This window comes from Xiphophorus maculatus, chromosome 11, assembly GCF_002775205.1.
Source record: "Xiphophorus maculatus strain JP 163 A chromosome 11, X_maculatus-5.0-male, whole genome shotgun sequence".
Taxonomy (NCBI): Eukaryota; Metazoa; Chordata; class Actinopteri; order Cyprinodontiformes; family Poeciliidae; genus Xiphophorus; species Xiphophorus maculatus.
The window spans coordinates 13,072,873-13,589,266 of NC_036453.1; the positions used below are offsets into that span (position 1 = coordinate 13,072,873).

The 516,394-nt window shown below is 40.3% G+C and overlaps 1 protein-coding gene, 1 long non-coding RNA gene and 1 other non-coding gene across 6 annotated transcripts; 2 read left to right on the forward strand and 1 right to left on the reverse strand.

Annotated features, from left to right (window-relative positions):
- Positions 1–25,741: 25,741 nt before the first annotated feature.
- Positions 25,742–413,758, reverse strand: LOC102219342 (cell adhesion molecule 1-like). 4 transcript variants are annotated; one of them, XM_023342782.1, is made up of 12 exons: positions 413,551–413,758; positions 143,205–143,222; positions 122,489–122,635; positions 105,950–106,102; positions 103,537–103,674; positions 91,616–91,774; positions 86,043–86,139; positions 79,369–79,541; positions 62,673–62,765; positions 52,023–52,055; positions 30,614–30,742; positions 25,742–26,108 (listed from the first exon to the last, which is right to left on the reverse strand). In XM_023342782.1, the coding sequence occupies exons 1-12, from the start codon at positions 413,621–413,623 to the stop codon at positions 25,990–25,992; spliced, it is 1,332 nt and encodes a 443-aa protein (XP_023198550.1). In that variant the 5' UTR covers positions 413,624–413,758; the 3' UTR covers positions 25,742–25,989. The 4 variants fall into 4 exon arrangements, with proteins under 4 accessions (XP_023198550.1, XP_023198551.1, XP_023198552.1 ...); XM_023342783.1 differs by lacking the exon at positions 52,023–52,055 and having other exon boundaries at positions 413,551–413,756; XM_023342784.1 differs by lacking the exon at positions 62,673–62,765 and having other exon boundaries at positions 413,551–413,755.
- trnad-guc lies at positions 328,363–328,434 on the forward strand. The gene has a single exon. It is a non-coding gene; the product is annotated as a tRNA-Asp (tRNA).
- LOC111610138 lies at positions 412,546–413,456 on the forward strand. The gene is made up of 2 exons (XR_002753510.1): positions 412,546–413,135; positions 413,202–413,456. It is a non-coding gene; the product is annotated as an uncharacterized LOC111610138 (long non-coding RNA).
- Positions 413,759–516,394: the final 102,636 nt, after the last annotated feature.

Below are 516,394 nucleotides of genomic sequence, written 5' to 3' on the forward strand. Positions count from 1 at the left end.
CTTGTGTTGATATTTATCTGCAACAGTTGTAATAAAGCCAACTGAATGAACAGAGAGGTAAAGTAGCTGTTTCTTGGTGTCCTGTCTTTGAAGCTCCGCCAGTTCAAAACCTGACCAGACCTGAACATGAGCCTTGGAGCCATGCGAACCCTCGTGTGCTCCATTTAATATTCATACGCCCCTGGATGCATGTCAGTATTTACTCCTTCTCTGCCTCCTCGTATATTCATGACATGAATAACGCTGCAAATGCTAATCAGACGGCGGCCGAAGAGCAGCGTCTCAAAGCATCCTTGTGGAAAATCAATCATCTTCCAGCATCAACCGACTCCGACGCTCTCAGGATCACAGCCCAGCAGCGCAACCGTCTCTTCCGTTCTCTGTTTTTACGATGCTGGACGAACCACCAGCGCTGATTAGCTGCATCCCTCCCCACTGATAGATGCTTTGTGTTTGATTTTAATGAACTGCTTTGCATTTGCAAACTCCTCTTTCCCCCTTGTTGCCTCTTCGTTTACTCTTTCTTCCTGGCAAACCCCCACCAAAAAAAAAAAAAAAAAAAATCTGCATCATATCTCTGAGAAAGTGTCGGGCCAGGCAGACCGTTCTCCAAGCCAAGGCAGAAATATTGACAAAATGTCTGCGAGCTTTCTTATTATCTTGCCCGGGGTTGCAGTTGGCAGAACAGCACATGGTGTGTGTTCTGCTGCTGAAGGAAGCCAGGACTGCTGAGCTCCGAGAGCGGCACATTCACGTTTCTGGCTCCGACGACATCCACGCCTCTGTTTTTTTTTTTTTTTGTAAAGTTTGATGACATGTTTCCACGGCAACACAAACTCTGCATGATGCCCGTCCAGAGATGTTCACGGAGCGGGAACGGTGTGGCTGGGAGCAGAGACATGGAACAAGATGAAGTGAAACAGAGTAAACAGTATCCTACTGCATCCAAAATGGCGGATTTCCTACAGCGCTGCTGTTTTCAGAGACTGCTCATCGTTTGGCTCAGTTACTTACATGATGAAATGTTACTTTTCCCTTTTATTTGGCTGAAATGGACAGAAAATGGCTGAAAAATGGTCAAAATTTCTCTGAGAACACAGATCCAAAACAGTGAATATACAGCTGCATATATATTTAGAACTTTGGTAGTTTAACAGTTTAAGCAAAGTGCATTAATTTTTTTAGACTACTTTAGATAAGCTCTGACAAAATCTGTGAATAGACCAAAATTTTTGCAAATAATTTGGAGTAAATACTGTTCAGTGTTTCAGTGACTCGACGTCAAATCAACTCTTTCTTTTTGCATGTAAACTGTCCTAACAGGTTGCTTTGTTTTCAATCATTGTGCTTCTGTGTAAATTTCGACATTTTTTGTGTAAGTTTGTTTACTTTTGCAGTATCTCATCACCATACTTGTGTCCACATGTGCAAAGCTGAGAAACGGCATCGATAAAGGATCGCCATGCTAACTATTCAAACTCCTGACTCGCCACCAGGGGGCGTCTGTCTTATTGAGATGCTTTTGTACCCCCAAAAATTGCAACACGAAGTTGGTTTTACACCAAATATTGCAGAATTAAACCAATTTTACACAGAAATGTCAAAACTTGCACAGAAACATAAAGGTAAAACCTGCAAGAACCGATTTATAAAGTTTACCTTTAAAAATAATCTTGAAGTTAAACATAGAAATGGCTGAAAGAAGTTGCATCTCCAATACAAATGTGTGCAAGACTTTGTTTATATTATTAAGAAACTCAATTAAAATCACACGTGAGTAAGTTTGTCCACGCGATAAGCCATTAAAAAACATGACGCTTCACCATCCCGATGCTACTTCCTGTCTTCTTCTTCTGTGTTTCCACCAATAGTAACATCCTGTTATTGATCATGTATCTTGTGTGATGCAAAAAAAAAGGGTTTCCATTGCAGCTTTGTGAAATAAACCAACTTTTTATTGAAAAATAAACGTTTTTTGAAAATTGCAGAAATTCTTTCCAAAACGTCAAACTGTGCAGTTACATGGTTAATGGAGACGTATCTACTGATGTGTTTTGATCAATATTAATTGATCAGTTTTTGCCTCAATATTCATTTTCCACAACTTTTGACACATTTAACGAATTTCTCTTCATGCCTTGAAATGATTGCTTCCACAAATGAAATCCTTTTCTCTTGCTTTTTATATTTTCTGCCACCATACCAGGTGCTTTTAAGTCATTAGAAACAAAAGCAAAAATCATTCAAAGTCGGACCCACCAGCCAATGGGAAGACCAGGAAGAAATAAACCCTTCACAGAGAAACGGATAAAACCGAAGCTGATTCTCAAACAGCAGTAATTCGGGAGACGGTCCTCCCACCCTCGCTCCATTTCCGCCTGAGATGCTTTTTGGGAAGCCGCCAGACGCTGTGGGGGATAATTGAAAAATTTAGGGCCTGTTTGAGTTCCAGAACAACCTGGATTTACTGTCCGCACGGCGCACAGTCTCCCTGAGTGTCGGCGGCCAGAACATCCGACACGAGCGATTAGATGAGGGCTTATTGATTCCTAATGTTGGGAAATGGTTTGTTGCAACAGCTGCAGTAATAAGATTCAGCGGGGAGAGAAATAAACATGAGAGCTGCCACTTTGGAGCTTTAAAACCACAAGAAACTGGTACAATAACACAACGGCAGGCTATAAACACAGAGAACTGCTCCATTCTAACAAAACCTGTAACTTATGTGCAGTCAGAGACGCTAGATTACCAGTGGAAAGGAATTATTATGCACATTATAGTTACTCTGAGGCTCTGAAGAAACGAACTGGTTCACAGATAAATTCAGCCTGAATGGATGAACTGGCTGATTCGAGCGCAGCAGCCGAGTTTAATCTTGTGTACCGTGAAGAGGAGCTGGAGGAGAGATGAAGGTGCAGAGGATGTTTCTGAGCCACTATCACCATCAGATTAAAGTGAAGGGAGTAAGAGCAAACAGATAAACAAATCTGATCTGCAGCAGCGGCGGAGTCAGTCACACCTCCGCTTTTAATACGAGTCGTCTTCACTGCATTTAAAGTTGATAAACATAATTAAACTTCTAATTTATTACAATCAGATTTCGTTCTGTCATCAAAGGCGAAATCTGAGTTTCATCCTTCCCGATCCAGATCAAAACGAAATAAAAATGAACGCGGGATGATTGTTGAACTGCAGGGAAATATAAAATATTTTGATTGAAGGATGTTGGAAGGAGAGGAAACCCAATTAGATCTACCAAAACTTCAGCATCTGTTCCTCCTCCAGCTGCTGTGGTTCCCTTTCTCTCAAACCAAAAACCTCTGAAGACACTGAGCGCATCTTCCTTCTTCACCAAATGGAAACAAAAATGTAGAGGCATTTAAATGTAAAATTACATTTGTAACATAAGTTGTTACAAATGTTTTGGTTCCCAATCGAACAAAGGGATTTTTTTTGCCAATAGGTAGCTTCTCATTGGAGCGGACAGAAGTCTAGTGTGGGGTACCCCAAGGTTCAATCCCCGGACCCCCTCATATTTATTTATATTAGGTTATAACAAGTTGTAAGATTAGCTACCATAACGACACAGCTCTACATTATGATGTCACCAGGGGACTCTGAACATCCAGTCACTGAATAGATGCTTAAAATATATAAATGTCTGGATGTGCCAAAACTTTCTCCAGCTGAACAAAAACAAAACTGAAGTTAATATTTTTGGACCTAAAGAGGAACGATCTAGAGTTATAAATCTAGAGTTATAAATCTAACACACAGCTTCAGTTATTACAGCTGGAAACTATTGATCAGGACGACCTCTGACCTGAACCTTCAGAGACACATAAAGACAGTCACAAAGTCGGCCTTCTATCGTCTGAAGAACGGCATTTTGTCTTTACTCTGGTTATCTTAGGAGTTATTCGTCCTAAAAACTACAAGCAAAGTTAGAAATGTGCATTTATCATTAACCAGTCAGTTATATTCTACCACTGTAGTTGTTTCTAAAAAGAAAGATTTTTTAAAATGTGCTCCTCTTCCATGTGCAGTTTCTCTTGTGAGTTTTGCAGCAGCAGCAGCAGTTGCGGTGTAGTAATCTGTACTTCTTAACAATCGTCTGATCAATTTGCATCTCTGCTGCTAAAGATCTGTGGAAAATAAGTGGAGAAAATATTCTACCCTGGATGATTTTTAAAGCTCGACTGAAGCAGCTAAAAGCGTGTGACGGTTTAAGATTATGTACAAACGAGACATCCAGGCCGGTGATGGTCAGACTGGTTTACTTTAACGCTGTTGCCTTGGAGACGAGCATTAATAAATCAGAGGGATGCAACTTCTGAAGAAGAGAGGTATGCCTCATTTATTCTACATGAATCGTGTTTCAGCACTTTGTTTATTGACTGTACATCTCAGTCTTTGATGATCTGTGATGGATTTGCGGGGATATGAGAAAGTTCAGACTCGTTCCTGGCTTGTTGCCTCCAGAAACACTCGTTTCCTTGAAATGTTTTAACACGGCCTTGATCAGAAGTTGATCTTTTGTAGAGGAATGTTTTATGTTTGACGACTCAACTCTCGCTAAGGCATCGTTCAGAACCAGAACATCATCCCTACAGTCAAGCATGGTGGTGGTAGAGTGATGCTCTGGGCCATTTTGCTGCTTTAGGACTTCGCTGTAGTTGATGAAACCATGAGGTCAACTTTATTAGCAACTCAAAGTTGCATTGCTGCATGACAAAAACTTCACAGAGTCACCAATTGTGAAAACGAGAGATAAAGATTAAATGTAGTCAAATATCACCATCAATATCAAATATATGAATCAATACTCCAGTTATTATGAATACAAAGCAGCTCTAAGTAGGTTGGGTTTTATTTTTGATTTAAAGGAACTCAGCGTTTCGGCTGTTTTGCAGTTTTCTGAAAGTCTGCTCCAGATTTGTGGCGCATAGAAGCTGAACGCTGCTTCTCCATGTTCGGTTCTGGTTCTGATGCAGAGCAGACCAGAACCAGAACCAGAAGACCTGAGGGTTCTGGACGACTGACCCAACAGCAGCAGATCTTTAATGTATTGTGGTGCCAAGCCGTTCAGTGATTTAAACGTTCTTCAGGCGATAGAAGGCTGATTTTGTAACTGTCTTTATGTGACTCTGAAGATTCATGACTGAACCCGGATTTTGGGCCTCGACTCACTATTACAAACATATTTCAAAATCACAAATAACAAAAGATACACAACAAAACATCGGCTTGTTCAATGCGTTACTGATTCATCGTCACAGATGGTTTTAACTGTCAATATTATTCCATAAACTGACAGCTTTAATTGAAATACTTCTTTCCATTGTCACCACTCTGAACTTCTTTTAAAAATCTCAGTTCCTTTTAAGTTGCATTTGCTTTCTCTTTTTACAAATCTGTTCAGTAAAAAAAAAAGTAAAATACTGTTGTAAATATTAAATTACAACCAGAAGCTGTCTTCCGTAAAAGAAAAATATAATCTATAAATGTTTTAGAGGAACTTCCCTCAATTTCCACACAATATGCCAGATATGGAACTATCAGTGAATTTCACTAAATATACTAAATGAGCAATTCCTTTACATTATTACAAACCAAAATAGTTTGGGATATTTTAACTTTTATATAGATTATATGAGATTTCAATGAGAAATGTTCACCAGTAGCTGTGCTTTCATTGACCATAAAATTGAAATTACAGAAATAAGTTTGGTAAATGGAAACATGCTTATTTCTAAAAAAAATTGTCTTTTGATAAAATGTTTTGGCGTATTTTGAAAAACACTGCAATAGAAACAATTTTTTCACATCACATGAGTCAAGTGATCAAAAGCCGGATGTTACTACTGCAAGAAATGATGAAGAAGATGACAGGAAGTAGGAGGAGGATGATTTTTAATGACTTACAAACTTATGACTTTAACTGTGTATCTGCGGATTTAATGGAACTACGATGTTGTGTTTTTATGACATTAGTGGAACATGGACACAGATGTGAGCACATTTGTAATGGAAACGCTCAGAACACCCGAAACTTAATTTATTCAACATGTAACTGTGCATCAGCTGCTACCAAATATCATAAACTTTGTTTTTCCGATATTCATCAACAGTTCAGACCCTCCATGCATTTCCTGTGATGATGACTCAGACTCCAGGTTTTCTGATCGTAACCCAAAGAAGTCCCAGCATGCCTCAGCCCGTCTCCTCTTCGTTTGTACAGCAGACAATACAAATAAAGCCCAGAATGAATCGGAGCCACTGTGAAATTTGATTGGGATGAATGGACCTTGATGTTCTTTCTCTCCGTCCCCAATCTCTTTTAATTTACTGGTGTTGTGGAGGATATGGTTCTCATCATTAATCAGCAAGACAAATGAATCCCCAGCCGGCTCGGCGCGAGAGAGAGCCAGAAACGCACGGGGAGAAGGGAAGAGGGATGGAGGAAGAGACGGAAGGGGCGGCTTGTATAAATCAAGTCTGCTTTGATTAATTCACCTTGGTCTGGAGGACATGCTTAATAAGATCCATTACCAGGATATTCAGAGTTCTCATGTTTTCTGCTGGGTGTCAATAAGACAGAAAAGGCCCGGATCATTCAAAATGCTCAATTACGCCGGGGCTAATTAAAATCTTTACATTTAGTGACACCAATTAGTAATGTTCAACTCAAATTACAATCATTTGCAGAGCGGGTAATTATCTCATTGGGACGGAGTTTTTTGAGCACTGCAGGTAAAAGCTATCAATCACATAATGAGTAAACAAAAGGAACATATGGTGCTTGATTAAATGATGAGCAGCTCAACTTTCTGCTGGGAAACATTTTTTTTTATTCCATCTGAATCTCAAGCCAACGCCTCGTCATTAAAACAGAAGCTAAAATGTTATGTTTCCACATCTGTCCACCGGAGGGCGCTGAAGAGGAACGGGGCTAAGTACTGAAGAAGGACTGAAGTGTAAACCGGGGTTTGAAATATATTTACATTTTCATAAAATGAAACAAATAGGAGACTGAACAACACTTTAACTGCATTCAAACAAAAACACAGAATCTCATTTAGAATCTCAAAATAAACAAACATTCAGCTAGCGAGCTAAATATCTAACTTCAATTAGATGTTTGATATTATTTATTAAGTTAGCTAGCTAAATAATTAGTTTAAAACAAAAATAATTGGCAAGCAGGATACATATTTAGCTTCCAACTAATATTTTGTTCCCGAGATAAATATCATGTTAGCCAACTCAATAATTAGTTTCAAACTAAATAGTTAACAAGCTAAATTTAAATTTAGATGCGGAAATAATTAGCCTCTAACTAAATATTTAGTTGGCAAACTAAACATTAAGTTATCTAGCTAAATAATTAACTTGAAGGCAAATGTCTAGCTTACTGTCTGAATGGAACCACTGAAATAAGTTTTCAGTTAAATTATAAATACGTGAGATAATGAGCAGATTAACAGACTAAAAGTCAGTTTGTTTCAGTCGTTTCTTCTTCAGCGCCTAAAGGTTCGCTTCTCAGGTTCATGATTTTATGCTTCACACCCTTTCTACCACCACCTGCTACCGGTGACAAGTGACTTGTTCCCAGAACCCAGATTAAATCTGACTTGAGGTTGTGAAGCCAAGTTTTTCCCCCTCAACGTTGCCTGCGGCGTTCCCGTCAGCGTTCCCGTCAGCGCCCTACAGCGGCACTCTGACCTTCCCCAGCTCGGCTCCACCGTACCTGGAAAAACCGCTTGGGATACAGAAACTGACTCACATTTAACTGAGAGCTCAGATATTACAGAGGAAGACATGTTCAGGACGCAAGATGTGAATCTGATTCTTCAGCTTCATCAAGGATTTTAGCATTCGCTCTCAAACACCCAGAAAAAGAGCCATCAGCTCTTCAGAGTAATTAAACGGTTCAGGCTCTGAAAAGATGCTCAAAGTGACAACAAACGCTGAATATTTCCTCTCACTGAGATACAGCAGAAAGAAAAAGAAGAGGCGCAAGTATCCTCCGAAAAACGCAGAAATTTTGAGATTAATCTCTGAAATTTTCTACAAAAAGCAAGAACCTTTCTGAGTTTGAAATATTTGCAAGAACAATCTCAGAAATGCTTTAAATTAATCCCAGAAATTTTCTAGAAGAAACAAGGAATTTTCTGAGTTTGAAACATTGAACATTTTCTAGAAAAAAACAGTTACATTTCTAGGTATGAAAAGTCACAAATTAGATAGAAAAAAAACAATAAAAAGCTTGAAAAGTCTACATTATTCTAGAAAAAACTCAGACATTTGGAGACTAAGCTCAAAAATTTCAGAAAAAACAAGGATATTTTTGTGTTTCCAAAGCTGACAATTTTCAACCTTTGCAACTGAAAACATTTAAAGTTTTTTTTTCTAGAAAATTTCAGATTTTTTTCAAACTCAGGGATTTCCACATTACTCCCCAGAAAACGTCTGAAATTAATCCCAAACCTTTGGAGTCTTTTCTAACAAATTTTTACTTTTATTATTCAGAAATTTCCAAGTGTTTTCCTCAGAAAAATGTGAGATTTTATTGTGTAAATTTACAAAGCTATCATACAACAAAAGTTAGAAGGTTGAAATAATCCTTCCAGCCGCTTGGCATCTAAAACCAATGGAAATAATTGTCCTTAAATGCAATAAACCAACCAAAATCATAAACAAAAGTGAACAGAAATAACAAATCAGAGCCAGCGTAATGATTTTTTCTTTTCACAGATTTTGGCTAATTTTATGAACTAAGTCCCAGAAAGAGACAGCAGACTTGAACCTCAGCATGGAGATGTTTAAACAGACATGAAGGAATCAACACTCAGATGATCCTCTCAAGGCAAATTGCTGCAGAAAACAAAACAATCCCAACAAATGTTGAGTGGCGCGGAGCAATTTTCTGCTCGAGTCAAGCAAATAAAGGTGATGTTTTAACCAGTAAGTGGTTACGCCTCACAAAGGCAACAATGGGAACAATTTAAACAGTGGGGACTGAAAGGTTTTTAACAGTGAAAAAGCAGGCGTGCATGTGACAAAGCCCCATTGTATTGAAAAACAAAAAGTGACTGACATTGATTTTTCCAGCTATGATGATAACAGTGGAACATTTTCCAAGCCAGCAGAAGGAGAATAGAAAAAGCCAAAGGTTTCAGTAAACAAATAATTGAAAAAAAAAAAAAAACAAGAAAAAAAACCTACTTTCCATGAAGCCAGTTTGAGCTTCAACCCCTTTATTTGCAACAAGTTGCATTAACGCAATTTAAATGTAAGCTATTCAAGCCTGGGAAAGCTATTCAAGCTGTTCAATCTGAGGAAAATGACTTGGCCTGCTTTTCTTGAGATAAACGTGACCACTTGTTACCATGGTGACCGTACACATCAAACACGGTAAGCGAAATGCTTAACGGCCATGCACACACGCAAGGTACAATGAAAATAGCCATTATTTATTGACCTAAATATCCTGCCGGGTGTTTTGTACATTAGAAGAATTTCTTCAGAGGTGCAAAAACAAACATTGAAGGGTCAGTTTCTGTTTTAGGTCAAATAAAATTAAAAACAAACTCACCCTAAAATCACGATGTCCAGCGCTGTCCAACCTCCTCCTTGTCCTGGGAAGCAGAATTTGTGGTCTAGGCTCGGCTAGGCTAGGCTAGGCTAGGCTATGATAACACAGCAGGCCTTGATTTTTAACTGATAGTTGCTTTGCTTTGTATTATTGCAATAATACAAAGCAATACTTTGTTTTGTATCATTGCTAAGTGTCATCTCTGTTGGTGACAAGTGACGTGTATTTTATTTATTTTAAAATTTTCTAACCATCTTCCTGGGGCTGCTGATGGAAACTAGCTTACTAGCTAAGAACGGCACATTTACTGCCTGGTTGTAACCATGTTTATGATTTAAATAGATAACTTAAATCAAACCTGAGGCCAGGTACTTCATCCTAAAAGTGAGCATAAAGCTATAAAGCAGAGTGTGTATAATTATTGATAATATTTGAGATGACGAGAGCGAGTAAAGGAAAGGCTAGACTGAAGTTTGACAGCAGAACTGAGAGAAATAAGAGTGGAAATGTGAGCGTGCTGCATGTGTTAAATAACCCGTATCTTTAATTAAACCACTACAGTGTTCCTCTCAGTGTACAAACCAGAAAAGAGAAAACTGGCTCTTTTTCTGTTATCTTTGCCTTTCGCTCAGGGCTTAATAAAGAACTAATCAGCCATAAAGAAATAAAATAACATTCTCTTTTCAAGAAAATCTCTCACTAAAACAATTACACACTAATTGTGTTGTATCTTCTCAGACTGCGGCGACTAAGAGTATAATTGTTTTGTATATTGCTAATGGTGTCAAATATGTCTGAATTTATCAGTGGACTATTGACTTTTCTAATAAGAACAAATGCATATATTGACTTGCTAAAGCAGATAAAAATGTTCTACTAGTAAAGCAGGAAATGCGTCACGGTTCTTGACTCACTGATGTAGAAACAAAACTGTTTTGTAACTTTGGGTTTGTTGCCGTTTTAATCCTTAAAAATGATTCTTCAGTGAATTTGTGGTCAAACTCAGACTGGATGTTTTACACCAGTTGTGGAGCTGCGTTCCAGTTGCATTTGGAAATGGGGAAACTTTGATTTCTCAGTCATAAAAAAGCAACTGGAACAAGTTCCAAAGTGGGACTTCCCAATGGGAAATTGGGAGGAACTCCGACAACCCCCACTTAGGACTTGCAAGGCCAACTTTGAGTTTCAATATGGCTGCTCCTCGCATCAACAGTAGTAAGATGAGGTTGAGACATGTTTATTTTACAGTGAGTCTGTCTGAAATCAGTGTTACATGCAGCACCTGGAACTATAAAATGAACTCATTAAAAGTCGTGTTCGGTTATGGAAAATAAAACTTAAAATTATGTTTGTAAGAAGTGCTGCCAACAATGTTTATGGGCGTCGCCATGTTGAAATGGACTGGGGATCGCTATTATTGTGTGTTAGGGTCATAGGTCAGGTCAGGTCATGGTGAAATGTTCTCTCTAGAGCCAGTTTCAAAATAAAACTGTTTTGCTTTAATCCCAGTCCAGTTCGTTTGGGGAGGTGTGAATGCGCAATCGAACTCTGACACGAACCAAAAAACCAAACTCTGGCCTGCCTCCTAACCTCAGTCGGGGTTCCATTGAAGTGAACTCTGGTTCAGTTCTAATGCATATGTGAACGCCAAGTGGACTGGAGACCACTCCAAAAGCAGGAAGTGGACTACAGCACAAGGTATTCTGGGTAAATAGAACCAAAACAAACCTGCTAGCCTGGCTTAGTGCTAGCAGGTGAAAAGGTTAATAGTTTTTAGCCAAAAACAGAAGAGAAATCTTCCAGCCGCTAAAATCAAACACCACTCCATTTTTATTTCTATTTGGTGAAGAAGGAAGTTGTGCGCAGTGTCGTCTTTAGAAGTTTTTGTGTTGTCTCCTTCAGTGGTTCTTGGTGCAGCACCCCCACAGGTGAGGAGGGGAACTGGTTGCTCAAAGGGTTTGGTTGGTTTGACACAGTGCTCAAATGTTGCAGTTTTGGTCCCAATCGAACCGAGACTACCGGACCGTCGGGTGGAAAACACTCTGAAACTGCGGTAAATAATGTCCACCAACTAGAGATCACTTAACATTTTTGAAAAAAGATTTGGTTTCAGCAGGTGGTATTTTCGTTTCAAACTATCCCACAACATTTAACACAAACACTTGAGTTGTGCTTTAATATGCTACTTTTCTTACTTTCTGTACCTTTTAGCTGTGTTGATGTGCTAATGCTAGTTTTTCTAGAAACAAAAAACAACAATATAACATTCAGTTTTAGCATTTCTTAATTGATTCTGTTTTTTTTATACCAAAAAACAGGTAAAACACTCAAAATTGTCTAATTCTCTGTATGCTGCAGTTTTAATATGAGAGTAAGATCTTTTTCTTCAATCTACTGCTTCTCATTCAAGTCTTTTATGTCAACATGCGGCATGTTCACTTTAAACTGTAAACAAATGAAATAAACAAATGCTACATACTTGCACAAACTGAAACAGCAATTTTATACACAAATTAATCCAACTTCTTATGTTTGGTGTTCTACTATAATAGTGGACTTTTCGTTTGTGACTCTACTAATGAAGAAATATAATTTTGTTTGTTTCTGCCGCTGCTTGTCCCCGTTTCATCCATCTCTCCCCATTCCATCCAGCACATCCTGGGCTCCTTTATAAAACACAATATATCACCAAATATAAGAGACAAATGAGAGAAACAACAACTGTAAAGTGAAAAAAAAAATAAGGTTCTGCTTTTCATCAATGAATATTGTTTTCTTTTATCACTGTGAGCTGGAACTTGTGGACAGTTTTCTGTTTGCTAGTGGGATCCAGTTTAAACACGATGTATATTATGAGACTGCACTCCAAATAAATGTTATAAAATACTATTGTTTTAAGGTACATCTCTTGATTAATGGTTAGAGATTTAATGGAAGAACAGTCCACTATGTCAGCACTCGAGCAGAACCTCTCATTTTAGCGTGTCGGTGTCAAGCTGTGATTCCTTCAGCATAAATAAATAATTGGCCGTAGAGAACTCCATTAAGTTACTTGATATTTCTTGATTACAAGCAAAAATGATTAAGTCTTCTCAGCCTAAATGGAGACCCGGTCTGATTGCAGACGTTTAATCGTTGCCCTTACAAGCAGACTAATTTCCTAAGAGCCCTTAAGGGTTGCCATTACGTGCAGTTTATGGCTGCACTCTTTCCTGGCCCAGACCATCACACAGCCTCTGAATCAAACCACTTCACCTGTTCACGCCACGAGGGACAGCTTTCTCTACCAGCTGACTGATAAGCTGCTTTCACTTTGTAAAACTATTAAACATTTGACATTGTAGCTCAAGAAATGTTGAAATCTTAACTGAAATGCAAAACGTAAATCTCTAACTTCGTATTCTTAGGCTACAAGATTATTAAACTTTTGTTTTTCTTAAATTTTAAAGTGGCAGTATTATGTATTTTTCTGGCACATTGTGCCATTTTGTAGCACAGTCAAGTAACTAGATTAACTTCAGTTGTTATAAAAATGTTATTTATATCAATTACTTAAAGGAAATTTTACTTCCTGATTTAACGTTGTGAAATTGGGCCTCTGTCTCTTTAAGAAACTCCTGCTCTCTCTGAAGCTCTGCCTTCAGGAAGTCATCCCAACATGGCTCCTCTATTAACCCTTTAACAACATTTTTACCAGCGTTACTCCTATGATGAACTCAGCAGTTCCACCACGTGTTTGCCAATTGCTGTTGGCTAGTCTGAAGGAGCTGAGTGGGGGAGGAGCTGCTAGAAGGCGGGGCTAGGTCTAACCAGGCGTTTTGCACAGCTGAATGGTTGCCATGGAGATTAAAGGCAACACTCCAGGTATGTTTTTGCTGAGGGAAAAACATAACATGATGGAAAATTACAAAAGCTGATTTTACATAATTTTGCCCCTTTAATGTTTTATTGGTGTTTGGAAAATGAGCCGTTTCAAATGCGTCCAGACTTTTTAAGTTGCAATTGGAGCACAGTGCCACATTACCTAGCAACCCACACAGAGCTCCGTCGAGCACTGATTGGTCAGCTGGTTTTACAACGGCTGCTGGAAAAGAGAAGTGTTCAGTTGTTGACTCACCGTCCAGAAACCATTTGCTGCGATATCTTTCCACCTGTTTCTTAAGCTTTTCTTTTGCATATCACCCTATGTACCCTGTACTTATTCTAACTTGATTAAAAGAAGGTATAAAAGGTTTCCTTTAATTGAGGCTTCAGTTGGATTGTTTGTAAAACATAATCTTCTAAAGCAGCTGACATCCTCTATGTGGATGATAACCTTTTATGACTTGTGAGGTTAAAACAAACACACCAGAAAGCATTAATAGCCTGATTTTATTACCACGCTAAAAAAAAACCAAAAAAAAAAAAACCCATCAAATAAAGCAGAATAATTCTGTTCTGGCTATAACAACAGAAGCCAGGAATGAAGCGAAGCGCTTTCTGGTCTAACTGATTGGAGGATGTTGAGTAATGAGTGTGTGAGCGCATTAAACATGAACTCACTGGCACGTTTTCTATGACTGATGGCCTGCCGCGGGTCTTCTCTCTCTAATCAATAGCTGGATCACCTTTACTTATTTAAGATGTTGCCTCATTATGTACAGCACTCCAGCTATAATGAGAGCCTGAGGTGCAAATGTAATTAAAAAGATAACATCGTCTTTTACTCCAGTCATCGTCTGAAAACCGAACGGTTTGAGGATTTCAAAGACTGGCTGACGTACATTAAATATGAGGACAGGAGTTACATTTTCTCCATGACGGACAGCTCCATCGATTAGTCCCGACGTCAGCTGCACGCTTCGGGCTTTTACTCAGCTTTCCCGACGCTCCTCCAGGTATTAGCCTTTTGATTGCGTTAATTAGGACTCCTTGTTTTACGCTGCTTGTTAACGGCGCGCATTTGATTAAGATTTCATAAGCCCACCTCGGAATAGAGTTGGACTATGGCAGCCCGTTTAACATAAAAACAGACAAACAAAAAAGACAAGAAAAAAAAAATAAAGACATTCTAGATATCAGAACATGCATTTTGGCCATCCGGAATGATAATTTAAGACATCTGCAATTACATCCTGACCACTAAGAATTATAATCTGGATACCTTCAATTACATTTTGAGGAGTCCAAATGGCCTTTTTAATATGGAATTGGTTTCGTCTGACTATCTGTAATCACATTCTAGACATCTAAAGCTACACTTTGCCTCTCCGGAATGGTTATTTATAGGCCTGTCACGATAAACGATAAATCAATTAATCGTACAATAAATTAAAACTATCGACATCATTTTAATTATCGGCATTATCGCCTCTTCCGGCCTTTTTTTCTTTCTGTTAATGACACTGAATGAAAAAAGGCTCAACTCCGGTGCTCTCCCTTCCCTTCCTCATTTCCTTCGTGTAAAGCTCAGCGCTGACACGATCTTGGAGCTGTCGGCCGATTGTCGACCCATTTTCAAAACCTGACAGACCACACATTAGCCGACAGAAATCCTAGGTATAACTGTTCAATCGGGTTCGTTCCTGCTGTGTGGTGTCCAACAATGGGCACAAAATAATGGCTACAAGTCCAGTGAACTAATTTTAAAACCAGGCATTAATTAATGCTTTACTACAATCTACCTGCAATGCATGTAACTAGTGTCAGCGTAAAGTCCTGACTGAATGAAAATCATTAGAACCTATTTACGTCACGTTAACGAAGAACAGCTGAAAAGTTGCCGGGTTTCGCTCCAACTCCTCCCCTTGTCATTTCTATATTCTTTGCATGTTGAATAAACATTAATGTTGTTTCCACATATCATCTCCAATGTCCGCTGGACTTCGGGTTGCTTCGTGTCAGCTGTTTGGGATTCCCCTCCATAATTTACCCTCAGAAAACATGGAGGGGAATCCACGCTGTCTGATTGGCTGCCTGTCACATTCAACAGGCTGCTGTCAGTTGGGGAAAACCCCTGATTTAGATCGGAGCGGCAACGAGGATCTACCGTAACACACCACACAATCTTAGAAAGACCAATGTTCTAAGATTGTTGTAAGGGGAACAACAGGAGCAAAAAATCATGTCGCGTGAACTATTGCATCACGTAGTCGATGTGCCAATCTTCTCTATTTAAATCTAATTATTACTGAAGGGCAACATAATATACAGACTTCATAATCTGCCCTCTTTTGGTTGAATGCAGTATTTATTTCCACTTTGGCTTGATGTTGTTTAGTGTTTTTTTCAAGTGCATTTTTTGTTAATGGAGACTGAGAATCCATTTTATTTTTGTTTTTGGTTGTTTTGTTTATTTTGTTTATCAGTTCCAGTGTTTAGTGTTCTTTTGAAAATAAAGTGTATCTATCTTTGGCAGGAAATCACGTGCATTATTACATTATTTTCATTAAATCAGTGTAAAAAGGTCTTCAAACAATATTATCGTTTATCGCAATAATTTTTGAGACAATTAATCGCTCAGCAAAGTTTGCTGTCGTGACAGGCCTAGTTATTTAAGATATCTGTGTTTACATTCTGACTACTAAGAATGATAATTCAAAATTCAAGATATCTTGAAATCTCGAATCAAGTCAACGGCGAAGAAATCTCAAATTCATTTGGAGACATCGCAAAAGAAATTTGGATCCCAAATATCTCTAATTTAGTTTTGCTGAGTCATTATTTGCTTTCAAGACATCTGCAATGTAATTTGAATCTATTAAAACTATTTTCTAAAAATACATTTAAAATATCTATAACTATATATGCTAAATGTATTAAATTATGATTAGCCTGAAATATGTGTTTCAGATAGTAAATTCATTGTGGACATCTTGAATTGAAGCAATCATAACTCGATGGGAAACCTGATGTCATTTATAAAAGTCAGAAACGTAATTAGAAATATTTCAAGTTGGTGTTTAATCTAGTGAAAGTATAATTAGCGATATCTTAATTTAATAATATGTCTAGTAATAAACCAATTTCCGGTGTTTGGAATGAAAGTGTGGTTAAACAGATTTTATGACAAAACGTCCTGCCACAGCTTCTGTCGGAACGCATCAGCTATTCGGGTCGTTCCAAAATGAGATTAACGTGAAACTACGCCACAAAATGATGACACACCAGGCGTGTGGCAGCGTTTGAAAGCGGAGCGTGGCTTCAGGTGCGGAGGCTGTCGTCATCCCTCCCCGGTCCATGCTGCGCGGGGCCCCGGGTTTCCTGGTGGGGGGGCGGCCGAGTCAAAGCCCGAATGCTGAGCAGAAGACTTTCACATCACCTTTCATCATTAAAGTCAACAGATTAAAGGAAGGTTAAGAAGCAGGAAGGCTTTAGAAACTTCACAAAAAGTGAAACTTTAAGAACCGTATGCAAAAGCAGACAAGTTTAAAAGTTGAGATGAAACTCTTTGAAGAGCAACATGATGTTATTTTAGCGGAAAAGATGAATACAATGCACTTTCTGACGTCATTCCTCACTACATGTAGCAAATGTTAAAGTTGCAGTATTTAACATTTAGGAGAAAAAAATGTCTTATTATGAACAGTGACGGAATCTGACATGGGCATCTGCCCAAGGTGGCATTTTGTGGGAACCCCTCCCCCCCATGGTTGTCAAATCAGGTCAGGTTAGTCGTCAACAAACACTCAGAAATGTCCCTCAGATGGTAGTTAATCTGTGAGGATATTAGAGAGTCATAATCTGATCAGTGATGTCAGTAACGCGTTACTGACGTCAGACCTCTTCTTTCAGTAACGAGTAATCTAAAGCGTTACTATTTCAAATCCAGTAATCAGATTAAAGTTACTTATCAAAATCATTGTTCGTTGCTGTTTTATTTTGTAATGTAATTTTATTTCCTCTAAGCGTCTTGGGGAGCGACCGCCGTCTCTAGACGACAGTTGTCAGGAGATAATAGTGGAACACATAAAAACACGTAAAAAGGACTAAAGTCTTTTTTGAACTGTTGTAACCATTAGACAATCTCCCTTTCAGGTCAGCCTTATAAGTGGAGACACATTGTTGATGTTATATTATAAAATAACTTTCAGTTACATAAGTATTGGCAAAGATCAATGTAATTTTCACAGGTGGCAGAGAGTTGTCAGCAGCTGCTGAAAGTAACTAAAACGTTACTTGTAATCTAAGTTACTTTTGCAAATCAACTATGCTATCACTGAATGTGATTTCTAAACAGTTCTTTTTTTTGGTTTTTACATTAGTAAGAGTCTGTTTCCTGCTCGAGGGTTAATTTGCCCTTCTCAGTGTCTGACAGTGGTGTAGGGGTTGGTCAGGTTTGCCCTGTGTGTTGTCTTGAAGGCATGGCGCCAAGTTAAACTGTGGAGCAGATTGGTTCCTCCACACACGCAGCAGTTTGTGAAGCTGTATGTGTTTTACTCAGTGTGATAACCAATTGTAAAGAAATAAGTGTCAAGGAGAAGTATTTTTGCAAAGCATGTCTGTTTGTCTAAGGTTAAAGTAAATCTTGTAGAACCAAGATTTAAGTACTGAAGTCCCTAAACATAACAACTGAATAAATATTTAATATTGAGTACAGTCTGAGTCTTCTGTAATTTACACTACTGGCGTTTCTGTCTGCTTATTTCCTAGCCCAAAAACCGCGGCCCTCAACTCATTAAATTTGCAAGCCCAAAGCCGCTTATAATAATCAGGCTCGGCTACCGAAACTCAAATTATTTCCTGTTTTTCCAGCAACAAAATGCGCGTCTCTCTCCATTGTTTACATTTCTGTCGCTGCTGCTGATGTCGCACAGAAACGTCGTTCAGGCCCCAAGACGCGTAGAGGGAATAAAATTAAATTACAAAAGATAATAATAACGCACAGTAACGCAAAGTGATTAAGATACAGTAAGTAACTGTAGTCTGACTACTGGATCTGAAATAGCAACGCGTTAGATTACTCGTTACTGAAAAAAGTGGTCCGACGTCAGTAAGTAACGCTACGTCAATAAGCTTACTAAATAAGTTTTTGCAAAATAAAGAAACGCAAACTGGATGGCAGACACAGATGACGATCACACCAACACCCACAACACAACCCCCATCAGCTCCCCATGTCCCCCCCCCAGCCCACTGCCAGCGGAGGGGGGTGGGAACGGTGGGTGGTGTCAAACAGACTAGAACCGCCTCCGATTAGGAGACAATCTGTGAAAAGATCGAACTCCTCCACCTACTCTCTGAGCTGATATTGCCTTCTGAAGGAATGCATCAAAAACAACCAATCAGAGTCAAAAGGCGGGGCTTAGTGCTGTTAATCAACTTTGTGCCCAAGCTGCTAAATGTCCTAATGGTGGAGAAACAACTTACCATTACAAGAAAACAGATTATTCGCTGTCATTGGTGGCTATGCTAACTGGCCTTAGCGTACATGGGCTTGATTGACAACGCTCATCCCCGCCTCCTGGCTCTGATTGGTTGTTTCCAGTTAGCACCCAGAGAAAGATCGATTTTTTTTTAACAGATTATTTGTCTCATGTCATACTGTCATCATATAGTTGTAGTTTCAACAAAAATGTAAAAGAAAAAATTACTTTAAGTAGTAGGAAACCTTCAGCAACGTCAAAATGAAAGTTTATGAGAAAGCAGAAAAGTATAACTGGAGATGAAGAAGATAGAGAGCTAAAATAAATGCACTTTCTCACTTCAAATGTAACAAATGTTAATGAAATGTCTGGGGTTTTTAAAGATGACTTGGACTTTAAAATTCCCGTCCTGCTACAGAATCAAGCTGTGTTTGGGCTTTAGGTCAGTTCAGGAAGTCAATTACAAGTCATCCAGTTCCTGAAGCAGCTGCCACCTGCCAGAAACTCCTTTTCTGTTTCTCCAGATCGCTATCAGACCGTTTTTTTGCTTTTATTGGGAGATCATTCCCTTCCCCTCCGTTTTTTTTTCTTATTGTTGAATTATGACCTCTGACTTGACTGAGGCAGTAGCCATGTTTCTATCCAATTGTCATCCAAATTTGGCACGTATCCATCAATTGGTTTGGAGCGAATCAAAGTTTCATCAGATGTTGACGCTACGCAAGGTTGTGATAAACAGGAACTAGCGGTTGCTAACTAGCATCGCTTGCCTTTGAGTTGGAGGTTTGGATGCTGCCATTTTTGTTTTTACGTGTCCTGTTCAGCAGTGTGGCACTCTGAATTGTTGTCCAAGTGTCAAAGAGAGACCCAATAGATTTACTTTCACAAGTGGAGAATGACAGCGTTGATGGTCCACTTGATATATATAAACTTTATTAAATTTTGCTTTGGGTTTATTTCAAATGTAATGGACACAAAGAAAAGGAGAAAGCAGAGAAGTGGCTTCATCATCCATCGCTGTTTGCAAAATGTCGCTTGTGTGTCCGATTTACGAACGTATCAGAAACGTGCAAGTATAAAGGTTCCGGCTTGGAAAAAATTAGATTAATTGTGTTATAATCTATGTAATTAATGTAAATCCCATCCCTACTTAAATTATTTGTATTCTTTGTTAAATTTAGCAGTTTATTAAAGCTGCTCAACTCTGTGCACAAACAGGATATTATCTGTGTCTCTTGTTTCTGACCCACAGATCTGAAATTAAAAAAAGCCAACACATATTATTTTGGACATTAATATCTTTTCTCTTTTATTAAGACAAGAACTCTTCATTGTTTTGTAAAAATGTCTATTTATGAACCAATACAAAATGTGTATGGGAATGTGGAACTCCTGTTCTCCATTAATACACATTACATTTTTCTCAAGTACAGCAGAGAGACAAAAAGAACAATCTGAAAACAAGAACCGGGTGGAACAATCAAATCATTTTCTTTTTTCTTGGGGAATCAAAGGAGTTTGAAAAGGCGGTGGAGCGTTCAAAGTGACAGTAGTACAGCCACGACACGTTTCTGATCCTGCTTCATTCCAATAAACGTATGATATGTCAAAGAAAAGCAATACTTAACACTTTTTTTTCTTTTTTTTTTTAAACAGTGCACCAAATATTAAGAAAAAATACATAAAACATGTACAACATATTGTATATGCAGAACATCTCACCAGTTCTGGACCTAAAAAGAATGTGTTTGCACTTCCGGACTTGATGAACGCATTTGTACATGCCTTTATGTTGTCGACAGGTGGGGCCTAAACTTTGCATTCTACCTGAGATGCAGTCACATCGGTCAGCAACACACGAACCTGAGACGGGACATTATCAAAGGGATCCAATGTGCAGGAAACTACCTCAGTTACAACATATGTGCGTTCTTTATTTCTTTTTCTTTTAATTTACAGGGAATATCCAGAAAAATAAGTCAAAACCTTATGTGTCATTTACTCCAATCTCTGATTAATTCGACACACACAAATGGTATCTTTCATGTTTTTAGGAGTACAAAAAAGTCAAAATCAACAAATCGGCCTTAAGGAAGAAGCAACATCCCCGTCAGTTCCTGTATTGACGACTTTATGTCTTAAAACTGGATCTAAGTGGAAGCTGCCATTGGTCATGGAAGCAAAAACAGTGCTCACTGTAGAATACAAATCACAAAGTTGCAGCCTAACAGATGAAGTGGTATCTGCTCTGTGATCCATAAAGCAACAATAACCAGTCAGATATTTGTCTTTTTTTATTTTATTCAGACACCAGACCGTGAAACATCTAACCTAATCAGCCCCCGTTGCCCTACCCCCACCCATCCAGTTTACACAAACACAAAACAGTGTCGTCAGCATACAGAGTGAACATAGTGGTGATTTATATGTGACTTATTAAATCGAGCACACGAAATGTGTGTAACTAATATGTACACGTCCGGTGAAAAAGCCAAAAAAATGAAACTCCCGGCTGCAGCTAACCCAACTGTTCTTTTCTAGGGCTGCGAACATTTCATTAGCGCAGACGGGGAAAGGTTAAAGAATGCATTTCAATCCGTTCCTTTGAGACAAACCTCAGCTTCAAATCCCCAACATAAAAAGCCTAAATGCTGTCTTCATGCATGACGATGATATTTTAAAGCTATCGCACAGCTGATGTGATTCACATTTATAAAATACAATGAAATGCTTAAAAGTCACAACTAGTGGTAGATATGAGGACACACTGCAAGCAACACTCAGTTCCCCAAACAGGAACTCTAAAAGTAGTTTTCAGTCCAAAACGTTCAGCGATTTTGACTGATATGTATTTATACTGATGAACTGAAAAAAATATAATAAATAAAGTCAGCAGAAGACAGAGGTGGTAGGTCAAAACTAGCTAAAAAGCCAATGTTAGCTGTGTAAATGTTATTAAAAGCAAATGGGCTAAACCTCACATGTTGACTAACATGAACTCACTCCATTCAGTGTGTTGGGCTTATCATAAATAGATCAAATGATCATTTTAACTAAATTGCTGATGTTAGCATGAGGGCTATCACTGAAATATTGGCCTACAGTAGCATTCCCTATTCGGTTTGCAAAAAGATAAACGTAGCTAAAATGCTCATGCTAGCTTAAATGCTAATTTTATGGCTGATCTGGGTGATGCATTAACATTTTTCTTGTATATTTTGTTGTTTATTGTCATCTTTTCTCCACTTCACTGTAACGTCTTTTGAGCTAAGAGGGTTGAAAAGTTAGTTCTGATTAAAACTGTATTTCATTAATTATATCAGTGATTATCAGACTAACTGTGAGTCCGACGGTCTGACAAAAAGTCAATCAGAACAAATTGTCTGAGCTGCCAACTTTATATAGAGGCGATTAAGGGATTTAGTCAGTTTTAGAGATTTTCAGCTGTTGATTATTTGAAAATTTCTTCTTCTACAGTCAAGTGACACCACTTCACTACTTCTAAAATAAAAACAGGAAGGGAGTGTTTGCATTTATTGCATGTGGGTGCTCAGATGCCAGCAGTTCACTGTGATTGGCTGTTTGTTTAAACTTGTTTTAATGTGAAGAAATTACCACAAAATAGGGAAGTAATGGAAAACCAAACAGTCGGAGCAGAGCCTGCTGCTGGCAGAGATCTCTCCATTTCACAAAGATTATTTCTCCTTTCTGCCATCTTCTCTGCCTAAGACATTCTTACGCTCACTAAAAGTCATATCACTACCTCTAACATTTTGTCAGGTAAGGTCTTAATGCCTATGATGCTATATGAAAAACCTTTAGCTTACCGAGGGAAAATCCTAAAAAAAAAGATAAAATTTCCAAAATTTTGAGCATTTTCCTAAAATGATGACGATAGGAGCTAATTTGTCTTGGGATTCCTAAAGGCCCAAGATATTTAGTGGGATTAATTCATTGTTTTCACATGATTTTAAATATGTGAGCATATATTCATGATTTTGACATGTGCATTAGATAAATGCAGATGGGGCCGCAATCATATTTTGCACGTTTTTGCATTTCCACTTGGGTTTCTACAGCTTCTAACAGCCCAAGCACTTAAAACAAAACCACTCAGCTGTTTTCGGCGATACGTTCATGTTGTTTGGTGTCTGGAAAATTAGCCGTTTCAAAAATCTCCAGAATGTAATGTCACCAATCAGCAGGCACCGCCCTGTTACCTAGCAACCACAGCGGAACTCAGCCCGTTACCTAGCAACCCAAAACTGAGCTCCAGAATGTTTGGTCAGTTAGTTTTACTGCTGTATAAGAACAGAAGTGTTTTGTTGTTGACTTACCATCCAGAAACCATTTGCTGTGTTCTTGTTGGTTATGCAGGAGGCTCTACTAATGCTTTTCAAAGATGTATAGTTGTATAATTGCTCCTCTGTTTGCAGCCATTTTCAGCTGCGAGTGTAAACATTGAGTTGGGGGGCGTGGTCAGCAGCAGCTTAATTTAAAGTGACAGAGGCCGACTGAGGAGACTAAAATCCCATTACCTAACAATGATTTTTTTGCAAAAAAAAAAAAAAGTGATGAAATAGTTTTTAATGCCCACAGACCTGTTCTAACTTGTACATTTTGCCCTGGAAAAACACCCAGAATTAAAATGACAGTGATACAGATGATGGCATACAATCTTTATGTGACACGAGGAGTGGAAACCGCTAAATATTCCCACTGGAAGAAGCGCTACCTCCACCCACGTCCACCCACATCTGTCCTGGACTCATTAAACGTGTTGCTTGCCGTGTGAACTCATAAGAACCACAACAGAACCACCAGGCGCTCTGCATTGTTGACAAGCTGATGCAAACAACGGATTAACGGCACGGAGCAGGAAATGTGAAGGAAGTTATTTTACAGGCAAACAATAACTTTTGGCATAACTCCAAACCGACTCCGGTTCGGTTCTGGCAGGCGGTGCTGAAGCGGAGCCGAAGCGATCCTGGCGCGGACACAGACATGCAAAAGACGTGTGAAATATCGAAGCATTCAAAAAGCGGGCGGGTGAAAGCAGAACCCGAGTGGTGTGACCCTCAGAGCCGTTCGGTTTCCTCTCCGTTTGTCAGAACTTAAGATGAGAACCAAGGCGTTCGGGCGTTACTGTGGGAGGCTGTAGAAAGGATTTGTGATTCCTCTGGCTTCATCTACATCCAGTGTTTCTGAGAATAAATGAACCCACCGACCAACGCCCGCTAGAGCTCAAATGAAGTTCAAACTTACAGATGTTTCAGTTTAAAGCTGGTTAAGGCGGTTATTTCTACTGCGTTAACTACACAACACGAGCATAGGATACTTTATTTCTTATTTTCTCCACTTGGAAGAGAAATAATACTTTCGATTGAGAGAAAATGCAAACAAACTGAAACGCCGGTATGTACAGGCATTTTAATCATAAGAAAAAGGAGGAAGTTTTAATTAAGCAACATGGAAGAAAATTAGGGATGCAATTCAGAAAGCAAGTCAAGATTGGTCAAAATCTGTCGGTGTTTATTTTTGCAAACGTTCTGGTCATTTTGCCCCGTCACCATTTTGTCAGAAAAGTGAACTCTGGTTTGGTTCTAAATGTGAACACCAAGCGGACCAGAGACCGCTCCAGAAGTAGGAAGCGGACTACAGCGCAGGGCATTCTGGGTAAATACAACCAAAACAAACATGTTAGCCTAAGCGAAAGAAATGGCTCGTGGTTTTTACCCAAAGATAAACTACACAAATCCTCTGACTGCTAAAATCCGACAACACTCCATTTTTATACTATCTGATGAAGAAGGATTCACGCACAGTGTCGTTTTCATGTGGTTCCTGGTGCAGCGCCCCCGCAGGTAAGGAGGAGAACAAGGTGCTCAAAAGGTTTGGTTGGTTTGACTCAAAGCCAATTTGAAAGTGTAACAAATGTTGCAACTTTTATTCCCAATCGAACCGAGTCGACCAGACCATCAGGTGAGAAAACACAGTAAGTCTGTGGTTAAGATCTACAATCTCACTTAATGTTATTTTGATTTAATTAAGGGTCAGAATCAATTGTAGGATAAAAATAAATAAATGACGGTTTAATAGACAGTTATATACAAATAAATTAAAGTTTGCATGAGATTCAATTAGTTTACGTACAAATGTATGAATTTGCTTGTTTCCAGATGTGACAGAAATTAGGAGAAGAGGCAAAATGACCCATAAACTTTCGCATGCTTGCTTCTGCCTGTACTTTAAGGTGTTGTTGGTGGGGGAGTTTAATAAAAACAAACCCACGTCTGGTTTAGGCTGTCCGTACAGTGACACACAAAGCACTCCATGCATTACGTCTTCAGAACCTCAGAGGAAAAAGAGAGAGGAAATGGCTTGAGACAAATCACAGTATACTTGAAAGAGTGTTTGTTATGCAGGAGAGGAGTAGAGCGCGCGTGTGCAGACACATTTAGAGAAATGAATAAAGTGGCTGTGTAATTTTACCCTCATACAAAAGCCGACAGCACGCTGATAATAACAAGTGTTGGGGGGGGGGGGGGGGGGGGGGGGGAAGATGAAAAACGGGGAAAAAAGAGCAACGAGGTTATGCAAATGACGATCAGCACGGGTGTAGAGTGTGGAGAGAACAAAAAAATTCAGAACAAGGCACAGAATTTTCTGCAAATGGTGGAACTAAAAGATAAAACTTCGTACCAGCAGTTAGGGAGGTGTTAAATGGTGAAGCTCTCTACAGTGATTTCTGGCAACATCTGGCGCCCCCACCCACTCCCACCCCACCCCCACCCCCCGACTCGCTTTTATCTTTTTTTTAATATTTTGTCTTTTTTATCTTAAACACAAATAACATTCCATCTACATCTGCAGACTAGACTAAACGACGGCGTAAAACCAGGCTTTTCCTTCAAAATCCCTCCTCCTTCCCTTTCACCAAAAAGCGATCCGAATCCGTCAAAAACCCCCCCAGCCCCATCCCCGGGAAAGCGGCTCGGCGTGCCGGCGACGACACCCGAGCGAGGGCGGGGTTCCCCCCAGTTCGGGTTAGATGTAATACTCCTTCTTTTCGTCCGAGTTGGTGTGGCCGCCCTCTGCATTGATGATGGCTGTGTCTGCGTCCGCCGCGTCGTCTGCACCTTTGGCTTCGTGCGTGAAGTAGGTACCTGAGGAGGGGCAGCGGAGCACAGAGTTACCCCGCAGCAAAAAGTGACTCATTCACAACGTCTACTACGAGTTAGGGCTGCACAATTAATCAGTAGCAAGGCATATATTGTAATAGACACATGCTCAATTGATAATACATATCAATATTCAATATAGTCACCAAAGTCATTTTTTGCCTAAGTCACCTTTTGGCAATAGAGAGGTGGTGTTTATTTCGCAAAAATACGTTTTGACAACATTATTTTAGAAAGCTAACGATATACAGAACCGCACGGCCTTCTGGGAGATGTAGGCAGAGGAAACCTTTAGCTGCTCAACCTCTATGCTAGTTACGTGGGGTTGGTGGCAACAACTAACCCTCTCACTGTGTAGTTGCCTAGCAACGACCTTGCAGGGTAACAAGCAGTTTCAAATCCCCCAACTTACCAACTTGAGTTACCTAGCAACAACCTGTTGAGTAACAGCAGCAGTTTCAGTTTTGTGCTTAAAATAAACAACGGTGTAAAGTGAAAACTGAAGATGAAAACCGTAAAGGTCAAGCCACCAGTTTGGTAGTATTTCAGATGGTTAAAACAAAAAATCTAATCAATAATTGTTGATAGATGCTCATGTTGTGATAAGTTCTTCAGCCACATCGTTCAGCCCTGTTATTAGTATGATTATTTCATGCTAAAAATGAGGCTCTGTGTTTGTAGTTTATCTTTCATAAGCTGTGGACACATTGCATGTTGTTGTTTAGCAAAAATACGATTCTTGGATACGATACCTGGAGATATACAGTATGTATTATTAATTGAGTGCATTGCACCACAGCAAAGAAAAAAATAACACACAGAAAAAACGTTGAACAACAACTCAAAACCAGCCACATGTTGGCCAGACAGGATAACAAATTTTGCTGGATGGCAAATAGTCCCAGAAGTTGTTGCGATAAACGATGACGTTGTTGTTTTGAGAGCATTTTTATGTCATATAATGGTAATGGCATAACAACGCAAGTACGCATTCTCAAAGATCAACAAACTTTAAACTCGAATGAACATTTAACACCAGAGCTGGAAGACATCTTAAATATCCAAAGTAAATAAACAAAACAACAGAAATAAAATATAAAATGAATTATGAAGTTTCTGTAAACAAAATTATCCTTTAAAAAAAAAAAAAAAAAAAAAAAAAGGCCAGTTGAGACCAAAACAGCAAACTGAAGATTTTCATCATCCAGGTTTTGGCAGAAAGAAAAACCATGCAAATGAAAAGTATTGATTTATTGCTGATCGTCATGTTTTATAAACTTAAACTTAAGTATTTAATTAGTATACTTTCTACTACACTACAAGTACATGGACCGCACTATACTCGATATACTCAAGTATACAGTACTCATCAAAGTAAACTTTGAGTCTGCTACGTTTTGCTAAGGGACGTAGCGGCTAGCAGCCTGCTGCTTTAGATGATACCACAGATTAAAATGTGACCCTCCATTCACAGCACCTGATTATTTAAATCCTCACACACACACACACACACACCCCTACACACACGCCACCAGCAGCAGCAAAGCGTCACACTCAGATTCTCCATTTTCCCCCGGTTTGCTTGCTGCAGGATTGGCACATGAAAATCAGGGCCTTGAAATGATCTTGACTGCGCAGGAGTGTGGATCGCACGTTCGAATTAACCTTGTCAAGTTGGGCAAAAGAAAAGGCCACTTCAAACCTCATTTGCAAGATTTATTCACACCCTGTCACAGCGGACGAGCCTGGTAATGATGACAATATATCGAGGCTGAGTGAGGGAGAAAAATGCCAAACGTGAAAAATTACCGTTTGATCAGACAGAAACAAGGTGCTCAGTGGTGCTGCAGCAAGTACCAACCTGCTGGAGGATTTTCTTCTGTTCTGCTTCAGTGTCACACTCAGACCAAACTAATGTTAATATTACACAAATATGACCTGAACAAACACAAAAAAACAGCTTTCAAAAGCAACCTGGCCCTGTGTGAGAAAGTGATTGCCCTTGAAACTTAATAATCCGGTCAAGTGCCTCATTTCAGCAGTAAGGCCGTCCAGAATGTTTTATATGGTAAAAACATAATTAGCAAACAAAACCAAAGAGGAAACATTTCAGTGGCAAAATAAGAAGTGAAGAAAAGTTATAATCCAGACTAAAATATGGCTGGACGATATGGCAAATGTAGCACAATATAACCGTTTCATGTCAATCAATACATATAATAATTGATCAGTTTATGGTTTTAAATATCTGAAATTCTACCAACCTGATGGTGTGACCTTTCCTGTTTTATCCACAATTTTTGCTCCACGTTGTTTTTTAAAAAAAATTTTAAGCAGTTATGAAGCTCAGTGGGGAAACCTTGAACTGCTGCTGCGCCAGTTACGCAATAGATTGTTGCTAGGCAACCAAAGAGCGAGTGAGTTACTAGGTAACCAAAGAGTGGAGGTGAAGTTGCTGGTGTGCTCTGGATCATTGTCCTGCTGCAGAACCGAGGTGATCTGGATCTTAAGAGCCAAGTTCAAGGCTTCATCAGTTACAGCCCCAGACCATCATACTGCCACCACCATGTTTCATCCTCCAGACCATCACACTGCCACCACCATGTTTCATCCCCAGATCATCATACTGCCACCACCATGTTTCATCCCCCAGACCATCATACTGCCACCACCATGTTTCATCCCCCAGACCATCATACTGCCACCACCATGTTTCATCCCCCAGACCATCATACTACCGCCACCATGTTTCGCTCTGGAGATGATGTTCCTCTTCAGGAAAATGTTGTCCTGCTTCTAAGCTAGATGTAATAAATAAATAAAATAATTATTGTGGTTTAGATTGTTGTAGGGTTCTTCCTGTGAGTTGTTTCTTTCCACTGTCACCACATGCTTGCTCAGGCTGACTCAGTGCATTCAGCCTGGCTTCCTTAAATCTAATGTTTTGCCACTTGGCATTAAATTATTGACTGTGTTCTATTAAAACTTGAAGTTCAGATTATCTTGACGCTTAATTTCCACTAACACTGGAAATGTTGTGACCTGTTGAAGTACTTGGCAGATTGATCAACATTTCTGAAGCATTTGCTTTGGGGAAAAGCTGCCATACTGATAATGTGCTGATGCCAAATGACCTGAAACTCTGACCCAAGCAGAATGATAACATAGAAACATTTTTCTGCATCTCTAATTGCCTCATTTATGCTATTTCCCCTCTGAAGTGTTTAATGTACGCTAGCCCATTTCCTCCTGCGTTGGAAACATTAACATGTGAAACTCCTTATAGATTGTAATTATCCGGCCGTCATGAGGGCGGCGTACGATGAATGTCGTGCTATTCATCAGGACCGCCAGAAAAATGCAGTTTTACTAGTCATCAGTAACCTGCAGCACTAATGGATGCTCCTCCATCATTTGGCAAACTTCCAGCCGGTGATGTAATAATAAGAGAACCAAACTGAAGCACTTTACCTTGTGACGGTGCAGATGGCGCTCCAGAGTATAAAAATGAGCTTCTAAGAAATGTTTTGGCTTAAATAAAATTCTTAATTCATCTCCCTTTCACATATTTGATCATTCTGACCATTTTAAGAGGAATATTCGACCTTTGAACCCTTCAAGCTTTCATTATTTTTTATGGGATTTAAAAGGCTCTCACACACAAGAGACAAAGCAACGCCAACTGAGCAATCTGTCCAATAAAAGAAACAAACAAACCCCGAATTCTCGTTTATCTAGTTGATTCTTTGAAAAATACCAAAGATACCACAGACTGTGGACGCTGACATTAGCGGTAGCATCTGCGCTGCTGCTACATGTTTAGCATTGAGATGCTCTTTCAGGCCTGAACAGCTTGGCTGACAGGCTAACTCCTTTTAGCACAACAATAGTCTTTTCCAGCATCCAATCAGATCGCTTTGGAAGCTGAAATTAACTCTCAGTAAGCCGAGAGAAGCGGTTTTGTTCTCCATCATCATCATTTGCGGATTTCACATGTGCATCAGATTTTTGGGTGTACCAGAAACACGTGAATAAAAAGGTTCCGGCCTGGGAAAAAAGATGTTGCTGCATTAAAATCTCTGTAATTATTTCATTAGAATTTGAAAAATTGAAGTCCTGACCCTACTTGAAAGGATACATGTAAATAAAGGTTTACTTATTTACTTCTGTACTTCAAAACTGAAGAAGCCTTTTGGATGAGAGATGAAACATTTTCAAGAAACAATAGAATAAGTTCTACGTAAGAACTTAGGATTAGCCTACCTACTAATGTATCGTCTGCGTATAAAAAGGGAGTCTATGTCAAATTAGAAGCTCAATCTGTGGCATTATCATGTGGACTAATCATTTTCTGAAGAAAACCTAAGAAAGGCTGTTGTTAGTTGAAAGCAGGGTAAAAATAAACTATGGGTAGTTTAAAACTTTTGCACATCTACAAAAACAAATAAACCTTAAATTAGTGAGACCCAGAGTATGAACTGGTCTGCTACCTTTGTGTCTTGCAAAGTAGCGTCCCAAGACGATGAGCAGGCAGAGCATGGCGAAGACGACCACGGCCACCACTCCTCCGATGACGGCGTGGTCCACCGTCCTCGGTGCTCCTTCTCCAGCTCGAGAGTCTGAGAAGAGAAAAGTCCATGAGAGAAACAGAACCAGTAAAACCGCCTGCGACACGGTGGGAAAGGCGATTGGCTACCGAACCGCTGCGGATCTGACAGAGAAATGTAACGTAGATGTAGATTCCTCTTAATGGAGAAGAACCCAAAATCTGTTGCCTTAGCAACTCAAAAACACGGCGAGTCGGCTCGCCTGTCACCTGGCGACTAACTCACATCCTATTAATATATAAATGTTACTACTGTCGTTCAATATAAACCAAATTATTTTGTACATTTTATTAATCAACTCATTGAAAAACATGAAAAAAGACACCAAAGTTAAACTGAAGTAGCAACACTTGATAGTCATATATAGATATATATGATATGTATCTAAATAATTCAAAATATATCTAAATAACACAATATTTCTCCATCAATCATAAACATATTAAACACAGCTGAGCATTTTTTTTTATCAGTTACAGTATCATCATCATGCAAACTTAAAATGTTTAAATTCTAAGTTTTGGTCTGTCACAATAACAAGCTTTGATGGACCATAAATTGCCCCAGAAGTTATCGCAATAAACTACAATACTGTTGTTTTGAGACTATTTTCACGTAATATAATAGTAATGGAATAATATGCAATGATCAATTAACTGTAAGTTCTACTCAACATTTAACACTGGAGCTGGAAGACATCTTAAATATCCAAAATAAACAGATAAAGCATCAGAAACAACCAATAAAATGAATTATGAAGCCTCTGTAAGCAAAATTGTTGAAATTCAGACCAAAGCACCAGAATGAAAACTTTCATCATCCAGTATTTGGCAGAAAGACAGAAACGATAAATGATGCAAATGGAACTTACTGCGTTTGTTTTAAGTTATATATGAATGCTTTTATTGTGAAGGACCTACAGTCGAAGGTTAACTTATATGTGGACCTTTTACAAATTACAGGGTTCAATAAAGTATTCACACCCCTGTAGCTTTTCCACAAGAATTGATCAAGTATTGGGAGTATAAATCATAAACCAACACAGAAGTGAGGATAAATGCAAAGTGCAAAGAAAATCGTGTGAAATGGCGGAGAATCCTCCCAGGAGAAGCTAAACCACTAGAATTACTCCAACAGCTCATCAATATTGGCGTTTCCATCAACGTTTTCATGTTGGTTTGGTTCAGTGGTGGAGGTCCAACTGTGATCTGGAACATTTCATCTTGTTGTGACTAGTCTGGTTCTTTGACTCCAGCAGGAAATCATCTTAAAAACCTAAACGAGCTCCTCAAAACATTGAGAGACCTTTTTCCTCGTATTTTGTCAAACATAAAGCTGCAACTATCGGTCACAAATTGCCACAGTTCACAGTTTGAGTTCAGTTTGAGGTGATTCTTTTTGAAAAAGTCAGGAACTATAAATGGTTTTTAAATGTTCCTTCCCTTGACGGTTCAAACAAAGAGCCATGCGGTTTAAAATCCGCCTCCCACGTGAGATAATGAAACCACAGTGGCTGTGTTTCCCTTAATGAAAGTAATTGCACCTAAGTGATAGTTTCTGCGTATAAATTGCCTTCCGGGACGTTTCCAGGAACTGTCAGGGATCTGCGGCTCGTTTCAAAGCAGATTGACGCTGCTTTTCGGTGTGATTTAAATAAAAATCACTACCTTTTAAACCGACTTTGCAATTATTTCTCATCCTGCTGTTTGCAGAGCAGAGAGGAAGTCAGACAGCGCTGATTTCATGAATGCGTTACGTCTGCTGCCCCCTACAGGACAAAGCTCCACAACAGATGAATGAGCTTTTATTTGCTGTGCTGACTTTGAATTCTTTTTGTTTCTCCACTAAAATTAATTTAAACCAGAAACTTCTGATGCAGACAATCACAACCGTCCTCTGCACCCCGTCTGCAGCCCTCCGCCCCCCCGAAGCCCACATTAACATCGTAATAGGAAAGTGTGTTAAAGCACAACTCTCACAGCCTGACAAGAAGTGAATTGGATGTCAGAAGGATTCCTGCTCAGTTTAATTGAACTTGCCCGGCGCTAAAAAGAGAAAATCTGCAGTCAAAATAACCTATTAGATCTATAAGGTGAAGCTTTGTTGAGTTTGACAGGTAGGACAGCACTGACCTCCACAGCGCTGTTTTCATCACAACGTTCAAAAAATGGTCTGAGTAAATACAAAAAGCATTTTTAAAATGGTGACTGCCCCCTAAACTTAATCATTTTGTCCCACTCTTCTTGTTCTTTCAGCTACATTGGAGGTTTTCGGACCTTAAACATCCTATTTAAGGTCCCCCCACACCATCCCAACCAAACTTAAATCAGAACTTTGACTAGGCCACTCTATCTTTTGTACAGGTTAATCCATTCAGAGGTGGTTCTTTGTTGTTCTGCCTAACCCAAACCGGTCCATCAGCTGCAGTAATCAATATATTAGCCATCTGCCGAATCAGAAGCTAAGTTCAGGATTTCATATAATACAGTATGTTTATGATTGGTGTCATGTTGGATGATTGTAAACTATGTCAAAATTTTACTTGATAAAGTTTTCTTTAAAGAAAAAAATATGAGTTTAGTTCTAGTGGTGCTAACACCAGAATATTTGTGCCATTGGACAGCAGATTAATGACGACCAACCTAGCCGTAGTAGGGAGTCACCAGTCTCTACTAAGCTAATGCTAGCCTGTCCATGCTAATGTACAACACAGAAAGTGGCCAATTCAGTGGGTGACCAGGTAGTGAATAGGCATGCTATTCACTAGCCTTTTCAAAGCTAATGCTAGTAGGTAGCCTCCTTCTGATTTGCTAGCATCGGCCGCTCATTTACCGTTGTTGGCCAATCATTTATCAGATCAGTAGCTAGCTTCAGAATGGATATAGCTTCCAGTGACAAGTTTTCTCTGACATAGTCAGTACAAGTCAGCCTAGGCATGCTAGGTGTTAGCCTCTCCAAAGCTAACGCTAGACCATCTTTGCAAATGACCAGCAGAGGAAGAAGCCAACCCAACTGGGCGACCAACCTATGTGTGCTAGTCACTAGCCTCTCCAAAGCTAATGCTAGTGAGTTGCCTCAGTTACCGTTACCAGCCTCTCATTACTCAGATCAGTAGCTAGCTTAGAAATGCACGTAGCGTCCTGTAACAAGGAAATAATCCACTGGGCCCCAATAGTCTTAATTTTGGCTCTGAAACTGTACCAGTTGCAGACTTTGGTTGGTACCAGTGGTTATTTGAGCTAACATTGTGGTTTCCTCTGACAACATCAGGTGATTTTTCTCCACACAACGGCAGCTCTTTGGATACTACCTCTCTTTCTTCCCCATTCTCTGTAAGGCTGACAGATGTTTATATGCAGCTGTATGTTGTGTTCTTATTCCTCCGTGAAATTAGAACTTTTCAACTGAATCAATAAAAGCCTTAAATTAATATGACATTCATGCCGATGAGCTGTAATAAATAGTTTGAGGCTGGCTATAAACCATGTCACAAATCTCGCCTGGAATGTAATTAGCGGGAAACTTGCAGGATCTTCGTTAAAGCACCGTGAAGATGCATCATGTTGATGAGACCAAATGGGTTATTAAAGGACTTAATGTAGCAGCAAAAAAATAACATTAACCTCAGAAAGGAAGTTGTGAACTGAAGATGTAGGACATTATGAGAAGAAACAAACTGTGTAAGAGATAGTCATAATTACTTCCCCAGCAGCAGCTCATGTTTCATGGCTCTCAGCTACTGGACTGTCCTTTTACAGCCAGGGACGTATACCTGCTCTACTTCCTGCTCATTCCCACACTTTTAAATTGACGCATCTTTCATTTAGCGCAGCAGAGTCTCCTGAAAGTTTTCTGTTCTTTAATTTTCAAACTTTACCTCGAAATGTGCTTGAAATCTAAAAGCTGAGTTAAGGTTGGACGATACGGCGGAAAACAAATCACAATATAAGCGTTTCATATCAGTGGATATCAAACATTATTGATGAGTTTTTTTATTGTTTAAAATGTCTAAAATACTGCCAAACTGGTGGAGTGACCATTCCTGTTTTATCTACAGTTTTCACTACACGTTACGTTTTATTTGTAAGCAGTTATGAAGCACAAAGGCTCAACCTTTCTTCTGCCTACCTCTCCCAGAATGCCGTGCGGTTCTGAGTGAATATTCTACATATTGTCACCTTCATAAAATAATGGCCTAACTCACTTTTTTGCCAAACGTTATTGTGGCAAAAAAAAAAAGAAAAGAAAAAGTTTTCCACACCGTGGACCAAAATCTCCAAATTGAAAGAATTCAGAGGCTAAAATTCTTTTTCTCCCCAAGTGAAAAACCTGAAAATAATGTGAAATCTCTCTCTTTTACCTCCACAACAATAAATAGAACACACAATATTTTATATTTACCTTAGCGTTTAACATTGGGCTTGGCTTATTCTTTTCCATTTATTTAAGTCTATAAAATGTCTTTGGTTTATTCCCAAGAATACACAAACCTCGCTGTACTGACCCAAATGTAATGGAAGAGTGTTTCTAAGTAAAAATTCAAGATGTTTGAGACACGGCTTGTTACAAGACAAAAAAAGGCAAACTAAAGAAAAAATATTTTTTTGTTGCACTGAACATTTTTAGTTTAAGAAGATATAAACTTGCTATGGACGATTACAGGCTAAATAAATGCCCAAAAAAGTGTTTGAAGGCCATACAACGTTAATCCAAGGGCCACAAAATGACAAAAAAGGGCAAAAAATGATGATATTGAATGTTGAGAATTGCATCGGATGTCTTATACACTGATATTGATCATGTGTTTATCCCAAACGGAGGATCCAGCAGTCAATCGGGAGCGGCCTTGTTGGTGGGAGAGAAACCTAGGAGTGAGAGTTTCTCATTTTCATGGAACATGTTGACGGAGACGTGAAAGATCTCCTAATTGGATCTCCTAATCTGCTAATTAAGCATTGGTGATGTGGGCGCTGCGCCTGTAGATAGAGGGGCAATAAGGAATACAGCAGCACAATGTGGGCGGGGTGTCACCGGCGCCCAACGCCTCGTCAAGATCCACTTCCAATGCCAGCAATGCTTCTGGTTAAAGAGTGAATGTAATTAAAGCGCCAATGAACCTATTCATTGAACCTATTTAAAAATGTCAAGGAAATCTTTCGCCTCTCGGGTGGCGAGCTACGCCGCTGCCATACAGAACGACTCCGCCGAAGGTAGATTAAGCCTTCCTGAAAGATGTCAGAAAAAAGGGGCTTTTCATTTCGCTTCTGAAGCCGTGTAAAAACTAAACAGTTCAAACTTAAATAATAAAAACCGGCCAATTATTCTTCTCCAGGAGTGATTCAAGAGATGGCTTCATCAGCCAGAGGAGTGTTTGTTATGAATTATTTTTGAGATGTTAGAGTAACTGGAGAAAGTAAAAAAAAAAAAAAACGAAGAAAAAAGAAGCTAAATAAGATATAAAGTGATGTTTCTGCATCAATCAGGCAGAAATGGAGAGACAAGCTGGAAACGTGTCAGAAGAAGAAGAAACATCCTGGATGCTTTGGGTCCCGCAGCAAATCGACATCTACATCCACTCCAGGAGCTCATCAGCGACTCCTCCAGAAAAATAGCTACCTGCCTCAACTAAGGTCAAAGGTCATGATTCAACAATAAGACAGAGAGAAAATATCTTCCACTGGAGAGTTTCAAGACCAGAACGGCTGACCTGACTCACATTTACTAAAAAAAAAAACCAAAAAAACATCCTGATGATCCAGAAGACTTCTGGGAAAATCTTCTCTTGGCTTGAATTAGTGGAATGGATCTTTCTGGAGTAAAACTGGAGTATTTTCCAGTCTGACTTGTTGGTGGCGGTAGAGAAATGCAGCTTTGAATATCATCCTGAACTGCAAAACGGGATTTACAACGACCTCGTCTTAATTCAGGGAAATTTCACATCTTCAAACAGTTCAGTTATACATACAGTTCTGTAGTTTATCAGATTCAAGGAAGGGAGGAAGGAAAGAAGGAAGGACGAGAGAAAGAAAGGAAGAAAGGAAGAAAAGAGGAGAGAAAAGAAAAGGAAGGAAGGAAAATGGAAGGAAAGAAAATGAGGGAGAAAAGGCAGGAAGGAAACAATAGCACTGATGGGCTATCGTTCGCACTGGATTTGTTGTTGTTAGCCCTGAATAGGCCAGTGTTAGTCTTGGATAAGCTAGCAGTAGCTTTTGATTGGCTTGTGCTAGTCCTAAAAAGGCTAGCATTAGCCATTGATAGGCCCACATTAGCCCTCAACAGGCCAGTGTTAGTCTTGGAGAGGCCAGTGTTAGTCTTGGATAGGCTAGGAGTAGCCTTTGAAAGGCTATCGCTAGTCCTGATTAAGTTAGCAATAGCCTTCGATAGACTTGGATTACCCTTGGATAGGCTAACACATCGCATGCCTGGGCTGGTTTGGCCTAGTACTTTTTTCTAATGCAAACTTTATAAAGAAAACTGGCTGGCAAACAATATCTAAGCGACACACAAAGCAGTTCGCTGTAATCCAGCGTGACACCTAGCATAAACATACCGTATTCATGGTCGTGCTGATTCTGCAGACGGCCAACGGGAGTTAGCTCTAGTTTAAAAACTTCAATACTCAGACTCATAAAACATGGACTAGATTATGCAACACTAAAAGCAGAATATTACCGGGTGTGAAAACACACTTTGTTTAACTAAATAAGACAAACCCAAGGAGTCAGAATTTGCATTTCATTATCATTTTACATCTTGTTCACTCTCCAGTTTTCTTTCTCTTTAGTTGGAAATTAGGTTTTTAAATAAAACATGCACTGAAAGTTAAGCATCATTAGTAGAAAATCTATTTTCTGGCACCAACATCTCAGCCAGCTTTTAAAACGCATTCAAAGGCCTAAATCTGGTTACAGGATTAAATATCTAATTTACAGCAGGTGGAGAGCTGCATGGGTAAATAAAATCCTGCTCATATTTCCCTCACATGTAACATCAGCCTGTGTGTATGTAATGAACTCCACTTCTGGTGTCAAACAATATAGAGAAGAGAAAGCGTTCCAGCTAGCAAGCCAAGGCGAGCCAACAGTACATTACCTCCTTTGGAAACCTTGCACCTTTTTTTATCTGACGGGGCCATTAATCATTTATCTAATCATGGCAAGTCCTCATCCAAAATGTAATATAATTATGGGCTATAACTGTTCTCAGGATATTAAGCCGTATCTGGGCCACGGCTAGCTCAATAAACACCTTCTAATAATGGCTTTTAGTGGTCTCTGGAGCGACTTATCCTAACACACAGAGGACTCTCTCCGGCTCCCAGGGCCAAATGAGTTTGCAGCTTGTTGCAGAGATGCACATCAGTCCTGTTAATGGGGACACAGTTTGGCAAAAAAAAAAGAAGAGAACGAAAGCGGCCCAGTGGTGCTTCTCTCCAGCCTCCAGACTATTCTTTGCGTGATTATCTACCCGACTCTCTCCTCCCCCCCTGCTGTCGCCGAGCTGCACCAGTCACCCCGTCGACGGCTGGAGACGTTGCCCTGGTTGGTGCAGCTGCATTCCCCTAAATAAACAATCACCTGACGAGCACAAATAAGGTCAAAACAATTATTAGCCATGTTTTAATCATAAAGAAAAGGCCAGGAGATAAATAAGCCGTCCTGGAGAGAACACACAGACTCCCAAAGTGGAGTGCCACGCCGCCTCTTCCCCCTGCCTCATTGATAACAACAACAGAGACTCTGTGTAGCCCGATGTTGTGTGACAGAATGGTATCAGTGAAATGACATCGGGGGCTTTGTGTAGATCTGTGAAAACAGCAGACGCAGCCCTGAGTGAAGGAGCTGTGCCAACAGAAATAAGGAGCTAATCCTGGAGAAGAAGCCAAGACAATGGCTGCATTACCATACCGACAGTAAACAGACAGGAGTGCACTCACCAGTCAAGGTCATCCATGAACTGCTCTCGGATTAATACACAAACTTCTGTGCCAAAGCAAAATGTTAGCATTGTGTTGCTTTTGGGGAACCAGAACTTCATTATCTGTTCCATCTCCAGCTGCTGTGGTTCTCTTTCTCTCTGCTCCGAATCAAACCAACCAAACCTCTTCCCCTCCTCCCCTGTGGGGGCGCTGCACCAAGAACCACTGAAGGAAATGACACAAAAACCTCTGAAGAAGACACAGAGAACTTCCTTATTCACCAAATGGAAACAACAATATGCTGGGGTCAGATTATAGCTGCATAAGTTGCTAAAAGATCACTAGCGCTAGGCTAATATGCTTCTTTAAGTTGTATTTACCCAGAATGCCTTGTGCCGTAGTCGGCTTCCAGCTTTCAAAGCGGTTTCCGGTCCGCTTGGCATTCACCTACACATTAAAAATTCACTCCAACTGAAGCGATACAGAGGTTTGTAGGCAGACCATAGTTTGCTGTTTGGTGCGATTACGCATTCATACCTCCCCAAAAAAACAAACTTTCTAGACAAATGAGCCTAGACGCCTCTATAAAAAGAAACATGTCCGCCACATCATTAAAACAAATAATATCATACACACGGGTTCCTGGGTTGGATTTCAGTTATTATGAGGCTTTCTATCAGCACGCTTCTCTTGCTTATCTGTTACAAGATAAATATCAATATAAATTAGCTTAAATTAAAAGTTAAGATAGTGCAACTGCGATAAAAGATTATTATTTTAAGGTTTTACATTCATCTTTACCAGTCAAAATCATGAATGAAGCAAAAATCATCAAACTTTTCCAGTTTTTTTCCAATCTGAATCCTTTAACCTGGCTGACTGCATGGTGTTGGTCTTCAGTTCAAACTGGAAGTCAAAGCAAAGGAAGCATGGAGGATGGATGGTGGAGAGGATCCCTACAGTTATTCAGAATATCACTGAAAGAAAAAAACATCAGTGATGTTTTCATTGATAAAGTCCAGCTTGGTACATTTTAGAAACGAACCTGGAAAACCTCCACGGCGGCTTTGCCTTCCAAAAGCAAGCGACCGAAGCGTTTCAAGGATCTCAGCAGCTGGAACGGTGAGATTAAATTAGAACAGGAAAGAGTGGAAGAAGGTGCTTTACTCTGGATATTAATAATCAATTTCAATTTCCTCTCAGATCTAATTTTTACCTTGTCGAAATAGAAATACTTTAGGATGTGACCCACATTCCAGGACAAAAGAACAGAATAGTCCATGAAGGATAATTGGAACTTTTGAGAAAAAACTGTAAAACTGTCGTCTTCGTGGGAAAACCAGAAATATTTTAATGTAAAAAATAAAACATTAAATACGTTGCTTTTTTATTCAGTAGAAAGAACAGGAATAACGCTAACAGACCGGGTTTTGGAGAAATAATCTCAGTTTACAGAGTCAAAACTACAGCCTTTAATTATTTTACGTTTATTTAATGTAACATTACAAATGTATTAAAAATTATTGTCTGTTTCAACATAACCGTCTTTTTAGGGGAATAGCTCCTGAGTGTGATAGTCAGTGACAGAGACCAAGGGCAATATTTTACTCGGTTATATTAATCGATTTCCGAGTCAAAACGATTATTCATTATGATTTCTGCTTTAATCTATCGATGTGCAAAAGATCCTGGTGATCTTTCTGGGAATCGACAAAAGACTAAATAAGTCCAAATGTTTGCCTTCAACAACGACGGCGTCGATTGGCTCCCTCTCTCTTTTGGTGCTTTCCAAGCATGCGTACGCTCCAGTACCGTCTCCGTGGCGACGTCAGAACGCCGTTACAAAATGGAGGCTCGTAGACAGTATGCTTTGGGACATTTTAAGTTGATTCTGAAAGTTAATAAAAGAAGAACTGGGATTTCATGTGAATCGATTATCTTTGGCACACCCCTTTCTAACAGATCCATAATTCTCTCTATTTAAAATGGGAAAGATAAGAAAACATGATACTTAAATGTGTGTGTGGAAACACCAAAGCATAACTTCCTTGATTTCACAAGATATAGCTCCTGAATTTATTTCCAAGCTGTGGCAGTTAAACGTTTCAGGACGACTAAAAGATGACATGAAGGTCACATGCTTCACTGTTACCAGTAAATCCGAGCCATTTTTCACCCTGTGTGACAAGAAGCAGCTGAAGGAGAAGACGCGAGCGGCCATTATGGTGCAGGTGTTGTTGCAGCCAGCAGATGGTTGACTGACAGCTCCGATTAACAAGCATCTGGACGCCCTAATGAGGTTCTCTTTGTTATTACAGGCCATCACTGTTACAGCACATAATCACACACTTTGTTCTATAATATTTCAAAATGTTTATCAGACAAAAACTCTGTTATCTGGAAGACGTTGTCTGGTAATGATGTCCATAATCGTAAAACCATCTGCTGGATTCTGTATGCGGATCTGGAGGCTTAAAGGTAGCATCCAGGGGGAGGAGCAGGGGAAACTTTGGTTTCCATGGTGATATTAAGGTGGAGGTGATTAGCTGAATCTGTTTTGACCTCCACCGATTCAAGAAACAATCTCCAGTTGCTGCAACAAATCCACACCAATGGAGTTAAACTGGTTCTACTGGTTACAGCTAAAGTGACTGAAAATTTGGCTGAACTTCCTTCAGGGTAAATAAAACGTCCGTCCATCGACTGAACTCGCCACCAAACCATATGTCTATCCATGTTCATGAATGTTTTTTTTAATTTTTAGCTCTGTTCCTGCTTCCTCTCTAATATCATCCATCATCTTCTCTGCAGCTCATTTTCCAGAACCTGTTTGAACGTCATTGTTGTTATGTGACTTTAATTAATATTAATTAACCAACAGCAGCTCATTTATATATGTTTTGGTTTGATTATGGCTAATAATATTTCATATTTTAGGGACCACATACCCGAAACTAGGAACATAAATAACATAAACGGTGTTTGTTGATTTCAAATCTTCAGTAAAAAAAAATCTATAATTGATCATTTTTCAGTGATTATTTATCTCCAAAACACTGGTTAGATACATGGAGTTTGAAATGTTTTGTTTTGAGAACAAAACGGAAGAGCCAAAAATGTCATCCATAACAAACTCTGCAAAGCAAGATCCGAAAAGTTACAGGAGCTTCAAAACTTTACGACTCCAACCGAATAATTCATCTCCTAATTTCACCATTAACAAAAACACTAATTAAAACTTAAAGGTAAGGCCGTTTTTCTTCCTCTGCTGAGAAGTTTTCAATCCCTGCAGCTGCTGCTTGATGAAAGCTGTTGATGCCTCGTCTATTTCAGGACTCCTCGGTTTATTTCATCATGAAAAGCCAGACGGAACCTTAGAGGTTCACTTGACTTTCAGCAGGAGGCGAGTTATAAGGCGAGGAAAAAGGTTTGTGGAGGTGCTGGTGGTTTGGGGGCGGGGGGAAGAGGTCTGTTTGTCACCTGTCACACTCAGTTGTGAGTCTCAAACTAATTAATGCAGCATATGTGGCTCATTTGAAGAGAGCCCCAGAGGCAGGTTGACTGCCAGGTTGGAAAGCGAGGCGTCTACCTGCACGCACACGCTCAGCGAACGCCAGTGGATCTTAAATAAAAAGGTCCAACTGGGTCATTAATGACTTCTCCGTCTTAATGAGGAAACCACATTAGATCTGGGCTGTTGCGTTCTGGGACGAGCAGCAGGGTTTTCAATCTACTCTGAGTTTAACTCCTTGTGTGACTTCTGGAGTTAAACCTTTGGGTTCATTAGGTATCCGAGTCTCTTATTTTTATGTCCTTTGTTTGTCCCAACATGGACAGAAATGTCTCAGAATCTGAAAACCTCATATGACCACATGCGATAACCAAACATCACGCTTTAACGGATGGATGGACAAATGATTCGATGGATGGATGGACAGACGAACCGTTGGATAGACAGATGGCAGGACAAATGGAAGGATGAATGGATGGGTGTTTTGGTAGATGGATGAACAGTTGTTGGATAGACGGATGATAAATGGATGAAAGGCAAATAAATGGATGTTGGATGGATATTTGGATGGATGAAGAGATGGTTGGATAAAAGAATGGAGGGAGAGCTGGATGGATGAACAGATGATTGAATGGATGATTGGATGGATAGATGGATGGATATATGGATGGATGATTGGATGGATGGATGGATGGATGGATAGATGGATGGATGGATGGATAGATGGATGGATGATTGGATGGATGGATGGATGGATAGATGGATGGATGATTGGATGGATGTATGGATGATTGGATGGATGATAGATGGATGGATAGATGGATGGATGATTGGATGGATGTATGGATGATTGGATGGATGATAGATGGATGGATAGATGGATGGATGATAGATGGATGGATGGATGATTGGATGGATGATAGATGGATGGATGGATGATTGGATGGATGGTTCTGAATCATATGGACTGTATCTTCACTGATCTTTTTGGACATTTTTCCTCTCAGTTTCAAACCATTTCAGAACCGGGTCAAACCACTTAAACCTGTTGATCCCTGTCTGTCCCCAGACCTGGCAACCAGAACCCATCGACCTGGCAACCAAAACCCCCCGACCCGACGACCGCAGTGCCTCCCCCAGCCTCCATCCCGTCTCCTCCGCTGATGGTCTGTAGCGTCGTCCTCCTGCAGCGGCTTGGCCGTCGGATTAGAGACTGAAGTGGCGTCCTTCACTGCTGTTCCTGTGAGCAAAGTGGCCATTATGCCTCCGCGTCCCTCCTCCACTATTAGATCTCAGAGTGCAGCTCAATTATCCCACGACTTTCACCAGTTTGCTGACAGCCGCGTTGGCAGAGCGTATCCTTTTCCAGACGTGCTCACCTCTCCGGATGGGAAATTAGTCAGAGCACCGAACCGTCGGCTTAAACAACTGACATTTTCCCTCAAGATGCCCTTTCATTAAGGGTGAGGAGACATGAGAGGACCAGAAGCTGATTGAACCTCCAACATCCAAACCCTGACTCTCACCCCGCTTCTTAGAAACAAGCTACTCCATGGGCGTCCAGAAAATCCTCCACAGCTTCTGACTGGTGCTATCCATCATTTATTCAGGCTTAGAGAAGCTGCATGATGAAAAAACTTCTACTCTCCTGACCTCTGACCATGACAACACATTTTTATTTCCTCTAATGCAGCGTTTCTCAAACCTTTTCAGACTGACGACCACTTCACCCATTTAACAAACACTCACATTCCAACTAACATGAAATTTAAATAATATAACATCCTATTATATAGAACCTGAAATGAAAATATTAGTCTCTTAACTCACTTCTTCTTTGTTGATCCTAATGAGAAGGGTGAAGCTGTTTTGTAAATGAGACTGGCCATGACAAAGCCATGAACAATACTCAGCACGTTTTGAGTCTGGAAGTGTGGATTTTAAGCTTTCCAATGATGGAAAACACATGGATATAAAAAAAAGAAGCTGTTCTTTTCTATAAGTGTTATGTGGATTAATAACATTTTAGGGCTATTTGTACTCTAGAAACACAATTAAAGAAAAATAGACTTTTCTTTCATTCTTAAGAAAGCCCAACGTAAATATTTATTTTATTTTAGGTGTTCCAGATGCAGTTAGCTAGCACGGGCACAGCACTGCTAAGCTAAATCTGCTGGCATCCTATGTATCATAATAATATTCTAAAAACAGCATTTCACCCTGAGAAACTGAAAAATGTTCCCGCAGGCGTGAATTCCTCGGATCAGATAAGATGACCTTATTTAAACCCAATCTTTTGGCAAGCTAACTGTACACCTTACAGCTTAATTTCACATGTGCACCTTTAATTAAAATTGTTTTCTCAGACTCAGAACTAGAAGCGGACTTGAAGTTTATCAACATCCATATCAAAATATGTCTGTTTCTCATTTGAAGTGAAAAATCTAAGGCCTAATTTCTGTTTTAAACACCCACTCCTCCCGTCTACTTTAGAGGGAAATGTACAATATTAAGAGGAGCTCATGGTGTCTCGCTGTTCTCTCTCTTTTAGCCTCAAAAAGCAGGCCATCACCATGGCGACAACATTAAGGAGGGCGCACAGAGCCAGGCGGTCAGCGCTGATGGCTTTCTAACAGACTGACTCGACAGTCACACTCTGAGCAAAGGGAATACAAACCTGCATTAATGTCCCTCCAGAAGCTAGCTCAAAATCAAATATTAGCTCATTAGCAGGACTTTGGAGGAATTAACTACACACTGAGGAGGAAATTCAGGACAAGGGACACGTCTAAAAGTTTTGACAACTCTTTATTTAGAGAGACAGTCATGTCTTTAGACTTCTGGAGAAAACCCATAAAGGCAAGGGAATGCAGAAAGATAAGAAACATCCTACTGCTACCAGCTAGCATGAAGCGCTAGCACCACATGACATGTCTCCAAATATTTACATTTTACCTCCCTGAGTGCAAACACAAACTGTAATCTGGCTTTTTATGTCACTGCTGGAGGATTACCATCTTCCTTCCTGAGCAGAATTTCAGTCCAGGTCGGGACAGAACTTGTTTCACTGCGGATAGCAGCGGATAGCGTCTCTCTCTTATGCTAAGGAAAATGATTATTTAATGCTAAAATACACTTAATCTTCCCACATGTGTTAATCACTCGTATTTGAAAAAACAGGCTTTGGGTGACCTTTCGAAAGAGGCCCGAGGAGACAAGCAGACGCCTTCAACTGTTTGTTTAAGAGCATACAAAAGCCATAAAATTAGCATCTCCATGGAAACGGCAGCTGGAATGTGGTAGGAAGAAACTCCAGGAGAGTCGGCGAGATTTATAACAGGACTTCGGTGCGGGGGATATTCGTGCAGGACTGGGGGTTTCCCTCCGATTTGCTTAGATAAAAAACAGACACCTTTGCTATAAATCAGGAAGTCCCAACTTTCTTTGGGGGCCTGAGGGAGTTCTAATTGGTCGAAGAGCAGAACGCCTTCTTTGCATATATTAAATAGGGAAACACCCTTTTGGTTTATAGTTTCAGGTCATCACCGGAGAGAGAGAGTTTTTCATCTTTTCTCCACGTGGGCGCCTTTGTCTGTCTCTGTGTTTGTCTGTCTACCCCTTGTGTGTGTTTTTATTTTTATGAGAAAAATGCATATCTCTGTTCCTCTGCAGCTTTGTTGTTCATTGTTTTGTATGAGATTAAACTCTGTGATCTGTGACGTCAACACGCTTTGTTGTTGTTTCGTTTTAGCAGCACGCGGTCGCTGCACGTCCACGGAGAACGTCACTCGTCGTCGATCCCGGGCAAAATTAAAGAGGAAGAAGGAGCCAAACGTTTTGTCCAAAGCTAGCATTAAATGATCCTCTTTTTTAATACTTACCAGCCTTTCCCAAAAATCTTTAGCAAATCCAATATATTCCTATCAGAACTAGGGATAAAGAAAACATAAACACTGCAGAAACACAAAATCTGATCAAAAAGTATCTTTGTCTAGTTTCTAGAGCAAATGAAAAAATAAATAGAAACGTTTCAGCAAGAAATAGTAACTAGCTAAGTAATTCCTTAATAGTGAATAAAAAAAGTACTGGTTCTATTGACAGATGATTTCACTTATAAAATGTGAGAAATGTCTTGTGAATTTGCCAATTGAACTAGAACTTTTCTATCGATATTGAGGAATCATTGACCTAAAACAAGCTCCTATATTTTGCTGAAAAACTTACTTGTAAGTTTGTATTATTTAATGTACAAAAACAAGATAAATATTTGGTAAGATTTTGTGTTTTTGCATGTGAAATGATTTATATAAATAGAAATGTCTGTACAAATCCTTGGACATGAAACCAAACAAAAAGTTGCAAAGTGGCCGCATGCCGATGGGACTGCGTCTGATGCACATCATGCTGGACAACCTGACAAATTGCGCCTTTATTGCTAATGCTGCTAATGTTTAGGCATGAGCACTGTAACCCAGACTAATTGTATGTTTAATCAGTGTGCGTTTAATGGCACTGGAGTGACAAAACAAGGGTCTGCGGCGCAGAGTTAAGCTGTTTTTAGCTGAATAATGAGCAGCTGCAGGGTCTATTCATTTTTTAATTTCCTGTCTTTCTCCCAGTAACCTTGTTTCCTTTTGCATGTAAACATATTAAAAACAGGTGTTGACCTGGCTGCAGCTACAGCACACATTAATTACCTGCTATTCTGGAAAATGGCCACCGGACGTCCATGTTGAACAATATTGTGTATAAATGCGGACTTTGTGCTCAGATGGTCTTTAAAAATGAAGAAATGCATTCAGTTTGCATTAAAAACGACCGACTGAGTATTTCCTGTTTGAATGACGTCAGAGCTAAGCTGAAACGTTTTCTTTATTTATCAGACTGGTGACAGAGTAACTTTGCAATCTGTTGACTTTGTGTGAATTTTGTGAAAAGCTGTAGGGACTAATTAATGAATCTTTTTTTATTTAGCCATAACAGACAAATGGAAAGAGTTTAAACTTAAATAAAAATAAGATTTTGTTTTATTTCTTATTTATTTTCTTATTATTGCATTCTCTAGATTTTTTTTTTCTGAATCGTTTGGCAGAAGAGTCTTAAAATGAAATTAAATGTTTTTTACATTTATTTTGATTATTTGGAGGAACAATGGAGACATTTAACAGGTATTAACAAATATTTTTTTTATTCAGGACTTTCTTTCGTCTGTTCTGAGCTCCTCTCAGTTTTTCAGGGTGAAACGGAGGAACCAGTAAATGATGTGATGTTTACTGGTTTCAGTTTGCTTCTGAAAACCAGACGGTGATCTGAATAACGCCAGCCCTGCGTCAGCTCTGTTTGTGTTTGCAGCTTTTGTTCTGCGGCTGATCGCCGCATTAGGAAACAACAACGGGCTTTTCACAGTTCACGCTTTGCCAGCCGCCACATTCTCCCGCTAACAGCTCGCTCACACCCCAGCGCCAGATTATAAACGATGGCATAAATTAATTACAGGTAACCAACACCTGAACCCACCACCAACTTTCAGTCGGCGTGTTTCCATATTAATGGAGTCGCGTCTCCGCCGCTGTCGGAGCGAATCAATCCTCGTATTGTTTTAATAATAAGAAATATTCCTCTCATTGTTTTCCTTAGCATCACGTAGCATTTTAGACTCTCAGCTGCCAACTCTAAGGGGTTGATTTATGTCAGGAACAATCCAAGCAGAACACACATGCAGGCAGTGCAAAAACACAAAATCTTAACAAGTACTTTTGGTCTAGTCTCTCATGCAAATATCTTAGTACATTTGAAATAAAAGTAATTTAACACAAAAGTAACTTTTTAGCAAGAAATGGTAGCTTTTTTAAAAAGTTAATAATTTATTAATATTGATAAAAAAGTACTTATTCTATTGGTAGATTATTTAAATTTCAACATGATGTTTTAAATGCTCATATAAGTGAAATAAACTGCCAGCGGAACTGATACTCCTTATCAATATTAATAAATTATTGACTTAAAAAAAGCTCCTATTGCTTCCTGAAAATCTATGTGCAAGTTAGAACACTTGACATAAAATAAACTAAGATAGTTGCACCAGAAACTAGTAAAAAAATACTTGGTAAGGTTTTATTTTTGCAGTGCATTTGCACTGATTTTCACAAATTTTTCAACCACTACTGTCTGCATGGGTTTGGTCTTTCAACAATTGCTTTTTGCTCGACACTTACATTACTGAACATATTTCATTAATTCCTGGTCATGTAATTTTAAAAATAACCTTAAAAAACCCCATAAACAGATAATAAAATAATACTGACCTGATGCAATGGGTGAATTTATATTCAAAGTGAAGATTACTACTGTTTGTTTTTAATATATATTTGAAATTGCTGAAATTTTGTGTTTTGTTTGTGTGTTTTGAGGTATTTTGTGATGGATTTTTTTTTTTTTGAATGCTTTTAAATTGTTGAGCCGGTTGATTTGAATTTTGTGTTTTGATTTAAGAAAGTTTGTAAGGACTTTAACGTAACATTTTTTGGAGGAATCTTTAATGGGAATCTTTAAATAGGCAAATAAACATAATGACCTAAATTCAAGTTTATATCTCTGGGATTCATTTATCAGTAACACAGTTAATAGTAAAAATGTACCATGCATCATTTTCCATCCTTTTCCTGTTGTATCGCATAAAGTCCAAATAAAACACAACACATTGTTGAGGCTGCAATTTGAAAAATGTGTTAAACTTTAAGAGGCAGAAATACTTTAGCAGGATTTTGAGCCTGAACCAAAGCCAGGAGCAATCCTCATTAAACCTCAAAAGTCACTTTCAGCTGTTACATAAGCGCTCCAAATCCTTTGTATGTGAACACAGAAACATTCTCAGCGATCAGGCATTTATTTATATTCCCCTATTGATCAAAACCGCTTTAGAATATCACAAAGAAAGCCAAGCTGCCTGGCAGTGGAGCACGAAGACATGAAAGGTGATTTAAAACATTTGCACAGGGAGCAAAGTGAAACAGATGAATAATGAATATTAAGATGAAATGTTTCTTAAAAGGATGATCCACTCCATCTTGGCACGGAGCCTCTGTTTACCACATTTGGGCCAAAAATATCAAGAAAAAGAGAGAAATTCAGATTTCATACTCACGACGCAGCGCTGCGGCTAATTACTAACATTTAAAAAATGATTATGGGCTGAGACAGAGCATCTGGGGAAACCATTCAAAAACTCATCAATGCCCACAAAACATCCTGCAAAAAATAAATAAAAACTCAAACAAAGCATCTGCTTTCTCTTGAAGACGAGTTTTTCTTGTCAGTAGCAGGCAGGATGCTTCAGTGCCGCGGCGGCGCTCCAGCTAACTGGTGGAGATGGAGGTGATTAATTCAGGGAGAAATCAGGAGACAGCTGCATGAAACTATAATAGAAGCAAATATTTCTGATCATTCCCTGCTTTATGTCAGCATTTATGCTGCAAACTAATTTAATTATCTCCTGATTTGGTGATTAAATCTGAGATCTGGAATTGGAGAAAAGCTACGTTTTGGAATGTCTGAGGGTCCGGACTTTGACTGGACCATTGCCTCACCTCGACTTTTGCTCCTTTGCTCTGGTTTCTTATCCAATTTTACAGCTTTATTCTATAATACTTTGGGTTGCAGAGGCGTTTGTGCTCAATTCAATGACTACAAAGAGTCCAGGTCCAAAAACAACCCAAAATCACCAACTAATCACAGTTGGCATGATGTGTTTGTCCTGACCTGCATGTTTGGTTTCCTCCATTCTGGTCTAGCACTTTTTTGTTTGGTCTCATGGTTCCTGAAAAAATGTGCTTTATTTGTATAAAGTACTGTGAACCTAAAGCCTCACATCCTCAGGCACACCCCAGCTCTGTTTATTCTGACTCCAGTCCGTTTGTCTAGAACACAGGTCTCAAACTCCAGGCCTCGAGGGTCGCTGACCTGCAGTTTTCAGATGTGCCACAGGTACAAAACACTGGAATGAAATGGCTTAATTACCTCCTTCTTGTGTAGATCAGTTCTCCAAAGCCTTAATGACCTAATTATTCTATTCAGGTATGGTGCAGCAGAGGCACATCTAAAAATTGCAGGACAGCGGCCCTCGAGGACTGGAGTTTGACACCCCTGGTCTAGAAAGTCTAGTTCTTTTGGTGAGGTGTGAATGGTAATTGAACTCTGGTCCATCTACAAACCTTGCCTCAGTTCGGTTGAAGTGAACTCTGGTTTGGTTTGAATGCACATGAGAACGCCAAGTGGACCGAAAACCACTTCAAAAGCAGAGAACAAGGAATTCTGGGTAAATACAACCAAAAAAAATCATGCTAGCCTAGCGCTGGCAGGAGAAATGGCTCATGGTCTTTAGTCAAAGACAAAAGAAAAATCCTCTAACTAAAACTAAAACCTGATGGGATTTTACTTCTGTTTGCATTTTATAAAGGAAGTTGCGCTCAGTGTCTTCAGAGGTTTTTGTGTCGTTTCCTCCAGTGGTTCTTGGTGCAGCGCCCCCACAGGCGAGGAGGGGAACAGGTTGTTCAAAGGGTTTGGTTGGTTTGACTCAGAGCAGAGAGAAAGAGAACCACAGCAGCTGGAGATGGAGCGGTTGATGAAGTTTTGGTTCCAGTAGAACCGAGTCAACCAGACTATCAGGAGGAAAACATTCTAACTCTAGTTTCAAAATCATAAAACGTTGACCTGGTGCTTATCCTGGTACTTTTTATCCTGTCAATATACATTATACCAGAGGTTATATTTTACACTGCAGTCTTTGTCCGTCTCCCAGCAACCAGCACAGCAGAGTTTGGGTGCAATCTGGAGGTGTGGTTTGGTTGCAGCTTTCTGCTTTAATTAGTTTGGCGGTTGGAGTGCATTTAGGAGTCTCACTTCCATGAGTAACCAATCCAGACATGGGTTACTACTGCAACTATGGCTCCCAGTGATTGATTTCCTGGTGGCATGCTCACAACAATCAGAGAATCCACTTTCTGACTGATTTCAACCCTTATCTGGTTTTCTGGAAGCAGATAAATGTGTTTAAACATGACAATTAAAATCTGAGGGAATCCCAAATAATGACATCATGAAGATGTTTGCAGAAGTTGCAGGAAGTCTGGATCACAACCAGAGTAAAGTACCGTCTCTGCACGTAATTTCATTAGCTTGTTGACCTGCACGAACCTTCAAATAAGTCACAGACCAAAATGAAATCATGCAGCTAAATTGCAACAAACAGGAGCTGATTTCGGGGCCCATGGCTCATTTTGGCTCTGCAGCTCACTAATTTGGTCATTAAACCAAGCGAGCAAAGTTAGGTTTAAATTTCCAACAGAGCAAAATGAGCACATTGATTAACAGAAAGCTCGTGACCATGAATTTGCTTGCACAAATTATGAAACGGCAGCCAAAGAAAAAACACACACAAAAAAATAATAGGAAAGCGATGCAAATTAGACGAAATTAGAAAATGATGTGTATCAGCTTCAGTCAAACGCATGAAAACAAGTAAATGAGGTCTACTTTTGCCTCCACACAAAACTATCTGCAGTGGCTGATATAATCAGTCCTGTCCTCAGAGTGGCTTTTATTACCTTCAGGGAAGAACTGTTATTGGTTAGCAGGTGAAATCATTCTCCAAGTGTTTCCAGCTAGAAAGATTAGACTTATTGCAGCCGCAGTGACTTATTCTGACAGAATAAACTCAAGAAAAATAAAACTGCCGCCCCAAAAGACTGATCAGTGCAATCGATGGATAACTGACAGCAAGCGGTTGACATTTAAAAAGCCAAGCGGCGGTGCAAACACAAACGCACAGAAACGGAGACATAAAGAGGAAAGTAAAAGATACCAACCATGAGCTGCAGGTTCAGCGCTGGGCACAGTGTCTGAGCACACAGGGGGGAGGACAGGGAGGTGTGGAGGAACAGGAGGAACGACATGCAAATAAAGAAGAAACGGGGGGGAGGAGAAAACAAACAACACCCATAAGCAAGCATTCAGCAGACCAGAACATGACAAAAGACATAAGACTTAAGGGAAATCAAAGGGAGTCGGCGGCAGCGCAGAGATAAACACCAACACAAATACGCTTCCCACTGCAGACGGTGAGGAAGATACGCAGCCGACCGTTTTCATGTGCACAGGCACAAACCGCCCGGAAACATTTAACCACTTCCCAACGTCCAGTTATCACTGACAGGAAAAGTTCAAACAGAAGGTCTGAAGCTGCTGAGATGAGATACTGACTCGATGCTTTCATTAAAACATAAAGATCCACTTCACTCCGTCTGACGGCCGCACGGTTCACAGGAAACAAGCCTGGTTTAGAAAACGGTGATAAAGCTGAAGTATAAAAGTTTTACGTTAAATAAGTTGTTTACATACATAACTTTCATACAGTCACAGTTTGATATGTGACAGATAATCTGTGAAAAAAACGGAGCATCTCTGCTTTCACCCTGTGTTAACTAGAAACAACCAATCAGAGCAAGGAGGCAGGTCTTAGCGCTGTCAATCACCCTGTGTATGCTACGGTACCTTCCCCACAGAAGAACCTGCCCTGAATGCTAAAGGTAGTTAGCATGACCACCAATAATAAACAGCAGATAAAGAGTTTTCCTGTAAGTTGTTTCTTGTCATTCGCACATTTAGTAGCGAGTGCATGAGCATGACTGACAGCTATAAGACTCGCCTCCTATCTCTGATTGGTTGCTCTTGGTGTATTACCTCAGACACCAATAGTAGCTCAGGAAAGAGTTGGAGGAGGTGTCTCATAAGTATTTAAAAACATATTCTGTATGAAAGTTACATACTGCAGCTTTAAGGCAAGAATGATAAGAAAAATGGCCAAAAACAAAGAAAATAAGAATAAATAGAAGAAAACTTTTAACTAGAGCTTGCAAAAGTTCCCCTTAAACACTTTCATGATCCTCACGGCTACATTTAACTCTTTAAAACTCTCCTAGTAACTCCACAAATTAATTTATTAAACCTTTAAATAAAAGTTTTGTTGGTTATTTCTATTTCATTCCAGTATTGACTGCTTATTTCATATGGTGCTTCGTTTGTGAGGAAAATGTGCTGCGGCGGAGTTGAGACAAAAATCTTCTCTGGGGCGTGCCGTGGTGGCGTAGCGGTTAGCGCGACCCGTATTTGGAGGCCTTCAGTCCTCGACGCGACCGTCGCGGGTTCGACTCCTGGACCCGACGACATTTGCCGCATGTCTTCCCCCCTCTCCTTCCCCGTTTCCTGTCAGCCTACTGTCATATGAGGGACACTAGAGCCCACAAAAAGACCCCCTGGAGGGGTAAAAAAAGAGAAAAAAATCTTCTCTGAAAAACATTTCATTTAAATTTAGTGCTTTTCAAAGTGGGGGCTGCAGTCCCCTGGTTGACCACCAGGGCTTCAGAAAGTGGGAGCATAGATGATAAAAAATTCATTTCGTTAAATAATCAGCTTGTTAACTAAATATTTAGGTTGAAACTGACATTCATAAATAAAAGAATAACATGGTGAAAATATGACTTTGAACCGCATTTTTTCTCTTATGAAATAAGATAACCCAAATTATTACTGTTAATATGAATTTAATAACAGCAAGATGAAACTTCAATTATTTGTTTCAGACGAGAAACAGTTTCTTCAACAAAACCTTGTTGTTTAGATGGAAATAATTACATTATTTAATTTTCGTCCCTCAATATCTGCAGCTAAAGTTTGCGATGAACACAAAGTAGAATTTTTTTTTTTATAGTTCATATCACCAACATTTATTGCATGTATTGCAATATACAGTATATCAAAGTTGTTATGCAAAATCATTAAAAGATCATTCATATGCACTTTAAAATCAGTTTATTAGTTTCAAACTGTTACTGTTGATTTCTAATCTCCAAAACGAGTGATGCTTTGAGACAAAAGATGCTGCCATAAACCAGTAAGATCCAGCTGCAACACGTGAAACCAGATGCATCGACTGGTTTGCCTTTAGGGAAGATTCTGTCAATGAAACTGAGACAAATCCCAGTCGCTGGTGCTGCAGCAGAGGCAGAGTTCACCTTTACTCTCCCTGAATCCATTAACATTTACATAGAGAACAATGTCAGATGATACTGGAGGTGATGCAGAGTTTTCTGTTTGATCAACAGCAGCACAGAAACAGTAATTACAGGATTTATTGGCTGCTCCGGTGAAAACCTGGTGTTTCCCAGGCATTTTCAGAAAGTCCATCAACAAACCAAACACAAAGGTTTTGTTTTTTTTCATAGTAAACAGTTGTGTCACTGAAAAAGTTTATTTATTTCAGTAAACATGGTTTTCTCCAGGTACTCTGGCTTCCCAAAAACATGAATAATCATGAAGAAGACTGCTGGTTTAACAGTAGCTGCGTTTCCATTACAAACGCGAACAAAACTTTGTCAAGTTTTCGCGTTTGTCGGAAAAACTCAATTTTGTAATTGTGGTGTTTTAAATAAGAAACTCAATTAAAATCACATCTAACTATGTTTGTTCACACAATGAGTCACTAAACAAAACCTGCTGCACCATCGTCCTCCAACCACTTCCTGTCCTCCTGAAACTCAGTCTGTTTTTCTTTACTTGAAATTGTGAAATTCAGATTTCTTCATTATATAATCAATGAAGAAGTCTAAATAATCTATATTGAAGTAAAACAGCTAACACTGTGAACAGTTAGCTGTTAGCCGTAACTAATAACGGTGTTAGCAGTTAGTTAACAACTCTCCAGCTGTTAGCTTAGTTGCTAGTCGCCTTTCTGATGCCTGAATTTATCTCTTGAAATAGTTGTACACAATTTAGCAATGTTAAAAGGTTATATGTTTATACATATGTAGATTTATCTTGAATTGATTTATGTTGAATTAATACAGCTGAAACTGTTAGCTGCATCTGTGAACAGTGTTAGCTGCTAGCTAACAACGTTCTAGATGCTAGCTTGGCTGACATTGATAATCGCATTGCTGATGCCTCGAAAGTCTGAATTCATCTCTAGAAATAAAGTTGTAGCCAATGTAATAATTAAAAGGTTGTGTCTTGCTGTGTGCAACTGAATTTATTTATGTTTTTTCTTTTTCTGGAGAAATAAAAAGGTTATTTTTACTGAAGGTTCCCACAAACATCCATGTTTTTTAGATGATTTCTTCTATTAATTCAACGATAAAAACTCCTCCACCTCCTCTCCTTTTTATGCTTTCATTTATTCTTCAGCAGGAAACAGGAATGCAGACATTAACAGAGCTTTGATGTTTTGTAGAGATAATGCGAACAGTGTTGACGATAAAAGCACTAAAGTACAGTTTAAGGGTTTGTAAATGGTATATAAATGGTGTGAAATAAAAACACAAACCCTCTGCGCCGTAGATAATTTACAAAGCTCATGCCTGGTTACGCTTTTAACGAGTTATCATCTGAATCAAGCAGAAAGACTAACAAAAACAACAAAACACTTGGCAGGAGGCAAAAAGAAATTGTACACAAGAAGAAAAAAGGAAAGAAAAATACCCACCAACCATTTTTCATACCAAATATGAAAAACCAACTATTTGAAGGCAGACGGATTATAATATTATCAGCACAAAAATAGTTTTACATTTATTTTGTTATCCATTTTGATTTCTCACTGCCTGTCAGACTAAACTTATCCTGTTTTAGGCCTGGTAAAATAAACTTAATTATATCTCTATTTGCTAAATATGAAAATATAGAGAGAATATTTTATTACTTTCTTTAAATCTGCTCTGATAACCAAATATTCGGGTCTCCTTCCTCAAGCTTCTCATAATAATAATGTTTTGCTATATACTTTGTTTCATCAGCCACAGGGGCGTCACTAGGTTTTAAGGTAAAGGGGGATTGGACCCCAGGAAATGCAAACGGATGAGTACAACATTTCTCCAACAGCAAGAAAAAAGAAAAAGTTGCTTTTCCACTTTTAAAATAGTGTTCAGGGTAATAGAAAACTCTCCTACAAAATATGATTGTAAATGTTTAATATATACATAAAATAAAATTATTTTCTAGGAAAAGTTCTTAAGATAATTATAATTTGATATAATACCTAAACTGTTATGTATTCTTTGAAGAATATTAGTTCTGAGTAATTCTAGCCATATTGTACAGCGTTCTACGATAATGGACAGAGAAACTGACAGATTTATGATCAAGAAGTCTGCTCCTGATTGGCTGATTTCTTCAGATTTCTCTGTGATGTCATACAAAGAAGCAGAGTGTTTGATGTGTTAACTTTGACCCAAATTTTGGCTGAAAAGTTTCAATTCTCCCTTCAATTTTCAACCATTGCAAGACTTCAGCTAAGCTTAAAGGTGGAAACCATGTTTTATTTTCACATTTTTATTGATTAGTGTTTGTTTCAGTTGAACTAAAAGACTCCCAACACGTCACATTACATGCTTTGAAATGATCAAAGTAAGGACAGATTTTCCAGAAAACCTGGCAGGTAAGCACGTTTTCTGTCCTCTGTAAATGATCTGCAGGTTGTCAGTTGTGGTGGATTAATATGATTACAGCGTACAGTGAGAGCAACAGGTGTACAGCGTTTGTTCAAGTGTGATCAACAAACCACAACGGCAGAATCTTTAAATAGAAAACTCCTCTTTGCCTTTCAAGGCTGCAGCTAACGAGCTCACTGAGGTAAACACTCGTCAAGGATCCTGTTCTGTTGCATAGAATGTCAACATAATTAATATGAAAGTGTTGATATCACAAGTGTAAATATCACACAGATATTTTTGATGCACGGTAACAGGAAAACCTGCTTCCTGCCTGTCTTCATGAAACCAGGAGGTTGTTCCAATCTGTGTGAATTTTATACATTTTGATTTTCTTTAGAACAAAATGACGGATTTGGGATTATTTGCAAGGAATCCTGCGATATTTGCAGCAAATTTGATTTTGTGTTTCTAGCCACATCAATCACAGACTGTAACTTGACATAAAGTCAGGTTGAATGGTAGAAATACTGCCTCCTGCAGGTGGGAGTTAGCATCACTTAAACCTGATATTTTGACAGGTTTAAGTGACAAAAAACCTTTTTTGTCCCCAATTTAGTTGTATATATTGCAAACAAAATTTATTTTTGCAATTCACTTCACTATTGTTGCTGGTTATTTTCTTCATGTAGTGAAAAATGAGTAATCAGCTTTGCTGCCACCAAGTGGTTACAGTTATGCTCAATTATGCCTATTTTTTTTTTTTTTTTTTTTTTACTAATTTTCCCTCTATTTATATTTATTTATCCATTTTGATTTGCTCAGCTTTTAAGTCTTTACTTAATTTATTATCAGCTTGACAATATAACATCATATATGCTTTATTTAATTATTGTTTCATTACCCTTCGGGATCAATAACGTACTTCTGAATTTGAATTGAATTGAATGTTTTCAGCTGATGTTCAGGCCCGTTTTTATTTTTCATTGATTTCTGAAAGTTTCAGTCGTCCATCTGTACATTAAGAAGATGTGCTGGACTCCAGACTAAGTGCTTTCAGCCATTACAATTTCACTGATGCTCTCTGAGGGCTGCATGTCTCATGACGGCGTTTATTGTGTTACTATCGATCGCCGCCTGGATCCAATTTTAAAACCGAGGACTAAAAACGAGGAAAGTCGGGACGAAACCTCGGGTAAAGTGAGGTGAAGCAAATCTAAATTCATAAAATTCCTAAATCGCTTCACCAGATGGTGTTTGTGTAATTTAAGATGCTGACAAACATAATGAATTTTGGTTTCTCTTCCCTTCCCTTCACTGCATTATTGTCCTGTTTATGCTGTGGGTTAAATTAATTGCTTGTCAGCCCCGTTTATGGACTTTCATCAATTAAAGCTAGCCTGCTGCCTGATTGTTGTCTTTTCACCGCATATGCATTTATTACTCTTTTGTTTTGGCCATTCATGGATTAAGCACAATTGTTCATCGCACTGTGCTGACTTGGGGGATTATTAGTCATATTGTTTGGATGGTCGAGGGGAGTGAATAGGTGGGAGGGTGGGTCGTTTTTCAACAAAGGGCTGCACTTTTTCACCAATTTCAGAGTCAGCTTGGATTCCTCCGAAGACCTCTGCAGCCCCGACTTCTGCCAATATAATAGGTTGCTGCCCCAGAGAGGGAGTCGCACAATAAGAAAGCTTTTCAAGGAAAACCTTTGCTTTTACACTGCCAGAAAAAAAAAAAAAAACTTAGATAGCATAGAATATGTGAAAAGAAACTGTGGACATAAAAGGAGAGGAAATGCAACTCCTGAAGGTGTTGTGACAAGTAGAAAAAATCACAGCAAATGTGAGAGGAAATTATTGACAAGTCCTGCAGTTGCAGAAGCTGAACAGAATCTTTTTTAGTGGTGATTACAGCAATTTGCTCTCACTGAAGTGCAAGGAGTTTTTGGTTAGCAGATATTTAGAAATTCTCCATCTGAGAGAAAGCAGTAAGAGAAGACAAGGCATCTGGCAGACAGCTTCGGTTTGTCGTTTCAGGATGAAAATATTGGCTGTGCAGATGTGAGGTTGGCCTTATCAGGAGAAGTCCAGCTCTCAGGGAGGCTGAAATAACCTGCCAGATTCTCTGCATCTCCAGGGATTATCAATGAAAACACGGCTGAGGCTTCACTGCTGGAGTTTCCTCACAATCTGGGTGGAAACATTCAGCGTTCAACTAGAAAACGGCTTCAAACAGAGAATCATACGTCCAACAATTCACGTTCAGGTGACGTCTTCACAGTTTGTAAAGTACTTTCTAACATTCATGCATAAATATTTGTAATTAAAAACTATTTCCAGTGTGAAATCATGAGTGCTTTAAAAATGTATTTATTTTAAGGCTATTCTAATAAAAACACTTCAGTGCTTCTCCATATGGATCGAGTTGGTTATTTCTGTGTAAACCTGGTGGTGAGCTAAAGATCGAACACCAAGAACACTCCAGATCTTTCGGGATCAAACTTCTATCTGCATAACTCAGGTTTTAGCTTTTGAGGCAAAAACAAAATTTATTATGAATTTACTGCATTTGTTTCTACAGTAATCAGGCATCAAATGTGAAACCTACAAAAAAAGGACAGAACAATCGATTGATGGATGGATGTATGGGTGAATGGATTAATGAATAGCTGGATGGATGTTGGGCCAATGGATGGATGGACGGATGGATGCATAGATGGATGGATGTTGGGCCAATGGTTGGATGGATGGATAGATGAATGTTGGACCAATGGATGGATGGATGAATGGATGTTGGACCAATGGATAAATGGATGAATGGATAGATAGATGGATGAATGTATGGATGGATGTTGGACCAATGGATGGATGGATGGATGAATGGATAGATGGATGGATGAATGGATGGATGGACCAACAGATTGATAGAAGGCCAGATGGATGTTTTCCCTACTCCAGTTGCCATGGTGATATGCTCCATTTTGTAAACTGAACACAGATCTGTTATATTTCCTCTGCATTTCTACCAACTTTTCAAAGCCTCTGATCTCCTTTAGTGTAACTGAAACGCATCTACTTCCTGTTCTCAGCAGGAAGTGTTACTGTTGGTGACGGGCGGTGAAAAGGTGCGGCCCTACGGGGAACTCGGCGTTAATCATCCAGATATTTCTAATCAGCCAGTCGCCAGCGCAGACTCTCGATCTGCACGGCAACCTGCATGGATGCGCGTTCCCTCTAATCCAATCAGATGGCATAATCAAGCACAATGCCTGTGATTTCTGCCAGCCTCGTGAGATTCGTTCCAATTGAGCGCTCCGTCAGCGCAGCTTTGATTGCGTTTGGAGCTCAGGCTGATTTAGAGTCGATGTTTTCTATCTGCCACCCTTTGGAAGTTTGAACCCGCCTCGTCCCCCCGGGTTCTGCCGCTAAAAAATCAGCTTTTTTTTGTTGTTTTTTTTTTAAAGAGAGGCCTAATTTCTGAGGGCTCATGTTCATTTGTTGGTTTGCTCTCATCACTTTTCTGTTTTTCAAATCCAGCACTGAGTTTGACCCGACATTTTCTTCAGGAAAATGTACAGTTCCAGCAGGTCGCACATCCCCACTGAGGTCATTAATGTCACATTAATCTGGACCTTTATTGATTTATTTGAAACATTGTTTGAGTTTCTGTTGTTTCTTGATCCAAGCTTGAAACCCCCCCGCCCCCACACACACATTCTCACTATGGCTGCAGCTAATAATACTTTTATTAACTTATTATTCTATCGATATTTTCTGACAATTAATCGATTAACTGGATAAGATTTTTAATTTGACCGCTTAAGCCCATTTTAGGTTAGAAATAAATTGAATGATTCAAATAACCAAGTAATAACAAGTAGTTTCCTTTTAAAATAAGTAAAATCAACACTTTATTGCCTAAAATGCAACAAAAGTATTCCATCTTTTAAAGCAATTCTGATGATCAATTGATTAATTAGATAAGATTATTTTATTTAACTAGTTCAGCATTTTTTTTATACATTAGAAATACATTAAAAGACTCAAATAAATAAGAAATTTCTTTTTAAAATAGGAAAATCAACAATTTATTGCTTTAAATGTAACAGCATTCCTTTAGCGAACGCTTGATCATTTTTGATCAAATAAATTATTAATTAATTTGTTAATAATTAATCAATCAATACATTTTATTATTCATTTTAATTACATTTTTATTTATTTATTTATACTTTATCTGCACCAGTAACAATTTACTGGTTTTGTTATTCATACGTCGTCCCGCTCATATTTTTTCCATGTTTTCTCTGCGTACTCCAGCTGTTTGGCAGCGACATTTTACTGCCAAACAGCTGGAGAGCAAAACGTCCTTAATAGGAAACTTTTACAGAATTGGATCCACTGCACTTAATGCAGCTTCCTGAACAAAGTGCATGTTAACGAGCATTTGAAGCATTTAACCTTCTCAGTTGTGTTTTATGTGTAAATATCGGTGGCCTGAAAAAACAACAACATATATTTGCATTATAAATGAAGTATAAGACATTTTTTTGCATCCTAAAAGCACCAGCTTGTTCTGACACAATGAGCAGCAAGACAAAAGTCTCGCGGTCCTCTCATTTCCTCGCTCACCCACATCCTTACACAGATGCATTTAGAAAATGTGAAAAACATGAGGGGGCGACGTCACTCTGAGCCTCGGAGCGCTGTAATTACTCATTTATGACTGGCTCAATGGCCGTCCAAACGCCAGCAAAACCGATTCTTCTCTCCACATTTAATATTTTTATAGCCAATATGAAGAATGTTGACGTCTTCGACAGGCCTGGAGCAGAAATCGTGCCGTATTTTGCGTTTTTTTTGTTGCACCAGGTGTTGTGTAAGTATGTACACCCTGAAACTTAAACGTTTGATTAGAAGTCAGGCTTCCGCCTTTCCAGGTCAGCATCAGGCATCAATACTCCGCTTACCTGACCCTGGTTTATGTGTGCGTGGACGTGTATCTGCTAAGAGATCTTCAGGATAACAACTTTCCTACATTTTGAACTTCCATCGATGCAAAGTGAGCAAAATACTGAATAAAGAGGAACAATATTAGCAAGTTAATTAGTTGGATTCCACTTATTTTGTGTGAAGAAAGTGTTTCAATGTTCTTTAAATTAGCAAGTTTTTCTTGACAAATGGAAGCTGATCTTAGCCTTGGTATCAGTCTCATTCTCTAATTGCTTTTCCTGAACTCTCTCCACTTGTGTTAAATAATGTGAGCCTAATTTAGATTTTCTGTTAAAGACCAGAAATAGGAAGTTTGTTACGTGATAAGAACTTCAAGAAGTCTGCCTCTGAATATGGCCGACACTAGGCATCCTTACAGTGTGATATCCTTAATTAAAATACCACAGAATCAAAGTATGAACACAAATATGTGCAAAAGTATTCAATTTATCTTTTTAACTTGCAACTAGTCCCCCTGCTGTGGAAACAAAATAATATTTAAATATTTTAGTTTTATTTATTTTCAACTTTAACAGTGTTATGTTGGTATTTTTCATTTTCATGGCCAAACAAAAATCCTGAATGCTGAAAATAAACGAGTTCTGAAAAGATGTTAAACAAAGTGGATAAATTAGCAACAGTGCTTTCCCCACACTTGGCCACGCCCCTTTGTGTATATTGGCTCCACCCACTTTGGTTGATTTTTTTTTCTTTTTTTACTTTATACTTGCTATATGACGATTTTCATATTATTTTGACTTTATTTCCGTAAAATTAAGACTTTATTCTTGTTCAACTTTATACTCATAATATATAACTTTATTCTCATATATATATATATATATATATATATATGTACATTTTTAATTTCTTGGCATGGCCCTAATTCCCTGTCGTCTGTTATGACCTGATTCTGCTAACCAGTCTGATACTGGTAACCAGTCAGGCCTAAGTGCCACAGTGCAATGAAAAAAAAAATCCAGAAGGAAATGGTAAATCCAGAGCAGGGAAAACATAAAAGCACAGGGTGATACAGTACCTTGACTGGCTGCAGGGTTCGGGGTGGAGGTGGTGATGGTGGAGGTGGTAGTGATGGTGGCTGTGGTGGGTTTAGGGGTGGTGGTGGGAGCATCTGGATGAGAGGACAGATACATGTCAAACACAGGGCTGGACGGGGAGGAGAGGAGGGGAGCAGATGAAAACAACAGCCATAAAGATAAAGTCTGAGCGAGGCGATGCTGTCTGCAGCTGATGTAGGCGCAGCGGCTCAGCCTGTGGCGCTGTGAGTGAGAGGGTGGAGGTGGGTGAAGCACTGCAGCGCAACGTCTCGCCAGGCAGGAACCGAGAGCATCTGAGGTGTCAGATCACTACACCAGGCAAGTTACGAAATATAACAGTCAAACATACAGAGGATCTGCACACATCCATCAACATCTCAGGTTTTTGTGACAATAAAACCTTTGAACTGGAAGTTTATCCAGCTTAAAAACAAACATGTCTGCTAGGAGGCAGAGCTGGACAACAAATCACTAATATGTATGACACGATCAGTACCAACAGATAATACATATGATAGTACTTCCAGTAGTATACAGTATATGTACAGTATATATCAAACATTCACTGAACTCAGATCCAGAACCACACAGCATTCTGGGAGATGTAGGCAGAAGAAGGCTTTAGCCACTCAACCTCTCATAGCTAGCTAAGCAAAGTGGATGGAATGAACTAACTCTGGTTACCTAGCAACAACCAGTAGAGTAAGTTGCACAGCAGCAGTTTAAGGTTTTGCCACCGAGTCTCAAAACTGCTTAAGAATAAAATGGGAAAAATGGCTTGTTATAAGTGAAAACGTTTGGCATTGGAATCAGTACTTTTTAAATCAATATTAAGAAATTATTTACTTCAAACAAGCTCTTACTTGTTGCTAAAAGTTACTTATTAGTTAATCTTGTCATATTTCCAGTGCACTAAAATACCTGTACAGAAAACCAGATAAAATGACTTGGTGAGATTTTGTGTTTTTGCAGTGAAGCTGCATTTTCCAGGGAGATCACAGTGGATCAGAAGGACCTGAACGGGATCCACTGCTGTGAATAAACCCTAACAGTCTTCAGTCAGAGGCCTCTTCAGAGACTGACTGCTACTGGAGATCATTCTGGCCCACATTTGAGTTTAACAAATGTTACTTCCTTTTGGGATAAACAAAGTACTTTTTAGTTGAATTAAACTACAGTTGGTACATTTTGTCTCATTTAAGGTGGACCAAGTGTCAAAATGACTCACCTTGGTCTTATTTGTCACAAAAACCTGTTGATTTACGGCGGACATGTTCACTGTTTAGATCCACTGTATGTTGAATAATAAACTGAGCCGCCCTCGTGAATAACTACACATGTAGGCTTGTTCCTCCTTAGAAGGGAAAAACTTGTATAAACATAATCAAATGACTGCATGGAAACAGAAGATGAAAATTAAAAGAGAGGAAAATGAAACAAGCAGCTTTAAGCAGGGTTGATGAACAAAACATTCTGACTGGAGACCATTTTCCCCTCACAGCCTTTTCCTTTTTACTTCATTAGCCGGGTTAGACTCCCCACCCTGACAGTGACCAGTGGGAGGTATCAAAGTGACATTTTCCCCATCCAAGTGTCTGGGCTGCATTGATATGAAGCAGCCGGCGGTGCTGCTTGCTTAGAGACCTCCCATGCAGCTCTGATTGCCTGGGAATGGACTGAGGAAAAAAAAAAAAATAAAGTAATTTGTGGCTGTTGATAAGGAGGAAAGCTAGTCCACACTTTAATGAAATAAGGTGTTATAAGAAGGTGAGGAGAGGAAATGTGTAGGGACAGAGACAGGAGGAGAGGAAAGTCAATGAGATGGAAAAACTGTTGGCTTTAGCAGTTAGAGGGTGGAAAATGAAGCTAATGCAGGAGTGTCAAAAACAAATGCTTCGGAAATGTAATATCACTGAGTTTAAATTGCATTAACCCCTAATATTGTGTTTTCATATGACTAGGGAGGCATTTTGCACTGTAAGCATTATGAATAACAGTGAAAACAAGCTCTTTGTTGCTTCAGAATACATCTTGGCACCATGTGTGCCAAGATGTATTCAGGTAAAACCTTCATTTTACCTGAAAGTTTTAAACACGTAACAGTGAAAACCCACCTTCAATACCTCCATGACTACTTTAAAGTAATCTCTCAGCTCAGTTCCTTCCTGAAATTTGGGAGAAATTAGGCTGAATTTCTGAAATGTATTGAGTTTTGCATGGTAGATGAATGGACGGTTCACCAAGCTACGTCCGGACAGTGTGGCCAAAAAAATTATATATACTGTATATAATCAAAAATTATTGATTAGTTTTATGTTTTAAACAGGAGTTGAAATTAAAATTTTTCTCCACCAGCCACAGTGGCTGGTAGAGACATTTCACCGGCCACCATTTTGTTTCTTTCAATTACAAACGCCACCAGTACAAGCAAATGACATAAAATACATGATTTATTCTTAACTCTATGAAGGCAATTTACTGACAATAAGTTTACTATACATATGTACGTATACAGACTAATTTAACATATTGCACTACACTGTTTTTAAGCAGTTATGAGACACGGTGGTGAAACCTGAAACTGCTGCTGTTCAAGTTACTCAACAGGTTGTTGCTAGGTAACCAAAGTTCGGAGAACTTAAAACTGCTTGTTACCCAGCAAGCGGTTGCTAGGCAACCAAAGAGTGCGTGAGTTAGCTGAAGCCACTGACCTAGCTTAAAAAACCCAAAGTTAAAGCCTTTCCTTTGCCTAAAGCTCCCAGGATGCTTTGCAGTTCTGATATAGAGTTTCAGTTAAATTATAGAATCAGATGTTTTAGCTATTGATATTGATCATGTATCAATCGGGATATATGTATTATTGATTTATTGTTCTGCCCTACATTAAGCTTTGACTTCATGCTAAATATTTAAAGCTAAAAGTTTAAATTTGAACAACTAGTAGTTGTAAATGGGTTCCAAGTCCAATCCAAAGCAAGTTGGCCCCTTGCTAACAAATAAAAGCCAACATGTTTTACTCCTGCCATGGCTTGACATGGGTATTTCCATATATTTTGTACTTTGTACAATTATTATTTATTTCTTTGAGTTGCAATTAATCCACTTCTCATACTTTTTAACAACAGCAATTGCATCAAACTCTATAAATCCCCAATTTATTCTGTTTTAGTAATAAAAGTTGCAGAAAGTTCATTGAAATGAAAACAGATTGGGTTTTTTTTTTCTGAGAGAGAGAAGTTGAGGACTTTGTTGTTTATTTTCTTTTCATGCAAGGCTGCAGACAACAGCATAAAGGTTAATTCACACCAACACACTGCAGATAATTAAGCCGGCTCTCATCTCCAACCGGTTTCATAGCCGCAGTAATATTTCTGCTCAACAGTAAAATAAACTCTGCATGTTTTTTATGACTTTTAAAAGCAAACCCAGACCAGCGTGAGCTCTTTTTCCACGCCTGTGTGACATTTTGTGTGATTTGCAGAAGGTGGGTGGGTCATCACCCCACTGAGCTACGAAGTGAATATTGCAAACATGATACACTCACACTGTAAAAAGCTCTATTTTAAGGTTGTTTTCTTAACTTTAAGGTCTAGTTGAGTGAATGACTTGGTGTGTCAAATGTTTAGAAAAGAGAAGTCAGGATCTAGTTGATCAGACGAACTCTTTGTTTCTTTTTTTCTTACGTAACAAAGAGAGAAGTTACCTAAGATGTGCGCAAATTTTCTTGATGTTCTGCTAACGTAGGGAAAACACAATTTTTCAATTGCGGCGTTTCTACTGAATAAGAAATGCAATTAAAATCACACGTAAATAAGTTTGTTTACGGATAAGTAAAAAAAACAAAAAAACAAAAAAAAAACATGCCGCGCCATGATCCTTCCACTTCCAGTCTTCTTCTTCGTGGTTTCTGCCAGTAGCAACATCCGGTTGTTGATCACATGACTTGTGTGTTGCAAAAGAAGTTTCTCCATTGCTATTTTGTGAAATACGCTGATTTAAAAACAGCCAAAAAACACACCTCATCCTAGCACAAAAACTGTACTGAAAAAAGTTATTTCAAAATGAGCCTGTTTAACAGCATAAAGGTTAATTCAGAGAATTAATTAAGAGAATTTATTTTTGTAATTCCAATTTGGGTGATTTTTAAGTTCAATGGAAATTAAGTTTGCATGGCAGTGATGTCAAGACACAACAATCAAATTCTCACAGGCACAAATACTGCTCCTTAAAAACATTACCATTCGTAATATGCTACTTTATTTAGTTCACTAAGATACACAAAGTAACTGTATTTAATCATATAAAATTAATTTATATTTATTGCTATTTTCATTGAACAAACGGTGGAAATAATAGTAAAACTTGCTATCCCAACAGTATGAATGTGGTAAGAAACTATGCAAAATTTGTAAAATTTTTCACAACATCCAGCCTGGCCGTTGGATCCTGTGCATCTCCTCTTGATTCACATTTCTCTTCAGTGGGATTTCTCCCATTGAGCTCAATTTCTCAGGATGAATTTTAATCGGGCCAATGAGCAAACAGAAGAAGTTGTGAAAGAAGTTGTTTGCATTTTCTTCTGTAGAACATAAACTTATTTGAAGAAAAATTGGCTATTGATGGATTTTTTTGTTATCTAAAATATTCAAAAGACAATGAAGCTTGGGAAACAGAAAAACTCTGATGCAATGCTACTTGACACGCTATTGGCCATGCGTTGTAAACCAGCCAATCCAGAAGCAGCATTTATTGTCCGTCGTGGTGATTGGCTGAATCCCCAAGAGCAGAGACAAGGAAAAGTGTACATGTTAGCTTCTGTGGTAGCACTAACACGGTTTCCATTATGCAAATTAATGCATTTTAAGGAATATTTGGAGTTTGAACTATTCAAGTAGGCAGTTATAAGCATTTTTAAAGAGGGTGAATACCTTTCTAAAGTAGCAAAATAGAATAATTAACTTAAGACCAGGAGTTTCTGGATCATAAATTCATCATGAGTGTTTTATGAAGATCTCAAGACCATCATCTGTGGAATAAACGATTATTTCAGCTCTCTTTAATGTTATGCTGAAAGGAAAACGTTTTAGCCAGAATTGTAGAATATATGCAAAAAAGTTGATTTATTTACTGTAATATAAATTAATATGAATATTTTAATATATTCCTTTATTAAAATGAATACAATGACCCCCGTATCATTGATATTAACTAAATAAACTTGCACATAAAGATATAGGAGCAGAACTGCACTCGCTAACAAATAGCTGCTCTTCTATTTTCTACTTGAGTAAAGAAATAAAAAGGCACCCAACAGAACGGGCTAATGGCTCCTCTTTCCACACTGAGTAGCTTTTCCACACTGAGTAGCTTTTTGTCAAAAGATCGAGACAAAAAAAGGTAAAATGACCTGCTGTTTTTGTGTGTTTACAAAAGTGCACTGATGTTCAGAAGCCTTGCTTCACGTTGCATCTTTCAGTCGAAACAACAACAGACTGAAAAAGCTGCTCTTTTAGTTAATGAAACTATTTTTGTGCTTTAGTTTTAAATAATTTGAGCAAACAGCATTGTTATCTGTAGGTATAAATCCCAGGTCTAGACCTGTTTTTCTCTGGGAGTTCTGCCCATCTCCATTAGTCTTAAACATACAAGATTACATCTTCTGGAAGCCAGAATAAAAATTACATGCACCAACATTACTTTACGTAATTTGTTAAGAGCCAGAATGAGGATGTTATGGCTTCTGAAGAACAACATCTGAGTAAAAATGGAGGCTAAATCTAAGGATTGTGGCGTTACACGAGTCTGCTTCATCTTTGGGAACAATTTCCACGTGTCTGAAGGTTCTTCTGTTCATCTCTTCAGTTAAAAGCATAAAGATGGCCATAATGACCATGGTTTGAACTTCAATTTTGGGTTAACAGAAAAGTTACTGATAACACAAAAGTTAGTCATGCTGAAGAACATTACTCTGTTAACACTAGAGCGCTAAATCAACATGGTATTTAGCAGTCATTAGCGCTAACGCATTATATCAAGATCATATTTATCAGAAGCTAAGGAAAAAGCAATACACCAACATCATATTTACCAAAAGCTAACACTAAAGTGCTATATCAACATGGTATTTAGCAGAAGCTAACACTAAAGTGCTATATCAACATGGGATTTAGCAGAAGCTAACACTAAAGTGCTATATCAACATGGGATTTAGCAGAAGCTAACAATAAAGCAGTGTTGTATAGTAACGAAGTAAAAATACTTCACTACTTTACTTAAGTATATTTTGGAGTACTTCATACTTTCCTGGAGTATGAAAATTTTTGATGACTTTCACTTTTACTTCACTATATTTCCGAACTTAATTGCGTACTTTTACTCCGATACATTTTCAATGTGTGGTTTAGTTACTCGTTACAAAAAAGCGAGAGAGAGAGAAACGCAAGTGTTTTGATCCCACCTACTGATTAGCAAGTAGCAAGCAGGCTACCGAACAAAGTCCGTAGCCTACTTGCCTGGGCTTGTTCATCACCACCAATAGGATACACCTTCTTCTTCTTCTTCTTTTCTATTATGGCGGATCACAAGCAACTTTAAGGTGCATAGCGCCACCTACTGTACATGAGTGTGTAGAAGCATTACTTCACATCTATTAAATTCTATTTTTTAATTTTGTATTCTTAAGATAAATAAACAATGCTTTCCTTAATTTGTGAATATCTGTTATGTTTCCTTCATTTCCTAATATACCTTTAAGATTCCATTCATGCCCCATATTTCTAACTATTCTCTTTAATTCTTCCCTTTCGAGTTCATTTGACTTACAGTTCATCAATATGTGTTCTACATTTTCTTTCTCTCCACATCTCTCACATTTATCATTATTTTTCCTCCCTATTTTATAAAGCATGTCATTTAAGTAGGTATGACCTACTCTTAATCTACTAATTATTATTTCTTCTCTTCTGTTTCTTTCATTAATGCTTCGAATTTGAACTGACTTTTGTACTTCATATAATCTTCTTCCTTTCTTATCTTCATTCCACATTTTTAGCCATTTCTTGATTTCTTTACTTTTAATTAGGATACACCTGTTTCGCTTCTCCCATTAAACACAAAGCAAGTCTCGCAATCAGTAGCAGCCACATGGAAATTCTATCTTACAAAAACTCCCCGTCCAACTTGAAGAAACACATCGAGGTAACTAATTATGAAATGGTTATAATCCTCCTTTTTCAGTAACTATAGCTTGGTCACTAGACACTACTGTATTGTGAAATCTTGACCATAAATGAACTTTGTTTGGCATTGTTTCAGTTCCACACGTGGTGTATTTAGTTGAGGCCTAATGTTGACTGTAGCAGGCTACCTGGACTCCTCTGTTCAAGGGGGGACAGAAGCCATAGCGATAGCAATTTAGACTAAATTTAACGAATATAGGAAAGGCATGCAAGTTCAAAACCAGGTTTACAGATGCCAATAAGCTGCATTTCCCTCCCATTTTTTTTTTCTTTTGCATAATGACCAGTTGTGTGCACCACCTATTGACTGATTCACTGGTTTGTGAAGTAGAGTAATCGTAACAGCTCTTTTTCTTCATGTTGGCCGCATTTTCTGTACTATTTATTTTTCTCATTTTCAGCACTGACCTTACTTGAAGGGAAAACTTCAGGCTTACAAAAACTTTGTATTTTCTGTCCTGGAGGGTGTACTAAGAAGCTGGTTCAGTTGTAAAGCAGGTTAAGTTAACCTTGTGCTATAGGTAAAGCACCTAATTTTCTTAACTAAATGATGCCTGCAGGTATATCTATTAGCAGGTTCAATTTTGCCTGCACTTGGTTGTGTACATTATTTTAAGTGTATTTGACAAGTTTACCAAAATATAAAAAATGTCATTCAACCTGCATTTGCTTTGTTTTACTTTTTACTTGTACTTTTCATTACATTACTTGAGTACATCCATTTTTACAGTAATTTCCATACTTAAGTACAAGAAGTTTCAGATACTTTAAGACTTTAACTCAAGTAACATTTCAGTCAGTGACTTCGACTTTTACCAAAGTCGTATTTTGGAGAGGTACTTCTACTTTTACTTGACTCTGAGATTTCAGTACTTTATACAACACTGCAATAAAGTGCTACATCAACATCATATTTACCAAAAGCTAACACTAAAGTGCTACATCAACATGGTATTTAGCAGAAGCTAACACTAAAGTACTATATCAACATGGCATTTAGCAGAAGCTAACACTAAAGTGCTATATCAACATGGCATTTAGCAGAAGCTAACACTAAAGTGCTACATCAACATGGTATTTAGCAGAAGCTAACACTAAAGTGCTACATCAACATCATATTTACCAAAAGCTAACACTAAAGTGCTACATCAACATGGTATTTAGCAGAAGCTAACACTAAAGTGCTATATCAACATGGCATTTAGCAGAAGCTAACACTAAAGTGCTACATCAACATGGTATTTAGCAGAAGCTAACACTAAAGTGCTATGTTAACATGGTATTTAGCAGAAGCTAACACTAAAGTGCTATGTTAACATGGTATTTAGCAGAAGCTAACGAGCTTAACGAGTTAGCATTAACATGTACTACAACATAGTATTTCACCTTCAACAGAGTCTTATTTATTATTACACACCTACCTGTGATATATTTCAGGTAGTATGGTGTGGTAGTAACGCTGCATGGTTTGCCTTTCAGGAAGTGATTGTTTGGAACAGAGTTAATCATTGTTTCAGTTGGTGAGTATTGCTAACTACTGCTGATTTTAGCTAAGAGAGAGCTTTGGTCAGAAAACATGCAGGACATCAGTAGATTTTACTGTAAAACTACACCAATGCATTTTGGGTACAGAGTGTAATGGCTTCAACTGGATGTTGCTTAGCAACTTCAGATTGACTTTATGAGTCAGGGTGAATGGTAGCTGGTTCTGTTGTGGATCCAGGACCGGTGAAAGGTCTCTCCATCCCCTGTCCCACTGCCTGGGGCGGCACCTCCAAAGCCAACCGTTAAGTCGCCATGACAACCATTTATTTTAAGGCCCATAAGCATCTTTACTGAGGTTGAGAGTGAGTTGCAGTAAATGGATGGATGGATGTGACTCATCTCTGTTCTGTCTCCAAGTTTATTGTTGTTGGACAATAAATGATAATGAAGCCACTTTAAATGTTTATTTTGTATCAAAAATAAATCTGAAAGAAAAAAAATGAATGTAAATGTTTTTTTCTGTAAGACACAAACATTAATGCATGAAAATGTTTGGTCAGAGACATGAACAGACCCTTTCTGTTATTATTGACTGGGTTCTTAAACATTTTCTAAAGCAAAATCTCAAAACGTTTTAAATTTATACAACAGTCTATTTGTTTTTTTTTTTATAACTTTCTGCACTTTTGAGTATTAATCTCAAATCTGTTAGAGTATTAATTAGATCTTAAGCCCAACTACAATGAAACAAGACAACGTTAAAACTGGCATTTCAGAGCTCGACATTTCACTTTAATGGCAAAGCTAACAGCTTCAGCGGTCGGTTTGACATTTTAAACACAGTTTAAAAAACTAAATTATCAGTTAAACCTGATTTGTAAAGAGTTTAGACTCCAAACAGCTGCTAAAGCTACATTTCTAAACTAAAGTAACGTTGGGTCAAATATTAAAATGAAAATGTGCTGTGGTAAATCTGAGACAAAGCTTGAAATTTAACATAAATCTCTGCATGAGCCTTGGTAAAATTTTGTGTTTCATAAACTAGAAGGAAACATATTATTCTGATCTGGAAAATAAAAGGTAATTCCAGACTTTTCCAAACCATCTAGGAACAAAAGAACAAATCTTCTGTTTCTTCTGTTTGTTTTCACATCCAGATGGGAACTTTACGCTTTTTTTTTTTTTTACACGATTTCCTCTAACTGGCAATGTTTTAAAAACACGTTTTTTTCTTCTCTCTGAAATGAACACAAATATATATTTTTTTTCCATCCGAGTTTTATTCTGGTGATAATAAGAGTAATGCAGCTGTTGTTAATATCTTCCCTGGGGGCACAGCGGCTCTACGTGATTTAAAAACCGTCTTCCTTCAGGGAAAAACATGTTCACAGCTAATGACAAATTCACACTTGTTAGTTATTGGAATATTATAGTTTATGCTGTTTTATAAAGCCAATCAGGACATCCAAACAGGAGCCAGGGACGGCCGTGTAGCCTCTTAGAACTCCGCCTGAAGCGAAATTTAAAATTGCAGGATTGCCTTCAGGTGTAATGGATCAGTATTCAGGCTACGCTCCGGTGTAGCATGTTTTCAACGCATCAGACCACCGCCACTGCTCAGACCAGTTTGGAGGGAAAAAAGTGATCAGATGGGAAGCTGGATGGAAGATCAGTTTGATCCCATTAAAACAAGAAGTTCTCAGCGACTTCTGAGAAACGGTCCGGTGATCTGGCTCTGATGGTCGGGAGAAAAAGCTCTGTAAAATCTCACCGACTTTCAGATTGTGACGGGAATGTGCTTTTCCCCCCGCTGAGTCATCAGGCCTTGTTTACTGATGAGAGTTATGAATCAAGGCGTCGCGCCGGGCAGCGGGGAGCGCCGAGACCCGACCTGACGGGAAACGTTCCCACTCGCGACTGAAAGAAACGCCGCGTCTGCAATCAGGCCGAACCTTCAAATCTTTTTCTTCTTCGCTTTCAATTTCTTTTTGTTTTGAACGAACTTTATGGCCCCAATGTAGCTCCATAGAAAATGAGCGGTTTCTAAAACCTCTGGAATGTAGCGTCACAAATCAGCAGCACTGCCGGTTACCTAGCAACCCCGGCTAGGTAACCGGATAGCACTTTACTTTTTTTGTAAAGTGCTTTCAGACAAAGGACTTTACTTTTTGTGAATTTCAGCACGTCGTCTGTTGTGTGTATGTATATATATATAATTTTTCTGCATTTCTTTAAAGCAGTTTTTAGGCAGTAAATTTGTTCTCTGAATGAAGAAGTGAAATGACATTTTCACACTCCGGTGTTTCAGAAAACTCTGATTAAATAAAAGACTGAATCTCTTTTCCAATTCACAACGCCCTTGTCAGAAAGGACCTGGTCTTTAAAGTGTTGCCCCGAAGCAAACAGCAGCTTCTCTGCACTGACACCGTTCATTTAAAATCAGACACTATGAATGCATTTATGCTAAAACATATCCATATTTATTTCTGTTTATAGAAATAAATTAAAGAGTTTGTACAATCCAGGTTGCTGCACAATCCAACTCAGATCATTGGCCATAACTCTTTTAAAAATGCTGCAACAATTAGAGATGTGAATCTTTCAGTGTCTGGCGCTTCATGAATCATTCCTATGAATCATTCAATTCATAGGAATGGTGAATCATTCCTATGAATTGAATCATAGGAAAAAAAATTTTTTCCCTATGATTCAATTCCGAAACTATTTTTAATTCAGAAACCAAATGTTCTAAAGATTCAGTTTAAATAAAAAAATTGTAAACAAATACAAAATGTATTTAAAACAATTCAGTAAGGTTCCATGCTACATCAAACTCCATCACTTTATATTTAAATATGTTTGTTTTAGGTGAGCTTAGCTGTTTCTTCTTTAATAAAAAATATCAAAGAATTATTCAAAATATAATTTTACAAAAATGTAAGCAGACTAAAATCGATTCTCTATAGAATATACAGTATTTTCTCCTGCACAAAAACCATCGAAAAATCCGACTCTTGGTAAATGAACATAAATGTACCAGATTTTCTTCTAGTCAACAACTTTAAAGGAAAATGACAGACGACCCAAAATCACCTGGATAATCTTTTCTCCACGTTTGAATTTCAGCTCCATCTGCTGTTATGAGATGAACAGTAGCGACTGAGAGCAAACTGCCTGGTGGTTCAAATGGAGACGCGGTAAGTGGGGAGGTGACTGAGAGGAAAACGCTGTGATGTCGGGCAATAAGCTGCGGAGCTGAAGGAGCGGGGAGGCCGTTAACTTCCCCAGGCCCCTCAGGATGATTCTCTCCCTGGTTTGAGAGGAAAACTGTGATGATCGTTGCGAAGCAAAGATGCAGTGAGAGCTGCAGACTGAGCCGCCGTCCCTGTTAACGTTGTTAGTGTCAGGCGGACTGGGGGTGCTCTCCATCACTGCGGGTCACAGCGGTCTGGAATCAGACGCATTAGAGCGAGCTGCTGGCCCTGGACGCTGGACTTTGGTTCTCATGGTGGGAGAGCTGGGAGGCAGCTGCTGCTGGGCGCTCACTGGAGATCAATGTGGAGGCTGCGCTCAAGTGCTGGGCAATAATTGAAAACATACATCATGTTTTGAGGCACAAAATCTGAACTGTTTGGGTTGCTTTAGTCTGGTGGACTCAACTATTAGGCATTGTGCACGGTGATGTAGCTCTTTCCCCTACAGGGTCGTTTTTAGGTATGCACTGACTGACCGTTTCGTGATCGATGATCGAAACTCATGTGTGAAACTAATCTTATCCACTGTTTTTTCTACCTTCACAAGGCTGCGTTTAACAATAGTCAACGTACCAATCCCAACTTTGAATTTATTTTGTTGTGTTCGTTTTGATTTCTTAATCGCGCAGTTTTTTACACAATTGATCTAGATTTTACTGCCTTCCTGTATCCAGAAGTTCCAAACAGAACCTTTGTATTTGCTTGTTTCTGGTACGCCCATAAATCTGACACACAGGCAACATCTGCCAACAGCAGCGATGGACCTGGATTATTAAAATGATCCGCCTCGAAGCTCCAGTAAATTATGCCTGACTAGGCCATGTGTTTCGGAAGGTTGATTATTTCTGTGTGTTTTTATTTTTTTTTAATCTTATGATTTCAGATTTTGTTTCCAGGTTGACTTAAAAAGTGAACTACTGTAAATGTTAGGGACGCACAGAAACGAGAATTTGGGCTGATAAAGATATTTACTTTTATCATATTTTTTATTCGATTACTTGATTAATCATCAGAATAATCGATAGATTACCCGTTTACTAAAATGGGGGTTTAAAACAGCATCTTTGTTCCTCTTTCACAAGCGAATGTTGGGTCTGACTTGATCCTAAATGACTGCATAGAGAAACATGGAGGGATACTGGGAGGAAGCGGGTCTGAACTGGTTTTAATGGTGGCTCCTCTCTCTCTTTCTGCACCGTCGGGGTTTCTGTTTCTCAGAGAGACGGCAGCAGATTTCAAAATTCAATCTCCATGCAAACTAAGGAGGAAGATTGCTTTCTGCTGTTTAATGCCGCTAGGTTCGCTGTAATTGGTGACAAACAGATTCACACCAACATAAACGGATGCCTTTTGACGTATTACTGATATTTTACATGATTAAAAACCCGAAGCTCAACACGTTTTTTAACTAAAAAATGTTTCCCCGACGCCCGACAGGATTTCTTTTCATGTTTGTGAAACGGTTTAGGGATTGAAGCAGCTGACAGACTTCAAAAATGATTTAGGTTCAGCTTTTCTGTAAACAGAGAGGAGAAACATTTCCTCATTTTCAGAGACGTTTTGAAAACGGACAAATCTGCTGTGATTGTGCTCCATGTCAGATTGTGCAAGAATCATTTTTTTCCCCCATATTTTACTATTTCCTTTCGTCCAAAATTTGGAGCTGCTATAAGAACATTTTAAACCGCAATGGTCCTTTCCCTGATCCAATTATGACAACATTTTGGAGCAAAATGAGTAAAATATTTACGTGTTTCATGAAAACCGATGCTCTTATTCAATTTTGCTGAGATTTTCAATTAAAACAGAATGGAAAAACCTACATGTAGACGTTAAAAATCCAGGTTATTACTAAAAAGTCTCCAACTGAAGCATAAAGTGAACTCTTGTGCAGTAATGTTTTAAAACATCTGCGGAGAGAAGCCGTCGGAGTGGATTTGTTGTGGCAGGACGGTTACGGGCGACCTCGGCTCGACCCCGGCATGAATAAATCACACGAGTTCAAGCGCAGTGCATGCATGCGTCTCTGCAGCTGCGGCGTCTTAGCGACTCTGTGAACCATTAAATTAAAGCAGAGTCAAACTGAATGCTTAGTTTTCACCTCAATATGGTTTACCTGCTGCTGCAGAGACCTAGCGCTAGCTTAGAGCGCTCTGATTTGTGGCGGCGCCTCTGCAGACGTAATTAGCCCGCTGTAAGTAACGTTCACCCAGCCGGCATCCATCACTTCTCCACCCAAACCTTTCCACTCCGCTAATTCCCCTCCGACAATAGCAGCCGTATAATTTCTCCGTCGGCTCGGGCTCCACCAAAAAGTGATTGGGAAGTAATTTTGGTCGGGGGAAAATGAGCACATTAGAGCGTAATGCTCGGCTCGGGGAGTAAATGTTATTGGTATCAACAGCAGAGAGGCATGTAGAGATAACGCGATGAGGAGGAAGGCAGGAAGTCGACACAAACATGGGATTGAAGAAAAATAAAGTCGTGTTTCCTCACCTGGATGAAACATCACAGCTTATAAATAAATCTAAACTGACTTGCATCAAGATGTAATGAAAAGAAACAATATGGCCTCTGAGCCGATGTTTTTAAACATGAAATCTCATCAGAGACTGAACCGTATGAAGTCAGGTTCAGCATTAGAGGAAACAACATTTTACTATCAGCTGTTATTTGCTCACGGTATCGGCCGATCTCTTTGCTTCAGGCGGCTGTGGAAGTGGGTTGTGGGATATTTATCTCAAAGCGGTTTATAGAGCTGTGCAGGCTGCCTGGAGAGCACTGCTCAAAACCAAGAAAAAGAAGAGTTATTATAGAAATGCTCTCTATATAAAATATGACTTAAAAGAAATTTGATTTCCTAATTTAACGCCTTGACATTGGGTCTCTGTCTCTTTAAAAGTGCCTGCTCTTTCTGAAGCCCCGCCTCCAGGAAGTCATCCCAACATGGCTCCTCTATTAACCCTTTAGCAACGTTTTTACCAGCGTTGCTCTGAGCAGCAGCTCCTACAATGAGCTCAGCAGATCCACCAGCTGTTTGCTAATTGCTGCTGGCTAGTCGGAAGGAGCTGAGTGGGGGAGGAGCTACGCCTCACAGGTGGAGCTAGGTTCACCCAGGTATTTTGTACAGCTGAACAGTTGCCATGGAGATTAAATAGTCAAGGCAACAGTCCAGGTATGTTTTTGATGTGGGAATAACATCATAACATGTCGGAAAGCTAAAAAAATATATATTTTAAATGATTTTAAATCATACTGCCCCTTTAAGAACTTTCAAAACAGAGGAATTTCTTGAGTGAACAATTAAAGAGTTCTGACTGTAATTAATTCAAATACTACCGAAAGAGTGTAAGGAGAATCTTTTATTTCTTTAGGATGACAACTAAATCCATAATAACCGAATCCTAAACCGTTTTTCAGCTGGAGGGTTTTAGGTTGGGAATGCATTCATAAATAAATGAAAATGTTCAACTTTGCAAACTTTTAGGTTCTATTTAACTTTGTGTTTTGAGTCATTCCGTCTGTCAACAATAACGTGTTAACGCGTGCAATTAATCTAAAAATGTTAACGTGTTAAAATCCCGTAAGCAGATGAATCTATTGTTTTGAGCTGAAAGCCTCTCCTGAGCAGGGTTGCCGCGTTCTGGACTCGACACACAAAGAGCGACGAACCACAGCAGAAAGCAACAAACCTTTAAAATGTCTCAACTTTCTTGTGTTGCGTTAAATTGTGACTGTCGCCTTGTGGCACAATTTCCACAGGAAATGAGACCTGGACAGATTTTTTGTGGCCCCCAACAGCACTTCAAATATGATACAGATTTATTTATTAAAACTTAGACTTTTAATCAGGGTAAAATTATTGCAAAAATACTTTTCTTGCAATGGAAAATGTTAAGTATGACACAAAGTGTTTGTCTTTTTATAAGTAAACGTGTATAATAAGTACAACCAGATCTATCCTGAAACTTTTGCGGGTTTTGTTTAATTTCTTAAACTTGGCTAAATACAGAAAACACCAAGTCCTGTTCTTGTAACGGAGAAAAAATTTGTTCAAATGAGCCAAAAGGATTTTGGAAACTAGATGGCTTTGTTTTAATACAGAAAAAACTTTTTCATGTTTTGGATCTATGATAAATAACATCATTTTCATACAAAAACCAAAAAGTAAAAAAATCAGGTGACTATGTGGCAAATTTTAGTTTTATATATACTTTTTTTTTCTAGGTCTGTGGATACTTTTGACTTAACCTGGCATCACCGGTGATGTTTTCATTTCATTAAAGTAAGTGAGTGTTTAAGAGGAACAGTTGATGTGAAACTGTTGTTTGAAACAGGAAGAGGATTCCTGCGTCATCCGTGTTGCTCTAAAGAAAGGTGCAGAGCGGATCAACGGTGTGGTTAATAAAGCAGCCAGACTTCAGCAGTGAGCTGTTAATATATCCACAGATCCCTTGTTTTAAAGTCAAGTCGCATTTCTTGAATTATGCCAGCAGAGTGTTTAGTATGCTCCTAGTGCGACAAATGAGCACCTGTGTTAACAGCTTAGCGGCCTCATAAATCACTCAGTGTTTTACATTTAATTATGCTGCTGTTCATGTTCAGTCTCCTAAAACTGGCTTAAATTGAGCAAAGTGTTCACGACTTGAAAAAACCTGCATGAATCACAGAAACGTCATAGGTTTGGCGTTTCAGCTTACCGTAGACATAGAGGACGTAGTCGTCGAAGGACTCGCCCAGCTGGTTGGAAGCCACACACCGGTACGTCCCGTTGTACGACTTGTTCAGGTTCTCGATGTAGAGATCGCCGCCGGTGATGACCGCGTGGGACGGGACGTCGTCATCCACCTTCAGCCAGTTGACCCGCTGTGGCCTGGAAAGGGAACGTCAGGAAACAGTGAGGACAAAGAGACGCTGGAGGTCCTCAACCATCGGCCTGGATGCCCCCCGTCAGCTAAACCGAAGACGGTTGTTGAATAAACTGTGGAACGTCCCTAGCTTCTTCGACATTTGACCGCCTGCAAAGACTTCAAACTTCCTCTGAAACAGTGGAGTTGGCACCAATTTTGATAGATCTGAAGAAGGTGGGCGGTCCAACTTCACTCAGGTTAAAGCTGACCTATGTGCATCCTTTGAACAGTGCAGAACCGGTCTATTTTTTGAACAAAATCATTCTTAGAAATTGAGATTTTAGTTTGCTCTGTTGTTCCTACTTTGAGTCGTTTTAGGGCATCTTGTCAATTTAAATCCCAATAAGCTGCTGCTGGCCACGCCCCCCAACTCCACGTTTACACTCACACATGAAAATGACTGCAAACAGATGCACAATTGTACAACCGTACATCTATGAAAAGCAGAAGTGGAGCCTCCTGCACAACCAATAAGAATGTGATAAGTGGATTCTGGATGGTAAGTCAACAAAAAATCACTTGTCTTTTCCAGCAGCCACTGCACAACACATACAGCCATATACGCAGTCACCTCCCTGACTCCAGAGCTGCGCGCACACAGACTTGGCCGACATGTTTGTAAAGGAGCAGTAAAATGTAAAATCGACTGTTTTGAGCTTTATATCATGTTATAATGTTATTCACTCATGAAAAACATAACTGGAGAGTTGCTTTGATTCTGTCATGCATGTTTGAGAAATCCATACCAACAGGTCAACACTATACTACTGTAAATGTGTAACATACACTGTAAAAACACAAAATCTTACCAAGTATTTTTGGTTTAGTTTCTAATGTAAACATCTTAGAGCACCTAAAATAAGACAAAACTAACTTAGTAACCTTTTAGAAAGATAAATGAGAAATTTCTAGTTTTCAAATTATTTAACTTATAACAAGACATGTTTCTCATGTTGGAAGTAAAGTCACTTATAGAACCCTGTTGATGGGTAAAACGTTTATTTTTCCTTTCTGTTGCTACATTTTTTCCAAAATAGGTCTATTCCAGACACAGTTTTGATCAATTCTAAAAAGAGTTTGGTTATTATGGAGACTAATGAATTTAAATCTAATTGTTTTCTTGTGTTAAATGAATGCTACTAATTGCAGCAGCTTCGTCTTGCATTGATATTTTTACCTGTGTAGGTGGGCAACTATTAAGCGTCAGCCTTTGTTCTGGTTTCTTCTTGAGTAGCGGGGTGGTTTATTCCATTTTTATGACAATAAGCTCCAAGTACCCTGAGTAGCAGCGGGTTGGGGAGGGGGGAAGGAGACAAAAAACATCTCCATTTGGCTGCAGCAGCTTCCAGAGGCCGCTGCCAGCTCCCGTTATTTCCCCTGAGCGCGCGCTGATGGCCTCTCTTGTTGCATTTTGTTGCAGCGTTTTAAGTTGCTTCCCTCCCTTTGAAACCAAATTTGGTGGGGATCAAGCACAGAAATCGAAGAAGTGGAGAAAAAATAATAAAAGATGAAGCGGGGAAAAAATTCAACCCAAAAAGAATCCGAAGCAAAACAAGCAAAGCCCATGTGTGTTTAATGGCCGACAGAAGAAAAGTAAAGAAAAATATAAGTTCTGATGGAGCGGATAGTCTATAGGTGGAGTGGATGTTGTGAGAGAAGCTGAAATGAATTCAGTGGAGGCTGATAGACAGAGATAGACCAAAGAGGTAAGATGGGGATGCAAGGAGAGAGGAAGGGCAGGCGTCTGGAATACAAATGGCCGCCTGCAGCCGGGCGCGGCGCCGCTATCTGCTGTAATGACTACACAACTCTCAGCAGCTCTAATGAAAATGACTTCCAATTCCCGGCTCACTGTATTGATTGTGTTTTCATCTTTAGAAAATGAATACAGGGAGCGCTTGTCTCGATGCCAAGTTTGAAAACCGTGGGGGTCGGTGGGGTTGGGGTGTGTGTGTGTGTGTGTGTGTGTGTGTGTGTTGGGGCACATGATGTTTTGATCTGTGTGTTTTGTGTCTGTGTGTTCATGTTGTGTCCCGCGTTAGCAGATCACAGAATAAAAACCGGCCCTGGCAGCTCCAGATTAGGATGTCTGGAATAAAGCTGGAGGTTTCAGCTGAATTTCACTTCGTCCTGCTCACCTGGATTTTAACTGATTAAAAATCATTTTGAGGAGTTTTTATTTAAAAAATATATATAAATGAATGAAAATATGAATATTTTTTTCCGCATTAAATAAAGGTTTAGACATTTGACGCTTTACTTACAAATATTTTAATGCGGTGATGTCAAAACTTTTATTTCCAAGCTCAATAACATTTTGGTGAATTATTTTCCTTTTCCCTGGTCCGCAACAAATTAACATGTATTTTAATTTTAAAGGTCCAAAAAAAAAAAAGTCTGAGTTGTACAGTTTCCTAACTTGTTGGTCAGGATATCAGTTTTATTTTATTCCCAGCAAAAAACAAAACAACAACAAAAAAAACTGTCCTCGAAAACCCTTTACTGGATTTAGCCCAATATAATTATTGGGTCTGTTTTTGAGCAAAAGGTCACTGGGGATTTCTGGTCCTTCTTACGACGACAAAACAAAAACAAAAAAAACCCAACATGGCTAACTAAAGAGAAAAAAATACACTTATTGTTTTCATATAAAGAAAAGCACAAAAAAATCTCCATCTGCATCAGCTCCATTTGCTGCTTAGTTATTGAATAAATATATCTGCTTATTCAATAATTTAAAGGAGGCTCTGAACTTAAATTGTTGATTAATTTTGTTGATAAATGAAGACAGAACAGCATCCCCACAGCATGGTGCTGCCACAGCACAGGTGAGCTCTGTAAATGATGCAGGTGGTTCAGGTACACAGTTCTACATGAAGCCACTAACTTGCTGTGTTTCTGTTACAAATGTGTGCAAAACTTTGCCAACACTCCACTAATGTAAACCCCCCCACCCCCAAAAAACAACACAATTTCACAATTGCGATGTTTCTATTAAATAAGAAATTAAAATCTTATGTTAACACCTTTGCTCAAGTCATTCAAAAACATGCATTCAACACGGCATGCTGTCGTCTTCTTCGTGGTTTTCGCCAGTAGTAACATCCTGTTGTTGATCATGTGATGCGAAAAAACTGACTCCATTGCAGTTTTGCAAAATAAACCAATTAGTCAGCACATCCTGGCGCCGACATCTTTTAATCAAATAATTGTTTTTAGGAATTTGGCACGTTTCCATTAAGCAAATTTATTTTCAAAACGTCAAATTGCGCAATTATATGTTAGATGGAATCTGTAGAAAGTACTCCAGTAAATGCACGACTTCTTAACTGGGATCAATTGGAGTTAATGTTTGATCAAATTAACTTGTTCTTATTTCATAAATTGCCTTGAAATGACATTTAAAACCAACATGACTTCTCTGTGTTTTTCTGTTTGCCGCAGTTTCTCCTCTCATTAGGTCACTTTCATATAATATTCACAACTCCGCCATCATCCAATGATTGTTTTGTTCTGTTTAGATCTGAGCGGCCTTGTCAACAAATTAACAGGAGCGACACAAACGCTGCCAGCTATACGGAGGCCTCAACCGTCCAGCGGGACGTCTGCCCGCGGCGCTCGCTCTTTTATTCTCCCCCGTTCGCTAATGGCTGTATTTGCACTCCATTACATCTCCTATCACACAGACCTGTCATCTGAGCAAACCAACACCTGCGTTCGCCACCGATACGTACGAAATGGCTGCCTAATGAGAGACGGGCAGGAGCTTCCACATGACACCGACAGACATTTGCAGGAATCAGTTATCACCAATGAAAGCCTCAGTAAGTTTCCAACATGAAGGGGAAAAAAAGATTCAACTGTTTCTGCTGCAACTCAACATTTAGCTGCATTTATCAAAACTGTTTATGCATTCACGTCCTCGATGGAAAATCCTTTTGAAAACGTTTAAAGAGGCGATGGATGATTTTTGTTTTGAAGTTTGGAGGAAGAGGTCCTAAAAATTCGCTTGCTAAACTTTTGGCTGTCACGTTAAAGAAGTTAAAAATGTAACTTGCTTTTTGATCAACATGGATGCTGAATGCTTTTAAAGCTGCAGAGAGTTCATTAATTGTGCAATTGACAATTTTTAACTTGCAATTTTTTCCTTTAAAATGAAAATACGGTCACAGATGGAAAGACCAGGAGCTTATGTAACAATTAGTAAATACCAGCAATTATGATTTATTGTTTTACGGATGAAAGATATATCGGCACTAACGTCGGTACCGGAAAATATTAGTAATTTTTAATATATCGGAATCGGTTCAATAATTTATTTATCTTTATCTGGTTGCCGTTTGTTTCTGGGCTCTTCTTTTTCCCCAACGGTTTCGAAATGGTAATAAAATATTTATAATATTGGCAAATATCGGTTATCGGCCACAGCAACAATATTAAATCGGTTATTTACCAATTTGCAAATCTAAAATCAAACCAGATTTTTTGTCAGGTCCTTCCTGTTAAATGGAAGTTGTTCATTTCAACTGTCGCCATGTGCCATTGCTCCATGAGAGGGATTGCTGTAACGTCAACAGCTTGACGCAGTTATCTGTAGACTGTCGCTACTCGCTTGCTAAGAAGGAGGGATCTGTGTTTGGTTATTAACTGTGTTTACATCAGCAGTGGCTGCTAACTAGCTGTACTTGCTAACTAGTTAGGTTGCTAGTCGTCCACACAACATATGACTTAAAAATAAGCAAAAGAGTCAGATTTCAGCAGAGCGCAAATCTGTAAATCACATAACAGGTTTGTAGTTTCCTATTTTTTGGCTTTAAAGATTTTTTTTTTGTCTAAGTTTCAGCAACTAGAAGTCCAAATACACTCAATATTTATTTGGAATTGCTTGAGGTGTTAGTCATTGGAACTAAACAAAACTAAATTAATATGAAAATATAACAGAGCTTCATGGGAACATGCTGTACGCTTGTAATTATCAAAGAGAAGAAACTGAACTAAACTGCAAACCACTTCATGAAAACTTGCTGTATGTGATTAACCGTCAAAACAAAGAGCTTTAGTGCAACTTTATCAAAAAATAACATAGATTATCAATTATTAATTCAACAGCAGCAGCATTTCATGGTATAAATACAGTGTTGACAGCTGAACGAATTAAAAACAAGCTTAGTAAAAGTTACCACTAGTTTAGCGAACAATATTTAACTCATGAAAGACACGACTCTTAATTGGGATGTAATTTACACAAATATACATAAATGTGTGAAGCCTTTTCCATAAATACATGCATAATGTCTCATTAAAATGTGGGCAAATAGCGCTGATTTAGGAGCATCAAATGGACATTAAAACTGTAACTTTTGCATATTTCTTTTTGCAAGTTGAGGTTGCATGCCCAAAGCATAAAAATCTTACTCTATGCAGGATTTAAAAACAAAAAGTGAAGCTTCTGAAGGTTTCAGAGGCTGTCAGTAAACTCAATAAATGACCATGAAGCAGGAAAATTAGGTAGAAAATGCTGAGAAATAACACAGAAAATGCGGTGGAGCAGCAGAGTGAAGCAGACAGTTTAGAGTTGGGTATTAAGGCCAGCATGTGATAGATTCTCACTCAGTAGACCCAGAGGAACAGAGGAAATATTTTATCTCCTTTATGAGCTGCTACAGATACTGTACGTACTGAGCAGCTGCGTGCTGAGTTATTTAATATTAACTGCTTCCTATACAGAGAGGAAAAAAATAATTTCCTCCCCGAGTCGGAGAATGATTCAGCTCTGGCGCGCAGAAGTATGTCAGAGAAATAACTCAAGGTAAAACACAGAAAACTTCTCACCGTGCTCCTCAGAAAAATCTTTATTTTATGGCGTCATTTTTACTTAAACGGCTGCTGCCTCGAGGTTTTCCAGATGAAAAGAAAACCGTCCCCGACTTCAACAAGAAAGAGGAAAATAAAGCTTAATAAATAACGCTAAACTTGAAAGATTCATGCGGCCTGCTATGACTTTGCTGCGAGTTATTTAAACACCATATTAAGATCAATGTGCTTAATACTTTATAATAAATTAAACTACACTCAGTTTTTCAGTGGGGAGTTTCACTGAAACAAAGCTGAGCCGTTTTCATGTCAAAACGTGGTTAAGATGATGTCACTGGAGGTTGCTAAACAACGGATGGATGGATGGATGGATGGATGGATGGATGGATGGATGGATGGATGGATGGATGTACAGGTTGTGCCAATGACTCCTTTTCTTCAGCCAATCCAATCCAAGCTTTCTCTCCACGCTTTGTTGGTGGTTTTCAGTTTGAACTTTGATGTGTAAAAATCGTTCTCATCTCAGATCATCTGAGATCCGGCAGAAACCCTGCAGCCTAGAACAGTGGCACCTCCAAGGGGTTGGCAGAAGGGGCCATGGCCCCCCTGGGAAAATGATTGGTTGAAAAAAGTGTTTGAAAGTGACTTACTGGGGTTTGCCTTTGGCTTGACACGTCAGCTCCAGGTTTTCTCCTTCTCTTGTCAAACCCTGAGGAAATTCCACCACGATCTTCACCTCTGGTTTGTCTGAAACAACGAGAGAAAAACAAGAAAAGATTGTATGACTCAGAAGAAAAAGACACAGGAAGGGGAAAAAAAAACAGACCCACAAGGTCTGATGGCTCCAAAACGCATACTTTATGTACAGTCCAAACAAAAAATCACATCATGCAAAGTCAATCCAAAATTCTTGTGTTGAGCAAATACACCAAGATTACTGAACTCTGGAGACAAAGATTAGCTGCATTTTTATTTACCAAAAAAATCAAACAATTTGGAATTATGAAAATAAATTTGAAAAAAAAAAGTTTTTGCCCTGCAGAGAGGTGTTTTTTAAATTTATTTATTTTTACAAAATTACAAAGGAAACATTATTCCACATCATACAAGTCATTGGTGGGAAAAAATCCAGGAAGTGGTAGGAGCAAGATGGTGCTGCATGTTTTTTTTTTAACTTGAAGAAATTTATTCACATATGATTTTAAGTTTGTTTCCTGTTTCATAGAAACACTGTAACTGCAAAATTGTGTGGGGGGCTTTCGCAAAAAGATGTTTTTTTTAGCAGGACATCGACAAAGTTTTGGTTTTAGGTCGAAAAGAAAGACGATGGAGAATCTGAATCCTTTAAAAGATGAAAAGCAAAATGAGGAAGCCCATTCAAGCGGAACTGGCGGCTAACGTTTAGCGTCCTGCTAAAGGGAAACGTGTGGAGCAGAATGTGTGGAAAAGCTGCTGCTCCAAGCAGACAGAGTGAGCAATCTGAGGTTCCCGACAGACACAACAAAAGATGCAACAATCAGAGCAACATCCATGACTCGCCTTGGCTGCGATTGAGTGAGAGGCGGTCAATTTTATGCTGCTCAAAGGAACCTTTATTGACAAACCAACAAAAACAACAAGCAGCACCAGCTTGACCTCGGTGGAATCAGCTTGACATAAACAATAAAATTACATTCAAGGCGTTTTTCCTTTACACTTCCTGCTCTCTGAACCGTGGACGGCTGTTCTGGAGCTGCATCCTAAACGGATTCTACACGAACCGCAAACCAAAGCATGGGATAAACCTTCAGGGCTCGGAACGTTAGCTGGGCCGCACTAGAAGTCAACCTGCAAACGGCAAAAGGAAACATTCCACCAGAAAACAGAAGATGGCGCTTCAGAGCCAGAGAAACTTAAACTGTGGACGTATCATATTAAAGGAAGCAGAAAAGTTGCAAGACGTTTCTAAGCAACAGAGAGAGGAACTTCTGCAGATAACAGGAAGGCTAAGCAAAATGTTCTGGTTTTCTTGCTTCTTGCACATCACGGATTATGGGGGCGTTTGGAAATGTTGATAGTCTCAGAGTAAAACTAAAGCTACACAGATAAAAAAAACACATAGAATGCTAACTGCTAGCATAAGGTGCTAACAGCAGCTTCTATAATAATCGGTTTTGTCTTTGGATAACAGTGTGAACCAGTTTACTGCGGAGCTGTGTAGCACTGACTGCTCTCTCGTGCACACTGTGTAATATCGCCTCTGCTGCCGAGATAAATAAGAAATGATCGCGCAGAAATAGCAAAAGCTCTAAATTAAAAATTAGCTCTGCTGTTAGCGCATTAGCAGAAGAGTTCCCACCACTGCAAGGAGGTATGACCATCCCATAAAGGAGACATCCTGCAGAAAGAGAAGAGATATTTCTTCTTGTTTTATGTTTTTTTTTATGTAAACAACTTTGAGTCGCCTTGTTGCTAAAATGCCTTGTCAAAGTCCAGACCCAAATCCAACCAATAATCTGTGTCCATCTGAGTGACTTTGAGCTGTTTCCTGAAGAACGGACCAAAGATTCGGTCTGTAGATGTTCAGGGCTGGTGAAAACAAACCCCAGAAGAACATGGATCTCTCCTGTTCCACCTGCGTTGTGTCGGTTCATCGCATAAAATCCACTGAAGTCTGTGTTTGGTGACGAGTTCAGGGGGTGTACGTACTTTTACGAAGCTCTGTACCGGATGCATCTTTTTTTTTTATGATACACACAATGGAATAGATTTCAGATTTGATCCAGCTCTTCATAGAGAGAAAAATATCTGTATTTGATCAGAGAGGAGGAATCAGAACTTGCTGCTGGCGATGTAAACCGTTCTCGTTGTGGCCTGAACGTTCCGGTTTGATCCTGGCGTTTTCAATCAGGCCTGAGCCACAGCAGCAAAGTTCCACAAAAGGCCGTCCGACCGCCTCAGCCGTAAACAACAAAAGCCCGTTTGTCCGTCTGTCCGCTTCCTGCTGATGGACGGCTGGCGGGCACGCCGCCAGCTCAGTGGGCTCGCCAGCGTCCGCTCAGCAGCCCTTTGGCTTCCTCATGCAGTTCAGACTCTGAGGCAACTTTTTCCTGCTTCCACTCGTCTGACCTTGTCATCTCGGATCCGTAAACATGAAGGACGCCCGGCGCCTCCAGGTTGCTCTGATTTGGAAAATGACACAAAGAGTCTGAAGATCATCTTCAGTATCACAGCTAGATACCAAGGTTTTAATAACAATAAAAACAACACTGAGAAAGCAGGAAGCAGGTCAGTTATGCTAGCCCGACTTTCTCTGACAGCCTTAAAGGGCCGGTGTCATGTGAAAGTAACTTTTTCTGAGCTTTCCATCATGTTATAATTTTATTCCTTCGTCAAAAGCCCACTCAGAGTGTTAATTGATTCTTTAACACTCTGCATGTCTGAGGAATCCTTGAATCTCCTGTTAGTCTGTAATGTCTGTTTTGTGTTCGCTAATTGGTGAATACATTTTTTTTTAATTGCAGGTTTTTAACAGTTTTATAGAAGTTTATTCACACAGTATTTGCATTGAGTTTTCACAACTCAATGTTGTAGTATTATTATTATATTATTATTAGTATTAGTACTCTAGATCTGTTTTTTTCTACTTTTACATCATTTTCCATCCCACAAAAACACATCTTCTTTTTGCAACGTTTTATGTTTGTCTTTACTTTAAATTCTAAAAATAGAAATAAAATCTTCAATAGTAGATTTATCTAAAGTTCTAAGCTGTCTGTTTTCAATAGTTGTGTGATATTTTTGACTTTTATTTGGCGGATGTGAGAGTAAAATGATTCTTTCGGTTGGAAAGAACATTTTAACATACTAGTAATATGTTTTTAAGTCTGTTATTTTTTGTCATTAGGTTGGAATCTATGTGCTTTTTGATTTTTTACATCATTTTCCATCCCACGGAGAAAAAAAAGAAGCTAAATTTAGCTGCGTTTTATGTTCACCTTAACTTTAAATCCTAAAGCTTAAGAAAATTGTGATTCTTTAAAAATAACAACACATGTCCTACAGTAAATGCGTCCAGAGTTAGAAGTTGGTTGCTTTCAAAAAGCAGTGAGACATTTTGGACTTTCTTTCGGCTGGTCTGAGAGTGAAAACGTCTCCTTAGGGTGTAAAAGTTGCAGAAGTTGGTCTGATCGTGGTGAATATTTCCGAGCGGTTGGTTGGTGGATCCTTTGTGTTCGACCTCATCAGGTTTTCTCTTTATGGAGCGGCTGCCGGCCCCCCGCAGAGGCTTGACGTCTTTTTTTGTCTACGTGTTGTCCTTTTCTGGACACCGAGGCGCTTTGATGTCGACGAACTCGCCGGGGTGCGTTCCTCTTTTACTCGCAACGCGTCAAAAGTGCGAGTGTTGCCGTTTGATCCCTGATGGATGGAGGGTGATTAGTTTTCCAGCTCAAACTGGGAGCGACTCGCACGCAGCGAGAACAACTTTGATCAAATGTTGGGGATTCAAAGTTTTAAAAAAAAAACTGGGAAATAAACATTCTGCCCCTAAATTAAAACATTTCTGCAAATCAAATCATAGAAACTGATCAGTTTATATTTTATGAATAATTACAGACATAAACATAACTGGAGAAAAACTGAGGCTCCTCCAGGATTGTCCTGAATTTATAAACTCTGATCAGAAATATTATTTCTTTATTTGTTTTCTAATAATATTCAGATTTGGAAAACATCTGGAATCATATTCCAGATGTTCCCAGACTGCATTGGAACCTTGTGTATCCATTCATAATTATGGAAACAAAAAGATTTTCCGGATCAGACAAAGATTTTTTCTATGCAATCAGACACTTTTGGTCGCATCTCCACCGGTACATGGAACTGATGTTAAATCTTCAAGAGAACTGAATTTTTAAATGACTTTTCTGCTTAGGAAACCTCATATTTATGTAATCTGACTCTGAAATCTGATGAGTTTTGATCTTCAACACATCTTTATTTCCTTTAGCTGGTCCGTTGAGTACGACGGCATACAAGAGACACTGTAGAGAGAGAAACTTCCACCAAGAAACTCAAAAGGTTTAAAATTTATCAAAGTCAAATCAAATTTCTTGGTTTTTTGAAACCAAGAAATTTCCAAGTTTTTTCTAGACAATTTCTGAAATTTATCTCAAAATTGCAGACTTTTCAAGGAAATGTTTTGACTTTTTAAATTCTGTGATTTTTATGTTTTTCTTATCAAATATCTGAGATTAGTCTAAAAATTTCTGAGTTTCTTGAAACAAATATTTGACTTTTGGAGTGGAGAAATGTCCTTGTTTTTTATGCTATAACATTTCTAAGGCTGATCTCAATGTTTCTGATGTTTTTCAAACAAATTTTTCAATTTGAAATTCAAGTTTCTTCTAGAAGATTTCTGAGATTAATTTAAATAATCTTGAGTATTTGCTCAAAAGACTTTTGAATTTTGAACTCAGCAATGCAAAGGTTTTTCTAGAAAATGTCTGAGATTCTCTGAGTTTTTTTCCTAGCAAATGTTTTTATTTTAGAAGCTCATACATTCCCTTGTTTCTCTAGAAACTTTCTGAAATTAATCTGAAAATTTCTGAGTTCCTTGTTGAAAATTCACTCCTCTCTTAATTTCTTTTGCCTATAATGGCCCTAATGTGCCACCATAGCTGTAGATGATGGATAATATAACCTACTAGTCACGTTTGGATTTTTGTTTGGTTTGTATTTAAATGTTTCACCTCCAATAAAAAAAATAAAAATCAAGGTTACAATTAAAAAAAGCCAAAAGTTTGAAGTGATAAAGACATGAAAACTGGTTTATTAAAAATCTGAACACCAGACTGAAACATATAATTTTTGCCCGGTTGGTTTTCCACTAGGTTCTGCTCTATCTGTTTTCAACACATGAAAGGAGCCATTTTTACAGTAAACAACGGACGGCGGTGCTGAATATTTGGACGAAGCAACACTTATTGGCTGCAGCATTGTTATTAAAAACAAAAGCGGTGTTCAAAGCTTCTTCTACTGTCAGAAGCTGCAGAATTAACGCTCTCTGCTGCATTATGCTGCTTCCACAGAACCCCTCTTTAAAAAGTGGAGCTGCTCATGGAGCCCTGAGGTGAAGTGAAAACAGGTATTTGATTGCCTTTTTTAACACTTATGGAAACAAAACTGAGATAAAAAAACAAGCTTTTTTCACAGTTTTAAATGTCAAAGCTGCTGGACTCACATTGCACGTCCAGGAATTTGCGCGCCAGGAAGTCCTTGACCGCGGGATGGTCCACGATGCAGATGACCGGGACGCCGTCGTCCTCCTTACTGACGCCGAACGTCACCCGGCTCGTCACGGTGTACATCTTATCGTAGCTCAGCTCCACTTTGGGTTTGCCTGCAGGAAATACAGCAATACATTTAGCTATATTTAGCTGCATAGCTAGTTATTTTTGAAGCTAAATGTTTAACTCGCTAACAAAATAAGCATTTAATTAGCAAACTAAATAGTTGGCTGCTAACTGAATAGTGACAAAAAGTTTGGACACCATTGGTGTTATGACTGTTGGATTTGTATTACATTATATTATATTTAACATGCAGGAAGATAATTTCTACTAAATCCAGCAGCTGATCTGGTAAATGTTGTGCGACTTGTTGTTTTGATTCAGATACATTTAACGTCAGGATGAGGATCAAATCAGTGAACAACACCATCACACAATCCTTCAGTTCATGTTTTTAGTCCTAAAATGCTTTTAAATTTAAAATCAAAGTCTCCTGCTCCAATGTGGGCACAAACCTGTAGAAAGGTTCCAGAGAAGAAGGTCCAATTAGCAGAAAGTGTGCGGTTATTGGGCTGATTAATGAGCTGCCATCTTATTTCCTGCCTATCCTTCCTTTTCCCATCTGCCATCAGCTAAAAAAAAAACTCTTCACAGTTGAACAATGCTGTCTTCTCCCCGCGTCGCGTTCAGAGCGGCTCCTACGGGCCGAATCTACACGAATCAGAACTAGTACAGCTCAGCTGGAAGGTTTTAGGTGCTGAGTACCTGTCACTTTATTCTCCTCCCACACTGATTAATTCATCATCCTCCATCCAGATGCTAACTCAACATCCATTTGTGCTACGTAGAGGTAAAATGGAGGAGCCCTCCTGTGCGCGGCGTGGAGCCCAACCCGAATGGCGCCCGGATCTCTGGGACAAAGTCATTTCAAAAGATGGACGACTGAGCTGTCAAACTGTGCAACATCAAATATTTATCTGTTCAAGCAGAGACAATGTGAAGCAAAATGGGTTGGACTAAAACTTGAGCGCTCAGCGTCCTCCAGGAAGTAGACAGAGGTGGAGGAGCTCCACAACAGCAGCTACGTCATATTTTCCTCTGAAAACGTCAGTCGAGTCCTGACTGTTCCTGGTTAGCGAAGACAAACACCTGCAAACAGCTAAAGCCAGCAAATATTTGAAAAACATTAACTGATCTCAGCTATTTATTTTTTTTTAGCAAACAACTAATCAGAGCGTTGCAGAATAGTGGAAAAAGGAGGAGCAAATTTCCGCAAAAAACACTCAGAAATTTTGAGATACATTCCTGAAATTATCTAGAAATAACAAGAAAATTTCAGTTTCAAAATTAGAAAATTTGCTTGAGAAATAATTTGCATTTTTAGATTAATTTGAGAAATTTCTACTCAAAATGTGAACATTTTGAAATGTGAAAATTTCAAAATTTTCTAATTTTGAAATGACAAATTGTGAACTTTGAAAGTCAGAAAATTTTCCAAAAGTCTAAATTTTGCCTTTTGAAACTCAAAAGCATCCCTGTTCTCTTCTAGAACATTTCTGAGATTAATTTCATAATTTGATTTATTTCTAGCAAGTTTTCAACTTTTCATGCTCAGAAATTTCTGAGTTTTTTGATGGACATTTACTACTCTTTTTTTGCCCCCCTTTCGACAATGACCTGTTGTAGGAAAGAGGTAAAAAAATGTGCAAAATCTACATTACATCCCTGGAACACCAACACATACGTTCCCCTGATTGTTGTTTTATCTGTTTTATCTGTATCAGGGGACTTCCTGCCGGGGCAGAGCGCGGTTACTGAAATCGCCCCGTGGTTGTCTCTCAGCCCTGCAGTCTAATGGCTCCTCTGCTCCCTGTCAGTCAATAAAAAACCTTATTTCTGTCGGCCTTGAAAGAGCAGAAGGAAGCGACCCGGGCAGCGAGGACTGCTGTTCTTATGCGACTTTCACCATACTGTTAGTGTGAAGAGTCGGGATATAAATCACAGAAACTAACAGGATAAAAGGGGAAGGATGTAAATAAGATCAAGGATCTGTGGATGTAGAAACAGATGATTGGATTGGATCGTTATCTGCAGAACATTAAAGCAAATTTCACTGAAACATGAGTCTGAATTAGAGGAATTAGACTGAATACTTTGGCTGTTTAATTGAAAAATGAGTCGAAAAGGAGCATCTTTAGAAATATTTAGTCTTTGTGAGGAAACCAGATATTTATATATATATATATATATATATATATATATATATATATATATATATATATATATATATATATATATATATATATATATATATATATTATATATATAAAAGACATATAACATCTTGTTTCTCACTAAATGTGCGCACAACTGTGTCAAAATTCTGCTAAAGTCGAAAAAACACAATTACAGTGTTTCCATCCATCCATTTTCTAACACCCTTGTCCCTATTGGGGTCGGAAGAGGTGCTGGTCTATCTCCAGCTACGTTGCGGGCGAGAGGCGACTGGACAGGTTGCCAGTCTGTCGCAGGGCAACACAGAGACAGGTGTGGACAAACAACCATGCGCACACACCCACACACACCTAGGGAGAATTTAGAGAGACCAGTTAACCTAACAATCATGTTTTTGGACTGTGGAAGCCGGAGAACCAGGAGAGAACCCACCATGCACAGGGAGAACATGGAAACTCCATGCAGAAAGACCCCGGGCCGGGAATCGAACCCAGGACCTTCTTGCTGCCAGGCTGCGCCACAGTGCAGCCTCCATAAAACAGTAAACAATTAAAATCACGCATCAATAAGTTTGTTCATGCCTTAAGCTATTATCTGTGTTTCCACTCACCATATAATAGCGTAATAAGACATTTTGAAAAATTTCAGTTTTTTTTTTTTTAGAGAAAATGTTTTGGCGCTCCAATGAAGTGCTTTTTGTATTTTTTGGCTGTATTGAAATTGGTTTATCTCGCAAAACTTCAATGAAAACACTTTTTGCATCATACAGGTCACGTGATCAACAAACCAACACTACTGGAGTAAAAACCACGAAGAAGACAGTGACAGGAAGTAGTCGCAGGAGTAAAGAGCAGCATGTATTTTAATAAGTTTACCTGCATTTCTAATTGAATTGAAACGTCGCGACTACATAATCGTATTTGACCAAGTTTTGCACTCATATGTGATGGAAATGCAGCTGTCAAAAACCACGCTGTGTCATCATGTAACTACTTCCTGTCGTCTTCTCCCTCTTCTCCAGTGAACAACCCGCTTGTTGATCACGTGACTCGCGTGACGCGAAAAAAGTGATTCCATTGCAGTTCCGTGAAACAAACCAATTTCAACAAACTTTTTATTGAAAATCAAGAGTTTTTTCAAAATTGGTGTGTTTCCATTAAGCAATTGAATTTTCTAAATGTCAAAATGTGCAATTACTTGGTCAGTGGTCTGAATTCCAACTAAACCTTTCCTGTTTCAGGCTGAATAGGGTTAAAGAGAAGTTTAGTTTTTTTCTTGAATTCAGCACTTCAACAGTTTTTTCAGTGTTTGGTAGAATTGGTTTTTAAGCTGTCTGACGTGGGTCAAGCGTTCTGGATTTCTTCAGAAATATACTTTTGTGTCCTGTGATCTTAACTTCTGACGTTTTAAGTAAATTCTAAGATTTCTCAAAGCGTTCTGAAGATTTCTGACTGGAAATGAAAACGTTTCAGATGTCAGGCGGATTTTGGGAGATTACAAAGCAGAATCTTTCAGGTTCAGTCAGTAAGTTTCTCACAGTAATTAGCACACAAAACTAAAAATAAACACGTGTTAAAAAGCTCTAATGGCTGTCAGTCAGTCTTTATTGTCGGCCTGCGTGTGAACGGTGTGGGGGTTGAAGGTAAATATTTAATCACTTTTAAAATATTTACCATTAAACAGGGAAACTTTTGTTTAAATTGAGAGAAAAACGGGGGAATGAAGCCATTTAAATAAGAAATCTGTATTTTACATCTGCTCCGGTCATTGGTTACCTCTATCCATTTAAATCCTGATAAACAACAGTAAAACACTGATTCATCGGCTTACATACGATTAAAGACATAAAATCTTGTTTTCAAATGTCTGAACATAATTACCTGTCCAAAGTGACTCTACAGACTCAGAAAATACGAGGAAAGCGTACCGTCCCGTATTTTATGGACTCTGTAAAGTGGTTTGTGGGGTCAAAGCCGCAGAAGCGTGAATCCACCTCGTCAGGAGTTTCACTGCATCACAGTCGGTTATTTTCCTCCAGCTAAAGCCTCGGCTAGCGCTAATTCTAATGTGTCAAGAAGAGGAAGACCACATGAAGCACCCGGCGCACACGCCTCTTCAAACACGGCTAATTTTAGACAACAACTTCTCTGGTTAGTTGTTGCTTAAAGTCGGGGAAATTATCATTTGATGCTCTGATGGATTCTCAGTTTAAGTAAAAACAAATAAAAATGCAGAAAGATTAAAAATATAAACGTTTAAAGGTTATATATTACGCTTCCTTGAACAGGTTATGGCCGGTTTATGAGCTAAATAAACCAAGTTACATTTTTTGCACAAAATCATTCAGATAATTAGATTTTAGTCTGGTTTCAGCTCATTTCAGAATGGGCTGTTTTAGGGTCTGACTTGGGTTGCTAGGTAACAGGCAGAGTTCCGTTTGGGTTGCTAGGTAACGGGCAGAGTTCCGTTTGGGTTGCCAGGTAATGGGCAGAGTTCCGTTTGGTTGCCAGGTAATGGGCAGAGTTCTGTTTGAGTTGCTAGGTAACACACAGGGGCTACTAGACGAGCGTCAGTGGCTGCTGATTTATGACGTTACATTGCGGAGGTTTCTGAAACAGCTCATTTTCCAGACACCAGAAAACATGAACTTAATGCTAAAAACGTTGACTTATTGCTACAAAATATTAACTTATTGCTAAAAACCAGCTGGGTGTTTTTTTTAAAGCACATTGGCTGTTTCTAGGAGCAGTGGAAATGGAATGAAACAAAAAGAACAAAAATGAAACGATTTGAGTGAAGGAGAACCTGCTGAGGTTCTGGAAGCCCAAGTTGCTTTGACAGAACCTTCAGCTCATCTTCTTCTTGATAATACTCCATAGATTCTCTATGTGGTTCTGGCCAGGCCTCCTTTCTGCTGTTGCCATGGTGATTTGGTTGCTTTTGTGTGAGTCTGTACAAAGTCCAGCTGGGAAATGAAACCCACACCTCCATAAAGCTCATCAGCAGACGGGAGCCTCTTCAGATCAATCTCCTCCATTGGCCTTGCTCCGCACTCCCTCTAAAGGCTACAAATGTTTTCCTTCCACTTAACTTTCCTGCAATATACTGCAAGGCAGCAGTCCATGAACATCAAGCTTCTTCAGCAATGAAATTTTGTGATTTATCTCCTTGTTTTTTTTTTGTCAACCTAATGCAATAACGTCCTGAGAAAGAAAAATGATTTTACTTTGATTAAATCATTCAGTTATTGATGAACTTTCGGAGGATATTTTACTGTACTGACATGCAGTCGTCTTTGCTTCCCGCTTTGTTTTTCATGGAACCAAACGAAGCTCAAACTGATCCTCTTTTCATCTCTGCACGTGAACCTGCCGTCGCCGTGACGCCGTGGAAACGCCTGATTTCGTAACCCTGATGGCGTCTGACGAGACTTTCTGAGACGTAAGTGAAAGATAATGTCTGTGCTGTGATTTGGTTCTGTCTGCAGATAAAATAATGACTCTCAGAGGCGATTAGAGGTGACAGGACGTCCCTGTAAGTGCGTTGGTTATGCACTTACACATCCAGACAGATGCACTCGCTCTAATGCACAGTCACTGGTTTTTTTTTTCTGTTCTTAAATAAAAAGCTTTATGGGAGCGACAGTAAGCAGAGTCGGATTCGGTGCTGCAGGTGATAAAACGGCCTTTTTCAAATAGTTTTGAAATGGAGATGAAAGCAGAGGTGTGATGGAAAACCTCTCAGATATTTTGGGTTTGAATTTTAGCTGAAACCCGCGAGCGTCGCTTCGTCTCTGAGGTCCGACAGCGTCATTTAGGAAGAGGTTTTTAAAACACAGACAGAAAGTATTTGCCCGCTTACATGTTTATTTCGCTCTTTTTGTTAAATCTACATAATTTAGGTCATAAGATCATTTTAATACACTGCAAAAACACAAAATCTTACCAAGTATTTTTGGTCTGGTTTCTTGTCCAAATATCTTAGCGCACTAGAAATAAGACAAAACATGAAATAGGAGGATGTTTAAAGTCAATAATCCTTTAATATTGATGAAAATGTGGCAGATTATTTAACTTATATCATGGGAAAATGTTTGTCACTTTATTCATATCATATTGTAAAAGCCTTTGTCTGCACTGCATGTCAGTAGACGACAGAAATGCTTCTTTTGTTGTTTAATAACATGTTGTTTTGTTGTTGTTGTTGCTGTTTAAACTTTAGTTTTAAAAAATCAGACATCACATATTAATTAACATACATGGGATCAACATTTTTACTCACTATTCAACAAATATCACTTTCATTTAGCATAAATGCTGAATCAAACATGTGTTTTGTTTGGATAAATAAGTAGTTGGCACAAGGTCTATTGTAATTTCAGACTGCAGTGGCCCCCCTAAGAAAAAACCTAGACACAAAAAACCTAGACACGCCCCTGACTGCACTAAGTCTGAGCTGAACCAGATGATGCAGGATGAATCTGTGCTGCGTTTGGGGTTAATGTGCCGCATTGTGAAGCCTGCAGCTCGGCTCCTGATTGGACGTTTGTTTGAAAGTCTCTGCAGAGCCGGAGGCCGGCCGCTGAGGTGGAGCCGCCCAGCAGGGGGCCTGTTCCTCCCTCAGCTCGACCCGCACTTCTGAAGCGCCGCTGCCTTTGATGATGGCATGCAGGCTGTGAGGGCGCGGACACCTGCACACATCACTGAGGCTTTCATGGAAACGCAAACAGGAAATACGAACGGCTCGTTCTAATGGCTGCGAAGAGAAATTAAGACGCGTTGGCAGAAAACGTGCTGAATCTGTTTGTGTTATTGTTATTTTTGCCCGGTGCATTATGAGAACAAACTGGTTAAACGGTAAAACTACATAAAAATAAAATTACAATAGTTATTACTGTATGTAAATAACCCCAGATTAACTTCTTTATTTGTTTTTATCTCTCTTTGGTGCTTACTGGCCTTATCCAAGATTAACTTTCAGTTTTGGTGTTTGATGCTTTTATTTTGAAAATTCAATTTCCTGCCTGTGTGTTAACGAATGGCAGCTTAACAAGAGCATAAGATGGAAGACAAGTTGTTAGGGAGTTAATATTATGAGTCTTATTATTTTGAAAATGAGTATGTCTTAAATATGGACTAAAACTGTGCATTTGTTTTATCATATGCTGTTTATTTTTGATGGAGCTGATATTTTAAGTTGCAAACATCAATGGTTGTAACCGCATGATGTTTTTGCTTTCACTGTGTTTTATTAAACCTGAAAGTTCATCACTAAAGTCCTTCACTTGCTACATTGTCTAATATTCAAATGAACTAAAACTTAAAACACCGATTTAGACATTTAAAGTAAACTTCATAAGCTTGATTTAACTAACGGATTATAATTCACATCATTTACTCCTTGGACACTCAGCATCTCCATCAACTCTTGGCAGGAAGTTGTTGCAGTAAATCAATTAATCACATGATAAATTAAAATGAACTCAATGATTTTCATTCTGCAGATTAATATTCTTGGAAAGGTAATTTTGTTTACAGAGAATTCATGATTCATTATATTTATGGTTTCGGTTGTGTGTGTGTGTGTGTGTGTTGTTTTTTTACTTCCACTTTTATTAGTTGTTTTTGGTTGTTGTATTTTATTTGGGATATTTAAAATTTCTTCCAGTTCCAGTGTAAAGTTTTTATTAAAAATTAAAGTGACGCAGACAAATCGAAGCACTTTGGACAGAGGTGAAAGATATAATTGAAAAAAATGATCTTAAAGCAAGTTTCACTGGATCCTAAATTGTTCCTGTTAGCTCTACACCCTGGGGAACATAACTTTAGTAAATCAGAATGTACTTTTACAGATATAAGCTCATCAGCTGCAAAAAAATGTATTGCTTTGGCTTGGAAAAATATCAGTAGACCTAGTGCCACGCAGTGGTTAAAACAGATGTCGTCTAATTTGCCGCTAGAAAAAATAACATATATTAGGAAATCCAAACGAGAGGATTTGGGGGCCTTTCATTAATTTTATTAAGGACTTAGACTTGACAGAGGGTCTGTTTGAGTTCTGATTTGCCGGAACCTGTGGTGTGCCATGTTGTATAGATGTGTATATTTATATCTGACCAATTTGTAATCTGCTTGAATACCCCCGTTTTTGAGAAGCTGTGTTTTTCTTTTTCTTTGTTGTTTTTCCTTCGTTTTTCCCCCCTTTTTTGTTTTCCCTTTATTTCTTTGATTTTTATTTCTCTGAGTTGAGTAAAAATAATTACTGTCATGTAATAACTACAAAGAGAACCTGCTCAGATAATTACATGCTTGTATTTCCAAAGTGAAAAATCTCAATAAAAAATATATTGGTAAAAAAAAAAAAATTAAAATGGGCAAATTTGCACTATGATGTCATCATCAACACATTACCTGAAAATGTTATCAAAACAGCCATATTATCGTTTATCACAATAATTACTGGGGCAATTTATCATGCCGCAAACTTTTTTATTGTCACAGGCATAATTTCCCTTTTGAATTAATAAAGTATTTCTGATTTATTATTTATTACTGTCTATTTTATAGGTTTGCATTTCCTTATCATTTTTTTACTGTAACGTAACTATTGTCAAAAATAAAGGGAACTAAATGCCTCACTAAATAACAGCTGATTTTGAACAAAACTAAGAAGACGGTGGAACATCATGGTGTGAACAGCACTATGACATCATACGATGATATGATGATGATGTCACACCAGTTCCTTTGACCTCAAAGTCATCAACGTCTCTGAAGTCTCATTGCGGTTTATCAAACCACTGAGTGCGCACGCACCAACAGCGACTGTCGCTACTGTTCTTTTCCACGTTTGAGATCGGACCGATTTCGAGGAAAAAATGGCAAATTATCTCCAACCAGAGCTGCTGGAATTCAAACTTTCAACCAACGAGGTGATCGAGTACAAGCCGGACGTCTTCATGCTGAAACTGGAGCTGGACACGCTGGGGGAGGACCTGACCACAGACAGCGACTCCAAGACGACCATAGAGGAGAACGACTCAATCTCTCTGAACATGCAGTCGATGCTGGAGCAACCACTTGACGACACAGCCAGTTCCCTAGACGAGTTCGGTGAGGACGACGTCAGTGACTCTCTTATGCTCAGAGAAGAGGCCGATACTTTGAGAGAAGATCTTGAACAGGAAGGAGAAGTGACCCACCTTCAGCTCACTTGCAAGCTGACACGTGACAATGAGGTTCTGCAGCTGGAAAGGATGCACACGATGCTTCCCGCTTCAGTGGGAACGTGTGATGAGATCGGGTCGATTCTGTACAGAGAGCTGGAAGTGGTCAGAACTTCCCACCAGGAAATCAACTCCAAGTTCGAAACTGACGTTCTGTGCCTGCAAGAACAGCTGCGAACGTTGGAGGAGAACCTCAACAACGACAGAGCGCTCATAAACCACCTGACGGCCGAGAAGAACAAGTTCCAGCAGGATATCATGGTCCTCAAACAAAAATGCGGCGACAATGAAAGCAGGTATAAAACCGAGCTGGAGCGCCTGAGGAAAGAGCTGCAGAGCCAGGCGGCGCTGAACGATCATCTCCACGTAAAGATAAAAGAGATCAACGACAAGGCCAATCAAATCGAGGAGGAAGTCAAGCAGACAAAAAGGAACTGTTTCTTCACCTGTCTGAGGTAGAAATGGAAATGAAAGGAACTATATCACAGGCTGCATCTGGGACTGGGATTTTTCTTTATTCATCTTCACTAGATTAGATAGAAATATTTTTAAAATGTATATTTTTTTGTGTGTGTTGGTGTGCGGGTGTGGGTTTGTATGTGATGGAGAGGCAGAGACTGTGAAAGACCCCAAATTTTCAAGAACTAGGTAGCATTGTTAGCATTGCAGCATGCTAGCATGGGTTTTCCCGGGTAGCCGGGATTCACCCAGCTAGACCAAAGATATGTCTTTCCAGTTAATTGAGTGTGTGTGTGGGGCGGGGTGGGGGGTTGTTTGTGGGGTGTGTGTGTGTGTGTGTGTGTGTGGGTGTGTGTGTGTGTGTTGGTGTGAATGTTTCCTCTCTGCAGAGTCGCCACCTTGTCGTGGTGGAGAGGCTTGCGTGCACCTAAGATCGTGAGAGCGATGAGTTATTTAGCAAAACTCCAGGTACGGTCACTCTAAGCAGTAGCAAGGTGCCAAACAAAGAGCGACTCAAAAGAGACTCCTACAGGCTGCCGTAGAAACTACGACAAGCTGTTTATGTAGATATTCAAAACCCCTTATATACGACTTTAATTTACACATTTAAGATCAATCAACAAAACGGCCGACACGTTCAAACTATTAAAACATGAGATTTTTAAAATTCCATTTGAATCTCAGTGTACAATTATATTACAATACTTTTTAATAAAAAACAAACACTTTATTTTGTTTTAATACTACTTTATGACAGCCTTTTTGGCGTGCTAAACCTGTCTGGGTTGTATTTCAGTAGTACAATCAATTGTATCAAGAAAACTTGAAATAAATTAGTAAAAATGCTAATGTTAGCTAAAATTTTAATTTTATTATGAGTGTTGACTGGGATTAAATTACTGCATCTAGAATAGATAAAAACAACATAATCTAAAACTGGCTATTCGGTTCATAGCTAAAATGTTGGCTAGCATTCGCTTAATCCATCTAGTATGGAGACATGCTACAATTTGTTAAAATTCTTCTGTTAACTAAAACTCTAGGACATGTAGTCTAACATTCACTTTCTCCTATCATACTGACAGTGTATAAACCAGAGATAATTAAAACGCCAATGTTAGCTAAAATGCTAATAGTCGCATGAGAACTATCACCTGTATGAATACTAACTCCATGGTGTGTGCTAACAGATGTCTACGAAGTTGAGTTTTCGACATGTCAACATCCATCTAGTCCATCTTGTATTAAAATAGTAGACTTTAAATCTAGAATTTGGTAAAATGTTAATGTTAGCTAAAGTGCTAAAGGTTGCATGTAACATTAACTTCTTACATCAACTTTGAGAACAACACTAAAGCTTCTGAAATATCCTAAAAAGCTAGTATGAGATAATATACCAACCATAACATCTGGGCTAACATTAGCATGTTGACTAACATTAACTTACTTCATCTCGTATGCTAGCAGCAGTGTATAAGCTACAATTAGCTAAAATGCTGATCAGTGCTGATCATGCTAACATGCTAACAGTTGCTGTCACTACCATATTGATGAACATTACAATTCACTAGAAGGATGATAATACTTTATCATCTAAATTGGCCACAAATAAAATAGCTAAATGCTAACAGTAGCATGAAAAATATCCCTAGCATGAATACCAACACTAATTTAGTTCATTCATTATATAAGCTAAGATGCAGCCTAAATACATTGGCTATGGATAGCAAGTTAACTAAAACTTGTCTATATAAATATAGACATTTATAATGTCTATATTATAACTATTATAGTATGTTTATAATGTAGACAATGTTGTAAAAAACAACAGAAACTCAGTGTCAATCCCTACAGCATTCACATAATAAAACTGTATCTATTGGCTGATTGAGATTGTATCCAGACTCATATGATATTAGCCTGAAGCAGTGATGGTGTGTTTTCACCCCCCACCTTTCAGCTCCTTATCTCCCTTCATCCATCTGATGGAGGCTGCAGGCTTGCTGCTCATGGCGGTGCAGGTCATCTCCGTCTCGTTGCCCTCGCTCAGCACCTCATCCTTGGCCTCAATGACGGGGTTACCGGGAGGAACTGGGACGGGACAAAGTAAACACTGAGCAAACAGAAGTTGTTTCCACAAACTCCCATCACAGCTGAATTTGGAGGAATCATGGGACATGTGTTGTGCTTTAAATTCTCCTAGTGGAGTTAAAACACCAGATCTTATCCCGGAGATTCCATGATTCCTCCATTATTTGGATGAATCATGTAACATGTAGTATGTGCAAAATTCTCCTGTTACCTAAAATGGAACATTAGCAATTAGCTAACAGAGTTAAAATGATTCCTCCATCATTTGGAGGAATCATGGGATACATAGTATGTTTATCTTCTCTTATGGTTTTGTTGTTTTGTTTGTATTTCCTCTAATTAATTTAAAACACTTTAAATTGCCTTGCTGCTGAAAATATGCTATATAAATAAAATTACCTTACCTTACCTAGAATGTTAACATTAGCATGTTAGCTAGTGGAGTTAATACTCCAGATCTAATCCCACAGACCCTCCAGATCATGATTCCTCCAAACTCTGGAGGAATCATGGGATACGTAGTATGTTTAAAATTCTCCTGTTAGCCAACATGCTAACAGTAGCATGTTACCTAATGGAGTTGAAACTCCAGATCTTTTCCTGTATAAGTTGATGCAGTGGACCAGCGGAGCGGCGCCGCTCTTTAACAAGCGTGTCGGCAGAAACTCCTGATGACAGCTGACATTTAGAGTCACTCAGAACGGCACAAACAGGAAAACAGGTCTGATCATCAGAGTACACGCTCAGGGGTCACTCTGAGGTTTGTGTGTGAAATTTGAACCGTCTCAGTCAAAGACTCTCAGCCTGAACACAAAAGACTTTCTGAGGGTCAAACTGTCATTATGTAACAACCGACTGGTTCAGTTCAGGAGGGAATCATCTGCAGATTAAACAGCGACAAAAACAAATGGATTTCATGTTAATTCATTTGGCATATAAATAAGGAGTATAAGAAGTACATTTTGCTACCTTTTTTTCAGATATTAAATTAAAAGTTGTGTTCATTTGACTCATTTTTCTGTTTTTTTCTGGAGTCGTTTTTCATCGTTTCCATTGATGGATGAATTCGGGTCGTTAGCTAAAAGGATCTGAATGAGATTTTCTATAAAATCGTCTCTTTATGACTGCGGAGTAACATGCTGGGAGAAAGTGGCAGTTAGTTTTCTCTAGCATTCATTACAAACAGAAGCTTCTGCTTGGAGGGCTTCTATTGCGCAAAGGTCATAAATCATTGCGCGTAACGGAAACCCTGTAAATTCTAGACACTAACAGGTACCATAGAATTGCACAAAAATCCGTGAGGGACGGCGGAGTCGCTTGAAACGTAATCAATTACAAATTTATTGATGGAACCTGACTTAATGTCGTGGTTTGATTGTTGATTCTATGTTGCATTGTGTTTCTGTGTTTGATATGATGTAAAGCACTTTGAAATGCCTTGCTGCTGAAATGTGCTATACAAATAAAACTTGATTGATTGATCATAAATTTTTAAAAAAAATCCCTCCCTCCCTCCATCTCCTTGTCATTTCTGTGTAAAATGTTTAATTTTACCCTATAAAACTGTAGGGATGAACAGATGTAATCTAGAAAAAAAACACCAGCCAACTTAACCCATTTTAAATGGGATTTTTAGACTATGTTACTGAAAACTGGTTGCAAAAACACAAGTTGTTATATTTCTTTTGCAGAATCTACGAAAGTTCAGAATTTAAACAGTTTGAACAACGTATCAGACAAGCTAACTGGAAATGAGCTGAAAATGCTGATCTGAACCCGATGCTAAGCTAATCCGGACCTAGCGCTCAGCTGATTTTAGGTCAGAGTCAGATTCAGGGAAGTTCTGGTGTAAAACATTTCCTCGGTACTGAAGATGAGTATGAAGGAACCGTGTAAAACGACCCGACTCACTGCTTCACAAGGAAAACTCAAGTTCCTTCATGAACAACAGATTTAATCCCATCTAAGATCAGATTTAATATTTCATTAAGATGTGTTGTATTTAAAGGGGGGCGTAATGTGGAGAAACCATCACTTTAACTCCAGCGTGCGACCTCGTTGTTGCTCCTATTAATAATTTTAACACCAAACAATAAAGGCAGTGCGTGCAGTCACGTTGTTTTCCGTTTTTCATGTGAATGTTACTGTATGTTGAAGCGTGATTAGAGGCTTTACCTCCCGCCGACCCGTAACTCTGAGCGGCAGTGCGTTTGTGTGCTGAAAGTGTGTGTTTTTGCTGTGTGTAGGCGTGTGTGTGAGTGCTTTGATGTTGTACTTAGCACTGTGATGTCGGCGTAGGCTTCCTGCGGGGGGTCTGTGTAGAGCTGGCAAACATATCGACCCTCGTCTGACAGCGAGACGTTAGACAGCGACACCCGCAGCTCGTTGTCTGAGAAGTTCACCAGCTGAAAGCGCGCGTCTTTCAGAGCTGAAAGACAAAAAAAAGAAATAAAAAATTAAATATGTGGCAGAGATTGAGGTTTACAAACTCCAGTGTGACGATTTGATCTGACAGCGCCACAAAAACCTACGCAAAAGCAGGAAAATAGACAAGATTATTAAAGAAATTCAAAAGTTAATCAAGGAATATGAAATAACGCAACATGCTATAATTACTGCTATTTAATGTATTGAGAAAGAAATTTAAATACACATAATGCCAGTTCTAGTCAGTTTGTAAACAAAAATTTAAATTTTGTTTAATTATTCAATCAATCAACAGAAACAAATGAAAAGTGGTAGATATAAATTTGGGAGATTTTTTTTTATTAATTAAAGATTAACAGGGATAACCACTAACTGGACAGATGGATGAATACATTATATAACAATAAAACCACATTGCAAATGATTATTGATGATCTGTATGGACTCATTCATAAAACCGTTCCGACATTTAAAATAAAAATTTATTAAACCACCTTGGAGTTGTTTTGATAATTTAGGCAATCCAGACTACCAGATGTACTTGAATGCACCACAAAGACGCTCTGGTTGGGGAATCATCTCTGAATATTTTGGTACCAGTTCGTTAGCAAGAAAATAAAATCAGAGTTTGATTAATCTTCAAACTTCTGACCTTCTGGTCATTTTCTTTCCTTTGATTTATTTTTGTTTAAACAGTTTATAGCTGCAGAACTTTAACATCGTATTAAAACGACAAACAGCAACAACAGGAAAACAGAACAAGTTTCTGTGCACTTTTCCTGAATAAAGAGCAAAAATTACATTTGACAAGAAATCACAGCAAATTGTTTTTTTTTTTTGAGAAACTACAATACGAACACAACATAAATTTTCAAAAGTGAACCTGAAACAAAGTATTGATCTTACCATAACTCCGATACCGACTTGGTATTGATATTATGGATATTTTGGATCGATCCGATCTCCTCTGACTCATTTAGTTACATAAATATTCAACACTTGTTCATCTGTCGACTTCATTGATATGACAATTATATTAATAATATTTAAATTGCCCTACTCAGTTGCACATTAGTTTTAAACAGGGAGCGTTTTAAATGCTAACAATACAGTATTATTTCTTATGCTGTATTCTCTGCTCTTTTATTCTTATTTTTCTGCATTTATACATATTTTTTACCAGAGTTTGGATAAGATCAGAGGTGGGTAGAGAACCCAAAAATTATGCTCTAGTAAGAAAAGCACTACATCCACATATTTTTAATCAAAAGTAAAAAGTAGCCATCCAAAAAATTACTCAAGTATAAAAAATGATCAAGTACTGAGTAACTGAACAAAACCTTCGTTATTTACTATTTAAAAATTACGCCATCAGACGGACCAAAATAAAACGTTACATGGAAGCATTGGTGCTTTAAAATGAAAATAATTCATATAAATACAATAATTACAAAAAACAAAAACAAAAAAAAAACAAAGGACATAACTTATGAAATGTTAACAGAAACTGCAGGTGTGTGTTTCTTTGTCTGGTGAATTTTTGGTTAAAACATGTTTTGTTTTTTGTTCAGTGGATAGAAAATCCAGAAATTTTACTCAAGTAAGAGTAGAGATACAGAATTATTCAAATAAAAATAAAAAGTACAGCGTAGTAAAAATGCTCCTCTTCAAAAAATGATCTTACTTCAGTAATTTTTTGATTACTGGAATTACAACCAAACTCTATGATCGCTTCCATTTACCTTCAAGCTGAATTTCCCCACAAAATAAAAACATATTTGTATTTCTACTTCCAGTTGGAGGCTGCAGCGCCTCCAACTGGAAGAACGTGAGGAGAGTGGTGCGGACAGCAGAGAGGATCATCGGGGCCCCCCTTCCCTCCATTCAGGACATTTCATCCCAGCGCTGCGTGTCCCGAGGCTGAAACATCATCAGTGACCCCTCACACCCCCACCATGGACTGTTCTCCCTGCTGCCCTCTGGAAAGAGGTTCTGCAGCATCCGGTGCAGGTCCACCAGGTTCTGAAACAGCTTTTTCCCACTTGCCATCAGACTGCTGAACTCTTAACTGGACTGCACTTAAAATCTGGTCTCCACTTCATACCTTGCACATGTACAGAACTAAGTAACTTCTATTTTACTGTCAGTCCTGCACTTTATATTTTATATTTATATTCATATTTTATACTTGTAGCCCCTGGTTAAAAACCATGCACTTAAGGCCTGTAATATTTACAAAATATTTACAAGGTTGGTTTCAAGTAAGAAAAAAAAAGGATAAGTGAGAAATGTGTATTGTTTTTGTACATTTTTAATCTGAGTGATTATATACATGATGGAAAAAACAGAAAGCCAAAACTTTTCTGGAGGTGACTTGTGTAGTTACATAAGTGTATTGTTTGATTAATCATCCCATTTGTTTAAAGACTATATTGAATATCCTACCTATGAAAGTAGTTTAGGTTAACGAGGGACAAGTGAACTCAACAGAGAGAAAAAAAAGAACTGAACAATGGGATTATGGGAAGAAGAGAGGAGAAGAGCGCGGGGGAGAGAAGAAGAAGAAGCTAATGGTGATCGCTGCTAATGTTTGCTGAGGTTGAGATGGGAGAAGGAACTGGATTGTTAGGGTTCGTTCTGCATAAATAATCCTGCACACGGGCTGTGGGATATTTGCGGAAGAATTCTGCAGTGAAAAGCACGGAGGAAAACTGCGGCTGAATCAAGGAGAACTGCGGCTGATCCGAGGTGGCGAGAGGGACATGGCGACACTGATTTCAGCGCGACGGAGGAGCAGTCCTGCAACTCGGGTGGCGGAGTTTTAAAGGAAGTTGGACTCGCGAAGCATCCTTCACGGAGAGGACGTCGGAGTTGGTTCGTTGTTTAAACGGAGAAGAGGATCGTTGAAGAAGTGACATCGATCTCTAGCTTCACCAGGCCTGCAACGAAACCTTAAACCGGTACCGGACAGTGTGTGCGTGTGTGGGTGTGTGTGAGAGAGAGTATGGGCCCATGTGTGATATTGTGATTTTGAACTGTAAATTTTCTGTACATGTATGGAGTTCTATTGGTAACAAAAATTGAATTCTGGTTGTAGTAAAGCAATAGTTAACAGTAAGGGGTTTTCTTAAAAAACACAAAGGCAAAGTGAGTAAAACATAAGGGACTGAGAGAAAAAGTGCCTTATCGACTTTATTTTGTTTTGGGAAACATTCGTTGTGAGGGACTTGATAACCTCGTTCTATGTTTAAGTTTTTGATTGTTTTGGGGATTTTATTTTTCTTAAGCTCTTATTAAAAGAATCTTTTCAGGTAGCTGGTTGTCTGGAGTAATTTATGTTGCATCATAGGAGTGTATGATAAGTGGAAGAGTAGGGAATTACTCAGTATTGGTAAACCTGTGTGGTATCTACCAGAACTATTCGAACCCTAATAGCCACCCCACCAGTGAGTTAAGTTCTTGTCCCGGTTACCAGCGGACGGAGCAGTGGGGTGCTACATACTGTATTTCATTTTATTCTGGAGTAACCTCACAACATTGGAAGCTCAAAACATTGTCCTGAGCCGTATGCAACGAAATTTCGTTCTGTATACACCCTGTGCATGCAAAATGATAATAAAGTCAGTCTAAGTCTAAGTCTAATGATTCTGTATGTTGCATGTTCAAGCAGACGCGGTTTCCATGAACAGAAACTTCGTCCCTGGCCGTCCTTCACAAACTCAGAAGTCGTGCGGTCCCTTTTGTCCCAGCTGACCCGGTTTGGCCGCCTACCTGAGCCGCTCAGTCAGCTGTAATGCAGGAAGACAACGTGTGGCTGTGATGAAAGCCGACCGTCTCCCGCCGCTCTGACAGCGACTCTGACCCTGACCCGCTCACATCCCGACCCGCTTTCACTGAAAGCTTGAATCATTAAATGCTTCTAACAAAAAGCACCTTTCAGCAGATGTGAGGAGACGGCGAGCCCGCTGGGGCATGTCTGCACAGGAATTTCACAAATAATGAACAGAAGGAGGTTGATGCAACAGTGTGACGCTCCCTGCATCTGCAATTTTAGCTAAGGGTCAATTAAAACGTTCTGCATCTGCACAGCAAATCTGCCTGATTTTACTCACTTTACTGAAAAGAAAAACAAACAAACAAAAAAAAACCAAATGAACAGAACGGCAGTTTTTATTTCAAGTCGGTCTTTTCCTTCCTGGTGCAAAAGTTTAATGAAATTAATGAGATCCAAGGTCAAATCTGGGAGAAACGAGATGTATTTAGCAGCCTTCATTAAAGTTAATCAGGCAGAGAGAGAGAGCATCGCAGGGGAGGGTCTGCAGGTCATCGTTCATCCGCGCACAACATGGAATCAAAATGTTTGACTGAGAAAGATCGCTTTATGTTCTGTCGCATTCTGCTAAGCCGCTTCGCTTAACCACCAGATTCACACAGAGACGACCGTCCTGTTAGAGGAGGAAAGCAAAAAAAAAAAAAAGCATCATAAAAAAAACATCCAGAGCCGCATCAGCATGCATCTGAATTAATGACTTCATCATTAAAAACTTCATTTAGCTCAATGATTAATGACAGTTTTTCATATTAAACTTTTGAACCTCTGACTGCAGCACATCTTTTAAAAAAAATGTGGGGAAAACATGCAAAATGTTGCGATGAAGGATGAAGAGGTGATGCCAAAAAAATAAACTCATTTTACAAGTTTAGCTGCCGTCTGAATTTTGCTGTTCTCTGGATAAATCCATCTACAGATTTACAGTTCTTCTGGGAAACCCGTTGTTGATGCGAGGAAGAATTTTGTTTAAGTAAAGAAATGAGAACATAGTGTGTCTTTGTGACAAGCTGCTGCTAGAAAAGTGCCTGGAAATCCATTTAAAATTGATTTTGCTACTAAGTGAAGTACAGCAGTGTTCTCTCCCTAGATTTAGATGCATTTATAAACACATTTCCTTTAGATGGCTGTAAATACAATCACCAGCAGATAAATGTTCTGAAACCCGCAAAACAAAAATTGCTGAGTCTTTCCTGAAGAATATGATCTCCACAGTTAGGCATAAAGTGGCTGCATTATGCTGTGGGATTCATTTCAGTTAGCATTGATGAGGTCAGAAGACAATCCATGAGTCATAAAATCCTGGAGAAACGTTTCTTGTCAACCAGAATTTATAAAAATAAAATAAAATTGTGATGAAACATCACTAAGGCAGCAAAAGATGACTAAAAAGAAGTGCTGGTGAGCCAGCCAGTTTTCTCTCCTGATAGTCCAATCGACCCGGTTCAATTGGGATCAAAGTCTATTGGTTCTCTCTGCTCTGAGTCAAACTACCCAAACCCTTTGAGCAACCTGTTCCCCTCCTCGCCTGTGGGGGCGCTGCACCAAGAACCACTGAAGGAAACAATAAAAACCTGTGAAGACACTGAGAGCAACTTCCTTCTTCACCAAATGGAAACAAGATGGAGGCGTCAGATTTTAGCGGTTGGAGGATTTCTCTTTTGTTGTTGGCAAAAGACCATGAGTCATTTCTCATGCTAGCGCTAGGCTAGCACGTTTGTTTTGGTTGTATTTACCCAGAATGCCCTGTGCTGTAGTCTACTTCCTGCTTTTGGAGCGGTCCCCAGTCCAATTGGCGTTCGCACATGTATTTAAACCGAACCAGAGTTCACTTCAGCCGAACTTAGATTACGTATTCACAGCTCACCAAACGAACCGGACTTTCTAGGTTGGATTAAAGCAGACAAAACCAGGCTGCTCCTAAACTCCAAGTCCAATAGAAAATCTGTGGAGCAAAGATGTTCTGAACTATGCAGAATATCAAACCAAAAGCTGTATTTCCATTTAAAATGTGCACAAAACTTTATCAATATTCCTCTAATGTCGGAAAAGCAGAACTTTTCAGTTGCAGTGTTCCCATTAAATAAGGAAAACAAATAAATTCACATGTGAATTAGTTTGTTCACACGATAAGTCATTGAAAGACATGATCCTACCACTTCCTGTCAACTTCTTCATGGTTTTTGTCAGTAGTATCATCCAGTTGTTGATCATGTGATTCATGTGATGCCAAAAAAAAAGTTTTTCCATTGCCGGTTTTGAGAAATACACCAATTTTGATACAACCGAAAAATCTCCTCATCTTAGCGCAAAAAAGTTATCAAAACTTTTACTTTTTTTTTTTCACAATTGCCGTGTTGCAAATTAATTTTTTTAATTTTGTTTGAATAAATGGTCCGTGGACACAGACAAGAAACATTTAATGCTGCAAAGAAATTAGTTTGTTGAGTTTTACATTTTTGCTGAGGGATGAACTACAGGTTTGAGTCAACGCTAACCAATCAAATCACCCACTTTTGTTGATATTCTCTCTTTCTGCACATTGACCTGAAACTTTCACAAAAATTACAGAATGCAAATTCAGAAAAAATAGCCACAGATCAAGTACTTTTTCTATCACACCAAAAGTCTTTTGTTCCGTTGCCGTCAGGTTTGTAATTAAAGTTTCCATTGTCTGTTGTCATATTCCAAACATCCAACCTCTAACAACAAAAATGGATTTTTAATCCAAACGTTTGTTGTTTCAAGAATTGATTTTAATCTGTTTCATCAAGACGTTTTCCTCTCCTCTCTCTAATCCCTTTATGTGTCACTTCTAAATATTGGATCATAATGCGAGCATGAGCAGAATAAATAAACATTCAGAAAACAAGGACGCCGCCGTTCAAGGTTTGGGACGGGGACAGAGATGAAGAGGCGGATGCTGCTTTTGTGCTGCACGGCAGGACGGGGACGGCCGTATTTAGGACGAGGACGAATGAAGACGGGCTGGGAGACGCTGCAGACGGTCCTTCATCGCTACATCACCAGAACTCATCTCTGCCTGGGTTTTGTGTGCGTTTAAGAAAAGGTGACCTTTAGCTTCACGCACTTCGCCTGCTCTGTCATATCTGATGACATGAGTGGAACGACAAAGATGGCCGACAAAGGTGGGACAGAGTGAGGTATTCAGATAAGAGACATCCATCCAAACTCAGAGGTCAGGAATGATCTGAGGCATTGATTTTTACTGCTAACAACTGTAAAGCTCATTCAAATGTGAAAAGTTTGTATGTTGAAAAGGTGAAGCGATCAAGAGGATGTGAGCAACTTGGAAATGTGATCAGTTCAGTATTCACAGGTTCTTCTGCGAATGTAAATCCTAATCCTTCCAAATTCAAGGAATATTGGTCTGTTTGTAGATTTTTTTTTGTGAAGCACAAAATATTTTTGAAGGAAAACTTGTGAAGGTGAAATACCTCACAGGTATGTCATGTGACACGTGATTGGCTGGCGTCTGCAAAGCACAACTGGCTTACTCCTCATTTTATCCCTGTGCTTTTATTGAAACATAAAACGCTGCGTCCCTTTTGCAGATTATTTGTGTGATTTTGTCATTTTCCGAACCTCAGATTTTCCAGACTTTTTCCGACGACAAACCACATAATCTCTAATCCAGTGCCGAGGTAGATCACAGATGTTAGCTTTTGCGCTAGTGCTAAGACGATTTCTACTGTACATTTAAATGCGTATTGAGGTAAATTTGGTGACCCATTATTGAGTCTCAAGTATTTGCTGATTTTAGCTTTTAGTTGTCAGTTTTGGTCCCTAGACTCAGTGAAAAGCAGGAATCCACTGGACTGCAGTTTGAGTGATGGGAGAAAATAGTCAATTCACCAGAAATATGTTACAATGCCATGAATGTAAGGTCAGTTACTCCAATTAAATTCTTTAAATGTCCTTTATAAAGCGTATTTAAAATATTTCCATATAATTATGAGTCAAGCTGTTTGAAAAAAAAGGCCTCTCAAAGCTCCCATTTGTTATAATTGCAGATTCATAATGGGTAACACTTGTGGTGAAAACTTTAAAACAAAACCCAAGAAGATTGCTCGCTGTTCTTCTCCTAATGGCTTTTTCTTCCCCTCCTCACCTCTGCTGACGCCGCCTGTTTTACTCATCCAGCCTTTTTCTTCTTCTTTGCTCCCCCCTGATTAATCTGTGCTTCTCGTGGCGCATTTCATTTGAATAGTTTTAGTTCTCCAGCCGCCGGCGGAGGGAGCGACTCCCACCCAGAGAGAGCTGGAGATGATGAGTGTGCCTCGCCTAAGTGGCTGCAATCAATTGTGATTAGTGGCTGCTGCTACTTTTTGAGAGGAGCACATCAAAGTTTTATTATTGGGTGTCAGAGTGGGCGAGACAGGGTGGGGCGGGGGTAATTATGCTCTTATCACCCCCCTCCTCCCCACTCTGTGTGAAGTCTAGGCTACATAGCTCTAGTCGCCGCCTGATTGTTGGATTGCTTCAGTTGGAATTATGATTTTCTCTCCAATATGACTAATGATGCTTTAATGTTTACTTTGCCAATTTATTTGCACTGATTTGCATCATGATTTGTTTTTTAAAATCAGATCTGGAGCGCACAAACGCCTCTTAATTGACCTTTAACTTCTTCTCTCCAGCTCACTTCAAAATGCCCTTGTTGCACTGTGAGATATAAACAAAACGATCTCGTTTTTAACACAGAAATCTAAAATGGCGTATTAGGGCAACTGTGGATATATAAAAACAGAACGAGTAAATTCCTGCCAAAAAACTCAAGACATTTTGAGAATAAATTCAGAAAATCTCAAGAAAAACAAGGACATTTATGAACTCCAAAAGTCGAGCCTCAAAGTTGAAAATTTGCGAGAAAAACAAAAAAAAGGAAACAAAATTCAGAATAATGTCAGAATTTTTCTAGAAAAATTGTGGAAATTTATGAGATTTTAAAGCCGAATATTTGTGAGAAAAAACTCAGAATTGATCTTTCCACCATACAGGATGCAAAAAGGTAAAGAGTCATAAAAGGGCAGCTACCATTTCTGCAGACCCCACACATTCAGGACATGAATTCTTTACACTTTTATCTTAAGGGCAGCACTGGAGCATTATTTAAAAATTAAAAAAGTTTCTGATCCAGATTGATATCTGTATATATTACTTAATAACTTTTTATTTTCCATCAATTTTGATATATTTATATTTAAAATGTTTAAACATTTCACCAAAAGACAAATTTCTCTTTAATGAATTCTAATTCTGTATAATATCTTTGAACTGCCGTTGTACTCTGTCGTGTTTTTCTGAGCCAACTTTCCCAAATGGGAAAAAGAACCAAAGCAATTAAAAACAGCTTTCAGCAGAAATAATTACTAACTTAAACAAGATTTAAGCTGTTTTATGAATATGTCCATTAAGTTGAATGCAAAGAGAAATAAACCAATATGAGTTTAAGTAATAATAATAATGCATCTTAAGTGTGTTGTGCTTTTCTAAATACTCAAAGAAACTTTACAGGAACCAAACAAAATCATAAACAAGTAACCTGGTTATGTAAAGGTTGTTTAATGTGTGGAATGTCAATGTTGTTATGAATTAGCAAAATGGTAAAACGGACCTAAACAAATCACAATCTCTCACATTTTATGATGGTAACATGGTGCAAATGGGAATCAGTGGGAAAAGAGTGTAAAATTAAATCTTCACTAAAAGCACACGGGGATGAGCAGAATAAATAAACATTTATTGGGGATTAAAATGTTAATTTGTGGGTTTGAAAGGGAAAAAAGGCGAATTTACCAAGAGCAGTGATTAACTAATCAGCAGGAAAACCAGAAATCTTGAAGCTTTCACCGTGGATGATGGCAAAAACTCCCATTTTTCAGCAAAGAAAAAGACAAAATATCCAACACATAACCTTCGATATTTAGCTACGTACAACCCTGCACATGCATGCACTGTTTCTGCTCGCCTTTCTGTCCGAGCTGCCTTGTTTTATTTTTCATCACATGAATCCTTCAACCCTCAACCTTTCTGCTCTTCAGTGGACAGCTTCCCCGCTGATCCACAAGCTACAAAAGCTCCCTCCTCCACAGGAGAACAAGGACACGGTTTGTGTGCGAGTCCTCTCCACAGTCCTTTGATACCGGCATCCATGTGGGTGTGCGCATTACAAACAGAAGATGCTGCATTTGGGTTAGCCAGCCGCTGCAGAACCTTTGCTTTTTGTGTCTCCGTTTTACCAACAAGTGCTGCACCGCGAGGGGAAAACTCAAAGACGGGGAGGGAGGCATGACTTATGCCTCTGACCATGTCAGAGTCAGATCCAATCATGGTCGGATGGATGTGTATGAACATTCACGCTACCTACCAGAGATGATGCACTGTAAACTTTCAGAGATGGGATGAAGGGAATTTAGCAAAACAGATACTTAAATTCTGGAAATTTGAGAACAATTTGGAAAAATTCCCCAAACATAAAGCCATTGTCTTCTTTGTTTCTCGGACTTATTTAAGAGGAAAAATCGTGGATGTATCAGAAATGTGTGAATCAATCCCAGAGCAATGTGTGTTATTATCCACAGTGGGTCAAATCCTGTGGGCCGAAAGGCCGCTCAGCCAGGAAGAAGCCAATAACACAACAGCAGCAGCACAGGAAGCCAGACTGCAGTTTGACCTCGATTTCTGGAAACACGTCTTATGTTTGATTAAACTGAAATTAAAAAAACATTTTAGGATATTATGAAATACATCCTGATGAGGTTTGTTTGTCAGATTAAAATCATCTTTTAAAAAAAATAATCGCCTTTTAGTTGGTGCTAAACATACTTCAACATTTCTGTTTTTAAAAATCTTTTTTTTTAATTGATCTGATTTATAATTTTAAATGTAATTTTTTCTGCAACCGCAAGTGCAAAATCATCATAATTAACAGAAGTAAAGGCATCCAAACATCCATCTATAGAGTTTGTTTCTCTTAATGATCAAATTCCTGAAATAAATGGACTTTTCGGTAATATTCTAATTTATCTCAAGGCTTTGTAAAGTTTAGTGTTTGGTTACATCCAAACTGAAGTATGGTGGTGGAAGCATCATGCTGTGGGGCTGTTCTGCTGCAGGAGGGACTGGTGGACTTCATAAAATAGATGACATCATGAGGAAACAACATTATGTGGAAATACTGAAGCAACATCACACAATTTATGTTTTGTTTTTGGCACATCAATGAACCAATCGGACATTTTTCTTCTCACTCTGGTGATTTTGACCTGAAACAAAGGAAGCTTGCTCTGACTTAACTCCAGACAAAGAGGAAAAAAAACGTGAAAGTGAATCATTTCTGTGGCTTTAACGCCGAAACGTGTTGATGTGATCGGCGCAGCGGCAGCTGCTGGTAATCTTAGCAGAAACTTTCCCTGAAACAGACGGCAGGCTGCGCTGCAAACTCCCAGCTGTGTGTGTTTACAAGCAGCGAGCGGCTGCAGCGCAGCAGCGCTCTCATGCCGAAAAGGTCACTGTTGCTTTGGAACGGCGCCATCTGTCCACCCTTCAGTCGGCAGAAAGTCGGAAAAAGACGGAGGAAAGCATCAGATGGTTGTGTTTTCACAGAGGTTAGCATCTACAGTCAGCGAAGATGATGAAATATCCCAGGAGTTATTGCTGCAAGTGATAATATTGTTTTGAGACCTTTTTTAACTGATATTATGGAAGAAGACATTCTCAAAGATCCATAAACTTTAAATTCTAATGAACATTTAGCACTGGAACTGGAAGACATTTTAAATATCCAAAATACATAAACAACAGAAACAATAAATAAAATTAATTATGAAGTCTCTGTAAACAAACTAGTCCTTCAGAAAAATGGCCAGATGAGACCAAAGCACAGACTGAAGACTTTTATCATCCAGTTTTTGGTAGAAAGAGAAACATTATAAATCATGCAAATGTTAATGATTGAGCTCATTTTAAATGACCATGCAGATAATTGATTTATTGCTTATTGCAACAGGCCTGGGTGTGTTCACACCAGTCCTGTTTAGTCCGCTTTAATCCAGCTCCAGTCCATCTGTCTACAAAGTTTGGTTCGTTAGAGCAGGGCATTCTGGGTAAATACAACCAAAACAAACGTGTTAACTTAGCGCTACCAGGTGAAATGTTTCTTTATCCTCCAACCAGTAAAATCTGACGCCACTCCATTTTTGTTCTCATTGGTGATGAAGGAAGTTGCGCTCAGTGTTTTCTTCAGAAGTTTTTGAGTCGTTCTCACAGATTTCATTCGACTGCATCCTTTTGACGCACTGCAAAACTGCAGTACCGCCCTCTAGGGACACTTTTCTTTTGAATCATCTGGAGAAGAACCGAGAGATAACACCATGCACCAGAGAAATCCCCTGACTTTCAGTTAAACTTGACTAAAATTGATTACGCTCCACATATTTGCCTGGCGGGAAGCATAAAAGCTGCTTTCTGGTGTCCGTAACGCGGAGCAAAACGACGACCAGCGGTCTGAACGCAAATCGCCTCTCTTCCTCTCCATCTCCAACTCGCTGATATAATCCACCTCTGCGGATTTAGTCTGGGATCCAGCAGATGTGAGATGTTGTTTGGAAGGTTATGTCATAATGAAGCGGTGCAGCCGCAGCCAAGATGCCTAGGAGGGATCACAGGAGATCAAGGAGCCGCCGTCAAAGCAGAACACGTTGCCCTTGACAGCTGGCGCTGTGGGAGTCGGCTCTTCGTCGGCCCCACAGCAGATAAACGCAGAGTTTTGTTTGGTGCACACGTGAGGGCATTGGGTAAACGCTGCCCTTGTGCCGGATGCGGCAGGCCGGGCTGAAGGAACGGAGCAGAGAGACCGAAGGAGTGATTGACGTTTCACCTCACAGGAGTTTACTGAGGCCGCCGCTTCACGAGAGCACGGACAGGAAGTTTCAACTCAACAGAAAGGTCAAAACATAAAGAAAAATACACACGCTGGCCGCACCGCTGACAGCTCGGGCGTAAAAAGGGAGATTCAGATAATCTCAGAAAATATCTGGAGTGGCAGTGTAAAGAAACTAAAACTTTGTGGCAATATTTAAATACATGTTGGCATTAATCAGTCCAGCAGTAGCAGAAAACACAAAGATACAGAAGAGTTTGTAGGAGTTTGCAGGCCTCTGTCACTTTAAATTCTATTAAGCTGCAGCTGGCCACACCCCCAAAATTCTACATTTACACTCGCACATGAAAATGGCTGCAAATTGATGTGTAATTATACAACCATACATCTTTGAAAAGCAAAAGTGGAGCCTCCTGCACAAAAAACAGGAGTGCAGCAAGTGGTTTCTACATGGAAAGTCAACAACAAAACTCATCTTTCCAGACTGGAGATTTCTTAGCTGTTTTAATTTCATTCTGGTCTTGTTTTATAACAAAAGAACACTACATTGTTAATTTACCAACTGTCTGTAGAAGTTAGCTGTGCTGCGGCGCTAAGACTAGCTTGTTCGTAAATACAACCAATCAGTAGATATTTGCTTTTTGTATTATCATTATGATGTCTCATTTTTCAAACAAAAAACATAATAAATGAAGAGTCACAGCTTTACAAGCCACAGTTCACTAGAGTTTTCAACTGTTGTTTTAAATGGGTTTTTTTATAATTCAGCAGTGAGAAATGTAGGAACAAATCAAAAACCTAGTAGTTGCCAGTGGACAAAAATCTATAAATGTATAAGAAGCATCATGAAGTTTTTACCAAATTTTCCAAACACAAGACTGATAGCAGTTTCAAACTAGTAGTTTTCTAACATCCATGCAGCAGCTAGCTGTACTATATCTATAGCGAGCTTGAATGTAAACAAGAACAACTGGACATTTTCAGGTTTTTGGTCCATCTCTGTCAAAAAGCAATACACAGTTAATACAATATACCACAATTTTGAAGTATGGGCTCTTTTCTAATTTCCTGTGGCGGCTAGCTGTGCTGCAGGACTGATCCTAGCTAGCAGGTGAGCAGGACCAAATGGTGGAGAGTTGTTTTCTGCTGTTAATTTTATGCAGTTCTGCAGCTAACAGCGTTTCAGTTGGCATATTTACTTTGGCTTTCTTATAAACTGCCAAGATGAGATAACTGGCAGTCTTTGCATCACCTTCAGTCTCCTAATCACTTAATCATAACCACACTATATCATCAAAAACAGTGTGCATTCTTATACGAAAGCAAGTGTTTTTTATCCTAACACGTTACAAAAGATTCCAAACTACATAATTGTTGCTTTAGTTATTATGTTGTTTTCATTCTGGCAAGCAGATATCAAAACGAAGCACAGCGACCTTTTCATATGCAGTCTGGATAACACAGTTTTTCTTTCCCTGATCAAACACGCTGTTTTGCTTCAAATGTTAGAAAGTGCATCTTTGATTCGCGTCCAACGTGTGGGAGTGGGGTTGGATAAACAGGCTCACACAGCAGGGGAGGAACAGAAGCAAAAACAATGAACACAAGCTAAAGCAGCTCCATGTCGCTGTTTGTGCTGCTCAGGTAAATTAGACTGAAGTAATGTTTCTGCTAGTCATCTGACACATTTGCCTTGTTCCTTTGATTAAGCAGCTAAGACAACAAGCGCTCGCTGTGTTTGCATCGATTGCGCCGTTTCTGGCGGTGATTAAACTGCAGCAGCCTCGTGCTCCCCTGTCAGGGCTGAAACTCGCTGAAACCTCCGCATCCTCCATCTCATGTGTTGCCAGGTTTGATCTGGGAAAACATTTAGCTGAGTTTGGGGGTAAAATAAATGTTTTTAATAACTCCTGATGTGTTTTTTATGAACACAGCCGACTGCTTCGCCTTCAGCTGCAGAAATACAGGAGTGAGGCTGAGGCTGCCAGGTTATTGCAGTCACATTCGCATTATTTTTGCAAATATATTCCTTGTGAACCCCTACTTTGTTTTTGTTTTTAAGTTATGCAAATCTCTTGTATATGGACTATGCAATAGGCTGGAAGCAATATATGCAGTAAAGTGAGTAATACACTAGAAACATATGCAGGTACTTCTCACAGGGTTAGGTTCTTATTTTGATCTTAAAACATAAAATCATAGCTATCTGCAGCTGTGTTCAAAATAACAGCAGGAGAATTTATATTTACTAGTAGATCTAGTAGAGTAATAGAAAACCAACAGGCATGACATGCACACTTCTGATTCTGTGTAATTGAATTATTATTATTAGGTTATTAACTGGAGTTTAATCATTGAGGTCCTTTATTTAAGTATGAATTCTTCCACTAAAGCAGGGGTGTCCAAAGTGCAACCTGGGGGCCATTTGTGATTTTGGGCGAACAGTGGAATGGTTGGTACACATGGACACGTTTTCTTCCTTTTTGGATATTTTTTTCAGTTTTACAAAAAAAATATATAACTTTTTCAAAAAGTATTAGCAGAAAAAAATAGACTCCTATTTATAAAAGTTTTGAAGTAACCAAAAACACTGACCTGCTTTTTCAAAAGCAAATCTTACAACCCAAATAAGAAAACAATCAAAAGAAATGTGGGTTTGTCTATTACTAGATACTTACAAGTAGCAGAAAAACAAACGAAGTCTATGAATGCTTAATAAATCAATAAATATGTAGCAAAACTGACTTCCATTGTATCAGAAGTACCAAAAGGCTTTATACACTGACAACAAAAAGACATGCAGCAACATTTCTCTGCAGCCTATCGACCTCTGTGTACACAGAGACAAATGGATTGAAATGATAATAACACGCATTCGGGCCAGCCCAGTATAATGTTATTTCAGTGTAAAAGTCAATTATGTTGTTGGCTTTTATATCAGACCTGTGAAATTCTTTGCTTTCTCCATTCCAAAGCTAGTGATGCTCTGTGATAACAATAAACTGCTCCTACAGGCTTCAGGATCTGATGGTTGACTGTAAAAGTCACATATTCACTTTTAGTACATATAAAAACACATTAATGGACAGAAACGAAAAACAAGGCAGGAAACACATCAATATGTTCACTTTTATTTTACGTGTTGGCCTAACAATGCCACTGCCAAGAGCAAGCAGTTAACTGCTAAGCTAGCTAGGTAATTAGCATGCTAGCGCCAAAATGCTAACACAGTAGGACAGCCGTTTCACTCTCAAAACATAGTTACACAAGATAGCTTAGTGAGATAACGAATATTAGAAATTAAATACTATAAATGTGCTTGGAGAACGTTAACAACCCGTAAATAAACGAAAATAATACAGTGGCTCTTTATTGCTTGTGCTCTTCTTCATGTATCTGATGGAACTGTTTAGTTCAAACGATACACCCAACCGAGCACTGCCACCTTATGGTGTGATTCGGCATTACATCTCCATTCATTATATTTTCAATCAATTTTAATTCTGTTAAATTATCTATAAAAGAAAACAATGTGAGCACATCTTTGTGTGTGTCAATTTGATCATTTTGTTACATGCTGGACTCATGTTAATGGGTATTTAAAGACAAAACAGAGGACAAAGGCAAACATGGCAGTGTGTTGTAAAACTTACGTCTCATATCTCTGAAGTAAATGGTCTGTCTGTTGGGGTTGAGCAGCTGGATAACGGAGTCATCGTTGTTCTTCACCCGACAGCTGATGATCGCCGTCTCTCCCTCCACCACAGCCACGTCGTCCGTCACCAGGTTCTGACTCACCACTGCGTGACAGAAAGGTGACAGGAAGGCTTACATTACGAGGCTTCAGTGAATGCGCCATAAAGAACGCCACGCATTTTTCATTTTGAGTCGGCCATGAAGGCAAAACTTAGCTAAATTTGACAGGAGAGGAATCGTAACCCAGGGATGTCTAAAGTACAGCCCGAGAGCCATTTGAAGACCCTACTTGTAATAACGACATTTTTGGGTTTCTTTTGTTGAAAACAAGTCGAGTGTCGGTGAGAGAATTACAGCCAACTGATTCAGTTTTAATGCAGATCAAACACGCCTCCATGATTCCCTCCTTCCTGGTGAACAGAAACGCTTCGGGTCCGGACGAGTCAGCGGGAGCCTTCATCGCTCAGATCGCTGCGCTTCCTCGTTGCTCAAACAATATCTGCGCCTGCAGGATGAAGCATTGAGCCGCTCCACCTCCGTGTTGTTAGGATTTGAAAAAGTGCAGCAATAACCTCTCAGACTTCGCTTTGGGCCAACATCTATCGCCGCAGCTGACGGTTAGCCTGTGGTGGCGCTGGCTCGTTTTAAATGATGAGTGGAGAGCAGAGCCGGGCCGGGCAGCCAGCCAGCGGGGGGCGCCGGTGACGAGGGCCCCCCACCGACAGAACCACGAATCAAGTGACAGAAAACAAACAGGACGTCAAATTATTGGGAAATGAGTTCATTGAGGGGGGAAAAAAAACAAACAAAAAAAAAAACTGAGGAGGATCTGAAAGGTAAACACACACTGTGTACGTGTCACCATTTCTCAGAGCAGCTTGTCAACATTTAAAAATTAAACACCCAGAAATGACCCGGCTTATGAATTATAAACCAGAGCAGCAGTTAACCAAAGCACATCCAATTACCGGGATCAGACCTGTCTCCGAAAACCGCCGATCACACGCCGCTGATTCATGAGAGCAAATATGTTCCAGAGGAAAGAAGAAGAAGAAAAAACAACAACTCATAATTTAACAAATGAGAGTTTTCTATTAGCATCAGGGGGAGAACTGTGTCACGGCAACATGACAGGGTAAAGAACGGCTTTAATCATTTATGAATGCAGGCGCTACAGGCCAGCAACAACTGACTGCTGGCTTGACACAGATTTCAGATTTCAGAGGCTCATTTCCACCAAACGTCCGGTCCGTCAGGCGGTTAAAACCAAACCAGCGCCCAGCAGCTCCTGGACACCATACAATCCCTCACATCCCTCTGCTTGTGACAAACTCTGAATGTTTCTGTCTTCATCGGGACTTCACATTGACTTCCTTTACTTTTTCATTCACTTTTAACAGCTGGAACCATTAGGGCTGTGGCAAAAAAATAAAAAAAATCGATTCACGTAAGAACTGCAAATCTATGATGGCAAATTAGGATGGAAAAAATATATATAAAATAAAATTGCAAGAATAAAGTGGAAATAATATGAGTATAAAGTCATAACATTATGAGAATAAAGTCTTAATACTGTAACTTTATCCTCAACATATTATGACTTCTCATAATTTTATTCTCATATTTTTTTTCCTCTTAGCCTGACCCTAAATCTTATGACCTTGTTCTCAAATTATTATGACTTTTTTCATATTATTATGACTTTATTATAATACAAGTTAATTCTTGTGATTCTATGTTCTAATTCTCTTAATTACATGACTTAGTTCTTGTAATTTTATTTTTCTTAGCGCGGCCCTACTACTCCATTGTACGACTGTAATTCAGAATCAATTGAAAATGTTTCAAAATCGATTTTAAAAAATGCCAGCTGTCTGTCGGCCTCCATTTTGTAACTACATGGGATGTTCTTTTCATTACTTTAAAGGAACATTCATGTATTTTCAGGCATATGGTGCCATTTTATAGCACAATTAAGTAAATATGTTGTTTTTAGTTGCTCTAAAATTGCTTCATATATCAAACATGACTTAAAATAAATTTTACATCCTGATTTAACACCTTGAAATTTGGTCTCTGTCTCTTTAAAAACTCATCGTCTCTCTGAAGACGATGAAGCTCCGCCTTCAGGAAGTCACCCCAACATGGCTCCTCTATTAACCAGCGTTGCTGGTTAGCAGCAGCTCCTGTGAGTTCAGCAGTTCCACCAGCTGTTTGCTAATTACTACTGGCTAGTCTGTAGGAGCAGAGCCTGAAAGGCGGGGCTAGGTCCACCCAGGTGTTTTAAAAGCTGAATGGTTGCCATGGAGATTAAATGATTTTTTTCTCAAACATGAAAGAATCAAAGCAACACTCCAAGTTAGTTATTGATGGGGGGAAACATTAAACATGACGGAGAGATAAAAAGTTGATTTTACATAAAACTGAATGTTTATGCGACATGGAAAGGAATTTGGAAACATTTTTCTCCGTCCTTGGACACTTTATCCAGGATTTATCCAGGTGGTCATAATGTAATGCCTTGTTTTCCAACAGGATTGGATTTAAAACTTTGTATGCGCCGGCAGTTGTTGCCTCTGAAGTGCAGACAGCCGTATTGATTCCCTCGCTAGGAGGTTCCTCACCATTCAGAAAGTCAGTGGTTTGAACTCCAGAGTCAGAAGAACCATTGCATGAGATCCCGACGCTCCACTTCTCCACCATGCATTCATTACTGAGTGATTTCTACAGGAATGTGCTTCTGAATGTGACCTCTACTACCGACGTGTTTAAGTGTTGCTAAGGAGGATAAAAACATCAACAGTTCACCATTTTACAGTCGCTGTTTGCAGGAAAACCAGAACAAGTAACTTCCTACAACACTAACTGCTCTTTATTTTGTTTTTGACCTGTGATTTTTAAAGTACTAATGAGGATAGATACAAAGCTACAGATTTAGAGGACCTGCAGTCTAAAGTTGCGTTCACACCAGCCTGTGGCTAGAAAGTCCGGTTCGCTTGGGGAGATGAGAAGACAAAGTCGAACTCTGGGCTGCCTCCAAACCTCGATCTGGGCTGAAGTGAACTCTGGTTCTGTTTGAATGCATATGTAAATACCAAGCGGACCAGAGACCGTTCCAAAAGCAGGAAGTGGACTACAACGCAGGGGATTCTGGGTAAATACAACTAAAACAAACATGCTAGCTCAGTGCTAGCGGGAGAAATGGCTCGTGGTCTTTAGCCAAAAACAAATCCTACAACGGCGAAAATCTGACGCCTCCATTTTTGTTTCCGTTTGGGAAGAAGGAAGTAACGCTTAGTGTCTTCTTCAGAGGTTTTTGTGTCGTTTCCTTCAGTGGTTCTTGATGCAGCCCCCCCCCCACAGGTGAGGAGGGGAACAGGTTGCTCAAAGTGTTTAGTTGGTTTGACTCATAGCAGAGAGAAAGAAAACTATAGCAGCTGGAGATGGAACGGATGCTGACGTTTTGTTCCCCAATAAAACCGAGTCTACTGGACCATCAGGAGAGAAAATAGCCCAAAAGTCTTCGAGAACAGAATTAAATTCTGCCGGCAGGTTAGAAAAATCCTGGAAAAACAGGTTTAAATAATCTTCCACCATATTAAACATTAGTTTATGTTCTATTAAAGCTCCTGGTTTGGTTCAGGCATGAAGCCTATTACAGATCAGATCATTTACACATGTGCAAATGGCTGTTTAATAGAGAAATTACACCACTGTTTTGGCGCAGCGTCGCATAGCCATTTTTTTGCACCACTGTTTGCTAATAACAAATGAAACTCCTCCTCTCTCCGCCTGCTGGAAGCAGCTCTGACTCTTCCCGAAGCTCATGCCGACGGTGGCGGCCGCCGTTAATTGGCCTCCGCCTCCCTCCGCCATGTCAGACGTGTTTATTTTGCACAACAGGAACAATTAAGCCGCTGACAAGGCGGCCTCATTTAAAGTCATCCCCGGCAGACACCTTGCGGCCCCCTGCTGTAACCTTCAGTGGTGCCTTGAAATGCGTTTGGCTGTATGGAAGACATATTATCATAAGCAGATGCCCACGCTGCCGCCCACCGACGCTCAGCTCCGAGAAGCGAGGTCGACTCCTGAATATCAAAGACACGGAGGTTCATTTAGTCGGGGTTCTGTTTGGGCCGCCGAGGCCCGGCGAGGCCCGTTGATCTGAAGCTCATTTGTTAAGCTGTCTGTCCTCATCCGTCAGCATCACAACAGCCAATTTCTCCTTCCCTGCTCATCTTCCCGCCTCCTAATGGCCGGGGATGTTCAGAGCTTCTTCACTTCTGAGGTATGCAGATAAGAAGTTCACGCTCCTCCCTGTGTTGGCCAGTCTTCTCTTTATTTTAATCGTTCATTAAATCAATGGAAATTGATTTTTGTTTTTTTTTTACATCTGTGAGCGTTGCTAGCGCTCTTATCTCACGAGAATCAGATTTGTCTGATCATAAACATCATATCTGACAACCTTCAGCCTCCACCTGTTTGTGAGAGATGTCGTGTTTATTAGGTGAGTTGCTGCTGCTGTGTGATCTCTTATTAGATTAAATTAAAACTAATCAAAAGCAATATTGGGCCGCAGAGACTGAATTGGCTTGCAATCCCGTCTACTTAACATCAGCGACCCGAGCGGTGTGTGCGGCGTTCCTCTCAGATCATCCGACATCAACATGTTGTAAAACATTGGGTTCTTTTTTTTATGTGTCTGTTTAGATTTATGTAAACATGCGTATGTATTCTTGTTTTATAATCGATTTGTCTGAAATAAAAGAAAATCAGCTGATCCTACAGACCAAGTTTTCATTAGAAATGTTAAGAAAACACTATTTCACAATTACGGTGTTTCCATTACATAAGAAACGTAATTAAAATAATCATGTAGCAGTTTGTTCGCATGATAATTTATGAAAAAACATGCAGCTCCCTCCCCCTCCATCTACTTCCTGTCGTCTTCCTCGTGGTTTCCGCCAGTAGTAACATCTGGCTGTTGATCATGTGACTCGTCTGATGCGAAAAAAGTGTTTCTATCGCAGTTTTGCGAAGTAGACCAATATGAATACGGCCACAAATAAAAACCTCATTCGAACACAAAAACGTTCAAATGCAAAAAGATAATTGGCAAAATGATTTTAGAAATGTGAAATTGTGCAATTTTACGGTCAATGGAAACGCAGCTATAAAAGGAGGATTACTGGTTTCTCTTCACTTTTCATGTTTTATTTGGATCTTTTGACGCAGAAATGTGAAGTTACAGAAAAGTTCTAGCTAGTTTTCAGAATTATTCCAGTGACGATTTGAAAAGTGTGGCATGCATCTGTGTTCAGGCTCTCTGAGTCATAGAATAGTGGTTCCCAAGAAGGGCAGGGCAACAAATTGATTTTATTAATTAAGTGAATTCTTGATTTTTTTGGAAAGTGTTAATTTTGGATATAGTTCAGAGTGATGTTAACACGCCCAAGGCGGCCATCTTGATTTTTGTTCTTGTAAATTTGTGTCTTTACTCTTCTACCACTCAATCACCTGATTATAACAACAGATTAATAAACGTAAACTTTCAGGTGTTGGAGCTCATTTGAACTCGTTCCAGTTATTTTCTCCAACATGAATGTATTTACTGTTTTCCATGTCGGCGTGTGAACAGATTATGATCCTGCAGAGATTATTAATTCCTCTCTGACATTTCAGACACTGTGTGTTGCTCAGCAAGTCGAATACGATCGTTTTCTCCTTTTTTGCTGCACACACACACACACGTTCAAGGCTAAGTGTGTGTTCGTGTTCTGCACACAGAAGTGTGATTGCATGTTTTCTGATTTTTTAAACATTTATTTAATCTATTCGGAGCAATAAAAACAAGATTGAGATTACTTTTATTAAAAAGTATTATAGCAGTCCAGGGGCCACAAATGGCCCCCGGGGTGTACTGTGGACCCCCTAGGATTAGCTTCATGTCACGCGATGAATAATAGCAGTGAATTATTTTTTTATTTTATGTTTTACCACCAACAGGTTAATATTTGTTGAATCTTGTGATCTGCAGGTATACCTGCTTTGTGCCGCACTTTTTCCTTTCCACTAACTTTACAATAACATGCAGCACTCTGTTAGCAACCAGCGTCGTTAGCGATGATCTTTGGAGGCTGAGTTATAACTGTCATGTCAACATGGCTGTAACTTAATATTTTTGTATTAAAAATCAATTTTAATTGGTCCATATGTGAACAGAAATGAAAATAAAAAACCTGTTTTGGATCCAGGTTGGAGGTTTATCTTCTAAAATTTAATTTCTGGGATAAACCCCCCCCCCAAAAAAACCAAAAAGATAATTTTTTAAAAATACAGTATAAAGGCTTTTTTTAAAAAATCTAAAAACGTAGTTTTAGCTAAATTTTTACATCTGTAGTGTTACATCTGTAAGCTACACCTTAAGAACCTGACCGAGAATCGGTTTTAGGTTTTGTTCCTTTGAGCGGGTCCTGGTACCGTTCTGGACCGGAACCAAGTCCTGCTGGGAAATGGAACCAGCCTCTCCATAAAGCTCATTCAGCAGAAGAAAGCATAGATTTTCAAGTCATAGCTAATCAAAGTTAATACTGGTGCACTTTTTCCTCCCACTCAACTTTCTATGAATATGAAATAACTTTGGTTTTGACACGTAATTGTTTTGTTTTCATTCTCCTTAAGCCATATTAATCAAAGGTTCAAGAAATAAACACTTGGATCTTAGTGTGTGATAGAGCTTTATATAAAGACACATCTAGAGAAAATATTGAACTTTTTCAGGAGATTCTCCGTTTCTAAGCTCCCACCATTCTGCTTGCACTCTATTATTCAAGCCTATTTTGTTACTCTATAAATTTTCAATGTTGCTAAAATCCCTTTAAAGGAATATTTTTCTATTATCTTGAGGCGATGAAGCAGAATGTGAATACAGAATCTCATAGGAGGCCTTGACATCTCAGTTAACAGCCCGCTCCGCCCAGCTGCTGAGAAAAACAGACTAAATTGTTCTGATTTCCTAAAAATGCTCCAGACCGATCTGCATGTCGTTTTTTTTTTTTTTAAGGAGTCGCGGGAAGATAAAGGTTACGATGGAGGCCGGCGAGTCTGCTGCTGAATGATTGTGCACACGGTGTAATAACACGTTACAAGCTCACGTCGTGCATTTTTATTCAGATCAGTGAATATTTGACAGTAAAACTGCGGCTTTAAAACGAGCCCGAAGCGTCGCCTGCAGCGCCGAACTCAACCATCGGATGGAAGTTGCGGAAAAAAACATCATAAACTTGTCCTTTTCTCACTTCCAATCCGGTATCTGAGGTTTGGCATCAACCGATCCAGAAAAATCAGCTGAATTGTCTTCAAGCATTGTTGATTTGTTTTGGATATTTAAAATGTCTCCCACTTCCAGTGGTCAAATGTTCTCTAGCATTTAAAGTTTATTGATCTTGGAGAATGTGTTCTTGAATTTTTATTATGTCGTTACCATGGTATCATTTGAAAATGGTCTGAAAAACGACAATAATATCGTTTATCACGATAACTTCTGGGACAATTTATTACGACAGCTGCCTGTGCACGTTTATTTCATTCATGCATTGCAGTTGGAGGCAGCAAAAAAATAAAAATAAATCAGTCTGTGTGCCACAAATGGGCCCCGCGCCACACTTTGGACAACCCGTCTTAAACTAGGAAAGTAGTTTTTTAAAATATTTCAGTAACTCATATTTTTTCTGACATTGTGAGTGTAGAGAAGCAGCAGCTGAAACGTTCGGCCATCTTTCATCGATTCAAAGAGGAAAGATTTATGTTAGCTGTTCCACTGAGCTGATTTTAATTACAGTAAATCTGTCATCAATTCCTTCTAAATTATAAGGTGCAAGCGATGATGATGATGATGATGATGATGATGATGATGATGATGATGATGATGCAGGCTTCATCCTTCACCTTATAATTTAGAGCCGGAGCAATAAGAAAACTGATGTTGTTCATTTTTTAGGTTATATTTTCAGATTTTTACTTCTTCAGCTGCATTTTCAGACTCATTTTCCTGCTCTTTTGGTTTCTAAAAGCCTCTTCATATCGAGAGCACTTAAAACGTGTGTTTATATTACGATCCGCACAAAGGAAGCTCACCAAGGTCGGCGATAAAGTCTTAGAAAAAGGTTCTAGTCATGGAGACGCAGCAACAAAACCAAACGTATCAAATGAAATTGTGTCTATTGTGGACGGAAACCTTTAGCTGGAATTTAAAGCTGCAGGCATCTGAATGTCAGGAGGAATTTCAATCATTTCTATTGGAGTGCAAGACTCTGATTTATCTGTTGTAAAAATAAAAAAAAAAGCTTCACACATTAACCCCATAATAGCACAAAATAAAACCAAAAAACAGGCAAAAAAATATATAAATAAGGACATTAAAGTCAAGTTTACACACCTTTCAAATCCATTCATTAGATTCCTGAAAGTATTGTGTATTATGTATCAAATGTACATAAAATATTCTGTACTTTAAGGAAATAAGATCTATATTGCTTAGTGTTGAGGTAATTTTGATACTTTCAGGGAGAACTGGTTGGAAACGAAGAATAAATATGCAAATTTTGTACACTTTCATACCAAAATTAAAACTGAAACAAATGTTTGCCTACCAATAAAATCAGTTTTTGGTTCATTTAAGTTTGTTTTAAATGAATATTCAGGAGATTCTGTGATTTAAGTGGGATCCTAAAAGAGATTTTTAATCTACCTGGTTGACTAAACGTTACATTAATAAAGCCTTTTTGTAGGTTCTGATTTCTTTGAGAAACCGAATTTCGGATTTTCTCTCAATTTTAGCCAGAATAATTAAAACTGAGTGAATTAAGCATTTTTTAATGATTAAACTGCCTCAGTGAAAAGATTTAGACCATTTTAAGTAATTTACTCATCTAAGATATTACTTTACAAAAAATGTATTTGCAGTAAAGAGTAGCATGAGTGGATTAGCTTCATCAGGACGCTTTATGTTTGACCTGAACCCGTTTCATTGTGTTTTCTAACAGTCGAAACCTTTTTGGGGCCAAAAAAAAAAAAACACGCAAACATCGTCCAACCCAAAGAACAAAAACATTCAGTTCATTGCAGTTTTATGTTTTCAGGCTTGATGTTTATTTTGAGATTGTTATTTAAAAAGTGAATGATACCATGGTGGTAGCTAATGTAGCTACTATGGTAGCAGTGTTAGGTTAGCTACCACAGTGGTGGATTAGCTTATTTAAACAAATGCTCTACTGATTATCTGTCAGAGTTGATGTGCAGGCCGCCTTTTTCTTCTTCTTCAGTGAACCAAAAGACACCAAACTCCGCAGCACAGCTACATGTTATGGCTATCGTAGTCAGGATAGCATAACTGAACTACTTCCCTCGACTTCCCTATGCTATGCCAGTCATCGACAGCATGTTTTGTGCCTCATGCTGAAATGTGTCAATAGAAATCATTTTTCATGTGTAATAGCTTTTAGTTTGTATTACGCACTGTTGTTTTAAGATATGATCATGCTAGGTCAGTGCTCTTAGGGCCCCCTAGTGGTGTGGAGGCACTAAGCAGTGGTTTGAGACGCATGCGCCTTGGGCCGGCTCTGTTCCCCAACAAAACAGCCTCTCCCTTCCTTCCTGCATCCTCCTCCATCCTCTTTCTGCTCCCAGCAGGGCGAGGGGAGGCATCGCCCAGAAATCAAAAGAAATGGAGAAGTAAACAGAGGAGTGGCAGGGGAGCCGGCGGTCAGGGATGGATGGAAGGCGGCTCTGCGCCGGAGTCACTAATGATCAGGAAAATGGAGAGTCATGTGGGAGCCGGGTGGGGGCACACGGAGCTGGTGTACAACAGACTGGAGATCGCTAGGAGTGGTGGGCGGACGCGCCGCGCGTGTTCTGGGAGTCGCGTGCGCCGACGCGTGTTTCTGCTGCGCGGCGGCGCAACGTGATTAATGCGTCAGAGAGGCAGCTGTGGTCCGGACTCACTCGTTTGGAAATGTGTTTCAGGAGGAAGACGGGGAGGAGGGAGGGGGTGTAGCTTCATCTTGTGGCAGATGAACAAAGAAAAGAAAAAAAAAGCCTCTACTGGAGTCAGAGGAAGAAAGGAAATCCCAGTGAATTCCTCTTCCTCCCATCAGCACCTGCTCTGTTCATATAAAATATGATTCATGCTTAGGTTAGAACTCACACAGAGTAAGACATTGTTAACTAGGATTTAGGGATGGAGGTGGAGAGGGAGGAGAGTCGATTTCCTATCTGAACCGTTTCACATATGTTAGCATATGTTAGCATGTGTTAGCACTGCTGCCTTGCTCCAAGAAGGTCATGAGTTTGAACCCCAGTCTGGGATCTTCCTCCATGTTTGGGTTCTCTCCAGTTGCTCTGGCTTCCTCCCACAGACCAAAAACATTTTTAAAAAGCTACAGTTTGTATATGCATCATATTAAAAATATGTTCTTCACATGTTTTTTAAATGTGTCACCATGCTGTTGACAGTTTGCTGTGAGACAGATAATCTGTGAAAAGATCCATCTCCTCCCTGAGCTGCTGTTGCCGTCTGCAGAAATGCGCCGCTCCGACCAAAAACAACAAATATGTAAAAACAATATATTCCTTATAAATATTACATACTGCAGCAATAGGTTAGTCTATAAGTCACATTTTAAACGTTTCTTTAAGGGAACCTCTGGTTGAATAAACTACTCTGCATACCAGGCCCAGCTTCCCAAGCTGCATTTTGTTTTTAATACTTTAGATGTTGTACAAATAGATCCACAACCAATAATGGAAATAAAAGTGAAAGGTTGCTTGTTTTAAACCAATACTTTCACTAATGGTGGGATTATTAAAGTATCAACCACAGGAACATTAGTTTTATTTCCTTTTTGTCCCCTCAGCAGTTATCCGGACAAAGACTTCTCAGCAAATTGAACAAGTTCGCTGAGCGTTGCTGCCAGTAATGTTTCATACTGGACCGCCATGCTGGCGGAGTGCGCTCAAAAAGCTGCGATTTGTACAAACCCTGCCAGCCTCCATCCTCTCTGGCAGATTATGAAATCTGAAATGAGTCCAAACCTTATTAACAGCATAATTAAACCTGGAGCTCCAAGTATTATCGAAGTGGCCCGCATATGATATCAGAGACACAGAAGCAATTTGAGTTGCCCAATTTTTCTTAATCATTTGGAATTATCAATAATATGAATCTCGACTGACTGAATTCAAGCAGCTGATATTTCTGGGTGCGTTCGGCTCCAAACACCTGCAGAACGGATAATTCAGAAATCCTTCCAGCATGACTGTCAATAATTCTGATGAGAACCAGATCTAATGAAAAACAGAGAGTAGACTCAGACAGCATGTTGAATTTGAAATCAGAAGCCATGACTGACTCAAATTTCACATTTTTATGAGAATAAACTAAAAGCTTTCTGATTCCTGGTGAATCGTTCATGAACGATCCACTAAAATGAACGAACTGAATCAACCGATTCATTCATTGTTCAGTTCAGATGAGGTCAACGCCGGTCAGGTGAAACTTCTACGTTCCGTGACTCATAAAATGATTCACTGACCAACTGTTTCCATTGACCATACAACTGCACAAATTGGAAGGACGAAAATAAATGAGCAATTTCAAAAACGCATCACGCTTTTCACTAAAATCGTAAAATTTGTGTGTTTCACAAAACCGCAACAGTAAGACTTTTTTCACGTTCATGTGATGAACAACCGGATGTTACTGGAGGAAAAGACAAAGACAACAGGAAGTGGTAGGAGGATCATGTTTTTTTGTGACTTATTATGTGAACAAACTTATTCATGTGTCTTTTAATTAGATCTGTTATGTAATGGAATCACTGCAATTGCAAAATTGTGTTTTTTCGCCAGAATATCGTCAAAGTTTTGCATGAATTTGTAATGGAAACCCAGGCAGTGGGAGACAGGACAGCAGCTGTACTGCGCATCAGGATGTGATTCGTTCACGCTGTTATATAGCGCCACATCAGGACGTCCATGTCATAAATAAACAAGTAAACAGTATGTGACTTAATGTCTGGCTGTCAAATATGTTTTATTGCTAGCAAGCGCTAACAACGGGCTAAACGGTGGCTGATTGTCGTTCTTTAACTGACTCTTTATATTCCAGAAAAGGTTTTACCTTCATTTATTTTCCTTTTTCCCCATGAAAAATGAAGCAGATTTATCTAAACGTATAAAATGAAAAACTGTTCTGTAAATTGTTACAGAATAATCTGATATAAAATGTTAAACTAAATTAAATGAAACGCATCTAAGCTTCAGCTGTAATTTTTTTTGAAATGTGACTCTTAATGCCAGGGAGTCTGTCAGTGCTAAAACATTTCATCTGTATTATGTAAAGCGTTTTAACTCAACAAAGCTGCAGAAAGTCGGTTATGAATTTTTTAAGCGCGGTGGACCCAGCTTCACGTTGCCAGTGTGGGTGGTTCTGTGGAGCGACTGGGTCTGAAATGTGCAGCCAGTCATGTGGATATTGTGTCGAGTCAGGCGGCTGCAGCGCGGCGGCGTTTCACCGTCAACCCTGACACTCGCTGGGTGAAGCAGATTTTCTCTTCAGGAGCCGCGACAGGCGACAAACAGCTGAGGACAGGCGACTTTAGCTCTGCAAGTTTTCCTTCACCCTCAGCTGGAGCAGCGAGGAAATACAAGAAAAACTCTGATAACCGAAATCCAACATGGCAAGAATGCAGAACCAGCAAAACCACCTTTCCACTGAAACATTGTTAGAAGATTACACTGAGCATTTGGTTTGGAAATTAACCCAAACCTTAAAATCTGGTCTCCACTTTATACCTTGCACATGTACAGAGCTAAATAACTTATATTTTACTCTCATTCCTGCACTTTATATTCTATATTTATATTCATATTTTATACTGTATTTTATTTTATTCTGGAGTAACCTCACAATTGAAAGCTCAAAACATTGTCCTGAGCCGTATGCAACGAAATTTCGTTCTGTATACACCCTGTGCATGCAAAATGATAATAAAGTCAGTCTAAGTCTAAGTCTAAACCTCCTGTTACTTTTGGTTTCTCAATATGGTTAAACCAGCACCAGTTCATTATGAAAATGGATATTTTTCTAAGAACAAACCATTTTAGCCTTAAAATATAGTTTTATGTTAATTGTTAAAAATAGTTATTAAAAAAAAGTTGAATCGCCGCCATCTGATCTTGCACAAACAAGTACATATTTTCATAAAAGATACCATTTCGGGGCGTGTTGTGGTGGCGCAGGGGGTTAGCGTGCCCCACGTTTGGAGGCCTTAGTCCTCACGGGTTCGACTCCCGGTCCCGGCGACCTTTGCCACATGTCTTCCCCCTCTTTCCTGTCTGCCTACTGTCGCAAATAATACACTAGTGCCGCAAAAACTCTTTGGAGAAAAAAGTGAAAAAAAAAAAGATACAATTTCAAGATATAAACATCAAATACTCATGTAGTGTTTAGTTGGATTTTGCAACAAAAAATAACAGAGTTGTGCAAATTAAGAACAGTTTTGTGCCATTTTTGTTATAGAAACAAAATAAAATAAAAATGCAACAAACAGTAGAGGAAAATAGTTCACTTTTATAGGCCTGCGGCAATATGCAATAAATCAATAAATCAGTTAATCGCATGATAAATTAAGAAAAACTCAATCATTTCCATGAGAATGCTTTATCATTTTTCTCTTTTCTCTATTTTTACCAAAAACTGAATGATTAAAGTCATACACAGCATTATGAGCAAACAAAGTTGATAAAAACAAAGAACAACTAACAAACAGACGGGCGTGCCACTGTTTGGGTTAAAGAACTGTTCAAACGAATCGGATCGTTTGTGATCGTTCCGTTTGGTTCACTGTTCAGCAGTGAAACAATAAATTAGCAAAAAGACTCTGGCTAGAATGAAATGAAAAATGTTCTTGTTGGAATTACTTTGGTTTTCATTTTGCCCAAAATGGAGGAACTGAAAAACTTTTTCCAGAGAAAAAAATACAAATTAAACAATCAGTCACCTGCTGGGATGCTGTTTGGACACTAGGAGGCGCCTGTCAAAGTGCGTTTATTAAATTTAAGGACGTTTATTAAATTTCACAGCCCGCAGGTCTAAATGAGACCTGATGGAATAGGCTGGGGTTTTAAAAGTAATCCACCATATATCTATATAATTGATAACAGAAACATTAGTTATTCAGATATATTTTCTACTGGTGGTGCAACAAACAGCAGAGCTTTAAAAGCCGAGGAAAGAAGACAGATGTTAGTCTGTAGGACGTGTTGGGGGGATTTCTCTGATTTGCTCCATAATAATCAATCATTACAACGGCACAAATATCAAATCAACGTCGTCGCAGGAAATTGCCACATAGTTGTGCAGCCAGCCCTGAGTCAAACATGTTGACAACTTGACGTTTTGGCTCCATGTACTGAGTGGAATCTGAGCAGGCAGACGGATCGAAGCCTGAAACTGGTGCAGGATGCAGCAGACCCTGTCAACACAGACTGGCCTTCAGATTCAGTTAAACAAAAAGGCACAAATCTGCAATATTTCTCTGTGCAGTAGCTGCATGCATTTTTTTTATTCGTTATTAATATCTAATATTATTGATAGAAGCAGCCAGAGAGGCAGAATTTAGTGCAGCAGAGAAGCCAAACCACGGCGGCTTTGTCGGTTCTTCTGGCTGGCAGCAGGTCTGGCTGCTGTTTCTCTGCTGCTGATCATCTGTATGAAGGGAGGTTTGGCTCAGAAACCTTTACACAGGTGGAGGTTTTTACACGAACCATTACGGAGGGATGGAGGGAACATTCAGGGTGTTTGAGGGAACATTCAGGGATGATGGTAAGATCCCATCTGCAGCTTCCTGCTTTAGGCCAAAAGCTCCCCGCCGCCGATGACTAGCATTGGTTTTATCTAAGTGACCAACACAAAGTGTTAAATCTTAAATGTACGTATGATAAATACAAAAGAAAAAGGGACACAGTACTTTGCTACTAATTGTCAACATAACAAGGTCAGGAAAAAGCTTTAATGCAAAATAAATAAAAAATAGCAAGGGAGAAAGAACGTAGCTCAGTTATGCTAGTTTGACTTTGACAACATGTAGATGTCCTGTGTAATGCCTTGCATTTTGACTCAGTTAACAAAAATGGCAAAGAAAAGAATGGCCTTTTTGCCCTCCAGCATTGTGAGCATGCACAAAACTTCTGGATGTAAACAATAACATGTAATGTGTTCATATTGTGAAAATTCACAGCAAATGTCATGAGGCATTTTACAAAACTATCATCCTAGATGTCAAACAGTAAGTTAAATTAAGTATTAAAAGTAGCTTGAAATATTTCCATCTAAGGAAACCCAGCAGACTGCATCGCTGACCGGCAGCACTCACTCCTCCTGGACCAGCAGGGGGCGAGAATCGCTTGATTTTACAGCAATCCTTCATACCAAGAATGCATGTAGCGACAGTGGAGAGGAAAAACTCCCCTTTAACAGGAAGCCACCCGTCAAAAAAACTGCTGAACTGATGTAGGATTATAATTGTCTACAAGTTATCATGAACACTGCTTGGCAGCTTTTGCAGCCAGGTTAGAATAACCAGTTATTATGTTTGGGGTGTAATTACTTTTTTACGGAGCCCCTAAGGGGACATGGAGAGAAAAAAAAAGGAAAGAAATCCCGACTTATTATCTCGAGATCCCGACTTATTATCTCGAGATCCCGACTTATTATCCCGACTTATTATCTCGAGATCCCGACATCAGTACATAACGACCTAATCACAGTCGTTATGTAGATCTGTGGGGGTAGATATATAGATTTTTATTTCGAGCTTGGGCTTGAGTATAAACACATTAAATCAGCGCTTGACAGCAGACATGGATTTAGTATTAGTGAGAGACATCTGAAGAGAGTTTTCAGAGCGCGGGGACTCATTCGGCGCAAGTCCTTTTCCGACTTGGCAGTTTTGGTAGAATTCATTAATAACCAGCTACAGTCCTCTGGACAGCTTCACGGTTACCGATGGATGTACGCTAAATTGCATGTGCATGATATCCTCCTCTGGGACATCTCTGGACCGCAGAAAATGATATAAGTCGTCCTCCATAATCAATGTAGACACACTCCCCCACGTTTACCGCATAAAAACATGCCTTTCCCCCCAAAAAAAGTAACTCGCGATTTTTCAGAAATGTCGGGATCTCGAGATAATAAGTCGGGATCTCGAGATAATAAGTCGGGATTTCTTTCCTTTTTTTTTCTCTCCATGTCCTCTTAGGGGCTCCGTACTTTTTCACACAGGGCCAGGATTGTTTTAATATTTTTGTCCCTTCATTTTTAAATCATCTTTTGAAAAATGCTTCTTTTTTCTTTTTACCCATTAACAAGTAAAACATAGTTAAATGATCTGAAACATGAAAAAGTGACAAAAACTAGAAACGTCAGAAATCTGCTATGGGGTCAAATACTTTTTCAGAGCACGTGATGCAGGAAAGCGTAATTCTTTTTATTAGTTTATTCCTAGTAAATTGAGGATGTGAAAGTTCTCGAACATGAGCTCTGCGTAAAAACCCTCTGCTCCCTGTTAAATTTTATTCCAATCATAACTTTTTTATAGCGTGCACTTGACTTACACTTTATTAATTATGCTGTCCTGCTTCCAGCTCCCTTAACACTGTCAAACTCTTTGGCTTTGCGAAAAATATTAACATTTTACTAGATTTTTAAGGAATGCTCAAAATTTAAAATAAAATCTGAAATTATTATGAAATCGAGGCTGGAGAAGTTTAACAGGACCCGTCTCTCTCATGCTGCTATTACCTGAATAAATCAGTGGACAGCAGTCGGATAACACGTCCCGGTAAAGAAGGAGCCGTGTCCTAAGCTGCCTTTCTATTGATAAACGTAGATTATAATGCGACAGGCTAGAGTGAATATTGACATTTCAATAGCAAAAACACGTCCCTGCGGCTGCGCTGTTTCTTGTTGCAGTGAGAGATGACCTTGTTGAATATATCTCTTGGAAAAACACCGATAGGGCTCCAGTAGCTTGGGAAATTGAACCCGTGTTATAAAAGGGAAAGCATACAGGCTGACAAGCAAACACTGTATGCGCGTGATTGATTCAGTCACTTATCTGAGCTGTGCTCTGCGTGCGGCGCGTGTGAGGCCGCGCGCACACGCATGCATGCGTGCCGGCGTGTGTTTAAAGAGCCCGTCTGTCCACACGTGGATAAGGCTCCTTGTGTTTAACCGTGGCGGCGCTCGGCCCACCTCGCTCCCCCCCCGTCCTATTGATTGGCACCCAGAACCGACACGTGAGGCACCCGTGCAGAAAGAAAGAAGCCTTTTCTGCAGAATCCAAACAACGGGACCTTTGACTGCACAAAATATTTTTTAGCCTTGAGGTCTTTTCTAAAAATGTTACCTTTCAGCTCGGCAGAAGGCCATTTTCAAACACTATCTCTTCTTTTTTTTTTTCTTTGCTAATCAATGTGGCTGCAGCAAGCTTTTATTAGCTGTAGGGCACTATAGGGCAAAATCCAGTTTTCTATTGTTACGCTGCTCTGCTATCAGTTCCCTCAGTAGCTACTTAAAGGGCATATATAATATCACCTTTACGACTAATTAATTTCAGGATTGCGCCTGATGAAAATTATAGGTTAGGCTTCCATTAAAGGACCGAACGCGTAGCAACAGAGGGCGCTTCGGAAGCTGGCCAAAGAGCAGATCAGAGCAGAACAATGCACCCAAGAACCAAGAAGTTATGGAGAAATCTGCAGCTTGAACTGATGTTTAAAACATTTATATTCATCAGGATTATGTTAGTGAGAAGGAAGAACGTTGGGAAGCCAAATTCCAGTAGAAGTAATATCTGCTCCTGTTCTGACCAGCATTTTTACTCTAATTTGCACAGGAGACCGTTAGAGTTTTCCTCCTAACAACTGTCCCATAAATACCCTTTATGTTATACTTTCATATAACACCAGAGCTGTAGATGAAGCTCTGGTGTAAGTAAAGAGTATATTACATTATTAGTGGGATCCACTAGCTAAAAAGTTAGTTCTACTACTCCAACACCAGAGCTAACAGAAGCTAAAGCGCTAACTTCAGTTCAGATCACATCTGCCCTTAAAGAGTACAACCCTCAAGCCCCAATTTAATTTTAATATAATGTGCATGTTCTATCATGCTCTTAGATATTGTATTTATTTTGTTCCTGAATGTTTCTTGTTTTAAATAAAGTCATTTATAAAAATAATGAAGTTGTCAGAATAGTGGATGGAAGTTACATCAGACTTCAGATAAAATCAAACAGCCACGAGGCCTTGGCATTCCAGCTTCCCAAGATGCATCTTGTTTCCAATATTTTAGATAAAAAATTGGTGATTTTCTGGAAATAACTTAGAGTTTCGTTCCACAGTGAAATCCACAACAAGGGTCAGTCTGCATTAATAATTGATGTGTATTTCCATTGTGTTGCGTGGAAAAATAAATATTGGTTATTGGCCATAAAATTGGATAAAAATATTGGCCAAAATTCTTCTATTGGTCCATCCAACATGTAGTCTTTTAGAAAATGTTGTGTTTTTCATTGTACCACTGACATGGAGAAACAAAGATTAACAAGAACTAAAGATTGTTTCTTTAAGGACCAAGACAGATGTGCTCCCTTTGCATTCCCACTATCACAAAACTTGTCTTACATTTCTAAGATATTTCCATACTTTTACAGACTTTACCTAATCATTGTAAACTTTTAATGAACACTATTATGAACTAACACCATCACCTAAAAGTTTCAGAATTCCTCTAAGCTAAAATAAACCATCTGGAGCACCAATTGATTTCTCTAATTGACTCCTAATTAACTACACAAAACATGTAGAAGTGACTTTAGGGACTAAATATCTCAGGATTAACCATAAACATTAATGACTTCCTGACTCTACTAAAAATGGCTTTGCTAATTAATCTAAAGTCCAAAATTCATCAACGCGTTTAAAGCGGGTGGTTCAAACCTTGAAGGCAGTTTGCTGGCAGCGCCATCGTTACTTTCTCTACTCCCTCTGAGGAACTGCAGCCGTTGGCGAAGAGTTCAAAAGGGTAAGCGAGTCAGATTTGGCTGCTGCCGCGCTCATTTGGCTCCACCGACGGTTCAGTCAGCAGAACCAGGGATCTGAGATCAACCTGAACGCTGATGAGACGGCTTATTAAAGCCTCCGAATTAGAAGTTTCTTTTAAAAACGCCACCGAAACATGAAAGGAGTTCACCGGTTGTGGGGACAGAAACTGGGCACGGATTTGGTTTCCATGTTGAGGACAGAAGGGCCGGAGATGGGCTGCGAGGCTTCTGATTGGTGGACGCACGGTGGGGATCGGCTGCAGGCCTGGTTTGTGAATTTGTCACAAAAATGATTTCTTATTTATTGTCCAATTTCTATCCATTGTGGCTTAAATTGAAGCTGAAATGGCGTTCTTAGACAGTGTGCATTCTTCCATAAACAGTTTGGTTTCTTTCAAGTTGCAAAAGAGGACTAAAACAATGTTGCTTTTATACCAGGCAACTTATTTAATTTAGCAAATTTGCCGCTGTATTTTTATCCAATATTCTACAAGCAAACAGCTCTGGGAAGGTTCCACCACGGCATTTCAATTGGGTTGAGGTATCTAGACTTTGACTGGACCATCGCAACAGTTTGATCTTCTCTTTAGAAATTTTGTTTCAGATTTCAGATTCATTTATCTGAATAAAATAGATACATTACACATCCACAAGTATTAGGGGCAGACTAAAATTTGTTTTGTTAAAATTTACGAAAAAAAAGACATAATACTAGTAGAATAAAGCTGTAAAAAAGTTGTTTTAATGAGAACAAAGCTTAGCTAGTTATTAACATCTGACTTGGTCGAATCTGTAAAGTGTCCGACTGAAGATATCCCGATGTGGAGACTTTGTCAAGATCATTTTGGCACAAATTTGTGACGTGTGTCAATATAAGCAGCTAATATCAGCAAGGCATATTATTTTTCAAAAATCACATAAAAATAGAAAATCTATGATGTTGTAGAAACATTTCCAGTTCCCACAGTTCCTGAAAATATTCAGTCCAGCTGCTGTTTGGAGCTTTCATGATTCAGCCTGCCATGAGGCTCCGCCCCCCCGATGTACGAGGCCCCGCCCATGCGTCACGGGGCCCCGCCCCCACACCCAGAGAGGCAAGATGTTTGAAACGGAAAAGAACCTGAATCTGAAAATTGATCTTTATTTTCAGTTTCAAATCAGTTTTTGAGTTTAAAAATAACTTTTCAACTCAATCTCAAATTTTAAGCCTTCAATTGAACTGCGTAGATGACAGACCCCTTGTTCTATCAGATGAAAACTGTGTTTATGTCTCAATACGGCTGAAGTTAAAAGAGCAACAGCTTTAATATCGAAGTTTTAAGGATTAAAATTTTGCAATTATTTCTATTCATTAAGTTTTGATTGGATTTTTCTTGTTTTTTGACACTTTTGGTCTCCCACACCAGAAGGCGACAGGAAGCCTGAATTAAACAAGTGAAGGAGAAAAGCTGGAACGTAGGAAGCTGTGGCGCGGAGGAAAGGAGAACATGCAGGAAGGACTTACCTGGTTCCTGTGCAGCTCCTGAGGTGGAAGGGTCAGGCAGGTGGAAACAGGTAGGGGAGGGGGGAGAAACACAGAACAGAAAGGGAGATTAGCACTGAAACACCTGCTTAAGGTTGATTTACACGAACATAATGGAGCATGCTGGGAAAGAACACGAGAAACGGGAAATGGGTCGATTCCCTGCTAGAGAAGAAACACTAAAATAATACCAGGGAGTTGCTGGAAACAAAAATAACATTTCAGCTTCAAAAGACAAACATCTACATTCAGCATCATTCTGAGAAGTCGCTAATCGCAGGTGGAAACAGAGCAACCAGCTAAAACTCCTGCAGCATTTTACCAGGAAACGAGCCTTTTACAGCCAGATGAGGCTCAATTAAGTCGTTACTTCAGTCATCATTTCAGCTAATAGCTTTCATGCATAGTTTGGGGGCTTAAACATGAATGCAGCTCCATTAAACTGAAACAGCGCATTTCCATCAAGTCCCACTAAAAGTTTAAATGTTCTGCTACTAGGCAACAACTCCAGGACGTCCTCGCTCCGAGCCGAAGAAATCTGCCACACACAACTCGTCTCACAAACAGGATCGTTTCTCAGTTTCTGGGCGGCTTTACTTAGTGGTTTTAATGGGATGACCGATATTCAGCAGTGTTTTAATGTTTCAATGGAACAAAGAATCGTGTTTTCCTGTTACATTTCTGCACAAATATGAGGAAAAGAACAAAAAAAACAATGTTCATAGTAGAGGAAAATCTCAAATTGTTCAGTTTATAGATTAAATCCAATTTAACTGTTTTAGTTAAATACTTTAATTCATTTTTTATATAGCTTGATAAAATGTAATACAAATTACAATTCAACTGATAAGTAAAGAATATTTGTGATTTTCTTTTGTTTTCTCAATATATATTTTTTTTATTTAATTTACCAAATTGTATTATTTAGTTATATAATCTGATAGGTGTTAGGTATCCTAATTTGTTTTATATGTATTTTTTATTATTTTGTAATATCATCTAATTGTTAAAATGTAACCCATTGGATGTTTTTGTCAATAATCCTATTAATTGTATAAAACTTTATCATAAAATAAAATCATGAACACAAAAACAACCAAATATTGCTTATTTTCTAAACAAATTTAAAAATGTAAAGTCTTCTTTCGTGCTCAATATTTATTTAAAATCATGACGTCAACCAGTTCAGCCAAATTGCAAAAACGATTTGCAATTTTGTTTAGACCAAATAAAATCAGATTTATACATAAACCTAAAAAACCTCAGTAAAGCATAAAAAAACAATGAAAAAAATAATAATTTCTTCAAATACCTTTAAATGCGGAAACAATTGACATATTTTATGATGTAAAGTATTAAAATCTTTATTTAAAAGCAATAATATAAGATATTTGACAGCAGAAAATCTAAAACCTGAGAATTAATAAATGACAAAAGCAGGAAGCATCGGCGAAATCACCCTGAGCCGAGGCGCCGGTCCAACATGGGCGAGCAAGAGAATGGGAGAGAGAGAGAGAGAGTTGGCCTTTGGTACAGTCTGGCAGCCATTTGGGCCCTCATCATAGAGGAACAGTCTTCAGCCAAGGAAGCATCAGGATTCCAGCTAAGAGGCAGCTTTTGATTAGAAAACCTATTTCCTCTTCAAGTTTGGCCAAATTTCAATCATGGTGATATTCTAATTACCATTATCCGAAGCAAGAAAGGGATTCAGAGACTGAGTAGGAGTGATGGAGAGGAGGAGGGAGAGGAAGGCTGCCTTTGAAGAAAAATGAAGGATGAGAAAGAAACAAGAAAATTAAATGAAATAATGAGGATAAATTATTATACAGTGATGTGAAAAACTATCAAGCCCCTTAGAAGTGTTTCAGATAATCAAATAGATTTTAATAAAGATAAACTGAGCAAATACAAAGCACAGTTTTCAAATGATGAATTCATTAGATGAATAGTCAGATACCAGCATGAGTATATGTAGAAAAATAATTACAACCATTAGTTAGTTACCGTAGCTTAAATAAAAGGAGTTTCACTGCCGGGACTCAGACATAATGCCTGACTTGATCCAATGTAACCCCAATCCAACCCTGATCTGACCTTGATCCAAGCCTGATCTGACCTTGATCCAACCATGATCTGTCCTTGATCCAAGCCTGATCTGACCTTGATCCAAGCCTGATCTGTCCTTGATCCAACCATGATCTGTCCTTGATCCAACCCTGATCTGACCTTGATCCAACCATGATCTGTCCTTGATCCAAGCCTGATCTGTCCTTGATCCAACCCTGATCTGACCTTCATCCAACCCTGATCTGACCTTGATCCAACCATGATCTGTCCTTGATCCAAGCCTGATCTGACCTTGATCCAAGCCTGATCTGTCCTTGATCCAACCATGATCTGTCCTTGATCCAACCCTGATCTGACCTTGATCCAACCATGATCTGTCCTTGATCCAACCCTGATCTGACCTTGATCCAAGCCTGATCTGACCTTGATCCAACCATGATCTGTCCTTGATCCAACCATGATCTGACCTTGATCCAAGCCTGATCTGACCTTGATCCAAGCCTGATCTGACCTTGATCCAAGCCTGATCTGACCTTGATCCAAGCCTGATCTGACCTTGATCCAAGCCTAATCTGACCTTGATCCAACCATGATCTGACCTTGATCCAACCCTGATCTGACCTTGATCCAACCCTGATCTGACCTTGACTCAATCTCTCAAAAAGCAACACATCATGTCCTGATTTATACAAATTCAATAACAGATTAGAAATAGTCTCTAACATCCATCAGAGTGGAAAGGGTTACAGAACCACCTCTAAGGCTTTTGGACTCCAAAAACCCACTTAGAACTTTATCCACACATGGAACCATGGAGAACCTTCCAGGAGAGGCCAGGAGAGGCCGACCCACTAGAACTACTCCAAGATCTCATCAAAGAATCATCCAGGAGGTCCAGAACATCTAAAGCTCTGCAGGACTCACTGCCTCAGAAAAGGTCAGAGGTCACTAACCGACAATAAGAAACTGACTGTGCAATAATGGCCTCTTGGGAGAGTTCCAAGGCCAGAACCGCTGCTGACCCAACAGAACACAAAGACCCGACTCACATTTACCAGAAAATGTTGCAAGTTGTGCATCCTGTTACAGCTGGCGTAGAAGTCCTAACACACTGGGGGAAACTCTGACCTTAATATGAATAAATACACACCATCTTGGCACGACCAGACAAGCTAAAATCTACAGTCTGCTTTAGTTTCGCTCTTGAGGTCACAGCCAATCAGAGCCAAGGAAAATAAATGGTGCTCTTGGATTGGCTGCTTCACAGCGTGTAACGTGAAGTAGCATTGTGCTAAGGTTTTTAAGTTTCCCAAGCTGCATTCTCTGTAGATTATTGTAGATATGGTCCAAGAAAAATCAGAGAATTGGAGTGCTTTCCACAAATAATTTGGAGGAGAAATTCGTAATTATTGCTCCACGATTAGGCGTGAGTCCACCGTAATCATTTGGAAACTGTGTTTTGTGTTACCTCTGGTTACTTTGTCTGTTTGAGGACAAATATGTCCCTAAGTCACATCCTTCTCCTGACGTGTTAATCTGCAAAACTTATTTGCCTTTTTATGCCTTTAGATAATTAATCCTCTACCCGCTTTGTGTTTAATAGGCGGCAGAAATTTCAATCCATGCATCCTGAATTCAGTCTGGTGAAATCCCTCGACTTCCCGGCTCTAACGCAGCGCTTATTCTGCTCGACAAAATCTTGATTGAGTTTGACAGCCTTCAGTTTCACCAGAAAAGCTTTTACCAAAGCTCCAGCACTCACCAGAAGAGTAAACTGCTAAGTCTCTCTGCAACGCATCAGTAGTCTCCTGCTTAAGCATTCAAGCATAGTACGCAGAGAGCGGAGTAACAAAGTGCTTCAGAGAGAGCCACCGATTCAACCCGGACCACCATGGAGTTCAGGTTCACGCGGTGTGATGCGGAGGGTTTGCTGTGGGGAGATTGAGCGGCAACAGGCCAAACATGGAGCAGCCGTCCCCATGTTAAGCAAATGGAGAGCAGGTGAAGAATAACTGCATGGCCGCTCTGCCCCTCGCGGGCCTTGTGGGAGCTTTTTGCTAACCCACCCCGACCCGCAACCTCCAGAGGTGAGGTTAAATGACAAGGACTGCAGAGATGCATTAAACATGAATCATTTGGACACAGAGCCAGGCGCTGGCCCACTCCAGAGATGATAGGGACATTAACCAGGGCTTCACCAGGGCCTGAGCTGCATTTAATGAAGGCCTCCACTACACCCAATGTCTCTCTCCACATTTGACTCACAGCCATGAAGGCAAGTAGTTTAAGATAAACACTTGCACTTCTCTGTCTGCCGCTTCGTCTAAATGTAGTTAGTGGTTATAAAGACTAACGTAATCACGACCAAAAACAAGGGTCAGGACAGATCCGAAGTAATTTGAGAAACTCTGACCAGAAAGGGTGTTTCCAATCGCTAGAGACAGAACCAGATTTCTATGAGGCCTCAGGGCAGATTCCGGTTTAAAGGTTTAAAAAGTCATGGTTCCTAAACAAGTAAAGGTTTGCATCATAACTCAGCTACAATTTAAACGTTCTCAATGTTTAAATTGTTCCTGTGAGCTGTGTAGGGTGAGATGGTTGCAATACTTGAGGAATCTATGACATTAAAGGTAACAACACTGTTTGAACAAAAACGATTTACAACAGCTAGCAAGTGGCTATCACATTTAGCATGTCTTTTGGTGCTATAATTGGCCTGCTGCATCATGGACAATTAGCAATCTGTCACACACCAAGTGCTACTTTTTACACTTACAGAAACAGGCTATAGCAGGCTACAACAATTAGCCTATCATATTAGTCCAATGCACAACTATAAAGGTTCACTCCCACAGCAGCTAGCCTGGCTAATCAACAGACTAACTTTGACTTACCTGCAAACCTGTCAAAGTCCGTAAAGGAGCCAGAAAACAATAGCTTCTAACTGACGCAATCATGATGCAGCGTTCATGGATAAATGAGAAGTTAGCAACAAATATGATCCCAAATGTTACTAGAATAACAAATATTTGACATAATAATGAAGTTTACTTGAATAGTACTCAGTGGTACTATTCAACACTAACTAAAAAGTTAAATGAACTAACCTTAGAGTACTAATCATAAACATTAGTTCCACTAATGCTAAATGTTACACCAACACAATGTTTAGCAGAAGCTAATGCTAAAGCATTTCACATTATGTCTGCCTTTGAAAGATTTGACAACAGTTTAATTTGTGCTATGATGTCCTTAGATATTGTACTTGTCCTCTACTGTCTGTTTTATTTTGTTTCTGTATGTTTCTTGATTAAAATAAAGTTACTGTTTTAAAAAAGACAGAGAAACTGAGGAGAGGAAACAGAACCTCTGCGTAAACAGTCTCCACCCTCTTCAAAAATAAGAGCATGAATATAAACGGCTAACTACTTGAAAATTGAATAGATGTTAACCAAAACTTCAAAACAAAGTTTACAAAACAGCCAGGTAAATTAGTCCTACAGAGTTGACCCTGAAACGTTTAGGGGCAGCTAAATATCTAAATATCTTTCAAAGTTAGCAAAAGCGCTAAACAAAAAATTAGCTCTGCTATTTGCCCATTAGAGCAAATGTGCCTTGTAGTACTAATGTACTCATCTGATGTTGAAGTTCATACTTCTGAGTTCATCCATCAGTTTGAACATTTTTAAAATATTTTGGTCACTTTTAGCTGTTTTCTCTGATAATCAGCTTAAAACTTATCTCTGTGGCTAGGTTTCCATTGACCATATATAACTGCGCAAATTGCAATTATGAAAATAAATTTGCTTAAACATGGCAATTTTGAAAAACAAACAAACAAACAAACATGTTTTTTCCAGAAGTTTTTGCTCTAGGATGAGGAGGTTGACAGCTGTATCAAAATTAGTCTATTTCACAAAACTGCAATGGAAACAGAAGTGGCAGGAGGAGGATGGTGCGGCTTTTTAATGTCTTTTCACATGGACAAACTTATTCATGTGTGATTTTGCTTTTCTTATTGAATGGAAACAGCGCAATTGTGAAATTGTGTTTTTTCGACATTACTGATACATTGACAAAGTTTTTTGTACATTTGTAACAGAAATCCAGCTAATAGGACTTCAAGGTTCATTTACAAAACATTTCAAAATATGAAAGTAGTAGCTACCTACCGCGATAGCTAAATAGCTAAACAGCTAAACAGACATGTCAAATAAAATCTAAAAAAAAAAGGGCTGGAGATGGTGCTGTTTTTTTAATCCCGAAATGTTGGGAGATTATGGTAGGAAATGAGCAGATAAACCCTACTGCTAATGAATCAACTGGGTTTTAAAATAAACGGGTGCTTCCAAATGGACTTACTAAACAAACCAGACCTGTTGCCATCTGCATCCATTATGTAAAGCCTGGCGACTCTTTCCTTCACTGGAAGCACAATAACAAAGACTTCCTTCAACACGCCACACTCCCAAACACTTCCAAATACGTCATCTTCAATCGTCGCTCTTGGTTAATGGCCTGGAACGCACAGTCAGTGTCCATCACAGAGGGACGTTGTCGGGATGCTGACAACCTTTTTCTGCTGCTCCTCCATCTCAAACACACCGTCCCCGTCTCACTCCCCGCAGTCGGTTTAAGTACAGCAAGCAATAACATGTTGATTAAATCTGTGATCAGCTGCCCAAAGGGCATGAAATTGGACATGATGGGTGTGACACATTAAAAACTAATTATCAATCGCAGCGACCCTACTGCCTTTCTTTTAAGGCAGCAGCACGTCGAGTGTGGAAATCGCTGCACTGTTTGCTGCATCGCTGTGAGCTCGAAGGTTACAGCCGTACCTGGATCCCCTTTGGCTTCAAAGCATTGTGATAAAATATTAATCTGTTATTTACGGCCTACAGCGTTTTCTTATTATGTAGCTAACACAGGATCAGGAGACAGGAATGCTGCCAGCAGGGGTTTAAGTAATTAAGGTTCGCCTCTCCTGCACACGTCTCTATTATTATTTTGTCTCTGTGAAATGCAGGAGGCTCAGCCTGACACATGAAGAGCGAGCCGCACGTTCCTGTGATATAGAGATCCATTAGCTTCATCTGCAACTGTGCAGCGTTAAAAGCTACTGGTAGAGGTTGGAGTTTCAGTCGTAAAAGACTAAAGGGTGAAGGTCTTTCAACGTAACATGAAAAATATTTTTGGGATGTCTCAACATTTCGTTGGTAAGTTACGATCAAAATACAACAGAAGGAAAGGCAGAAAATAGGGATGAAAGAAATGGATTCATGAGTTAATGTAAAGTTGATCAATTTTATTGATCAACAAACAACTAATAGATATGTCTTCCCTTGAATTAACTGGGCCGACCATCTTTCCACAACAGTAAGGCGCTAAGTTTTTCATGATTTAATGCAGCATGGCTGAATAAGTTAAGATGAAACTTAATGACTTTGTGGAGTTTTTATATTTCATAACAGAACTGCATAAAGTGCGTTTTGCATTCCAAACAGGACTATATGTCATCTTTGTTTCTATGGTTACGGATGACCAGCTGCTCCCTCTGCTGGATGGCCACCAAACTACAACACTAAAAGAAGTTTTAAGCTAACTTTACTGGTTGATTAATTAGAACTACTTTTAATATAATAAACTATTAATCTACAATCATAAGTCGATTAATTGTTTGCATCCCTAGCACAAACCAATTTCTGGCTCCCTCTTTGTAACGGTTTTCTTTGAGAAAGTACTAAATGATTGTGACGTGGAAAGAAAGAATAGTTTCTAAAACTGTCGACAAAGAAAAACCTGAATGCGTCTGTATTCTCCGTCCATCCAGTCATCGTCTTCCTGTTATCTCCACCAAGACCCACTGAAGGAAACAACACAGAGACTGCTGAAGAAGACACTGAGAGCAACTTTCTTCTTCACAAAACAGAAACAAAAACGGAGTGGCGTCAGATTTTAGCAGTTGGAGGATTTCTCTTTTGTCTTTTGGCTAAAGACCATGATGCATTTCTCCTGCCAGCACATTTGTTTTGGTTGCATTTACCCAGAATGCCCTGCGCTGCAGTCCACTTCCTGCTTTTGGAGTGGTCTCCGGTCCACTTGGCATTCTCATATGCATTCGAACTGAACCAGAGTTCACTTCAACCGAACGCAGACCGAGGTTTGTAGGTGGCCCAGAGTTCGGTTAGTATTCACGCCTCCATAAAACGAACCAGACTTTCCAGGCAAACGGACTGGAGTTGGATTAAAGCGGACTGAACAGGACTGGTGGAAAGGCAGCCTTTGTTTCCCTGTGGGATCAGTAAAGTGTTTTGAATTGAACTGAGAACCGCCGCAGATCCATCTCTGCTACCTTTTAGTCTTGCATTCGTTTTGGCACCTGCTCCCGGTAAAGGGAGACTTAAAGCCGCTGCCAAGTCTCCACATTGCGTCACCAGAAACCTGCTGTGGGACGAAAACTCTGCACTCGTCTCTTTGCACTAAAATGATTTCTACTCGGTTATGCAATGAACTCGATAGCAGCTGTCATTTGGTGCAACCTTAGAGGCATAAACAGCTTTTTTTCCCCGTCCCCTCGCCTTGCTTCCTTTCTCTCGCTGCCTCTCTTTGGATGTCGCTCGTCCATCGCCTTCCCCTTTACCTCCGGCTGTCTCTGGGACCTGGTGATTAGAGCGCTGGGTGCTGTCCTGCTGATAAGAGCGAGAAACCTCCGTTTCTCCACCACCAAAGGCTGTGTCCACAGGGAGCCGGGTAAAGAGAAGCCCTGGGTAATGTCCTCCAGCTCCCCAAACCGCAAACCGCCTTGTGCGTCACATCGTTTGAACAGATAGGCCCACATTTTCACGACGGATAAAAGAGGAGAGGAGAGGCCTGGGCTTTAAAAGCCTAGCTTTATGCATGGAGAGCCCTTTTTAGCAGAGAAATGTACCATTCTAGAGTGAGTGTTTACAGTACCATCTGGCAGATTGTGTGCACTAGCATTGAAAATGTAGGACAAAAGCGGTGCTTAAATGAGGATAATCCTCAGTTTATGAGTGCGGCTATTGTCTAGATTTCCATCTAGCTGCCATAAAAAGGAAAATGATAAAGCATCAGGTTAGCCGTAAAAAGAGTCATTTGGAATAATATGAGTAGAGCTGAAGAACTGCAGCTTCCCATTGTTTCTGAACCATTGTTACTGAGTGAGTAATTTAAAAGCAACTCTCAAAGCTCTCCGGATCTGCTGCTTTTTTTTTCTTTTCCTTTTTTTCTTCCTTCTTCCAATTCGAAGCTGGAGAATTTCAGAGTTGAAAACTCGCGGAGGGTGGAAATCTGTCTGTGAAGGACAGATGCCGTGAGTGGAGATGATTTTATGGAATCTGCTGGTGAAAAGAAAAACAGAATTGAGCTAACCTTGGCCTTGAATGAGCCGCTCCGGCTGAAAGCTGCTCATGAAAGGATAAAATCCTACAAAAATACGGGATTTCTGCTGGAACTGAACTGGGTTCTGTCAAATCTGCACTTTATTATATCCTCAGTGTTTTTGTTTCATTCTATAAACCGCTAACAGTTGCGGCAGGCAGTCCGACTGAGTTTAAGAGATCTATTTTTAGCAGAAATGTAACTTTTTATTTTACTTCAGATTATCAAACAAATTCTAAAATCTGAGAGAAAATGAGAACCAGTTGGTTTTGTTTGTCCTAATAAACAAAAACTACTTTTTAGTTTTTTTTCCAGTTTATATTTGTCAGATAGTAAACGTGCTTGATCTGCAAAATGGGAAGAAATCTAGAAGGACATCAATGGAAAAAATGTTTTTTTTGAAAGAAGTGTGGAAAATTCAACTAAAACATTTTAACAATTTAAAAAGACCGTGTTATTTTTACAGCTGCGATGAGCGTCCTGCCTTGGTCTGGGTCTGATGATGCAGCCTGACATTTTAAACTCTGCAGACTTTTTCGTTTTGCTGTGTGCCGTCACCTGTGAGGCCGACTCACATCTAGAGATTTTATTCTGAACTCCAAAAACACAGATCCAAGGGTCCAACTTTATTGGATTTCGGTGAAACGCTACATTGATTTCTAGGTTCTTCTACTTTCTTCAAGTGTCTCTTTAACCCTGCACCTCCATGTCTGTCTGATCTAAAAGAAGTCGACTTAAAACCTGAAAGTTGTGTGTTTCATTCCAACCTCCTCCCGCTTTCAAAGCTGGTCTGAAACTTTTTCAGGTTCTTCACTTCATATTTGACCAGTGTTTTGGTGTCATTTAGAGGTTTGAACAACAGCTTTAAGTCAAACGGTTTGTATTTATGAATAAAAATGTCAGAGCAGATGTTTGAAATCTTGTCTAGCCCTGGCTGGTCACCAATCTGGTAGAAACTCAAAAATCATAACTTATTCTGATGAGTAAATGGACCACATTCATAGCACTGCAACAGCAACACTCTTCAGAGCACGAGCTGTTACTGATGGAAGTTGATTCTTATCAGTATGTTCAAGGTGTTTTAGTTAAAGTCAGAAGACATATTTTGCTTTTAATTCCCGAATTCAGTTTTTTAAATTATTATTATTATTTAAAAATTTAAGTCAGAATTCTGGTAGTTCCATTTTTTTTTTCCAGAATCTTGATTTTAATCTCAGAATCCTTAGAAATGTTCAGAATTTTGAAATTTAAGTCAGAATTCTGGGAATTCAAACTTTTTTGTTTTTCCTGAATCTTGACTTTAATCTCAGAGTCAGAAATTGCATATTTTTGGTGACCCTAATCTTCCTCCAGACGCCTCACATTGCTCTAGCTTTTATTCAGGAGTAACGCCGGCTGATGACAGGCACACCCAACCTCTTGATTTTTGTTTTTAAAATAAATATTTTTCAACAGTTTCCCTTTCTATGTTTTGGTGCATCACATAAAATCCCAGTAAAGTGTTTTTGTTTGTTTGTTTTGCTCCATGCTAACTCTTTACGCTCCTCTGCTAACGACTGGATGTGAGGTTTTCTGTGCAGGGAGGAGATTTTCTAGATTTAAAAGCCGGACTCCAGGCTCTCCTGTGTCCACTGCGCTCCATCACCACTCCATCCCTGCTAGCTGGCTTTTTACCTAATTGAATCAGCCAGTCCCCCGTATCAGATATTCCTGAGCGAAACGCTGAGGCCCATCCAGCCTTTTCCTAATGCTATTATGGGATGTGGGAGAGCAAGATGGATGCTTTAATCCTGCTGCTGGAGAGAGCAGGAAGAAGAGTGTGCCCCCCAGTCAGACATTAGCCGCAATATTCCTGCGTACAGAGGACCTGCCCTGTCACTGCCTGACCGAAAGCCACAATAACAAGAGCTCATTTTCCTGTAAATAACAGAAACAATAAGTTATTGCACTGCTTGTTAAAGGGGGGAATAAATAAATGACTGCAGCACATTCCGGTGTGGGCTGCCGTGGTTTTTTTTTGTGTGCGTTTACCCGGCAGACAGGCAGGAATGCATGTCCAATTTGACACAATGGCGATGCAGATGAGTGCGGCTGAGGGAAGCCTCCTGCCGTCCAGCTCTTCTTGTTTCCCCAACATATTTTCTGCTGTGTCAAACCACGGCTAAGCTGAGGTGAGGTCCATTATTTCTGGCCAGCTCAGGCACAAGCTAATCCTCTTATTTGGGAGGTCAGCGTCAATCATTATACAGAGGGGCGCCATTACAGAGTGCACTCCAGTGAGCTGATTTCTCCTTACATAAATATACGACTCCAGGGGCCACTCTCACTCCTTCGCTCCCATCCGCTCACTTTTGCTCTCAACTTTCCCCTCTCTTATCTGCGACCTTCTCCAGCTCCGTTTCGGGCTTTCTTTTTTTTTTCTCCCTTTCATTATTCACTCTCATGCACTTTTTGTCTAACGTTCCTCTCTTTCCAGGTCTTTTTTTTTTTTTTTTTCCCCCCTCAAAGTCCAGAGTGGCGTATAATTGAATCTGCAAAGAGTGCATGAGCAGGAACAATTAGCCCGGTGGCTAAGAGGGAGGATGATGCTGTACAGCAGGACAAACCCGGTCATAGAAAAATAAAGCAACAAACGGAAGATGTTACAACATCCGCAGTCATTAGCAACTCTGTCAAAGGCGTGGAAGAAATGTAGAGAATCTAACCGTCAACTTGTGCGCATTTATCTGCCTTTAAAAATGACTAAGACAGGACATGTTAGCTAGGTAAGACAGGAAATGATTCAAAGAAAATAGCTGCTAGCATAAACTGCTACACAGTTAGCATGATGGTAGAAGATGTGAAACATCAGCAAAGATTAGCATCTCCTGCTAACTGGTTGTTTGGGAGTAAAAAATGTTTCTCTCCTTCCATCACAAACGTAAATGTGCTGCTGGGACTAGTTTGAACTTTGTGGTTTAGTCAGGAGAGACTGAAAAGAGCCAGGTAACACTCCAGGTGGACTACACCACCTGGAGTGTGGTCATTCAGCAGTGGACACACTTTTGCCTCCACTGCTACAAAATAATATGATTTTCTAAATATGTTCTACATAAAATGGGTTTTTTTAAAAATAAAATACTAACTACTTAAACTAAAAATAATTTCCGTTTCGACACCTTAGAACAAAATGAATCCTCCATTACAAAAGAAGAAAATGTGGAACGCGGTGAACCTTTTCTAGAAATATGGAAAATTAAGAAAAATAGGTTTGAAGCTCGTTACCTTTTACAAGCCTGGTGTAAATATTAGGCCCCGAATCTTTGTTTGTACTTGCATGTGAAACAGGCCGCAAACAGATGTGCAAATATACAACGGTACATCTTTGAAAAGCAGAAGTGGAGACCAGAATGCAGCAAGTGGTATCTTGATGGTAAGTCAGCAACAAAACATTTGTCTTTTTCAGTAGCCATGAAAACCAGCTGGCCAGACCTGCTGGAGCTCAGCTTGGGTTGCTAGGTAACGGGCGGAATTCTGCTGGGGTTGCTAGGTAACGGCGAAGAGTCACTCAACTATCAGGAGGTTTTTAAAACAACTCACTTTCTAGACACCAAAGGCTTACTGTCACAAATCAGCTGGGCAGTTTTTGACGCAGCAGAAACCCAACTGGAAGCCTACAAGTGCACAAAAAGTGAATTTTGCATAATATGTTCTCTTTAAGTCTTGGTACGGATTTTATTGAGGTGTTGAGTGAAACGCTTTCCAGACTTTTATTTGTAAATAAATTAAAAAATGAATGTCGTTCCTTCTATTACTTAATTTTTCAGAAATTTTCACAACTCTGTTAGTTTATCAGAAGAAATCCCATTAAAACACGTTGAGGTTTGTGACTGCAGGGCTACAGGAAGTGGAAAACGCCAGCGCGAACACTCCGGAGGGCTCCGTGTCTGCATTCGGTTTAATTTCTGTCTTCCAGGAACACTTTGTGCATCCCTGAAATTACTATCATAGATTGCAAAGCAGTGTGGCTCAAAATAACAGCCCCTTAGTGCTACTCGGACGGTTACACCGGAGCAGCGGCGCATGACTCTGCTGAATCCATGAATATGGTAAAACAGGCAAAAATGGAAGGTTGCTTTTCCAGGGAAAAAGGAAAAAGGAGAGAAGAAAAGCATAAAAATGTATGTCTTCCTTTATGCGGTCGCTGATGCCTGCAAAGACGGACGGTAAATACGTTATCAATACCAATTAGGTTAAGAGAAGGGGAGCAGCTAGTTGGGGAAATTATCAGACAGACGACTCTTTTCTGAAAGGAGAAACGTCGGCCATGTTGTGAAGCCTCAATAATGTTCCCTCCACCTTCAAGTCTGGGATGAAAGAGAAAAAATGTCCTTTGAATGCCTCCAGCCCGAGGACTTAACATGCATCAATAACATTTCCACCTTTGAAAGTGTTTGAGGAGGTCTCCACCAAAAACCTTTTCAGACTTTCAGCTTCTGCTCACTTCCTGAAAGGCCCTTCCTCAGATGGAGAGGAGGAGGAGGAGGAGGAGGAAAAAGAGGAGGCAGACAGCTCATCGCCGTGGGAGACGCCCAGCTGCAGCAATATTCTGACCTCTTACTTTTTCATTTTTTTTGCCAAAGCAAATTTGATTTGAACGGTTTACGTCCTCATCGGCGATCACTTCAGAAAGTCGTATTCTTTTTCATATGAAAGCAATAAATCCAAACATTCCCAGAACAAAAGCCACGTTTATTTAAATGGATCTCTGCTATTTCTCTGCAGCCGGACAGTTTTCCAATGAAGGGAAGACAAACTGCTGAATAAGCATGAGTCTGTGCTGCATTACCGACAGAAAACAGAAGCGAGGGAACATCAGGGGCCGAGCTGCTCAGCGAGCGGCGCTGTGAGGAATGGGTGCTGCTTTCACTGCCTCCATTATTCATGAGACTCTTTTTTTTTTTTTTCTCACTTAATCTAGCCAGCCAAAAAGCTCCTGAAGTGGCTGCTAAAACAGACAGTTTACAATTAAACAATTAGAGCAGAAGGTGGCGCCATCCGAGGCTGTGCCTTAACGAAGCAGCACAATGTTGGATGAAAATGGGCTTTTCCTCTGGGAGTTGCACCGACTTCTCACCGGACTGCGGAAAACTGTAATCTAAAAAATGTTCGACTTGTTTGGATCATTTGACTTTAACAGTTTGAAGGAAAACATCTCACTTCCTGTTTCTGCTGGGCAGCGCTGAAGTGATGCGGTGAATTTACCAAGCGGCGGCGGCGGCGGCGGCACCACAGCAGGCTGTTACAGTTAAGCCAAAACTGAGGAAATGTTATTAACTGAAATAAATTAAAGATGGTAATTAATGAGGACAAACTACAACTAACTGGAACTATATTGTGTGTTTCTAAAACTGACTGAAATTATAGATCCTCTGTTTAATGAATCTGGTTATTGATTTTTTTCTCTCGATTCAAACAGTTTACTGTTCAACAAAAACTGAATCATTTCTTTTTTCAAAATGGAATGTTCTGTTGAGTTTTCATTATCCAATCGATGTATGCATAATACAGACCTTTTTGAATTCTGCAAAACAATTGACAAAAGTGTGAAAAAAAACTAAAACTACTAGTACAACTAAAACTAAAGAATATTTAATGAATAATAGCTAATAAAAGCTATCAAACACTCCCTAAAAACTAGTTCAAACAAACTGAATTTCACTGTAAAATAAAACTAAAGTACCAAAAATGTGGGTATTTATACAAAAGATATGCTGTAAATATGTGCAGATGTCAAATCTCACTGTGTGAAGGCATGTGTGTGTGTGTGTGTGTGTGTGTGTGTGTGCTGCCCTAATTTCTCCAGAAGAGTAGCGACTTCTTTAATTCGCCTGACTATTGTCACAGCTGTACGTTTTGAAATCTAATTTTTATTAAAGCGTTCCTCACGGTGCTGTGAAGGTGACCCAGCAAAAACAGCTTCAATAAGCTCCTTTCAGACAAAATGTCACTTCTTCCAAGTTCTTAAAGCTTTTCCCCATTTTGTCACCTGCAAGCAGAAAAAAAAGAAAGTTAGTAATAAAAAAAAAAAAAACTACTTTAAGAACAAGATTCTGTGAAATGTGCCGTTCGCTCTCTGTGTGCCTGATTCCGACCTAAATGATCCAAAATGAGTAAATAAATCTTGTAAGGATAAATCATCAACATCAACAGTTTTGCTGTTGGTTCGGCCTTTGACTGGACGTCTGTCTTCTCATCACAATGCTTTCACACGTTCATTCTCACTCTGCTTTTCTCACACATCACAGCTGCATGCATGCAAACAAATAACAGGGGGATGAAATATTCATTGTTCACCGAGTTTCTAAGCTGAAAGGCTCCAAACTGGAACATTTGTCCGTTTAAAACAATCTGTCTCCAGTCGGATTGGCTTGAATGGCTTTTCTGGAGAGGTAAATATGAAGCTCTTGCACGTAATATAAATAGTTGTACATCTACAATGACATCATCATGACAGCATCAGGTCCTCCAGCAGATACTTCAGTACTAACTCTACTGTTAGTTTAGCAGTTTTACTCATTTCAAATAAGATTTCCGATGGTTTTTGCACATCTCTGTTGTTTGAACAGTTTCGTTTTCACTTATTATAAATAGTCTGTTGTGGTTTTAATGCAGAAATACACGTCTGCATTTTGTACACTTCTTAAAAAAATGGGGCGTTACTTATTTTTCAGCCACACAGAGCCATTTTGTAGCTCAATCAAGTAACAAAGTTACCCTCAGTTGTTATGAAAAAGCTGCATGTCAAAAATAGCTTGCAGAAATTTGACTTCACATCTTAGCCGCATCAAACGCCTTGAAATTGGCCTCCGTTTCTTTTTCCTATAATTGCAAAAAAACAAAAAAACCAAAGGAAATTTGTTTCAGCTCTATTAATTATTTGCTGTGCTTGGCAATAAATCTTCGACTGGATAACCTTTGTTTTTAATTGGTGCGATATTTGTCGGGAAAGTTGAGTAGGCAGGCTACAGCAATGATATATTTGGCAAATTCCCTTTTTTTATTTTTAATATGTTAAATATTCATCTAGGCTTAAGGAAATTGATATGAATTCATAACCAACAGGAATGTTGTGTTTTAGACTGCAGACCTATATTGTCAGGATGCAAATTTAATCAAACTGAATAATTTGTGTTTGTTAGTCACACAGCTGACTGACAGCTTGCAGCTACAGGTGGGGGAGGGGAACCTACCTCTAGTCTCCATTCGACTGGATGAAAGAAACGCAAGCTGTATGATGCAACATCTCTGTGGATTTGAAAATGGGACTTTTTAAAATGCTGCTAAACTTTTTGGCTTTGCATGAAAAGTGTAATAAGGCCTGTTGTAATAATCAATAAATCAATTAATCACATGGTAAATTGAAGCAAACTCAATACATTTTCAATAATTTGCATGATTAATTGTTTTTCTCTTCTCTCTCTCTCCTTCAAACAAAAACTGGATGATAAAAGCTTTCAGTCGGGTGTTTTGGTCTCAACTAGCTGTTCTTTCTGAAGGATTATTTTCTCTACAGAGACTTCATCATTCATTTTATTTTGTTTATTTTAAACGTCTTCCAGTTCCAGTGTCAAATGTGCATTAGAATTGAAAGTTTATTCATCTTTGAGAACCTGTTCTTACCACGTATTAGCTGAAAAGGGTCTCAAAGCAAGAATATTATCACTGTAATAACTTCTGGGACAATTTATCATTCAGCAACACTTAATACTGAATCGTTGGCTGCGTTTGAAACTTTTCCGTTTCCAACCGTAAACGAAGATAATCTCGGATCCCGTGCAGGGAAACCCCGAAGTCTGAGGACGGATTTAGTCCGCCGTTCCAGATTGTTCCGCAGTAATGCTGGCGAGGGGAAGCGGCCAAAGCGAGCAGCGCTAGTCGCCACAGCTGCTGCCAGAGGAGTCTGCCGGCGGCGGCGCGCTGGCTGCTGTACGCCTGCCATTCTGGCGCATTCTGCATCCAGAGAGCTTCGCACGGCCTTCCAGCTGAGAGGCGGCGCTGTTCAGCAGACACCGGAAGTCATGACGATTGTGTGAATGTTGTTGAGAGTTTGGAGAAAATGAGAGAAATATCCACCTGTACACTGAAAGGAACGGGTGGAATTAGAAAGCAGTAAGGAGGGGGAGTCGATATCCGAGAGCTTTTGGGTTTACAGCTCCTCTCATGAAGGCATTAAGATGGCAGGAAGTGATAGCAGCCTTATGATCCTTGCTCTTCTGTTTGAGGGGAGAGGCGGGAGGAAAGCCGTGCAGTAGTTGGAAGGATGGCCACCAAAATTAGCTCACAGTCGATCTCAATGAGGTTCATTTATTTCATTGTACTTTTAACATCGTCCTAATTGAGTTAGCGGGTCTATTCATGCTTTGGCCGAGTCTGCTTACGACAACGAACACAGGCAAAGTGATTACTGGGAACCAGAGGTCCGCTGGTACAGAGATGGACACACTGTTGGAGGGGCAGTTCAGCTAAAACAAAACCTTCTGCAGGCTTTGGTACAAGGGATGAAAACCTGCATTGATTTTCTTTAAAAAGTGGTGTTGTCCCAGGATTTTTCTGGGGGATGTGACTCCAAATCATCCACAGAAAATGTACCTGTTTTGTCACGTTTTGATTAGCTTGACTTTCTGGATTGTAAATGTTGCTGTTGCTGTTCTTTAACAAATCCAGTCTGCTGCCCCGGAGCTTAAAGGGCTTACAGGGCCTGAACTTCACATTTTGTTCCAAAAAATAAAAAAATATATGTGGTTCAAACTTAGACGGCGTCATTAAACAGCTCACAGGCTCCTTAAACTGACACGTGTCTGTGAGCCTGTCACTATCAGCAATTAATCAGTTAATCAATAATTCCCATTCCGATAATTAACATTTTTTGAAGGGCAGATTTGTTTACAGTGACCTCATAATTCATTTTATTTATGATTTGGTTGTATGAGGTTTTCATTTTGCTTTTATCAATTGTTGTTGGTTGTTTTGTTTCACTTTGGTGGAAAGAGTTCTTTACAAAATGGATGTTTTCTGGTTCTGAGAGGGTGTACTTGCATTGTTATGCAATTATCATTGTATTTCTTGAAAATTGTCTCGAAACGACAATATTATTGTTTATATTGCATTAATTTCTGGGACAATTTATCACTCAGAAAAATGTGTTATTGTGACAGGTCTACTTTTCTAACTTCCTGTAGCAGCTAGCTATGCTGCAGCGCTAATGCTAACTCAAAAGCTAAAGAGGAAATGGACGTTATTTTGTTTCAGTTGCTTTATTTCTCTCCTCTGTAACTGTACACTACAGCTGACAACAATAAGTCATTTCTTGCTGCTGGTTAAATTCTTCATTTAGCTAAGTTGTTACGCTAACTGGTTAGTTTGTTTTTGATCCCACAAGTCAAAAACAGCTAAATGTAACTGTAGACGTTGGGCTCTGATACGACAGAAAACATCATTGATCTCTTTTTAAAAACGGAGGTTTTATGCTGTTGGGAATATTACAGTCGGTTATTCCAAACCCGCCCAGGACCGTAGCCTGAGGAAAGTCCTGGAGGTTCACACCTCCCCCATCTGCACAGCAGCCAGAAATCAGAACAGACGAGCTGGATCGGATAACAGGCCAACATCAAGATCTGCCTCAAAGGACCAGCAGGTCTGACTTTATATTAAAGCGACAGAATGCCTCAGGGTGATAAGAGCCCCGCTGGAGACAGGAGCGCCGGCTGTTTTATGTTCAAACCGCGACCATAATCAAGTGTTCTGCTAACAACACTTCAACAGATGACTGCTTTAAAACCCTTTGCACCGAGGCCAGATGTTGCTGAATATTTATATCTGACGGGCAGATGGAAAAGTTCAATTACTGTTACTGATTTTAGGAGTTTCTGAGTGAAATTGGAATAAAGTGAACCGGGAAAGCTGTCCAAGACGGACCCAATGACCACTGGATGGATGGATGACGCCAAACTACAGAAACCAAGAGCTGAGGAAATACGTAATGGGAGAAAATTGACCTTTTTACGTCAGTTTAGAAAACAGTGCAGTTGTCAAATTAATGGCGTTAAACCAACACTCTGTGACGCCCCTACGGAGAAAAAAAATACTCTAAATATCTGTGCGTAATGCTGTATTTGTAAACTGTGTAAGCCTGTCTCAAAAAAATTTCAGAGTGATCTACAATGTTTACGCACACGAATTTAACAATTTGTGTGCGCAGGAGGCTTTTTGAATAACATAATAATTATCACATTTGTGAGTTTGAAGGAAAAATAATCTGTGTTGAATTGGATTGTTTGTGTAATTTGTAAATGTGCTTATGTACATTTATTTTGTACGGATAATCTCTCGATATTGCTGTGTGCATTTGAAAACACGTGAAAGTTACCACAAAATGTTTTGTTTGTGGTTTACAAATCTCGCTATTTCTGTCTTATTGCATTCTGTTCCTGTTTTTACTTTGTAAAGAGCTTTGGTCTAAACTCCAGTTTAGTCCAGTATTACTGGATTTGCAGTAAGTCTGGATTTACAGTACGCTGCACAAAAAGGAATTTGTCAACTAGAATATCTAAACTTTAGAGGACAGACTCGAACTAGATGTTTTGAGCCTATTTTCTCTCTGTACATTGCTTCCTTACAGCGGTTTCCCTCAACAAAGAAATCCTGACCATCTGAAACCGTGAGTTGACCGTCTTTGGATGAAAATGCTGATGTTTGAGAGGAGCTTAAAGACCAAAACGGTCAAGAACAACGAAGCATTAGCCTCGCTGGACGACTTGCTACTAGCTCAGTTCCAACCCATCTCTCCTCCAAGATGTCTCCACTTCAGGATTCAGTTTAAGCCGTCGCTCTTCGGTTTTAAAGGTCTGAACGGCCTTTTTCAGTTGCTCTGGTTCACAGACAAACTTAAAACTCATTTATTTAAAAAGCCATTTGATGTTTAATTTTTAGTATTATTGTATGTTCTCTTGACTTTCTTTAACATGGCTGTATTTTTCAGCTTTTCACTTGGTGCTATTTCTGTTTTGTTGCATTCTGGTTTTGTTTTTACCTGGTAAAGCGCTTTGGTCAATGCGAGGCATTGTTGGAAGGTTCTATATAAATAAAGTTTGATGGGTTGATTATGGGCATTTCTTTTGAATCTCTTAGATGTGCTCTGCAAAAAAAAAAATCCACATATTGACAAATTTTTTCAGAATAATTTAGAGTCACATTCTACAGAAAAATCAGTAAATACTGAACTGGAAAGAGGTAAACATGACCATTATCACTCTCTTATTGTTTTACACTTAAGACAGTAGGAAATATTGTCCCACTGTTATTATTTCATCTGACTAATTCAGAAAGAACCTAGAGTCTTCAAATAATAAAATGGCATTCAGTATTTTCTTGGTAACATATTTTAATTTTAGCAGAAAGCCAAACTCAGATCAGGACATGAAAAACGTCCTCCATCTGTTTCTGGCTCTCAGGGCCATAAAATCTTTGTTTATATACTGACAAATCTGATTTATGTTCGTATGAGAATAAAGTTTATGTGTTAAACCTTTGTAACACATGTTAATATGAATCCCTCGCTTTACTTTGTGGTGTAATTGGTCCATATTTAATGCAACCGAGAATCAGAGAGCGAACACATCCAGCAGAAAATCCAGAACTTAAGAAAGGATCTCTTTGCTGTAGGAGGTCCAGGATGTTCATTACAGCCTTTTCTTCAACCCCAGTTAGCGTTCTGAAGCAGCTCCTTCAATAACGTCACTGTTTAGATGCACAACGTGGCTAATCCATATTAATCCACCATTACAGCTGGATGGGCTCCCGAATCGATGCCTCTGATTGATTGCTGTCCAACATGCAGCGCTATAAGAAAATGACCTCCATCAGATCCTCAATTCCTCTGCACTCATAAGCAGCTAGCATCAAGCTAAATGTGCTCATTATAGATAGACTACAATAGCATCCAGCCATTATGTCTTGTCCTAAATGAAGTCCCTCACAAAAAAACTTTTATTTTATCCGAATCAGCTTTATTCGCCATGACTGTGTGCACAAAGAAGGAATTTAAAAGTAAAAATGTATAAACTGTAGAGGAAATAAATTACAATATATTAGGAACAAAATCAATTTTGATTAATATATATAAAAAAAACAAATATTGAAAATATATTTTTTTAGCAAAGTAGCAGACTGCTCCTACTGGGAAGCTTATCAGCAGAGAGAGAGAAACAGGCTGGGGAAGAAACTGTCTCTGTGGCGCCGCCCTGCTGGTAAATGTATAAACAGTTTGTGTCCAGGATGTGTGGGGTCTGCAGAGATGTTAGCTGCCCTTTTTCTACTCGTACTAGATCCTAGCTAATTAAAGATTAAAAATTGTCATCAGATTTGGATATTTATGCTCAGACACAAAAACTACGATTGAAACTTTGAAAAAGAAAAGCAAACAGAGACGAGGACGTCATCAATGGCAACGAGACGAAGCCACCAGGAGCGTATGTCAAGTGAGAACATCCTCATGTCAGAGGTATGAGGTACACATACACATGAAAGTAGAAATTTCTATTAATGCAGTTATTTTTTTTATGTTCTCATTATTGTACGTTTCCCTACGTGGTCGCTAGGCACGTCGTCATGTCGGCCATGATGGCCATGACGGTTCTGACCGTCAGAATCTAAATGTGAAGAGTTTTCACTGGATTCTAGACAACCAGCTGTCAGTTGAGGTTCAAACCAGGGCTTGGCAATAAATCAGTAACAATATACACTGTGATAGACACATGATCAGTATCAATAGATATTACATCATATATTATGTTCAATGGTCATTGAACTCCAATCCAGAACCGCAAAGCATTCTGGGGGAAATAAGCGGAGGAAAGGCATTAGCTCAGCAAGCTAAGAAAGGTTAGTGGCTTCAACTAACTCACTCTTCCTTTCATTACCTAGCAACAACCTTCTGGGTAAGGAGCATTTTCAAATCCCCCCCCATCAACTTCGGTTGCCTAGCAACAACCCGTTGAGTAACTGGCGCAGCAGCAGTTTTATGTTTTGCCACCATTACTTATAGCTGCTTAAAAATAAAGAAAACAATATGGAGTGAAAACTGTGGTTCAAACAGGAAAGGTCACACCTCCAGTCTGGAAGTATTTCAGATATTTAAAACAAAAAAACTAATCAATAATTGTCAATATTGACATGAAATGCTAAAATGAGAATATTTAATTTTCCTTTGGGATCAATAAAGTATTTTTTGAATTGAATTTATTAAATTTAATGTAATGTTTTTTCAGACATATCCTCCAGCCTTAATTCATACTGGTATCATTTATTCCCACAAAGTCTTCTGCCATTTCTTGCTAAACAAAACAAAACAAAAAATGTTTCTTCTTCCATTTCCACTAATAAACAAGCAACAGTAGCATACTTTATTTTTTTAAAAATCACCCCACTCCAGGATGTATTAACAAAAACACTAAAAACAAGTTTTAGGTGGGAGAAATGGTCCCTCTAAAGTTTTCCACTAGCTGATATTCATACCACATCAATATTTTAAGATCTGACTTCAGCTCTTCCTGATATAAACAGGTAAGCTTCAGCCAATTTTCTCAGGGATCAGCCGTTTTTATCTTCTGTGGCTCGTTCCGTGGTTGCGGTCCTTGTTTTAAAATCCTCCTCCAGATAAAGCAGGTAAACAGATCCACTCAGATAGCCTGGCTGTTTCAATCCGCCGCCCGCCGCATCTTTCTCCTGACCTCCATCGTGCGACAATAAGAAGCTGGTTTAACAATCGTCACTTCACACTTCCAGCCGCTGCGTTTCCATTTCAATCAGCTCCAGCGTCCACAGTCCTTCCATTTGGCAGGAAGGAAAAGAGTGTTTGTGTAAGGCAAAAAAAAACAACACTCCTTCCTCTGCAGCTATCAGAGCCATCAATCAGACGTGTTTTGAGGCTAAAATTGCAGGCCGCCCTGATGGATACATTTGTGACTCCCTCACTTCAATTTGTTTTGGCAGCTTTTGGAAATGCAGAGAGCTTGTTGTGCAAGCTCAGAAAACTTTCTCCCTTTCAGCTAGCGAAGGATGAAATAAAAGCTTCTGGCAGGTTTTTAATGACCTTTAGGAGCAAATAGAACCGAACATCTTAAAAATCAGGAAATATTTCAGATTTAGATTTCGGTGGTAATTGATACACCGGCTCAGTTGCTTTTTTTTTTAAACACCGTTCCTGTTTTAGACCTCAGTTAAAATCAAACTTACTGCCATTTGCTAAACGCCAGAATCATTGAATTCAGAAGTTTACATACGCCAAGACTTCAGAGCGACACCTCAAACACACAGCTCTCTTTTTGTGACATTATGGCAAAATAAAAACAAATCAACTGAGATGGAGAAGAGCTGTGGAGCTCCAGTAGCCTGGTGAAAAGGCGACCAATTCAGCAAAATTCATATTTTTTTTTTACTTTGTGTTCTTCTATTTAGGTTCTGCTGATTCTAAAGACAAAGCAGGAGAAGTGGGATTCTGTTGGGGATCTTTCGCTGTACGACGGACTGGTGCAGTTCACAGACTAGATGGTATCACAAGGAAAGAACATTATGTGGAAATATTAAAACAGCATCTCAAGACATTGGGCAGGAAAATGTCTTCCAAAAGACAACGGCCCTAAGTTTACAGCCAGAGAAGTTAAAAAGTGGCTTAAAAACTACTGCTTGTAAAAAGAAAGTAAAAAAGAAACTTATTGTGGTATTTAGAGATGAGAGATAATTTAATCATAAGTGGAAAACAAAGAAAGTGTTATCAGACTTGATGTCAGACAGTGAGTTTATGTCATTGTAAGCGGTGTATGTAAATATCTGGTTCCTTGGGTCCTCCAGGCTCTGTCTCTGTTCCACCATCTGTTTCCCCACCAACCTTTGTCAACAACTCACACAAATACAAACGGGAGCCGCTAGCAGCCAGTTCGTCCTCGACTCCAACAGAAGGAAAAGGCTAGTTGTTGTGAGACTCACTTCCCGTTCGGAGAGCTTCCTGCCACAGATCCCACTTCCTGCCTCAGATCCCACTTCCTGCCACAGATCCCACTTCCTGCCTCAGATCCCACTTCCTGCCACAAATCCCACTTCCTGCCTCAGATCCCACTTCCTGCCACAGATCCCACTTCCTGTTTCAGATCCCACTTCCTGCACAAATCCTACTTCCTACCACACATCCAACTTCCTGCCACAGATCCCACTACCTGCTTCAGATCCCACTTCCTGCCACATATCCCACTTCCTGCCACAGATCCCACTTCCTGCCTCAGATCCCACTTCCTGCCACAGATCCCACTTCCTCCTCCCATCTCCAGACGGCGCTCTGTCCTGGAAGCAGAGTGCCGGTCCCGTCTCTCAGGCCAGCGCCGGCCAGCAACAAACACTTAGATGGGAGGAATGGGAATTGTGACAGCGGATTTATTTATTATTTGTTGCAACCTGTAATCTACTTCAGCCATCCTGACCTTGTTGGTTCTTCAGAGAAACTGGAAGGAGGAATGATTGTTCTGGATGGCAGCAAAGTGTCTGACTGTGATGACCCATTTTGGTTTTCGTTAAGGACCCGGAGTTAAGAGGACAGCCCGTCCACTCTGTCCTTGTCAGGGCAAAAAGTTTCACAGGATATGAGCTGGAAATCAATTCTGCAGCATTAATTGGGATGTGAACACTTGCGGTTGCTTGTAGGATGTGGAGATATAAAGACACTTTCTTGCCTTTCTAGCAGAACTTCATGGTTAAATCTCCTCAGCCTCTGTGAAATGTGGGAACGGTGACATAACATGGATGTAATATTAATGTTCTTGCAGCGGTGATGACTTTATATAAGAGAGAAAGCGAGCAGTCATTACATAACGCCGGCTCTTAAATGTTTTATGGCGAGTCCCATCGTAGGAAAGCCATAACGACAGAATTTTTAAAACTTCAGTTTTTCTTCTTTAGTAATGAAAAAAAAGAAAAACTTCCTGGGATGAGTGGCACATTATCATAAAGCCAGAAATACTGAAAATACTGAGGGTGTGAAATCACAGTTAGCAGTTAGCATATCCACATGTTTCAAATCAGATATGTAGTTTTAAAACTAGTGATGGAACTGTTTTTTATTTTTATTTTTGCTAACTGCAGGGTTTTAATTAATTAATTGAAATTAACTATTTTCAATTGAAAACTGTACATAAAAAATAAGCAGGTCTTTTTACTCCCAAAACCCCTTCTACTGCCAAATTATTAAATAAATAGAATTTATGTCTGGCTCAACAACATAATTATTGTTGATATTTATTGTTTTTCAATCTGTTGTTCAGGTTTTTCGACCATCAGATTGGTTCAAAGGTCTTTAGAAGCTAATATTAGCATTAGCATCTGCACTGCTGCAATATGTTAACATTGAGATGCTACTTAAGGCTTGAATAGCTTCACTGATAGGCTAACGTCTTTTAGCACAGCCTGAACATGATGATAATCTTTTCCAGCATCCAATCAGATCAGTTTTTGAGTCAGAAACCTTGCTGTCATTAGCGGACGTTGCTCGTGCGTCAGATTTATGGGCGTACCAGAAACGCAAAAATACCAATGTTCCAACGCCACTAGTTGTGTCAAAATCCATGTCATTAATTAATCAGAATAAAAAATAAAAAAATAAAATAAAAAAAGTTACTATTAAGGAAAGACGATTTAGTGGTGTTGTGTAGGAAATGATCGTTTTCTTGACAAAAGCATCTGTGCAGCAGATATTGACAACAGTTTATTCCATTGTTTATTTCCAGCTGTTTGTGAGGTTAATGTTGATCAGGGTAGAAAATGTTTTCCTTTACAGCCTTTCTTTATATTTAACAGCAAATTATACAAATACTCTGGGTGTCGGACTGGTTTTCAAGTGTTTTCTGCATACTTAACCAGGAGACACTTAGCCTCCTCCCAGAGTGTTCACCTCGAGTAGGGCTTAAGTTTTCAATCTCAGCGGCCCTCAGCGACCCGTCAAGTGTAAGAAGATGCTCCTCTAACCAGTAGGACAGGAGAGATGGAGCGCGCTGTGAAGGTGTGAGCCTCAGCTCTTCAAGTGTTTCATCTGAATGAAAAGGAGCGTCGTGTTTACAGATTCCACTGAGCATCATTCATGCTTCGTTCTATGATCCGTTTCTGTCGGAGTAAAAATAAATCTGTTATCAGTGGCGCTGACCCCTTCTGGCGTGATGTTATTGATTAGAAAACTTGTCTAATTTCAGGGAGATGTGACGGCTGAAGGGCCTGCCTACGTCGGAGGTGTTGATTAGATTCTGGATGTTCTCCTGCGTCATTCCGACCCAACAGGGACACACCAGGTCAGAAATGACTCACTGCAGACCTGCAGGTGGATTTTAAATAGCAACAAAGACAAATATCAGGACAATCTGACTGGAAACATGAGGCCTGACATATTTGCATCAGAGTGAGGCAGTTCTGGGTTTGAATCCTGGGATTTTTTTCATGAAGTTTTCCATGTTCTCCCAGTGAACGTGCGAGTTCTCTCCAGGTACTCCCAGTCCAAAAACACTGGACTGGGAGTTAACTGGTCTGTAAGTTTCCCGCAGGTGTGAATTGTCTTCATGATGAGTGTCTGTGTTGTGGAGGAAGCTGCCACAGTAAGTGACCGGCATGCGCAGAAGAAGAACATAGAGATCACCCAGCAGCGCTCTGTTTACAGCAGTAAAGATGGCCGCCGAAGCGTTCTGGATGGATTTTAAAGTTGTTGATAGTCAACAGCATGGGCACCAGATCAGAACCAGATCACATCAGCTGATAAACAGAAAACCCGGCTCACAGCAACGGCTTGCAGAGGAACACTGACTGCGGCGTTTGACCCGGTTCTGTTTGGATGTGGAGTCGGACCAGGAGTGGTGGGGTTGGGATGTGATGCGTTCACTGACTGATTTTATCGCTTCATTATTGTTATTCTCATTCATTGTTTACGTCTGGATTCTTCTGATCACCTCAACGACGTAAAAGTCGGATAAAATCCGTTCAAACTCAAGAGAGGCCTTGAAAACAATCGGATACGATTTAGTCCACGCATGGAAGTGACACAAATCGGATTATTTTTAGGGTTATAAGATCATAATTGGGCCATTCATACTGCTGTTAAAAAGCTGAATATGGGTCACATTTGGGAAAAAAAATAATTTTTTTTATATCCGTTGTATTTACCTGCAATTTGAACGTAGCCTAACAACGGTTCACGCTCTGTTATGAACTTAAATTAAACAGCATTTAAATAACAATTTTATGAGTTAGCTTTTATTATAATTTGCCACTCCTCACAGTCCAGATATTTGATCCACATAAATAAACAAAGTTAACTCAGAGACCTTTTGATGCTGTTGAGTTAACCGTATTTTTTGGTTCCCAACTAAACAGCAATACACTCATTGCAACCTTTGAGTTGCATTCAGGTACATTTCTCAGCAGTGGCGCCTCTGAAGTGAAGACCGTATTGCGTCTTGACCCCGAACTGACTTGTAGCAGTGTGTTTTATTTATAAGTGATGAATAAACCCAGTTTCTTTTAGTCGATACGGTGCCAACATGGCCGCTGTGATGCGTTTGAATACTGGACAGAACTGAGCTGGTGATTCTCAGCTTACTGGTCAGGTGAGGCTCCAGTCTGCCCCGGCTCCCAGCAGGTGAGCCCAGCCACTGAGTGATGAAATCAGATGGTAAACTCCATACAGTTTTGATGAGGTTCAGATTTCATACCTCCTGTCTGCGGATCCTCGGAGCTGGCAGGAAAAGCTCATAACGTGCAATCAAATGCAATCAAAACGGCGAACCCCAGCCTGGCAGAGTCCCACAGGTCTGCCGCAGTGGGGTCTAATTAAAGCCCACCCCCAAGGTATTCCTCTCCATTTCTGCTGTGGATCGCTGCTGAGGGGGAAACCAACCAAACCAGCGCAAAAACAAACAGCCTCACGAAGCCAAGCTGAACTACAGAGCTTCCTGATGAACGACAAGAGAAATGGGTAAACGGTGAAATCCCCTTCGATGATAACACGGCCCAGTGCTGTAACTTTAAAAATATATATTTTTTGCATATATGTTTAAATTGTCACCATGTTGTGATGCGATAATATGAGACAGATGGTTTGTGAAAAAAAATCAACCTGTGCCTTCTCCCAGCACCAACTAGAATCAACCAATCAGAGCAAGGAGGCGGATCTTAGCGCTGTCAATCATGCCCATGTATGCAAATGCTAGGTAACATAGCCACAGATGACAGCGGACAACTGGCTTACAACACCATTAGCACATTGAGCAGTGAGTACCTGAGGTAGATTGACAGCACTAAGCCCCTCCCCCTGCCTCTGATTGGTTGTTTTTGATTCATTTCTTCGCTATAGCTGCTCAGAGAGAAGGTGGAGCAGATCAATCTGTAAAACAGATTATCTGTTTTACAGCAGACCGTCATGACATGCTAACAGTTTTTACAAAGATGTTAAAAAAAGACATATTTTATTAAAGTTTTACTGCAGCTTTAAACCTGTCACAGTATCAATAAATCAATAAATAGCACGATAAATTAAAACAAGCTCGATTTGTTTTCATTCATCATGGATGATTGTTTTTCTCTCTTTTCTCTTTCTACCAAAACATGGATGATAAAAATACTAAGTCTGGTGTTTTGTTCTCAACCAGATCTTCTTTTGAAGGATAATTTTGTCTACAGAGACATCCTAATTCTTTTTGTTGTTTAGGTTTTGTTTATTTTTGGATATGTAAAATATCTTCCACTTCCAATGTTTGTCAGAAATGAAAGTTTATTGATCTTTGACACAGTGTCTTTTTATTTTATTACCATTATGTTTTTCAAAACTGATCTCAAAACAACAATTTGATCATTTATCACCAGGGAAGAGCATTTATTGCATTAACATTTATCTTGATATGTTGCTAATCATGATGACTTTGATTTATTGTTGTCATGATAAATTCCAGACGTTTAAACCATCAGTGAGCGTATCGATAAATATCAATATATTTGAAAATATGAATTAATAGTTTATTTGTGTCATTTAATGATAGAAATCACACTTTTGTATGTGGCTAATGTCGTAAAGACGCATTTAAAGCGGGGATGTATTCAAGAGCACTATGTATGTTTTATGGAAATATGGTTCTTTTGCCATGCAGTTATAGCTGCACAATGACCTAAAAAAAATGAGTAAGAAATAGTTTTTATCGCCACTTTTATTGTTATCACAATAACACCTGAAAATATTTTGATAAAACCTTAACTCCATATCGCCCACACGTATTTACCGCAATAACTTTTGGGACGATTTATCGTCCAGAAACATTAGTTATCGTGTCCGGTCGCTCAGTCAGGAGAGAACAAACTGAAAAGCTGCTTGTCAGAGAAGCTGCTTTAGGTAATTGAGAGTAAATCACAGAAAAGGTTGCAGATGAGTGCGAGCAAAGCGGGCCATTTATTCTGCTGCTTTTTCCTGGCCTCCAGAAAACCAAACCATCGTTCAGCATGATGGAAAATTGGCATCCTGCCTTAAATTTTCCTCCACAATCAGAAGTCAGTGAGCACAAAGCTCACTCCCCTGTTAGCCTTAATGCTTTCTGCGGTAGGTAGGTACCCCCCCCCCGCCCGTCCCCTCCCGGTCGGGCCGGGCCTGACGGGAGTATTAGTCTTTCAAAGTTCAATCAGTCATTTCAACAACTTCCCGGTGACAGGCCAAAGAGAACAACACAGCCACAAATCAAAGGTGAGCTGAGAGGAGCCCCTTACCGCAGCGCCGCCGAGGAGATGTATGGCTGCTGGCTTTGAAATGCAAAGGAGGAGAGGGATGTGTTTACATGATGACATTGTGTTTATCCATCAAAAGCTGAGTGTTGGAGTGAGGCGGTGCCGCCGTGCCGGCTGCAGATGGCGGATGACGGAACGCTCGCCGCAGCCTGGGTGGCACGCCAATCTAGCAGCCGCATCCCGCCGGTGATGGAGGGCAACGCCGCGCCATATCTTCCACCGGCCGCACACACACACACACGCACACACACGGGGAGCAAAATTACCCCATCCGAGATGGATAATCTCATCCAAAACCATTTTCATATCACACTTTGGGTTATGTAACAAACACCGCAAACACAACAAGAAACTGTTTTTTGCATGTGAAATTGGCCTGCAGCTGTTTCTCCACTTCTCTGTGTGATTCCACAGAAATATGAAAGCAATAAACTGTGTCATCTGATGAGAGCCAAACGATCAAACAACCACATCCTGTCCTGCACAAGCCGCAGAAATCTGGCAGAAAACTTTTTATTTCATCATTCCTAAGCATCTGTAGCACGTTTACCAATTTACTGGCACCTCTGGTAAGGATAAAATAAATACACTCACACTTCTTTCCAATAATATCTCTCATTGAAAATGTCAACAAAGCCTTTAAATAAATTTGCTATTAATTTAATTATTTTGATCAAAATTATGGGTTTTCCCGCCTGACAGTCCAGTAGACTCGGTTTGATTGAGGACCAAAACGACAACATTGTCCTATTTCCAGGTGTTGCGGGTCACAGAGCCAAACCAACAAAACCTTTTGAGCAACCTGTTCTCTTCCTCACCCGTGGGGGCGCTGCACCAAGAACCACTGAAGGAAACAACACAAAAACCTCTGAAGAAGACACTGAGCACAACTTACTTTTTCACCAAATGGAAACAAAAATGTAGCAGCATCCGATTTTAGCAGTTGGAGGATTTCTCTGTTGTCTTCGGCTAAAGACCGCAACGCACTAGCGCTAGGCTAGGTTGTGTTTACCCAGAATGCCCTGCGCTGTGGTCTACTTTCTGCTTTTGGAGCGGTCTCTCGTCCGCTTGGTGTTGACATCTGCATTTGAACCGCATCAGAGTTCACTTCCACTGAACCCAGACCAAGGTTTGTAGGTGGACCAGAGTTCAAGTAGCATTCACACCTCACCAACCAAACTGGATCTTCTAGACAAATGGACTGGAGTTGGATTATAAGAAGACTAAACAGGACTGGTGGGAACACACACTCAGATTGGTTGGTCTCTCTAAATTGCTCTTAGCAGCCAGTGTGTGTGTTTGCCTTGTGATGGACTGGTGTCCTGTCAAACTGCAGTAAAATGTATCTAACTTTTTTTTTGTAACACATTTCTGCCAGTTACCAATCTGTCCAGCTCTGTAATATGAACACACAAAGATGAATCTCCTGCTTTTCAAACAAATCCCAGAGCTGAACTGCTGTCTTTGGGGTTTTCAGGTAGTCAGATAAACGGTGAGAGGAGGCTGACTGTGAGAATCCCCATCCTGTCGTTCCCAAAGCTCCCAGTGACGCCATGTGAGTCTGGAGATTAGAGAAAAGGCCAGTAAAATATCAGAGGCTTTACTGTCTAATAACCAAGATCGCCATGCTGACATTGATATGAGAGCAGGTGGAGGAGGAAAAAAAAAAAACTACGGATACAGGCTGCTGGATCTGAAGCCGGAGTTTTAGAGTCTATCAGTCCTGACAGACCAGCAGAACCTGAGTACTGATGGGTTCAGGTGACCAAAACATCAGAAACCTTAACATTAGCAATGATGATATTTCTCTTGAACAAGTGCTCAAGAGAAACTCACACACCTGCTGTTCAGTCGTGATCTGTCACGTTTCTAAAGTATCAAGAACAATCGGTTCCTCCAGGATTGTTTTTGTGACTGACTTTGTGATGTGCTGCTTTAGAAATAGTTGCAAGGAATTTTGGGACATTTTTTTCCTCATTAATCTTCTTCCAAAATCTACATATAAAAGAAAAAAAATCTGAAGATAAGCAAAGATTTGACAAACATCTTCAATATTCAAGGAATTTTAATAGATTGATTTTTGTCACTCGCCATATCGATCACAGACTATAACTTGACATAAAGCGAGACCGAGGCAACAGTTGGTAGAAATAAGCAACACTGCCACCTGCAGGCGGGAGTTGTTATCATTGGGTTTGACCACTTAAATTGGTAAACCAATTATTTTAAATGCTACTTTTGATTTTTTTTTTTAGAATAAAAAAAGGCACAAAATGTTAAAATGCTTGTTTTGGCCTCCAAGTGCTTCCAGCAGCTTCATGATTTTGGCCCTTGTGGCAAAAATGTTTGGACGCCGCTGACCTAAAAGCTGCAGGACAGTGGCAGCACGTGCAGCTCCTTCTGACCCACTAACGAATCAATTCAACACCTCAGTCCAGAGTTTAGGAGAAGACACTTCAGTTCTCATTTAGAGACTTCATAAAGTGAAAATAACCCACTGGTGTTCTCTTCATCATACGACGTCAAATATGCATCCATGCAACACACACGCAGCTAATATAAACAGTCACACGACGACGACGCAGCCACCCGCGAGGAGGAAAATGTGACACGTTACAACGACTGGTGATGGCGGCGGCGGCGGCGGCTTCACCGCAGCGTGTTTTACAGCGAGATAACGAGCTAATATATGACGGGACGCTTGTTAGGGGACTTTCCCTCAAGGCTTTAATGCGGCGTGTAAATACAGCGACATCTTCCCAGCTGCAGCAGGAAAAGTGGGCTAACTCCCACAGAACGCGGCGGCAGTGGGTGGGAGTGGGAGTGGGGGAGGGTTCCCCTGATTAGGCCTGCCGCTCCTGTTAGCCTGGAACGTTCCTCAAACTGGCTGGTGGGGGCGCCATCTTTCCTCCACCACACCGTCAACATGGATACTTAAATATGTCACATATGACTGAAAATCAGTTATAAGCAGCAGTGGATATAGAACGTGTTTGATTCAGAGCATCAAGGCTGATCTAACAAGCATTTTTTTTCAGACTAGTTTCACTCTAGTGAACGGATTTCAAGATGTTCTGCTCTGTCAACTAATAAAAAGTGATGAAATGTATCAAACGGGAGAAAATGTATGTTTTTAATATCTGATCGACCAACAAGTTTTATCCTGACAGATGTTGATATTTTATGAAATGCTAGAAATGTCAAAGAAATCATCTTTTTTTTTCCTCCCCAGGATGAGTTGTATAACAGGCGTTACACTGCAAATATTTTTTGTCTAGTTTCAAGTATTGATATGTTAGGACACATATGTGTTAGTATACGAGTAATAACCCAAAAGGGTAACACTTTATTTGACGGGTTGTGAATAAGACGGTCATGACACCATCATAAACATGACATAACACCTGTCATGAACATGAATATTTTCATGAATATTTATGACTGTTGTCATAAAGTGTCATTCGGTAAATCATGACACTTTTAATACAAAGTTAATATTATTCAAAATGTCTTTGTTACGACAAATTGACATTAACCAAGAAATCATGATCTGACATAAATTTGCTATAAACGTATTACTGATTAAACTTTAAAAATTATGTAGCTTTATGTTATTAAAGCTAGAGTTGAATGAGTTATACTTTTATAACAAATTTATGTCAGATCATGATTTCTTGGTAGCATCAAAATCTGACCTAACTTTACTCCGAACCACATCATGGTCACACGGCTAATTGACATTTTAAATTTTTTTATTTTCATTTTTGCAACATTTGAGAAATTAGCTCAAAATTCCCATGACAACTGCATGAAAGCATAACTACTCACACACCAGCACACACCAGTGGCCTGCATGGCATCTGCGTATTCAGCAGTCAGCATGGCCCGCTTCCAGCCCGACATCACACAGAACCACGATGCAAATCAGTTTGATATTTCCAGCATGGGAGATTCCTCAATAAACACGTCTTCTAGTAAGACGACAGGCAAACTGATCCTAATCCGTCAACATAAATAAGGCAGGCATCAATAAAAATCAAAGCAGGCCTGAATGTCGTGTGTAATCCTTTAATGCCCTGCAGGACCTGCCAAAGGCCAGACGGGGAAAAAAGAAAAATCCACACTGAAGGCGTTTCTCCTGAAGGACGTGTGTGACTCACTGCAGCCCGAGGATAATGAAGAACGGCAGCCGGAGGGGCGGGGGGCACGTGCAGGCGTGGCCCCGCAGGTGGCCGCTGCCAACAAGTGGAAGCGTTCCTGAATTGATAATGAAACGGTCTGAGCGCGGAGGTTCGCATGCCGCAGCGTTGGGGCTTTCAGCAGATGCATTCTGGGCCGGAGGACGTGGAGGAACGGTTCGGGAAGCGGGGACAGATTGAATCAGGTGGATAAATGTGGTTTAAAAAGATCAAGCACTCTGTCACCAGGTTGATCAGAGGGCAGCACACGGGTCAGCACACAACATCATTTCCTCCTTTTTTCAACTCAAAGAGGTGACGTTTATTTCCAGCTGCCTTTGGAAACAGAAAAGAAAAATATACAGAGAGAGCGAAGCCAAGAAACACTCATGCTTCATCCGAGCCACTTCATTTTAAACCAATAATGCCGGGTGACCTTTTCTGTGTCGGCCTGTTGGATCCGCCGGTTCTCGCCCACATTCAGTTTTCATCCCCGCTTCTTCTTCTTTAAACAAGATTCAGCAAAGAGAAATGGTTCCAGCTACACGATTCTCCTAAATGATTGTGCTGAAGGATTAATAGCTCCTTTTTCTTTGTTTCACTCTTGGTCAATAAATAACACAACTTCACCACTGCCACTGTTCTCAGTAACTGGTTCCAGTCCTTCACGTTCTTTGTGTTTCTACTGCAACAAACTCTCTAAAAACCGGGAGTTTTTGTTGAAACTCTCATGTGAAAGTTTGACATGAAAGTTTTTTGGGGTATTTTTGCATAATACTGTGTCTTTAATCTAACTTAATGTAGATTTTTGTGCTTTCTGCAGCCCAACAACCTGCCGTCAGTTTGGGTTCTTGTAGAAAGCAGCAGAAAGCAGCCGGTCCAACAAGGCCAAGCAGGTTTTGACAGCCATGATGACCCGACGTTCCCAGTAGCGGCACAGAACAAAACCGACGTCCTTCATCAGTAAGGTCTGCTGGAAATCTGCTGCGGTCATCTGCTGTCATGGCGGCTACATCTGCAAGGAAACGAGGGCGTTATCCAGAGGAGTCGCGGCTCAGAGAGGCGTCGGCTCTCAGACCAGGCCTCTGAAACGGTCAAGTCTTTGTGACGCCTCACCGAGCGCCGAGACCTGGAAATGATCTTCCACCGCCGCAACGCGCTCAGCGGTCCAGAGGTCATCGGCATTTTCTTTGTGTGCTTTGAGAGATATGTGAGACAACAAATCATCCGATGGCTTCCAGATAAGAAATATCTCCCCCGCGCCTCAGAAAGCCAATAGATAGCATTGTTTTCCTGCCTTTGGTCATCATCCAACAGCGGTGGCTCGACTCCTGAGACCGCCGCCTGTTTGATGCAGTACCAGGGCGAGGGGAGGGAAACAAACTTTATAGAGAAACAGAAATCATGCTTCTTTTCTCTATCGCTTGTTTATTTATATACAAAATAACATATTGCTTTACAAATAGGATTTTTGTAAAGTAAGACTTTGTGGATTTACAGCATTTGGATGGTAAAACCAGCCTCACATCCAAACAGAAAAGCAGAGTTTTATTTTTTTGTAAATGGGAAACATTGGGGAAATATTTCAGCATCAAGACAACAAGCATGAGCCAGAGCCAGAAAAATTCAGAAGTCAACTGGTTTAAAGCTGAACATACAGAAAATGTTCATGAGCAGAACTAAGAGCAAAGAGCTACGACTCCCAGCTACCACCGCAGTCTGCCAGTTACGGAAAGTCAAAGTTACTCATGAAGATTTAGTACAAAGAAAAGCAAAAAGAGCATTTTTCAACGCAAAAGCTGAATGACTCAACTATAATCTGCAAATATTATAGTTTGACTCACCTGAGAGAAAAAGTCTGAATTCTGAGGTGAAAGTTATAATTCTGAGAAAAAGTCAGATGATGTAAACATCTTCTAATACCAGCTTCAAACATCCATAAACAACAACCTGGACCATTTTCCGGCGCTTTTATTGTTGTACAATTTAAAACGATGCCAAATACAACTTTATTACATCTATTCTCTTGAGCTAAACATGAAACGGTCTAAGCAAAAACGCTGGAGAAAAGTCTGTTGGTGAAGCAACGAGAATAAAGCGTTTTTTTGTGATTGATCTAAATTCCAACAGAAAGATTAAGCATGTCTTTGAGGGTATTGATTCACCTGAAGCTGCTTCACTTCTTATCGCAAGCAGCCGACCAACAAACGCCTATTACTTCCTAATCCCAACATTTACCGGCGAATAACTGCAGAGTTTTTAGAGAGAGGTAACTGCAGAGGATTTGGCTGCAAGCCGCTCCGTTGCTTCCAAGCGCTGAAAAGCAGGACAACAGCGCCGAGAGCCGGAGCTTTGCAACCAAAGCCAAGCCTCAGTGGGAGAAGTACAAACAGCTGCCTCCCAGCACTTCCACTGGTCCTTCAGTCCGGAGCCGAACGCCATAAACACAAAGATTCTCCTTCAGAAGAGCTGCAGGGCCGACACTCTTCGACGAGGCAGGATTTTCTATAAATGATGCAGAAACGAAGACAGCATTGTTTGGTTCACTTCAGTCCAACTCCAGTCCGTTTAGACAGAGGTCAAAAAAGGGAACTCTGGTCCATCTCCAAACCTCAGTCTGGGTTCGGTTGAAATTAATGGTTCGGTTCGAATGATACGAGAACACCGAGCGGACCAGAGACCGCTCCAAAAGCAGGAAGTGGACTACAGCGCAAGGCGTTCTGGGTAAATGCAACCAAAACAAACGTGCTAACTTAGAACTAACTGGAAAAAACGACTCGTGGACTTTTACCAGAGACAAGAGAAATCTATTGATACATATTTTACTCGTGAGCCAGGAGAGAGAGAGGAAAAACACAGTATAGGTTTTTTACATCTGTTTATCAGCATCATTATCCCTTTACTGTGGCGCAACAAAGCCTAAAAAAAAATATCTAGACTAATTGCCTGTTTTCTTTGTACAATGGGGCGATATTTGTTACAATCATCAAATAAGATGAAATATTTCATAAAGTATAGCAGCCATGGTTTGTCAACATTGAGCAAACTAATTTTAACAGATGCAGTTATGTAAAATTCAATTACTGACAAATATAAAAGGGACATTTCCTTAGTCCTCCCTCTCATCTTGACAGAACTGACAGGCAGCAAACTGTTTGCAGATTTATTTAAACCAGTGAGAATACATATTTTACATAACAAAACATCAGCAATTTTCCCAGCTTTAATGTAAGCCATATTTTACAGAAATAAGGGCTCTACGAGCATTTTTGTGACAGATTCCCACGTTGCATCAGTCTGGTTTTGTTGACATGACTCAGTGCAAAGTAATGGCCGTCTGCAGGAACGTCACTGTCTGCAGCAGCCAGCAGGAAATGTCCAAACCAGTCGTATATCGATACAGAAAACATTCCAACCACTAAAATCTGACACCACTCCATTTTTGTTTTCATTTTGTGAAGAAGGAAGTTGCACTCTGCGGCTTCTTCAGAGGTTTTTGTGTCGTTTCCTTCAGTGGTTCTTGGTGCAGCGCCCACCACAGGTGAGGGGTGGAACAGGTTTTTCAAAGGTTTGATTGGTTTGACTCAGAGCGGTGAGAAATAAAACCATAGCAACCGGAAAACGTAGCAAATGTTGCAACTTTGGTCTCCAATCAAACCAATTCCACCGGACCATCAGGTCTGAAAACAGCCCGAAGTTCTAAACAAGCAGGTAAAGCTCAATCTTTTCTCCCTTCTTGGCTTTCCTTCAGCAGCTCTGCCTTGTCTTGACGTTTCCTGGAGAAAGCAGATCTTTACAAGCAGCGCTGCTGTAATTGTCAGTCATTTGGAGTCGCTTTTAGACACCAGGAACAACGGCTCCCATATTAAGCAGGCCTCCCGGTTTCAGAGTGCTTACTTAGCACCTGCGTTGGAGTAGCTCCTGTAATAAAGTGTTGCGCTGCATTGATTTTGTGCCAGCGCTTTGGCCTATTCTGGTACGCTTTCTCTTTTCACTCTCCCGCAGCCTTTTTTCTGCTTTGGACAGCACAAAAAACAAACATGCACTGCAGCCGATCGGTGTTCGTGTTGGGAGGTCACCCTGCCGAGCCCCCCGGTCAATCTGAATTATCCACAGCTCTGGCTCAGTGCTGAGCAGGACAGAGATGATGCTGTCAACAGCAAGACAGATTTACCAGAATATTAAAAAAAAACCCCGTCAGACTAGGAGATTAAAAAAAAAAACTGCTCTAGAAACCACAACTTTGAAATAAAACACTAAAATCTCCATTATTCAGATATTCACACACCAGCCTTTTTTTCTGGAAACTTAACTCCAGATTCATTTTAGGTGAAAAGAAGTGAAGTTTGGTGTGAACTAGTTTGGTGTGAGATTTCAGTTCAGTTCATTTTATAGCACAAAAGTCTTGAGGTTCGGCACAAAAATCATTTTAATGGATGTAACCTGAATAATCTAAACCCCGCCTCGTACAGTGCAATGAAATGATTTTATTGTGAAAAAAACAAAATAAGTTAGCTGTATTTAAATTAAACTACTTTTTTATTATTTAAGAAACGTTTCCAAACTCAGAAAGTTTGGTGTGAAAAAAGAGGAATTTGAGATAATTATTCCTGCCTCCTGTCTGTTTGCCTGAAAGTCTGAAAGTGAATTTGAAATCAACGAAAACAAGTGAATTCTGGTGCAGCTGGGAGACTACAACGCAAGGCATTCTGGGTAAATGCAACCAAAACAAATGTGCTATCTGAGCACAAGTGGGAGAAGTGACTCATGGTCTTTAACCAAAGACTCAACAGAAATCCTGCAAGTGTTAAACTCTGACGCCTCCATTTTGGTTTACAGGAAGTTGCGGTCAGAGTCTTCTTCAGAGGTTTTTGTGTGGTTTCTGGTGCAGCGCCCCCACAGGCGAGGAGGGGAACAGGTTGATCAAAGGGTTTGATTCGTTTGGCTCAGAGCAGAGAGAAAGAGAACCACAGCAGCTGGAGATGGAACAAATGTTGCAGTTTTGGTTACCAATCAAACCAAGTCTACCGGACTATCAGGTGGGAAAACAGCCTAACTTTCAGGATGTTCTGTGGTCAAGCTTTTTCCTACTTTGCTGAAATTTTGTCTCAGGAGTCCAAAGACGATTTTATTCAAACACGTTTTTGTTTCTTTGTATTTTTAAACATATTCCTATTTTCATCCGGAAGCATAAAGGTGCTACGTCACTCCAATTTAGTTAGTTAGTTAGTTTAATCAGCTCTTTTCATTCACACTTGTCTTTATTTGTCCCTATTTTACAGAAGAAACTTTTTCTTCACGTCTGACAACGCGTGGAGCCGTTCGGACACATGGATTTCGAACCGAGCTTCGTAATTGGAGACGGTCTGGTATGGACCGACCGGCTGCTTGGCGGAAGAAGGAATAGAAGGATGTAAATGGACAAAGATAAAAGGAAGGCAGGAGGATGGCTGGGGAGGAAGAGGAGCTGGATGGGTAGATGGAGGTTCGGTAGCTGGAGGGGGTCTGCTACTTATTGGCATCGATCCACAGGAGGGACCATCAAAGACACGGTGACATTTATGGCGCCGCCGACTGCAGCGGCTTGGCCTCAGAAAGCTGTGACAATGTCAGCTGAGCAGGGAGAACTGTCAGTGCGTTTGATGACCGCTGGGCTATTTTCTCCACAGATCTACGCGTTCGGGGCCGGATCGGACAAACAAACCCATTTCTTACGCCGAATCAGATTTACATTTAACATGTTGGAGAAACAAAGCAAGGACATGTCAAGAAGCATCAAGCCAGGCTCTTGCTTCTCAGTGCAACTCAGAGTTACTTAATGGAATAAACTGTCAACTTGAATTTAGTAAAACCGGTATTTAATACAAGGTAAAAAGAAGGGCCGGTTACTGTCTGAATAAAATTATAGAATCATTTTATATGAATATGAGCAGAATTTATTCTTCCTTCGTCTCTTAGTGCCACTGGGAGAATATCAAATATTAGCTTTATGAAGTTAGAACTGTAAAGAAAAGCTATCTCCTGGTTAAATTGTCTATTTGGTTTCCTGTCAAATCTAGATTTCTCTTTAAATAAAATAAATGATCCATTGCCACAAAGACTTCATCCAGCAGAGCGTAGTCTAAGTCACTGATCTGGCAGCGCCCAGACTGTCTGCGGACAGCCTGAGGTGGGTCTATATGATGGAGCGGTCCCAGGAAACCTCAGCAGCTTTAACTTTTAACATTTAACTGATAATCTAGAAACTCATGTGGCCTGCAAGTACTTTCACCTCCACATTTTTGGCTCAAGATATATCCTGTGGTGAGCACTGCTAAGTCAAACGTTAGCAGCAGTAGCCATAAAGCATTAACCAAACATTAGCTACGCTAATGCTAAAGCGCTATACCAACATGGTGTTTAGCACAAGCAAACCAGAAACTCCTACCTCCTAATATATATATATATTTAAAATGTATTCTGTTACCAACTTCAATGAGCTTCTTGTTGTTTTTCTGTAGATTTATTTAGTTATTTGTGCTTCATTACTGTTGATAGAAGCTGCTAAGGGGAATGTCCTTCAGCTAATAAATATGGCCGTCTTTGTTCTAGAAGACGGCTACATCAAATTAAAGGTGAGGACACACGGATGTAAAAAAAACTGACAGTTTGGAGAGAAAAAAATCTTTGTTTTTCGGTGTAAACTTAAAATAATAAATCTCCTCTCTAAGCTGGATTTGTTTGGTCTCGGTCTGATTATTACAATATCTTTTTAAAAACTACAACAATTTTTTTGAATTCTTGTTGCTTTTTGGGGCTTTTAAAGCAGGGGGCCTGATTGCCAAGCTAAATTTGACCAAAAACAGCAACAAATATCTTCCTCTCCACATTCTCATTTGTCACAAATTATCAAAGAAAGGCAGCGCATCAATACTTCGCTTGTTGCCGCCGCCGCCGCCTTCACAGCAGACACCAAACAAACAATTTTGGAACATTATTGTCGGTAAATTTGCAACGGAGGGATTTTAGTTTTATTGGCGAACAATGTTCTCAGGGAGCTGCAAGCGCATACGGGAAGAGAGGGAAGGAAATGACAAAGTAAAAGGTTTGATTTACGGTGCAGCGAGAGACAAAATGGGGTCCGCCTGCTAGACGGATTCCAAAATCAGCGGAGGAGAAATCAATCAGCCTGCAGAAACGGACATGTTGCTTTTCTTCTCGTTTGGGATTGAAACTGTTTTAATTGCAAGGTTTTCCTCAGCTTCTCCAAGCCACTTAAAACTCAAGGATTTGGTTAAAAACATGGAGAGAACAGCGATAAATACAGACATGTTAAGAAGATGGATAAAAAGGTTGTTATTATTGTTGCTTCATCATATCAGGGATATTAAGAACATATATTCAAATATTTTAAGAAATATAGATTTAATGGTAACAATATGTATTTCCACAAAATACACATAAATGAAGCAGTTCATAATTTTTTTATTTGAATTTCTGGTTGAAACCAGATACTTGCATGCTGATTAAAAATAAAGGCACATTTATGTGTTTTTTCATTTCCAGACATGAAATCGGACTAAATTTCTGTGTTGTTTTTCTTGCAGTAAAACTTTCTATTTCTTTATTCTTTTTGATAAAAGCCAGGAAATATCTTCGTCAAAGCCAGAAGTTTACATACACGCCGATTATTTTCCGTTAAAAGAATCTGAGGAAGCCAAGGCCAACGACGTCACGGCGTCGCAGATTTCTGACAGGTTCCTAGAGAGAACCTTTTTGTGACGCGCACAAGTCCCTCCAGCAGCAGAACGACCCCACAGCATGAGGCTGCCACCGCCAGACTTCACAGTTAGGATGATGTCATGAGACGACTTGCTAGCATCACCGCTTTTTTTCCCTCTTAACGTGAAAATGGTCATTGAGTCCAAACAATCCAAGCTTGGTTTCTGACCATATTTCTTCAGTTAACTGATTCATTAGGCGCACTTAATGAATAAATTATAATTCATTGATTTATTTTAAGGTCGGGGCTTAACAAATTTATTTTGATTCATTCATTAGAAACATTTAAACTCATTAAAAAAAATGTTAACGCAATCAATCATATTTTAGTTTACGTGCAAAACTCCCAAGCCGGAACCTTTGCATTCACACGTTTCTGGTACGCCCATAAATGTGACGCGCAAGCAACATCCGCAAACAACCCACTGGGGATTAATTTCTGCCTCCAAAAAGGATTGGAGGCTGGAAAATGCTGCTTTTATTGTGTTCAAGAAGCACGAAACAAAGTAGAATAGCTCTTTGCTCCAATTTGATGGATGAATAACATAAACAGCAGGTAAAAATCTATCCACTTGTTTTAGTCCTGATGTTACAGTAAAATAGTTGATTTTAAGCTGGATGATAAAATGTTTTGAGGTATGTTAGAACGCAACACACTCGGTGTGAGAGCTTATAAAATGATCTTAGCGCAGCTCTGGATTTCCACGCCGAGGCGGCCATTTTCCACCAGAAGTCCTCTGACGGAATCAGTCTGATCTTGTTCCACTGTGGCGAATTATCTTTACGGGAACAGCAGCTGTGTCTGTAATCCACACAAAACCAAACCCTCTGTGAGGAATCTGGGAGATTGCTTCATCGCTTTTCATATTTCTATGCAAATTAAGTGCTGCTGTAATTACTAGAATTTTATAGATTTTACAGCTGAGATGTGTGTGAAATAAATCTGGCTTCTGATCAATACGTGTTCATATGACAGTGTGTGGTATTCGTTCTGTTTCAACACGTTTCAGATTTAAGTTCCCCTCGTGGTCTCATCTCTTACTTTTAATCAAGGTAAACATTTTTCGGAACAGATATTTTCATATCAGCAGGTTTGAATTCTTTGTAAACCTTTGTGGTATTTTATTGGACAGCAGCTGATCAGAAATTCACCAAACGGAGGAATCAGTGAGTCTGATTGGTTAGAACCATTTCCTGTCTGGCAATGTGCCATTCAGCCACACTTCATAGAATATTTTATGTTATAATTAAATTTAAACACAAAAAACAAAATAAAATATAACTGAAATAGAAAGTCTGTGTATGAAAACACATCATTTCAAATTTTAAAGCCGATTTGACACACATTCAGTATTATTGACACCTCTAATAAATATTTTGTATAATAAGCATTTAAGTTAATGTTTCTCTCAATGCAGCAGCAGATTATTATTATTATTAATAATAATAAAGTCAAATAAAAATATTTTTTCATCTCACAGAAAATTTTATTTTGATGCATATATATGTAATTATTATTACTAAATTAATAGTACTATATAAATCCCAGAAATAAAATGTTAATATGATATCACTGTATATTACTATTATTATGTTATTTTCAATTAGACATAAACCACAAATATTTACATACAGAGATAAAAATTACCTAAATATAATTATACTACCAAAAAAGCTATTTGCCAGCATGTATTTTAATTCATTTGTTCTTGTCATTTTCTTTAAGCATCTTTTGTTTCTTTCACTTGAACTTGTTCTCTTAAACAAATGAAAGTTTTTGTCCATAAAAAATAAAAACAATAGGGAAGACAAGAGAGCATGCCAGCAAAGTAAGGCAGAAGTATCTGCTTAAATAACGAAAACTTCACCTTCAAACAATCTAAAAAATGTCATGTTTTCTTTCAAACTCTAACTTTAGAAAATAAATTCAACATGTCTCCAAAATAACTGTGTTTTTTGACGTTTTCTATAATGAATCACCTTATAGCCAACGCAGATTAAGGTTTAACGCAGTCAGCCACCGACAGGTAAAGACTGAACTTTAAGTGATGATGGTGTGAATAACGGGGGAGGATGATGAAGTTCAGGGCGAGGTTTGTCATGATGTCTCATTCCACACCACCCCAGTCGCTCTGCTTTCCCCCTCATGTCTCTTTTTGCGTGTGATTTTTTTCCCTCTGCATCTCTCTCATCTGTCCAAGATTAAAGGCTCATCTCCACTCCAGAAACCTGCCAGCCTACAGGCTGCTGATAGGCTTGGAAAAGGGTCACAGCACTGATCCTGTCCAAGAGGTTTCCTTTGAAGCAGACACACACACACACACACATACCCCTACAAGCTTTTGCTCTCACACTCTTCCTCACTTAGTGATGAAGGCCCTGCTGCAGGCTGTTATCACACCTTCCTCATTAATGAAGCTGCATGGATTGATGAATGATGACAGTTGGTTTGTTTTCAAGCCAAAGTGCTGCCTCTCATTCAGCTCCATCTTCTGCTAAAGGCAACATTCAGTCTGAATTAGAGGCTTCGAGAGGTCCGGTCTGATCCGGAGCATCTGCCCGACTCGCATCAGAAAGTTTTTCAGAGCACCTTGAGAACTCGCAACACGCCGCCGCCACATTATCCACCCGTAATTAAATCCGGAGCAAAGTGTGAAGTGTGCGGCGGTGAAAAGGAGCGGGGTGCCGTTTGATATTCATGAGGTGTCATCCTGTTTCCGACGTCCCCTCCGGTGTCAGCGTGACAAAACGCGGTCCTGTTCAATCCCGGGCGTCCCGCTGGGCCGGACGGGAAGCTCATCGCTCATTTCCGGCGCGTGGTCGGCGGACGGGAAGGGCCGGGTTTCAGCTGCGTGTGCAGCAAGGTGAAGGATTGCCTTCTGGCTGCCTCGCGTCGTCCTCATATTTAAACTTTTCTCTGGTCGTCCAGGAGCTTTGTTTCACTCTTACGGCTTCTTTCCGTCTTCAGAAATCTCCTTCAATAAATTGGAAACCAAAAGGCAGCCGCCACAGGCTACAGCCAGAGTCCCCAGGTCCAAGTCCTTTTTATTTTATAAATCAGATTTAACAGAAACTATTTGTTTATCCAACTGTGGTGTGGTGTCCTAAAGGAGCTCCAACCAAAACACAACAATAACAATACAGCAGGATGAAACAGAAAGATAGAATGCAGATTTGCACTACTTTAACCTTTTTTTCCCCCCCAGTTCCATAAAACAATGTATATGAATATTTACAGAAACATTGTTATTCCAATTTTCTATTACATATTTACATTTTAATGTCTCCATTGAAGGTAAACTGAAAGCAAAGTCAAATTCCCTGTTTGTGGCCAATAAAACAAATTTTGTAAATAGCAATTTTATGTTACTTCAAGAAGTTTCTCATGAAATAATAAAAAAGGTTTTTCATAAATAACAAGTGGAGCATTTTAGCAAAAGCTGTGACACTCAAGACAACAATTTTGACTTAACAGAAAATGGAAAAAACTAAATCCAGGTCCACTTTGTTACGTTTCCGAACCTCATCCGTCATCACATGACGATGACCTGAGTAACTATAAAACATCTCCACTTATATGAATAAATGAAATAAGATTTTTAGGTTTTTATTGGTAAAATAATGGATTTCGTGAAGGTTTACAGATACAAAACCTAACTCCTGTACGTTTTCATTTATTGTTCACAATGCAAACTTGTTGTGACCAAATAAAGGGGACAAAAAAATTTAAAGTAAACAAAAAATAAAATACAAATTTAGCAGGGCTAATGTAAAGTAGCTCTGCTGAATGTCTGAGTCGGTAGTTTGAAATGTTCTGGACTGAGCTCTGGTGAAAATGTGTGAAAATCATTTTAATTGCAAAAAAAAAAATAAAAAATATAAAATAAATAAATAAAATAAATCTGAAAAAACGAAATATCTTTTTCTTAACTTTACCGCGGGTACTAGCTGGCAGGATAAAATGATGAATAAACAGATTATTTAATTTTAAGTCTCTTTTCTTTGAAAAATTGTTTCCGTCTCTGTGACAGGACGGACCGAAACATGTGGGTGTGGGATCATAACCAGCTGATCAGAGCATCAATGGACCCGGTGGAACCGGGTCTAATGTTCTAAAATAATACAGACTCTGAGGAATGCTGCTGCGGCTGGGAATGGACCGGATGATGAAGTCCCAGATTCCTGAACGTCCAGCAGCTGCTGATCCAATCAGAAACCTAACGCCTAACCAACAACTAGAACCAACGATTCACACGTTATTAGGCACTGAAATCAGCTGCACACGTTTCAATTTTTAGCCTGGATTTTCCAAACAAGGTATAAAAAAAGTCAGAAAAGATGTAAGGAAAAGGCTTTCAAAGCTAATTTCTTTCAAATAAACTGCATCAGTCCAAAAGTCTGACTTGTTTAGACGGGTCAGTACTGCACCCTGATATTCAAAAACATCTAAACTCACATTCAGATCAGAAACACCCAGCAGCCACCCAGGGTCCAGCCTGGACTGTCCTGGAAGCTACTGGAACACCAGCATCACCTTCTGACAGAGGCACCGGATCCAAACTACAGACCTTCATGATGAACTCAGAGCTTCCAGCATGGAGAAACCATCTGGTGACAGCTTTATATGTTATATGATTTAAATAAGTTGGTATAGGCCTGTGATTTAGGATCTACTAAACATGTTCATTATACTTTTCCACAAAATTTTTCTCAGATAATGAAACTTCACCTCCAAAGCTCTGCCTACTTTGAGATCCTTTCAGGATGAGTTGTTTTAAGGCTCTATAATTTTATGCAAATGAGCTGCTGCTGTTGGCCACGCCCCCAACTCAGAATGGCTGCAAACCGGTGAGCAATTGCACAACTGACTTAATGATCAGGAGGTTTTTGACTTGTTTTCCAGACACTAAAAACGTTAACATATTGCCAGAAAATGGCTGCATTTTTTTTTTTAGCACCTGGGCTGTTTCTAGAAGCAGCAGAGACCCAAATGGAAGTACAACAACATACAACGGGTGAATCTAGGATCGGACGGATTCTGTTATAAGATGTTTTCCTCATTTTTTTCAGTTTATGGATAAAAACATGATCATTTAAAACAAACCTGCTACCTTTTGATTTTCCCAGCAGCTTTAATTAGCATTCTTAGCTAAAGCTACATAATGTCAGTGTTGTGGTTTTAGTATTTTGTGTATTTTGCATGAAAAAACAGCAGCAGAATTTGTTAAAAATGCTTGTTATAGTTTTTTTTTTAGAACCGCCCATATTAAATGGTAGTTTGTAAATTGTTTGTAGACCTTGCAGGCCTTGTTGCCCAGAGGCACACTGACATCTGGCAGGAGGAAGCTGGAATCAAACTCACAAAATTCAGACTACAAAACAATATGTTGTACATTATAAATATTCAATGGTTTTACAAGTAAAAACATGTTTGCTCCCATGTTAAATACGTAAAGTCCAGCTCTTAAATCGCATTTGAGACGGAACCACCTGACATTCTGCAGCTTCCTCTGAAAACAGTTTTTTTTTTTTTCTTTCTCACCAGCTGAACCGCAGAAATCATCGACTTCATAAATCTCAATTTCGGAGCGACTTTATCAGAGAGGCCCATTGGGAAGGCTGCACCCTTCAGCGCCTCCGCCTCGGCCCTGACCTTTCACAACCAAATTCTAATGAGTTCACCCACAAGTCCGAGCGGACGTCTGCTCCGAAATTGAAGAAATTCCCCCCAGGCTTTCCCTGAGATATCACAGTGAGAGGAAGGGTCGGGGAGGACGACCCAGACACATCACACCCCTGTCCTCTCGCCGGCACCGAGGTGCTTAAAAAGTAAAAGCACAGGATGCACGAAGAAAGAAAAAGTTGTTTTTAAGTCGGGGCGGCTGAGGAAATGGATGGCTTTCTGTGAAGATGGAGCAGAAATGGAGATAAATGAAGGAACCTCAGAAGTAACAGGAGAGCTGCTTCTGTCTGTGTGCAGATGTTTATGTTCAGCATAATAAGCAACACTTACCCGCACACATCTATATTAAGGATAAAAACCAAAATCCATCTGCCTCCGACAGCGTTCCATGCATTAAAAACAATATTTCCCCGTGAAACTGTGAACATAATGTCAGGGAAAGTGACGTAATGTGGCTGTGATATTCCCGTGGAGGATTCTGTCACCGTCGCTTTCTTTGCCTCTATTTGCTCGGCGTGTTTACGTTTCTGCTTTGCTTTGTGGCCGACAGCTTGCAGCCAAAACCTCTCTCTCAATACATATTTACAGATGTTTTGTGTAAAGTGTACGCGCCGTGGTAATGTGCACAAGCGGGACAGATTTGGGTTGAGCACACAAATGGACAGAAAGAGAGAGAACCAAATCAACAGCTGCATACAAATAAAACCAAACCTCAGGACATTTTTTTTTTTTAGAATTTTAAAAGTTGTTGAGCCGACAGCATCGTCACAAGATCATAAGATAAAGGAAGCTAATAAAAAAAAACTTCACCCATTGTGTGCAACCAGGTTTACTGTCTGTCTCATAAAAAAGTTGGATAAAATGCCACATCACCTGGTACTAGCAAGGTGTACGTAATAAAAGACTGAGCAGAACGTATTTACCCAAACTATATATGGAAGTACACAGCTCTAATTAGGCATGAGATTTTCATTGGTCTTAAGAAAAACAATTAAAAATGTCGCAATAGCTATATCCAGCCAGTAGGGGGTGAGAACACCAATAGTAACAGCAACATTTAAAGACAGTTGTGAGCATCGCTAAAGTTAAGCTAGGCTACATATTCTCCCAAAACAACCACAGCTGTTTGTTTTTTTTAAAGCCAGTCTTTAGCTTTTTGTCAGTCATTAACTTCAGATTAGATTTAATGGACACAGTGAGGACGAAGACAGACAGATATGGGGGGGAAAGGGACATGGACACATTACAGGGAAGTCAGTTAAAGAATAAAATGCATTTTCTAACTGAGGAGACAGTTAGGACACCCCGCCCTCTCACAGTTAGCCTTTAGCTTTACCCTAAGCTGCCTTTAGAAAGAGTTCTCAACCTTCTGAATCTTACAGCTATGGACTGAATAACCAGAGGTCTGTTTCTTCCAGAAGTTGCTCTGGTTCACTGACTTTATTTTAAAGTCACTTTTCATCAGGCACCTGGAAGGACAACTCTATTTAACTGTCTCTAAAAGGTGACGGACTGGGCCCTGGACCTTGTTTCCAATCTGAATAGTCCTTTCTTTTGATTTTTTTTAAAATTCATTTAACATGTTTGTGTTCACGCAGCTTTTTCAGGAAGTGAAAACTGTTTTTACTAAACAAACTCAACGGCGGGGTCCTCAGCCTGCAGCACAGCGCTAACCCCACCCTCTGTGTGGAGGTTAAAGTTCATTCAGCGATGAATCGGATCAGCAGCTGTTGTTCTGTGAGCTTCTCCAGAGGTTATGGTACATTCAGAGCTCTGTGCAGTCAGACCACCTGCCTGCCTGCGTTACAGCAGCAGCAGCAGAGACGGACAGGAAGGTAGATTCACCTTTAACTCTTTACTTGAAACCAAATAAAAAAGAAGAGCTGCAGGTCGTCCTTTCAGATCGCTAACATCTGATGATTCTTTTACATTTCCTCTGACATAAAGTCAGTGATATGGTAAAACCCTCAGAGAGAAAGGATCTAGCTACAGATTAATGTAATGATTAAATCAACCTGAAGACTTAACAAGTCAATGAGCATTTTTACAGAGCACTGAGGGACTTGGAAAAACGCTCGCCTGCCCAGTTTTGTCTCAAAAATCTCATTTCCTAGTAAAGTTAATGATTATTTGACAAAGAAAAGCTTCTGTCATTTATTATTTGGGCTCAAATAATAAATGACAGAAGGTTGAGGCAGGAGGAAGGCATGCTCATAAAGAATAATATTTATTCAAGAAAAAAGACAAACCTCAACCTTGATAAAACCAACCAATATAAATGAATACAACCAATTCTGTTTAGAGAAGCAGTCAAATATGCAAACACAATAATACCAGAAGCTTGTTAATGGCTATGAATGTATAAACTGTATGTTATTCAGCATATATGAAGAGAAAATCCACCATAAACACAAATTTGAGCACTTAAGTCTTGTTGAGGACAAAGGTGGCATCAAAAACCCAGAATAATGACGTTCATTGATGATGCGCTAATGGATGTAAACTTTTCACCTGCACTGCGGCTCCAACTCAGACCTCTTCTCACGCCAACGTAAAGTACATTCCCTCAATTTAACGCACCAGATGCACGATTACCTGCCAGAACGGCTTCATTTGATGCTCATCAGCTACAGTTAGAATCATCAGCATATACATTAACGTTTGGGATGATGCATTAACAAACAGGGATGGGAAGGAAATCTTAAAAAAAGGTTGAGGTGAATCCATCAGGTGCATGTTCTGAATTTGGCTTAGATGATACAGATGTTAGAGCATCTGCCAAAACTAGAGCCAGACTTCCTTTATTGGCCCACTTAATCTACAACCCCCCTCACCCCAAACGGCAGTAATCAGCCCCAATTAGACCCGCAGGGCACTGCTGGCCCCGGAGCCCACCTCTCCGCCTGACTCCGTCCTCAGGGCCAAACACAGCAGCCGCTGCTCTCTGAGCGACTCCCCAGTCCATCACCGGGACAGAGAAACAAACACCAATTAACCTAACGAGTGTGTGTTTGGAGGGAGGGAACGAGGTTTGGGTCGGGTCTGAACCAGATGAACTCGCCCACTGAGACAACCAGAAAACAATTCAGTGAGAGACATTAGAGTTTAGAGATATTCAACACTTTGACTAGCATTAAAAACACTGGAAAGCAAACGTCACAAGATGCTGATTTTAATTCAGTTATGTTTAGGAGTTCTCAGTAAATTAGGACTTTATTTTTATAGTATTATGTCTTTATTCTTGTAAAAAAAAAAATAATAAAAAAAGTCCTAGCCTGTTCCCAAGACTGTAAAAAAACTCAGAAAACAAAATGAATCCTGAAGTCTGTTGGATTTACTGTGAATGCAAAATGTTCTGTATATTTACAGATGGACAGTAAATCAATAATAATATATATGGCAATAGACGTGATCAATATCAATAGATAATACATCTGATATAATATGTAAGCAGAGGAAAGACTTCCATTCCTCATGGCTAGCTATGAGATGAGTGGAATCAACTAACTTTCTCACTCTTTGGTTACCTAGCAACAAGCTAATGGGTAAAAGAGCAGTTTCAAGTCCCCTCCCCCCAACTTTGGTTACTTAACAACAGCCTGTTGAGCAACTGGCTGTTGCAGCAGCAATTTAAGATTTTGATACTGTGCCTCATAAATGCTTAAAAATTAAATTAAAAAAATGGCACAGAGTGAAACCTGAGGATAAAACAACAAAGGTCGCACCACCACCAGGCATTATTTTAGATACTTAAACAAATAAATTATAATTATCTGTATTAACTAATAAGAAATGCTTCTATCGTGATTTTGTTTTTTCCAGCCCCGGACTGTAGAGTAATCACATTAAATACCAAAGAGATGACACTAAAGTTTGTTGTTTTAACGCAAAAAGGTGTTTTTGCAGTTTCACAATAAAGCAGCAAGATTTTGAGCAGAAAGCTGGGAGGCTGAAATCTGCCGGCTGGAATCGTCCTGAAGCTCCTGACGCTCTGCAAACGGAAAGACCGAGATGAAGAGGAGGAAGAGGAGGAAGAGGGAGAAGCACCCTGCCACTCATCATCCAAGGGCCGGCGAGCATGGCTGCAGTCTGCAAGCCGTAGGTCACCAGATCCATGTTTAATGTGAGACTCAAGTGTGTGTGCGGGGGTGGGCGGGTGTGTGTGTGTGTGTGTGTGTGTGTGTGTGTGTGTGTGTGTGTCACTCCCACCATTGTGCCTCTCCTCCACTATTGTGCCTCATCTTTCAGCATCACTGCAGGGGCTGGGGATGTGTCACATCAACCACAGGCCACCGAGCAGGTCTGGGGAATTGGGCTCTCTGGATGTGTGTGTAGGGGTGTGTGTGTGTGTGGGTGTGTGTGTGTGTGTGTACAACTGCAGGCAGGTAGTGACGTGTCTGGACAAGAAGGGAGATGGAAGGTCCAGAGTTTAGAAGTTTGTATTTATCTGTCTATTCCATATGGAAGTGTCTTTCTCCACGCTGATTATTTATTACGTGTGTGCGTGTGTGGGTGTGTGTGTGTGTGTGTGTGTGTGTATGTAGAGTTGTTGTGCAGGAGCCAACATGTGACGCAGGGTGCAGGCAGAGTTAACTGTGACAGACAGCAGCTGTCAGCGACTCCCTGACGATGACAGCTTCTCCATCTCGGCCCAACAAACATCCTCCATCTTTAAATTTACACAACACATGCTAACTGCTGCTGCTACGTGCTGCATGCTCAATGATCACACTGCATGAGGTCTGTGTGATCGTAAACAACTCTCTTCACCACCTTCTTTAAGACACGAAAACACAATAAATCCTCTTGTTCCGATGGTGATTTTGTAGGATTACTCGGATGTGATGAAGATTTCCCAACTGAACCTTTGATGCTGAACTTCATCAGTATTTTCACTGACAGGTCAAACATCAGTCCTCTGGGTATCGGACCCTGCAGGTCTAAGATGTCACCTTTATCAGGCCTGTAGTGGACCTAAAGGTAACTCAACCACTGGAGCACAGTGTTGGAGTTTGGTGCCTCTGGTACGGCACAGACCCGCCGATGGATCTTTAGCGCATCTAGTCTTTTTCTTTTGCAAAAATCATAAACCGCCTCAAGCGATAAAACCTTTTTTGTGAAGTTGAATTTTGCCATTTCCATCAACCTTCTCTAATGCAATGCTTCAACATGCACATAAAAAGTTTTATTGTCAGCTTACTAATGCAAATACGTTCCATGCCCATAACTGCTGGACCCATGGCTTCCATGCAGAGTTTTGCTGCAGGTTGGCTTTAACATTCTGCAGAAAACCTAATCAATTTCAATCAGTCAAAACAAAAAGACAAAAAAAAAAAAATCAACATTTATGACGGTTTTACGGTTTGCAGTACAGCTGATTCCATGAACCTCATGTCTTCCTTCGGTATAATCTGCTCCTGTCTGTTTCGGGGCTGGAGGTTCTGCTTGCTCTTTTTAAAATCATGACTAAGCAGTGGTAAAGCTTATAATTGCTCTGAGCAGAATCTATTTTCAATTATTTATTCATCTAATCTGATCCCGGCTAATCTGGGCTAAAGCTGTGTCAGCAGCATGCAGAATGGGATCACATAGGCGTGTGTGTGTGTTGTACAGGAGCAGTAATTTACTGCTATATACATCGTAGTGAAAGTGTGCGCACCGTCGGCGTATGTGTGTGTGTGGCCTGTGCCCTCACGGATAAATGTGAGGCAGCCTTGTGTGTCACACCTCCAAAGCAGGCCTATAAATAATAAATGAGCGTCCATGCAGAGGAGACGCTGCAGCAGGGCATGATGGGAGAATAGAGTGGCCTTGTTAACACGCCTCCGCCACACCGATGCACTCCGGGAATCATCACTGCAACGGACGCTGCTGCTGCTGCACCAACCAAACAATACGCCTCGAGTCTCACTGGCCGACGGGTCAGAGGATCAGATGAAGCTTTCAGGGAACCTAAACTTTTCTAAGCAGTGAGAAAATGTTTGATCAACAAGTGGTGTGAAAGAGCAGCAGTCTGAAGGAAGCAGTTAGTTTTGTTAATGACGTCAAGCAGGAACTTTGAAGTTTCAGCAATCATTTAGTGATATACCGATCCAATATTAATATTGGTATCTGTAATATCTAGATCTACTCAGTCTAATTCTACGCTCTGTGCTTTATGTATTTACTTTACGTTATATTAACCACCTCTCATTGCACTTTCTGAACCATTTGAACCATGTTTGTTTCGGTTTACTTTTCACGTTTGACCAGCGTAGTCAATCTATCGCTTTCATCAGTTTCAGTTTCTATATCATTTATTTCACATTGGATGATCTAATTGCTCAAATGAAAGTTGTGTTTTTGCATGATTGACGGAGCTTGTGAAGCTGTTGGCAGATTTCTGCAGTCAGTCTGGGTTAAAAAAAAAGAAGAAGAAACGTTTTAAATCAGTATAACTGTTTTTCTGTATCAACCGATACTAAACCTCACATATTAGTAATATAATTGATTACAATTATTAAATATAAATATCATATTGTAAGGAGGTGAAAGGTTTGTTTCGTCTTCCTGGATGGCAGCTCAATGTTTCCCTGACGACGATCTTCCTGGAGGCTGAAGTATCTTCTAAGATGGTGGACGGTGATGCTGTGAGCAGGAAGGCTCTCCAGTAGCAGTCAGTATTGCAACGAATCAAAAAATGCCTCTGACTGAAGACTGACAAGTAAAAGCTCCTTGTCCAGGCAGCAGAGACGATATTCCACAGTAACACATACTGCTCTGCTAATCCACCTCATTTGCTGTAGCAGCTCCTCTTTGAATCTTTCTCCGTTTGGTTAGAAAGATGTTGGATTAGGGGATAAAATCCTTTCCCATCATGAGAGACTGTTTGAATTTTCTTGTCCTCTCTCTGCATCCATGAAGCTTCCTTCTAAGCTCCTCTAGGATTTGGGGTCAGAGGTCAGGTGTTATCACAGAAACAGAGATGATAATCAGCTGCTTCCAGTTGTAAACAATACCTTGTTGCTATGGTTACACATCATAGCAACTGTCTCAAAGGGAATAATCATCCAAACATACAATGATTCAGCCAGGAAATGATGTATTAACAAATCAGATCAAATGCAGCCAAACTGCTCCAACCTGCTAATCTAATCTAATCTAATACAATCTAAGCAGATTTTCATCATCACACAAACTGAACAGTTCACGCTTGGAGCCAAATCAAGCTGAACTCTCGTCAGTCGAATACAATTCCTAACTCTGGAGATTTTTGCACATTTTTAAACACACAAAACACAAAATTCCCCCAAACTGTTGAGCAAGCTGTCACCACCCTACCAACCAAACAGAAGCCTCCCCCTCCCAGAGCTCAGACTGTAATAAGGCTGATTTCACCTGCAGAACAAACCGTGGAGCAGCAGCGGAGGCCGACGCAGCGCCGGGCATCGCCGGGCAGGATGACAGCTCCTTAGCGACGGGAAGCGGTGCCGCTGCTTCAACCCGGTCCCTGCTGAACGCCGCTGCCTCTCCTCCTTCTCTGCACTTATGTTCAGTCACTTTGGGTCCAGTGAGTGTCGAGGCAGAGCACATTTCAGCCCCTGCAGACAGGGGGCGCTCCACCTGTCGGTAGGCAATACCTAAAGCCCCTCCCACTATCAATAATAATATGTAAAGAAATATCAACTTCTATAATCTTTTTCCTCCCTTTTATTCAATATTTATAGTTGAGGTGGCTCGGGCATCTGGTCAGGATGCCTCCTGGACACCTCCCTGGTGAGGTGTTCCGGGCACGTCCCACCGGGAGGAGGCCCCGGGGAAGACCCAGGACACGCTGGAGGGACTATGTCTCTCGGCTGGCCTGGGAACGCCTCGGGATTCCCCCGGAGGAGCTAGAAGAAGTGGCTGGGGAGAGGGAAGTCTGGGCCTCCCTTCTGAAGCTGCTACCCCCGCGACCCGACCTCGGATAAGCGGAAGAAGATGGATGGATGGATGGATGGATTATTCAATATTTAATAATTATTACATTTGCTTAGCACAAGTGCTGCCTCATCCTAGTCTTGTCACAATAACAAATTATGCTGGACAATAAATTGTCCCAGAAGTTACTGCGATAATCATTAATATTGTTCTTTTGAGACTATTTTCCAGTAATATAATGGTAGTGGCATAACAATGCAAGAACAAATTCTCAAAAATCAATAACTTTCAATTCTAATGAACATTTAACACTGGAACTGGAAGACATTTTAACATTTTAAACAAAACAACAAATAAAATGAACAATGAGCACCAGACTGAAGACTTTTACCATCCAGTTTTTGGAAGAAAGAGAAAAATAATTAAACATGCAAATGGAAATTATTGAGCTGGTTTTAATTCATCATCAGACTAATGGATTTATTGAACAGCTCCTTTGGCCTTTTTATTGTCCAAAACAAAAGTTTTGCTCTTGCTACACCAGCTGGAGGAGCAAAATTTGACCGGCAGCCAGTCAGACATTCGAGCACGGCAAATGTCATTAAAGTATTGAAAAGCAGATTACATTTCATGCAAAAAATGACGAATAAAAAGTTATTTAAGAAATTGTTAGAATCAGTTTTGTGATTTTTTTAAAATTTCTTTTTCATTTGTCCATCTTTCTGTGCACCCTCTAGCGCCCCCCGGTGGCCCCCCCGTTTAAAAACCACTGCGCTAAGATGCGACGACGACATTTGCCGACAAAAACTAACAAAGTTTTCCATTTCAGGGCCTTGTGATCCCATCTCCAGCTAACGCTCGTCGGAGCAGAGCTCAAACGAGGTCGGCAGCGCCGCCTGAGCGCCGCGGCTCCACAAGAGAGACGAGCTGCTGCACACAAACTATGAGAGCAATTCATCTTCATAAAAACAGTAATTGATAGTGATGTATAGCGTTTCTGAGCTCGCTGAAAGGCCCCTTCATATTTCATACTTTGTTGTTTGTTTACAGCTCCGAAGATGTTCACAGATATTCAGAATCTATTAAATAAACAATAAGACTATTTCAGGTAAATAGGGCAACACAAATAGATCAGAGCGACACCGACGGTGGATGAGGGTTCCTCTGGAAACACATACGTTCAACAGTGGCGAGCGCAGCCAATGGCGTGTGGCGGCCAGCACCGGCCCCATCGGAGCCGAGGCTCGTCGAGTCGAGTTCTTATTTTTTGCCTCATTTGCTGGCGTATTGCAGCTTTGCAAAAAAAAAAAAAACAAACAAAAAAAGTCGAGATCACCAACTAATCGAGCGGGGAACGCTGCAGGGGCGGACGGTTTCCATGCAGGATGCAAGTTTTTTATCAGGAAATCTGAAAAGATTTACAGGTGAGCGAAGAAAAAGGTGTCTAATGCTAAAAGATGATCGTTCCTCATTTTGTTCAAAAAGTACAACTGTAACGACGTACAGATTTGTTCCAAAGATAGAGATATTTAAGTTATTTCCGTTAATGTGATTGATTAAAACCAAAAATTTTAACTTTCAAACCAACAGTAAAGGAAGTTGCCACCATAATCATGGAGGTTAGCAGACATTCTCTGCCAAAGAAGCTGGCTGTTCACGGTTCTGTGTCCAAACATACAGAAGGGAAGTTTAGTGGAAGGAAAAAGTGTGATAGAAGAAAAGGTGCACATGTCCAATTTGGGAAAAGATGAGAACAACATCCAAAAATCTACTAATGTGTCAAATGTAGAAAACATTAATGTGGATCCCTGCGATAAATACAACTTTTGAATTTATAATGTCTTTAACAACATGCAGTATGATTTTTAAATGTAGTGATCATACTATCAGTTCTGATAAACCAACATCTTTCTCACAGATGTGCTTCTTTCATGTAGCTGAATCAGCTGAATCTGTGCTGGACCCCATGTAAAAACATAACTCCGCCCCCAAACCATTTTAAAAAGAATTCAAAAGTAGGCGGAGTCTAGAGACAATAAGGGGTGTGGCCATGTCTGAGGATGAGTTTCACTTATTGAATTTAATTAACAAAATAAGTAAAGATACTGATAATTTTCTAATTTGTTATCTTGTATAGAGTGAACCCTCGCTGTAACGCGGTTCACCTTTCACGGCCTCGCTGCGCAGTTTTTTTTCACAATGTGCATTTCGCATTGTGTTCTGTGTCCTGATTGGCCAAACAGTCTCCGTGCTTCTTCTCTATATACCGGAGCGTGCCTATAACGTTACGGCATTTAAATATACGTAATACAGCTTGGCAAATTTTTACAAATTTACAAACAGAAGAAAAAAGAGCAACAACAACAACGACCGATAACTATGTTCTTCTCTAGAAAAAACTCACCTGCACCACAGGCTTCAGAAGAAAAAGCCACTAGAGAGAGGAGTCAGGCCGCAGCGTCACAGTCAGAGGAAGAGTGAAATACGCCAGTCACAATTTGTCTTATTGTACTTCGTATTGATGATTAAAATGATTCTTTTACTGTAGTTATTTGTAAGAAAGCGTTCTATTTGTTAAAAAAAATGCTTGGTCCTGAAAACAGATTTTGTTCTTTGGTTTAAATGTAGAGTATTTAATTATGCTGTAATAATTGTAAAAAATAAAGGTAACTACTTCACGGATTTCGCCTATCAAGGCTTCTTTTTGGAACGTAACCCCTGCGAAAAACGAGGGTTCACTGTATATAGTTCTCATGTAACTTTGTAGCTGACAGATATTTTGGTAGGCATACGTAACTGTCAGTCTAGGCTCTATGGAGTTGCTATGACAACAATAAACAAGCCACATTCTCTGTCTCCTATGGGTTGATCCCGACAGCCGCCATTTTTTAAATATATCTTTCTTTTGCATATATTTGTCCAGAGTGTCCATATACTTTACTTCTGTTGGTCTGGAAGCCATGATTCATCTACTCTTTGTGCTGCGTTTGCCTACCTACCAAGATGGCGGTTCAGTGTTGCGGATCACTTTTTGTTCACACTTGTGGGAACTATGCATTAAATGCTAACAAATGAAGAGCCTGGTTCGTGCGGAAGCCATTGTGAAAAATGTGAGCAACTAAGAGCTGGAGCTGTTAAACATGACACGCAGCCAGGAGTTGGACCAACGTCCTCCACAAAGGAGCCTGACCGTCTGCTGTCACTTTGGGAAGCTGAGAAGAAGGGAGCAGAACGTTTCCTGTCGATGGAAACGACCCGAACGAAGCGGTCCGCTTCAGGAGCAGGAAGCGGAGACGCTGCGGCTCTAAAACACGACGGGAACATTTGTTCAGCGGGGATGTTCCAAGCCGCTCCGCTCCGAAGTCGGTTATTTAAATGAGTTTGTCTTTGGTGAGGATAAAAGCGAAGACCCCGGCCCCCTTTTGATTTATCCCAGTACCAGAACCCTCCATGGGTCATTTATCAGCTAAATGGCTTTTTGAATCCATACTCTAAAGTTCATTACAGCGATTAAAGATTTATTCAGTCATAGTTATAGATAATTCATCTGAGGCCCATTAAAATGCCTTTATGTTGCTGCGCCATGGGGACCATAGGGAGGAAAACCAAGTGGGCATTTTTTAAATTGGCTTCCATGAACCACGTTTTCAAGAACACAGCAGGGAGGAGGAGGAGGATTCTCACTAAAGATGACCAACAACATCTCTTAGTCGTCTTCCATAATGTTTCAGACGGAAGATTCTCAGCTCAACCTCACCGTTTCTCCTCAGCTCAGACTGCAGATCAGCTCTGCTGGTTGATGAGGTTACCAGTTATTCTGGATGAAACTGTTTTTAGTTTTCCAGCAGAAAGCATCAGATTTTTTTTTTTTAGAGCCGTTTCAAAACAAAAAGCCCACAGCATCATAGATCTTCCACCATGCTTAACAATGGGCTTTATGTGCTTTTCCATTACAATACATTCATCTTTTTTTCTTTTTTTTTTTAAGTTATTAAATTGTGCAACCAAAACGCCAGAAATGCTCTCAGGGTCAAGTGAGAAACTTAAGAGATGCGCTTCTGGATCCCACCTTTTTTATTCTTAGAAAACCTGAAATTCAGGTTTCGTAAAAACTTGTGTTTTAATATTATAAAATATGCCTTTAATTGTGAAAAAAAATGTTCTCATAAATGTACATTTCAACATCAAAAAACCATCTGGGTTTTACTGGTAAATTTGTGGAATAAATAGAAACTTCAGAGTCTTTTGGTGGAAATGTGCTCCTCTGTCGTACCCAAGCTACAACTTCCTCAGAGTAAAACCAGGCTGTGGACGTCTTTCATAGGTTGTTTCTTTTCACATGGCCCTACACTTTTATTTAACCTCCAGAGCTCAAGAAAGCAAACCTCTTCAACCAGCTTTCATTGAAATAATTACCCTAAGACAGGCCTTCACCTTCATCCATTGAGCTTCCCAAAGTCCTCTGACATGACCAGAACCGATCCAGCCTCAGAGGGAATTAAATTAGGGCCCGGGTTCCCATTCTCTCCAGACTTCATGCTGTGTTGGTCTGCTGCCGAGGAGAAAGAGGGAGAGAGAGCTGAAGAAAGGAAGAGATAGCGCCTATCCAGAGTTTCTGATGTTTGCTGGGGAAAAAAAACAAAAAAAACAGCAAAGGCTGTCACAAATCCACTCAATATGCAGCTTCCATGTGTGTCATGGTGAATGTGCTGTGCTGCAGTTCAAGCCCCTCAGTGCCTCGGAGGAAAGTTATTCCTGACATCCACTGACCTTTGGTGATGGTAATGTCAGCCAGACATGAGGTCTAAGGCAGAAAGCTCAGCGTCCGCGCTCGCACCGCGCAGCTCTCTCCTCTTTGGAATATCTGCCAAACCTTTACTAACCTTTAGCTTCTCATCAGCTGCGCTCACGTGGATCAAGGAGGTAAAACCAAGCCTTAGCATCTGTGTGTGTGTGTGTGTGTGTGTGTGTGTGTGTGGAGCTGTTTGAAGGATATTTTGTAGCAAAAAGAAACAGAAGATTAATGTCTTATATTAAATAATCCAAGAGCAGCTAGATGATATCAAGTTTTTGGTCTATAGGTTTTACATACTGCCTACTACAGTGGACCCCGGCTATCCGCGGTTCAATATTCACAGATTCATCCCTTTGTGGATTTTTCTCTGGAATGCGACTTTAGCTTTTTAGCAGAAAATTATCGTCATTGTAGATTTTTGGCACAACAATGCTTGACATGCTATTGGCTGGCATTTGACAAGCGACCAATCCAGGAGCGGCATTCATTTTCCTTGGTGCTGATTGTCAGAGAAGAAAAACTGAGAAACCATAATGTTATTGCTAACATTTAGCAATAACATCACTGAAAACATGCAGCCCAATACATAGTGAATCTGAAAACACCTGATCCAAACACCTGCGTGTGTGAATATAAATAAAGCCACAAAATTTATATCTTGTAACTTGTAATCTTGCTCATTTTAAAATCCATGCCAACTATCCCTCCATTGTGTAATCTGGATTAAATTCAGATATTTTGCTCTTGTTGAGATCTGACCACTCCGCCTCACAGGCAAGATGAACTCCAGCAGATCGGCCATCTAGGATCATTCCTTTGTTTTATTTTGGAAATCCCACCGTACATTTTTCTATACTATAGGTCTATTCATATAGATTGACATAAGTGTAAATAGAAAATTAAAAGTTATTCCATAATTGTTAAATCTGGGTTTTTGACATCTAGGTGGTGCAAGAAATTAGACATCTTATTATTTTAATAACTATATTTGAACACGTTTTCCAGGCTGCAAATGTATTTTCAGGCTCTGAATTTTGCTCCTTCGCTGACTAAATGGACCAATGAGGGAACAGGAGTCAGAGCCATCCTGTTGCTTCCCCTCTGAGTGATCAGTCTGCGTTTCACAAGCTCTCCAGCGCAGCTGTCACGTCTACCACATGCAGATGGTGATTTTTTTACCAAAGGCACTGTTTCGGTTCTAAAAACAGAAAATCAGAGAGGAGCAGCGAGCAGAATAAATATTTAAAGTTATTAGGTTAACATGGATTGGGAATAAGTTTTGCTTGTCTAAGAAGAACTAGATGTAACAGTACAATGACAGAAACAAGATGAACTTTAAGGATCAAGGAATCTGAAAAGCTGTCGTAGGAAGACAGAAACTGAAACAAGGGACCGGTTTAATGCTCCTAAAACTGTCCTGCGTCAAAGTTACAATTTTAAATAATCTGCAGGATGCTGAAACAGCAGAGTCATCACTAAATGTGACATTCAATATGTGGATTATAGTTCAGATAATAATGTCTCCAAAGTCAGCTTCAGTGGTTTCACGGCCGTATTAAAATCCCCAGAATTAGCTTAGAGGAGGTGGGTCCACAACGAAGCGGCATGTTAAAACTCTTTTGTCCAAGACTGCTTTTCTTTTCAATGCAGTCCTTGGAGATTAAAGGTGCAAGCAGCTGAAATGATTTTCCTTCATAAAACGCTCAGTTAAACCGAAGAGATTACTCTGTCCAGCTCCCACTGAAAGGACATGACTAAGGCTGCTGGGGATCCTGATTGAGACTGTTTGGTACCCAAAGGTATTCTGATTGAGGTTATTGGGTACTCCACATTAAGGTTGCTGGTTGCCATAGTTATGATGAATCGTCTTTTCTGAAGAGACTAAATGGAAACCAGTTTCTAATCTGGACCCGAACAAACAAATTCACCATATACTAATGGTAATGGAAATATCCCACAGTAATCAACTGTAGGAATCAGTAGACCTGATTGTAAAGATTCACTAGAGTTTAACTGCGCCGTTGCGGCTCTGAAAACACGTTTCTGCACCATCCTTCATTCCAGAAGCCTCTGACTGGAAAAGATTTACAATGACACATCAAACACACTTCAGCACCAATCCTCTGTCTGGATCAAGCCTTGTTCACAGTGTGGCCCAATATATCAGAAAGTAATCTGTTAGAGACGCCATGGTCTATGACATTATAACATATGATCTCCAGCTTAGAGTAAAGGGTGGGAATGGAATTAAAAATCATAAAAAAACCATTTCGAATTCAACTAAATCGCACATCGAGATGATTGAAGGGATCGCGTTATATTGTAAGCATGTTTGTCTCTGTGTGGTGAGGGGAGGGTAAGAGCTCGTCAGAGTGTGCTCACAAATGCCCATATGTGCCTCGTTTGTGTGCCATTCTCAATTAAAGCCGCGACTGCCCAGCAGGCGCGGCTTCCAGTTCTGTCGAAAGCAACACAGACGCCAGCAGCTCACAAACACGCGCCAGCAGCCACCATTACGCCTCCAAGAGACTTCAATCACTCTGCAGATGACACGTTCAAAGTGCTGCTTCTGACAAAATATTTCCCACGGGGAGCCGAGGGGGGACTTCTCTCACACACACACACACACACACACACACACACACACACACGCCAACACGCCCACTCACGTACTTAACACGTGGGCGTCTCACATCGGATGTGTTGCTGTGCTGCCACATCTCCTCTTCCTCCACCGAACGCAGTGCTTCGTAAACTGTTTCTACCTCCATTCCTTCTGGCCCTCCTCTCATTCATCTGTGTTTTCTGTCTAATTTTTCCTCTGCAGCGGCTGCACCACACAGAGGGAGAGAAAGGGCTGAACACGGCCAGTAATTAGTGGTCTTGATAATGGGGCAAGGCCAAGGAAGGTTGCCAATAATCTGGCCTAATTGCTCAGATGTATGCCAAAGCGTCCGTCTAGGACTGGGTGGTAGATAATGGCTTTGGCAGGTGCTGCCAGGGATATGTTCCTGGTGACATGAGCTTTTAATGACCACTGGAGTGTGTGTGTGTGTGTGTGTTGTTGTGTCAATGGGAAGCCTGAGTGAAACCAATTGGACAGTTTAAAAAAGACAGACAATGCCAATACATCCTATTATATTCTTTAATAACTAACTCCAAATATCCTGCAATCAATATTTCCCAGAGGTTTTAATGAAAGCCTCCGTGTCTGAATGACATTTTCTGGCAAAATATCTGACATTTCTAAGCAATTACAGTTTCTCTCTAACTGGCTGTGTTATTTTTAAACCTGCAATTAAAACAAAGTAGGTGGACTAAAATCTCTTTCAGATGGTAGGATACCAAAGGGTTATGATCAGAGAGGTTTATGTTCCCTTAAATGGCTCATTGATGCACAGAGAATAGAAATACATTCAAAAATCTGTTTAATGCTCAAATGTTCAGTAAGGTACAATAAAAGTGGAATACTAACAGTGTACTACACCAGATGATGGCTGTCAAGATTTCCAACTCAATATCAATACTAATAAAAATATTGTAACATTTTAGATATCGCAGCAATATTTTATGAAGAGATGCTTTTTTTTCTAGTTAAAAGCAAAAATAGGGGTTTAATTACAACAAAATATTAAATTCCTTGACTAGAGCAAAACAAAGTAAGTAGGACACAATAAATCTGTGATTTAAAAGTGACGTTTCCCTGTTAGGCAAACCAGTAGACAAAATAACTATAAACACGGGACAATGCTTCCATTGTCCTGTAAATTGTGTTTCAAAACAAGAATGGATCCGACACACAAAATATGTTTTATTACAATGTAAACAAGGATCTGGTCCATGAATTTTGCTTAGCCACTGCCAGAAGTAGTGTGACAATTTGTGTAAAGGTCAATGGGCGAGTTTATATTGATTTTGAAGCAAATTACTATCTTTGGGTATTTAATTGTAATAGTATTGATTATATCAAGATACAGATTGTTTTGACAACCCTGCAACAGAGAAACCAAGTCATAAAGAACAGCCTGAGCCACCAGAGCATGCTAAAGCTAGTGTTAGCAGGCTAAACCCAATGCTCATATTAGCAAGGTAACCATGTAGCAATATTATCTACAGTCAACTATGTTGTAATAATTAGGACATTAAATAATGTAAGTTAAGATGCAAACAACAATGGCCTGTGGCAAGAGGATTAAAATCAAGCTGGGCTGACTAGGATGTTTGGAATAACGTCACAAAAAGTACCTACAGGAGAACGTAACCATGGAAACGTTTGAATAGTGGAGAAAGTAAGTCTTTAAAACACATTAAAGAAAGATAAAGTGGTTTTAATTGATGTACTAACCCTTATCTGATGCCAAATACCAAATGCAGTGAGTTATTAAATATTTCACACACACATATGGAGAACGATGACATCTTGTCAATTAACCAGACAACCACTTTAAAGCTAGATGGCTAAAACAATACTTTGACATATATGGCTTAGACACTATTCTAAGGCACATTTTTGGAAATAAATGCAAAAATAATGTTCAACTCCACACATATTTTCTTCAACTGGCCAATCCAGTCCAGAGCTCCGTCAGTGCTCGGTTTCTTCTCAAAGCACAACGGTTAAACTAACCGACATCCTTTTCTATGCTGTCGATTATCTTTAAAACGAATTGGAAATCTGACAGGACCGAGACGTTCAGAAATGAGCCGACTCCAGCGGCGATCAATGGTAATACCCCGGCTTTACATCCAGGCATCAAAAACTGTCCCAAGTGCCAGAAATTAACACGAGCAACGATTTCCAATCAACTATCTGACTTTAGGAATTGCTCTAAATGGAAGACTGATCAATCAGAGACAGAGTAACAGAGCGACGTGGAATGGTGGAAAATGCAGCTTCCTGCAGGGAGACGGAGAGCTAAAGCAGGATCTACCAGTTATAAGTTGGCTATTTTAACCCTGTATTTTAGCTGAACTCTTACCTTAAAGCAGATAAACCTGCATTTTTCACAAATATGTTCACACGTCCACAGCTGCCAGTTCTTAAAATGGTTTTACGGAGGCCAACGATTCTCCTGCAAACACGACTCTGTGAACTGTAAAAACCAGCAAAACATAAACACTGCAATATTCCTAGAAATCACATGACTTCCTAAAATACTCGGCGAGTGATTGCCTTCCATTTCCAGTCAGCTGCAATCAGTAATCAACCCGCATGAAGCAAACACTAAAAGCTGGAGAGCACAGACCTGCATAACAAGTACCACAAATAAAGGTTTCCTAAATTTAGTCGCCATTTGGCTTCCTGCAGGCCAGTAGAGTCAACAGAGATCAAGTCCGACTGATACACCGTGACTGTCTAACAAAGACCAAAGCCATCAGACGCCGCTGACATTTATCTCGCCGACTTTTATCTTCATACAGTCCAATCCAGCCGAGGAGGAGCCCACCGTGCGACTCCACTGCATGAGGCTCCACTGTCAGGGCACGCTGCCTCTCTCCTGTTTGATCTGAATCACAGCCAATCACAGTGGAAAGAGGGGGGTGAGGGGTGGGGGTGATCTTTTCAAACCTGATAGCAGAACCACAGAACGACGAGCGGGAAAAAAAAAAAAGCCGGCGCAGGCAGAAGAACACAGCAGGAGCTCCCAGCTGAAAGAAATCATCCCCACATTGTTGACTGACACTCACCTGAAAGAGAGACAGAGAGGGAGAGGAGAGGAGGAGAAAATATTAAATTATGGATTTCAGCTGCAGTATTGACAAGACAAGAATCACCAAGCAAGAATCATGGGAAGGTAATTACTGGGAATGCTTGAGAGGTTTGCGCCAAACAGCTCAGATGAGCCGCTTCACGTGTGACAAAAGGCAGGTTTCCTTTGTTCGGTGTGCCGGCCAGCCCGACTCGCATCGAACAGAGAGAAGGGAACGTTCTGACAGGTGAGGGTGTAATTAAAGATATGAAACCACATTAGTATTCAAGGTTAGCTCGTTTAAAAAGGTGCCTCTGGGTTAGGAAAATATATGAAACCTTGCTTTAAAGTGGAAGGGATTTTCAGTGTGCAGGCTTTACTTGTTTACTGATCATATAACAGCTCGCTGCCGGTGTCTACTCACAGTGTCATTAAATTTACCCAGCAAGAATACTCTCACAATGCAGTCGATTAGAATGATGGGCACAGCTAAAAAATATACAAGGAAAAATGTCCTTGAAACTACCAAACTACATCTGATAGTCCGATTGGCTCGGTTCTACTAGGACCAAAACTACAACATCTGTTCCATCTCCAGCTGCTGCGGTTCTCTTTCTCTCTGCTTTGAGTCAAAGCAAACAAATGCGTTGAGCAACCAGTTCCCTTCCTCGCCTGTGGGGGCGCTGCAACAAGAACCACTGAAGGAAACGACATGAAAACCTCTGAAGAAGACACTGTCTTCTTATATATACTTACATTGAGTGTAAAGATATATCAGTTACTGTATACTATAACAACAATTGGCGTCAACCACGTTAATCAGGACAAAATAGGTTGTTTTTGTGGTCAGTTTTGTCCCTATACTTTAAAATATTTTAATTTAATAACACTGGAGTCTTTTATTAAAGCGTGCTAAGCAGAGCATGTTGGTGGCGATAATATGTGAGACTGAAGCTGTGTCTACGGTGTAATATTAGTGTATATTAATCATTTCAGGAGCACAGTGCCCTTGGCAGTTTGGTGGACACATTGTGACTGCGCTGCATTTGATAAAGAGCCATACAAAGTATTAATGCGCAACTTTGTAGAGACCTGTGTTTAATTTGATTCCAATAAAAAGCTGCTTCCCCTGTCTGATATTATTTTATTCCTACAAACATATTTATTTAAAATATGTTTAAAAAGGTAGGATATTCTAATAAAAGGATTAGTGCAAACATCTATAGCTTTTCATTGTAAACGGGTAGGATGTTCAGATGAAGGAAGTGATCTTCCTGTGGTTTCGTCATGGATATAAACTGCTCCTGTGCTAAGCTAAGCATAACTCCTAAGCTTCCACTTCAGTCCTGTCACTCAAATAATGTTATCCGATGATGATATTTAACATTAACATAACCCGCTATAGTTTTCGGTTTGTAAACATGGCAGCAGTTTTAGACGCGCAGCACTGACAGATAGACATAGCTATCTATCCGTGCTACTGTAGGAAGCACAGATCGTCAGAACACCAGTTTTCTAGCTGCCTTCACTGCTATTCTTGTTTTACAGAGTTTGTACAACGTATTAATTGTAGGTGTGTTTTGAACACTGTGGAAGAAGCAGAGAGTCTAAAAATTGTGTCAAAAACATAAGTGGAGGAAAAAATAAATATGAAGAATACTAACAAGTGAGCTCTAATGCTTTAGCAGTGGCTTCCTTAATGAAGCAGCCACTTCCACGATTAAAACTCATTTCTGACCCCAGCGCTAATCAAGCCTGCTAATTGTTAGCCGCCTACGGTTGGTTGTTCTGCAACAGTCCCGTCTTTCTGCAGCACATGGAGAAGATTTATCCCGTGTTTGACCAACCTGACTGTGCAGAACGGATTCTGACAGACTAACAGGTATGCATTTCCCTGTGTGCTGCATCAGCACCAAAACATGCAGAGATCTGCAGCAGGAGCATCCATCAGTTGCAAACCCAAAACCAACAAACTGTGGCAGTGATGTATAAACTCTGTTTGCTTTTCTGTCGATGGATTTCTCAAATAAAGAAACAAGCAATGAAAAAGGGACTATATATTTGATGTTCCAAAATAAAAGTCCTGAAAAGTAGAGCACAGTGCAGCAGAGGGCTCCACATTTTAGACTCCTACAGCGACTGTTAAAGGTGTATTAACGGAATAATGAAGCGTAATGAGCGACTTAACAGGACTAATGGAAGCAGGTTTTGTACATTATATTATTACAGATTATATTATTACGATAATGGCCTGAGTCAACTGAAGTGCTGTTACCTTCGGCTTATGAAGTACAGCCCAGGTCACTACTTAAGAAAATTATGTCATTACGTAATAATCCAGCTACCTTTTAACTGGAGATGTATTTTTTTTTTATTTGTGGTTCCTTAGATTTTTGTTCACTGCTTCTGTCAGGATGAGAGTTTATTTTAAACTATACATTTTTTGTGCAGAATTGCTTTGAAGGTTTATTCTTTGTCTTTTTACTCCAGCGTTCACAGTAAGCATCTAAAAGAAACCGCGGCGCTGAGCGTGATGGATTACCTCCATCAGACAAGCTGCTCATCTTTGAAAGAAGATATTTATGACATGCTTAAATCATGTAGGACAGGCACATTTATCACACTAAGACTCAACACTGCTTTACCTGTTGAAACATTCAGGTCGTTATGAGGCGAGGCCAGAAATTTAGTATCCAATCCGGGAGAGCAAAGTGAAGCTAGCTGCTGTAGCTGCTCCAGGTGTCTGACTGATGTTAAGATAAAGCAGGATTTATCAATCAAGCAGACCTTTTTCATACAGAAACACAAAGCGCTCCACAGAGATAAAAGTATACTAGAAATGATCAAACTAACAATTTCAGAGGACAAGGAGCCGAGAAAAACCCATTCTGTAGCGAGGAAACTGGAAAAAAAAAAATATATATATATTTGATCAAGATTATTGTGGTAAAAGTTTAGTATTTTTTATGGTTAAGTGCCTTGAGATGACATTTGTTTACCAACAATCAAATAGATAACATGTTGAAACTGTAAATATGGGAATAATATTTGAAGTTTAAGCATAAAACCATGAAAAGGATCATGAAAACTAGATTAGAATATTTACCAAAATTCTGTACAATTAAAAAAAAATCCTTTATTTATTGCAGAGGGAAAATAAATGTGACTCATATCATCCAAGCATCTGTTGTGGTTGGTGATGCTGTAGGCAGGACAGGTGTCCAGTAGCAGTCTGTCTTCCAACACATGTGAAGAGGCCTCTGCCTGAAGACTGTTGCTCAGAGACAAAATTCCAGAGCCCTGATTAACACCATCAGCTGTTGGCAAGCACTGCTAATCCACCTCATTTGCTTTTGCCGCTTCTCTTTTAATCGATCTCTGTTTGACCGCATGGTTAGAAATCCAGAGATGTTGGAGTAGCGGACATGATCCTTGTCTAGCAAGAGATGGTTTAAGCTTCCTCTTTTCCTCTCTCTCTGCATCCACGAAGCCTCTTTTTCAACTCCCGACTGGGCTTGGGGTCAAAGTTCAGGTACTGTTTGAGTTTTTGAGATGCTAATCAGCTGTAAAAAAAACAAAAAAAATACCTTGTTTCCATGGTAACAAATCAAATCTGTCCAAAAGTAAAAGAGTAAGAGTAAAAATCCGCATCCAGAACCAGAGGGAACAATTGTCCACACATGGAATAGTTCAACCAAAACATGATGAACAAAAGTCCAGAGAAGGACAAAACAAGAATGAATGTAGCAGAACTGAACCGACATGGTACCACTGTCAGCGGTACTATTAATGAATAACTACATGAATAAAATAATAAACTCATGCAGACAACTATAAATCTCAGCTGACAGCTGCACCAAATAGATGCTACTTTAGCTAGCGGTAAAAGATTTTGTTTGTATTCCATAGTGAGTCTTCAGTCTGGTGATATTAAATAAACTGGCAGAGTGTGAAACGTGAGCCTATTGTTGGTCAGGACAGAGCAGACAGCTGAGGAGCATCACATTCAGCAGCGCTGTGTTCATTCAGGTGGTTTACTCCCAGCCGACCTTTTACACGTTGAACACTTGAAACCATTAAAGGAGATTGGAGGAGAAAAAAACCCCATGTGAGCAGTGTGGAAGAGGGTTTTGGTTTTTTTTTTAAACAAAGGAACTTAAAAGAACCGGTTCCTCCCTGTGCTTTCAAACGTGTCAATTTCCCCATGATGCTACCCACTGAGAGGACAACACGGAGCAGAGACAATGGAGACAGAGGAGCGACAATATCAGGGCTAAAGAGGAGGAGGAGAGGGCATTTGCAATAACATTTTCAGTTTGACCGCTGAATGTGTCCTTTTACATCTTTTTCAGGAAAAAAACAAACAAAAAAAAAAAACACCTAAAAAGGTCGGGCAGAGGGATCACGTAATTTCAGGAGTGAGCCGCCGGCGTGGCGGGTGGGTGGGGGGGCCCGGTGATTCATTGCAGATGACAGGCGAAAGAAACGCTCAAGACTGGTTACAGCTGGGAACAGGTGTGTGTCAAGCTTCAAGCTGGCTCCATTTATTTTCTCATCCGACACGCTACGCTAATGGTGAACCACACTCCATGAGACGCCACTCCAGAGCTGCCCGCTGTCTAAATCTGTCCACTTGTTCAGCACATTGCTCCGTACCTGCACTGAGTCACCATGTTGTTGCTACTGTATTCATTAGATTCATCCACTGTCCTCCACTCATCCACTTCATCAAGTGAAAGAGTTAAAGTACATAAATACAGGGCCAACAACACACGTAAACACCAACATTAATGTTACCATGCCAACATTAGATCTAACACAAAGGTTATAGTCTACAGCACTTTAGTTAGGATGCTAATATTATCATGATAACTAAACCTGAGTCCTTGAAAAGGGAAGTTAGTTTGTGTTGTCTGAAGAGGTTTCATATTTTCCTAATAAGTGTTTTTATGCTGTTCCTTATTTAGCCAACTGTTCATTTTATTGCTAACATTGCTACCATCTGTACAGTTTTAAATTTAAGTGTGTTAAAGTCTTAAAGAAGTTGTTTTGATGGACTTTTGTCATATTTATAGATCTGTTTAAATTAACTTTTTGCACAAAAAAGATTAATTCTACAGTTTAACAAAAAAATAGCATAATTTTGATTTTCCATTTGCATCGGCTTGTGTTTATTGGTGTTTATGGTTGCTAGGCGACAGGATACAAGCCGAGGTAAAAGTAAGAATAAATCTTAAGGCTACACTGTCTTTTGCTTGTCTTTGTATTTTCCTCTGCAGTCAACAAAGAACCCAGGCAATGTAGGCTGGGCCCTTCTAAGGATGCATGGATACATCCACAGAACATCCATTAGCATGCTACTATTAGCATGTACCATGAACCGAGGATGCTAACAGAAGCATTAGCATGCTAAGTAAATAAATGGAATATCACTTCATAAGCTATTGCTAACATCGTACCTTAATGTTAGCATTAGCTTGCTAAGTAAGTGCTTTCTGTTTAATACTTGACCATTTATTAACCTCATTTCTTGATCAATTCAGCCATGTAGCACTTATCGGTTTGTTTCTTGGTTTTTTTGGTCAGGAGTCAAGCAACCTGCTCAAACCAAAACTGAGAATGCTAACGCAGAAATCCTCAACTGAAGTTTAATACCAAGTTCTCAAGAACAGAAATGTTTGTTCTCTTTTCCAGAGCTGCAAAGAGAAAACCGGATAGTTCTGTTCATGAAGTTTGCGTTACTCTGTCTATGTGGTATGAAGTGGGTGTGCAACAGTGGGAGGAACCTTCCTAGGACCTCTGGACTGGAGTTCTTGTGAAGTTCGAAATGTCGTGACCAGAAGGAGCTTTGTTCTCCGTTCTGGCTTTAGTAGAAGAGAAAATGTGGCTGTTCTTGTGAAGCCTTACTCTTGGTGTTTTCAGACACAGTGGATCCACAGAGAACTCATCTGTTGGCCCATTTTCCACATCATGAACTGGAAATTATAGGGAGACTGGGTACAACAACTGGATTTAGGTCATTATGTGTCAAAGATATAATCCAAGTCACAACACAAATAGCAAACCAGCAGTTAATTCCTCCAAATCATCTTCATACCTGTTACACTCTAAAAACAGCCTTTGGGTATGAATTATTAAATAGATTTTATAGTAATATAATGTTTAAATTGAAGGTTGTAGCATAGTTACAAGGGTACACGCCACATTTCGTAGCTTCCTGTGGATAGCTCAAGGCTACCTGAGACTTCCTTTGAGAATGATTAGAACTGTTTTCATAGTTCAAATACCAGATGCACTTTAATATGCAGAGGAGGCTGCCTTAGTGCTACCATTGAAGCTAACACCTACAGCTTTCATTATTTCTGCTCAGCGGGGTTCAGCCAATCAGAACAAAGGAAAATAAATGCTGCCCCTGGATTGGCTGCTTTGCAAACGACAGCTAGTAGCATTTCCAAGCTGCTCTTTCTATAGAATATTTTAGATATGCTCTATGAAAGAAAAATCTGTGATCTGTGAATACACGGGGATTCTGGGAATAATTTGGAGAATCCACTACAATTCGACCATAAGTAGAAAGCCTGCTTTGATATATTTAAACAGCTACTGCACTCAGTATTAGAGCCACGTTGATTTTTATAGCATGTTTCAGCAACAAGGCAGTTCAAGCTGCTTCACAGTACGAAAAAGAAAAAAAGAAACCATTACATTTTCTCAAATGTCATCAGAAATCATTATTAAATATTGGAATAAAGACAACAATTAATCCATTTTACAGTTATTAATCAAACGGTTTTTAGCCTTCATTTACAGTAACTCGTTGTTTCGGCTGTTTTGCAGTTTTCTGGAAGTTTGTTCCAGATTTGTGGTGCATAGAAGCTGAATGCTGCTTCTCCATGTTTGGTTCTGCTTCTGGATGCAGACCAGAACCAGAACCAGAACTAGAACCAGAAGACCCAAGAGGTCTGGAAGGTTGATACAACAACAGTCGGTTCTGGATGAGCTAGGCAGACCTGTGAGGAACCTGCTGCGGTAATTAATGCGACTAAAGATGAATTGCCCTGGACCTTACCGGGACATTAGTCCTTTTATCCTGGGAATGTTCTTCAGGTGATCGAAGGCCGACTTTGTAAATATCGTCTCGATCGTCCCTCTTTAGGTCCAAAGATAAGAACTTCACAAGATTACTCGGAACATAATTATGACCTGCTGCTGCTTTCAAGTAGTTCTTGAAATGCAAAAACACATGGCTACCCCACTGCAGGAGTTAACCCGCTGTACTGTGAGTAAGCAAGTTAAACATCTACTGAGATATGACCAACATCTAAGAACAAGCAGAGAGAGAGAGACAGGAGGCATCCAAAAACACACACAGCTAATCTAAGCCAAACGAAACTTGAGTTGAAACTCTCTAGAAGGATGACATGAGTGCGGAGTGCCATCCAGCTGCTTACTGTACACTTTAATATGTTCCAGCTGCTTTAACCCAATGAGAGACGGGATCTCAGCCGCCTGACTCTGACAGCTCAAGGCATTCTTGGAAAACCCCTGGTGATTCATGTCCTTTGCCAGGCTGTTGAATTGCCATTACAAGTTGCCAGGCTGCTGCTGTTGTGTCTTTATTGTAGGAGATGGAGTGGGGGGGGGATGGAGACGTGACAGAAGCGGCGGCGGAGAGAGCTCTATCTTGTGAGGCTCCTGTGACAGGATAAGGGAAAAGATGCAAAAACCTGACGAACACCTTCCGGCTGACAGCGCACACGTGTCGGCATGTGCCGGATTCCCGAATGTGTGCTTTCAAAGAGAGGCACAAGCCAAAAATAGGATTACTCCGTGTCTTGGCACGACTTTCAGCGAAGACTAAGCAGGAGGAGGAAGAGGGAGTCGCACTTACTGCTGCAGAAAACGTCGACTCACTGACGCTTCCCTGACATTTGTGTTTGTTAAAAAGATGAGTATAATTGAGCAGAGACAATTTAGTCGGTGTGAAAAGAAAGGTGTGATTTAATTACTACCCAGTGATTAGTGAACATTATAATTAGATTTTTTTTTTAACCTTCTAATAGCCACAATGACAAAAGAAACATTTTTACTGATTATTGAAGCTGTGGAAGCAAATTTGTGAAAAGAGTTTGGAATTTAATTAGATTTGTGATAAAAGCAGGGTTCTTCTTTTACATAAGACCCTGTTCCACTCAGGAGCTGCCGAGATGTGCCGCTGTGTGAGCAACGTTCTGATCAACAGGACAGTTTCATGTCGCCTGGTTGTTTGGGATCATTTTCAGAAACTCACGGATGGATTTCCTACGATGCTACCATTAGACTTATTTCTGCTTCATTTCGCTCGCAGTAGTTACACGTTTTAGGTTAATTCTTTAAAATAATTTACAGCTCCTCAATTTTGAGAATCAATTGGTAAATTCCCCACGTTTTCATTAGAAATCTGAATTCTTTTTTAAATTTGGTCATAAGTTGGTCTTAACCGCAGCTCAAATGGACACAGTTCAGACACAGTCCGTGTAGTTTTGTTTGGCTAAATTTAGAAAACAAGTTGCAAACTCTGCAGCTGGACTGAAAGCACTTCCACTGGATGCGATAAAGAAACTCCAGTAACTTATTCATTATAGTCCCAGTCTAGATGCAAATCTTTTAGTGACTCGATTCAGACTTTTGGGGTTATGATTCGACTCGGAACGGATTTTCAATTCAGAAACCGAATATTTCTAGCTCCCTCTGCATTGACTGGAAGCCCCTGTAGAGATAATTTCATCTGCTGCCACGATATTGTGATATCTCAGTGAGCAGAGACAGATCTATCCTTAAATGTAGAACAGCGACGCATCACAACAAAACCAGGATCGAGTCACCAGAGCAGGAACGGAAAATCGTTTTCATTAATTCTCTCAGCATTGACCCGGAAAGCTGCGTGAAACTCATATTCCTGCATTTTTGTTCAACTTGTCATGTATGCATGCTGATGAAGGTATTAATGAGGCGTCTGGAGATCACAATTAAATATGTATGCGCTTGCCATAGGCATTAAAAGTAGCCTTTCGCATACGTATACAACCTTCAGCGCTGCCGGATGCAGCAGAGTGTGAGCTTTAAACCTCCAGTCCGGTTAGGATTTAAGAGCATCTCTCCTGTCTGTAGTATGGCCTGAGGTCTCATCCAGTTTTCCCTTCATTTCATTCCTGCTGTCACCATGTTTTACATCACAGTCGGCCTCAGTGCTTCCCCTTCAAACAGCTTAGTTCTACAAGTTAGATGAAGTACAGCAACAGCTTTCTTAACTATTGATGTGCTGAAGAAGCAGATGTGAACAGTTTTAAGACGGCTCCACACACACAGATTTCTGAGTTAAGAGCTGGAAAATTAAGAATATATTAAACTGATATTCCTCACCGGCATCTCAAAACCACGGACACAAGCCCTAAAGCGACATCAAAGATGTGTATGTATTCCAAAAAGTGTTAAGTGTTCTGAACAGTTCAGTTTGACTAATCAGCCCTGACACCCGCCAGACCTGCAGAGTCAAGAAATGATTGAAGCAGAACCGGGCAGATCGCACGAAAGAAGTAATGCAACAAATTTTACTGATCTAAAGAAAGTCAAACAAGAGGAGGAACAGAGAGAGAGAGAGAACATGCAACAGGTCTGAACCTTCCCAGCAGAGGCCAACCTACCAGAATCACTGCAAGAGCTGGTCAACGACTCATCCAGAAGGTAAGAAACGCCAAAGAAAACGACACAAACGCTCCAAAATAAGAAGCATGCACACAAACAGCTGACGGCTCCACTAACCAAAACCTCAACACAGATGTTGAATGTTATTCAAATGAAAGTTTAGATATAAAAAAAAGGCCCAACAAATAAGCGTTTAGAATTTATCCAGAGAATTTAACTTGGGGGAAGCTAAGAGAATTTTCAAAGCTAGCAAAAATGCTAAAGCGCTAACCGAAAGATTTACTCCGCTATTAGCAGGTTAATGGAAATGTGCTACCACCGAAAGAAACTCTCACAGGGGATGTTAGCTTTCTCACTGTCAGGTGTTTCTACTTGAAAAACATTTTAAGGTTAAAACTACCTCAGACATAAAAAAAAAATGTAATTTAATTTCTAAGGTCAAGAGTGTTTTGATATTCTATTACAGACTAATAACTCCTGAATCTCATCCCATTATTTTCAGCACAACTTCTATTTCTGTGTATTCTCCTCTCGTAATCACCGTTTTCATTTTACCATAAGTCCAGGTGTGTTTAGCCAACAGTTGCCAGCAGCTGCTGAATAAACACACGCACACACACAACATAATCTCCAATATTTGAACCCAAAACCTGATTAAAAAAATTCATGATTTGAAGAGAAACATCCACGCTGCGATGGAACCTGCCTCCATCCAATTTCCCCTCTTTTGTTTGGTTGTTGGTTTTGTGAGCTTGATATCTTCCACCTGGAGGCATGAATTGCTAATGTGTGTCAACCTGAGCCAGCAAGCGCTGCAGAAGTATATTTCAATAAAAAAAAAAACAGGCCAGGATAATTAAAAAGTGACAATATAAGCCATAACAACAATCCATCTGAAGGGTTTATTAAAAGCAGCTGTTATTTTACGCCCAGATAAATCAAACAGATACGTGACAGGAATCCTGCAGGAGTAACGGGAAATAAAAAGCATTTTATTTCCATTTGATATTAAATGGAAACATGACAGGAATGACAGAGGAGAGTGTTCAGTGAACCCCTGCTAGTCTGCAAATTTTGGTCTGCATCGTAACTCCATTTCCACTGTGCGCATTAATTCATGTCAACGTATATTTGGTGTTTGAAATATTCAAATAGTTACAAACGTTTTTAGAGAAGGTCTCATTGTATTTGGTCGCATCTTTTATGTTATTCACATTAGCTGTTGACTAAAGTACTTTACATTTAAAATAATCAAATGAGATTTAAAAAAAAACAAAGGAAAACATGAGAAACTCTAATTAAGAAAAACAAAGTTAGAGTAGCCAGAACGTACTCTGAGAGAAGCAAAGGGATTAAAAGTGAGTTTTTAAGCTGGCTTTGAAGGGGAGAGAATATGTCAAACTGACTTTTTTAAGCTTTTTTCTTAGTTATTCCCTCATCATAAACATTCCTGGAGTCTTACTTTCATTTTTTTCATGCATTTTTTAATAATATTGAATCTCTCTATGGAATCTTTTAATACAAACTACGTCTCTGCCCAACGCTCCTAAGAGAGTTTGCAATGCTCCTCCTCCACCAAGGAGGAGCATTGTTGCGAGGAAGGCGGAGTGTCAGAAAGAGTAGGAGCTTCTTAAAGAAACAGAAGCCCAATTTCAATGCATCAAATTGTGAGATTTGTTGTGTTTCATTTAGATTACGTAGATATTTTTTTATAAGAACTGAAGGACACAGTTGCTTAAAATGGTATTATATCCCTGAAAAACACATAATAAATGTCTAATGTTGGGGAATCTGCCTTCAGTATAAAGAGGCAGTTTGCTCCATAATTTCGGAGCAGTGAAAGTAAATCTATGATCTCTGTGGGATTTTAAGAGAATGATCAGGTGCTAACCTGTTCGAAACCTGAAAAACAAATAAAAATCTTAAAATCAATTCAAAAACTGACTGGCAGCCAGTGGAAGGCTGAATGATAACCTCACAAACACCAGGGCTCCACTGAAATGAATGAACCTGCTGCTGTTAAAATTGACTGTATGCAGAGTTTAAACCTTTAGATCTGTCAGTGACGTAGGCGGTCCTATCGAGGGATGAGTGGGATCAAAAGCAGCCGCAAAACGGGAAGAGGAGGATGGGTGGGATGAAAGTGCGGCCGTGAAGACGGATTCAAAGGATTGGTGGAAGGAAAGGAGGATTAAAGGGCAGGCAGAGTGGGCTGGATGAGGAATGGGTTGACTGGGATCATCTGGATGTGGCAGATTAATAAGCGGCTCAAGTTGTACTATGGTTGCATTATTTTCCACCCCACAACAACTGCAACCTAAACTAAATGTTTTCTGTAACATTTGTGTTAAAGTAATGATTAAATGTATTAAAACATCGACCATAAAAGAGAAAATGTGCAGCAGGTTTCCTTAGCATAGATTAGATTAGTCTTGAATATCATAACTAACGAAGTGAACACAACGTTAGGGTGAAAAACTAAAATCACTGTGAATACTCCAGACCTGCTCTAAAAACACAACTGACTATTTTAATCAAACACAAATTAAACTTTAACATGCGTTCATAAAAACAGTGAAAGCTTAGCACTAGCGCAGAAGCTAACATCAACAATCGTCCGTATCTCCACTTCTGTGGGAACAGCCAATCAGCATCAAGGAAAGTAAATGCTCCTCCTGGATTGGCTGCTTTGTAAGCGTCAGCCAAAAGCATGTTAATTAGCATTTTGTCAGGTTCCCAAGACGCATCAATTTCAAACTATTTCAGGCAGACTGTATGCAGCTTAGCAATATCAACAACACTTCTTTAAGAAAGTCAAGAATCCTGTTTTGAACGTTTTTCAAGAACAGTTTGTCCCGCTATGATACATAAAACATCTTTTTTTAACATTATCACAATAGTTCAGCAAAATATTGTGATGAAGTCCATGCCGCCCAGGCCTGGACGGACAGAGGAAAATGTCGCTGGTGAAAACCTTCTGTTTGTATTTAACCTGAATGAACAACGTTAGCATGAGGAGCTAGTGGTCAGCGAGTGAGTGTGTGACGGTGCTCCTGGTTTTACTCATGGCCAGGTCTGGATCTGCACACACTGAGGAGGCAACAGTCTGCCAGAGCAGATTCCCCTGCAGGTCAACGAGAGCCGGACCCATCAGACACGCTAACAACTGTCCTAACTTATGAAAACAACCAAACATGGCGCACCGTGTGCATGATGCACCTGTCGCTTCGTCTTAAGCCAGAGAACACACGGACCATGGCGCAGTTCCCTGCAGGAGATCGCTCACATAAACACACACACACACACACCCCTCCATGCTAACAGTTGTTCCCTTCCTCCCGCCTCGGGCGCCGCGCTCTCCTTGGCTGACCTTAAGTTGGACCGCCACAGCTAGTTTGCATCAGATGCTTCATGAAGCGGACCGCTTAGTGGCTCCAGTACAGGTAGATGAGTGGAGATCCGGTATAGAAGCAGCATATTTTTTAGTAAACACTGGAGATCTTTTTCCATGTTTTATCGTCCTGCGGCGAACAAGAGAGAAACATTGGCAATATCAACAAACCCCAAACTCTTCATTGGTTTCCACTGGTAGATGTGTACCACGGTCAGATGGGTTCCACTCAGAGGTCGCGCTGGACCTTTTTTTTTTGTTCTTCGTCATTTTGACTGACAGCGTTTTTAAAAATCGGTCATGTACTATTTTTACCCGTCAAATAGCCGCATTTTTATACGGTTTAGTTAATATTCACCTAGTTGAACCGTAAATCCAGATCCCGTCACACATAAATCATAAATCATCTCATTTTTTTCTCCGTAGAGACAAAAACCACTGACTGTCTGAAAGACGCATTTAGTTCAGTGTTCATGAGATGGTATTCAGAAAGGATTTTTTTATTAATTGGCTTTAGTTGCCTCTGGGATGAACTCTTTGCGTAAAGTCTATAATGTCTGTCCATGTGCACCAGTTGGAGTTGTTGATTATAACAGACGGGCTTCAAATTTTCCCGTCGTTTAAAAAAATAACCGGTCAAATACGGAAAGGATTCCTTTAACGCGACCTCTGATGACACTTAGACATATAGAACATAAATATAATCAATAAAAATGGTTATTTGAAGAATACCATTTCATCGAAACAAATACGACACAACCTCTACATACTTTAGGCTTTAGGGAAGAATTAAACTGATTAATGAGGAACTAGTTATGTGGGTAGCTTTGCATTTTTGCTCTGTGTTTGGTTTCCTGAATGCTTTTCCTGTCTTTCAGATTTTTTGGGGGTTGAAAAGATCAGGATTGGATCGTGAAAAAGTCGGATTTGGGTCGTATTTTCCTGCCGTCTGAATGTAGCCAGAGTCTTCCTGTGCCGCCCCCCCCACCTAATCCATCCTCTCCGGTCCCAGCCTGCGTCTCATTGGTCGAATGACATGTCTGCGTGGCCCCCCCAGCCCCCTCTGACCCGGCTGACAGCTCCTGTTTTAGGATCAGGTCTGTGGCTGACGAGTGTGTCTGCAGGGTAACTCTGATACAGAGGCGCTCTGTCAAAACAGGGAGGACTAAACTCCTGCACCGACCCAGGAGGGTAATTGGCTGCTGCCTGGCAGGTGTGCTGTTTAAATAAAATGGGCCTCATTTGTCAACCTGCACACAGTGTGTTAATGGGCTACAGAGTCCATTATGCAATAAATTTAGTATTGAATACATCTGCTATGCATGATGTATCCATCTTTTATTATCTAATTACATACTTGAATATGTGTTGGCCTTTATTAAATTTTTATCTAACTAAATATGATTAATTTTTCATGTCCGGAGCATGATTTATTAAAAAGTTGAGACTTGTTTTAGAGTTCAGTTTTCTAATATCATGCCTAATTACAGCTGTCCTCCAATACTGAAAGCTGTTATTAGTTGGAACATAAACATCATATATATGCATTTTGCACACAGTTTCGCTGCAGTTCAAGTGTTTATTTCTTTGCTGATTGTTTTCATTTTTCTCTTTTAAGAAAATAACAGAAAACTAATTAAGATGGTTTACTACAGTGTTGTTTCCATTTTATGACCTACACGGTCAACATGACTTGACAATCTAATGGAAATCCATGAACACCCTCCACCACAAAATGACATCATCAGAAAGTCCAGTGGAAGGAAAACAGCTACATATGTATCTCTAGTGTTTTCGTCTTCTTTTTTTTCCCCGCTTGGTCCAAAACGCTGCATTTTGGGTTTTTAGTGAGCCACAATCATCAAAACTAATCTGTATGAAATTAATCTGCTTAAGCCTACTTTATACGATATTAGACGTAAATTGAAAATTGAAATAAACAATTCGTTCCATCAGTTTTTAAATAAAAATAAAAAACATTTTATTGCCTCAGATGCAGCAACAGCATTCCTTTAGTGCAGCTAAAACCTCAGCCTTTTCACTGGTCTGGTGACTAATTTTCCATTTAAACGATTAATAATTGGACAGCAAAAGGTGCAAAACAATTTTTTTTGTTTTTTTACAGAACTTGAAGAGTTCTGAGTGGAAAATATTTACAAAGTTGTTGTTTTTTTATCTTAAATGTAAGATGTATATATATATTTTTTTGTAAAGTTTTGGCTTCATAACCGCTCTGAACATTCTTTTATCAAATGCCGTGTTTTGGCAAAAACGATTAATCGATTTCTAAATTATTTCTATATAATCGGTTCACCGTCTCTAATCGTTTCAGCCCTACAACGCATCTTTCCATATTTGAACTGAATTACTAAAAACACATGAACTTTTCGATGACATTTTCTTTCTCTATTTCTTCTGACACGTTCCAGTGCATTGTGGGAAGAGACGCACAGAGTGAGCGTGTGAATGCCAGCGACCGGCCGGCTGACACCGGCTCACCGGTCATCAGCTCCACAAACCGGTGACCCGTCCCGGCTCGCACGTCCTCCATCCAATCTACCTGTCACTCCTGCCAGCGACGAGACACGGAGAAATGGATCCCCGAACGCCGCTGCATATTGACAGTGACAGTTGCAATTCTCAGGCGAGCGGCGGCTTATCTCCAGCGAGCAGCTCCCATTTCCGCCGCGCGCGGGAAGGAGAGACGGCCCGAGACACGACTCAGACAGAAGTCTATATTCCGTCCTCACCCGCGGCTAGAACCACGATATTTGGTCTGAATGTCTCCTCCAGCAGCTCTTAAAGAAAAACGGGCGAGGGCAGACGAAGATTGCGTCTATCTTTGATTCTGGCTCAGTTTACAAGTGGACCCTGCGATGTTTTACTGAGTAGAGACGCAGCAGGTGAGGAGGACAAACAGTTCAGTCAGGAAGGTTTTTGTTTAGTTTAAGCTGGACCGGGTTAGGAGGCTGCCTCGGGCTTTGAAGGCTGCACAACTTTACTCAAACCACTTCCTGAAAGTTAAGAGGCCTCTAAACCCAACAAGCAGTGAGTAGGCCTGGCACAATAAACAGTAAATCAATTAATCATGTAAAAATCACACAAGCTCAACAAATTCTCTTTTCTCTCTTTCTACTAAAAACTGGATGCTACGTCTTCAGTCTGGTGTTTTTGTCCCCACTAACCTTTTTCTGAAGGACACTTTAGTTTACAGAGTGTTCACTGATCATGAAGGAAAGAACACCCTTGATGCCTGTGAGCGTTCACTATTCACAACACAATGCAGCTAAAGTGACCTGCACTTGGAACAGGTGACGGGGCTGAATGTTACAGAAAACTATAAATTAAGCACCGTTATTATATATTTCTGGATTGTAACTCTCATGACTTATCGTGTGCCAGCGCTATGCATTGAGTCGGGAATATCAGTGGTCGGGAAAATGACACAATCACACAAAGAATGGGAAAAAGGGACGCAATGTTTGGCTGCTAGTTGTCGACGCTACAACAGCTAGAAAACAAGGTTCAAGAGAATAATGCTTCACAGGTCAGGAAAAAGTTTGAATTTTTCAAAAATGGCAACAGAGTGGGAAGAAGGTGAGCTATGCTAGCTTGACTTTTACAACCCTAACAAGTACATGTGCTACATGAGTCAATGAGTTTTGGCTCAGTTACAAAAAAAGATATTAGTCGGCATTATTTTCACTTTGTTGTGCTGCATTGCAGCCTCCGTAATAAACAATAAAAACTGGAATAACTGCCTCGTTCATTTGTTGAATGTAACATTATTCACAACAATCATCAAACAGGACACAATATGTAAGTATTTCACTAAATATGACTCCCGCAGGGATAAATATGTAAAAGTAAATGGTCAAAAAAAAAAAAAAAAGAGAACTGTGATCAGTCCTGCCTTGCATATAGAAAGCAACCAAACTGCTTAGAGATTTATATCCAGGGAGAAAACACATTTTACAAATCAAAACATCAAATATGTAAAACGTCCTCCGCCTTCACTATTGGTTTAAGATATTTGCACAGATACATCAGAAATGCATCTCCAGAAGCTCTGGTTTCTGTTGGTTCTGACCATCTTATTGGTGATAACATCAGTCTATTTATTTATTTCTTTGATTTAGGAAAATTGAATTAAATTCTTCCATTTATGGAGAACCTTGGGAAGCGACGGCCCTTTGTCCTCAAGCCTCAAGAAGAACAGAGGCCGCAAATTGAAGACCGAACCTTCAAAATATCATCACCAAACCTTTCTTGTGTGGAAACAGTTTTACTTCAGAAAAAATTGCTTTGAAACTGGAATTCTTCCCCTGTTTTATATCAGCTGACAGATTTGAAAAGAGGTTGTTTTCCTTTAGTTGAACACAAACTTGACAGAGACGTTTTCCCTCCATTTGCTCGGTTTCAAGGCAACATTTTTATACAAAACAGTCCTGAAACTCGAGTGAAGGCGATCAGTTTCCTCTCTGCTGATATAGATCCATCTACACTGGGATTTGTGCTCATCAATAACTCATGACAAAATATAAGCAAATATCAAAAAGTCATAAAAAATCAGGAACAACTAGAATGTTAACTTAGAAACTTAGTTTAAAAAATGTCACAAAATGATCTCTAATGAATTCTGGTTTCATTAAAATATTCAGTGACTACAAACAGAAAATCTCATAAAACTGTTAGAAAGTTCTCCTGGCTCGGGTGTTGGATGTTCAGCTGGATTTCAGAACTGGGTGGATCTCCAGGTGGAAATACGTTTGCACATGATGTCACACTCTTCAGAAAGTATCCCACTCCGCCGTGATCAGAGACAACCTGTGGGCGCCAACTCATGTAAAGGTTTTCAAAAAAACCCCTAAATGTCACTTTTATTTAGTTGATTTCACAGTAGAAATGGTCGCAGGGCGCTGCGCGATCACAGGCTATATGATAAACAAGCTATCTGCAGGATACAATAAAATATTGCATTATGAACCCACCATCATCTAGCCTAGCATGTACAAAAAACTGGTTAGCATCTTTTGCACACTTTTCCGTTTGCTCTACTGTAAGGTTTAATGGTGTTTAGAACATATTGCCTCAACATGACCAGGTGAAAAAGTTGCAAAGGGTAAACATAAAGTAGTCAACTTGATTGTGTGATCCAGGTCATGTTACAGAGGAATACCGGCTCTGTTGAGCTGTTAGCAGGTCATTACAGCCAGGAGACGGTCTTCAGTCAGAGGCTTCTTCAGATTCATTGCAAGACTGACTGCTACTGGAGATCCTTCCTATACACAGCGAGTCTGTGAAGGTTTGAGATTTAACTTCCCTTCAGGGTAAAGTATTTCTGAACTGAACTTTTTTTTTTTGTTGTAATAAAGCTTCAGTAAATGAATTCACCCGATCACACTTAAGTGCTCCGTGTTGTTTTTATGCAAATCAGCGCTGACGCGCGGCGTCTTCTCCGTGAACCCCGAACATCATCCTCCCAATTGTTCGTCTCGTCAGCGTCAAGAGCATCGAAACAACGGCCATAACACAAGTCAGGGAGAGGAAACACAATCCGCCATTCATCAGCTGATAAATACTTCCAGGCTCGCGGTGACAGGCCGGACAAAAGATGGCGGGCAGAAGAAGAAGCGGCGGCCTCTTGCGTGCGTTTGTTTCTCGCTGATTCCCCGCAGTGGGTGGCTAATCCGCCGCGCTCACTGCTGTCATGTCAGAACGCCATCTCTGATTGATGCGTCAGCTCGGCGGATTTTTCACTCCCACTGACAAATAATGCACAGTTCCACTGCGTTCCTGTCATCCCCTACATATAATACAGCCCAGACCGTGGTATTAGTTTTCTGATTTATTTATTAATATTTCTTAAGGCGGTGGCAGAGATGAAAGGAGAGACCATGGCGTCCAGCAAATGTGGTTGAATTAAGGCCTGCACGGAGGACGCGGCTCCTCTTACATCTTGCTTTGCATAATGCAGCGAGGTGGGGCGCTTTGTTTTGTCTCTTCTCCAGGGATAATCATATTATCTGCTGAGGGCTGAATGCACTCGCCAACTTCTGCTCTCAGCTAAATCCACAATTGATCTTTCCCCCTTTTTTCTGCCCTGCCTTTTATTCCTCCATCAGTCTCGTTCTTCTCCCACAACCTTCCTCCTCTCTCCCATCTCAGGCAATCACTCAGGCCCGCAGAGATGGGACGAAGGGAGGAGGCGGGTGTTTAATCAACTGGGCTGGCTCTGCTGGTGCCGAACAACAAGCTCTATCAGAAGCAGGATTTAGCAAGTGATCAGCATGGAGGCTGCTATTGATCACACATTCCTGCCCAGCGTCCCCTAATGAGGCCACGCCGCAGATTTAGAAACTTTTAGGAGAAGGTGGATATGTGGGCATGAGCTAATTAGCTGGGAGAAGAGGAAACGTCCTGGTTTTTTCAAGCGCGATTGTTTGAAACCTTACCCTACTTCTTTCCCTTCATGTCAGCGAAGCTACCTCTGGCTACTCTCATCCAAATGAGTTCTGCTTTAGCCCGAATTAGGAGCAAGTTCAGAGCACTGAGGGGAAAAAAAAAAGTTAGATATTGCCTTCAATTTACATCATACGCAGCGATTTAGCCCTCAGACTCTGACAGGCTAATGCCGATTGTGGATCTTTTAAACAATTTCTCAAGTTGGAGCAATGCTAATTGAGCCCTACACTACAAAAAGACGCAGGGCCGCTGTTGTGACAGGACGGCGGAGACAAAAAGGCAACAGCAATTGGCTCCCATGTTAATTGTCTCTTCAAAGCAGAGTGCACATATTTTAGCGCGGTGTCAAACCCCGCTTGTCACGGCCTTTTATTTTTTTTCCCCGACCCAATCAGGCCTCAGATGTCTCGGCATCTGTCGAGATCAAATGACACCAACATCACTTTAAAACAAGAAGAGAGCAGCAACCCCTGCCTGGATATCAAATATGGAAGTGGGATAAAGGCGTGCGGCGCTTTCATCTTTAAAAGAAGCTGGTTTGAAGGGAAGCTCCACTGTTAAAAAGTCTGCAGCTGTCAGCCGGCGACTCCCTCCTTCCCCACCCATGTGTTCAGAGAAACGACGAAAGCTCCGGAGCAGAAGCCGAGGTAAACCACTGTGGTGGAGAGCAACACGGTGACGAGACACAACTCGTTTCATCCATCAGAGCAGAGAGAGAGAGAGAGAGAGAGAGACAGGCCGGTCCAACATTACGAGTCCCAAACGAGTCAGACTCACTGATCCAGGTCAGATCGTCAACATTCACTTCAACCGCCTTCAATGTTGCTCCGTTTTTAATCACAAAAACAACCAGAAGCAAATCTATGACACAACATTAACTCTGCTGCACCAGACTTAATGACTTCTGGTCTTCAATATTTAGATGGTGTTCCTCAGTGTTAAAGGTGAAGCTGGGTGTGCAACGTGTCAAAGGTCAAGTTTAACCCTGACCCTCAAACTGCTCTGGCATTCCCAGCAAGCTGAAAGAACTGGACAAGAAGAATCGGCTCTATAGAAATAAGCTGAATAGAATGAAATGATTACAACAAATTAAACTAACAGAAAACCGTCACAAGAACAGAGTCTGAGTAGAAACAAGAAGTCTCAGTAGATGAATGTGCACAAAACCACGTCAATATTCCGCTAATGTAAGAAAAAACATAATTTCACAATTGCTCTATTTTCATTAAATAAGAAATAAAATAAAAACATCATTCAAAACATGCTGCGTCATCGTCCTCCAACTGCTTCCTGTTGTCTTTGTCTTACGAAAGTGGCAACACCCGGTTGTTGATCATGTGACGCAAAAAAAGTCTCCATTGCAGTTTTGCAAAATAAACCAACTTTGATATGCTCAAAAAAAAAAAACAACACTCCAACCACCATCAAAACTCAAACATAACATCAAAACTTTTGAACGAAAAACGAGAGTTTTTTCAGAACTAGAGCTTTTCCATCAAGCAAAGTTTCTTTCCGAAATTTCAAATTGTGCAATTATATAGTGAATGGAAACGCTGCTACACCAACCAACTTTAGGTCTGGAGCATTTTTTGGAGCATATGTTTGTTCTCACAGTAGGTAGAGTTCCCAGAAGTTTTACACCAGGAGCAGTAGAAATATTACTCAAGTAAAAGTAAAAAGTACAATGTAGTGAAACTAATCCCTAAAGTACAATTTTTCCAAAAAGAGTAAATGTAACTGAGTAAATCCAACTAGTTACTGTTGACCTTTGATAAAGTCCCAATAAAATATGTTGATGTTTGTTGACCAAATGTGACAGTTGTGGAGTTTTCCAACCCTCCTTCGTTGCCCTCATGACGACCTTTACTCCAGTAAGGCTCCGAGTTGAACCACCTTGTTGATGTACAACAGATACAATCTGCACCGTTTTTTTTTTTTACCCAATGCCCATCATATGTACATAAACAAAAGCTTAAATTTACCATCCTAGAGGCATGAACAGTTTCCAAGTCACTGTAAACATGGACACATTAATTAAACACGACCATCCAGCAGTTACGAAGTCATGAACTTCCTGCAAACACAATATTCTTAGTATTTATATATTTCACGCACAGTAACTGGTCAGAACTCCTATTCCCAACATACGTTGTTACACTGTGCAAAATGAAAAAAAAATAATAATACTGCACAGCGTTAATTTAAACCTCAGCGTAAAGCACCGTTTGGAAGAAACGCAGCCAGACGTCCGACCTCATCCCGCTTCTCAGGCTTACCGGAGACGGAAACTTTTCTCCAGCATCAAAACGACTTTTCATCTGTTTATTAATTCATGAGATCAGCAGCGCGGAGTGGAGGGGAGACGTCATTATCTAACCAACAGGACCCCGGGGGGGACGCCTCTCGTTTTGCGAGTGCAGGAAGACCTCGGGGGGATTACCCAATCCACATCACTTCCACGCCTCAAACCCTCATGCTCTCCTGATCACATGGAGGATTACATGGCTTTGGAGGAACACACTCAAGCATTAGCTTTGCACAAAAGCAACCAAATTAAACACACGCCTCTCCTCAACTTTGAAGTAACAAAGTGCTGGGCTGCGGTGTTTAGAAAGTAAATCCGCCACAATTTAAGGAGCCGCTTGCGTTTCACGTCGTCTTCAAGTCAAATCTTCTAGCAAACGCTGCGGAACGGAGGCTGTTTTATGCGTGACACACATAACCGCTTTTATCTGTAACTTTTCTATCCAAAAGGTTAAGAAATCATATAAACATCACATGGAGTTCAACTGCGGCTTTAATTCACACACTGTGGATTTCACAGCATGAGGGACGACCTTCAGATCTACAAACTGCGGCAGAAACATGATGTCGAGGAAACTGCAGAGCAGATTTAGGACACCAGAGGAATCTTTACACAAATCTATAACCGCGTCTGTTTGTGTGTTGATGTGCGCAGAGCTGAGCGGGGAAGGAAAAGAAACACATGTGCATGAAAAATTCAGCATGTTTTCGACCTCCTTTGTGTATGGCTCGGTTTCTCTGAACTCAACACAGTCCGGTGCGTTTAATGTGGATATCTGCATTTCCTCCGTGCACCGTCAGGAAAATGACTCGCGCACGAGTGAAACGGTTCCAACTGTACATTGAGCTTTATGAGCAGATCCTGTCGGGCGTCCGCGCAGCTGCCATGGACGCCGCTCGCATTAAGCCAGCTCCCGTTTTACCTCCTTAAATATGCCCTCTGTGTTTGCTATTGTCTTTTTCAAACTGAAAACTGTTTTGGATCATCAAAAAAAAAAAATCTAATATCGGATGAAAATAATCAAAATAAACACAAGAAACATTTTTTAACAGTAATTTAAGGGGGAAAAAATCTCTCCAAACTACCCCAACTCTCTCTGTAAACATGATCAACCATCTTCATAACTAGGTAATTAACTATAATTAAAGTTTCTTTGACAACTGAGCCTAATTTCATAAGTCACACCGGTTTGATTACTGAAAAAAAACAAATCACTCCAACGGAGCCTGTCGGTACCCTGATCTACTAAAATTCCTCCAAGAGAGCATCGATGAGTCATCAGGATGTCACCAGAACCCAGAAAAACATCTGAACACATCTCAGAGGCTGAAAAACAAAACAAAGTAATGGGTTTAAAGTGGTCCAGTCAAAGTTCACCTCAAAATTCCATCAAGCCCTTGCAGGTAAGTTTGGAACCACCAGCTATGAGCTTTAGGGATCCTCGTTTTATTTCTACATAAAACCAGGTTAGTTTATACAGCTTTGAGTCATTACTAGATGAATCATCATTTAACAGATTGTTTTTGCCTGATATTAAAATTTGTTTCACTGAAACATTTTGTAAATGGAACAGAAGAAATTTATAACAGGGAACTGAAATGTTTTTGGACAACGCTGTAAACAAAACAATTTAAAAAAAGCATTTCAGTGTTGCTAAAAAAACAAAAACAAAAAAACACAACATTTTAATGAACTATCTGCATAATTATGTCAGTAAGAAACTTCACATTGCTACTTCTTTTAGACTTTTTTATTTTTTTGGTCTTCGTCCTCCTCCAGGATACATTCCTTCTCTTTGGCTTGGAAAACATCTTACAGCCAACTTCACTTTTGGCCAAAGGAAATCATCTGTGATACAGAGTGTCAGAACAAATTGCCAACCAGTCAGTCTTTCTGCCAAAATGTAAGTTAACTGGGAGTGTTTAACACATGGTGGGAGCACCCTTCCTTCCCTGTGAAGATCTTAGCTTGGACTGCAGCTACACAGCAGAAAAATCTTCCATTTTGGCTTCGTTGGTCGCTGAGGAAGGTTGCCAACGCCTCCATGTGTTCAGCAGTTTTTGCCTCACACTGATCCACCCACCAAAATAAATAAATAGATAAATGGCAATTATTAGCGCACTATCTAGCAATGTTGCCTTCTTGTGCTAACTGCTGCTAGTTAATTAGCTTCATCTCCTTTGTTTTAGAGTGGTTGATTTGAGTTGGGAGAACTTCACATAATTAATGTTTTTACTCAATTTTTCTTCATAAAACTTGTACTTTTTCAAAATCTTCCATTTTGGTGATAATTTTGTCCGTACACAGACCTTTTAGACATAAATGAAATCTGCTCAGATTTAAATGTCCAGAACTTTATTAGCGCCGGATGAACCCATCAGAACGGGTCAAAATGATGGATGGGGAGTGGAATAGATTTGATTCACTATTAGAAGAAGTAATCATTTGAAAACTGCTTTTTGCATTTAATCAGGTAATATTTGTATAATATTAAAATTAGTTTGATGATCTTAAACATTTATGTTTGACAAAAACAGGAGAAAACTGCAAGAGGGGCAAATAGCTATTCATGACACTTTAGTCCTTGGAGTTTGTTAGACTATCTGCTCCACTTTCTTTCTGTCTTTTAGCTTACCAAGGCTAGCTAGCCTTAATTTTTTCTTACCAGCCAAAGTTAGCATGTCATGTTGGCTGTAGCCTTTTTCTCTTTGCCTTTTCTAGCTTAGCAAGGCTAGCTAGCTTTGGTTTCTACCCTAGCTGCCAAATTTAGCATGTTACCTTAGCTGTAGATTTGCTCTCTCTATTGTTTCTTAATGTACAAGGCTAGCTAGCTTTGGTTTCTACCCTAGCTGCCAAATTTAGCATGTTACCTTAGCTGTAGATTTGCTCTCTCTATTGTTTCTTAATGTACAAGGCTAGTTAGCTTCGGTTCTACTCTATCAGCCAGAGCTGGCATGTTACTTTGGTTGTAGCTTTCAAGAGTTTTGTCCCCTCAAAGCAGGACTGGATATTTAAGTGCAGAAGCTTTCTTTACGTTATAACAGCTGCCATATTGTTTGTGTTTGTTACAGCAAGTAGGTTGTCTGCAGAAGAAGCAGAGATTGAAATAAATAATTTAAAAGAACACTCTCGGTGGACCATCTGCTGCTGCTTTAGAAACCTTAAAAAGCGTGAAGGGTGTACTAATAATACCACCATGAAACGCATACATTTACACACCAACAATTACCCTGATGATAAATTGTGGCAAGACTCCACTAATTTAGTGAAATCGCTTGGGGTAAGAAAAAAGTTAGTAGCCAAAGAAAAAGTGATTTTTGTCATTCTACATCTGTCAGTCTGTGTTCTAGCCTGATTAGTGCGCGCTAATTGACTCTGCTAATCACACCCCCAGGTGATGTTGCACGAACCAGAGAGGGATGGGAGAGTGGCGGCGGGGGTGGAGGGTGATGGAGAATGTTGCAGGGTGGTAAGCTGTAAAATGGTGGAACAGCTGCAGAAGTCTTTTATGTGGGAACCCCAGATAGCTGCTCCGCTGGGTGCTCCTCGTCACACCGCAACGGTTTGCTGCAGAGAGACCCTGAAGGCCAAACTGGAAACCGCTGCACCGGAAGCTAACCTATTTGATTGAATGCAACATCACAGAGGAGGAGGAGTTCTTAGTCTGGTTTTAGAGACAATGGAAACATCCATCAGCCCACAAACAAACTGACAAACTGATGGAGAAACACCCATAGCAGCAACGCCTTCAAGTATGTAGGCATTTATCATCGTAGTCGTTTTGACCCACTTTTCTATAGAACATTACTTCAGTTTGTTGAGGTGTGGACAGGTCTACTTCCAAACTAATAACTTACCATCAAACCAGTACAATTTGGTCAAGCTTTGAACTGAACCATTGGTAAACTCTGCTCCACTGGGGACCAAAGCTGCAATTTCAGCTGCTGTGGTTCCCTTTCTCACTGCTTTGCATCAAATCAACCAAAACCTTTGAGCAAACTGTTCCCCTCCTCACCTGTGGGGGCGCTGCACTGAAGGAAACGACACAAAAACCTCTGAAGAAGACGCTGAGCATGACTTCCTTCACAAATTATAAAAACAAATGGCGTGGCATCAGATTTTAGCTATTGTGGGATGTCTAAAGACCACAACTCATTTCTCCCGCTAGGGTGAGACTTGTGCGATTGTTTTTGCTTGTTTTTACCCAGAATGCCCTGCATTGTATTCTGATTCCTGCTTCTCAATTGGCGTTCACATAAGCATTCGAACTGCACCAGAGTTCACTTCCACCGAACCGAGACTGAGGTTTGTAGGCGGACCAGAGTTCGATTAAAACTCACACCTCTCCACATGAACCGGACTGTCTGGGTAAACAAACTGGAGTTGGACTAAATGGATTAAACAGTGGAATAAAGGTGAATGCACCTTTAATCTAAAAGTCTTCACCTAGATGCAACAATACAAGCAAGCTGTTTTTCTGAGATCCCAGCCAAGCAAACCATACCTGTTCGATCTTATTTTCCTATCATGGCCTTTAACCTTTAACACGCTAACTGAGGGCTGTGGAGTATGAGACGGATTGAACGCTCTGACCTTGCTGCTGTCCACTGAGAGACTAAGCCTGGCAGCCGTCTTAAATGTTTTCTACTTGTAAATAATCGCTTTCTCTCTAAACCGAGGGACTTACAACATTTTCCAGAATGACAGTTGCTTTTACGCTCAACTACTCTGCACCGACAGTCAAGGATACTTTCTGTAACTAGCTATTCCAGTTCAGGGTAATCATCCCGCATCTGGTAAGCTGAGCCAGAATGAGGTGAAGCATCACACAGAGATCCTCCTGTTCAGAAGAAAGGAATCGCTCTGCAGTCTTCACCCTTTGATGCACTCCTCTAGTCTCTGTAAAAATGATTTCTGCATGTGCCCACAGGACCTCTCATTCACGTTTCAGTTATCCTTTAACATTTTAGCAAAAATGACTCAGCGCTGAACGACCACGGCGCTGGCAGCCGTTCCCTCTCCCCACATTCAGAGTGCTGGCGTGCAGCAGAGCTAAATAACTAATGGGCGCGTAGCGTCCCCGAGACGCACGAGATGCTCGCGCTCGGAAGAAAAATTCCTGCTGGAACATCTGTGTCATCCATTTCTTGCTTGAGCTCATTTCTTTGCTATTTTTTTTTTTTTTTGCTTTGCTCTTATGAAATCATTTGTTTAATATGTTTTCGCCGCCTGGAATCCAAGAATTATTCCCATCCTCAGCAGCGAGAGGAGAATTGTTTTTCACCCCAATGCGCCGCTTCCTTCTGTTTTTTGTTTTTTTTCCTGCCGGTGGAACTTGCTTGTCTCCGGGTGCTTTTCATACGCCCACCGAGACGCATTTATGCACACCCTTAAACACACACACACAAAAACTGCTAATAAAATGTACTTGTGGATTTAAAAACGGGAAGAAAATAGTGCTGCTTTGGGACTCTGCACACTCCTCCGCAGAAAAACACAACTGGTGCTGATTAAGTGAAAATCTTGCCTTTTTGCGTCCACAAAACCAGACTGACGATCATTTTAGTTATTCACATTTATATTAAACAAAAGAAAAAACTACATTTTTACCACTAAAAAAATATATATCTTAGGTGTGAGATGATCCAAAGCAAGCTGAAAGATGGCAGAGCTTCTGAGAGATTTTCTTGGCAAACCTCAAACCTGTCCTGACTGCCCTCTGCCTTTTGCTCAAGTTGCACTGAGCTTCTCTTGTTTCAGATATGTTGGAGTACAACCTGACATGGGTGAGTGGGCAAGCGCCTTTCCTCCCACGGCCTGGCAGTAATAAAGCTAGCTCAGTCCACAGTGATGTGGGGGGGGGGAGAAGAAGAAAAGCTTGCGAGGTGTTGAAGAAGAAAAGAGAAAGAGGAGGAGCAGGAAGGATGAAGGGTCGGTTCGGGATTCAGCTGGGAATTGGAAGAGAAGCCAGTTTGGTGAGGTGCGAATGGACAGTCTGCAGCGGCTTCCATCGCATTCTGGTCAGCCAAGCATGGAGGGAGACGCAGCAGCAGCAGCAGCAGCAGCAGGTGAGGACGTCCAGTTGTAATCCGTTCGCTCTCAGTGCTGCTCATCAGGTTCTGATTGGTACTCTGAGTCCAAACTGAATTAACTGATCCCAACGCAGAGCCACACAAAAACATTCACACTCCTGGAACTTCATCGCTCTCTACTCTTCCTCACCAATGACTAAAAATACACAACATACACAGAACGGATACAAAAATAGAGGCAATAGACCAAAACAAATGGATTAAGCTAGAATAAAAATTCTACAAAAGTACGTTCACTTCATCATGCCGACCCATCAACATAACACAATATAAGACTAAGACTCAATTGTAGTTTTTTTTTTTTGTAAGTACTTTCTTAAAGCTGTTCGAAATTCATTCTTCTGATGTCTTTGCAGCATGTTTTTGTTCAGGTGTTCCACGTTAAATAAGGAGGCTGACATCTTCAAAGAATCTGGGTGAACTTTTGGAATTTTAAATTTAACCATAATTAGGACACAAACTTAAAGGAAAGTTTCATATCAGGAAAGTGAAAGAAGAATAAAGGTGAGGTGCTCAATATTTTTTCACAAATAGAAATCTGAAGTGAAAGTTGTGTTTGTGTTCAGCCTCCTTTTCTCTTCTGGTCTCTGGGTTTGACCTTTGACCTGGGGACATTTATGTTTATTTGTCTTTATAAGACGTCTCCAGTCAATTTAGATGCTGAACATCTGAGAACTTTGGTTTTCACGCCTTGCCACAGATTCCCAGTTGGACTTAGATCTATACTTTAACTAGGCCATTGCAACCCTTGAGCCTGGTTTGATATAAACCATCCCATAATATCTGTGGCTGAATGTTTACGGTGGTTGTCCAGTCATAGGTCTTCTCCAACTTCCAGCAGGTTTCCGTCCAGGATTGTCTTAAATTTAGATCTGTCCCCACAGCATGATGCTGCCAACACCATGTCTTACCGAGCAAGACGCAAGAACTACAAAATACAAAACAGCCCAAAACAGTTTAGCAAACTAAATGTCATTTTTCGTAAAGCAAAACGTTTGAAACCCTTCTGATTTTTTATTTTATTTTGTGTTTAATACTTTTTCTAAGCATGTCCAGCTTGGATAGAAATAACTCAAAAACATGAAACATGAGCGGAGTGCCGCACGGCGGAAAGTTTGGAGATCATTGCTTTATGTTGTAAATACAACTACAAAAACATAATTTCACAGCTTTTTGCTAAGCTAAATATCACTCATATTTGTAATTAAATTTAAAAACTTTCTTCCAAGGTCTGTTATTTTTGTTACATATAAAATTTTGAGGAATCTGAAATGTTGAAGAAGTGCTAAAATGATCTGAAATATCTCAAAATGCTTTATTAAAAAATAGTTTCCAAATCTTTTTGTGGAAAACATTTTGTGCCTTAACATAAACACCGTTCTCCGTCCAGCTGACTGATCTGATGAGACTGAACCATTCCACCGCTCATGAATCTAGAACGTTCTTCAGCTGCTCAACAGGTCGACGCAACAAATGTTCCCAATCTGCCGGATCCCTGACCCCTGCAACATGCTGCTGAATCTGCTCGCCACTTTATAAAAATGTTGCAGATTGTAAATATAAGGAACAAGATGCTCTACTGGATTAGTTCTGGCTGGTGTGTGAAAGCAGCAGGAGCGGCCATCTTGTTCCCGGTCTGCTCCGACAGCCTGTCGTTCCTCCAGGAGACGGTAAAACACACAGCAGCCAGGGAACGCTGTGGGAGGCAGCACCACTAAGGTGGTTCTGTTCTGGTTCTGCTTTCAGGCCCGAAGCCTTGGTCGAGTCGTAACGGTGAGAGAAAGTTTCAGAGAAGCAGAGATTGAGCGACTCGGTTTATTTTTCAGTCTCCATCCGAGATGTTCTCCTAAAGACCTTCAAATTATTCATGTTTCATATTTTATTTATCGGTAAAGCTCTGACGCAACACATGAGGAGCGACCACAACCTGACTCTGGAACCAGAGGACGTTAATGTGTCTGAGTTTCCTCCTAGATGCTCATTTGTGGTTTTCCAGATGAATCCAACACAAGTCAATCACAGAAGATCTGCTGCTGCAGGATTACTGAAATATGGGACAGAACAGGAGGAAATCCGCAGTTTGGATGTTTTTAGTTGAGTAAATTTAAGATTACTGTTGTTCATTTGTAGTCTGAAAAGTTTTTTTTTCCAAGGTCAAAAGAAACTGTATCCTGAATGTTTCATTTCAGACGCTTTTACAGACAAAACGTCCAAATGTTTTCATGTTAGAAGATAATGTGATGAACAACCGCTGGTTTTATCTCTAGTGACAGCTTGCAGATTTTGCACATTTCATGCATCTGTTCCAAATTTTAAAAGCAAAAATGTATTCAGTAAAAATGTAGTGTTTGTCTCTTGATGTTATTTAAACACTTAAGAATACCTCTCTTTGTTTCAAAATGCTAATTAATTTTTGTTAGTTTGCAACTCCGGTAAGATTAAAGCCAATCGCCATGACAACACTGGCATGATGTAGGCCAATTATAAAGGCTGCTAACGATAGTGGGTATGTTATGAATGATGATATGCTGTTCTGGGGGCGGGGGCCCGAATAAAAATTTGGTTAGGTCCCCAAAAATGTTTGGTCCGGCCCTGATCAAAATAATCACACATTCACACTCTGCATATCAACATCATTTTGCAGACGTTCCACATCTGATATGAGACACTGTAATTATTAACTAAACTATTGAATTATTTTCCAGATATTATCCAGTGTCTCAAGAGGAACTGGCTTCAGGTCCACAAGTTTCTGAGCGTTCAGAGCGGGACCAGTGAATGTGCCTCCTGACTTCCATCAGTCAGAGACGGACCTCCGGAACCAACTCTGATCTGAGCAGAGGAAGTTGTGCTTCCTAATTAACGTCTGCGTTGGACTGTTGGTTTGTTGCAGCTGATGGAGACGACAACGACGATTAGAGGAGCCAGGAGGGGGCAGCGAGGCTGAGAGGAGGATGGGGGTGAGAGAAGGAACGAGCAGATGGGATGGCATCAGTGGGAGCAGAACGAAGCATACCTTCATCCATCATGGCACTCCACACACACACACGCCCACCCACACGCCTACACACACACACGCACACACGCAAAGCAGTCAGAGTCATTGTATAGTGGGCTTACTGAGAGAACAAAGCACAAGAAACGGTTGCAGTTTCTCATCAGCGTCAAAATAAATCCACCGCTGAGTGAAGCATCTCTGGACGGCAGCTGGAAACAGGCAGGAGGAAAACATGCAGAGCGTCGTCTAGTCAAAGTCCGGATTCCTCCAGAATCATCATGCTGTGAACATGAAAATGATTACATCAACGTGTAATTGCTTATTAAGAAAATAGTTCACTGTGCAGAACACAGATCTTCAAATGTTTTTTTTTTATTTTATTTCAAACAGTCTTGGGCCACAGATCAATTTCTTATTTGCAGTGACTGTGGCCCACTGGGTAGAGTGGTTGCTCCTCAATCATCACTTTGCTACATTCGAATAGTTTATTATTTCCCACAATTCTTTCATTTTTTGCTTTCTAGTTTCGTTGAGTGTTACTAGTTCTGTAAATTAGTCGATAAAAGTTGAATTATTGCTAATAAGCTCATGTATAGGAGAGAAGTTATTCCACACGTTTTTATCCATGCAGTTTGAGTGCTGAACCTAATTCTTCATACATTATATTGTTATTTAAAATTGAAGCCTTACAAGCAGGTATAATAAGTAATACCAGAGACTGATTGATATTTGGCTACTATCTCACCTTTTTGATCTAAATGAATAATTTTGTTAATGATCATCTTTGCATTTATTAACAGTTTATAGCCAAATTAAACTCCTTGTTGCACAAACGAACTGAACCTGAAAGGAGGAAGACGTGCTGAGAACCTGACATACGGTGAACCATCTTTGGTCTTTTTAGGATGAAACTTTTTTTCCCATCCCAACCAAACCTCAACCACTGATGTGTCGGATCAAAACTCCAACACGCCTCTTTCAGGTCATTAAGCCGCCAGCTGTGCCGTCACTGGTTGTTCACTGAAACGTCTTCTGCAGACAATGTCACTTCAAGGTCGCAGGGAACTGGGCGCCGAGACGTGGAGGAAAAATCCCAGCTGGGCATCCAGAAAATTAAACAGGTCACGCCGGGTCACTGGGCCGGACAGACGGAGACACTGGCAAGAACAAACCAGCAATCCTCCCACGTGTTTGCATGCAACTTTCTAACATATTTTCATCAGTATCTGACAAAGCAACGTCTTTGTTGTGCTTAACATGCTAATTTAGCCGTATGTTTAAGGTCATCGTGTATTTGGAAAAAAACGAGCACATTAGCTTTAATTTCCTGGCTGAGGTTGTAAGATGTGTGACGCGCCACGGGGAATGTATGAACAGGTCAGAGCAGAAATGGAGAAGCCACCAATTTCTGAGAAAATATCAATTGTAGCTTTTTTTTTTGCTAACCGTACTAGTTCAGCTCAGGAAGAAACAACTCCATGCTTTCAATAGGACTTCTGGAGGTTTTCAGATGGCGAACTTTGTTTGAGTTCAGCCTGTTTCTAGAATAAATCGGAGCCTTTCAGAGGGAAACGCACAGCTGATTGACGAACGAGGTTTTATCGGCTAATCACAAGCTTCTGTTTGGGTTTCGGCCAATAAGTTGGAAGTGTGAGCTAAACACACGGCTCATTAACATCATTCTTTGTTGAAGCTGCTTTATTTGTGTTATAAATGATAAACTGAAGCTTTTTGCAGCTAAATAACGATCTCTGTTCAAAAATACATAAAAACTCAACTTTGCATCACTTTCTTAATAAGTTTCTATTCAGTGAGGGGAAGAAAGAATTTGGATTCTGTGCGAGATGCAGGATGTGAAGATGAAGGAGCAGCAGCCCCACCTGTGACCCTGCGCGAACCGCAGCGCTGCGGTGTGATGTAGGGCCGGCTGCCCCTGTGGATTCCTGCCGGGCATGACGGGGGATGAGCTGGAAAACTGTCCGAGAACGACTAAATAAACAATGAAAACCAGCGAGAGGGGAAACCAAAGTCAGCACGGCCGCGACTCTGGGGTTTATTTTTTTTGAACTCCGCAGGGGTTTCCCCGAAGGAAACAAAAGGTGACAGCACAAAGAGCTGAGGGGAGTCTTTCAAAGCCTTAAATAAACGTAGATGGTGTGGGTGTTTACCAGACTAGAAGCCAGCTTTGATGAACTCCAGAAACTCGTTCTCCCAACTTCTGCTTCATGATGGGAGAAAACTTCTAATTTCCATACAATCCACTCGCCGAAGTTGTAGGGAAAGGCCAGGAGCCTCAGAGAGAATTGGGTGCATAAAGCAGCTATTCGCTTCTCATTTCTGCAGCCACATATTGGAGACAGCCAAACGAATGGTAATAGAGCTGATGTCTCCATTCGCCCATTCACGCTTATTTGTTATTTATTCATGAAAAAGCAAGCGGGGGTGCCCCCACCTAATGCTGTTTATATCATTCGCCCACTCCATCGGACTATTCTGATTGGAACAGCTCTCTCTTATTCCTTTAAACAACTTCATTCAGACTTGGATGTCGAGGGCAGCAGAGCAGATGCTTCTGATTGGATGAGAACAACATGACAAGGTCAAGTGAGGAACAACTCCATCCGATGTAGCCCCAAGTCTTCGATCCTTTCTTCTGACATGAACGCAGCCCAGCTTTTCTCTTCACTCACACACACACCCACACACACACGCACACACGCATACGTTTTCCTCAAGGATGAGCAGCAGTGAAATCATTTCTGCGCACAGCAGCAAATGAATCGAAGCTTTAAGTTACAGCAAAGTAATTACTTCTCAAAAGAATGAAGATGTTGGCCTTGGAACCAGAAGAGTAGCTTAAGCAAATTGATATCGCCGGAGAAGAAGCCAAACATCCCCCGATGGATTTATTTGTCTCTTATTGAAAAAAAAACAACAAAAAACTCCAGTGTGTAATTTAAATATTTTTCATTTGTTGTGCCACATCACGAAATTACTGGTTTATTAATTTTGTTTTTTTGTTTTCTACCAAATTATTGGTGCAACTAAAGAAGCCAAAGATTTTGTTATTTCATGGTGCAATTTTACAAATATTTGCAAGGAATTTTGCAATGTTTCTTTCTGATTAAATCCCTTCCAAAGTCTAGATGTATAAAAAAAAGATGAGAAAAAAACAAGCAGAAAGATCAGACACACAAACTTTAAAGAATTTAAACAGCTCAAAATAATTTACACTTAAAATTATTTTATTTTATTTTATTTTTCTAATTATTATGAGACATTCTGAAAAATATGTTTGAAAATCTCAAGTGAAATTAGCCAAGACTACGAAAAAGGTGTTTATGTGTTGCTTATGTGTCAATCTCAGACTATAACTTGACATCACGTAAAGCAGTGTGGTAGAAATAAGAAATACTGCCACCTGTAGGTGGGAGTTAGCATCACTTTAGCCCAATGCTTTTGATTATTTCTGGAAAAACTTGCAATAAACTCACAATTATGCATCCGCACAAAAACAAAAAAAAAACGGGGATCTATTAATTTTGCATGAATTTCTGCAATCGTGAGAAACTGGAGTTATGGGCTAATGCAGGGGTGGGCACTCCTGGTCCTCGAGGGCCGGTGTCCTGCAACTTTTAGATGCATCTCTACTTCAACACACCTGAGTCAAATAATGAGGTCGTTAACAGGACTCTGGAGAACTTGGCTGCACTTAGGAGGAGATTCAGCTGTTGGATTCAGGTGTGTTGGACCAGGGAGACATCTAAGAGTTGCAGGACACCGGCCCTCGAGGACCAGGATTGCCCACCCCTGGGCTAACGGATTACAGGAAGCATGCAAGCCACTCTTCAAAATGGGAAACATGAAAGAACATGCCATTGAAATAAGGCAGATGCATGTTAATCTATGTAAATAAGTTGGCTTCAAGTGATCAGCTGTGTTGTGGGAAAAAAATTACTTTAACAAGAGTCTGGATGAGAAGAAAATAAGAAATGTATTAAAACCCTGCAAGGTGAGAAAGAAATACAGAGTCAAAGGAGTCTGTCAAGTCTGCTCTGCCCAACAATGGATTCTGGCGTCCTTTTATATGCGTTGGTCAGCAGGGTGTCACCGTCTCTGGGTGTTTCCCAACAGAGAGAAGAGAGACTTGATTGGATTATAGGTGTGAATTCTTGATTGTTATGCACCAAGGATTCTGTAGCAACACCGATGGTCTTGCCATTTGTCTATTGTTAAGCAAAGGGCGGTTGTTGCTTAATGCACAAAATGCAGCCTCAGTTCTGGGTTAGGAAGTAACACCCAGATTGTCTCCTGGATCACAGACATCCCCCCTGCTGCTACATGACACTGTGGAAGTCTATAGGAGAGCAGTTTGGCCAATCTCATGATAAGATCATGCAGACACAATGATTTCATCATCGGACACAATCTAAAGCACAAAAGGGGCGAGGGGCACATTAGGAGATTTTCCATTACAGCTGCTAGCGTTAGAGCGACAACGTTAAAGTCTAAAACAAAGAGAAGTGTGAGAATGGAAGCTGGACCAGAGTCTGTCCAACACAAACACTAAGATCACAGGACTTGAAGAAAAAAAAAACCCTCACCAGTTTCATCGCAGTCGTTACATTTCCATTACAAATGTGCTCAAAAGTTTGTCGACATTCCACTAATGTATAAAAAAAAACCCACAATGTTGCAGTTGCAGTGTTTCAGTTAAATAGAAAAAGCAATTAAAACCACATATCAATGAGTCATCAAAAAAACATACCATGCTCATTTCGATATGAAAAATCATCTCATCCTAAAGCAAAAACTTTTTATTGAAAAAAAGTGAGCTTTGCTGAAATTGGTGCGATTCCATAACAACGCAAATTCATTTTCGTAATTCCAATTTGCACAATTATACAGTCAATGGAAATGTAGTTGCTGTCTCCATTAGACAGTTAAAATCCTGCCATCTTTACTGTTTAAAAAAAAAAACAAACAAAGAAGAAAACATAAAGCTTACTAAACACTCTTTCTACACACACAGAGATACCCGGGATCTAGTTTCTCAAACAGGTTGAACTTTATGAACTGAAACATGAGGAAAAGACGTTTCTGACAGATTCAATGCCTTTATCTGTCAGATGTAGCCAGCAGCTATCTCAATGACCCCCTCAGCAAGTGAAGAGGACCACTTAGTTACCACGGTGACCCCCCCAAGCCCCTTGAAAACGCAGCATGTTTATTTAACCTTTAGGAAGTCCTCATTAGCAGGCTCACTCCAGAGAGCCTATTGGGTTGTCAAGAGGGAGAGATAAATTAACAGTGGGTGCATTGATTTGACTTATACCTTGAGCCAGGATTAGGCTGGATGGTCAGTATGCACGATGTAATTAGTTTATCAGCAAGATGGAGGTTTTCTAAAGTGATTAATCAAGGGAGCTCTCCGAGTCCCAAGTAATGGCAAGAGCCTCCAGCAGACTGAAGGGGCATCTGATTAGGCCCAACAGTCTGAACCAATGAAAGCAGAACCGCTGGTTGCGCGTCCAAATATCCAATTTGACCAGCGTGGTCCAACATAATTGTCCTTCGGGATTAGAGTTTATCCAAAAAGAAGCATGTATGCTGATTTTTTGCTGCGACTTCAGATCTTGGGATTAGTTACAAGTATTTTCAAGGCTGGTGTGTTAAAACATCTAGATAAAAACTCTATAAAGTTACTGTCACATTGTTTACGTTCTCACCACGGACGCAGTGGTGGAAAATTCTGCTAACCCGCTAAAAGCTGAGCTAATTTTTAGCTTAGCGCTTTAGCTAACGTTTAAAACATTTCGTGCCCTTGGCTTCCCCTAAATTCTTCTTTTTCTAAGTCAAATAGATTCTAAAGTGCTAGTTTAGTTGGCTGTTTTGTAAACTTTTAATTGAAGGTTTTGGTTGTCGGCTGCTTTAAGGAACATGAGAATTATAACGTCAAAATGAAATTGGTGCTTCAGGATTGCAGTCTTTAAGGAGTAGACATAATTTGGATGGTTTTAGCAGGTAAGCTTGATTATCAAACACTGTAAAGACATTTGCATGGCTGTAGGAAAGAAAATCTGGAACTGAGATTGTTGCAGATATTTGAATGTGTGAAAATGACATTTACTGTAAATAAAATCAACATAAAAAGGTTCTTTATCACTAACAGCACATTTTTCCATTCCAAATAAAAACGGTTTAATTTGTAAAGATTTTTTGGATGAAAAAAGTTTGTCTTATCAGGAGCAACATCTTTTTTTGTTGTTTTTTATTTGCTTGTGTTCTGAACAGTGCGCGTTTATTGGGATCAAGAGTGTGGAATTCACCATATTCTGCTGCGTCACGACCATTTTTATTACCTTTGCCACAGACTCTCATATTATTCTACCAGTCTCACAGAATCAAGTAACAATCTGGGATTATAATTTCAATATTTTATGAGTGTCAAAAAGTGGTCAGAAAATTATTAGGTGAATTATTCTAGAAAATTATTCTTAAAAAAAGAAAACTACGTATGTCTCAGAGAATTCTGTTTTTGACCTGTAGACGGGTATTTTCATCCTAAGACCATCGAAGCTAGTAATAGCAAGGTGTGCCTAATAAAGTGACCAGTGAGTGTGAGCAGGTGGTTTCCATGTTGTCGATGTACTGCGACAGAAACCTTAGTGAATGTATTTTAGAAAAGGCATAAAAACTGAAGATTTCCTGAAGCCAAAATATTGGAGTTTTTCAGATTTGGTTACTGCCAATGCAGCGGGTCTGTCCCCGTGATCCCGTTTATTAGAACACCTCCAAGTTCTCAGCATAGTTAATGTCTTCCCAGCCCAGAAGTTGTTGCTGAATTCGGCATATGTGGTCCGACCCTGTCAGCTTTCTCCCATCTGAGCCGAGTGGTGGGGAAAAATACAACTTTAACACCGCTTTCTACGCTCGGAGTGCTTTGGGTGTAGAAAAGCAAAGAGAGTAATATTGTTTATAATTGATTAACCGTCATTAAACATCACAAAGAAAAAGACAGGCTTCAGCAAACGCACGGCTCAAGTTAAACCGCCTCGGGCTGACGCGCCCGCTCCTGCACATCCACATGCAGCGGTAATTGGAGGGGATGAGTGACCCCACCGAGGTTAACAGCTTTATGCTTGGGGTTAGAAAAATCTGAGTTTTATAAAAAGGTTGAAGGAATCTAGAGAGCATAAATCAGCATTTGTTGGAGGTAGAAAATCCTAAAAAAAAAAAAAAAGAATAAAATATATATAAATCAGGGTTGGCCTTTCTGTTGTTCAAAGCCAATAAGAAGTTATTCAAATGCACCTTGTTGGATAGATGAAGTTGTTTTGAGAGCTTTTGCTCAGTAGATTGTTCAGGAAGTATGAAGATAAAACAAAAGTGTGTGTGTGTGTGGGGGGGATTTCTGCTCAACAAGTGAAAACAGTTTCTCAAAGATATTTTTGACTGATAGGAAGGAACAGATAGCCTGAGCAGGACCAGCAGGAGAACTGCTGCTGTTGTCTGAAACCATAAAGCTTAGCAGACAACAAAATACTTTCTTTTACAGATAATTAGTTTTTGTAGCACAATATTTGTCTGTGTGTCTGAGCCAAATAAAGAAAGAGAACGCTAACACATGTAGCATTAGCCTGGAGTAACTTTTAACAGCCAAAAGACACGCTGTGCTAAAGCTAAATGCTTTTGGAAACCTGCTTGAAAGCTTCGTTGTTTCAGTGCTGCTAACCCTAGATGAGTGTAACAGACTAGCAAGAGCAAGACTGATTATGGACAAAAGGGAAACTTGCACAATCTGTTTTTGTTCTGCTCTGGCTCCCTGTGGCTTTTTGTAAGAAAATTGCTTAGGCATAAAAGTAGAAATGCTGGTCAGACCAATAGAAATCATAATGTTTATCTGAATGCTTAACAAATGCAGTATTTCAAATTACTGTAGTATTTGCTACATATGTTCCTTTGCTACTGGCAGAACTGACTCACTACTGGAATATTTTAAATCCTTCTACAAAGTACCGGTTTATTAAGTATCCAAGCTGCTGTTTCTTCATTCTGTAATGACTCTAAGCATTGTGCCATCACTGTTCTGTCACTTTTGGATGCCTTGCCTTCAATTTCTTTTATTTATTAATTTATTTTACTGTTTTTAGTAAAAAAAATTTTTTAGCGATTTTTCTCAATATCAGATCAAAAGGTTTATATTGCCAACATGAACTTTGCTACTCCTTAAATGAGTACGCAAAAATAAAAATGCTGATACTTTTAAGTATTTGACCTTTAAGTATTTGATCGAAGATCTTTTGTTGGCCAAACTCTTGCACATGCAGCTCATGCATGGAAAGTTGCAGACCGTACATCAGGAGCTCAGACAGTGAGGAAAGCAGAGCTCTGATAAAGCAGAACAAAGAACGAAGACGGATGCTGCTGGGAGCTCTCACTTTTTGTTCAATAATGAAACCTCATTACCAAAGTGAAAGTTGTCCAGGCAGACCCTAATGAAGCCCCACACGGCTGAAGCTGACCCCCCTAACGCCGAGCCGAGGGAGGAGGAAGTAACGGAGGCATAGAGGGCTGAAAAAGAGCGAGTACAGGAGAGACACTAAATCTATAAGTAGGAGGAGAAGTGTCAGAGCTAAACAAATACAGGAAAATGAAGGCAACAGATGAAAGGGCGAAGTGGCAACAAAAGGCAAAGAAAAAGGGGTGAAAAGGAAGTATGAGAATCAATTCCAGGATAAATGAAGCAGGAACTCCCAGAGAGGAACTGTGTCCTCAGAAAAAAAAAAAGACAGAACCCACACAGACAAACACCCAGACTCTCCTGCTAAATGACAAACAGCTACTGAAGGTTACCGCCTGTCCTCCATGGACAACTCCAGCTTTTTTTCCTGACTCTTCCAAGCACGTTTCATAGGTCAATCACTCGGTGCTAATTGGCTAGCAGAGCCACTGGGCCACATGGTCCCACTGTCCATCCCAGAGCGCTGTCATCCTGCTGCTGCCTACGCACAGCTAGCTTCCTCCGTGGTGGCGGTGGGAGGGGGGAGGTGTGTGGCAGCTGCCGGAGGAAGCGGGAGCCGCCGCCTCCCCGGGGACACGTCAGGAGATGGAGCGCAACCGCGCTTCAGTCAAGGCCGCCAAAAATACCCGGCACTGTCACTTTAAGCAGCGCGAGGAGGTCGCTGCCGATGGCACGGAAGACAGGGTCAGGGAAATGATGAGGATTTCAGGAATACAGGGGGGAATCCCTGGGGTTTCAGCTCTGCCGGTAAAAATGAATTCATCTGAAAATGTGTGGTGCCGTTTCAACAGCTGGTTTCTAGCCGGTTTTAAACATCTCCCCTTCTGGAAAGCACAAAACTCTCAAATAATTTTTATACTGTGAAATAATTTGGTTTCGCGGTGAAAGTTTTGTTTATTTTGTGCGGAGTCAACATTTTGGCAAAAAATTTATTTTTTTCCTTTTCAAAAAGAGCATCTAATGCATTCCAGATGTTGCCCATCTACAGGTACTCAAACATTTTTAAATTAGGTTTTTATATGTTGAAACTGAAATGATCTCGGCAGTGTTCTATGTAGTCCCAAAGATGAATGCACTCGTCCCATAAAAAAGGCTGAAATTGTCTATCGCAGGTAAGACATCAACTTAATATAAATAAACAGCATTATGCTCCTGAAAGTAGAAAAAGTGACATTCCAGTAGTTTGTCTTATGATTCTTAAATGTAGCTTAAAATAAAAAAAAATTAAAAAAAATTTTTGGTAAAAGAGAAGGAAACATTTTACTCTATGGGATGTCATCTGTGGTTCAGTACAATTGAACTAAAACAATATAACAAGTGATTTTAGTGCCATTCTTTTGTGGAAATTTGACCCATTTATTCCACAAAAACCTGACAAACAGATAAAACCTGCATTTGTATTATATCTATATTCAAAAAACAGTTTGTTCTTTATTATTTTAGCCACAGTTACTAAAAGTGTTCGCAGAACAACCAAGATCCACAAGATGCAGATGCAGACGACTAACAGTTACTCTACGAATCCCCCAAAAATCTCAAAGTTACACAACTTCAAACTCATCTGCTTGCAGTAGTGAAACTGATGAACCATAAAATAGTTTTTAATCTCTTTTCCTGTAAATAAGTTTCATGTTGAAAATGTGTGTTTTTGTAACCATAAAACTCTGATGAAGTGTCCCCCATGAGCGCCGCTGTCCGCTGGCCCAGTCTGAGGTCCAGATCATCGACCGTCAGGGTCAGCTCTGACTCAGAGAACGCCACGGACGACTGAAATATGCCAAAGTGAAACGAGTAAGAGTCGATAGTCATGTTTCAAAAAAAGCAAATGTCACAAAACGCCATGAAAACTGGGCCACTTGTTTTGTCTAATCCTCAATGAGAAAAGCTCTTCAGCTCAAAGCTCCTTCTGCCTCCATTATCAATTTATAGCGCTGCCTTTTCCTAAAATAGCAGCCAAAGCAAAGCTTCAATCCTGCAGGGAGAGCCGAGGAGCTCGACAGCGACGATTCGCTCATTTTAAGAGAAACTAAAGGTCTCTAACGTGTGTTGCAGTTTCACTTTAATACAGAGAGAGAAAAAAAACCCTTAATTTAAAAGCTCATTCATGAATCTTGGAGTGACAGATCAACAGGTCAAATCAGAGCAGACAAACAGCAGCTAGCATGTTTAAAACAAACTCGCCAAACGTGGCTGGATTCACCAGATCGCCCACAGCCTCATTTAAAGCTCCTACTGTAGAAACCTCAGATCATAGTTAACATGAGAGCGCGACAGTTTGAGGATGCGCACCCAGGATGCCTTGGGGTTGACGCCGCGGCACCCAGCCGGTCCAGCCACTGTTTGTTTTCAGCCAAAAGAGTCCTACGCTAATAATAATCCACAAAACAACTTCAGTCATCTGCCACTTCCTTGATGAATTTTGAGACCGTGCCACCATTAAATTTGATAAAATGCTACATTAACTCGTGGCCACATCTGTCCTTTAATCAGACTGTGAAGATGGATGAGGCCTAGTCGGCACGGCGGCGGCCCACGTAGCTGCAGAGGCGCGGCTGCTTTTACCTGCAGTCAGCACTCCTCCAGGGCCTGATTGCTCAGGAATAATGGCCACTTTGGCAACTGTCAATTTTCCTCTAAGGGGAAATTGTTGATGCTGCGTGATTGGCTGAAGCTGTCATTTCCTGGCCACCTATTTCAATCAGCGGCACCTTGTTTACTTCATTACGAAGACGGGCCGACAGCTCGATGCCGCTCTAACTCGATAAGCCAAAGTTTTACTTTGGAATCCTGATTTCTGCTCCACGCACTGCGAGAACTCAGACGGGGCGAAGTTCGCTCACGCGCTCCGTCTTCATTAGGAGAGAAGTGACGATGATCTCACATTATATTAGGTGGTATTTAAAAGATGAGCCTCGCAGTGCGAACTTTGACGTTTCTTTCGTAAGATCAGCCTCCGAAAATAAAGTCTGGAGTTATTTGGGGAGGGAATCAACTTTTCATGAGCCCAGCGGCTAAAAATGTGTGTATGGAAGCAAAAGGTCAGAGCTAATGTTAACATTTGGGTGCTGAAGGATGTCGGGCATTATGAGATTAGCTCCTTCACTCTCCACGTCCCATCAGGGACATTTTCAGACTGAGTGCCAAAAATTAACAGCAAGAGCAGAAAGAGAAAGGAGCCTGGAAGTCACAAACATTTCAGCTTCTCTCCCTCTCTACAGGAAGCAACATTAGACAAAAGTATATATTATGCATAAAGTTGGTCAGCAGGAACTTCTTCAGAAATGCAAATATTGAACATTCTCAGTTTTACTTGAGGAGGCCGGGGTGGTCAGCCTGAAATTAGATTAATGCAGAGAACAGATGCAGGTTTAAGAAGCTTGAAACAAACAGAAAGGCTACAGTAGAAAATGTTTAATCAGGAAGAACGCTTTGGTCGTGCTAATAAGAGCCACATCTGTTCCCAGTCATCCTGTTTATCTTCTCTGCCTCAAGGTAGCTAATGGTGGAAACCCAAGGTCAAGATTTGAAGAAAAACATTCGGTAGCACCAAACATTTAGCTCAAAGTTGATACTTCTACATACTGAGGTATTAGTTGAGGTGGTGCTGCCTGCATATAAGGGAGGTTTCATGGCCAAAACCACCAGTTTCACCCTTACTGCACAGTAAGGAGACTCCACTGGTTCAGTTTATCAGTTTATCAGCAGCAGGACAGGCTGCAGGGACGTCGTTTGCTGTACAAAAACCTGCATAAGGATTTTAATCCGCCGCAGCTTTTGGGCACAGATCTTAGCAGGTGCTGTCACACACAGTTTTTCCTCATCATCATCTCCTTGGCAGTAGAACTGTTGAGCTGGAACCTGGAAAACGTTCCGCTTCCTCAGTGACCCATGCAAGCACAATGGGTCACTGAGGGTCACTGTTGTGCTTGGGTCACAACAGCAGGGCAAATCTAAAATATGCCAAAGAAAATCCAGGTTGGGAAGTTAGGTTACATAGACACAATGATCGTTTTACTCTAAGGCTACAGCTGCAACATAATGTTTGTTTAATAAATCCGTTGCATTAAAAGGCTTCGAAAAAGGAAGAAAAAAAAAATCTGATGTCTGACGTCTTTCAGACGAGGATTTCTTTGGTAGAAATAGAAACTGAATGAAAGTGAAAAGTGTAACCTGAGACTGCCAGGTTCCACGGAGACGTGCAGATAAGAATCTTTTCTGCCGACCCATCAGGGAGGAGAAGTGAGGAGTTTAAGTGAGCCATATGAAATATCAATATCAGTTTTCTCAACAAAAAAAAAAAAAAGATAAAACAGACGGTCAACTACCTTTTATTCTGGCTGGGACTCAGACTTTCTTCCCCTTTTGGTTTTCTTGTAAACATATTTCCAGCCGTTGCCATTCGCTTGCTGGTAACTTTCTCCAAAACCTCCAGATTAGACAAACTGTTTCTCCTGGACTGAGGTCGGCGCTGAGATCAGGGGGATTGCAGACGGGATAATCTGATAATCAGCTATGCCACGGTAACCCTTTTCATAAATAAAGATGAGTAAACAAGCACATATGCTAACACATATGCTAACTAAGAGGAGCAATCGCTAATTTCCCCCGTCAGCTTGTTTGCTTCACTGGACTGTCAGTTTGCAGCTGGAAATCTGAACTCAAGGCCAGAGCCTTCAGTTCGCATTAACAGCTGCAGATAAAAAGATACGAGCAACAAGACAACATTAGAATACATTAAAGCCGAGTCCTCAAGTCTGAGAAGAGGGATTTAGTTTGCATAATTCAATACAGAGCACAGAGCTGTGAAAAAGTATTTCCTCCCTCCGTCAGATTCAGTCAAAAAGGAGGATTTCATTTAGTCAGGGATCAACAGTTGACTGGTCATGAACCTTTAAGGTGAAGGACAGGGACCCACTCCGCTTTGCAGAACTGTTGCATTTGAGACAATGCTAAAGATTTCACCAGCTTTAAAAGCCTCGTTAGGGTCTTGACCTACTTCGTGTTGTCAGATGAGTTCAGTAACCAGGTCTGGACCCCGGATCAATTTATTTCCCTTCAATGAAATCATTATCTGAGAGCTGCAGATTTCTAGTAACTACTTTAGGGATTTTTTAACAGTGCTGTACGTCTACAGCATGTCCAGGTGCCACAAGCATCCAAACAAAGTATATCAGTTCTGTCACAAGCGTTACGGGTCCCGAGGCGTTTCCTCGTTCTGGCTGCTCGTTCTGGAGGAAACAGACAGAACTAGTGGTTCTGAAAGGTGCGGCTGCAATCGGACGCTGCTGCTAAGGATCATTAAGAAATGAATTTGTTTAAAACGACTGATGTGCAATCATCAGCAGGCAAACGCTGTGATGTCATCAGGATGACCTTCCAGTGGTCGGAAGCTGCCAGGAGTTTCTGCCAAGGTTTGAACTCTTCATTCAGCAAGCAGTCGATAGAAACTAAATGCTCTTTTTGAATCTTTAACAGGAAAACAAGCTGAGAACTCGTGGAGCTGTGACAGGAGGAGCCGGCAGTGTTGGTTTCTCCTTCCTGCTCCTCTGTTCACTGCTGTTTGTTTTCATCAAGACTCTGAAACCGGGGAACTTGTTTAGTGATCCAACATGTGTGTAAATGTTGTTGTAGTTCGCCTTGCTGCTCTCTTCCTTTAAAATGCGGCGGCGGCGGCGGCCTGCCAGCAGTCAAACAGAATCCTCGTCCTTTCACTGGCGCATCTGCTGGGGAAGCGCGTTCAGCGGCGCCGTCCTCTTTTTGTTTTTGTTTTCCTTTGCGACTGAATGCACAAGATAACTGATATTAAAGGCAGGAGAAAACGGTTTCATCTGGAGCAAAGATAAGACCGTTGGTGCACAACAGAGAGAGACGATAACAGACTGCTCAAACGTAAAGTTTCATTTTTAGATTAGAGAGCAGCTGTGCAAAGGCCTCCGTAACAAAGCTGCCTCTCCAGATGCCTTTTTTTCCCTCCCCCCCTGTGCAAATCCTTGATTTGATTAGCTTTTTAAAGGCTTTTTAAAACGGCGGCGCAGCACACAACACAATGAGGTTTAAAGTGATCGCCTTTATGGCTTCATATCTGCAGGCTTATCGTCTACTTTGGGCTATTATTGTGGGAAAATATCACTGTCGTTAAATTATAAATAGAGCTCATAAGTGGAAGTGGAAGGTGGCTCGAGAGAAACTGAGGATGAGGAGCTGCTTCATCAGAAACCCAACGAGAACAGCTGAGCCTCACTCTGAGTCGTTCTGGCCTAGTTCAAACATCAAACGTCCTTTAATATACATCGATACACACAGTGGAAACCATCTTGGTGCTAACACAGAAGCTAATATCGCCACTCTCTCTCATCTGCACTTTTTTGGGCCAGAGAATCAGCGGCAAGGAAAAAAATGCCACTCCTGGAGCTGTTAGCATGTCAACCAGCTAGCATCGCTCCAAGGGATTTCATGTATTTTCTTTCACATATTTTAGATATGCTCTATAAAACAAAATGAGCCAAGAAGCAGCTTTGTCGTCCACTGTTGTTAGCGGATGTTGCTAGTGCACAACATTTACAGGTGTATAAGAAACGTGCCGGGGAATGTGAAAAAAAAATCCAAATCAACACGCCAATATCTTGTTCTAATAAGACGGGATAAAAACAGAACTTTAAACACCATGTGGGCTGTGAACCAACTCGACTTCTATATGTAAAACAGTTTTAGATTTGACTAGCCTAACACTGTTAAACCTGACACACGTCATGTTTGCTCTCCAGGCATCTCAGGAAACCTCTGGAGAAACACGAACAGCAGCTACCCAGATGTGACCAGTAGAACTTGGTGGTTTGAATGGACTCCGTTCTTCTACCCTCCGTCTCTTTGTCTGCGAACAAAAGCGGCTTCTGTCACCTGAAAACAGGTGATGAACTTCCTCTGCCGACTCGTACGGCAGCAACCGGAGAACCGTCGTCTTATAGAAGCTGCATCATCTGTTTACCTGCAGTCTGAAACTGAAATCCTTCCTGTTTTTTTCCCCCTGCGCTCCATCTCTGGCCAGCAGAGACAGCCTGAAATATTTCTCGCTGCAGATAACAAAGTTAGCACTAAGTGCCCGTCGTCAGTCATGTCCACCTCGTCCCCGTCGTCCCTTCCCATGATCATTACCCAACAGCCCTCGCTAAGCAACGCCGGTAAACAGAGCGACAGCCGCGTGTCCCCCGTTAGCACTTGAGCTCAATGATTTGTTTGGTGTCATCTGAAAAGGTTAGAGCTCCACATAAAGTGGGTGGGGAGAAGGCGCTCCTCTTAAGGCTACCTTAATCTGAGTGTCCCCCCCAGGACGTCTAATGAATGTAGGCAGAGGAGGCGCTGCCACGGCGTGCCAGGCTGGCAGCTCCATCACACATAATGACATTAAAAAACCATGTCAGAATCAGAGGCACAAGACAGCAGTCAGTGGGCTGGTTTAGAGCCGGAGACGTGGTTGATGAGGTACTGAGGAAAATATGGAGAGAAACTCCACAACGTCCAGTTCAAACCAGAACACCCTTCATTCTGCCGTTCCTGTTTGAGCTTCGTCGGGATATTAATTCTTTATGACAAAATAGTAAAAGAGATATATTTAGTTTGTATTTTAATACAACGTCGCGTTGATGCTGTTGAAGCCACAGTGAACCCAACACAGCCTGAAAGGCCGTTCAGAAGAGAAGAAGCCATTACTCTGACGACAGCAAAAAAAAAAAAAAAAAAAAGGGCACTTTACAGTTTACAAATGCACTCGGGAACAAAAACTTTTTTTTTTGCCCCATCACATGCCCCAGGAACAAATTAAGCTAAAATGTAACTATTTTTGCAATAATGACCAATATTCAATATGGAGGGCAAAATATCTGCAGTTGTAGCAGGAAAGGGTATTATCGTCTCCCTAGAGAGACTTATGATGTTGTCTGACAGCGTCGTGTATTTTCAGGCATTTTACAGTTTAATAATTGACTTTTCTGCAAGTTTCTTAGCTGAAGACCAGATCCAAAGATGCAGGAAAGAGCTGTGCCATATTCCTGTATCGGTACGAATTGTACAGCAGCCATAATATCCAGCCAGTCCTTCTTTTCTTCCATTGTCTGCTACCCAACACTCCTGCCATCTTGGTTTTTGACCTTACAAGTGTGCCTCATAATACCTTCCTCCCAGAGTTTATGTGGAGAATCCTCATCTCTCACTAGGACTTTATTTGCTTTGAGGCAACACTCTGTTCTGCCAAGCTGCTTTTATAAAATAAAATATTTACCAAAAAAACATCACAAGACAGGAGTAAGTTACAGGTTTGAGATCCCCCCCGTGGACATCTAAAGCCAAACAGAACAATCCCAACCCAGAACATTCAGCTCAGTGTTTCTGAATTTATACTGTAGCCGACCAACAATAAAACCAGTAGAAATACTCTAAAAACACCCAAAGCAATCCAAAAAGCCTGTTATCTCTTCTCAAACCTCATGTCACGGTCACAATCATTACAGATAACAAGACAGTGGTCACACTCATATCATGTGATCGCCTCTTCAAAGTCAAGTAAAGACGCCCAGAGGTAACAGAGCACTAATGCCACGAGGATCACAAAACAAGGCCGGATGCTTCCAGATAGCACAATAATTAAATGCTTATCTCAGGATGAGAAAGCACCTTGATGATGCCGTTAAGGATTTATAAGATGGCATCTCCAGATCTCCAATAACAAGAAAATGAATTCCTGATGTGGCGATGAGATTCCTTTAATAACTGTCAATGTTAACAGTAAAGCATGGATTTATTAAACAGGAAATTTGGGTGCAGGACAGTTGGAACCTTACTGCTTTGGAGAAATTACACGAATCTGGATAACAGTGAGAGTCCGGAGGGAAAACAGCTCACGTCCATGAAGAGCTTCTCCATCGGATCCGAGCGTCAACACGCCGCCGCCGCTGCCTTCCATCTTCCTCTGTAGCTCTGTCAATGCTGGGATTGTGCAGTAAGGCTCCCCATCCCTGCGGACGGCTGGGAGCAGACCTTCCAGTTAAGTTTCCTTGGTAACAAAGCCGTTGAGCCTGGAGCTCTTACAGTACATTCCCATTTGCACTTTGTCAAGATGGAGGTGCAGGATTTGGCCTGACAGTAGGAAATCATGTGTGGGGACTGGGATTTGGAAAAAGCAATTTTTGATAGATGATCAGGCCGCTGCCACCTGGGATGCACTGAAAAACTACTGTTGCTCTGAACTTCAGCCTTTTAGATTGTCACCCATTGAGATATCCAAATACATGCTGCCTCAATAAGACCGCGCTGAACAAGCTGCCGGGGTTATTTCTTTAATACATTTCAGCAGCAAGGCAGATTTGAAGGGTTTTACATGATAAAAGACTCAACATTAAATTGAAATGGCAAAATAAAGAGAAGTAATGAAAATTTGAAATACTAGCCAGAATGTTTTCATTTGTTATTGATCAAAGGCAACAATAATCAAAGAGTTGTTTAGTCTTTTTCAGCTACGGCAGTTTTTCACTGAAATTCATACTAACTCAACAGACCCCTGTACTTTTACATAATTGTGAGATTATTGTAATTTTTTTTCTCCACATAAATAGTTAAAAGCGTTGGGTTTAAGTGATGCTAACTCCCACCCGCAGGTGGCAGTATTTCTTATCCCTCCGATCCTGCTGGTTCAGCCGGACTTGATGTCACGTTAGTCGCCGATCGATGTGGCAAAAAACAAAAAGTCACATTTACTGTCAAAAATCCAACAAAACAGAATCTGTTCTCTGTGAACGAGGGGAAATTGTTTTGGAAACCTTATAATATAAGACACTTTTGGATGGAGTTAAATGAGGAAGACGACACTGCTGCAGTCATCAATGAGCCTAAAGAGAAGAGAAGCGCATGGATGAGTTTCTCTAGATCTTGCTGGGACATTAGTCCTGTAATGCTGGAAACGTTCTTCAGCTGATAGAAGGCCGACTTTGTAACTGTGTTTAAGTGTTTCTGAATGAGACGGGTTGCAGTCTGACCTGAGGAGTGAATTGTATTCCTGTTATGTCTGTCAGGTTGGTGCTGATGTCTTTCCACCCTGACATTATATTACAGCTCTATGTTCCAGACCGGCAGACTGATGATGTGTCCATTTCACACGTTTGTTTCACAGCAGCCTTTAAGCAGAAAACGTTGACTCAGTTCTCATGCCTTCCAATGACTCTGGATCAGAGTTAGCTGGGAATCGGGTCTCAGTGTTGCTGCAGCAGCAGCAGAACAGAAACTTAACCCTCCAGTTTGACCTCCACTCAGTCTGAGCTCTACCCAGCCAGCTGCTCATTTGCATATCTCTGACAACATTAAGCATCTGGCTCTGACCAAACCTTTAGCTTTAAGGGGAATTGACCAAGGTCCTTACTACCCCGCAGCCAATGCAGCCAAAATGGATCTGCATGAAGTTGATAAGCTTTTGATAGAAATCAGTATTGGCAACTTGAAAGAGGAGATAAGGTTCGCTGATGCTGAACTCTCAATGGCTTGCCGTCAGCACTGAAAACATTTTATTCGCTTTTTCCTTTCACCTTTTTGACATTCCGAAATCAAAAATAAAGAGACTGTTTAGTGAAGTCGATGCGAGCTCCTTGGGTAGCTCTCTGATCCATAAATGAGCCAAAGGAAGCATGAAGAGGAACCAACGCGCCCTTGTTCCAGAGGTTCAAGGTCCCGCGAGAACGCCGGCGTTGTCTTTGCTAATCAAAGTGCTTGAGAAGGAGCAGGCAGAGTGAAAATGGAGCCGTCAGCAGCGCTCCCCTGGGCTGCGTGCGGAAGCCAACCGTGGAGGAAAACACAAGACTCCCGTAAATACCAGGAATTACACCGCTCCCCTGACTGACGGGGTTATGCCGGAAACTTGGAGGGCTCTGCTCCAATCAGGACGTTCAACAGAGGCTGGGGGTTCAGCTCCTACAGGAAGACGGCGTTCGTTCGGACAACAGTGAAGAGGATTCTCAGAGACGAAGCAGGAAAACACACATTCAGCCATTAACGTTTAATTGCTCCTACATTCACAGGATTGCTAGAATAACTAATCTGAGCAGCGAGTCGGCAGTAAACAAACATTATTAGGACTCAGCATAGCTGCAGAAGATCCACAAGGCTTTCTATTAACTTGTTTACCTTCTGCTTTATGCCAGGGTGGCGTTTTCAGCAGCGCCTCATGTTGACTGATTGAACACATTAATATTTGAATGTGCACACATGCGCAGATCGGGATGTGAATGGAGGCGCGATCGGAGCGGCGAATCTGGGTCAGGGATTTAATTACGTCTCGGCTTCCTCTCAATGAAACTGCGAGCAGCGGCAGCTGGAGGCGTGATGTCTTACTCACACCATTCTCAGAATTACCATGTTCTGCATGTATATTTCTGCTCTCAGCCACAGCAGTCCGGCATCACAAATGAGATCACAGAGTTCCTGCACGGCAACAATCTACCAGGAGAGTAATAGAAACACAGATGTATGCTGCCAAATTGAAAATAACGTCCAAACGCTGAATTCAAACCACTGAAGCACGGTGGTGGGGGTGTTACGATGTGGGATGTTTCACCAAGAGAACGAGCCAAACAGATCAGTAGGGAGGACCTTAGGCTACGTTCACACAGAAGGTCTTAATGTTTGCGACTGCAGTCAGAGTTCTGTGTGAACGGTTTACGGAGCATGTGCAGAAGAGCAGAACATCCACCAGCCAGCGCTTTGTTCACAGCAGTAAAGATGGCCGCCACCATTTTTCTGCTCAGAACCAGCTGATAAACAAAATGTGATGTGTTCACTGACTCAGACTGTTTTCATCACTTCATTATCATCATCCCCCGTCTACGTCCAGATTTACTGTCTGGCTTCTTCTGCTGCTGAATTATGTCGCATGTCTCACCTGTTGGATAAGACGCAACATGAATGTTCAGACATTTTGAAAACAATCAGATAAGTGTCAAAAGTGTTAGATTTAGTTCTACATGTGGAAGTGAAAGAATCTTTTAGATTTTTTGCAGGTAAAAGATTGGAACTGTGCCGTTCAGACTGCTGTGATAAAGTCAGATACGAGTCGCGTTTTCCTGCTGTGTGGACGTAGTCCTGGCTCCACATCAACAATAGTAGAAAACATCCTATTAAAAAAAATGTCTGGCGTCATCAAACATGCTGGTTCTGAGGCTCAACCTGAGGAGTACGGACCAATCAGGCGGGAGGACATGGCCGACTCGGTCTGACACGGATGAGAAGCATCCTTCCTGTTCACGTGGTAAATGTGGAAATTTGGAAAGAAAAATGCTGACGATGCTGTTTATGGAACAATATGGAAGGAATAAGAAAGTGTCCACATCATCCCTGACTACAGTAATGTAACAATGTTTCAGCATCATTCAGAACTAATCTCTGAATTTCAGTTTCGCCCAGTCCTCCATCGCTTCCCTCCAGCTCACTGGAACCTCATTTTCTCCTGTTCGGGTTTTCATGATTGCTCTCATTTGGCTTCTTTTCTCTCTGATCTTTTCTTACATTTCACCACAATTGCTTTGTTCTTCCCAGGTGTTTTCGCTATGCAGTTCCTGTTGCGGTCTTCCTGTTTGGATTTGCTCCAGGTTCCAGAGCCAGCCGAAGGGGAACTGAAAGCCTCTCCTCCCACTCTCTGGGTTGATTTCCCTTCTTGAAGGAGTTGTGGAGTCGCTCCCATTGTTGTTTAACTGACGGCTTTCTTGCTGGGATCATGTTTTCTGTTAATGAGACAGGTGCAACACTTCATCAAGCTCTCCAAGATGGCTTTTAATTGCAGACTTGTTAAGCGTGTGCAGGTATTTAACAAATGGAAACTTCAGGGTTGCTACGGTTTCCTCTGCATGAACTAAAAGCCAGAAGCATCAGCTGTTCTGTCATTTTATTTTTGATCACCTGCTTAAGAGGAAATCTTTAGACTCAACCTTGCAGGATAATTACCTCCCAACCAGGCTGCGGCTGAACAATAACTCCCCAGCTGCAGAGAGGTAAACATCCTGCACACTGAGCCACTGCAGCTCTGCACATGTATTCGGGGGTCGTATGTGTTGAGCTGTGAGATGAGCGGGAAGAGTCGCTCTTCTCAGCGTTACTTCTGCAGTACAACCGACCTGTGCAATCTCTCCTGTTAGATTAAGTGGGATATCCTGGAGTTCATTTGAAATTGGATTTTATTTGTGCCAGAAAAGCCCAGAGCAGTAACCTGGAGCGCTTTATTTCCAGACTGAACTCAGTAAGATGAGTAACCTGAGGCAGAACTGCCTCATCATCTGATTTTTACAATGCCCCCCCCCCAAAAAAACCAGAAAAATCTGTTTTCATACAGTCTAATACAGAAACAAAGCAATTCAACGAGTGGAGTTTTGGATTCGAAATGGAAAGTAAAAATCTGAACCCCGCACGTTGACATCACTGCGCCCTGCACTCCCTGCGTTACTGCCTCCAAATTGTAAATGTGGTTGCCAGGAAATGAAGAAATTACTTGCATACATGTGCGATCGTAGATTTCAAAAGCGACACGCATTGTCCTGATTTAAAGAGATTCAGGAATCCACTGATACACATCAGTCTGGGCTGAGGCTATAAAGCCCATCTGTCACAGACTACAAAAAGCAGCATGTAAACAATAAAACCAATATCAGCGACAGGTTTGCAAACTGCAGCAAAACCAAGGAGTGAAAGCTGCTCGGGTCTCAGCAGCTCCTCGGCTCAACTCCATACATATTCAGCTGACGATGTCTTCATATAGATCCGTGACACGAGGTACCCCTCAGTTCAGTCGACTCCTGAAAAGAAAACCTGCTAAACTGATAAATAATTCATCTTCTGCACATTAATATCACTGGAACCGTGGAGACATAAGCAGAAGCTATGTAGTCATTTCTATCGCAGCTGACTGGTGATTAATTATGGATCATGATGTCTTCATATAAATGCATGTTTGCATTTCTGCAGCTAATGTTGCTACGAAGCTGAAAAGCAGCACCATGGACAGCGCCAGCTGATCAGCCGCTTCCCTCTCTGGAGTTCAAGTCTCTAATCTGGACCTTGTCTTGTGTCTAGTTTCACTATTTTAACAGCTGAAGTCTCTTTTCTTAAAATGGTGTCTAACCTGTTTCAAAAAGGCCCTCCCCAAGTGTAAAACAACTGAAAACATTGATTTGATTTCTAAGATAGATTCCATGAAGTCAATCAATCCTGACATCTTCTCACATCACAAGAGAAAAGGTTTTTACTTTCATCTGTTTTCTTTAGGCACAGAGTCAACAAATGGAAAAACTGCAGTTTAAGTTCACATCCATAACCTCGCACGTTTTCTACGATCCGGTTCTAGAGGTGGAGAGTTTTCAGGCTTTACAGCAGCTCCATTATGGTGATCACAGTGGATTATGACTCTGCTGAGTGTTTTCCTTTAAAAAAAAAAAAAAAAAAACATATATTTTTTTCCCTCTGTGGATAGACAGCAATTTGTTTATTGCGATTTGAATGTTAAAATGCATTCAGTGACCTAAATAAATGAGGACAGAGACAATAAAGACAAAAAAAGTCTTTTACTTTTGGACAGTGTTGGTGCGTAACCGTGGCAACATGGTGTTATTTTTACAACTGGGAGCAGCTGATTAGGATCTCAGAAGCTGAAATAACACCTGAACCCCGACCCCAAACCCCAGAGGTGATGAACCGAAGGCTTGATGGACGCAGAGCAGAAAGATGATAACAAAGTTCCATCCATCTTAACGGGCAAACATCACATCCCCTACTCCAACATCGTCCTAACCTGACAGAGATTCAAAGAGGAGCGGCAAAAGCGAACGAGGTGGATTAGCAGTGGTGATGATAGTTGGTCTACCTCTAGGTCTTCTCCCAGATGGATGTGCTAAGTAGAGGTATTTTAGCAAAACCCAGAGCAGAACAAAATGTGTTGAGGATTTTCCTCTCTCCTCTCTGGAGAATCTGCACGTTGCTTGTAATCATCAGAGAATAATGAAAATCTACTTAACCTGGATTTTAACCAACTTTTGTCTCCAGTGAGGGCTAAGCAACCTCATCCGTCCAACCGTTGTGTAATCCTCTCAGGGCCGCGGGGGACTAACCGCTGTGTGGCCGCCGCACAAAGAAAATTAAGAAAATGAATTTCAAAAAAATGCTCAAAACGGATTAATTTCCAGTGTGAGAACAAGAGACAGTTCAGGAGGATTTACACTTTCAAGTTTAAACACAATCAAAATGTCCTTCTGTGATATTACTTATGGTGCAGATAACTGTTACAAGCACACAAAATGCTGAACTATTTAAGATAACAAAATTACTGAACGTTGTGCTAATTTTCAGCCGAGTGTTTGTTGCTTTTACACCATTTCAGTAATTAGCCTGTGGAAACCTAATTCTCAAATCACGTGGAGAAGAAGAAGCTTTACAAAAACCCCGTGAAGTGATTTCACCTCGGAGCCGCACAGAGAGCAGCTTGTGAGGAAAGGGACGCGGCGCGCGCCAGGCTCTCCTGCGCTCCCCCGTTTTCAGAGCATGTCAAAGACCCTGAGAGGTTAATTATTTGGTGCATGATCTGTTTATTTATTTAACTCAGACCACGTTCCCAGCACTCTTATCTATGCCTACACAGCATGTCAGGAAGTGGGCTGAATCCTAATAAATGAGATCCCAGCACAGCTCCGAGCTTCGCTATTAAAAGTAAAGCAGCAAATTTGGCAAATGAGATATGATCTGAGCCGACGGATTCCTGACATTCTGAGCAGATTCAGATCGTTTCTCAGACAGGAAATAGCTAAAATGTGCTTTTTGCATTTCGGAAATCTGCGCAGCGTGGGGTTGCAATGCTCTAACCCTCCCCCACCTGTTCCTGTGCACTACTGGTCAGCTGGCTGAACAATGGCTGTAGCAATCAGAAAATTTTTTCAGTGTTCATATTGTCAGGTGCTTCACAAAACAAAATCTAATTCAGTTCACGATATAGAAGCTCAAATCACTCTAATACGATCTGATCTAACTACAATAAACTCCAATGACGTACAATCCAGTTTCATCCTACTTATAATAAAAAGAAGTCAAAATCAGTTTATCAACAAACATAACAAAAAACTATTGATTTAATTACTTGCATTAAGACACAAATAACATTTAAATTCTACAGTAAAGGAAATCAGCAGTATTATCTTCTTTTCATTGCTTTGAATGTTCTAATGGTGAAAAGACAGTAGCACAACTGCAAGTCAATCTCCACCTAGCATGAAATCTGACCAGCGTCAAAATTAAATTCAGGTGTGCTGTTAACTTAAATGCTGAGATTGTTTGTGATCAGGTTGATACTTTCTGTGACACAGGAAGCTGAGACACCAGCAGAAATAAATGTACTTCTTTTTTTTTTCATTAGCTAGAATAAGCTAATGTTAGCGCTGCAGCACTATTAGCCGCTACAGGACTTTCTAAATCTAGTAATTAAAAAATGCTTAAAGAAATTATTTCTCTTTGTTTTTTCTGTCACAAAGATAAATGTAAAAACATAACAGCTGAAACTGATTAGCAACAGCTAGCAAAATCTCATATTAGCATCACGGCACAGCTAGCTGATTACAGAAGTGTAAATCTAGTACAATTCTAGAGGTGTTTTATTTATTTATTGTTTTTGTTGTAATGATGAAAATAAAAATATTACAACTGACGCTGAATCTATGTTTCTTACATAAGCTAGTGTTAGCGACGCAGCAAAACTAGCTTCTAAAAATATAGAAAATAGTAAATTGTTTGCCTCCAAAAGTTTGGGATAACGCTGCGTTTTTTCTGACTGACAAAAATTAAGAAAATAACAACCTGGCATTATCAAAATATGGAAACCCATTATGACTTTAACCAAATGCTTTTAAAGTCATCTAGAAATAAATGACACAAAAATAATCCGTTTTAAAGCGAGCCAAATGTATTTTTTTTTGACTAAAACAGCCAAGGAATTTAAAACAACATCTGAACAAGGGTTGAGTCCCTGGACTGATGTAAGTTATTAACCAAGGAAATCGGTGACATCTTAAATCCCCAACAAGTAAAACTCATGAGCAGAAAGTGAGAGTATGAGCAATCTCAGGTCATTTGCTTCTGTATTGAAGAAATTATATATGCAGTTTTAATTAACACCTTGAGCAATTCATACGAGCCTGAGTGTAAACACATCTGTTTACTGGAATGCACCCAATAACACCTTGAACTAAACTTCTAAGAACCTCCAGATACCCTCAACAAGCTTCTCGCTGCTGCGCGTCCACGTGAGGACGGAGCCGTTGTTCGGTAATGTATTCAGAATAAATAATTTTCTATTACTGAAACAACATATCTGATATCTTCAACATCCATCAGAAGCATAACAGCGATGGAGCTGATTTATCTGAACAGGATGTGGTTGAAAATCTAATTCTCTGAGAAAATGACACTCTGGATGACAATAAGCTCACATGAAAAGCACCGCCACAAAACAAGTTGATGCTTTCCATGTTTTCTATTCATACATTAAAAATTGAGAGATGTGTGACTATGAATTTGCTAACAGTGCCCTGAAGGGAAATTGTGGCAGCGTGGTATGAACATATTGTGCAGCAGCGTAGCTAATGGCAGCTAAAAAACCCCCAACACAATCCACAGGCGCTCTATAATTAAAGCCAGTCCCTCAAAAAATGGCTAAAAACATCACAGAACCATTTCTTTGTATTTAAAGGATTTCAAGGAGTTTCTTTTAAAAACTGGACTGGCCAAATAACAATTTACACTGATTACAAGTGGACAAAACATCACTGCTAGATTAAACACTTGCCCTCTGATTTATACGCAGATGTAAGAACATTTATTTCTTCGGTTTTTGCTTTTCTGCCAGACGGTTTAGATGATCATCAAAAAAAAAACCTGCAGATATCCAAACAAAGTCAACCTTATGAGAGAAAGTGATTGCCCTTTTGTTAAAGTTCTTTTTTCCCACCCAAACTAAGTCCTAGTCAAAGTTGACACACCTATTCAGGCTTAAACGCTCTCCAATGTTTCTGGAATTTACAACTCTGCTGAGAATGGAACTGGATATTAGGTTCAAGTTTAAACTGCTTTCAGTACTCCAAAAGTGACAAAAAAAAAAGCAAAGAAACTAACTTTATGGTTAAGTAAAATGATTATTTCCTTGTCTGCAAAAGCCTGACCAACACTAATAAAAGGAGCGGATCTGTCCAAGTTCTGGAAATGGGTGAAAGCTCTACTTTTGAGATGAGTGGAGATGGAGAGTCAGCAGGGACCTTCCTCCTTAAACACTGCCGGGTTCAACCTGACACATTTAATGGGAGCCACAAACCACATGAATGCGTATTATATTTGATCTACAAAGTGCTTTAGTGTTAAGAGAGTTGTAGTTAACATCGGCATTTCTAAAGACGAGCTGTGGGAGCCATTAGGCTCGTCTTGTATTTGACTTTGCGAGTAGCGGGACGTTTAACGGCGCGCACGAGTCTGAGCAGGTGCCAGAGTGATTATCCCACTGCCCTTTTAACCACGAGCCACATTTCTCATGTTCGCACACAGAGCTGCAGGCCAGCATTCAGGCAGCGCGGCGACAGACCGGCCCACGCACATCTCCACCGACGTGATAAGATATTCTGCATGACAGCTGTGGGTACAGAGGAGAAAAAAAGATTTGTCTAGGGATTGGAGAAATCCTCTCGGTTATGAGCAGAGAACACATGATAAATCCTATTGGCTTCACAAAGGCGTCTTTCTCGCCTTCATCTCTCCTAACCTTCTCAAACCGAGCAACAGAAAGAGAATTCAAAAACCTCCTGCCCGCAGCTACTTCAAGTCCAATCAGGAGTCAGAGCCTGTGGCGGAAACTCCAGGCATTCTGGCTGAAATATTGTCTCCAGAGGTTAAGTTAAAGCGCAGCTTGTTGCCGAGCAGCAACACGTCTTCCGACCGACACAAGTCCTATAGCAGATGAATCCTAACTCTGGTCTTCTGACAGTGCTGGAAGTGAATGAACTTTAACCCCGCTGAGCCGCTGCTTCAATGATCTCAATAGCCAATAAATCTGGAGTCTCTCCACGGCGACGGCCTCCAGTGGCTGGAAAAGACCAGAGATGAAATAAACATCAGTAAAATCAGAAGCTGAAAAACGATTTGTGTGTCAAGAAACCACAACCCGCTCCGGCTGCAGATCCTGCTCGGTTCCTCCCAGTTTTTCTGAGCCATCTTAGGGACGGTGCCATCTGGACCTCACCAGGTACTGCCAATAAAATCCAAAGTGATTTCATTGGATTCGCTGATTGGCCCGTGGGTTTACGTCACCGGATGAGCGAAGGCGACACATGCAAACTCCCGGAACAAAAATGTCTCAAGCACCACTTTCAATCTGAGACTGGAGTAGTCGATGACACGGCGAACTGCGAATCAACAATTCCACGATCAAAACATTTTTATCAATTGTGGTGGAAGAACTTTCACTTAAGAAGAAATGGGTTTGAGTATTTTTTCCTGAGTCCAATAACGTTAAACTGGATGTCTGGAGAATAATCAATTGTCAACTGTCAAGCTTGGTGGTGGAGGCAGGATGCTGTGGGACCTGTTACAGGCCGAATCAGTTCAACATCAGCGCCGGAGATGCCCAAGGCAGTAGTAATCCATCCGCAAGGAGAGAAGAAGAAGCCAGCAGAGGAGCAGAGGTCACTGAACTAACGGCGCCCTCATCAGGAACATCCCATGAAGCACTCTGCGGCCGAGCAGCACTTCTTCCTCCAGCAGACTCATTCAGCTTCAGGAAATCACTCCGACCTCTCGCCGTTTCACGGCTCACCTCGGAGCGACAGGTCAGCACTTTATTGCCCGTCACATCTTTATATATCCATAAATACTTGACCTCTTAGCGCCAGCTCCCCCCGCCCTCCTCCAGCGCTCTCAGTACCTGCCGTCTCCTTTCGCAGCTCTGACAGGTTCGCGCCGACAGCCATCTTTACCGTCACTCTTTCCTCAGAGCAACACGACAATCTGCAGATGCTCTCATTTTCTGTTGCCTCCTGCTAATTTATTTCATCACCTGCTCGTTACCTGCTGCTGAGACATGAAACCCTTTTTCACAAGATCAATAACCAGCTTCAGCAGCGGGAAGGCAGCCGCCACTAATTTCAGTCAGAGTGGGAAATTTGGCTTTGAGGCACTTTGATATCAAATCATCCTAACGCAGACATAAGCAGAAAATGAGACACTAAGATTACATAACTTTCAGATTATGTAAAATCCCCCCCAGTAATATTATAGAGACCTGCAATAAAATCGCCCCAAAATGAACGCGCGTCACCACACTTAGGAGGATAAAACAGCCCAGAATAATACAGCATGTCTTCGGTGGAGAGCATCTTTTTTTTTTGTGTGTGTGTGTGTGTCGCTCTTATGCAACTCTGACTGAGATTATATGTGCATGCAAAACATGACGCATGCAGAGATCAAAGAGGCAGCAGGATGCATGAGGATGGAGCCACGCTGCAGGCTTTTCTGTCTCTGTCAGGCTTTCATAAGAGCCGGGAACGCGTTAGTTGCTCAGATAGCTTCACGCTGTCTGCTCTGGCTCCGAAAGGTTGCTCAGATGTTGCGTAAGACGTCAAAACTAGAAATACCTGTTGGACTGACCATTAGTGGGCCAAACATCCTGTACAAGTTCACTTAAAAATACATGAAAAACAACAACAACACTAAGACCTGCAACACCCTGCAACAGAATCAGAATAAACCTTTGTTGAAGCATCAGCCGTTGGCTCACTTCTGCCATCGGTTGTAGTAAATCTGATTAAAGGTCGTCGGTAGCTGTGCAAGTTGAGTTTGTTTTCCAGGAGAAATTTCCCGAGAGTGGGCGGAAGACGTCGACGTCTACGGATGTAGCGAGCGTTGAGCAAAACCGACATCTGGAGACGGGTCTCAACTTCCGAAACACCAGAGGAAGAAAGTAAGATGAAGAATATTAAATGTTGTTTGGCTAAGTTGGGCTAAGAACGTCTGTCTTGTTGAGTTTCAGTGCAGATCAGTGAGAAAACAACTTTACTTCTGATCCGAAGCGGAAACAAAGCCCAACATTTATTATTCACCCTCTGCTCCCGCCTCACAGCAAAACCCGCGATGTTTTTTTTTTTTGCTTTTGGTTTCTGTAGTTTTCTTCCACAAAATAGCTCTGGAAAGCTCTGTCATCTATTCTTAGTCAGATATGAGCCAAATAAAAATAATGCAGCGTGCCATGGAAATGCGAGAGCTATTTATTGTTTGTAGTGCGTTTTGAAGCATGCAGCAGGTTTTCTCTTTAAGTCGCTCTCATTAGACAGACTGCAGCCGATCTAATGAATTTCCCCGGGGACCGAGTGACTCTGAACTCACTTTTTAAAAGAGATGGCTTCATAAAAACATGGGCTGAGCCCCGCCTCCCTGGGGAGCTGCGCTGTTGTTCTTCATCTGCCTGGGTGACCCTCCTTATTGGTTAAGCATCATCTTTAAGCAGTGGGAGGGCTGGGCTTTATCTGCATCTCACTCACTTCTCTAAATGAGCTCGTTTGATTGATTAAAATAATCTACCCAGACAGACGGGGGCCAATATGAACAGCCGGCGCGCGAAGGCAGAGGAGCCATTGTTTTCTAATCTGGAGCTGATGACGGAGGTCAGTGCTGATGATTAAAGTTTAGGTGACCCGCCACAGCAGAGGCTCCAGGTATCGTTCATTAAAATAATCAAATACTGATCATTAACAGGATTATATTGACTCAAAAAAAGAGCAATTTTGCTGAAACAACACTGAGAGCAACAATTCAATCTTTTTTTTGGTTTGTTTTTAGATCTGTTCTTCCCAGAACTCCTCATGTGGCAGTTTTAGCTCCACCTGGTTCAAGTTCTGTAAAAAAGATTTATCAAGAATCTTTTCTATCCAGTTAGTAAGTCCAACAGAAAAGCTTATTCCACATACTGATGCTTTTTTTTTTTTTTTTGCTGCAGATGCATCCTTTGCTACAAATGATTAAGTGTCCACTAAAGCAATGCTTTTAATGCAATTTAAGCAATAAAATATACATTTTCTTTAGGTCTGCAACTAATGATTATTTTGGTAATCGATCAGACGAAAATATTGACACATTCGGGAAATTTTCCACTTTATCACTTAAAACTTTTCGTAATAAAGCATCAGAAATACACTAAAAGATGTAAATACGACAAATTTACATCTTTTAAATTTCCGAAAAGAAAATCTTTTTGAGTTTGTGCACGCCAAGCAACGATTAATCTGCAGAATGTGCCGATTTAAAACACAAAAATCAATTACTCATCAGAATAACCGATTAATTGATTCCTAAAACAATTGTTCTCTGCCGCCTGATGCCGTAGTGAATTATAAATCCGGTGTGGCGCCATCGGTGCTGATCTGCGTGAAGTCGGGTTCAGCCGAGTCATCCGAGTCAGGGAAGTCATGAAGCAGATGCCGAGCTGATGGGATGGATGGGAAAGATGAGAGAACGGGTCTGAATAAACAAGCCGGTGTTTCTTGTTGTTTTTGTTACACATGTAACGGCCACCAAGTGGACGCTTTCGACGAGGCTTTCCACCCCGCACAGCGAAGCCCCCACGCACATCCAGCACGCAGCGGAGCCTTGAAAATATATAAAACTCACAATCAGAGGAGCCTGGCTTAATTAAGGCTCCTGGATGCTGGATCTCTGGCGGAGTTTTATTTCCCTCCGTCTGCAGAGCGGCTGCGCTCGCCAGGGACTCTGCAGCAACAACTTCCTGTTCCTCGATGGAGTCGGGAGCCGCAGCGGCACAGCAAAAAAAAAAAGAAAAAGAAAAAAAGCTAAATGCTTCTAATTTTTACTCTTCGACACTTTTAAAATAAAGAGAAGATAAATTATGGCTCCCCATGTGACTGATCCAGATACGGCTGCTCAGACTTTCAAATGAGGAGCCAACCGCAGGCTGCGGCGCCGCAGAGAGGGGGAACCTGGGAGCTGTGGAGACCCGCTAAGGCCCGAATGCTAATTGAGATCCTCAAACAAATTTCCCCGCTTGGGGTCTGATTAGATGACGGAGAATCTCTGGCTTACTGTTGATTTACTCCTTTTGACTCTTGATTTCTGGAACTCGCACACAGAGTCGCTCTACAGCCGGAAACAACAAAAGAACAAAAAGTTCAACTCCAAAAATTCACAGGAGCAGAAACTAAAATGTTCCACTGGAACTTTTTTTAAAGAATCATTCATTATTTGATAAGCTTAATTAATTACTGTGGATTAACACTAATTTGGGAGAGTGCTGAGAATTAATGTAATTAAACATATGTGTGTCTCCAAATTAGAAAATCATGCAGAAGTTTTCCTATTTCAGTAATTGGATTTGATTTTTTTAAACTTTTAAATAATTTTTGGATTCTGACTTATAGTTGAAGAAATTCAAAGTTCAGTTCCTCAAAAAGCACCAAATATGACATCAGAACAATAAAAAAAAGCAACTTTATAGCAGAAATGCCCCCTGTACTGTTTGGTATTGGCTCCAAGTAGCTGGTTGTTCCTCCATTAGCATGACTTACTGCATTAATGCGACGTAGCACGGAGGACATCAGGTTGAGGTTCTGGTTTTTATTTGCCGCCTTCAGCTTATCTGGGTTGTTGGTTCTGTTGTCTGCAACATTTAAGCAAGAGAATTTTAATTTGTGGGTCACAGTTTTGTCTTATAACCTGCATAAAATCAATTCAAGGGCCTCAAATGGCCCCTGGACCGCACTTTGGACACCGCTGCTCGGTGGGGTTTTGGTCAGGCCAGTTTGCTGGTGTTGCCACGGCGATCAGAGCCTCCAGACTCTGGTTCAGGATTTTATTCATCCGATTCTCACATTTTCAGAAAGACAAGTTTTGGGTTTTATTAAGCCAGAGTCATTAATATGATCACATCTTGAATTATAAATGACTGAGAAATGAATGCATGTCGTGCATGAGCTAAATTATTTCAACTTTTCAGTAAAAATCTTATTTCCTAAAATCCACTGGCGTTTAAAGTGCAGGTTACGGTACAGAGAAAGGATCCAGTAGATGTGAGGTAGTGGATCGTTTTAGAGTATCTGGAAATGTCGCTCCTCCTACGTGAAACTCTGCAGACGTCTGTTTTGAGGGAGAGAAACATTTCCTGCCCTGCCAGCTCATGAAAGTAGAGTCATCAAATTATAAATATGCAAATGAGGCAGGCAGAGCTGCTGAATCATAATCATGTTGAGAGAATAAAAAAAAAAAAAAGCATGTATCTCGAGGGATTACATTCACATGGGTGAGAGAACATAAAGCAGGAAACACACCAGCGCTGCAGGACCGTTTACACAACACTTCCTGTGCAGTGCTTGAGATTAAATTCATTTCTATGTAGAAAATTAAGTTATTTTCTCTGTGGGCCATGTCACTTTCTAAAACCAGATTCCCATTTTCTCCTCGACTCAAATCTCAGACCTTTATATCAGTTTTATTATAATTCATGTATGAAAAAGGGCTCAAAGCTCGACATGATACTGTAGATAAAAACAGAAACTTTTTAAAAATATGCATTAAATCACATTGTGGAAAGTAAACAAACATTCAACCTGAACCAAGTGAATGCAGCATATGATGATCGTAGCGCCCCCTGGTGTGTTTGGTGGTTTAATGTCAGTGTAACTTAATAAAACAGCTGTTGAGCACCAACATTTCAAATCTACATTCAGGAAGTTTCTGACATCCTGACGAGGTGAGAGGAAAAGCACACAAGAATGCAAGCTAATGTTGCTATGCTAGCTAATGTTGCTATGCCAACATGCTTTTAATCCTGAATGTTTTCCTGTAAAGAGAGTGGTTGAACTGTGTTCTGGATTTGGAAAAGAATTTAATGTAAAGCTGCCGGTTCCCTTGTCTTAAGAATTTTTTATTGAACGTTACATAAATGTTTATTTTTGGATGAAAGCCACAACATTCAGTTTCCATTAAACCGAATACTGGGACAAAATGTGTGCTGTCCCAGTATAAATTCCATTTCTATTTATGGTTCCAGTCAACAAAATTAATTCACAAAACTTATTCAAAATGAAAAAATGTTTTTGTTGCTTTGAATTCTGTTAGCTGATAGTAATGGGATTGCATACATTCATTGGCACACCTACAAGTAATATGGTAGAAACTGTGTCCACAGTGGTCAGGCTTTAGAAAAAGACTGTAGGAAAGGAAAGGAGATGGATGAACTCATGTGTGGACAGATGGACGAACTGACCGATGGATGAAACACGTCAAACAGTATCTTGGCATCAAATTCCAGCATAAAATCACTGGATCACCTTATTTTTATAAGTAAATTAATGCATCATGTAAACAACTGGAGAAGCTCTTCATGGCTCCAGTTAGCTTGGCTGGTGGCGTGTTGCTGCTCGGGGTTGGGCAGACGGATGAGCCCAGCTGCTGGCTGGCAGACCTCGGATGGTGGCCAGCCGTCACCATCTCTGGGCTCTGCCTGGCTAACTCCACGAGCAAATTAGAGGGAAAACCAAACTGGTTTCCAGTCCAACAAGCTGAAACCAAAGGGAGTCGTCTACAGAGCTGCCCCCGAACTCGCACGAGAGGAGATGTGACGTCACACTAAAGACGAAAAGATTACTTCATCACGAGCAATCAGAACAATTAAACAGTTTCTCTTTAGCAAACAGACTGTGTAGAGAAACAGCTGTGATGAACATGCAATAAGATGTTAATTATCCATTTGCTCAGTGAGGCGTCTGCCAACAAACCATGTGGAGCTAATGTTCAGCGTCAGTCAAATAAAAGGGAAAACACATCTTGCACCCAACAATGTTTGAAATAACATCCAGTATGTTTCATATCTGTTGGTTCTAAACATGTACAACTGCAACACGCCTCAAAGATCACGACAAATGAAAGCTGCTAGATATTAGAACATCGTCCAGCTCTGGTGCTTTCTGAACACTGGATGTCTGGGTGAGGTGATGCATCTCACCACTGGCAGCAGCCTGGTCTTCCTGAGCCAATTCAACATTTTGCCCAAAATGTTAATACCATACTGTAAGAATCTGAAATGTAAAGAGTTGGGGTGAACATTGGAAAATAGTAACTTATCTGGTAAAAAAGAAAAAGTCCTGTTTAGTCTGCGCTGATCCAACTTTAAAGTGTGAATGTGTAATCAAACTTTGGTATAAACCTCGGTTTGGGTTCGGCTGAAGTGAACTCTGGTTCGGTTTGAATTCATTTGTGAATGCCAAACAGGCCGGAAACGGCTCCAATAACAGGAAGTGGACTACAGCATCGTGCATTGTGGGTAAATACAACCAAAACAAACAAACTAGCCAACGTTTGCAGGAGACATGACTCGATCTTTAGCCAAAAACATCCTCCAAACACTAAAACCTGACACCACTCCATTTTTGTTTCCATTTGGTGAAGAAGGAAGTTGTACTCATTTTGCTCTTCTTTGTGTTGTTTCTTTCAGTGGTTTTCGTTGTAGCGCCTCCACAGGCGGGGAGGGGAACAAGTTCCTCACAGGGTTTGGTTGGTTTGAAACAGAGCAGAGAGAAAGAACCACAGCAGCTGGAAATGGAACGAATGATGAAGTTTTGATCCCAAATCAAACTGAGTCTACCAGACTATTCGGTGTGAAAACACCATAAAAGGCTAAAACCGAATTTAAAAAAAAATCTAAATGGATTTGAAACTAAACAGGAAGCAATGAATGGAGTTGTGCTCTCATTTTCTTGTACCAGTTAAAAATCCTGCAGCGGCAGCGTTTTGTACCATCTCTGCACTTGAGATGAACATATAATAAAAATTCAGCCTACTTTTAAAAGACGTAGAATTGAAATTCGCTGCCTCCCAATCCAAACGTTGTGGTATTACAACACATACAAACATGATTTAGAATTTTGTACGAGAATTGCACAAAAATGTCATGTTTATTCATGTTTAAGACATTGTAATGATTAGTCCAGACATTGAAAATAGATTTTACTTCTTATCAATTGATAAGTACAGGGATCTAGTTGTCTCAGATCTAGTTCAGCCAAGGTTTTCCAAGTTGTGGTAGTTTGTGAATCTGTAGTTGAACTTCTATGTTAGCTTCCATTCCTAGAGCATTTCAAGAATGAACAATAAGGTTCAATCTTGAAGTTTGGGTAAAAAAAAACACCATGAGAAAAAGTTAATATTTGTAATTGTTTTTGTTTGAAATATAGATATTATAATATTACATTAAAACCATTTTATTTTATATTTTGTGGGTTCTTTTCTTAGAGAGCATGAAGATTTGGCAGGATTTGTTTTTATCTCGATGAGACAACAGTCCTTCCCAGGAAACCTGACCATACAGGGTGAAATCACTAATCTGTATTCCCAGGCAGTGAATCCAACTCTCCATTTATCAGCGGACAGTTTCTATTTAGTCAGAGATAGAGGCAGGCAGAGTGGAGATCATTTACTGGCCCTGACCAGGCCAATGATTGGAATGCATTTAAAGCAAACAATACAAGACAATGAGTCCAAACGTCCTCACTAACAAATTTAGATCAACATTCAAATTGAAATATCGAAGCCGACCGAGTCCGGCGATAAGAGCAGTTTATAAATGCAGAGGTGAGGCTCCTGTGCAGATTTGCAGATAAGAAGCTGCATCTGCAGCAGGACCTTGTAATCTGACTTTGTGATCAGCACTGGGATCAGATCTGCTGCGACGGACCCGGACCAACATCGACAGGAAAAACGACTCCGTTCAGGGAAGGTCAGGAATATGACGTGGAGGCAACCAGACACGCTCACCTCACATGCAGATATTTAGTATCTACTGTACATGCTCCCACTAGCTCAGGTTATAACAAGTAACAAGATCAGTTGCCATAGCTACGCAGACGATACTCAGCTCTACCTTAAATAAAATACCAACCACGATGAGATTCAACTGTCTTTTCCCCTCTTTCTCTTTTTTTTCGATTCTTTTTTCCCCTACTCTCGTAAAATATGCATGCTCAGCTTTAAACTACATGACAATTACTTGGTGTCCAGCGAGTGTCATTAAAAACACCAGAGAGGTCAATCTACTTTGACAAGCTGCAGTAACTGTGTTTACAACTGGCATAAAATAAAGAGCAGGATATTAATATTAAATGATGCCCTGCGTTACACTTGCACAGATTTTACAGCCTAACAGCACTCATCTCTCAGTAATAAATAAAATAATAATGAAACTGTAATTCATTGAGCTTATATAGCTTTGGGAGTCTGGCCACAAGCAGTTTGGCCATCTGGCTTTTTGAAATTCTTCTTCATGGGTTGAAAAAACAAACTGTTGTGGGTTTTTTTTTAAAATGAGAACTGAACAGTTGACAGGATAGAAAGCGGAGCTGCGTTTCTGTCTGTTCTGGTCAGTGTGTTCTGTCGTTAACGCTGTGCGGTCTCTGTTGGTCCTTAACTGGACAGCGCTTCAGCTCAAGAGCTGCGTTTTACTACCCATGTGAGCAAAACTGTCGATATTCCACCAATGTCAAAAGGACACAATCTCATAAATGTGTTTCCTTTAACTGAGAAACGAATAAAATCACATGTGAATATGTTTGTTCACATGGTAAGTCATTTAAAAAAAACCACACACACATCAACCATCTACTTCCTGTCGTCTTCTTCGTCTTTTCCAGCAGTAGTAACATCTGATTGTTGATCACGTGACTCCTGTGATGTGAAATACACTCATTTCTATACAACCACAAAAACCTCAAGTTTGTGCAAAAACCTTTTGTCGAAAAATGTGAGTTTTTTTCAAAATTGGCACGTTGCAAATTGGGAATTTATTTTCATAATTCCAATTTGTGCAATGGAAACGCAGCTGGTGTCTCTGTGCTGAGCTGTGTTTCTGTCCCATAGACAGTTCTACTGGTGCAGTTCTCTGTCATAGACAGAAACTGAACTATTGCTCCTATTAACTTAGCATATTCTTCTGCTTTCTTTCCAAAGAAGGTATTCTTAGCTCAGGGCTTCAGCTTTTCAATACATCACTTTCTATAACAGCCATGGATGAAGCTGTTGTTGCTGGACCAATACTTCTGCCTTTAGATGTCTCTCTTTACTGGACATAGTCTATATCATCAATCAATCAATCAAATTTTATTTGTATAGCACATTTCAGCAGCAAGGCATTTCAAAGTGCTTTACATCATTACAAACACAGAAACACAATGCAACATAAAATCAACAATCAAAACACGACATTAAGTCAAGTTCTATAGTGATGAGTCAGTAACTCATTGTGGTCTTAGTTCTTGTTCCTCATAGAAAGTCATCCTGGGTCAGTGCCTTTGTGATCGTCGATGATAACGTCCAGGAAGAACCAAAGACTTCATCTGGATGCCATTAACTTTAGGTACTTTCTCTTCTTCCTTCAACAGAAACCCCTCCCTACCCTCTGCCTCAGCTGTATGAGTCCGGCTCTGTGTCCTCTCAGTTCTTTGCTATAGAAAGTTTCCCTGGTCCAGTTCTTCTGTGTTAGTCTGTGGCTCTTCCTGGGCAGGTCATTCACATGGTTTGGCTGCCATTAACCAAATGTTTATTGTTTTCCCCCACAGAAAGTACTCCCGGCGCAGCGCTCCTCCCACCCAATTTAAAATAAATTTAGACTCAAATATATTATGGCTGGATATTAAGTAAATATGATTTATTAAGTGTCATGAGATCAACCACGTTGTGAGTCTGAGTTTTGTAAATAACCACAAATGAATCATTAATTAAATATAATTTCACACCAACCGTTTCTTCCTATATTAAATTTGGTCTGGTTTGTTTTTAATCGTATTCAAGAAGTCATTAATTATATACTTGCCAGAATTTTAAGATCCTCTCCCGTTTTTGACAGTGATGGAGGGTTAAACTTTCTCAGCGTCCCGCTGGGACTGCTCGGTGAGCAAAAAGGAAAACAAACACAGACGCTGATCTCAGCTGCAGAGATGCTGCGTCACCTTCTTAAATGTCATGAAGGAAAGAAGAGCCGTCAGCAGAGGATGAAAGATGAAACAAAAGGTTCAAGAGGATCTAATGTGAAAGCGTTTTCTGCTTCCTGATACTTCCCAAAGCGGCTGTTGGCACTCAGAGCTACTGAAGTGACTCTGGTTCTCATTCCTGCCTCGTCATTTTTCTGTCACCACAATTTCCTTAACAATATTAATCTGTTTATCGTCTTTTAAAGGAACAGGAGCGCTTTAATCCTGCTCAGAAATCATTAAGGGCACAGAAAAACAATTCCTGGACTCGCCTCCTGCTAAACACCGAGACTTGCATCCAGTTTCTGTTATCCACACGGACACAATGCTAGTGGCTGTCATGCAAGATGTGCAGAGCGCAGGGCTGAAACGGAAAGAGGTTCTGTCTGCTGCACAAAGATGCTCTGCATTTATCTGATGATCTTTTCAAAGTCTGGACCATGAATACATAAAACATGACGGTGCACAAAGCGCTCCTGCACAGAAATGCCATGCAAGTGAGCACCTTCTGACATATAATGGAAGCAGCAGGCGGGGAACAGTTTGTTTTGATCTTTTCATAAAGGTCTTGAAGATCATATCCGGCTAAAAAAAAACTAAGCCGGGTGTTTCATTTCACATTTCCACCGCAGCATTTTACTAAATAGGATGTTTTGAAAACGGTCGCTAACAGGAGCACACCGATAGCTTTTTGGCCGATCACCAATATTTAAAACGCCTGATCTGCTGATTCTAATCTTGGCTGATACTTTTCAAAAAAAAAAAAATAAATAATCAGTATCTAAATACAGCAACTTGGTTGACTTCTGTTATAAATATGTCCACATCTCTGACCCAACAATTCATCAGCGCCCTGGTCGCTAAAGGAGAAAAAGAAAAAAACAAATCAACATTACTTTTGTGTGTTCTGGGGTTGATTTCATAAAATAACCTTATCTGGTATGAATTTCTTTAACGTCCTGTTCATATTTGACACAATATTCCATCAGCTCACTGGTTCTGCATCAACCAATCCTGTAATAATCACCAAACAGTGGAGGCTTCCTCCCTCTGGTGGCGACTGGATCGCCGGTGAACGTCTCCAGAACTGTCAAATCAGGACCCTAATTAAATCTTCTACTCTGATCCAAAAACATTTCTAACCACCCATCTTTTCGTCTCACAAACCTGGGATTATTGATTCGCAATAAAAATCGCTTGTCGTGGTTGTTTTGCGTGAGCGATGCCCTAACTGCTGAGTCAGCTCCGTCTGGATAAAAAAAATGAACTCATAAAATGTCAAGCAGTCAGAATCATCTGGGAGAACTGAAGGAAAAAAAAAATCTTATCAAGTATTTTTCGTCCAGTTTCCAGGAAATATTTCAGTACACTAATATATAAGACAAAACTAACTTAGAAAGATTTTTTTTAGCAATAAACGGAAGCTTGTTATAAGACAATAATTAGCTAATATCACTGCAAAATTATGGCAGTTTTTCACTTGTGGGGAAAAAAACATTGTTATAAGTGAAATAATGTGCCAATTGAATTAGTACTTTTTACAACAACTATTGAGGAAATACTGACTTAAAACAGGTTTCTATTTTGTGCTGAAAAGTTGATTGGAAGTTAGTCTTGTCTTATTTCTAGTGTGCTAAGATTTTTGCACTAGAAACTAGACCAAAAATACTTGGCAAGATTTTGTGTTTTTGCAGTGAATGTTGTAACTAATGACTCTTGTTGTCTTTTCCCCACCAAACAGCTTCATCAATCCGTTCCCTCCGACTCCACTACTCATGTCTGCATCTCTCCCTGTAGCCCAGATTAGGTAGCATTCCAAAACAAAGTCCAAACGATTGAATCAGGCTCCTGTTCCACGGACACAGTCAACAATAATTTGACGTTCAGCATCTGGTGCCTGTGATGCATTAACCTGAAAAACTCCTGGACAACAAATAAGCCGCACTGTTGCCAAAAATCCATTAATGACACATCAGAGAGAAACACTGCTGGACGACTGTGTGTTCAGACCCTCCAGTTTAGTCTGAATTAATCTGACACACACACACACACACAGCGCTCTGTTTGCAGGAATGTGCCCAGCTGTTTCTCAAAATGACCAAATTAATTGAAAGTAAAACATTAGAGACCCTGGATTTAGTGGGAAACCATGGCAACCATTGATCTATTTTGGTGGAAGCTGTTGAAGTAAAGCTCAAACTGAAGAATACCACAGAACCAGTCTGTGTATGAAACTAAACTCCACGGGGTTTACACACACGGACAGACGACTCGGGAACGCGAGCAAGTGTCTCTCCCAGTCTCTCTCTCTCAGTGTCTCTCTCTCCCTGTCTCTCTCTCTCTCAGTCTCTCTCTATCCCAGTGTCTCTCTCTCCCAGTGTCTCTCTCTCCCTGTCTCTCTCTCTCTCAGTCTCTCTCTATCCCAGTCTCTCTCTCTCAGTGTCTCTCTCTCCCTGTCTCTCTCTCTCTCAGTCTCTCTCTATCCCAGTGTCTCTCTCTCCCAGTGTCTCTCTCTCCCTGTCTCTCTCTCTCTCAGTCTCTCTCTATCCCAGTGTCTCTCTCTCCCAGTGTCTCTCTCTCCCAGTGTCTCTCTCTCCCAGTGTCTCTCTCTCCCAGTTCCTCTCATTACTTTGGGAACTTGTCAGCTCGGCGGATTAGATTTTTCCGCAGCAGAACGTCAAAACACATCAAACTCTCCGCTGCATACTTTGGGTTAAACAAATGAATCTGTCAGAGCTGTTTACCATAAATTACCTTTTTATTTATTTCTTTATTTTAAAAAAGCGAGCCTGTTTGCAACATGAGAACAAAAGAGAAAAGCCAAGTAGAGCCACGAGTCCGGGCTGCTGCGGGTCAGGCTTTCCCAGAGACGAGTTAGCGGCTGGTAATGGACACTCGGAGCAGGCTGCTGAGGTTTCACTTAAACCTTAATGACTCGTGTTTGCAGCTGTTCTGTGTGGTTATTATTCGCCCTGGAAACGCTCCTGTTTTTGTCCGGCCAGCCAACACAAACTGAGGCAATAATGGAGCCGGGAATACGCTGCGGATCTGTCATGGAGCACAGCAAATTGCGGCAGCTTTGTGTCAGTCAAGTCTCATTCTGCTTTATTTATTTGCTCCTTCCCCCCCGGCTCAGCATGTGCTGTTTAGGTATTTTAGATGCATGCTGAGGATTTGACTGTGCCGGCGTAACAGCAGAAAGGTGAAGGCGAAGAAAATAACCTATTTTGAGTCTCATTTCTACCAGGAAGGCCGACCCACATCAGGTCCACGACTTTAAAACTTTAGCTTATTACGGTTGGTAGAAGAAAACCGAATGTTTACCTTGAAACACACAAAAACACAGAAATATAAGAAAGAAAATAGTAATACATATCCAATACAAGTTAGGGAGGATAAGCAATCACTGCTGTTAGACCTGAATTTACCCACAGCGGGACAATAAAAGAATTTTCTATTTAAAATAAGAATTTATTTTTTTCAAACTGGGTTTCTATGGAGTAGTTATCAGTAATCAGTAGCTTACCTGCAGTAATACAACGTTTTTAGTTGTTGTTTTATTTCCTGATGTCACTTTCCAGCACCATAAGGCTAAAGACAATTTTATCTTATTACAGTTTCATCTGTCAATGAGCTGGCAGTGAAAGTAATGAAGTGACACATTTTTACTCCTACCAACAACAAACAAACAAACAACTTAGCCGTTTGGTCATATTAATAAGCCGTCGCATGGAAACTGAAAGGGCGGCTTTCGGTCCCGTTCCAGACAGTTTAGGGGTGGGAATTTATCCTATTATCATTTATCATGATAAATATTGCAAATTTGATTTGTCATCTTTATAAATGTCAAATAAAAATGTTGCATAAAACCCCCCCAAAACTGACAGTATTACTATAAAAGTAATTTTTTTTTACTATTTTCTCCACAAGAGAATTAATAAATATAATAATAAACACAGTTCTGTTGTGTAGCTTAGTGATATAAATCACTTCTTTAACTAATTGGCGAAGAAGCAAATTTCAAATGGGAACGTTTTTCATGAGCAATATTTGTATCCATCTCCCTGCAGTCACATCATGCATGAGGCACCTAAAGATCATAAAAATAGTACCACAAAATATCACAATAAAATACTAACTCCCATAATGCAGCGGGAAGCTAGGAGCAGCATGTAAAGCAGCAGACTGCAGGCTAGTTGGCACAGCTAACCAACCAGCTAAAATCCACTTGTTACACTCCTGGTGCATCACAACGGTTTACTATTTACTGCGTCACGGTTTATTAAATAAAATAAGCAGAGTGTTTCTCCTCTGATAAAGGTAACAGCCTCAGCACTCAGTTCAGTAAAAAAACACAGATGTTAAGCTGATCAAACAGTAAAAGACATTAACAAGTATTAAAATCAGCTGAAATAGAGCGGCTGCAGACCAGTAAAACATCTGATTGTGAATGATGTGAAACTCTCTCTGTCCTGTTCAGATTGGCCTTTCACCTGTATGAGAAGTCGCTGCTGCAAAATGTTTCACGGCTTCACAAAACCCTGCTACCAAATCTCTGAACTGGTCCTTTAAATTAGCAGTAAAAGCTGCTGCTATACCTTTTAAGCACTCAGTTTATGGTGAGGTCTCTGTAGCAGCTGCGGTTTTCCTTCTTCTCCACTAGAACTCTAATAAACTGATGGAGGATCTGACAGAGCCTCAGTGAGATAAAGAGCTTCTTAAGCACCAGACTGTAAAACAGAACACACACCGCTGCAGCGACACACCCTCACGTCCAAACCTCTGCTGTTTGTTCAAAGTTCTGCTGACCGGGTCAGAACCGGACCCGGAGCCGCTGTGTATCACCTTAATCGCTCCTGCCTCGCGTTTCAGTGGCGCGAAGCCGTCCTCAGGGCCGGCGGCAACAGGATGCACGCTTACCGACCCCCCCCACACACACACACACGGCTCCATTATCGCTCCTGGTGGAGATGAGAGAAAGTGCTTACCTGAAAGAAAACAGAAGGAGAAGGACAGAGGAAATCAGGGTTAGTCAAATAGCATTACTGGCTGTTCCAGTAATGCTCTGAAGAGCAACAGTTCAGTTGTGGAAGGTAAACTCATCATTCACACAAAGCCGCACGAGAGAGAGACATCAAAAAACCCACAACTATTTCAAACACGATATCGTTTAATAAGCTTAAAACTTCATAAAAGCATCGACGCATTTGGGCCTGTCTGGTTCGTTTGGATGGTGACAGAATGTTGTGCAGAAACACGAGTCCGTCCTCAAAAACGGTTGCCCGAATAGAGGGAAATGGACCAATAAAAGCGCCAGCACTTAGAGGAACAGCAAGGCGGCCGGTGGAGACACAGGGAAGGTCAGAAACTCAAGGATTCGTCTGTTCGGTCGGAAGAAATAAATAAAAACAATAGAAACGTCACATAAGCCATGCCCCTTTTTCTACTTAAGAGAAAATCAGGAAATGAAGTCTCTATAGAGTCACCAGACTGTGGCAAACAGCTTTCTAACAAAGGAAGATAGTTCTATCAAAAAGGGCAATGAACTTTTGTTTTCAGACATTTTATAACTAAAGTAAAGCTTTTGTGGCGACACAACCAATCGTGTTGCCATGACGACATGTGCCGACATGGTTCAAGAGATGTTGGAGTAGGGGATAAGATCCCTGTCCGTTATGATGGACAGAAGAGATGGTTGTAAGGACAATACCTTGTTGTCATGGTAACACATCCTGGATACTGCCCAAAGTAAAAAAAAAAACAAACAACAGAAGAAGCAAAATTTCTTCCAGCTGCACGGAATCAGGAAGCAGAGGGAATAATTGTCCTAAACATGGAATAATCCAGGCAACACAATGAAAAAAACAAGGAAGGAGCAAATCAGAACTTTCTTTCTTTTTACTGCAGCTCTACAGAACTATTTGGAAGACAAACACAGGCGCTATTCTCTTCAAGCAACCAGCTTTAATGAGTTCTGAATGTGGCTCACACCACTAGTCCACAATTATAAAACTAAATATTTCTCCAACATAATCCATCATGTAGCTCAGCCGCTCTGTGCACCCTAAACCTTTCACTCCCTAACTAGTTAAAGACATTGATTTAGTCAATTTAATCGTTTTGGTGGTTAGAAGGGATCAATGTATGCAATAATAGATATTAATGGAATATTAAGTTCCTCTAGCGGTAATACAGAGAGGCAGCTCAAATTGTCTCTAATGTAGAAAGCGGTGGGAATGGAGTTAAGCTGTTTTAGTCAATCAGTGGATGCATAGCCTTTATTACTGGGCGTCATTTATTCTAAAGGCTCCAGACATTTCTGCTGAATGAAGATGGAGGGGAAATCATGTCCGACTTGAGACCGAGCGAGGCATTCGTGGGGGGAGCTGCGTCGATCCAACGCTCCCCGATGCATTCTCATTTTCCTCCAGGAAAAAGGTCAAGTATGTAGCTCCGGCTGGCTTTTAAAACGAGTCACGGGTCACGGCCCCAGAGAGGCGGTATTTCAGCCTATATTTCTCCCAAAAAAAATCAATGAGGAACACAGAAGAAAATCTGAATGAAAGAGCTAATTTAGTGGACAGACTCGGAGCTCCGCAAAGGAGCTATAACAGTTTTCATAATGTTTCCCTGATGGAGAATCAGACCAGCGAGGTGATGAGTCAGACGAGCGACGGCGCAAAAAGTTACAGTGGGAATCATAACCTGCACTGCCGCTTCCCTTCCTCACTGGGGCAGAAACAATTAATCAGATTAATCACGACGAACTGAATAATCGTCAACTCGTTTATAAATTGATTAATTTGTGAGCTGGACTATAAAAACTAAAAAAAAAGAAAAGGCCATTTTACTGGAGAAGCAACAGATCAGTAATTAAGCAAACAATTTAAAAAAATACAAAGATTTTGCACTTTGTCTATAAATATGTTCTACCTGGAAATCAAGAGACAGTTTTAGCTTCACCTGGTTTTTGATATCCAATCAATCAATACGTTTGTCACCAGATCAGCTCTGCTCTGCATTGATAAGCGAAGAAGGAAGACATGAGCTTTTCACATGTTAATGATGGAACTTTTAGCTGCAGGTGCATCCTTTGATAAAAATGATCAAGTGTTTACTAAATGAACTGAATTGAATTTACTTTTGGAATACATTCAGTACTTTTGAGTCGATTTTTTTTTTTTTTTTTGCATGTGGTCACGTCTGGCTTTCTGTGACATCATTCCAACGGAGGAACAGAAATATTTGCAGCTTTGAGTTTGCATGAAATCTATAAAACGCCTGAGCGTCCAGTTCTCGTTTGTACAGAACCCCTGAATCGTTCAAAATATATTCATGACCAAGGAATGCTTATGTCACAGTTACCGTGGCACTGTACCATTAAAATGACTTGGTTGACATGTTTTCTATTTTGTTTATGCGTTTTGTTTAAAAAAAAAAAAAAAAAAAAAAAAAAAAACAACGTGACCCATTTCCACAGCATCAATGACGCAGATAACCCCCGCAAAGCGAGCCGTATCACAGGCAGAGAGCTCAGGCGGCACGTGTCAGAAAAAGGCTCGGCGGAAAAGCCTCGACTCGTCCTGCTGTCTGGGGAAAAATGAACCCGTCAGACTGAAGGCTCGTCTTTCAGGGGAAACAACCTGCAAAGGGTGCAGATGACAGAACACAGGTTCTGATTAGAGCTGACAGGAAGCCAGCCAATTAAAGATCACATCTATCTGCCCTTTCCACTGCCCACGCCTTACAGTCTGCTCCGGGAGAGTGGGGGCTGCTTCAGTCAGTCAAAGATGATTTCGAGGAGGAGAAACCTGTTAGGAAAAAAAAAAAAAAAAAATGACTGCGAGATTTATTTCTGAGCTGTAAGCAAGCCATTAAATACGGCCCCAACCCCTCCTAAATCCAGCAAATGGCTGTCCAAATGTTAATTTGCTCAACAGCCTGCAGATGATGCAGAACACAGCTTTCACCTTCTCCTGCCATACATAATTCATGCCATTGACTGGTGAGGCAATGCCACTTTCATGGACGGAGCTCATAAAGTGGTGCCACTTTCACACATCGACGCGAGCCAGTGGGTCCACACCGAATGCGCCGTAACGCTCGCACCACAAGCGACGCTTGGCGTGAAATGTCCCGACAGGATACGAGGCTGCTCGCATTTTTTTTTGATACTGGCATCGGAAAGCCTTCGTGTCGGTGGACGTGGAGAAGGGCTCTGGCAGACTGTCCCGAAACGCCACGAGATCCAGCAAAAAAAATAAATAAAAAAAATGTAAAAAAAAAAATAAAATAAAAAAGCAAGAAAACAGAACTGCAGGGTTCAGTGTGGTGAAACACAATCAGCAAGTATCACAGAACAAAAGCTGCATTAATTGCATTTTAGAGGCGGGAAAAATGAAAAGATCTTGAGTCCTGACGTCCACATATGGGTAACAGCAGCATCTATTAATTCCTCACTGTATTCACAGAAGAGGTGACTTTTTTGACAGATGTCGACGTGCTACATCAATAATTGTGGAGAAGCAGCATATTTGAGATTTTAGCTTCCTTTACATTCACCACATGTGTAGCATTAGCTCAAAGGGACGTTTTAGGGTCAAACATGTTAACCCGTGACTTTACACAAAAGCTGTATTATTGTGTTGAAGTGGATTCTTTATGACCTTACGTTTTGGTAATCAAAGTGAAATACCCATTTTGAGAAAGAGCCACAAGGCGTACGATTAAAAACATCGATTAAACCGACACTGCCTGTAAAAAGCTATGGAGGGCTGAATGCGAGAGTCACATAAGGAACATTAAATATACATTTTTTTGTGCTGCACAGCGTGACCCATTTCTGAGGATTTACCCATAGAAACGGCTTTTAGCTCCTTCTCTGTACCAAACTGACTGAAACCCCCTTTGATTGATCTCGCTGCCAAAAGGCAACTAGGCAATCACCATATGACTCCTGCTTTCCTCTCGTATGAGGAACATGGACAAGGAACCAGCGTGAGAGAAAGAAGTCAACGAGGAGCTCAAAGTCGTGACAGCAGAGCCTCCAGAGAGTCGGGCACTGCGCCGTGGACTCGCTGCACCGAGCACGTTCTCGATACGGAGCCTGACCAGATGGCCGCCATCGCAGGAGTGAAACTCCGCTTTGGACGGTGAGGAGGAGTGACGGGTCTTGGAAGCGGCACCCACTGTAAACATTTGCAATAACGTCTTGCAGGAGCCAGAACACAAATTAATATTTAATCTGACAATATGACACACAAGAGGGCAGGCTCTCCTCCTTGTGAATGCAGAAGATGCTGTAATTGTTCTCGCTGTAAAACCTCACCGACAACGAACAGCTGAACATGACGGAGCTGGAGCTGAAGGGGTTTGGACAAGAAAGACGCTACAGTGCTTAACATTTGCGCCTGATTGACGAGAATTAAAAGTTAAATAATTCCCGACTGTGGTTTAAAGACTTATATGGTGTGGAAAACATTCCTGAGTTAAGAAATGATTGTTTTCAGTAGCTTTGTGGTGTTGTCGCTAGTGGCAACTCTAAACTGTCTCTGCTGACAGCATAAATGTTCCACACTGAACAGATTTTTGCTTTAAAACACCAAATAATCCGTGGAGGTTCTGCAGCTCAGAGAGAACGCGGCGCTCCACCACCGTTGTTGTTGTTGTGCAGGTGATAACCGGGTCATCGTTTCCAAATGTTTTCACTTTGCTTTTCTGAAAAGTTTCACTCTGGAGTCCTATTAGTTTTGTCCTGCAAAAAACCCGGTTACGACAGAGGCACAGAGAAAAATGTTTGTGTTTTACTGTACCGTCCACTATTTACCCCACAAAGATCTGCGTTTTATCGATGCTGGGAACCTTCCAAACTCCCAGCCTTATTCCAAAACGTAGTGAAGAGCCGAGAATAAATTCCTTCACTAATGTCCGTACACAGCTGACCGTCAATTCACACAGACAGGTGATGGAAAAGGAAGGACTGCTCTGCTCATCATACAGTTTAAAACAATGAGAATATTAAATCCAGAAACTCTAAACTTGAATATTCCACAAGAAAAAAAATATACATAATCTGAATGGTCTTTTACAGAGGAAGTAATTCTGAAAACCTTCAATACAAGATTATCACCATCCATCAAATCAACCAAATCAAACACGGTTAACTTTCAAATGATTTCACCCAAAATTTATGTACATCAGAAACCAAAATACCAACATTTGTGGAGGTTCTTAGTTTTGATGCATTTAATGAACAGAGTGAATTTTACACCACACCGTGGAAAAGGTAACTTCCTCTACTCTAATGACCAGAGCGTTTGTGCTTTACTGTCTAAATACAATGAATCGTTTAACTCAGTTTTCCTTCAACACAATCAAGGGGCTACAAGCAGTTTTTGGATCAGATGCCTCGTCTCGTTCTTCTAAGGCCGATTATTTCAGTCAGTTGATCCGCGACTCCGGCTTTGTTAATCAGCTGTGTATGTTCAACCTTTTCATCGTTGAGTTAATTCCTTCTATAATCCTGAGCCTTACATTACACTATTAACACTGCAGGGATAGAAAGACCTTTTCCAACAGTGTTTTTTTTTTTTTTTTTTTTGTTGGGGTACAAAGTTAATTACGTCCTCCAACTCAGTTGAGGACGAGTCCTGCTGGTGGTGACGGCCAAAGGGCAGGCGCAGAGGGAACGGGACTAAGCGATAACACCAAAAACTGTATTTCTAAGGGACAACTTGTTAACTCAAAGGCTCATTATAACGGAATATGAATCATTCATTCAGCGTGTCAGAAATGTCCTTTTCTGAGTCAAATTTAATTTCTTTTCGAAGCCGTCATGACATTTGGAATGTGTCCTTATCTGCGCCGGCAGTGCAGCCCTTCAGGGGAACTTTTAAAATCACTCACCTGACACCTCGCCTGGTACTCCTCATGTCACTATCTCTCCTTCTCTGCCTCTCCGTTCGCTCGGTGCTCTTCGCTTCGCTCACTGAGAGCAAATCTTAAGACAAGCGGTTTGATGTTCAAAGCGAAAAGGGGCTTGAAAGCTTCCCACCAACCACCCAGACTTCCCCCTTCAAAGAAAAACATGAATTGGCTGAAGAAAATTATTCGCAATGGACGCAAACAGGAGAAGAGTTCTCCCGAAGGATGAAGCTAACTCTTTGCATATAATACGGGCCCACTTGGAGCTGTGGAGAGCGCCCCTATTAGCATGAGGAGAAGAGATGTGTTTGAATCTGTGTTCTTTAAACAGACTTGAGAAACAACTTGTCTTTAATTAAGTCATCTCGACTGAGTTCCTTCAACATGAACACAACTGCTTTCTGTGGTCACACTTAACAGTAATTTGTCCCAAAGATGCTACGCTGGCCAATCTTTTAGCCTGCACAGAACATACTGTAAAGTATTTCATGTAAATATTATGTTAATAAATTAGATAAGGAACACATTTGCACACTGCTTCATTTCCTTTAAAGTTCGCAGTTATTTCCTGTGTTTTTTTTTTTTTTTTGACAGTAATTGCAAGAGGAAAAAATTATGAATATTCCAGTCATGTAACAGAGCTAGTAAAAATGTAACCCACTATGTTTTGAGGGGGTTTTTTTGGATTTGAATGCTCATCCCACTTTTGACAATTCTAATTTTCTGTCTGATGCAATTTGTTTCAACTTTGTTTAATCTCAAAAATGAACAACACATTTCAAATGTCAAAAGCATTGGCTTTGTTTTGTTTTTTTTATTATCATTTGAAACTTTAGAGTAAGTATCAGAAATTGCTGGGTTTTTATGCATCTAGTGATAGAAATGAGTGGGTCTTTTCAGATCAACACAACTGACAAAAAGTCCTGAATGACAATCACCAGTGACAGCTGATCAAATGGAAAATAAGACAATGAATGGTGAAAAACAAATAAACATTAGAAAAGCTTAAAGCTCTAGGAAGAGTAGATGTCAGAGAAAAAATATCTAGTAAATTGATCAATTTTACACTGAAAACCCCCCAACTAGATTCACCTTTTTATGTTTAAAGTGAGCAAAAAGTACTAATCCCAAAACCAATGGAAAATTCCTTGCCATGGTGCTGCTTTAGCCGTTAGCACTAACCCCTTGAGCAACATCTATGTGCATGTCTTCTCCAATGTCGTCGTCGTCGTCTTCTTTTACCTCCTCCATGCAGATAAAAGACGATGACGACTTTTTTATTATTCAGTGTCGATGTGTCTTTTATGTGGGTTTAGTTTGTAGTTTTCTGGCTAGAGCTCTGATTTTTGGCTGCCATCTCCCTCTGTGCTAAACCAGAAGTCAAAGTGCCATATTTCAATTTTTAAAAAATCTAAATCATTTTGTAAATTTTTTTTAAAGAAAACTACATCACCTTTGAGCATGCATTAAATATATTTTTCATTAAGCCCTCATTCTATATTAAAGTTTTTTTTTAATTAGTCTGATAAAATTCTGTTCTTAAATGTCTTGTTTTTATTAGCTGTAAGATGATATAATTAACATGGATAAGGCTTAAAATGTGAGTCTGCAAATAATTAATATAGATAATGTGTTTTAATTTAGTTACTGAAATACATGAACTTTCCATCCATTCACTATCTTACACGTTTATCCCTAGAGGAGTCACAAGTGCTGCTGGTGCCTCTCCAGCCATCAACTGGACAGGAAGCCAGTCCATCGCAGGGCAACACAGAGACAGACCATGCACACACTCACACCTAGGGAGAATTTAGAGAACTCAATTAACCTGACAGTCATGTTTTTAGACTGTGGGAGGAAGCCGGAGTACCCACCACGCACAGGGAGAACATGCAAACTCCATGCAGAAAGACGCCGGGCCGGGAATCGAACCCAGGACCTTCTTGATGCAAGGCAACTGCTCTACCAACTGTGCATCCCTTTTTAAGTAAAACTCAGACTTATTGAATAGGACTGAAAATAACTGCTAAGGTAACTATTTAATTTAAGGTAAAAAAAATATATGCAATTCAAAATAATTTTTTTGTAAATGTAGAAATGCTGGAGGCTCTGGTGATTGATGCCCCGACAGTTTAATTTGGAACAGCCCACAAAATACAAACTTTATTTATAGGTGAACTATGAGCCACTCAAACTATGTCATGTGAGCTACTGTAAACTAGTTGGCCCATTTTCCTGTAAAAACAACACTCTGTAATCCTGGGAGATGGTTGACTGTGAAAATCCCTGCAGATTAGAAGAGTCTCAGCCCAGCCCATCTGGCGCCAACCACCACGCCACATTCACACGCTGAAATCCAGCTCCAGTTCTGATGCTCAGTTCAAACTTCAGCAAGTCGTCTTCATCACCTCTACATGCCGCAACGCACGAAGCTGCTGCAGGATGACTGGCTACTTTGCTCTGTGTTTGAAAAAAACTGAACATCTGTTCATGATCAAGTGGTCAGTGATTGTTTTTGTGGAATGGAATTAGGCTCGTTTGTGTATTAACTATAACTGTGTGAGGAAAGAGAAATAAAAGCATAAATTGTTTTTGTTATTAACCTGTGCCACAGAAATCTTGAAAAATTATTAAAAGCAACATAGTTAGTTTGAAATTCGTGTCCTGTTTTTCTTATTAGACACCCTGCAGCCCGGCGCATTATCAGACGGATATTTACATTGGAACTAACAAGCTGTCCAGAAACGCATCCACACAAACAACCAAAATCCTCTTAGTAAATGTCGCTCTGCCTCTTCCGACTTCTCACTTTTAGACCCATGTGTCTAATGACACTCACAGGTCCCTTTCGGAAAGCTTTATGTTTCATATTGTGGCATATTTTAGGGTAGGCCGCTAAAATTCCTTGACTAATACAAATCTAGGTGCACATGACAGCTGCTGCTTATCTCTGCTTCACAACACATCCATTGTTACTCGTCTTATCTTGAAGGAAGTGGCACATTAATCTGTGAGCTGCAGGAAGGAGGAATGTGGGGAACATTAATGCGCCTCTTCTTTCCTTTACACGTTGCTTCCCATCGGACTTCACCGATTGGCTGCACAGGCTGTATTTGTCACTTCTGGAAAAACCTGAAAAGCTTCACCACAGAACAACATTGTCCTTTTCTGCTTCCATTACCCCAGAGTTTAATTCTGTGTCCTGCATTGCCCCCCCTGACTGTGCGTCAGATGGTCAAGAGTGACAAAAGTTAAGCTAACGGCCCCCTCAGCTGACTCCATCAGCTCATGGAGGTATTTGACGTAATAAATGGGCGAAGAGATAAAGGAAGATAGAAAAAACGGGAGCGTTTCCTCGAGTGCGGCGTTAAGGTTGATGGTAATGGTTTTGAGATAAAGGACGGAGGGAGCTGCAAGCATGTAGAGAAAAATGGTTTTCTAATCCAAATGACAGCGATGACCCCATTGTCACCAGGGGAATTGTCCGCTGCACTTTGATTTTGCTCCGTTGGACCACTTGAGAGAGTCCTGAAACGATTCCAGGCTGAACCACGTCCGCTGAATCCACCTCAGGCTCCTTTGTTGTCTGAGGAGGTCAGGGCACGCCAACCGCGTGGAGTATTTCTGGTTTTTCTACTATGAATGGAACTATTTTCAATTTTCCCAATTAGACCTTCATCAAGGACATAACTCCCACTTCAAATCCTATTATCTTTTCAAGCTAGAGGGGGGTGAAGCTAATATTTAGTGTCCTCTGACAACCAAAAGAAATCTGCAGTATTTACTAAAACTTAAGCCACTATTAAAACTACAAACCTCTACACTCTTCATCTAAAGGTAAACTCAATTTCTCTCTGGACTTTACCTCCCGTTTTTGGGGCAAACTGAGCTTCCTGCTTCTGTTCAGCCGCGGTGTCTTTCAGGAAAAAGGTTCACTTTGAGTTTTTCATGAACCATGACTGCACAGAGACCTTCCCATCCCTGCCTAGCCTCGGAGCACAGAAATAAATCAAAGGCAGGATGATAAAAAAAAAAAAAAAGTTTTTGTTTTCCTTTGCCCCTTCAGCCACAGCTCGTCAGGTGCACGATCACTGAAACATCACTGGAGGACGATTTAAATTGAGATTTCATCACTGTAGTGATGAAATCCAATGGCAATAAAAACAAGACTCAAAGTCTTGCTTTGAAGGAAACACTTCTCATCAGCAGACTTGCTTTAAAATCTTACAAGGTGATTTTGTGTTTCAAGCGTTCCTGAACGGCTTAAAACTTTAAGAGCCAGTTTAAAGCAAAAAGACGATTTCACACGAGAGTTGATTTTTTTTTTTCCTCACAGAAATGGTTGTTTACGGTTATTTGGTGAGTTTTAGAAGGCCATCGGTTTAGAGATGCAAACCAGAAACCGAGCAGCAGAACACAAAAACATGCTCATTTCCTGAATATTAATACAAAAAATATTACCAAGAATTTATGGCATGAATGTCTAACGTTGTTCAGCTTCAAATATTCAATTTTATTCAGAAGTAGTGGGAACAATTTCACTAATCTGCTACTAGTGGTGCAAATGTTTAGCTTAGCGCTTTTGCTAACATTGAAAATATTAAAGCACTTAGCTTCCCCTAAATTCATTTTTCCAGATAAATTTGAATAATTTACTCGACTGTTTTGTAAACATTCAGTTAAATAAAATTCAACACCAGTGTTTATGTTCTGGTCCTTGACTTGGACATATAAAGGCGAACTTGCTGTATGAACAATTAAAATAGCAACTTTAATTGTTTTCAACATAATACTCAGGTAGTGGTGGATTTTACCTTCCCTGGATTCCTCTGCATTTTTCCAGTCAGTAAATAAAAAACAAAAACCACTAAGCTAATGATATTTTTTTGCAGGAAAATCATGTAAAAATCACTTTCTCCAAGCCATATTTTCTGAAATATATTATGTAGAGACTAGGTTAGAGAGCAAAAGTCCAGAAATAATAATATTTATCCATATTTATTAACACCTAGAAAATACTTCTGGATCTAGATCCATCGTTTTCCAGGCTGTGTAGAAACCCTGAGATAAAAAAAAAAAAAAAGAGATCACAACCCTGACAGAAAAAGCTCCTGAAACATCCTCAAGTTAAGTGCAGTTAAGTCAGTTTGAAAACTGCAAACAAAAGAGAGGTAGGAGGAAGAAAGTCTACAAATAGAGAACACTCAGGGGACACACACCAAAGATAAGAGGAGGCAGAGTGACTGAGGGAAGAAAGAGCCACCTGATAAGCAGATAAGAGCAGAAAGCAGTGGTGTCGACATTTAAAAGTGACTGATGGAAGTAGAGATGCAGAGTTGAGTTGCTGTACTGACGGCTGACAGCATAAACATAAGCAAAGGTACTGTATACGCTCCACTAACTCTCACTGATGGCTCCTCCGAGGGACTGGTTGATTTGTAAAAGTTTTTGTCCTGCTTAGCTGCGTTGAAGCATTCACGGTTCAGGAATCTGTCAAAGACGGCGCTGAGGCACGTTGATCCAATCAAAATCCACTCCAAGACCTCACAAGACACAAGTCCGTCACATCCCCACTTCGACATTCACAACTGAACAGCTTTATGGGCTTTAATGTTTACACGTGGAACATTTTGACACATTTTATCTGCTCTGATTGTTCAGCTCATTGGTCCATAAAGAGACTTATTCATACCAACCATCCATCAGTTTTTATCCACTTTTTACAGCATCTTTATCAACCGGTACTTAAGGAATCCAGTAAAAGCTACTCACTGTAAGGAAATGTAATTCAGGCAGTCATTCAAATTTTCTTTCTGCGCAAAGTTAAATTAAAGGCTATTAACAACACAAAAAGATTTTTAAAAAAAACCCAAAAGGCATTACTAAACAAAAATCAAGTTCAGAACCACCTGAAGACCATCAACGTCCTTTTGGTTCCAACAAGTAAAAGGTGTCATCATCACATTAATCCAAACGCAGAAAAATACACACAAGCGATCCTTTCAGTTCATGTTGACACAAAGATTTTTCTAGAATGAAAGAAACCATTTCAGATGTTTGAGTCGTGGGTTCATCAAAGACTGAATGAAGTTTGGGAAGTGACGGTGTTACTTTTCAGAGTTTACCTGAAGGTAACTTTCACTTTCTTTAGGTCTGATAAACAAACCAGTAAATTTCTTTGTCCTTAAAGGAAAAGTAAAGCTACATGTGATCTGCATCAATGTGATCAGAGATGTTTAATATGCACAGAATGTCACTGAGCAGAAAAAGAATGGTTCCTACAACAGGACCGCGAGGATCTCCGTGAGAATTCTCCAAAATATGTCACTTGTTTCTCTCAGCAGAACAGTTCACTAAAGGGTCATTTTCTACATTTTCCAGAAAGATTAGCAAAAACACACATCTCTTCCAGAAGAGATCAGTCGCATAGCCACTACCTTTTCCAAAATTCCCATGGATAAATGGTCATTTATATAAAGATGGTAATTCATTCAAGCATTCAATACAAAACATTTGACTATATTTCACACAAAAAAACAATACTTTTGATAAACTATTTTTGTTATCTTCCCTTCTTTCTTTGCCTCTTTGTGGTTAACAAAATAAAAGAATGAATGGCTGCTTTTTCTTCAGCTCTACTGCCATTCAGATTTCAACACTTTCATTAATAAACTATACTCCCGTCTCCGTTGGTTTCCCCGACATCAGTGATAGATCTGATGCTAAAGACACGAAACCGCTCACTGAGCTCCAGCTTCAACTATCGCCACCACTTGACTGGAGAGCGCCGCAGCTTTCATGTCTACTTCAAGCAACCTTCCACCTGCTTACAGCCTCAGCCAACAATACTTGACTTCTGCTCTCCAAAGACGAGTTCATCTCCTTCAAATGTCTTTTTTTTCCCTTATTATAATCACTGAGAGTTTCAGAGCTTGAATTTATCCACAAGGGCGAGAACTGACCTGAACGTTATTTTCTTCTCAACACACCCAGATGTTCTGACTCAGCGGCTCTACCCACCAAAACCAAATCAATGAAAACATGGATAAAAATATTTGGATTTCCAAGAAATCCTCCAAAAATAGTAAAAAAAATAAAATAAAAATTTCTAATTATCAGCTTTTCCATTTCAGTCTATCAATGGATGACTCTCAACCAATGAAATGTGTCATTCTTCCATTCAGCTCTCTGTATTTAATCTGAAGGATGCATTCAGCTACCAGGTTCAATGCTCTACTTAATCACAGCAGCTTGTAAAAGATCTACAAATAGTTTTCCTGTGCTGAGCAGCATCAATCAGAGCTCATTTTATATGATCACAATCCGGCACCCAGGAGTAGGTCTGAACAGGAGTAAATATCCCGTTTAATGCGGCTGCTGCAACCCTGTTAGGCGTCTTAATTAAAACCCTGATGTGTTTGGTAATGATCACGCTTTAAAGACCAATCTAAAGTTAAAGAGCCGGGCAGTATTCTGCTAATTCGATGATTCCTCAAAAGTGTTTTACTTAACTGGATAAAGTATTACCGACAACGCATCAGCCAATCAAACGCTCAGCCGGGTCAGCCTTCTGAAGGGCGCGGCGGGGAGGGCAGGAAACGGGTCACGAGTCATCTGAAAAAGTCGACAGAGAGATTCCAGAAGTCCCAGCTGTCAGAGCGTGGCGGCGAATCAGCACCACGGCAAAATAAAAGCTGGAAAACACGACAACAGGGCGGCGAGTGATGGACACGTGTTGACAGGACGCGTCGCCGGTGATGAGCAAGGCGACGCTCTGAGTCATCAGCTCTCCGGCCAGGAGCGACGCCAACAGGCCCGGCTGTCAGGTCCGCTGCACTAATCCACAAGGCAGGAGTCTGGAGGAGGGCAACTTTAACCTTTTAAAACCGGAGACTGAGCCCGGTCGGTTGTTAGCAGAGCAACGGGGTCAACTTGTGACGGAAAGGCTCCGGAGAAGCACAGAGGGAGCTGTGATGATGGCAGACCAAAATATTCCATCAAGAAATGAAAAATAATGTAGGAACAAAACAGAAATCCAATAGTTTGCAGTGCAGGACGATATTCCTTTGGCCATCAGCTGGAAGTAGCTGATTTCTCTGTCCAGCTTGGGGTTCCTCTGCATTCAGAGGAGTTCAGGTATCATGGTGGCTTGTTGCAGAGTGATGATGGGATGGAGCAGAAGTCAGGGATCTCACTTACAGATCGTAGCTAACACAAAAAGACTGCAGATCAAATCACGGCCAAAGTGAGGATGAGGAGTCAGCAGACTGATTCCTCATCAGTCTCCCCAGGATGCCTCCATTAGGCCCTGAACCAGGAACCAACGAAGGAAACGACGAGAAAACATCAGAAGACACCGAGTGCAGTTTCTTTCTTAATAAAATGCACACAAAATGGAGTGGTGTCAGATTTTAGAGGTTGAATAATTTCTCTTTTGTCTTTGTCTAAAGACCACAAGTCATTTCTCCCGCTTGGACTAGGGGAGTGTGTTTGTTTTGGTAGTATTTAGCCAGAATGCCCTGTGCTGTAGTCCACTTCCTACTTTTGGAGCGGTCTCAAGTCCATTTGGCATTCACATATGCATTCAAACCAAACCAGAGTTCACTTCAACTAAACAGAAACCAAGGTCTGCCATTTTGGTCTGGATCAGAGTTTGCCAGGCTAACAGATTAAAGCAGACTAAACATGAACTCAGCGATAGACTGCGGTGTGTGTCTGATCAGTGGAGGAAAGCGTCATTTTCACCTCGAATGCTTCTCAGCTAAAAGGGAAAACCTGGTATGGTGTAAGAACACTGAATGCTGCTTGTCCTTCTCACTGGTAACGCCGGTGCTGATAACTCAAAGTGTTCACAGACTGTAATAAAGACGAAGTCCTGATGTTAAAACAAGAAAAGCACCAACAATACAACAGCCAAACACAAAAGAGGCAGAGCCAAGTTCATCCCACCAGCAGACCCAGCATGCAAACCACCATCACTCTAATAAACACAGCCAGTACCAGCCAGAAGCAGCGCCATAAAACACCAGAGGTAGTGGAAGACGGGCCAAGCTCCCTGCCAGTTCAAGCACAGACAGATTGTTGTACAACACATTACTGCTGGGTCACCACAATAGAACATTGTTATGCCATTCATGCAACAACGCACCATAATTTCCAATAAATCCATAGTACAACGGTGGTGATGGAGCAGCAAAAGTGGTGGAGAATCGCGGTACTTTCTGACAGCCGTACCTGAGAATCCAATGTTTCAATGCTACAGAAATGAGAAGACATCTTTCTAAGCAATTCTTCAGTCAGAATCTGATAGATCATTTCAAACTCTGTTTCAGTCACTTCCAGATAAAATAAAACACACAGTTCTGCTCAGTGTTTTAGGCAGAGTCAGAAGCGAACCAAATGAATGGACTCCTGCCAGCTCCAGCTCTCCAGAATGTTCTGGTCGGTGGAAGGAACTTCGTTTGCTCTCAGCGGGGAAACAGAAGGCGTCCGAGTCGGGCCAAATCCAAACTCCATGAACAAGTAAGGAGACCAGAGGTCAGCGTTCAAACTCTCATCTTCTGAGCAGAAATGGGAAATCCAACTATTTCTCTGTCATCTGTGATACACACACATCACATAGAGCCGCATTGTTTCTTCAGGAGGCCTCATTTGTGGGAAATGAAGTCGGGGGTAAAACCTAGTCCTTTCATCTCTCCCTTCTTATCTCTCTCCGTTATGATCACCGCTCTAATGAATCCAACCGGAGAGCAGGGTATTAGTCCCTCATTTCAGAGAATGAAGCATTCAGGATGGAAAAAAAATACCCTTAAATTTGCCCTCTGGGGAACATGAAGCGCTTTCAGTTTCCTCAGACCAGGAACGGCGAAGATTTCCACTTCCTTTTATTCAGAGCGACATCGAAGAACTCTTTCATGCGTGTAAGCAGGTCAGCAGGAAAGCTTCTCAAGCAACACAGCAGGACTCAAATACAGCAATGCTGAACATATTTAGGACGAATTTTTAGTTCCAAGATGCTAAAAGCATTTTTGAAATACATATCGTTTCTAATGGACTGTTCCTGAAATCATGGAATCGCACAAAATATAAATATTTACTTGCAAAGAATTTCGCAAAAATATTTGCACTCATGTATGACAGTAAATGTGACTTTTTGTTACCCAGCATTGTGCCTTGGTACTTCAGCTTCCCAACCATTTAGAAGTGATCCATGGAAATATCCACAAATAGGTGAAACTGTGATTACTAAAGCACAAATACAGTAGGTGAGGTCTGCTGCACACCTCAGGTTGGTTAGAGTGTATAAATCAGTTAGTCCCTCCAGGTTGGTGCGATTCCATGATCACAGATATTCATGCAAAATCAACAAACCCCTGTCATGTTTTGCACCAGCATGTAGTTGTGAGTTGATAAGTGAGTAAATATTCTGCAAAGCTTCCACTATACTGCTGCCTGAGCCTTACTTAAGTCAGTTTATAGTCTCTGATCCATATGGTGATTGTAAAGCAGCCAATCCAGGCACACCATTCATTTTGTTTGTCACTGATTAGCTGAATCCAGGAAGACTGCATGTTATTTTCTGCTGTGACTGCCAACATCTAAGATAAACTACATTTGGTATTTGAACTGTTAAAATAGGCAGTGAGGATTTTTGGATGGGGTCTCAAGTACTTGTGACTTTTAGCTAGTCGCTGAAACAGCAAATACTGGCCCCTAATTCCTGAGGTCCACTGTGCAAGCAGAAAGTGCTGCAGTTATCTTATTTCATATTAACAGCTAGAGGTGCTTTATGGTGTGGCACCTGTGATTGTTCTTTTACATAAAAACTGAATAAATGTACTGTAAATAAAAGTTGGATTCTTATTTTTGGGGGGATTTTAAGAAATTTAAACAAGACTCTAAAAACCACGGCACATTTTTCTTTGCTTCTCCAAAATCTTTACCTGGTTGTTCCTCTTAGAAAAGAAAGCTAGATGTTTGCAATCAGTAACAATTCACCAATATTTTGTCGACAGACAAAAGTGTGGATTTAGATCCCATTTTTGTATGAGATTTTTTGCAATTTAATGGGATTGGGGCAGAGATTAAAACTGGTCTCTTTGGTGAACTGGGCCCATTAAAATGTCCGAGCTGCATGGAGCCACTGGCTGGTTATTGATTGGATTAGCAGATTGTCTACAGGTAGCCAAGCCAGTCCGCCTGAACTGGCTGGCTAAATGTGCCATGCTGCTAATCCGGAAACCCTCTGATCAAATTAAAACGTTTGAGTGCATGAAGGGAAAAAAAAAAAAAAAAATATGTGGATCATTTCCAGCTGGATGAATTAATCTGAAACCAGAACAACAACCCAGGACTGGTGGAAAGATTTAATTCCATTCCAGTAGAACAGATTCCTGTCCAAAATGGAGGCTTCATGTGAAAACTCCCCGTTTAGATTATTTAAGGATTATGCTTAAATCATAAACTATACAGAAAACATGGTGAGCGAATAATTCATGTAATCAGAGATCATTTAGTATTGGTCAAAGTAATTTTCTAATAATGACATAAAAATAAAATTCAAAACAAGATTAAACAAAGATGGTAATAGAAATGCAATGACAACTACGACAGCCAAGAGTGAATAAGAAATGAAATTTTTAAAACATTTAAAAAGCTTTAATATATATATGTATATATTTATTGGTCTTTCATCGGTTTAAATAAAGTTTTCTGTCTCAGAATTTAGTTTCAACAACTGACCTTAATTTGACTGGGAGTACCGAGGAGCAAAAAACCCCCAAAAAGATTCAATTAAAGTTTTATAAGCACCTTTGGTTCTGTGAGCTTCACTCAGCGCCACCACAGAACAGACGTTCTGGACCAGAACCAGGCGGCTTTTCTGACAGAACAGACGTTATCAGGAGTTTATGTGAATTTGGGCTGGTTGACTGGAAAGCTGCTGGCTCTGGTGCGGCTCTTTGGGTCTTCTGGGGCGTCTCTTCATGTTGCATACAAAACTGGGTACGATGGAGGAAAATTAATCAGGAATTTTACACCAAATTAATTGAAAAGCGCTTCAGGCAATTAATGTGTCCAGGTGGTTAGGCTAGCTGATACGTTGTTGAAATTTGAAACTCAGATTAATGGTTTAAAACCATATTTCACGTTAACCAATCAGACCTTAATTTAAAAGATTAGACGTTTTAGCAAAGTAAAATCGTTCATGTGAATGTCGACAGATACTGAAAGGCGTTCAGACTGGACCCTTTTCAGCTGTTAAACTTTGGTTATGAAAACATTCCCACTTTGGAGATTGAGGAAAACAAAGCGGTTGAATCAGAAAGCTTTCATGGTCACATCTGAAAGGACTGCCAGGTCATCTCCAAGGGACTCTTTGAAGGCAGCTGAACGCAGGTGAAAGGTCAGATCTGAGGTGTTTGTGTCTTATTCAGAACATTCTGCTCATCGTGACTGGATTTTCAGCTTGAGATTTATCTTTACTGACAAAGAACAGTTTTCCTTTACAAGTGGTTGAGGAACAAAACAAATAGATGCTCTGAGCATCTAATCTGATCTGAAACGTCTCGTGCGAAAGAATGTGGCTGTCACAACAGATCTGGGGTAAATGCATCCAGTTTCCACCCACAGCTGCACTATACCAAAACTACCCAGAACCAATCAGAGCCTCTGGGTTTGAAGAAGCTCCTTATTGGAACATTTCTGTCTTTACAGAGTTTGAACAAGTGTGGCAATAATCCAGTGAATCCCTACAATAGGAGGAAAAAATGATGATAAACTTTGTTTTGTGCATCATTTCTGTGAAACACAGAGGAAGACCTTTTGGTAATCAGTTGCTTGTATTCCTGGCATATTGCTTGACCTTTAAGAAGCCTTTCTAAATGAGCTGGTCCTCTGTTACTCCATGCAGGCATTAAAGAGTAATGGCCACACTGGAGCCATGAAGGACGCCTGCTGGGATTTCTCCCGGGAGCCATTTTACGAACCATGAGTGACAACAGGATGTGAACAATCTGCAGAGAGGAAGTAGACAAAGTTCAGTTAAAGATGGAATGCTGAAAAAAAAAAAACAGGAAGATGGTTCACGTATTCATCCTGAAGTGCTTTCCGTTGTTCAGCTATCAGCTTCTTAAAAACCCAAAATTTAGTTTCTCAGCGAGGAAATTGCCAATGGAGAGAAGTAGCTTTGTGAGATGACATTATTTTCTTAAAACTTAAGAGCCATTTCTTTTGGCTGTTAGTTGGTAATTTTATTCAAATAGTTTCGGTTTTCCCCAGTTATTCTGGATCCAACACCTTTTAGAAATTTCTTGCCAATTCTTTCTTGCTTTTGCTCTTATTTGTTTTACTTTTAGGCAGTTGCTATGTTGTAAAACCATGGCAACAAGGCATTGTTTTCTTTACAGCCAGGAAAGGATTAGCATCCCCAAAGCTCAAATTACACCTGGAATACATCCCCAAATCTCAAAAGAGTTGGAAATAAAGTTTTCATGGCTGGCCAAAGAGCAGAGAGAGAGAGAAGGAGGAAGCTCACAGTATTTCTTCCATCCATCATGAAGGCCGAGGATCCAATCCCCTACTCCAACATCTTTCTGCCTACATGGCCAAACAAGAGTGGCAAAAGCAAATGAGGTGGATTAGTGCAGCTTTCTAACAACTGATGGTGTCGTACAGAATATCTGTTAGCATGTCATGACAGTCATGATAACATCACACAGCAACAGTCTTCAGTCAGAGGCCTCTTCCAGATTTGTTGCCATACTGACTGCTACTGGAGAATCTTCTTGCCCACAGCATCACCGCCCACGACTCTTTAAGATACGACAACATCCTTTAATTCCCCTTTGGGATAAAATGAAATAGTTTAATTGAATCTACAGAACCTCTGATCTGCAAATAAAACGTTTTCTTTTTGGCCAAGAAGAAAATGTCTCCACATTTCACAAACTGACACAATAACACATGCATTTGATGTAAATATTTCATTTTCCCTCCTGAGTTCAGTTCTCTGACTCTGGTTTAATTTCAACCTGAGCAGTCTTATATCATCACTAGGTCTTCATGACCAGCCGTACGTGAAGAGCCTCTTCTCTGAGGTGGAAGCTCCGTTTTCTGTGTAGGCGGTGGTGAAAAGTTCTGCTCAGTGAAACCGAGCTGCAGACAAAGTGAGCGCCATCTGCTTGACCTGCTGGGCCAGTTCACTCAAACGTACTGAGAGAACCAACGGCGCGGCCGCAGCGCTGAGCACGAATGGAACCGTAGCAGATCCAGCAACAATGACTGAATACTTGTCAATCTAAAGCTCAATCACACACACACACACACACACACCCACACACACACACACACACACACCCACACACACGCCCCCCCCCTCCCTCACACAGTATGACTCCCTCTCTGAATTTTTTTTGCTGTAATTAGCTCATTTTAAACAAAACATGAAATGAAAAACACTAACTGAAGTTAAATCACCTTCCACAGAGATCTGCAGTAAATCAGTATTTACAGCAAGTTGAGTCTCGCTTAAATCTGAAATAACTCGCAGCATGGAAAGGCTTTGAAATTCATGCTGGAGCTTTAATTTGCACACAGCGGCTGCGCTTATGTAACCGTTCGTCGTGGCGGTTTGGGAAGTGGAAGAATTACGCAGCCCAACATGCGCTTTGAAACGGTTGTTCTGTGCTCGAGATCAAATGTTTCTGTTTATGTCATTTTTTTTCCGCGATGTTATGGAGCGAGAAGTTAAGAGTTTAAATCCTTTTTTTCCATTAGCAGGAGGCTTCTGTGACATCTGAGCAGAACCTGAGCCGTTTCTCCGTTTCTCTCTGGATGTTTTTGTGATTTTTACATAAAGTCAGAGAAGAAACTTAGATCAATGAAACAACCTGAAACAATGAAAGAAATGGTTCTGGACCTACAGTTAGCCAAACACTGCATTGTTCCTGACAACAGCTCACCATCAACTCGATCCACTCCCTCTGACATCCTGCAGTTTTTACCCTCAAAGATTCATATTTTTCTCTCGTTAGGTTTCTATTTTTGTAAAAACATTATCACATCTGCCTCTTGTCACAAAGAAACCTGCAGATTACTTAAACCAAACCTTTAACAGGATCGGTGACTTCACCATAACCAACATATGTCAATGTTGATCATTTCTTTGTTAAAAACTGTCATTACTCAGATTTCAGCCTAAAATAAATCACTGCCTGGTAAGCAAATAATTTTTGTATGCAAATAAATTAAATATGTAGAAGCTATCTTCCAGCTGCAACAAGTTATTTAATCAAAACTGAAGCAGAAAGTAGATGCTCGTTTCCTAACCACGTGGAAAGATGCATCTTGTTGTCATGGAGAATGTGTTAGTGTGTGGAGGAATGGTCAGATTATTGGCATCAAGCAGAGGAAAACATCAACGACAACGCAGAAAAGACAAACTGGGCTGAAAACTGTGCAACAAATTATTAGAAGCTGGAAGTTAAGAGTGGAACAAGAAAAAGTCTCAAAGTTTGTGACTGGTGGTCACTTAAACACTGGGTATAATCGAAAGCAGTAGAACTCACGGTCATTTAACACCGACAGTAATAACATTTCTACATGTACAATGTAAAGGAAGCTCAGGAGATTGGGACTGAAGAGCTGTGAAAACCACCACGCAGTGAAGCTAACTGGAGGAAAAGGCTTCCATCGGCAAGGGAGAGATTTTCCTTCAGATCTTCTGATGTGCAGGTTTTAGATCCAACAAAGTTGAATCAAATGAATGACTTGTTGCTGGTCCAGCTGAAGAGGTAATTCAACGGTTTGGTCCGGGTGTGTTGGAGAGGGTCGCACCTAAAACCTGCAGGACAGCAGATCTGGATCTGGATGTGATCTGATGAGTCCAGATTTACTCTCCTCCTGACTGATGGGCGCTTCAGGGGAAGAACAGAGGCAGATGGACGATGAACCGTCATGTCCAGCGTCTACTGTCACAGCCAGGTAGAGAAAATGAAATCTGACTCTGTAATATCTTAAGATGACTTTTTATTGTCAATAAGAATGATGATAGTGAAGAAAAATAAGGTATGAAGTAAAGAAAAAGTGAAGAAGATAATCTAATAAACCAACAGTAAATTACTGTTTTAGGACAACTATGTTTTATTTGTTAGATTTTAATGACAGCAATGGGTGGAATAAAATTTCAAATGAATCTAAAATAAAAGAAAATGTGAATAATAAAAATAACAATCCTGACAGTTTTGCTTTTTTTTTTTTACCCCTCCATGGGGTCTTTTGTGGGCTCTAGTGTCCCTTATATGACAGTAGGCTGACAGGAAACGGGGAAGGAGAGGGGGGAAGACATGCAGCAAATATTGTCGGGTCCGGGAGTCGAACCCGTGACGGCCGCGTCAAGGACTCAAGGCTTCCAAATATGGGTCGCGCTAACCACTACGCCACCACGGCACGCCCCAGTACAGTTTTGCTTTTTAAGAAAACTCAATTGGAATTTATCATGAGAATTTATTTATCATGATAAATGATAAATAACACAATAAATGTCCACTCCTATTTCCGAGGTTTTGTGTGTGTACAGATGTTGATCGTGCAACACGCAGAGAAACCTCTGCAAACCCTGAGGTCCTCCGTTCGACCCGGTATTGTGTTCTAGATTTCCGAAGACTCAGAAAGATAAACACTGAAATTCTAAATCACAGTTTTTGCTGGGATGATGACAGCGGTTGTAACCTGGGCATGTTTGCAATCCACTGCAAGGAATCGGACAAAAGCAGCGATTACCATCGAGATCTGGTAAAAAAATAAATTAAATTAAATATGACCAAAGATGTAAAACGCAAAGCCGGCTTCTGAGGCCGACCGAGTCCAGATTCACAAAGGTGAGAGCAAAACGAATGACTGACACGCCTCGTCCTGTCAGACGGCTCGCCGCGTTACGCTGCTGCACACCCAACATGTCTAGACAGGTAATACCGCGTACAGGGAGGAAGGTGGTAATTTTAAAGGGTACATCTCATGACGTGAGGAAGAGGAGGAACACATGTGGCGGCCTTAAGAGAGCTCTCTGACAGCCAGGTTTCATAGTACAGAGAGGAGCGCTGCGCTGAGACATGGCTCCAGGCAACGGAATGGAAAAGAGAACAAAATCTGACAATATTTCATTTTGAAACATGGAAAGCTCAATATGTCCAACAAAGCTCTCCTTTTAAATCCTCTCACAGTGTGAGAGATAAGCATGCAGCCGCTTTTAGAGATGACAGTGAAATGTATTATTCTTTAACAAGGGAAAAGGGGGAAGTTGGCTCAGGCTGATGTGCTGCTTCACCCCTTCAGAAACATTTCTTTTCTGCTCTACATGCTTTAGACCCATCTGAATTTCACGTTCGGGTATGAGCCGAGGGGAAGCTGCTGCAGGAATAAAAAACAAAACAGAAAAAAGAGAAAGGCACAAACAGGGGAAATAAGAAAACATGCCTTTATGGAGGTGCACAGATTTCCTGAATGAAACAGACTGAATAAGCAAAGTCCACCAGCATCTCATGGCTTCTTTCATTTAAACATTCGGGGAGTTTCGGAGCACGTTGCGTAGGTGGGAGGGTTTTCAATGCCAGACACGGCTGACAGGAATAAAAGTGGCTGTGATGCATCAGAAAGCAGAAACACTCCCTGCAGTGTAACTCAAAGTCTTTGCGTGGTTCGTTTGAACAGCGGCACCAACAATACGCTCTTACCCGTCCTCACATCTCACCCACACCAACATCTACTCAGCCAACACCTCCAAAGTCCCGTTTATAGCTCATTTTATACCATCAATGGCGAAGAAAATTAAACTAATTACACCCTGAGGGGAGGCCACACACATTCAGCGAGGACAAATGGTTCATTTCTACAAACTGATGTCGCAGTCAGCGTGTTAACGCCAAGTCAACAAGGTTGAACTGTGATTCTCTGAACGCTCAGAAAACAGTAAATGAAACCGGTCTCCATGAAGACAGAACTCCTTCTTCGGAGGTTTGGTCTGTGTGTTGAGGCCAAGTAGACGGTGTTGACCTCAAACATTGATCATCACTCAGAACTGATACAATGATTGAACATCCCAGAAAATCCAGTCAGAGCCTGAAGCTCAAAGAAATGACCAAAAAATCCAAGAGATCCAACTCAGACTCTGCAGGCCTTAGTTGGCAGGTTAAAGGTTATGATAGGAGACTTTTGCAACAAAATCTTTGGGACCGATAATGCTACATTCCAAATGTACTCAGAATCGGGAAATTCCGACTTCCCATTGGAAAAACAATCAACTGGAACACGTTCGGAAGTTGGGCCAAGATTTCTCGTTTCAATACGGCCGCTCCTCGAACCAACAGCAGTAAGAAGTGGTGGAAACATGACACACTTATAAAGAGTGCATCTAAAATCAACGTTACATGTAGCGCTGCAATCCATCATGAGTAGATGATGTATGCTAGATGCTATGAGGCTAGCTAGCCCCGTTGTCAGGTTTAAACACCTATTGAGACAGATTTAACAAACACAAGAAAGACAAGAGAGTTAGATTCTTTTGTACTCGCGAGGAGAACAGCTTGAACCGTAATTTTCACACAATAACGTTCATCTCTTTCACTTTCCCCAAGAGTGAACAATGCAAGGTATTATTCATATAACCTGGTCATCTTAAAACCTCTGTAGAGTTTTTAATCATTTTACATAGAGAAACATGAATGTAGTGTATTTTTGGATGAAAAGAACCATTTGCAGGCCTGTTTGTTGAGTGGCAAAAAGCTCCCAGATTATGCAACCTGCTCACATTCTGGCAACCAGCGGCACCACTGCCAAACTCCTCCAACTCCCCACAACCCTCTCAGATTATTCACACAAATAAAAGACTCAGTGTGCCATCTGTTCTTTTCTTTCAAGGGAAAGAAATCCTGTTCCTTCCAGTAATTAAGTCCAGAAGAACACATTTTCTGACTGGAAACAGCATCAGTTTCTTTAGCAAACCCAACGTCTCTGGGGAAAAAAACCAAAAACAAAAAAACTCTGAATCAGCATAAGCATGTCAGAGAACTCATTTATTCAGTCTTTATCAATTCGCCAGCTCTAAACAGCTTAAATTGGATTTTATTAGATTAAAAAAGGACCAATAATCTCTCCCTTAGCTGATGAAGTTTACTAACGGTCCTCTACCCTCTCTGTGACCTTTCAGGATTCCTGCGGAGAAAGTGCGGCTGCAGCCGAGTCTCTCGGGGCGTATCTCATTTGCTGACTGCGGCTTCCTGTCCTCTCCGTTTCAAAGGGAACTGCAGGCAGATTGTTTGCATATCACACCGTTTACTTCCCAACCAATCTAATGGTTTCCTGTGAAAACACCAATGCTAATTTTAGCAACGTCAAGTTGACATTGAGAGGAGAAATTCTGCTGGCTCTTGTGACAGGAGTTAGAAACATGGCTCCAGGCAAGCTTCTTCACTTCTGATGAAAAACAGATCAACTAAAAAAAAAAAGGATTAACAATCAGATTATTACAGTTTGCTTCATTCGTGATGGCAGTAGGAACTGACTGTGGAAGATCTGCATATCTGAACAGAGGGGGAAGAGTCAATGGAGAGAAATTACAAAGACTCCTGCAGCAGTTGGTCATTAGGGATGCATTCACACCCGTCCAGTTTAGTCCACTTTAATCAAACTCCAGTCCGACTGTCAAGAAAGTCCGGTTTGTTTGGTAATGTGCGAATGTGTAATCAAACTCTGAAGTGAACTCTGGCCCGACTACAAACTCTGGTCTGGGTTCAGTTGAAGTGAACTTTGGTTCAGTTTCAATGTTAATGTCAAGCGTACCGGAGACTGCTCCAAAAGCAGGAAGTGGACTACAGCGCAGGGCATTCTGGGTTAATACAATCAAAATAAACGCACAAGTCTGGCGGGAGAAATGAAACAAAATCTGATGCCACTCCATTTTTGTTCACATTTCAAGAAGGAAGTTGCGCTCAGTTTCTGATTAACCTCCTGGCAAAATATTAATCTTTTCTAACAGGAAAATAAGTCACATTATTTTGGTTGCTTTGAAGCAATCTGGTTGGCTGACAGATTTTAGCTTTGCGCTACACTGCCCCTTATGGGTTTGGCATGCTTAAAACAACAAATGGCTGCGTATTTTTGCAGGTTCCTGTGAATGAAAACCTTTCTGAAACCAATCAGATGATTTTTAAGCGATGTGGTGGTGGAGATATTTATTTTTATAAAGACCTTGCTACATGGAACTCGTCCCATAAATCTGGGAAGCTGGCAACCAGTAAGACGAACTGCACCAGTTTGGACACAGCATTAGGCAAATGGTTGTGACTGGTGGAGGCTGAAGATCTTTTCTTTGTTTGGTCCATCAGAGCAACGAGAAGAAGAAAAATGGTCTCACTCCACTGATTTTTCTTCAAGCTCTGAGTTAGCAGACACATTTCATATTTCCAGTGTAATACTGTAACATGAATGATGATGAATAGCAACAAAGATGGAGGAGGGAAAAATGAGCGAGGATTAACTTTCATGCCGCAGCAGCCTGTAATTTGTGTTCAGGTTTTATGTCTACATTGTTCACCCTTACTTTCTGAACTGCTACTGTGCGCCAACAGCCATCAAAAGGTTCTGTCACACAGCACAAAAAAAGTCTCTCGGTGACCAGGTTCACTCTCCGCTGTGTCTCTTTGAAAAGCGCCCCTGTGCACCCGAACAGCGGTAATCACGGCTCTGCTGCCGGTATGTGGGTCGAAGGAGATCAATGGCGGCGAATCGGACTCGCCGTCGCTCTTTTGTCGCTGCTGTTGGGACGTAGGTGGAGGCAGGGATGGGCCCGATGTAAATCAAAAGGTTTTCAGTTCAACCCCGAGGAGACGGGTTCAGACGCCATCAGCCCTGGATATAAGTGACCTTCAATCCCTGAACAATGAGTCATTATGGAGCTCTGAGAGGCCCTAATAGACTGACTGATGGATGAACTCAGAGAAGATGAGCGATTTCTACTGACAGAGCAAAAAATAGTGACATTATTTTATAAAAAGGACAAACCGCGACTCGCCTGCACATCCTTCCTTACTTATAACAGAGAAGGTGATTAGCTATTTCATGCTAATGCAACAACTTTAGAAAATGTGCTTTTATTTTTTATTATACCAATGTTTGAAATTTCACCAAATCCTGATTAACACTGAAGAATCCTATTTTTTTGTTATATTTTAAGAATTTTATTATTTTGGTGAACACTAGTACCTGTACTGTCACTTTAAACAAATGAAACCCCATTAGCAACTTGTTTATCCTCTTGCCTGTGAAAATGCTGCACTAAGAATCACTGAAGGAAATGACAGAACAAAATCTGAACAAGACACTAAGCACAACTTGATTCTTAAAAATGTAAGCAAAAGTGGGGTGGCCTCAGATTTTAGCTGTTGTTGGATGTTTATTTTGTCTTTGGGTAAATGTGAAAAAACAAACACTGTTCAACAAAATCTGCTCAGCATGAGTCGGGGATGAGGCATCAAACTATGGAGAATGTTGTTTTTCACACAAGTACCCTCTGCTGTAGTGCGTTTCCTGCTTTTGGAGCGGTCTCAGGACCACTTGGCATTCACGTATACATTCAAACCGCACTACAGTTCACTTCAGCTGAACCGAGACCTAGGCTTTTAGGAGGACCAGAGTTCACTTCTTTGGTCCGCATTAGAGTTTGAGTACACATTCACACCTCCCTAAATCAACCAAATTTTCTAGGCAAATGAAAAAGAGTATTAACGTGGGCTAAAGAGGGCTGGTGTGAATTTACCCCAATTCTCCTGAAACTTTGGGAACCTGTGGCAGATGTGTGCAAATCCACTCTCAATATCTTGTACATCACATGCCAATGTGTTATAAGTGGGAAAGGAAATGCAATTTTTTTCAACTTGTGGAGAAGATGAGCTATCTTATGCTGAAGATTGCTGTGTATTTTATCCAATTCACTTGTGAAAAAAAAATCACAAATGCATTGAACAAAGATACATTTCAAACATTTTTCATGTACAATATCAATAAATACAAAGTTACACAGAAGCAGCACAGCGGTGTGGTAATTACCAATGTCTCCTTGGAAAAAAAGATCTTCAGTTTGAATCGTAGCCTTGGATTTATTCTGTAGAGTTTGCGTTCTCTCGTGCCCTAGTGTTTGGACTTCCTCTAGCAGTGCTAAAGCATAAATATTAATAATATTCAAAATACCTTGTTTTAGTACATCTAAGTAGCCATCTTGGTGTGTTTCTGTGTTAGCCCTGTGTTGAACTTTAAATTCTCCCTAAGATACATTCTGCCTATCATCGACAGATAACTGTATCCAGTTTTTGGGCCTGAATAAGATGTAAGCTGGTACAGTAAAAATGTCAGAAGAACATTTCTGAATTGCTTGGGTAAAGGTATTGGTCTCTGTAACTCAATTCCATCAGGGTTGATAAAAATGTAAATGCAATAAAGAACCTTGGATTTGATGAAAATGTTTACATTAAACACTTTGGTGAGCACACTTGAGTCTATGAAACACAAAATTCTGCCTTTTTCACATGCAAATGGTAAAAATTGAGTAAAAAATCTTAAAAATAAATTATCTTCTATTCCATTTACATAATTATCCACTGAAATGTTTTAAAATTAAGAGAAACAGTGCAATTGCACGTCTGTTTGCAGTCATTTTTATATGTATAAAATGTGAGCATACGCCTAAATGTTGAATTGGGGAGTGGGGAGAAGGTGACTTTAACTGCTGTGTATTGAGCGTGAAAGTTGATGTAGTGAGTTTGGCTCTCCTCCCCCCTGCTCATCTACAAGGATGCTAATTAGACCATTCAGAGTCGTCAGTTTGGCCCCTCTCGGTAGCTCTAGGAAGATACCCAATCTGGCCCCTCTTGGTAGAGATAGGAATTTCTCAAAATCCTGGTAGTCCTAGTTTAAGAGAGCGTCTTGTGACATCAGTACCCTCAGTTGGCGCTAAGCTGCCTGAGAAGAGGTAGGAAATTTTCTTTGCTTTTGGTTAAGCTTGCATTTTATGAAATATATAAAATAATTGCAAGTACATGCAGCTGTGAATGTTTATTTGTTTTAATACATATTAGAGGAGTATTCTTTTTGACAAGTTAAGAACTTTTTTCTTAAACGTTAGAGTAGATATTGTTATTAATTAGTCACAGAGTTTCTCCATGTGCTTATCTGCTAGGGGAATTCCAACTCCTGTGAATGGAAGAGCTGCATGTTAAAGGGCATTTTTATTTCTGTTTGTGCAGAACAACCAGCAACTGTTGTGATTTGACTCCCTTCTTCAACTGAACACAACGCAGAACACATCAAGTTTAACCGACTGTACAAGACTAGGTTATCAGTAAAGAACATTAATAGTATATACCGGTAACATTAATCCAGCTAAACTGGCCCTGTGATCATTTGGATTGAGAGTTTTATTAAGGTTTAAGAGCAAGAATGAAGTTTTTCTGTACATTTATCTACTTACAGATGACAGGATGTTTAACAATTTCCTGGTTTTCTTACAGTCTCATGTAAGATCAGAACAATGTTCCTTAAATTTGTGTGTTTGAAGAAACTATTAAAAATGCCTGTGGGAATCTTAACCCAGTTCCAGTGGTCCTGTCAGGAGGAATGGGCCAAAACTCCAGCAAGCTATGTTGAGAAGTTTGTGGGATGAAACCCGAAATGTTTGACCCAAGTTAGAGAGCTTATAGATGATTCTGGATAGAAACTTCTAATGAAGAAAGTGCTAAAAATATCTAATTGTTTTGCAGTTTAACACATAGAAATGATTTAGTTAATCCTAGCTGACTAAAATCAGGAGCCGGTTGGTCAGATTTCATGTCAGATAGAAAGTAAAAATCCTTCTTACACTGTAAACATTTAACTGTACATCTCCTCTCTGCATGCTGGGTTCTCTCTACTTGATTCAGGACGAAAAGCTTAGAAACTTTCTAGAAGCAGCACAATCCCTAGAAAACCTTAAATGACTGTGGCACTGGTAAAAAAAATACAAAGTTATGGGAATACATGTGAAAAAAGCTTTTAGCTGTCTTGACGTTTGTCCCAAGTTCAATTAACAATCCTTCAATCAAAGTAGTGTCCAAAACGTCTCAAAATCAACTGAGGAAGACATTTACAAAATATTTAATGTTGATTTGTTCAAATCAGAGTTCTTTCGTCCTGATCTTAATCTCCAACTGAGGAGTTATTAGATTAGGACAAGTAGAACTACTTTTAAATGTCCTCACATTTAAATCAGACATGACAAAATCTGCCAAAAAACAACAAAAAACCAAAACATCCACATCACTTATAGGTTCAGAAAATCCATCCTGATTGCTTTTCTCCCCATTTTCATTGTTTATTTTTCAAATTGAAAGGAGCAAGTGACAATTGTTCACATATGCAGTATTTGCATGTCTGCATACCATTATTGACGTCTTTATTGTGAATCTGGTGCAGAAATAAAGCAAACGGCACTGGAGAAATCCCCCGTCTATTTTATTCAACATTTAACCCAGATTAGACCATGTCTAAGCTACAGACATGTAACCTCACAGACTATTTGTTCATTAATAAAACATAAAAATTGTGTTATAATGCAAAATGCCACTTTATATGCATATTGTTTTATGCTATTTCATTTGTTTATAAGTACAAATATTTGCATTTAGGATTTGGTTCAACTCAAATCAAACATGTTTATTTGGATCTGGTTTGTGTGACTCAAAATATCAAATCACACTGAATGTATGGCGCATGTATGGAAGAGTCTTTTATGAAACAGACCTAAGATCTCTAACATGCCATCAGGTATGAAGCCAAAGCATTAACTTCGTTCCATCAGCGCAGAAGCAGAACTCTTGTGAGGAAAACCAAACCTTTCAGCTCATTATTTCTGTTCAGTGAAGATGAGACCAAAACATCCATCTGTCTCATTTGCATGATTTACAACATGGAGCCAAAATCACACCAGATGCAGTTTTCATTTCCGTCTGACCCAAAATTACTAATAGTCGCTGATGGCTGCAGTGAGTAAAAATAGTAAAACTGAAACAGAAATAGGGAACAGAATGGGAAACATGAGCAGGGAAATGCAAAACAGCCATGATGGAAGAAAATATGGTGAAGAATATGGATGTTTAAGAACCAATCGGCCACACCTGCATCATTTGGTACTTTATTGAGGTACAGCAGACCCTGTTTTAAATCCTCAAGTACTCTACACACCCTCTGAAAACACGCATAATAATCTGAACAGCAAATGTACCTTAATATGCATTAATACACACAGTGGGAACCATCAAAGTATTGCAGAAGATAGCATCCACAAGCTTTCATATTTCATCCAATCACCGCCATGAAAAATAAATGGCACACCTGGATTGGCTGCTTTGTAAATGCTAGTCTGTGGCATGTCAAGTAGCGTTGACAAAATGTGTCTGAATCTCCTAAGCTGCATTTTGTTGAATATTTTAGATATTCTCCATGAATGGATTGATTTATGGAGTTATGCGCCACGGAAAAAAATCTGAAAATACTACACAGCGACTGGATGGGGAAGGGGTGTGGAGGGGCTGGAGGTCCCACTGTGGTGGAAGCCGATACATCATCACTTCCTGTTTATTGGTTGTATGTCAAAATACATGACTTGATATGTCTGTATATGTAACAGTTATCAGTCTGCATGATATTCATGCCTATTAGTGTCATGATGAATGAAGAACCCAAGTGAAGAGAGGTAGAGAAGCAAGGATGCAGTCAGGAGTGGAAAAAATAATGCAAATGTACAGCAGGATGGCAGTGAGCACAGAAAATATGACAAATATGAGATAAAACAGAGGTACTGGTGAGAACTAATGAATCCTGAAGAGTCTAAATATTGAGGAAGAGATGGAAAAGACAAAAAGGAGCCAGAAGAGCTAATTACAGGTGAGTGGATGCAGCTGGGGGGAAAGAACAGGTAGGAGAAAATGAGGAGGTGATTAGCAGCCGGGAAGGAGAGCAGAATGGAAGGCTGGAAATGAAAAGGGGAAAACAAACTGAACAGAAACAAATCCGAAACACAAACAGTGAAAAAAAAAATTAACTGGTACAAGATAAGAGGAAATAAAGGAATATAAAAACAGAAACATACATCATACTAAAAGTTCAAACATTTATGGATCATAACAATTAGACAAAACCATTTCAGCTGTTGACAGTAAACAACTGCTAGTTTGTACGTTTTACAATAAACCTCATTTGCATCAGGGGTTTAAAATCTTCAGCTGAACCTTGTGATGACATAATTTAAAATAAGACTTTTTTCATGAGAACCAAAACACAAGTTATTGTCACTGCTCTCTTTAATAGTCGTAGTGATTAAATATTTGAAAGGCAGCTGAACAACAACAGAGGAACCTCCAGGGAGTTCAGAACGCGGCGTCAAATAAGACTCGAACCCGGCCCAACCAACGGTTCCGACTGTCACAGACGGTGAAGTCTCCCTCACAACAACAACAGAGGTGGAGTCGGCGCATCGCCACGGTGACCCCCTGTCCACCGCCCACAGCTTCTCCAATCACTGGAACGGACCCGGTTTAATGAGTGTCAATTCTGTTTACATTATGCAGATGGTTGGTGGCTGGGATGTCTGGGAAAACTGGGACGACTGGGATGTGTGCATCCTGAACCAGAGCCGGCAGCCTGACAGGTGAGGAGACGGTGAGCTGACAGAGGCGTCGTGAAGCTCAGGGTGATGTTTAGCTGGGGAAACTCTGACACACATCAGCCAAACATCGCCTCCCACCATGTAGACACCCTCACAGCAAAGCAAGGCATGATGGCAGCGGCGCTGCCCATCACCAGAGACCACTGGCTCGTTGTGATGCATCCTGCTGGAGGATCTGATCCGACCCTCACTTTGTTAAAATCACCAGCTGGTCCAGGCTAATTCTGCCCAGCAACCTCACACAGGAATCTGTGATTGGCTCATTTCTAAAGAAACACCTCTTTAGAAATGAAGAGGTGAAAGGGGGATAAATGAAAGAGATCAGACTGACTTCTCAGATCTGCTTCCTTAAAGTCTGCAGAAGATCAGAATCCAGGGTTTGGAAATGTGACCAGTAAACCTACTGGGCTAGGAAATGTTTGCAAAAAGAAACCTTTAACAGGGTAAAATATGCTATTAAAATATTTGGTAACACTTTATTTGACGGGTTGTGAATAAGACTGTTATGACACTGTCATAAACTTGACATAACACCTGTCATGAACATGAATATTTTCTTCATGAATATTTATGACTGTTGTCACAAAGTGTCATTCGGTAAATCATGACACTGTTAATACAAAGTTGACATTATTCAAAATGTCTTTGTTTATGACAACTTGACATTAACCAAGAAATCATGATCTAACATAAATTTGTTATAAAAGTACTACTGATTAAACTTTAAAAAATGATGTAGCTTTATGTTATTAAAGCTAAAGTAAGAGTGTCAAGACAGTCATATTCACAACCCGTCAAATAAAGTGTTACCAAATATTTTAACAGGGCTGCTTGTGAAGAACGGCATCTTTCATTTCAAATTCAAGACGTTTTCATTTTTCATTTTTGCTGTAATTTTCTATAATGTAATTTTAACTGACAGTAAAGCCCCCACTTTCTGTAGTTAACCTAAAACAGTTTAAGATAATTTTATGTGACCTGAAAAAAATAGGTTTTACTAGCAGAGCATGCAAACATTTGGTTTTCACAGTCCGTCGGTAAAATGAAGAGATGTCCATTTAATGCTAGGCCTCAACAGCCATCAGCTGTTAGCACAGAAAGCTTGTCAGCATGTCACAGTTATAGTCGGTGCCATGCCGGCGCCACTTTTCCTCCAGCTCTTTCATTTGGAGCACAGCTGATATCTCCTCCTCTTCCACTTGGGTAAACAATGGCAGGGAAATGGAGATGGAGATGGTGACTCACTCCCGGCTGGATGTTGCAGTTCACTGCCATATGAAAGTTTAATCAAAGGAACAGGAGGCATTCATAAAGTCTCTCCGGAGAGCGGCGCACAGCCACCAAGCAGCCAGGGTTGGCGAGGGGTCTCATATCAAATTTAGCAGTCATTAGGGTTGCTAATAACCAGCAGCAGCCGATGCTGGGGAGAAGGAGGCAAATGAAATGCCCCTCCTCAACTACGGTCCCAGGAGAGAGGCCAAAGAGGGGGCCAGACCTCACCCACATCTCCATAAGCATTTTTAATCAAATCTGAGATGATGAAAGACAAACAACCAGAAGCCGGGGTGGGATGGTATTTATTAGCAGTGTACTTCCAGCCTCCCCAGGTAGCTGTGCTCCCCCGGCGAGCCCTTTGTGTGTAAACTACAGAGTGTTTAATCTGCAGCCCAAGTACAAAGATTAAAGTCGATGAATGACTCTGCAGACGACACAGAATCTCTGCAAGCCATAAACAACCAGTTGGAAGGTCAGTGGCCATCTTGGGGGGAGTTTGAGCCGTTTCCCCGTTTGCCCCTGGTGTGAGGGAAGCTGCCGGTGGGGAGTTCTCTAGGCGCACCGCAGATTGCTACATCTGCCACAAGAGCTCCATAAAAGAGAGTATGTGGAGACAAACGACCAATCTGGTGGCGGCGAATTATCCAACCTATCTTTTAGTGTGGGAGGAGGACTCCCACGTAGCATTCTGCAAAGGCTTTTCACAAAACACACCATGTGGAAAGTAGAAATGAGGTCAGATCAGCAAAATAGTGAAGTCCAGCAATTACGGGTGTTTATCTGCAAGAAAATCTCTCTAAAAGCCCTTTCAGAAGAAATTAGACCCCTGGGAAGTGATCTCAGGTATAACAGAAAGCTAAAAACCTGTCTGGTAGCAACAGACGAGGTGCTTCCAATATGCTTGCATTTAATTTAATTTGTGTATTTAAAAAAAACTGATTTCCCGTCTGGCTGCAAATAAAAAGTGGCAGTTTAAATTCGGTTATGTTAGACACCTGAGTGAAGACGGTGGTGAAAGTTAATAACTGTCTGGAACTCGTAGAAAGAGCAGCAGGAATCCTACCGGATGCCAACTTTTAGGTTTTTCCAGTAAATCCACAAATCTGGCCTTTTTGAGAAAACATGAATAAGAAAATCTTAAGTAGTCTCATTGAATGTTTACCACCAGACATATAGACACAACAACGAAGGTGTTGTGGTCACATGAGATTACATATGAATTGTTTGTTGACATGTTGGTGGAGTCGCATGAAACATGCAGTCAGAGCTGCAACGGGACCCAAAGCTGGAGCCTGGACTAAACCTGAATATTTACTGTAATTTCCAGAATATGAGACACTTCTGCTTTTACACGCTTTGCACAGCACATGTAAAAACTCATCCATATATGAGACGCGGCTAATGTATGGATTTTTACCAATAGGCTTCTAAAGGCTGGACTGCTGCGTGATGAAGAGGACGGCCCAAAACCAAAAGTGACGTGGAAACGACGACAGAGAGACTGTTCAACACCAACACCGAAGAAGACGACTTTAGTTGGTTTAGTAAGCAGCTGTGTTTCAGGCACTATTCGGGGAAAAAAAAAGTGAAAAAAATATCTGTGTAAACATCTCATGGAGACCTCGGGCTCATAAATGTGATATATATTTCATTTCAACGTTCATGGACGCAGCTTCTGTTCAGCACTCAATAGTTCGGGCATTAAGGCAAGTCTGGGGTGTTGAGATCCTCTACAGAAATCAACCTAGAAACTAAAACATGCGTATGCATTTCAGAAATGTTTGAAAACATAAACAAAACCAACATATTGCTGATGCTGGTTGTGTTGTCCTGACTTACTGGAAATGCTTGCATGCCGAGAGTTGGGGTCAAAAGTCCATTACTATATTTTGTGGGTGAGAAGCTGGTGTAAATCAAAGCATGTGTATGGGTTAGAATGGCCTAGTCAAAGTCCAGAGGTAAATCCAGCAGGGTATCTGCGTTAACAGATGGCTTCCATCCAATCTGACTCGTTTTACAAAGAACTGGAAACAATTTTATCATTTAGATGCTGAAAAGCCCTGCAGCTGAAATCTACAGAGACATGAGATTCTACAGAATAAAATACAAAACACACGACTCACTTTACGTCCAGGTCAGTTTCGTACCTTTTTGCGATGGTCTGTCACACAACATTTCTAAAACATACACCAGTTGTTGTAGCGCAACAAAATAAAGCAGACCCAGCCGTCTGCTAGCGAACGACTGTGGCTTGATTCCATCCTGTTAGTTTGACTGCTGCCGTTTCCTGCCGTGTGAAACATAATAGCTTTTAAGTTGGTGACCAACAGTGTTAATAATAACAGAGTAAAAATGTAATGGAAACAGACAGAGGTATCCTTTAAGCTCCAACAATGTCCAACCACATATTATGTGGCGACATAATCAATTACCCGAATCAATCCCACACAGAGGTAACAGGGATCCCGCCGAGACCCGAGCTGTGTGCTCACGTACAACGTATAGATTTCCAATTTCTTAGTGGCGGCGAGGAGAGGAAACCCTGACGGAGGAACGGCGGCACTGTATTGAGCCAAGTGTCTGTAAACTCACAAATGAGGAGGAGGAAGATCAGCACCTGCAGACGCAGCGCGGCAACGGGCGGCTGCTCCACTGACACATGACGCGTTCGGTAACCTCGGGCAAACACTTCCTGGTTGACGTTTGACACCGGTTTCATTCAAATCTGCACTCGGATATTAAAAATATGGGACAAACATTTTATCAAAGCATGGTGAAAATGTTCCTCCAATTATTCCAACAAAAGTTTCCCAAAAAAAAGTAAAAAAAATCAAAGCTCACATTTACTCAAACAGTTGCATGTCAGTATTACAGAATACCTGCAAAATGTCACTTAGTTCAGTGATTTAAAACTAAAAAAAATTTAACTCAAACTCTGATTCGTTACATAAAGCGTGACAGATGTCACAAGTTGTTTAACAGACGTCATTCGCCTAAAAAAAAATGAGAGCAGGCCGCCGTAGGTCACTGCTGTTCACAGAGTGCTTGGGTCCAAGCACAGAAATGGAAAACTGAGTGGAAGGAAAACGTGCGGTAGAACAAGATGTGCAAAACAACAACTGCAGCGCTAAGAGAAGGCACAAATGCGGAGCAAAGCCTGCTGACGTTTGACACAAACTGCAGCTGCCACAATAAACGATGACATCTGACAGTCGCATCCTCACTCCTGAACCAGAAACGACTCACATTTTGGAAAATGTTCAAGCGGGCAGAAGTAAAACTCACCTTCCAGCTGAATCTCAGCAACTAAAAAGAAAAACTAAATCCAGAATAATGTTATATTTTGGCCATATGTTGCTCCTCACCAGCTCATACCTTGTTTTTTAAGCACCCAAATAATAAAGTGCAGTTTTATTAACCAAGTCATTAAGCATGCAGAAAATGCTGATTTGGTTTGGAAATAGTCCAGTATTCTGCTCTTCAGTGTAGTTCAAACTGTCTGACCCAGTGTAGGTTTTATGAGCTCATCCATACAGATGCTCTCCTCCACATTAACAGCCATTAGAATAACATTAGACATGACATCTGCCTGCTTCTTTAATGCTGCTTTGCTATTTTAAAGTTGTAGCAATGCTAAAAATGCAACGCCACTAAGACATTCTACGAGGGCCGTAATTATTCTCAACATTTTCAGTCTAAAAACTAATAGCTTGAAGCATTCCTGTTTTTGGTTTCTGAGAAACACTTCCAAAGATGTGATTCTGAGCAATGAGCAGAACTTGAGGTTTTTTGTTGTAGAGAAAATAATGAAAATGGGATTCTGAACTGAAGAACTAGTCAGTTCAGTTCAGGACTGATTAACATTCCACATTATGGTCTGAGAAATCACCGCAGGCTGAAAGAGTCACGAAAAAGCCATGAAAAAGTTCATTGTGAGGCTAAAAGTGGGCAAAAAACAGCAAAGGCCAACTTCAAAATCATTGGGAAATGTAGTTTGGGGGGATAAAGTCAGAGAATAGCTTAATTTCACATTTTAAATTTGTACCTTTAATCATACAAGTCATTTTAAATTCACATTTACAAATTTTCAACTGAGTATATCCACATTTATTCTTGTAAGTTTGAGAAAACGTAGAAATTTATAGCTTTCTGCCATAGATATGATTCCATGTGGTCAGAATTTTTTTTTAAAAATCTACTATGACGCCAATATTCTGTTGTAAAGACACAGTTTTCATAAAGAACGAACAGAAACCGGCCATGATCTTTGAACAAATGATGGTTGATACTGTTGCTTAATAATAACCATTGCAATTGGTACAAAATCTTAAACTCAGTCTGTATGGTGCTGCATACAGGGGAACTATGACACTAAGTAAAGTCTATTCTGGTAGAAAACCAATAAAAGAAGTCATACTCATTCTTATTTATACTTTAATCTGACACAAGCGGAGTTTTTCTGGTTTATAGTTCATTGGTCAGAATTTGGACTTGACTTTCTGTGATGCGCTCTAATCAGCGATCAGAAAATCCAACACAAACAAAAAGAAATGCATTAAGACATAGAAATAGCCTCCATTTTCAGCCTTTAACAGCATGAACCACCAGGCTGGACTTTATTAGTTAGAGACATGTGTTCTAATAAATCCAAGGCTATGATAAACATTCTGAAGCTCTTTTTCTTCTTCTTTTTTTTATGCTTTTTACAATGTAGGGGGAAAAAAATCTCAAAAGGTCCATACTGGAACTAGCTGGTGGGAGAAACCCGACCAGTTCGACTCTGCTTCTAGCTCATCCTGATGACAACCTGTAAAGATCTGAACTGTTTGGGTGGATTTAAACAAGCATTACCTGATCACTCTTAAAAAAAACAAGCTAAATTTAAATCTGCTTCACATTCAGATCTGAACACCAGATCCACTTAGCTCCACAAAGTTAATTCAAATTTTTCATCCCTGCAGCGAGGGCCAAGAGTCCCACCTTGCCTGTTAGAGCTCAGAGATAATATCACAGGTGGCTCGAGCGGCAGGGGAGCCCCAAATCTCTATTATCAGCCCGAGGCAAGAGGCAGTGGAAGGAAGAGGCAGAGGAGACTGCAATATGGTGAGTTTAGTTTCACCTGGCCTCACAGTTTGACCTCTGGACTATGTGCCAGCTGCTCCAGAAGAGCTTGAAAATAATTAAGGAGCAAAAAGTCCTGAGAATAGGAGGCGGCTCGAGAGGCGGCGCGAGAATAATTCAGATTTAATGTGCAGAGGGTTGGGGAGACCTGCTGGAAAAAACCTTCCAACAGGAAGTGAAACCACTGCAGAGCATCAAGCATCGCTCATAAAGTGGAAATTACTTTTCGGTTTCAGAAGAGCTGCTGATATTTCATATATAAAATCATTATCATTTATAATGGACCACAATGGGACAGATTTCCTGACCATTAATTATGCGTTCATCAGCTCTCCAGAGCCATGAATGAGATTTAGATCTGTGATCAACTGAAGACCGCATGGTGGGCCGGACCCTGGAATCATTGATTCCAGTGCATCTTTTTATTGGACATGTACTTCATAATTACATGCACTCTGAGGTAATATAACCACCAGAGGGGAGCAGCTCTATTAGGTTTGTTTCTGGACCCTTGTTCATTTTAAGGTTGAATTGTTGCATCTTTGGGTAATGATTCCCTCTGGTTTTGGAAGCTGTGCAGCTGGAAAGATTTTTGCTCTTACAACTAGGAACAGCTGATTTCAAAAAAACACCTGAACTCTGACCCCAAATCGCAGGGGAGTTATAAAGGCGGCTTCTGGAAAGACAGAATGAAGAAGTTCAAACCGTCTCTTCCATCCATCATACCGGCCAGCGATCTTATCCCCTACTCCAACATCTCTGTGTCCGAATTTTAAACCGTACGGCCAGACAGAGATTTAAAGAAAACTGGCAAAAGCAAACTATCCACACCCTTTGAGCAACCTGTTCCCCTCCTCGCCTGTGGGGGCGCTGCACCAAGAACCATTGAAGGAAATGACATGAAAACCTAAGAAGAAGACACTGAGCACAACTTCCTCCTTTGCCAAATGGAAACAAAAATGGAGTGGTGTCAGATTTTTGTGTTTAGAGGATTTCTCTTTGGTTTCTGGCTAAAGCCAAATGATCATCCAGGAATATCAACTCTGTCCTGGACATTAATCTGTTAGCATGTGATCACAGTCAGACTGTCATAAAGGTAAGACTGACCACTACTGGAGACTCTTCCTGCCCACAGCGACTTTTTGAAGGTACTTGGATGCTGTGAATTCGACCACACTGAATTCCCCTTTGGAATAAATAAAGTATGTTTGAAATGACTTTGCCAAAAATCCATTCCAGATTCTCCTGTTTTTGCCTTTTCACCATTTCATTTCTTTATAACTGGGGTCGTTTTGTGGCCAGCAGACTGAAGAGAAGCTCTCTGGATATTAGGATCCATTTCATACCTGTGTGTAAATTTTAATCTTTCAAAGTGGAGTTTTGTTCTTTCTTTAGATTATATTTTGGATAATCTATCTGCTGTTATATATTATTATTATTTGTTTTTATAATTTATGAACAATAAGCAAATGAAGCTGATCAGCACCAGCAGAGTAGATACTGAAGGATGAACTGGACCAACTGGCTAAGTGACTCAGCTCTGAGCTGCCCGGCCATGTTGGCTGAACTGCCGTCTGCTGTTGTTGAAAACTGGAGATGTGTTTAAATAACGGAAATCTGGAGCACTGTCATCTTCACGTTTGGTCATAAAGTCATTGTCAGAGAGCGGAACCAAACCTGAGCAAATAATGTTGGAGGGAAGCTCACCATAACAACCACAGTCATGCTGCACGGCATTTCCAACTGAGCTGCAGCAGCCACAGTTCAAAGGTCACCAGATGGACCGTCCCGCCTCTCTCTGGTCTCATCGTGACTTCTGTTTTTTTTACTTCCTGCTTGTATCCTACTGGAGTTCTGAGTCCGGACTGGAACGTTTTCCGTTCGGCCCTCCACTAACGGATCAGATGGGAGTTCCCCTTCCAGTTAAGAGTCTTAATATCCTGCATAGATTTTACTTTCTATTCTCTGGATTCCATCCCTGATGTCTTCATTTTCCTTGAAGTTTTCAGCTGTTGCGACAGCAGAACATAAAATGGAATGAAAATCAGTCTCGCCTCATCTCCCCAGGCCTCCAACTACAGGATTCCTGCAGCAAAGCATCGGGCTGGGGATGAATTATTGAGAAAGGAGGCCTTATAGCTTCTCTCATTATGGGAAATATCAAAAGACAAAACGTTCCAGAGTCAGATGGCATGGAGTCATTTTTAGATGCATCCTGTAGTTTTTAACTGTCTTCTCTGGTTTGATTGATTGCCTCAAGTTTGAGACGTTATTTATTTAGAGCTTAAGGTCAGAGCCACACAGAAATGGTTTACATTGATTTTATAAAAACATCATATAATTACTTCCTTTATTAAATAGATCAGACTACAGGTTCTTATTTTCACAATTACATTATTCTGTCTATTAAAAATATCTATATTTTTTTAACACATATTTACGTGCGGAGGCCACTGCATGCCATCACACTGACATCAGAGAGGCAGCGCTGCAGGGCCGAAATGTCTTTATATTAAAAGGAAGCTGTGCATGGAGGAACACTGTTAGGAAATCTTTATGCTCATTAAGTCGTCTTCGCTGTGAAGTCTGTTTTTAATAGATGTGACATGAACTAGACTTTGGACTCAGGAAGTGAGGGAGAAGAAGGAGGTGGGAGGAACAAAGAGGAAAAGCCAAGAAGTGGATGAAAGAGCAGAAGGCCTGAGAGAAAGGCTGTGAAGAAGAAGAAGAAGAGGAGGGGAAACGTCTCTTTTTCGCTCTGACCCCCTTCTCAGCCGCTGCCCTCCACGCCCCCTTCCCCTCTGGGCAGCCAGGTGGCCGGGCCGGGCACAGACGGCCCTCCTTCCCTCCTCCATGCTGGCCCTGCTGGCCCTGTCCAAACACAAAGCAGCAGTAGAGGGAGGAACCGGGCCAGACGGGACACAAAGGAGGGACGGGCGAGGACAGTCTGAAGGCCTGGCAGGCGCTCACCTTCCACATGAGGCGCGGCCAGAGCAGAGCAGCCGGACCAGCTCAAACACACTCTCTGGAAACAGTACCGTCAAGAAAAACCACAAGCTTCTAACTGATTACAGCTGGTCTGATATTTACTCTGAGGATTAAAATGATTCATCTCCGGTATTTATTAGGTAGGGGCTGAATTGGTCCAGTATCGGTACTGTCCTCATTATTATATCAGGTGTGGAGACGCACTGGTGATGTATTACTGCAGCTTTGTTTATTTTGACATAACGTAATAAATGACATATAGACATTTGTCTGTACATGTACAATACATGAATAGATTGATTAATTATACAATATACCGATATTCGAGGGCAGATCTGTTCCCTAAAATAATTGATAGCTGAAATCCGCAAATACTTGAGATCCCCAATAAAAACACTTGAACTATTTTGATAGTTCAAATACCAAATGTACATTAATATACACTAATATGCACAGTATTAGCACTACAGCAAACATTTACAGTTGTCTTCATCTTCGCTCTTTGAGGGCCCTTGGGGGTCCAGCGCTCCGGGATTGGCTACTTTACAAACACCAGCCAATAGATAAATATATATTCTTTTGAATATATTACAAATGCTCTTTGAAAATATCCACCAAAAACAACTTTTCTGTGAATAATATAAAGTTACATTCCACCAAAAAATCTGGCAACAGAGGAGTCCCCTGATGGGCGGAGCTTGTTACAGAAGACCTCTGTCATTGGATAGTCTGCTGTTCAGCATCATCTTCTTTCAAGATGTTTTAGTGTTGAAAATCTGTAGTGTTTCTAGTGTTTTGTGGAAAGATCTAGAGAAACATCTTTGAAACACTTCATGGCGGTTGTGTCAGATTTCCAAAAGGACCACAGAAAGTTATATTTTGCTTACATTTACCATCCAATTTTTTAATGAAAAATTAAAGATTTAGAAATACTGGCACACTTTAGGAAGACTGAGACTCATGTTTACCTTCCATAAATGGCTCCAAGAGGCAGCTCTGTATCGATGCTAACTGTGCTAATCGCTAACAGACGAAGCAGCTCTGTATTGATGCTAACTGTGCTAATTGCTAACCAACGAAGCAGCTCTGTATCAATGCTAACTGTGCTAATTGCTAACAGAAGAGGCTGTGTATTGATGCTAACTGTGCTAATCGCTAACAGATGAAGCAGCTCTGTATCAATGCTAACTATGCTAATTGCTAACAGAAGAGGCTGTGTATTGATGCTAACTGTGCTAATCGGTAACAGTGGAAGCAGCCATGTGCCGATGCTAACTGTGCTAATTGCTAACAGAACAGCCAAACAGTTAGCATCAGCGGGTTTTTCTCATACTACTGTTCTGTTCTACAGTCCAGTGGTTCCCACAGTCGACCCATCTTGGTCTCAGCAGTCTGTGGTCAGATTTATCAGCAATAAATGTTTCAGATTTAAACCAAGTCACTGAAATGCTGCCTGGTAGTAGTGGACGATATGTAGATCTGAATAATTTGTAGTATTTATTGTGATAATAAAGGTGACAATAAAAACTATAACTTACTCTCAGTCTCTTTTAGGCAGCTGTGGTTTAGAGCGTCGTCACTGCAGCTAAAACCCCACAGACAAAAATGACTGACCCATTTTTAAACAGGTTTCTTCAGGACACCAGTTAAATTAAAATGTTTAATTTAATATGATACTGAGATACTAATGATGAAATTTTATTCAGGACAACAACAAATAATATAAATGCTTGCTCCTACTCTCTAGACTTCCTAAACCGACAGAAACTCCACCAACATCTCCTTGATGACCACTCTAGGACGTCACAAAAACCCAAGCACCAATGGTGGAACCCTATAGAAAGACATGCATCCTGTTACATCTGGCCTTAAACTAACATTTCAGAAAAATTACATTTTACTGACACCTGGGAGACTTGATGTAGCTCATGGTTGGACCAGAATTCATAGATCCAGCAGTTTGCAACATTAAATTTAAAATCGCTTTGGTTTAGGACAGAGATCCGAAGCTCATCACCTCTGAACCGCTCACAAAAAAAAAACAACTAACAAACATAAAAACTAAATGATATAATAGTGGCTTAGTCAAAGTTTGAGCTTACATCTGACTGAGATACAGCAGCATGATCTTAAGCAGTTATCACAACCTTTGGCAGTTAAAGGTTGGTTTGGACAGTTTTCTGCCCTTAATAAATGCATTTTATATGATCCAAATAATTAAAACACAATCTAGTTCTTATTTTCCTCGTTCTCCTCGTTAGTACAGTGGTGAGTATCCCCGCCTGTCACGCGGGAGACCGGGGTTCGATTCCCCGACGGGGAGTGAAGTTTGTTTCAGGTCCCTCTTGAAAATGAGATCTAGATCTCAACGGGGTTTACCTGATTAAATAAAGGAATATTATTATAAATATATTATTATTTGTATTTGGAGATAAGCAGTCAGCATTGATTTTTCCTCTGACTGGTTGGTAACAGCTGCAGTACACATTCTCATGCCGTTAAGGTAACATGTTTCTTTATATGACATATAGGTCACTATGAGCTGATGTTGAACACTGTGTAGCCATCAATCGCGCGCCGACGACCTGCACCAACATCCTGAGGTCTGCAGCTGGAGAATCTTCAGTCAACACAGCTCACTTAGGCTGAAATCACATTTTTCAGCTTCAACAGGGAGCTGTGGACCCAGGGCTACCGGCTGTACTTCCACAGCAGACGTCTCACCCACTCCATCATCTGGGAGGTCTATCTGGGCCCTCAGGGGCCGTGCTGTCACCCTGTCACAGTGAACACAGCGAGCCATTCAGCCGCCGCACACAGGACAAATGGGGAGCCGGAGCCAAGAGGAGGACAAAGAATCATTCACCTCAAGATGAATCACTGACTTCTGAGAAAAATCTGGGTTTTATCCACAATGTGCTGCTGTTAGGTCGGACCGCGATTCCCAGGATGACCAGGCGATGAGGGTTACCGCCATTGGGACAGAAAGGAAGGAAGGGGCAACTGCTGGTGCTGAGGTTTTGGTCTGAGTCACACAGTGAGTCCCCGGTAGCGGCGTTTACCCTCGGCCCGCCTCGGCCACCACACCATCCCCCAGCGAAGCCCCATTCTGGAGTCGAGAAGAAGGCAGCTCCACTGATCTGAGAAAGCTCTGTTCTGAAGCAGAGACAATTGCAGCCGCGTTGCATCAGTTGGATGCCGGGTCCGCCGGAGCGTTGCTGGAGAATTCATCATCCCCAAAGCCCAAATAAAGGACCTCAAAAGTTAAAGCCCAAACAATGCTCCACGAAGCGATTGATCTGCGCGGCGTAAACAACGTTTCTGAAAAGAAGCCGGGCTAATTGTCATTCCAGAAACACAGAACCGACCCGCTTCTCCTCGTTCCCTCCACAGTCAGAGAAGTGACTTAGCTAAAACACATTTCACTGGATTAATCTGGTCCGCCTGGAAGGAGGTGATAAAAACGCACTTCAGGCCAGCATCGGCTGGAAGGAAGACGAGGCGGAGGGCGGGGTGGGCCAATCACACGGAGCGAGAACTGCATCAGAGACAATGGGATGATTATTATTTATTGTCCGCTGCCAAGGTCGGAGTTCTGTGAAAGTTGGGAGAACTCAAACAGAACAATGTCCTCGCCTCTTAATGAGTGCCTGACCTGAAAAGGTAGCCTTAAAAGAGACAAAAAAAAAACAACGTGGAAGGCAGCAAGGTCGAAGACAAAAACCTGTCAGCGACCCAAATGAATAAAGGCGCTGATAAAGAACAATGATTAATTGGGTTTTGTGCATCAATGCAAGGCAAGGACAAACCAACAACCCAGTGATCAGCACACTGTCACCTTAACATTTAGCCCTCGTTGCTGCATGTTAAACCAATAACAGAGCTCATTACAACCTTGGAGGAGAGGTTAGGAGACGCTGCGGTGATACAGACTGCAGGCCTGGTTGAGGGGCGAGCAGCAGCAGCTTCTGACAATCAGAGGCAAACAGAGCGCAGGGAGGAGAAGGAGTAGGAGGAATATTTTTAACCAGCTCGGCTGCTGATGAATCACCGCGGCACCCTGCATCTCCAGGGGGCATTCCCTGATGGGCGGGGTGAGAGGTGTGTGTTTCAGGATGGAGCACGGGAAGTCTCACTTACCTAGAGAGGGAGAGAGAGAAAAACAGAGAAAAACAACTTCAGTTCAAAACATGCAAGATGATACAGGCACAACAAAGCTGGAGGACACATGAAGAGAAAATAATATGCAACGACACTGCATTAACCAAAGGATTGAGCCTCAACAGCAGAACCGTCTAAAGAAACTAAAAGGCCTGTCACGATAAATCATGCTGGAGGATAAATTGTCGCATTCATCTGACCTGACACAGAAATGACTGCGATAAAAGATAATATTGTTATTTCGAGACCTTTTCAACTAATATAATAATGGCTTATTAATGCAGGTATGCCCACTCAAAGATTTAACAATTTAAAAAAAACTAATATTTAAAACATCTTAAAAAATAAACAAAACTGAACTAACAATAACTAAAATGGATTATGAAGACCAAAATGAAGTTTAAAAACGAAAAGATCATTTAGCTTAGACAGGAAAAACAGGCAAACGTGGCAGATAGTGCAAATGACGTTATACTTGGTGTCAAACATTTGCAGCGTTTGTCAAAATGATTTTCAACATTAAAACAACTGTTTTGGCCTTCTGCCATTCAAGAATATGATCCGTTAGAAAATAAATCAGCTGACAGAGCACCGCATCGTCTTCCACTGGCACTGGATTCACAAAGCAGACAGCAGCAATATGCTGAGGCAGAGGCCATGAGTGCTACAGACATTTATGTTTTTGTTTTGGCGGCTCACAACCGCAATTTAAAAATATTATAATTCTGACAGTAGATTTTTTTTTACATTTTTAGTTTTATCAGAAAACAAACAAATCCACTAAAAGTTGACAGTTTTTATTCTTTCACTGATTGCATTTGTTACTTTAAACCTTATTTCATGGTGAAAGAACAAGAAACTCATCCCATTTTACCAGCAAGCACTCATTAAACTTCATGTTTCCATGGCTACGCCCTCTTTTATTGAACTTTAAACGATTTGGGCCTGCATGTTAAAAAGTTTTGACACCACCGCTGAAAACTGTACAAAAAAAAAATTCCCGTGTGACTGGAGGAATTATGTTTTAACTCTAATAAGAGATTGTAATGATATTTCCCATTAACCTACTCACTTAGGGATTTAAAAAAGTTGGTTAAATTATGGCACAGTTTATAACAGTCTGGGCTTACAGAGTTGAAAACTACTGTTCTATGCACATGTGCCAACTTGGTATTGTATCAGAAATGTATACCTTGTTAAATGTTTGCATAAAAGAGTTTGGTAGCTGTGAACTCATTCTGCATCTTCATTGCAGAATTGTGTATAATAATATTCTCTGCATGTTTAAAATCTGTTGGAACACCCAATCATACATTTTGTATTCCTTATTTTAAAATAAAGACAGAACGATTTTAAACTTCTATCTGTCCGATTAGAGAAATCATTTGCAATTCCAGAAAAATTCACGTTAGTAGCAGGTTACTTTTCCTCACTTTCTTCTCCTGCGCCAAAACGACCACACCTTTCAGCAGACGGTATTTTTTGTAACACAGAGTCTGCGTAACCCAAAACAGCTCCGGTCTTTGAGAAGCTATTCGCTCTAACATTAATTTACACGAATGTGTGTTTTCTCTTAGTGAAAACAAATTTAAGCATCAATCTGCCTCTGAAATAAAGCCAGAATTCAATTGTTGATTTATGAGAGATTCCAATTCCATGCTTACAAATTAATAACCACCTACTTTTACTTACAGGAGATCAAAGCTGCAGTAAAATAACCAGATTTCAGCAAATGTCAGTCCAAGCAGGAAAACAAACATCCAGCATGACGAAAAAGAACAACGTGAAGAATTAATCCCAACGCAATGCATCCAGTAGAATAAAGAGCGGCTTGATTAAATGCCATAAAAAAACTGCACTGTTATCTGTGCAAAAACAAATATTGCACATGACTGAGGGGGGAAAGCAGGTTATGAAATGTACAGCTGCCAGTCGCAGGATTAGGCTGCAGCTTTCATTTCAAGTCTGATGAATTTGTGTGTTGTTGGATCTGCTGGTGGCATTGCAGGTTGAGCTCCAGATCATTCAGTCATCCTCAGTTACTGGACTTCTTCATTCTCCTACTTCTCATAACCTTTGAGGCTTGATCTAGCATTATGAGTTTGGAGAAGAAAATCTGAATGGAAAAGATGGATTACATACAAGACTTGATGTTTTCTGTGGTAAGAACTTCTGCTAGTATCACAGATCAGAAATTAAATGACCGTTAAGATGAAATCTTCCAACACATTAGACTATATTTGCTATTACATGATGTGTTTACAGAGAAACAACACTGGGATTTTTACAGTTTGATGCATTTAACGAACAGGTAAGAGTTTTTTGTGTCTCACCTTTAGCCTAAACAAACACTCAGGCATTGTGATCAGCCTAAATAACAGACTATAAACACAGTTATGAGGAAACATCAAACAGTGGTTCCCTGGTACTTACAAAGGATAGGGACCACAAAAACCAGTGAATGTCTGACCCTCTCTCTAACAATATGTTAAACACCAAACAAGTCTTCATATACATTAAAACAGCTCTACAGCAGAAGCTAACATCCATGGATTTGTCTCCAGTTTTGGAGGAAAAGCCAATCAGGAAAAAGGGAAATGAATAGCATTGATGACTCCAGCCAATAGTGTGTCATCTAGCATTGCATCGAAGTGTTTCAGGTTCCAAAACTTAATTTTCTTTGGAATATTCCTGGTATGCTTCAAGAAATATAAAATTTTTTCCACAAATAATTTTCAGTTTAATTCCTCAGTCTAGGCAGGGATCCATTGAATGTTTAAGGCTCGGTTCACATGGCAGGGATCGGTGCTAAATTGTAATTTTTTGCCGTAAATTGACTTTTTTCGCGTGGTCGTTCATATTGCTAATTAAACGCGACCGCAATCAGACTTGCAAGAGCGAGTCACAGAATAACAGCTTAGACGTCGCACAGCAGCTCATTTTACAAAAATAATAATGGCCACCGCTGTCTATGGATCAACTTTAAAGTTCAGTCAGTAACCGGAGCCGACCGGATTGTCACAAGATATTAAGAAAAGGGATAAAAACCAGAACAACAGCCATGGCCTCCTGGAGAGAGATTTGGACTCAATCAGAGCAGGAGTGGTGGGGTTGGGGTGTGATGCCTTCACTGACTCAGACTGTTTACATCGTTTACACCCAGATTTACCATCTGGCTTCATCTGGTGCAGAATTAGGACACAGGTCTCATCTTGAAGTAAAAGTCAGATAAAATGTGACATGACTGTTCAGGCTGCAGACGCTTTGAAAACTATTGGTTATGATTTAGTTCCACGAATGGAAGCGACACAAATCTGATTTTTGGGGGTGAAAAGATTAGAATTGGTGGAGAAAAAGTGAGACACGCGTTGCACATGGGCCAAAAAGAAAACCATATTTATGTGGCATTCGGCTGCTGTGTGAAAGTATCTAATCAAAGTTTCCCTCAGTCTGTGAGGCTTGAATGAGAGAGGAGGAACTGCAGCTTATTTACAGTAAACCGAGTCTCTGAGGAGAACTTAAGACTTCCCTACAGTAGTTCAGCTTCTTTAGATAAACAAGTGGTTGATAGTTGGCCAAACAACATAAGAGCCAGTGGTGGTGATCAAGGTAAAAAAAAAGAAGGAGAAAAGGTATAAAAACCGTTGTTGTTTAATGTCTATATTGCAACAAATTATATAAAGCTACCGTGTTATGCTGGGATATAAAGCATTGCACCAAAAAAGCAATCTAAACTGAAAGCCATTAACCTTTAACTCTGATGAAAAGCAACAGCAAACAAAAGCGATACGCAGCCTTTCATCCACATGGCTCCAGCTCTGCACCGAGCTGTGATTATGTCATCGCTCTTACACGCCGCTGTGGAAAACACGCCGCTGCAGGAACCAGAGCATTTACGCTCCGCCGGCACATCACACACACACTCCACAGGTCAACATCGCGCTTAAAGTAAAACCGTTTTATTTTTGCGAGGCAACGCTGACAGGCTTATCTGCTGCACACCCACCCAAAAACACTGATGGGGCTCAGGTGTAGCGCCGACAGTCACGCCGCTGGTTAAACGCCGTCAGCTGGGAAGCCGTTTTGCATAAAAATGACAACTAAATAACGTGCGCGGGTAATTGTTCTGCACCGCCGCGCTGACGGGGCTGCCCCCGCCGCCGGAGGTTCTGACATTCAGAACCACGATTACAGGGCTCGCAGAAACACAGAGGCCGCAGCAGATCAAGCCAAGATGGGAAATAAGCGAGCCGAGTGACCGGTTCACCGAAAACACAGGGAGCAAGCAAGACTTGAACTTCAAATAAATATTTTGTAGTTCCACTTAATTTAGTCGGGGGGGAAAAAATTGCTGTGTTAGGCCAAGAGGTGTGGAAAACTGACTTTAAAGGCCAAACAGAATCATATCCTTTAAACCTGAATATTTAAAGTACTAAATCAGAGGTAATCGTCGTAGTGACAAATATTTAAGTTAGGGATGTGAAAGATTTACCCAAGACTTGAGAGGCATGGCTGGTGGTGTCCTGGGAATAATGTTTTGTCAACTGTGGTTAGAAAAACATGAACTGGTTATGATTAATGCTCACTAATATAAAGTAGGCCGTTCACAGCGTCACAACGCTGGTCAGAATAGGAGCAGAAACGAAATCTACATGAATGCTGCCAGAATTTTTTATTTCGTTTTCGGCAAAAGTATTCATTCACCACGATGGTCAGCCATAAACAGCCTGGACTCATCCCATAGCACTTCCATCGCCAGTTTGTTGGATCTCTGATTTCTCCTAACTTTCTCCTTCTCACTTAGAACAACATAAAACAGTACAACTTTCTCAATTCAAAGGGAAGCTAGAAACCTAGTTTTCATCACTTTTATCTTGGGTCCTCAACAAACGTCATGACTGTGAAAGATCTTTAGCAAACTCAACGGGAGAAAGTTGGACAACTCTTGGCATGTCCTTTAATGATGGAGTTACAAGAGAATAGCGTCGTTCTATAAGAGGGAGGGCAGAAAAACAACATAATCCATTTGGTAGGGACGTGCAGTTTCAGTTGAAACCAATTATTAAAAATGTCAAAAAAAGATGCACCGATCTGTCGCTTTGATGTGAAACTTGAGCTCTTCTAAGGTGTAAAGATTTCAAAGTGTACTGGACGCGAGTCGCAGCAGTTACTTTGAGTTTGTCCTGAACTGGAGCAGAGAAAGTGATGACAGAGGTAACGGTGAAGAAAACCCCACAACCTAAGCCTCATGTCTCAGCTCGCTTTGACAGAAATACAATCCATCTAATTCAAGCAAGCGTAAAACATGGTTAATCGGTTGTGTGACCATCTATCATGCTGCCAGCCTCATGACTTGGATTTGGGACAGCGGAGACCTGATCCGAGGGAAGGCTGCGGTTTGCCAAGAGTCGTTGAAGGGCGTGTGAATATTTTCAGTTTTTAGCTTCTGACAGACGCGTCTTTAAAAACAGCAGTTTGGGGTAAAAGTCAACAGGGGCTTGTTGCTCTGCCTCACACTGGTAAACGCTCGTACCAAAGCTGAACACGTGGTTGGAAAGTCAGAATTTCTTTTATCACGGTAAAGTGAATAAATGCGTCATGACAGCAACTCAAATGTATGTAAACGCCTGTCATCATGTGGATTTTTTAATTTTTTAATTAGTCGTATGCTTTGCAATCAATTCACTGTGGAAAAAAACCCCAACAAATATTAGAAATTCACTACAGTGTACACTAAAATAAGAATACAATAGAAAATTCAGCTACAATAAGAAAAAGCTGAGAAAATCTCACTGTCAGATGCTTTAAATACACAGGTTTCTACCCGGCTCCAGATCCTCCTCCTGTCCGACTGAAAACCAGCTAATCCTGAGAAGCAGACCAGTTTATATTTATACATCTATGCCTCGTTCTTTCAGCCCTCCCAAAAAGCTCTGGGACGCGCATAAGGGCAGGAGCACAGGCTGATGGGTAAATTGGCAGGGATGGTTCCTGGGCTGGCGTCCCTCCTCACCACAGCATCACAGTGAAAACCAGAGCAGCATTGTTGTGGGAGGCCACACCAATCTACCTTCACATCTTCCCTTTCAGGAAATTCAGGCATTTTTTTCCCCCCATTCTCGCTACAGAAATCCCAACAGGTGGACAATAATCAATCTGCCATCATCAGGGTGTTAGCAGCTGCAGAAATACATGATCCTTTTCACAATGTCCTCATTTCTTGTTTTGAATTTAGCTAAAATATCAAAATCTGCCAAATTCTAACCTGGATCAGCAGTAAAGCTGAGCTGGAAAATGGAAAAGCTATTGCTAGATGCTTTTTAGAGTCTAGCAGATGAAAAAAAAATGGCTCGAGACGATTGTCATGGACCATTTTCTTTCACCATAAAATTCAGTCGACTGGATTGAGATCCTTCCCGATTGTGGGATGCATCATTGAGTTGTTATAGGAAGGTTTTAATGTTGCATTTCTCTACGGAGCATGCACTGGACGCATTAGAATCCGGACAAATGACTTCACCGACATCAAACCAAATCAACTGATGCCATCGGTTCTGGTTATTTACCTGACATGCAGGCTTATAATTAATGACTGTGAAAGCTTGTATCAGGCCGTAAAATCAGAGTATTTTTACTGGACCTTCAACGTTAAGATCCCAACGTTTAGTTTACTGGAGATATGAGAGCCTGAGTTTCATCCATTTAACAGCATCTTCTCTCTTTGGTCGACTAACCTGCGTTTGATTTCTGACGCTTTGACATCTGCCTCTGTTAACAACCTTCCCGTTTTGTTTGTGCGCGCTGTAAATCTACAGACAGCTGAAGGAGAAAAAAATCTTTTGCCACATTTCATGTTGAACGACCTTTCTGAAGGAAATCCATCAATCTCTGCACTGAGCTGACTGAAACAGGGCTTTTCCAGGACATGTTTACTCCCAGAGAGGTAAGATTTGGAGGAAAATAATATAGTTCAGGATCATTTGGATACTTGGATGTGTGCAGATATAACTGCAGGTTATTGAATTACTGGATATCTTTCCCTTAGATTATTGAGTGAAGCAGAACAATTTACTTGAGAGGAAATAAATGGCTCGTTAACAACCTTGTGAAGTGATGAGCAATAGACTAAATTTCATCTCAAATTTGTGGTATTTATCGCAATAATGATAAAAGTGACTGTTAAAATATTTACAACTCCTTTGCAGACTTTTTAGGCGGCTGCATAGCTGTTACTGCATGGCACATCAATCAGAGCCCCATAAACACAAATAGTGCTATTTAAAAAAATAAATAAATAAAAAATGACCAATTTTAACATAGACTTCTTCAATGTGCCAAGTTTATTAGGTGAGATTTTTGTTACCAAGCGGCACACACCAACTCTTTTTATTCACATTTTCAAATGTATTAATATTTCCTAATGCAGTCATGGAACCAAAAGTGAAGAAAATTGCAACAATTTTAACCCTACTAATCATAATCCTCTCCACTTCTGCTAAACAACTGATTTCTAGTTGTATCTTTATTGATTATGAATCATAACTATAAAGAGCTTTAAGCTCAGCACTTGTATTTATGGCAGTATTTGGGTACTCAAAAAAAAAAAAAACCAGACAACAACGGATTTCTAAACATAACTTAATAGTGGTCAACAGAAATGCTAGGTCTCTCTGGCTAGCTGCTGATTATTAATGATGCTAGTTGAAACTAGTTAGTTTTCTGTGACCGAGTAGCGATCATGTTAGCTGCCACTGGGTAGCCCGTAGTTGCTTGCAATAGTACCTGTGACCAGCTAGTCATTGTTTGCAAATAATATTAGCGATGACTGGATAGCTGTTGGCTGCTAACAAAATTCAAGTGGCCAGACGGTCGCTAACGGTGCTACCTGTGACTGGCTAGCTGTTGGTCGCTAACGATGCTAGCTCTTTGTTTCTCCTTTGAGGCGCTAAACTTGAGAGCTTTGTGAAAGTTTTCTAATGATTCTGGGCAGAACTTTATAACCTTGATTCTCTCAATCTTGACGTAAACTCAAACAAAATTATTTGGCAGAGAAGTTCTTTAAAGTTTGAGAATTGGGAAATTTTCTATCTTTTTTCTATGTAAAATCACAAAATGTGAATATTTTTCCTTTTTGTAATAGACAAGCAAAAAATGAAAAGGAATGCAATGGACTTGAGCCAAGCTGATTTTTTTTTAAATTGAGAAATGACACATTGATCAGCATTTTGTAATAGTGTATGACAAATTTAATGAACATTTCAGAAAAAGATTCCAAGATAACCATAATCTTGAATTAATATGTTGAAACAAGTGCAAACACCAAGTCTTATTTTGTAAATTTTAAACCATAATTCTCGCATGGGCACAACATTCCCCATCAGTCTGCAATCTTCAGACGGACCAACATCTCTCACTTTGTCTTCTGTCTCGTGTAACCTCTAAAGAGTGTGTGCCACTTGAAAAGCTGTCAAAAAAGAAACCCTCATATATATGCAAATATGTAATAAATACAATCTGCTGTGCTGAGGGTGAGGCTTAAATAAACCATGTAGAGCAGAAGAAGGACGGATGGAAAGCCTGAACAGGCCTCCCTGAACTGCTGCAGCTGTTGGCAGCGAGCTCTCGGTCCGTCTTCACCTACCATGCCCATGTTGTCCCTGTCAGTTGGACGGCCAATCATTGGATTTGGCTTATTTCTCAACAGATGGGATGGTATCCTTGCCAGTTTTTTTAGTCATGCCCCTGTAACCTCTTGGAGCTCCCTATGTGGAAGCCCGTCTGCTGACTCCCGCTGTGGTCCTCTGCAAGGGTCACGCAGGGTTAGTCTGCATGGACGGAGGAAGGAATACTGAAGTCTGGACTGCTCATGTAGAGCCCGTCATCCAGTCTCCAGACTGCAAAGCTGTTAAATCGTATTCAGACTCGCTAAAAAGGCACAACACGGTGTTAGAACGACGTGTGGATAGCAGCGTTTTCTCTAAGCGAAGTAAGATTTTACTGCTTCGGTTTTATGAGGAGAAGAGCTTCAGACGTAAGCCGCCAGTGCACAGCCGTTTGTCTTCTCCAGGACTGCATCGGTTGTTTTTATGTTTCAGAGGATTAAACAAGGATCTATATAATTTTTATTACTGTACACAGATTTTTAGCTTCGTATAAATGTCTGTTCAGCATAAACATATAGAAGCAGCAAGGATTACAGCGCTGCTTGAGATAATCCAAAACACAGCGTTAGCCTTTCAGTATCAGTCATGGTTCACACTCATTTATGTTTAAACATTTATTTAATATTATAAAGATGACGTTGGGGGATTTTTATCCTTAAGCATGTTGGAAGACACTTTCTGAGCTTATTAATGTTCTGCTACAGAATTAAATCATTTCCATCTTCATAAAGTAATCCAACACTTTAAAATGAGAATGCTAAGCAGTGAGGAAAAGTCTGGACGTTCAACTATTTTTTTCAGGTCTGGATAAACATGTAACAATTAGTGGTGGGACTCTATTAAAAGTGTGTCATGTTAATTGCAGAGTCTAATTAATTAATTGAAATTAAACACCTTTTAATTGAGAACAATGTAATGACAAGATAAACAGCTTCAATTCAAAACCTTTTGCAGCTAAATCATTGAATAAATAGACATATGACCCCAACAACAAAAATATTTATTTTTAATCTGTTATTTTGGTTATTCAACCATTCGATCGGTGCAAAGTGTGATCATTGAAAGGATAACCATTTACAACAGGATAGTTCAGGAGAAAAAAATAATTTTAAAAAATCCTGGGCTGTATAAAATGCTTCCTTACCAACTGAGTATTGACCAGTTTTCCATCCAGTTCTCTCTGTAACACAATTGCTTTATTAAAGGTTGTTTCACGGTATGAAAATAATGTTTCACCTTCCTCATTTCGCATTTTGGTTCACTGATGCACTCCATTAGTCTAACACAGAGCAGCTGTAATAAGTCTAATACCTCCGATGCAGAGCAAGCAAACTTAAAGAAGAGACAAAGCTTTTAAACTATTAAGAAGAAAGACAAACATGAAATGCTAAGTACTTCAGTCATAGCTAATTAGGTCAGCCACTTACAACATTGACACTAAACTCAATTTAATATACAGGCAGTGTTTAAAAACAGCCAAGACTCCCTGCAGAACACCTTCTAAAGAGAGAAACATCAATTGTTTCAGTAATCAGGGGGATTTATTGCCTCAGAAATATCTTATGTAAGAACTTTAAAGTCCAAACACTGGATGAGTTCTGCCTCTGATTTATTTAACGGGGCACTTCTGAGCATGAAGGTGCTGCTCTATTTCCATATTACTGGTTCCTGCTGTGCATGCTGCTGAGGCTCTCAGGTGCAATTCTCTGCAATACAACTGGAAGCAAGAACTTCACTAAATACAAACTCACAGCCAAGAGAATATAGGCTTCATAAGACTGGGGAACAAAAGAAAAACTAAACCAATAAGGCAAATCACTGTTGTGTTTTTTTAGGGGGGGGTTTGTAATTGTTTTGAGCTTGCATAAATCCCACTGTGATCCTGTTCAGTTGTTCTGTTTTTAAAGCTGCAGGTCTGTAAATGTATGGGTTTCCTCTGGTTCCCTCCCATAGTCCCAAAAAGATCCAAACTAAATGAGATACTTTAAAGCACAGCTGCTCCTTATTCTTGAAATGACAAATGTTGACCGAATTGTCCCAATAGCTTCACCAATGGGGACTGGGCAGGTGCTGAATGTACCTACAAATTACTTGTGTACAATTTGACTATTTGTGGATTGTTTTTCATAAAGCATGTCGAAATAAGAACATTCAGTTTGAGAAACACCTTGGAGCAATGCTGCTGGGCACACTGATTGTCTGGCATTTTGCAAACCAGCCAATCCGGAAGCTCTTCTGTGAAACATCCGACAAGTTTCCAAAAACGCAGCGCAAGTAGAGGAATCCGAGTATAAGGAGCCCGTCGTGCCAACGCCTCAATAAGACCCCAACGTCTCCTGATGACTGAGATAAGTGCTAGTGTTGAGGCTGAGATATGAATAGAACGGTTCGTATATCTGTAACCACCACGATTTATAATGAGTTGGCTCATGAACAAACTTATTCACATTCATTTCTTGGAAAAGTATTACTGATGCAATATGATCGGGCTTTAAAATGTCATTAAAAAAATAATTAAAACCACATTTATGTGACAATTGACAAAATCATTGAACACATTTTGAATCGTTTCGTCTTGAACAACATGCAGGTTAATACCGAGAGTTCTGGCTACGAGTCAGAAAATAAATGTCCTGAAGTTCAGCATTTGTTGACCAAAGTTTTTCATTTAAATAGGATCTACAACATGATCGTTGTTTGAAATGTAATAATTGATATGAACAGAAACAGTTTGTGATTGTTTATTAGATTGTGCCACATTGTTACATTATCATTTCTAAAAAAAAGAGCTACCATCATATTTTGTAGCAATTGGCCCAAAATCTAATAATATTGCAGCAGAAAGTATTTCAAAATGTGTTCATGGATTTCATTACATTTTGTATTGGTTACATGATGCAGTTTTAGTGATGTTTAATTTCATTTTGAAGCCAGATTTTATTATATTATCGCATACTGCGGTGAACTCAATTGCAAAATTTTGTTTTATTGACGTTTGCAGAACATCAACAATTTTGTACACATTTGTCATGGAAACACAGCTGGTGAACTTTCCTAGTGGGCTACTGGATTTATTTAATAGCAGCATTGTTTGGAGAAAACATTCACAGTACATATTTGTGTAGGATACTGTTAAGCATTTCATTAAAAGTAAAAAAAATAATAATTTTGTGCAACTACCTCATGTTAGACAGCTGCAGCTTATGTGTGTGACACAGATATGTAAAATTTTTCTTTAATTAGTGGAAGCACCTTATGCGCTCAATAGTCTGGAAATTACGGTATGCTTAAAATCAAGGTTATGAAATGAAAGAAATTCTTAAAGCAAGAAAGATGGGTTATATTTGCACAGAAAGCAACAGTGTTTAATAAATCATCTCATTCTGAGCTCTGTAGGTAAACAGACATCAGAAAATGTCTTTTTCATTGTTCAGTTGGATTTTTCAACGATAGCACAGGAATTGCCAACTGAGATAATGAGTATGAGGAGTGGCAAGTAAATCCCCAACATAAGGCGAGAGTGAACCTTCTGGCTGATGCAATGTGGATCAACTACTTCAATCTGCAAAGCGCTGTATCTGTGTTTCACTTTCTGACATGCCTTCATGCTGGCTGCTATCTGTTCAATTTCAAGCCATTTAGGGAAAAAGTGCTGAAAAAGATTTAAATAGTGCAATCTGTCTTTCATTGCTGGGAATCCTACCTTAGCAGAGAAAATGAACTCTCTGGCGACAATAAAGCAGCACATCTGAGGTGAAGCCATTCCAATTTAAAAACCTTCTGGATTTTCATTGGCAGCCCTAAAACTGGGAGGCCTGAAAGGGCCCAACATGGCAGCCCGAGGCAAGGATCGAGGGCTGAGGAGCTCCCAATCCACAAGCAGATCCTGGAGTCACCTCAGCCACAAGCCTCCCAGGACCAGAGAGGCAGGTCATGAAAAGGTCCCTGAATTTAACAGGAAGTGCCAGCAGTGATGAACTACGTTGCCAGAGAGGAAGAGGAATTTCTCAGTGGCCGCGTGCTGTATGGCGTCTCCACGGGGAGTAAATGAAAACAAGGTTAATGCATTCAGCTCTTATTACCCCCGCTGGAAGATGGGCCTTCAGCTGTGTCCGGAGGCACAGAGGCAAGAAATCAAAACAGCCAGTGATGTGTTGGCTGCTATGCAATACAAGATTGTACTGCCAAGGAAATCTGTTAGTCCCGCACTTTGGTAATGACCTATAAAGCGCGGCGGAACAACTTGGTTTCTGCAGCGTATGAACCAGGACTGAAGGGTCTGCTCCACTACACTCTTATGGGAACTTATAATGGGGGGAAAACTGACTGTTGTATTACCTCTCTGGCCTCAGCCATCAGTAGGATCACAGCAAGGACACTATCCAAGAAAACATTTTCCACCTCGCTGTGAGGCAGCAGTGTGAGATAGTTTCCAGATTACTGGGGTGAAAAGAGGCCCTTTGTGACCCAGATGTAATGGGATGGGTCTTTAATCTCCTGCTTTGTTCCCCAGATAGTGTTGTCTTAATAACTGTTGTGTCTGTGTTTAGATGTAATACCCCTCTAATAAGTTCTTAAGCTCCCTTCACGTCGGATGCCAGCTCTGGAATCTCTCAGTCGGAGGTCAGACAGCTCTGCCTCCAGCTCTCGCTCCCAGATGGACCACTATGACCAATTGCTCCGACGTCAATCACGCCGACCGGCCAAGCCTGGCTGGGTGAAAGCGGCGAGGCAGACAGGATGGTGCGACAGGCAGGCGGGGGTCCGGGCAATGTGTACAGCCAATAATCTCTCAACAGGGGTTGCTGGCTCCTGTCTAATCTGTCCATTAGTCATGAGGGGCCTCAGAGTCCAGGCAAAAGCTTGGGTCAGGACCCGTCCGGCCATCACAGGCCAACGAGGCCCTTCACAGTGAGTTAGTGTACTTGGACAAATATGTCATATTGTGTTGGATTAATACAGACACGGTCAATATGGAGATATTATCCAGGGATGAGGGGGGTTGTTTCTGCTAGGAAATATACACCAACAATAAATATCCAGCTGGGTGGTGAGGTAGGCATCTAAACACAGAAACATGTTTTTAATGAAGAAACGCCGCAACGGAGCCAATTGGTTGGTAGACATGGTGAACAATTTCTAATTTCAGGATCAAGCAGCCTTTACTTTAAAACGGTCAGCCTATTGTCTAAACCTGAAATCACATACATAACAATAAAAAAAATCTTAACTGGTTTGGTTGAACAATGTGTGGTGTGAAGACACGGCAGGAGCAACACACCACACACAAACAGATTTCACTCAACATTCAGATTTCAGAAAACGGACAGGAAATCTCACAAAGCCTCTCCAGATCAAACATGAGTTCAGAGTAAACAAACATGGCCGACTGGGAAAAAAAGCGCTGGACATAAAAATTTGTCAAACTATCGATACCTGTGACACATGATGATTGTCAATAGAACCTAGGAAGGACACAATTTTCAATAATTTCATTGGACTCCGATCCAGAACCACACAGCATTCTGTGAGATGACGGCAGAGGAAAGGCTTTAGCAAGGTGGGAGGCATCAACTAACTCAATCTTTGGTTGCCTAGCAACAACTGGTTGAGTAATTTGAGAAGCAGCAGTTTCATGTTTGGCCACTGTGCCTCATTTTTTAATTTTTATTTTAAAAATTAAAAAAAAAACAGCGTTGACTGAAAAACGAAAAATAGTTCAACTATGGATAAAAGCGGAAAGGTCACGTCTGTTTGGCTGCATTGATAAAAACACCAACCTACTGCCAAAAATCAACTGGGTGCAGCTGGGTAGTTTTTCTTTTAGAAGCAAATGAGACCCAAATTATAGTACAAAAACATGCTAAATGTGAACTTAGGTCTCCTTTAAAAGATGCCTTCTGTGATGTCACCAGAAAGCTTTTTGTTTGAGGATTAAATGATGATTTCCACCAAAAAACTATAATAGAAAACCTATGACATGTTCAGTAGTTGATGCTCTAAAGCAGCAGGTTTCTGTCTGAAATCTCTAACTGGTTCTATAGGTTGACCTTCCTGTGGTTCCAGGCCCGTCTTGCTGGACCTCACTGGACCACTGAAGTATCCAACTACAGCAAAACAACAGTCAACACATGCAGAAGGGAAGTGACCTTGTTAGCTCATCCAACAATTGCTACCTGCTCCATTTAACCCCATTTGCACCAATCAGTGTGAGTGAATTCATCTGCAGCCCCCCCCCCACCTTACCTAACCTCTTCACCCCCCCCACCACAGCTGCACAGTTCATCCTCTGAACAAAGCCCATAATAGCAGCTCTAAATGCAGATGCAGTGACAGGTAAATGTTGACTCTGAAGAAAATGTCCCACGATGACGAGATTCACCGCAGGGTGACCATTATCCCTGATTCATCATTCCCATATACTGCGGTGCTTTGCGTATTCCTCGCCTGCAGCTTATCAGCGCCAGCCATTCTCTCTCCGCTGCACGCTCTTCTTTATATCTCCCCCCTCCTCCTCTTCCTCCTCCTTCTTCTTCTTCTTCACTCCTCCTCCCTCTCTGTCCTGCTTCAGCAAATCCCTCCAGTCGAATGCTTTTTACCCTCGAAATCTAATGGAAGTGATTTGACTCCCGATTAATGGGGCTGACAGAGGCAAAACGCCAGGGCAGTGCACTACAGTGCCTATTATGCTAAACACTGGCTGCATTGAAGGAGAGCCTGCAGGGCTTCAGACTGTTTGGTAACAGCAGCTGGTGGAGGTAAATTACAAAAACACATTCCTGACGACCTCCACAAAGCAACTAGAGGTCCGAGTTCAGGCAGAGTCACTTACCATTAAACCCACACTCTTATTTTATCACTTAAAACAACAGAGGAACACAGATCACTCAGATTATGGCAAACATTTCTACAGTGGGGAAGAAAGGAAGGAAAGAGGGAAGGAACGAAAGAATAGACTTAGAAAAATGCACAACAAGAAAGGACTGAAGGGTACAAGGAAAGAAGGAAGGAATGATAGAGGCAACAAAATAAAAGACGGACAAAAATAGAAAGAAGGGAGGAAAAAAAACGTTGCAAAAGAAGGAAGGTCAAAAAATGAAGGAAGGAAGCAAGGAAAGAAGCGAGAGCAGAAATAATATAGATGGAAAAAGAAAAGGCACAAAAAAGAAACAAAGGGATGAAGGAAGGAAAGAAGAGAGATAGAAAGGAGTGAGGGTCCAAGGAAGGATATAAGGAGGGATGGGAAAAAGGAAAAGTTGCAAAAAAAAAAACAAAAAACAAAGGACAGATAAAAGAATACAAAGGAAGACAAGACAAAAAAGAAATCAAAGAAAGAAGCAAAGACAGGAAGAGTAAAGATGGAACAAGAAAAGGAAAAAGGAAGGAAGGAAGGACACAAAGAAGGAAAGAAAAAACAAAGACAAAAGTGGGGATCTAAAGAAAGACACAGTCTGTAGCCAAAAGGATTGGCAATGAGGTCAGGAATATTTATATTTATCTGAGTTTTTATTTTCCTGCCCATCTAAACCTGGTAGATCCTAAACTCCTGGTCTGTGTAGGAACCCGGTACAATCAGTCAGATTAGTGTAATTAAAGTCCGGATATTAGGGGCTACAATCATAACACTCATTATTTCCACTATTTTGTCCCTGCAGCTTCCAGTTTGACGCGCGCCACCAAAAGTGATAATTGTACTTTAAGACAGCGTCTTCCTGTGAGACGAGCAGATAGATCTGGAGAGATCAATAATTAATTGATGAGACCCGACTTTGGAATTCAGCAGCTGAATTACAAGCAGGTCGCCCACTGAACCTCTGCCCACATGCAACCCACAGTCCCCGCGTTGTTCTGTTGACACAGTATAAATATTAGATTTTGTTTTCCAACAATCAGGACATGGCTACCTGGAGGACTTTCTATAAATACACCCTGACAGGCTACATGGCTTTTAAGGCCCTGTGTGAATTCGCTGGGCTTGCTCAAAGTGAAAGCCTCTGTGTTTTTGCAGCTCTGAGGGATGATCTATGTGCAACAGCCTCGCCGAGGTTCGATCTCACTCCGAGGACGGCTTCTTTATTTCATTCCTTCTGCGGCTCTCTGTGTACATGAGGCTTCTCCGAATAGAGGCGGGGGAGGGAGGGGCAAAGCGTGCAGAGACCCTCCTGGACGCCAATCTGCAAGAAAACAATCAAGACAAACCTCCGGGGCTCTGCTATCTTGCAATCACAAAAGAAAAAAAATATTTTTAAAAGAAAATGAAGCTAATGCAGCCAATCAGGCCGAAGGTTTGCAATTCACTCCAATCTTCGCTGAATACACAAGAAATCACAGGCGGTTTCAGCCAAAACCAGCAATCATGGCAGGTGATTGGCTGCATGAAGCCTCCGATCACTCCAGTAATAAAAGCGGCGCCCGTCCTCGTGTTTGTGCTGGGAAAGGTCACGACGAGCGCAGCGGAAATGGGTCTTGACAGCAGAGGAGAGGTGAGATTTTCAAGCTTTCACCGACAGTCTGTTCCTACAAGGCTTTCACCCCAAACCTTACGGAGGAAATTATTACAAATTTCCTCCGAATTATTACAAATACTACACCTGACGAAACCGTCCCGGTAATGACCCGACGTCATCAGAGCCGGAGAAGCCGCGTGGAAATTCGCTTTGACACAAAGCCGGGGATCAAAACGACGCTGATCAACTCAACACGGCTGCGCGGGGCGCTTTCTGCTCGCCTCGCTCACTTCACATCATTTTTATTCATTGAATGAGCGTGCATGCCAAATCCTTCTCAAAGTTCAAGTAACCAAAGCAATTCAAATGCCATGCTTCTCCGCAGCCTTAGTCAAGCAAGAACCCCTTTCATTACCGCCATGAATGGAAGCCATGTCGCCCCTGCTTCCCAACATCAGCCAAGCTAAGTGGGGAAAAATATCCTCAGCGCTCCTATATGCCTGGTATTAGCATAATCAGAAACAAAACACTCACTGGCAAACAAACACAGCTCACTGCAAACGCCCTCGAATCATGTAATTATGAGCCTCCAGTTCAGTTTATGTCAACGCCATCATTGTCTGCACAGGCCAACTGTTAGGAGAATCTGCTGAAGCATCTCAACTTCAGATTTCATCACTTTAATTCATAGAGTAAGCAAAATATAAGGAAATTGAGTATGGAGATAGAGTGTGGAATAGCATAATAACATATTTATTGCTTTAATATACTTAATTTAATGATGGAAAATGAATTTCTGCCCCTGTCGCCCAAAAAAAGAAGAAAAAAAAATCTAAAAATTTTACCTCAAAATACTTTTTAAAAAGCTGCTTACACAAGTCATGGTCAAAATCTCCTTTAAGTATCTAATCCCCAATAGATCCTGTTAGTTGCAGATTTGGAGAAACACTACTTTAAAGGAATTGTTTTATTTAAGATTTTATTGGTCTTCCCCAATGATTGGAGGTATTTTGGTCCATTCTTCTATAGATATTCATTTCATTTATTTCTGTCCATATCTGTGAAGATCTTACCGCAACATGCGGCCCTGGCTGAGATTGGGACTTTGACTTGCCCCGTTGCAAAACCGCAATTCTTTTTATCAGCCATTTTATCGGAGATTTGTTGTTGGATTCGAGATAATTTTTCTGTTGACGATGCAGTTTGGGCCAAATGGCAGCAGTCTTCCCAACATGACAACCTTACACCCATCGGCCGGCCGGCTGGCCGGCCAGCCGGCTCGCTCACTCAACCAACCACCTATCCAACGAGTCTGCCAAACAACCAATCAACCAACCAACAAAAATCTGCTAGGTAACCAACCAACTACTCACCCTTTCAGTCATCTAGGTATCTAGATGATTGGTTGGTTGTCTGGCGAGTCAGACAACCAACCAACCAACCAACCATAGAATAAACCAGCAATGCAGAGGGTTTGATTAGAGTTATATCTATTTAGACAAATTCTTCAGAAAAAAAAGGTAAAAACATACACAGAAGAAGATTATAGGAAGACATCAACAGAACATTTGACAGAAGATGTTGGTGGTGATGTTGGTTCAGTCTTAAAAAATATTCAACAAAAAAAAATCCTTCAACAGCTGAAAAGATGCAATATTCATAGATTCCTGATTTCACCAAGTCTCTACTAAGTTCTCAGAGTGACAGGCAGTTAACTCCCTCCAGCTGAGGAATAGCCAAACAGAAATAAAACCGATAGAAAGGAGTTCCTTCTCTAAACAGCAGCCGCTGGAGGGAGGTTTCAGGTATTTGTTGAAAGCAGAATCAACACTCCGCAGGTGTTTGTCTTTAAACAAAAGCGTTTCAAATCTGCCATAAGTGCTCAGAATTGAATTTCCTCAGACAACTACTTTATATCAGGGACGCTAATGTCTCCACCTGCATTAAACTGTCAAGTTAATCTGGCCTGACGTCAGTGCAGATTGCTGCATAAAGTGTGTCAGCAGTGTGAGTGAATTATAAAGGTAGGAGGAGGTAGTTGAAGCAGTTTACTCTGGGAACATGAGGCGCATCTGGGCAGAAAAATACACTCTGCTCATCATTTCTGATTGTCTTCTTGAAAACGACATGTGTAAAGAGTCTAATTCTTCAGACTGTGAGTGAGAACGCAAACAGAGAGAATTGAGGGGAACAATTCCAAGAAATCATGTTTCTGGGTGTTTTTGCTGCATTTAAGGAGATTTGCACGGGATTTTAACACTGGATTGTTCAGAATTGGCGAGTAAATGCAAGACTTTCTCTGAGGCAGACAAGCAAGCAGCAACTCCAGTTCATTTAAAGCTTACGGCAAAACGTTAAAGAGTGCACTTAGTAGTGTTTTTGTCGTTCATGCCTCTCTATGTATTTATGGGGAATCTGTGTAAATAACTGCGATGCAAATAAACGTTTCTACATCCACAGATCTAGTATCTAAAATTTTAAACCAGTCAAGAACTTCACTGGACCTCAGAAACTGATAGTTATCCACCGCCCTACGTTTTCCACCAGCACTTCTAATCAGCCCACAAAAACTGAAAGGTGATAAAAAAAGAGCTGCATGTGGTTGATGACTCATGAGGCAAATAATTCAACAAAACACAGAAGCACCAACAAGAAGCACCAGGTCTGATGAGAAAGAAATATTTCACCATAGTAAAACCTATAAAGTCAGTTTTACTTCCCTGACTCAGGTTCTCTAAACCTTTTTCATCTCCACATTTTATGTTTCTTCCATGTTCACATTAGTGGAGTTTACAGTTAAAACAAATACTAAAGTTTATCATTTATGAATTTACGGAAGACGTTAATGTTAAAGTCAGGCGGTAAACTGGAAAAGAAACTGGGTGGATGGAGAGACAGAAATAGAGTTACAACAATGGTTATGACTGGAAGGACGAATGGATGGACGGACAGTCAACAACACAGAAGGACAAAACGATTCATGGATGGACAGATGGATGACGAATGAATGGTTGGATAAATGGATGGAGATGGACAAAAGAATGGATGGAGGAACAATAGACAGTTAAATGGAGAGATGGACGGATGAACAGAACGATAGGTGGACCAATGAATGAATGAATGGATAGTTGATAAATGAACCGATTGACGAATAAACAAATGGAAGAATAAATAGAAGGATGGAGGAATGGATAGACAGACAAACAGGTAGATGGACGATCAAATGAATAGACGGATGGAAGGACGATCGGATAAATAACCGAACAGCCAGAAAGGTGAAAGGATGGACAAAATGATGGATGGATAAATAAACTGATGAACTCTTAATGAACCCTAACAAAGAAAGGTGGTCCAGACCTCATCCTCCAATCCGTCTCCCAGACATCACACACCTGAGATGTCCAGCAGACGTCTCAGGGTGAGAAGCTGCCACTTTCCCTAAGAGACGTCAGCTGCTCAGTAGCAACATGTTTTCATGCACAGCACATATTCAGAGCTGGTTTCCTGAACATAACTGTAGCATTTATTCATATGCACGACACCTTAATAAGAGCTCCTCACTCCTTCCTGGTGACACAGTTTGATGGTTTATTTGGAAGCTTTTAGTCCTCCAGACTCCCAGGAACAGGCCTGCTGGGTGGGTGGGGGGCGGGGGGGTCTGAGCCTCTCTGTCTGGCTCCAAACCACAGCTTTCCTTCAGTCTGGTGGAGCTTTTTAATTAATCACAAAACCGTGTTCTGTTACCTGGGGAGTTCACAAACCAAGAATCCCGTAAGCGTCTGGGCTCTTCTGGAAACCGACAGACTGCCGGCCTTCTGGACTCAAAGCTAAATATTCGGAACAATGTGGCTCAGAAAGATATGAGCGTCTCCAGGTTTACAAGCTCACTAAAAAGGTGGACTTCACTTCCCCATGGAAGAGGAGCAGTGAGTGATTCAAAGTAGCCAACCTCAAAACTCAATGTTTTTTTTCTCTGGAAATAAAAGACAAAAACGTCTTCTGATGAGCTTTCACATTTCTCCGAGTTATATGCAAGACCTCGTCTTTCATACATCACGCAGTGCCCTTGGGAAACCAATTAAACAAAATATGAATGATATTCCTTTACCCCATTGCGCACACAAGGCCTTTTCACAGGCCATCTGGTTTTATGGATTAATCTAAGAATGCAAGAAATTAAAAGGTTTAATCTGCCAGCCATTCTTACCATAAGATTCTGTCAAACATCACGTCCTTCGTCTGAAAACACGTTCAAAGCTCAAAACTGCATGTTGGCAATTCATGTGACACATAGAGCTGGTGTTAATAACGCGCTAACATAGTGGGTTTGTATTCATCATTGTGCAAAGGGAACGAGTTGGTTCACGAAGGTCAGCTCCACTCCCACTCCCCTGAACAAAGTTTCACTCCCGAGATATAAAATCTAATTAATCTATTAGAAAATATGAAAATTCAATTAAGCTCAAGGCTCTAATGTTGAAAATGAAATAAAAAACCAAAGCCCGAACATAATTCAAACTACGAACATTACCGCAGAAAGGGTCCAATTACTTACGACTTGTTATTGTATAAATCATTAATGGGCTCTATGAATAGCAGGCGTGACGGACACCAGCGTACGCAGGAGGCGGGGGTGCTGATGCATCAGAATGTGAGCAGCTATCGGCCTGCGCAGGCGTGAACGCCTCACCGCGGAGAATAATGTGGAGCTGTGGTGAACAGATGTGCTGCTGGATCATCAGTTTAAAGCGACTTCATGAGCCCAGAAAAATCACTTTGGATCAATCCATCGACGCGTTTTTAACGCTTAAAGGTTTGAAACGTTGACGTTTACCCGCATGTGCCATGAGAAAATAGTGAAGATGCATAATATCTGATTCCATTGAAGCACAAACTGTTAGGATTTACTGTCATCTTGTCCCATTAAATAAATTCAGATTTTTAATTTGCAGAATTATTTCCATTTAATCCACACATCAGTTATATTTTCACACGCTTCTTCAGATTTCTACCATTGTCAAGAAGCACAGCAGACATGTCTGAACAAATAAACAGCCAAAAAATGATTTTAAAAAATTAACTGATGCATTCTAGCTGCAGTAATAAACTACATAGAAAAACATTAAATAAACAAAAACCAAAAGGAAGAGACAGAGAACCCTTTGACTTACCAATGTTTTTAAAATGAAATCAGGCTGATTTAGTTAGACTTTATATGGTTGTTAAAATTTAAGACTAAAACGAGTATTTATTTCCAACCTTGATTTCTGTCATTTCTACAAATGAAATGTTGGAGGAGAATGATATTATGGACTACTTTGGCCCAGTGATTACAATGCAATGTGCTCAGAAATGTATGATGTTATGTAATTAGAATGCAGATGGTGAGAGATTTTATTCTACTACATGATAATAGCCTGGAGTATCATGTAAATGTTAAGATCAGGGTCTTGAGGAAGCACACATTGAATCTTATTTTACCTCATTTTCCACGTGATAAATGAGAAAGTTGTCCCAGTTTGCCAAGTAAGATGAACCAGTCGACACAGCGGCGCCCAGCCTTGACCTTTTCTCCAACAATCAGTATGTCATAAAAGAAGCATTTTACTTATGAGGGCAGTTTAGATCATACTTTTATTTTCTTCAAAAACATTTCACAAAGTCATGCAGCTGAATGTTGTGTAATGACTCAAATTACTACTACAAATTTGAGTGCAGGTTTACTACATTACTGCTGCAGATACAGGAGCTTTGCTGACCTTTCTAAGTTGCTCTCAAATATTAGTGTTGTGGTGTTAGCTTGTAGCATTAGCACAGCTAGCATGTAGCTTTTCTCAGCATTTCCTGCCTGTCTGCCTCTTAAGGAAAGTAAAGCCAAACAATGCTGTTAGTTGACTTAAAGAGAGGCGCTCAGGCTTTTTCTGGATGCTCCCGCGTTTTAATCTTTTTTTTTTTATCTCTAGTTTTAATTTATTAAAACTAGAGATTAAAACTTACAGCAGCTCTTTGATCAGGTGAGCAGCTTGCGGGAGGAGCTGGGTGTCTTATCGTAGCACTGCTGCTGGAAGTATAGTGGGACAGTTTGTGTATTTAAAAATGGGTCAGTTTAGATTCATTATGAAGCAAATGAGAATCGCTGAATAATTTGTCTTACTAGTATCAATATCAAAATATCAACTACTTTGACAATGCTACTCTCCTCTGAACATATTCAAACCATCTCAGGAATGACAGTCACCAAACCAGTCAGCATGAGCTGTCCGTCTGATGTCCTTATTCCTGATCCCAGGCAGACTCATCTCTCCCAAAGAGAACTTCAACACCTTCTGCCTCCTGTCTCTAAATACACCGTCACATACAACATTGCTGGGCTCATTACCGTCTTGTACTTTTTTACTTTTACTAAAAAAAAAAAAAAGAAAAAAACATATCTAGAAATTATTTGGCTGCATCTTATTTTGCAGGTATAAAACTGGAGAAATGCCATATGGCACCAACTTTTGAAACTCTCAACTGAGTTTGTTCTTTTCCAATTTTTTGTTTATCTGGGGTCATTTGAAGTCCAAAATTGTAACAGCTACAGAACCTATCCCGGCATCACTTCCACATTTTAAAAATTGGTGTGCGAGTCAACTTGTTACCCTGACAAATAGGCAGTGGTGACTCCCCCCTTCCCTTCAGTATCATTCATCTATGTGCAGTGATCCAAACAGGACCCACAGCAGAGCTCGGTGGAAACTCTGTTCCAAGGCTGGAAAATCAACAATGACAGAAAGGGACTGAAAACAAGAAACTCTAACCAGCTAAGGAGAAAAGACTGGGGCCCAAAGAACACGGTGTGTCTAAGTTAAAACATCCTGATATCAGCAGGTTAAAACATTCACAGAAGATGGCCATGGGAATATACCCGATTAGCTTCAATGTAGAGGGAGTAAGCAATCTATTTATGCCTCAATCATTGTATGAAAGATATTGTAACAGGTAGCTATTTTGTAACAAACATAATGAACAAAGATCAAAGTGAGAGGTTTAAAATCTGCATCTTGCCAAAACAAAAATCTTGCAAAATAGCACCACCAGTTCACTGGAGAAGAAGGCCCAAACATGCCTCTATTTCCAACACAAACCTCCCTCAACTGGGAGCTCCTTCTACCGGGGAACCAGTGAGAGTATCATCACTGTGTGGTATGGAAGCTATCCTGCTACATGTCTCTGCAACACACTGAACACAGCTTTATTTATTAGAGGCGACAGTGGCTCAGGAAGTAGGAATGCATCCTTAACCAGTGCATCACCATGTCCTTCGGCAAGTTGTGCCAGGAAGACATTGGCAGAGGGTTTTTACCAGTGCCTTCTTGACATACGAGGCTAGATGTAGCATTCAAACGTGTAGCATGGCTACACGTTTGAACAAAAAAAGCACATTGGCATGAACACCTCACAGCAACCGTCAAGGACGAAGGGGGACTGCTGACGGTTTGGACGCAGATTGAAGCCACAGGGCCAGGGAACCTTCCAGTCATTGAGTGAACCATGAACTCCTTGGTATATCTCAAGTCCAATCTGAGGTTACTTTTCTGAAAGATGAAGTTTGGCCCAAACTAGGTCATCAGCAGAACAATGATCCCAAACAGCAGTGTCCACAAGAAAATGGCTGAGAATGAAAAGAATAAAGGCGACGCAAAGCCTCAAAGCCCAGACCTCATCCTGACTGAAATACGGTGGTGAGCTCTGCAGAGATAAATGTCTGCAAACCTCAGCAATGCTGCAAAGAAGAGTGGGCCAAATTTCCTCTACAGTGATGTGAGAGACTGATAAAGTCAAACAGAAAACAACTTTTTTTTCAGGTTATTGCTGCTAACGGTGGTTCAACACTCCACTGAATCATGCGGTAGACCTAATCTCTCCCTTAACTGTAAAGACGGTAAATTAGAGAAAGCTCGTCGATGCGAGTACTGAGATATCTGTGCAGCTGGACCCTGCTGCCTCAGCAACTGCGCTATAGGACAGGCATGTTAAACACCGCGCGGGGCCCAGAGTTCTCACAGGGGTCCTTCCCTCACTCTGATCTCCTGTTAACAAAACCCTGTCCTGATAAGAGCAGAATATGCATCACCGAGCCGTCAGAAGTGAGCAGTTTTGCTTTAAGACAATACCAGGCCAGAAAGGGCAGCACAATTTCCGCCCTCATTAATCTAATCTGAAACGGAGAAAGGATTCGATGGCGTAAATTCTTGCCCTGTTGCATTAATGCTTTACCTTTACCCCCTTACACATGCTGGCAGGCAGGCAGGCACATTACGCTTCACAGAGAGGATGTCAGCGGATGGAGAGTAAAAGCTATTTGGCAGGATGCAAAAAAAAAAAAGTATTCTTCATTTCAAGTCGGCATCAGATTGAGCCTTCAGACACACTCACTTTCTCTCTCCTTTGTATGAAAATGCCTCGGCAGCAGCAGCACTCCTCTCCATCCTTCCCTTCCTGCACACTTCCAGACAGATAAATGGGAGGGAGTCAGACCGGTTGAGGTTTTCTCCAATGATCCCACTTCCACACCAGCAAACCAATTACCATGACTAAGATAAACCCCTCTAGCTCCCTCCCCGCCCCCTCTGCATCCTCCCCCTCGTCTTTCCAGACACAAAATAAGGCTGAGCCATTGTTGTGGCTCTGCGTTTTCTGCTGTGGCCCCTGGAGGCTTAAAAAGAAGGAAAAGTCAAAAGTCAGCCTGTAGTCACTTTACTGCCTCGACAATATGACAAGTGAGCACACATGAGCACAAACCACAACACATGTAGTTGCAGCTGTTTCTATAAAAAAAACAAAAAAACTGACATTTTCCATCCAGCTCCTTCATTAGCATTTTTCTCTCTGGATCTTAAAACGGAGAAATGTCACGACCGTGCCTGTGGGCTGGAAGCTGCAGCGCTCTGTGATGACTGGGGCTTGTTTTAGTGCCAGACTTTGGGAGCAGGAACCAAAAGCAGCCTTGATTTATTCCTCTTGCTGTACTTTGGTTGGCATCATGATTAATAGCTTGCTATAGGTATATTTCTCTGTCTCAGCAAAAATATTCCAAGTGGACCTTTACTGGAAGATTTATATTATTTTATTTTTATCATAATGAACACGGAAAAAAAAAAATGCCGGCACTTTAAATGTGTTGTTTTAATGACCGATTACGTAAAACTCTGCAGCTCCAGTTAGGAAGAGAGTTCAACAACTTTCAGTACTCAACTTCATTAAGTCAACGGAGACCCAGAGGAGCGCCGACTGCACCGAGAACGGCGCTCTCTGCTCAGCCGTACACGTTTGCTTTACGTCATGTATCTATCTGAATGGAGCTGGAGTTATGATAGCGTGAGGCTAACGGGGAGAAGACGAGACATTACTGCACTCCTGGATCAGCCACGGGGCCTTTCTGCTGCAGCTGGTTGTTATGGTGATTGTTGAGGCCGATACGAGCATCTGGAGACTCGGAGTTAAAACTTCTGGTTGGAACCAGAAGTTTACGTACAATATGAAGACATTTTTTCTTGCAAAAAAACGTTTGTCCTATCAGACCAAACTTCTTTTGTTTTAGGTCGGAATTGCCAAAATTATTTCCATTGGCTAAATAATAATTTAGAGAAAGAACATGTAAGAAAATGATTTGCAAGTTTACATACACTTCCTCAGTATTTAGTAGCATTGCCTTTGAACTGTATGCGTTGGGTCCAACATTGTGGGTTTTGTTCCGGAGGTTCATCACAGCTAGCTGGAGTTCTGGCCCATTCCTCCTGACAGAACCGGCGGAACTGGGTCAGGTTTGAAGGCCGTGTCACTCCTTCACCTTTTCACATCTGCCCACAAATTCTCCATTGGACTGAGATCGTGTGACTCCATGGCAGAACAGTGACTTTTGTATTGATGTTGTAGCCACTCTAGATGTATGCTGAGGGTCACTGTCCGCCTGGAAGACCAACCTGCACCCAAGCTTCAAATTTCTTCAGAAACGAACATATTTATGAGATCATTCCGATACTCTCAAAACTTCTGGCCATTTAGAAAACCAATTTGTGAAGCAATAAAGTTCACAGATTGAATGCATCACTTTTGAGCGCGCTTCCATTTAAAAACAATTACATAACGCAGAGCGGCGGCTCATTGCGATGCAGTACAGTGAGAGTCTCTGTGCCTCTTGGCAGGGTTACAGCTGCTTACCGTACAGTTCCACCCACCTTGCCGCTCAAGGTCAAACCGACCCGGAGACGGAGGTCTGCTGGGCATTGGGCCACGCAGCCGTCGCAGAAACATAAAACCTGATAAATGAACTCATCTATCTCCGCTGAGTCCTGCCACACGCGGTTTGTCCCACACAGTCCGGGGCCGCAGTCATCACAGCAGCCAGTAGAAAGTGTGTTTGACGGGAGCCGTTACAGAGGACAGTCTGCTCAGGTCTTTTTCCTCCTGCAGGAAGTCAACACCTGCAACTGGAGGCCGACTAAACCCGTTACATATGAACGAGTCAGTGACGCTTTGATTGGTGGAACCAGCGGTAAATTAATCAAATTGCGGTACTCCAGTTTCTTCTGCAAAATGGTAACAGTTTTTAAAAAAACGGTAGCAAAAGTTGGGAGACTATACCAATGTTATTGTCCAAGTACTCATTACCCAATCGGCGTAAACATGATCACAACAATACAATGAAATATGAAAAAGCTACTACTATAAATAATAAAAACTGAAAAAACCCCAACTATATTTAACTAATAAAAACTAGCAAACACTATCTAAAAACTAAAACAAACTCTGAGCTGGATTTAGAACAAAAAATAACTGGACACACCTAAAGCACATTTTTCAAGATGGATTAAAAGTGAAGAATCAAAATGGAGCAACAGCAGCTTGCAGAAGAGCAGTGCTGGCCCAGCAAAAACGTGGATCGGAGCTGATTTTCCAGGTCGAAAGGTCACTTGGCAAAAAGTGTGGCGGTACACTGCAAGTTTGACAAGTGGAGTAATTGATCATGAGGGAGTCCACACTGCTCGTTACTTCCACCAGTCCCACGCCGCAAAGTGTGGAAGCTGCTGAGCAACCCACAAAAGGCAGCATCAGCAAGATTGGCTGCGATGCAGCCGGAGTCTTTGTGCCTCCGTTCTCTGCTCTCTCCTTACAAAAAGAGAAGGCAAGTTGAGAAATGGTGTAATCCACGAGCGCTGACAATGCTTCAGCCCGAGAAGCAGAAGCATCACTTATTTCTCAAGGAATAAAATAGATGCTTTTCTCAAAAGCAAAGTACTTTTCATACACAGTGGAATAAAAAGGGACAGCACACGGCTGGTTTTCATGTCTGGAATAAACCTACCTGAGTCTTTATCCGACAGGCAGCCGGCTTCCTGCACTCTGAATATTCATCCAGTCACCAGCGTGACGAAGTCCTCAGACACCTGCATCACCTTCCGCTGATCTTACATACTGAGCTTTTCAGAAGTATTCACACCTCATGAACTTTTTCACCCTTGTTGGGATTTTATGTGATAAATCAACAAAATGAAGAACATTATTGAAAAGTGGAGGGAAAACATCAAGGGTTTTCAAAATGTCTTCATTTAAAAAGTGAGGCTGAGTGGATAGAGAGCATCTGTACAAGTCACTTTTGACGTTTTGCCACAGATTCTTAATGGGATGTAGCTCCGGACTTTGACTAGGCCATTTTCAGACTGCTGCAGAACTGGAAACAGTGATGGATGGCTGCATCCTTTGTGTACAAAGGAGCATTAAGCAGGTCCTTCCTCCCACCAGCTGCTAGACTTTATAACCTTCACTGCTCCCTATAAACTCAATAATTGGGGCCTGACAAAGCACTGCATTGAAACGCTTTGCAAAGCGTTATTTTCTGGTAACGAACTGCCACAATGAATCAGATTTTTCGTTTGTGTTGAATGTCTGCTTTATAATATATTTACCAAAAATGACAATAAAAAAAAAGAAAACTTTTTCACTTTTCTGCCAAATTCACCAACTGCAACATCCAAGTAGTATAAGATAAGTAGCATTTCAAAAGTGCAGAAGAAATCTTATGTTTTCTTGATAAACGACATTTGTTGTTAATCTGTTGCTAAGAGACGATCGCGTTTTCTGGTAACGAAGTGGCTGACTGCCTCTAACTGCCTCTTTACGTTCTTAAAATGTGCAGATTGTCTTTGAAATAAATAAGGTCAGCCTAGGTAGAAGAAAGGCCGTAACTGAGCAAGAAGGCTGTTCCAAAACTATTTTCATAGGAATTCTAAATTTAGATGCAATACTTCGTTTTCCCTCCCACACGTTTTCCCAATAAAAGAGCGTCTTCTGAAATTATTTTCACATCAGTCTTACAAATCTATCCCCTATCTGCTGTTGGGTTAGCTAATAAAACCTAAACACCTCATTATTTTATCAAAGGCACCACGGTTGTTATTGTGGAGCGTGCAACACATCCCACGAGGCCCGACGAGCCTAATGGGAGAGCCGGGGTTGTGTCACACGAAGCATGAAAACACCCCGCTCATCTTCTGGGAGGCACGGTGTTTATATCACGTTCACATAAAGAAAACATGTCGGCACGTTTGGTTTCACAGCAGCCGAACGGTAGCCACCAGAAAGCGTTCAATTAGGAGAAGCTCAGATACTCACAACGTTATGTTGATAATACCTGCAGATCTGATCAGGACAAAACCATTTCATATTAATTCAGAACTTCACAAATGCAACCTCAACATCACATTTAGATTTTGGGAGAATTATTTAATAGAAAATCATAAACAGCAGCCAGAATCACTTTCAAGTAGTTGCAACTCATCCTCCAAATAAACCTTTTATGACAAATGCTTACTTCAGTTAACTCTGAATTAAGATGAAATACTTGACTTGAATAAAACTCTGTTTATTAGAACTGTACGAAAAGCAATCCTGAGCTCATCCTTCCTGTTCTGCAGCAACATGTTGCTTTTTCTCCAGCTTCTAATTGTTAACTTTTCAATTCCCCTGTATGATCCAGCTGGCAGCTCCTCCTGCTGGTAAGTGACTAATGAGCAGTTTCTGCGACACATTTGACTCACACGTCAACATTTCCCCGTAGTGACAGCAGCAAGTACGGTCCAAGGTGAAAGTCACCGCAGCGGAGTGAGTCAGAGTCAGCTGGCATCGGCGCGCGGCGAGGGCCCAGACCCATTCCGCTTCAGGACTCCCCGCAGGTCGCTTTTTATCTCCACCACCATCTTCCCTCCACCGCCTTCCCTCTGAAGCAGACTAAGTCAGCATTTCAGAATCCAGATGCAACTTTTTCTGCAGCCTGAACTCGATTTTTTTCCCCATCTTTGGTCGTCACTGAAGGGTGTCAAAATATTAACAGACGTCAACGGCTGTGTTGTCATTAACCAAAATATTGCACAAATTGAAATTACGAACGTAAATTTGCTTAATGGAATAACTGCAATTTAAAAAAAAAAAGAAACGTTTTTTGATAAGATTTTGCGCCATGATGACGTGATTTTTCAGCCTGACAAAAATGATGCATATCAAAAAACTGCAATGGAAAACCTTTTTAAAAATTATTTTACATCGGGAGTCACAAGATAAACAGCAGATTACTACTACTGGTGCAAACGAGGAAGAACATGACAGGAAGTGGTAGGAGGAAGATGGTTTGTGTTTGTTTTTTCTGACAACGTGCAGCTGGCTCCACCAGAGCTCTCACAGCACCGAACAATTCATAAAAAGTTGTGTGTCACTCAAATGTGTTGAATCCATAACTCTTCTGCAAAATCACCAACTACAATTTCCCCAAAACACTGCATATGTAACCAATATGTTACATATGCATATATACATATGCTTGTTGCTACAGCGCCTGAATAAGTTGCTGACACCTCCCCTGATGGATGAATTATGAATATATTTCATGTTATCAGTTACTGCTGTTATTTTTAATGACTTACCGCAGACAAGCTTATACACATGTGATTTTAATTTATTTTCGTATTTGTATGGAAACACTGGAATTGAAAATTTGCTCTCTTTTTTTGACATTAGCAGAACATAGAAAGATTTGTGCACATTTACAAAGGAAACGCAGCTATTGTGAAGATTCCAGGCGTTTGTGTGCTCTACTTCTGTCCTGCTGCAGGACGCCACAACTGACGGGGAAATACAAGCAGACTAAATTGGGCTAAATGCGAAGTAAACCTTTCTAAATCCAACAGAGTAAAGTAAATCCCATTAAGTCAGAGCAAAATGCACAGTAACAAACTTAGTATTGGATGTGGTCAATGTTAGCCTCTTCAGCCATGCTTTGATCTGCAGTGAAGAGAGGGCCAGACATGCATGACTGACTTCCTGCTCCAGCAGGTTTCCACAGAATGGAAGAAAAGGGGAAAACCGGGTGGAGCAGACAGTCCTCACTGCATCCAGCCCTCTTTATGGAACCGAGTGTATACTCTGCATTCAGTACATCTATTTCCAACAGAGCATTCACCTGGGAGCGCTTAGCAAATCACACTGTGCAAATTATGAGTGGGCAAGAAATTCAAAATTATGCGAATGTTTAAACTCCTAAGGCTTCACCTGTGATTGTGAAGTTTCTTTATGTTCAGGATGTTTGTTTGCTTCTCGGTTTTCCACAGCAGCAGGCTTTGGAAGCAGCAGCTTTACTGATGTGTGCAGCTGAATAAAGTTCAACACAAAGGGGTCAAAGTGATTAACCCACAAGCGTTTCCTCATCTGGTCTGGATTACATCACTACGCTTTTGTTTCTGTGGGAGGAATTCATTAAGCAGCACCCTCTGGTTCTTTCTGTACCGGATTCACAAAGCAGATAACAATAAGTGCAATAACAGCACAGACAAAGAGATGCTGTTTCATTTTATTTCTCTATATTATTTTAATAAAGGTCCAGGTTCTGTCCTCACAGGTGGAGGACTCATCAAAATGGAGCTTCTGAGACTCTAGGAGACAGAACAAGACATAACACTTTAACTGATTTATTTGTATCTTAGATACATCGATTAGAGTTAATAATGTATCAGATTCTAAAATTAACATGTGTATTATATCTGGGTTCCTTCAAGAAAAAAAAAAAGTAATAAAAACTTGATTACCCAATATTTAGTAACATAAATTAGGTCAAAACTGTTGATGTGTGTTTTGATGTTTCTATGTTGGTAATAAAATGCTTTTCAAATAAAGTAAATCAATATCAAACTGTGGCTGTCTGACCAGCCGTTCTCATACTTAATTATGAAAATTCAAATGAAAACTGATCACTCCAATATACTAAAAAGCAAAAACGTAAGATTTTGTGGGAAAACTACAAAATATAAAGAACCAAAAAGCCAAAATTCAGAAACCAGCAATGGAAAAAGTGTAAAACTGAACAAGGAGAGGATCATTTCCCCGATTCCAGCACCTCTCTGCCCGACCAAAAGACCAGCAAAAACAAATGAGCATGTTACTGTGGAGTATCATCTCTGCTGCCTGGATAGATCATACAGCAACAGTCTTCAGTCAGAGGCTTGTAATACTGACCTCTACTGAAAATCCTTCTTCATACTTTTCCACAGCATCACCGTCCATAACGACTCACTGAAGACACTTGGATGATACGAGTTACGATCATGTTAAATTTCCCTTATGACCAAGTTTACTTGTCTCGCTATGATCAGGGATTTTGTTCAAGTTAGCTTAGATGCTAGGCTAACTTTAGCCTGCTTTCTCTCTGTTTTCAGATGATTCGTTGCTGAAAACTTGTCCTCTGTAGGGTTCCAGCTAACATTGTGCAGACCAAGCCAACAGAAGGTTGATCTGAATGACCAGCGCTACAGCAGCTTGTCAGACTGAAGCCTCATCACACCAACCTCAGATTTTTTTTTTTTTTGACGTCTCTGTTATGGTGAACATCCTGAGAGAGAGGACGTCACCGATGCCAGATTTGTTGCTTCATGTCCACAACGGACCAAACTCTTTGTGCTGCGCTGCTGGTAGAAGAGATAAAGTCTGGGTTATTTTTCATTCATTTCCTCTCCAGAACAGATTCCATTTGTTTTGAGTTGAAGACATTAATCAGAACAACATTTCCATCTACCCAATCTCCCTTCCCATTCTTGCTTCCGGGTGTCCTTTCCATGACTGGAGGCTTCGATGCTTTTACATTTTTCACAGCAATGTCCCTTTATCTCCATCCTTTGTGCGGTTCTGCTGGCTCCATTACCTTTTCTCAACAAGCCCATTGTTTGCCAATGTGCTAATGTCTGAATTTGACTTGTTCATCCATTGTTGCTGTGCTGTGTCGCTAAATGAATCTGCTCGGCAGACAATGCGCTACATTATGCATATTTGGTCTTCTCAATTTAAGGATAACAGCTCTTGCCATTCACATGCGGGCTTGTGATGCAGGGATACGTTTCATTGTCGCTGCCTGTCACAGATCAGTGGCTGCTTCCGTCAGCCTCCCTACCTTCCCTACAGATGCAGGAGGTGGTCCAAATCTCCGTTCTGACAGAACCAGAGTATTTTCTTTCATGCGGAAAACAAATTTACACAACTACTTGCCAACCTGCTGCTAGAACTCGTCTCTTTCATCCGTCGGTTCAGCTCGACACAAACTGGGCAACTTTCCCACCGAGACGCAGCCAAACGGAGGGAGATATTTAGAGCAGGTACCTCCATCATTTTTATCACCATCACTTTGGAAGTTTAAAGGCTGTTTTATTGATCTTTAAAAGTTACTCGGTCACATTCATTGTTGATAAAAAGACCACAAAAAAAAAAAAAAGCTGAATGTAGAGCCAGACAAACGCCAGAGTGACAGCTTCATTGGATACGGTTTGATATTTCATCGTTTTACACCTTGCCGTCTGAATTTATTTACATTCATGCATTTCTGTAGAAGAAATTAATTTTGTTTTTGCAGGATATGCATCAACAGGCAAATCTTGTGACATGTGGTGACATCTCGTAGTGAAATCACAAATAGGAAAATCACGCCGTCATATTCAGTAAATTAAAACGTGTCCTGATGAGTTTCATTCGTCAAATTAAAAAGTACATTATGAAAATAACCTTCAAGTGGATATTAAACGTACTTTTCATTAAGCCCATATTTCTCTTTTTAAAAAAGTTTGATTGGCCTGATGAAATAGTGTAATTTTAAATGTTGTATTTTCATTAACTGTTCGCTAGAATTCATTATTACGAGAAGTAAAGGTGTTTAAACATCAGTCTAGTTATTGACATGTTTCACTTGGTGATGTAGTTACTGTAAGAAATTAACTTTTCAATAATATTCAAAATTAATGCAACAGAATGCAAACAGATTCAAGCATAGAAAATAATGGCAACATTTAATTGTTTTACATATTTGTTAAAACTGTCACTGTGTCCTCACAGTATGACATGAGGCAGGTCTTTTTTTTTTTCACAAATTGAGTTCCTACACCTCCTCTCAGAGTCTTAAGCCTTTTTTGCACTGCAGAGTCCGACCTGGCCCAGCCTGGCTGCGTTCGACCCGGTCCTATTGGTGCCATGGTCCTGGTCGTTTTGCATTGAGCTGGACACTAAAGCTACCCAGATGGTCTTCCCAGCGACTGCAGAACAGTTTTCTTTTTGGGTCTCCCGTCCCATTTTTTTCTGTATGGGCTCATGAGCGAGGAAGTAAAGGGAAACATTTACCTCAGCTTTACATTTAACGAAAAAATAAAAATAGAAAACTCATCTGAATGCCGTCTCTGAGCTGGACTCGCGGCCAGCTGAGCTACCACAGCAGCAGGCGGGATTTCCCAGATGCGGAAATCCTCTTGTTCACAACCTTGCCGACTTCTGATCGGTTCAATTGGAGAAATGTTATTTACATTTACCATTAAAATCTTTGGCTGAAGAGGCGATTGTAATCCCAGTGCAGGGTAAGAATAGATTATGACGGGAATTTATTGATGCAGCATATTGAAATGACAGCCATCGAGAAAGTCTAGAGCTCCTCTGATCCAGAGATCTGATCTTTGTCCCGCCCCCGCAGCCAATGAACCAATCAGCAGCTAACTCCAAACCGGCCCGGTTGGAACCACAGCTCTCGGGGTTCCAGGGAGCGGGGTGGTACCGGGCTGGAAGTGCTAATGCAAAAACAATCGGCCCGGGTCCAGCGGTGCAGTGCAAAAGGGGCTTAGTCTCATAGAATGTCTGGACTCAGTGAAGGTTGTAACAAATATTTACGAAATATTTTTTAAAAAGCTACACAATGCAGCTTTATGTCTGCAGATAACGCTTCACAGAGCGACAGAACAACAAAGCAGCAAGGCTGGCCAAGCTAAAAGTATCAGAGCTTTGAAAAATTACACAAACAGACAATCAGTCTGTTCGTAAAAGAAGAAAAGAGGAAGGAGCAGAACACTCACAGAATGAATTGTAAAAATGTTGATTGTGTCCGAGATGCAGTGAAATGGCCTTGTCGCCGCCAGTGGCCAATTTTCTGCTCGACTGGTTGAAGCTGATCTGTTTCCAGGCAGTAAACGGCTTCCACATAAACTACTAACAAGTTGGAGAAACAACACTCTTCAAGGTGGAAGTTGCTATTGAGTGGCCTTTAAACATGCTGTGTGTGGTTAAATTTCTCTCTGTATTGGCATAAATAGGATCAATGGACATTTGTCTGACTTTATTTAAATTCTAAAATTAAAATTAGTTTGTCTTCAAAAATCCTTCAACAGATGAATGTACTGATATTAAATTCATTTCGCCTCATTGTTCCTGAAGCAACATTAACCATCTGCTGACTGGAGTGAAACACTAACTTCTACAAACGTTTGACAACTCGTTTCACACAAACAACGTATTCATCTCCTGCACACAATAAAGAAACTGCCGTTCCAGCAGAAAAGGACAGCATGGGGACCAAGCTATCGCTGCAGGTCACATCACAGATAGTGGGTCACGAGAAGTCGCAGGCTAATGATGTAGCTGGCAGTTGGTGGGCCTCGGTGGCTTGGCAGTCCTTGACCAGTATTCTTCTTAAGCTGATTTACCCAATAAATTGCTGCTCCCGCCCATTTCACATGCCGACATGAGGACAATTAGAAATGTGTGGAGAAGAACCTTTGCCTCTCATTAACTCAGGCCTGGAAACTCGGAGAGGGAGAGAAAACGCAGGATAGCTCCCCCGTTCTGCCAAACTCTACTGTCCCACTCTATTACAGCCGAGATGTGTCTCTTACTATATAGGGTGCCAATCAATAAGCTATTGGTTTGGCCCAGGTGACGTTATTGCTTTAGTTGCACTCCCTGGACTTGGATGAGGATGATAAATTCAGGGGGGACTGGAAGGTGTCAGGGCAATTAAGTCGGTTAAAGTGAGCTCAAGTAACGATTTCCATGCTAAACAGGCAAAGGCAGCGACCTGAAATAACCCTCACACTGGTGGCTTTGTCCGGCCCGAATGAGGGAGGCTGCTCAGGAAGTCGTCTCTGTGCGTGACTTCTCCTCCTGTAGGGTTACGGTAATGACTTGGTGAAAGTGCGAGCGGCTCCTCAAGCATGGCGAGGAGTGAAGCAGCGACGGCAGCAGCGCCTGCCTGTCCTCCAGACGCCAGTAATATTTATCCTGACAAATACAGAGCGACCCAAGCAGGCAGCAGGCGGCCGACTAATCCCCCAACGCAATAAATTGTCTTTTCCCCCCGTGGCATAATATTCGTCTGCTAAGTTTCCACTAATCCATACGCACTCGGAGTAAAATGTGCCTTTGAGAAAATGGTAATTCAGAACATAAAAAGCAGAAATGTTGATGTTGTAGTGAAAAAGTTTTTGCTCTCTTACAGATTTGTCCCGATTTTGTCTTGCTTTAGTAACTTGACAGTAATGAGCCCCGAAACGTTTACCTGTGACAAAACGCAAAAAAAACAAAAACAAAGACATTTGTGAGGAATTGCTGATCTGCTCAGTAATGACAACAACAAGTATGAAAACCAGGGAATAGAAGAGAGAAGAAGATGAGTCTGATGTCGGACAGGAGACGTTCTGCTCTCGTCACAACGTGTTGAGGTTCATTTGCCGTCGTCTTCGTCAAACGGAAGAAAGACTTTCAGACTTTATCCAAGTGAATTTAAAAACACAGGAATTCAGGACATTCACAAAAAAAGAACGATCAGACAAACAGAAAAATTGTCATGTTATTTGAAGAAATTTTAATTTGTAATTTTATGCAGCACTGCTTGAAAATAATTGCTGTCAAAAATGTCACTACAGTTTAGAAAATGAAGCTCTTCAGGAGCTGCGGACGGCGCTTGTGTTGCACACAGACGATTCAACGTGCAAAACCAATAAACTCAAAATCTCAAGTGTTTCACTACAAACACATATTTGTTTGTGGTCCAATTCCTGTAATTTGTAGTTATTTGTCAAAACCCTAAACATGTCACACAATTACAACAAATTACCATTAGTATCCATTTGTTAACATTACCGTACTTCATTTTAGAAATCTAGAGCTTAACATATAAATTGAAAACAGAAATGTGCCGATTGATAATTTCCTGCCAAAATTAGATTCACCGAAGCGGGCATCAGCTCTGATGTAACGTGCTGGTCAGAAACTAAAAAGATGTGATCTCTTTTCAGTCTGAGCGCACCACACATAAGAACTAAACAGTGAAGCTAACACTCTTTGGTGTGGAAGACATTACTTGGGGAAGAAGACTCAACGTTCAGTATTTTCAGTATTTTGTGCGCCACTAACACTGAATTGTGAATAGGCGGCTCCAGTGTGCAGTAAAACTGATGTTTTTCAACTTTTGAGCTTCCAGCTTTTGGTCTGTTATGGAAAACGTTGGATTTAGAAATATTTGTAATATTTAGAAAATCTCAGATTGAAGGTAAGATCTGTAGAAAATACACACGAGGGCCTCCGTTTTTGTGATGCTAGCTGTGCTGCAATGCTAATTGCTAACACAGGATACTACACACAGTATAATACAAGTATACACTACTTAAAGAAAAATCTGCATCATTTAAAATCTGTATTTACATGTAAAAACAACAAAAGTCCAATAGTTACATCATTAAAATGAGCTACTAAATTAAAACATTGTGCTTCCTGCAGCGAAGCATTAATAAGCACCAACCAACATTAATTCAATGAACTGAAGACAGAGATGTGAGCATTTACAGCATCAGAGGCTGCATTCTTGTTCTTTTGGAGGAAATATTTTGGGTCAAGCTCACAGATGGGGCTTGTTGATTCCTCAGTGGGCGTTAAACTTTTAAACCTCGATGCGTTTCTCTTAAATGTGAAGCTTTTTGTTGGAGCTGCTCCACATGACGCTCCGTTAACACAGGGGCCTTGGTAAACTGTCAATAAATACATTTCTTCCTCATTGATTGCAAGCCATCTATAGGCAGCGACAGGGGAATGCAGTTCCCCAAAGCACAGCTCCCACCGCCTGGGAACTTTTCGCTAAGGCAGCCTTGCTCTCTTAAAAGGTCATGTTTACAGATCGTTAATAGAAACTACATGTTTCTTTCCCCCAGCAGTTATTTCAGACATGCGTTCCCAAGCTGCTGCTGATGGGTTTTTCATTCAACGACTCACAATCCACTCCTTTTTCTCCGTTTAGTGTAAGATCTACATTTTGAACCAACTTTCTGTCTGCATACAAGACAAATCTCCAGTGTGGGACACTTAAAAGGAAAGATCAAGGTTTAAGAGAACAATAAAAGGATTTTTGCTTTTACAAATAATAAAAAGAGAGAATCTAGTAGGATTCAAAATCTATGTGCCGTACGGTACTATAGCTGATGTCTTTACATCCTTAAAGTAGGCCTAGTAAAGGCTAATTAAAGGGCATTTATTTTCTTTAACACGCAGCCTGCAGTTAAAATTAAATGGTTAACCTTGTTAACAACCACAGGAGATCTTTTATTCACTACAAGAACCTTTATGTGCCAATCAAGGGCAGAGTATTTTCTCTAAAGGCCTCCAAGCAGAGCTTCACATCAACGCATCATGGCCATGGAAAATAAGAATTTCATCCTTTTTACGGTTTATTTTGACTTTCTATATCTAGAGTTGAACAATTTAACAACATAGCTGCAATTTTACATTTATTGTGAGGCTATTCAGGAAACTGCCAAGACTCAAGTGGGCCATGAACTGGAAGCTGCTTACATGACCAGTGTCACCATAAACAGTAAAGCCAGTTTAACATCAACATGGACTGAGTAGGTAATGGCAGAGTCATGCTGAGGGACAGTGGTGCTGGTCCAATGGAGTAACCAGGAACAAAGTGCGCCTCCAAATTCAAACTTCACCTCAAATTAACAGTAGAACGGGAATGGAAGTGGACTCAGACAGGTTTCCAACTGGAAAATGATACCAAACTGGTATGAGATTGGATCAATAGGTGAATTTATATAAACTCTGCCAACTCTACCAAGAAGATTGGTGAAATATTCAGTCAATGTGGCGCCAGAAGCTTGAACAGGAAGAATGTGGTTAAGGTGGAACCTGTTTAATCCAAATATTTGTGAGGGTGTCGGTATGACCCATAAACTCTTCTTGGTCCAACTACTGAAGAGACATGAGGTTAATATCCATATTCACAAAATTAAATGGATTGATCAAAACCTTTGAAAGGTTTTCTTAATGGGAAAAACGACTGTAAGTGTGACGTTAATGAGGAGAGATGAATTTGAAAGAGTTTAATCAAAGACGTTCAGTTATGTTACCATGTAGCTTTGACGCAATTAAAAGAAGGCACTTCATTTTTCATCAATAACAGGCATGCCCTAAATTTGAAGTTTTATCCTTTTTTTTTTTTTACAAGGTTTTCATTCAGAGCCCAGAGACTGAGGGACACACACGCACACACACCTCCTGAGAAAGCCTACAGGTGGTAGATAAGCCAAACTACTTTATAAAACATCCACATCCGTCACTCTCCCACCGCCTTTACCAGCATCCATTACCGTCAAAACATCAGCATTCCTCGATCCAGCTGACAATTAAACAGGAACACGGCTGAACGGAAGACACCGTCAGCCCCAGTTCTGTATAGGTGAACGTCAATCATCTCATCATAATTACCCCCTCGCACCGTGGAGAAACCTTTCCAGCTAGATACGAGCGGCATGCGACTGTGAGCGGCGCGTCGACAAAGCCGAAAGTCTGCTTTGGTTGATCGCACCGACTCCAGCAGATAGATCACACAGAGCTGCTGGCTCTGGGAATGCCCTGCGTGGCTCTTATGCAGATATATGCTGTCACCCAGGATGATGAACCTGTCTGCTGGGCAGCAGTGCTTAGAGCACTGCTCAGAGGGAGTCATTTCTGCACGTCCAGGGGAGGAAAATCTCGATCTGTGCATCGTCCCATTTGTGCAAAAACACAACAACTCACCAAGTATTTTTGGACTCGTTTCTAGTGGAAATATCTAAGTACCGTTCAAATAAGTTCAGCCACATATTCAGCTTGTTTAAATGTCAATCATTTCTAATATTGAGGAAAAAGTTGTAGTTATAAGTGAAATAATAGACATTTTAACTTATAATATGGGTCAATGTTCTTGTTTCACAGGCAGATTATTTCACTTATAACCAACACATGTTCATCAATATAAAGGAATTATTGACTTAAAACAAGCTCCCATGTTTCTGAAAAGTTTGTTTTCTCTTATTTTAAGTGTGCTAAGATACTTGCACTAGAAGTTGAACCAAATTTATTTGTCAAGATTTTGTTTTTATAGTGTTCATTGTGCCACCTCCAAACTACAAGTTCTACGGTGGCCAACACTGTCCAAATGCACAGCAAACAGCAAAATGTGCTGTAAAAACACGGATTATACAAACTCCAAAACAAAAACACAATGTTGCCAACTATAATGTATTTTAAATGAGTACAGTTTTTAATCTAATGATGAAAAGAAGAACAGAGATTTCAAAATCTGCTAAGTTGATTTGGATCTCATCATCAATTAAGCGTTGTCTGCAATTTAATCAATTGTTTAGAACATAAAAAGTCAGTTTAGCATTAAATAACCCACTATTGCCAACAGCAGGTTGGTTTTTACAGCTTCTATGTTTGTACAATGAGGTCTACATCTCAACCCTAAAATGGTTCTATTTTTTAAAAAAAATAGTCGCCACAAACCTGATTATTTGTTAAAGTGAAAAATGATTAAATGAAAGATTTTCTTCACAAGTGTTATTAATCTTCACTGATCATTCACTTGAGGCGCGTCAGGGTGAAATTCACAGATACTCAGAGTCGAGAAGCTGAACTAAAACAGGAACTGATGCTGTGAGCAGGTGTGCTCACACCAAAGACGGATTCAAATATCTGATGACTAAATTACACACAGACTAGTCGGCTACCAAAAACTATTTCTATCTGACACTTTTAAACTTCGACAAATGAGTTGCATCAAAGGCAGCATCTTTAAGCTGCGGAGTCAGGGATTTTATTGTATATCTACGTGGGCAAATTATAAAGCTAAAGCAAACAAACCGACGTCTTAAGAAATAAATGATTCTATGTGATCTACAGTGTTGAAAATTTTACCAGCGTACCATAAAGTTGAGGTCAGCTTTGTTTCTGCCTAAATAACGTCAAACTGTAGCAAAGCTTAACTACCATTAACAACAAATGTCAATTGCTGGAATTAAATATGTAATTTTATAAGTGAAAACATCAGAGACTGGAGTCATAAATAAAACTCCAAAGCTTTAACACGGTGAACGACTGAGGAGTGACTGAGCCACCACTCGACAGCAACGCCTGGTTGGATTAAAATTCATTAAACCGGGTTACACGCTGGAGAGTTGCTGCCTGCTAAATGTTTAAACAGCTGAGAACCTACTTAGAAGCCGCTTAGACCACCAACAACATCAACACTCATCTAAACTTAAGGCTCTGCTTAATGAACACGACCCCAATTACAGGAAAACATCGGGCCGATGAGGAGGGAAGTCAACCGGCAGCTTTGTTATCTCTCTGAACCTTAAGTCAAATGTATTGTTAAAGATAAAGTTTGGCATTTTGATGTCATCAGATTAGACTAGTAATCTAATCTGGTTAGGAGATTATTAGGAGAGAATTTAATAGTTTGTGCTAAAATGGGAGCTAAACCAGTATAATATTTAGTATAAGATGATCTGTGGGACATTACTGCACTTGTAAGAAATTAAGCTTTTACTACATTTTAAAACCCTTTGCAGCTAAAAATAAAGGAGCATTTCTTCTAACTTTAAACAGTCAATTGAGCATTTAAAAGTCAAAATAAATACAATAACTTAATGATGTCCATGAAGTGTCCATGGCCCTCCTGAAAATCCAGATTTGTGATGTAACCCAGATTATGCTAGACTTCAACATGAACTCTGAACTCCACTTTGAAAGATTTGGAATTTTTCTGACTCCGCAGCCAAAAGAAGAATAAGAAAAACTGTTTCCACATGTGGCACACACACACACAGCATTTGGAACACAATCCTGCTCCTCTTGGCGTTTTCTTCTTGTCTTTTTATAAATGTCACTGTTGCACCATATTTAACTTTGACTGGCATAACATTTACAACAAACGACTTTATTATTTCGGTGATTTAACGGAGTGTTCAATTTTTAGAACAGTCGTAGACCTCATTACAAATCGGAAAGCCTGAGTGCAGACATAAAACTAAGGAGTTCTGTTTTAAATGATTGCAAATGAATAACATCTTTAATATGTGCATGCAAAATGTTACAAGTGTTTAATATGATTAAAATCCAATAATGGACCAAAATGTTATTCTGCTGAGGAAATGAGAAAGCATCATGCATATAAACAGCAGCAGCAGCAGGAACAGAACTCACTAAAATCTCACTGTTAGATTTGTAAAATGTGATTTATTATCCCAATATAACTTCTTATTTTATTCTGGTTGGCTGTTTTCAGAGAGAAATGCAGGAGAGAATAGTTTCGCAAGCTGCTGGGTCAGGTTTCATCAACATCTAGCAGACTGTCCTAATGCTAAACGAAACTTAAAACTGAGTGCAAACATTAAATTAATCTTTTCTGTTATTGTGAAAATATAACAAAATGTCATACCTTACGGGCTGCAGTGATAATTTACGGCCCGGCCACAGGATAATGTGAAGTAGGACAATCACGTTGAAGCTTAACATCAGTTATGACGCTGACCTTTTCCTATAATTGCAGTAAAGAAGTGTGAGCCATTTCATTAGGCCTGCAATATCAAACCGTTTGGATATTTTACACCCAGAAGAGTGATTTATGAATGATTGCTCCGTTTCTGCAAATGGAAAGGTCAGCCGCCGAGCCTGGGCTCCTTTTTGGAAATAAAGTACTTGGCCGAGCAAATGAAACAAGACAGCGATTAGAATGTTAATAGTGGAGCGACAGGCAGTGAGGCTGTGCTCAGGGATGTTTCTGGCATGAAGTGGAGCACTTCAAGAGTACAATGACCAGAGCCGACATGCTTGGCCCTCACATAACCTGTGCTTTTCCCTGAACTGGGCCAAACCCATAAAGACAGTCACTGGGAGAACACCTGCTTATCTGAGAGCAATAAGTGAGCCACTGTCAGCTCAATATCTCTTTCTCCCCTGAATGAGACTCGAAATACATTCTCTCTCAGCTATAATGACGTCTCGAACAGCAATCGATAAACTGAAAAAACTGAGCAAACATTAAGAAGAACTTCAAACCAAAACCAGCATTGAGCTTATTAGAGGGTTCCTACATTTTCACAGCTTTTAAACATGAGACATGTGAAAAAAAAATTACATGCAGGGATGCATTAATGCATGCACAGTTATATGGATTATTCTTTGTATGAATGCAGAGATAGACGGACGGATGGATTCAGATGTCAACAATACTCAACTCAACCAAAGGGACCATTATTTCCTCCTTTTTTCAGGAACCCTGTACATCATAAATCTGACAAAAAAATAACCACAAATCATTACTTTACTCACACGTTTCCCTTCGTTCTATAAGATATTTAAATGTATTTATGTGTGTGTGTAAAAAAGCTTGTTTGTGCCTGTTTGTGCTAAATGAAGGCTACACAGCAAGGCTGCTCTGCTTCACAGCATCTGCTCTCTCCAGCCTTGGGGAAGTCATTTGAAAGTTGCTAACATCAGGATTTGACGATGTGGGAGAAACTCGCAGGGTGACTCGTGGAATATAGATGAAATATAGAGCAAAACGCAGCTGTAGCAAAGCATAAATGGCAGCAGGAGTCGAAATCAGCCCGAGATAGAACTATGGCATTGATGTTTTGCTATTGTTTTGTGTGCATATATTTAAATCAGCATAATTTTCCTGAGACAAAATATAAGGTCCAAAATTTGGTGGAAGTAGTAGAGGAATTTATTATATTAAGGAGAAAAATGGAGCTTAACCAATTTGATGCTCTTTGGAGTGATAGTTTGTACGGATGCCCTGGTCTCATCCCACATTAGCGGACGCTAAGCTAACGGCAGCTATCCGAAGATCTGAGTTGGAATAAAGCTGCGTATGATTCCATGATCCATCAGTGAACCTTTGTTTAGTAGAAACCCGACAGCCCAGTCATCCATCATGCTGGCCATCAACAACGGCCGAGCGCGACAGCCCAAACACAGCTCGCCGCCTGTTGAGCCAATACAGTAGAGCAATTTTTTCCCCTGATTGCCATCCAAATAAAAAGCAATGGTTTGGAAAATGTGCTGACCCCGGAGTGGCCAGCCTCTGGCGAGAATGCCTAGGAGCCAGACATGCTCTGTGCTAGGACTTTAACAAAGAGCTGGGATGACTGTGGGAACTGGAGCATGCTGGGAAACAATGCACGAGACCCGACCCCGGCGACCTTTCCCTGCTCCTCCTCCAGCTTCCCGCTCCTCAAGTCTCCCTCAGCCTCATTTTCCTTCCCTCAGCAAGAGAAAAACTTCATGTCTGGCCAGCATTTATTCCACGAACATAAGCTAATGCATAATGACATTCTCCTAATTACATCTTACTGTTGCCTAATCATACTTTAACATTTAATCTGCTTCTGTGCTTTTAGCAGCATTACGCTGGGCTGTAAAAGCACCAATTACAGACCATGAGTTTATGTTGACGGGAATTTGCAGCGTGATTCATGACTTCTAATCACAACAAACCAATAATCCAGCTTCCTGTAAATGCGTCTTAATTGTGTTTACAGGTGCACTGAACCTTGGCAAAGATTATTCTTCTGAAATTCCATCATGTGTAACCGCATAATCTCATAAACGGAAGTGATCATGGTCGCGAATATCCCGATTCTGATTTACCTTCTCTGAGGTAAATCTGGCGAATTGAAGAATATTCCATGTGGATGGATTTGGTAAGTTCAGAGTTCAGTCTGATCCCCGTAAACCTGAGAATTAAAAACTTTCTGGCCTAATCACGGTTGAGGAAAGCTGCTTGACAGCCAAGATGCTGCCTGGCAAAGCGTAAGATTGGTTCATCGCTGACACAACCAAGCAGCAGCAGCAGCAGCAGCAGCCAGAAATCACAATGCACCACTAGTACCGGACTGAATAATTAAAGGAACTATTTTTTTTTCTCAGGCAATCCACCAAACCCTGGCAGAAGGTGGAGAAAACTGAAGCAGTGAAGGAGAAAAGAAGCGATGTTGCCGCTGAAGGTCCGGGCGAGTCACTCAGCGAGTAAACTTTCAAAACGGACTCCATTCTGGACGAATTTTGGAAAACATAAAAAGTAAAATGTGTTTGAGACATTTCGAAATATTACTTTCCCATTTCAGAGATTGAAGGATTAAAATTTTCATCTAACACCGTTTCTTGCTTCATTACCGCTGTGGAAAATACTGCGCTTTGCAGTCATTTTATCCCGTTTACCAGAAAGTTGCCAGCAGAAACTTCAGTGCTGCATCTGTAAATCCACCAGTCCAATAATGAAGTTTTTTTTCTCCACATGCTTTTATGTTTAAAGTTTGTGGCTGACCAAGTTTTAAGTATAGTACACCTAAAATCTTACAACTTCGACTGCAAATCAGGTTTATTTGCAAACAGTACCAATTAGCAATTTTTGCAATAAATTTGTTGCAAAAAAATGTATCAATACAATATTACCAATATTTTCTCTGAGATTAACATTCAATGCAACTTTCATAGACTACTGGATGAAAGTAGTCTATGAAAGTATAACAACGGCTCGACGTCTTCATGACGATCCTCTCTAGTCCTTAGCAGAAGATCCTTTTTGTCATGACCTGCTGATCGTCTCTGATCCAGTCAGGATGAGGTCGGGCCCCAAGCAGGGGAGTTTCAGTGTTTTGGGGTCCTAATCACAAATGAGAGCAGGAGCTGGGTTGGTGCATTGGTGCAGAGTCTGCAGTGATGAGAGCGTTGTGCAGCCTGCTGTGGTGAAGAGCGAGATGAACTGAAAGACTAAACTACCGATTTACCCACAGATCTATGTACGATTTGGAGCTGGTCCAGAGGGCAGAGAGAAGTCTGGGTCCGTCTTTAGGCTGCTGCCCCCATGACCTGACTGTGACCCAACTGCGACCTGACGGTGACCCGACCGCGACCCATTAAAACAAAGGTAATGGATAGACCTGCTGCAAACACCAGTTTCTGGAAGTTGTTGAGGAGCCTTTGCTCAATCTAAAACAGTGATGGACTCAGATCTGAACCTTCAGAGACGCATAAAGACAGTTACAAAGTCGGCCTTCTGTCACTTGAAGAACATTTCTAGAATTAAAGGACAAATGTCCTAGAAAAATCCAGAGAAACACATCTGTGCACTTATCTTTAGTTGCACTGATTATTTCAACAGTATCTTCACAGGTCTGCCTACAAAAAAAAAAAAAAAAAGTCCAGCTGGAGCTGATCCAGAACACTTCTGCTGGCATTCTCACTAAAACCAGGAAGACAGAGGACATCACCCAGTTCTTCCACTGAAAGAATGGACTTTAAAATACTGTTAGTTTAGCACCACAATACATTAAAGATCTGCTGCTGTTGGACCAACCTTCCAGACCCCTCAGGTCTTCTGGTTCTGGTCTGCTCTGTGTCCGGAACCAAACATGGAGAAGAAGCTTTTCTGCACCACAAATATGGAACAAACTTCCAGAAAACAGCAAAACAACCGAAACGCTGAGTTCCTTTAAATCAAAAGTAAAACACCCCTTGTTTAGAATTGCTTTTAAGTCATAATAACTGGAACATTGACCAATATATATGATGTGCATTGATTTTGATGACAGGATTTGACAAAATGTAATGTTTATTGCTCACTTCATAATTGATGATGTTTTTATGATGTGAAGCATTGAACTGCTTTGTTGCTGAAATGTGCTTTTTAATAAAATCGACTTGACTGAAAGGGCAAAGTTCTCCAGTTCTTTAATGTTTCTGGGTTTTGTGCTCCAGTTACTAACACAGATGTCTGATAAGAGTCCCAGTCGGGTCACTTTGATGACTAGAGTTTTTCAGGACTTCCTCTCAAACCGCCTTTTGCTTACCGTTAGAATAATTTTCACTCATTAACTTCCCTGTAAAAGTATCAGATCACCGAGTTGTAATCTCCATGGATACAAGCTTCAGCCGTCGGTGTGCATTTTTCACCAGGCTGTTGAAGCTTATTCCACATAAAAAATGTTCTGTGACACACTCAGTATCACAAGGAGCTTCCTTTCCACTTTGACTAATTTACAGGCTTTCAAAGCTGAAGTGGTTTTGAATCATAGCTTCAAAAAGTGACTATTACATATATCACTGATGCACCACTCACAGCTGCTGGTCATGAATTAAATATCATTAACATGTGGAAAGTGTTATTTTCACATTTTATATCATCATGGTGGTGTTTGAGACAAGGACATTTTATTAGCTTAAAAAAAACCCTCCTAAAATAATCTGAAAGGAATGATGCTGTCGACTTTAGTAGAAGAAGACGACAAAAACAGACCCAGCAATTCTGTTAATAAATTTGATATTTATATCATTTAATTGTCAATTTAAAATGTAAACAATTTTAACCTCAGTTCTCAAGTCAAATGTAATGTTAAAACTGAATATCCATTTTTAACCTTTGATGTCATTTTGTCCTCATTAAATAAATTAAAAAAAAAAAGATGTTAATGTTTTGCAAAACTTAGTTGAAATTTGAAGATAACCTACAAACCACAGTAGCATGCTTAGCTACGTATGTGGGATTGTCACAACACCAAAAGGTTCTTGTGAACTGCTATGAATGGAGAGATAAATCATGGATCATCATAGAAGCATAATTGGATGATAATTAGGAAGTTTTCCATTAAAAGACGTGTGTTTTTATTACAAAAAGAGGCTAAATAGAAGCGCGTGCTTGAATGTAGGTATAAAACCATCAGTCAGGTAAAATTTTATAACCAATAATGAAAAGTTAAAGAGGGAAGATCACCAATTTCCAAAAGTTCAACAGGAAAAATGAAGTTAATATATGCAACAATGAGTCTTGAAAGAAAATGATCATTTCCACCTCGATGAACTCATGAATTAAGGCTTTTTGGTTCTTTTAATTCATTTGCTTCATTTAAACTTTCTAAAAACATTAGTTAACTGCTGTAAAAGCATTCCTCAAGCTTTCCACATTCCTGTCTGGTTGCATATAAAGTCCTCAGAAAGCAGCAGACCCCCGGGCCGCTCTGATTCCGCCTCACTGGGCCGCGACTGGAGAGAGTTGCATAAGACTCCGGCCAGACAAATTAATCTGTTCCTGTTTTTGAGGCTGCCATCAGAGACATTAATCCAGAGTCATGCTGTTGCTCTCCAGTTTCATAACTATGCTGACAGCCACCATGATGTTATCCGGCTTGTTTTTATTCCCTTCCTGAGCCGTGGCTCCTGCAGTTTCTGACTCATCTACAGAGCAACCTGTCGTTCCGCGCATCAACCCAGCCCACTCCGACCTTCGTTCTTATTATAGTTTCTCTTCTCCCCAGGTCAGGAATAAAAATATTTTTCCCCCTTTAATGACATTAAACCTGTACCTTTTAATTAAAGCTTTTCGTTTACTTTACAGGCGATATTTAATTCTGTCCATATGAATGCAGCAGTGAATATTCTGGAGTGCAACAAACCCATTTAATCTCAATACACAGTGAAAATGCACAGTTGCCAGGGGTAACGGGCCATTGTCTGTGTTCTGTCAGTTAGGTTTTTGCACCATGTCCCATGCTGACCTTCTGTCCTCACTAAACGGCGTTTTGAAAGAAGATTGAATCAAAGTGCAGGGAAGCGGTTTGTGTCGGTGAGGTAGTGGGTGTAGAATAAGCCTTACGACCAAGGCCGTTACCTCAGAGGCCTGTGGGCTGGCCATTCATCCCAGCAAACAAAGGCAACGGATGGAAGCAAGAAAATTAATATTTAGACGTTTAAAAAAAAAACAAAAAAACATCAGCTGTGATGGTGGAGAAATCCAAGTATTAAAAACGCCTTAATGATCCTGGGAAACTCAACCAAGTCAAACCAGTGAAAACAGAAACGGTTCAGCAATCTGCCTGGCTGATTTCTACTAATCTGAACCGCTCAGAAAACAGAGCTGTTTTAAAGCTTAGTTTATTCAGAGGGTGCACCGGTACAGATTTCCAGTTTTCTTTGAGGTCTGATCGACCAAATAAATTATTTCTTCTTAAGACTCAAAATACAGAAAAACAAAACAAGGGCTGCGTGTTCCCTGATGGAGGTAGAGTGGTTTGGGACAGCAGCCACAAGAAATAGCTAACATCACTCTAAAGATGCTGAACACAACACTGTCTCCTGTGGCAGAGTGTATATTTTGTGTTTGAACTACTAAAATAGGCAGTTAGAAGCTAATCAGCATCTAGCGTCTTTGCAACCACTAGCAAATAGCATGTCAAGCAGCATTGAGTCTCAATATTTCAGCTGCCTACAAGTTGAATTTTCTTTTGAATATTTTAGATGTGCTCCATGAAGAAATTCAGGCATAATTTGGAGTTAAGGCCCACAGAAAGATCTGCGTCTTTGTGAAACTCAGAGTCCAAAGTTCATCCTGTCGATGCGTTTTTAGATCAGAACGGTGGAAGCTCTTGGTTTTCATGCTGATCACCAATCAGAGTTTAAATTCTCTGATCTCTGGTCCATCGCTTGAAACTGCACAACATAATCAAATTTTATTCAAAACCAGAAAAGCAAAAAATGTTTATACCGTGACTAAAAATAACAGCAGGTTATGGATAACTTTCTTTCAGCCAACTGAGTGGCAGTGTGCAGCAGCAGCAGCTAGAGGAGGGGGCACTTCTCACACTGCAGGAAAGATGTGACTGAAATTGTAATTGATTTTAAAGTATAAATCTAGGCGTACTGTGGTACATGGATAAATAGTTTTGATTAGAAATAAAGTTTTGTTAGCTTTGCAATCTGGAGAGGTGAGGACGAGGCAAGCGGAGGCTGAGGGCGGATTTTCAGAAGGATTTTGTGTTTGCTCTGCTCCTGGAAAACATAGGAGTGAAAGAACTCGCATGCAATTAGAGCCTCAACAAAACACACACACTTCACACACAATGAGGCTCCTGACACAGAAAAACTGGCAGCGTATCAGAACTTCTCTTAACTGCACGCTGCTATTTTTTTTCTAATGGACAAATTTAGTGGTATATGTGAGTGCAGACGCTAAACGATGGAATCTCTGCGTTCGCTCTCACCCATAGCTTCTCCCCCCTCGGAGCAGACTAAATGCAGAGGAGCCGTTGCGTAACTCCAGCTGTTTCCACGGTTCAGTTAATGTTCTACCAGAGGAAGTCTGCGCCACGCTCGGGCTCTACGCCTCCGACCCCGGCGGGGCAGAGGGGCTGAGGGGAGCAGCTACTGTCACAAACTCCTTCAGTCAATTTAGCACCGTGTCAGTTTGGTGGATATTCTAATCTGACCCATTTATGATGGGCCGTGTTTCTTCCCTTTATGTGGAAAACTGAAGACTCCAGTGTTTTGGCTTCAGGTAGAGTTTATCCAGTTCATGTTTAAACCAGCAAAGTGATTTAAAAAGGAATCAATAATGGAGATGACTAAAGGAAAGAAGTCATTATCTTCTTTTAATTTCTACAGATGGTAAGGGATTTATCCTTGGTACTGATTGGTTAACAAGGCTGCGAATGTTAGCTTCCGCTGTAGCACCAAAACGGCTTCCACTGTGTTCATTAAATCATGTTAACGTATATTTGTTTGGAATAATAAAACAGGCAATTCTAAGCGTTGTTAGAGGTGCAGCTGTGGACCTTAACCTCCAGGAAAACCAGGGGTCCACTGTACAGGAGAAAGTAGAAATCCAAGCATGCAAATTGTCCAATTATGAATCTGCTCCATAATCAGAGTGGTGACCAGGAGCCCAGTCGTCACAATGGCTGAGCTGCAGAGGTTCAGTTCCAGCGGGATAATTAGGACTGCTCAACTCCAGCAAATTGGAGAAAAAGTGTTTAAAACGTCTGATTCCATAAAAGTTCCTACAGAGTGAGCAACAAATTTCCACCATCACTCCTCACATACAGCGTCACCTCACTGATGGAGGACGGTGGAGGCTGTAAACCCGTCAGATTTTCTAATCAAAGATAACCTGATGAAGACAGGAGGAAAGCTGACTTGGTGTTCAACACCCTCCTGAACTCTAGGGACGCACCGATCCACTTTCATCACTGCTGACACCGATACGGTTATCTGAGGTTTAGTATCAGTTGATGCCAATTTTAGAGAGAAAAAGAGCTGAACTGATTTAAAACATTTCTCTTTTAAACACAGATGTAAGTGTACTAAATTACAAATGAGAGGCAATAACAGATACACCGATTCTTTACCCAGGGATGCTGCTTTTCAGTAACCACCACTCTTTGTTTCTAAAAGGGTTTGGAGTGGCCTAGTCAAAGTCTGACTGTCTGAACCCTTCAATGTGGCCAAATTAAAACAATTCAGTCAAGAAGAGCGGGCCAAAATGCCTCCTCAGTGATGATGTCCTGCTTGTCTTCTACCAGAAGGACGCTCCATGTTTACAGCAGAAACTTCTGATCGACTGCAAAAACTGATTATTTTTGAAAAGATGCAAAGAAGCAAAGAGTCACTATGAGAACCAACACGGCCAATCAGTTTGGGTCTACAATCTGCATCAAATGGTCACCAAATGTCGACCCGCTTTAAGCCTATTGGCTGATATTCTGGGACAGTTTGATGCGTTATTTTCAAATCTAACCGGTTCACAACCAATTTCTCCGGATTTCTTTGACATCGTGGACACAGGCCTGCGTGAAAAGAGACGGAATGAGGAGCCGGGCCGACGGGATGGAGACGCCCGGGTCTCTGAAAGCTGAAGTCTGGGGTTCTTTTTACAGATTAGTTTTCCAGATCAGTCCAAGCAGCTCTTCCCCTGGGGGCTGAGCAGAGGAGAGGAGCGTGTAGGAAAGGCTTTCATTCCGACGCAGCGCTGCCAGTGTTTCCATCCCACAGCCACGGCTGCTCAGTCTCCTTCCAGAACCGGCTCCCAAAAACACAGGCTTTTCTGCTGTAATGCAGACTAAATCTCTAATTACAAATTTGGGCTGGAGTTGCAGAAGTCATAATTATGGCGCCTGTTATTATGCAAATTAATTGGCTGATTCCAAAGAATTAATTACCTCTTGTCTCAAGTTTGATTAGCAAATCAGAGTTTTCCGCTTTTATTTCTTATGTTTGGGTTTATTTCCGTCCAGGCGGAGAGAATGGGATTAGAAGGAAACAAAGGGCAATGCAGACGCCACGTTGCTTGATGTGTATTAACTGAACTGGACGGAGAAAAGCAGAACTTCAGGTTGTTTTTTTTTAAATGTGCCAGACAATCGATATTTGAAACTGCAGAACTCTAAGCTCACTGCTACCCAATGCACAAAGTCAGGTCCATAAATATTCTGGCCTGGCACAGCAGACTGACCCAAACCCCAACGGGATAAGCTGGAATACGAGCTGCCAGCCTGATCTTACCACCCAACAACAGTGACACACCTGACCAACATTCCTCTTGCTGGGCTGCAGAGAATCCACAGCAGGTTCAAAGATTCCCACGAGAGTTTGAAGGATCGTACTGCAGAATATTTATGTCCGCTTTATGTCATCCAGTCTCTTTGGCAGAAAGAGAGAAAAACACAATGAAAAACAAACTAGTGATTATCGCCCTCATTTTATTATTGAGCTCATTTTAATTTATTGTTCGACTAATTGATTTGTTTATCACAAACCTCTCTGGAATGCATTCTGGTTAATGTATTGTTGTGGTGCTAAGCCATTCAGTGATTTGTATACGAACGTTATTTAGTTAACAGGTTGTTGTGTATTGCAGACTTCTGCCCAGGACCCTCTTGAAAATGAGATCTAGATCTGAACGGGGTTTACCTGGTTAAATAAAGGAAATAAAAAATTTTTTAAAAGTATTTTAAAGTCTCTTCTCTCAGTGAAGGACTGTAGATCTGGGTGACGTGCTCCATCTTCCTGGTTTTAGTGAGAACTCCAGCAGCAGCGTTCTGGATCAGCTGGAGGATTTTTTAGACCTGTGAAGACGCTGCTGCAGTGATCAGTGTGACTATTAAACACATGGATGAGTTTCTCTAGATCTTGTTGAGACATTAGTCCTTTAAATGTGTAAATGTTCTTCAAGTGACAGAAGGCCGACTTTATAACCGTCTTCATTTCTCTGAGGGTTCAGGTCAGAATTCATCACTACACCCAGATTTCAGCTGTAATAACTGAAGTAGAAACCTAGATCGTTTCTCGTTAGATCCAAAGACAGGGTTAGGGCTAACCTGAATTTCCGTTCAGCCGGAACCATTCTAATCTACAGAAACACCTGCATGATGATTCACAGTTAAATACAGGCGTTATTGTGCAAAATGATGTTAAACTGATGGACAAGAAGTATATATGCTAAAGATGTTCAGACTAGAGAACACATTTTCAGTAAAGAAGAAAGTCAATCTTGTAGTTTGCATTTTTAAACTCTCCAGCTCCGCAGCACAGGTCAACAATAGGTGTTTAAATAGAGCTGTTTCACCTCACCCTCCTTGACATTTTCCAAGTTAGTCCGCCTCCAGGAAAGCATGAAAAGCGTGGCACTAATCCCCGCCTCGGATCCGACTCGGTACCTCCGGTTCATCTCCAGCAGGAGTCGAAACAAAAGCCTGGCAAATGAAATGCATGAGCAGAGAGGCGGCGCACAATGTGGTCCACCTGAATGACTGAAATGAACTAGACCTGACAAAGCCAAGGGGAATGAGAAAGGCTCCCGTCAATGCTCTGAAGCCTGATTTGCTTCGTTGAATGAGAAACACCTCAAAGCTGGAAGAAATAAAATCCTTCAACTCCTCGATTCAGTTTAAGAAATTAGACACGTGCTTTCTATTCTTCTCCAGTCATTTTCAGTGGATCACAACAGCACCAAGAATTACCAGTTTAATTGCTTCTGTTAAACACACTGAGAAGAAGAACTACAAGAACTATTGAGCCCATCTCCGGTCTGTGAACCGGTGGCCGGTTCAGCGTCGGAGAGGTGTCACGCCAAAACAACCCAATCCACCCAGCGCATCACGACCCAGACTCGGTTTCTCCCGCAACCCTAACCCTGCAGCCGTCAGCGGCAGCGCTAATTACCGGACCAGCAGGAGAAATTTCCGCATTACAGAACCCTAATTTTGTCTGTCGAACATTTAAATTCCTCCTTCCCTTTAGAAGATAACAGGAGCAATTAAATACAACTCAACCTTGGTGAGATTGCACTCCTGAGAAAGACCGCCGAGGAAGAGCAGGTTCACTGCTTCGGAGAGCAAAAACACAAAAAGGTGGAAGAGAAAAATTCGGCTTTGTCCAAAACGCACCACCGAAGTTCACACATCTTAGTCAATTTAACAAGCAGAAGTGTGGAAGAAAAACGGTTGAAAGCTTCACAGGAAATTAACCAAAAAGTTTTTTAACATTTAATTTTTAACCTCTACGACAAATCTTTGAAAAACCTTGAACAATCTGAGCTACAACTAAATTTTATTTCTCTTTGGAATCAATAGCATATTTTCAACTAAATATATTAAAAAAAGACAATAATAATGTCAAAGAGTTACTGCTGCTAAAGGTTGTGGTACCAGTTGCTGAATTATGGGATGTACATATTTGATTACTAAAGGACAATGCTCTCTTCGGGTTTGTCTATAAAATCTGCTAAATAACAGGGCAATGGAAAACTTCAGAATTAATGAGGGAGCCCTTTTTTCCCCACCGAGGCTCCTACTCAACATTTTTCTTCCCCCCCCCTCCCCTCATCTAAATCTCTGCTTGTAGAAATGTTATTGGAAAATCACGTCTTCATGCACACAGACAAGAAGAACAGCAGCAGGTTTTCTCCGTGTGGAAACGTACCAGACGACGTGTTGATCTGCAGACCCGCTGCACACTGTGGGGATTCAGATCAGAGCACATCTTCTGCACGCAAATCAGCCAAACTGCACTATTGATCTCTGTAAAAGTATATTGTTTTAATTAGCATGTGGTCGAATATGCTGACAAACAAAAGATAGGAAACGCTTAAAGCTGTAGCTCCTCCAAGTGCTCGGCCGCCGCAGCAGAAATCCATCCCAGAGGCTAAACAATAACATTGAGATAGGATGATGCACGGATCAATATTTAGGCATGAATGTAGCTGCTGAATCGTCCAATCGATGCCACAGACATACAGTAATTCCTAAGAGCACTTGGCTGCAGGAGTAATCTGGGCCTCTGCTGCACCACTACATGCTCTCAGCCCAACCTGATACTTGTTAGTCCTCAACTAAACCCTCCCATAAAAACCAAGGCGGCTTTTGTTTTTAATGAAACCAAAGAGCTTCCATCAGATTCACCTCCATTCACCTCTGGTTAATAAAAACAGAAAATATGTCAGATAGATCATTAAAATCGCACAAATGTGATTCTTTAGAATAAGTTTATCTGTTTCCTTGGAGATTTATATTTGTTTACTCATTCCCAACATGTTGGTTCTGTTTACTAAATATATCTGCTCGTCTGACAGTTAAATACAGTCCTAAAGCTGTTGCCATAGTACCTGCAACAGGAAGGAGTCTTAATGAACCACAGTGGATTAAGGGTTTTCATCCAGTTTTATAACGACTGAAATGAAGAATGCTACTTTACCAATAAAATTCAAATGAAGCAAACAAACATGGCTGAGTTAATACTCCTCTCAGTTTGATTTCTGCAAGAAAAACATTTTATTTAGAGTCAAGAAGCGATGCAAAATAATATACATTAAAATGAAAACCTTTTACTAAAATTTTTGCAATTTATGCCAATTACCTGGAAATTAGAGGCTACCGTGGAAACCCAGTATTCACAGATGGTTGTGGTCCAGAACCTCAGGAAAAACCAGGATACCACTGTAAACACTAAAATGTCTAAAATCTTAAGATACTTTTAACTAGATGCCAAACAAAGTGTCAGTCATTCAAGTTTCTCCATTTGTTGGGAGCAGAAAGTTGCGCAGAGATGCCCCTCCCCCACGCATCGCCACACAATGTCCGTCAGCAAGCTGAAATGTAAGAGCCAAACGTCTTCCTTCCTCACTTATAAAAACACACATTTTCAAAGTGGGGCCAAAGAATAAAAATAATAAATACAACATGACAACTTTGGCTCACAGGTATTATTTTGTCACATAAAAAACTATAGCGACATGCTGACAGGACGACAGGTGTTTAGCAGATAGCTTGACCGGCTAACCAACTACCTGGCTGCGTCGTGATAGAGCTGTGATATTCTACACAACATCTACAATATAACCAAAATACTATTTCTTAGTCAATTCTGCACATTGAACAACATTGAGATTACACCAAAGAACTGTTGCAGTTTCCTTGGAGACACCTGCAGATGTGGTTCAGCAGAGCCTGATGTGGGACAACCTCCTAATCCTCCTCCTTCCTGTCATGTGTCAAATGTCTAACAAAAAATACACACCTGCTGCATGCATTCAACAACAACCAGTGTAAATGTCTACTTACATAAAAGCTAATTTGTTAGTGGATGAAATTTAAAACATTAACAGCTGTAGCAACCTGATGGTGTGCGTGTGCAAACCCTAAACTTAAAACTCACCTTCTGATTCAGATTTAACACCAACTCTGGATGGAGTCAATCAGAATGCTACAACTCACGCTCACCCACAGTAACCTGCTAATGCTCTTTGCATTTCAGAGCCTTCTCCTGACTGATACCCTTGTGCAATTAGACAATTTTGAAATGTTGTAACCTCTCTGCAAGCGTCAGGGAGATAGATCACAAGGAAATACTAACGGGAAACTTCTATTCTCTGTTTCTCATGATTTGTGCATTTTCTTTTTTATTGGTGGAAGATCGTTTCTCTAAAATATTCTAAAGAAAGTGCAGCTTGGAAAGCAGAAATATTTGGTGCAATGCTACAAGACATGCTACTGGCAGACAGTTGCAAAGCCATCAATCCAAGAGGTAGACTGTAGATGTTAGCTTCTGTGCTAGTTTCCACTATTAACGCATATTGAGGAATATTTGGTGTTTGGGTGATTAAAAACAGGCAGTTATAAGTATTTTTAGACAAGGTCCCAAGTATTTGTGTATTTTTGCTATTTGCGGGCATTTTGCTATTTACAGATTTCCGTTTTCAGTTTAATTTTGGAACCTGCTAAAGCTCTTTGCAGGATTTCTGTCACATTAGGGACAGAAAGGTTCTGAAGTTATTTATTGTGATCTCATTTTACATCACTAGAACCTGATACTTTAACTAAATGGATATCTGCCAAGAAAACATCCAGTACAAGATGAGCCTGGTGGCTATAAAAGCTTTTTTTTTTTTTTAAGAGTGATTTCTCTCTGCAGGTTTCTGCTTCAGTGTTTTCCTGTCAATGTGATCTCCTACCAGTCGTACTTCTACATAATCTGTTCACAAGCTCATTTTATTTCTTGCTTACAGTTTCAGCAAAAACATATTTTAGTACCAAGTATTTTATTTCCAGCTCCTTTCAAAGAGCTTCAATTTATGGTGAACTATTACCAGAGAAAGTCTGATTTTCCTCTGCATGCAGCGGCGGCGGCTTTAAAGCACCTGAACAAACGAGCGTTTTGATGACAGAAATAAAAGCCGCCCTTTCTCTCTGTGATTCAGAAATGTGGCTCGGAGCTGCCGACGCCGTTATCATCAGAACCCTATTCTGTTCTCTGCATCTGCAGCTCCCGTTAGGTCCAGATCAATGGCCGGTCAATCCTTTCCCTGAGAGGACGCATCGATCCAGGCTCCCCTGCGCTGACCGCCCTCTAATCTGTTGAAACGGTGCGGCGCTCCGGCCGTTCCTTGGGAGCCCGGTATCCTGCCTGCGTCGCGGCCCAGCGCGTGGTACAGAAAAATACGTCTGTGTCTGAGAAATCCATTCGCCGACACTTTGACAGTCTGTAATTCTGAAAAGCGTTCGATATGAAGTGCAGCCCATCCCGCAGAGGGGATTTAGGGCCCTGCTCGCTGCTGCTGCAGTGGAGCCATTCTGACATTCAGCCACCTAAAGAATTCTTCCTTATTAGATTCATCTAACTGATCAAGAATTACAAAAATGTGTCAAACTTCACCAAATGAAGTCTCATCATGACGCGTTGGAACAGATTTCAGGTTGTTGACGCCACTTTGCTTCCGTTTTCTGGCCTTCCTAATCATGACTCTCACATCTTCACCTGTGTCCTGATCCTATGGAGACCTTAATTCAATTAAACAAGATGACTGAATTAATGTGTTGCTAAGCATCACAGCTCGGCCCATCATCCTGTCAGCACAGATCAGTGTGCCACAGTGTGAACAAAGCCACGCCGCCTTGGAGGAGATGAATATTTGATGAAGGCTAAGAGCAGGGAGGCAGCCATAACGTTTGCTTTCGCTGCTTGGCAAAGTGTGAGCAATTGCATGCGACAGAGAGAAAAGGTCAGCTTTGTTTGTCATCAGTGTAGGTCACAGCAGAGGTTTTCTCCCCCCGCCTCATTCAGTTATGTACGCTTCAAAGTCTCTGTTAAAATGTTTTTGTTGAAACCTGCACCGTGGGCTCTGGGCTCGTTTCTCTCTAGGTTTGTAAAAAAAAAAAAAAAAAGTGTGTGAAAGCTGCGCAATGCATCTGCACACGCATCCCAATCGATTAGTGCGCAGTTATTTCAGAAAATTTCAGTTTAATTAAGACCCAAAGTCAGTTTCTCAACAGTTGAATACGACAGACTAATAATAGATTTTTTTTTGTACAGAAAAGCTGTTCTGATTGCCACATCAAAGACTTTTAAATAAAGGTTTAGTGGAAGGGAAAAAGGTAAGAAAAAAAAAAAGAAATGTGAAGCCAAGACCGTCCGAGTTCTGGCTTATGGTGGATTTATAAAGGCATGGGCTGCAGCTGGAGTCAGAGCAACACAGACGGACCAGAGACGAAGTCAGCAGAGCCTTACCTGGTCCAAGACTAAAGCTCTCAGTCCTCTGAAACATCACCACATCAGAAGTTCCTCACCACAAATCGTAAAGAGGAAACCGTTTGCATGCCACAAAATAATGTTAAATACTTTGAGGTATTTCTTTTTAGTTTTATTCACTTAACAATATGGTAAATATACAGGATTTTGTACGTTTCCAAAATCCCGGAACAACAAAAGTCTATTGCTGCGTTCCAGTTGTAGACAGGACTGGGAAATTCCAACTTCCAGGTCAGAAAAACAACTGCATCGCCAATGGAAGTCGGATTTCCCACTGGGAAAGTGGAAAATCCTGCAGCTGCAAACTGAGCTAATTACAAGTAGCGTTTTCTTATCATTTAATACTTAAGATGATGTTTGTACAAAGGTACTGCAACTATGTTTATAGGCTTCGTGAACATCTCAGCAGAACCTCAGGTTGGTGTCCGTGTCACGCCGCATTGATGCAGTAATTCATGCAAAAGGACTCAGCCAAGCACTGGGTGCAGATGCTGTGCAGTACATTGAGTGAGGTTGTCTGTATTTTGTTTTTCTTATGCAAGCTAAATTTTGCCCACATAACCTGGACATTATTACTGAGTAAATAAAACAGAAATAAAACTCATCAGCGTAATTAAATCGATAAATAAATGTATCTTTTAAACTAAATTAAATTGCTTTTTTTTTTTGCTGCACCTGTGTTATGACCTAAAACGTGAAGTTAAATGAAGGAAATTTGTTGCTGCATCAGTGTGACGCTAAATCTAGAAATCCAGAACTTTTATCATCCAACATCAGTCACAGAGTTTTTTTTTAACACTCCTGTGACTGAATGGGAGCAATTCCCTGCAGCCAAGTCAAAATATCCCAGCAGAGTGGGGGGGGGAGGTTGCTGAGCAGCAAGAGCGCCTGCGGTACCAAAACGTCACATTCAACAATACCATGAAAAGTCATCTTCACAGTGCTGCACATTTCCTAATGTGGAGCATAAATATAAAGCAACTTTTAACATTGTTAGACATCCAGGAAAGCTGCCAAACTAAAGCTGCCATCATTTTATCCCTTATGAATTATTAGAGCTTCCACTAAATTATTTTTGCTGCCTTGATTCAGAGTCACAATCCAACGCAGAGACAGGAGGCAACAGAACAGAAAATATGAATAATAGATTCATTTCAAGCAGGGGAGCAGAAGAGTCAACCTATATGGAGGCGGCAGAATATCGATTGGTAGGTTGCAGCTTGTTTGTCTTCTATGTATTACTACATGCAACAAGTCAATGGCAGACTCTCCTTCAATGCACACATTCAGCCGAAACAACAGGCAGCTTCAAGAGAGTTATGAATAGTATTTGCTGAGGTGTGTGATCCAGAATGAAAAGGTTACCAGCTGGTAGAAACAACCGTTACCTGATAGATGCCTTCCCTTTATTTTAATCAGCTGCATTTTTATCTGAGATGATCTGATTTCACTAGAAAACCCACGGTGAGTGAACCGACGCATTATGGATGGATGGAGTCCGCCACGCAGAAAGGAACATGGTAAGAATTTATAATCAAAATAAATTTATGTCATCAAGTTCATCATTAGAGGACACAGAAACTCCAAATTATTTGTGGAAATTCTGTCTATTTGTGGACTTTTCTGTATAGCATAATGGTCAATGGGAAATGCATCTGAGCAATAGCACTTGAGACGCAATTGGCTGCAGTTTGTAAACCAGCCAATAATTTTTCTTGGTGCTGATTGGCTGAGAGAGGAGCTAGGGAAGACTAGATGTTAGCTTCTGTGGTATCCAAGATGGTTTCTACTATGGCTATTAAAGTATATTTGGTCTCTGAACTGTTACAAAATGGACACTTCTTTGTATTCTTAGAAGGGGGCTCAAGTATTCCCAGTTGGCTGTGGTCTAACTCCTATGGTACCAGGGGTCTAGTGTATAGTGAAGACTTGTTTATCAACTGAAGGATTCTTCAAGTAGTTAGACGTTTATATTCATGCTCTTATTTTGAAGTGGGTGAAGTCTGTTGATGCAGAAATCCCATTTCCTCCCCTCACGTTTTCTCTCCTCCCCCCCATAACTATTTCAAATCAGAGAAATTTAGGAACAAAATAAGACACAGAACAAGATAAAAATAAATAAAATATCTATATAACATGTAAAATACATTGGTGATCCAGGGCTGTAGTCTTTCAAGGGCAGATAATATTTGAATTAAAGTTAGCGCTTTAGTACTAGCCTCCACTAATTATTGCAATGGCATGGCAGTTTTGTGTTAGCAGAACTAATGTTTATGATTAGCCCTTTACGGTTAGCACTGCTAACATTTAGTTAGCGGTGCCCTCCCCTGATCTCATTGTAGCAGAAAATGTATTTGTTTGTAGAATTTCTCTTCAAATCCCCCAAAGCTATGAACATTTATCTTGACCTAATAAAACCGTCACACCTTCGCACCAGCCCGATAAAGCCTGACGCGGCGCGTGGTTTACATCTCCTCTCTTATTTGCAGCATGTCCTGATGACTCCTATGCGAGCACACTGCTTAGGCGAGTTTTTTTCTAACATAAAAACGGGCAACATTTACACTTCTGAGTCACCATGACGACTCTCGCTGTTGCTAAAAGCAGCAATCTATGCACATGCGAGGACACACAGAAATGTAATGAAAGCAGCATGAAGAGCTGTGTCTAACTGTACTATTTATTCCATGCAAGAACACCATCATTCTGCAGTGATGGCAGCGTGAGCGGAGGAAAATTACCAGGCTGCCTCTCCACAGGCCTGACTGATTTTGCTCAAAGACTAGCCCACATGGGTGCACCATAATCCCCTCATCTCCGAGGGGCTCTCATTGTGCTGCCATACATGCAGGAAGTTTAATAAAACAAAACTTCAGAGGAAGCCTGCGATGGGGGACTGGTGTTGGCTGGGTTGTGCACACACCAGGCAGCACTCCCTGCTCTATTAAAGCTAGGATACAGATGGGTATATTAGGACACGAAGTTCTAACTCTGAGGAGCTCACCATGATGTACAGCAATGTTCACTTTGGGAAAGACAGACAAAAGAAACAGAATGAAATTGAAGCGCGGATTGTTCTTCTTTATATTGTTAAATTACCTGAGCTGTCCATTCAAAATGGGAGATGAAGAGAGATTTTTAAGGTGACTTGTAGATGAAGAATTGCCTTCTCTTCCTTTCCTTTTCATTGGACCAAATTAGAAATTGCCCCAGAGCAATTGATTTGCCTTCTCTGTGAAGTACGCACATCTATCATTTGAAGACTAGAATACGCAGGCTGGAGTGGAGGATCCCAAACGGTTGAGCCAAATCCAAATGGAGGGGAAAAAAATGAACACCAGTCTGTTCACGTTCAAATTCTTCCCAATAGATTCCACACAGGATCGACGCCATGTTGCATCACATCAATGCCCTACAGAGAGCAACAGAGGAGTTTTACAATATTTAGAGTTACCGATAAAAATAAATAAATAAGTAAATAAAAAAACATGGTGCTTCATTATAGTTGTGTACACAGAAGATTGAATTACTCCTCACACTCAAACATGATTTAGATGGTTTCATTTTAAAACAGAAATGCAACAATTGTTGCTGCTGCAGTTAAAATGACATTTAATCAATTAAATTCAAACATACTCTGTTTATCTCAAAGGAAAATGAAATGTTAAAGTTTATACCATCCTAGTATTTTCAGAAAGTCTTGGTGGACAGTGATGATGGGGGCAGGAAGGCTTTACGGTAGCAGTCAGTCTTGCAACAAATATAAAGAATCCTCTGACTGAAGACTGTTGCTGTATGACAGTCTCATGACTCATGACATGCTAACATGTCTTGAGTCATCTTTGCCTCCTTAATTCCACAGCAACATGTCCTGGATGACACTGTGTTGGCCAACACTGCTAATCCACCTCATTTGCTTTTGCCACTAAACCTCTCTCTTGCAGAGAGTCTGTGATACGATCCTGGAGAATCAATCGATGGAAGACAGTCAGTATCCATGAAATCTCATTTTTACCTCTTCTGGGACTTGGGGGTATAGTTAAAGTATTTGAGCTTCTAAGATGCTAATCAGCTGCTAATGTTTGTCAAAAAAAAAAAAAAAAAAAACATCTTGTTGCTACGGTTGCACATAAATGTATGGAAGTAAAAAAAAAGAAAAAGCAGGAGCAAAAACCCTTTCAGCCACACAGCATCCATAACCAGAGGCAATAATTCCCAAAGAAATGCTGAAGTTTATCTGCAGAGCTGTGTAACACCAGCAGCTCTCACTCACATGACACCACAGCTTCATCACTACACAACAAATCACAGCAGTCCCTCAGGTCTGTTTGCATCAAATCAAATCTAAGCTCCCTGGATTTCCATTGATTCTTTATTGGTTGTTGCATCTATAGGTAGCTAGCTTTTTTTTTCTTTAATTTTGAGTAAATGCATTTTTTTCCCCCCACATTGTTTTGTATTGACAACTGGTCATGAATAATAATGAAATGGTTCCAAGTAAGCAGTGGTGGGCACATTTCCACTAATTCTCTCAGAACCAATAGCAGAGCTAGTTTTTCATTTAGCGCCTCAGTGGTTTTGCTAACTTTGAACACATTTAGCGCACTTAGCTTCTAATTCTAAAGCACAAGTTTACTCAGCTGCTTTAAAAACTTTTAGTTGAATAAAGTTCAACATCTGTGTTAAATTTGACTACACAACAGTTTGAACTGTGATTTTTTTTTTCAAACTGCTGGTTTCATAAGAGCATCAATTAAATCAATACAGTTAAAAATATGATTTCATGCAATCGCTGTGCAAGGTAAGTGGTGTAATTAAACCACTTTATGTAACTGGGGGACTAATGCAGCTAATTTGATAAACAATATGTTTTATTATTAGAGCAGTATTTTAGTTGATTAGGCTCTGACCAGAGATACAAAATATTATAATTTTGCTAATTAATCATTTGTAACTTTTTGCCATCACTTTTCTTGTCAAGGCAATATTTTTCCAAAATATACTTTTATTGGAAATAGTACTATTTAGAGATAATATAGTTTATTACTAATTCCAAATGTTGGCCAATTAATGGTTGGATCTCCGGCTACAACGAGAAACGTCTTTATTTCTGCTTTTCTCTCAAACTTCATCTGTTCCATTTTCTGTTTGTTGGTAATGGAAAACGTACATTTAACTGGTAAAAATAAAGATTTGCAGAAAGCGGCTTCGTAGCGTTTTACAAAGCACTGCCTCTTATCTGAGCAGCTCAAAACTTTATGAAAGCATCTTCATCTACAGAAGACAACTGAAGCAGCTCAGATGTTTTATAAAATCTGCTCCCAGATTCTTAAAGTCGTGTCAGGATGACAGACTGTAATTAGCAGACAGAACTGCCAGAAGCACACAGAATAATTCTGCTTTCTGAACCACTTCTGGCCGGGTTTGAGACATGAGGATTGACTAAATAAATTAATCAGCATTCATCAGCGTTGTTATGCAGCTCACATCCTATATTTTAGGAGATATACAAGGCCAAGCCGTGTGTACAGAACCGGGCCAGAGGGAGAATTCAGCCCTGGGGCCCAGAGAAGAATGTGATCAGAGCAATCTTATTGAGTAGAAGAAGAATGTGAGGAATTGGGGAAAATATCCAAACAGAGCTGACCACTCTGATCCGGCTGGTCTGTTACAAAGGGATCCGTTTCAAAACAAATATCTCCTAAAAAGATTCAGGAGGAAGTTTAAAACCTCAGTTTAAAAGACATTTATTACTTGTCTATGCTCCAAACACTTAAAAAAATCAAAACATATCAAAGTCCCCAGCAGGCATGTTTTATAGAAACAGGCTTCCCAGCAGAAACACCAGAACAATCCAAACTTGATATAGAATGCATTGCAGCATGTGTCCACAATCTGAGTCTGATCTTCATTTAAAAATAATTTTCTCAACAGGGATCATCAGACCTCAACCAGAAATCAGCCCTACACACCTCCATGCTTCTGAAAACAGAGGGACCCTGAACCTCTCACTACAGGAAGACAAGAGGACCATGCTGCCTGGAAACAGGACATCCATCGATCCAGTTTGCCCATCCAGCATCCATCCAGTGGTCCATCTGTCCACCAGTCTGTCTCCCCTTTAAAAGTCCTGAGAAGTCCAGGAGCCCAGTGCTGCAGATCAGCTGCTGCTCCACATAGCTCAAGTCCAGCTGTGCTAATTCGTTCTCCTGTGAATTTAGTTCCTATCAGCAGCAACAGCAAGTCTTAAAATGCACTGCTAGAAGAAATGCTGCTGTTAAGAAGGAAAATAATAAAAACCCTGGTGTACTTATTACAGGACAGACATGTAAAAGCAGCAGCAGCTAGATGGAGGTGAATACGAGACAAGTTCTGACAGCAGAACCTGGTTAGAGGCAAGGAAACATCACTGCCAGTTGCCTGAACTTCCTGTTTAATATTCAGATCTGTTAACATTGTGAGGGCTGGAGTCGGTGCCGTTATCTCCTGACGTCAAATTAAAACAGAAACACACACTTAGCTAGCAGGCCCTGAAAACAGCTGGATCAAAACAGCACAGCACATCCTGCCTTCCCTCCTTTCAGGAACCCCAGGTTCCCCTACCACAATGTTCTACACTTCTTGTTGCATGAATGCCCAAATAATATGTGGCGTTTCCAGACTGATAAAGAGCGCTCCAGCCTTTTAATTATTCATGCGACCTCAAATGAGCAGTGAGAAATATGCTACAGTGCTACATGCAAAGCTGGCCGCTCTGCTTTGTGCTGAAGCGGATAATAGGAAATCAGATCTGCAAAGTTTAGCCGTGTTGCCAGACCTGCTGTCACAGTCTGCTAGCTCTGCCATTATTCCTCTGAAATGACCCACTGTTGTCATTTTTTTTTCTCCCTCCACAACATTAACGTGACAATGTGGAAGGCAGGCCGACATGGCCGTTACACTCGCTCTTTGCTTTTTCTGATCTTAAATGGCGCTCTCTTGTCATCTTTCAGCACATTAGCTTCAGAAAAAAAGAGAAAGAGAGGAGACTGAAGTGGCGGCATCTGTGACTGAAGGGGGAGGACATTAATCGATTGTTAGCGGCTGATCCAGCTGCTTCATTTTTAGGAAATATTACTAGCCAATGGCAGCACAGCCAGGGAAGTTAAAACCTACAGACGGTTTGGCGATCTATCCAGGGTGAAGTCTAGAGCAAACCAATTATTGGCTGTAGAAACGGATTTTATTTCCAAAAATTAACACAACCTCTACTGTGAGAAAAAGAAAACGCACCTGCAGGATGTGGCTTCTTAATTTGCTTAATTTGATCCCTCTTCATAAATCCCTAATTTTTCAGAGCCTTGGTGATTCATAACTATTTAATGTTGGATCAGTACTCCATAATTTTCTGCAGAATATCTGTGTTTGAAATGGAAATGAAACCAGGAGATTATTGAGTAAATTTGCCCTCTTTGTTTCAAATAATGAGAAAAATATTTTTACAGTCATGATGACCAAACATACAATATTAATATAATATTGGTATTTTTACTCAGGGTTAGCAAACTATCGATCCTAGTAGTCAATGATTTGTTCTAATTGATAAACAGCAGATTAAAAATAATTTCATAGAAACAACTGAATGGCAGAAATTCTCATTTCTACCAAATTAAAACAATCTAATGGAACATGACATCAGACAAGAAGCTTCATTAGTTTCCAGATCCTGTATCAATGTCTGGAGATTGAAACTTGGCGTTTTTTCACCAACAGTAGGTGTTAAAAATATATTAAAAATAAATAAATAAATAAATCACTTAAGCCAACAATAAACTGAATATTTAATTATTTTACAGAGTAAAAATGGTTTTGTTCAACACTGTGGTTGGAATCAACTTGATGGCTGACATTTGTTTCTCCTGATCCATGAATGCCCCACTGCTTAGCAAGGATTTTTAACTAGTATCAACATCTACGGTGTGGTTGTGTTTACACGGGAAATAGTAGACTACTTAAAGTTGGTTATTAATTTGATAAATCTGTCAGAATAGCGAAAGCAGAGCAGCAGGAAAAAGTGATTTTCTCACTTTGGTTATTTAGTCAGAAGCCAGGAAGCTAAAACTCTTCATTTCCACTTCAATGACAGATTGCTGAATCATTTTATAACTTGATCTGCAACGTTTCACAAAGTTTGCAGAACAAGTTTTACATCTTTTACAAAGATATTGTAAATAAATAATAAATACCAAGTGAACTCTTGCACTGATAATTTGATGTTCATTTAAAAAAACAACAACTAACATTTCTGCAAAGAGTAGTGCCTTTTAAAAGAAAATGATGTATCTTTTTTTGTTATTTTACACATTTTGACATGACTAAAAAGTCAACCTTCAAGGTTATTTCTGTTTACTGTTGGTTACCATCCAAAACAGTAATTCAGATCTTTACTAAAAGAAGAACTGGAGCTTTAAATCTGCCTTCAGTGTAATAAAATAGAACATTTCCTTAAAAATAGTCATGGTTTATCTATAAACTAAATATGTTTTGCGAGTTCATAATTAAACAAGAATGTTAAAAATAATTCTTTTTTCCCCCCCAGAAAGCACAGTGGCTTTTCAAGGGTATGAACATTTTCTGACAGTGCCTTTGAAAAAATATAATTATTAGTGAAATAATTATGGAGTGGGAGGTAAAATAATAGATGTGGAGAAAGGTACCAACTTCCATCAGCAGTGTGCGACAGGTCAGAGCAGCCAGAGGGACGGATACTGTGACTGAGACAGTAAATGGGGACGTAGGCGGTGAGAACCACGTGTTTAGTGCCACATCTCCTACGGCTGTGGACGATAAACCACAAAGCTTTTTATATATGAACTCACAAGATCCAAACTGCATATGGTCAGTCTTGGTTGCTATATTAAAAAATGTGTTGCGAGGATAAACATTTCTAATTCCTCATCTGCAAGAATCCGTCTCTGAATTTTTGGAGAATTTATTTTTAGAGAACTTATTTTCTCAGCTCAACTCCATGCTGAAACCTCTACAAACCCTCCCGTCCTAAAATACGAGATGGGTATTTCAGGATGTCTTCCAACTTTATATCTGGAAACAATGAAAGAGAGCTGGGAAGCCCGGCTGTAGTGATGGGCCTCCAGAGATTTATCACCTATTCCCTTCAGACTCAGAGCCTTAAGGCCCGTTCAGACAGGATTAACACAACGCCAAGTGGGGAATAAGACTTCCCATCTCCTCTGGTTAATTGAGGCATATGATCTATGGTGGATATGGACGTTCAGAAGAACGAGACGAACTAAGAAAAGCAATTAAAGATGAAGAAAAGCTTGGGAATCCTCTGAGAAATTCCTATTCCCGGTAAACTGCAAGCTATCTGTGTAGCATGCAGGAGGAAATAACTATCATTTCAGCAACGTTTTTTAAAGCATATTTCGAAATATCAAGAGGTGGATGGAAACGGCAGAATTCAAAATACTTCCTCAATTTAGCAAAAACAGTTTTTATTCAGCGAATGAGTTTGTCAAAGTGAATTTTCCCATCCACTGGTGGGCCTGTACCTTACCAGAGGCACAAAACTATGCAATTCCAAACCACCAGATCCAATGGGAGGACTCGCTCCATTTCTCTGTGATGTGTGGTCTATGCTAGTCTATTTACAAAAATAAAAAAAGGAATTATGCTTTGTGAATCCAGCTTGATTCACTCCCAACCTGTAAGGGGAAACGTGTCTAATTTGCGTTCTTTTTTTTCCTCAATATTTTTAAGTTCACATAAAATTTGCATGACAATTGGATGAAAGCATAGCTAATGATGAAGATGCCCAAAATAACTAGGATATACAGAAACTGAGAGAAGAAATGCGAACAAAAAAAATTGGTTCAATTCTCAAGGCAAACGACTCCATTTCATTCTGGTCCAATTGTCAGATTCAAATCCAGTCAGTCCACTTCAGTCACCACTACAGTGGACACCCATACACTCTTCTGTGGAACATGACTCAAATTATTTGTGGATCGAAAATATTCAAAAGAAATTGTAAGAAAATTTTTGTTTCTGAAATACCTTAAATGCTAATTGAGAAGCTATTGGCTAGCATTTATGAAGCAGCCAATCCAGAAGCACCGTTCATTTTCCTTTGTCCTGATTGGCTGAACCTCCAAGACTGTAGGTGATATCTTCTGCAGCCGTGCTACGACGATTTCCACTGCGTGTATTAAGCCATGTTAGGGTATACTTGTTCTTTAACTATTAAAATGGACAGATTAAAAAATTGTAGAGGAGAAGATCTCAAATATTTGCAGATTTTAGCTATTCTAAAATGTGGATGCCTAACCCCTATGAACATCGAGGGTCCACTATATACGACTAATTCGTTTAAGGTTCCAAGGCAATATATTATTTAAAAGAACAAACTCAAAAGAATATTTACGGAGAGAGTTGTCTTTAGTAGATTTTATTGTAAAATAGAAAAATCTAACTTCCACAATGTTTCCCACCTCTACATAGACGCTGTATGGTAATAACTCGATTCATCAGAAACATGAAATGGTTTTGTAGAGAATGAAAAGATGGCAGCCTGTCAGGTTAACTCCACAGCACCTGACAGCCAATCAATACGCAGACAGATTGCTCCACTCGCAGATCTCTCACCCTTAAAAATGAGGAAAACAAAGCATATGTGTTTATGCTGATTAACTTCTCCTTCAAACAAGACAATCCAAACTATTCCACACATTTTAAATGAGCAGAAATCCATTTATGAAGGAAGCCATATTTTACTCATCGTGGTTCATTTCTGAACACATAAACATCTGTAAATAAACGCGTTTAATGAAGCCCCACGGCTGTCTTTTGTTAAGTAGACAACATCGATCTGTCAGATTGATTTAATAATTCAAATTAAATCTGTTCAGATTGCTCCCATAAGAAAATGTTTTTAATAGTATGTTCATTTATTAATTCTATTAAGCTTCACAACAGAAACAGTGTTGCAGTTTCAAAATATTTGTTTATGATCCCAAAAATCATATAAAAAATGCCACCCTTATTTATGGGCAGTGGGAGGGAGGCATACATATATACACGTATATGTATATACACATATATACAGTATACTATATGCATGTTACATTTTTTTAACTAAAAGAATAGACTCAAAAAAATCTTAAAACGAGAACTTATATTCCTATAACTTCTGATAAGATGGTAAAAAACAGGAAACGTCTCTGGTTGTTGTTGCTGTCAGTCAGCTGCATATAATGGCCAATCAATGTATTTTGCACAAAATGTTCTTTAAAAAAAAAAAGAAGAAAAGAAAAAGCCATTATCCAGTAAAAACCTACACAATCTCAACTTCTCCAGGAGAAAACCACCTACCCATGTTTATTTTAGAAATACATTTTGGTTTTCAGTAAAGCAAAACCTGACACTGTTTCTTCATTCCTATCCGACCAGCTCTCCTCTCAAATAAATTGGTCTCTGTAGCACCGACAGGAAGTGATTTATAATTTTTGCTATGTGTCTATGCTTGGCGGCCATTTTAAATAGGAAGTGTATTTTTTAAATAAAAAAGTGAAAGCAAAGCAGCTGGTTTGAGCATCTTCAATCAAACTGTGTGGATGATGCCTGAATGGGGCAGATAGAATCAGAAATCAGTTCATCTGAACACAGACCTCAAAGAAAAATGCCCCATGGTTGCAGTTCAGTCCAATATATCTGCTTCTGGTGTCATTTATTCCAAAGATCTACAGTCTCTAAATGAATTGTTTGTCTTCTTCAGTGAAAAATAAAACTAGAAAAATGCTGAACTGAATTTGTCTTCTATGCCAGAACGTGATGGAAAACAGGAGCAGATACTTGCTCACTTACTGTCAGATTGGTTAACAGTCTCCGTCGTGCATGGGGTTAGCTCCAGTATTAACACACACGGACATTTCAAAGTTACACTTTTAAATTTTAACAAGGTGCAGGGAGAGAAAGCTGCATGGAGCGTGCAGAACAAAAATAATTTTCACAAATCTAGCTGAGAGGAACGTTCCAATTCATCCTAGTTATCAAACAATGAAGTCAGAAAAATTTAAATACTATGAGAATCTCATAGCTATGCTCGAGTATTAGTGTGAATGTAGATTTTTAAAAAATTAATAATTGCTACAGGAGAAGGACATTCCACCAAAAAATGTTTTTTCTGATTAATTTCACATATTTAGAAGAAAAAGTCAGAATATTCTCAGATGGTCAAAAATTTTCAAGGGAAAAAAGCAAAACATTTCCACAATAAATGCATAATTTTGCAATATTAAAAATTTGACATCGTAAAGCCAAATATGTATAAGAAAAATAATTAGAATTGACTTTGGTGTTATTAGGTCTGATATTTGGGACAAATCAACAGTAGAAGTTCTCTAAGAGTTACACTTAGAAGACACACATCTGGATATTTTCCCCACGTTTAAGTAACAGACCTGGACTACAGCGTCCATTTTCTTAAAGATTTGACTTGACTGAAAATATTTTTGTTTTAATATAATAAATACCTTTAATGAAAAAAAAAATTAGAAAGACAATTCAACATTTTATACCAAGGAGCAACAAGTTTATGTCAATCTTATTCTGAGCATTATTCAAAAGTCATTTCAAAAGTTTTACAGATGGTAATGTGAACGAAAATATTAACTATAGTATCATAAATCAGTAGAATAGTTCTGGGCACACTTTGACTTTGTCCCATTTCCATTTGGTACCAGCACACCATGTACTACTAACTCATGTATGCTTATTTGGTGCTGAAAACTCATTCTTGATTTATGTTCTCATTTATCTGGATTCTTCACACCAATTGGACCAGAGGAATCTCATAAAACAGCTTCAGACAGATTATGAATCCTCTTCAAACCAAAATAACTGACTGACCTCCTCTGGGTAGATATTTTATTCGAGTCATACAGCCGTTTGTCCTTACAGTAAACTTTAAGTAGACTAAAATGACTTTAAATTGTTGCCTCTCAGATGTAATAGAATAGTTCAAAAGGTCAGCTTTAAGCAGCGGGTCAGACAGTTGTGCCGGCTGTTCCTTTAGGATGAGTCAGAAAAACTCCTCCTAGTTAGAAAGGATCCCTCGCTTTATTCACCATCGATCAGAAAGCCACTGCCAGTTCCTCCACTTCTAAATGACGAACACACTGATTGGGCAGAAGAAGCTCTTCCAGACGCCAAGCCGTCATTTATTTTCAGCTGTTTCTTTATATTATCTGGCAACGGGAGCGGCCAGAGCTCCAGCTCTGAGGGAAGTAAAATCAATCCGGGTTATGCTGAAAAACTCCCCTCACCTAATATACACTAATGTCATTTAAATTACTGCAGTTACTCTTCAACTGTTTCACAACATGGAAAGAGAAGAAAATTGAATCTCTGATCCGGTTTCATGAAAGAAACACACATACAGTACGGAGATGAGAGTGGAGAGCTTTACTGCTAATAGAGATTAAAATAGCACTGTTAGTCACAAGGTTAACACAATTATCCTATTTTACTCTAACAAGTATTACTGTGGAACGCGGACTACCCGGCTCTACAGTGTCAAAAGATGTCATTGGTTCCTGTGATGAGGAACCGCACTGTGTCGTCTGAATAGCTCACAGTTAAAAGGAAATAACCCAAGGGAGCTGTGATCTTTTCTTAGAGAAGGAAATCAAATTACGGCACTAAATGAAATTAATCTGTACTTTACATCCTTCCAATCTACAGCTTCTGATCAAAGGAGCGCCGCATTGTTCCCCAGTCACTACCATTTCTCCTCCGCATCCTCCGAATAGGACACAAAGAAAATGAGACGGTTTGTTATTGTGCTGTGGTTGTCTGGTGTTAGAGCAGAATGTATCAGTCAAGACAGGGTTACAATAGATGAGACAAAGGACGGAGCTGAGCACAGTGGGGAGACATGATCCTGTTCCACGGGAGACAGTGGAACAGCCTGAAGGGTCTCATCAGACGCACACTCACTGAAATGTAATACAAGCCGGAGCGTTATGGAAAACGGAAGACGGGCTCATGCGGCGCCGCATACCTGCATTGTTTTCAGAAGGGCATTCATTTCCCCTCCGATGATTACAGCACAACGCCAGCTGTATTGTTTGTTTGCTTGAAAGCTCAAATCATCCACATTGATTCCTTTATTCGTCCATTGTTGAATCCGCCGTCGTGTCAATGGACGCGAGCGAAATGGGCCCAATTACAGCAAGCGACGCCTCCCTGCGACTCCAGAGCAGAGCGAAGATGACAGAGGCCTCAAACTGGGAGGAAAATGGACAATCAAAGACTGCTTATGGTCTGCACAAACTGGCACGCAAAATATTCCATGCTGTGACCCGACAATGGCTCACATGGGACGTCAGATTAGTTTTGTCAACCATGTAAACCTGCAATTAGAGCATCTTAACAACCCATATGACTAGGCATGGTATGCATAGAGGTCCAGGAGGACACACATAAAATATGTAAATCATAACAAACATGGCTGGGCTGTTTAACTTTAACAGGCTCCGTCTGCAGATCATAAACACTAATCCTGAGGCTTTGAACAAACTGTCACTTTGGCACAAACGCCTCCAACATCGTTTTGATGGCGCCCCGCGCTGAGATGTTGCCAACAGATCTGTAACGCAAGCAAAGCAAATTCAATGGATTTGAACTCTTTGCTTTGACAAATGAACTATGTTTGGAATTGTCTGAAATTCTTAGGCTATACCTAACCAGGTTTAGCAAAATCACAGTTATCCCACAAGCGAACTGCACTTGTAGAGGATGTGGCTGATTGGTCAAAATGATTCATTAGGCAACCAATGGAAGTCTAAACATGAGCCAATATGGGATTCTCATAGTAACTGTATAAAAACAAAGACCTGGAATGAAAATTTAATCTGTCCCGTTTTTGGTTAAAGTAGATATACAAAACTTATTAGCATTACCACTAAAATAAACTAGTTAAAATCCACAAATACTTGAGACCCACTCTAAAAACACTATTTCAATAATTCATATGGCTTAATATGCATTAATATGCACAGTGGAAACCATCTCGGCACTACTGCAGAAGTTAATATCTCTTCCTTATTTCTGCTTTTGGGAGTTCAGCGTCAAGAAAATAAATGCCGCTCCTGGATTGGCTGCTTTGCAAACACCAGCCAATGACGTGTCAAGTAACATTCTGTCTGGATAATGTCAGCTTCTCAAGCTCAATATTTTATATATGCACTACGAGTAAAAAATTAAATCACTGAATTATGCAAATTTTCAAACAAATAATTTGGAGTCATAGTCCACAGAGAAATTGAAACAGTGATTCACTGTACTGATCATCAAAGTCTCATTCCTTGGTATTTACCATCACATTAGTAGACTTTATGTTTTATAACAATAATATGGGATGCTTCTCTCAATAACTATACAAGTTTAAAAAAAAAAAAAATTCCCAGTTGAAAGGATGAGATTTTTCCAGAAATACATTTCCCAGTGCTTTGAGACAATTTTTTCCTCCAAAATGTAAATTTAAAACCTCCATGTATGCAAAAAATCTGTATAACATGAATCTTATTTAGCATCTTATTCCAACACATTGAATTTATTATTAATTCACACTTTTTAAAGAATTCATAACCTTTAGTATAAAATAAAAAAAAAAAGAAAACACATTTTCTCAAAGTAAATGTTATCCCTCAGTGGTGGAGATGTGGATGGGCTGCTCCTTGGTGTCGGATGCAGAGGACCAAACCACCTGCCTGCAGCGGCCCTCTGATGCTGCCAGGGCTCCTGTGTGCTTCACAGTAAAAGGCCCTTTTTAGTTTCTGCTTTTTCCTCTAAACTGTTTCTTCTTTAGAAAACAAAAAGAAAAGAAAAAACAAAAAAACCAAGCTGCTTTTGAGGAGGATCTCAGAAGCCTGGATGTGTTTCCAGCTGACAGCTCGCTGATGAAATCGGGGTAACAGTTGAGTGACTGATTGATAGGAGCCGGGCTTTGCCAATATTACAACATCAATCTCATTTAATGAGTTCATATTAAAGGTTTGTTTTGAAGTACTGTGAGGCCAGAAGGAAATGAACTGGATTCCAGCTGCTAAAGTTAGCAAGCCAATAAAAAAACGTAAGAAGGCAAAAAGAAAAAAAAAAAAAACCTGATTAATGCAGTGACTTTAATCAGGTTTACTGCATTTTCCACAAAGAGCCAGAATTACCAGTGTAACTTGTGTAATACATCTTTATGATTTAACCCAGTCGTTTGTGTCAGAGCTGTAAGAAAAGCAGTCCATGGCAGCAGCGTCACAACCTGGCAGACACCAGCAAAAGGTTCTGAGCTTCTAATCCAGACATTCCTGTCAACACGGCCGCAGTGTGCATCATAAATACACATGGATTCATATGCATGACGTGCAAAGACTCTTTGGGCTTCCATAGTTGGGCGTGATGTCAGCCTTCCAGGCCCCGATCATCTTGTTTTACAGCTTGTATTTATTTGGACTTTGAATTCAGGCACATTTAAAACCCCCTTTTTTTAAAATATGCTAAGAACGGGTGAAAAAATAAAAATAAATAAATTAAAGTCAGAAAAAGAAAATCTGAAATTGCACTTTATATCATCCTGGAGTCAAGTATGGTGGTGGTAGTGTGATGGTCTGGGCTCTGGAGGTTGTTTATTTACTCAGGTCATCTTTGCTGAAACGCAGTGAAAAAAATGTTTTCATCTGGTTGAAAATCTTTCAAATTTTGAGCAAGTCAAACATTCATACAGTTCCCCAATTCCACCAGCGAAGGTGGGCAGTAGGGGGCGTCAACACCTGTCACAGTGTACCCCACACACCACCCAGTCCAGCATCTACAGACCCATTCAGACTGTAAAAGAAACGAGGCTGGAATATCTTTGCTTTTCGTATCAAATGTGCGTTAAGCTCCAAAGAGCCGACTGTTTTTAATTCCACGTCTACAACCTGTAGAACAGCTTCTTATCAGAAAATGAACGGCCTCAGCTCAGCCTGGGAATTTATGTATGTGCACAAAGTAAAGCTGGTTATTACATAACAGGGAAAGAAAATACAGAGCATATTCCATGTGTTACCTTTTATCTATGAATAAACAATCCCCAGCCCTGCAGGATTCTTTATTACTTATCTGCATTTGCTATATGCTAGCCACAGGCCTCAACAAAGCAACTCTTTAGAAGTGAATAGAATTTGCATTCACCTTTTAGGCATCACCGTTTTGTAAATATGAGCATAAACAGTGAATAATGACTCTGATTTGGCTGGTTTTTGCTGCTTTCATGGTCCGGTTGTTTCACTGCACCGAGCAGCACCTTAGCTGCTGTCAGTGTGGCAGATTGCTGCCCACGCCCCTCCTTTGCTCCCCACCCCCTCCAATCCCTCAAGAGATTTCGAATTGGAGGGTGCTTACTTGACATCCCATCAGTTGGCGGCTCACTAACAAGTAGGCCATAAAGCTTTTTTTCTCCCTTTGATTACACTAAGTGCAGGGAGGCCAGATGTGACCCAGCAGTCATCTGTTGGCCTGCCATCGCCGTCGCTCTGAGACTGACAGGGCAGCATGGCGCGGGTCACTGGGGGTCCGCCCCCCCCTTCAGGAATACAGCCATTGTTCTTCATTACAGCAGGAGAGGCTGCAGCAGGGGTTCAGAAGGAGAGCACGTCCACTTCCACACCTGTTTCCATCATGGCGGGGGGGTCCTAGCTGAGCCACAACCACGCCGGAAGGTTCCTCTGTCAGAAAGGCTGGCTGCTTTCTGACTGAGCATCATGATGATACAAAGGGGGGGGGAAAAAAAAACAGTTCAAAGTCAGGGTTTATTTTCCTGTAATGGAAAGATTGGTTGTGTAAATTCTGTGAACTGTTCCTGGACTGCAGCTCTGCAGAGTGGAGCCCGGCTCCGCAGTAAAACTCATCTTTACTAAGAGTTAGAGAGATTCAGAGAGCAGATCGTCATCTGAACCGCGCTGCATCGTCTCAAGCCTCAGCTCCTCAACACTTAGCACTGAGGCAGTAAAACGCCTCACCCACAGAGACTCTATATGTTTATTATCACCTTAAAGAGGGGAGGGAAAGCATAAAGGACAAATTCAATAAGTCGTTTGGGCTGAGCTCCATTTTTATGTCCAATTTGGACTCTTCTCCTCAATTCCTAAAGCACAAATTCTAAAGTTTGCTAAAGCTATGGCAAACATTTCTTAAAAAGGTCAGACTTTATGGAAGCTACACAAACTAGCTACAGGAAAGAATAAAGATGGAATAAAGAGATTCAAGAATACAACTTTTAAAAAGACTTGAAATACTAAACATGTTTCCGTTTTTACCCACATTTGGAAAATACTTCAAACTCCACAAATTTGTAGACCGTGTTGTAAATGCAGACCTTTACACAGTCTACACTTTCAAATGTAGCACCATCCTGGTGTGTTTACAACCTAACATGAGCAGACCTGCGAGAGAATGACCAAGTTCACTCTGGATAACCCATCTGTTCTCACAGTCAGACCTGCAAGACTTCTCTAAAAACATTTCAAAACCACTTTCATTCAACCAATATGTTTGTGACTGGAAATGTCAGGCATCTTTCAGGAGATAGCTAAAATATTAAAAGGAATATGAATGTTTACAAAAACGTGATTGCAGGAGAGCAAACTTTGACAGCAAGGCTGAACGTACCGCAGGAAAGTTGCTCCGTTTTCAACTTCCCACTTAGCAAACCATTCCCACCCCATGAACTAAACCGCTGCTCATCAGCTTTTATTTATTCATTCATTGGGATAACCACATTTCCTTACAACAGACCATGTATTGATTACAGAAAATTGGTTTCAATAATCGGTTGTCAAAGTAGACAGTAAGTCTCACCAAGGCAGGTTGAAACTGATGCATGGTTGGAGTAAAACATCCCATGGTAGACGCAGCAGTAAAAGTATGAATCCTAAAAGAAAACCAATAAATGGAGTGGGTTTTTTTTTTTCCTCAGACATCTCAGCATCTCCAAAGAGCCCAACGGTTTCTTCTATTATCCCTGAGTTCTGTTTACAGTTGAGGATAGTCAATCAATCACCACATTAAGGAATGTGAAGCTGACAGATCATGCAGCCTCAGTTTATATGTCAGCGGTAATGTAGCGGTAAATAAAAAATAAGAAAGCAGTCCAGAAAGCAGAAATGTACTCAGTATAAATCAAGCTGTCAGCCATGCATTAATCAAGGCTTTGCGCTCCAAATTAATCCATTTGCTTAGCTGTACGGCGGGCTGTATATCTGAGAAAAAGGTGCGACAACAATGTCTGCATAAAACCGCAGGATCGGGTCCAAACGGACTACACGGCTCCATCGGGATCCACTTCCTGTGGTTAGCCCATGTTCTCAGGAGCAGACGACGGCATGCGAGTGGTAAACACGTCTCGGCGTCCATCAGCGGCAGACATGTTGGATTATCAGCCAGAGATTGCATCTACACACGAGGCATTACTAACGCTCTTATCCAAATCTAATAACTATCTGAGATCAAACAGAAAGCAGCGTGTAAAACACGATGAGGGCCATCATCAGGTCAGCAGATAACAATACTGCTGTGCAGACGCCATAACAAGCTCCGCACGGCCACAACACGACACGGTCTGTGCTTGTTGGGATAATTGGTGGATTCGCCACCGGAGCTTCAAGTCCCAATAAGCTGATTGGCGGGAATGCTGCGTTAGCATAACTCAACACCTGGAAAGCAGCGTCTCCTGTTGCTGTAAGCCGATAAGCTGCAGAACTACTCCACTTAATATTCATTCAAAGGCACCGCACAAAGATTAAATCACATACCTTTCACTTATAGTAATATAGACACGTGTAAAATGAAGAGGGGCTAGATTAGAATCTATATTTGTTCTATAGTTTGTACTAGAGTCAAATAACACTTGAAAGGAATATATGAATTCATAATTCATTAGGGTAGGGAAATTAGGGAAGAAAGTGAAAGCCTACTTAAACTTTAATGTAATATAGAAGCAAAACTCATGAATGCAATTTGGGTATTTTTAACCCGAGACCTGCTGGAACAGAAATATCTCTGTGAGTTCTCCTGTTATTGGCTCTGGCCAAGCAAAGGCTCTACTGTGAGCATTTTATCTCAGCGTTTCATTTTTGTTGTGTAAATTGACGAATGTGAGATATGAGTCTTTGTGTAATAGTCCTGGTGGAGTGCTTTGCCGTTTATCCATTTCTCTTTCCTGGACAGAATCACAGAAGGAGCTGCTGCTGTGCTTCTGTCTCTCTCCTGTACACAACTACTGACATAAAAGTTAACTTTGTTTAATAGTTGTTTTTATTTTAAACATAAAAATAATTTTTGATTAAATGTTTCTGTCTTTAGCGGCGTCTTGATGGAGCTGTTGTTGCCGTCATTAACTTTGAACAAAAGTTCTCATAAACCGTACTATAGAAAGTACTCCTAGCTCAGTGGTCCAGCCTCAATGAGTGAAACGGTGTACAGCGAACCCCCACTTAGTCACAGTTTAGTATTCACACATTCCCAAAATCAAAGATTTTTCTGTGCAAATTATTTGTGTAATTTGACAGACTTTTATGTAGCGTGCATTTAACTATTCCAAAGAAAATGCAGATGGGAAGCAGAAATAAGTGGCACAATGCCACTTGAAATGCCATTTGCGGACTTTTGCAAAGTAACTAATCCAGGAACACCATTCATTTCCCTTGGCATCAATTGGCTGAACCCGAAGAGCGAAGCTAAGGAAGACCCCAGATGTTAGCTTCTGTGGTAGTGAGGCGTTTCCACTATGCCTATTAAGATATTTTTTTGTTTTTGAACTATTATAATAATCAGTTGTAAGTTGAGGTGCAGACCTGTGTGGAAGTAGATGAGACCAGTTTTTTGTGTAAGTATCAGCTGATGGCTGAGCCCAACAACAAGGAAACTGCAGCAGATTTATTACATTAGAGCTGGTTTATCTGCGTGTTCTTAGTTGTGTTTTAAAGGAATTCTCAGATTTCACATGGTTGTGGTCCCTAACCTCCATGAATACCGGGATCCCACTGGCTACCAAATACTGTTGGATTTCTATGGGTCTTCTCCAACGTAGCTGCATTCCCATTAAAAATATGTCAAAAACTGTCAACGTCCCGCTAATCTCGAAAAACATTTTGTGGCGTTTGCGTTAAACAAGCAATTAAAATCACATGTGAATAAGTTTGTTCAAGCGGTAAGTTATTAAAAACATGCCACGTCATCTTCCTTCAACTACTTCCTGTTGTTTTCTTCTTCATGGTTTTTGCCAGTGGCAACACCCGGTTGTTGATCAGTGTGATGCAAAAAAAGAAAAAAAAAGGTTTCCATTTGTTTTGCAAAGTAAACCAATTTTCAAAAAAAAAATTTTAAATAAAAACTTTAACCTAGTGTCAACATTTTTTATTGAAAAAAAAAACAAGAACTTGTTTGAAATTGACACATTTCCCTTTGGCAAATGTATTTTTTTTTTTTGTTTGTTTGTTTTTACATGTGTTAACACTTGTGGGAGCCCCTGTCAATCCTTTTAGTGATCTAAATAGAACAAATACAGAAGTATACGTTTACTTCTGGGTCATTTCCCTGCATTTTCCTCCAGGAAATAGAATAAGCCACGCCCACCCATCTCATTTTATTTTTTTGAGGTTGAATGGTGGCCGGAATGGAACCTGCTTCCAGATTAGCTGCATGGACAGTAATGACAGCTGGACGATGGATTGTGACCTCGGCTTTCACATCTTCGTATGAGGGAGGGGAAAAAAGGAAACAGCAGGCTGTAAATGCACGGGCACAATGTGATCTCAGAGTATGCAGCTGGAGGTGAATAATTGATACGCTTTGTGCCAGAGTGCCCAGAGTTCTGTGTGAAATCAGTGGAGCCATTACCATGAAGGTAGAGCAGATCAGACTCAGTCTCTCTCTGCTGCTTTTCACTCATTCACTGACTCGCTCCGAGGAGAGAAGAGGGAAACACGGCTCTGCATCCATTTCCCGTTTCAGTGGATAAAACTGGATTAAGCCTTGTGGATAATCCACAATGTGACAAACATCTGCCTGCCCTGTCATTCTCACCACTGGAGAGGCTGGGGCTTCTGTCATGAAGAGCAGCCCCGAAGCCTTTAAGTTGATGATTTACCGCCTGCACCGACCGGCTGTTTCAATGCAGAACCACACTGGAGATCAGCTGGGAGAGACGCTGAGCCCGCGAAGCTGTTCTGCACGGATCACACCAGCAGCAGCAGCAGCGGGGAAAGCCTGTCGCATCTCAAACTGAAGCCCATCCGCTGCCTGAAACCTTCCAACTCAGGAAGCTTCGATGTTTTTTTCCCCCGCAAACCCACCTGCGGTGGAATGAACTCTCAAACTACTCCGGGGTTTTTTTTTTTTTTTTTTTTTTTTTAATTATTAGATGTGACCTGGATCTCCGTGGAAATGATTTTACTTTCACAACGCATGCATCCACTCGGCTACTCCAAACCCAACTCACCGAGTTCTGCTGTTTATTTCGTAATCCTCTCTCCCCCTCCTCTCTATTTCGCACAATTTAGTCGCGCACGTTTCTTCTCTGGTACGAAGTGCCACGGGTGTTTCGTACTTTTTTTTTTTTTTTTTTTGTAACATACTTATAATTTTTGCAAATAAATCTCGTTGAGCGACTCTAATAATCCAGCAGTTATTTTTATTTAATTGATCAGGAGGGTAAAGCAGCTCACACCAGAATCAGAAACGCAAATAAATAAAAGCAGAGCAGAAAATATTTAACTAAATTTCGATATTTCTATTAAATAATTGTTTCCATAATAGAGAGGAATGTTTCACCGCAGAGAAAAACAAACTGATAAGCTATAATTGGGGAAGGTAGGTAAGATATCGGGATAGGAAGACTGGAATTGACCTGGCGCCATCTCAACATTAAATCCAGAAAATAATTACAAAGCATGCCGATTTGCAGCATGTATTTGCGCCGAATTAATAAAGACATGCGCATTGTTGTCACCACAGAGTATCCAAACAAAATACTCGGGAGAAATTTCCGAGTCGGTTGAAACAAGTTAAATGAACAAAGTTGCTTATGGAGTTCCGCTTTGACACGCTGAAGCCGCAGCATAGAGGAGTTTCCACGCACTGCTGCTCTGTCCGTTCACAACACGCCACAAAGTAACCTCCGGGACAGAAACGGCAACAATGCGACCATGCACATAAACAAGCAGGTTCGTGTGTCCTCACATCACGCGGAAATATAAGTTACTCTTTTCTAACACTTATTTTTCTTAAAGCAGTTCCCAGCGGTGGTGGTGAAGGAGGGAGACGCGGTTTCAGCCTCCAGTCAAATGGTGAGCGGTCCAAAGTGATGTATCGGCTGGGCAGCGCCTCTGCAACGCCAAAAAACACCCAAACCTGCCCTGTTCTGCTCAGAGCTTCAACTTTACACATGTTCTCCTACTTGGTGAACAGCATCTCAGCTGAATCCAAACCGCTCCGCCGCGGACGACTTCCCACAAAAAAAAAAAAAAAAAAAAAAAAAAAGACCCCAAAAAAAGCTACTAAAATGACACTCCACCGAATCCGCGGAAATGCGGGAACAAAGGGCGTCCTCCGTCCACGCACAAGCAGAAAAAGTCCTACCTTTGTGAAGAGCCGCTGGAAACGCGAAGAGAAAGAGAATAGTCGCCAGAGAGCCGCTGCGAGCGTTCGCCATGTTGGACACCTGCTTCCGAATGGCAGCGCGAGGCAGCTTCACCTACAGCGGGACTCGCTTAATGAGATGCGGACGAGGAGGGAGGTTCTACTTCCACAGCCTCCTGCTCCCAGCTGCTCGACATGGACGCGCTTATATAATGCGTACAGTTCTGAAATTAATCTGAGGGGAAATATTTACATTTAAGCCTTTGCTAGCTACATGGGGGGAGTGAGTAACTCTTTTCTTTTTTTTTTGCATTCCACCATTATGGAAAATTATTATGGCATTTTGTCATGCAGGTGCATTTCAGTAAAATTATTCGTACATATATATATATATGTATGTACGAATATATATATACACAAAATCTGACAAAGCAGTTTGGAAATGATGATCTCTATCCAAACCAACCTGGCTTAATGTGAAAATATTATAATAACTTTTCCTTTTATTAAATCATGATTTAACAGTGGTTGTGCTTTCTGTTCAGTTTTGCAAACTACTTGAAGTAGTTACGAAAACATTTCAAAGGATCTCCAGAGAACCAGTGATTATTTACTAATGGAGCCGATTATGGAGAGCCTTTCCGGAATCGGCGGGTCTACCTATGTTACTCAAGGTGACTCATCCAGGATCCAGGTCAGAGTTCATCATCCAACAATACAAGAGAGACTGAGCATAAATATCCAAAAGAACACAAATACTTGTCTCACATTGACCACCAAAAAATGTCTTCATGATTTCCCAAAACTTGGGAAAATATTCTTTGGACTGATGAGAGTGGAACTTTTTGGGCGTTTGTGTCTGTAAAACGGTAGAAGGAACATCACTGTCAGTCAAACATGGTGGTGGCAGTGTGATGGCTGGGGCTGCTCTTTTGAGTCGCTTGCTGAAATTGATGGAGTGATGAATCCTCACTGGCTTTCTTGCAGGTAATCCTGAAAAACATGAAAGTTTTGCGGTGACCTAGTCAAAGTCTGTTTTTAGCGTGAGTCTGTTTGAGTTTCTATGGATGCATTTAACTGCCGGAACTTTTGGAAATAAATTCAGGAGGAGTATTTATATTCTGGTATTCAAATAAAACTTCTCATAAGCAAATGTATTTTTTTTATTAAAACCAAAATATGTTCTTGTTTAAATTAAATGTAACGTCGTAACAGCAAAACATGTATTTTTTTTTTTTTGTTAACATGAGGAGCTTTCCTGTTACAAGACATTAAACTCAGATGTTCTCATTTGAACCACATTGTCCATCTTGTTATTACAAGAAAGTTTTTCAATCTTACAGGATACTGCATTTATTTCCTAGTCCTGGCAATTAAATGCTTTCATAATTTTCTGTAGCGCGACTGCATAAAGCTTGTTCATGCAGGAAAACCTTTCAGTCCGACTGAATTAAATTAACTCTGAAAAGAAAAGTGGGGCGAAGTCCTCCACAGAACCCTAAAACTCTCATCGCCAAGCATCGTAAAATACTTGGTAGCTGTTGTATGAAGGGTGGCACAAGCAGTTATTAGGCTTAGCAGTAATTACTTTTCCCACTTAGGTGCCAGTTTGGTGTGGAAACATCTTCATTCAATAAATTAAATCATGATTTAAGAAAATGTACTTTCTCAGGTTGTACTGAAAACATACTCAAATGTTTAATCATCAAGATTTAAGCATGAGGGGAAAAAAGCAAAAAACAGGAAAAAAAAAACAAATACAGTCTTTTTCACAGGACTGCTGCTTTTAAAATGAGTTTTGCTTATTGAAATCAATTTCTGAAATAAATAGTGCTTTTTGATGATGGTCCTATTTATTGAGATGCACCTGCATGTTGGCAGGAAGAATTCACCGGGCATTCAGAAGAGCTGTTCTCATTCGGGGCTGGAAGTGGGCAACGACTAATTAAAAAGCTGTGAGCAGCTAAATTAGATCATTTCCCCCCTTTCTTCTTGCTTGGAGAAAGAAGTTTGAGGAAACACCAGATTTGGAAATGATGATAAATTAGGAGCAATGTCTTTTCCAGACCTAAATATTGACTTTGAAAGCAGTGTAGTGGTTAAGCATCCTATTAGTGTTTTGTAAGAAGTTAATAGCTCCTCTGACTGCTCTGGCAGTAATATGCAGTGCAGTAGTGTAGTTTTTTTTTTAAGTTAAAAATGTCAGATGTTAGCAATGGACTACAACAAATATGGTATCATTACTCTTAGTGGATGTTCAGTACAAACTACAAGTTAACACATAAACCACAAGGCAGTGAAATGACAGGTTAATGTAGAAATTAGAGGCTAAAGTAGACAGAGAGGATTATGTCAGTTCAGTGTGGAAACTCCAGTTAAATTACAACTACAGTAAGCTAACTTAGAAACTGTTAGTCAGTATTGAAATTCCAAGCTGACATAGAAAGTAGAGGCTAACACAAGCTACAGTTTACTGTAGAAACTGCAGGCTGTTGTTGGTACTAAAAGCACATAGAAAAGCTCCAGGTCTTTGAAGAAACTTGACATCAACCTCAGAAACTACAAACTAACAACTAACAGCTATTCAACCTGAAAATTACAGGTTAATGTAGCAATGACAAAAGAGACTAAATGCTTACGTAGAAACTACCGTGTTATGTAGAAAACACAACATTAACATCAGGGCTGGCCCAAGGCATAAGCAAACTAAGCAGCCGCTTAGGGCCACTAAGGGGCCCCCTCACTGGAGCTGATTATTATTTTTTTAGTAATAATTTCTGTCATTATATCAAAAACACACAACTTCACTATGAAGTGATTTGTTTTTACAATAATATATATTTGATAATGTATGTAGAAAATATTAATTTCTTGATAAAAAGATAAAATCAATTGCTCTTGGGGCCCCCTTGTGGCTACGGCAGGTACCGCACGCTTCGCCGGTAACATGAGCTGCCGTGCAGAGAGCGTCCAAACATCCACAGATCTGGTCAGAAGTTAAATAAGCGAAACGATGTCTCCAAAAAGAACTTATCCTTCAGGGAGGGAGAAAAGAAAGAGGAGGAATAGAAAAAAGCCAAGATAAAGGTTTGTTTTAATGTGCCTTGGTAATTTAATGTAATGTACAAGATTTGTAAAGCTGCTAATAGAAAATGAGCTTGATGGCGACGTGGAACGGTCCAGTTCAACAGCCAGACATTTATGCTCGGGTCTTTGTGTTTGTGTGAAACTGAGTTTAAACTTTAAATGAGTTGATTCTCATGGTTGGCTCTGAATATTTCTGAGGTATTTTTGGCTTCAAAACGCCGTGTTTGATAACGTTTGATAACAATAATTAAAACTTCTCAATGTTTGACATCGTCTAGCAAAAATGTTTTTACGTCAGGCTACGTAGCTGCTACATCGATGAGCTGCTCTATGCTGTACTTGGGGATTTGTTGTTTGCTGTTCAGCATAATCATTTTGTGGCTAAACAAACATTATTTTTACATCAACTTCTAAGTTATGTGAAACTTCTGTTAAAATCATTTGAAGGCTCAGAATCAGTCCAGTACCGGTACCAATCCACATTCCAGGGGAGAAAGACTCACCTGGTATAAATTAAATTTTAGCTATTGGAGTAATACTTAAGAGAAATTTATTTAATCAAAAAATGTCATGAATATGTGTGTAGGGCTGCACCGATTGCAGTTTTCTGGCCGATCCCCAGTTTCCGATCTTTAAAAAGCCTGACTTGCCGATTTTGAAGTTGGCTTAAATGACATTTTTTTGTCTGAAATGTTGCTAAATATAGCAAGAAAGTCACTGAGTTGGCAGCAGAGGGGTGAATATTGTTAACTGTAAACATGCAGACCTGACCTGGTCGGTCAGTCAAACCTCTCACTGCAGAGCAGAAGAGGACAGAGGCTGATTTTTAAACCTTTGCTGACGAAGATAAGATTAGGGGATAAGATCGGCTTCACATGTAAATATCGGCCAATCACGATCCCCCAAAATTAAGGAAATTGGCGCCCAGAAATCAACTGGTGGATAAATCAGTTGGCCAATAAATGTATCCTATATTATACATGTTTATAATGTAAACAGCACTGCCAGATATGCAATAAGTTTATAGCAGGTGTGTGAATGATCTAATGGTCGAACTGCTGATTGCAGCCAGGCCACAATGTTAGCAGAACTAGAGGGCCCCAAAACCAAATTTCGCTTAGGGCCCCATGGAGGCTTGGGCCGGCCCTGATTAACATACATACAAACGTAAATATCACTTGTAGTTATATTTGTATTTACTAAGTGAATATCTTTATTTTGAATATCTTTATATCAGACAAAAAAGCAGTCCATATCGAACATTAACAAAATCAAACTAAATAAAATGAATCATCAAGTAAAAAGGACATACCCGTCACCAAACCGATAAACAATTACTCCAATGCTTAAAAAGACTAGAAGCAAATCTAAAATCACTATGTGTTACAATTGTCAGAGCTCTTATTCTTTAATATTTAACATCTTGGATGGAGTAGTTTGTTAACAAATGAGTAATTTCCCATCTGGGATCAATAAATCATATTGTATTCTATTCTACCAGGCCTTCTTGAGTCACCTTTGTAGTTTTTCTGTATTTCAGTGATGTGCATGTCTGCCCCTCATGAGAACAATTTCTGTACAATTTGACTTGTGCCTTTTTTTTTTAATGCAAATCATGGGATGATAAATATAATTTGATTATTTATTCTCTGATTGTGTTGTTGGGTGTCTGTATTATGCTCTACTTACCTTCACCCCACATTCCAGACTGTCTTATGTTACTTCAGTTTCCAACTTTGTGCACTTATTCAATGTACAAAAGGAGCAGATACTCATATTGCATGCATCCTGCAAACTATAATTACTTTTTATTTTATTCAAATATGATTTTTTATTCACCTTAGACCATATTATGATTTCTTTGGTAACCCAGAGTAGTCATAGGTGTAAATGTTTGCTTTTCTTTTCTTTCCTTGCTCATGTGTATAGTAGATAGATATTTATCTGTATTTTTACTGTAAATGACATGATTCAGTCCAGGATTCAATAAAAACAGTACAGCACACTGTGCACTTTAAGGGCAGTGCAGCAGTGGTCTATTGATTCTCACACTCCCTCTTATAAGCAGGGCCATGAGGTCCTTCAACGCCTACACCTGTGACTCACTCCACGGCTCAATGCCCCCCCCACCATCCTTCTAACCCCCCAGAGAAAAACAAAGCCACATCATCTGCAAAAAACAAACCAAAAAAAAAAAAAGCCATGTGCAATCCCAAAGCCAGCACACTTGACGCTCTTCTCATCTCATTCCATGAAACTCGCAAAAAAGAGCTGTTGAGGAGGCATATCCCTGGCGGAGCACAACCCCAAAACCTCATACCACGCTCAGAAGAGACCCCCGGGGCACGGTCATTAGCCTTCTCCAAGCCAACTCAACGCAGCACTTTTTTTTTTTCTCCCCCAATGCATATATAAAGTGTCCCTGACGGAGTAATGAGCTGACGTTCACTTTCTCTTTGCCGGCATCCAGCCACATGTTTCCTCATCGAGGCTGAGCAGTGTGGGGGGAAAAAAGAAATGGTTGAACGTACATAGTCGCGGTGGTTCCTGGCGTCAGTGATATCTGCCTGCTGCCTCAGGAGTTCCCTTTGCAAACTAAGCCGATAAAAATCAGCAGTGAAATTATTAAAAGTCCAGCATTACAAGTGCATGCTAGGCGACGGCTGCATTGACTGGGTAATGTTGTGACTCTGGCTTAAATGGGACATCTATCATCTTTGGAGATGACTTCTCTGTTGACGTGTTTTGGTCCGGAACATTTTAAATATTCACTTTATGATTTTTTCCAACACTATGTCTTTGATGCTACTTTTGAAACTTTTTCTTTCTTAGGATATGTGACATATTTAATACTTGGTGCCATGTCCATAAGTCATAGTCGGATGCATAGATAGATTGGGGTCTTCATGCAGGGCTTGCACCTGTTTTTCATGGTGAAGAAGATTTTTATTTACCAACCCTCAGCCATGGTCAAAGAGATATGGAAATGACTTAAAGAACAGGGTTCCATGTCCAACCTGCTGAAATGGACTTCTTTCATAAGATGGTGAAACTCAGCTGTAGAAATAGACCAAACTCTGTCATGTGGGGAGAGTTGAGGAGGTTCTCTCTCCTCCTGGTCAGAAGGTTCTCTCTCCCTGCCTTTGAGGGTTTTCCAGGCATGCGCCACACAGAGGAAATCCTGGTGCAGACCCACAGAACACCAACTGCAGGGAATCCAGCATAGTCGCATTTCAGTAGTCAGGTGAATTATTGGCAGATCATTCTGGAGTTTTTCTAAAATATTCGAAAGAAAATGCAGCTTGGGAAGCTGAAATACCTACACATAGTCTTTGCTTGACATGCTATTGGCATGGATTTCAGCTATTCGGTAGCGATTGTGATACCTAACCCCCCGCGAATATCAGGGGTCTCAAATCTGAGGGTGACAAAGCAGATCATTTACATGATCAGAAAACAAAATGGCCAATTGTCTGTTGGAGTTTATAATCAAAGCTCAGCGTGTGATTTAAAGCAGGTTTCAGCCTGCGGATGGAGGTGCCAATGACCCTACAGTGCGCACGACTGGGAGATCCAAATTCAAGAACTGCAAACTGGAAAGAAGCATATAGTTAAAGCGCGAGGTGGAATACCAGACCAGCTCTGCTTCTCCTTGTGGAAGAGAGGCAGAGAAAGATGCATCTACAGGAAACAGAGCAGCAGAAAATCAAAAAGCTGCAGGTTATTAAGTAACGAGCCAGTAGAAAAGGTTACACCCTGTACTTCCCTGCATGATTTAGAACAAAAGCTATATTCTGTATTTCTGCTTCACATGCTAATTTTTATTTTGAGGTTCTATTTTATGTTACTGCTGCATTTAAATGTTTCTCAAGATGTCAAAACTGTACGCTGGACCCTGAAACCACAAACACTTGAGAGCGCTCTAAATATACTTATAACTGCCTTTTGTAATAGTTCATACACCAAATGTACATTCATCCACATTAATACAGCAGAATCTGTCAGCACTACTGACATTCTTCTTCATCTCAGCCAATCAACGTCAAGCAAAAATGAACAGTGGTCCCCGATTGGCTGCTTTGTAAACGCCAGCCAATAGCATGTCAGGTAGCACTCTGCCATGTAACTGGACGCCTCGTTTGTCGTGGCTGAGCGATTTCACACATGATGGCAATGTGGATCTTGGCTTCTTTTTGACACTTACAACCTGAACAACAAAAGGAACCTCATTCTGTGCCAGCAGTCAATAACCAAGGGGATCCTGCAGATCTGCTGCGTTCATTTCTCAGTGACAGTGTCTGGTGTTCTCAAAATGGATGCACAGAGAACAACAACGCCCAGATAGGAAATCGGCTCCCTCCAGACGTGGAGTTTCTTTGGCAACAGCTGGGTGTTCCTCAGGAGCCGACTCCCGTTTGGTTCCATCAGCTCTGAACCAGACACCCACATCATGTTCAAAACGTAAAAAAATAATAAAGCTCAACAAAGCTCCTTCTTTTCTTTTTTCTTAAAACGTATACGCAAATGCTCTAGAAACATTGACTTTCCCTTTCACATCAAAACATGAAGTAAAAATGATTAAATCTGTAATGTAATGTGAAGATTAGGCAGAACCAACTGATGCGTTCAAATGTAGATTTGACAACAAATGAAGGTCTTGCAGCTTTTCAGTTTATTAAGAAATAATTGCGTTGAATTTGTGCAAATGAATGATTAAAGTGCCAGTAATAGCTTTGCAAATAATCTTTGCTAATTTTTTTTTTTTTACATAATTTTTTACAAATATGAACATCCCAATGAAAAAATGAATCCATGCTCTTTACGCAAAAGTTTTATGTTTCTCTTTACATAAAAACCTAAAAGTACAAATAAGATGGGGGTATTTTAAAAATGACAAATCTTGCATGGTTGATATTTATCAAGAACTCTAAGTTGTCCTTCTTCAAGTGGTTCTAAATGAGATTTTGTGGGGGTCATAAAGGCTGCAGACCCCCAGCTCGGAGCATAACGCAGATATTTTGATGTGTTCAACCTGATCCATGACCCAACACCGTTGTATGACATCATAGCTGAGCCGCCATGCTTCACAGTGAACCGTGGGCTGAGTTCAGTGTTTTGGGGCCATCTGGACCCAGAACGATCAGTCTGGACTTTATTAGCTCCTAAAATCTCCTGTTTAGGTCAGTCAGTCAGTTATTGTAATCTCTTTAGCTCAGGGCTTTTAGATATCCCTGGGAACTGTAAACCTTCTCTGCTACTGTTTCCTACCAAGTGATAGTTTTCCGTTGTCTCCCACACCTTTCTGTTTGGTTTCCATTTTAAAATAGACGAGCTCATTTTCTGCACCTCTCCACTCCAAGCAGCATACTAAAATGTCTAGAACGAGCCATTTCCCTCACCACGTCCAAAATCTGCTGACTTTGTCTTCAAGTAACGGCCACTTGTTTGAAGGAACCTCTGACCACTCCACTGGTTTGATTTTGAACACACTCTTTGCTTTTAATGATTCAATTACACAGAATCTGCAGCATGCATGTCATGGCTGTTTTTCTGTTTTCTGTAGAAATAACGTTTTCACCCAGTAAGCAGGGAATTGATCTGGCTGGTGGAGTTGAGCTGCTGTTATTTTGAACACAGCTGTATGCTACCCTGCTGTTCAGGTCTGTACATCGTTTTCTTATTTCCAAACTTGACAGAAATAGAAAAAAAAATAAAAATCTCATCTGCTTTGTGCTGTGGAGAAGAGAGCAGCATCATAAGTTGACCATCTGACTGATCAACATTGCCACCTATTGGTTCCCCTCAACACAGGAGAAATCAAAACAGGAAGTGAGGAGTTTAGACTGGGATAACAGGAGACAATCTCATCCTAATGTGCCTCACCTATCTGACCAGGATGAGAAACACCAGAAAATATGTGCAAATATTGTGACTCCACACACACACAGCGACACAAACTGCTGAATGAGAGCCAGAAGCATGCTTTCCACCCAGATAGCAGGGCGGCTGCATGCGGCGCCGCTGCAAACACAACGCCGGTGACCTGCTTCCGTATCACGGCTGTGTGAGGCTGGGCAGGAACAGAGGCTGCAGCCGGCCGGGGAGCGGGATGCGGCTAATATCAGGCACATGACAATGAGAGCTGATAGGCTATGAGTTTCAATTTAAGCTTTGCACAGTCAGTGCTTCCTTTATCGCATGGCTAGCTCTGGTGGGTGGCTCCAGAGACAGAACATTTTCTGCTGCTTGATTTGATTTGATTTTTTTTTTCTGATTCCCTGACCGACCAGTCACTGTCCTCCAGTCCGAAGACTCACCGTGATCAACAATTAAAGTGGATAAACGGAAAGGACGTTTAAAGCCTCATATCAACAAACCCGCTGCCTTTAAAAGAGAAGTTGTAAAGCGCCGTCATTCCTTTATTATTATTCCTTAACTTAAAGTAGATAATAAGTGCATCTGTTGGGGCTGTTGACCCAAAACAGCCTGATAAAAAGTTCTGGTTCTGCTCTGCAGACGACTGTAGAACCTCTGCAGATTAATCATGAAATAAAGAACATTCCAGAAAGCCCTGAGCGTCCGCCTCATCAGACTGCAATACAACAACAGCGTCGTCACTGAGAGATTTGTTCAGAACCGCTGTAATACAGACTGCTACAGGAGAGCCTTCCTGCCCACAGCCATCAGACTCAAAAAAAGCTATCTGAGTTTGCAGCATTTCTTCTCCTTTTGGGATTGAAAAAGTATTTTTGTATTTAACTGAGCAAGCTACAGGTGAATCTATAATAAATTTAGATAGTGATGTTTTAATTATAAATTTCTTCATCCTATTAACTTCTCACTTTAGTAATTATAGCATATGTATAATTCTTGTAGTCCACTTTATTTTTCCATCTTAGTTTTTTTTTTTAATGTTACTGTTATTGACGTTTCTATTGGTTTCAAATCCTAAGAAATCTTATTAAATGTTCAGTTTTCTCTCATAAAGTCATGGAGATCATTCGCTGGAAACTACAGTTTCACTTCTTCCATTAAATGTATAAGTAGATGTAAGACTGATTGATGTATGGGCGTTTTAATATCACTTAAATAAAGTCCCCTGCAGAAAAATCAACCTGCAGAACCAACTTAAAGAGATTAAAGGCTTGAGAGACAACCAATACTTTTTCGAGCATCAATCAGATAAGAAGCAATATGTTTAATATCGCCTAGTTCCACCTCTCAGAACCCGGCCACCTGTGCATGCGGGTCCACCAATCATTTGGCGAGGTGAGGATAGTTAAAGTGGGGATAGTGAATGATGGAATGAAAACCTGGATAAGGGCTGGCCAGACGGAGATGGAAATGGAGGTCAAGCATGACGGTTGAGCAGATATTTGTATGGAGATTGATGAAGGGTATGGCTAAGAGATTTTATAAGGGGGGGGAAAAAAACCACAGAGTGAGACTGCGGGTGGGTTCTGCTTCTCACTGCCATTCTACAGCTTTATTGGTTTCTGCTATTTTAAGGAAATACGGCGAAGGAGCTGAGTAGAAGTGGAAGAGGTGTTGTGAACCACAATCAATCGGATGTGGTGTACGACGCCATCCGGTATGCCACAGCATGAAGAGCATGACAACATGAGGGGGGAAAAAAACACAATCACAGCTTTAGTGAGAGCTTGGTTTGAATTAGGATGAATGAGGATGGAAAGGACCTTCACAAACTTTCTGACTGGTGCGTCTGATTAACTGACCTGGAACAGAACTAAGGAGAAACGCGGGAAACGGGACTTTTGTCAGATTTACATAGAAGGAAATAGTTTGTTTGAAAACTCCTTGGAGGTGATTGAGTTCAGCTTCCACCAGAGGAGACGACCAAAAGATCCTCAGGAATGGAACAAAAACTGAAGATTGACTCATGTCCAACTTCTCCTTTGTTTTAGCCTCCTTTCACTTCCTTTTGAAACTTAAAAAAGACTGGACAAAGCTATTTTATTGTTTAGACGGTGCGTTCACATGGATCTGGAGTTTTTGGAGACCAGAAATGATCATTTCTGAACCTGGCTCACGGGTAGAAAAAAAAAAAATATCAAAATGGCGGTTTCATCTTTCTGGGTGCACGTGTCAGTGTTTCTTGATGATGTTGCAGCATTCAGCTTCTATGCACCTCAAATCTGAAACAAGCTTCCAGAAAACTGCAAAACAGCCGAAATACAGAGTTCCTTTAAATAAGTCGGTATTATTAACCTCAGCTGTTAGAGCTGCTTTTGACTCATAATACATGAAACACAGACCCTCATATTTGTATTGATTTTAATGACTCAACTTGACAAAATGTAATGTCTCTTAATAGTTTTCACAACTGTTGAGTACATGATGTGTTCATGATGCGTTTTTTTATGTTTTCACAATGTAACACACCTTTAACTGCTGTGTTGCTGAAATGTGCAAAAGACATAATGTTGATTGATTGACTGATCGATTGCGTTGCTGTACTTGTACTCTTCTGCTGTATTTAAGAGAAAATAATTCAGAATAAACTTATTTTTCACGACATTGTCAGTCAGTAGAGCTCTATGTTTGCTTTAATTCAACTTTAACACAATCCATCTTTAATTGACTTTTTTTAATGAATTGTTAAAGAAGCCTCTCCAACTAGAGCCCTCAGGTCCTGGAACTTAAATCTAGTGTTTGACGGATCACTCCCTCTTCCAGACCGGTTCAGAGTCTGGACTCATTTACAAGCAGCTGAAGACGTTCCTGTTCAACGCTTCACCTTCAGGTCGTCTGGATTGCCGTTACATTTGTTTTTAATCATTTGGATCTTTTGATTTGCTCTTTGTCTTTTATTCATGCATTAATTTAATTATTTAAAATGTTTTCTTTTGATTCTTGTGAAGCACTTTATCCAAGAAAGGTGATATAGAAAACTTTCTTTTTTGTTTAGCAGAGTTAATTATTTAGACTCAGGGAATTAATACAGCAAAAAAAAGAGAAAAAAAGAAAAAAGTTCCATTTAATCGTATTATGAAGTGGAGCAGCCAGTTGTAAAAGCTGTTTGGGTTTTAATAAGGAAAGAGAAAAATTTAAATGTCAAAGTTTGTGATCTGAGGACCGGAAATGTGAAGAACGAGGATCTGTGCGTGTTTGCTAAGTAACACATAAAACCACATTTACATTTTTACTCATTTGCTTCTAACCACAGGGGGAAAAAAATCCATATTTTTATGTCATATTTGATATTTAAAACAAAAACAAAACTTTTTTGCGGGGGTGGGTGGATTGTTTTCCCATGAGAAAAACTAAACTGAAAACCACCAAAGACAAAAATAAATAAATAAAACAAAAAATAATTCAGAACATGAAAAAAAACCCCAACAACAAACAGATCAAGAAACAGTTCATATGCGGAACAGCAAAATCAGATAGTTGATCACAAAATTATATAAAATAAATGTTAAACAACACAAAAGACATAATATGAAAATAATTTGTAACTTTAAAATAATTGATGTTTAGAAGGAAGTGAGGTGATGATGTCCAGAGGAAGGCTATATCCATCAGCTGAGAATAAATGAACCACTTGCAAATCAGTTTACTTAATAAATATACATATTTTTCTTCCCTAAGTTCCCAGCAGATGTAGATTTCCCATGCGCTGGTTTGTAAAGGTCTTCTTCTCTGGTTTTGAACATTTCCTGACAAAAGTTACGATCAAACATCCAGAAGACAATCAGTCGAGACAAAACCTCCTCCGTTCTGGTGAGAAGTAAAAGTCCTGCCTTTTTCTTCCTCACCCTTCCACTGTTGTCCTTTTCATGTAGCTGCAGATTATGCGGTTCATTGACATTCTCTCCGTTTGATTGCAATTTCCTATTCAGCCCTTTGATGCTGGCCAGATTTAAAAATTCTGTTTGTGAACCGTCCATACCTTTGGTCTGTCGAGTGCCTGGCAGGACTGGAGGCTGACAAGCCAAGCAATAGTCGCCTCCCCTTGAAAAGAGCCAGGGGTGGTGTGAGGTTCATGGCGTTCAAAGGACCGCTCTCCTCCTTCATCGTTATGTGGTGTAATGCCAGTGAAACTCCTCATTTTGGATGTACTTAGACTGCCTTCGTTAAACCTCCTGATTCCTTGTGCTTTGGCTCAATTTATGAACATTTTCTTTTGTCCAAATGACTTTATTGTAGCTGAGTACATATACATTATGCTTTTGGTTTTTTTTTTACTTACAAACATCACATGTGTTTTCATCAACAATTTGTTTGGGGATTCCTACATGCACCCAACCTGGAGAAACCCAAGATGGAAAGGAAGCTAGAATTGTCACAGGACTTTGTTTTCAGGAAATAAGATACTTTCTCTCTACGAATGAGAAAGTAGAATATTTTAATCAGTCAAGATTGACTTAGCAAAGATATCTTATAGAAGAATCAACCAGTCGATCAATTCTATTCCATTAAAAATGGGTTAAGAGTATGAGGGAAAACCTTTCAAAGGTTCCTTTAGCTGTTTTCATACTCAAGTGCAGGCAGAAGATTAGGTACGAGGATTTTAGAGCAGAAAGAAATAACTTTTAATGATTAACTGAAATCCAGGCAGTAATCAGATGGCAACAGAGATGTTTACAGGAGGATCTAACAGCCTGGATGAAACCAAGGAGTCCATTGACTCAGAAAACTAACTATTGAATGAGAGCAGATGAGTTATTTGACCAATGAACATCAGAAAAGCCAACTAGAGAGAATGACTGACCTTGACAAATTAAACACAAGCACCGCAAAAACCAAACAACCGCAAAACACTGTAGAAATAAAACCATTATTGATTTATAGTACCAAGTACAACATGAAAGGAAGACAAAGTTCTAAGTTCCTGGCAGTTCCACCAATGGATGGCTTTCAGGTACACCAGACAAAAGTTCTTAAAGAAAAAAAACAACAATTCAAAAGAGGCACCAGAAAAAAGGACCAAATAGGTGAAAGTGAGCAGCCCAGAGTCTGGTCTGCCGGGGCAGCTGGGAGGCTGTGGAGATCAGGAAAGGTTCTGTAGAGCAGAGGTTCCTAACCATGGTCAAGGTGCGACCTGCATGCTCACCTTCAATACCACAGTTGGGAAACACTTCTCTAGATCACGGACAGAAACCATGGCAACAGGTGAAGAATGTCCAGAGGACAGCCAAGAGACCAAAGAGATGAAATAGTTCTGACTATTAACTATTCTGTCCTGAACTTTGGCTGAAAAAAAACAAACAACCCCCCCCCCCAAAAAAAACTAAAGCAAACGGTTTCTAGAGGTTGGAGCCGTTTTCTGCATAAGCAACATTCAGACCAAGTACCAAAATTCACCAGTGGGGTTGTGGCAAGAAGGGCCAGATGATATGAGGCTGAGAACAAAACGATGCGATTTTCATCACACGACTGCAGTGAGAACAGATTTCGGCATGTCTGCCCAAATGTGCAGAGGCCTTCATCGTCATCAGCCTCCTTCAAAGAGCAAAGAAGCATTTCAAGATGGGTCGTCCTGCCAGTTATTGTGCCAGAAACACAAGAACTTGCAGAGGAAGCTCATTGTTGACTCCTTTGGCAAGAGCACAGGAACAAATAAACCTCGACTTCATTGACCTCCTTCGGTCAGGTCATAGGGGTCATCCAGGACCGATTTTGAAGAGCACATTCATTTGTGGACATGGGTTGTTCTCGACTCCAACAGGGAGCGCCAGAACTCTTGACGACAGCTCAGCCTCGACTCCCCTACGTGGCTGGAAGGGGTCAAAGTTGAGCTGCCTTTAGAGATATCTCCACCCCATTACCCCAATGAGGGAGTCAAAAGGACGGATCTCATGAAACACGTGAATAAAAGAGAGGAACAAAGAAAAACAGCACAAATCTCCAACTCAAGATATTTCCGACTAAATTTTGCGTTTCGCTGGATCAATGTGGTTATCAGAAAAATAGATTTCTTTATCCCCAGCTACGCAGGGCATAAAATCATAAGCTGATATAAAACAGCGTCTCCCACTTCATCCCATTTCTGTATGGATTTCTGGATCCGCTGCTGGGAAAATGACTCTATGAGACCAGCGGCATTCGTCACCAGCGACGCTGAAACGGCGAGGATGAGTCTCCGATGGTTTCTGTTGTATTTTCATCCTTTTTTTAATAGTTAGAAACAAGTCAGTTTAGTTATTTTATTGCTTTATTGATTTTAATTAAACTCTGTTGACCCCAGCCTTTCCTGTCTGCATGGGTGGTGGTGGGGGGGGCGGGGGGGGGGGGGGGGTATTGATTCCTGCTGTAGGATAAAAACACTTACACACAACCTCAGAGTGAAGCAGAAAATAAGAGCCTTGGAGGACAAACCACACCAGAAAGCTGGGAAATCAGCCTGTCTGGGTTGTCAAATCCGACTCCTGGAATTTATCGGATGGCTTTAGGAAGAAAACTGGAAGTTTTATTCAGTTTTATTATAAATTCATTCCTACGCTGGGTACTTTTGCATGAGATTATTATTGACATAGGACTGAAGGTTTATTCCGCCCCAAGAGGTCAAGCTGAGCTGCAGTTTGTAGCGAAGAGCTGCAAAATGTGTTTGGTAGAAATATATCTAATGGTAAAGCAAAGCAGAATATAACATAAATATGTTATAGTGTGATAACATATATACCATCTATAGAGCAGAGAGGTTTATTTGCGTAATACCAGTCAAGGCCAGTGGTTAGTGACTTGTGATGGATTGGTGACCTGTCCAGGATCAGCCCTGCCTCCCGCCCAATGACAGGTGTTATAGATTGAGACCAGGGTTCACACAGAGGAGTCTGAATGCTTCCACCTCTCGTCTGAAAATAAAAGTCGGCTCCTTTATCACACAAATACTGTAAATCACATCAATCCCGTCTTCAGCTGAAGGACAAACAGTGGTTTGCCTCTTCCTGGCAGTTGCTTTTTTGTGCCTTTCTTACCTACAAAACATTTTTAAATACCTAATTTGCTTCCTTTTGCTCTGATTATAGCTTGATTTTCATAGTGTCACTTAGACTATTGAAATCAGACCTCGCTGACCTTCTGGGTTTATTCTGGTCAGTAGCATCAAAACCGAGTTGAGGGATCGTTGCATTTCAGTCAAAAAAACAAACAAACAAAAAAAAAACAAAACAACAACAAAAAACTAATCCACACATTTTTTTTTTTTTTACCGACACAAAAAATGTGAGTACTTGCTTTTTGTGCTGAGTGTGTATCATCTAAGCAACCTAATTAGTTGAGTGTCCAGCAGATGTGATAAGCTGCTTATCTGTGGATGGAGGCCGGTCCCACCAGTGTTGTTCATAATGGGTTTTCATGAGAAGACCACAGTAAGAGAGCAGTTAGCTTTCCTTTTTGTCTGTTGTCCATCAATACTGTTTCCAGAAAACTGTAATATAAAAAACAAAACAAAACCTGAGCTGCCTTTAGATGTGTTTTTTCACATTCAGAGGGACTTATATCATGAATAGTACTTTCTCTTTTGGACGTTTAGGCATAAAACATTCAAGTCGTAACGTTTGAGAAAGTTACTTTGATCAAACGATCATATTTTTTCATGCGCTGTATAAAAACCTGACTAAACTCTGGTTAAAAAGGAAGAACATTGTCAGATTTAATGTTAGAAAGTGAGGGGGGGGGGAGATGTCTTTTTATATAATCTATGTAAATATTTGGTCCCAACCGTACATCTGTCTCCCCTTTACGTTTAAAAAGACCAACTATGAATTCAAATTCTGAACTAATTGTCATTATCTCTACGAAAAGCCTAGAAGCAGGGTTTTGATGCTCAACTCTTCTGACACCAATATCTGCCATTGTATTTGTATTTTGGAGGGAAAGTGGAAGGTAAGCTCCCTCTGGTCTGTAACCGGAGCTGACACCCCTGCTTCCCACAACTTAAAAGGAAAATCCAGTCCATTAATACCTTATATTAAATGCAAAATATTAAATCTCAAAAGAGTTTGGAAGCCTTTGATTCTGAGGAGCCAAATCTCCAACACGACCCCTGCTTTTGAAGTTTCAGGACTGAATTTTTTGGTGGTGTCAAAAAAGAAAACAAAAAAAAGACAAAAAACTTTTGTCTTTAGCTTCACTGCTGATTTTATTCACGGCGGTATTTCAGAAGGAATAACAAAACGTCTTAAGTTCCTCACCCAGTGCGTCACACAATTCACCAAAACAGATTTAATAAGGTGAATAAATTGAAATTTATTCAAAGTCCTTTCTGTAGGTTTTCATCTTCGTTCTGACTCTATTTTTCGTCTCATTTTCCACAAACAATAACAGGTTAAGTGTTTACTGTAAAAGTAGTTCATTTCGGGCATCTAACTCACAATACAATCGTTTAAATAACACCCGTTTTTATGTTTGAAATATAAAATTATGCTAAAAAAAATAAACAAAACATGAAAGAAATGGCAGAAGACATATGCATTATCGTCCATCTTGAACTTCTCATTGGCTGACAGGTTTATTTAAAAAAAAAAAAGAACAAAAGCAAGCCCTTGGGAACATCTGTGTCGAAACGCGAAAGATTTTGGTGAAATGTTCAATCATCCTGCCGCGCTAAGTAAACCTGCAGGATGAGCAGCTGTGGATGTTCAGAGACACGTCAGAGTCGAGTCCCTAACGGATCCCAATCCACCGATTCTCTGCACTCAAAAAAACCCCCCCAAAAAACGAATGAGACACAAACAAGGGAAGGCAACATCTAGATTAAAACAAGTCCTTCCAGGTGGAATAAGCAGCGTACAATCTGACCCTAAAAGCTGTAATCATTTTCTGAAATCCCTACTGTAATCAACCGCGAGGCTCAGACAGGTTGCCGGATCGACCAAGCTCTCCAGGAAAGTCATCGCTGGGGCTCCTGACTGAAATCTTGCAGTCAGCCTTTCTTATTGATTTGCCTCAGGTGTTTTAGGAGCAGAGCGCAACAGGAGCCTTATTTGATTGAGGCAAAGACAACTGCTATATATATTTATATATATATATATATCTCCTTCACTGAATATGAGCGCTCGTATTCTTTCCTTTACACGTTTCTACAATGTTCAGTTCTTACTTAACTTGTATTAAAATTAACCAAAAATAGTTCACTTTTACCTGTTTCCTGCAGAGCAACGTAGGCCCACAGGAACTGTTTTGAAACTAATTGAGTATGACGAATGTGATTAATTTGTGGAGTCCATTGTTTTGTGCATGCAGGTTGTCTGTTTGGTTTTTGTTTCATGGCTCTCCTTCTCACAGAGAGCCGATCTTAACCTCTCTCTTAGTGGGTTCGTAGCCGCGCGTCTGTGTGGGAGAATCAATCACAGAGCTCTTTCTGAATAAGGCTCGTCCTTGTAAGCAGAACACTGTGAAATGGATTTCATTTCTCTGATAACTTTGTTTCCCATTTGCTGCTTTCCCAACCGCGTTGCCTCGTATCAGCTGATTTTTCTCCTTCGGTTTCAGGCTTTGCACGAGACGCACACGGAAACGAGAAAATGAGCCGAAAAACGACGACGACAAGAAAACCATAAGCAAGAAATACAGTAAAACCCCACAAACAAACTATGTGTGCATTAGTTCTGTACCCAGGTGCAACAACGTACGCATATAAAGTGAAAATATAAATTTTATTTTTCTTACACCGACTGTTGGTTTAGAAACCAGCACAGAAATGGAGCCATTTTGACCCTGACCTCTCTGCTTTCATGATCGTTCACAGAAAAGGTTCATTTCTAAGAAACGAAATAAGAAATACCAAAGAAAAAAAAAAAGAAACACTTTTGAGAAAATCTATTATGCTTCCAAGGCTCAGGATGTGTGTCCTTCATATTTTGATAAATGCACTTTCACAGACTTGCCTTATCCTTGTTTGGACAGTAATCATTTTTGGTCCCACGGATCCACTGCATTAAAACTGAATCCTTATATTTAGGTATGCATAAATATTAGGCAGCTGTGGTCACTTCTGTACAGAAAGTTAATGGCCAACAGATCAAGAAACAAATTCAATGAACGGAATCAGCTTCAGTGGTTCTGGGGAAAAAAAAAAAAAAATAGTGGCTATATTGGTCACTGATTTATTTCTTTCAAAATGTCTGAAATGTTGATTGGAAGGTTTTGAGTTGTGTGCTTATAATTTTCTTTTATAGAGATGAAAAATAAAATTTAAGACGGGAAAAATGATTTATTTTTTATTTTTTATGTAGTTGCAAAATGATTCTGCAGAATAACGCTTGCCCAGTGATTCTGCACACATAAATATTCTCCTAAGAGCTTTCTCAAACATTTATTAACCTTTATTAATGTTTATTAACATTTTGTATTTACAGAGCGTGTTGTAGTTGGTCGTTAATAATAACAATAATAAGGCTATGAAATAAACCTTACCTAATAACACTGTAGTCTTACAGTACTTAACCGGCCGTTCCAAGTTTGATTCCCGACCCATTTGGGCCATTTGCTTCTTATGAATAAAGGCCACTAAGTCTAAAAACATTATGTTCATCTTAAACATAGAATAAAACAAAAAAAAACCCAGAATCCATTAAAGTCCATTAATAACACTCTAAAAGACAGATGCTGAAAAGGATCCTTCTTCACACACAGCTGGAGCCGAGGGCCAGCTCAGAGGGCACGGGGTGCACTCTCTGCTTCATAAATTATGCAGATTTATGCCCGGCATAAAAGTGCACACCTGGATAAGTGTTTGATTTACAACCTTTAGGAAATCACATCAATTCTGCTAGAAAATTAATTGGTATTTTATATAACGGTTGAAGATTTAGGGAAACGTGTTCACGCAGCTCTGGTGACGCAGCTGGCCGTCTGTCCTGCAGCTGTTTTCAGGTAACAATGCGCACAGCCACAATAAAAAAAAATAAATAAATAGAATATTATTCAAAAGTAACTCAATTCACTTGGTGAAAAAACATTACGTAAGCTGATTTCACATAAATATATTTATTTCTGTTATGCTTTTCCGCTTACGGCCAATAAAAACACGAGAGTTTAAGATTCAACAACTTTTAACTTCCTCTTGTGACAAATAAAGTATTTTTGATTTGAACTGGACTGAATGAATCTGACAAATGACTGATTCAATCATGTGGCCACTAGAGCCACCGTGTCTAAAGAAATGGTGGCTCTAGTGGCCATAATGAGTGTGATTTAATATATTCATTAAAATGTGCTTAATAAATATATTTTGTTCATTGGAATAAAACATGTCGTATTTTAATGAATATGACTATATATTTGTAAACCAGTCTGCAAATCTATATATACACTGCTCAAAAAAAATAAAGGGAACACTTAAACAACACAATATAACTCCAAGTACATCAAACTTCTGTGAAATCAAACTGTCCACGTAGGAAGCAACACTGATTGACAATCAATGTCACCTGCTGTTGTGCAAATGGAACTTTGTACAGAACAAAGTATTCAATGAGAATATTTCTTTCATTCAGATCTAGGATGTGTTATTTGAGTGTTCCCTTTATTTTTTTGAGCAGTGTATATATAAAAAAACTAAAACCGTACAGGGGATTTATTTACAATCAACACTAAAATGAACACTCACTAAATATCAGTATACTCACTTTTTATTGCCTAAAGATCCACACACACACACACACACACAAATAAATAAATATACAGCCGGCACCAATATTCATATTTTATAAACTGCTGACCAAACATGAGTGTTTATAATGAAATCCCTCCATAACGAGCCTTTCTGCCACCAATATGCAGAAATTATTTGATTATCTTCATATGTGCATGAAACATTGAGAGAAATCACACACAACAGCTCAGTAAAGTAGTAGCTCTCTACTTTATTGCTAAAGTAAAGAATAGTATGTAGGTATTATTTTACCTGCGAGTAAAATGCACATCTTAACTATTAGGTAAGAAACATTTGCTCTTACCTAATTCACGGGTGAATTGGCTGGAACCTTCAAGCCGACATCTGAAAGGAGAACGACTGGCTCATCTCTCAGGACATCCACCTGCAAGAATAAGACGCTGTTTTAGCTCAAACTCTGGTTCTCCCAGGCTGAAGTGACCTAAACAAAAAGCAGTTCAAGTAAATTCAGGCCTCATTTGAACTAGTTGAACTAGCAACAACCCTCCGTTGTCTCTGGAAGGCAAATAGGCAAATGTAGTGGCTCCGACAAAGTTAAAGACTGCTTTTATGCTAGTGGTAAAAATAAGATTATTTGGTAATTAATCTCTGAAAGGTAGGCTCAACAGAAGGTGCTGTGTAAACTGAAACTGACTAAAACCTCCAGGCAGGTAATTTATTTTCCTCTGGCTCGGAGCTGGACCTAGCAGAGGCCTGTGCCAGATTTTAGCGGAGGTCCACATCTTCTCTAATCTCCCATGGAAAAACTCTGGCCGTGGTCAGAAGTCTTCATTTGTCTTGGGCTGCGTTGGAAAGATAAAGGTGCCAACTAACCTGCAGCGGTACTAAATTAAGACAGAAATTTGTCTTTGAATGTTGTCGTCGTTAAATGGAAGCACTGGCTCTGCAAAACGCCGGCTAAGCTATAAATTGTTGTCTAGCTTTATTTTTTCTTTTTTTTAAATTATAGGGAAAGTATTTGCAGAAAATACATTTGAAAAAAAAAAAAACAGCTCCTGCATGGAATGTTTACGTTCACCGGCCACTTTATTAGGTACACCTATTCAATGGTTAACTAAAGCAAATATCAAATCGGCCAATAACAAGGCAGTTACTAATGTCATTTAGGGATCTATGTGGTGAAAAGGCCTAGTCCAAGTTCAATCTGAACATCAGAATGGAGAAAAAGAGGAACCAAAGTAACTTTTAACGAGCCATAGAAGTCCTTGCTGGTCTGAATATTTCAGAACCTGCTAATGATTAGCTGTTGGCTTCTGGGAACATATCTCCAATTTATGGCACATAAATGTGGTTTGTTCCTCCTGTCCATCACAGAGTTGGTGCTTTGATGAAGGAGCAGGAACGCCGGTGTTATTTGGTTCAGGGTAAAGAGTCAGAATCGGGTTTTATAGTCGAGATTTTGTGCACAAACAAGGAATTCTACTATGGTTTTCAAGCACTCTCCTGCATATAAAGATAGAGAGCATAGATTAAATAAAATAAGGAGAAACGAACAATATGTTTGCTACCACCTTTTACTGTAGTCAACTATTCAAGATGCATGATGTTTGACATGTTTATCAGAGAGACAGACTAAGGGAAGAAACTCTCTGTGCCTAGTAACACTCCTCAGAGCTGAAGGTAAAACAGTTTTGTGTCCAGGATGTGTGGCTTCAGCAGAGATGCTAGTTGTCATTTTCCTGACTCTAAACGTGAACAAGTCCTGGAAAGGTGAGGTCGAGGTGCTTCCCTCAACTCAACCGTTATCTCCAGAGTTGTGAGAGGGGTAAGCTCCAGGCAGCTCTGACTGCAGAACCACCTGTTTCTACATTCCTGTAAATCAGGGGTGTCAAACTCCAGTCCTCAAGGGCCGGTGTCCTCAAGGGCCGGTGTCCTCCAACTTTTAGATGTGCCTCTGCTGCACCACACCTGAATAGAATAATTAGGTCATTAGCAAGGCTGGGAGAACTGATCTATACAAGGAGGAGGTAATTAAGCCATTTCATTCCAGTGTTTTGTACCTGTTGCACATCTAAAAGCTGTAGGACAGCGGCCCTTGAGGACTGGAGTTTGACACCTGTGCTGTAAATTGACCAAAAGCAAGAAGCTGCCTTCTATTAGACAAGAAAAACACTCAGCTAGGTTTTGGATTTTGCTCTTTATTTTCTTACTGACAACATTTAGGAAAACATCTCTATGAATTATGCAGCACAATACTAAGAAACAACTTCTTTTACCCGTTTCTGTAAAGCAGGCAATCAAGCAAACAAAGGAGAAGATGTCAGCTTCCTGTTTTACTTCTTATCTTGCGTAAAGCTAATTTCCAGAGTAGCTGTAAATTTAGAAACATCCACAATGATGCTGTCACATAATCCCATCTTGGCCTCAGCGGCTTTATGAGGGATTTACAACAAGCGTTACTCACTCCCATCTATTTGCCAGATCTGTGCATAATAATTTCCATTAATACCATTCCTCCAGTCCTCGACAGGACTGGCTGAGACGTTGGCTACCAGCGGTTAGAAATTCGTCTATTTCCTGTCTCCACTGTAATCCAGATGCCTATGCATGAGACAGGCTGACTGTAAGTGCGCGTGGAGCTTGTTAGACGCTTGTTTGTGAGGAGTTTCCCCTTTTCTTTTGGCGCTCTACCCTCCGCCTCGGTTTAGCTCCTCCAGGGCCTGCAGCTGCTGCCTCCCCCGGGGATTTTTTTTTTGCCAGATTGAGTCAGGCAAACGGTTATCTAGGATGTGCACAGCTTTGTCATAATTGCCTCCCCCCCCATGAGTTCACCACTGCCGTTATTGCACATGCTAAACCTTATTAACGGACGCATATGTTAGCGCGCCGTGCCTTTATTGGGCAGCTTTGAACACAATTAGCTGGGAATGCTCCGGCCTCTGCTGCCGACGCTATTAGGAGAGAGGTCCTTGGAATTATGGCTCATTAGTTAATCTGTTTACCCTGGAATAACTTCCAGATTTATTATTGGCAAAAGGGTTAGTTGCTTCCCTACTCGGTGTGGCCTCATTCTAATTAATTTTAAGGATGTAAGCACAACGCCGGATAGGGTCTCGGTGACTGTGTAGTCGGAATGCTAAATAATGCGAAATAAAAGAAGAGGACTCCTCCTTCAGTGTTATGCGACTGAGTGTTGAGGGATCAATATTGCCATAATATGGATTATTTTCAAGGGAGGCAAACAATACACTTATATCTTCCACTTTCTGTCAATTTGGAGCAGAAAAATATACTCAAATTTGAGCCGACATCCTTGTGGTTTACCACTGGATTGTTTTGCGTCGCTGTAATCTATTTCTGTTCATTCGTGTAATAAGTTTGAAAGCCCAGCCATAAGCAAATTAGCCGCAACTGTAAAAGCCCACATAAAACATCTTTTTAAAATTTTAAAAGGTGGAATGTAATCTGTTTAATTGCAAAGACGCATTTAAATAAGGCATGAATTCGTTTTATTTGATGCTAAGTAACTGTGACTCCGCTTTGAAAGAGCACTGCCGCAGCACGCAGAATCCTAAGTGACTAAAGAGTCTGAGATCACGTGGGCCGAAGGAGAGCACGGGTTTGACAAATGACACCACAAGTTGTCTCCTTATGTGGAACGGAGCGTGTTAACCTCCTCTGCCTCCACTGAATCGCGCGGGCCTGTGTGCAAGGTCCTCTGGGAGTGCGTGTCCTCCTTTGGCATACTGTGCAGTCCTTCGCTGACACAGTGATACTTTCTCCTCATTGATCATAGGCGGGAAGCAGGGCATTGCTCCGGTTTCATCATGCTTGCTGCACTGGCTAACCTATGTAAGGTCATTATGCCGTACAGTCTGGACCGGGACTTTTTAAGGCCACAACTCACAAAGACTTATTTTCTCTTCTCAAAAAACGAAAAGTTATCTACTGATTTCTCTTTGCCGTTCCAACTTCTGAGCAGCTGTTCCAAGAAAACAGTCATTGTTGGGCGATTTATGTTACTACATCAGTTTAAAAAAAAGAAATGATGTAGAAAAAAACCTCCATCTCAATGTAATATAAAACATTTAGAACTAGAAATGTGTTTTGACATATTTAAAGACAGGGATGTGGACTGTTCTTAGTACAGTTTGGACCCAGAAAACAACCAAGCCAAAATTAAGCAAGTTTTTTTTTTTTTTTGGACTATAATCAAAATTTGCAAAATGGTCAGCGGCTCTACCTTTGAACCTGCTTTCCAGTCAGACCAGGTAAAAAAGAAAGAGGTGAGTGGCTGGCGAAGCAAATTGGATTTACTGTGCTATCAGGAAACAGTGGATTATCCAACAGAGATCATAAACCAAGAAGCCTTCTTCACCGACTCAAACCTCCACAAACTTGAATTCTCAGACATTTAACAGCTCGGGATTGGAATATATCATTTTACCAGGGATTGTTTCACCCACAGGACCAGATAGTGATGATGACGTCACGATGCTGAAGCAAAATTAAAACCATGCAACACGACAATGACGCAAACATAGCTGTTAATTCAGCGAGAATCGTGAAATGGAAAGTCCTAGGTCTAAAAGCCAACAATTTGGATCTGATTGAGATGCTGGGAGATTAGAGAACAGGTGGAATATGCAACAAACCCCTCAAGTATCTCACAGAGAGGAGGAGTGCAGCAATTGTCTCTCAGACTCAGAGACGGCGGATGGAGACAAGAAACGTCTCATTGAAAGTACTTCAGCCGATGGCAGTAACACTGGCTATTAGGGAATACGGTGTGCTAACTTTTTCCTTAGAGTATAGCACTTTTTGTTAAATTGGTGACAATCAGAAATTTTCATTCACCATTTTTTTTAAAGATGCATAAAAATGTGAATATTTCACTTGAAAGAACTGAACGCTGAGAAGGCAGTCCTGTTTTTTTCCCCATCTGACTGTATGCATGGTGACTTATTAATCCTTCTGTGTTAGTAGCTGAAAGTTCAGGTGACTGAAGATGTTTTTCTGCAGGTGGAACCAGAAAGTAGCTCAAGCTGAAAAAAAGGATGCTGCGACTGGAGCCAGAGGTGAGTGTAGGGCACGACAATTGATTATTTTATCCTGTGTGGTGAATCGCAGTTCTCTCATGAGATGCCAACAAAAATAAAAAGCATACCACAACAATAGTCTGTTTTCCTGCTTTGTATGAAATCTTCCACTACTTGCTTTCTTGTTATTTCTGGGCCAACCAGCTCAGTGTCGCGAGTTAAAACACAGGCTAGGGTAAAGAAAATACCTTCTGTCCTCTGGTATGACCTACAGGGGTTTTTTTATCTGAAATTTCCAATTTTAGTTGTTTTTTTTCAAACTAGGAAATGGGGAATATGTTCTTGCTGTTACATCCTATGAAGTTTTATTAGTCTTGTTACGCACGTTGGCATGTCTAGAAATGTTTCACCAGCAGTTGGGGGCAACTTTAATTCATTCACCATAAAAAACCGGAACAGAACAAAACAATATGCTGCAAGATAAATAACTAAGCAATAAACATTATTTAAAGGAGAAAGCAGTCTTTGAGATGAATGGGTTTTTTTTAAAAGAAGGGTGCTGCCCAGCTGGGCGCCTGTCCAGAGCTCCAACACCTCTGCCAAAGGACCTCAGCACCACCATCTACCTCTGTGCAGACTCTGCTGTCAGCCAAGCTGAGAGATTGTTGCTCAAATGACACATCCACAGAGACCAGGCCCGGTTCTGAGAGCCCTCAAAGAGAAACACAAGTTGGGTCGCAGGTAAGGAGCTCCAATCCATCTCCTGATGACAGTGACTGCGTCTCACATTCCAGGTTTTTCCTCTTAGACTCTGGCTAAGTACAAGCAAAGGATTACTATTCAGCCTAAATCAACTCACTGACAGTCATATAGCGTCATAGTCTTCAACTTCATTGCATTCTTTTTAAAGCTTTTGTTTTTATCCGAGAGAAACTTTCTAAGTGCAGTGGACTGCCTGACACCTCTTGCTGATGTTTCTGTTGAATGAAACTTCCAATTAATTGTCAAAACTAAGAGATATAGCAGATTTAAATTTATATAGAAGGAAACAAAAGAATACTGGCAAATCCATTGCAAAATAAAATGAAATTGTTTCCTATGACAGCTTTTGAGCAAAACTGACAGTTTACCTTTTACCACTTTGATTTTTGAGCCAGAAGGGGCAAAAAGCAAAATATCCTACTGTGCTTTAACTGGTCATCCATTATGGGGAACTGGAGGCTTCTGGATACGACTGACTTCTAGTTTCTACAGTGCTCTAATCCTCTCCCTCTCTATTGTTTCCCTCTGTAACCTCTGGGGCCACAGAGCCTCGCTGTAAGTAAGTTTCCACAGAACTTTGGACAAGTCCGTTTCTGCTTTGTTTCTCCGCAGCTTTGATTTGACAAATGATGCGATCCACCAGAGAGGTTCAGAAATATCTTCAGATGAATAATGGCCTTTGATTTGTTTGGTCCAGAGGCGGGCGTTGTGGTTGTGTGGTTCCCATGTGGATATGTGGTGACTTCAAATACCATAAATAACAAACCGGGAGAACCGAGAGATTGGCTGTTTTTTTCCCCTTACTGTTTGTAAAAAAAAAAACAACAAAAAAACGCTTAGAAATTTATTTTATCTATTTTTGTTCTCAGAGTAAAAATTAAATGACACATATGACTGAAATTGTTTGGTCATGTTTCTTCTTCTGTCCCACTATAAATAAGGGTCTGCTGATATTTGAGTCTTCCCATGTTAACGAAAGGATTTCCATTTCTGCAACTCTGCACACTTATTTGAGGAGAGTTAGCATCACCCTCGTCCATCTGTAAAGTTATTAAAAATCATGGGATATCCTCAGGTCCTATTCAAATGGGGTATTAAATTAGAATAATAGCGTTTTGATATTAGATCTATTGAGCTGCTGGACTGACATAATAACAGAATATCTGCCAATTTACAACCACTAAGCATATCTGCTCATTTTATAATAGGCCAAATCTGACTGCTGGGCCTCTAATTTTAAAGCAAATGATCTGAAAATGACTTTATTAACTACATTCAGTGGCGTTTTGGTTCCAAAGTCGTCCAACAAAGAAAGATGGCCTATTACTGTTACAAGCAGTCAGAACTGTAATGACTGGAGTCATTTGTGTGTGTTAATGGAGGTGTTGTTGCACGGTCACACCAGGGACCCTCATTTCCGGCGCTCTTCGCAGAGACGGCGTACAGTTTCTGAATATCAATGGTCATGTATAAATATTAATGATAAGGAACTGCGGTTCTACAAGGTTTTTCACACCACTGAGAGCAATAAGAAGATTTAAAGTGAGTCTGTGGCTAAAGTTGGAAGTGTGGAAATTGACTATGCAGCAGCGTGAGTGTAAATCACCTTTGGATCACACGGGGAATCTCATCCGTCGATTACGACGCAGTGGTTTAAGAGATGTCAATGTTTCTCCGCGCTGGAACTCCATTAGATTTTAACGCTCAAACCCTCGAGAGTAATTTAACATTCAAACATTCAAAGTTTCCTGGCCTGTGCAGGATGTTTGTCCGAAAACACTTATATCTGATGAAGAAATAAAGGCCATGTCAAAACTCTAACTCTATAAAAAGTGAACTGTTCCAATCAGAGATTTTATTAAAAATTGCATGATATTTGTCTTCTGTTAGAAATAATCACAATTACTGAAGGTTCCTTTCTGACATCATCTGCAGTTTTTTTTATACCTCTTGTCAACAAATGTACATGCAAATTAGATTTTTTTTTTTGTTGAAAAAAAGATCCTACCCACTTGTACATTTCTATAGAATTGGAAGATGTTTTATTTATTTCTTCTTATTCTCCAAGTCTGCACCTACTGCAAAGTCGTTTAGTCTTATTTTTTGTTTTTATATTTTTATGTTTTACCTTTGTATGAATCTGCTTCTATTTACCTTTAATCTGTTGCTGACACACCTGGAATGTCCCCACTCAGGAACAGTAAATGTTATTTCTAATCTACGGTATTATTTTCTAAAGTAGAGCGGTAATAACGAACCTGACTGTGTTTTCTGGAATCTTTTGCTGCAGTTCCAGCTGCAGGTGTTTTGGGATCTTCCAGCTATTGTCCCTGTTATTCTGTGTTGACCGGATCAGTTGGATTGAATTGAGCTTGTCCATTCATGTTCAGCTTAATTCTTTCCGACCTTGTTGGCACGGCTTTTAAAGGTACGGTCTTTGAATCTGTCTAGTTTCCCGTAGCAGACGGCTGTGCTGCAGTAACTGCGGTAACTCCAGCTTGTGGGTGAATGTGAAGAAGCTGAGAGATGTTTTTTCCATCCAACAGTCACAGAAAGCAGAGCTGCAGCCACGTCAACCTCCCCCTTCCTGCTCTGAGGGCTGAAAATGCTAATTAGTACATTTATAATCTTTTATATGTGACAGAAGATATGATTTGTGTCTTGTGAGATATGATTCGTGACTTTTTAGCCCTGACGACTTATTCTATATATCCGTACATTGAGATGGTACACCTTTTTAAAAATGAATTTTACTGCTGCACCCTTTGCTCATACTTTATAAAAGATTGAGCGAGCCTGTCTGATAAAGCACTGGTTTCATATGAAAGTGCATATAGTAGCAGCAGATGAAGATCAAGTAGATTTATTGCAGTTGTTGCAGGAGATGACAACCCTTCAGCCGGCTCATCTTGCTGTATTTGTTCCATGGGGGACTTGGGAGACGTCATCTGTCACCGTCCGTGCACCGTCCCAATTCCGGCTCCTTTTTTAGCCGAACGCAAGCGCGCAATACCCAGGTGTCTTTGCTCCGGACATGTGGAGTCTTAGCAGCTGACATGTTTGAACTTGGCTGTGACATTTCCAGTGATAAAGAGGCCTTGACACGTTGTGCAAGGTCACGGTTCTACATTGCAGAGATACCATCTACTGTCTGCAGCCATGAGGACAAAATAAATCCATCTCAGCAGGAGCTGAGAAAGTGTCATTTGGATTTTTATAGCTCTCTAAGGCACACATATTCAAAAACCTCATTTGTTTTCAAGCCTAAAGTACAGTACAGGCTCTCAAAAACAAGAGTTCAGTGTTACAAGGAAGACTCACTGAGCTACTAATGAATGCAACCGAGTTCAAAGGACGTGTGCTCCATGCTGTCAATCATTAAACACCTGCTGTGATTGGGATGGAGCCAAACGTGCAACCTGCTTAAAGGATGCAGCCCAGATGCTTCTTCCTTTTTAGTTTCACACTCCTCATTCTTGTTTCTGCACCTCCGCTGACTGAAAGGAAGTCAAACCCCCCGCGCAGAGACTCTTCTTCCTCGTTTCTGTACTTTAAAAGGTGAATGCACTGGGCAGATTTGCGCTGTGCTGCTAATTGAATTTGCATTCCCATTTTGGGGATAATTAGCGTCAGAAGTGAAGCAGCAGTTCATCACTTGGTCAGCACCTGAGCCTGTGAGCCATGCTATTTTTGCTGATGCTCAGACAACAAGTGTTGTTGCTGGTTTCTTGCTAATGAGGAAACTTGGCTTCAGTGTTTCCTGAGGCTCCAGGTTCTGCATATCAGTACAGAACTTTAAACTGTTTTCATACACACACACACACACCTCCGAGATACTTAAACTCTTAAACTTGACCGGACTTCTTCCCAATCCACAGGAACAATCTACCCTTTTCTGGTTCCGGTCTTGAATTTGGATTTCATCCCAGCTACTTTGCACTCGGAGAAATGCCACTGACTCCCTATTCACTGGAATTACAAACAGCCGATCCAGGAGGGATGTTGACTTTCCTTCTCACCAGTGTGGAGACAGTAGATGTTAGCATCTGCTACCTCCTTTGAAAAAGGGCTTTTAATCTTAATGGGTTTTTTAATCCTGGTAAAAATAAAGGTCAGACAAATGTGGTGTTATTAAAATAGGAGGTTATAAGCATTTTTAGAGAAAGTGTCAAGCAATCGCAGAAGGTTGTGGTCCAATGTTTTAGCAGCAAGTCAATGTTTTGTATGAGATTTCAATGACATATATGGATGATGTCAACCTGCAGCTTTCCCTGTACGTACAGTCTTGACTTTTCATAAAACTAATGAAATGAAACCGATGTGATTTTTTTTTTAACAATGACATTTGTCCTCAGTTAATCAATGCTTCTGGTATGTTTTCGTGTATAAAGGTGTTGATCTTCAGAATTCCTGCCTATGTGAGTTTGAAGATATATTCTGTGAACTTGGGTCTGGCTACCCACCAGGTAACACTGTATGAAATGACCTGCTGGAATCCAAACGAAGCAGCTTATGTCGAAGTGAACCATCGACACCCACCCACATGTAAGGAAACGGCGTTCGGGTAGCGGTACACTGTATTCTCACACATCTCTGCAAACAACACTGCTTTACGTGAAGCTGCATTCAAAGGTTATAGAGAATGTTGACAGCCTTTTCTTAAAAGAAAAAAAAAAAACAAAACACATGAATGCACACGAGTTCTAACCTTGGACTGTGATTTGTTTGTCAAAGCACGAAGACGTGGATCAAAAGTAGTTTTGCTTCACAGCTGATGTCCGGTTGCGTCCAAAAAGAAATCAAAGGTATGGAACATTATTCTTGTTTCGGTCATTAGCGGGAAAAAAAAAAAAAAAGCTAAAGCAACTTTGCGCAACTTGTGTGAGCACAATTTAAAACTGCAGTTGTTAGGAAACAAGAAGCACACTTAGCTGAACCCGGTTCCTTGTTGTCCAGCAGCAAACAGCTGAGAGACTTCCAGTTAGAAACTTAGTGAAGGAGTCAGAAATTTCTCTCATTAGTCGTAGCTCCTTAAGCGGATCTGCAAAAACAATAAATATCTCTTAAAGCGTTAATCAGATACCAGACTAAATAATGGGTCTCTGTCTGATAAGCTAAACAAAGATGCATTATCAAACAAGCAAACGGGCCACATCCCTCCATTAATTCTTGTGTGTTTAATTAAATTACGCAGCAAATCTGGAGCTATACGTTATTTCACGGACAAGAACTGTGAGTGGGAGGAGCGCAGACTTAATTGAGGCCCAGCAGGGGGGATTTGGGTGAAGAATCTCATTTACGGTGCGGGCCACATGCTGAGCTCGTCTCCTCACGCAAACTGGATGTATGCGGGAGGAAACTGTTGACAATTCCAACTTTCTAAGGTGATAACTCTCTCAGCTGCTCTGTTTTCAGCTCCACCAGCTTCTACTTTAGACTGCTGAACAGAATAAAGAGTCCAGGCTGCAGGGACGGATTTTTATCTGCGCTACAGTTCTTATTCGTAGAAAATGCCACATTTTCTTTGCCACTTGTGATTATTATTACTTAAAGAAATTTACAGGAACCGTAACAGTTACTGGCACTCTAGGTAAAGATGTGCAAAACACACATTTAATTGCAGCAGCAGCAGCAGAACTACACACTGAACAATTTCATTTAAAGTACGTTTACAGTTTTTAGCTGGTAGATGCCATCTACCAGCTAAAAACTGGTATGAAATATGAAATATATCTTTTCATTGACTTGTTAAGTGAACAAGCTTATTCACATGTGATTTTAATTTAATTTCTCATTTAATGGAAACACTGCAGTTGCAAAATTGACATTAGCATAAACACAACTAGTGTTGCCTTGCAGCAAGAAGGTCCGGGGTTTGAATCCCGGCCTGGAGTCTTTCTGCATGGAGTTTGCATGTTCTCTCAGTATATGTGTAGGTTTTCTCTGGGTACTCCAGGTTTAGTTTACAGCTTTTGGCTGCACTTATTTTCTTGTAACCATTTTCTGACTTATCAGGTATTTTATGCCGTGCTCGAATGGCATGTTCCCTTCTTTCCCATTTTGAAGGGTGGCTGAGTGAAAGCGGTTATACAAAAGACTGATTAAAAGTTCCTATGGACTTGTGAACTTTGTACTAAATAAAATATTAGTCTTCAGTCATTTTTAAAGAAATTGTTGGGGATGCCAACAGTTTTGGCAGCAGGGGTTCTGGGGGAACAAATAGTCTGGACTTGTGATTTTTAACTCGTGAAATTAATATATTCAAAATAAAGAGCAAATTTTTGTCAGTGTGGGATTATGCCGCTGCAACAATAGATGCATTTGCGTTGAAGCTTTTTCCCACGCCAGTGGCTCCAGGAAGTGTGAAGGATGCTGCACGTTCCATCTTTTTTAAAGAAATCTTATTTCCAACCAACAGCATTGTGGCTCTGCACAGCGTGATGACCTTGTGATTTATTACTCGGACGCCGTAAAATATGAACACAGACAGAAAGAGGCATTGCTGAAATGAGCATTTTTCATCGGCACTATATCAGAAGCTCCTCGACAACACATCAAATGGACATGAGCTGTTCGTTCTGGGGCACTTTCAAGTTATTTCCTCATATGCGGCGCGGGGCCTGCTGAATAGGACGCATTCATAAATATAAATGCTTTTTTTTTTTTTTTTTTTTTATCAAACTAATGCATTTCAAACCAGTGTTATAGTCTGCCATGCTCATAACAAAACAGCGCTGACTTCTTCGTTTCATTTTATGGGCACTCAGTCGAACGACCGAAATTAAAAATACAGTATCTTCACAGCAGATGTCCGCGGGTCTCTTTACAAACCACTCCCAGCAGCAGTAAAAAACCAGCAAGAAATACCTTTGTGAAGGTTGGACTTTATGGATCCCCTCTGTCATCCAGTTTATCAACCTAATGAGAAAATTGTGTAAAAGAAAAGTTTCCAGGGTTTTTTCGGGGTTTTTTCGGCCGTTGATGATCTGATGATGCACGCAGGTGACAGAGTCTGTCCACTAAAATTACTTTAAATATTCCATCTTAGGAAAGAACATCTAAATTAAGATTTCAGCTGCTGATTATCAGCTCCGTTCTTTGTGGCCAAACTTCGTCCACACCAGAGGCGCCCAAGAAGTCCAGTCCTCGAGAACTACCAGCATGCATCTCTTTCTCCAGCAGCTGAATCAAATGGCTGAAGTTCCTCATCAGTCATTCAGCCCTGCAGAGGCCTGCTAACAAGACATTCATCTGATTCAGGTGTTGGGGAAAGGATCCATCTAAAAACTGAAGGACAGCAGCTTCAGAGAAATAACGCTGGAGACTCGGTGGAAAAATCCTCTGATCGTTTTATAGCTAAAAAAAAGAAAAAAAGAATACTTTTACATCCCTGATGTGAGACATACGTCATAATTCTGCACCAGAAGAAGCCAGATGAAATAAATCTGGATGTGAACAATGGTTGAAAATTATGATTAAGAATTTATGAAAGAAGACAGAGTCAGTGAAGCGCATCACATCCAAAGCCTCCACTCTTGGCTCTGACGTCTATACAGAAGTGGCAGTCAGTGCTCCACTAACGGCCGTTGCTGTTAGTTGTGCTTTTTTTTTTATTAGCCTCCTTTATCTAATGATCTAGTGACAATCCTGTCAGTTCTTAACTTTAAAATCAATCAACAGCCAGTAGAGTCCGTTATTACATCTGTAACCAGAGCACTGCTGTGTGACGTCCACGTTCTTCTTCTGTGCATGCGGGTCGCAAACTGTTCACACGGACGACTGACTGCGGTCGCATTTAATTCGTCGTATGGATGACAATGCTAAAAGAAATCAGATTTCAGAAAAAAAAAAAAACAACAACGAAAAACTGGAATTGAGAATTAAGACCTGCTGTGAGAACATTTCCTAATGAACATGACTAAACACAGCGAGATCAGGCCATGGCTGTGCTAACTAAAATTGAAAAATGACCAACATTATAAAACACAATGAGCAGAACACAAGAACGAACTAAGAAACTAAAAGGAATAAATTGATACACAGAAAGACATTAATGGGAATAACAAACAACCTGACATATTTCAATGACTAAGTGGTCAGTACAACAATCTCATGCCTGAAGGCTGACCACCAATGGTTTATCATATTATCCAATTACCAACACATGCACAAGCTCTGTGAATGCACCAAGACACAAACCCGACAAATAAACCGAGAACCAAACAGAATCGTTAGAGAAAAAATATAATTAGAACCCTTTGGCGCTGATGGCAAATTTGAAAACAACGAACCGTGCAAGCAAAAATAGATATTCTAATGTACAAAAACCATTTCATCTAAACTAAATGATAAAAGTTACACAGCAACCCTTCAACCATGCAGTTTTAGTCCATTACAGTTTTCAGCACCTAAAAATAAATATAGGAAGTGTGCTCACTCGGTGATTGCTTTGTAGGTAGGAAATTACAGGTAAGACACTTTAAAGAGCTGCTTTCCCTGACAGCGTTAGCCATCTGCCAAAGTGATTCCTCAGAGCGGCTCTGAAGTCTCTCCTCACTCTCGTTCTGCTCTCCGTGCCGCACTGTATTGTCACAGAGGCGACAGCACAGCTCCATTTGCCACTTCACAGGGATCTACATCAGTCTTCTGCTGATGTCTCTGCAAGGATTAGAACTGAGGGAACAATTTCCCCAAAAGGACTCATGCTGCTTTCCCACATGGAAGATAATAGATGCATGCAAAAATGTCAGAAATTTCTCATTCCTCTTGTAGACAGCTTTGCTCCCTCCAAACAGCCAGCAGTCACAGTGAATGTGCTTCTGTCGGGAGCAGGTGGCGCATCACTGGAGTGAAGCACCAAGAGTGAGACGTTATTGTTTTATCGTATTTCTCTGTTTAAAGGTTATTTGCTTCATAAGGATCTGGTTAGATGATAAAGTAACTAGATATGAGAAAAGATCTGTCGGTTGGACAAGAGTAGACGTCTGGTGCTCTAGTTTCAAAGATGGTGGATGCCAGAGATAGATGCTAAGTAACAGGAGAAAAATCACAGTTTTCTACCAGAATCAGATTAGCTACTCCAGACAACAACTTTACAGCTATTCATAATTAGTTCCTAATTCTTTGGGAAGCGTCCGTTTTTAGAAGAATGTATGGCTTAATAAATGAGTTTAATATTAGAAAGCAGTGTGCATCCTGCCTGATATGAGCCTGCCAGAGATGACTAATATACAAACAACAAATGGTCCTTCATTCAAACAAACATGAACAAGTTATTTATGATGGAGAATTAGGGTCATTGCAGATAAAAAAAAAAAAATGGCAGTGAAGGAACAAAAAAAAAAAAAAGCTTTTAAAAATGTACTTGGAAACACATTATTCTAGATATTTCCTGACTGGGCTGATCCTCAACACTTTGGTTCAGACAAGCACAGATAAATTTCATTTAATTGCAGTAACAGGAGTAAATGCATCTAGTTACTTTCCATTCCTGTCAACAACAAACAGCTAAGCTAACAATGTAAAATTTCGAGGGGAGACATGAACAAACCAGGTAAAAATGTAGAAAACACAAACAGTTTTAACATTAACCAACAAAGAAATAAGTAATCTAACAAATGAACCAATTTTGGGTCTATTTGGGCTATGCATTGATTAGCCATTTCGCTAGCTAGCCTCGCAGAACATAAGGCTGGCTAACTTACTAAATTAGCAAGTTAGTGCTAACTTACTAAATTAGCAAGTCAGTGCTAACTTACTAAATTAGCAAGTCAGCGCTAACTTACTAAATTAGCAAGTTAGTGCTAACTTACTAAATTAGCAAGTCAGTGCTAACTTACTAAATTAGCAAGTCAGCGCTAACTTATAAATTAGCAAGTTAGTGCTAACTTACTAAATTAGCAAGTCAGCGCTAACTTAGTTAATTAGCACGTTAGTGCTAACTTGCTAGCACTACACTCTTCGGAATAAATAGTGGAATAAATAAGGCAAGCGGTAATTTCATCACATTGTTTTACTTTATCTCTGTTTCTATGACGTCTTTCCTCTTCTTCTTCTTTCCTCTTTTATGGCGGTTGGCAAACAACTTATACGTGCTTTACCGCCACCTTCCAGACTGGAGTATGGATCAGATGTTTTTTTCCTCTTATTTTCTCCTTTTGAGTTTCTTCCTTCTTCTCCTTCTTCAGATTTTAACGGGAGCTTGAACCCATTATTGTTGCACTACTGCCATCTGTTGGATCCTAATACTTATTGTTCAAATTCTCCTAATGAGCCCGGTATTTTTTAACAAACTAGATATCTTCTCTTTTCCTTTTGAGTTTGAGAACCAGATAGTAACAAAACTCACTCCACACAGAGCACAACAGTGACAGCAGCACTGAGAAGTAAGGGGAGTTGGAACAAACCAACTAGTGGAGAAGAATGGGGGGGCTAAGCAAAGTATTGTTATTATTTCAATATTCTTTGCTATTCAGCTAAATTAATGCAGAATCTTGCATTCTAGGAAACCGTATTACCACATATAAGTAAAAAAAAACAAAAAAAAAACAGTGAAAGAGACTTTGTTTCTTGCACCTTCTAATGGCGCACCCTGGTCTCCTTGTGCTCTTAGCATTTGGTGACACTGACTAAACCATGGGCTGGCATTGTTCTCTGATGATAATAATTTTGCAAGAAATAAATGACAAATTTCCATGAATAAAGGCATACATTTACAATATTAAAACAAGGATATTCCCTGACATTAGAAAGTCATAAATTTGAATGGGTAGTAATGCTTATGATGGCATATTTGGTGTTGAGTACATGCAGTAATATGTACAGTACAGACCAAAAGTTTGGACACACCTTTTAATTCAATGAGTTTCCTTTATTTTCATGACTATTGACATTGTAGATTCACACTGAAGGCATCAAAACTATGAATAACACATGTGGAAATATGCACTAAACAAAAAAGTGTAAAACAACTGAAAATACCCCTTATATTCTAGTTTCTTCAAAGTAGCAACCTTTAGCTGTGATCACTGCTTTGCACACACTCTGCATTTTCTTGATGAACTTCAAGAGGTCGTCACCTGAAATGGTTTTCACTTCATAGGTCAACCTGCCCTGTCAGGTTAATAAGTGGGATTTCTTGCCTTATAAATAGTCATGAAAATAAAGAAAACCCATTGATTTAGAAGGTGTGTCCAAACTTTTGGTCTGTACTGTATATATACAGTAATATGTTTTTAGAGGGGGTCTCAACCATCTACAGGTCTCAGCTTTTCCCAGGCAGCTAATCTCCATGTCGGCTCCAATGTATTTCATTTTTATCACTTGTAAGCCAGAATAATTTTACAGAAATAAATCAAGCTTAAAATGTGTATCTTTGTGTGTGTTTAATGAATGTAATGAATCCATATAATACGAATTCAATTTCTGAACTGAATGACTAAAAGGATGTCATTTTCGATGATATTTAAACCTTTGGACTGTGTCTTGCTTCGTGAAAAAGATGCCGACACGGAGCCGATTACAGGCAAACCAGCGGGTTCACCGCATGTGAAACCAGTCACACTTTTTGTTGTGTAACTTCTGTCCATGAGATCATCTCAGAGTTGTGCAGCAAACCGTTTAGCACGAGCAGATGTAGCATAAAGTCAGCAGTACAGATTGCAAGAGCAGGGCAGTGACAACCACTCACCCACACACTGAGAGCAATTCATGCACCTAATTAAAGCAGGCTTCTACAATTATATCCCACACTGTTTGACAAGCATGAAGAACATTTACATTTATCTGGTGTGGCGTCCTTAAATAGCTAATTTCCTGTAAGTCTTCCAGTTGGATTTAGAAAGCAGACATATTGTTGGCTTAGAAAATAGATCATGATACAAAGAAACAAGCAGAGATAGGCTGACATTTAATGGGTCATTTTGCTTTGTGTGCACAATAAAAGCCTTTCAGAAAACATTTTTACATCTTCTATTAAGTGCATATGCTTTTTTGAGAGTTGTGTGAGTGGAGCTGAGCTATTGGAGAGGCGCAGAGTGGTGGAGGCCCAGTGGCATGACCTGAAGGCCTCCACAAGTTGAGGCAGAGCAGTAGGAAAGGTCTCCAGTGCCTCAGGGAACAGCCCAGATGAAAGTGGAGGGAAAGGAGAATTGCACTGCTTCATTCTTTCATCTCATTTCTGCATCTATGCAGCACTAGATACACAAGCTAAAGCATAAATTAGATGGATTTTGCTTTTGGTGTCTTTATAGTTGTGTAACGTCAGGTAGGAACAGATGCCATAGTCCATTTCAGGAGGTTAGTTAGAATTAGCTAAATTATTCCTATTTGCTAGAAAAGTTAGCAGGAGCATTTTTTTAAGCGATGTGGTCAGTGTCAGGGATGAGTGTCTTTCAAACTGGACCCCCTGGGTTTAGTGTTTGGGGTTTGTTGTCACCAGTTTCTCATGATTTCCCTGTTCCTGGCGCCATGTTTGACGCCGCTCCTCTGCTCTCCCGCTGGCTGCTGGTTGGTTCTGTCTCTGCCGCAGCCTATATAAACTCCATCTCTGCACCCGCAGTGGAACGTCCTCCATCATCACGCTTGTCACAGCTTTTGAACGTTCCATGTACTTGGTCCTGGCCTGTTTTCTGCCTTCCTCACCACCACCTCTGCCTGCTCACTGTCAACACTACGAGTTACTCTGATTTTACTCCTGCCTCACAGAATCCGGGTCAGTTCTGCTTTCTCTGACCTAGACTGTTTCTCTGACCACTGACTATAGCATCACGTTCTTCCATGTTTTTTCTTGTGGATAGGATTTTGTGTGCTTACACATCAACGTTTTTCATTGCTGGAATTTCCTCACTCTGTCATGTCGTCGTTTCCAGCGTATCGTCATCGCCTCTAGCCGGTCCAGTGGGTGAAACAATCCCCAGTAAACTGACATTCTCTTTATCTCAGCAGTTGCATCTTCACAAAATTGTATTTAAATACATTTAAATGCAGGGAAACAACTAAAAAAAAGGGTGCTTATTGGTATTCTCGATGTATTAACAAATATTACTGTGTCAAACTTGCATCCACCCCAACATCCCCCTGGAAAAAAACAAACATCCATCATTATGGAAGTTTTTCGTTGAATTTTTTTTTTTATCTATTTTTATTATTATTATTTAAGTTTTGAGCTTTTAAGAAAAGGTTTGTTTCAGTTTGTTTCTCTTGGTGGCTCTTCCAAAGTAAATGAGGCCCAAAAGCTTTTCAACGATCTTAGATGAAGACAAACCTTTCTGGAAAAAGTCGGGAGCAAACATCCAAAGTGTTTAAACATTTAGTTCAAGGCGAGAAATATTTGCCTTTATCAAGCATCCATAGAAAAATGGATATAATAAAGATATTTTGGATGGTTTTGATAGAAGAAGAAGAAAAAAAAACCCCAGCAGACATCAAAGAACTTATCTGTTTTTCCCCTTTTGTGAAATTTGCACATCTGAGAGAAATAATTCTCCACTTGTGGCATCAGAAACTATTTATTGTGCAAGTCATGTTTCTGGGGGAACATAAAAGCCAGAGCTATCTCTAATTCAATGAATCGGTCCTTTTCCTGCGGCAACACCTGCTAATAAGGTACATTTAAACAACAACAAAAAAAACGGGTCCTGAAAGGTCTTTTTATTATTCAGCTGAAACTCAGAGGTATTTAACTCTGAAGGAGCCAATTTGACTGTCACTCATGACCTTTAACACGAGTTCAGAGAAACAACGTTAAAACACTGGAGCCAGTCATCCGACTTTTCTCCATATTTTACCTAAAAGAGACAAATAGAATCAAGATTTGAGCATCTTGTAACATCATAAACAGCACAGATGTGCCTTCGACTAGAGTGGAAAACTAAATTATCACGTTGTTTATGGAATCTGTCTTTATGCACGACAGTTAAGCAGAACCTGATCTTTGTCTGAAGACTCACAAAACAAATTCGGCAACATCTGCTCTTTATGGCCGATTCTAAAATGATAAAGAACTGGGCTTTACAAAAAGGTGCAGCGCCGTGCAAATGCACTCGTGCTTCTTCAACCGCTTTACATGTTGTCACGTTACACTCACTAACATTAAGGCATTTGTTGTGATACCTTTGAGTTGAAGTAAACCAACATGGGAAATACAAGGATAATACAGGGATTTCATACAAATAACATTCTGAAAAAAGTGGCATCAGCTCCCCCTTCTGTGGTTCGCCTAAATTAAATCCAGATAATGCAGTTGTCTTCAGAAGTCAACTTATGTGTAAAAAGGATCCACAATCATGGTCTAGATCAGCGTTTCCCAATTCCGGTCCTCAGGCCTCCCTGCTCTGCATGTTTTAGATGTGCCTCTACTCCAGAGCAGCTGATTCAAATGATTGCATGACCATCAAGTGCTGCAGAAGCCTGTTGATCACCCATAGATTCAATCCAGGTGTGTAGCAGAAGGGAAACACCTAAAACATGCAGGGCAGGGAGGCCTGAGGACCGGAATTGGGAAACGCCGGACTAGATAAAGGCAGATTAGAAAGGCCTAGTCAAAGTCCAACTGAAAATCCAATTGAGAATCAGTGGCAAAAGTTGAAAATCGGCGTTCACAATATGCTCTCCATGCATTCTGACTGATTGGTATGAATTTTGCAATAAAAAAGAAAGAAGAAAAAAAAAAGCTAAAAAAGTTCTGCTGTAGATCTAAAGCTGTTTGAGCAGACCTGCATATTTGAAGTTAAAGGTTTTTCTGTTTTGAGGCCAAAACAATCTGAAAAGGTCAGGTAGTAAAGTAGATTCTGCTTGTTTGGGTCTAAAAGCAGGTGAATGATTTGTGGTGGAGTGAAAGTAAAGGCTTTGCATCAGTTTTTATCTGAGGTTTCAGACGGCGTTCTGCTTCTTGACTTTAAACGTTTGGAGCGAGGCACGCAGCTTCGCGGGAGTCTATATGAGAGTCTATATGCTTCGATATGAAAATGCTGTGAGAGCGCCACATGATGCAAGTCAATATGTCTGCAAGGTATGTCTTTGATTTCATCTTGCACCATGTGGGGAAAACTACGATCGCTTAACTTTCAAATGCGGCACCCTCCACACTTATTGGCTCTCTGGTAAGGATGCATCACAAGCGTTAAACCAAATTCATCTTTTATTTCAGCAGCATAATCTCACACTAAAACACGGAGCAAAATCCAACCATGTGACACACATACAATCATTGTATAAATATAATGGAAGTAATACAATCTTTTGTATATGTATTTGTGTTTTAGCATAATGTCTGGGGTCAGACTGGTTGGACCTCCTTTATGTTTCACACACTTCCAGCAAATCACTAACTCTTGGTTTTAACACAGTCTCTATAGATGCAGAGTGCTGGCTTTTCTCTATGCTCTGATGGATTTACGTCTGGTGGGAGAGGGTTGGTTGTGTGTCACGGGAACTCCTTCATAGTCCGTGGTTTGGCTCATCTCTCTGCGGAAAGACTGAATGTAAACCCTGTGGTGACTCATTTCCAGTTTTCTTGTAGACTCCACCTGATCTCTGTTCAAAGAGTTTATGATGACAAACTCTACAACATTTCCAGGGACTTTAGAGGACAAACAGGCCCCCAGAATTACAGGAATTTCTCTGTACTGGACAGTGGATAAGAGGTTTTATTTCCACGTAGCCCCTATTTTAGTATATTGTAGACTCGAATGAGTTCAAAACGAGTAAAAAAGGGTTTTAATAAAGTGTTGTGAGCTAGTAAAAAAATAGAGGATTTATTGAACTCCGTGTTTCTGGGTCCTTCTTTCAGGTAAAATTACTTGAGAAGTGTAACAAACGTTTTCAAGAAGATGTCTTGAAAGTTGCATTGGGCTTTACGTTTTCATTACTCTGTTTACTCTAGCGCCTCCCATAATGCAATGCAATCCTGGCTGCAGGAAGACATTTGGCACAAGATTGCAGTGAGCAGCTGCTAGCAGTATTAAACGGAGGTCCAATCACTGGAAACACACCGCTTTAGTACAGTGGCTGTTTTCACACCTACACAAATGACCAGAGTTTGCTTTAAACACCCAAACATCTCCGGTGTGACACCATCCTGAAAGAGTCCAGGAACAAAACAACATCTGAATAAAACTTAAGGATCTGAACTGAGGAGTATAAATACAGAGGAGGGTGATTAATGGAACAAGCAACAGGTGAGATTGATGTACTGATTGGAAGCAGGTGGAGTCAGAAAGCAGACTGAGAGACCCATAGCGAGGAGAGTGACTGAAATATGTAACACCACACGTTGAAGATAACCCTGGGTCTGTTGCAGTTCCAGTTGCTTTATACTTTTTCATCTCTAACGGTAGATATGTGGATAAGTTTAGGGTAGTAGCTCCTTTCTTGCAACATAAAACAGCTAAGAAAAACTGTCATACATTCATCAGCAAACAGTCAACATGTTCACGCCAGTAAGGATTGCACCAACGCTCTCAGTGTGGAGAAAACAAGTGTCTGTCACCATCATTTCCTTATGATGGTCCCACAGGGAGACGCGACCATCCCTCACAGAGTTAATTTGACAGCCCAGAACAAACAAGCAGGTAAATAAAGTCAAACCTGAGAAAGCCTCCATCCTCCTGGGGAAACGGAACGTGCGCGTTGCAGTATAAATGGAGATAATCACATCTGAACACCAACAATCCATCTTGCTGGTTTCTCCTGCCGTGACGGGGCTGCTGTAAATCATTTTGAGCAAATGCTCTGTCTTCAGTTTTATCAGTCATAATGTACAGTCATACTTTATTTTTAAGCATAGAAATGATGTGTTTTGATTCATAACTTGGTCAATAGTGGGTTGCTGTGGTATTCTGCACAACTGCAGAATGCGATCTGTCCTCTTCTTGGAGTCAAATTTAATATTAGGAATTTTGCAAAAGAGATCGGATGCAATCAGATTTCTCTATTGCAGGACTCGGCAACTTCAGTTTTTGAGTGCCGCTGTCCTGCAACTTGTGAACGGATCCCTGCTTCAACACGCCTGAATAATAAAAAAAGAGAATTTCCTCCTGGGCATGTCTGCAAATTTTGAAGAGACCTGTTCATCAACCATTTATGTGATTCAGGTGTCTTGGAGCAGGGATCCATTCAGAAGCTGCAGGACAATGGCACTCAATGACTTGGGTTGTTCACCCCTGCTTTATCGAAGCCAGCATTTTGCTTGGCATAGAATCCAACTGCAGAAATCTTCTGCTCTAGGCTAACAATTTCTAAATTTGCTTTGAGTGAATAAAAATAATATTTTCTTGAGGCTAAAAAAAAGAATCACCTCAAAATATCCAGATCTGACCTTTGCATTTGTTGACTTTTAAGTAGAAGTTGTTTGGGTGTGTTCACACAAGCCCCGTTTAGTCCACTTTAATCCAACTCCAGTCCGTTTGCCTAGAAAGTCCGGTTCATTTGGGAAGGTGTCGATGCGTAACTGAAATTTTGATGTGGACCAAAGAAGGAAACTCTGGTCCCCCTGCAAACTCAGTTCAATTCACTTCAGTGCAGTTTGAATAAATATGTGAAAGCCAACCGGATCAGAGACAACTACTAAATTCTGATGCCACGCCATTTTTGTTCCCATTTGGTGAAGAAGGAAGTCGCTCTCAGTGTTTTCTTCGGAGGTTTTCGTGTCGTTTCCTTCAGAGGTTCTTCGTGCGTGGCCATCACCGTTCATTTGATTCAGGTCTAATGGTTTCTAGATATCTCTAGTGGACTGGAGATGGGTCTCTCTTGTGTAGGGTGTAACCCTAACCCATAAAACATCTTCAGACGTTAATGGTTCAACATTCTAGCTCCTAAGACCAAGACTTGCATGTCTCAGAGTTATGGATTGCTCCTTTCAAACAAGGGTTCAATATTTTAGGCCGAAAACAGAGAAGGAAGAGAAGATGATGTTAAACAGAAAGAGAGCCGGACATCTTTCCATGTGCGGCCATGCCAGTAATTCCCCAGTGGTTTTGCAAACTATTAGCACATTAAAACCCGAGTCAAACCATCTGTCGAGATGAGATGAAAATCTCACAGGTGATAATGACCCAGAGAGAGGGCAGGTAGACCGGTGTTGATTACACAGAAAGTTGCCTCAGGAAGCCCAACCAAGCTAACTATGAACAAGATGTGCAAAGAAGACAAGGGGTGAGAGAATTGGAGAGAAAACTGATAACACACAGAGGCAAAGATCAAGACATGAGTGCTAGGTAAAGAAAAGCAAATGCAGCACACACACTTAATGACAATAGGTTTGTTAATAGCTCCTTTGAGGAAAGAGATATCTAAATACTCAATCAGGAAGTGGGAATGCAACATTTATGACAGCAACAGCTGTCAGTTGCTATGTAGCAACGGCAGAGACAAAACTAAAAATGAGACTTTCATTCAGAAATCACACTCACCACCTTATTTACTTATTTCAGTGACTGCTGCCAGAACCTATGCTGATGATGATCATCAAAATGAAACACACTCCTCCTGTCCTCATCTCTTCTTGACAACTTGATGCTATTTTAGTCCGTATGCGTCTCTTCTTACAATTCTCTCTCAAAACACCAAAAATTTGCAAAAACATCACAAATTCCACTGTGTTCATTACGTGCGTGGATTCCAGCACACTGTCTGATGTTTACATTGTAATATGCAAAACCTTTGCAGAGACTCCGCGGAGCGACGTGCACCAGAAATAAAATGAAGCTGCAGCTCCGTCTGCGAGTGGGGATTCTAAATTTAACATGCTGTCAGTGTCACCGTCTCATTCTGCGGTGTCTGTTTGTGGAGAAAAGGCTTCGTCAAAGGATTCACAACCTCATTCTCACTGTAAAGTTGAGCGTACGAGCTGTTTGTGTCAATGCCCCAAGGATAAAGCTAATGCTCTTTTGCAGACGATCTGTATCTTAGACTTTATTTTCCAGTTTGACATGCCGCTGTACGCCGAACAGAGTTTGAAATATTTATAGCAGCAATCATTAACACAGTTTCTAAACTTGGACTAAAAGTAAACACTGTGTAGTTCTGCTTTCAGAGCTGGTGGGAGTGCAAATGAAGACCATATAGAGACGTAGGAAAATCAATTGCACAGCAATCTGTCGGAGCACATCGCTGCTACACAGGCATTTTAAAACGTCCAGTCAGGCAGAGCATGTTTGAAGAGCAGCTTCACTTGCTTTGCTATTGAACTGCACTGGTCTATCAAAGAGGCTCTGCCTCATTTTGGTTCTCCAAACAAGAGTTTCTATCCGACGCTCTCGCTCAACCATGTAACTGCGGCACTTCATTTCAGATCAATGCGGCGCCAAATAATGAAAGGAAAGGCTCTAACTTTTGTCTATTAAATGAAATAGGATTTCTGAGCACAAAGGCTGCGATGAGCTGTTCCCAATACATTCTTTCCGAGTCAAATTCCTAGAGCCTAATGACCAAAAGCAAACATTTTCTCATGCCAACTAGTCTGCCTGTAGCACTTCACAGCTGTAGCTTAGGACTTCATATCCTGTGCTGAAACAGCATGTCAAGTCAAGTCAAGTCAAGTTTATTTGAACAGCACATTTCAGCAGTTTTCTGCAAGTTTGTTCCAGATTTGTGGAGCATAAAAGACTGCTGCTTCTCCATGGCTCTGGCTCTGGAAGCGCTGAGCGGTCTGGAAGGCTGATACAACAACAGATCTTTAACGTATTGTGGTGCTAAGCCGTTCAGGGATTTATAAACTAACAAAAGTATTTTAAAGTTTATTCTGAGCTACAGGGGGCCAGTGGAAGGACTTTAGAACTGGCATGATGTTTCTGGTTTTAGTGAGAACGCCAGCAGCAGCAGCTTCCTGGATCAGCTGCAGCTGGACGATTGTAAAACATGAATAGTTGAAATTTCTATTCATTCTTTTAACATTTGTTTCAACCTGCGAAAGAACTAAAGAGTTGCTTTCAAGTAGAAGTGGGACACATTTAAAAATTTTAATTGAGTTAATTGCAGGGTCTCTGTTTAACTCATTAATTAGAGACTGTGTCACAGTAAACCTCTTTTTGCTGCTAAATTATTGAATAGATGGAAACATGAGCTCGACAACAAAGATATTTATTGTTTTTAATGTGTTATTTAAGCTCTTCAACCATCAGATTGGTGCAGAGTGTTAGTCTAGCTGCTCAGCTTTTCAGAGTTTCAGGAACTCCTGATCATTCATGGAACGTCTTTAGAAATGTGAACTGTGGACGCCGACATTAGCATTAGCGTCTGCGCTGCTGCAACATGTTTAGCATTGAGATGCTGTTTCAGGCTTGAAAATCTTCGCTGATAAGCTAACTTGCTTTAGCACTGTTGTGGATAGGTGAGGGGCGGGATCACGTGGTGTTATTAGTGATTGTAGATCACCTGTTGCGGACCTAGTGACTTCAGTGAGTGGGTGATGGGGGAGGTTTACCTTTTTGCTGACCGCTTTATGCCAATATGGTTTTTTGTCCTTGATCACTGTTTAAACCTGCGGATCCGGTTTTAATGCTTTTTTTGGACACTGTTCTTGGATATTAATAATATAAGAAAATAAAACCATCTTAACTGCATCCTGGAATGGCGTTTTTGATCAGCTGGCGCGTCAACAAGGATTCCCCTATTCAGCTGCTCGGCGACTTTATTTGACAGTCGCTAATATTTGTCAGCAAAAAGTAAACAACGACAACGGCGTTTTCTCGCACAGCTGGACGCCAACGCGAGCCCACACACCACAGCCACTATACCTACGAAAGAGGATCGTTTGACAAAGAAGTAGAAGACGACAGTGGTATGTAACCTGAATGATTGGTGCTGCGTATTGCTCTTTTAACGCAGTTTGGTTCTGCCATGTGGAGCTGTTGTTGCGACACGCCCCCCCGCTACGTTTTGCTCTGAGGCTGCGGCATTTTGGGGTGCGAGTGTGTTGTGGCTCTGCGTGCGTTCAATAAAGTTTAAGAAGTCGCTGTTGCCTGTAAGTTTGCACTATTTTGGATTAAAATGAGTGGATCGTCTGCTCTATCAGCTGTTGAGAAACCTGAAAAGGATAAAAGAGCGATCGTTCTCACTGAGAAAGCTCTAGCAAATAAAATTGAAACGATCCAAACAGAGCGGGAAAAGTGTGTAAAGAAAATGAAAGGTGTAATATCATCCCTTAAAGAGCTAATGAAAGATGATAAAAATTATTCACAAGTAAAATCACTACTGGATGAGTTAACACACCTGTTTCAAGAGGCCATTATATTGCATGAATCTTTGCTGTCTTTAATTCCGCTTGATGAGCAAGATAAACAAAATACATGGTTTTCAAGTATCACTAAATACAACAAAGGATTTATTGAGGATGTTGAAATATGGCTTTCTGAAACAAATAAATGCTCGAGCAGGTCATCCTCTGACATGTTACGGTCACAGGAAACTCCATTAGGAAAAGAAGTGGAGGTTCAAGAACAAATGGAGCCTCAGTTATCTGCTAATCTCCAGCATGACATTCAAGATGATGTGTTGCCATCAGACAGTGTTTCAAATCAAGGAAGCAAGTCAAGCTCCAAAGTATCATCAACTTCATCTGCACGTCTCAGGGCAGAAGCTGAAATGGCTGCTTTACTCACACGTCAAAATATGCTCAAAGAAAAACATGCTATTGAAGAACAAGAGGAGCAACTTAGGAAAAGGAAAGAACAGCTTCAACTTGAAGCAGAAATAGCTGCAACTGCTGCAAAAGTGAATGTGCTGAAAATTGGATCTGCAGTACAAAGCTCAGTTTCACGGAAATCTAATGGAATGGAATCCTATTTTAAAACAAAAGGAAATGCTGTTGAAACTCTTAATGCTAATACTTTTGTTCCACAGACAAAGAGAAATACAGTTAATGAAAATGCAGAGCTCCAAATAAAAATAGTACAACAAAAAGTGAAAAAGAAGTTTGCACCTCTTCTTGGACCTTCTCATCCTGTAAGCAGAACAATATCGAATATGCCTCTGCAGCAAGCTGCTCAATCAGCAACCAATGAAAATCTGTTATCCATTATGGAGAAACAAAATGAATTAACTTGCATGTTGGTTCATCAACAAAGTCTCTCTTCACTACCTAAAAGAGAAATTCAACCTTTTGATGGCAACCCGCTTCATTTTCAGGCCTTTATGCGCTCATTTGAACAGGTCATTGAATCAAAGACTGGTGATCCTGATTGCCTGCATTACCTCGCACAGTACACCAGGGGGCAGCCCAACGAACTTGTCAAAAGCTGTCAACATATGCCTGATGGTGGTGGATATGTAAAAGCAAAGACTATGCTGTATGAGCATTTTGGAAATGGACATGTTATTGCATCTGCTAACCTGAATAAAGTTCATTCGTGGCCATTGATTAAATCAGAAGACGGAAAAGCTCTTCAGGCATACTATTTGTTCTTACATGGGTGTTGTAATGCGATGGAGGACATTCAGGATCTTTCTGAATTAAACACACCTGCTAATATGCTTGCTGTGATTAACAGATTACCATATAAATTAAAAGATAAATGGCGAACAGTAGCATGTGACATCCTCGACAAGCAGCATCGAAGAGCAACATTTATTGACATTGTTTTCTTTATTGAGCATCAAGTCAAAATTATTACAGATCCTGTCTTTGGAAACTTAATTGATGCTCCATCAATAAATTTATCAGCCAAGAGTACAGATGGAGGGAAACGTTTGTCTTGCCCAAGAACTACAGGAAATAGCTTTGGCATCACTACCTCTGCTGTTGAGAGAAATAATCAAGACCATCAGACTGATGTTAAGATTTGTTTGTTTTGCAGAGGTGGACACAAACTGGAGTTATGCTCTCTGCTTGAAAAGAAACCTCATAATGAGAAGATTTTATTTCTTAGAAGAAATGGCGTCTGTTTTGGTTGCCTGTGTACAGGGCACATCAGCAAAGAATGCAGAAATCGCCTTTCATGTAAAATCTGTGGTTTCAGACATGCAAGCATACTCCATATTTACAAGAAGAATGAAGTTCAATTTGATGCTGAAGCAGTGAAATCTCTTGACACAGTTCAGACTAGTGGTCTTACTGGGGCCGGTGAACAGGACTGCAAGCTTGCCATCGTGCCAGTCAAGGTGAAATCAAAGAAAGGTCAACGGATATTGGAAACATATGCCTTTTTGGACCAAGGGAGTTCAGCATCCTTCTGTACAGTGGGTCTTTTGGATAAGCTGAATCTCGTTGGAAGAAAAACAAAGATTCTCTTGTGCACCATGGGACAAGAGAAAGTTGTGGACAGCTTCATTGTACCTGAACTTGAAATTGCTGGATTGGACAGCGACATGTATTATGACATGCCCGACCTCTTTACTCAGCACAAAATGCCTGTAGACCTGAGTAACATCCCAAAGCAACAAGATCTGGATATCTGGCCACACTTGAAGCGCGTTCATTTGCCAGAGATCAAAGCACAGGTGGAGCTTTTGATTGGCATGAACATGCCCAGAGCTCTAGAACCTTTAGAGGTCATTAGGAGCGAAGGTGAAGGACCTTTCGCCATTAAAACTGTGCTCAGCTGGACAGTGAATGGGCCGATTGACCGAGAATGTTGGGAAAGAACGAGTGGTCTGTCAACTGTCACCATGAACAGAATTTCTGCTGTTACACTGGATTACCTATGGAAGCAACAATTCAAGATAGATTTTCCTGAGAGCAGCCATGATGAGCAGATGGGGCTGTCGAAGGAAGACTCCAAGTTTCTAGAGTTGGCCAGTAAGACAGTAACCTTGTGTGATGGACACTACAACATTGCCTTGCCTTTGAGAGACCGAGACATAAGGATGCCTGATAACCGCACAATTGCTGAACAACGGGCTTTAAGCTTAAAGAAAAGGTTCATCAGAGATAAAGACTTCCACAAAGATTACATTGCCTTTGTGGAAGATCTTTTATCCAAAGGTTATGCAAAAAGAGTGCCAATCACAGACTTGGAGCGCAGTGATGGAAAGGTTTGGTATATCCCTCACCATGGGGTGTACCATCCTACCAAGGGAAAGAACATCAAACAAAGCAGTCACATATACAGGTTAAATCCTGTTCTGGTGGATGATGTGCTGCATGTTGGAGGACGTCTCAGCAGGACAGTCATGTCTGAAGATTTTAAACACCCTATCATTGTTGCTAAAGATCTTCACATTGCTTATCTCATTCTCCAATATATCCATAAAGAGGTGGGTCATGGTGGTAGGAACCACATACTCTCAGAGCTCCATCAAAAATATTGGATTCCTGGTGCTGGTGCATTGATTAGAAAACTCATGTCAAGGTGTGTGATCTGCAGACGGCTTCATGGAGCTGCAGGCCAGCAACAAATGGCTGACCTGCCTGAAAGCAGAGTAACCCCTGAAAAACCCCCCTTTAGTTTTGTTGGAGTGGACTATTTTGGTCCATTTGAAGTGAAGCGTGGGAGAAGTCTTGTGAAAAAATATGGAATTATCTTCACATGTTTGGTGATCAGAGCAGTACACATTGAGGTTGCCTCATCTCTTGACACAGACTCTTTCATTAACGCCTTACGACGTTTCATTGCAAGGAGAGGCCAAGTACAAGAGCTGCGGTCCGATAATGGTACCAACTTTGTGGGCGCAGAGCGCGAACTGAGACGAGCTATCGAAGACTGGAATCAGGAAAAGATCTCCGACGTGCTGTCACTGAAAGGGGTGAAGTGGATCTTCAATCCTCTAGCTGGATCGCACCATGGTGGAGCATGGGAGAGATTGATTCGTTCCATCAGAAAAGCTCTTACTTCCACCTTGCAGACACAGCATTTGGACGAGGAAGGACTTCAAACTGCTCTCTGTGAAGTGGAGTCAATCCTCAACAGTAGACCTATCACATTGGAATCCGCTGATCCAAATGATCTGGAAGCTCTAACACCGAACCATCTTCTCTTACTCAAGGCTAACCCAAACTTACCACCAGGTTTATTCCAGAAAGATGATGTTTATGCACGGAAACGATGGAGACAGGTCCAATACATATCTAATCTGTTCTGGAAGAGATGGATTAAAGAATATCTGCCTCAACTTCAACAGCGTCAAAAGTGGATGAAGATTAGACACAACTTTGTTCCTGGAGATGTGGTCCTTATAATGGATGACTCGGCACCTCGTGGTTCCTGGATCATGGGCAGAATCACAGAAACTGTGCCAGACAAAAATGGACTTGTACGTCAGGTCTGGATTAAGACCCCAACCAGCCACTTATGCAGACCCATCACAAAGATATGCCTTCTTCAGGAGACTTCCGACCAATGAAGACAACACATTTGACTTAACTCAACTCTTGACATGACCCTTTGACTTGACTTTACCACAACTAGATGTACATCGCAGACTGACTATATTTAGGCTAAGTGCTGGTAACCTCTGGCCTATGACTGACTGACTATGGATGGACTATTTTGAAGAAAAAGGAGAAAATGACTGTTTGACTATTTGAAAATGACTTTTATGGACTTTTGAATGTGTTGTCTCAATGTGTGTTTCTATGTAGTGTATATCTTAGGTTATGGTGTTGTATGAGTAATTATTACTGTGTAATGATGTAATAATTAGGGGCCGGAATGTTGTGGATAGGTGAGGGGCGGGATCACGTGGTGTTATTAGTGATTGTAGATCACCTGTTGCGGACCTAGTGACTTTAGTGAGTGGGTGATGGGGGAGGTTTACCTTTTTGCTGACCGCTTTATGCCAATATGGTTTTTTGTCCTTGATCACTGTTTAAACCTGCGGATCCGGTTTTAATGCTTTTTTTTGGACACTGTTCTTGGATATTAATAATATAAGAAAATAAAACCATCTTAACTGCATCCTGGAATGGTGTTTTTGATCAGCTGGCGCGTCAACAAGGATTCCCCTATTCAGCTGCTCGGCGACTTTATTTGACAGTCGCTAATAAGCACACTTTGAACACAACAGTAGTATTTTCCAGCTTCTAGTCAGATTGTTTTTAAAGCAAAAATTAACCCCCAGTTGGGCAAGAAAGCAACATCTGTTGCTTTTGTTTGCGAATGTTGCTTGTGCGTCAGATTTACAGGCATACCAGAAACACATTATGTCTTGGGACTTTGGTATGAAAAAAAAAGAAACATGAAATAAAAGGGATCATTGTGTTAAAAATTTTAATGTGCAAAAATCTATGTAATAAATTAACATGTTAAAGTCAATGCCCTACAATAAAGTACTATAAAAAAAGACCAATGTTTACCTTGTTAAAAAACACAATTCTAATTTTACATTCAAAGACAAACAGAAGAGATTATGATTATTTACTGAGATCAGTGTCTTTTTGTTTTTAAAGACAGGCACTCCAACTGGCATATTCCAGCCGTAAGATCATTTCAGTATTATAATATTCCTGGAATCAGAATCTCCCAATCACAATGTGATCTGTACCTGCTCACAGCTGAGATCTCATTACCAGCTCTGCAGAAAGCGGAGCTGATAGACAGACTTGCCACCTTTTGCTCCAGCAGAGTCTTTTTATGCTCTTCTGAGACGGTGAGCAGCATGAACAACATCTACTAATTCTGAAACTTGAGACCATCTGCTTGCAGAACTGGCTGATTTTGAGTAATTTAAAAATCTCCGTAGGACACTCAGCAGCATCCAATTTCCTAAAACAGCAACAGCTGCAACAGATTGAGAGGCAACATGTGGACTTAGTGTCTCATCACTCAGAAACCCGTTTCTAAAAGGGTTTGTTAAAAGGATGAGGCGACGAAAGTTCTGTTCATTTGCAATGATTAAAATAGTTAAGTCTGTTCCGTCCGTTCGTCCAGCCGTCCGTCCATCTATCCTGCGCCTGAACGAGCCGTCAGGACAAAAAAATGAAGCAATGATATAATATTAAAAATTGATTGATCTGCAAATATGTGAACCTAAGTGAACCTTGTATTTAAAAAAAAAGCTCTTTTTAAATCAGTCACTCCCACTTAACTAGTTGACAGTAGATCCTGGAAAATCGCGGTTCAATATTTGAAGATTCACTTATTAAAGGATTTTTTTTCTGTGGAATGTAACTGAATTCACAGAAAACTGACCTATTTGTTTTTGTCTTTGTCTTGATGACATTTTTATTATCTTGGCATATGTTTTTTGGACATATGCTAAAGTACATCACAATCTTGTACTTTATATCCACCTATATTCATGATGGATTACCACCATGAATATAGCAGGTCCACTTTATTTATGCAGTACAACGAGGAGAAGCAGCTTTCAGCATCTGTGCACCACAAATTTGGAACAAACTTCCAGAAAACTGTAAAACAGCTGAAACACTGACTTCTTTTAAATCTCGACTAAAACCCCACCTGTTTAGAATTGTAATCAATTACAAATTTACTGATGGAACTTGACTTAATGCTGTGTTTTGATTGTTGATTCTATGTTGCATTGTGTTTCTGTGTTTGATATGATGTAAAGCACTTTGAAATGCCTTGCTGCTGAAATGTGCTATACAAATAAAATTTGATTGATTGATTGACTGATTGATACAAGATTGTCTAGTACTGCATATCTACAGTATTTGAAGGAAAAGGCAGCTAGTGAAGCCAACATACCCAGATCGGTTGCTACTTTACACACTATTGGCTGGTATTTGCAAGGAGCCAATCTAGAAGCACATTTCACCTTCCTTGGTGCTGATTGACTAAACAATCAATCAGCACCAATTGATGATTGGTGCTGATCAGAGTGGAGATAATCCACTCGGATTCCACTCAGACTAACATCATCCATGGATGTTAGTCTGTTAGTGCTAAGATGTTTATACATCTCAAGGTATATTTGAGGTTTGAACCAATAAAATAGACATTTTTATGTAGTTGTGGAAAACCGCCATGAATAAAGCAGGTCCACTTTATTTATTTAAACTCACTGGATACTTTGCTAGGTATGCCTGATGAAATGCTTAAAACCAAGTTAGCCAATCACACGGCAGAACCTCGGTTCATTCAGTCATCTGGACGTGTTGAAGACGACTTGGTGAAGTTCAGACTGGAAAGGGAATTTATGTGACTGAGGATTGCAGAACCTACTGACACTCTGTGGTTTTATGTTGCTGCTTGTTCTGAACTATAACTGGGCCAGATCTGTCTAACGCTGCAATGGCTGCCTTCATCATTTCAATGTTTTGCGGTGTGAAAGGTGGATCGAAACACAGACAGGAATATGGAAGTGTCATTATGGTTTAATGGAAGTCCGAGAAACACAGTAAAACTCAAGAAATCACAGGAAACCACAAACGGTCTGAGCAAGGAGGTCTGATGCGGAGGTTGACTAAGGATCCAGCAGAGAGTGAACGAAGAAGAAGAAGAAGAAGAAGAAGAAGAAGGTCTAAAAAGAGACGGTCGATTACTCGATAGAGAACTGGTGGCTGATTGAAAAAAATGGCACAGGGGGGAAGAGTAAACAAACGGGAGAACTAGCAAAATGAATCTAAGAACTAGACAGGAGGAATATTTACAAACTAGAATAACTAAGAACGAACTGAACTAAAGTAAAACAGGAACAAGGCCAATCAAATCAAAATAAGAAACTAAGGAACACAGAATACTATTAATATTAGAATCAGCAATCAAAAGCTCCAAACAAGCCATGACCCTGTCAGTAGGTTTCCTCAGTTTGAACCGACTGTTTCTGCTGCATCTTTACACCTACAGAGAGGCATGTTTGAAATAACAACCTCGTGTTGCACGGAGCACTTTGGAATAAACGCCAGTCTTCTAAGTTCCTTTGGAGAAAAAAAAAAAGAAAACAGCTTTGGGTGTTTATAATGTGATGAGTTGTCAGTTACACACCGGCAGCCCTTTTATGCAGCCGCTTGCCGTGTATTTATGCGAACATGCCTCGGTGCTCTCATTCATTGAGCAGTTCGCTTTGGGCTTCCATTGTTGCTGATCACTTACTGTAATATCACATCTTTTCAGTAAAACAGTGCTTTTCACTCCACTTTCTGACGAGCTGAAAGGGTTTCCTCTGGAGTACGCATATAATAAACACTGTACTCCTAGCAGAAACTTCTTAACCCCTGAGACATCTGCATTCACCTTCTCCTCATTCGTCGAGACCCTGACAAGTGCTAACCCAGTGAATGACGAGTCCCTGACCCAGACCGTCTCTGGGTACTTTGTCCTGACCGCCGGCGATTAGAGGAAAGTCACATTCTCACCTTCTGAAGGGTCTCAAAGCAGGCACTCCCAAATTTCAGAACTTATCCCCCCAACCCGCTTTCAGGGTTGGTACATTTACTATGTAGTAAAAGAAAAAAAAAGAAAAAGTTTCCTTTCTTCATCCTTTGGTGTCAGTCAGACAACAGCACAATGCGCGCCATCTGCACACGCTGCACGCAGCGAAACCGTGGCGCTTAGTAGCCACATGGGCTCATTTTACGTATTATGTGGTGAAATGACATACTGTACTCACTGTGAGTATTTAGTGTGCAGATGCTGCTAAATCAGGCAGCAGCTCGGCTCTGCGCTGGTTAAGGTTGGGTCCTGAGTGTGACGTTACTGCCACCTTTAGTGTGCAGCGGTAAATCCGGCCGCAGTCTTCAGGCCTCACGCACTTCCCCTTCATCCTGTCTTTGATCAAATCAAAACAGATACAAGACTTAGTAAAATAAAAATTCACATAGGTCAGGATTAGTCACTTGTATGAGTTCTATAATATGTGCATGATTACCTCCTCTAATTACTGCTACTCACATTTTTTTCCCATGAGCTCCCCCAGCCCTGCTGGATGGAAAACGTTGCTGTTCTAATGTTATTAACTTCTATGGAGAATTTATCTTTATAAATGTCTATTGTTGCCTATTAAAGCAGCATAAAATGCCTGAAAGTAAATCCATATTTCATTGTAGTGACATCATCTTAAACTATTATTCATGTATATTTATTCCGTAGCCAGGGAATCACCAGTGATGATTTAATTGGACTGAACGTTTTTTGTTTTTTTTCTAAATTGGATTTTGTGAGATTACGATGTGAGATTACGCTGTTGTCGATGTGCATTGTTGATTTTTTATTTTTTTTTGCCAGGTTCTATTTTATCACAGACCTCATGGACAAAATCTTTTCAGCCTTGAGTGGCATGCTGATGTTTGACTCTAGCGAGTTTTTTGCACTTGGCTTCTGCTGATCAGACCTGATATCACAGACGGATTGGAAAAGAAGGCAGTCTTTACCTTCGCTATCTGTCGGCCTAATCCCAAAGGAACCTAGCTTCATTTTCTCACAACAGTGTTTTCTGAGCCACCTTTGACTTCTTCACACAGACACTGTTTGGTGTTTCATCCTCCTAATCATCAAAGGTTCCTTTAAACCCTTTTCCCATCTTTTCCAATCCTTTGACCTCATACAATCATTGTTTTTCTGTCTTTCTGTTCATCCTGCAATGATATTATTGCCAGATTTTCTTTTTAGATAAAAAATAATTTAACCCCCCCCCAAAAAAACTTCTCTACACTGGTGAATTTCTAAGCGTTGAGATGTTGCACTTTAGCACTCATATTTACAGAAGTTAATTAATGATTCTTTGCAGGCCGAAACCTAACGGAGCTTAAATTAACAACCAGGCAATTTTAGGCATAAAGTTCCATTTCTTCAGCCTTAAAGTTGTAAGCAATGATAATTAAAGAGGTTTTCTTGCTGTTCCAGATGTTTGACCTGAACTGGGAATAAAATTTAGACCTACAGGTTGTACAGGATGGACTTTAAACCTCAGAGTCTGAAAGAGAACAACTTTGGCTGAAAATCTCATGTACGAAACGGTTAATGTTGATTATTATTCAGCTGAGAAAATACTTATTGGTAGAATAACATTTAAACAGGTTGCAGTGGACCTTCATCTATAATCCAATCATTTTGGAGTTAAATCCAGCCTTCACTCTTCTCAAAGTCTTCCACAAACTGTTTGACCGTCTTCCATCCCAGATACCTCACAGGCAGCCCGGTCCCCGCATAAACTGTCCCTCCAAGCTGCAGTTAGAGCAGACAAGCTTACTTCTTGTTTTTTTTTGTGTGTGTGTTATTCTTTCGTTCATTTGGATAGATATTGAGTTTTCACAACTCGATGACAGACAAAGAAAACAATTTAACTCCACCGGTTTGTCTTTTTCTGTTCCTTTTGTCAGTCACAATCAGCCCTGAGCGGAGAGGTGGGACGAAACTGTGACATCAAAACAAAAAACAATTCACCGAAGGACGTTAGCTAAAGTGTCTTTGTGTCTCTCCAACAACATTAGTGTCTATTACAATTACATTCGCACCGAAACCGGGAATCAATGCGACGTAAGAAACGTTTCAAACTCTCCTTCAACGAGGCGTAGCAGCAGATAAAAAAAAAAAAGAAGCAGATCTTTGAAAATGGAATACAGTAACCTCCTTACGTTTCAGTGGCTCAAATATGAGTTGTCAAAAAATATGTAATTATGTACCTTGTGTGTCTCTTGGCAATTTATTCTTCACACAATAAAGTCAGCGTACCTATTATGAAAAACCACGTCATTCAGAGGGATGAAAGTAGCACTTAGTCGTTTTGAGAGCCAGGCCCTTTGTGATGCTGAGGAGACCCGCCATCTGGGAAACCAGATGATGAAAAGACATTTACTGAACCACACTGAATGGTTGTGGAAAATAAATAGAGCAGAACACACACGCTTTTCTATCTCCCCAAAGAGGAAAAATAGTGAAGTTTTTGTGTAAATTTGTTCAAGTACCCTTTCAAAATGTTGTTTAAAGTGGAAATCTAATTACATTTACCTTTGTGATCGTACAAAGGACTTTGCATGCGAGTTCAGTTCATGTTCTGCGTTAGTCAATCATGCCTTTGCTTCACACTAATCGCAAGGTTCCGGGATAAGCTCCGGCGTATATTGACACTCCTGCTATCAGGCGAGCAGCAGAAGTCGAGTCCCTCTGCACACACGAAGCCTTTTTTACACAGATGTCTTGCATGACTGTAGGGTGGGGGGAAAAAAACGAGGAAAAAGTGCCGGGTTCTGGTCCCGGTCCAGCTCTGACCTGGAAGTCCATCACAGAGCCAAAGGATGCAGCATCTCCAACATGAAGAACCAAGGAGGCTCGTTTCCGACTTCAAACTATCTCACAGATCTCCCACCGTTTGCTCTCAGTGCTGGGAGACGAAACCTAAACGTTGTGATTAGCATATTTTCCTCGAGGAAAGCAGGCAGAAAAGACGCCGGGGAGTATTTAAACTCAGGAATGTGTTTATTTCCTTGCTTTGGCTATTTAGCATTAAGCAAAAATCCAATCTTTGTTTAGACAGCAGCAAATGAGACACAATTAATTATTTTTTGCTGTCCCCGGGTATTGGGATTAGTCCAAGCTGTTTATGGCCGCCACTCTCCACTGGTGCTCTGAAGTGTTGAAAGGAGGAGCTGAAGCGTTGGTGAGCACACAAACTGTTTCCCTGTGTGCTGCCGGATGATTAAAGTTGTGACACGATGAGAAGTTTTTCAGACATCCTGAGTCTGTTCTCCGCTCTGCCCTCAGGATGGAGCGCTGACGCTTTTCTGCTTTCTTTGTGATTTGCTTTCATTCACTTCTGTTCTCCTCTCTCGCTGACGCAGAAACAGCTCCGATTAATTAAAGCGATTTGATTTCAATATCAGACACCGAGAACCTGAGTAAACACCAGCCACTGAATGATTATTTCATGAATTAAGATGTAAAATGCTTTCCAAACCAACTGGACCTGTGAAAATATAACTGGGCTCTAAAACCAGTCACTGAGAGGAATTCCATCCTTTGTTTAATTAGTCACACAGCAGGGTTTTCTTACAAAAACAGACTTTTGAAGGTCACGCCAAACCATCCCTACGTCTGAACTTTGACTTTGCCACTCCAAAAGTGCCATATGTTTCCAGTTTTTCACACAGAGGTGGATCTGCTGGTGCGCTTTGATGTAGCACACAGGAGAATGATTCCATGAGTTCTGGCAGGTCGTCCCTCATCATACTTCCACTGCCACGCTGGACCCTGGGAACGGTTTAGTTCTCAAATCATGTGTTAGCTTTAGGGTAAATTCACAGCTGACTCCTTTGGTCCTCTTCAAATAAACTGGGGGTTTGTTTGATCTGGACCTTTTGTGCTGTTGTAAATACACTCAAACAAATCCTTATGCAGACCAAACAACCGGACCAGGACCCACTTTTTGAGTTGGTCTGGATCTGCTTCCGAACAAGGTCTGGTGCGGTTCGCTTCTGGCATGGCCTGGTTCCTCTATGGAGCAGAGGACTCAACTGTTTTTTTTTTTTTCTTTTTAGATGTGTGCTCCATGCTAGTTTGCTACTTCTACTTCCTGTTTGTTAAAACCATATGTAAACTTCTACTTCCTGTTTGTTAAAGCCATATATAAACTTCTACTTCCTGTTTGTTAAAGCCATGCGTAAACTTCTACTTCCTGTTTGTTAAAGCCATATGTAAACTTCTACTTCCTGTTTGTTACAGCCATACGTAAACATCTACTTCCTGTTTGTTAAAGCCATATGTAAACTTCTACTTCCTGTTTGTTAAAGCCATATGTAAACTTCTACTTCCTGTTTGTTAAAGCCATACGTAAACATCTACTTCCTGTTTGTTAAAGTCATATGTAAATATCCAGAGTCAAAAGAATATTGCTGGAAAACTCAAAACGGCTCATTTAGAGTTTCAAACAACGACTTTAATGTTTCACTCAGGTGGTCCGTGTCTCAGAGCTGCTCAGGCTCAACACAAAGTATGTTTTTATAGACTTTGGAGAGAAATGGTAATGTAACCGGATCCCTTCTGCGTTGTGCTGGTTATCAGATGTTAGTCAGGCCGTGACTCTGTTTGGCTTTCAAAGATTTATTCTGACGAAAATATCCAACAGAAAAACAATAGTTACAAGCTGCCCGCTCCAAGTCCTCTCCCGCAGGACAACATGACAAAAGGGCAGGGCCTAAGGGACGCAAACATTTTAAAGACAAAACCATAGAAGAAGAAATAAAAAGGAGGGGCTACTGTTCTTAAAGTAACACATTCAAAACAATGACAGCTTTTCGGTCAGGTAGAGAGCAATACAAACAACAACAAAAAAAGACATTTTGTGTAATTATAACAACAACCAGGTTACATTCACCCCCCTAGAATTACACAAAATAAAAAACAGTGATAAAGACACTTAGTAGCAGTACAATTTTATTTTATTATTTTTGCAACAATGTAACACATCAGCCAAACAGCTACCCTACAATAGGGTCAGGAGACTAGAGATCGCTCGACGCCCAGCAAAATCTCACAGTATTCCATGGACAACAAGAGGTGCCTTTTACACCCCCCCATACAGAGTAAACACATAAATGGTACTGAAGCTTATGCAAACCAAGACAAATACAATCCTAGCCAATGGCAGGAATCACATGAGAATTTGGAAACTCACACGTCAATAACAGTTTGAACATTATCCTTATCATAAAGCGCCTCAATGACGGCCATGGACTCTATCAGGCGACAGACTGGTTTAATTACCCTCCCAAAGCGTGAAGTTAGGCGGCGAACAACATCCTCACCCACCCTGTCTGGAGGATGAACAGAGCCAGCAGCATCAGGAAGATGAGGTAAGGAACCAGCAGTCGCCAGTACCCCTGTTTCCATAGAGGAGTTTTCAGAGTCATGAGGCAGGTCACTATTTCCAACTGATGGAGCCAAGGACACATCCTGAACCCATGAAGCAGTACGGTCATCCCCATCACTGCAGGACAGGGAGTCGGGTAGGGAAGGCTCAGCAGGAACAGCACTAGGAGCCTCACTAAATCTTCCTGTTCCATGTGAATCAGGAACCGGGGGGACTCGAACCACACTATCAACCTGGCGGTTCACATTCCCATCCAAGGTCATCCCCACAGGTAAAAAGTTCACGTCAAGAAGGAGGTTGCGATGCACCACACGCTCATTGCCGTGACAATCTCTAACACGATAAATATGGAGAGCAGGTTTGGAGGCAACCACCGTGTACATCACAGGCTCCCATTTATCAGAAAGCTTTCGCTTTCCTCTGGCTCCCTTGTTTGCCACCAGGACCTGATCTCCAACTGACAGAGGGTGACCCTTGACTCTCTTGTTGTACTGGTCACATTGATGTTTCTGCTCTGCACTGGTGTTCTTCTCAGCCATTAGCATGGCAGAACGTAAATCTTCAACCAGTGATTTGACATAAGTGTGGTAGTCACAAATAGCATCATCATGAAGAACGTTCCGAAAAACAAGGTCAACAGGCAGCCTGGGAATCCTCCCAAACATCAGATAGAACGGTGCAAAGCCTGTGGTCTCATGAACCGTGCAGTTGTAGGCAAAAGTCAGAGACTGGATCATCTGAGGCCATTTATGCTTCGAACGTGGAGGAAGAGATCTCAACATGTTGCCCAGGGTGCGATTGAATCTCTCTGCAGTCCCATTACCCATTGGGTGGTAGGGTGAGGTGTGCGATTTATTGACACCACTCAACTCTAAAAGCTCAGCCAGCAGCTCACTCTCAAAATTTGCACCCTGATCTGAGTGAATGCGCTGTGGGAAGCCATAAACACAGAAAAACCCATCCCATAACTTTTTTGCAACTCGTTTAGCAGTTTGATCCTGACACGGGAAAGCATGTGCTAACTTTGTGAAGTGATCAGTGATCACCAGAACATCCACAGACTTGTTGTTACTGTCCTCAGCTGACCAGAAATCAATACACACCAGCTCCATCGGAGCACTGGTTCTGATGTTCTCCAGAGGGGCTCTCACAGCAGGCTGTGGGGTTTTACTGAGGACACATCTGGGACATTTTCTCACGTAATCTCGCACATCTCTTTCCATGTCATGCCAAAAGAAACGATGACGAGCCAAGGAGAATGTTCGTGGTTGGCCCTGATGACCTGCATTATCATGGACACCAGTCAGAACCACAGACTTCAAAGCATCAGGGACCACAAACTGGAAGCGCTTACCTTATCTTACCTTACCTTATCCGGGTCACGGCACCAAGTGTAACCGGATCCCTTCTGCGTTGTGCTGGTTATCAGATGTTAGTCAGGCCGTGACTCTGTTTGGCTTTCAAAGATTTATTCTGACGAAAATATCCAACAGAAAAACAATAGTTACAAGCTGCCCGCTCCAAGTCCTCTCCCGCAGGACAACATGACAAAAGGGCAGGGCCTAAGGGACGCAAACATTTTAAAGACAAAACCATAGAAGAAGAAATAAAAAGGAGGGGCTACTGTTCTTAAAGTAACACATTCAAAACAATGACAGCTTTTCGGTCAGGTAGAGAGCAATACAAACAACAACAAAAAAAGACATTTTGTGTAATTATAACAACAACCAGGTTACAGTAACATTGATCCTTGGTATTATATAATGGGTAATTAGTAGCTATAAAGTATTTGTGAGCAGTCAGCTTTTTGCTGGTGTTGTTAATAGAACAAGCCTATAAGAAGTCAAGTATTTCCCACTGAACAATAAAAGTGATTTGAATGTTGAGGCTAAATGTAGACATAACATTAATACAATTCAACATTAGCTCTGTAATTTAGAGCAAAGGTGATGTTCATGGGTAATCATTTGTCTTTGTATTTTTATTTTTATCCAAAAAATGTTCAGTTAGAATACAAACTGTCATTGTAATGAACATACTTGTTTAATTCAATTCAACTTAAACCGCAGGGAAATCACCTGTGTGTGAAAATGTATCATAATTTAACTCAACATGTTGAAAAGTGAGTGCCAAGATTCTTTGCCAGACAAAAGTCACAAAGTGCTTCATTAGAGCAGCAGAATAAACTAGAGAAATAAAATGATCAAAACAAAACACACACACAAAAAACTTAAAACTGAAGTTTTTCGTGAATGAAAAAAGCCTCCTCTGTTTTTAAAGCGATCTTTATTGCTGTTCATCTGTTATTTCCTCCACCGTTTTTTTTTTTTTTTTCCGTTTTGCTTCCAATGCAAGGGAGCAAATTTAAATCTATTCCTCCTGTAAATAATGCATCCTCTCTGGTTAAGAAAGAGATCAGATCTGACTCAACAAAGGTTTTCTCTCTTCCAGCAATACAGATATCTGCCTGTTATCTTTCCGAGCCTGAGCCGAGGATTTCTCTTTCCTTTCTACGTGGAAGTTTTCAGATTACTATATGTAGCTCTCGTGCGACAATCGGTGGTATTCTAAAGTCCCATTAAATTTCTCTGTCTTGGTCTTTATTCGTCGAGTACCTAGAAGAGGAAGGAGCAACATAATTAGCATTACAACAAGACCTAGAAAATGGCTTTAACGTCAGCGTCTCCTTTTCCTCCAGCAGAAGATTTAATTGGTGCTCCTGTGAAGCACCAAGACTTGTTTTTTGTTGTTTTTTTTCACTCCTTGACACACACCTCTCTCTGAAATTGGTTTGCAACAACTCAATTCATGCACCTGCATCTCTTCACATAACCCTTGAGAGTGTGCCTTTCAGAATTAAACAGCTTTTGTAGCAAACTTTCAGACTGAGCCAGGATAGGTATGCTTTTTTTTATTGATTATCGACACTAATTCATATCCTGTAATTGGTTTTAAAAGTTGCTGCAAAGCTCCCGAGAAAGTTCCAACAGCTCCAAATGTGAAAACACGCCGAGTTTCTGACTGGCCTTGCCACTGGGCTTCTGTAATATCTACAAATCTGAAGTTACAAGAAATAAATGTTTGAAATCTATAATTCTATCCGTAACGAATCAGCGAGCTTTACGTTTGAGGTTTAATTCACGAAGACGTCCTTGCAGAAGGCTAACTCATCATAAAAATAATTTGACAGTTTGCTCTGGTTCGGCTGTCAGCCGTAACACTGATGTATGTGTTGAGACGCTCTGGTTCCAGCAGGGCAGGGAACAAAAAGCTGAATTGACCAAAACATGATGAAAACTTCACCCAAAAAAGTCAGCGCTGGAAAACAAACTCCACTGGGAAGCAGCTGGGAGTTAATTTCCCCAGTGTCCCTCCTCGTCCGACTGTAACTCAGTGTCTGATCTTTCATCATTCTGGCTTTTAAAGGCTGCCTCATGAACTATATACTAACAACAGTGGCAGAATGTATAGTGTCACACATTGGTTCAAGTATAAATAGGCGAGGAGCAGCAAAATACGACATTTTAGCACAATATTTTAGCTTAATGCTAAAATATTGTGCTGCTGTCTGCTCATTTTATGGCAGGCAGAAGTTGATTTTCAGACAATAAATAACGATCCTTTTATAAAATTATCACTGGAAAATGGTAGTGAGGTTAGTTACAAGAAGACAAGACAATCTTAAAATTTAAACACTTCTCAGAAAAACAGGCTCAGGCGGCTTCATTTGTTTAGAGCTCTCTGGTTTTTTCTGCCTGTGCTTGTTTTCCTTAAGTTGCCGCCGTGCAGCAACCTCTCGCTGCACATCCCTCCATGCTCAATCCTTCATTAACGCTCTGAGCAGGAAAAACATTTCAAAGTTCTCACCACACATCCTGCATATTGAGAAGCTCCAGTCGAGATTTCGACCCGGGAACGACAAACAAGGAATGAGTTGCTTACGATTAGTTCTCACGTCTAATTGTTTAAAACTGCAACAAATAATAAAAGGTATTTATTGCTGGGTAACACGGAGTTTTGGTTCCCTTTAAACGTTTACTGTTTGTTCAGATTTAGAGACATTTAAGACATTCACTGCAAAAAACACAAAGTCTTACCAAGTATTTTTGGTCTAGTTTCTAGTGTAAATATCTTAGTACACTTAAAATAAGACAAATTTAGTTTAGAGGTAACTTTTCAGCAAGATATAAGAGCTTGCTATAAGTCAATAACTCCTTTACATTAATTAAAAAAGTACTGGTTCCACTTCAATTGTAACAAGATATTTTTTCCATGTTACAAGTGTCAATGAATTATTGAATTAAAACAAACTCCCATAACAAGCTGAAAAGTTGCTCATATGTTAGTTTTTTTTCCTCTCATTTCAAGCACACTAAGACATTTGCACTAGAATCCAGACCAAAAAGACTCTTTGTCAGATTTTGTTTCTCTGCAGTGTTGAAGTGGATATTGGGAATAACATAAACAGACTCTCAGATTCAAGCCAAGTCTGACAACAGACAACCAAATGAACTCGGGGGGCCATAACAGCAGCTCACACTGAGCAGCGCCAGAACCCGAGCTCAGGTTCACGTATCGCTTTGCAGAAAGAGCTGGTGAACTCAACAGGTAGTCTCTCTCAAGTAGAACGCCCTCAGCAGCAGTTAAGTGCTTTGTGCACCAAACCGGCTCCCTTGTGCAGCAGTTAACAAGCCAAAAGGATTTATTAGTGAGCACGCAGAAAGAGCTGTTATTGGATGCAAGACGGTAGCAAACACAAGTAGACTTGGGCTGGTAATTTATAGTCCCTCTGGAGTTAGCCTCCACGGCTGACGGCATGAAATGATATTAGATTCCTACAATCAGCGGAAGCATTTAAAATGCTCCTGGACCAGCTCGCATTTTCTCCAGGCCTGGAGAACAGAATCGGTTTCATTAGATCGTAATAAACGCGTGTTCAGACTTTTCTCATTTTAGGTATTGACCGGACCGTATAAACACCCAGCCGAGCTGTTGACTGAGATGTGCGGCGGATGTGGCGGTCCTGTGTGGACAGATGTTAGCGGCGACAGAAAGAGATCCTGTCACGTCGGCGCGTCCAATTAACCTCGGATTATCCAATCAGACTGACTCAAGATTATTCATCTGTTTTCTCTACATAAATAAACTAGAGATGTCTCCAGAGGGAGATCCACAATTATTACTGCCATTAACTTTAACGTGAACTGATTTTTTATTTTTCCTCAGAACCATAATGGTTTCAATTCTTTATGCACCATCAGGCAACTCAACACTACCAGATAAACTTGAGACTGGCATTCAGGGAGGAAACGGTGCAGGTTCACAAATCCTAGAAAGGAAGAAGCAGAAAAGTGACCGTTTTCATATGCTAACAACATAAACGACATACACATAAGACTGTCTGGTCATTTATCGTAGATTGACACAGAATTAGAATTTTGAGATTAAAATGAAAATTCTTCTCTTTTTTTCAGTGACCATAATCCTCTTCTGTAAAATACAACTGTGAAATTATTCGTATTATTTTTATGACAATTAGCAGAATATCAAAAAGGGCTGCTCCGGTCAAAACCCACCAGACTCAATCTCTGCTTTTAAGCACAGGCTGCATGACTTCTCCTCTCTCCGTCTCCTGAATGCCTTGGTTTGCTTTGCATGATGCATTTTCATTTCCATCTCATTTTTATGCTGCTGAACAAAGATTTGTTTTCATTGTTCTTTTGCAACACTAAAGAAAAGTTATATTCCTTTCCAGTTTTATCAGCTCTGCAAAAATGATAGTTGTTGTTTGTGTTTTGTTCAGTCCAGCTGTTGCTGCTTCACCTCAGATAAGACTTTTGGTTGGAGTAGTTTAGAGTTCCACAGGGTGAGAAATAATAATTTAGCCTCCCACGTACGTTGCTTCAAAGCAGCCTAACTAACACGTAGTCCTTCACAGTCTCCAGAAAATTCTTCCAACATCTTTGGCAGCCCCTTGACCCCTAGTGCTTCAGGTCAAAATCATCTCTTGACCTGAATATTGGTCTTGTTATAATGGAAAGTAGTAACTAAAAGCTGGGTTGGATGCTTGACCTCCTTACTTTTCTGTGAGCGATAGATAGTCGGATAAGAACTGGAACAGCGCGATGCAGTCAGATAGGCTCCTGCCAGGTCACCCTGTTCATTTCTGCATGAACTATTCCATGAAACAAAATGCATATTTTATGGGCTAAACAGAAGCGCTCTTATTTCCGGGAACATTTAACTTTGGAGATGTTTTTTTTGGCTTTTGAATCCAGGCTTCTGTAAATATGAAAATGATGTTTAAGCCTCCTCCTACATGACAGGGCAGACAAGATGAGCGAATTAAAATCAAAATCTGTGGAGAATTATCCCTCTTTAATCACTGTGAGGGGGGGGACTGCATAGTTTAAAAAAATAAATAATCTTCAAATTTACAGCAGCCTTCACACTAACTGACACCACTGGTAGAGATGTATTAAAGGTGTGTTAAGGAAATATGATTATTTTAGTGCTTAATACAGTTAATCTTAAAAGATATATGGAACACTCTTATTTTGAACAGGTTTGTGTTGAGCATTTAAAACTAAACCAGAGGGGTAAGCATTCAGAGACACAGGAACCAAATGCAGATTAAGGGAGATCTCTCAATGGGACCCCCACTGTGAGGCCAGGCCACAGGCGAAGCCATAAAATTAGCATTTTCCTTGGGAGACAGAGACTTTAGATTTCTCAGGTATCTGTGAGGTCTTATCTCAGGTCGTTCTGTACTCAGAATGACCGTGGGAGCCACAGGGGGTCAGGGCCAGCTATCCGCTCTTTTGTCTCGTCAGAAGAGAGATGTTCCTTTGATCTTGGCCGTAGATTGAGGGGAGTTCCAAGTTTCTCTGGGAGCTTCCAGTTGGTCAACAAGAGGAACGCCTAGAATGCATAAATTAAATAGAAAAACACCCACTCAGTATAAAATTTAGTGTCACCACTGAATTTGCAGAAAGTTGCCACTTTTTTGCTTTTTTTGCCTTGGCTCTCTCTCCAAAGACGTCTTTGCTGTTTGTTTGTCTTTGTTTCGTGTTTGTTTGTCTCCCCTTGTGTGTCTTTATTTTTATGAGAAAAATGCATATCTCTGTTCCTCTGCAGCTTTGTTGTTGATTGCTTTGTATGAGATTAAACTCTGTGATCTGTGACGTCAACACGCTTTGTTGTTGCTTTCACTTTAGAGCACGCCGCCACTCGCCGAGGATCCGGGAAAATTAAAGAGGAAAAGAGCCAAACGTTTTGTCCAAAACTAGCGTTAAATTATCCTCTTTTTTTTACAGGTGCTAGAATAAATACAGCAGCAGCACATTCCACACTGATTTGAGTTTAATCCACCTTTTACTTTCATCCTGTTTGTGCAGTAAGGATTAAATGGTGCACTTGGTACCAACAATGCCTTGCAGCAAGAAGGTCCTTGGTTTGAATCGCGATCTGAAGCCTCGTTGCATTGAGTTGCTCCTCTCTGGGTACTCCAGCTTCCTCTCAGAGTCCAAAACCACCAGGCACCAGAAACCCTGCAAGGAGAAGCATGAAGAGGTGAAGGCTGGTTAGACAGACATCCATCCTTCCTGTAAATCTAATCTGATCAAATCATCTTTCCAATTTCACTTGTCAAATTGATCAAAAATGACGTAGCAAGGTTCTGCGGAGAGGAATGGTCTGACTTTATGAAGAGATGTCCTACTGGCATACAACAATTTTGGAAAGTATTAATAGCAGAGTACCAAAGAATGTGGCAATCCTTATGCTAATACAAGATATTGCTGGGTTTCAGACGACGTAGCACCGACGCCACCCAGTGCAGATGGAGGGCAGGAAGTAAATGCAGCCCATTTATTTCTGTTGATCCAGCATCAAAATGCCTAAAGTCTGTGTCCTGTACTGTTGTTCCAACCGTTGGAATAGAGAGAAAGATAAACGTTATTTTCGTGTTTCAAAGGTAGTCGGTCACAAGGGAGTTAATTTTAAAATACGTACCGAAAAAAAGAGGAGAAAAGTGGATCAACAATCTACAGCTTAAAACAGGAGGTGCGGAAACTAACAATGCCAGAGTTTGCAGCGCCCACCTTCTAACAGGCAACGATCTCGTTTAAATTGTTTTCTCATATGTTTTATTGGACAGATACTTAGATGGACAATTCATACGTAAGGTAAGATATATTATTTTTATGCCCTAGTTTGGTTGTCCTCAGAATGCTAATGTAGTTAGCAGCAGCTAGCTCAGTGGCGAGTCTCGGACAGAAAATATAATGTTTATTCAGCGGGACTTTAATGCTAAGAAACCCCAACAACAAAAAAACGTAAATAAATTAAACGCAACCTGCCCAGCCGTACAGTCACAGTGACTTGTGACTCTTCCCCCACATGATTCGTAACTATATAGGTGGCCAAGCACGAACACGGGGTTTCTGTAGATCCGTGTCAATAGTTGACCTACACTGGACCTGAATCCAGCGTCTTACAACGACTCAACATTAACGTGCAACTCCAGCATGAATTTGGCTTTACAGAAGCTAAATAAATAATTTACCGGGTGATCCAAGCTTATTGAAATAACATGGGTTAGTTAGCGATAGCATTGTTATCATAGAATAATTACTTAAAATAGCACAACTCGCTACTCAAGGTAGAAACAATTTGACAAACATTTACTGCTTCTTTTTCCCCTAAATGGTTCACCCAAAATGAAACTAAATATTTGTATTCTCCAGGCCTTTGAAAACTTTCTTCTGGCTCGTGGTATAGACGCAGGGTAAATCCTCAAGATTATAAGAGAAGTCTTTTTTTTTTTTACCAAGATAATATAAATATACGCGTATTTTTTCGAGATGCCTCATCTGTTTCAGCCTATTTAGAGCATCGGTGTCCTCACTGTGATCAATTTTGCTGCATTTGGAACCGGAGAAATCCACTTCCGGACCTCCATCTGAATTTCGCGCGTCATCCGGGGTCACGTCCCTGAAACCCAGCAACATTCCCTGCAGCTGAGAACATTTCATATTCCCGGCTGCATTTTCTGAAGACTATTAAAGATATCCGTGAAAAGGTCATATTTCCGTGCCAATGAATAGGGTCCACTGTAAGATACTTAGACTGTAAGATATTAAAAAAATATAAGGCTATGTTTTTATTAGTCAAAAATAAAAAATATTACATTTGCAGACACATTAAAAACGAGTAGATTTCCCAAACTTGAAATAATATTCCTTATTCGGATTTGACCTTGGATTCAATCAGTAGACAATACACAAAAAGGCCTGAAGTTGGAAGAATAAACTCCGAGGCTCTTCCTTCCATGTTTCAGCCGCCGCATTTGTTTTCTCTTTCCTCTTCATTTTACTTCAGCATGAAGATCAATAAAAATCTCTCCCTGCTCACAGTGGAACTGAGGGAGAAATATGAGTGGTTGTTGGCGGAACACGCGGCGAATGTTATGAGCTGCACTGATGCAATAAATCAGATATGATTTGTGCCTTAGCATACAGAGACACAAGGACACCCGGTAGAGTGTGGCAAAAATCAAAAGCTTAATGAATTTTTACGGTAAATAAATACAAGTCATAATGCTGGTACTTACAAGACACCCGGGGATGCAGCATGTTAACTGTGATGGTTTTTGGCTTCGACGAGGAAAAAAAACAACAAAAAGCACAAAATCACATAAAAATAAGAGTAAAATGAAAGAGTTCCTGAGACAAAACTTGGTGAAAGAGAGATGTGACTTTGTTACAACCTTGCTACTAATAAATTGGTGAAGCTGTAAAAGATAAGAAAAACCTGCTTGCAATAATTCATGTTTGAAACTTATATGGGGGGGGGGAGGATTAACCCTTCGTGAGGCGGAGAATTCGTGGATGTAATTTGAAAAGTGCACATCTTCATAGAAGTCCCTCTGGAAATCTCAAAGATCGTGTCACATGCAGATCACTGTGCAATTAGAGGAGTTGTGGTAAAGATGAGAGCTAAACTTTTAACTAGATGGTTGTTATGGAGACTTGGAAACCAGAGTTTCCTCTGAGAGCTGCAGTTTTCTAACTCTTGAGCCGTGCAGATTCGTTTTGCCTCCCTCGCCATCCTCTGAATCCTGTTCACCCTTCAACTTCTGTCCTCATCCGGCTTTGTTTGTCACATTTCCACTTTCAAACTCTAATTAAAGCTCTCACTAAAACAGTCTGCCTCATTACAGATTTGTGCTTCTTTAATGTTTTTCTTCCCCATTTCACTTAAGTAACAAATATTGCCTGAGTAAAAGGAAAAATCTGATTTTAGATGACTTTCATTTAGTAAGAGAAATCTATTCAAGTAGACCTGGCTCTATGTGAGAATGTAACTAATAGCTGCCTATGCCAGAAAAGCTGGTATGATAAATGGCAATCAGTCTTTTAGTCTTGATCCGTAAGTGTTTGGACTTTTTGGCATTAGTTTTCGGTTAAGTTAATACAGAATCACCAACCTAGGATTTCTTTTTTCAGAAACCTGACGCCATACCATGAAGCAGATGGCCCAGAGAGGTTCATGAAACGGATGAATCAATACTGAAATGCGAGCTCTTTTCAACAGAAGCTGACCAATCCCAAACATCCCGCGTCCTTTCCATGTTACACATAATTAATGACCTCTGAAATAATGACAAGATAAATACTACGTTTCCCTATGTAGCAAATTAAATGAATGAAAAATCTTCAGCTTCCCACAAAACCTTTGTGGTCTTTGAAAGCTAACTACTTAAACATACTTTCAGCCAAAGACAGTTCAACTTATAATGAGTCTCAAGGGATTGGCTGTTTTCTAAACACAGTTTAGGTTTTAGGATCAGTTTGTCTTTGTGAAGGAAAGTGCTCCATGTACCACTAAACTTATCTTCTTTTCACGTATTTCACTCCTTATAAACAATGTGAGTATGAAATTATTCTTGTCTAGATTCAAACAACTGCAATTTTAATTGGCTTGTATTGTTTTTTTGTTTTTTTAATCTAAATATTAAAAATTAGTTTTGTGTGTATTCTTAAAGGGGAAAACAGGTTCAAGATTGGTTGAGCATGTTGGCCTAAATATGTTGTCGTTTCCCTATTAATGGAAAAGTTGCTGTTTGTGATATGTAAAAACTGATATTTACTTCTAAATCTGTTTAGTTTTGTAGTTTCTTGGTGTCCAGTTTGCTGTTCTCTGTCCCATGGCCTCATTATTTAAGCTCACTGGTTTCCGTTGTTCTTCACTGGTTCATCTGTTCTTTGCTGATCTACTTGTTGCTTGATTTATTCAGTTTCATAATCATCAGATCATGTTTCTTTAATCCTGGACCTTGTTTTTGTGTTATTAATCATCGTTATTTAGCCATGTTTCCACTTGTTTGTTCTGCATTTGGATCCTCCATAAACACCAACTCGCCTGTGAAACTCTTTGTGTTTCTACATTTATGCATTCTTTTTTTAATCTTAATTGCAATATTTTTTTTTCTACATCCAAACTCAATTTAATGTAATAACTCAATTTTTGCCCTCGCTGCCATTTGCCTGAACTCTCACCCCTAAAAAGATTTTATTCCACAGACGGTTATTTTAGTTTTTCTTGGACATTTTTTCTGCCTTCAGTTATTTATTCTATTTATTCATTTTAACTCACAAGTTTTATTTCACCTGCCTGTTTCCCATGAGCAGATTTTGAACCAGGCTTTAAACGTCTATTATTTATTGTGTTTCTGAAATTCAAATTTCCGCCTTCATGTTGAGAAACTTTATTCTTTAAAAAAAAGAAACAGTTGAATTATTTACCCACAGGCCTTTAAAGTACTAAACTTTCTTTCTGAAAAAAATGCCTCAGATAATGGGAATATCACCTGAAAGCCCAGGATTATCATATTCCATGCGGTTTCCACCAAATCATTTTATTTAAATCTTTTTGGACTACGCAGGCAAATGAGATTTAGATAAGACAACGTTTCACAACTGATGTCTAAACAAAACAGCTCTACAAGACTGCAAGTTAAATATTACGCTCAAATCCAGAATCTGCTTTCTTAATTTTAAGAAAGCAGACACTCTTTCTTATCTTTATCCTTTTCCTATTTAAAAAAAAACAACAAAAAAAATCTCTTTCAAAGGCAAAACATAGAGTTCCCAAATGACCACCTGCTTTTTTCTACTTATTCTTCCCACCATGGTACCTGAAGAAGTAGTTTTGAAACACCTTGGTGTTAAAACTTTCAATTTAACTAATTCCCTGGTTTCTGTTGTCTTCAGACAACTTTAAACATTTCCTCTGCACAAAGTATGTCCTGTAACTTGCTAAATAAAAGTAATGTAGCTCTGGAAGACATCAGCTCCACAGTTCTCTTGAAAGTCAAGTTTTAACAGCTTCCAGTCTTGTTTTAAAGCTCAGAGCCTGATAACATTTCATGCTGGTCTTGGAAAGAACTTTGCGTTAATATTTGAAGAAACACCACAGGGAGCAGTCCTTGGTCCTTCTGTTGTTCACCATGTACTTATGACTTCTGGACTTTCCTCTGCACAACCTTAAGGAAAACTGACAAACAACAACAAACAAAAAAACAACACTTTGTTATTTATTTACTCCATAGGTTTTAAAACGTGACCTGTCCAGGTGACCCCGCCTCTCGCCCGTTAACCACTGCAGATAGGCACCAGCCTGTGAGTTTCTATGAGCCTATGAGTTCACATCTGCTTTTCTTTGATAACTCAAATTCTAGTCTGTCCACGTGTCAAATAACATGTCCAAATTTTAGAAATATTTGGCCGTCATCTCATCCACATCCAGCCTGTTGTCTGGTCTCTTTTGGTTTACCATAATGCATTATATTCAGTTATTGGTCAGAACTGTTTTAGTGCCAGTTTTAGTTGGATAAAAACACAGCAGCCAGACTCATTACTGGGACAAAATGTGACAAGCTACCCCAGACTAGCCTCTTTAAAATATCTATTGCTCGATTCCATATTGATTTTTAACTTTAATGTCCAGTTTCAATGCCTTAAATGACTTTTTCTCTAAGTACGTCTGTGGTTTATTGACCCAATGTGGGCCATATTGACCACTGAGATCCACTGATACTATCCTCCAAAGAATTGAGGTACAGTTTCTGAAAAAAGGTCAAATTAAACTATATATATATATATATATATATATATATATATATATATATATATATATATATATATATATATATAAAGTCTGCTCATTACATTCAAGCACACTAAATAGAGAGAATCTCTTTCTCTTCCATTCCATGCAACTCTTTCACATTTCTATTTGCTTATTTTTATTTTATTTTATTTTTTTGCACCAGATTTAAAGTTTTTTCCTCCAACGTTGTATTTATGTTTTCAGCCATCATCCTGCGGCGATGATGGGAGTCCTGCAGCACATCTCAAAGACTCCCGGTGACATCGAGGTCTGCAATAAACAGGAATGTGTGCAGAAATGTTGCTGGTGCTTCCTGAGGTTATCTTTCATTAGGGTTCAGTGATAAATTATACAGCTACATGCTGAACCATCAGAGAGAGAGAGAAAAAAATTCTGTTTATGGAAAATTCACTTTCTTCTGCAAGTTTTCATCTGTCAGTCTTCTCACTCTGATTTCTTTATCGCTAGATGACCTGACCTTCTGTTGCTCCAAAATAAAGACCCTTCCTGGCAGGAAATGGGAGATTTCTTTTTCTCAATTAATCCTTTTCATACGAAACTACTTTTTCCTCTGAAAAAGAAAAAAAAGAAAGAAAAGCAGATGCGTGCGTACACATTGAACTATGTTGCCTTTGTCTGCCTGATCAAAAAGCTTTTCTTCAAGCGAAGCTGCTCGTGGTTTACATTCTTGCCATGTTTCAATGCAGTGAGCGCTGTGAGAAGCTGTTGCAGCCTCTTAAGAGGAGAATGCTCTTTTTGGGGGGGGGGGTTATTGATGGAGAGAAAAGTTGGAAACAACCTGAAAAGTTGAGCTCTTTAAGCTTCGCTGGATTTTCTCTAATCTACACAAAGCTAAAGCTGGAGATTGAGGCTCAAATATATACATGCACCCTCACTAATATTTAAAGGTTTTTGAACAAGTTGCATATTGACCACATGAGGTTTCTGACAGAATTCTGGCTGGATATTTTAGGCAGTGTTTTATTTTATTTTTATTATTTTTGGAAGGTTTTTTTTTTCAGGCCTTCTGGAGGAGCCAACCTACCAATTAAATGAATTTTCTTTAGAAACAAATAATATATAAGGAGCTAGTTTGGGCATACAAAACGTTAGGTGGTCTTTCATGCTGCTGAGGGATATTTACTCAAAAATTAGTAGGAAGTACCGCTCAAACAATTTATTAAACCCCCAAAATTAAAAGGACATTCATGTTGCTAAGCTATTTATTTATTTTAAAGAATGAATCAAAGTTTTTTGCCTTTAGGGCTAAGCTTCACTTGTTGTGTTCATTCAGTGTAATTTGACCTGAAAGTGGGGGGAAAAAGAGGAAAGAATATATGGGGAATCTAGTTACTCCACTCTTAACAGACAAGACCAAGAAATTGGTGGAAAGTGGACAGTTTCAGGCAAACTAACCGGACACCTAAAGAAGGTCCATTACCAGCTGAACATCAAGGTTGTGCACCGTCAGTCACTTTAATTAGCAACTCCTGACATGGCAGCGGTGTATCACGCGTCAACAGCGAGTGCTTGGAAGGGAAAGCTGTTAGCAATAGCAGCCGCCCTGCCAGATCATGTAGTTGTCTTTGCTTTTCAGACACACGGAAGGTCAGTCGCAGCTGGTAAAGTGGGCATAATTAACCTCAAGGGAGCTGGGCGGGAGGCGAGGAGCTCAGATCAGACAGCCTGGCAGGAGGAAAGTCGGGAGTTTCTGTTTGCATTTAATTCATGGAATTAAATCTAAGAGACGCGAATAAAAGGCTGAGGCATCTGGAGAGCCTCTGAGAGCAGGTAGGGATGCTAGGCTGGTCCAAAAAAATGGATTTGGTTGTCCAAAATATAATGTTATATAATGTCATGTTATAGACATGTAAGTACATATACTGTACAGACCAAAAGTTTGGACACACCTTCTAATTCAATGGGTTTTCTTTATTTTCATGACTATTTATAAGGCAAGAAATCCCACTTATTAACCTGACAGGGCAGGTTGACCTGTGAAGTGAAAACCATTTCAGGTGACGACCTCTTGAAGCTCATCAAGAAAATGCAGAGTGTGTGCAAAGCAGTAATCACAGCAAAAGGTTGCTACTTTGAAGAAACTAGAATATAAGGGGTATTTTCAGTTGTTTTACACTTTTTTGTTTAGTGCATATTTCCACATGTGTTATTCATAGTTTTGATGCCTTCAGTGTGAATCTACAATGTCAATAGTCATGAAAATAAAGGAAACTCATTGAATTAAAAGGTGTGCCCAAATTTTTTATCTGTACTGTACATGTTCTTTTTATTAGACATACCCCTTTAATTTTTATTTTTTTTTACTGCATACATATTGTTTAATTGATTTTATCTCATCATCAGTTTTCTAAGTAAGTTTTGTGTTGTATATAGTTTCACACATTGACCATATTGTGTCTGCACATTTACTGTCAGTTTTACCGTTGGAAGAGAAAACACCATTAAGCACCAAATTTTTTTTTTTAAAGAGGATGCAGTGAGAATTTCTGTTCTGATTCACAGGAAGATTTTTCACAACTTTAGATAATCTAAATAATAAACTTAGTAAATCAAATCAACCCGTACAAATATACTCATTTAATCACAGATGCTGCCGGTTTTGGCCAGGATCCTCTCTGACTGTTGCGTAACTTTGACGCCTGAGTTCTGGACTATGAAAAGTGAGACTCGTACGTCGGGTTGTTCTGAGCCATATAACCGCATTTAAATACTCATTCACTATTCTATTCAATCGCCTGCATGCTTTGCTTATATTTGATTTTTATTCACTTATTCAGGCATCACTGTTATTTCATCTTTTTACTAAGATTGTTATTATATTTGATATTTTTGTCACATTTTCTTGTCCAGATCTTAATAGGGGGGTGGACTGCAGGTGCTGTTCAATATGTATCCTGGGGCGTCGACGCAGTGTTGGGGTGTCCTGTTTGTTTCTGTGATCACACTGTTCAGACCCAGTATTGCTGGGTTTCGGAGACGTGACCCGGAAATTCAGATAGAGGTCCGGAAGTGGATTTCTCCGGTTCAAAACAGGGTAAAATGGCTCACAGTGAGTACGCTAATGCCCTAAATAGGCTGGAACAGATCAAGGTATCTCGAAAAAATATGCGCATATTTACAAAATGACCCGTATTATCTTGGTTAAAAAAAGACTTCCCTATAAGTCTTTTTTAACCTTATAGAGAAGATTAAAAAAGGTGTCGATCATACTTCATAAATGATGTACCTTTAAGTTTGTTCTGCTGAATAAAGTCTAGCAGCAGACGATGTTCCTGAAGGAGCACGTCTACCTTCAATACTGCTGAAACACCAAAATATGGTTTCAGTGACAGTGACCAACATCCATAACTGCCATAATCTCCTGAAGATGCTTGCTGACTTGGGCATCATAAAACTAGATCAACCTGGATTAACCATCCTGTTATGTTTGTTTGTGAGGTACAGCAATAATGTTTGTGGGTCAATTTGACCTAGGAACTATTAACTAGCTACTATTTTCTTCTGTTCTAATGAAGTTGCTTTACTCCAGCAGGGTCATTTTTGGAATCTGTGAGACCCCATGCTTCTTCCCTAGTGGAAGTGTGAATTCTCCTGATGGACAGCGTTCCTAGGTGTCCATTTTTGCCCTGTTGACGGGGTTGCTGCAGCAGCTTTGATGAGAATATCCTTTGATTCTGGCAACATCATCTCAAGTCCCTCTTTCGTGAATTTGAGCTCCTCTGAGAGGCTGGAAAAGGACAGTTGGAGTTCTCCCTGACCAAACGGGGCTGTGCTGATTGGACACCGAGGGACAGCCAGCCACGTCCCAACTCTTCTGTGGCTGAAGTCATGTATAGTTAGTGGCCACAGAGGCAAGAAGAGCTTGATGAGAAAGTCTTCATACATCTGAATGTCCCACTGAGATGATGCATCTGTTAGTTGGAGCGTTGTCAGGGCTCTGGGCTGTAGGTGCCAAGTTTAGTAATTCTTCTCTGAAAAGTGCAGCTGCCTCCAGACAGGAAGATAAATAATTGGCCATGGCTTTAATTAATATAAGAGGTAATACAATAAACTTAAAATGCCTCTTATGACTTGTTCTCCAAATGGAGCTGAACATTCTGCGTGGTCCAGAAACAGGTTTCCTTTTACTTTAAGGCTGATGGCGCAAAACTGATCCGAAAGTGCAGCTGGCTCATTAACAGCAAAACCTTTAATATAAAAATATGAACCACTCTGCACGTTTTCATCCCGTCAGCTTCTAACTGAATGATCGCTCTACCCCAACAGCAGCCACACATCATAGACATTATACTGCAGCTCCACCTAGTGTTAAGTCTTCGTTACTACAAGAAGTGGTGTCACATTTGGAGCTAAAGGAAGTTAAATGATTTTTTGGTATATGCACATAAAATATTAAATCCATTTCTTTTTTAATGACTGACACTTTAATATGTCACATTATCCCAAAAATACAGATTGTGTACATTTTTGAACAAGCATAATCATTATTTATTAGGGTGTATGTAACTCCACAGATGAAGAGCAGAGGAAAGCATGTAGAAAAGCTGAAGCACATTGTAAAAATACTGAGGGATGGAAAATATTTTCTATCTTCATGTCAGTTTCTCAGGTGACTTGGGATTCAGTTTAATTTAATTTAAACCCTTATTATTCTGAGAGCAGAAACACAGCATCCATTCTATAACTTTTCTATTCATTAATACATGGAATAAATGAATAATTACATTTTAATTGTAAAAATCTACCTGTTATTTAGCAGGACTTGTATTCAACTTTAACATGTCTTCTACAGTAGGTTTTTTCATGCTCAAACTCAAAGTATTGCTTCAGACATAACGATGGCTGAATGTTTAACCTGCAGCACCACCTGGTGGATGTCTGCAAATGTGACACTGTTTAAGAAATTGCACACCAACAATATTTTATAGGCTCTAAAGTGGTGCAAAGAGAGTGGAAACAAATAATATGCACGCATTAAATCAGTCATAGCTGCCAAGAGTGGATTTCTGCAAAAACCTACAAATTAATCTTTTATTTTCCAAGTGTAGTTTGACTCAGAACTGTATCGTTTTCTCTCCTTCTCTGATAAATCAGAGGAAACAGCTGAAATATTCATCCCGACAGTGCAGGTTGCCTAAATCTACTCTTCTTTTATTTAGGCGACAGAAAGAGGTCACTGGAAATCGCTACAATTGTTCTGAGAGATCACCTTTGTCATTCAAAGTCGTTCATATCCTGATAAAAGTGACGCTCTCTTACACACTTCTTCAGAAAAAAAATCATTTTCAAAGGAGCAGAGCAGAGATTCTAGTAAAGATTTATTTCTGCAAAGTTCTGAAGATAAAAGTTTAATCAGTTTCCAGCTATTAAAACCTGACTTAAGGATGACGTTACTGGGTCTTGAGCAAATCACATCCAAAGATGGCAACCATGTTCAAATAACTGACTGTACAGAAACAATAAATAAATATTAAAAAAAATAAAGGCTAATACCATATTTTCCAGATCATAGAGCGCACCTTAATAAAAGCCGCATCTACAAAGTTTAAAAAAATTAAATTAAATAAACAAATAAAAAAAACTGGAAACGTACATATAATAAGCCGCACCGTACTTTAAGCCTCTGATATCTCTGTCGCTATCGGTTTTTCACAAGGATGTAGCACAGGGCTGCTGGATTTCGTCTCCAAAGCTGTCCATCTTTGGAGACGGACGGCTTTGCCCTCCGTCTCCAAAGCCGAACCATGGATTCATTCACGCCGAGTTTACGTGCAGCAGCTCTATTTCCCTCCTGTACCACCAGATCAATAGCCTTCAACTTAAAAGCTGCATCATATGAACTTCTTTGTGTGGTTTCCATGATGAGGGGGTACGAGTTGGAAGAAATGTCTCCGTCGTGCCCGCTGCTAGCATGTGCTTGTTCTAATTAAAAATTTGCGCTTTCTTCTTTGATTTCCAATTTTGACTTCCAATGATTCACTTCCTGCTAAAGAGCCCCCTGGCGGTTGAAAAAAAATCCGCAGAAAAGCCGCATGGTTCAAAGTGTGGGGAAAAAGTATCGGCTTATAGTCCAAAAAAATAAAAAATAAATAAAAATACAGTAAATTCTAAAGTCTTAACTGGAAGACGTATCCAAACAAAAACAATGATATTGATTAGGATGTATGATTATACATAAGACCTGATATAAATGTTCCACTGATAAAAGGGGGAGACACACTCAATACATACTGTGTTCCGAATAAATTACAAAAAAAAGTTAATGTCAGAATCAAAGAAAAACAGTGAAGAAGTCATTTATGATTCATTGCTTTTGGGACCGATGTTTGCAGAGCGTCGACCTGGCGAGCCTCGGGCTGTTTGAGCATCTTATCAGGATCACCTGCAACCCCACAGTGAAGAGAGAACATGGTGGGCATCAAAAGGATCGCCACGATCGTTTTAACACCGACAGCCGCTTTCTGTTTCAGGTGTTTTCTGGCTATTGCTCATCTGCCCCCCAAACACCAAAGGCTTGTTTCTGCATGTTGTAGGATTCATGACTTTTGGATGAAGGCTATCAAGACCCTTCAGAAGCCCGTGAAATCGTAGCCATCAGAGAACCCGATGGTCCATCTTCCCGGCAAAGACTCCAAACTAAACCTGACTGTAATAGATTTTAGGTTCAAATGCCGCCTTACACTTACAGTCAAGTTTCACACAAGCTTTCAGCCTGGGTAATGTACAATTCTGAGTTAAACACAGAAAGGAGTTTAAGGGATAAAGTGCATTTTACTTAAGGAGGCTGTCTGGTTTTAGGCTGAAAGGTGCAGACAAACAAAGTCCTTGAAGATTGTATTCCAGTGGTGAAACCTTCCTCATATATCACTAGTTCTTTGGCAGAAAAATGTTCTGACAGTGCTCAGATGGAGTCAGTTAGAATAAACAACGCACAGCTAAAGAGGAAGTGGTGGACTCTAATATTGGACATAAAATTATTTAAATGAGGAAAAACCGCTGGAAGAGGTGCAACTGTGGATGATGAAGAGGAGCATCAGTAGGTCACAAGACTGGATAAATGCAGAGGGTTGTGTCAGGAAGAGCAACCTGATGTAAAATCTGAACCAAATCAAATATGTGAATCAAACACATTGCAGCTAGGCTAGAAGTGAGCATTTGTGAGCAGCAGGACGGCTTCATGCCCAGACAGAAAACCAGGAAAACACTTTTTGCTTTGAGGAAGCTGATGGAGAAATACAGAGATTTGTAGACTTGGATAAAGTGGATAACAGGTTGCCTAGAGGCAAGCTGCGGTACTGCGAGGGGATTTCTGGATTGGCAGAGATGGATGTTGGCGCAGGACATCCGTGAGATAGCAGTGAGGTATGCCGGAGGAGTTAAAGGTGGAGGTGGGACTGCATCAAAGATCATCATCAAGCTGCTTCTTGTTTGTTTTGGTGATGGACAGACAGACAGATGAGGTTAGACAGGAGTCTGCAGTGAGGAAAACCTAGTGAGGTGAAGGTATGGATGAAAATTCATTTCAGCACAGATTACAATGAGAGAAGCGCAAGTGGAATAGTGAAGTAAAGAACAAAGAGGATCTAAAGTATTTAAGGCCAGCGTTCTTTTGGACCAAATTAGCAGTGACTACTCTGAGCTCCACCTTGATGACAGAGCTCCTCCTGTCCCCTTCAGGCTGAAGCCTGTCATTGACACTGATTTCCACTACTTGTATCCAGGATATTGTCCCGTCAGCCATGATCCATATCTACTGACCACAGGTGAGGTATTGAATGCAGAGAGGCAGACAAGTTAGAGCTGATTTGCTTTCCTCCAAATGTTTTCACCAAACGTCGCTCCACTAACATGAACTGTTTATTGGGAAAATAAGAATTGTTAGAGACACCGATCGAGACATACATCAGTGTTGGTGCATGCTTGCTTTGCTGTGTTTGAGGTAGTCCTGCTGATTTGACGTTCTTGTGGATCTGCACCGTTCTTTCTTCAGGCTTGGAGCGGAGGCAGTCAGATCTCATCACCGTCATCTCCCCCCTCCTTGCCTCGCTCAATCAGATTAAACTCTGACCTGCAGCATCTCAAGGTGTCCGTCTCCATGTGAATCAGGAGGCTGTCTTGGAACTCCTCCAGAAAGTATTGATTGTCGTCACAACTGGTTCATATTACTGTCTGTCCGCGGAAGACCTCTGGAAGAAGAGCAGAGAGGAGCAGAAAGTCTGAGAGGAAGAGTGTGTATTAACCAAAAATGCACCAGTGGTTACTCTAATAACTGAAGAGGATTACAGTTCAAATCACCTCACATTCTAAAATGTCTTCATTCAGAGAAAAGTAAACTTCACACAGCAGCTAAAAGTGGGCAAGTATGTGTGAAATTTCAGTCTGTGGGAAAGGATCAGGCTAAAACCTTAACAACTACAAGAGTGGGCAATGTGTTACTGGGAATGTTGCACAGTGAAATTATAACATTTGAACACATAAAGGGCCTCTCTCCACTGCAGCCTGCCTGGTCTATTATATAGCTGAAACCACAAGTTTACATACACCACTGTCTGAAACGAAAAACAAGCTTCTCTCGTTTTAGGACAGTTAGAATTACAACAATTATTTCTATCTGCTAAATGCCATAACAATGAGAGTAAGAGTATGTCAAAGATTTATTAACGAACACCTTCAGCGTCAGAAGTTTACATGCAGGTTTATGATCGTCTCCATGAACAGTGGGGGAAAGATTGACCCCAGAACAGAAGCCAAAGAACTTGTGACGATGCTGCTGAAGTTGGTAACGCCGTTGTCAATATCCACAGTGAGACTGACATGGGCTGGAAGGCAGCTCGACAAGGAAGAAACCTTTACTCCAAAAGAAACATAAAAAGCTGGATTGCAGCTTGAAATGTCCACAGAGACAAAGATCTTAACTGGAACTTCATAAAGTAGATGGCATCATGACGTATGATGAAGAAAGAACTTAAAAGCATCAGGCCGGAAGTTAAAGCTCGGGGGCCAAATGCGTCTTCTGGATGGACAATGACCATCAGCATCCAGTCGAAGTAGCTACATAGTCAAAGGTTTGTTGTGTTCATCACAAAGCCCTGATCTAAATCCTAAAGAGAATTTGTGGGCAGATCTGAAAACGTGTGTAGCGACCTGACCCAGATACACTGGTTCTGTCAGGAGGAATGGGCCAAAACTCCAGCTGACTATGGTGAGAAGGAAACCCAAAAGGTCTGACCCAAGTCGTAAAATTCAGTCTACATACTGAGAAACGTATGTAAACTTCTGAATCTAAAGAATGTCCAGCAACATCTTCAGAAATCAGCTCGAACCTCAAGCAGAAAAAGTTTATTTTGATTTAATTTTGGGCACTGAGGAAGAAATGTATATCTTTTTACACAATGTGTTGAAATATCTGGTTTCAACTGCATTTGAAACCAGATATTTAATTTCTCACCCAAATTAGCGAATTATGGCCAAATAAACAATAATAAGTCTGATTAACATGAATGTTTTTACCTCAAGTTTTCACAGCTTTGTTGGCAGCAGCATATCCGAGATCCAGGAAGAGCATTGATGGGCAATCACTTCATAAGTAATACAGTCTGGAGGCAAAGAGAATTATTATAAAGAGAGTCATCAGCTTGTGTCTCATGTAGCTGTTATCTAATTAGGTTAATGCAAGGAGATGATAGTCTGAAAGTGGATAGCTCAAATATTTTCTTTCAGAATCAAAGCCTATAATAACCATGCGTCTGGCTAGACTGGAGCTAATAAAACAAGAGAGGTTTGAGATTTGTATTTGGCATTTAAAAAGTCAGAATTACTGTGTGCAGGAAAAGATGAAAGAATTTGACATAATTTCCTGCTAAAGTTGGCTACTGCAAATGTTCTCATGAAAGCTTAACTCTAGATATAAAATGCTTCATTTTTAGCAAAGCGTAAACTTTCCTGTAGCACAGCAAGAGTGAGGCTTGCTGTTGATTCATGCTGGAAAAAAAGGGACTCCTGTATGAAAAAGAATGCAGATTTTTGCCGCCCTCGATTAAAATGCGGAGCATGTAAAGGCGGTTCCACTCTGGTCTCTGGAGCCATTTTTCAGGTGACCTTCGCCTCTCCTGACTTTCATTTCATATTCGCTCAGCGTTGTTTGTTCCTCCAGTAAGGGCGGATGTTTGGGCAAGTTCTTTGTTCAATGCGGTGTCGTAATGAAATTTAATAGTGATAATAAGCGGTTTGAGGAATAGATTAGGCTTTAATTAATATGGTTCCAGAAAGATAATGGCTCCCTGAGACAGCCATTAAAGGCTTTTTAATGACGACTTTGACCAGCGCTGTTCCCCAGGCGACTGTAGAAACATCCCAGGTGGAGTCTGGTCGTTACGGCTTTGCCTGAGAAATGCTTTAAATATTTCCCTCTGGTTTGCCATAATCATGCAATTAAAAACGGAAACTTTTTATTAAGTGTTTCTTAATATCTCTGCTACATTTATTTGTGACAGGAACGTGTGTGTAAACTGTGACATTCCTGCACAAGTTAACCAGTAACATAACTTAACCTTCTGCCCATGGTGCTATCAGCGTCTGAGAAGAAAGCAAACACAGCCAGGGAAATCTATCGGTGTCCCATTGAGGCTGACACCAGGAAACCAAGAAGCAATATCTTTTCTTGTAAATGACCTGGGCGCCCTTGTCAGCCCGCCTCCCATCAGCACCTGGAGGAATGTCTCACGACGGCGCCTGCATCTTGGCCTGATGCCTACATAATAGAGGGCACATCAGACGGGGGGGGACCGCCAGACGTCTGCTGAAGTGGAACTAAAACGAAGGAGTGAAGGAAAGAGATTTCATTGAAGAGTGGGCAGAGTGGGGTTCTGACTCACGTTCACCCTCTGTAACAGCTTGTTGACAGCCTGCAGCTGCAGAATGAAACGCTTTCCTGCTCCAGCTGCAGAACCTGCAGGGGTAACAGGAGTTGGTTCAGAAACGCTTCGACTTTCATTATTTCCCATTTAACGTCTGTAAGATACATCAACGCTTCTTTGCATCCAGGAGCGGTTTGATTTTTATTTTGTTCTGTATGTCTTCAGAAAGCTTCTTTTTTTAAAAAAAAAAAAGATTTGATAATTATTTAGAATGTTGTCACTGTTTAAGCTTAATGGGATGCAACTTTCAGGTGCATCCCATTAAAGACATCCTTATAATTCTTTTTGCATCTGAAATGTATAAAAAGAACATTTTGAGTCAGTGGTATCTATTTCTCTCTCTATCTACCTCTCTGTCTCCATCTACCTGGGCTGTTTCTGGTCCGCCCATAAATTTAACAAAGCCATTGCTGCTTCAAAAGACAATCTGATTGGACGCTGGAAAATAATGTTGTTGCGCTAAAGGGTTGTTAGCCTATCAGTGAATCTATTCAAAGCTAAAACAGCATCTCAATGCTAGACATCCCCAACGCTAATGTCCTCAATCCACATTTCCAAAGAAGTTCCAGAACTAAAATACTGCTTACCAATTAACAACAGTAACATCTTAGCATGTGGGTTGATATAAACTTGTGACCATTAGGAAAGCTGTAAACGGTTTTAAGTGCCTTATTTTAGGTTCTCCCCATTTCTGTCTCCCTCCTGTGGTCTCTGCAGCCATTCTGCAGACCTTACCTACTTTCCTCTGAATGCCTGTGATGCATCAGTGCATAAACCTGTGGCCTCAGAAACACTTTTAACCCAACTGCAGGCAAACTTATGGGGGAATGGTTTAAAATAAATGCACGGGCTTTAGAGTTCACTTATGATCTAAATTATAAATGGTTGTAAATATTTCAAGGTTGCCTCATTGCGCTTTTATCCAGTGTACTTGTTTCCAAAATATCTTACTCCTTTTGGAATTTTATCTATTGATTTATTTATGTTTAATAGAGAGTGGCATTAAGGATGTGTTTCACTGTATTTTTCAGGTGACATGTTCTAGTATGAATGTGGAAAAACTGGACACTTATCCTCACTTTTCACAACATAAACATTTCTCTGTGACGTACTTTTTTTACCGACACTACACTAAAAGGGGCATTTTTATGACAAATCATAAAAACGCGGGTATTCTCTGGCTGAAATCCAACCACGAACAGTCACAACATTATCAAAAATGCCCATTTAATTTGTTCGCCGAGAGATTTCAAATTTAAACTAAATGAAAAAGCAACAACCCTCCTGCGGTTTTCAACTCGAGGTCCTTGAAAAAGGTTTGGCAGCAGCTCATTCACACATTCATTCCCTCATCCCTTCATGCCTTTTGCTACACTATTTTTAGCTGAGAAAAAAACAACAACAACAACATCCTTGCACGGTAGAAATATTCCACAGCTGCGACAGGAAAATGAGGCTTCATGCGCCGACACTAATGAGCTAATGGGCAGCAGCTGGGCGGATGTCAGGTGGACAGGTTGGAGCAAACATGGAGGCCACTCAGTGAAACGATGCAGCCTGTGGCTCAGAGTTCACTCATGCTAATCCCGTTTGGTCTTCCTCTGTGCAATCTAGTGATTTCTGCATGTTAAAGCTCTGATTTGTTCGCCTTCTTCTATCGGCTTACCACTTCTTTTTTTCTTGGCAGCTATCTTAATCCATTTTTGAAATGAATGTATTAATCACGTCAGAGGGAATCTGTCATCTTGAAAGGAAAAAGCCTCTGCTTTACCTCCTGTGGATTAGCCTCTTTTCAGTGCTAATCAGTGATTGACTTGGTTTGAGCTGTTAGTGTCAGCATTATATTTATGACAGCAGTGGATGTTTGATTACTTGCGTCTCTGCAGTATTGGGGGGGATAAAATGAACATGACATGTTTTGCTCAGGCTTAGACCTCAGGTTTGTTCATATTTGGAGCATATGAGGCGGAATATTTGTTTGAAGGTTGAAAATGCCGGGACTCATTTCCATGTAAAAGAGAAAACCCTGAAACCGTTTTTATTTATCACCAACTCTGTCCTCAACACTTTTTCTTTATTTTGTCTGCATCCTAAAAGTGCTCACAGAACGGGGTTTTTTGTGTGCTTTGTGCAGCATCTTAAAAATGATCTTTTCACCCTAAATCATCAAAATACAGGTGCATCTGAATAAATTAAAATATCATTAAAACAAGGGCGCGCGACATTGGGAATTCTGGTATTGATCCGATGGCAAGTGAGCACAAGGCCAGTATCACTGATACCAAATCCAACACTGCTACTTTTTTTTTCTTCTTGAAATGTCCTAATCATTGAATAATCTGGTGATTTGTCTTAAATTGATTTATTTTACAAACTCAAAGCTTATCCAGATTAATTCCACACAGTGATACATTTCAAACTATTCAGAATGAAACAGAAACATGTTCCTGTTTACAGTCTGTGCACTCAAAACCACTTTTTGAACAGCATAAACAAACCTCCTAAAAGGATCGAAACCATGGAACTTAAGATGTTTCAGGGGTTTTCCAATCCCACTCTGGGGTCTTTCTGCATGGACTTTACATGTTCCCCTGTACGTGCGTGTGTTCTCTCTGGGTACTCTAAAGTCCTAAAACATGACACACACAGCAGTACATCTCAGAAACAGAAATGAGCTGAAATGACTTAAACTTAGGAAAACCTTGTGGTCACTCATTCCCATTAAAGGAACTCAGAAATGAATTTTTGAAGTAATTCGCCTCTCGGCCAATCACATCTGGACGTAGACGCGGATGGACATGAGGGTCTGCTCAGGTTTTCTGGAGTGCATCCTGCTTTTTGGATGAGTAGAAAAATATTTTAAACATGCCTGCTGGCAATTGGTGTACGTTCCTCTCCCATCTTTTCCCTGCTGTCCTACTCTGTCCACCCACTAGGAGTCCTCAGCCTGTCCTCCTGATTGCAGTCACCCCCTCCTCCATCTCCATCGCTTTTTCCCTCCCCCATTATCTAATCATCCCCAGAGTACAGATGCCTGGCACCTTGCTTGCGCTGGTTGTCAGGTTGTTGTGTCATTTGTTGTTCAACGCTTGCCCTCTGATAACAGTCCGTTCCTACTTTCTGCCTGGAAACCTCACTTTATATTCAGCTAAATAAAGAGCTGAACTTTTTTTCCTGTCAGCCTGGTTATGTCCGCGTTTCTTTGTTCCTCCTTTTTCCCAGCAGCAAGGCGCAGAGTGTTCTTCTTTGTACACATTCAGGCCTGCGCAGATTAAACTAATTGGATTATGAGATGTGTTGATGGATGCTTTCTTGATAGCAGCAGGCGGTTAAATGGGTTCCTTTCAGTTATCCACGCTTGTCCGCGCGTACACGGTGCCGGCCACATTTATCAACACCCCCGGAAAAGACGTGTGAAAAGCGTTCAAATAAATTCACCTTTTATTACAGCAGCATAAATCCAATACTGGCTTTAAAAAAAAAAAATCCAACCTTTAATTTGAGAACATTTATTTTGTGAGGAAAAACGTCAAGAAATAATCGAGCACTTCTTCTCTAATAAGATTTATCCAGGCTGGAGCATGCGGAGATCCCTCTATATCCTGCAGCTCTGCGTTAGGTTTTCTATGTGCTCTACATCTGGGGGCTGAGATGGAAAAAGGTTGATTTTCCATCGGATGAACCATGCGGTGCATTTCAGCAATGTATCACCAGGAGCCAGTAGTCACTAAAAAAATTGTTGCTGAGCAGTATAGCTTCAGAGCAATACTGTACATGTTGTTATAACCTGAAAACAAACGTCCTTAAGTATGTTTATTGACAATGAGGTAGCAGCTATTGTGAGGAAAATAGAAACATTAATAAATGTAGTTGTTGTTGCTGCATCAGCCACTAGATGTCCTCGGTTGTTCCTGTTCCCTGTTGCTCCGTCTCCACCTGCCTCTCATTTCCAATCACCCTTCCTGCTGGATCTCATGGCATTTTGCAACACGTTTCATGCTGTTACTGTCCACTGACCTGCTTTTTTCTCTTTATATCACCATAAACTACAACCTTTTATGCTAATATTAGTAATAAAGATCCATATATTAGTATGAAACTCTGCTAAGCTAGCTTTATCAGCACTGATGTTGATGAGCTGCTTGGTTCAGAGAAACATCTTATGTAGGTAAGATTCTGACTGCTCACATCATCTCATTTCACTTCTTAAAAACTGAAATGTTTTTAAGAAGTGAAACCAAGCGCTTGGTTTGCACTTGGTTTCGCGCTTGCGAAATCAAGTGCAAAGCTCGCTTGGTTTCTTTCTACTCCTAATAATTGATTGTACCTTACAAGCACAATCGGCTATATTGCATTCCCCTTTTTTTATTTTCACCATTTGGATCTTCTTCACATCTAAACATCGTTCCTGCTTAAATGTTGTGGTTCAGGCTCCAACAAACAGCTTGTATTAGTTACACCCACAACTCCTGGTTTAGACATTTGGATTCGCTAATGCTTGTTCAGCTTTTCATGTGGAACCATTTAAATTAGTTGCTCCATCCCTGTAACACACACACACTACATCCTCCATTAGTCAGCCATAGTCAAATGCATTGAACTTGTCTATCCAAGACTGTGTGACGTTCTTCTATCTGCCTGCAGCAGAAAAACCAGGCAGTTAAACTGAACTAAGACCAACCCACTGCTGAGTGTGACTCTGTGTGGAGACATCATGGAGCCGTGACACCTCAGAGGGCGAGAAAAGCCGGAGTTCTGCCACCGCAGAGGAAGTACTTTCCTTTAAGCGTTTAAGCAGAAGAGCTGAATGTTGATGAGGAGGAGACAGACTCCCAGGTCTCAAATGAGATGCTTAAAAGCTGTCTGACAAACTGCCAGCAGGCTGTTGGAAGTTGCAATTATTTTTTGCCTCCATCACAACCAAAGCGGCTAATGGTTAAAAACTTCTTCCTGTAGCCAATAGTTCCAGAGTCTGTGAGAATCTTCAGTGTCCTAGAATCGTTCAGTTCCAAGGTGCGTTTTTGCTCTGAATTCTCAGCCGTATTCTCTGGAGTGTTAAATAAACTACTATAATAAACTATATACTATAACTATATACTATATACTATAAAGTAAAATGTCTGCGCAGCTTCCGTCTTTCTTAGAAAGGAATAAGACTGTGTAGAACCTTAAGTTTGCCTTTCAGGCTTGTTATTGGAGAGTCTGCCTGGCACTAAACCATGACCTTATGGATTTAAAGTCACCAATAACCTGCTCTTTCTTTTGAAGAATATAAGGCTTACAATAGAGTTCCCTTTGGAGCCATGCTATTATTAAACTCTTACAGAGTGAGCTAACACTAAAGGGAAAGTCCAGTCACTGTCTAAAGTTAGTAACTTGTTCAGAGCTCCAAATAGTTTTGGAATTGCTCAAGTAGTCTTTTTCGGACCCCTCGCCCACACACCATATGTTTCTTAAAAGAATGTCGGTGAAATGCCACTGTACTTTTTTTTGATTACTGGAGGAATCACAACTCAGTTCAGGAGGTGGAATACTGGAAGGCAACTATTCTCTTTAGAATAACAAAAGCAAGGCGCCCCTGGTTTTGTTTCACACCTTGCATACTGGGTGAGATTAGAGTATGAAATTGTTCTACTACGACAACAAACGAATGTTTGTCTTTTCTTTATAGGGATCTTGTGATCTGTGCCGGATGGACCTGACCTCTCACCCATCAATCCTTGCTGATAGGCATCAACCTCCCCTACGACTCAGCAAGGCCTAAGCAGGTAATGGAAATGAGTTAATTGGGGTGTTTTCACATCTGACCATCTGCTAGACACTGAGGACCAAAATTTGAACTTTATTATATTTTCACTGTTAAAGTTCTGGTTCAATATACCTGATTCAAACAGCGGTTCAATAGCAGAAACTCTGGAAAACTTTGAGATGCTGAGGAAGTAGCAGCTTTGTTAGAGCAGAGATGGCTCTTAACCTGGCAGGACACTGGCTCGTGAGGGCTGGAGCTCGACAACCATGAGATCAGCCCTAAGCCATGTTGATGGTGGTTATTTTATTTGAGAAATAAGCTAAAGTGGCCTTTATTCACAAAATTTAGACTGTGAATATAGATAATCAAAGAATTGGTGAGGTAAGCATACAGCAAAGTCCTTAAGGGTGGGAGCTAAATCTTGGACGGCTGCAACAACCAGTAACAGCCTTCCTACATGACCTGCTATGACGCCCTACCCTGAATATCTCCCGTTTCAACTAAAACCTTCTGTTGTCAAAGAAAATCTCTGGTTGTGAGCTCGAATCTGTGGTCATTCTGTTTCAAAAGGATGCCAAGCTCCAATTATAGCGCTTCCTCGATCAAAGGCAACCCACGGCAAATGTCAAGCCGAGTCTGATGTTTCCAGGGAAAATCATGCAGTGTGACTGCTCCTGTGGCACATGTCTAACTCCTGTCCTCTGTCTCTCTGACATGAGAGCTGCTCCTCCTCCTCCTCCTCCTCTTCCTCTTCTCAGAACAGGAGACATGTTCAAGTTCTGTCCGATCTGTGCGGACACAGTGTGTCCCGGTCTTATGACGGGTATTTCTTCTGATACAGATTCTTTGATGTTAGGTGGTAGCATTGTATTGGTAGCTACTCAGTGACATTAGGCATGGTTTCCTATTTGTCAAATCCTTTGCTGCCCTCTATCTTTTGTCACAAATGTTACCACATCTAGAAACACTTTCTTGTGAGTACAAGTGTGAAGAAATTGGTCACATTTGTAGTACATGTGTTGCTTTTGAAGCGCCCCTCTCCTTTCAATGGTGTAAAATTGAGCGCATTTTGCAAGTAACTTATTCCATTAATGCTAGAAATGTATTTGTTTTAACCTCCATGATACTACTAGGTGGCAACTACAGTCAAAGTCTTGTTCTTTGGTTAAGAAAACTTAAAAGCATGAACTTTTTTCTACCTGCTTCTAAACATCTTCCCAGCTTGGTTGTGTTTTACAATCCTAAGAAAGACGTGTTAAGCTTTGTTTACATTTGACTTAAGTTTCAAACATGCACCACATCACCATACCTAAAATGAACTCTGGTGTTTTTAGTGGTGCAGTGTGTTTAAACTAAAAGGCCGCCTTCGCTTCAAAGTGTCAGTGTCAGATTTAGTCACCTCCTGGTTGGATTTTTGTAACTCGTCGCAATAAAGTCAGAGACGGTCTCTGCAGCAGGTGGAAAATTCCCCAGTCAGCCAGATCCCGTGATCCCATTTCACCTTTAGTAGCTGGAGTCAGAGCCAGAAATGTTTTGACACCACCGCTCCCTGTGGAGTGATACAGGAACAGTCTCATTGACTAGACACACTGTCTCATGTCTTACTGTTGCTGCTCCAGAGGTCAACTGGAGGGGACATTGTCTCATAAATGTGTGGACACCCTTGAACCTTTGTGTTATGAGTATAAACCGCAATGTGTTTTTTTATATAATGGTGTGGACGTGCATGGTTTATTTGTACGCTTGTCCTCTGAGTTAATACTTTGTTGAACCGTCTTCACCTGCAGATACAGCTGCCAGTCTTTTGGGCTACGTCTATTCTGTTTTTGCACGTCTTGTGGAGAAAACAGTAGATTTGAAATGTAGCCTATTCTTTCTCTGTAAAATGGATAACTTTTAATTTGAATCTATGAACATTAACAATCAAGTTTGGCTGCAGATTCATAATTGACTTTGATTTGTTCATTCCAACACATACATTTGCTTTGATCTAAACTATCTGTTGTATCTCTGGGTGTATGTTTAGGGGGTTGACCTGCTGGAAGCTGAACCTCTACCCCAGTCTCAGCGGTTTTTATGTATGCTAAACATTATTTCCTGTTTTGCAAAAACATCTAATAGCTTTCTTTTAACAATGACTTCCATTGACTTTCTTGAGTGTTTCTCTGATTAAAGCTCACTTTTCAGTTTAGGTGGAAGTTCATGTCTTGGTACAGGTGGTTACCAAGACATGTGGTCCAACAGGTGGTTCATCCTCTCTAAATGTTCAGATGATAGATTGATCGGAGCCCTGGGGAATGTTCAAAGTTTGAGATGCGGTTGTAGAGTCCAACACTGCTTTAACTCCACCAGAACGTTCTCCCTGACCCGTCTGCTGGGTTCCACGGTCTTCATGATGCTGATTGTTCTCTAAAGAACCTCTTAGGCCAGAAACTGTTAGACTGGGATATAATCATGCTCATGTGGATTGTGTTTAAACAGGGTAGTTCTGTAGGCCTTTGGTTGCCCTGGAGCATTTTTTGGGGCATCGGAGTAAAGGGGGCCGTCTACAGATGCCTCCCTCATTCTTCAGCTTTGTAGAAAATCCTGGGAGTAAAATCTAAAGAATATGTTGAAGCTGTGGTTATAAATGGACAAAACATGAAGTTGGGTGTTGATGAATGCATTCACAAAGTGGTGTATATAGGAAGTACATTGTTAGATCATACAGAGGCCTGGTTTCCATGCCAACCAGAGATGAGTCAGTGTATCTTATTGGCTTGTCCATAAAATACCATCTCTTTCATAAAGTGTGTATTTTTATTCTTCACTGAGGAGATTTCTGTTGTCCAAACCCTCCAATTTATTGTTTCAGCTGCTATTATAGATCCTAAAAGTCGATGTTAAACTTTTTGTTTCCCCACAAGCTGCTACCCCACAGCTTATTGGCATCTTTAGTTGTTCTGTGCGTACATTCTGTATCTCGATATGATTTCTAAACAAATCATTGATTGTATTTGATGTTTGCACATTGGGATGGATTCCTGTCTGTAGAGGTTGATTCTTTTCCCTTCAGAGTTATTGTCACTCCCAGTAAGGATGTGTACAAAATCTTAAACTTACCTCTGTAATTTGACAGTGTCATAAAGATCTAACTTTTAATTGGAGAGTGTGGTAAGAGAATCTTAACTTTTTGTGGATTATTAAAAACAGACCTTCAGTGTGCACTGGAGCGGTTCCCAGCTAAAGAGTGAAGCTCCTGTAAGCTGGAGGTCAGGGTTCTCAACATGAATAAGTTGGATTGCTCCCTCTGACTCAGGGTCCCATCTCTGCATCTACAGCAGACGTTTGAGTGCTTTCTCCGTTTTCTTTTTTTTTTTTTTTGTTATGATGGGATGAAGCAGGAGATGGATGGAAAAACCGGGCCTCTCAGTTTAAAAATATTTCTATTTTTCTAATCTCACCCATTGTCATGACTCGTAGATCAGAACTGGATCCCAGATATGAATGGCTTCAGTAAGCCTTCCCTGTTTTGGTGGCCAGGCTCATCGCATCCTTGGTGAGTAAATTGTGGGGATTTAAGCTGCAGAAAGGAAAAGATGCCTCCTGCGTTTTTCCCGCCGGAGGTTTTCTGGGCACGTCCCTCTGGGAGGAGGCCTAGGGCAGACCCAGAAGAGGCAGAAGAAACGTATTTCCCTTCTGGCCAGGGAACACTTTGAGATCCCCTTGAATTGGTGTCTGGGGAGAGGAATGCTCCTCTTTCCCATCTGGACCTGATGTTGGCTAAACTGAAGGCAGGGGACGGCTGGTTTCCTCCAGTGTACAACCGCAAACCTCCGGCAGCAAAGAGGACAAGACGTTTCTGTGACAGAAAACCTGTTTGTTGTTTTTTTTAATCCTGCAAAGATTTGTGTGGCTGACTGCTACAACATGCAACTGCAATGAGTTTATGGTGTTAGGCCACAGTCGTACAGATGGAAGTTTTGCACCATTGACTCTGCAGTCAAGTACAGCCACCAAATGTCTCGCTAAATGCCCGTAGACTTTAGAATAAATCATTTAAGATGACCTGATTCTGCTGCAGACAAGGAAAAATGTTTGAGGCTGTGCTTTTATTATACTGTCAGATTTATATGCTGGAATAAATGTGTTTTTATTGCAGTTTTTTTTTTGTTGTAGTTTTCCAGCTCTCGTCTCACTCTGTGACAGAACATCTTTTTTTCTCATTTAGCCCTGGCTTCAATGCCTGGTTTTCATCATGGTGTTAAAATGGTGGGAAATGCTGAGAGGATGTGGCATGTTTTGAACGTAATTAACTTAAGAGAACTGGCTTGCACAGAGAGGAATTAGTACCACAGGAGGCTTGCAGCCCTCACAGTCTTTTGCAGCGCAGCAAATATAATTGGGGAGAAGTGACAGAGGAGCAAAAGATGAAGTATTTTCACAAAATTGAAGAGACGTTAAAATTATTTCAAAGTTATCTGCTCATGTCAAATCCTCTGCCAATGCTGCACCTGTTTCTAAATCTGATCACAGGAACCATGAGGAGCAGAAAAAACCCACCAGATTAAAGTTCAGTGGAAGATTGAAGCAGTCCAACACTCTGGTCATTTTTGATAGGGCCAGTATGGCTCTCAACCCAGGGCAGCATGTCTTTGAGGGAACCAGGAGCAAAAAAAAACTGTTGAAATTTGAATTCAACAACTCTCATTAATTATTTGCATGTCCAGTCAATAGGGAGTGGCGCCCCCCAGTGTTATAAACTATAACAAAATGTTTCTGTTACTGTCCCTACCAGAACCAAAGGTTCTTAGTTATTTTAATAATCTTATTTATACTTATAGCTTGTTAGATATGTCTTTGATAGTTTACTCTATCTTTTGTATTCAATTCAAAATGACATTATTAATCCCTGATGTCTGTCTCTGATCTACCTGACGACAGCAGAGCCATCCTAGTATTTCTGCAGATGACAAGACTTGGACTGACCATACACTGCAAAAACATAAAATCCTACCTAGTAATTTTGGTGCAGTTTATAGTGCAAGTATCTTAGTATACTTGAAATAAGACAAAACTGACAAAGGTAATTTTTCAGCAAGATATAGGAGCTTGTTTTAAGTCTAATTCCTAAATATTGATGAAAGAAGTAGTTGCTCCATTGACAGATGATTTCACTTATAACTAGACATGAAATAATCTGTCAGTGGACCTAAAACTTTTTAATCAACATTAAGAAATTGACTTAAAACAAGCTTCTAAATCTTGCTGAAAAGTTACTTTTGTGTTTCTGTCTTATTCCAAGTACCAAGATATTTGCATTAGAAACTAGACCCAAAATACTTGGTAAAATGTAGTATTTTTGCAGGCTGTAATGCTACTTTAAGCAATAAGTGTTCCATAAAGTCTGAGATGCAAGGCTGTGCACCAGCCTGCAGTGAAGTAGTGTCATCATGAGAGCAGAAAAAAGTGCTGCAATTCACAGCCTAATTAGTGCACATCCTCTGAAAATAGAACATCTTGTGTTGCATAGGATGTGCCAACATCTCCTTGAACAGCGAAGAATGCAGTTAATCTCCTTAATGTTGAACAGAAGTTGATGAATCTCGGTGTCATAATTTGCATGACTGTGGAAGATGAATGTTGTAATTATGGTAAAATAAATCATTGACCAAGCAAAACCTGGGATTCAGCAACACAATCTGAAGAATAAGCAAGTCCTTGGGATCACAATCACCGATTACAGGAAAATAAACATTGTATTGCTGTGATGATGTTTTTGGTTAATGTGAGATGGGTCTGTGTGTTCTTCTGGGTCAGCAGTGGTTCTGGCCTTGGAACTCTTCCATAGAGGCCATTTATTTCACTCTCTTCTTCTTCTTGAATCACGAACTCTGACCTTGACTGAGGCAGTGAGGTCTGTGGAGCTTTACATGTTGTTCTTGGTTCTTTTGGACCTTCTGGATGAGTTGTTGATTAGCTCTTGCAGTAGTTTTGGTTGTTCAGCCAGTGCTGGGTAGGTTCTCCTCTGTTCCGTGTTTTCACCATGTCAGGATAATGGTTCTATGCTGGTTCTCCAGAGGCCCAAAGCCCCAGAAATGGTTTTATAATCCCTTCTAGACGGTAAATGACTTTCTCATCTATTCATCAGTGTCTTTGCATTGAGGCAAATTGTGTTGCATTTTGAGATCTTTCAGCCTACTTTATGTTATTTGACAGCTTCTGTTGAAAACATTTCTTTGTTTTGCAGGACGGATGCCTGAGAGGGAAATTTAACCAAAGTCTGGATTTAGCACATCTAATTCACAATTAAACAAGTGGATTATTACTTTGTCATACAGAAAAAGCTTTTTGTTGTCTACCCAAGCTGTCTTTTTCTATAATTCAAATTAGTTTGACCTGAAAGATGTAGGTGTTATTACAGACGGGGGAGAAAAACAAAATGTAACAGATTGTATTTTAGATTCTGTAGCATTGTTTCGTTCAGAAATTATGCTTTAAAATATCAAAGTGCTGGGGAGTCGGGTGCATTTACTCATTTGGCAAAATTATACAGTACATTCTGAAAACTTTTTTAAAATGAGCAATTATGTCTGTCAGATTGGATCTCTGGATGCTGCATCTTCCCTGGAATTTTATTTAGCTAACATCCAAACAAGGTAGTCGTCTTAATGTCTTTGGAAGCAATTTCTATTTTCACAATTGTAAAATGCCCTCCACAGCAAATGTGTAAAATATATTTGAAAAATTACCTGAAGTAATATAATCTTATATTGGAGTAGCATAATTTCACAGAGTTTGTTTGGCATGATCCATAATTCCTGTTTCCCTGGGGGACAAATACATGACAGTCAGTTCTTCTTGTCACTCTTCAAAATAGGAAAGACAAGCAAACATGTCACTCAAACAAAGCAGACATGTGGTCTCAAATGAAAAAAAACAACAACTCACATAAACATGCACACATCTATAGTTGGATCAATAATTGAACAAATTAAACTGGAAATATGACAATGAGAGTTTGGACACGTTTATTTGCCTCCATAAGGCAGGGTTTGCCATAGCAACCAATTACTGCCATTTCTAAATGACTGAGCAAATCAAACTGTTTCAACTTTCGCTTTCACTGATTCTAAATGATCACAAAAGGAGGTTTTAATTTTCTACAACACTAAGATCAATGGATCACGTCCGGCTTTCAAATGAGCCTCACAAAAACGACTCAAAATATGTCTGATTGTGGACTACATGATGCAGCTTTGCGTCACATTTCCACGGCAAAATGAAGGTCGGAAGCAAACTGCTTTAGCTGTAACGCTGCTTGCCGAGGTCACAGAAACGTCTTCAGTGGAACATGTGCTGTAATGCTCAGCTCTTAGGGGAATATATTAAATGATTGTACCAAATGTTTCCCTGCCGTTCTTCAAGCCTTCTAGTCGCATCACTTCAGCGCTGTCCGTTATTACTGGCAGCTCTGGTAGGGATGTGTGCAAAGGTTTTCAAATAAATAAATGGGAGGTAAGGATGTCAGTAATTGGCGCAGCAGTGAGCTTTGGAGAGTTGACCTTGCTGACCCCTCCTCCTCTCTGTGCACGGTGCCAAGGTAAACTTGATTCCTGTCCCACGTTGTCTGGCACAGTTCCATTTTGTTCTACATTTTTCCGTTATTAATCTGGCCACACAGTCCCAACTAAGATGGAAGTGGACCAGTAAATGAACGAAGACGCACTTGATTTATGGAATCGGTTCTAAACCTTCTTGACACCTGCGTTGTTCATTATCTTCCTTCTACAAATATCAGTCCTCAAAGGTTTGAAACAAATCAACGCAAGTGGAACAGTGTAGAGCAGAGGACATTGGAAATGAAAAGGTTTGCGTTTGAAAATATGGGGGCAACTTGTTTGCAGGACAAGTCCCAGCTCACGAAGTGGTGCATAACAAATCAGAGAATGTTATCTGTAGGTTCAGTTTTATTAATATATCGATACAGAAGACAACAAAAAGGTGAAGAAGAGAAATCATCATCATCATCCGCAGGGAAACTCTCTAGCGCCCCCTGAGGGAATCCTAGGTCCCTCCAGCCATTTTATTGTCTGTTTAAAATAAAAAACTACCAGTGTAGCTCAGGTGCATTCTGCTACGCTGTAAACAGTATAATAATGGTCTGTTTACAAAACAATTTTTTCCTCATTTTCATTTACCTGTGGTTCACGTTTCTAAAAACTAGATTAGTGAAAACATCCCTAATTGACTGAAAGTTAAACTGCAGCACAAACATTCACTGGCACACGCCACGTGCACGTGGTCACGTCAAGTTCAAAGTGCTTTCCATCATTAAAACAACATTGTCGTCATTTATGAAATGAGCAATGAGCATCAGAAGTGCCTTCATCAAAATCATCAAGCGGATACACATCAGACATGTTGATCAATGTTTCACTTACTGCTAATCACAGGGAACTCAACTGGTGGGTTCTTTAGCCTTGATTTAAAGGAACTCACTGGTTCAGCGGTTTTGCAGTTTCCCGGAACAGATTTGCGGCGAATAGAAAGTTTATTTGGATGCCTCTCTCGCCTCCGAAAACCTTCCACATCAGCAGGTTTTAGATGGAAACACTTCCTGTCACAGTTTTCTGCTGAAACATGTTGGAAAACTCGATCAGAGGAGAAGCAGGCGGTACCTGTCAGGAGAGCCTTCAGACGAGGAGCAGGTTAGTAACCCACGCTCTGTACATGGGCAGAAGAACTGCACTCAGGTGAATTCCTGACAGTTTTATTGAGTCTTGAAGAATCTCAGTCCACATTGGATGTGGTTTGATCTGGATTTCCCTGCGTGGGGAGCGCATCACCAGGTGATGGAGTCAGACTCTGAGCGGCTAGAGGAAAAAAAAAAAAAGAGTTCAGCAGTGAAACTCTGATCTGATGGTACTTTGTATCTCAGCATGGAGACTTTGATCAGGTGTTCCTCACCTGATAAATGAGAACCGTGGCTGGACATTTAAAGCTCTGAGTTCGGAAGCTAATGTAGAAACAAGTCGGGTGGCCATGTTAAACAGTAAAATGATTTTATTGGTGCTTTTTTTTTTTTTTCCTTTGGTGACCCAGCAGATGTTATGCCTTAAAATAAAATGGCATTTTGTTTTTCTGTCCCTCGTCTGCGAGTGAAAAAACTTTCAGTTCTTTCACCTTCCAGTCTGAAGTGAAACTCACAACTTGTTTCACTGGAAGAAACCAACAGAAATCCTTCAAACAGTAACAGTGTGTTTCAAATCTAGACTTGTGACCGCAGTAATACCTCCCATGTTTTATTTGACATACTGTTTGGATTATATTTGTAATGTTTATTGTCTCATTCACCATGAGGTGAGTTGCTGCCTTTCTTTGCCAGATCAACCCCTTTTCGGTGAGATCTTCCTCTTAGTCGGTCTCCTTTCTGGTAAAATGAAGGTTTAATGAACTAAAATAAAGCGAGCCTTTCCCCATACACACACTGACTGTGTGTGTAGAGCCTATGGAGACAGTTGGGTGGCAGCGTTAGGCAGGCAGGTGGTCTGCAGGTGTTTCACCGTTTCTCTTGCAGGATCGCCTTGATTTATCATCAGAGGATGTTTGCAGACATATTGCTGTCACTCTGAACAGTTCATTCATAACTTGCACTGGAATTTCTTTTTTGCAGACATGTGCATAGAAGGTGTTCTCTAGATAAGCACATGGAATCAAAGGGAAGCCTGTAACCTTCTGACATAAACATACAGTACATGATCCCCATGAACGATCTGATAACAACAACAACAGGGTGATTTAAAAATCTTTTTTTTTTTGTCTTTTTGTCTGCTCACACTCGCTGGAGGAAGTCGAGTGAAATCAAAATGAGGCACATCCTGGGCTCTGGCGATCTAAACCAGTGACCCTGTGGATTTGTAGCTAACCGGGAAATTATTGTGGATTCAGTCCACAACACATGCGGTGAGGCTCACGCTTGATTTTTAGAGAACAGTGATTTCCACATCTTTTTGCCACATGTTCTCTGTGTGAGGTAGGAGGGCAGGCGATGGCAACACCTGGATGCAGTGTGAGCAGGAGGCAACCTGCTCCATTTCCTGAAAACTATTTATTTATTTAATTTTTTTTTTTTTTTTTTTTACAGTCCACATTCATTATGTTGACACTGACAAATGCACTGTTAAAAAAAATGAACCGTTAACAGCCAGGTTTTGGGAGCAGTAAATGCTTTACACCACATTGGGTCTTATCTTATGCCGAACCTTTAGAAACACAGTTGGCTCCTGCTGTGTGGCTTTTTCAATTTTAGTGGATATCAGCTACATTTAAAAAATATGTGGCTTTCATAACTAGTTTTTAAAACTCTAGTTTCTTAGATTAGAAGAAACTTTGGCCTTCTTCACAAAGGTAAAACTTCATGACGTTTTATCCTTCCATTGACTTAACTGGATATAAGACAAAGATGTTTATTCTGTCACTGATAGAATCGACATGGAAAATTGGTCAACAAAAAAAAAAGTTCAAAAAAAGTTGGAAATGGTATGGGATTTTAAATGACCATATTTCTTTTATTTCACCTGATAGATGGAGGTTTTACAGAGTAAAAAAATACTGACTTTAGTCTGAATAGTTGTTTTTATATGAGACAATTGGTAAAGTTTGAAATGTCAACATGTTTTCAGTTGAGTAAATTTCTTTTGGTTGAGCCTTAAAAGCCAGCTGACCAGCTGAAGGAGGCAGGAAAACAGTATTTCATGTGAAAGGTGAAAATCTAAAGGTTTGTTGATGACTGCTCAGTTTGACTCCAGACTGGAGTCTAAAGTAGAGGATGGATGTCTGCTTATTTCTGCTGGGGGTGCATGAGGATGACGAGGTTTTACATGCAGGATGTCAGGATTACCGAACAATAAAAAAAAAAAAACCTGACTGCATGTCGAGGATGTTTCTGAGTGGTTTTGATCACTAAGATCAGATGTTGTGCTGCAGGAAGGTGCAGCACAACGTCCCACGTTGTGCTGGTTCAATGTTACCTTGAACCAAGAACTGATTGACAGATTTCTTTTCATGGCTAAAAACAATTGATGCAAAGAGACTCCGAGTGAAAATGGATGTATAATAACAAAGTGTAATTAATAAGTAGCTAATAAAAAAAAAATTACCTAATGTGGCAAACTAAAAACCATAACAACTCAGTACGTCCGGAATCTTAGAATGAAACTTTGGCATCTTGGAACAACAGGAACAATACTGGAGCTGTGGAGTTTCTGTCTCTTTCAAAGTAGAGAAACTTGAAACCTATAATCTTAAAACAAAACCGGTGGAAATAAAAATCAACTTTTAAAACTGGCCTCCGTTCTAATAAATATGTGAGCAGGGACCAAAAAAAAAACAAACAAAAAAAAAACACACAAACAAGTCAGACTGGTACAAGTAATAAAAGAAAATGTAAGAAATATTTCTTTCTGAGAAATGTCATTTTCATATTCCGGTTAAAGTCTTAAATAACTCCGTGCTCCACATAACCTTATGGGGGCTTGTTTAAAATGTGGACAAATTTGTTCTTTCAGAAGAAAATCCAGTAGGAGAAACCTTGAGGCTGAATTTCTCACTAAAGTGAGCTTCTCAGCTATGTGTTCTCTGAGAGTATCTTCATATTTTAATGTGTTGGACATTGTTGTAAACACTTTTAAAATCTGTTAAAATGCAGCTCGTCATTTGTCCCTAGTTTCTCCATTCAGTTATATACTTTATCCAAAAGACACAATAAATGTTGTAGTAGCTCATAGAATCAAGTGATGTTTGGCTGTAGGAAGGAGGGATAGATGGAGAAATGGATGGACAGCTATTGTAAAGCTGGAAGGCACAGGAACGGATAGATTGTGGAAAC

Bases quoted from the DNA above. Each gene is read 5' to 3' on its own strand.
- LOC102219342 (XM_023342782.1), bottom strand. From the start codon at position 413,623: ATGGCGAACGCTCGCAGCGGCTCTCTGGCGACTATTCTCTTTCTCTTC. The intron at 62,766-79,368 runs GTAAGCTGAAAC...CCTCTCATCCAG, and splicing joins CTACGTCCTCTATGTCTACG to ATGCTCCCACCACCACCCCT. The intron at 52,056-62,672 runs GTACTGTATCAC...CTGTGTGCTCAG, and splicing joins GAACCCTGCAGCCAGTCAAG to ACACTGTGCCCAGCGCTGAA.